The sequence below is a fragment of the Scyliorhinus canicula genome, chromosome 6 (assembly GCF_902713615.1).
Source record: "Scyliorhinus canicula chromosome 6, sScyCan1.1, whole genome shotgun sequence".
Classification (NCBI taxonomy): Eukaryota; Metazoa; Chordata; class Chondrichthyes; order Carcharhiniformes; family Scyliorhinidae; genus Scyliorhinus; species Scyliorhinus canicula.
This window is the reverse complement of record NC_052151.1, coordinates 93,893,528-94,384,842: the sequence shown is the minus strand read 5'-3', so window position 1 is coordinate 94,384,842 and position 491,315 is coordinate 93,893,528. Positions and strand designations below refer to the sequence as shown.

At 46.9% G+C, this 491,315-nt stretch overlaps 2 protein-coding genes across 6 annotated transcripts; one reads left to right on the top strand and one right to left on the bottom strand.

The window, feature by feature from the left end:
• Nucleotides 1-90,604: 90,604 nt before the first annotated feature.
• cep85l (centrosomal protein 85, like) lies at nucleotides 90,605-445,977 on the top strand. 5 transcript variants are annotated; one of them, XM_038799676.1, is made up of 13 exons: nucleotides 90,605-90,698; nucleotides 151,191-151,352; nucleotides 253,479-254,287; nucleotides 350,967-351,097; nucleotides 381,454-381,562; nucleotides 386,574-386,762; nucleotides 388,804-388,956; nucleotides 405,312-405,466; nucleotides 407,014-407,131; nucleotides 417,734-417,784; nucleotides 419,122-419,229; nucleotides 435,535-435,748; nucleotides 439,625-445,977. In XM_038799676.1, the coding sequence occupies exons 1-13, from the start codon at nucleotides 90,686-90,688 to the stop codon at nucleotides 439,786-439,788; spliced, it is 2,376 nt and encodes a 791-aa protein (XP_038655604.1). In that variant the 5' UTR covers nucleotides 90,605-90,685; the 3' UTR covers nucleotides 439,789-445,977. The 5 variants fall into 5 exon arrangements, with proteins under 5 accessions (XP_038655604.1, XP_038655606.1, XP_038655603.1 ...); XM_038799675.1 differs by lacking the exon at nucleotides 90,605-90,698 and adding an exon at nucleotides 117,713-118,040 and having other exon boundaries at nucleotides 386,577-386,762; XM_038799674.1 differs by lacking the exon at nucleotides 90,605-90,698 and adding an exon at nucleotides 117,714-118,040.
• pln (phospholamban) lies at nucleotides 274,368-296,692 on the bottom strand. Its single transcript, XM_038799679.1, has 2 exons — nucleotides 296,608-296,692; nucleotides 274,368-276,430 (listed from the first exon to the last, which is right to left on the bottom strand). The coding sequence occupies exon 2, from the start codon at nucleotides 276,348-276,350 to the stop codon at nucleotides 276,192-276,194; it is 159 nt and encodes a 52-aa protein (XP_038655607.1). The 5' UTR covers nucleotides 276,351-276,430; nucleotides 296,608-296,692; the 3' UTR covers nucleotides 274,368-276,191.
• Nucleotides 445,978-491,315: the final 45,338 nt, after the last annotated feature.

The window sequence follows — 491,315 nt, the reverse complement described above, 5'->3', positions numbered from 1 at the left end:
AGTAATGTACTTTGTTATGTTACTTTTGCTTAGCTTATTTTTAAACAAAAAGTAACTCAACAACCCAAGTCATGACCTCGGAAAAGCGAGCATGATTTCTCGTCTCTCATTTGAATTTCAGGTAATTTAACAAATTCAGCACAGATTTATACTCACATTCCTTAGTTTGTGAAAACATGTACCAAGAAAATGTCAACCAACATTGCATTAGTTTATACTGCAAAGCATTTCTGCCCAATCTTCCTCATGCGGACCACCTCTGGTATAGCGGAAAATGTCAGCCAAAGGGAGAAATCTCCAACCCCAAGTGTTAACAGTGGGAGATGGATACACCGCTGGAATGAATTTCCTATTTTTATATACATTGGGGCTGGTTTAGTTTAGTAGGCTAGACAGCTGATTTGTGATGCAGAACAAGACCAGCAGCGCGGGTTCAATTCCTGTACCAGCTGAAAATTGTGAATTCTCCCTCCGTGTATCCGAACAGGCACTGGAATATGTCGACGAGAGGCTTTCCATAGTAGCTTCATTGCAGTGTTAATGTAAGCCTACTTGTGACAATAAAGATTATTATTTATTTTATTAGATTGTGGGATTAGATGTAGATGACAGTTGAACTGTAGCTAGCTCTGCCAGAAGCGTGGGTTATTGGACTTTTTCAAAGTTATAGATCCATTACAATTAATAATTTAATAATTAGGAGTGTCTAGGATTATAAAAAAAGAGCTTATCTAAAAGAAACGGAAACTACATTCCTTCAGAAAGATTGAGTAATGTATATAGTCCTGAGGGACTTAAAATGGCAGAGGAAAGTACCTTAGTTCCTTCAGGTGAAAGCTTCCCAATTACATTTGAAAAATAATCTGAGATGGGGGCCACTGAATTTGACAAACAGTTTGGAAAACATTTTGAACATCATGGAAGAGATATTATCAAGTCCCTCAGGAAATGGGAGGATGAGGCCTTAGAACCTATAAAGGAAGTGGTGTAAAAAACATCGATGACTGTACGACAATATGGTAAGGTTTTGGGGGAAATATAAGATACACTGTCACAATGCAGTGACGATATGGCCTCAATACGGAGTTTAAAAAGATGGAGGAGCTTAATAAAGGTCTGAGAACAAGAATCAATAACCTGGAAAACTGATCAAAATGGCTTCATCTGAACATTATAGGAATTCCTGAGGGGGTGGAAGATCCAAGACCAACTGAGTATTTTGAAACAATGTTAAAGAGGTTGATAGGTGTGGAGAAACGGTACCCCTCCATCGTACTTGATCGGGCACATTGATCGCTTCGAGTGAAGCCACGAATTAATGATCCACCCAGAACTGTTGTATATTTTCAGAATCTTCGGTCTAAAGAGTGGTTCCCATAATGGGCAAAGGATGAATGTAGGGAAAAGCGAGGTATTCCCAGTGAATGAGCTGACACAGCTGGCACATTTAGGGGGGGATGCCATTTGCGGTAGTGAGGGATGGGTTTAAGTATTTTGGGATTCAGGTAGCAAGGGAATGGACGGGGCTCCATAAGTGGAACTTAACGAAGCTGGTGGAGGAGGCTAGGGAGGGTCGTCAGAGGTGGGATACACTGCACTTGACGCTGGCGGGGAGGGTCTAAGTGCTGAAAATGAATATTCTGCCGAGGTTCTTATCTTTCAAGCTCTCCTGATCTTTATACCAACGGCCTTTTTTTGATACGTGGACACGATCATTTCTGATGTATGAGTGGGAATGGTGCCAAGGATGGGGAGGACATTGCTATAGAGGCAGCAGCAGGTGTTGGCGTTCCGAACTTGCTTCATTATTATTGGGCGGCGAATGTGGACAAGGTGCGGTGGTGGTGGGAGAGGGGATCGAATGGGTTCGGATGGAAAAGGAATCTTGTAAGGGGTCTAGTTGGAGGGCTATGGTGACAGCAGCATTGTCAAATCCCCTGAGTAGGTATTCAAGAAGTCTAGTGGTTCAGTCCACAGTGAAGATATGGAATCAGTTGAGGCATTTTAGGGTGGAAGGGATGTCGGTGCTATTGCTGTGCAAGAATCATGGGTTTGAACCGGGGTGGGGGGGGGGAAGGATAGTGTATACAGGAGGTGGAGGGAAGTGGGGATAGTCGTGTGAGGGATCTGTATTTGGAGGAAGGGTTCGGCAGTCTAGAGGAGCTAAGGGCAGAGCTGCCGAGGGGAAGTGAATTCAGGTATCTGCATGTTAGAGACTTTGCGCAAAAGATCTGAAGGGGGTTCCCGAGGGTGCCGGGATACACCCTGCTGGAGCACTGCTGCCTCCGGATGTGGAAGGGGAGAGAAGAATTGGGGATATATACAATTGGCTGGGGAAGCAGGGAGGCAAGCGAGTGATGAAGATCAGGGAGAAATTGGAAGCAGAGTTGGGAGGGGAGATCAATTGGGGAGTATGGAATGAAGCACTGCGTAGGGTAAACACAACCTCCTCTTGTGCGAGGATGTGCCTAATGCAGTTTAAGGTGGTGCACAGGGTGCATATGACACGGGCGAGAATGAGTGGGTTCTTTCAGGAGGTAGCAGATGAGTGTGAGGGGTGTGGGCGGGGGCCAGCGAATCACGCACACATGTTTTAGTGTTGCAAAAAATTGGGAAGATTCTGGGCAGGACTGTTCGTGGTCCTAGCCAGGATAGTGGAGGAGGAGGTGGACTCTTTGGTGGCAATATTTGGGGTTTCAGAGAAGCCGGAGCTCATGGAGAGGAGGAAGGCCGATGTCTTGGCCTTCACCTTTCTGATTGCACGTGGCGAATTTTGCTGGAGTGGCGGTCGGCATCGCCACCGGGGGTAGCGGCTTGGCTGGGTGACGTGTACAACTACCTGCGATTAGATGAAGTATGAGTTAAGGGGCTCTTCGGATGGTGGGGGTGGGGGGGTTTTGAGGAAAGGTGGGGGATGTTTGTGACCATGTTTGAGGGGCTGTTTGTCGCGGGGGAAGGGGGGTTGACAAAGGGGAAAAATCTGTACAGACTGTATAGTTGATTGGGAAGTATGTTTCCCAGGGTGTTTATTCGCTGTAACCTGTTTTGATACATGTTTGTAATAAAATGCATTTATGATGGGCGAAGGAAAAGTACATTGGGAAGGTTCCGTTATTCATTTTTATCAGAATGTTGCTGCAGAATTGGTGAGGAAAAGGCCAACCCTCAATAAAGCTAATTCAGCTCTTTTTCATGTTGTGTTGTGTTGTATTGTTGGTTTGGTATTGTTTACCTTGCAAATTAAGGGTTATGAACAAATCCAGAGATCATATTTTCAAAACAGCGGATGAAGCAGAGGCGTTTGTTAAAGCTGAAGGGCTTGGACTAAACTAAGTGAACTTATAAAAAATGTGTTTGTTGACTGGGATGTATCTGTTCAGTGATGCTATTGTTACAAATGTTTCATATTTGTATTTCTATATAACTTGTACATTTTTACATTATTTCTTTTCTATTTTATATGATACAGTTAATTATGTTTGAAACGGTTGTTGGTCAGAGAAGGAGTTTTTTTCTCCATTTGTTCTTGGGATTTCTTTCTAAAGGAAAAGTTAAAAGGGTTGTTTTATGGGGATGTAAATAAGGAATATAGTACATGGAACTGATCAATGTTCGAAAAGTTTAAAATGGGGAAATGAAGTTTTCAATTAATAACCTGTTTTTGTACTTTGTTATTTACTTAGATAGAATAAGATCTGGTGAGAAGACTACCTTGCTAGCTCATTTAGGATGGCTAGTATAAGGGAACAAAATAGGGAGAAGGGCTGTGGTTAGCAAAACCCGTGTAGATTGGTTTTGTGGAGCCTAGACGGTTAACTGGGTGGGGTTTGGGGTTGAGAGTGGCCGGTAATGTTTCAAAAATAAATGGTTGGGGGACCTTTGGGGTAGGGAGAAGAAACGGATGGGGAGGGGGATGGGGGATGGAATACTGATAGTAATAGGAAACATGGAACTATTCCGCTTACATGACAGATCAGACAACCATCTAAGATATCCTTAAATTTCAGTAGTTTGGTGGTCAAAAAGGAAGAACCATCATGGTGTAAATGGCTGATTTAAAATGTGGGGGGAATAGGAGAAGCACAATTTGATTAATTGCATGGAATGTAAGAACTTTAGGGGGTCCAGTTAAACATACAAGAGTAACATGGGGCTGTTTAGCACTGGGCTAAATCGCTGGCTTTGAAAGCAGACCAAGCAGGCCAGCAGCGGTTCGATTCCAGTACCAGCCTCCCTGAACAGGTGCAGGAATGTGACGACTAGGGGCTTTTCACAGTAACTTCATTGAAGTCTACTCGTGACAATAAGCGATTTTCATTTCATTTTCATTTTCTCATTTGAAAAGTATGAGAGCAGGAACCCACCTACCGACAAGAGACCAAATGAGACTTCAGAAGAATTGGATCCGTCAGACATTTCACTGGGGCCTTGATACCGGAGCCTGAGGGGTGGCAATACTTATTAAAAAGGAGATTTCTTTCCAGTAGAATAAGGTAATGATAGATGGTGAGGGCAGATACGTAATAGTTACGGGAACTTTGGAAAGTAAATTGGTGATTCTTGTCAACGTTTAAGCTCCAAATTGGGATAATGTAGAGGTCATGAAGAAGATGCGAGCTGCGATACCTATTCTGAATACACATCAGTTAATTTTAGGAGGTGATATGAATTGTGTTCTTAACCTCGAATTGGATCAATCCAAAATAAAGTCGCTGGTCCCTTTGAAGTCTACAAGGTATTATCGTAATTTATGGAAGAGATGGGAGGTGCAGACCAATGCCGATTATTTAACTTTGAAATCAGAGAATTCTCTCTCGTCTCAACAGTACATAATGGGCGCGATTCTCCGCACTCACGCCGGTTCGGAGAATAGCGTGCCGCGCAAATTTTCACGGCGACGCAGGTCCGACGCCCTCCCACTATTCTCCGAACCCCGCACAAACTACACGTCGGGGTTCCCAGCAAAGGCCTCGAACGCGCCCCCGACACGACCAGAATCGCTACTTATTGGCCCCCCGCTATCCTCCTGCTCCGATGGGCCGAAGTCCCGACGTCATCACGCACTATTTTCACGCCGGCCAACACACCTGCTTTTCAAGTTCGTCAACCAGTCGTGCTGGCTGACGAGAGCTTCGATTAGGTCAGCGCACCGCTCAGCGCACTGCTGGAGTCTGGCCACAACGGGGAAGACATCCCCGAGAATGGGAGGGGGGTCCAGAGCGGGGGGGGGGAGAGTGGGGGAGACTGAGGGAGGGAGTGGGGGAGACTGAGGGAGGGAGTGGGGGAGACTGAGGGAGGGAGTGGGGGAGACTGAGGGAGGGAGTGGGGGGACTGAGGGAGGGAGTGGGGGAGACTGAGGGAGGGAGTGGGGGAGACTGAGGGAGGGAGTGGGGGAGACTGAGGGAGGGAGTGGGGGAGGACTGAGGGAGGGAGTGGGGGAGACTGAGGGAGGGAGTGGGGGAGACTGAGGGAGGGAGTGAGGGAGACTGAGGGAGGGAGTGGGGGAGACTGAGGGAGGGAGTGGGGGAGACTGAGGGAGGGAGTGGGGGAGACTGAGGGAGGGAGTGGGGGAGACTGAGGGAGGGAGTGGGGAGACTGAGGGAGGGAGTGGGGGAGACTGAGGGAGGGAGTGGGGGAGACTGAGGGAGGGAGTGGGGGAGACGGAGGGGGGAGTGGGGGAGACGGAGGGGGGGGAGTGGGGGAGACGGAGGGGGGGAGTGGGGGAGACGGAGGGGGGAAGTGGGGGAGACGGAGGGGGGAGTGGGGGAGACGGAGGGAGGGAGTGGGGGAGGCGGAGGGGGGAGTAGGGGAGGCGGAGGGGGGAGTAGGGGAGACGGAGGGGGGAGTGGGGGAGACGGAGGGGGGGAGTGGGGGAGACGGAGGGGGGGAGTGGGGGAGACGGAGGGGGGGAGTGGGGGAGGCGGAGGGGGGAGTAGGGGAGACGGAGGGGGGAGTGGGGGAGACGGAGGGGGGAGTGGGGGAGACAGAGTGGGGGAGACGGAGTGGGGGAGGGGGAGAGACTGAGGGGGAAGTGGGGGGGGTAGGGAGAGAGTGAGCGAGTGACCCGTCCAACCCCGGTTACAAAATGTCTGCCACCATGCCATGGCGTGCCGGTCACGAGGACACGGCCGCTGGTTGCCCTGTGGCTTACGGCCACAGGCCACTGACGCACCGGTGAAGAGGACGTAGTTAATTGCCCCGTGGATGCAGAAAGTAACCAGGGGTTAGGCTGCCCGCGTGTCAGCAGCGCGATCAGGCCACCGGGACACACAGGTGTCCCGTGGCAGGCGGCTGCCGAGGTGTCGACTAACCTCCGTCTAACATGTCCCGTTTCTCTGCCCCCCACCACCCTTCTGTAGGTTAGCACAATGTCTGCGAACAGAACGGCGATGTTCAGCGCAGTGGTTGGGGCTGCTGCACTGCATTTGGAGATGCAGCAGCATCCACACCCACAACCCGCAGTGGATGCAGGGCCAGCTGCAGCAGCAGAGGGGAGGGCCGAGGAGTTGCCAGTCGTCGAGCAGCATGGGGGGGAGGAGGAGGAGGGGGAGGAGGAGAGAGTGAGGGTGCAGCCACGGCGCCAGAGGCGACGACCAAGGCCGAGGGTGTACCGTGCCCGGATCTCTTTCCTAACAATGATGGACATCACCTGCAGGAGGAGACTCCGGCTGAGTAGGCGGACGGTGGTACATATCTGTCACCTCGTGCCGGACCTCGCCCCACGTGGAACGGGGGGAGGACACGCAATCCCGGTTGCCATCAAGGTGACGGTCGCTCTTAACTTCTATGCAACCGGCTCCTTCCAGTCTCCGAGCGGGGACCTCTCCGGGATCTCCCAGTCATCGGTGCACAGGTGTATCCGGGATGTGACCGACGCCCTCTTTGCCATCGCCGATCGCTACATCACCTTTCCCGAGGACCGAGCAACTCAAGACTCACGAGCTTGAGGATTTGCCAGAGTGGCCGGGATACCGATGGTGCAGGGGGCATCAATTGTGTTCACGGCCCCATGCGCCCGCCTGCAGGGGACAGGGACGTGTTCACAAACAGGAGGGGGACTGAGGCACTCTCAATTACGACACGAAAGTTAGGTCAGTAATCAAAGGCTTTAATAAGCAGTGAACAATGGCAGCCTCCATGAGCAGTGTGCTCGCAAAATGGAGTCTCATCTTAAGTACTGTTTCCCAGGGGGCGTAGCCAGAGGCGGAGTCCCCCAGGGTTCCAAGCCTCTTAAAGGGGCAATGTATTCCGATCATCACAAGCCTCTTAAAGGGGCAAGGTATTCCGATCATCACATTCACCCCCTGTTTAAAAAAAACACATAGTCCGTCGGGGATGAAGTGTTTTTAAATTACAAGTTCAGTCTTTGTGGTGGTCTGATATCCGTGCTGACTTTCGCCACTCCGGTGGTGGCGCCGTGGATGCGGTCGGTTCCGATGGTGGTCTATCCGGGAGCACGGTTGACTGAAGCTTTGTCCGCCTTGGAGAGGGGGGGTATCAGGAGTGATTAGGGTGGTCGGTGTCGGCTGGGGGGCAGGGGGCGCTATGGAGGGGGCGCTGTCGAAGTCGGCGTTCGGTGTAGGGCCGGGAGCGTCGGTAGAAGTGGGAGGATCGGTGGAGTCGGTGGGAGAGCCAGCGGGTGCCAGGTCTCGCAGGGATACAGTATCCTGCCTGCCATCGGGGTGCTCGACGTAGGCATAACGAGGGTTTGCGTGTAGCAGGTGGACACTCTCGACTATGGGATCCGTTTTATGGCTCCTCACATGCCTCCGGAGTAGGACTGGACCCGGAGTCGTCAGCCAGGGTGGAAGTGAGACTCCAGAGGTGGACTTCCTGGGGAAGACAAACAAACGATTGTGAGGGGTCTCGTTCATGGCCGTACAGAGAAAGACCTAATGGAATGTAGGGTATCGGGTAGGACCTCCTGCCAGTGGGCGATAGGGAGACTCCTTGACCGTAGGGCTAGGAGGACAGCCTTCCAAACTGTCGCGTTCTCCCTCTCCACTTTCCCATGTCCCCGCGGGTTATAGCTCGTCGTCCTGCTCGAGGCGATGCCCTTGCTGAGCAGGTACCGACGCAGCTCGTCGCTCATGAACGATGTACCCCGGTCGCTGTGGATATAAGCGGGGAAACCAAACAGAGCGAAGATGCTGCGCAGTGCCTTGGTCACGGAGGCCGAGGTAGTATCGGGGCAGGGGACAGCAAAAGGGAAGCGGGAGAATTCATCAATGACGGTGAGGAAATAGATGTTGCGGTTTTTGGACGGGAGAGGCCCTTTGAAGTCCACGCTTAGTCGCTCAAAGGGCCCAGAGGCTTTTATCAGGCGGGCCTTGTCTGGTCGATAGAACTGCGGTTTGCATTCTGCACAGATCTGGCATGCCTTAGTCATGGCCTTGACCTCTCCTGTGGAGTAGGGTAGGTTGCGGGACTTGATAAAGTGGGCAAGCCGGGTGACCCCCGGGTGGCGAGGTCATCGTGGATGGCTCTCAGGTGGTCCAATTGCGCGTTGGCGCACGTGCCGCGAGACAGGGCATCTGGGGACTCGTTGAGTTTCCCCGGGCGATATTTAATATCGTACGCATAGGTGGAGAGCTCTATTCTCCACCTCAGAATCTTGTCGTTCTTTATTTTGCCCCGTTGTGCGTTATCGAACATAAAGGCGACCGACCGTTGGTCGGTGTTGCACGTTTTGCTATGGGTGTAAAACGCGTTTATTGGAGTGTATTAACTTGCCTCCGTTAAAGGCCGTGTGCTTAACACTACTAGGCTCTGTGTATGTATTTTCAGCTCAGGAGTCGCCAGATGCCGTATAGACACCTCACAAATATTCCAAGGTCAGGTTCAAAGTAATAAAACGATACACCGATTAGTAAGTTCCAAACGATCAATATTTATTATACAATTATAATAAATACGCATGCACACACTAAGGGACTAAGCTATGACTAAACTAAGCAATCAGAATACTTAACTAAACAGGAACAGGCAAGGTCAGGGAGCGAGGCCTTCGTTCCAGTCTTGGTCTGCAACCTTCAGAAAGCGTGCTGGTCACTGGGGGTCTAGAGGGCCTGGTTCGCGTAGCGAGCGTCGTATTGGCACTTACGGTTCGGCGGCTGGTGCTCAACGGCTGGAGTCAGGATACAGGTTCAAGTTCTTGGTCAAAGCCGGAGCACGAAACAACAGACAGGACCATGTGTGGGGGTCTACCTTTATAGGGGTCCCCAATGTCCTTGCCTTTTCCTGGGCGGGCTTTACCTTCAGGTATCGATTGGATCGCTCCCAATCGATATCTTTTGAATTCCTCCAATGTGAGGGTCTCTCTTGATGGCGGGGGCGGTTTCTATAGTGGATACTTCTGGTGCCGCTCTGTCTGGACATCCACTTAAAGTATCTTATTCAAACCCAAATGTTGCCATTGTGTGTGCCTAGATCTGGACTGCCTCATTAGTATGTAAAGCGTTCTGCCATTATCACCTTTGGTTTGAGATCTTCCACCTGGCCAGAAACTAGTTTTGCTGCTTGCAAAATGCTAATGAGTGTTTGCAGGCTGCTGCCTTGGCTAAACTGTTTTTCCCTGCAGTCTTAGCGATTCTCCATTTTGTTTAGTTCAGTGTCCATTTTAGGTGGCTACATTGGTGACGAGGGTGAACCTCCTACGGCTAGGTAGAGCCTCCAGTGTCGCACGGCCTCCACTATGGCTTGTGCCTCCTTCTCGACTGCAGAGTATCGAATTTCCGAGGCGTTGAGGGTTCGGGAGAAGAACGCTACTGGTCTGCCCGCCTGGTTGAGGGTAGCAGCCAGGGCGACGTCTGATGCATCGCTTTCTATTTGAAAGGGGATGGCTTCGTCCACCGCGTGCATGGCGGCCTTGATGATGCCAGCCTTGATACGGTTGAAAGCCGACTGGGCCTCATCCATCAGAGGAAAATCCGTGGTCTTAATGAGTGGCCGGGCTTTGTCCCCATATCTGGGGACCCACTGGGCGTAATAGGAGAAAAGCCCCAAGCACCGTTTGAGTGCCTTGAGGCTACAGGGGAGGGGGAGTTCCTTAAGGGGACGCATGCGGTCTGGGTCCGGGCCTAGGACCCTGTTCTCCACGACGTAGCCGAGGATGGCGAGCCGGGTTGTGTGGAACACGCATTTCTCTTTGTTGTAGGTGAGGTTGAGGGCCCGGAACTTCCTCAGGTTTGTGTCGTGGTCCTGCTGGCCATGGCCGCAGATGGTGACGTTGTCCAAGTACGGGAAGGTTGCCCGTAAGCCGTATTGGTCCACCATTTGATCCATCGCCCTCTGGAAAATGGAGACTCCGTTTGTAACACCAAAGGGTACCCTGAGGAAGTGAAACAGCCGACCGGCTGCTTCAAAAGCTGTGTCGGGGCGCTCCTCTGAGCGAACAGGGAGTTGGTGGTAGGCCGATTTGAGGTCAACCGTGGAGAATACCCGATACTGGGCAATTTGGGTCACTATTTCAGCTATTCGGGGAAGTGGGTACGCATCGAGTTGTGTGAAGCGGTTTATTGTCTGGCTATAATCCACAACCATGCGTTGCTTTTCCCCGGAGCGGACTACTAATACCTGGGCCCTCCAAGGGCTGTTGCTGGCCTCTATGACTCCCTCTTTTAGTAGCCGCTGAACCTCCGCCTTGATGAAAGTCAAGTCTTGGGTACTGTACCGGCGACTCTTGGTGGCGATGGGCTTACAGTCGGGAGTGAGGTTCGCGAAGAGGCGGGGTGGCGCAACATTGAGTGTCGCCAGGCTGCAGACTGTGAGTGGGGGCAGGGGTCCGCCGAACTTCAGTGTCAGGCTCCGGTGGCTGCACTGAAAGTCGAGGCCAAGCAGCAGGGGGGCGCAGAGTTGAGGAAAAATGTACAGTTTAAAACGGGAGTATTTCGCGCCTTGAATTGCGAGGTCAGCGACACAATACCCCGTGATTTGAACCAAATGGGACCCTGAGGCGAGGGCGATAGTTTGGGAGGCGGGATGGGTGCGGAGGGAGCAGCGCCTTACCGTGTCTGGGTGGATAAAGCTCTCCGTGCTCCCGGAGTCGAACAGGCAGGGAGTGTCTTGGCCGTTGATTCGCACCCGCATCATTGAGGTTCGCAGGTGTCTCGGCCGTGATTGATCAAGCGTGATCGCTCCTAGATGCGGGCCGTCAGAGTCGGACTCACAAAATGGCCGCCCGGAGTCACAAGATGGCCGCCGCCGCCGGTCGCACGTGTCGGGGGTCGAAGATGGCCGCCGCCAAGATGGCCGCTCCCATGACTCGCACGAGGTCGATGACGCGTCAGAAGTGGGCATGTCTGGCCGCAGTGCAGCCGCGTTGCGGGGTCTATGAGGCCGGGAGCTTGATTTCTGGGCCCGGTGAGACTTTTGTTTGTGGCCTTTGGGCCCAGCCAGGCAGACTTTCGCGAAGTGCCCTTTCTTCCCGCAGTCGTTGCAGGTCGCGGATCGGGCCGGACAACGCTGACGTGGGTGCTGGCCTTGCCCACAGAAATAGCATGGGGAGCCCCCGGAGTGAGTGGATCGACGCGTGGCACAGGCCTGTAGCGTGGCCGAGTCTGGAGGGGATCGAGAGGGATTCGTAAGGTCCGCAGAGTACGTACGGAGGTTACGGTGGGCCGTTTCGAGAGAAAAGCCGAGCGTTACCGTGCCTTGGAGATCCTTCGCCCCGTCTTCTAGGAGCCGCTGCCGGATGTACGAGGACCTGATGCCAGACACAAGGGCAACGCGGATGTGTAAGTCCCTGTGTTCTTCAGCCGTCACTGCTTTGTGGTCGCAGTTCCTCGCGAGCGCGGTGAGTCTTTCCACGAACTCGTCCAGCATTTCCCCGGAGCGCTGGCTGCAGGTCGAGAGCAAATGCCTGGCATGTACCTCATTGGTAGTCTTTATGAAGCGTTTCTTCAATATTTCGATCGCCGCCTCATAGGTCGTAGCGGTTTCAATCATGGCGGAGATTCGGTGGCTCACCCGGCCATGTAAGAAGCGCAGCTTGCGAGCGCTGTCGACATCAGACGGTGAGGAGTCCAGATAATCCTCAAAACACCGGAGCCAATGTTTAAAGATTTCCAAGGCTTCAGGCGTCCTGCCATCCAGGTTGAGTTTCTCTGGTTTCAGACCGCTGTCCATCTTGATGTGCACTGCTTATTAAATTGAGGCACTCTCAATTACGACACAAAAGTTAGGTCAGTAATCAAAGACTTTAATAAGCAGTGAACAATGGCAGCCTCCATGAGAAGTGTGCTCGCAAAATGGAGTCTCATCTTAAGTACTGTTTCCCAGGGGGCGTAGCCAGAGGCGGAGTCCCCCAGGGTTCCAAGCCTCTTAAAGGGGCAATGTATTCCGATCATCACAAGCCTCTTAAAGGGGCAAGGTACTCCGATCATCACAGGGACATACTCCATGAATATCCAGGTGGTATGCGACCCCCACATGAGGATCATGAACGTCTGTGCAAGGTTCCCAGGGAGTGTGCATGACTCCTACATACTGGCGCAGTCGTTCATCCCTGCGATGTTTGAGGGACGTCCCCCCTGGCTGAGGGGCTGGTTGCTAGGCGACAGGGGTTATCCGCTGAGGTCTTGGCTGATGACGCCTATACGGAGGCCTCAGACCAATGTGGAAACCCGATACAACGATGCCCATACAGCAACCAGGGGTGTGGTGGAGCGCTGCCTTGGCCTCCTGAAGATGAGATTCAGGTGCCTGGACCGCTCCGGAGGGGCCCTGCAGTACCAACCCGACAGGGTCGCTCGCATTGTTGTGGTCTGCTGTGCGCTGCACATCGCGATGCAGAGGGGAGATGACCTGCTGCAGGAGGCGGAGGGAGAAGCAAGTGGCAGTGGTGCCAGCACAGAGGAGGAGGAGAGGGAGGAGGAGGAGGCTGGCGGAGTGGCGGGTGCAGCACGCAGACACGACCCTGGTGCTGGTGATGTCCAGGAGGAGGCACGACGGACCCGGCGAGGACGGCGGGCACGCGACGCCTTGGTGGCAGCACGGTTCACGCGTCGTATGCGACGTCCCCGCTGAACACCAAACCACCACCTGCATCGCTAGTCGTGCAGAGGGTCAACACATAACTGCCACCACCACAACCCCCCCCCCCTCTCAGTGTACACTGCTCGACCTCGACATCAACCTTACCACTGGGTCCAGACGGTATGGCACAACATTGATGGATGTCAGCGGTTGTGATCAGTGCCATGTGGAATGATGACAGCCCGCTCTGCGAAGAGCTGTGAGCTTAGAATCGTTAGAGAGAGTCTGACCAATGGCAATAGCTGAACCATCCACCTTGGTGGCCGCTGAGATCGTCACGGACACTCCATCACGTGCCCGCGTGGGCTAGCTGTGGGAGGGGGTGGGGGTGGGGGGGAAGGGACTGCACACCCAGCACTGAAGTTTCATCGCTCGTCAACCCTAGCGACACTCGGTCGCCATCACGATTCCTGTGGCTGTGGAACAATCACACGGTATTACAAGTAAGGTGGAACAGTGCGTTTAATGTGAACAAAAATTTTCAGGTGCCCTAGCCCCTACAACTAAACTGTGCCCTTCACCCGTGCCAACTTACTCAGTGTCTCTCTTTGTTGCCTTATGGGCCCTACCACTACGTCTAAGTGATTCCCCAGATGATACAGCAGGAGTGGAGGAGGACTGCTGCGAATCGCTCCCTTCGACTCGTTTCTCCTTCGGCAAGCGTTTCCTGGGGCGACCCGGCCTTGATGGGCCAGGCTGCTCTGCGGGCGTCTCGGGTGACGTTGTGCCACCCTGCTCTGCCTGCTGCCCACCCAATGCACCAGGGATGGGACGGGGGAGGTTGAGAATTCCGGGACGTCCCGTGATGGAGTTAATGGGACGGGCCCCGAAACCTCCTCTTCCCTCGGGGAGCCCGGTGGCCCCCGGGCCTCACTTTGGGACAGAGGTGCGAGTGGGGAGGTGCCCCGTCGCGCCACCGACACCTGGCGCTACCAGTCCTGGAGGCCTGCAACGGTATCCACCAGGACCCGAAGGTTTGCAGAGACGGAGTCCAGGGAGGTAGACATTCCCGCCAGGGACTGTGCGATCTCAACCTGTGAGTGCACGACACCATCCAGCACATGTGTCAGGCGGTTGATGCTCTCCGTGACTGACTGCTGGGACTGTGCCATCGACTTCTGGGACTGTGCCATCGACTGCTGTGACTGTGCCATGGCGTGCTGCGACTGGGCCATGACCTGCTGAGACTCGGCCAAGGCCTGCAGCGCGCCGGCAATGTTGTGTTGGCTCTGGCGCATTGCTGCCTGTGAGAGGGCAACCCTGTCCAGGGCCGAGGATGACACGAGCACATTAAGCCCAACGCCTTCCATAACCTGACCCATTGTCTCCACCGCGGATGCCACCCGTGCGGTGTCGGCCTGGGTTGCTGCCATGTGCGGCACCACTCCCTGCTCGTGGACGCGGTTCGACTCCTCTAACAGCGTCTGCAGAGTCTGGAAGACAGCTCTCATCCCGTCATTGTTTCCCTGGGTTTCCTGATGCATCGGCTGTGCGGGTGGGTTGAGAAAGTCCAGGAACTCGGAAACGTCTGGGAGCCAGCTGCATGCTTGGCCTGGCCTGGCCTCCGCCAGTCTGGGCCCTCGGCTGCTCCGACCTCCACCTGCTGTACCTGCTCAGCTGTGATGTGCGACCCAGACTGTGACCCAGGAGCCTCATCACTAAATAGGCCAACCGAGGTGAGTGTCTCTGGGATGGTGGATGGTGTGGGAGATAACTGTGCCGCAAACTCGAGATCGTCTTGGGTGGACGCCTCCTCTATGTCATCGGCCCGCTGAGAGGCCGCAGGGCGTTCGCGGGCCATTTCTCTCTCTTGCTCTGTCGCCGCCCTCTGGACGTCCTGCTCCACAGATTCGGTTGGGGAGGATGGGACTCCCCGCTGATCGGGCGCCCTCTCTTGTGCGGCCCTGGGTGAGGTGGGGGCAGATGCCTGTGTCTGCCTGGAGGCAGACGACCCTGGTTGTTCGGCATCACGTCCTAGGGAAGAGAATGAAACGGGTTATTTAGATTCGCTCGGCCGGGCGCTGGACGGTCCCAGTGGGCAGGGTGTGAAGGGACAGGGGATGGGGGAGGTGTCCCAGTAGGCAGGGTGTGAAGGGACAGAGGATGGGGGAGGTGTTCCAGTGGGCAGGGTGTGAAGGGACAGAGGATGGGGGAGGTGTCCAAGTGGGCAGGGTGTGAAGGGACAGAGGATGGGGGAGGGGGGGGTGTTTGTCAGGCAGGGTTGTCTCACTTGTTGCAGCTCCGCCAACCTCGCATTGCGCGATCTCCCGGGTGGCAGATCCCCCAACAAGGTCCAGTGCCCTCTGCTCAAACGTGGTGAGGGGGCGCAGGATGGGCGAACCCCGTCCAGTCTTGTTCCGCTCACGAGTCTTGTGAGCGGTCTTGTCCTGTTGGGGGAGGGGGCATAGGTAGATCATTACAATACGGCAGGTATCAGCAGGCCGTTCAGATAATGGCACAGTTTGGGGGTCAAGTTTTAATAAGACCATTGCATCTCTCCACGGGGGCCAGAGCGCTGGGTCTGTGACTACTTTGTGAACCACCCTCAACTCACTCTGCCCCAATCCCCCTCCCCCCCCCCGTGCCGGGGGGGGGGGGGGAGGGGGAGGTGGGTGATTAAGTTAAGGGGGGAGGGATGGTTGTCACCCGGGAGCACCCTCTTGGCACTTACCCTGGCAGCCCTGGTGAGGTCGTGCATCTTCTTCCGACACTGGTCTGCAGAGCGAGGGGTCTGTCCCACAGCACTAACGGCAGCAGCCACCTCACGCCAGGCCTGGTGCACCACGCTGGCAGGGTGGCGATGCCCTCTACACGGGCAGATGATGCCCCTCCTCTGCTCGATTGATTCGGGCAGCATCTCCACGTCAGCCTCAACGAATCGCGGGGCTGCTCTCCTGAGCTCCGACATCCTGGCCTAGTTTCTGTGCTCGCCCGCGACTTTTTCAGCGTCAGGCGGTGTCACGTGGGCGTGTTCGTAGCGTCGCCGTGTTCCTGCATCATCGCGCACATGATTGACGCAGCCTGATCCTAGCCCATTTCCCGGACGTGAATACCTCGGGAAATGGGCCGTGTCGGGCCGTCGCAAAAGTCGGCCGTTTTCACGGCCAACTTCGCGATTTTCCGCGGGTGCGGAGAATCACGCCCAATATCTATTCACAAAATTACTTTGTTGTACTGGGAAGACCCCTTTGACCGGGAGTGAAAAATGCTGAATATCTGCTATAATATTTGATCATGCTTCACAGCTGGTGGACATTGGAATCAGAACCATCTCTAAGGCCAACGTTGAGCTTAGATATGGGGTTATTAACTGATTTTGAATTTTGTGTTAAAATCGCGCAGTAATTGATGAGTAGGTGGAATATAGGGAGAATGGGGAAGTATCACCTTCAGAAGGCTTTGAAAGCAGTAATACGAGGAGAAGCAGTTTCACTTCTGGCAAAGAAAAACAAGGAAATGAGAGAGCAACATCAACATTTGATAGATACAATTCTGGAAATAGATGGTAAGTACTCACAAAACCCGACCCCAGACATTTTGGCTATTAGAAACAAATTACAAATGGAATTTAACTTCCTTTCCACTGAAAAAGCTACACAGCAATTACGATGCTACAGAGGAATGATTTACCAATATGATGAAACAGCTAACCACCTTTAGGCAGGTCATTGAGGCAACAAGCTACCTCTCATGAGATAATACAAATTCAAGGATCAGAGGGTAAATTAGTATTGACACCTGAAAACAAAATCGATGAAACATTTGAAATTTTTTACAGGAAACTTTTATAGTTCTGAACCACCGGTTGATGATTCAGATACGGAAAGGCTTTTTTTAATAAATAATTTTATTCTCCTTTTTCACATTTTTATCATATTACAACAACAAATAATTAACAATAACAACAAATACAATAAGAAGTCTTACAACACCAGGTTAAAGTCCAACAGGTTTGTTTCAAACACGAGCTTTCGGAGCACGGCTCCTTCTTCACCTGAAGAAGGAGCCGTGCTCCGAAAGCTCGTGTTTGAAACAAACCTGTTGGACTTTAACCTGGTGTTGTAAGACTTCTTACTGTGCTCACCCCAGTCCAACGCCGGCATCTCCACATCATGGCTAACAAATACAATGGCAATCCTCTTGCCAACAATCCCCTCATCCCACCCACCTCAAACAGCTCCCAACATTTTGAATCCAAAACACCAAAGAAAAAGAATCATCATTAATTTATACATTCCAAACCTGTCATTCAATTCGTGAAAATGCATGATGAACATGGCCCATGGATCATGGCCCTTTCTAGAGTGTTAGGAACTCCAGCAGGTCCCCCCGTAACGCTGAGGCACAGGGTGGAGAAGCCAACCTCCACCCTACCAGAATCTGCCTTCGGGCAATCAGCGAGGTGAAGGCTAAGACATCTGCCTCCGCACCCGCTTCCAACCCCGGCCGATCCGACACCCCGAATGCGGCTTCTAAGGGACCTGATTTGAGTCCCACATGCACCACCCTTGAGGTTACCCGAAAGACCTCCTTCCAATACCCCTCCAATTTTGGGCAGGCTCAAAATATATGAACATGATTTGTGGGGACCCCCCACAGCGTTCACAAATATCCTCCACCCCCTCAAAGAGTCGGCTCATCCTCACCCTTGTGAGGTGCGCCCTACACACCACCTTCAACTGTATCAGCCCCAATCTCATGCATGAAGTTGATGCATTCACCCTCCGTAGCACCTCATGCCACAACCCCTCCTCTATGACCGCCCCCCAACTCTTCCTCCCACTTTGCCTTAATCTCCAGTGATACCTTATCTTCCCCCAGAATGACCCCATAAATCGCCGACACCACCCCTTTCGCCAATCCCCCTGCCGTCAATATCTCTTCCAACAGTGTGGAAGGGGGCTGGTGCAATCGGAAAGTTCTGTGCCCAGATATAGAGAATCTTTTGGAAGAGTTAAATTTTCCTTCTTTAAAAGAAAAAGATTGGGATGGAGATAGCTTTGGAAATGAATGAGTCAAAACAGCAAGAAGACAAATGCAGATGGGTAAAGCTCCAGGACCAGTTGGGTTCCCGATAGTTTTATAAGAAATGTGCTGATAGATTGAGATGTTCCGTTGTACTTTGAAATTTTCCAGAGACAATGATGCAATGATTCTTGCTTAAGAAAGAGAAAGATAGATAAAATGTGGGTCATATCACCCTATATCATTATTAAATGTAGATATAAAAGTTTTGGCAAAAGTGCTTGCATTTAGATTAGAGGAATGTCTTCCACAAATTATTGAAAAGACCAGACCAGTTTTATAAAAGTTAGATTCTTGCCATCTAATATAAAGCGACTATTAAATGTGATTTTGTCACCAACAGAAGGAAAAGAATAGTTTATTTTGTTACTGAAAGGCCTTTGTTATAATTGAATGGGAATATTTGTTTTCAGTATTGAAAATATTTGGGATATGGCCTAAATTTAGAGTGGATTTGGATATTAAATACATCACCTAAAATAGCCAGAATCCAGAAGATAGTTCTTCAGAAAGATCTACAAACAGGAAGCCTCACTTTACCAAATTGTTTACACTTTAATTGGGCAATAAATACTGAAAAGATATTGGGATGGTATGGACATTCAGAAGAGATGTGGGTGCAAATGGAATCGGAATCATGTAAGAGGTGAGGACTTTAGCGTTAGTAATGGCTACATTACCCTTTACTCCTGGTAAATATTCTAAAAATCCAATAGGAACTTCAACATTAAAAATATGGAGACCATTTTGACATCAATTTAAACTGAATGCAGTATCAAATCTAGCGCTGATATCTGCCAACCACGGGACTTACTGACAACCGCCCCCCCCCCCCCCCCCCCCCCCCCCCCCCCCTCCCTTTGTTTTTTGGTTGTGGAAGCATCCCGCCAGCAGGATATACTGGTCCCGGCATTGTCCCATTGACAGCCCCCCTCATCACCAGGAAACCCGTGTGGGACTTTATTTTCACGCCACCTGGAACAGCAGGTTAATCCCGCCCATATGTTTGAATCGAGGAAACTTAGTAAATTCTGGATATGGGAGGTGAAAGGGATATTTGTTATGAAAGATTTATTTGTGGAAGGCCAATTTGCAAACTTTAAAGAACTGACTAATTTTGACATTTGAGAGACTGATGAATTTATATATTTGCAAATATATAATATCACAAGAAAGATTTTTCCATCTTTTCCAGAGTTACCACCTTGCAAATATATAAATTTATCAGTCCCTCAAATGTAAAAAATAGTCAATTCTTTAAAGTTTCCAGAGTTACCACCTTCCTTATTGTTAGAGAAAATTAACTGGGAAGAAGGAGGGCAAAACATCGGGGGCGGGATTTGCCCTCTGCCGCGCCAGTTTTCCGCTCCCCCCGGCGGCAGCAGGATTCTCTGTCCCGCCAGCCGGCCAATGGGATTTCACATTGTGGGCAGCCCCACGCCATCAGGAAATCCCCGGGCGTGTGTGCGCTGCTGGTGCAACAGAGAAATCGCCAGCGGAGAATCCAGCCTTGTGAGTTTGAGGGACTTATAGCGAGGAAGCTACATCTTTAGTTGGGATTAAAACTGGAATTTGATCTTGTAGAATTTTAAACCACACCTTCGAGGAATAAATGCAACATCACCATTTGCTAGATTAGGATTAATTCAATTGACATTGTTCATAGAGTCCATTTAGCCAAATCAAAGATGAATAGGATGTTTACAGGGGTAAAGGATGAGTGTGAACGATGTAGAATTAGCTGGTTAATCACGTGCATATGTTTTTGTCTTGTTCTAAACTCATAGATTTTTGGGTCTCCTCCTTCAGCACCAAGTCGGCCATTCTCCAAACTAAATTGGATCCCTGTCCTCTGGAAGTTATATTTGGAATGTTGGACTGACCGAATTTGCAGACTGGAACGGAGGCTGATGTCCTCACTTTCTCTTCATTAATTGCTCATAAGGTGTTACTAATTTAGAACATAGAACACACAGTGCAGAAGGAGGACATTCGGCCCATCGAGTCTGCACCAACCCACTTAAGTCCTCACTTCCACCCTATCCCCATAACCCAATATCCCCTCCTAACCTTTTTGGTCACTAAATTGGCAATTTATCAAGGCTAACCCACCTAACCCGCACGTCTTTGGACTGTGGGAGGAAACCAGAGCACCCAGAGGAAACACGCAGACACGGAGAGAACGTGTACACTCTGCACAGACAGTGACCCAGCAGGGAATCGAACCTGTGACCCTGGTGCTGTGAAGCCACAGTGCTAGCCACTTCTGCTACGGTGCTGAGATGGAGATTTTCTTCTCCACCAATGCTTCAATATGGCTTGAAGATATTATGGAACTTTTAATCACAAAAATATCAAGTGCACGATGAAGGACTCAATTGATGGATTCCACCAGAGATGGCGACCGTTTATTTTAAGTTGATCACAATTAATTATTAAAGAAATGGGGGGGTCGGAAAAGGGATGTTTGTTATTCTTTATTCTTACAATCGAGATAGAATTTGTCATTATTGTTGTTTATATTTATGTTTAATTCTTTAATAATTTGAATAAAAATATATTTTTTTAAACTTTTCCGAGTAACTTCATTGCAATGTCAGCCTAATTGTGACAATAAAGATGATCATGTGCTCTCTAATTCAGCATGAGAAACATCACGGTGGATTGTCCTGCAGACTATTATTAAAGTATTGATAGAAAGATGGAGAATGTTTGTTTTATAAATAAATAGCAATGGTGTGATGTTGGTGTGGGATATGATGTTTGGGAGGTGGTGTTGATAGTGTGCTAATTTGAGAGATGAGAGAAAGTAAGGGACCCAGAAGTGAGAAGCATTGTCAAGCAGTAAGCAGTTGTGGGAGCATAAAGAGCAGGTGGTGGAGGAGGGAGGATATTTAAGGGACAATACAAAGTAATGATGTGATACGGATGTGCAGTTAGTCATTGTGGGGGAAAGGGGCTCTTTTTATTTCAAGTGATTTCGGACAAACCATAATCTAAGTGAGCGATGTGGGTGAGTAAAAATTTGTATTTCATTCACTGTGCCGCAGATTGTTGGATGAATGTGGTGAATTTCTAGTCTTTCTATTGACAACTTAATTCATTGGATCCCAGCGACTTGCCAGCACTTAACGCACTTAATTAACTGGTCACGTGTTTATTTTTCTGTGGGATTTTATTGGCTCAGCAGGACATTATATAGTTTGTCTGACTTGGTTGCACAATTAAAAAGTTTTCCTGTTCTCTCAACAAGAAAGTTAATTTAATTACGATATTAAGTGGCAAAATTTAATTTACTTTGCCATGCATCCTTTAATTAAATAATTCTCTGGATTCCATTTAGTAGTAAGCAGGTTTGAAGAGGAAAGGGTGACATCTGTTATCAAAGCTGCCTGAATGTGGGGCAGACGTGCTGGAAGTGCAATATTAGAGGAAGCAGGGTCCAAAATGATTTGGAGCATTGCAGGAGAGCTGTGTGTCTGGCAGTACCGGGTGGGAGTGGGGCCCTGAAAACAGTAAGCAATTATGTGGAATTATTTAAGGTAGTTGGCTTCACAGGACTGGTATAGTGTAACTGAGTGGAAAATGCAGTGATTGAAACAGAAATAAACCAGGACATGAATTCTATATTAGGGTCGTGCCTGAGGTCAGTGTCTGGCGCCTGGCGGGGGAGTAGATCGCCCAAGATCACGTTGTTAATGTGATATTACTCTGCTTGGCTATCTAGCATGAAACAAGCTCTGAAAGGCTGAGCACTCCCAGGGAGGGTGGGTGCTGAGGAAAGAGAGGCTGTGGGCTGGCGCTTCCAACGTGCTCCCTCAGGGGGACAGCCACTTGCAGAGCTGTCTGAGGGAGCTGCTGCCTTGCAAAGAAAAATGAATATCATGGGAAAAGCTATGCCATAAGTATCTAGGCTGCTCAGTCATACATGGACCACAGTCCCCAGGCACACTTCTTAATTTTATTTGAGCCCTGACTTTCATCCCACCCTGGTTCGATATTGTAGATGAAACAAAAACTGCCTGGCCATTCGGCCCACTCACCAACATTAACGGCAGATGGACAAAGTAAAATTCCAGTTCCATTAATTTGATTTGACTTCCTGATTGTTGACAGGCATGCTGCCAACCTGTGCCCACCAATAAAAATATCCCCAGAGCATGTGATGGCGTCGAATCACGCGTCTGACGATATCTTGCGTGATTTTTCTCGCTTCTGGATGCATCATCCGACCAAGCAATGCAAGATTCTGGCCCACGACCCACAAGCAGAATGGAAGACCTGCCAGCAGATCAGGAGAAGAAGCAATGTGCAAAGATGGATAGAAGGAGAAAGAGGTAGAAGGAAGGATACCTTGAGCTGATGATTTGCATTGTTAATGGCGGAATAAAGATATAAGTAGGAGAATATATAGTATCATCTAGAACAGTGGTAGGCTGACTACTGAAGTTGAAAGTTGCAAAAGGCAATGGAAAAAATGAAGAGGTAAGAATAAAATAGTTAACATCATTTTTTAAAAATCTTTCGAAAGCTATTGATTTAGCAGCTCAGTTGATCCCGGGTGAAAATCCCCTAATGGGCACTAAATCTTCCAGCAGCCAAAAATGGAATTTGTGCTGGCACAATCTCCGTTTGAGATTTTCCCTGCCCTGCCCCCTTTCCACCCTGCCAGTGATGTATGGGTATGAACCCGATTCCCATAATTTTAATAGATTAACATTTACAAAACCGGCCTTGACGCTATAACATCCCACCCAGTTGGCATGATGTCAAGCTGGCCCAAATCACTGCTGGTATTCAGAACCTAAAAGCAATTGTGGTGATGATGCCAGGGGAGAAGACGAATGCATAGCCTCAGGTGGTGAGGGCCATGGCTGGTCAGTGCCCTGGCACACTGACAGGTGCCATCCGGGGTGGTATTGCCAAGGGTGAGCCCTCTGGGGAGCTCTATTGGGGGGCTTCTTGTGTGTTGGCTGGGTGAGACAATGCTTGTTAACGTCAGGGGGCAGTGCTTGTTAGGGGGTGGGGGTTGGGGTAGGTGCCTGTGAAGATGGATGGGGGTAATGACGGGGAGGGAGGCCATACTGATTCCTGTGGGACAGGAGAATCAAAGAATCATAGAATTTACAGTGCAGAAGGAGGCCATTTGGGCCATCTAGTCTGCACCGGTCATTGGAAAGAGCACCCTACATAAGCCCATCCCTCCCCAGTAACCCCACCTAATCCTTTGGACACTGAGGGACAATTTAGAATAGCCAAAGCAACTAACCTGCACTTCTTTGGACTGTGAGAGGAAACCGGAGCATCCGGAGGAAGCCCACGCAGATACAGGGAGAAAGTGCAAACTCCACTCTGACAGTCACCCGAGGTCAGAATTGAACTTTGGACCCTGGAGCAGTGCTAACCACTGTGCCACCAAAGTGAGATAATGCCTCGATGCCCGGGGAGGGGGGAGGGGGGGGGGGGGGTGGATGGTGTCAGGTTGATCATCCCGATACTTACACGGTGAGGAGGAGGTGCCCCAATTTTAGCGCCATGGGGGGTGCATTGCCCCGATGCTTGCGTGAGGTTGGGGCGTATTCCCTTTGTGCGCCAGGGGACCCCGATCTCCATGGAGGGGGTGGGAGGAGGGGGCTTTACTGTAACTTTAAGATTGGAGATCCCGTTAAAAAGGGCACCCTGATATCAGAATCCCAGCTTTGCCGCAGCGTTTAGGACCCACTCCTCCAACCGGCTGTGTGATCTTCCCCAGCACTGTGAAATTGAAGAGGGTGCTGTTAAATTAGGCACGAACAGGCAACTGGGAAGTCGTCAAGTTTCACACAGCTTTTTTTGTCTGATACTGTAAAAGACGATTTATTTTCTAAATTTATCTGAAGGCTGAAGTAACTGGTGAAAAATGTGGCGTTTCCATAGCTCCATCTGGTGGTGTAACTGGGACTGTGACGGGCTAATTGGTTCACAACAAGAGCACTTTATTGAGGGGGCACCCAGAGGCATGACGGGGAACTGTTAATATCTTAACAAAACCCCAGAGGGAGATGTTTACCCATGTCCAAAATGAATGAAAAAATGAAAATCACTTATTGTCACATCTAGGCTTCAGTGAAGTTACTGTGAAAAGCCCCTAGTCGCCACATTCCGGTACCTGTTCGGGGAGGCTGGTATGGGAATTGAACCGTGCTGCTGGCCTGCCTTGATCTGCTTTAAAAGCCAACGATTTAGCCCAGTGTGCTCAACCAGCCCTCAAGTTATTGCTCTGAACAATTGTACTATGTAGTATAAGAATTTACTTAACACATATCTTGTCACTCATACACTCTATGTCAGAGTTCAGTACCAAACCTAAAATACAATGCATGCAGATTTTTGTGCTGTACTTGCATTTGAGTGCCAAAATTACATATTTTTGTAGCTAGACAATCAAATGGGGAAGAATAAAGGATCACGATAACAGATGTAGAAGGGGAAATATGGTAAGAGGCTTGAGTGGAGTATAAACATTAACATCTTTAGCCCAGGAGGGTGCCAAGCAAAAACAACACAGTCCATCCTCCCACCCTAAGTCACCATACTGTGGTAAGTGATGCTAGTTTAAAGAAGTCTTTGGCCCAAGTAGGACTCGGAACAAGTTCACTAGATGGAATGAGGAAGGCCTGACAATTGGGAGAACGGTGCAGGGCCAGGCCCTCAGCCCGGGAGGGGCCCAGCAAACAAACAGTACAAAGGGCTTTACTCCCACTTTGTTTTTGCAGCCACCTTCCTGTTTTGCTCTCGCTCTCACACTCTCTCTCTCTCTCTCCTTGTGGTAGTCACCACTGTTGTATATATCACATACAAGGGTATTACGGTAAGGCTCCTGTACTACAGGTACGGGGGTAGATCCCTGCCTGCTGGCTCCACCCAGTAGGCAGAGTATAAATGTGTGTGCTCACCGAGCTGCAGCCATTTCGGCAGCAGCTGCGGGAGGCTACACATCTCTGCGTAATAAAGCCTCGATTACTCTCTACTCTTGTCTCATCGTCATTTATAGTGCATCAATTTATTAAGCAGAGATTTTACAACGATGGACCTCCGCATCAAGCCAGATCGCCTGCAGCTGCACCCTCAAGCAGACAATGCCACGTCGGCCTTCGCCCACTGGCTAGCTTGCTTTGAAGCCTACATCGGATCTGCGACAGAACCACCCAAAGAGGCAGAAAAACTCCAGATCCTGTATACACGGCTGAGCTCCGATATCTTTCCCGTCATCCGGGACGTGCCCACCTACGCTAAGGCCATGGCGCTTCTGAAAGAGAACTACACCCAGCAGACCAACAAACTCTACGCCAGGCACCTCCTCTCCATGTGGCATCAACTCCCCGGTGAGTCTGTGGAAGATTTCTGGCGTGCCCTGCACGCCCTGGCGAGGGACTGCGATTGCCGGGCCGTTTCAGCCATTGAACATTCTGAACTCTTAATCAGGGACGCTTTTAGTACGGGCATAGGGTCGGCGTACATCCGCCAGTGCCTTTTAGAAGGGGCTGCCCTCGACCTCGCGGCTACCAAGAAACTCACAATCTCACTAACGGTACCTACCGTAATGGACAAGCATACGTCCCCGACTGCACAGCGCCCCCTCCTGGACATCGTGGACCCCACCAGTGAACACCCCATAGTGGACCCCACCAGCGACCGCTCCATCATTCACCCCACCAGCGACCGCCCCCAGATAACCCCAAGCCTGCACCCCGCCAACCAACCCGGGGGACCCAAGTGCTACTTCTGCGGACAGACAAAGCACCCCCGGCAGCGCTGTCCGGCACGGAGCGCACCCTGCAAGGCCTGCGGGAAGAAAGGACATTTTGCTGCTGCTGCTGTAACCAGGCCCATTGTTCCTGCACCCCTCACGTGCGACCCATGGGCGCCGCCATCTTCCTCGCCTCAGGACACATGCGCTCTGTGGGCGCCACCATATTCCCCCCATCAGGCCTTGTGCGTCCCCTGGGCGCCGCCATCTTTAACGCCGTCCGCCACGTGCGCCCCATGGGCTCAGCCATCTTCCCTGCCTCAGGACCCCTGCTCGTCGGGCACCTCAATCGGGCTACTCATGGCCTGCAACCACCGCCGACCAGCCAGGGGCCTTCCAACACCAGCTACAGCTCGCCTCCATCACGATCGACCAGTCCCGGCCGCACAACTTGGCAACCGCGTCGACGACGGTTAAGGTCGATGGGCACAAGACATCATGCCTTCTTGACTCCAGGAGCACAGACAGCTTCATCCACCCCGATACGGTAAGGCGCTGCTCCCTCGCGGTACATCCATCACACAACGATTCTCCCTGGCCTCCGGATCACACTCCGTGGACAATCCGAGGGTACTGCACCGCCACACTCACCATCCAGGGCGTACAGTTCAGCGACTTCTGGCTCCACGTCCTCCCCAACCTCTGCGCTGCCCTGTTACTCGGCCTGGACTTCCAGTGCAACCTCCAAAGTCTCACTCTGAAATACGGCGGGCCCCTACCACCCCTTACTGTCTGCGGTCTCACGACCCTTAACGTCGACCCGCCTTCTCTGTTTGTAAACCTCACCCGGATTGCAAACCTGTCGCCACCAGGAGCAGACGGTACTGTGCCCAGGCCAGGACCTTCATCAGGTCTGAGGTCCAGCAGCTGCTACAGGAAGGCCTTATCGAGGCCAGCAACAGCCGAGGAGCGCCCAAGTGGTAGTTGTGAAAACTGGGGAGAAAAACAGGATGGTTGTTGACTACAGCCAGACCATCAATCGGTACACGTAGCTCGACGCATACCCCCTCCCACGCATATTTGATATGGTCAATCAGATTGCACAGTACCGGGTCTTCACGACAGTGGGCCTGAAATCTGCCTATCACCAGCTCCCCATTCGCAAGGCAGACCGCCCGTACACTGCGTTTGAAGCGGACGGCCGCCTTTACCACTTCCTTAGGGTTCCCTTCGGCGCCACTAATGGGGTCTCGGTCTTCCAACGCGAGATGGCCCGAATGGTTGACCGGTACGGACTGCGGGCCACCTTCCTGTACCTGGATAATGTCACCATCTGCTGCCACGACCAGCAGGACCACGATGCTAACCTTTCCAAATTCCTCCACACCAGCAAACTCCTCAACCTTACATACAATAAGGAGAAGTGTGTGTTCAGCACCAACCGCTCAGCCATCCTCGGCTATGTGGTGCAAAATGGAGTTCTCGGGCTCGGCCCCGATCGCATGCGCCTCCTCATGGAACTCCCCCTCCCCCACTGCCCCAAGGCCCTCAAACCATGCCTGGGGTTCTTCTCATACTACGCCCAGTGGGTCCCTAACTATGCGGACAAGGTCCGCCCACTCATTCACTCCACTGCTTTCCCCCTGACGGCCGAGGCTCACCAGGCCTTCAACCGTATCAAGGCCAACATCGCCAAGGCCGTGGTGCAAGCGGTCGACAAGACGCTCCCCTTCCAAGTCGAGAGCGATGCGTCAGACGTCACTCTGGCCGCCACCCTCAACCAGGCAGGCAGGCCCATGGCATTCTTTTCACACACCCTCCATGCATCCGAAATTCAGCACTCCTCCATCGAGAAGGAGGCCCAAGCTATCGTTGAAGCTGTGCGGCATTGGAGGCATTACCTGGCCGCCGGCAGGTGATTCACGCTCCTCACTGACCAACAGTCGGTTGCCTTCATGTTCAAAAACACACAGCGGGGCAAGATCAAAAATGATAAAATCTTGAGGTGGAGGATCGAGCTCTCCGATTCCCTATCCCGAGGTACATGTGCCAGCACACAAGTGGACCGACTCCGGACCCTACATGACGCTCTCTGTCACCCAGGGGTCACCCGGTTCTTTCACTTCATAAAGGCCCACAATCTGCCCTACTCCATTGAGGAGGTCAGGGCTATCACCAGAGACTGCCAGGTCTGCGCAGAGTGCTACCGGCCAGACCGCGCATCTAGTGAAGGCCTCCCGACCCTTTGAACACCTCAGCGTGGATTTCAAAGGGCACCTCTCCTCCACCGACCGAAACACGTACTTCCTTAACGCGGTCGACAAATACTCCAGATTCCCCTTCACCGTCCCATGCCCCGATATAACGTCTACCACAGTGATCAAAGCACTTAACGCCATCTTCGCCCTGTTCGGTTTCCCCGCCTACATCCACAGCGACCGGGGATCCTCCTTTATGAGTGATGAGCTGCATCAGTACCTGCTCAGCAAGGGCATCGCCTCCAGCAGGATGACCAGCTACAACCCCAGGGGAAACGGGCAGGTAGAGAGGGAGAACGGGACGGTCTGGAAGGCCGTCCTGCTGGCCCCGTGGTCTAAAAGTCTCCCAGTCTCCTGCTGGCAGGAGGTCCTCCCCGACGCCCTTCTCTCCATCTGATTGCTACTTTGCACTGCGACTAATGCAACCCCCCATGAACGTCTCCTTGCCTTCCCCAGGAAGTCCACCTCCGGGGTTTCGCTCCCAACGTGCCTGGCAGCTCCAAGACCCATTCTCCTCCGCAAGCACATGCGGCTCCACAAGGCCGACCCGTTGGTCGAGAAGGTACAGCTACTCCATGCAAACCCGCAGTACATACGTGGCGTACCCCAACGGCCGCCAAGACACAGTCTCCCTCAGGGACCTGGCACCAGCTGGTCCCCCCCCCCCCCCTTGCCCCGGCGCCACCCTTCCTCCCCCAGCGCACCTCACCACAGCCCCCGCTCCAGGATGATCCGTGCTCCCCTTGGTCCCACCTGGGGATGAAGATGAGGTCTACACGCTCCCTGAGTCACCGGCGACCGAGCCGATGCCTGCATCGCCACCGGGACTGCGGCGCTCCCAACGGAGGATCAAGGCACGCGATCAGCTGAATTTGTGAACTTTCCCCAAAATGTTAACCTTAAAATGTACGTAAATAGTTGTTCCCACCCCTGCTGGATTCTTTTTTAACAGGGGGTGAATGTGGTAGTCACCCCTGTTGTATATATCACATACGAGATGTAGTACGGAAAGGCCCCTGTAGTACAGGTACGGAGGTAGATCCCTTCCTGCTGACTCCATCCAGTAGGCGGAGTATAAATGTGTGTGCTCACCGAGCTGCAGCCATTTCTGCAGCAGCTGCAGGAGGCTACTCATATCTGCTTAATAAAGCCTCGATTACACTCTACTCTCGTCTCGTCGTAATTAATAGTACATCACCCAACTGCTCCACTTTGTCAAGGCCCGCAACCTGCCCTACTCCACAGAGGAGGTCAAGGCCATGACCAAGGACTGTCAAGTCTGTGCGGAGTGCAAGCCGCACTTCTATCGGCCAGACAAGGCCCACCTGGTGAAGGCTCCCACCCTATTGAACGCCTCAGTATGGATTTCAACGGCCACTCCCCTCCACTGATCGTAACGTGTACTTTGTCAACGTTGTTGATGAGTACTCACGTTTTCCTTACGCCAACCCATGCCCTGACATGACCTTTGCCACAGTCATCAAGGCCCTGCGCCGCATCTTCACCCTGTTCGATTTCCCCACTTATATTCACAGTGATCAGGGATCCTCATTAATGTGTGATGAGCTGCATCAGTATCTGCTCAGGAAGGGCATTGCCTCGAGCAGGTCTACCAGCTGCAACCCCCAGGGGAACGGGCAGATGGAGAGGGAGAATGCTATGGTCTGGAAGGCCATCCATCTGGCCCTACAGTCTAGAAGTCTCCCAGTCGCTTGCTGGCAGGAGGTCCTCCCTGACGCGCTCCACTCCATCCAGTCACTGTTGTGTACTGCCTCTAACGAGACCCCTCACGACCGTCTATTTGTCTTTCCCTGGACGTCGATCTCCGGGGTCTCGCTTCCTACCTGGCTCACGACTCCTGGGCCGGTATTCCTGCAGAAGCACGTGAGGAGCCATAAGGCCGATCCCTTGGTCGAGAGGCTTCACCTCCTACATGAGAACTCTCAGTACGCATACATGACACACCGCGACGGGCGGCAGGACAGTCTCCCTCAGGGATCTGGCCCCCGCGGGTACCCCTGCGCCCACCATCACCTCACCACTTCCTTTACCTCCCCATTTACCCCATCAACTCACCCGGGGCCCATTAGCACCGCCCCTGCGCCGTTACCCTGTCCTGGACCCTGCTGTGAGGACAACGTGCTCCCAGTGTCGAAGGTCTCGACACCAGCGCCTACACTGCGATGTTCACAGCAGACAATACACCCTCCTGTGAGACTGAACCTGTGAGTCCACTTCACCCCCGCCAGACTTTTTTTAAACAGGGGGTGAATGCGGTGAGCCACGTATGGCTGTTGTATATATTATTGTATTTACTCACTGTTACTGTTGTTGTTGGCTCTGCCTGTGGCTCCGCCCCTCTGAAAAGGTATATAACCCATCGATCCGGGACATCGTCTCAGTGTGGGAGGAGCAACTGGTAGGCACATTCTAGCTGATTAAAACCACAGTCCTTGTTAACTACCGTTTCGACTGGATTGATTGGTATCACTCTCTCTCCCATCTCCTCCCTCTCTCACCCTCTCCTCCCTCTCTCTCTACCCCCTCTCTTCCTTCTATCCCCCCTCTCTCCCCCTCTCTGTGTCTCCCTCCCCTACCTCTCTTTCCTCTCTCTCTCTCACCCCCCTCTTTCCTCTATCACCCCCCCTCTCCGTCCTCTCTCCTCTCTCGCCACCCCTCCTCCCTCTCTCTCCCCCTCTCTCCCTCTCCTCCCTCTCTCTCGCCCCCTCTCCTCCATCTCCCCCTCTCCTCCCTCTCTCTCTCCCCCTCCTCCCTCGCTCTATCTCCTCCTCTCCATCCTCTCTATCGCCCTCTCTCCTGTCTCTTTCTGTCCCCCCCTCTCTCTCTCCCCCTCTCCTCCCTCTCTCTCTCCCCCCACTCCTCCCTCTTTCTCTCCCCCCTCCTCCCTCTCTCCTCCCTCTCTCTCTCCCCCTCCACTCCCTCTCTCTCTCTCCCCCTCCCCCCTCTCTCTCCCCTCCCCTCCACTCCCTCTCTCTCTCCCCCTCCACTCCTCCTCTCTCACCCCCTCCCCTACCCCTCCCCCTCTCTCTCTCCCTCCGCTCCCCTCTCTCTCTCCCTCCCTTCCCCTCCCTTCCCCTCCCTTCCCCCCCGCCCTCGCCCTCCACCCCCTCCCCACCCCTCCCCTCCCTTCTCCCCATCCCCCTACCCCCTCCCCATCCCCCACCCTCCCGTCCCCTCCCCCCTCCCTTCCTCCCCCTCCTTTCCCCCTCCCTCCACCCCTCCCCCCTTCCCTCCCACCCCCCCTCCGCCCCCCCCTTCCCTCCCACCCACCCCTCTCCCTCCCCCCCCTTTCTTGGAGCAAAGTAAAGTACCCATCCTCACAGTTTTACAAATTTAAAGCCGTGTTTGGGATTCTTGTCCAGTATCCTAACAAGGGTTGGGTCGGGTCCCAGATATTAACCCCCAACTTCCCATTTCGAAGCCGGAGTGCATTCCCTCCCAATAAATGTGGTATTCCTTATTTGTCAGCGTTTCCTGTACCCTGTTGTGCTTCTCACCACTCAGTCTGTCCTCTGCCTTTCATTGTTTGTCATCCTCCTCGACCTCTCTGCCTTTTATTCAGCCACCACTCCATTCCCTTCCTCACTGACCTCCTTGAACTTGTCAGCCCCACCTGCACCTTGCACCCCAACCCGGTTCGGACTTCAGTCAGTCGAAATGAAGGGTGTATGAGTCCTGCAGTGCTGTCTATACAGTGGAAGGCACTGGGAGCAGAAGACCCCTGCACTCCCCCCTGCCGCACCCCCCTCCCCCACCCCCTGGGCACAGCACTGGTCAGAGTTAGTCCAACTGGAGGGTCCATGAGTCCCGCAGCACAGTTGTGGTAAACCACTGTTGCACCTATATTAGGTGATGTATGGTAGGACCTGTACTACAGGTACGTCAGTGGTCCCTGCCTGCTGGCTCCACCAAGTAGGCGGAGTATAAGTATGTGTGTCCTCCGTGCAGCAGCCATTTCGCCAGCTGCTGTGGGAGGCCACACATCTTAGAGCAATAAAGGCTCAGTTGTATTCAACTCTCGTCTTTGTGCAATTGATCGTGCATCAATTTATTGCTCTACGATTTTCAGAAGATGGACCTTCGTACCAAGCCGGATTGCTTGCAGCTAGATCCGCAATCAAGCAACGCCAAAAAGGACTTTCAGCACTGGCTAGCTTGTTTCGAGGCGTACATCAACTCGGCGCCAAGCCCTGTTCCCGAGGTTCAGAAAATACAGATACTGTACTCGAGGTTGAGCTCCAACGTCTTTCCGCTAACCTAGGACGTGCCAAACTACGCCGAAGCCATGACGTTGCTGAAAGCAAATTACGCCCAGAAGACCAACACGCTCTTCACCAGGCTCTCAACTCCCTGATGAGTCCATAGAAGACTTCTGGCGGGCCCTAATCCCACTAGTCCGGGACTGTAACTGCCAGGCTATTACGGGCACTGAACATTTAACCTCCTTATGCGAGACGCTTTTGTTACAGGGATTGGGTCAGACCTCATACGCCAGCGACTTTTAGAAGGGGCCACGCTTGATCTTGCAGAGACAAAGAAGCTAGCGCTCTCTATGACGGTCGCCTCGCGCAATGTTCAGGCCTACACCCCCAGCCGCGCGGTCCGCCCCTCCTACGCATCGTGGACCCCACAGACGGCCGCCTCAGCGGGGGCCTTACCCAGCCAATACGCATGCGCCAAGCGCCAGCCAGCGAACACCGGGGGTCCCTGATGTTACTTTTGTGGCCAGCAGAAACACCCCCGCCAACGCTGCCCGGCCCGCGCTGCCCCTTTTAAGGCTTGTGATAAGAAGGGGCACTTCGCCGCTGTGTGCCAGTCCCCCGTAGTCGCCGCTATCGCCCCCACCCCCCTTGTTTACGGACAATGGGAGTCACCATCTTCACCTCCCCGGACCACGCGCGGCCAGTGGGCACTGCCATCTTCTCCCCCTCAGACCACACGTGGCCAGTGGGCGCCGCTATCTTCTTCCCTTCAGACCAAGCACGGCCAGTGGGCGCCACCATCTTCCCCTCCACGCAACACATGCGGCCCATGGGTGCCACCATCTTTTTCAATCCCCACTATATGCGGCCCATGGGCGCCGCCATTTTGTCCTCCCCAAGATCTTCCGGAGCCACCATCTTGTCTCCCCCACTTCACATGGGCACCACCAGCGTTCCAGGACCTGTGCCCCCCGGGCACCCCATCATCTGACACCAGCGACGACCAACCACGACTCGCCTCAGTGACTATCAACCAGTCTCGTCCGCACAACCTGGCCACCGCATCGATCAGCGTTAAGATCGACGGACACGTGATCCCTTGCCTGCTGGACTCCGGGAGCACCAAAAGCTTCATCCACTCGGATACGGTAAGGCGCTGCTCCCTCACGGTACACCCCGCCAATCAAAGAATCTCTCTGGCCATTCCTTGGTGATCCGGGGGTACTGTACGGTTACACTCACGGTCCAGGGCGTAGAATTCAGCGGCTTCTGCCTCTACGTCCTCCCTAATCTCTGCGCTGCCTTACTACTCGGCCTGGACTTCCAGTGTAACCTCCAGAGCCTAACCCAGAAATTCGGCGGGCCCCTACCACCCCTTACTGTGTGCGGCCTCGTGATCCTAAAGGTTGATCCACCTTCCCTCTTCGCAAATCTAACACCGGGTCTTCTCAACGGTAGACCTCAAATCCACCAGCTCCCCATCCATAAAGCGGACCGTCCTGCCTTCGAGGCAGACGGTCGCCTCTATCATTCCCTCAGGGTTCCCTTCACCAACGGGGTCTCGGTCTTCCAAAGGGAGATGGACCGAATGGTCGACCGGTATGGGTTGCGGGCCACCTCTCCGTACCTAGACAAAGTCACCATCTGCGGCCATGATGAGCAGGACCACGAGGCCAACCTCACCAAAATTCTCCACACCGCCTCTCTCCTAAACCTCACCTACAACAAGGAGAAGTGCGTGTTCAGCACGACCTGCTTAGCCATCCTCGGCGATGTGGTCCAGAACAGAGTTCTGGGGCCCGATCCCGACCGCATGCGCCCCCTCATGGAGCTCCACCTCCCCCTCTGCCCCAAGGCCCTCAAATGCTGCCTGGGGTTCTTTTCATACTACGCCCAGTGGGTCCCAAACTATGTGAACAAGGCCCGCCCACTCATACAGTCCACCCATTTTCCCCTCACGGCCGAGGCTCACTAGGCCTTCACCCGTATCAGAGCCGCTATTGTCAAGGCCAGGATGCATGCAGTAGACGAAATGCTGCCATTTCAAGTGGAAAGTGACACATCAGACATCGCCCTAGCCGCCACCCTCAACCAGGCAGGCAGACCCGTGGCATTCTTTTCCCGCACCCTTCATGCCTCAGAAATTCGGCACTCATCGGTCGAAAAAGAGGCCCAAGCTATCGTTGAAGCTGTGCGGCATTGGAGGCATTACCTGACCGGCAGGAGATTCACTCTCCTCACTGACCAACGGTCGGTAGCCTTCATGTTCAATAACACATAGCGGGACAAGATCAAGAATGATAAGATCTTGAGGTGGAGGATCGAGCTCTCCACCTACAATTATGAGATTTTGTATCGCCCTGGTAAGCTCAACGAGCCTCCAGACGCCCTATCCTCAGGTACATGTGCCAGCGCACAAGTAGACCGACTCCGGACCTGCACGACAGCCTTTGTCACCCGGGAGTCACACAGTTGTACCATTTCGTAAAGGCCCGCAATCTGCCCTACTCCGTCGAGGAAGTACGGACAATCACCAGGGACTGCCAGGTCTGTGTGGAATGCAAGCCGCACTTCTACCGGCCGGACTGTGCGCGCCTGATGAAGGCCTCCTGCCCCTTTGAGCGCCTCAGCGTGGATTTCAAAGGGCCCCTCCCCTCCACCGACCGTAACACTTATATTCTCAGTGTGGTCGATGAGTACTCCAGATTCCCCTTCGCCATCCCATGCCCCGACATGACGTCTGCCACCGTCATCAAAGCCGTCACCACAATCTTTGCTCTGTTCAGTTTCCCCGCCTACATCCACAGTGAAAGTGGATCCTCATTCATGAGTGATGAGATACGTCAGTTCCTGCTCAGCAGGGGTATCTCCTCCAGCAGGACGACAAGCTATAACCTGAGGGGAAATGGACAGGTAGAGAGGGAGAACGGGACGGTATGGAGGGCCGTCCAACTGGCCCTACGGTCCAGGAACCTCACGGCCTCTCGCTGGCAGCAGGTCCTCCCTGATTCACTACACTCCATTCGGTCACCACTGTGCACGGCCACTAACAACACACCCCATGAACGTCTCTTTGCCTTCCCTAGGAAGTCCACATCTGGGGTGTAGCTCCCGACTTGGCTCGAATCTCCCGTTCTTCTCTGTAAGCACGTTCGACTCAACAAGGCGGACCCATTGGTGGAGAGGGTGCAGTTGGTAGAACATAGAACATAGAACAGTACAGCACAGAACAGGCCCTTCGGCCCTCAATGTTGTGCCGAGCCATGATCACCCTACTCAAACCCACATATCCACCCTATACCCGTAACCCAACAACCCCCCCCTTAACCTTACTTTTATTAGGACACTACGGGCAATTTAGCATGGCCAATCCACCTAACCCGCACATCTTTGGACTGTGGGAGGAAACCGGAGCACCCGGAGGAAACCCACGCACACAGGGGGAGGACGTGTAGACTCCACACAGACAGTGACCCAGCCGGGAATCGAACCTGGGACCCTGGAGCTGTGAAGCAATTATGCTAACCACCATGCTACCCTGCTGCCCCAAACCCAGTCCATGCAAACCCCTAGAATGCCTCCGTGATGTACCCCGACGGCCGCCAGGATACCGCCTTCCTCAGGGACCTGGCACTAACAGATTCCACACACACACCCCGCTGGCCCAGCGCCAACCTCCCCTCCCCCGGCGCTCCCAGCAGCAATCCCCCCAGGACCATCCGTCCTCCCCCTGCCCACGCCTGAGGATCAAGAGGATTTTGGCATGCTCCCGGAGTCACCGAAGACCAGACCAGCATCGGCATCGCTGCCACCACTGCGTCACTCCCAGCGGCACATCAAGGCCCCGGACCGGTTAAATCTCTAGGTGCTCCACTGGAACGCATTTTTCAAAAGACATTTTTTTCTCACAAAAATTATATGTAAAATTCAGTTGTTGTATATAATTCTTTACCACCCCCGCCGGACTCAATTTTAACAGGGGGTGAATGTGGCAAACCACTGTTGCACCTTTATTAGGTGATGTACGGTAGGACCTGTACTACAGGTACGATGGTAATCCCTGCCTGCTGGCTCCACCCAGTAGGCGGAGTATAAACATGCGTGTCCTCCATGCAGCAGCCATTTCGCCAGCTGCTGTGGGAGGCCAACACATCTTAGGGCAATAAAGCCACAGTTGTATCCAACTCTCGTCTTTGTGCAATTGATTGTGCTTCAACAGTGCTTTCCACAATGATAAGCTCGGCATGGAGTTGGAGGGTGTGACCTGGCCTGCCCCAGCAGAAAGATGTTCAACGCAACAACGCGCAGCATGATGGCAGGTAGGCTATAGATGTTGGAATCAACTCGAAGTTTCAAGCGAAATGTGGCCCACCTTGTGTGTGTGCCGCTCTTTTTCAAGCAAGCAGCTGGAATTCATGATATGCAAGTGAATGCAAACAACGTTCACGCCACCAGGCAGCGGGTAAACCTATCCACCATTGGAAGAATTGCAAACTGATTATACACCAATGGGATCTGACCTTTTGGCTCCTGCCCGTCACCGCATTGGCTGAGGCAGAATGGAAGAATTCCACACTCTGGGCAGGATTCTCCGAGCCCCGCGCCGGGCCGGAGAATTGATGCAATCGCGCCATACTGCCCTGACGCTGGCACGCGATTCTCTGAGGAGCGGCGGATTGGCGCCATTTGTACCGGCGCATTTGGTGTGGCACTGGTCGCGGGCCGCTCTACATGGCTGGGCCGCCGATTCTCCGGGCTTGATGGGCCGAGCGGCTGCGCGGAAACGGCAGAGTCCCGCCGGCGCCGTCCACACCTGCTCGCAGCCGGTAAGAACACTGCGCGCAGGTTGGGGGGGGGGGGGGGGGGGGGGTTGTGGGGGGGGGGGGGGGGGGCCTCCGATGGGGCCCACGATCGGGGCCCACCGATCGGCGAGCCGGCCTCTCTTGCCTCGGGCCTATTTTGTTACGCGGCCGGCCCCTGAGCCCACACGCCATGTTGTGTCAGGGCCGGTGCGTTGAGGAAGTCCCCCGTGCATGCGCAGGTCGGCGCCAGGATGGGAGGCTGGAGTGGCATGAACCGCTCCAGTGTCGTGCTGGCCCCATGTGGGTGGCAGAATTGGTAGTGCCAGCATCCGTTTCACACCGTCGTGAAACGCAACGGCGTTCACGACGGTGCGGACACTCTCCCTCCATTTCGGAGAATCCAGCCCTCTGTTTGTCTGCTCAAGAATATGATTTGTTCAGCCTGTGGCAGTGACAACAACAGGAGGAACTGTTTTGAAGGATTAATTAATTGTTTATTTACTCAATTGTCTTTTGTTAAGGAACAATGATAAACTCAGATGTTTCAACATCAGCTGTGCTTTTCGCTCCAAACACTATCAAAAGTGTTGGACTCTTGTTGCTCTTTCTAAGCTGTTTAATATAATTTTTTAAAGCAAGAGCAAGACAAGATGCCATTGATATCATCCAAAGCAAAGGTAGCATTGATAGAGCCAACTGATAGTCTTGTTTTGTTGGATAGCAATGTTAAATATTGTCATTCAAGTAAAGAATGAGGAATTTGTCATGTTTATGGTTCTTGCATTTTCTTTAAAGCGAAACTCTCAACTGTACTGAATTGCTGCTGAAGTTGCCAAAACACTGAGCTCAAATCTTCTGGTCTCCGGATTCAGTTGGGATTTTCATGTCAGGACCCTGCAGAAGTCCGAGCATGCACACATGCACAGAAATTGCCCAGGAAGTTTACCTTTCTGATAGACTAATTTCCGCTTGCTGGGACCCTCTGCAAACGTCTCCAACACTGAGCTCAGGGTTGAAGACTTGTTTCAGAAACATGGGACCTACCTGGGTACTTACCCTAGAAATGTTACATGGTTTAATACTTGATCGAACTCCATGACTGGTCAGTATAACTCAATTGAGCACCACAACTAAACCCTCTCCATCTCTAATCAATCCCACCCACCTCATCCAGTAACCGACTGACCCATTCACTAACCGACTGACCCATTCACTCACTGTCCGCTTACCCAACTCATTCACTAACCCGCTCTCTGTTCACTTACCCATTCAATGATCCACTCACTCACCCACTTGCCCAATCTACAGAATCTACTACAGAAATCTTGATGGAAAGATTCCTGATTTTCACTATGTGGATCAGTCTGTTAAGTACATTTTTGAATAATATGTACACAAGCTGCCGGTTAGTGCGAGTAAAATTCAACATATACAGTATACTATTAAAAGGAACAAAGGCCAGGATTGTCCGGACCTTCCTGCAGAGCACAGCAGGCCAACCAAAAGCCCATTGACTTTGGGAAGGACAGGAAGATTCTGGCCAAAGGTTTTGTAGCTTGGATTCTTTTGCTGACCATGGGTGGGATTCTTTGATCAACGACGCCGAAATCGCATTCGGCGATTGGCCGGAGAATCCCCGTTTACGACGGAATTGGGGACGATGCTGTTTTTGCGATGCTCCGTCCCCTCAAAAACGGTGTACTCGGGGATTACGCCGCACGCCGTATGGACGGCCTCAGGACGCTACCTGAGACCCTTGCCCGATGCTCCGCTCCCGATGGGCCGAGTCCCCGATGGCGTCGCTCACGTGTGCTCACCCCGTTTGGGGACTTTGTCTGGGGGCTGTGGACTGAGTCCAGCGCTGCCACAATCAGGGGGTGCCATTCTGCTGGCAGGGGGGGCTTCGACGGGAGCTGGGGGGACTGGTGGGGGGTGGTAGGGGGTGGCGAGGCTGGTTACAGGAGGGCAGATTACTGGCAGGCTGGGTCCGTGCATGGCCGGCACCATGTTGCATGACGTGGCCACCACAGGCCGCCGCCCTGCACAGCCATTCTCCAGCCATATTCACAGGTAAAGCCGGGGGCTTTACGCTGCGCAGCTGTTAGCCCCCTACCGTACAGAGAATTGGTGAGAGGCGGCGCTGACTTCCCGGTCGTAAGACCAGATGGATCCTTTGGATTTTGTTTATTGTCATGTGTACCGAGGTACAGTGAAAATTATTTTTCTGCAAGCAGCTCAACAGATCATTAAGTACATGAAAAGAAAAGAAAATACATAATAGGGCAACACAAGGTACATAATGTAAATACATAGACACCGGCATCGAGTGAAGCATACAGGAGTGTAGTATTAATGAGGTCATTCCATAAGAGCGTTGTTTAGTAGTGAGATAACAGTGGGGAAGAAGCTGTATTTGAGTCTGTTCATGCATATTCTCAGACTTTTGTATCTCCTGCCCGATCGAAGAGTTTGGAAGAGTGAGTAAGCCGGGTGGGAAGGGTCTTTGATTATGGGAGGGGCTTTGATTATAGCCGCAGGATCGGAGAATCCAGCTCCATAAATTTCAATTCATTAGCTAAAGATCCAAAAATACAATGGAATTATTTAAGATAAAATAAATGTATCTGTTTTACGCTTCTGACCAACAAATAAGCTTCCTTTCAGAACAAGTTGTATTTATAAAACAAAGTCCATGCACTTTGTTTGATCTGTTTCTGATGGTATTCAGCCCAACTAAAAGTACCCAAGTGAGAGCAGTTCTGTTACATTAAGAAGCCATAATATTGAGAGGTGGCTGAAAAATGTCTTCAAACATTAGGGTCCAATCGAATGGCTTTGACACACCCGACACCGTAACGCGACAAGCCGTTAAATCCCGTGAGAGATCTCTTGCAGGATTTGCAATACTCAGAACACCTTGTGAGATCGGCCCTCGCCGGCCGAGATCCAGATAAACATATTTAAGCGAACCATTAGACTCGTATTTAAATATGTCCGTGCCCGATTTTCCCGAAGCCTGGAAATGAACATCCATGCCTGGGAGACCTCGCCATGCTGCTGTTTAGCACTTGGTCACACAAACGTGGACCAGGCATAACTGCACCTGAGGGGAGGGGCGGGGGGCACTTCCAGGCCATTTGAAGCCCCGGGTGTGTGTCACTGGGCAGGGTGGTGCCCTGGCACTCCCACTGGCACCTGGGCACCATGGCAATGTCAGCCTGGCATCTTGACACTGCCACCCGGGCATCCTAGCAGTGCAGCCAGGGTGCCTGTGTGGTATGCAAGACTGACAGTGCCAAGGTGCCAGGCTGGCAGTGCCAAGGTGCTCGGGTGCCAGGTTATCCTTGCCAGGAAGCGAGCCTGGGTTTGCCCTGCCCTTAAGGTGAGTGTGGGGATTCGAGGACCCCCGAAGAGGTAGGTTGGGGCAGTGGGTGAGCCCAGAGGCTGCGGTGGGTGTCCAAGAGGGGATCGAATTATCGAGGCTCCTGCAAGGAGGGTTGTTAGCGCCAAGAAAGACCACATTGTACAAGCCCAAAATGGGACTCTGTTTTTTGAGCATTAAATAGAGCCCGAAAAGTATATTCTGGGTCTGTAAATGTGTAAAGCAGGCTCAGATATCTTTTTGTCTATTTGGTTCCCAAACCTCATCTGCTGCTATTTTTCACAGCAGGTCTGGGTCTGTTGTGGACTTACTGATAGAGAATGATCACTGAGAATTGTCAGCTACTCCGTTATCATTCTATCAGGGGTCTATCAGCTAAATCGACCTAAATGGACCTTGATCTTTTTTCAACTCACAATTCCGATGTCATTATTTTGTCGGGGCTGAAGTGATTAGATTTATCTTCTGTTATTTTCTTACATTTAGGGCAGATCATACATTTATGAAGCTCAAATCTACAGTGTACATGAGACTGCTAAGTTATTAGAAAAGCGTTTTATGTGAAGGGATTCTCATCAATTTAGAAAATGAGATTGTAACTAATCTCATTTATAATTATAATTATAAAACATGTTATCCTGTTGGGAAATATAATGATTTTATTGATGAAGCGAAGAGGGAGCCGATGCTTAAGGCCACATATTCCTCATTTTGCGAGCAAAGAGAATAAAATAGCACCTGTTCATAACAGAATCTTAGCAAAATTATCAAAGAACCATACCACTGAATGCTTTTTCCCTCAATTTTAGCGGATCCAAATCAAACTGGCAAGCGTTGACAATTTATCAGACACAAAATGTATATTATGCATATTTGATAGTCTGCATCATTTTACACAGGGAAAATTGAAAACTATTAATGTTGAAACCGCATTGCAGAGATTGACTTTTCAGTGCATTACTGAGGGAGTGCTGCACTGTCAGAGTTGCCTTCTTTCAGGTGAGACATTAAGCTAAGGCCCTGCTTTCTCCTTGAGTGAACAAAAAAGATTCCATTAACAGAAGGGTAGGGAAGTCTTCTTCATCTCCTGGCAACATCTCTCAGCTGGCATGATTAAAACAAATCATGAGACCTTGCTCTGTGTGGACAGTGACTAATTTTTATCAAACTATGTGGGGGGGGGGGGGGTGCGGTAGGATTCACATGGGCGTGTATTGATGCAAGTATTTGCAAGGAGTGGGCGAAGGGGGTAAGTATTTAAGGTCGGTGGTCCCAAAGTTGTTCAGATGACCCCCACACAATGCTAATCCTGTCCACACACCTTCACCATACTCTCATTCAGACACCCCCTTACCCCATCGGAGACACCCACACCCATTGGAGACCCCCACCCCCCATCGAATATCCCCCCATCAGCACTTAATTTCCTTTGATCTGGGCGGGACTTGTCAATCATAGCTGGATGTTTATAAGTATTGTGGTTAGGTTCACTACAGTCTACCTGAGAAGCACTCAAGGGTGAAGGGAAATGAAAATAAACAATCTAGTCCTCTGGCCATCTGGAAGCTGTCAATTACAGCCTACTTAAAAGCTATTTCTCTTTGAAGTGGATAGAATCCTTAGAGATCAAAGGATCTGATTGGGAGGGGCTTAAAAGCTTTGTGATGTAGTTTTAGCTTTCCATGAGATCATCGCTGCTGCTGTCTGCACATCTGTCTGAGGCAGAAGGTGTAAGGGCCAGGCAAGTGGAAAAGCAGTTATTCTTTTCACTGTTTCGGCCTGCACTGCTCTTTTTCTTCCAGGCAGGGATGACTGATGGGGAGGTCTATTTTATGGAGGGGGTGCTCTGTTACTTGGGGTCTGTCTAGTGGGGGGGGGATCCTCTGATATGGGGGAGTCACTGTTATTGGGGGTCACTTATGGGAGGCCTTTGGGTCATCCTCATGCGTGTGTATTGTTGGTGGAGGTGACCTAGCAATTACTGTGGTGGGGGAGGTGCCCCCACATGTCACCGGGGGGTGGGGGGGGAGAAGGGGGGGGACTGGGAGAGAGGTCAGCTGCCAGACCTTGCTATTGGGCCGCCCGCTCAAAATGGCGATCCCCCCCCATGCATAAATTTGAATGGCTAGGGAGAGTGAGTCACTTGTGGGCATTTCTCCTAGTGCCAACGCAAGCCACAACAGGTCTGGCAGGAGAACATATTCTCCCAAAGGAATAACCAGACCTAAGGCCCGAATTTTCCAGTCCCACCGACCACAAGAATCGCCATGGATGGAACAGAAAATTTGACAGACAACAGCAGTTCCATTGACTTCAGGTGAAAATTTTGGGACTGGAAAATCCCACCCATTACATTATTTGCTCTAAAACATTGGAATAGCCCAAAATTATGAAAGGCATAATATAGGGTGGCATAGTGGTGCAGTGGCTAGCACTGCTGCAGGGCACCGAGGACCTGGGTTTGATCCATGTCTGCATGGGTCTCATCCCCACGAACCTAAGATTTTTTAAAAAGGGATCATATAATTGGAATTTCTTTCTGGCTAAATGTAGATTTCAGCTAAGGTTAAATACAACGACAAATTTGCTCTGAACTGCTAATTTACATTTAAGGGGTTAACATTTCAGTACATTGCCCTTTAGGAACATATCCTAAAATCCCAGCCTGGAATTTTCCATCCTTAACTTCAATGAGCAGAACATAACAAATTGGGAGCACAATGGAATCGTTCAGATCAGATTATCACCTCTATTTTAAAACTTTTCCATCTCCCATTTAGCCTCCAATGGAAAGGAATGTTTTTGTTGATGGTGTGCTCCAAGAGAGTTCGTCTGGATTGAGTTAAATAGTAAGGGATTTGCTACCATGTGGGAAGTAATTACAGACCCATTTTGTTACCAAATTTGGGAGTAATTAAAGACCATTGAATAGTGGGAAAAATTTCAAAGATTAGATTTGTAGGACATATGTATATTTATATATCAATGTAAGTTTGCAATTGTAAGAGTTGTAATTATGAAAAACTTTCATTATTCTAAGGCAGGCTGGAATAAAATAAAAGTTTGTGGTCAAAATGAGGAGGAGTTCTTTGCATCTGGGGCTGGTTCCTTAGTATGTCGCTATCCTGTATAATAAAGTAGGTCAATTAAGTGAACTGAAGACAGGGGAACACGTGAGGAAATTACAAACGTAACATAAGCTAGATGCCCACATATTTTGAGGCTACAATGGTCAATTTATATAATTCCAAAAACTGGATTGACTATCCCCCAAGTATAAAAATGAACTGCTGGCATGGGTATGGGTGGTTCCCATCCTAGTTGTTCACCACATGTGATCTGCTCTGTGCCAAAGAATCATCAGCTCCTGCGCACCTTTGCATTACAGCCTCTCTTGCACCCAGTTACAAAGTGCTGGTAAGTAAAACATCCTTTTACCATAGAACCATAGAAAAAGTACAGCACACAAGGAGGCCATTCTGCCCATCTTGTCCATACCAGCCCAAGAACACCCAGGTGCCTTTTCTAATCCCACCTTCCTGGCACCCGGTCCATAGACTGTAGATGAGATCATTAAAGGTGCAGATCCAGGTACTTTATAAAGAGTTTAGGGCCTCTACCTCCACTGCCAACTTGGGCAACATGTTCCAGACACCCACTACACTCTGCGTAAAAAAAGTTCTTCTTCATGCCCCCTCTATACTTTCCGTCGCTTATCTTGAATCTATGTCCCCTGGTCCAGACCCCTCCACCAAGGGAAACAATTGTGTCCTGTCCACCCTATATCTTCCCCTCATCATTTTGTACACCTCAATTAAGTCACCCTCAGCCTTCTTTGTTTCATTTATGTACTTGCTTTCATTTTGGTACTCATATAACTTATTGCATGCAGTCTTCAGGACTAGCTACATAACCTGTTTACCTCATTCGAATTGCAAACAGTAATTATTGGCGACAGCACTATATAGTTTTTCTATTTTCCTCAATCCACAATTATGCTCAAGATGTGAAGTGCAAATGCCCATTTTATTCTATTTATAAAACTGTATAAATCAATTTTGGCACCTGTGACTTATTGAGGTCTTCCTCATTCATGGAGTAAATAGTACCTTCCAGTATTCCTCATTGGCTGTTTGCTAGAAACAATATGTAAAAATTCACGAAGGAGCTATGTTGTATATTGGCCAGAACTAAACACATGTGTTTGATGCACGTTGTTGCTCGTTCTGCGTGAGTGTACTTTACACTCAATTTGGCTCTGTTTTATTCCTTAGCTCTAGAGTCGCCAGGTATCGTTAAGATACCACCACAAAATTCAAGTTCAAGCTCAGACCAATAACTCAATACACCAGTTAGTAAGTTCAAACAAGACACGTTTATTATAATACAGTTATCTACTACTTATGCATATACAACTACAAGACTAGGCTAATTCTACCACTAACAGGCCAATACTTATCTGGAATAAGGGAACTGCCGGATCAGGGAACAATGGCCTCTTGCTTTGTCCTGGATCCGCAGGCTTCCAGTCGGTGTGGACTAAAGGGGTCAGGAGTGTATACTCTCGTAGTGTGCATTGTATGACACTTACTTGATGGCGGCTGCTGACCAGGCCTCTCCTTCTCAAGGTTCTTCTACTGCAAAGGTGTTCTGCTGGGAGGGCTGGCTGGTCAAGAAGAGCGCTGGTCAAGAGAGCTGGTCAAGAGAGCGAATCAGTCCTGGGACCTGACTTTTATAGGTCCCAGGGGCTTCGCATCCTTCTGGGAGGACTATCTAAAAACCTGCAATCGATTGGGTCTCTTCCCAATCAATTGATTTGAATTTCCCCAATAATGAGGCTGTTCCTCGATCACTGGGCGGTTCCTTACACCTTATTGGTGTCCTTTGTCTTAGACTCCACTGGCGCCAGAATGTCTGACCTTCCATAGAATGTTTCAATTGCAGTTAACTGTTGTGTCCATTGTGCCTGGGAATCACCATGAATCGCTTCATTAATATGCGCAGCTCATTAGTTACAATTCTGTCGGGTTTCTGTGGCAGCTAGAATACAGGGGATTCTGCAGACTGCCTGTTTCTTTGCCAATGTCAATTTTTTCCTGTAATCTTTGCGTTCTTCCATTTTGTGTGAGGAAGTGGCCAACCCAGGTGGCTACAACATTATCATCAATGCTGAACATGCAATGGTCTCAGCTTCCACATATTTATTTCATCACATTGTCTTCCAAAACATCTACATTTTTAATGAAGGCTGAAAAATTTCAGGGTGTGAATAAACAAAATAATTCGTGTCCATTTCCTCTCTTGTACATGACCTCTTTAAAGATTTATGTTGCTACAGAAATTGTAGGCAAGTGCAAAAATGGATGCATAAACATTTATGTGAATGAAGTAAACAACTATGAAAGAGGTGAAAAAATGTCAAGGGGGAAATCAGGTGTGGTGTATTTATATGTATAAATACTTTAGCTCTCATGCTCACAAATAATTAATTGTTTTTTAAAAATTTAGTGTACCCAATTCTCTTTTTTTCTAATTAAAGGGCAATTTTAGCGTGCCCAATCCACCTACCCTGCACATCTTTGGGTTCTGGGGGTGAGGCCCACACGGGCATGGGGAGAATGTGGAAACTCCACACGGACAGAGACCCGGGGCAGGGACCGAATCTGGATTCTGGGCGCCATGAGGCAGCAGTGCGAACCACTGCACCACCGTGCCATCCAGCCACCCATTTCTCAACAGTTCTCAATTCAGTCAATCTTGCCACATGTATTGTTGGTAGCGCGTGCAGATTGTTCAGAGATGTTTCTTGTTATGGACTAGGTAGGCCTTATTATGGAATCAATGGAACAAAAATCTCTGGGTGGAATCCTCCCATTCTGTCTTTGGCAGGTCTGGTGGAGGGTGGATGCCCGGAGTCACTGTGTGGAGTTTGCGCATTCCCCCCGTATCTGCGTGGGTCTCACACCTACAACCCAAAGATTTGCAGGGTAGGTGGATTGACCATGCTAAATTATCCCTTAATTAGAAAAATGTATTGTGCATTCTAAATTTATAAAAAAAAGAGAAACGAGTGGCTAATTGGGAAGGTCAGTGTTTACAATGGAGAAAGACAATGTTGTCGAGGAGAACACTCAGGTTCAGTCGACCAGGCTAGATGGAATTGAGGTTCAAAAGGAGGAGGTGTTAGCAATTTTAGAAAATGTCAAAATAGATAAGTCCCCTGGGCCAGATGGGATTTATCCTAGGATTCTCTGGGAAGCCAGGGAGGAGATTGCAGAGCCTTTGTCCTTGATCTTTATGTCGTCTTTGTCAACAGGAATAGTGCCGGAAGACTGGAGGATAACAAATGTTGTCCCCTTGTTCAAGAAGTGGAGTAGAGACAACCCTGGTAATTATAGACCTGTGAGCCTTACTTCGGTTGTGGGTAAAATGTTGGAAAAGGTTATAAGAGATAGGGTTTATAATCATCTTGAAAAGAACAAGTTGATTAGCGATACTCAACACGGTTTTGTGAAGGGTAGGTCATGTCTCACAAACCTTATTGAGTTTTTTGAGAAGGTGACCAAACAGGTGGATCAGGGTAAAGCTGTTGATGTGGTGTATATGGATTTCAGTAAGGCGTTTGATAAGGTTCCCCACGGTAGGCTATTGCAGAAAATAAGGAAGTATGGAATTGAAGGTGATTTAGCGGTTTGGATCAGTAATTGGCTAGCTGAAAGAAGACAGAGGGTGGTGGTTGATGGCAAATGTTCATCCTGGAGTTCAGTTACTAGTGGTGTACCGCAAGGATCTGTTTTGGGGCCACTGCTGTTTGTCATTTTTATAAATGACCTGGAAGAGGGTGTAGAAGGATGGGTTAGTAAATTTGCAGATGACACGAAGGTCGGTGGAGTTGTGCATAGTGCTGAAGGATGTTATAGGATACAGATGGACATAGATAAGCTGCAGAGCTGGGCTGAGAGGTGGCAGATGGAGTTTAATGTGGAAAAGTGTGAGGTGGTTCACTTTGGAAGGAGTAACAGGAATGCAGAGTACTGGGCTAATGGCAGGATTCTTGGTAGTGTAGATGAACAGAGAGATCTCGGCATCCAGGTACATAAATCCCTGAAAGTTGCCACCCAGGTTAATAGGGCTGTTAAGAAGGCATATGGTGTGCTAGCCTTTATAAGCAGGGGGATTGAGTTTCGGAACCACAAGGTCATGCTGCAGCTGTACATAACTCTGGTGCGGCCACACCTGGAGTACTGCGTGCAGTTCTGGTCACCACATTATAGGAAGGATGTGGAAGCTTTGGAAAGGGTTCAGAGGAGATTTACTAGGATGTTGCCTGGTATGGAGGGAAGGTCTTACGAGGAAAGGCTCAGGGAATTGAGGTTGTTTTCGTTAGAGAGGAGAAGGCTGAGAGGTGACTTAATAGAGACATATAAGATAGTCAGAGGGTTAGATAGGGTGGATAGTAAGAGTCTTTTTCCTCGGATGGTGATGACCAACACGAGGGGACATAGCTTTAAATTGAGGGGTGATAGATATAGGACAGATGTCAGAGGCAGTTTCTTTACTCAGAGAGTAGTAGGGGTGTGGAACGCCCTGCCTGCAATAGTAGTAGACTCGCCAACTTTAAGGGCATTTAAGTGGTCACTGGATAGACATATGGATGAAAATGGATTAGTGTAGGTCAAATAGGCTTCAGATGGTTTCACAGGTCGGCGCAACATCGAGGGCCGAAGGGCCCGTACTGCGCTGTAGTGTTCTATGTTCTATGTTCTATCAATTCATCCTGATTTGAATGGAAGCATTGTGCTGCATGTGGCAAATGTGCAATACAAAGTGATTTGCTGGAATGGGTGTGACCTAACCAATTTAACAGCTCAAATCCTAAACCGGCCTGCAGTTAGGTTCTCCTGGGTGAGGGAATGGGGCGGGATGAGTTAGGTAAAGTTAAAAGAATAAGCCCAGGACAAGAGCAGTTTATTTGTGGAGCAAAACAAAGTGCCTCTGTTTGTCTTCACGTAAGTATAACTTGCAAAAAATTGTTTAGCCTTTTTTAGCCTTAAATGTCGTTTCAGGATCACTTGTTAGATTGATGGAGGTCTGGTACCATTTGCTGGACTTTGACCTAATTGTATCTCGATTTTATGATGCCACTCAACATCCATTCACAATAATGAATCAGCCTGATGTCTATTGGTGTGGAACATTGACAGGCCTGCCTGAATTGGGCATCAGACAACACTTAATGGGGCAGACAAGGTTCCCCAATCTAATATTCAACACCTGGCTGCCAATTATTCAAGCACCAAGTGAACAGATATGCATTGATTTTCTTCCCCTTATTTTCTTTCCATTGATCATTCGAACAGGATTTTCCAGATGCGAATTACTTGTCTAAATAGATAAGTGTAGAATTAAGAAGAAGTGCAAGGTATAAGGAACATTTGCTTCTCGCTTCCACTTGATGGAAGTTAGCAGAGCATCTGAAAGATGCATACGTTCCCTTAATCTATCCGTATTAGGAAACAAGCAAATTACTGAAGATGCTGAAAAATCTGCAATGAGAACAGGAAGTACTGGAAATACTCATAATAAGACCAGGCAGAATGTGTATTGAGAGAAACAGTGAAAACCTGTTGGGCTGGATTTTCCAGGCATCATGGTTCCCACCAGACCCAGCAGCAGTAGTGGGAACAGTGGGCATGGCTCAAAGCTACAGGCAGTTCTGATAAAGAGAGGTCCAGATTTAATTTAAGTCTGGGTTCTGGCCAGGCTGGCAGCTAGGGCTTGTGTAGGGACCCAGGTTCGATTCCCGGCTTGGGTCTCTGTCAGTGCAGAGTCTGCGTAGGTTTCCTCGGGTGCTCCGGTTTCCTCCCACAAGTCCCGAAAGATGTGCTGTTAGGTCATTTGGACTTTCTGAATTCTCCCTCCGTGTACCCGAACAGGCTCCGGAATAGAACATAGAACATAGAACAGTACAGCACAGAACAGGCCCTTCGGCCCTCGATGTTGTGCCGAGCAATGATCACCCTACTTAAACCCACGTAACCCGTATACCCGTAACCCAACAATCCCCCCATTAACCTTACACTACGGGCAATTTAGCATGGCCAATCCACCTAACCCGCACATCTTTGGACTGTGGGAGGAAACCGGAGCACCCGGAGGAAACCCACGCACACACGGGGAGGACGTGCAGACTCCACACAGACAGTGACCCAGCCGGGAATCGAACCTGGGACCCTGGAGCTGTGAAGCATTGATGCTAACCACCATGCTACCGTGAGGCCAGGAATGTGGCGACTAGGGAATTTTCACAGTAACTTCATTGCAGTGTTAATGTAAGCTGACTGACAATAATAAAGATTATTATTATCATTGTAGAGAAGTGTCTCCTATGGTCCCAGGGGACTTGCATAAAGACATCCCCTCCCCCTTGTCTGATACCAGCCTGCACAGCTAAAGCTGCCAACCTTCTGACATGGCTTGGGCCCCCCACACTACAGACAAAATAGTGGAATGAGGCCCTATAATTGGCCATTAAAAGGCCTCTTTAAGTCCAAGACCAGGCTGGTAGTTAGAAAATGAGCAGGTTGATGTGACCATCAATTCACTCGGAGACTCGAGTCGAAGTAAACAGTGGTTTTAATCAGCTTACAACTTTGCCTGCCTGCGACCTGTACATTACTGAAGGCGGTGCCGCAGGTCAGCTGCTCTTATACTTCCTCTAAGGGGCGGAGCTATGGGAGGAGCCCGTACATGCTCCACATCTCCCCTTGTGGGTGCAGCCACATAGTAGCCCATAGATGGAGCCCACAGGGTTAATAGCATGGTGTAATGCAACACAGTATAGTGGTGAATTAATAGTACTTATACATTCACCACACAGGTCCCCTGCTGGATATTGAGTCTCGGCGCCATTAGCGCCGGCGCGTTTTGCGCGGCACTGATTGCGGGCCGTTGTCCGCAGCGGGGCCACCGATTCTCCGGCCCGGATGTGCTAAGCGACCGCGGGAAAAAGCAGAGTCCCATACCTGGTCACTGCCGGCTGGAACTCTGCGCGAAGGGTCGGGGGCGGACTGAGGGGCTCAGTCCCCGGGGGGGAGGCCTCTGATGGGATCTGGCCCGCGATTGGGGCCCACTGACCGGCGGGCCGGCATCTCTCCCCCCGCCAGGGCCTACTTTGTTGTGCGGCTGGCCCCTGAACCCCGCCATGTTGCGTCGGGGCCACGCGCTGAAGAAGTCCCCCGTGCATGTGCGGGTTGGTGCAGCCCAACTACGCATGTGCGGGTTGGTGCGGCCCAACTGTGCATGCGCGGGTTGGCGAGGTGCCCATTTGCCACTGGGAAGGGAACTGGAGCTCCATGGGGCCAGAATCGGTAGTCCACACGCCCGTTTCACGCCGTTGTGAAACGCGATGGTGTTCACGATGGCGCAAACACTCTGTCTCCAATTTGGAGAATCGCGCCCAGGGAGCAGAGGACTGATAAAGGGGAAAAAGATAAAGTTTGTGGAAGAAAGGAGAGATTAAATTACATAACAGTTGCTGGTATGAACAAAGAGAGCTGTATGGAACAATTAAAGAAAGAAACTTGAACATAGAGGAGGTGCGAATGACAGAATAATAAACTGCTGGTGTCTGAAAGCTAAAAGAGAAAACATTTTTGATTCATAATCGGGCAGCACGGTGGTGCAGTGGATTAGCCCTGCTCCCTCACAGCGCTGAGGTCCCAGGTTTGATTCCGGCTCTGGGTCACTGTCCATGTGGAGTTTGCACATTCTGCCCGTGTCTGCGTGGGTTTCACCCCCACAACCCAAAGATGTGCAAGCTAGGTAGATTGGCCACACTAAATTGCCCATTAATTGGAAAAATTAATTGGGTATTCTAAATTTATTTTAAAAATTTTTTGTTTCATGATGCAACATAAATAAAGTCTGTCATAATTTTTAAAAGTGAAAATAAATGGGCGAAATTCTCCGCCCCCCACGACGGGTGGGAGAATAGCGGGAGGGCCTTCCCGACATTTTTGCCGCCCTCCCGCTATTCTCTCCCCCCCCCCCAAGTCCCGACCCGAATCGCTGCCGCCGTTTTTTTACGGCCGGCAGCGATTCTCAGCTGTTAGATGGGCCGAAGTCCCAGCCCTTTCCGCCGTTTTTACGAACGGCAAACACACCTGGTCTTGCCGTTCGTAAAAACGGCGTCACAAACTCGCTATTAATAACCATGGCACCGATCGCGGGCAGCGGGCACAATGCCCGCGCACTACTTGTCCTTCTGCCGCCCCGCAGTATCCATTCGCGGGGCGGCTGAGGGGCAACCCGGCCCGCGCATGCGCGGGTTTCGCGCAAAAACGCGATGACGTCACCCGCGCATGCGCGGGCTGGAGTCTTCCAAACTGCACATGCGCGGCTGACGTCATATGACGCGTCAGCCGGCGCTAACTCCGGCAAGCGGGCGTAACGATTTTCGTTAAGCCCGTCTTGCCGGAGCCTACGGCGTCGGGCTGCTAGCCCCGACCGGGGACCAGAATCGGTCCCCGGTCGGGAAGGGGCGCGCTGCCGTAAAACCCGCCCGGGTTTTACGGCAGCTTTACGATTTCTCCCGTTTTGGGAGAATCGCGCCCAATATGTCTCTGAGAAGTTAGAATCTGATTGGACCAGGTGAATATGGTTAATCCCACAGGAGCGAGGGGACAGAAGCCCCCCACCAGGATAGTTACCTGGAATGTAAGGGGACTCAACGGCCCATGAAAAGATCCAGAGTCCTCAACCACCTAAGAAACATGAAGGCAGACATAATCTTCCTTCAAGAGATGCACCTGAGAGAGCAGGACCGACTGCGGGTAAGAAAGGGTTGGGTGGGACAGACCTACCATTCCTGTTACGGGACGAGGGCCAGGGGGGTGGAAATACTGATCAGCAAATGGACGATGTTTAGGGCGAGAAAGACGGTTGCAAACCCAGGGGCACAGTACGTCATGGTTAGCGGGACCCTGGATGGGACATCGGTAGTTCTAGTCAACGTGTACGCACCCAACTGGGACGACCCGAGCTTCATCAAGAAGACCATGGCAGCAATCCCTGACATAGCGAAGCACCGGCTAATCATTGGGGGGGGGGGGGGGGCTTCAACTGTGTACAGGGCCCAAACGACTGACAGATCGAACCCCAAGACGGGGAAAACCGCAAACATGGCAAGGGAACTCGGTCACTTCATGGAACAGATGGGAACGGTGGATCCCTGGAGGTTCACCCGCCCAGGGGAGAAGGAGTTTTCCTTCTTCTCTCCAGTACACAACGTATACACCAGAATTGATTTCTTTGTGGTGGGGAAAACGGTGCTTCCGGGGATAAACAGAGTGGAATACTCTGCAATTGTGATATCAGACCACGCTCCACACTACATGGACGTGAGGCTGGAAATGGGCAGGGCCCAACGCCCCACATGGAGGTTAGACGTCACCCTACTAGCTGACAGGGCCTTCAATGAAAAGATATCATGGGCCATAGCAGAGTACACGAAGAACAATCAGAACGGGGAGGTCTCGCTCTCCACGTTCTGGGAAGCGCTAAAGGCTGTATTAAGAGGGGAAATCATTGCTTTCAAAGCGCGAAGAGAAAGGGAGGAAAAGGCGGTTAGGCAGCAGCTGGTTGACTCCATACTGGAGGTAGACCGTAAATACTCCGAGGCCCCGACCGTAGAGCTCCTGGCGGAGAGCTACGAAGGAACTTTGACCTGCTCTCCACCAGGAAAGCAGTGCATCAACTCCGCCAGGCACGTGGGACCCTATACAAACATGGAGACAAAGCCAGCCGCCTGCTGGCACACCAGCTGAGAAAGCAGGCAGCCACCAGAGAAATTGCAAAGTCAGAGATACTGGAGGCACATTACAAACAGAGCCAGAAAAGATCAACAAAGCCTTCAGGACCTTTTACCAAGGGCTGTACACCTCAGAGCCCCCAATGGGGGAGCCTGGGATGAACCGGTTCCTTGATGGACTGGACATACCAGTCGTGGGCGAGGGCAGAAAACAGGGCCTGGAAGCACCATTAGCACTGGGAGAGATCATGGACAGCATTAGCTCCATGCAGACGGGGAAGGCGCCGGGACCGGACGGGTTCCCGGCGGGCTTCGACAAAAAATTTGCGACAGCGCTGGCCCCGCACCTGTGGGAGATGTTCACAGGCTCGCTGGCGAGGGGCACACTGCCACCTACGCTAACACAGGACTCAATCTCGCTGATACCTAAGAAAGATAAAGACTAACAGAATGTGGGTCATACAGACCCATCTCACTGCTGAATGCAGATGCCAAGATACTGGTCAAGATTCTAGCCAAAAGGCTAGAAGACTGCGTGCCAGAGGTGGTCGCAGAGGACCAGACAAGCTTTGTTAAACGTAGACAACTTACCTCCAACATCAGGCGCCTGCTGAACGTGAGAATGACCCCCTCCGAGGAGAGAACACCAGAGGTGGTCGTCTCCCTAGATGCAGAAAAGGCCTTCGACAGGGTCAAATGGAAATACCTCATAGAGGTACTGGAGCGGTTCGGGCTTGGAACAGGATTCACTTCCTGGGTAAAACTCCTATACAACGCTCCCATAGCGAGCGTACGGACAAACAACACCAACTCCCGATACTTCCAGCTGCACAGGGGCACCAGACAAGGATGCCCACTGTCCCCGCTGCTGTTCGCTCTAGTGATCGAGCCACTAGCAATTGCGCTCAGAGCAGCAAAAAGCTGGAGGGAGATCCGAAGGGGAGGTAGAGAGCACAGAGCCTCACTCTATGCAGATGACCTGCTCCTCTACATTTCGGACCCACAAAGCAGCATGGTCGGAATCATCGTGCTCCTGAAAGAGTTTGGCGCCTTCTCGGGCTACAAACTTAACATGAGCAAAAGCGAGATCTTCCCAGTACACCCACAAGTAGGGGAGGCAGCACTAACGGGACTGCTGTTTAAACAAGCCCAACACAAATTCTGCTACCTGGGGATCCAAATAGCCCATGACTGGAAAGGGATCCACAAATGTGAACCTCACCAGCCTGACGGAGGAAGTAAAAAAGGACCTGCAAAGATGGAACACACTCCCACTCTCCCTCGCGGGGAGAATCCAGGCAATCAAAATGAACGTGCTGCCCAGGTACCTCTTCCTATTCAGAGCCATTCCGATCTACATCCCCAAGGTCTTTTTCCAAGCAGTAGACAAACTAATCATGGTGTTCGTATTGGAGGGGGGGGGGGGGGGGGGGGGGGGGTCTACCACTGGGCGGCGATGGCCGAGTAAGTAAGGGGATGGATCAAGGAGCCACAAGCTGAGTGGGTGCGCGCGGAGGAGGCCTCCAGTAAAGGGACTTCCCTCCAGGCTCTCACCATGGCGCCACTCCCATCCCCTCCCAAAAAACACTCCAGCAGCCCAGTGGTGACAGCCACCCTCCAATCCTGGAACCAACTACGGCAGCAATTTGGCCTGACCAAAATGTCGGACAAGGCTCCCATCTGCAACAACCATAGGTTCACACCAGCACTGACTGACGCCACCTTCAAAAGGTGGAGACAGGACGAGGGGACACTGACAGTCAGGGACCTATACACCGATGACAGGGTTGCAACACTGGACGAACTGACGGAGAAATTCCAGCTGGCCAGGTGGAACGAGCTAAGTTACCTGCAGCTCAGAGACTTCCTACGAAAGGAGACAAGGACTTGCCCACAACCGCCACGACAGACATTACTGGAAGAGTTACTGGGCGCAAGCATATTAGAGAGAGGAAATTGTAGTGACATGTACCACATTCTGGTAGAAGGGACCGACACCGTACTGGACGCAACAAGAAGGAAATGGGAGGAAGACCTGGGGATCGAGATAGGGTGGGGACTCTGGGGCGAAGCACTGCATAGGGTCAACTCCACCTCCACCTGCGCAAGGCTCAGCCTGACGCAACTAAAAGTGGTGCATGGAGCCCACTTAACAAGAACCTGTATGAGTAGGAGGTGGAGGACAGATGTGAACGGTGCCAAGGAGGCCTGGCCAACCACGCCCACATGTTCTGGTCCTGCCCCAGACTTGTGGAGTACTGGACTACCTTTTTGGGGTGAGGGTGGAGCCATGCCCGAAAGTGGCGGTCTTCGGGGGTTTCAGACCAGCCAGATCTATTCCTGGGGAGGAGGGCGGACGCCCTTGCCTTTGCCTCCCTGATCACCCGACGTAGAATCCTGTTCGGCTGGCGGGTCAACAGCACCACCTCAGGCTGCAGACTGGCTGTCCGACCTCTCGGAAACTCTCCAAATGGAGAAAATTAAATTCGCCATCTGAGGGTCAGACGACGGCTTCCACAGAACGTGGGAGCCATTCAGCCGATTGTTCCGGGACTTGTTTGTGGCCAACAAATAAGGAGAAGAATGGCCAGTTAGCCAGGAACCAGGGGAAAGCAGCCAAAGCATGAGAGGGAGGGATAGACCGGGGGCGGGGGGGGGGGGGGGGGGGGGGGGGGGTGCGGGGGGGGGGGGGAACAGAACTCATTCTAAGAGGAAGGAAAGGCGAACCACGGTGGGGGAGGAGGGAAGGGATAGGGAACAATAGAGGAGAACCAGGGAGGTGGGGGGGAGGGGGGGGAGGAGGAGGAGGGAAGAGATAGGGAACAATAGAGGAGAACCGGGGAGATGGAGGGGGAGGGGGGAGGCAGGGAAACGTTAACCAACCTGTCATCCACAGAAACAGAGAAAAATTAGAACACAAGGCGGAGGACTGGAGGGCCGGGTGAAGTGGCAGCACGCACGAGAAGACAACGGCGGCGAAATCCGACTGGGAGAAGCGAGGGGCAACACCGGCACCAGACCCACTCGAGGATTGCCCTCCAGAAGTGCCTCGCCGGCACGAACAGGTGCCTACTTACGTATATATAGATATATCATATCCTGTGTAAATAACGGAAAAATATACTCTGTTCAAAAATCCAATAAAAAACATTTTTTTTTAAAATTGTACAAGTCCTCTGATCATTTCCATTAACTAGAAAAGTTGTCACGGATGTGCAAGTTGCAAAACATCTTGGTTAAAGACAAACTGCTGTTATGACACAAACATGTTACCATGAACCCACTGAAGCTTGGTGATAAATGAAACCCTTTTGCTGCTCTAATAAATTTGATACAGCCAACAATTTTGGATTGAACAATGTAAATAACATTGCAAATTGCAATGTTAAAAATTGAATTTACAGATCATTTGGATTAAGCTATTTTAAATTAAGAGGAGTACATAGAACATAGATTTTACAGTGTCGACGGAGGCCATTCAACCCATCGAGTCTGCACCGGCCCTGGGAAAGAGCACCCCACTTAAGCTGCACTCCTCCACCCTATCCCCATAACCCGGTAACCCCACCTAACCTTTTTTGGACACTATGGGCAATTTAGCATGGCCAATCCACCTAACCTGCACATCTTTGGACTGTGGGAAGAAACCAGACCTCCCACACAGACATGGGGGGAACGTGCAGACTCCGCACAGACAGTGACCCAAGCCTGGAATCAAACATGGGACCCTGGCACTGTGAAGCAACCGTGTTAACCACTGTGCTACCATGCTGCCCTTGAGCTGACCTTGTTTCCATTGAGTCAACTAATGCTCAGAAAATGCCTTTGTTTTTCAACCTGGTTGTAATATTTAAATTGGATGTTTCATGCTGTTACCTCTGTGATAATTTCACATCGGTTAACTTGTAAAGTATACTGTGCAAACTGGAGTTTGGATTTTAAACAAATCCCATTCATTAGGGTAATAGACTTTGTTTTCCCACTGCTCCTGAATAGTTAAGATCTTTATTATGCTGCACAAACAACGATTTCTAAAATGAGACTAAACGCTCAAGAGGCTTAATGGTCCTCAGAGATCTGGTACTATTGAGACAAAAGGGAGAGTGGAAGTTTCAGAGTGATTGGGTGTAAACTGTTTATGGATGTATAATTTAATTCAGTTCAGTGTGTGCATGTCAATTGGGAACAGTCCAGGGACAGTGGAAAAGGCAGATGGAAGGCAGCAGGGATTCAAACAACTCAGTGCAGAGACAGTGTTCATGAATCAGTCAATCCTAGTTTGATATAATTTATCTATAAATTTATTATCACTTCTATAATGAAATTATTACCTCTAATCTAGATTAAACAATTTGGAATATTTGCACATATGTAATCAGTAATGGGAAAGTATAATGGATGCTGGCAATCTGAAATAGAACAGAAAGTGCTGAAAATACTCAGCAGGTCAGGCAGCAAATGTAAAGTTTATAAGATTTATTGGACTTTCAACCATCTCCTCAATTCCAGGTAAAAGGAGAAATTGAGAGGGCCATGTGACCTGTTATGAATGCTGCTTGATAAGTAGGCTGGGTGGCTTAGTTAATTTGAGGATAGGGAGGTCCAGCGTGAGACTTACTAGAGTAAAGTGTAACATATTCACACCTGTAAACAAAGGCAAAGCAATTGTGTTGAATGCGGATCGACTTTTAGTCTCCAGAGAAGAGAGAGAGAGGTCACAGCGAGAGACAAAAGACTACGGCTGGTGAACTCAGCAGGGAGAAGAAGCTATCAGTTGCTCGTGAGTTAATAATAACAATAATGTAGTGGGCGGGACCGTCATTGGGGGGGTGGGGGGGTGGTTGTGTTGCAATGGGGAGGGTCTTTGGGGTGGCGGGAGCAGCCGGGGTCAGCAGGAGTCGGCTGGCTTACGGAAGTACAATAGAAGGGGTTCGCAGCTAGGGGGGGCCCTAGCTTGGGGGGGGGGGTGGGAAGGTTTGCCGGGGGGGGGAAAGGGGGGGGTACCGAGTTGCTGCTGAAGTGGCGAAGGAGCTGGAGCAGGTAGAGGGGGTCGGGATGGGGGTTTGCCGCTGTGGGGAACGGGCTGAGCGGGGGGCGCGGGCACGTGGCGGATTACGGAAGGGTGAAGGGTGATGACGACGGGGAAGGAGGGTAGGTGGTCCCCTGATCCAGCTGATCACCTGGAATATGAGGGGACTGAATGGGCCGGATAAACGGGCCCGCGTGTTCGCGCACCTGAAGGGGCTGAAGGCGGATGTGGCCATGCTTCAGGAGACGCACCTGAAGGTGGCGGATCAGGTTAGGTTGAGGAAGGGGTGGGTGGGCCAAGTGTTTCATTCGGGGCTGGATGCAAAAAATCGGGGGTTGGCGATCCTGGTGGGGAAGAGGGTGTCGTTTGAGGCGTCGAATGTGGTGGCAGACAGCGGCGGGAGGTATGTGATGGTGAGCGGCAAGCTGCAAGGGGAGCGGGTGGTGCTGATCAATGTATATGCCCCGAATTGGGATGATGCAGGTTTCATGCGGCGCATGTTGAGCCGGATTCCAGATATGGAGATGGGGGGTCTGATAATAGGGGGGGATTTCAACGGTGCTGGATCCGCCACTGGATCGATCCAGTTCCAGGACGGGTAGGAGGCCTGCGGTGGCTAAGGTGTTGAGGGGATTTATGGACTAGATGGGAGGGGTGGACCCATGGAGGTTTGCGAGGCCGAGGGCCAGGGAATTTTCATACTTCTCCCATGTGCATAAGGCTTACTCCCGGATTGATTTTTTCGTTCTGAGTAGGGCATTGATTGCGAGGGTGGAAGATGCTAAATATTCGGCGATAGCCATTTCTGACCACGCCCCGCACTGGGTGGTCTTCGAGCTGGGGAAGGAGAGGGACCAGCGCCCCCTTTGGCGCTTGGAGGTGGGGCTGCTGACGGACGAGGAGGTGGGTGGGCAGGTCCGAGGATATATCGAGAGGTATCTGGAGGCCAACGACAATGGGGATGTCCGAGTGGGGACGGTCTGGGAGGCGTTGAAGGCGGTGGTCGGGGGGGAGTTGATCTCCATTCGAGCGTACCGGGAGAGAAGGGAGCAGAGAGAGAGGTTGATGTTTGGTGGGGGAGATGGTGAGGGTGGACAGGAGATAAGCGGAGGCCCCGGAGGAGGGATTGTTGTGGGAGCGGCGCGGCCTTAAGGCTGAGTTTGACTTGTTGACCACCAGAAAGGCGAAAGCTCAGTGGAGGAAGGCACAGGGTGCAGTGTATGAATATGGGGAGAAGGCGAGCAGGATGCTGGCACACCAGCTCCGTAAGCGGGATGCGGCTAGGGAGATTGGTAGAGGTAAGGATCGGGGAGAAAATGTGGTGCGAAGGGGGGTAGACATCAATGGGGCCTTCAGGGACTTCTACGAGAAACTGTATCGGTCCGAACCCCCGGTGGCGGAGGGGGGGGATGGGGCGCTTTTTGGATTGGCTGAGATTCCCGAGGGTGGAGGAGGGACAGGTGAAGGGGCTGGGGGCGCCAGTTGAGCTGGAGGAGCTGGTTAAAGGGATAGGGAACATGCAGTCGGGGAAGGGGCCGGGGCCGGATGGGTTCCCGGTTGAATTTTATAAGATGTATGCAGACCCGTTGGGCCCCCTGTTGGTTAGGACCTTTAACGAGGCAAGGGAGGGGGGGGGCTTTGCCTCGGACGATGTCTCGGGCGCTGATCTCCCTGATTCTTAAGCGGGACAAGGATCCCCAGCAATGTGGGTCGTACAGGCCGATCTCACTCTTGAATGTGGACGCCAAGCTGTTGGCAAAGATCTTAGCCACGAGGATAGAGGACTGTGTGCCGCAGGTTATCCACGAGGATCAAACGGGGTTTGTGAGGGGGAGGCAGCTGAACACTAACATACAGAGGCTCTTGAATATTATAATGATGCCGGCGGTAGAAGGGGAGGCGGAGATAGTGGTGGCACTGGACGCAGAGAAGGCCTTTGATAGGGTTGAGTGGGGGTACTTGTGGGAGGTGCTGGAAAGGTTTGGGTTTGGGAAGGGGTTTGTCAGTTGGGTGAGGCTGTTATATGAGGCCCCGATGGCGAGTGTGGCCACGAATAGGAGGAGGTCGGAGTATTTTCGGTTACATCGAGGGACGAGGCAGGGGTGTCCCTTGTCCCCCCTACTTTTTGCGCTGGCAATTGAACCCCTGGCTATGGCGCTGAGGGAGTCGAGGAACTGGAGGGGGCTGGTGCGGGGTGGGGAGGAGCACCGAGTGTTGCTCTATGTGGATGACCTATTGTTATATGTGGCGAACCCGGTGGGGGGAATGCCGGAGGTGATGAGGATTCTCCGGGAATTTGAGGACTTTTCGGGGTACAAGCTCAACTTTGGGAAGAGCGAGCTGTTTGTGATACACCCGGGGGACCAGGAGGGAGGGATTGGTAGGCTTCCATTGAAAAGGGCGGAGAGGACCTTTAGGTACTTCGGGGTGCAGGTGGCCAGGAGCTGGGGGGCCTTGCATAAGCTTAACCTTACAAGGCTGGTGGAGCAAGTGGAGGAGGGGTTTAAGAGGTGGGACATGTGGCCGCTGTCTCTGGCGGGTGGGGTGCAGTCAGTCAAGATGACGGTGCTTCTGAGATTTCTGTTCCTGTTTCAGTGCCTCCCCATCCTTATCCCGAAGGCCTTTTTCAGACGGGTTAACAGGAGCACTGCGGGGTTTGTGTGGGCCCGAGGGTGAGGAGGGTGTTCTTGGAGCGGGGCAGGGATAGGGGGGACCTGGCGCTGCCCAACCTCTGTGGGTACTATTGGGCTGCCAATGCAGCGATGGTGCGTAAGTGGGTGATTGAGGGGGAGGAGGCAGCATGGAAGAGGATGGAGATGGCGTCCTGTGTGGGCACGAGCCTGGAGGCGCTGGTGACGGCGCCGCTGCCATTGCCTCCAACGAGGTATACCACGAGCCCGGTGGTGGTGGCTACCCTCAAAATTTGGCGGCAATGGAGGCGGCACGGTGGGGAGGTGGGGGCCTCGATGGGATCCCCGATACGGGGGAACCACCGGTTTGTTCCGGGGAGAATTGATGGCGGGTTCCTGAGTTGGCACAGTGCAGGTATCAGGCGATTGGGGGACCTGTTTATAGATGGGAAATTTGCGAGCCTGGGTGAGCTGGAGAGGAAGTTTGGGCTCCCCCCGGGGAAGCCTTTCGGTACATGCAGGTGAGGGCGTTAGTCAGGCGGCAGGTGGCGGGGTTCCTTCTGCTGCCACCGCGTGGGGTCCAGGACAGGGTGCTCTCGGGGGTGTGGGTTGGGGATGGGAGGATCTCGGCGGCGTACCAAGTGATGCAGGAGATGGACGAGGCCTCGGTTGAGGAGTTGAAGGGTAAATGGGAGGAGGAGCTGGGTGAGGAGATTGAGGAGGGGGCGTGGGCGGATGCCCTGGAGAAGGTGAACTCCTCCTCTTCTTGTGCGAGTCTTGGCCTCATACAGTTTAAGGTGCTGCACAGGGCTCACATGACCGGGACAAGGATAAGCCGGTTCTTTGGGAGTGAGGACAGGTGTATTAGTTGCTCTGGGAGCCCAGCAAATCATGCCCATATGTTCTGGGCATGTCCAGCATTGGGGAATTTTGGAAGGGCGTGGCAGGGACGCTGTCGAGGGTGGTAGGATCCAGGGTCAATCCGGGAAGGTTTAAGACATGGCAGGAGAACCCAGACCCGTGCCATGCTCCTCGTGTGCGATGTGGGAGCTCAGGGACACGTCCACTGTCCCTGGCTCCTTCACGTGCAAGATGTGTGTCCAGTTGCAGCTCCTGTTAGACCGCTTGACGGCTCTGGAGCTGCGGATGGACTCACTTTGGAGCATCCGCGACACTAAGGACGTTGTGGATAGCACTTTTAGTGAGTTGGTCACACCGCAGGTGAAAGTTAATGAGGGAGATAGAAAATGGGTGACCAAAAGACAGAGCAAGAGTAGGAAGGCAGTGCAGGTGTCCCCTGCGGTCATCTCCCTGCAAAACAGATATACCGCTTTGGATACTGTTGAGGGCAATGGCTCACCAGGGGAAGGCAGCAGCAAGGTTCATGGCACCGTGGCTGGCTCTGCTGCACAGCAGGGCAAGAAGAAGAATGGCAGGGTTATAGTGATAGGGGATTCAATCGTAAGGGGAATAGACAGGCGGTTCTGCAAACACAATCAAGACTCCAGGATGGTATGTTGCCTCCCTGGTGCAAGGGTCAAGGCTGTCTCGGAGCGGCTGCTGGACATTCTGGGGGGGGGGGGGAGTGAACAGCCAGCTGTTGTGGTGCACATAGGCACCAACGATATAGGTAAAAAACGGGATGAGGTCCTACAAGCTGAATTCAGGGAGTTAGGAGTTAAACTAAAAAGTAGGACCTCAAAGGTAGTAATCTCCAGATTGCTACCTGTGCCACGAGATAGTCAGAGTAGGAATGTCAGGATAGATAGGATGAATGTGTGGCTCAAGAGATGGTGCAAGAGAGAGGGATTCAAATTCCTGGGGCATTGGAACCGGTTCTGGGGGAGGTGGGACCAGTACAAACCGGACGGTCTGCACCTGGGCAGGACTGGAACCGATGTCCTGGGGGAGGGGGGGGGGGGCTGTTTGCTAGAGCTGTTGGGGACGGTTTAAACTAATTTGGCAGGGGGATGGGAACCAATGCAGAAAGTCGGAAGGTAGTAAAACAGGGATAGAAACAAAAGGCAGTAAGGGGGAAATTGTAAGGCAGAGAAGCCATAGTCAAAAATTAAAAAGGGCGACAGTACAAGGTACAGTGACTGAGGGGAGCTCAATGACTAGGCCCAGTAATACTAAAAGGAATAAAACGGGAAGTAAAAATGTAAATGGTAAGCGATGCGGCAGGTTGTTACATGAAGATATGGGTTCAACGACAAGGAAAATTAGGAGAAAAGTTAAGAGGAAATATAACTTAGCAGAGGTTACTGATCGAGGTGTTAAGATTCAAAACAGATGTATAAAAGCCAACAAAAGTGTACTTTACCTGAATGCTCGTAGTATTCAAAATAAGGTAAATGAGTTGATGGCGCAAATCATCGTGAATGACTATGATTTAGTGGCCATCACTGAAACATGGTTACAGGGTGGTCAAGACTGGGAGTTAAATATCCAAGGGTATCAAACTATTCGGAAGGACAGGGTGGATGGTAAGGGAGGTGGTGTAGCTCTGTTATTTAAGGATGACATCCGGGCAATAGTGAGGGATGACATCGGTGCTATGGAGGAGAAGGTTGAATCCATTTGGGTGGAAATCAGGAATAGTAAGGCGAAAAAGTCACTGATAGGATTAGTCTATAGGCCACCAAACAGTAAGATTATGGTGGGGCAGGCAATAAACAAAGAAATAACTGATGCATGTAGAAATGGTACAGCAGTTATCATGGGGGATTTTAATCTACATGTCGATTGGTTTAACCAGGTCGGTCAAGGCAGCCTTGAGGAGGAGTTCATGGAATGTATCCGCGATAGTTTCCTAGAACAGTATGTAATTGAGCCTACGAGGTAACAAGCGGTCCTAGATCTGGTCCTGTAATGAGACAGGATTGATTCATGATCTCATAGTTAGGGATCCTCTCGGAAGGAGCGATCACAATATGGTGGAATTTAAAATCCAGATTGAGGGTGAGAACGTAAAATCAAACACTAGTGTTTTGTGCTTAAATAAGGAGATTACAATGGGATGAGAGAAGAGCTAGCTAAGCTAGACTGGCAACAAAGACTTTATGGTGAAACAGTTGAGGAACAGTGGAGAACCTTCCAAGCAATTTTTCACAGTGCTCAGCAAACGTTTATACCAACAAAAGGGAAGGACGGTAGAAAGAGGGAAAATCGACCGTGGATATCTAAGGAAATAAGGGAGAGTATCAAATTGAAGGAAAAAGCATACAAAATGTCAAAGATTAGGGGAGACTAGAGGACTGGGAAATCTTTAGGGGGCAACAGGAAGCTACTAAAAATGCTATAAAGAAGTGTAAAATAGATTATGAGAGTAAACTTGCTCAGAATATAAAAACAGATAGTAAAAGTTCCTACAAATATATAAAACAAAAAAGAGTGGCTAAGGTAAATATTGGTCCTTTAAAGGATGAGAAGGGAGATTTAATAATGGGAAATGAGGAAATGGCTGATGAACTGAACAGGTTTTTTGGGTCGGTCTTCACAGTGGAAGACACAAATAACATTCCAGCGACTGATAGAAATTAGGCTATGACAGTTGAGGACCTTGAGATGATTGTTATCACTAAGGAGGTAGTGATGGGCAAGCTAATGGGGCTAAAGGTAGACAAGTCTCCTGGCCCTGATGGAATGCATCCCAGAGCGCTAAAAGAGATGGCTAGGGAAATTGCAATGCACTAGTGATAATTTACCAAAATTCACTAGACTCTGTGGTGGTCCTGGCGGATTGGAAATTGGCAAATGTGACACCCCTGTTTAAAAAAGGAGATAGGCAGAAAGCGGGTAATTATAGGCCAGTGAGCTTAACTTCGGTCGTAGGTAAGATGCTGGAATCTATCATCAAGGAAGAAATAGCGAGGCATCTGGATGGAAATTGTCCCATTGGGTAGACGCAGCATGGGTTCATAAAGGGCAGGTTGTGCATAACTAATTTAGTGGAAATTGTTTGAGGACATTACCAGTGCGGTAGATAATGAGGAGCCAATGGATGTGGTATATCTGGATTTCCAGAAAGCTTTTGACAAGGTGCCGCACAAAAGGTTGCTGCTTAAGATAAAGATGCATGGCATTAAGGGTAAAGTAGTAGCATGGAGAGAGGATTGGTTAATTAATAGAAAGCAAAGAGTGGGGATTAATGGGTGTTTCTCTGGTTGGCAATCAGTAGCTAGTAGTGTGCTTCAGGCATCAGTGTTGAGCCCACAATTGTTCACAATTTACATAGATGATTTGGAGTTGGGGACCAAGGGCAATATGTCCAAGTTTGCAGAAGACACTAAGATGAGTGGCAAAGCAAAAAGTGCAGAGGATATCGGAAGTCTGCAGAAGGATTTGGACAGGTTAAGTGAATGGGCTAGGGTCTGGCAGATGGAATACAATGTTGACAAATGTGAGGTTATCCATTTTGGTAGGAATAACAGCAAAAGGGATTATTATTTAAATGATAAAATATTAAAACATGCTGCTGTGCAGAGAGACCTGGGTGTGCTAGTGCATGAGTCACAGATAGTTGGTTTACAGGTACAACTGCTGATTAAGAAGGTGAATGGAATTTTGTCCTTCATTGCTAGAGGGATGGAGTTTAAGACTAGGGAGGTTATGCTGCAATTGTATAAGGTGTTAGTGCGGCCACACCTGGAGTACTGTGTTCAGTTTTGGTCTCCTTACCTGAGAAAGGACGTACTGGCGCTGGAGGTTGTGCAGAGGAGATTCACTAGGTTAATCACAGAACTGAAGGGGTTGTATTACGAGGATAGGTTGAGTAGACTGGGACTGTACTCATTGGAATTTAGAAGGATGAGAGAGGATCTTATAGAAACATATAAAATTATGAAGGGAATAGATAGGAGAGATGCCGGCAGGTTGTTTCCACTGGCGGGTGAAAGCAGAACTAGGGGGCACAGCCTCAAAATAAGGGGAAGTAGATTTAGGACTGAATTTAGGAGGAACTTCTTCACCCAAAGGGTTGTGAATCTATGGAATTCCTTGCCCAGTGAAGCAGTTGAGGCTTCTTCATTACATGTTTTTAAGATAGAGATGGATAGTTTTTTGAGGAATAAAGGAATTAAGGGTTATTGTGTTCGGGCCGGAAAGTAGAGCTGAGTCCACAAAAGATTTGCCATGATCTAATTGAATGGCGGAGCAGGCTCGAGGGGCCAGGTGGCCTACTCCTAGTTCTTATGTTCTTAACGAGAGCCTACGTAGATTAGTGAGCAAATGGGTTTGGGTGAACAGGACTTGATGTGAGCTAGGATAAGGGCACGTTTATGGAGGGTGGAGGAAGGAGACCCGCAAGCAAAGTGTTTGAATAGCCTACATAGAACATACAGTGCAGAAGGAGGCCATTCGGCCCATCAAGTCTGCACCAACCCACTTAAACCCTATCCCCATAACCCAATAACCCCATCTAACCTTTTTTGGTCACTAAGGGCAATTTATCATGGCCAATCCACCTAACCTGCTTATCTTTGGACTGTGGGAGGAAACCAAAGCCCCCGGAGGAAACCCACACAGACACAGGGAGAACATGCAGACTCCTCCCAGACAGTGACCCAGCGGGGAATCAAACCTGGGACCCTGGTGCTGTGAAGCCACAGTGCTAATCACTTGTGCTACCGTGCTGCCCAGTCTAAAGGCAAACATGGATGAGGATTTCAGTAGAAGATAATTGGAGGCAAAGGCAGAGAAAGAAGCAAACAATCTTTGTGTTGGAACCTTAACATCAAATAGGACAATGAGGTTGCAAATAGTCTGGTTCAGTCTGAGCAATTAAATTAAACTGAAACTCTAAAGGGGAGGAAATGAAAACAGATGAGGGAAATGAAGCCTTAAGAATCGCTGTTAAGGTTGCATACGTAAATCACATAGATGAGTTTAAAGTACTGAATTAATTGACCCTTATGGGCAGCTGAATTAGATTACTCCATGTCAGCTAATCTCCATGGAGACTGTGACCCAGCTGGTTAAAATTAATCCTGTTCCATTGAAACAGATCTCGACCTTCCATCATCTTGTTTTGCAAGTTAGTAAATTAATATGTAACATTAGATGAATAATCTATATTCATACTGCAATACAAAATTATTTCTTCTATTCCAAATTTCACTGAAGCAGTCCCAGATTTTTTATCAAAAGTGAGTTAGCCATGGGCAGAAATCTCCCATGGCCCCACTAGTGGGTCCAATGGCAGGTGGGGAGAGAGAATTTTGGGGGAATGAAAGAATTGGTTTTACGCTGTCATGAATTACCAGCGGTGTCTTCCGCTGGTGGCCAGCATGAAACTGCTTTTCATCCGGCTAATGGATGCAGATGAAGGCCCGACTAGAATCGTCCCCCCATGTCCGAATCCCAATGATGTCAACAGTAAAATACACCTGGCCAGAACATATCTGGAACAAGGTTGGATGCAGATGCCATATCTCAGGAATCGGATGATCTCCTATGGGACTGCTTAGAGTCAGTGGACTGGTCAGTATTTAAAAACTCTGTGACCAGCCTGAACGAGTACGCCACTACAGTAACTGACTTCATTAGTAAGCGTGTGGGAGACGGTGTGCCAAAGAAGGAAATCCGTGTGTTTCCCAACCGGAAACCCTGGATGAACAGGGATATTTACTGCTTGCTGAAGTCTAGGTCTGAGGCGTGCAAGTCAGGCGACTGTGACCTCTACAAGAAAGCCAGATATGATCTAAAGAAATCCATCAAAGATGCCAAAGGACAGTACCGGACCAAGCTCGAGTCCCAGGCTAGCCACATGGATCCCAGCCGTCTATGGCAAGGTCTGCAAGACATAACGGGCTACAAGATGAAGGCATGTAAAATCGTTGGCTCCAACGCACCCCTCCCTGATTAGCTCAACGCATTCTATGCCCGCTTTGAGCCCTCCACCCCAGAAGCCGCGGATTACCTTGTACCTGAGATCACCATTGCAGACATCAGAGCAGCTTTCTCAAAGGTTAACCCACGGAAAGCCACCGGCCCGGATGGGGTACCCGGACGAGCACTCAGGTCTTGCGCGGATCAGCTGGCGGAGGTATTCGCAGACATCTTCAGTCTCTCTTTACAACAATCTGAGGTCCCTATCTGCTTCAAGAAGATGACTATCATCCCTGTACAAAAAAAGTCAAGCAGCGTGCCTTAATGACTATTGTCCAGTGGTTCTGACATTCATCATCATGAAGTGCTTTGAAAGGTTACTCATGGCACGAATAAACTCCAGCCTCCAGGATTGCATTGATCCAATGCAGTTCGCCTACTGCTGCAACAGGTCCACAGCAGACGTCATCTCAATGGCCCTGCACTCTACCCTGGAACATATAAATAATAAAGACAGCTAGATATGTCAGACTCCTATTCATCGACTACAGCTCAGCCTTCAACACCATCATTCCTACGAAACTCATCTCCAAACTCCGTGGCCTTGGCCTCGGCTCCTCCCTCTGCGACTGGAACACCACAGCAGTGGATGGGGAAGCATCTACAGGTGGATCTTCCAGATTCAGTGTCATTGAGGAGGTCCAGCTTCCAGCCTTGAAATGTTCCTGAAAATCCATCTGCTTTCTCAGGAGGTCCATATTCCCACCTCACAGTGCTCCCAGAGATCTATCTTAATTTTCAGGAGGTTGTAGCCACCGAAGTTGGCCATTCCCTAAATACAAAATGGAGGAACGCAAAGCATACAGGTTAAAATGGACAATGTTTGCAGCACCAGCAGGCTGCACCAAGCAAATGTGGATTCTGTCTGCTAAGAAAGCAGACAGCACCGAAACGAACATTCTGCATACTAATGAGGCAATCTCCGAGGCAGTTAGCATAGTAATGGAACGATCCCAGAGACAATGGACACAAATGGGGAAGTAACTGCAACATTTTATAGGATACCAGACACCCCGGCACCAGCGGGGTCCGAAAACAAAGCACCTGAAAGCCTGACCAGTAGCCAAGGAACAGCCTCAGTATTGGGGGGATTCAAACATATCGATTGGGAAGAGACCCAATCGATTCCGAGCAGGTAAAGGGGTCCGCCCAAAGGGGCGTTGATCCCTGGAACCTATAAAAGACAGGTCCCACACTTAGTTTGTTCTTCTTGTCCAGCCCTCCTCTCTCCTTGATCAGCCCTCCTCTGTGGACCAGCACCTTGACCAGCTTTTGCCAAGAAGACCTTGAACGAGAGAGAGGAGAGGTTTGGGACAGCAGCCGCCAGCAAGTAAGTGTCTCACAACGATCGCTACCAGAGATAGACACTCCTGACCCCTTTTTAACCTATACCAACCTGAAGTCTGCAGACCAGAGCAGAGCAAGAGGCCTTGCCCCCCCTGATCCAGCAGTTCTTCGAGATAAGTATTTGTTTATTTAGTGGTAGGAATAGTTTAATCTTCTTAGCGTGTGCATGGGTAGTTTTATAATTGTATTATAATAAACTCAGTTGTTTGAACTTACTAATTGGTGTATGGTTTTATTGCTTTGAACTTCACCTTGAAACTTGTGGCAGTATCTTAACAATACCTGGCGACTCCAGAGCTAAGTAACGAAACAGAGCCAAATTGAGTGTTAAGCACATTCACCCAGAACGGGCAACAAGGTCCATCTTCTTTCTTCAATTGTGGGTCAGTGATATTGGCACCTTTCCCATTTGGCTCCTGGATGACGGCTGATTACGTGCCATCCAGCCTGCCCTGTCATGGAATACAGTGCAAAACATCCAGTTGCATAATTAATTAGATCAGGAATGGAATATGCAATGTTGTTTCCCACCAGCATCCGCAGTGGGAGACATTCTGCGTTTCTGCCCCTACTACAGGACTTAGCCCCATATGGGAGAATAGCACCCCAAATATTATACAGTACGTATTGGGATAAACAACCAATTTATTTGACTTCCTGTTTGTCAGTTGGATATTTGTGAAGCTAAAGAGTTAGTTCTGAAGGTTTTCTCATCTTCTCAGCTTATCAAGATAAATGAATGTGCCTTTTAAAGAATACTGATCCGTCAATAGACACCTCCGCACCATTGCACCAGCAAGGAACAGATTCAGCCCTTTAACATAGCCAAGCAAAAAGAAACCTGTAAAGATGCACTTTCACAGACTTTATTAATGAAGACAAAAGATATTTATAATAAGAATTGTACAGCAGCTGCATTGCTGTAGCCAACTCCCCAAAATATTTCTCTCTTGGAGCCTTTCTCACTGAATCCTGATTGGTCACCCAGGTCAGGTGACCCTTATTCTGCCATGTTCCCCTTAAAGGGACAATCACCACATCCTCCTCCTTTAACTCCATTATACAATCTTTAATAACTAATACACTACATCCTAAATACGAAATAAACATTATGTACATGAGTCGGACAACTATAATTCTAGTTTTTAAGGGGTTTTCTGTTTCTTGTAAAGCAGCCTAATTCTGTTGCCTGAGATGCTTCCACAGGATCAACGTTAACAGGTACTGCAATAATGGGTACCTCTTCTGATATAGGCGATTCATCAGCATTTGCTTCCACAGAGACATCAGTTATGTTGGCAACAGGTTGAGCAGGTACTTGGTGCATTTCTTGATGGCAACACTGATTGCTGAAGTGTCACCCTACTCCACAAGTGATCCATGTGTTTACAAACTGGCCGTCCCTCCACGTCCACTTGGTACAAAAGGGGTCCAGTCTGAGAGACAATATTTCTAGGGATCAAACTTGATCCACTGCCAAAGTTTCTCATGTATATGCCTTCATTTACCATCAATGATTATGCTGTACTATGTAAATCATAGCTTGCTTTTGGATTAATTTGGCTGGCTTCTACTCTCCTTGGCAAATTTGGAAACATGAGTCTCATTAGCAGTTCTGCTGGTGGAATTCTCTTGTTGCATGTGGAGTGATAAGGTAGCTAAGGACGGATCATGAGATTTTGGTCTCCAAGCTTCACCCTGACAGTTGCTTTATACCAGACTTAGAAGTTTGGATGGCTCTCTTGGCTAGTCCGTTTTTAATGCTGGGAGGTAAGGAGCAGTTCTACTCTGTTTAATAATGTCAAGAGTGGGGATGTTTTGGAACTCAGCACTTGTGAAAACAGTTCCATTGTCTGATACTATGACTTCAGCTAATCCGTGAGCTGAAAAGCACTGGCGTAATCTTTCAATGGTCGCATGTGATGTAGGACACCTCAGAAATGTCCATCTATTTAGTGTGTGCATCAGGCACAAGCAAAGGTATTGTGCCCAGAAATGGACCAACTTAATCAATATGGATTTGTACCGATGGCCGGCCAGGCCATTCCCAAGGTAGCAGGCAACCTTTGCTGTAGTTGGCACTGTTGACAGTGCTTGACAATCAGCATCAATATCAGGCCACCACATAAAACTCCTGGCAAGCACCTTCATCTTAGAGATGCCAGGATGCGCACTGTGTTAGGCACAGTTCTCTGCCTGGTACAGGATCGACTACTCTTGCTCCCCAGAATATGATCCTATCCTCATCGCCAGATCTATTTTGCACTTTCACAGCTCCAGTAGTGAACACAAAAGGTACTTATTAATAAGAATTATACAGCAGCTGCATGACTGTAGCCAGCTCTTCAAAATGTCTCTGCCTAGGAGCCTTTCTTACCTTGGGGTGATTCCACATTCTATCCCAATTAGTCATCCAGGCAGGTGACCCTTACTCTGCTGTGTTGCCCATAAAGGGACAATAACCACAAAATCCTTCACCCAACATACATCCATAGTTCAGGGGTCACAGTTCCAGGGATTTGGAAATAAACGTAAATAAATAAAAATACATTTTGCTGCAGCCTCAGCAAAGTTTAATATTTTCATGAAACTTGACTGTGGTTAACTAAAAGCTGGATTTGGAAAATGGGCTTCTGCATGTGTACAGCGGACAACATATCACTGAAAATATTAGCAGCACTATCAGCAACAAGGATGTTTTATCCATTTTCCGTCAATCTGATGCAATCATTTAAAGCCTGTGCGTATCTTCAATGTTACCTGATACTCATTCCATCAATTTTTCCATCATAATATAATTGGATTAAGGTAACAGAGTTATTGACGTTGCTTCACTGCTGCTGGGTCAAGAAGCTTGATTCCCTTTGCTGTGCAGCACCTGCACCACATGGACTGCAGTGGTTTAAGGAGTCAGCTCACCACCACCTTCTTCAGAGCTATAAGGGATGGACGACAAATACTGGCTGAGCCAACGACGCCCACATCCCACCCATGAAATAATGTTTTAAAAACTGCAATTAGAGTTTTGCATCCCATATATACAGTAGTAATTAAATAATTAAACATATACGATCATATGGACTAGTGTATAAAGACATTTTCCCTTTGCCTACAGGCACTGGTTCCTAACCAGCAGAGCTGATGGGTTTCTCGTAAGAATTCTAAGTGAAATGCATTTAGACAATCTCAACCTATCACTAATGGGCATAGGTTCCCTACATAATTTATCTATAATTTGGCATTAATGGATCGTCTATAGCTATTTTTAATGATGTAAATGTAATTTAAATTCCAGAAGACCTGTGGCCAGGAGCTGACTACCTGGCTTTGCATGATTAAATCAGACCTTGTAATGAACTCCAATTGGCTTTATTGGTTGGCCAATTGGAGTATGAGCTCCCTCAATGATAGCTCATTGAGGGGGCCCATATAATCACCTGTGTAGGCTTTGTGAGCCAGTCTTAAGTTGACTGGACTGCTAGCAGCACTGTTTGTAGCTGCTCCTGTAATATCGTTATTGTAAATAAATAAATATTGGTGTGGTGACGGAACTCCTGCCTCCGTGGATTACTACAGACCTCCTTATCTCAGTTGCAGAATTATTGACTGTTCTTTTCTGGCTGCTGGGATAATGCATTGTGATTTAATAGTGTGAACCTGAGAGCAGGCAATTGCTTTGGTGAAGGGCAGTGTGAAAGACCACATTGAACAAGCTTGCAGATTCAATCAACCTCAGTTTTGCAGGTGAAGATTTTCCTGAGTGGTTCAAACTTCCTGGGACTTGAGGATTGGGAAGCTATTTCTATATCGGTGCGCATTGACTGTCGGGGAGTAGCATCCGAGGACAGGGAATTTAAAATTTTTTTTAACAGCTTTTACTTTGTGAAATCTGAGATGCACCCAGCAGAGGCCACATTGACCCCGACTATAGCCCTAACAACAGTGCGTGCTCAGCAAAGGAAATAGCAGTGAATACAAGAGTGGGGGAAGAAGAACATCATCAAAAGTGAGGGAAAAAAGGCAACAGGGAGCACACTAATGGACCAGGCTAGGCTATAGAAGATGCTGTGAAAAATCTGGCCAGAAAGACCAAAAATGGCAGTCATGTGGATCTTCTTTCAGGTTGACCGACATCAGCTAATGCCTCAAGTGGGTAATTTCATTGAAACGTCTAACATTCTGAGGGGTTTCACAGGGTAAATGGTGAGACGTTGTTTCTCCTGGCTGGAGATCCTAGAATTATCCAATCTTAGGGTAAGAGTTGATTGTTTAAGACTGAAATGAGGAGAAATGTCCTCACTCAAAGGCTAGCGAACCTTTGTAATTCTGGTCTGCAGATTGTTGTGGATGTTCAGTCGCTGGATATGTTCAAGACTGAGATAGATTTTTGGACATTAATGGAACTCATAGTATAAGGAGAACAAACAAGAAAATGCAATCGAGTTCAAAGATCAGCCACAATCTTGTTGGAAGGCGGACTTGAAGGGCCATATTGCCCACTCCTGCACCCATTTCTTATATTCTTACGGAATTTAGGTCTGTTATGAACCAGATAACAACTTTTTCTTCCTAGTATATAGGAAAAGATTAACAAGACCCTAGATTAAAGGAGAAAAGGGTTCACTCTCTAACATGTGGAAACACATATTCAGGCGATATGTTGTCAGTTGCATTACACATTATCTTCCTTCTCCTACATTAACCATGCTCTAAGGGGTGTTGGCGAACATGGACTTCCATTAGATTGTTCCATGATTATGCTCTGTAAAATGTTACAATGATTTGCTATTGTGTTCTGCATTGTAGCTGATCAGGAAACTCTCCCACTCTTACAACCTGCCATCAGACATATCGGAAGGACTTATAAGCTGATTCCCGTACCAGCCTCCCCGGACAGGCGCCGGAATGTGGCGACTAGGGGCTTTTCAGAGTAACTTCATTGAAGCCTACTCGTGACAATAAGCGATTTTCATTCATTTCATTTCATTTCATTTCATAATCAACCTGTTTGGACACATCATGAACACCTTTTCCACAGCTATCAAGTCCTGAAGTTGGACTTGAACTGGAGATGATACCATTGCACCACAAGAACTATACACACAGGGTGACATTGTTCTAATGTAAAGCAGGTAACAGCAAATCATCTTTTCCATTTACATTCCATTGAAGTCAATGGAAAAGAAAAACCAGTGGGGTATAATGTGGGCTACCAATTCATTATTGAATGATAGAATCATGGAATAATTACAGCACAGAATGAGGCCATTTGTTCCATCATGTCAGTGCCAACTCTCTGCAAAAGCAACTCATTGAGTCCCACTCCTTTACCTTTTCCCCATAGCCTGAGTATTTTTTCTATTCAGATAATTATCTATTTCTCTTTTGAAAGCCATGATTGAATCTGCTTCACCACACTCTAGAAATGTATTTCAGATCCAAACCACTCCCTGCTTAAAAAAGAAATTCCACATGCTACCTGCGATTCTTTAGATATGTCAGCCAGTGTTTAATACAGGTTCACCATACCTTCCTTGCTTTTATACTCCTATGGCTCATTTGGTGGCACACCAGCCTCAGGTTCTCAAGGCTCTTCATATGACAGTCCTGCCATCCCTGGAATCAGTCTGGTAAACCTTTGCTGCACTCCCTCGAGAGCAAGAACATCCTTCCTCAGAAACGGAGACCAATACTGCACACAATATTCTAGGTGTGGCCTCACCAAGGCCCTGTATAATTGCAACAACACATCCCTGCCCCTGTACTCAAAATCTCTGGCAATGATGGCCAACATACCATTAGCCTTCTTTACCTCCTGCTGCACCTGCATGCTTACCTTCAGCGAATGGTGCACCAGGGCACCCAGGTCCCGCTACATACTCCCCTCTCCCAAAAAACTTTGTAATGTTTTATTTTGTTCCCTCATCCAAATCTTTAATATAAATTGTGAATAGCTGGGGTCCCAGCACCGATCCCTGTGGCACCCCACTAGTTACTTCCTGCCAATTTGAAAAGGATCCATTAATTTCTGCTCTTTGTTTCCTCTCAGCCAACCAGTTTTCTATCCACCTCAGTACACTTCCCTGAATCCCACCGTTTTAATCTTGCACAATAATCTCTCATGCAGGACTTTGTGAAGCATCTTCTGAAAGTCCTAGTATACCACATCGACTGCCTCCTCCTTGTCAACAGTACTAGTTACATCTTCAAAGAATTCCAACAGATTTGTCAAGCATGATTTCCCCTTCATAAATTGAATTTAAAACACCACTTTTATTAGAAATCTCCCCCTAAACCAAAAAGGGTCAAAAAGATTTTCTAAGTGGTGTACAAGGATTTTCACTCCCTGACCCCTTAATGCAGACTTAAGTAGGTGCTATTCAGGTCAAACTAATATTTCAAGTTATTCCTGGTATAAGCTATATCTACAAAAAAGATTTTATCTACTTACCACTCAGTAGCTTCAATCCTGAGTCCAGCCTTTCTGAGGTAATAGTACAGTAGACATTTCGATATTTTGTAATAACCACAATTTTAGGTTAAAGTGAGTTTTTAACTTACTTTATTATACTTCAAAAGATAACACATTTACAACAAGTTTTAAAAAAAATCTTGCTTCTGGAATTTCCGTTCCGATTGTTCGGTCCTTCGTGGCCGTCTTGACAATCCCCCTTCTTATCTGTGGGTGTTCTCAGTAACTTTGATCCCCTGTTCGGCTCCTGCATTCAGTCCTTCCCATCTACCGAAGCAGTTCTGAGAGCTGGAATGTTTGGCTGTTAGCGATTCAGGATATTTATTACCCTTCTAACAGCCGTGCTGGTTACGTGACATTATCTTCAAGTAATATCTTCTGCTCATTTATGCAATTTTGTTTGTCCATTGTATTCATCTAGTTCCCATCATGTCTAACGAGAGGATGATTCAATGATAAGCATTGGTAGAAAATGCTTTGATGCTTGTCAAATCTTAGAGGAGTGTTACATCCGGTTTTTGTCATGTTTAAATTGATTCCTGCTTGGTGTTAATTTATGCCTCGTACATTTCCATTAAACATTGCCCTTAGCACCTTAAACATATACCCCTTAGTAATTGATCCTTCCATCTTGGGAAAAAGCTTCTGACTATCCACTCTGCCCATGCCCCTCATAATTTCGAAGACTTCTATCAGGTCACCCCTCAACCACCATCGTTCCAGTGAGAACAAACCAAGTTTCTCCATCCTCTCCTTATAGCTAATGCCCTCCATATCAGGCAGCATCCTGGTAAATCTTTTCTGTATCCTCTTCAAAGCCTCTACATCCTTCTTGTAGTGTGATGACCAGAATTGAACACTATATTCCAAACAACATGACCTGCCAATTTTTAAACTCACTGCCCCGGCTGATGAAGGCAAGATTGCCGTATGCCTTCTTGACTACCTTCTCCTTTGCCACTTTCAGTGACCTCTGTACCTGTACACCCAGATCCCTCTGCCCACCAATACTCTTAAGCCTTCTGCCATTTACTGTATATTTCCCATCTGTATTAGGCATTCCAAAAAGCATTTTTGTCAATCACAAACTTCTAATCAAACCAGTTACATTTTCCTTCAAATTATCTATATATATTATAAACAGCAAGGGTCCCAGCACTGATCCCTGAGGAACACCATTAGTCACAGTCCTCCATTCAGAAATGCACCCTTCCACTGCTGCCCTCTGCCTTCTATGACCGAGCCAGTTCTGTATCCATCTTTGCCAGCTCACTTTTGATCCCGTGCGACTTCTCCTTCTGTACCAGTCTGCCATGAAGGACCTTGTCAAAGGCCTTACTGAAGTCCATGAAGACAACACCCACTACCCTACCCTCATCAATCATCTTCATTACCTCTACTTTACAAAACCATGTTGCCCCTCGCTAATACGTTCACTTATTTTCAAGTGGGAGTAAATCCTGTCTCGAAGAATCCTCTCCAATAATTTCCCTAGGACTGATGTAAGGCTCACTGGCCTGTAATTACCTGGATTATCCTTGCTACCCTTCTTGAACAAAGAAAAACATTGGCTATATACCAATCCTCTGGGACCTCTCCTGTAGCCAGTGTGGATACAAAGATTTCTGTCAAGGCCCAGCAATTTCCTCCCTTGCCTCTCTCAGTATTCTGGGGTATACCCCATCAGGCCCTGTAGACTTGTCTATCTTAATATTTTTCAAGACCCCCAACACCTCCTCCTTTTTGATCTCAACGTGACCCAAACTATCTTGACACCCTTCCTTAGACTCATCATCCAACAAGTCCTTATCTTTAGTGAATGCAGGTTAGGATACAGGGATAGGGCAGGGTGGGCTGGGAAGTTGGCCTATGTAGAGAGTTCTTTCGGAGGGTCAGTGCAGACTCGATGGGCCAAATGGTGTCCTTCTGTACTGTAGTGATTATGTGATTATTCAGATGTTAACAGTACAGGCTGCAATGCTACACTGTCCTTCATGTGAGATGTGAAACTGAGGCCCTATGTGCCTTCTCACATGACTGAAAAGATCAAATGACACTATTTTGTAGAAGAGCTGAGCAGTTATCACTGGTACTCTGGCTAATATGTATCCCTCAATCAACATCAAAAAGAACATGGGGAGGATTTTCAGCTCCCCATGTGGGGTGTTCCTAAGTGAAGGGAGGCGGCCTGCTGTTGGCTGGTGGTGGGTTCTTCTGACCCCACCTTTATCTTGGGATTTCCCATTGAATCCAACCTCCACTGCCAGGAAACCTGTGGCGCGTGTTCACCGTTGTTAGACTGGAACAGCCCGCTGGCGAGAACGGCTGGAAAATCCACCATATCACTCGGTCACTGTCACATTGCTGTTTGTGAAAGTTTGTTGAACACAAATCAGCTGCTGTGTTTTCCCCCCATCACAACTGGGACTACCCTTCAAAAAGTTCCTTGTGGGCTGTAAGGAACTTTGAGAGCCCAGAGGTCATAAAAACGTATGTAAATGCAAGACTTTCTTTCCTCTTAACGGTTCACCTTAAATCAGTATTTATACATATTCCCCATAACGTCCTTGCTTTTATACTCTCTGGGCTATAAATCTCAATTTCCAATATGCCTTATGTTCTTCATCAAATATCCCACTCACCTTTTTCTTTGGCGAGACCATGGGCGGGATTCTCTGATCCCGCGGCAGGTCAGAGAATCGGCAGGGGAGGGGTGCGAATACCACCATGCCGCTCCGATGCCGGGTCGCCAACTCTTCGGCGACCAGCGAATCGGCGGCAATTGCACCAGCGCGGTCGCCCAGGCACCGGTCAGGAGCAGTTGAAAGCGCCCCCCCCCCCCCGGCGATTCTCCGCGCTCAATGGGCCGAATGACCATCGAGTTGCACCGAGTCCCGTCGGTGTCGTTCGTGTGTGGTCCTACCCAGCGGGACCTCAGCATTCTGGCTGCGGGGGCCGTCCTGGTGGGGTGCGGGGGAGCCGTCTCTGGGGGAGCCTCCACGATGGCCAGGCCCACGATCAGCCACAACCAATCATCAGGCAGGCTCATTCCAATTGGGGTGGGGGGCCTGTGTTCCTCCACGCTAGGCCCCTGTAGGGCTCCACCATCATGCCTGACGGAAGCAGCCGTGGCGCCCATGCGCGGTCCCATGCCGGCTGTGGCGGGCTAACTTTCGGCGCCGGAGCAGCGCACAGCTCTCCGGCGCCGTTCTAGCCCCCTAGGAAGGTGTGAATGCCTGGGCCTGGAGGCCCATTGACGCTGGCATTGCTTGCGCCGGTTTTGATGCTGGCGTCAACATTTGGCTGGGATTTCAGAGAATCCCGGCCCATTTAACTGTTCCCCTAAAGTGCAGTTCAGAATTTCAGGTGCCGTTCTGAGTTGGGCATCTGCAAATGGCTCTCTGTCTGGGCCTTGCAAAGCAGACAAGCAAACAGAATTGGTGCCCTAGTGTGCTACTAGCAGCAGAACCTCTGAGATAGAGCTCTCTGGAAAGGGGAGTTAGATGTCTTCCCACTGCCTTGGGATATGATCAATGGTGGGGATGGCAGCAGCATGGTCACACACTATTCTGGTGCAGGCAGCCAATTATGTCAATTGATTAACCAAATAACAGCAACTTGCCAACAATAATCAGATGGCACCCCATTGCATAGGAGACTGCAAGGTATATCCGCTATATTCCTGGGGATACCTTTATGGTGGATCCATGGTCCACGAGTGGCTCCTCAGTGGCAATGGCTGTCCACATGGCTCTAGCACCACAGTTGAATGTTTACCCCTGATGATCACTGTGGCTTGCCTGCCTGGCCCCAACACAAAAAAAATTATATCATATCAGGCATTCCAGGAGGTCAACCTGGAGGCCCCCACTCTTCTTCCTATAGACGAGACAGAGTACAGGAATGAGATAGAGAATCTGGTGAACTGGTGCGACGACAATAATCTCTCCCCCAATGTCAACAAAACGAAGGAGATTGTCATCGACTTCAGGGAGCGTAGTGGAGAACGTGCCCCTGTCTACATCAATGGGAACAAATTTGAAAGGGTCAAGAACTTCAAGTTTTTAGGTGTCCAGATCACCAACACCCTGTCCTGGTCCCCCCATGCTGACATTATAGTTAAGAAAGCCCACCAACAACTCTACTTTCTCAGAAGACTAAGGAAATTTGGTATGTCAGCTACGACTCTCGCCAATTTCTACAGATTCACCATAGAAAGCATTCTTTCTGCTTGTATCACAGCTTGGTATGGAGCCTGCTCTGCCCAAGACCGCAGGAAATTACAAAAGGTAATGAATGTAGCCCAGTCCATTGCGCAAACCAGCCTCCCATCCATTGACTCTATCTATAATTCCCGCTGCCTCAGAAAGGCAGCCAGCATAATTAAGGACCCCACGCACCCGGGACATACTTTCGTCCACTTTCTTCCGTCAGGAAAATGATACCAAAGTTTGAGGTCTCGTACTAACTGACTCAAGAACAGCTTCTTCCCTACTACCATCAGATTTTTGAATGGACCTACCTCGTATTAAGTTGATCTTTTCTCTACACCTTGCTATAACTGGAATATTATATTCTGCAGTCTCTCCTTCCTTCCCTATGTACGGTATACATTGTTTGTACAGCATGCAAGAATCAATACTTTGCACTGTATACTAATACGTATGATAATAATAAATCAAATCAAATCAGTTTCAGCAATGGTCATTTCTGGGTGCGGCTGTCAGGGTTACAGAGATGCCAGGCCTCTGATGGGACTAGTCGCTTTTAGAACCAGGCTATCATAACGGGTCAAATATGCCTTGGGATCCTGCTGTTCTCCTGCCTGGCCTCAGTACCCACTTTGTATCCTAACGTTTGGAAAACTAAGGCCAAAATTTCTAGATTCTGATGTATACCAGTTTTATTCTCACTGTGAATTGGGAACCTCTTCACACCAGTGCTCAAATTATAGAGCAATTAAGTTCTTGGAGCCTCTTTAAATAGCAATGCCACCTTGGTTCTGTTTGTTTTTCTATGGAGTAAACAGATTGCAAATACTCACTTGCGGTCTAGGCACTGCACAGATGGCTGTTTTGACTAATAAAAATGTCACATTGACCCACTACTTGTTCTGAAGTCTGAGTTAAGAGCATATTCTCTTGATGGAGTGGATGAATTGTCTCCTCCATCTCAACTCTCCTACTCCAACCTTGATCTGCACATTGCTGATATTAAATCAAATAAAGCATATCCACAGCCTCATCTACCACATCCTGTAATTTAGTTTTTAAAAAACTTTCACAAAAATATGCATATCCATCCCACACAAAACAAATTATTGGGAGGAGTTGCTCTGGCAAGTCATTTTTTTTTAAGTTAGGCTTCATCACAAATGCTTTACTGATGTTGTTGTCCTGTGAATGGTTACTATCATGTTTTACTTGCCATTTGTTCAATTAAACAAACAAAGAACAAACAAAGAAAATTACAGCACAGGAACAGGCCCTTCGGCCCTCCCAGCCTGCGCCGATCCAGATCCTTTATCTAAACCTGTTGCCTATTTTCCAAGGATCTACTTCCCTCTGTTCCCCGCCCGTTCATATATCTGTCCAGATGCATCTTAAATGATGCTATCGTGCCCGCCTCTACCACCTCCTCTGGCAAAGCATTCCAGGCACCCACCACACTCTGCGTAAAAAACTTTCCACGCAGATCTCCCTTAAACTTTCCCCCTCTCACCTTGAAATTGTGACCCCTTGTCATAGAATTTACAGTGCAGAAGGAGGCCATTCGGCCCATCGAGTCTGCACCGGCTCTTGGAAAGAGCACCCTACCCAAGGTCAACACCTCCACCTTATCCCCATAACCCAGTAACCCCACCCAACACTAAGGGCAATTTTGGACACTAAGGGCAATTTATCATGGCCAATCCACCTAACCTGCACATCTTTGGACTGTGGGAGGAAACCGGAGCACCCGGAGGAAACCCACGCACACACGGGGAGGATGTGCAGACTCCACACAGACAGTGACCCAGCCAGGAACCGAACCTGGGACCCTGGTGCAATTGTGCTATCCACAAGGCTACCGTGCTGCCCTGTAATTGACACCCCCACTCTTGGAAAATGCTTGTTGCTATCCACCCTGTCCATACCTCTCATAGTTCTGTAGACCTCAATCAGGTCTCCCCTCAACCTCCATCGTTCCAATGAAAACAATCCTAATCTACTCAACCTTTCTTCATAGCTAGCACCCTCCATACCAGGCAACATCCTGGTTAACCTCCTCTGCACCCTCTCTAAAGCATCCACATCCTTCAGGTAATGTGGCAACCAGAACTGCATGCAGTATTCCAAATGTGGCCTAACCAAAGTCCGATACAACTGTAACATGACCTGTCGACTCTTGTACTCAATACCCCGTCCAATGAAGGCAAGCATGCTGTATGCCTTCTTGACCACTCTATCGACCTGCGTTGCCACCTTCAGGGTACAATGGACCTGAACTCCCAGATCTCTCTGTACATCAATTTTCCCCAGGACTCTTCCATTGACCGTATAGTCCGCTCTTGAATTAGATCTTCCAAAATGCATCACCTTGCATTTGCCTGGATTGAACTCCATCTGCCATTTCCCTGCCCAACTCTCCAATCTATCTATATTTTGCTGTATTCTCTGACAGTCTGCCTCGCTATCTGCAACTCTTGCTCATCAGACCACCTATACTTTCGTCCAGATCATTTATGTATATCGCAAACAACAGTGGTCCGAGCACGGATCCCTGTGGAACACCACTAGTTACCTTTCTCCATTTTGAGGCACTCCCTTCCATCACTACTCTCTGTCTCCTGTTGCCCAGCCAGTTCTTTATCCATCTAGCTAGTACACCCTGAACCCCATACGACTTCACTTTTTCCATCAACCTGCCATGGGAAACTTTATCAAATGCTTTACTGAAGTCCATGTATATGACATCTACAGCCCTTCCCTCATCAATTAAACTTTGTCACTTCCTCAAAGAATTCTATTAGGTATATAAGACATGACCTTCCCTGCACAAAACCATGCTGCCTATCACTGATAAGTCTATTTTCTTCCAAATGTGAATAGATCCTATCCCTCAGTATCTTCTCCAACAGTTTTCCTACCACTGACGTCAAGCTCACAGGTCTATAATTCCCTGGATTATCCCTGCTACCCTTCTTAAACAAAGGGACAACATTAGCAATTCTCCAGTCATCCGGGACCTCACCCATGCTCAAGGATGCTGCAAAGATATCTGTTAAGGCCCCAGCTATTTCGTCCTGGGGCCTTAACAAATTGTCACAGATCCTCCCACAAATCATTCATTGTAATTGTCAAAATCAACTACAATGGCTGCCATGAGTGTTTTTTAATAAAGGGCTTTACAACGAAATGAAAGCTCCCATTTCAGTCTAAAATGGGGATGGGAAGATTGAAGTCAGAGCAATAATGCCGAATAATATTCATTAAATTAATGTGTTTAATTTAATGTATTTGAATTTGGAATTAACCATTAAAATAATGTGTTTCTAGGGCTGGATTTTGTTGTTGAATAACCTGGCTGTTACTTCTTCGAGCTTGTAAACAATTAATATTTAATGAAGCACTGTAATGGCCTAAAAACCCAGAGATGTTTCCTGTTTCTTGAAGGGGAAATGAAATTCCTGTGGTGTGTCATTCTGTCACTGAATTGATGGATTTCCCATTTAATTAGTAAGAGCGTTGGTCAGTGATACTTTGTTATTCTGACCACCGCACTCGAGGCTCGCTTACTTTGATCAACTCCCTTGTTTTGACATTAGTTTCTTAAGAATTATTAATCACCACCTTGTGAATGACAACATTTGTAACAACCCCTATTGTTTTCAGAATTTAAATGTGAGTTATGTGACAGGAAATTAGCTGTGTGTGAGGAATTATGGGTATATAACCTATAGTTGCAAAGAAAATTATCACCTGAAAAATAAGTACCGTTGTGTTCTGACCAAAGATCTAACTGATTAAAATTCATAATAATTAGATGCAGAGAAGTGTGTGAATAATGTAATGGAATAAATTATTTCTGGTACTCGATGATATTTAACTTTCTCCATTTAAAACTCATAGAAACGCTACACTACTTCATATATGTTTTCAATTCATGGTTCATGATAGTCATTTCTAAAGGAACATTAATCATGTTAAAAGTGATTTGTTTTTGGCTTGACCTCTATTGCAGCAGAATTTCTATTCAATGTTTCTCCCTGGTTTGATTCAGGATCAGAACCGGGCTGAGATTATTCCTGTTACATCGGGGACGTTTCTCATTCATAGATGTAGTACAAAACCTTTCCAAAAGCAAATAAAATGCTTTTGAATTTCTAAAAATAATGGAAATTTTGACATTTTCAGGTGGGAAACGTTCATCAAAATGGCTGGGTCCTTCAGTCAATTGTGACAAATTCCAAGTCCTGAATTTAGAGCTGCTATAAATCAGGACAATGCTACTGCTACCATTCAGTGCTAAATGAATTCAGTTGACATTTTCATTTATGCAATTATTGCTTAACCTCCTTTAGCCCTCACTTCTGTTGTTGATAGACAGGCACAAAATACTTCAGGGAAGAAAGAAGAAATGCCATCAAGTTCAAGGAGTAAAATAATTTGATGCTGAGGTGTGCACATTTCATTTGTCAGTACACATTCAAGTCGAATCCAATTTTGCCCCATGCAATTCAGTTTAAATGGAGAGAGAGGATCATCAACAAACTGAAAATGTTCATTAATCTTTAGTTAATTCTAGTGTTGACAATTAGATTATTAAAGAAAAGATTGGACCTGCACTCAGTTTGTTGCTGTCAATTTTGTTTTTAGCATTTTAATTTACTTCACTAATTATTGCACTATTCAGGGGATCAGATTTGTAACAGGATTCTAGCTGAAAGAAAACATTTGTATTTTACATGGGTTAATTATGTGCTGAGAAGTTATACATTTTATATAGGAAGCATTGCGCTTTTTGAAATCTGTTGCTCTGCAAATATGCGTAGGTATAATATTCGCAGAATAGAGGATTTTAACTGTGATTAGTGATTGAAATGAGAGCTAGGCTAACACTGCCAAACACAAAGGTTGGAAGAAATGTGGAAATTTCTCCCCAAATTCTGTGGATGCTGGAACGATTGGAGTCTTCAGGACAGAGATAGATTTTTGTTAAGCTTTGAGTAACATGGGTTGTGGAGCAAAGGAAAATGGAGGTGATGTACAGATCAGCCGTCATCTAACTGAATGGTGGAGCAGGCCCAAGAGACTGAATGGCCTACGTTCCAAGACAGGTACTTCAGTTATTCCTGGAAAGTCTCCTGAATCTCTAAGTTTGATTAAATGTAACCTATACATACATTTGTAAATTACTGGAGGGAATTTATGCTGTTTTCTAACAACAAACACTGTTCACTAGTACAACCTACTGTGGTCCTAACATTAATTCCAAAAAGGTAAGTTGGGGTTACTGGGTTACGGGGATAGGGTGGAAGTGTGGTCTTAAGTAGGGTGCTCTTTCCAAAGGCCGGTGCAGACTCGATGGGCCGAATGACCTCCTTCTGCACTATAAATTCTATGATAACACATTAAATGCTGACTGATGCCACAATCTGCATGATTGTAAAGTACAAAATAGCTGAACAATGATTATGCTTCCGACAAAATATATTTTAAATAGGAGGAGAATATTTTCATTGAATCAAGTGGCAGGTCTACAAAATTCCATTATATCTTTTTTTTCTCTCTCAGTCTCTCTCTGTATTCATCACTATCTCCCTGCCTCTCTATCTCGCTCCATCCCTGCCTCTCTATCTCAATCTCTCTGTTTCGCTAGAAAGGCCAACATACCATTTGCCTTCCTCACCGCCTGCTGCACCTGCATGCTTACTTTCAGAGACTGGTGTACAACGACATTGCACATTCCCATCTCTCAGTCTATAGCCATTCAGATAATCTACCTTCTCTTTTTGTTACCAAAGTGGATAACCTCACATTTATCAACATTATACTGCATCTGCCATGCATTTGGCCATTACTCAACTTGTCCAAATCACACTGAAGCATCTCTGCCACTCCACATAGCTCGCCCTCCTCCCCAGCATTGTGTAATTTGCAAATTTGGAGATATTGGGCACAATCTACCGGCGTAGCTGCGCCCGAGCACGCTGCGGCGCAACGTGGCCGGTAAATGATGGGTCACTCCGATCCTGGGATCTATCCGGCTCGCTATGCCATGCGAGATCTAACACGATTTTGCAAGCAGGCGCAATGGGAAGCCCACCCATTGTGGGCAGGATTACGTTTTGGTAAATCTGCATATTGGAGTGAGACAGCTAGTCTCACACTATTTTTTTTAAATTTGAAGTACCCAATTCTTTTTGTTTCCAATTAAGGGGCAATTTAGCATGGCCAATCCACCTACCCTGAGCACCTTTGGGTTGTGGGGGTGAGACCCACGCAACCATATGGAGAATGTGCAAACTCTACATGGACAGTGACCTGGGGCCGGGATTGAACTTGCTTCCTCGGTGCCGTGAGGCAGCAGTGCTAACCATTGTGCCAACGTGCCATCCTAGCTAGTCTCACTCTAATATGCAGTTCCCTCAAGGTAACCAACGTGTTGGTATCTATCCTCTTTGCCTAGGAAACCTTGGTCAAGCGCCACTCAGTGCTGGTCTCCACAAATGGGGACCAGATGGAATGGCATTTCTGAGCGTCTCCCAGGGTATTGGTGGCCCTCGGCTTATATGTTGACTGGATAGGGTGGCACCCTAGCACTTCCAGCCTGGCACACTGGGAATGCCACATTGGTGCTATAAAGGCACTGATCTGCAGGCTGTGTGCCAGGCTGGCAGTGCCAAGGTGTCAAGCTGACATTTTGTGCGTGGCGTGATCGGGCCATGGGGGTGCACTGTGTGAGTATGGGGTGCCCCTCATAATGAGTTGGGGCTTGGGAGAGTTCGGAATTGCGTCAGTAGCTGAGAGATTGAGGAGCCATTTAAAAATGGCGTCCTGCTCTCTTGCAGCAGTTCCGGCGATCGGAGCTCCTCAGCGCAGAAAATGGGCTGAGTGCTGATGTGTTATCTGTGCTGGTCTAACATCAACTGCAACTGGATGCAGCAAAATGAGAAACAGGCTTCCGACACAGGAGATGGTCCAACACTGTTTTATTGAACCTGTTGATTGCTGTACATAATCTGCTGTGGGTTGACATTCTATTAACCTAACTGATAACCTCCTACTGGCTTGGCCAGACTAGCTCCCTACCACATGGTGATGATGTTCATTGGCCTGTGCACTGCGACTATCTCCCTAGCCGTGTCCTAGAAGAGAGGGAGAGCCTTAATGCCCTGTGGGCTTTATAGTGGTGGTGTCCTGTCTGGTGATTGGTTGTTCTGTGTCGTCTGTGTTCATTGGTTACCCTGTGTGTCAATCACTGCCTGTCTGCATCTCATGATATACATGAGTAGATATTATGACAAGTGCGGCCTCGGTCGCGCATTCCCCGCTGGTGTCCCGTATCTAACCAGATGGGCATTAGAAAGCGGGGTGTTTTTCGGCACTACGAGCGCCAGGAAACACGTGGCTAAATGTGCTCGCTATGGGTCTCTGATCCCATTTGGTTAGATCGGGCCCATTATATTTACTTCCCTCATCAGAATCATTAATATATATTGTGAATATTTGGGGTCACCGAAGTGATGCCTGAGGTACCCCACTTGTCGCTGCCTGCGGAAGACCTGTTTATTCCTGCGCTTTGTTTCCTGTCTGCCAACCAGTTTACTATCCATCTCAATACAATCCCCCAATCCCTTATGTGGGATCTTGTTGAAAGCTTTCTGAAAGGGGAGTTGAGAATATTTTGTTTTTTAAACAATGTCAACAATGGAGTATGACATGGTATCACAACGAACAAGGCTAATTCCTCATTTGAAATAGACTTCAGCTGTGAAGTTAGAGGCTGCTCACAGTCAAAGCTGCAGTATGGCTCTGTCCTCGAAAAGTTTGGTGGGACAGACAGGCTGCAGCTGTGTTTGCCCGTTATGGGTCTCCACGATATTTAAAATGTAGCAAAGCTGCTCAACTCCCCAGCCCATGGGTGACCCCAACTCTGCAGTGCGCTAACCAAGCCCAATCCCCCTGAGGGACTTGAGGACAGGTGGCGGCAAGGTTCCGAAATGCCAGGAGGACCAGGGAGGCCCTCATTGTCTAGATTCTCATCGGATGAGGCTGTGGTCTGTCAGTTCAACTCCCTCTCCCCTCCCCCCAATCCCTCTCTCCCCATTTCCCTCCTTTATCGCAGCCACCCCAACCCTCCCTCCCCCACATTTCCCTCCTCCCCCATCCCCTCAATCCCTCCCCCATAATCCTCCTTCCATCCCAATCCCTCCCTTCCTCCATTCCCCCCTCAATCCCACCTTCCCCCTCCCCCTCAATCCCTCCCTCCACTCATTTACCTCTTTCGCCCATTACCCCCAATTTCCTTCCTCCACCACACCGCCCCCTGCCCGACCACCCTGTTCCACCCTCCAAGGGTCATCATTCGAGGGTGACGGGCTTGTGTTGGCACTGTCAGTGGGTCACTATCCAAGGCAGGAGAAGGATTCTAACTCGCTGTTAGGAAAGCTCTGATGCTCCTCAGTTTGAGCCAAAGTCTGACTCCTGTCCTTCCTGCTGACAGCGCGCTCACACCCATCCTCTGAACAGGTCTGCATCGGGAGTTTTTGAGCTATAAATCCTGCCGGTGCTCTGGTGGAGATATAATTCCTGCCGATTGTGGGTGCTTGTCAAAGTTGCTGCCTATAATTGAGGGGCAGAAATTCAAGTGTCATTAGCTGATCTGCATTCCAGGTCCTGCCATGAGGTAATATTGCCCCTCTAGTTTTATTTTACCTTTCAAGATTACAGCATCGTCTTGACTAAGAGTATTTTTAAAATGTTGGCCTTGCCATAATCACTGATGCAACTAAAACCTAACTACATATTTCTATATTTAAACCTGATACTAGCAATCACAAAAATGCATGGGTTAATGACCTTAATCTGTTGTATGAAACATATGTTTATGACAAGTTCATGCCAATCACAGATGGTTGTCAAAAGTCCGTAATTCAGTCCATCACAACATCTTTGTTCATTTATTTTGGTAACCTGTAGTAATAGTGAATATAAACAATATTGACAATTCCATGATTTGCTTTTGCCCATTTATAATTGTTTTTCAGCTGAAGGCGTATTTTAGTGTCAGTGCTCTACTGCAACAATTGTAATGGCATATCGGGAAAAATAGATAATTTCACTCTTGATTAAAATGTGTGAAAGTATGCATCATTACGGATGCGAACTGTACACCGTCAGGTGTGCCACACCGAGGAGAACCACGCAAAACACCTGGTTGCATAATTAATGAGGTTGGGGCCTGACGTTCTAGCGGGTTTGCCCATCGGCCTCCACAGTGGGAAACACTCCACATTCCTGCCCCGCCATGGTGGGTAGGAACATAAACCACTTTTGCAGTGGACTCACCATTTCCAAAACATAAGACCCCATTGAGATGGCCTCACAAGATCACAGGCTGTATGTTTTATCGGCTGTTGGTCATCAGGAATTAGTCCCAGGATGAGAGAATTTCGCCCATCAATGTACAACCAATAGATCCCTCCTATTCTGATTTTAATCGCTCCACCATCAGCAGTTGTGCCTTTGATTCTGGAATTATATCCTTAAAGGTCCTGGGGTCTTCATTAATAACCTTAGCCAGTACGGGAATTGAACCCACGTTGCTGACTTTGCTCTGCATCACGAACCAGCTGTCTAGCCAAGTGAGCTAAATTGGACCCTCAAGTTATTCATGAAGGCGCTGGCTTCTAACACTTGTGCCTCAACTGAGATGTGGTGACCCTCAGGTTAAATCACAACCAGTCAGCTCTCCCCTTCAAAGGGCAAAAAGAGCAAACATGGCAATCGGATTCTTACAAGTAAGAAAATTGAATAATTTAACCACCTCGTCGTGCTGATTCCACTGGAGGGGAGGGGCAGTTAAATTGACCCTGTGGGCCAAATTCTCTACTCGATGGGCTAGTAGTGGGGAAGGATTTTTGCCTGTGCCCCCTTCCTTCTTCCTGCATCAGGGATCATTTTACATTCCACTGCAGATGAGGAGAATTCCACTTTGTAGCACTAAAAGAGGTAGCTGACTGCCAGTAGGGATGAAAGAAACTTCTTTGAAGGTCTCTTGTTAAGACCGGGGCCTAAAAAGGTAGGGGTTGTGGAAATTATAGAAGGATAGATGCCTGTTCAAAGACCCCCCCCCCCTTCTTTTTTCATGTGCTTACCACCGATGCCTCATGGTCTTGTACCACCTTTGCTCTTTTGGCAACTCCTTTCTGGAAATGGTAAGATTGGCCAGGAATCTAGCCAGTGTTTACAAATGGCAGGTGCATGGGGAACGGGCATCTGGCATCCACCCACAAGAGTGGGTGGGATGGGGGCGTAGGGAGGTATACATATTGAGACCCTAATATTCTGAACCTCTCAATTTGTTTCCCTCCTTTCCTCAATTTATTTATCAAATCATTACAAAAATGAACAGTGATTATCTTGGCCCTTCTCTGTTCCCAAGCTCAAAACAATTGGTTCAGTATTTCCGTTAAGAATGCAGTGCATTTTTAAAGGACGAGGCTGCAGCATTTGTACTTTATTATCCTGGCTGTCTCCCACTGGAGATGATGTTATCAGTCAGCAGCAACACATGGCAAAGTGTTTCCTCTTCTGGTTGCTTTAAAGCCAGGTACAGGCTGCATTTGACAATCCGCTGTTAAATAAACGTGGGGGTAAAATGTGATGCTGCTTTGTTCAATTCATTCTGAACAACAGAAATTACAATTATTTGTGCCTCTGAACTGTACTCATAACAGTGGGCTACTGAAATCGAAGTTCCTGTCTAAAGACTTTTGCAACGTACCCAACACACCACAACTTCCTGGTAACACCGAATTACTCTACGAGCTAAAGTTATGTGGAGACGATGAGGAAAGCGAGTAAGTTGACCCCTCACAGAGTTTTGTTTTTAAATTTTAAAGTTCAAGCTATAGACGGGCTGATGAGCTAAATGTCCGGCTGTGTGTTTTTATTTAGCGATCTTACATGTTGAGGGTTATGTTCTGAAGGTTTTTGAAAAGATCATGGTTGTGTTCAGCAAGAGGAAATGGGGGGGAGGGGTAAAGAAAGATTGTACAATGCCGAAAGCACGGAACAAATGTTAGAAACTGATTTCTCTCTTGTGATGTGATGCACATGTGGTGTGCTTTGTAAAAGTAAAGGAGTTAATACAAGATGACTTTAAATTTATACCAGATTTCAACGCAAGGTTTTGATTTTTTGTAGTTTTCAACATTACAATTCTGTGAACTAACCATAAGGAAAGAAAAACACAAAGCAGTGAATTATCTCGTGGTTTAGCTGAACTCTGACATGGACAATATATTTCCTCCCTGTTGACTGCTATTTTGTATATGACGATACCTTTGTGTGGTGTACTGGTGCAGAGAGTGAAGGCTCAATTTAAATGAAAGCAGTTTTGCAGTAGTTGCATTTATTTATTTTTCTTTCTGTGAGGACTCCAGGGCCTCTTACTAGGACCTCAGCATGATAATTGTGCAGCTTATGTAGGAACAGAGATACCGAGGGGGGCCGCAGCTGGTGTACTGGTACAAGAAAGATTTACCAGCGATATGTAATTTAAGTTACTTGTAGGAGGACAGGAACTGGAGTTGTTCTCCTTAGGACAACGAAAATAAGAGGAGATTTGATAAAAGCATTAATAAAATAAATAAAGAGAAACCGTTTCCACTGGCAGGAGGGCCGCCAACTGGAGAACACAGATTTAAGATCATTAGCAAAAGAAAAGGATGCAACAAGAGAAAAAATGTTCACATAGTGGATTAAGAGAGACGAAAGCAAATTCAGTAACAATTTTCAAAAGGAAATTTCATAACTTCTTCTTCGGTGATCACTGGCTAGAAACTATGATTGTCCACCTAAGAAACTGCGTGTCACTGCCCATGAGTTCTGTGGGTTCTTGCATGCCCGATCTTAGAGCCACATTTTCGACTGCACACTTGGCAGGTGTTTCTGGGAGGTGGAATGGTCCTTGGACTCTAGATCACTGGTATTCTTTTCTCAGGCTCCTTTTCTAGGCCTCTTCTTGCCATCGGGTTCCCTCGAAGAATTGTGTCCCTTCAATAAGGAGGTTCCTCCAAGTAGGTCTCTCCTGAGCAAGGGTCTCACAGCTGTTAATGTCTACCTTGCATTTCTTGAGGTGAACCTTCAGGGAGTCTTTGAAGTGTTTCCTTTGTTCTCGTTGTGTTCAGAAGCCTTCCTGGGCAATGAAAATTTGCTTTGGCAGTTGGGTCTCTGACACCCTAAGCACATAGCTATCCCATTGAAGTTGGTTTTGGATGATCATGGCCTCAATACTGGTGTGTTTGGCTCCTTCAAGTACACTGATGTTAGTACACCTGTCCTCCCAGCTGATGCTTGTACCCCTCCAGGCCTTGAGGCCAAGCAGTCCAGGTCTTTGAGCCATTTAGAAGAGCTGGGGAGTCACCTGCCTTGACACACGGATCCTGTTGTCAGCACAAATGCCACAGTAGCCAAAGACTCTTGTCCTTAGGCGTCTGAAGGTAGCGGTCGCAAAATGGATACAATTTTGGATCTCCATATCAATGACAGCCTTCGATGAGAGATGGCTCCCCAATAGGGCAAATGTTCCATGTTTGGTAGGGTTTCTCCGTTGATCTTGATGGACAGAGAGGCTGGATTTTGTCCTGGGGCAGGTTAGTAATGGACTTGAGTCTTCTTGAAGTTTAGGCTGAGATCGATTCTTTGATGTGCTTCTGCGAAGGTGTGAGGCATGGTTTGCAGATCCTCTTCTGAACATAGAACATACAATGCAGAAGGAGGCCATTCGGCCCATCGAGTCTGCACCGACACCACTTAAGCCCTTACTTCCACCCTATCCCTGTAACCCAGTAACCCCACTAACCTTCTTTGGTCACTAAGGGCAATTTATCATGGCCAATCCACCTAACCTGCACGTCTTTGGACTGTGGGAGGAAACCGGAGCATCCGGAGGAAACCCACGCAAACAGGGGCTGTTTAGCTCACTGGGCTAATCGCTGGCTTTGAAAGCAGACCAAGGCAAGCCAGCAGCACGGTTCGATTCTCGTAACAGCCTCCCCGAACAGGCGCCGGAATGTGGCGACTAGGGGCTTTTCACAGTAACTTCATTTGAAGCCTACTCGTGACAATAAGCGATTTTCATTTCATTTCATTTCATTTCATTTCATTTTCAAACACGGGGGGAACGTGCAGAGTCCACACAGACAGTGACCCAGCAGGAAATCGAACCTGGGATCCTGGCGCTGTGAAGCCTCAGTGCTATCCACTTGTGCTACCGTGCTGCCCAAGAATGGAGATGGCAATGTCATCTATATACTGAAGTTCCATGAACAATGTCAATGTTGTTTTCTTGAATTTCAACCAGTTGAGATTGCCATCCATCCTGTAAACAATGTCCATTCCACTAGGAAGTTTGCTCTTGCCAAAGTGTAGCATGGGTGGTGATGAAGATGGAAAAAAGGGCAGGGGCGATGACTCATCCCTGTTCGAATCTAGTCTTGATCTCAAAGGTTTGTGTCTTATTTCTGTCGGTGAGGACTGACACCTTGTCATGGAGGAGTCGAAGGACGTTGATGAATTTCTCTGGACAGCTGGCATTTGACAGTGGATTCCACAGTGCTTCCCAATTCATTGAGTCAAAAGCCTTGTTCAGATAGATGAAGGTCATGTAGAGTGGTTGATGTTGCTTCTGACATTTCTCTAGAAGCTGCCGAACAATGAAAATAATGTCCGTTGTTCCACGGTTTTGTTGGAAGCCACACTGGCTTTCCAGAAGAATTTCTTCAGAGACTGGGTTAAGGCAGGTACCGAGGATTCGGGTAATGATCTTCATGGGGATGGAGAGTAGGGAGACTCCTCAGTATTTTCCACAGTCCGATTTGTCTCCTTTTCTAAAGATAGTGGCAATGAAGGCATCCCTGAGGTTGGCAGGAATTTCTTCTCTGTCCCAGAGTTTCAGCAACAGTGATGAAAATGACAGGTGACCCCCTTCTCCTCTGAGTTTGAAAATCTCCACAGGAATCCCGTTCACTCCTGTGGCATTTCCATTCTTCATATGTTTAATGCTGGTTTCGACTCCATCCACGCTTGGTGGGAGCCTAAGATTATCTTTGATGGGGAATTGGGGGATTTTTTCAAACACCGTAGTATTACGGTTTAGGAGTTCTTTGAAGTTTTATCTTTATTGGAGGCTGATGTTTTCTTGATCTTTCAAGAGGGTGTTCCATTCTGGTAGTGTGGAATTGTTCACAATTAAGAATTTAATTCAATACACTCATTAAATAGCTTTCAAATCTCATTTGATTCCCAGTAAAAATGTAGCTTTTGAACATAATGGTGACATGTAAACACCAAGATACTTCAACATGACCATTTTCCAGGACATCTAAAACAAAAAGTATTTAATTCTGAAATATATTTTAATCAAAAATCTAAGCTTGCAGAAGGAGGGATGTCGTGGATGCTCAAAGGGATGAAGTGAAATTGAAGGGGTACAATGGTAATGAAGAGGTGTGCAGTTGGACTGAGCGATTGACAGTGCTGAGGGATGACTTACAAACACCAGGGGACGTGTCTGAGATTCTCTGCTTCATTTCCAAACTGAACCATATGTAGTGGGAAAGTCTCAGTGGGGGATGGAACATCAAAGAGATCACTCAGGGCCCAATGCTTCGTGATGAGCACTTGCGGGGAGCCTGAGTGAAGTAGGTTGCAGATGCTATTGTTCAAACATATAAATTTAGAAATGAGATTTTAAAATATGTCACAAAAAGGAGGGGCATAAAGTAGTGCATTGTTAATAAGGATGTGGTATGGTGTTATGAGATATTAAGAGTGCTTTTCTTCAGATCATCAGCAGACACATGGGGTGGGATTCTCTGGTTGCCGACGCCGAAATCGCTTCGGCGATTGGTCGGAGAATCAACGTTGGCGCCGTAATCGGGGGCGGCGCCACTTTTGCGACGTGCCGCCCCCTACGAAGTGGTGTATTCTAAGGGTACACCGCACGCCGTATCGACGGTCTCAGGATGTTACCTGACTCAGTCCATCGTCGCTACAGTCGGGGGAGGATCGATCGGCAGGCAGAGGGGACTTTGGCAGGGGCTTGAGGCACTGTAGGGGGGTGGTCCAGAGGTCATGGGTCAGACCAAAGAGGGACACTATTTGGCAGGCCGGGTTTGTGCGCGGCCGCTGCCACGTTACAAGGCGCCATCGCTGCAGGCCGCGGTTGTGCGCATGCACGGCCACGGACCCGGAAATTCTCCAGCCATATCGGTAGCTAGAGCCGGGGGCTCTACGCTGCCTGCCCACAAGCCCCCACCAAATGGAGGATCGGTGGATAATTTGCTCCAAAGTTTTGGTCGAAAATGCCAGTGTTCCCATGCCGGCGTCAGGACATAGCCTGAAAATCGGAGACTCCAGCCCATGGTCCTTGACAAAAGGTAGGTCCAGTTCCAGTGGTAAGGGATCCTTGTTTGGGTGTCAGATGTTGTTCCAGCTCCAATCCTGTTGCACCTGGAGCATAGCAGGAGGCCCAAATTGGACTTTGTACTGGGCATTTTTGTTAATATGGAGTCTGCTGCAGCACATGCTGGCCATCACCTCAGCGAACGACAAACGACACTTGTACAACTTGGGTCGTTGTTGGCATCCTCCTCTGGGTTCCTCCTCGACCCAATGGGTGGCTGAGTCTTCAGGGTGTGCACCATTCCTGTGCACATGGGGTTCCCCCTCCAGACTACATTGGCACTGCTGCCTTCTCCGGCGTCTGGCTGCCTAGGCTTTCACCAGCAATGCTATGGCAGCCGCTGTGGGACCTATACCACCATGCATTTTGGTATCTGTATGGAATTGGAGGGGATAGACCAACCAGTACTCAGGGCTTCTATCCCGGGACCCTCAAATGCCCCAAGACTTCCCCACCCTGATATGTCCCGCCTTCTCTGAGTGCCATCCAGCGAGCCAGTTGTGCTGGAGAACTTTGCTCTTCACACTCCTGACCACATCAAGAGCCCCTAGACCACAGACCTCTGCCGGGAACATGAGGGAGATGGTGCTCAGGGGCCCTCCCCTGATCCACACACTCACCCTTTGGTCGTGAGAAGATCCCCAGTGGTGAACCCCTGCTCTTTAGTGTTTGAGTTTTGGCAGCTGCCTCTGTGGTGCCGATGCTCCTACTGTTCAGGCACACTGTTCAGGTATCAAAGATTGATTGATTGAAATGCTATGCACTCATCATCCTCTGAGAAATGGCAAGTGTGCCCTCAAGAAACCATTTGTGAGTTGAGGGGTGTGAAGTGCGCTCACAAATAACAAAGCTAATTTCTCATTTGTAGTAGCCTTCAACTGTGAAGCTAGAGGCTGCTCACAGTTATAGGGAGTTAAAGTGACTTTCAGCATGAAACCAAAAGCAAGGATCGGTGCTGAAAGTGTTTGGTAGTACACAAGCTACAGCTGTGGTTGCCCCTGTTATGGGTCTCCACAATATTTAAGGATGGCTTGAAGGCATTAGCCCACGGGTGACCCCCGATTTTGAACGCGTCAACTCCACCCCCAAAGCTGAATGCCGCAAAATGGAAATAGCGACTCACTTCCCTTCAGCTGCCATTACACCAGCTTCATGTTTTTAAAAAAGAATACTAAATGACACCAGTGATTTTTCACTGGGGCATTGGTTAATTCCCGGGGGGCCGCTGCATTCGACTTGAATCTTGCTATTGAGATTGAAATGAATGCAAATGAGGGTCAATGGTATGCTCGCCATTATTGGGCGAGATTTGGAACTCGCTATCAGGAGTGGACTGGGTGAATTGCCAACAGGTTTGCGCCAGGCGTGAATCTCAATTTTGGCTTTTAGCAGTATTAACCTGGCATGCCCAGATCCGTGCTGGGCGCAACAAGGTGGTGAAATTGTGCCCTGAGTAATTTTGGGGGTTAATATCTCCGCACCTTCAGGGGCTAGGCCAGTGCCGGAGCGTTTGGCACCACGCCAACCGGCGCGAGTTGGCGCATGTGTGGGAGCGCCAGCGTGTGCTGGCGTGATCCCAGCACATGCAGAGGGGGTTCTGTCTCCACGCAGGCCATGGCGGAGGTTGACAGCAGCCGGCATGGAGGGAAAGAGTGCCCCCACCTCACAAGCCCGCCCGCAGTTTGGTGAGCCCCGATCGCGGGCCAGGCCACTGTGGGGGCACCCCCGGGGCTGATCTCCCCGCGCCCCCCCCCCCCTCCCCCAAGGACTCTGCAGGTCCCACTGGTACGTACCTGGTTTGATTTACGCCAGCGGGACTGGCCGAAAACGGGCGGCTGCTCGGCCTATTGCAGGCCAGAGAATCGTCGGGGGGGGCCGCTTCTAGCGGCTACCCACTGGCGCGGCGCGATTCCCGCCCCCGTCAAAACCCTGGCGGCGGAGAATTCGGCAGCCGGTGTTGGGGTGGCAGGGTGGGATTCAAGCCACCCCTTGCCGATTCTCCGACCCGACTATTATCTGGAACCTCATAGTTCCAGATCATCCAGTATCATTACTTAAACTGTTGTATTAGCCTTCTTGATTTTATCTTTGTGACCATATAAAGGCCGATAGTCCAAAGACGTGCAAGTTAGGTGGATTGGGTCATGCTAAATTGCCTCCAGTGTCCAAGGTTTAGGTGGGGATAGGGCGGTGGATTGGGCCGAGGTTAGGTGCACCTTCAGTGGGCCGATGCAGACTCGACGGGCCAAATGGCCTCCTGCTGTCTGTAGAGATTCTATGATTCTATGGTTCTAGTTTGTCAATGTTCACAGAAACATGGGGTTGGATTTAAGAGAGCGCCTAGTCCCCACTCTTGCCATTAGCCTGAGGCTGTCCCATAGCCATTTCGTCCTGCAAGCTGCATTCAGTTGGTGCAAGCGGAACTTTCACACTTGCTTGAGGAAGAAGCCCTGTCATATAGAGATCTGTTGGCCAATCAGACAATCATGTCGAGAAGCCCAGGCAAGCCTGACGCCTCGGGTTTCACTGGTGTCAGGTTGGCAAGCTCCAGTGAGGGTTGTGAAGGGGTTTCAAAATAGCCAGAGAAGAGAGTTAAAGCTGGTTGATAAGCCCAGATAACTAGTCATTGAACTTCCTGACTAGTATAGGCATACCCCTACAATGGGTAAAATACCCTGAACTGGTCCAAGAATGGGTATGCTGCCACGTGGCTTCTCCCATCCCTGTCTCTTATTTAATTATATTGGGAGAGCCAGGGAAGGTTGGTAGGTGGAGTGCTGGTAGGTAGGTGGTTGCCACTCTGGATATCATGTACCAATACCTTGAAACGTACCAGTGGGGGAATATGAAATGCAGCTGCCATTTGTAAATAATGGCCTGAATCCTCTGATAAGGGATTAGTGAATGACTCAATATAAGTCATGATTCTTCTGCAGTGTGGATAGTGTACTGATTTATCGTAACTTCAACCGATTGCACGAAAACAGCAAGCAATTTGTTTTTCTTAAAAAGGAATGTCAAATTCAAATAATTCATCCTAAGGAGAAATTACTCCTTTCAAAGGGTAGTGAAACTGTAGAATTCACTACCCCACAATGTGGTGGATGCCGGGACATTGAGTAAATTTAAGGAGCAGATAGATTTTTAATGAGTAATGGTGTTGAAGGGTGATGGAGAACGGGTAGGAAAGTGGAGGTGAGGCCGAGATGAGATCAGCCAGGATCGTATTGAATGGCGGACGGGGCTCGAGGAGCTGAATTGCTTACTCCTGCTCTTAGTTCTTATGTTCTTACAAAAACCAGCAAAACTTTGCTTTTCCATTTTGTGCTAAAAGTGAGAGCTCGGTTTGGTTTAATGACCACATAATTTAGACTGAGCTTATAGCTGCTACGCTGCAGGAGTGTTACATTGTTAAACAGATATTTTGTTGTTGAGGGTCAAGAGTTTCACTGCCAAGGTGCGTAGCTCGAGTTGGGAAATATCCTGACTCGTCAGACTCACCTCGGTAGAAAAGCCCCTGAATGTCAAATTTTAGCTCCTGAGGAAGTGATTGCAGGCTGGACCTGCCAATACCAGAAGTAGTGTGTAGGCAGCCATAAGGGCAGGCTGGTTAGAAGGCTTAGGTTGGTTCTATGGGACTTTGTTCCAGTTAGAGGCTGTTGGGCCCTCTATCCCTCACCCCCACCTCATCGCATACACACGCCACATGTCAACTCCTGTCCACCACCCACTCACAAGGCCTCTTAAAGCCCTCATTCTAACTCATGGCCACCACACACATACCCATATCCCCTCATTCCCTTCCTGCCAAATCATGGCCCTTCTGTGCCCTTTCACCCTTTATAAACATCATACAAAACCAATGAGCTGTATAGTAAAAACTCAGAAAAAAAGTAATTCCCAAATTATTTTTGGAAAAGGTTATTCCTAAAGCTCTATAAAAATATCAACCAGATATATCATTAAAGTATAAATTACAGAACCTTCCATCACTTACACCTCTTAATCTTGAGCAAATAAACTTTGAGACGTTAACAGAAGAGATCACAGAACAAATAACTTCTTATAATTACATAAAGGTCCTAGTCAAATAAAGTCAACATCTCTCTCCAGCTTCTCCATGAGTTGTGGATAGGTGCAAGAACTCTTTCAGTTAAACTGGATGGCCTTATTATGTATGCTTGGTGAGAGCCCAAACTCTCAAAAGGATTATCTCAGTCAGGGATTCAGTTTTGGCAACTGGCCTGACTGCATGGAGATTGCTGGAAATGGGAGATGCCTACCACCGTGATGTAGCCAGCCAGGTTGGGAGTGCAGAATGCAAGCTCACTATCTGTACCCTTATCCCACAACTGTGAAAATTGGGGGTCTGGAAATGGAGGTGAGAATCCTAGAATCAGGGCCGGGATTCTCCCCTACCCGGCGGGGCGGGGGGTCCCGGCATAGCGGAGTGGCGCCAACCACTCCGGCGTCGGGCCTCCCCAAAGGTGCGGAATTCACCGCACCTTTGGGGGCTAGGCACGCGCCGGAGTGGTTGGCGCCACGCCGACTGGTGCCAAAACCGACGCCAACGGCCTTTGACGCCCGCCGACCGGCGTCGGGGCTGGCCGAAAGGCCTTCGCTGGTTCGTGCATGCGCCGGTGCGTCAGCTACTGCTGACGTCACCACTGGCGCATGTGTGGTAGGGGGGGTTCTCTTCCCCCTCCGCATGGTGGAGGCCGTGGCGGCGGCGGAAGAAAAAGAGTGCCCCCATGTAACTGGCCCGCCCGCTGATCAGTGGGCCCCGATCGTGGGCCTGGCCACCGTGGGGATACCCCCCGGGGTCCGATCATCCCGCGCCCCCCCCCCCCCAGGACACTGGGGGCCCACTCGCGCCGCCAATCCCGCCACCACCAGAGGTGGTTGAAACCACAGCGGCGGGAGAGGCCTCTCAGCGGCGGGACTTCGGCCCATCACGGGCCGGAGAATCGCCGCAGGGGGCTCGCTGATCGGCACGGAGGGCACGCCAATTGGCAAAGCGCGATTTCCGCCCCCGCCAATTCCCGGGTGGCAGAGAATTCCGGCCACGGCAGGGGAGGGATTTTTGCCGGTCCCGGGCGATTCTCCGACCCCGCGGGGGTTCGAGGATTTCGCTCCAGGTCCCAACTGCCATTTTCTGATCTGCAGAAATCCAGCCTGGAAATTAAACTGGTGTATTTTCTTCCATTCTCGGAAACTGGTGTCCAATGGAATACCACAGAGATCTGTGCTCTGTCCCCTGTTGTTTGTCATTTATATAATAAAGGTGCCTTGGATTACAGGAAGATATAGACAGGATGTTTAAATGGGGAGAAAAGTGAATTTAACCCTGAAAAGTGTGAGGTGATACACTTTGAAAGGAGTATTGTTACAAGGAAGTATTCCATAGATTGCATGACACTGGGAAGTTCCGAGGAACAAAGGGACCATGGCGTGTTTGTCTATAGATCTCTGAAGGCAGAAGGGCAGGCTAATAGGGTAGTGAAAAAGGCATATGGTACACTTGCCTTTATCAATCCAGGCATAGATTACATAAAGCAGGGAGGTCATGTTGGAGTTATATAGAAATTTGGTGAGGCCGCAGCTGGAATATTGTGTGCAATTCTGGTCGCCACATAATAATAGGAAGGATGTAATTGCTCTGGAGGCTGGCGCGAGTTGGCGCATGCGCAGGAGCGCCGGCGTGTTCTGTCGCATGTGCAGAACTGCTGGCGTATTTCCTGTGCATGCACAGGGGGTTTCTTCTCCGCGCCGGCCAAGTCAGAGCTTTACACTGGCCGGCGCAAAGGGACTGAGTGCCCCCACGGCACAGGCCCGCCCGCAGATCGGTAGACCCCGATCGCAGGCCGATTCTCCGACCCGGCGGGAGAGTCAGAGAATCCTGCCCCTGGTGCGGCTGGATGGAGAAACACACCCATGATACCCACCCACAGGACAAAGAAGCAGTAATAAAAATAGCTAAGGCTGGTCGGGCAGCATCTGTGGAGAGTGGACACTTTTAGGTCCAGGATCCTTGGTCAGAACCCAGGAGAAAAGAGGATAATTTCTTCGAGATAGACATTCCTAGAAGAGAACTGACCGTGACGTAAACAATGAAATCAAAACACAAAAGATTGCAGATGCTGGAAACTCTGAAATGAAAACTGAAAAAAGCTGGAAGCAACATCTGTAGTGAGTGGAAGATAGGGTTAACATTTCAGGTTGATGACCCCTTGCCGAACAAAGGAAGCAATTTTCACTCCAGTGCCAGCATTAGCATTTTGAATAGTTCTTTTAGAAAGAGAAATTCCTGTCCATTAAGAAGTTCAAAGAACAAAGTTCTGTTATGTTCTTTGTTCATTAAACTATGTTAATGCCTTCTTTATATTTGTTCAGGAGATGCCACCTATCCAAAATAACATTGTGATTTGTAAAAATATTTTACACATATTAGCTAGCATAATATTCAGTTCAAAAGGTGTACACTTCCCCAAAGTTGCAATAAGCTAAACAGGCTATTTAATACATTCCTTTCTACTTTGTAATTGCAGTTTTTGATGACCATCATTGTAATGTTAAACATAGTGTGACCTATAAAGTGTGACAATTATACCCCAACTTCTGAATTGCACATCTAGTTTGTAGCAAAGTTAACTTTCTCTCACGAACTTAACAAAAATGTTTTTTGATGATGGTGGGTGGGGACCTGTGTATTACGTTCTCACCCTGCCAGTATTTGAGGACCTTAAGTGGGCAATTATTGCCCAGATAAAGACCTCATCCTGCTGTCATTGGTAAACCCAGCAGTGGACAGGGGGTTTGCCATACAGAGAACATGACAAGCAAATCCTGTTACTTGTGGGTCCCGGGAGAGGGAATGGGCCCTTGTTCAACGGCACAGGTCGCAATTCACCGGCCTCATTGAGCTCTTGCTCTAGCGGAATGAGGTCGGTGAACAACAGGAGAGGCGTAAAACGAGAACCACACCCGGGCAGCAAACCGATTGCGATAAAATCGTCCCGCTCCTGTAGGCAAAATCGCCTCCTGGCGTGGCGAGAAACTAATTATCTCTGTTGAAGCCCTATTTTCATACAATTGATGGGAACCACCCTCCTCCAATGATTCAGTGGCTTCCCTAGAAAGTGGTCATGCTGGGACCGATTAATACTCCGTTTGAAAAGGGTGAACCTGCGGATGGGCTGCTGTGGGGAGCAGAGGAGGTGAGCACCCATCTTCACTCATAGGTAGTGAGCCCGGAGGCACTGGGCTTCCCGCCCCTTTTCCCGGCTGCCCCAGCGTCATCTGGCTTTGGACCTGCTGGATTGTTGCTGACATCTCCCTCTGGATGTCCCGGCCGATCCTTAACAGCTCCGGATAATCCTGTTCCAGAGGCTCAGCATCTGGTTGGGACCCAACAGAGTCCAGGAATCCAGCAGACCTCTGACTGCTGTCTCGTCTGGGCATTACTGCCACCACATGATGTTCATCAGCAATTGTGTGTGATCACCAGATTGTGGCGACTGAGAGGGTACAACCCCGATTGGGGGTTGGCAGCCATGGGGGACTGGGGGTATTGGGGCTGGGGTGGTTCTACGGGGCGGTTGGGTGTGGGGGGGGGGCCTGCTGTGCACAGGTCTGCCATGCCAACCGCTGGACCATGTGCTTCTGTACCAGTCCTTCCCTACTGTCCACCCATAACTCCCACTGACTTCTGGAGGCCTCTGCCCGTGCGGCTTAAGGCTTTTGCTAATAGGGAATTGGTACTTCACACATCCCAAGTGGATCCCCTTGTGTGAGCGTGCCATGGAGCATGTGGGTCTCATTGCCTAGCATCCCAATTACACCTTGATGCACTGTGGGACGGAGCACCACAGACGCAGTGGCCAACCTTCGATCACACAGGGGATGGGTTCCAGCCCCGGGCACATGTCCGCTGCGGGGTATGCGTGGGCACGGTTTCTCGGGTGGGTGGTGCAGGAGGGGAGGGGGGCATATCTGGGGGAATGGGATTGGTGGTTGGCCCGTATCACGGAACAAAGAGCTAGAGGTGTTATACTGGTTGTGATGAGGGTGTTTTAGTGTTCTTCGTACACCACTGCCCCTTATCCCGATGGTGCTGTCCCACTATCCCAACCCTCCCTTGCCCCGAATGACCCCTCCCCACCCCTCGAATGCATACTCCACTCCTTACCTCCTACCTACCCTCGCCACCACCTTGATCTACCACTATGTCTAGGTGTATCCCCCAGATGCACATCAGAGGTGGAGGCAGCCAGCTGCTTACCACATCCTGTGGCTTTCGATGCTCCTGGCTGACGAGCTCTTGGGGCTCTGGGGCTGGAGGGCACTTGACGGTAGCACATGCTGCCCTGTTTCGGATGCTGGCTGCGGGACGCGGCTCATCAGAGGGGTGGAACTCGGTGGAGCTGGTGGCTACCGTCGCTAGTCCATAAGATGGGTCCGGGTTGCCACCCAGCGCTCCCTCTTCCTGGTCAGTGCCCATATGGCCCTGGAGTTCATGTCGGGATGGCGGGGCAGCTGAATTGAGCCCCGGCTGCCCCAGCGTCATCTGGCTTTGAACCTGCTGGATTGTTGCTGACATCTTCCTCAGGATGTCCCGGCCGATCCTTAACAGCCCTGGATAAACCTGTTCCAGAGGCTCAGCATCTGGTTGGGACCCAACAGGGGTCCAGGGATCCAGCAGACCTCTGACTGCTGTCTCGCCTGGACATTACTGCCACCACATGATGTTCATCAGCAATTGTGTGGTGATCACCAGATTGTGTCCCAAAGCCTGTCCATTAATGGTCCACCGAGGTGTGTGTATCTGCGCTGGTGCAGAATGGGGATGACAACTGTTACGCATCAACTGTGGCATCCTTTGAGCTCTCCTCTGAGGTGGTATCATTGGAGGCAGGCGAGGGGGCCACCTAGACGAACCGACACCATCGGCTGGAGGACCTGCGGGGAATGAACACGTTGTCAGTGGGAGGGATGGGTCAATCTGTATGGCAATAACAACTCATGTTTGACAGGTCCTGCGGGTGGGGCCCGGTGGATCCTCATCTCTGCGGCATGTGCTGACAGCATTGGTGACTGCTCTGTCCTTAGCCAGTCCGTCACCTCCAGGGACGGTTCTTCAAAGGTTGTGAGGGTTTGTATGTCCGACATCCCTCTGCCGATCTGGGCTCTCTCCCAACGATTGTGGGACAGCTTCTCCTGTGGAAACAAAGAGAGGGCATCGTTAGCCACACGTGCGGTTTACATTGGGGGGGGGGGGGTTGAAGCGAGGGTTGGGGTGATGGGAGGGTTGGAGTGAGAGGACGGGGGTTAAAGGGTGTGTGGAGAGGCAGATGGAGGGTTGGGGAGGGCCAGTCACACTATATGTTAACTTTGTAAACCACCTTTATTCTACTTTAGTGTTGCAATTTGGGCAGCAGGGTAGCATGGTGGTTAGCATAAATGCTTCACAGCTCCAGGGTCCCAGGTTCGATTCCCGGCTGGGTCACTGTCTGTGTGGAGTCTGCACGTCCTCCCCCTGTGTGCGTGGGTTTCCTCCGGGTGCTCCGGTTTCCTCTCACAGTCCAAAGATGTGCGGGTTAGGTGGATTGGCCATGCTAAATTGCCCGTAGTGTCCTAATAAAAGTAAGGTAAGGGTTGGGTTACGGGTATAGGGTGGATATGTGGGTTTGAGTAGGGTGATCATGGCTCGGCACAACATTGAGGGCCGAAGGGCCTGTTCTGTGCTGTACTGTTCTATGTTCTAATAGTGAATAAAACAAATGGAAAAATGTTATACAGCACTCTGACATTTTTTGTGAGACTTTGTAAATATAATGAAGCCCAACTTCTAGGCCAGGAATTTATTTGCAAACAATAATTTGTGAAATATTTAGTGACAATAAATATAAACCTCAACTTCCATCCGGAATCTAAAACGTAATAGGGGAAAAGTAAGGTTATGAGGACAGGTAGCACAGTGGTTAGCACTGTTGCTTCACAGCGCCATGGTCCCAGGTTCAATTCCCGGCTTGAGTCATTGTCTGTGCGGAGTCTGCACGTTCTCCCTGTGTCTGCGATGGTTTCCACCGGGTGCTCCGTATTCCTCCAACAAGTCCCAAAAGACGTGCTGTTAGGTAATTTGGACATTCTGAATTCTCCCTCTGTGTACCCGAACAGGAGCCGGAATGTGGCAACTAGGGACTCTTCACAGTAATTTCTTTGCAGTGTTAATGTAAACCTTCTTGTGACAATAAAGATTATTTAAAAAAAAGAAAGCAGAACCGGGTTTTACTGCATCGCTTATGGGGTGCCTATCCTATCTACGCAGCATAATGCAGAAGTGACGCCATACAAACCGAGCAAGCTTCAGTCAGAACACTTATCACAGGAAGTGCCTCGAGCAAAGGAAGTTGCTAATAATTAAGGTACCGGAGAACACACTCCATCTGGGACAATGCTTTACTTGGGGGATTAGCATAATTTTAAAGCTGGAAACAGAACAAGTCAAAGCCTTAAAGATTGATTTCACAGCAGCTAACAATGTCAGCCCACTTTTCATACAGTTAGCTCAGTCGGCTGGACGTCTGGTTCATGATTCAGAGCGCCACCGACAACGTGGGTTCAATTCCCTTACTGGCTGAGGTTATCCATGAAGGCCCTGCCTTCTCATCATTGCCCCTCACCTGAAGTATGGTGGCCCTCAGGTTAAACTGCTCTCTCAAAAGAAGAGAGCAGCCTATGGTCCTCGGGCCTATGGCGTCTTTCATTAATTTGTCATTTTGCCTATCTACTGTTCTTGTGGAAATGTGCCGATGCCAGGGAGTTGGTCCTGTTGGATCAGGGAAAAAATATCTATATGTCCAAACTAGGGAGGGGTCTACTGCAAATGGACTTTAGAACTGTTGGCTTAGGTAAGCTTATTTCTTAGGACAGTGCAATTCCATTTCAAAGTCAGGATTTGGATTTATGATCAGAAGACACACTAGTCAGTAAAATATCTCATAAAATATAATCACAATGGCTAAATATTTTCCCTCAGGATTCTGCCAAAATTTAAAGTGACAAGTGGGAAGTTGGGAAACCCGAAAGGAAATTCTACCTGTAGTAATTAAAATTCGGCAAACATTCGGTAAATAATAACTGTAAATTATTAGGCTCTGGTCCTGTGCCATTAGCAGCACTGTACCCACAAAGCATTGCAGTGGGATTTCCCTGGTTGGCTACTAGTAAATATCTTATTGTGTTTAATAGTATTTTTGGAAGCAACATCCGTAAGTGCTCTTACAATAAATTTTCTGTGTGGAGAAAACTCAAGGAGCCATACGAGCTCCTTCTCCTATTTCTTATATTCTCATGTTGCCTTCTAGGCTAAGTTCCTATCATGACAACACATCTAAGTACACAATATCATTGAATAAAATTGAAACAATGCTTCCTCCAACCCAGATAAAGTACATCAGTCTATGTGCTAATTGATTGGTGTTTGAAATATTGTTCCACTTTCTGACTTTGATTTATATTTACATAATTTAACATACTGACAACATGGGTTGTATTTTTTTTCACAAATGTTCTCTTCTCATGTTCTCTTCTGAAAGCATCCCACGCTGCAGCGAGGTTCCATGGGTGCACAGCACATATCAGGGCTTTTCAGTAACCATTATTCATGCACTTTGACTGGACTTTCCTCTACAATTCGACATGATTTTGTCAGGAAGTGTTTCAGAAATGGTGGAAAAGTAGTGCGCTAATTCTTCCTGTTATCTTATTATCCTGAGCAGAACTCCTTTTCCCGCACCTAATGCTGCATGGCTCTTCCCTATCTTCAAATGGAGGAAGAGTGGGGGCAAGATGCGCTGAAACTGTCCCTTCCTTCTTCCTCTATTACCATTATTTCCTCGGGCACCTAATGGGGAAACTGGAGGGAGAGGAATTGCAGACACTTTCCCAAGGAAGACGCAAGCTTTGGCTGAGGTCTTCAGTGGGATATCTCTTGTAATCGTTGGTGTGAAACTGTCTCTTTAAGGTTCCTTTTCTGATATTCTGGAATTCTGCTGGGGTTTTCTGTGTTTGATCTGGTGAAGACATTCTCTTCTTGATGACAGAAATCCAAATGGAAATCCATCACACATATATAATATACCCTTATCAGGAAAATCAGAAGGGTGTGTAACCGGTATGGATGGGAAGGTAGGAGTTCTAGCCTGTTAGGGCACTTGCCTAAAGAGAAGAATCCTCCCAAGGGTTTACAGATTATTCAGCTGCAGAGACCATCACAGCTGATCCTAGTCCTGTCTGTACCCAACAACCAACAATTATATTGACAGTCGGAGTTACTTTATAATATTAAGTACCCTGGATAATTTTCTCCTCTTTAACGGTGGCTCTGATGTTAATTGCAATGTTCCTTATCTGCGATCAGCAGACTTAGCAAAGACCATCAGAGATTGAAAGAGACTGCCTCTTCTGGCATTGCCTGTCACACTTTATTCTTCGCAAAAATAATTGATTATTCTCCTGGCAGAGAACACAGAACTGAACAGTGTTAAAGGAAGCAGCTGTTCTGTGCAAAGCCAGTTCTCTTAGCATCGGTTTACACTGAAGAAACAATACATAAGGTCATAAGCAAATCTTGCACTTTCAGTAATAGTTTGTTTTGAAGGAAAGGGACAGCTGACTATTTTTTTGCAATTTGTACATGGACACTGAAGAGCACTGTAATTCTAAACTGTTAAACGGTGAGAAAGACGCAATAGGTCATCTGATTTGACGCTGAGTGTGAAACTTAGCGGCTGTAGTATCATTCTGTAATTCTGCTTTTCTGTCCTGATAGCCGTGATCTGACTTGTGCTAGTAGTACACTGAAATATACACCAACACTTAGCTAGTCTTGCCATTGGCACCTTACAACAGTCATTTTCAAGCTCAGGGTCACCTGGGTAACGGGCAGGTGTCGGGAGGGTCGCGGGGCCATCCATTGCAGTGTTCCCAATCATGGTAAGAAGTACCCAATAGCCGCGACTGGCTTTCAGAAAACCGGCAATGCCGAGTGTGCGTGCCCCCTCAGCAGTGCGCAGGCCCAGATGCCACTGAGGTAGACTGCCTCCTCCTGACTTTGACGTACTGACCCAGGAGCAGATTCTTTTAAAAAATCAATGGAGCCTTCTCTCCAGAAGCAGCGGCAGAGAGCAGGTCACGCACCTCACACAGTGATGTCATGAGCTCTGGGTGCAAGAGCGATTTCCACTTTTTGTCGCTGCCAGCAGTGCTGGTGTGAGCTCCAGGGCCTCTGGTGAACAACCCATGAAGAAGAAGCTGAAAACAGGAACAAAGCAGCATAAAGATGATTTCTTGATGTATGGGTTTATTAGTTATGACACTCCAAATCAGGATGCAAAGTTCATGTGTGTTATCTGCAGGGAAGTACTGGCAAATGAAAGATTAAAACCCTCAAAACCAACCTCTTGATTTTTTTCAATGGATGCAGTTGAGATCTTTAATCATCCGCTGAAGTCCTTAGGAGAAATGTAACTTGAATAACAAAGCAAGTGAGCTCGTGAGGACCAAGCGGGCTCACCTGTCACATTACAGGGTGGGTCGTGAAGTTTGGGCGCCGTGGGTTCTGAAGGATGGTTGGTTGGTAAAAATGGGTCTCGGGCAACACACGTTCAGTGAAACTATTATGGGCCAGGAGGAGCCAATTCATTTTCTTTCATTTTGGGTGTCTCTCTCTATCTTATTGATGATGTGAAAAATAGTTTAAAACCTGCTGCATGTTTAAAGAATTATTATTGTGGAAGGTTTTCTCGCTTTTTGCAACAGATTCTGATACCTAATAAAGCATTGATAGTTTTGGAAAATTTGATCCCGATTTCACAGTGAAATTTCTTTTTAAAGTTGTCCAGGGGTGGAGCTGTGTTAATGAGTTTAAGATTTCAGTGGGTGAAACGCTAGAGTGGAGCAAAAGAAAGGAGAAGGTTTTGTACAGTGAGATTTAAAAGTAAAATTGAGGTGTGTTGGTTACCTGCAAGGTTCCTCATTGCTGAAATGCCACCCTAATGTTGAAAATTCCGTGGAAATTCTAGACCAATGTTAAATTGGTAGCAATTGCATTTCAAGGTCCTAATTGCTTAGTCAAAGGGCACTGAAAATTGAGAAACCTGTACCACATGTTCAGAACTTCAATGGTCCTATCCTAGCAATCTTGACCATTGTTAAGCTCTGGGGCTGGATTTTGCAGTCCCTCCGGTATTTTCCAGGCTTGTCGAAATCAAAGTGCTTGCCACATTTTACAGCCCCATCCCCACTACGACAGGACAGTAAAACCCCGCCCATGGTTCTATAGATGACGGTAGCCTTCCAGTACCTCACCCATTGGACATTTGTTTATAGGTGAGGCTCGATTGTGATTGCTCCCAAGTTATTTTACCATGCAGGCCATCGCAACGTATTTGGAACCTGTCCTCATCTATCCATGATATTCTCATACATACGTAGCCGGGATTCCCCCGGAATCGTGAACCACTCCGGCGTTGGGCTGCCCGGAAGATGCGGCATCCTCTGCACTTCCAGGTGCTAGGCCGGCGCTGGAGTGGATGGGCCGCGCCAACCAGCGCCAAAGAGCCTCCGCCAGCTGGCGCGAATTGGCGCATGCGCAGGATTGCCAGCGTGTTTCCTGTGCATGGACAGGGGGTTTCTTCTCTGCGCCTGCCATGGCGGAGCCTTACAGAGGCCGGCGTGGAGAGAAAGAGTTTCCCCATGGCACAGGCCCGCCCGCAGATCGATGGGCCCCGACTGCGGGCCAGGCCACTTTGGGGGAACCCCCCCCCCCGGTGACGGATCCCCCCACGCCTCCCTGAGGACCCCCGCGAACTGCCCTCCAAGCCAGGTCCTGCCGGTAATCCATGCCGTGTCTAATCCACGCCACTGGGACTGGCCGAAAACGAGTGGCTGCTCGGCCCATTGGGGCCCGGGGAATTACCGGGGGGGCTGCTTCAACGACCCCCAACCGGCGCGGCGCGATCCCCGCCCCCGCCCGTAAACCGGCGGCGGAGAATTCGGCAGCCGGCGTTGGAGCAGCTGTGCGGGATTCACACCCCCCCCCCCCCCCCTCCCCGCCCACAGTTTCCAACTAGCTGGTAGTCAGGAGAAAAACACTGGATGTTTTCCCCTTTCTTAGCTCCATGACACTGAGGCCGATGTGATCTCAAACTGTTGCCCAGCTGAAATCAAACAAAAAGCAACACCGGATGAGGTGAGGTTGGCGGGAAGGGAGGGGAGGAGGGGAGGAGGGTGGTTAACTCACCTCAAGTGATGGGGACACAGCAGCCATTCAGCTAAAAGCTCTTTCAAAAACTGGCTTCCCCCATTACTGCTTCAAGTCTGCCAACTCCTGCTGTATTTTATTTTAGCTTATTTTAGATGGCTTAAGTGCCTGTCCTATTCAGGTAGGAACTTCATTAATGGATAAAAATCACAGCCATTTGGTCTCATATGAAGTCCTATGATAAGACATTGCTGCTATCACCCACTCACTAAAATCTGGCAGGGAAAAAGCACAGGCTCTAAAAGACAAATTTTAAATGTTTGCATGTGTGGATGTCAGTAAGGGCAGGCATGTACAGAATGTCTTGGCCTATGCTGCCCAGATTCCACACTTTTGCACCTTCAGTAATGTTTTGAAACTTATGCATAACTTTACTTGAGTGCCACCGGTTGGCCTCTTGACTATCTGAACTTTGTCTGCTTCTAGCTCTTTACATTTTGGGTAAGTAGCTGGTAAGTGGGATATATATCAAAGGCCACCGGGCCCATCTTTAAAAGAGAACAATCCCCAAATTAATGCTGTCCAGGAGAGGGTTTATGCAATAACCTTACACCCACCTCCACCTGCTTAAAACCCACTCTCAGTTAAAATACCTCCCTCCAGATCTTTTGTATGGTTTGGTACCACACAACGAGATGAGCCATCTTCACTCTTCTCTGCTTCTATTAGCTATGCCTTTGGAACTTAAATGCTCATTTTCCATTATAGTAGTCCTGGAATTTTCCAGGAGCAGTTTACAGATAAAGATTTGGGAAGGATTATTCCTTGATTGAGATGGCCAAGAACTATGAAATATCAAGGCCATTAATTATTGGTATCAATCATGCAGCTCCCTGATATCAGGGGTCCGAGTTATGAGAAAATACTGGAAGAACTTGAGCTTTCCAGCCTGAAAAAGAGGCATTTGAGAGATGATCTTATAAAGGTTAATCTGGCGTGTGAGAGTAGGGCTGTTATGGACCTCCCGTGAGAGTTAGCAGCCATAATGGGATCTGCAGCCATGGCGAACGGGTCCAGAAAATGGTGGCCGCTGTTTCACTCCCCACAGACATGACCAACCTGCTGAGCACTTACAGCATTGTCAGTTTTTGTTGCAGATTTCCAGTATTCACACTATTTTGCTTCTGCATGCTATCCCAACTTTGGCCTCTCAGATTGTGCAGATATATCATCACCTCGCATTTGTATTTAATTACACCCGATCAAACTTTCAAGATGGTAAAACTTTTACCATCCACAATCCTACTCTTACACATCTGCCCATCTGAACACGACAACATGCTTTGCTAATAATTTACTGCTTAGGGTAAAATGTACAATTTAACCCTTAGCTAATTGAATTGCTGTGTGTCCTGTGTGTGTCCTCTGCAGCCTCCTGAATTGTCCTTCATAGTCTATTGTGCCTTCTAAATCAATGTTGTCAGCAAAAGTTGACATTATTTCCTGCCCATGCTGAATTATTTCTGTGAATAGAGAACATGAGAGGTTCCAATACAACCTCTGGGGAGCTTCACCCGCTATGTTATACTGCACTGTGAAGAAAATAATTTGCTTTCATTTTCTGTACCCTTTAGCCATTGCTCTATTCACATTACTAGTATTCCTTTAAAACCTTGGGAACTAAATTTGATAGCCCGTAAAAATAGCTACAGAGACCACATTAACCCACACTTATTGGATGTAATAGAGGCAGAATGCCGCCTTCATACTGCTTGTCCATTTCTATGATTCCAGTATATAGCCAGCACTAAAATGCACTATTTTTTGGCTGCACATATCAGCAGGAAGCACAAAATGGACACTCACTAGCGTGCACTTCTTTCAGGGGAGGTGTGTATGTGGCTGGAGCAGGCGATGGAAATCCTTTGAGAGCAGATTCTGACTTAAGAGAGGCAGACAATTGGTTGAACATGCAGTCAGCCAGGTTTTCCAATGCTACACTGGAGGTCTTGGTGGAGAAGCTTGAAATGAGTAAAGTCTGTGGTCAGATAGAGCCAGGAGGCTTTCTAAAGACATGGCAGAATGGCAGTAATACCAGATAGCCGTGTAGGTCAATGCCAATAATCTAGCCCAAGGACCTAAATTATAGCTGCAAAACATTTGATGACTTCAGACATGTGGTCAAATTCGGTGAATACACCTATAAATGCAATATCCCGAAAACTGCACGATTGATCTCTGACATCACTCAATTCCTCACACCCCCAACACTCAGCTACTTATAATCTTGCACCCAACTTTCATAGCTCCACTATGCATCAGCACTGCAGCTAATCTCACACACACATCCAACAGCTTGTGCACATTGCCAGCTATTTGATCAATACACCCACCCAAATAGATTGTGTGACACTTGCTGACATACTTGTCTCTCTTGCAGGACAAGGTGGTGCACACCTGTAGACATCAGTAGCTAAGCGGAAGGAGCCTTGCATGTCCTAACCCACATGGAGGAGAGAGAGCTGGCAGTGATCAGAATGGCCTATTGTCATTGGTGGAGCTGAAACTGCTAAAGATGACGGCATCCTCATTCCCAAACCTACTTCTGACATCCAACTTCCCCATCATTGCACATCTTTTATGATTGACAGACTGCCGGTGTTGTAAGACTGCACCTCTTATCTTTCATCTCCTCCACACCACAATCTTATCCTTGAGCATTTCCCCTTTCATACCCAATAAATGCAACTTGGTTAATGGGGGAACAGCAAAAACATAGCGGTGATGAGGATGCACCATCCCTTCATTTCACACTTAATAATAATAATAATCTTCATTAAAAAATTTTTTTTTAGAGTAGCTAATTCATTTTTTTTTCAATTAAGGGGCAATTTAGCATGGTCAATCCACCTATCCTACACATCTTTTGGGTTGTGAGGGCGCAACCCACCAAACACGGAAAGAAAGTGCAAACTCCACATGGACAGTGACCCAGAGCCGGGATCGAACCTGGGACCTCAGCGCCGTGAGGCAGCAATGCTAACCACTCCACCACCATGCTGCCCCAATAATAATCTTCATTAGTGTCACAAGTAGACTTACATGAACACTGCAATGAAGTTACTATGAAAAGCCCCTAGTCGCCACACTCCGGTGCCTGTTCTGGTACACTGAGGGAGAATTTAGACATCCACTTCACCTAACAGAGGCTGCACATCATGCAAGTCAATACCTGCATTTGCCATTACCCTGAAGCAATCATGATGCCATACTTTGTCAGCAGTTCTGTATTTCAGCCATCATGGCAAACCTTAGGTTGGTTATTGACAATAAGAGCTATCCGCTGTCCAGATAGCTGATGATTCCGGAACACAATCCATGCCCGCGTGAACATCTGGCATTCTTTGAAAGCCATGCTGCCACAAGAAATGTGATAGAACAGACAATTGGCATCCTGAAGCAATGATTTTGCTGCTTGGGTATTCTGGAAGAGACCTGCGGTACTGGGCTGAATGGGTCGAATTACATCTCATCAGCATGAAGGCCCTGCCCTTGTCACCAGCTGTCAGATGAGAAGCTGAGACCCAGGAACATGAAGCGGAAGAGCAGGGGAGGCAGCATTTTTCTTCGCAGGTACGTGAAGAACTCATTCAAGTTTAATTCGAGTGACTGCAACCCCAGTTTACCATTCACAAACAGTCCTGCAAATCTATATCCTTGATTAGCCCATATCTTTTTTCACTAATCGTATCCCATATTATGGTTCCTCAAAGTTTTATTTTGACTCATCATCTAATTAATCTGTAGTTAGATGACTTAACTCTTTCCCCATTTGAAAAAGATTGACCATGTTTTAGCTCTTCAGTATAAGTCCTTGTTCGGAAGAATGTTGGACAATCATGGTTAATGCTTTGGCTATTCCATTCCTTAGTAATCTTCAATGTAGGCCACACCTGGTGACTTCTCTACTTAAGTTAATTTAGATGTGCCTTTTAGTTGATTTTTAAATATTTGTGTCAGTGATTCTTCTAAATCATATATCTCCTTCTAAGACATTATTGTTGATCAAACGTCCTGAATTCATCCATCTAGCTGCAGTCTTAGGCTTAACAATCTTTGGAGCACTTTGTTCCAAAAAGTCCAATTTGCACATATCATATGACGCCATTGCATATTTGATTGCAAGGTGTTTGTGGAAGGAATGTATTAATATATACAGGTCTATGCCTTGATCATGTTTGGCTGGGAGCAATGTGGGTCATTAACACAAAGCAATTTGTTTGCTTCTGGTTTCTGAAGATCAGAGAGGGTACAGAAATGATTTAATAATAATGATCTTTATTAGTGTCACAAGTAGGCTTATATTAACACTGCAATGAAGTTACTGTGAAAATCTCCTAGTTGCCACACTCCGGCACCTGTTCGGGTACAGAGTGAGAATTCAGAATGTCCAATTCACTAACAAGCACGCCTTTCAGACTTGTGGGAGGAAACCGGAGCACCTGGAGGAAACCCACGCAGACACGGGGAGAACGTGCATACACCACATAGACAGTGCCCCAAGTGGGAATCGAACCCAGGACTCTGGTGCTGTGAAGCAACAGTGCTAACCACTATGCTACTGTGATTGGTTCGAAAGATGAAGGATTTTAGATACATGGATCGATTGGAGAAGCTGTTCCCCTTGGAGAAGAAAGTTGAGAAAAGATTTGATCCAGCCTTCAAAATCATAAGGGGACTGGACAGAGTTAATAGGAAGAAGCTATTCCCATTGGTGGAAACTGGACCCCCAGGTCACAGGTAACTGGTGGTGTGAAGGAGATCATGGAGTTGAGGTTCTGGGAGATTGGGGATGGGTTGTAAGGTCAGTGTGGGGTGGGGGGATAGAAAGTGGGCAGGTCTCACTGTTTATTACCGTCTTGTCAGATTTAACCCCAAGATGAACTTACGATCACATAATTGGGCTATCACCATTACAGCCTATTTCTACCTCCATAACATTGCCCAACTCTGCACCTGTCTCAGCTCAATTACTGCTGAAATCCTCATCCATGCCTTTGCCGCCTCTCAATTTTCATGACTATTCCAATACACCTCTGTGTAGTCTTCTCACTTTCTATCATCAGTAAACTTGAGGTCATTCAAAAAACTACTGCCATGGTCTAACTTGTACCAATCCCAATTGCCCTCATACCGTATTCACTAATATAGATTAGCTCCTGGTTAATCAATGCCTGAATTTTAAAATTAATCATCCTCATTTTCTGATCTCTCCATGAACTCTCACCACCAAATCTTTGTAATCTTCTTTAGCCCAACAATGCTCCTTTAATTATGATCTCTTGAGCATCTTCAATTTTAATTGCTTCACCATTAACGACCATGCCTTCAGCTGTCAAGATTTGAAATTGTGGAATTCCTAACTTAAACCTCTCCACCTCTCTTTTCTTCTTTAAACTGATTCTCAAAAATTCCCAATTCCACCAGTTCTTTCATCTGGACTGGTATCTCCTTAGGTGTTTTGGTGGGGCTTGGTTCGATAATACTCTGTTCAGCACCTTGGGAGTTTTTAACTATGCTTTAGGTGCTTTGTAAATTCAAGTTGTAGTTTTCTTATCATCTAAGGTCAGTCCTCTTTCTTTCCTCCAAACCTTGACATCTTGGGCGGGATTCCTTCTTGGGCGGGGTCCCGGCAGGATGGAGTGGCGAATCCTCCGCACCTTCAGGGGCTAGGCCGGCACCGGAGTGGTTTGCGCCCCGCTGGCCGGCGTGGAAGGCCTTTGGCGCTGCGCCAGCCAGGGCCGAAGGGACTCCGCCGCTGGCGCGAGTCCGCCCATGCGCGGGAGCATCAGCGGCTGCTGACGTCATCCCCGCGCATGCTCGGGGGGGGGTTCACCTACGCGTCGGCCGTAGGAAAAGAGTGCCCCCATGGCACAGGCCCGCGCCCCCCCCCCAGGACCCCGGAGCCCGCCCACGCCGCCAGGTCCCGCCAGTAAGGGACCTAGTCTGATCTATGCCGGCGGGACTGGCAAAAAACCAGCGGGACTTTGGCCCATCGCGGGCCGGAGAATCGCCGAGGGGGCCGCTGCGAGCTGCCACCGACCAGCGTGGCGCCGGAGAATTCGGCGGACAGCAGGGGCGGGATTCACGCTGCCCCCCGGCGATTCTACGATCCGGCGGGGGGGTCGGAGAATCCCGCCCCTTCTGTTCCAATACATTCTTCGCTGATTTTAGCTATTCAGTTAATCTAATGATAGGACTGATGCCTAGCAAAATGTACAAACTCTGTGGCCAATTTCCAGGGAAATTCTGAGAAGGTACATTAAATAAAAACATTAAAAAAATTAAAAATATAAATTTAAAAAATGAAATGTTATTTTCCTTGTTCCAGGTAACCTTTGGTAATGATTGTTAACATAGGATACTTATAAGGAGGAGTATTTGCGAAATGTGTAATGAAATTTATGGATGACTGATCATTGTGTGTTACCCTCTGACATTACACCGTTCGTCAAATTCCAAATTCAGTTTGTAATTTGTGTCAATTGAATTCATGTGTGAGTTTTAAAAAGCAATTTGAAAAATGAACCACTTATGGCACAATGCAAAGCCAAGGCTCGCATCATTAAAAACATATGAAGTTACCTTCCCACGTTGGTCAGCCCTGCAGCAGGGAGAACTGGAGAATTCATCTGAGTAATTCTCGTAAAGTGGAGCCATATGACAAACCATAATAGTTCAGAGGGAGTCTCCATAATCTGCGCACTTTCTATTGGCTCTTGGAATGATATCCACAGACTGAGGAGAAATTAATATGATGTATTATGCAGCAGATGCATGACAAAATGAAGTACTGCCTGGAGGTGGACCTTAGGGCACAGGCAAGCAAATTAAAGAAGCAATCCCCACTGGAAACCCTGCACTATATTTAACTGCTGCAGATAAGTGCGAGCAGTATAATGATGCCCATTCTGTAAAACTGGAGACCAAGTGTTAAAAAAAAACCTCCCAAATCTTTTGCACTCCCTGCTCTTGGCAGCCAGTGGAGGTTTACGGGCTAAGCTAATAAGTGGCAGCCCAGAGGTTTGTGGGAGGAGACTCAGCTCTATTGAATTTGTCAGCGAACACAGTACAGCTCAGAGTGAGATCACATCCTAGCAATACAGCCAGGCTGTCTGTATCAGTGTACTGAAGCAGCTCGGGTGGGGAGGGGGTTGGTGGGCTGCATGATATCCTCAGGACTACAGCAGCAGGAAACTAGAAAAATCTGTTTGCTTCACCCTCGTAGACAATCCTACAAAATGGACCTCAAGTAGGACACTGTTTCGAAGGAGTATTAAGGAACTGAATTCAGTACTTTTATGGTCAATTCTGGATTACTTTTGTCTGGCATTTAACTCTTCGCTATGTGGGGAAGAGTAATTTCAGACTACAAGAGTGGATTTACAAGCTGCAGCAGACAAACAGGTAAAAAGCAAGCTGATCCTGATTCAGTGAGCGGATTTATTTTTGCTGAATAAGAAAACAGCAGCTGGAGTGGGATGTTCCTACCAGCTGAGTGGCTACTCAGTGTACGATTCAAGACTAGCTGCAGTATTCAGTCGAAATAAGCTTTCAGAGCACAAGAATTGACAAAGATAAGGAAACTAAGTCTGGAGGCATGTTCTGTGCTTGTTAGGAGAGATTGTGAAGACACTGTGCTAGTTGAAGTTAATTAGTGAATAGTGGTTCTGTTCCAGAAGGTTGCAGAGGTGCCTCATTTAAATGGAAACTAGACATTTTCTAATGAAGCCGAAGTCTGTACTTTCCTGCTCTTCATTTTAATAATATCATAAACTTAATTATGGGTTGGTTTTACAGGTTAAATGTAAATCTCATGTGACAGACTTTGGACTTTAATGCCCTTACTTTGAAAACATTGATATTGTTCATCGAAAAAGATTTACCGGTATTTCCATGTACATTTAAGTCTATTTAAGACTTGATTTGAAAAAGGCTATAATTTGAAATGTTGGGGTAAAAATCCTAAATGTGTGCAAAAAGAAGTGGCGTCACACTACCATGTATTAACAGTGGAAATCATCTCCTAAGATTTCTTTGCCTGAAATATTGGTGGTTTTTTAAGTGACTGGTTGTTGTTTGGTCTCTTACTTCCTTTGCTTTCAATCATACCCTGATCTCATCCCTGGAGCTGAAGTTTGTGAAATCTTGATGCATTTGAAACTCTGAGCCCAATTTCAATGGCAGAAATGTGTTCCGTGTTTGATTTTTTAAAACTGAGGTCCTACTGCTAATTAGGATTCGATTCTATGCACTGCAGTAAACCAGATTAATAGTCTACATTGTTGGTAGCTAAATATTTGCCTGAAATTGTCCTGAAATAACCCACTTATCATGTTTAAAAAGAATGTGCAATAACAAGAAAAACCCCAGCACTTCACTTATCTTTGGCTCCTTTGTCCCTAAATTTCTCATCTTCTCTTCTTCAGAAGCAATCTTAGCCTGGGGCATTGCTCCACAGACATGTCCAGTACCTCACAAAAGTGGTCATTCTTTAGGTTTGAAATTACGTGGTGCGTCAACAAGCTTTTCATAGCTGACACTGACCCTGTCCTCATCTGCTGTCCACATTTTCCAGCAGGCTCATTAAATAGCAATTGGGAGCAGGGATCCCTGGCAGTGTTCCCCCCCCCCCCCCCCCCCAATCTAAAGCCGATTGCAATGATATGATCACCACCCTGTATTAAAGTAATAAACTCAGCACAGACCAAATTACACGCTTCAAATGTAGTAGAGTCGCAAGTTAGATTTCGGTCACGTAGTACCGTAACTATGACACTCCAATGTGAAACAAGTTTGGATAGTTTCAAACTACAATAGGTACTGCTGAAAAAATACATTTTGTCAAAGAATTTCACCTTGCATTCATCAGGATAATCACAAAAATACCAATGTCGGGGAAATAACAAAAGTTCTAAGTATAAAGTTGTTGTTTCCCCTGACATTAGTATTCTTGCGACTATCCTGATGAGTGCAAAGTGAAAAGCTTTGATGAAATCTCTTTTTTCAGCAATACTCAAGTTCTCTACAACCAAACAGCTGTTTACTACAAGCATGTAATGCATCCATAATTCAACACAAATTTACAATCAGAGAACTATTGATATTATTATGTGAATGAGAATTGGAAAAGTTTACATTCGTATTATATTAACTCAGCAGTTTTCTTCCCCCAAGGGAAGGATCAAGTACATTGTTGATGGCTCCTTCAATGTTTCCTCAGGTAAATACAGCACCTGAGGGCTAGGTTGCTAAATCATGCATACCAGCTAGGCGCTGGTATGAGTTAGCTGTTCAGATACAGAGTACTGGAAGGTGCACTTACTATTGCCGTTGGGTCAAAATCCTGTAACTCTCTTCCTTACAACATTGCGGGTGTACCTACAGCACGTGGACTGCAACAGTTTAAGAAGACAGCTTACCATGACCTTCTTGAGGGCAATTAGGAATGGAAAATAAACGTTGGACTAGCCAGCAACACTCATATCCTCACTCATGAACAAATAAAAAAAAGAAAACTTTAACTTCAGTGGATGCTGACCAAAGAGGAGAAATAACCCAGGTTTCTGCTTTCATTAATTACAGAGAAGGATTAGGGCGGTTTTAACTGTGATAGCCGTCGGAGTGAATAGTCTTTTGATGCTCATTCTCCCAGGTTCAGATAGGAATAATTACCATGTGGGTGATGTCTCAGAGGGTTGCCATTGCCATTGGACCGCACCCCAAGATGAGTGACCATTCTTAGCAGGGAAAAATCTAAATGAGAAAATATGAGATAAATGTTGGAATACTGTTGACAGACTTTAATCCATTTAATCCATTTGCAGCCAATAGGTGCAAAACGTGGAATGTCCAATTGTCAAACGCTCATGGTACTTCATTCTGATAGCACAAGTGCATTCAATTTTATTTTAAGATTTCACAACCATGTCTGAAGATTTTGGGAAAGCTCATTAGCAAATAACCCTGCTGCCTTGCATTGTATGTTGGCCTGCAGTGACTGAAGTTAGTGCAGGGTTAATTTCAAAATTAATCAGTGATAGATTTCTCCCTCACGAGCAGCATTTACAAAGAGTTGATGCTGTTGGGAGCAGTAGTTAGTGCAACTGCTTAGTCCTCTTTGCACTGACGCTAACTTTCCTCTCAAAACATGGAGCATTAGAATTTTATTGACTCCCTGAGATAGTAGCTGAGGTGGAGCATTGTTGGTTATTTTAGTGTACAGGCTGACAATATTTGGATGTGTCTATACTACTGATATCTTGCTATAAAATAACAGAACTGAGGTATATAGTAATAAACTGCATGCAATTCAATTTTCCCCTTTTATTTTTTTATTATTATTGAGGCTGTGCCCCATTATTTTTGAAAATTTGACTTTTCAACTTTCAATCGATTGGAAATGTTGTAATTAGAAATGAGACAGAATAGACTACTTAAAAATGCAAAGCCACCTTCCAAGCTAAATGTGAAATAGCAGACAAGGCACCCTAGGGGGAGTGTGGAGAGACATTTCCTCATATTCAAAGATCCATCAAAACCCATTCAAACCCCCTTGGAAGAACACAATGGATGAAGTATAACAGGCCAGGCTTCAGCTCCTGTAGAGAGATTGGGCGGGATTCTCCGACCTCCCACCAGGTCGAAGAATCGCCAGGGGTCGGCACGAATGCCGTCCCCGCCGGCTGACAAATTCTCCGGCGCCGGGGATTTGGCGGGGGCAGGAATCACGCCGTGCCGGTTGGTGGCCACTGCCAGCTGCCCCCTAGCAATTCTCCGGCCTGCAAAGGGCCAAGTGGCCGCCCGTTTTTGGCGGGTCCCGGCGGCATATGTTACACCAGGTATTTGCCGGCGGGACCTGACTGCGCGAGCGGCCTCCGGGGTCCTTTGGGGGGGGGGGGGGGGGGAATCTGGTCCTGGGGGTGCCACCACAATGGCCTGGCCCACGATCGGGGCCTGTGACCGCGGGTGGGCCTGTGCCATGGGGGCACTTTATTGTTCCGCGTCGGCTGCTGTGGTCCTCCGCGATGGCTGACGTGGAGATGAACTCCCCCTGCGCATGCGCTGGGATGACACCAGCACACGCTGGCGCTCCCACGCATGTGCCAACTCGCGACGGCTGGTGGAGGCCCTTTGGCACCGGTTGGCGTGGCGCCGAGCCCTTTCCCCGCCAGCCGGCGTGGCGCAAACCACTCTGGGGCCGGCCTAGCCCCTGAAGGTGTGGAGGATTCCGCACCTTTGGGGTGGCCCAACACCGGAGTAGTTCACGTCACTCATCGGCGCCAGGACTCCCTGCCCTGCCGGGTAAGGGAGAATCCCGCCCATTGTCAGTGACACAGGAAGTGTCAAGAAAGTTTTCAGCAGATGAAACCGGCTGAAAGCTATGCTTCCTCCTGCTCTCTTTTCAAAAAGTATGTGTCACCCAGTTCATGAAGTCAACCTTCAGAAAGCTACCAGTGAACCAAGATCACGTAATAATTGCAATAACCTCTACATTTGACTGCATCCAAGAAACCAACTAATCTACATTGGCCGCAGCGCTCAAAAATCAATGTCTCAAGAACTAGCAAAGGGCACTTAACCATGTATTCGTTTAACGTTTTTATTAGACTCTAACCTCCCTCATTTCTGATACCCATGTGTGTGATATGCATTTTTATTATTTGTTTTGTCCGGTTGATTGGTTAATAAATTAACTTTTTCTTTCACTTAAAATGTCCAGGAACGTAAAAAAGGAAAGAAACATTTAGGAGAAGTTATTAAAATGGAACCACATACAGATAAAACTATAGCAGCATTTACTGATATTTCCATTTCCATTTTATTCACTGCTCCTGCTGCCCTTGGTACCTGTCACCTTATAACTTGATCCATCACATCAACACTTGGAGTAAATGACTGGTCCGAGGTCTGTCTTGGTTAAAAACACGAGGACCACTTGTCATCACAGAATCCCAGAAATTTACAGCACAGAGGAGGCCATTCAGCCCATTGTGCCTGTGTTGGCTGAAAATGGTTTACGCAGTCTAATCCCACTTCCACCTCCTGGTCTGTAGCCCTGCAGGCCACAGAAACTCCATATCAGGATATCTTTAAATGTGATGGGGTTTTTTGTCTCTACCACCCTCTTAGACAGAGTTCCAGATCCCCACCACCCCCCCGGGTGAAGAAAATCCTCAAAACAGTTCAAGCTGAGAAGGGAGAATCCAACCGTTCACTTTGAAGATATCACTCCCTCAAATTTAAGGACTGAGGTATTCAGGTTTGTCCACATATTCCCTAAGTTTGAAGAAGAGATGGATACCTTTTGAAAGGGGTAGCCCAGCAGTTAAAAGTGGCCAGCCCAATACTGGTCTATGCTGTTGCAAAGTAGGCTGATGGGAAAATCTCATAAGGTTTACTTGCCTGAGGAAAGTGAATCAAACTTTGAGGCAGCAAAAAGGGATATGTAAATATGCACCAGTTAGTGGCCGAGGCATACCGTCAGAAATTCCGTACTCTCAGGAAGCGATTTGACCTGGCCGACCTGAAATTTGAATTGCTCATGCAGCTTGCTTTTGACCAGTGGTTACAGGCCCTTAAAATTGAAGCCACCTTCCTCGGGGAGCTTAAAAACTCGATTCCTTCCCAATAAAAACACCCATGAAGGAAGAAAGTCACAGGGGCCAGGCAGGCAGCAGCTCTAGCCAATGATTCTGAGCTTTTCCACAAATTGCTTCCCAACTGAAAGGAAATCTTTCCCTCGTCACTCCCAACCAACTGAGAAGGATAGAAGGTGGGAAAGTGATAGGAAACTGAGCAACCTTGGGAGGGAAGGGACAACTGGAAATGCAGGGGTCCCTCCTCAGAATGAAAGGACGGTGCTGAGACCAAGACACCTGTGTGTTTTACCTGCTGCAAGGCAGCAGGCCTCACTGGAGGTTATGGGAAAAATACCTGCTGGATTTGTTGTGGTGCCCATGCACCACAAACCCCATGCAGGAAATGGGAGTCAGACAGAGAGCATCGCAGACCAGACTATGGTACCAAATTCCTGTAGACACACTACTGAGAGATCCCTGAGAGTTAGAAGCAATTTGATTTTGAAGGAAGAGTGATCACATTTCCCCCAGAACAAGACGTGTGAGCCTCTCGTGATACTGAAGGATACTGGGGTGAACCAAACTCTACTGCTGGGTAAAGGCATGCCCTTTTCATCAGAAAGTGCAGGAAGTGCCAAGGTGTTGGTAAAGGGTATTGAAGTGGCCTACATGCCCCTCCCCTCATACCAGGTGCGCCTGGACGGTAGATGTTGCCCCCAGATTGGCCCCAGGGATTGACCTGCACCTAGGCAATGTCCTAGATGGATAAAAAGTGAGAGTGTCCTAAGTCGTCTCATCTTTTTCGGGAATCTTGAGGCAACCGAGGCAATCTGGAGAATAGTAAACAGAAAACATGGGAGATAGTCCAGAGAAGTTGAAAAGGCTGGAGAAAGCCAGGAGGAATCGACAAGAGTCCAAGGAACCAAGAGAGTTTCAGACACCCGATGGGACAATAGAACCAGGGAGATTTGGGGAATCTAGGGAACAACTACTGGGACTTAAAGTGAAGTGGCCAAGTCTAGGCCAGTAAAAGTAAACTGGGGCAGGATACAATCTTTGGGAGGTGTGGTATCTAAGGAACAGTCATTTGAAGTTAAAAGGGCCGAAGGCAGGCCAACAGGAGCTAAAAAGGTTTATGAAGGGCCTGTAAATATTAAAAAGGATGAAGGAAGAGAGACAATATCGGTTTAGCAGATGTCTTCATGGAAGATTTAAACGGGGACCAGAAAAAATTCCAAATATAGGAAGAAAGAATGTGGGTGATGCCCCACTCAGTTGAGAGTCCCAGGGAAGGACAACAGGAGCTGAACATCCACGTGGGGGCATTACTGTTCCAGGGGATATGGAGCTCGTTAGGATAAATGCCCATTACCAGAACAAAGGGCAAGGTTGGAGAACCTATCCCAAAACAGGCAATACCTGTGGAGGTCACGAGGGGAATAACAGTGAAACCCATGCGGATTTTAACCATTGATAAACAAGATGAAAGAGACCAAACACACTAAAAGTGAATGGCCGGATGCAAAACCAGAATTCCTACAGGAGGCAAAAATCCAATGAGAGCCCTCTAATCTCCTAGAAATCGGATTAGTGAATGCACCTGGGTTGGAGCTAACAAATTCACAGGTTAGAGAGGTGGAGAGCGAGGGATTAAAACTAATCTGATCTGAGCCGACCAGGCTAGCAATCTGAAACATTTTCATGTTAAAAGCCTGTGTCCTAAACAGCATGATGGCTGGGCCAGTGAGAAGCACAGATCCGACTGGTAACCTCGGGCAGCTTGGCTGTTACCAGCAATCTGGGAGCAAACAGCCAGGTAGCCCACTGAAACCCCTTGGACGATACTAGTTCCAGAATTACAGCAAGGAACAGGCAGGGGTTACGAACAAAACTATCTGTCATGCCGACCACCAAAGAAAAAGCAACTTCAGAACCCCTATGTCAGCCTATTCCTTACAATGGAAGACAGATTTAGTTTGTACCCAATCATCTGAAAAGGAAAAATGAATGTAAGACCTTAAAGAGACCCAGTTAGAACTGATGGATTAATTTAGACCAAGGCTATGAGAGTGAATGGCAGTGAATGTGGCTTTTTTTTACATCTCGTAATGAAATGAAAGTGAATCTAATTTAATTTCTTGTGATGCCGAGGTGTCACAACAGTGCGGCCCTTTACTTTTGAAAATATTTCTTTGAACTGACTGGAAATTTTGCAATTTGAAATGAAGCAGAAGAAAATACTTAAAAATGCAAGGCCACCTTCCAAAGGTGAAGGTGAAAAGCAAACAAGACGGCCTCAGGGGAGTGTGAAGCGAGGAGCGTTTCCTATAATTCAAAGATCCATCAAAACACGTCACTGAGGAATAGAGATTAAAATGTAAAGTGCTGGATATTGAAAAAATGGTTGCCACAGCCAGATCCAACCCAAATCCCTTGGAAACACCCAATGGGTGAAGCATAGAAGTGCAGGCTGCAGCTACTGCCAAGAGATTGCAAGTGCCACAGGGAGTGTCAAGAATGTTTTCAGCAGTGGAATCAGACTGAAAGCAGCGCTCTCTCCCACTCTCTCTCGGAAAAAGCATGTGTGCCAACTGGTTTGAGAAGTCAACCTTCCAGCCAACCGAGATCTCGTAATAATTGCAGCATCTTCTACATGTGACTGCATCCAAGAAAGCAACTAACATAAATCGACTGTAGCGTTTAACAATCTACCATTCAAGGACAAGCAAAAGTCACTTTACCATACAGCAGAAAATACTGGACAATCTCAGCAGGTCTGACAGCATCACAGAATCACAGAATAATACAGTGCAGATGAGGCATTCGGCCCATCGAGTCTGCAGCGACACACAGAGACACCTCACCTGCCTACCTAATCCCATTTGTCAGTACTTGGCCCATAACCTTGTATGTTATGGTGTGCCAAGTGCTCATCCAGGATGTGAGGCAACCTTCCCAGACATTGCCGTCACCACCCACTGGGTAAAATCTTTTTTCCTCAAATGCCCCCAAAACCTTGAACTTGTGTCCCCTCGTAACTGACCCTTCAACTAAGGGGAACAGCTGCTCCCTATCCACCCTGTACATGCCCCTCATAATCTTGTACATCTCGATCAGGTCACCCCCTCAGTCTTCTTCGCTCCAGTGAAAACAAACCAAGCCTATCCAACTTCTCTTCATAACTTAAATGTTCTAACCCAGGTAACACCCTGGTGAATCGCCACTGCACCACTTCCAGTGCAGTCACATCCTATTACTACAGATGCTGGAATCTGAAACAAAACAGAAAATACTGGACAATCTCAGCAGATCTGACAACATCTGTGGAGAGAGAAGAGAGCTAACCTTTCGAGTCTGGATGACTCTTTGTCAAAGCTCCTGTCTCTCTCCACAGATGCTGTCAGACCTGCTGAGATTGTCCAGTATTTTCTGTTTTTGTTTCAGATTCCAGTTTCCGCAGTAATTTGCTGTTATATTCACTTTACCATATATTGTTTAAATTTTTTTTATTGCACTTTAACTTGCCTTATTTCTTATATCCATTATGGTTTATTGATCCATAAATTTAATTAGCTCAAGAAAACATTGTTTGTCTCTGCATTGCTCACTGTATAAATAATTAAATAGATTCTGATTTGAAAAAGGCACATCCTCGCGAAAAATAAACTGAAACCGTTGTTGTGAGCAACCGAGGAGGTCGAAAAGAAGGGAGCCAGTTCAACCTTCTGATCGTACCAATTGTGGTATCAATTGGAAAGTGTGATAACGGTTCCACTTTGGGTGCATTGACGAACTGGTTCAAACACATTCTAAGTGGTGCTGTTTTGCAGTGATTTTTTGCACAAATTTCAACTCAAATTCACCTTGCATACCATTAAATGTAAAATCTGCCATAAACCTGTGCATTGGGTAACTTTTTATAAAGGATTTCGAAAACAATTGTATTGAAAAATTCAACTGCTGTAATTAAGAGTAGCAACCCGGTGTACATTGTTTTAGTACAGATAGAAATTAGTCTATCAAAAAATGAAATACTTTTAATCAGTGCCGAGTCCACAATACCTGAAAATAACTTTTAAAATCCATACAGAAACATTTACTATTTATATTGCTGTATAGTATTCAATTATTTAAGGAATTAACAATAATAATAATCTTTATTAGTGTCACACGTAGGTTTACATTAACACTGCAATGAAATTACTGTGGAAAACCCCTAACTGGCACACTCCGGAGCCTGTTCGGGTACACCGAGGGAGAATTCGGAATGTCCAATTCCCCTAACAAGCATGTCTTTTGGGACTTGTGGGAGGAAACCGGAACACCCGGAAGAAACCCATGCAGACATGGGGAGAAAGTGGAGGCTCCGCACAGACAGTGACCCTAGCCAGGAATTGAACCCGGGTCCGCGGAAAGTGAAAGCTTTTAAAGTATACCAATAGTGTCTTTGCACGTAAAAAAAGTTGCATTTTAAAAGCCTCCTCGAAGATGGCACACAAACACAACTAATGGAAATTCACCATGGTAATTCACTCAGTCTGAGGACATGACCAGTGTTGTGCCAGTGCAGTGTTGTTTAAACTGATGTAAAACATTGTGGAAATGCAGTTCCTTGATCATTAATTATTTTTCTGTATTTTGGGTAAATTGCATTGGAAATACCAGTGAAACATGCTGGAAACTCCAGGCTTGTACCTTCTGCACCTGTGTACCATCATGTAGACGGTGGATGGAGAACAAACTTGCCAAGGCAGGGTCCAGTGTGAATTGTTTTAGCTGCACAGATAATAAAAGAACGTTCAAAGTAACAGTCAAAGCAAATTCCAACTACCCTCACAGAATTACATAAAATCTACTGCAAGAAGCAGACAATTTTCCCAACTGGTCAATGTCAGTATTTATGTTCTACATGTGGTTTCTCTCACTGTAATTATCTCTTCCCACTCTGTTTTATATCTCTTTATTCCCTTCTCCCTTGTGAATCCAATATCACAACTCAAGAGGAATGATGCTGAGCTGTCAGCTAAGGTTCACTTTTGCCTCTGAGGCAGAAGATTGTGGAATTTACATCCTACCCCAGAGACTTGAGCACAAAAAAACCTTGGCTAGCACTCTATTGCAGAACTGAGGGAAATAATAAAAGACATGGATTTATAGAGAGCCTTTCATCCACTGGATAATTTTCCACAGCAAATGAAGTACTTTTGAATATAGTCATTGTTGGGGCTTCAGTTTAACATCTCACCCAAAAGACAGCATTCCCTCAGTCCTGCAACAAAATGTCAGCCTTGATTTTTATGTTTCACTCCTGGATTTAGACTTGAACCTTTTGACAGAGAGGCATCACGGTTCTCAGCTGCCAGCCAGAGAGCCAACATGAGACCCGTGTTGTATCCTTCGGGTAGCCCCATTGGTATTACATGGCACTCAGGTAGTTGAGAGGCCCATCGATGGATCTCCCCCAAGATCAGGACCATGGGGGGTGGGATGTCCCGGCCGCCTAGAGGTGCTGGCCAGCTATTTTGCTCAGCAGCACCCCATGGAAGTGGTGGCTGGCTGTGGGAACAACAATCACCAGAGGCCCAGGATTATAGAGTGGCCCAGATCACAAATAGGTAATAGCAGGTGGGTTTCGCGAGATGGAAGTTATGGGAAAAGGTATGTTGGGAGGTTAGCTGCAAGGGTAAGGGGGCAATGGCCCAATCGTAAAGCTCAACCAACACCAATGGAGGCCCCCAGGAGCCCCCTCCCTCATCCACCCTCCTCAACCTGGTAACCACCCCCCCCAGGTCCAACCCCTGGTAGTGCTATCCTGGCACCCAGGCAGTGGTCCTGCCAGCCAGGCAGAGCCACCTAGGCACCCTGGCACTGCCAGGTACTGCCAAAGTGCCAGGCTGGCACCGTCAAGGTGCCCAAGTACCAGAAGGAAAGCCAACGTGTCACTCTGCACTGTCTCCGACCACTCAGGTCTTCAATGCTTGTGAGACCCACCCCAGGTGCTGTTACGACTAGTCCATATTTGTGTGGACCAGCATTAAACGGCAACCTGGTGAGGTCTCCCAGGCACGGTGGATGATTCCTGGGCGCCTGGTGAATCTGGCGAATATATAACTAATTTAAATATGCTGATCTGGATCAAGCCTGGTAAAGGCAAGATCCAGACCGTGACGTCTCACGAGATTCCGTTGAATCTCGCAAGATGCATTGAGCGTCACAAATTTCAACGGCCTCGTCCCAACACTAAGTCAGGCGTGACGAGACCGCTGAATCGTGCCCTCTGTTTAATTTGTGAGTGACTGATTACAGAGATAAACTGACTTTGGTATATATTTTCCTCTTTGCCTGCCTGCGAGGTAACCTGGTAAAGAAGAGATCCACATGTCTGATTTAGTATGAGGCACATTTTACACATTAGAATCAAGATCGGGCGGTCACTATAATATGTGTTGATTTGTGAAAAGAACATGTATCCTATTGTTTTATTCAAAGACAATCTTCACCCAAATGTTATAGCAACATAGTGGGAACAGAGTAGTGGCAGGAAGGAATTAATCAATCTTCTCATTTTGATTACCTTGGTCTAGGATCCAAATTTTGCAGCATCAAAATTAAAACTCTGGCATCTCACCTTCCACAGATTTATAGAATGATTTCTTTACTCATTCATGGGATGTGGGCTTCGTTGGCAAGGCCAATATTTATTACCCATTCCTCATTGCCCTTGAGAAGTCGAAAGTGAGCCGCAGTCTTGAACTGCTGCAGTAGGAACACCCACAGTCCTATCAGGAAGGGAGTTCCAGGACATTGACTCTGCAACAGTGAAGGATTGGCAATATAGTTTCAAGTCAAGATGGTGTGTGGCTTGGAGGGGAACTTGATGCTGTTCCCACGTAAGTGTTGTCCTTATCCTTCTAGTTGGCAGAGGTAGCGGGTTTGAAAGGTTATTGAAGGACCCTTGGTGAGTTGCTGCAGTACATCTTCTAGATGGTACACACTAATGCCACAGTGCATCGGAGGGAGTGAATGTTTAAGGTAGTGGATGGGGTGCCAATCTGTTTTGTCCTGGAAGGCTCTTGAGTGTTGTGACAAAATATGTGAAACACAAAATACCAGCTCTGCAAGAGTAACCCTTGTAGCAAAGGTGAAGCCTATGGAGATTAGAGAGTAACTGTTCTTTATATCCAATTTTCTTTTGACGACAGAGCATTCCAGATCCTAACCACGTGAGGCATAAAGAAACTTTCCCTCATGTCACCGCTGCATCTTTTGTCAATCACCTTAAATATTTGTTCTCTGCTACTTCACCCTTCCACCGATGAAAGTTACTCCCGATGCTCTTCCAAGCCATCGTACTTTTGAAAACCTCTGACAACTCTCCTTTCAATCTTCTTTTTTCCAAGGAGAACAAACCCAGCTTCTCCAATCTATCCACTCACTGAATTTTCCCAAGTCTGGAATCATTCTTGTGAATCTTTTCAGCACCACCTCCAATGCCTTCACATTCTTCACAAAACGTGATGCACAGAATTTGACACAATAGCCCCAGTCTAGTCAAGGTTGAACCAGGGTTTTATACAGGTTTATTATAACTCTCTCCCTTTAATACTGTATGATTCACCTTATGGAGTCCAGAATCCCATTTGGTTTATTAATGGATTTCTCAACCAATCCTGCCAGCTTTGATAATTTGTGCACCTATCTCCCAGGTCCCTCTGCTCCTCCATCCCATTAGATGGTATCTTTTATTCTATTATCTCTCCTAATTCTTTCTACCAAAATGTATTATTCACACTTCTCTGCATTGAATTTTGTCTCCTACTTGTCTGTTCATTCCAGCAGCCAGTCTATCTTGAAGTCTGTCACTATCCTTATCGCAGCTCATTATACTTCCAGGATTTGTGGCATCTTCATGTTTTAAAACTGTGGCCAGTGCACCAATGTCTAGGTAATTAATATAGATCAGGAAAAGCAACGGCCCTGACAGTGACCTCTGAGAATTCCACTTTATATCTTCCTCTATTCCAAAAAAAAGCCATTCACTGCGATTCCCTGTTTCCTGTCTGTCAGACAGCCTTGTATCCATGCAGCCATAGTCCCCTTTGTTCCATGGGCTTCAACTTTGCTGAGAAGCCAGTTGTGTGGTACTTTATCGGACACCTTTTGGAAATCCATGTACTGAAATTAACCATAACCCTTATTAACATTCTTTGTTACTTCATCAAAAAAACCAAGCAAGTTAGTTAAACACAATTTGTTCTTAATTAACCGTTTCCTTAATCAATCCTTGTTTTGTCCTTGTTTTGCACCTGGAAGCAACCCCCCCCCCCCCCCCCCCCCACCTCCTCGGTGTTACAAAAGTTGCTGTCCTTTTCCACAGGTCTTTTACTTATCAGATAGGTGAAAACAGAGGGAGGGCAAAGTACATATATCAATATCCCAAAAGAGAGTCATATGGGAATCAAACATTGGCCAGAATGTTCTCTCTCCACAGATGCTGCAAGACCTATTGAGTTTTTTCAGCATTTTCTGTTTTATGACAGATATTCCCTAACCTCCTCATTACAGCACACTTTTTTAAAGATGTGGAGATGCCAGCGTTGGACTGGGGTGAGCACAGTAAGAAGTCTTACAACACCAGGTTAAAGTCCATCAGGTTTGTTTCAAACACGAGCTTTCGGAGCACTGCTCCTTCCTCAGGTTAATGTTCACCTCATTCACCTGAGGAAGGAGCAGTGCTCCGAAAGCTCGTGTTTGAAAAAAACCTGTTGGACTTTAACCTGGTGTTGTAAGACTTCTTACTGTGCTCACTTTTTTTTAACTGAGCAGAGATTGCACTGTGCTCATTTAGGGACCATTTGTTAATGTCTCCCAAAATCCCATTTTATTCAAAAACCTCTTGCTATTTCATACAAGTTGCAAAGCGTTTTTGAAGTGTTTTTTTCTGTATGCAAAATGAATCATTTCCCGAGAAGATATGTAAGCTGAATGATATGTGAAAGATTTCTATCATGTGATAATTCACTGTTGTACATCTCCCCAAACTGACTCAGTCCTAATCAGACTTCTGGCAAAGGTTAAGATGTGCTGCAGCTGAAGCTGAATCCACATGCAAACCTCGAGGTACTTTATCACTTCCCAGCTTCTCTCCTCACATTGACATTAATTAGTCAATTTATGTCACACTTTCATACACGGTTCAATTTTTATGTTCCTCCACCTACTTACCTGCACTTTAGCCAAGGAGCATGAAAGTTAATTGCCATGGTTGCAATCACAACTTTTAAGGAAAACGTGGGTCAGGATTTGAGGTAAAGAGAGTGGAGGACAATGGAATTCATTTAGGATTATTCTGTCTTTCCAACAAAATTCAGTTAATTGCATCAGAGTAGAAATTAAATTTGGATCTTTTCATTTTTTTTTACAACTCAGTATAACAGAAGGGGTAATTCATTTATTTTATTTCCTCAAAATAAAACAATCCTCAAAACAATTATCTCCACAAAAATCAAATTCTTCAGCCTTCCGTCCGTACAAAAATATGCTACCATCGCCAGCTTCTCTTTTCTCTCCAAAGTTATCGAATAAGTTGAACTTCAAAATCCAAGGCCCTTTTACCCAGAACTCCAAGTTTAAATCCCTACAATCAGCTTCTGTCCCTGACATCGTGTCAAAACGGTTCTTAGCAAAGTTCCAAGTGTCATCCTATGTGACTATAATAAAGGTAAACAATCCTACCTTGTCCTTCTGCCTGTGGTGACAATTATTCCATGCAGCTCACAATGCAGTCTCCTCTACATTGGTGAGGCCAAAGGCAGACTGGATGATCACTTTGCGGGATACCTGGGGCGGGATTCTCTAATCCCGTGGCAGAGTGCCCACGCCATCATAAACGCCGTCGCGTTTTATGACCATGTAAATGGGCCGACCCCACAACTAATTCTGGCCCGCAAAAGGGGCTAGCACGGCACTGGAACGATTCACACCGCTCCAGCTGTGGATCCAGGCATGAACTGGGCGCCGTGGGATCCACGCATTCGCAGTGCCTTCCTTCAATCCGCCGGCCCTGGCACAACATAGCGCAGGACTAGAGGGGCCGGCACGGAAGAAACGAGGCCCCCAGCCAGGGAGGCCGGCCCGCCGATCGGTGGGCCCCGATCGTGGGCCAGGCCACATTGGAGGCCCTCCATGGGCCCTGACACCCCCCTCCCCCCCCCCCCCCCCCCACACACACTCACAGGCCGCCCACCCGACCCTTCCACGCTGAGTTCCTGCTGGCTGAGAGCAGGTGTGGACGGCGCTGGCAGGACTCGCTGTTTTCACGACGGCCTCTCGGCCCATTCCGGGCCGAGAATCGGCGTGCCATCCGCATAGAGCGACCCCCGACTGGCGCCACGCCAACCACGCCAGCACTAATGGCGCCGATTCTCCGCTCTGCGGACAATTGCATGCCAGCGTCGGGGTGGCGGATAATTGCTGGCCCGGCACCGGGCTGAGAAAATCCCGCCCCTGTGCTCAGACTGCAAGCATGACTGTGACCTTCCATCTCAATTCAGCATCTTATTCTCTTGCTCACATTTATATCCTCGGCCTGTTACAATGTTCCATTGAAGCCCAGTGCCAACCGGAGAAAAAGCACCCTTTCGATCAGGCATTAGTCTTGTGGACTCAACATTGAGTTCAACAACTTCAATCCATGAACTGTTTCTCCATTTTGATCTTGTTTTCCAAGTGCCAATTTATATCTTGCTTTCATGCTTTTACTTTCAGTCAGTATTGACCATTCCTTTGCCAGTAACACATACTCTGGACTAATGCTTTACTTCTTTACTACCATTATTATTCCCTTTGCCTTTTATTCCATGGCATGTTTGGTATTTAATCTCCACTGACATCTAACCTAACCCCGACCTTCCATTTCGCTCTGCCTCTTCCTCTTTTTCAATGGCATAAAACCCACCACATTTCTGGCTCCATTCAGTTCCAAAAAAGAGTCATACGGACTTGAAATGTCAATTTTATTTCTCTCTCCATCGATGCTACCAGACCTGCTCAGGTTTTCCAGTACTTTCTGTTTTTATTTCAGATTTCCAAAATCCACAGTATTTTTCTTTTATGGCTCTGCCATTGTCCCAGACAACTGTTTTGAGCTGAACCAGACTTTTCACAACTTTGGTTTTCATCACGCTGATGATGCACTCAGATCAGTCTTTAAATCCCCAGCTTTGGAACGTCACGTTTTCACCTGCGGTGATGAATCGGAGGTCAATAATGGAATATTCAGCTCTTATCTCCATAAAACCATTGAAATTCAAATGAAGAAGTGACCATTTGGCCCATCATGGGCTGGATTCTCCAATACTGGGGCTATGTCCCCACGCCGGTGTGGGAATGGTTACGCCAGAACAACTGGCGCCAAACGGCCAGCGATTCACCGTTTTGATGGGGACTAGCAGAACGGCAGCGTAGAGTACCAGGCTCTACCTGCCGATACACCCCGAAGAATAGCCAAGGCCGTGGCCGTGAATGTGCATGGCGGCGGTTTGCAGCAGCTGTGCCGTGCTTCATGGCGGAAGCTGCTCGCGCATCCAGCCCGCAAAATAGTCCCCACTTCAACCGGCTCACGTGCCCCGGACCACTTTCCCACAGTGCCCCCAGCCCCTATTAAAGCCTCTCTGCCCCCGAATCGGCCCTCCTCCAACTGTGGTGGCACTGGACTAAATCCACAGCCGCCACGCCGTGTTCCCAACGGGTGTGTCCCGCACCATCGGGAACTGGGCTGGTCAGGGCGGAGCATCGGTGCCTGAGGCTGTTGTTACGTGGACGCTTTGGAGGGGGGCGGAGCATTGCGAAAGCGAAGCCTCCCTCTATTTTGTAGGGAATTTGGATTCACCGGCCATTTACCAAACACGATTTTGGCAACGGCGGCTGGAGAATCCAACCCCATGACTGTGACAGCCCTTTCTAATGGAATCTAAAGCAAATCCTAGGTATCCTGATTCTCCCCATAGTTCGTATCCGCTGTTACTTCAAATGTTCACCCACTTCTCCCATTCGCAGTTCTCACTTCGGGTTTTGATATTGATGCTGGCTGCTCAGGCACAACATTGTATCTTGACTCGGACGTAACTAGAATCATTGAATCAGTCATTATTGCTGATAGTACCTTATTTTTAATCTGCTGGTCTTATCTATCCTATATCTAGCCTATGTCCTTTGGACATGAATTCAGTTGTAAATGTATCTTATTCTTGCAGATAGTTTCATTACTTACCAGCGCTGTGTATACCGTCCCTCTTTGTCTTTCATTGCAGCAGGATGTCTCTAATCTGTTTCTCCATCAAGCTTAAGCAGATTCTAGCCCTGGAAGTAGCTGAACTGACTATTTCTGCATGGCTGATAAGCCTCCTTGCTTTTTAAAAACTTTGGGTGGGATTCCCCATTGTCCCACGCTGGAATAGCGAAACACGATTGGGTGGAGAATAGGTTCTGACGCCAAAATCGGGGTGGCGCCAAAGCGTGATTCGCCGTCACGTCGACAGTGACGTCAATGTACAGTGGACACCGTTTGCACGCCATTAGCGGGCCTGATCCGGTATTCGGGGCCTCTGTGATGCTCAGACTCCGAGGTCCGAGTTTGCAATGGGCGGCTCATTTGTGCTTTTAAAAATTTGGAAACCGGCGTGGTGGCTGCTGAGGGGGAGAGAGGTGGGTATGGAAAGTTTCCAACAAGCTTGCTGATAGTTGTGCCACTGGCCAGGAGGGCTTCTGCCAGGACTGGGGGGAGTAGTGGGGGGGTGGCCAGTAGGTGGGCTGTGAGGTCGGGGTGGACGGGCATGGAACACCATCGCCGCATCCGGCAAGGCAGCCATGCAGCTGCGCATGTCACTGATAGCCTGCTTTGAACTTAGGACCACGGGTAATATAGGTCCCCCCATCGCCCCCCATGCCACCCCCCTGGCCCCAGCCGACTCATCAGCTATATGGCCGTGCACCAGCCCAACCAGTGTCATCTTGTTGGCCGGGATGAGTGTGTGTGTGTGGGGATTGTAATGTGAATATGTGGCTGCAGCTTGACAGCCTCCCGAGTGTCAATCATGGACCTGGTGAATCCCGCACCGTTTTCCACTTGAATCGATTGTGTTCCGTGCAGCACCGGTGCTAGCCCCTTAACAGTGGTGGAATTGGTCCTGATGTGGTGCCAGTTTTGCTGTTGTGAAAGTCCATGGGCGAGATTCTCTGCAAATGCGGAGAATCGTAAAGGCTGCCGTGGGACAGGCCATGACCCACGGCAGCCTTCACGCCCACTTCTGGGGCTGATTCTCCCCCCCCCCGGGGCGGGGCTAGGAGCGCGGCCCCGTGCGTCACGGCGGTGCTGCCTTGACGACGGTCGTCAAGGCTGCACGCCAAGCATCACGCCGGCTGACGCGACCGATGACGTCAGCCGCGCATGCGCAGGTTGGACAACGCCAACCCGCGCATGCGCGGTTGGCGTCTTCTCCCTCAGCCGCCCCGCAAGACGTGGCGGCTTGATCTTTCTGGGCGGCGGAGGGGAAAGAGTGCGTCCGTTTTGGACGGTGGGCACCGATCGCGGGCCTGTCCCCTCCGGAGCACAGTCGCGGTGCTCCCGTCCCAATCGGGCCCCTGGATACCCCAAACGGGCATCCGGCACCCGTTTCACGAATGCAGTGACCAGGTGTGGTTGCTGCCGTGTTCAAACGGGCGTGAAGGGCCGGCCGCTCGGCCCATCGGCCTCGGAGAGTCGCCACTCGTCGTAAAAAACGGCGAGCAGCGATTCGTGGCGTGCGTCGGGCATGGGGGGGGGGGAGAATAGCGGGAGGGCGTGAAAAATGTCGGGAGGCCCTCCCGCTATTCTCTCACCCGGCGTGGGGGGGCGGAGAATCGCACCCCATGAATTCTGTGTTGGCGTCAACACTAGTCTCAAAAATGGAAAATTCCGTTGATTCTTTTTATTGAGATCTCACACTTTTTTTCACAAAATAACATAACAAAGTTACAAAATAATACAGCACGCAAAACAAGGAAGAGAAATAACAGAAAGGGTTTAACCTACTTGAGCACAGTATGGAACAGGAGAACAACACCACAATTGGCTGAATATCACCACTCAATGCTCCAACACAGTCTGAGAAGCATAGAACCATAGAATCCATCCAGTGCAGAAGGAGGCCATTCGGCCCATCAAGTCTGCTTCTTAAAGAGCACCTTATTCAGGCCTAATTCTCTGCCCTATCCTGGTAACCCCACCTAACCTTTGGACACTAAAGGGCAATTTAGCATGGCCAATCCACCTAACCTGCACATCTTTAGAGGAAGGAAACCGGAGCACCTGGAGGAAACCCACGCAGACACAGGGACAATGTGCAAACTCCACACAGACCTGAGGTTGGAATAATTCCAGATTCCAGACCACTTGCACCCATGTAGGAGCGAGGAATGGATTAGTCATATCCACCCTTTCAAAAACAAAAAAAAATACACAGGTTTACTTGAAGTTGCACACATCCTGCAAAACGCAACAAAGGGCCAAACCCAGGCAAAGGTAGAACCATAATTATAATGAAAGGAGAGGAAGAGAGGGCTGGCAATAGTAGCAGTGTGTTCAGACTATGGTCAGGCCCACTGGGCATCCCAAGGCAGAAAATACAGTTAAGAAGAGCGAAAAACAGACCCACCCGGCTATCCCACCAGATGACAACAACCACTAGTACAGAAGAGAATAGCCCACTCAATCAATAAAAAGGGGTTCAACCTCCCTATTGAGGGGCCACAGGGCATCTTGTATGCCACAGCACAGCAAACAATCTATCACTTCAACAAAATAGTCAAGGTTTGGCCAAACCCACCTCGGCATGTACCGTCACTTAATTCCTCCGATTCTAATTGCTCAAGGCCTTCAAAAATCACTCCAACCTCAAGGAAAAGCCACGATTGACATTCTACCAGGGCCATCAAAGGAGCCAAGCACGATATTTAAATTCTAAATAACAAAAGACAAAATAAAGACCTAATACGGTTAGCTCTAACCACCCAACTCCACACCAACTAGCCGCCCATCACTCTGCCGTGGCTCCACGGATCTTCATTATAAACGAGTTAAGGGGTGTCCAAAATGCCACAATAACTACAATGATCACAGCACATAATAAAAGAAAAGAGGAAAACTGTTTACAATCCACGTTTCACATAATTGACTCAATATAGTATTTGCTTGATCAGGATAACAGATTACTGTCTCCTTCGTGCTCACACCTCGCACTCCCTTAGGAGAAAAGACAACAGCAAATAAACAACAACATAATCACAAGGGAGTGACGTCAGGATTATTGAAAAACTACAGGATAATAACACTATCTATGTTGCTCGAAAAGGCCATGACAAGATTAAACGCTCCTCAGGATCTCTTGACCATACCAACAAATTAAGCACCTTCACTTCCACCATGCTGCCACCCCATGCCCAAGCAATCCACAGCCTAGACCCGGCAGTGAGGGGGGAATTACTTGATATGATCGGCCGACACCAACCCCTCACAAGTAGCATTGAAAACAGGACAATATAGGGCCAGTGGTCGGGGGACGTAACCAACCCCAGGCCTCGAAGATGAGATACACTGTGCTCTGTCAAACCTGATATTCCTAGCCTCCAGTTCAAGATTACTCAAGCATAGAAGCCCATTTTCAAACTTAATCAGGAACTCGCCTTCCGCTCCTCACCAGGGACCGGACTCACAGACACTCCTTCTCCGGCCCATACCTCCTGAATCGGGCAGATAGATAACACAACATGCAGCAGCATCTCAACGAATCTAAGGTGGGCCCTCACCCAGGAAAGTGCTCAAACGAATATAAGGAGCTGGATTCACCATTTGGAAGACTAAGTCCCCACGCCAGTGTGAAAACGGTAGTCTTCTACACTAGAAAAACTGGCACAAAACGGCCATCGATTCCCCGTTTTGCTGGGGGCTAACAGCCAGGCAGCGTCGAGCTCGCAGCTGTAGCCGATATGGCCCTGAGCATTTCTGGTTCCATGGCCGCGCATGTGCACAGCGGCGGCATGCAGCGTCCATGCCTTGCTTCATGGCAGACTCGGCCCGCGGACTGGAAAAGTAATGGTCCTCTTTGGCTGCTCACGCGCCCCGGACCGTCCACCCATAGTGCACCCAGCCTCGAATTAAGCTCCCCTGCCCGTGGATCGGCTCTCCCCCGACCATGACGTTCCCGAACTGTGTGAGAACATGTAACCCACGCTGTTGCGAATTCAGTCAGTTGGGGATGGAGAATCACAGGGTTTGCCTGAGGCCTTGGATAGTTTGCACGCCATACCCCTAGAGTGCGCAACTTTTCAGGGGGTGGAGAATCTGAAAACCGGCACCACTACCCATTTCGGCGTCAAAATAGCTTCTCTGCCCCGTCGCCAAACGCAATTTCGGCATCGGAGGGGTGGAAAATCCAGCCCAAGGATTTTATCCTGCGATTCCACCATTCCTCCAAGGATAGCCCACAGTTCCTGAAAGCGAGCTCCAAAGACCTGCCTTATGAAGCCAAGATCCTCATCTAGATCAACATTCTCAATGGTGATCATCATCCTAATGCACACAGCACTGCCGAGGTGAAGACTAACTCATCAGGAACATCGGCATTCAAACTTGGCCCCAAACAAGCCCACTCCAACCACCACAGCCAAATGAGGAGTCTATGTGACTGAACTCAGCTCCTCATCACAAACCTCCAATCAGGATCAATCAGGGACATAGAGTAAGACATATATTCCAAAATAAAGACATGCATTCATCAAATCAGTTTACGGTACCAGTCTTAACTAACCTGGATTTACTTTACATTGACCATCTGGCCCCAGTAAATGTACCAATACAACAGCAGCATAATTCCTGAGGTATCCTGAGAATGTAAAATAATTTTTAATTTCATTGTTCGGGCGACACGGTGGCACAATGCTTCACACTGCTGCCTCAGCACCAGGGACCCGAGTTCAATTTCAACATTGGGTGACTGAGTGGAGTTTGCACATTGTCCCCGTATCTGTGTGGATTTCCTCCAGATGCTCGAGTTTCCTCCCACAGTCCAAAGATGTGCAGGTTACATGGATTGGCTATGCTAAATTGTGTTTAGTGTCCAAAGGTTAGGTGGGGTTATGGGATTACAGGGATAGGGCAGCTGAGTGGGTTGAGGTAGGATGTTCTTTCAGAGGTTGGTGTAGACTCGATGGGCCAAATGGCCTCCTTCTGCACTGTAGGGATTCGATGATTCTATATAATGTGCACTAAGATAAAATTAAGGATTAAAAGACAAGCAGAGCCAGGGCTTGCGAAAACACAGCTGCTCCTACGCTCACATCACGCGATGTCCTATTAACTACATTTATCTCAAGCTGTAATTGGAGCTGTTTTGCGTCTCAGTAAAACTAGAAAAGGATCCCAATGATTATTTTAGCAGTTTCAACATTTCTCTCAACTTCCCCTTTATCTGCAGGTAGTATGGTTATTTGCATTAAAGCGCTTTACTAACCTAACAAAACTCATGAAAATTATACATCTGATATGTTTACTGACACCTGGGGCGAAATTCTCCGACCCCACGCAAGGTTGGAGAATCGGTCGGCGGCCGCGTTATTCTTGCTCCCGCCGGGTTTTTAAATCTCCGACCGGCCAAAAATCGGCGTTGTGCAAATCCCGCCGGCAGCCTCTGAGAACAGCTGGTGCCGGCGGGATTTCATTATATTTTTACTTTCACCAAATCTCCGGCCCGGATGGGCCGAAGTCCCGCCGACGTGGCCACGGGTCACGTCAGTGAAAAACAGAGTAGCTTTAAAACGGCGTCAACCATTGATGATGGTTGACGCCGTTCAGTGACCTGGGGCGAGTGGGGGGGGGGGGGGGGGGGGGGGGCGCGGCCTTTGGGGTGGTGGGGGGGAAGAGAGAGAGTGCCCCGGCGTTTGGGGGCGGGGGGTTGTGGCGTTGAGGGGGGGGTTGCGGCGTTGAGGGGGGGGTTGCAGCGTTGAGGGGGGGTTGCGGCGTTGAGGGGGGGTTGCGGCGTTGAGGGGGGGTTGCGGCGTTGAGGGGGGGGTACCGGCGTTGAGAGAGATGGGGGGGTCGGCGTTGGAGGGGGGTAGGGTGGTGGGGAGGGGGGTAGCGGTGGTGGGGAGGGGGGTAGGGGTGGTGGGGAGGGGGGTAGGGGTGGTGGGGGTGGGTAGGGGTGGTGGGGGTGGGTAGGGATGGTGGGGGTTGGTAGGGGTGGGGGGTAGGGATAGGGGGGGTTGGGAGCAGCGGCGCCCCCCCTGCCCCCACCCCACCACCCCTACCCCCCTCCAACGCCCCTACCCCCCTCACCACCCCTACCCCCTCACCACCCCTACCCCCCTCCAACGCCGCCCCCTCTCCCTCTCCCTCTCAACGCCGGTACCCACACCCCCCTCCCCCTCCCCCTCCCTCTGAAGGCTGGTACCCCCTCCCCCTCCCTCAAAAGGCCAGTACCCACACCCCCCTCCCCCTCCCTCTGAAGGCCGGTACCCACACCTCCCTACCCCTCCCTCTGAAGGCCGGTACCCACACCCCCCTCCCCCTCCCTCTGAAGGCCAGTACCCCCCTCCCCATCCCTCTGGAGGCCGGTACCCACACCCCCCTCCCCCTCCCTCTGAAGGCCGGTACCCACACCCCCCTCCCTCTGAAGGCCGGTACACACACACCCGCCCCTCTCTCCTCTTCTTCCCCCCCTCTCCTCCTCTCCCCCCCCTCTCCTCCTCTCCCCCCGTCTCTTTCCTCCTCTCCCCCCCTCTCTCCTCCTCTCCCCCCCCCTCTCCTCCTCTCCCCCCCGTCTCTCCTCCTCTCCCCCCCCTCTCCTCCTCTCCCCCCCCTCTCCTCCTCTCCCCCCCCTCTCCTCCTCTCCCCCACGCCGGTACCCGTCCTCTCTCTCTCAACGCGCCACTTCTGCAGCGCATTAAAATGACGCGTATCGCGTCGGTCCGATGCTGGCCCCTCCGGGAACGGAGATTAGCGGCCTAAAAGAAGGCCCCGACGCGGGAGTCATCTGCACCGGTTTTGCTCGCCGGAAATTGGCGTCACGACGGTCCGTGGAGAATTTCGCCCCTGGAATCCAAGGGATGTACTTGCACTACAACAGAAAGCATTGTCCTGAAACAATGGCCCGGGTTTTCCATTTCCCACCACTGCCATTTCAGTGTCGCCTGAAAAACTGGATGAGCAACAGGTGCCAGACCAGTTGCCATTCTCCGCATCCTCACCACCTGCCCTAGCACGCTATCCACCACATCCAGCGGGAAAATGCAAATTTATAGCCAGAATTCTCCGTCCATTCGTGCTGGCGGCATTCTCTGTTCCCTCCGCAGTGAATGGAGTAATGGCTGAGCGCCAAAATCTGCTATTGTTCGCAGCGGTGAACTCGGATTGGAGAATCCCGCCTATAATCACCATGCATAAGTGTGCAATTAATAGGCTGGAAGCCTGATTCGACCCCTCCCCTCCCACCATGCCCCCCAATCCTGATGTGCCGACTTTACAGCAGGAAGTCCTCTAGACAGGCTTTGGTACAAGGTTGGCCAAGAGCAGCTCTGGTGCGGTGAACCCCGAGGGAGGGTCAAGGTGGTCAGGGCGCTGATAATGTTCCACTCTACAGTTGTAGGGCAGAAGAGGCCGGGGGAGGGGAGGTCCAACAAGGGTCCTGGGATTGGGTGGGCTTGGGCTGTGGGTGAGGGGTTGACTCCAGGCCACCCCGTGCCAGGATGGGAGTCGGTGTCTGGTCTGCCCCTTCCATCCCTGGGCAACTGAAGATCCCTTGATACTAGGATCCCGATGGTATCTGATGAAGTCCCCAACATGCACCGATCCCACCGATTCGTTCCTCCTTGGACTTTGTAGTATAAAACCGGGGAGTATGGTACTTTACAATCTTGCCATTTCTTTTTATTTTATAAATTGAGTACCCAATTCAATTTTTTCAATTAAGGGGTAATTTAGTATGGCCAATCCACCTACCTTGCACATCTTTTGGGTTGTGGGAGTGAAACCCACGCAAACACAGGGAGAATGTGCAAACTCCACACGGACAGTGACCCAGAGCCGGGATAGAACCTGGGACCTCAGCGCCGTGAGGTAGCCGTGCTAACCACTGCGCCACCGTGCTGCCCCTACAATCTTGCCATTTCATTTGTGCGCACGCCTATAATTTTGTCTGTTATCATCATACGTATTCAAGATAGTCTGACTCCTGGAGCGGGATTCTCCCCTACCCGGCGGGGCGGGGGGTCCCGGCGGGATGGAGTGGCGTGAACCACTCCAGCGTCGGGCCGCCCCAAAGGTGCGGAATCCTCCGCACCTTTAGAGACCAAGCCCTCACCTTTAGGGGCTAGGCCAGCACCGGAGTGGTTTGCGCCCCGCCGGCCGGCGTGGTAGGCCTTTGGTGCCACACCAGCCGAGGCCAAAGGGACTCCACCGGCCGGCGGAAGTGCGCGCATGTGCGGGTGCGTCAGCAGCTGCTGACGTCATCCCCGTGCATGCGCAGGGGGGGGGTCACCTCAGCGTCGGCCATCGCGGAGGCTGACACGGCCGGCGCGGAGGGGAAAGAGTGCCCCCATGGCACAGGCCCGCTCTGGAGGGCCTCGATCACATGGCAGGCCACTGTGGGGGCACCCCCCGGGCCAGATCGCCCCGCGCCCCTCCGAGGACCCCGGAGCCTGCCCGAGCAGCCTGGACCCGCCGGTAAGGGAGGTGGTTTAATTGACGCCGGTGGGACCGGCATTACAGCAGCGGGTCTTCGGCCCATCGCGGGCTGGAGAATCGCCAGGGGGAGCCCGCCGACTGGCGCGGCGCAATGCCCGCCTCCGCCGAAGCTCCGGTGGCAGAGAATTCACCGGCTGGAGGGGGCAGGATTCACACCGCCCCCCATTGATTCTCTGACCCAGCGGGGGTCGGAGAATCCCGCCCCTGATCATTTTTGCTGTTTTACCAACACTGGTTTCACAGAATATTTCAAAACCTCGACCGAAATTCTTCAATCGTTCACTGGCGGTGGGATTCTGTGGTTTCCTGACGGAGTGGGTGGTTTCAATGGGAATTCCCATTGACGGTGACGAGAACAGGGAATAAACCGCCACTGAACAGCACGCCACCTCCCGCTGCCAAGAAACACTCGGTTGGGGGATCAGCGACCCCTAACTGATTTTGTTGTCAGTATGTTTGATGATACACAGAACAGTTATCTTCCTAATTGTAACTGTAATAACATTACGCACAAAGCATAGATATTTTCTGTCTTGGTAAAGCTTTCTCTTTTTGGGAGTTGTTCCATTCTTGTTCATTTTCACACTTAGACCTGGCTTTTGTGCAACCTGTTTCAGCTCCTTAATTGACCTCTTAACATTCTATCTGACATTCCATCTGCTTTGAATGCCATGATTATCCCTGATTTTACTGGCAGATTTTTCGTCAGTAATGCCAATTGCAAATTGTTCCAAATCAGCATCCTTTTAATTTCACGAAGTTCATCAGTGTAAAGAAATGTCAGTGGAACGGTTCCCGTTTCCGACTTTGCTGGTGGTTTGCCAGCCCTTTTCTAAAGCAAGTTACATTTTGGAGAAAAAACAATGCTATCATAAACTTTCAGGCAATCAAATCATCAAAGATGCAGAGAGAGAGGTAACTCCAGGTTAAAGAGGTGTGAATTGTCCCAAGCCAGTTCAGTCGGTAGGCCTCTGCAAGTCCAGGCTTGTTGGTGGGGGCCGAATGTAATGCGACATGAATCCCAGATCCCGGTTGAGTCCGCATTCATGCGTGCGGAACTTAGCTATAAGTTTTTGCTCAGCAATTTTGCGTTGTCGCGTCTCCTGAAGGCCTCCTTGTAGAATGCTGACCCGGAGATCAGAGGCTGAATGTCCTTGACTGCTGAAGTGTTCCCCAACTGGAAGGGAACAGTCCTGCCTGTTGATAGTCGCACGATGCCCGTTTATTCGTTGTCGCAGTGTCTGCATGGTCTCGCCAATGTACCACGCTTCGGGACATCCTTTCCTGCAGCGTATGAGGTAGACTACATTGGTCGAGTCGCACGAGTATGCGCCGCGTACCTGGTGGGTGGTGTTTCCACGTGTAATGGTGGTGTCCATGTCGATGATCTGGCATGTCTTGCAGAGATTACCCTGGCAGGGTTTTGTGGTGTTGTGGTTGCTGTTCTGAAGGCTGGGTAATTTGCTGCAAACAATGGTTTGTTTGAGGTTGCGCGGTTGTTTGAAGGCCAGTAGTGGGGGTGTGGGGATGACCTTGGCAAGATGTCCATCCTCGCTGATGATGTGTTGGAGGCTGCGAAGAAGATGTCGTAGTTTCTCCGCCCCAGGAAAGTACTGGACGACGAAGGGTACTCTGTCAGTGGTGTCCCGTGTTTGTCTTCTGAGGAGGTCGGTGCGGTTTTTTGCTGTGGCGCGGTGGAACTGTCGATCAATGAGTCGAGCGCCATATCCCGTTCGTACGAGGGCATCTTTCAGCATCTGTAGGTGTCTGTTGCGCTCCTCCTTGTCTGAGCAGATCCTGTGTATACGGAGGGCTTGTCCATAGGGGATGGCTTCTTTAATGTGTTTCGGGTGAAAGCTGGAGAAGTGGAGCATCGTGAGATTATCTGTGGGCTTGCGGTAAAGCGAGGTGCTGAGGTGACCGTCCTTGATGGAGACGAGTGTGTCCAAGAATGGAACTGAATTTGGAGAATAGTCCATGGTGAGTTTAAAGAAGCCATCCCCTATGGACAAGCCCTCCGTATACACAGGATCTGCTCAGACAAGGAGGAGCGCAACAGACACCTACAGATGCTGAAAGATGCCCTCGTACGAACGGGATATGGCGCTCGACTCATTGATCGACAGTTCCACCGCGCCACAGCAAAAAACCGCACCGACCTCCTCAGAAGACAAACACGGGACACCACTGACAGAGTACCCTTCGTCGTCCAGTACTTTCCTGGGGCGGAGAAACTACGACATCTTCTTCGCAGCCTCCAACACATCATCAGCGAGGATGGACATCTTGCCAAGGTCATCCCCACACCCCCACTACTGGCCTTCAAACAACCGCGCAACCTCAAACAAACCATTGTTTGCAGCAAATTACCCAGCCTTCAGAACAGCAACCACAACACCACAAAACCCTGCCAGGGTAATCTCTGCAAGACATGCCAGATCATCGACATGGACACCACCATTACACGTGGAAACACCACCCACCAGGTACGCGGCGCATACTCGTGCGACTCGACCAATGTAGTCTACCTCATACGCTGCAGGAAAGGATGTCCCGAAGCGTGGTACATTGGCGAGACCATGCAGACACTGCGACAACGAATAAACGGGCATCGTGCGACTATCAACAGGCAGGACTGTTCCCTTCCAGTTGGGGAACACTTCAGCAGTCAAGGACATTCAGCCTCTGATCTCCGGGTCAGCATTCTACAAGGAGGCCTTCAGGAGACGCGACAACGCAAAATTGCTGAGCAAAAACTTATAGCTAAGTGCCGCACGCATGAATGCGGACTCAACCGGGATCTGGGATTCATGTCGCATTACATTCGGCCCCCACCAACAAGCCTGGACTTGCAGAGGCCTACCGACTGAACTGGCTTGGGACAATTCACACCTCTTTAACCTGGAGTTACCTCTCTCTCTGCATCTTTGATGATTTGATTGCCTGCAGGTGCTCGCATTCCGGGGCATCTCTGACTGTGTCTATATAAACATTTCTGGAACAAGCCTTTCCATTCACCTGAAGAAGGAGCCGTGCTCCGAAAGCTCGTGTTTGAAACAAACCTGTTGGACTTTAACCTGGTGTTGTAAGACTTCTTACTGTGCTCACCCCAGTCCAACGCCGGCATCTCCACATCAGAAATAAAGACCATGGAAGTAGTGTCAGTTCTTGTAAAAACGCATCTGGTTCACTCATGCCCTTCAAGGGATGAAATCTGCCATCTTTATTGTTATGGTACCTGGATCAGACCCCAATTTATATTAGGAAACCAGATGAGGTCCCAAGAATCTTTTAATTAGTAAATTATGAGGAAAGGATATTTCGCCCCAGGAGTGATTCTACTAGCAACCTAAGGATCTTTTGATATTTAAAAAAAAATCTTTATTATCACACAGAATTTACCCCATTAATATCATAAACTTTGGGTTTGATTCAATCAAATGGGAACAAAGTCCCTTAGCGAGCGCGTTTAGCCGCATGTTTCCCAGCACTCGCAGCGGCGAGAAACACATGGCTGTTCAACGCCACTCGTGTTGTATAAGGGGCCTCAACGGGGAACGTGCATAGCTCCATTTTGTACATTGGGGAGCTCGCTCATCGGAACTCCCCCGTGAAGTGAGAGATTGCCCCACCCCCAAGTGATCCCCAACCTCCCTCCCAGCACGAGCGCACTATGGGAGGGTCGCCGCATCCCCCCATCACCCTTGCAGGACACCCCCGACCCGATTGCAAGAAATGCCAGCCTGGAACTGCCATCCTGGCAACTTGGCAGTGCCCATATTAGCTGGCAATGCCACCTGGGCACCTTGGCCAGGCTGGCATTGCCAATGTACACAGTGTACAAATGGGGCTACGTGCGGCCTTGCCTGTGCAGTCTCTGCTGAGACCCCTTATACAACATGAGTTGTGTTGAATAGCTCTGTGTTTCCCATCACGTTGAGTGCCGGCAAACATGCGACTAAACCCGCTCGCTGTTTGACATTGTCTCCATTTGGCTGAATCGAGCCCCAGCTGTCTCACTCTAATATGCAGATCTGTCTAAAAATGATCCCGCCACAATGGGCTGTGTTTATATCAAAAAGTCTCGTGCAATCACGTTGAGTCTCACGTGATCACATTGGATCTCGCGATGCGTCGCAATCCAAGTAGATTCCAGGAGCAGGAGGCAGGATTCTCTCTGCCCGGGGCCAGGACTGAGAATCGCCGCGATGGCGTGAATCATGCCATGCTGCCCTGACGCCCCGACGCTGGACATGATTCTCCGCAGAGCAGAGAATTGGCGCGCCGGCACCAGCCGGGGACTGATCTATGGGGCCCCCACCCCCGGCGATTCTTCACCCGGGATGGGCCGAGCGCCCGTAACAGAAGAGCTGAATCCCGCCGGCACTGTTCTAACATGCTCTTAGCCGGCAGAACCTCGGCGTGGAAGGGTCCACGGCGGCTTGTGGGGGGGAAGGGGGAGTGCGACCCCGGGGGAGGGGGCGGCCTCCTTTTTTCTGCGGCAGCCCCTTTAGCTCTGCGCCATGTTGTGTCGGGGCCGGTGCGGAGAAGGGAGCCACTGCGCATGCGCGCGTTGGCGCCGGTGCCCCTGCGCATGCGTGGACTCCGCCGTGCCCAGTTGATGCCTGGATCAGCAGCTGGAGTGGCGAGGGTCGCTCCAGTGTCGTGCTGGCCCCCTGTAGGGGCCAGAATTGCTGATCCTGAGGCCATGTTGATGCCGTCGAGAAATGCGATGGCGTATACGACGTTGTCAACACTTAGCCTCAGGATCAGAGAATCCCGCCAGGGTCTCCCAGCTTTAATCAGCCAGTCTGCACTTTTCAGTGCAGCATAGCCATTGGATCGCATCGTTTGCGCCACTTTCGTATTCCTGATCTGCTAACTCAAATGGGAAAGCGTTATTAAAGTACAGTTTCTCATCCCATAATCTATACATTACCAAATATCTTTGTGCAGTTTTGCCATAGTTCAGAGTTTGAAAGCAAGTTTATTTTCAAATGGGTATACAGTATTGAATTTTCCTTGCACAAGTTGCAGAAGGACAAAAATAACTGCCTCAGTCAACAGTAATCAGTTACATCTGAGCCACATGATTAGTTTGCTCATTTACCTCAAATGGAAATGTGCTGTCATTATACAAGTTGGATAAATTTTCACCTTCACTGCTTGATCAGTAATCTAGTAGGGCAGATAACTATTGGGCAGGTTTTACAATTGGCAAGTGAAAGACGTGTTTGTTAGGTGAATTGGACATTCTGAATTCTCCCTTAGTGTACTGAACAGGCGCTGGAGTGTGGCGACTGGGGGATTTTCACAGAAACTTCATTGCAGTGTTAATGTAAGCCTACTTGTAACAATAATAAAGATTATTATGTGCTCCACAGCATTGCTACAGTAAACAATGACACCTCTATCCTGCTTATCTGGATAAATTGATTGTCATTCCTATCAGATTCCAGTGGAAATAGCCAATGGAGGTTATTTCAATTTAAATATTCACACATAGACTAGTGGATTCATGGAATGGCATAGAGTGAGAGCAACTCAGCTTGTCCCATTCCCCTACCTGTTCCACGTTGCCCTGCAATTCTTTTTCTATTCTCATACCATTTTGAAATCTATGATTGAATTTACTTCTACTATCGTCTTCGGCAGTGAATTGCGATCAAAACCATGGCAGCATAACAATATTTTTCCTCATGTCACCTGTCGTTCTTTTGCTATTCACCTTAAATCTGTGTTCTCTAATTCTCAACCTTTCCACCAAAATGAACAGTTTCTGCCTACCTATTCTGTCCAAATTCCTTATAATTTTGATCATCTTTTTGAGAACTCCACTTAATCCTCTCTGAGGAGAATTGCTACAGATTCTCCAATCTATCCATGTATCTGAAGTCCCTCATCGATGAAGCCATTCTTGTTTTCTGCACCCTCTTTAATGCTGTCACGCCCTTTCTAAAGTGTGCAGCACAGAATTGTACACAATACTCATTTGAGACTGTTGTATAAAGGTTTATCGTTTATCATAACTTCTTTGAGTTTGTTCTCTGTGGACTAGATTTTCATTTTGGAGGGGTGACCTGGGAGCCAAGGGTGTTTCTGGCCTTGCTGCTCAGCCTCCTGACCAGCAATGCCTGCCCATGCTAGCTTCATGGTGAGGTGGTGGGGAAGAACTGGAGTCTGGGCTGCTGCCTCCTGAAGCAAGCCCTAGGCAGGGAGATGCCAAGGCAGCCAAGTTAAAAGACATGCCTCTATTTTCTGGAACATCAAACTAGTTCTGGAAATGAGTTTGAGGCCCTCTAACATTTGCCCCCATCTCCTTCAATTCCCCACACCCTCCCCTCACCCTCATACCCCATACCCCTTCACTTGGTATCTATTATATACAAAACTCATGATTACTATAATAACATTGGGAAGTCTTTGAGAAGTCCACAAATTTGTAAAGGTAAATAAACTGAACTTACAGATCCACGTGAAAAAACAATCCTTTTAACTGTTTCGAAATTTGTCAATATAACCAATCTTATATTTCTATTAACAACTGTGCCAACAATCCCTGCTAAGTTGAATTCATTAATCAGTTAGGAACTCAGCCAAGCATGCCTAATGAGATTCCATTGAACAACTGTGCCAACGAAACTTCCAAATGTGAATAAATTAAAGTATTTTAAGACCGTCAAACTGATGCTGAGCTGAAATCTAAAGACAGGGAAAATTCACCCATCTGTCAAAACTTTGAAGCAGCCAAACAGATGGATCAGTTGAAATTCAGCATGAAGTTGGCAACACTTACCTGTCAAATGGTTCCTATCTCCAAAACTAGATGTCCCCATGGTTAGTTACACTCCTCCCAATACTGCATATGTTGAAAATTCTCATTTTTAAATTAAAACTTCATTACTGCTAGTGTAAAAAATTTCCAGAACAAGCCTCCTACATTGAAAGTCTGACAATAATTCGCCTTGTGAACAACTGTAGAGCAACTTGGAATGCCTACCTTTAAATCACATGCTTCAAAACTAATTTGAAACTGAAGCAAAAGTCTGGAGAGAGTTTTGGAGGAATTGGACATTCAGAACATGAGTAATTTTCATGAAAATGGAAATTATTTGTTCAATTAATATATTTCTTCATGCAATATTGAAGTGTTTGCAAAGTCTATCAGCATTTTAACAAATGATTGGATTTGTCACTGTGCAGGCCCTGATGCCCCCCCCACAGGATGGGTTCCAGGTTGTGAAGGTGTGTGGCGGGCCCCCATACCACTGACTAGTGTCCGGCAAAACACCAGCAGAAGATTCAGCGCTACCTCCGACAGTGGCGACACTGGAATAGGCACTTCAAGTTCAGACAGCATAGAAGGTGGGGTGAGATTCTGAACTAGCTGAGTGTGAAATGTCTACTTTAACTTGTGCATTGATAGTTATGGGTGAGAGCAGCTCTCATACAGATGTTGTTGGTACTTCTGAACATATTACTGCAGCTGCATGTGACTATTAAATTGGAAGTAACATGTTACCTTTCTCGTATGTCTCAGTATTTCACAATGGCTTGCAGCACTTAGAGATATACCAGCTGTTATTATGTAGGTAAATGCAGAAAGGTATTTGAAAGTTGAGTTGTTACCCAATGTGCACTGTAGCTTGTTCTTAATATTAGAACTAAAAGTAGATCGTTTGAATGATCAACAGAAAAGCATTTGGTGCAGAGTTCTGATTCTTAATATCCATTTTAGCATGTCCACAATATCGAGATTTAAATGTCTGAAGCTGCATGGTTATTTACTGGTAATAATTCTTGCATGTAACAAGTGGATTTACAATATTAATTGCAATTTAGGACATTGTATCCTGCACTTTCAAAGCTGAATCAAATATCAGAGATTATCTTTGTATATTGCTGTTCCACAATCTGTTCAGTCTTTTTTAAATGTTAAGGGATAGCACTGGATTATTTACTCATTCTGACCACCAATAAATCCACAACTGTGCTTTATCAATTCAGTACAGAAGAATGAGAACCTATAGTTAATTTTACACTGAATAAGGACCGCATGTAACTGATATGCAATATGGCAAGATCGTGTTTGTTATTTGTGTGGATAACTACTCACATTCCCTCAAAAAATTGGTTATTGACCAAATTGTTGAATATATATTATTATGATATACAGTGGGAAAAGATGCTTTAATGTGTAAACAGCAAACCTGGTCATCATAAACATAATAACTTATTTGGGGTGTGACGGTAGCATAGTGGTTAGCACTGTTGCTTCACAGCTCCAGGATCCCAGGTTTGATTCCCGGCTTGGGTCACTGTCTGCGGAGTCTGTACGTTCTTCCCCATTTTGCATGGGTTTCCTCCTGGTGCTCCGGTTTCCTCCCATAGTCCAAAGATGTGTAGGTTAAGTGGATTGGTCATGATAAATTGCCCTTAGTGTCAAAAAAGTGTAGTTACTGGGCTATGGGGATAGGTTGGAGTGTGGATTTAAGTAGGGTGCTCTTTCCAAGGGCTGTGCAAACTCGATGGGCCAAATGGCCTCCTTCTGCACTGTAAATTCTATGATTTTATGGTTCTATGAACAGGCCAGTGCAGTTTAACAAGCATCATTATTATATTTATTAATTAATAGCACCATCATTTTCATATCTTCTGAACAGTTGAACCAATTTCTGTTCCCATGATTTAGTCTGTGGATTATTCAGCAGTTAGAGTCTTTTGAAAAAGTTGATGAATAAGTGAAAATGTGATTAAAATTATAAATATTGAGCAATGTTGAGGGTGGAAATTAAACAGCATTCTACAGATAGGTTTTTCTTGTCAGGGAAAAGGTTGAATAAATTCTGAAGTACATAATTAATGCAAATGTAGGTGTATTTAATTTAAACTGTAATTGGAGTCGTGCAAGGAATGTGTATAAATCCAGGGTGAAACAATGTTCAATCTCTTTCATATTTTCTGATTTTCTTAAATAGGAAGACTATCAGGGCACGCATGTGAATGTGGTCAATCTGCTAAACTGGGGCTGATCATTTCAATGCAGTACTATATAGAACATAGTGGCAGGGCTCACAATGCTGCCATACACGCCTAGTGTACTATTTTAGCAATTTTCTTGTCTCCAGTCTGACTGTACTAACTTTAAGCATATTCCTAAAAATAGCATGGTGCATGTGAGCATATTTTTAAAAACTAAATCTCCTTGCATTTTTTATTTTGTTTATAATTAGACTGGTGTCAAAGTACAAGATCAGTGGAGTGATTTAATTTATATCGCATGCAAAATTAGTTTTTTGAAAGATCAGCTATGAAGTATCGAGACTTTAAATAACTGGAAAGAAAGAACATGCATTTTATGTAGTAATTTTCATATCCTCAGGACATACCAAAGAACTTTAAAGCCATTTTGCCATATTTTTCTGAGAAAAGGAGGTGTCTGAATGACATCTGTCAAGATTAATGTACAGACATGTCAACAACTTATAATGAAGAGATAGCCTGTGAATTAGAAATCACTTGAGGTTTCTGGTCGATGTATGACATTCCAACATTAACGTTCCGAAAATGGCATCAAATTTTTAACCACCTTCTGACTTGCATGAAGTTGCTGCATTTGCGCATGAATTCCCTTTAAACATGGCACAGAAACATAAGTCTCTAAATGAATCGTGTAATCACCCTTGTAATGGCATGTTAATTGTCAACTATGGCCAGTTAGCCTCTCTTGCCCAGAAAAATGAATTCTGCAAATATAAGCCCAATGCATCATTTGTACAGACTTGAATTGTTTTCGGAGACCTAAAAAAATATTTTTTTGAAGAGCTTGCTTTTCCTATCTGCCTCCTTTTCACACTCTCTCAATGCAATCGTCCTTTCCCTTTTATTTCTCTTTGTTTTGATTGGGCAGGGAATTAATCCATCATAATTCACGCGCTTCCTCAGTCTACCCTCTGATTTATTCAAACCTGTGATTGAAGACTTTTGATTGAAAACAGAGTCAGGTGCTATGGTGGACAGAGAGGAAAGATGATTTAAGGCCACAGTCAGATCATCCATGATCTTTTTGACTGGAAGAACAGTCTCAATGGGCCAATTGCTCAACTTCTGCTCCTATTCCTTTAACCTTATGAATTAAATGTCCACCCCCATGGCGAGTTTGGTGGTGTGTGGAATTTAATCGGGTAGAGGACAGTGCATGGGGAATCCACCACATTCCTGCCTCTGCCAGAATTAAATCTATGGTGGGAAGGCTCTTGGCCCAGTTAAGTGCCTGATTAGCACTGAATGCGGCAGGCGTTCCGGAAAGAAGTGACGTGAGGTTCTCATTCGCTCTCATCAGACAGTGGGAAAGACTTCCATACACTCATTTAATTTTGCTCACATACTTTGTTCTGTTGTTCACAAGGTCCCAGCCACCCTGTTGTGCTCACTGTGACATTATCAGCCTGCCCTTCCAGCTCCTTTGAGGACAATTTTTTTAAAAACCGAAGTGTTCACAGATAAGCCTAACTAACAGGTTGTATTACAATATGTCCAATTCCAGCAAAATCTGACTCAATGAGACAAACAGCTAAATTGGCACACAAAAATGAGGTAAATGACCAATTAATCTATTTTAGTCATAATGATTGAGGGAGAATGTCATGGGATTTTTATATCCAACTAAACCAGTAGAAAGGATGTGTTTTGATGTCTAAGTTCAAAGAAGGAAGCTCTTGTTGTGCCACACAGCAAAATGCAAGTTAACATTACAACAACAGCAACAATTTATATTTTTGTTGTGCCTTTAACTTAATAAAAGTCCCAGGGTGTGTCACAGGAGCATAGAGAAAAGTACGGCATAAGCCACATAAATTGATATGTCAGATGGCGAGAAGCATTTTTAAAAACGTATGATTTAATGGGGTGTCTTAAAGGGGGAAAGTGAGGTGGAGATGTGTCTGGAGGGTATTTTGGAGCTTTGGGTCTAGGCAGAAGATCTGGGGCGGGATTCTCCGCCTCGCGCCGCCAATAACAGAGTTCCTGATGCAGCAAAGAATCTAGCTTCAGGCTGAAAATGGCACTGGCACAAGGTGACAATCATTAAGACCATGTATCCCAATGGCATCCAGCTCTACCTTTCCACCATCTCACCAGTCTCTCCAGTGTTTATCTGTTCTGTCAGAGTGTTGGCTATCATTCAGTCATAAATGCACCACAATTTATTCCAGTTCAATATTTAAATGATTGGAGCCAGCGGGCGCAATTCTCCGACCCCACGCCGGGTGGGAGAATCGCGGGAGTGCCGGGCGAATCACGCCACGCCACCCTGGCACCCCCACGCGATTCTCCCACCCCCTCCCCCCCCCAAACGGCGTGTTGCGTTTTGCGACAGGCCGCTCGGAGAATCACCGCCCGCCGTTTCTCCGGCCCGGATGGGCCGAGTGGCCTGCCGAACCCGACCGGTTCACGCCGGCGCCAACCACACCTGGTCGCTGCCAGCGTGAACATCGCGCGCGACCGCTGCGTGTGGGGTCTGTGGGGGGCGGAGGGAGGATCGAGCACCGGGGCGTGCTCAGGAGGGGTCTGGCCCGCGTTCAGTGCCCACCGACCGTCGGGTCGGCGTCTCTGAAAGACGCACTCTTTTCCCTCCACCGCCCCACAAGATCAATCCGCCATGTCTTGCGGAGCAGCGGAGGGGAAGACGGCAATCGCGCATGCGTGGGTTGGCGCCGGCCAACCTGCGCATGCGTGGGTGACGTCATTTAGGCACCGCCGGCCGCGTCATTCAGGCCGCGCCGCTTTGACACAAGCGTCAAGGCCCGGTGCGCGAGATTGAAACACTCCGGGTTTCACTCCGGCGTCGGCACTTTGTCTCCCTTTGGGAGAATTTCGCTCAGCGTCCCCCCATCCCAAACTCAAACTTAAGACCATAAGACCATAAGACATAGGAGTGGAAGTAAGGCCATTCGGCCCATCGAGTCCACTCCGCCATCCAATCATGGCTGATGGGCATTTCAACTCCACCTACCAGCATTCTCCCCGTAGCCCTTAATTCCTCGCGACATCAAGAATTTATCTATCTCTGCCTTGAAGCCATTTAGCGTCCCGGCCTCCACTGCACTCCGCGGCAATGAATTCCACAGGCCCACCACTCTCTGGCTGAAGAAATGTCTCCGCATTTCTGTTCTGAATTTACCCCCTCTAATTCTAAGGCTGTGCCCACGGGTCCTCGTCTCCTCGCCTAATGGAAACAGTTTCTTTGCGTCCACCCTTTCTAAGCCATGTATTATCTTGTAACTTGTCATCAGCAATGCATCATTAGGCACGTCATGACATCTTCGATATTGGAACTTCTCTGCCAAGGGTCTGTGCCCATTTAGAGATCCACAAGAAGGTTTAAAGGGGTCCACCAAACATTCAGATTATATTTTAAATAATTTCACATTAAATTAATTTTTCTTTATATTCAGGGATATTAATGTTGCTGGCTTGGTTTCCCAGAACTAGTTCTCTTTCAGTGGGCATGTGGGCGATTAATTGATCCCCTCCAAGATTAAATTTTTCATACAGTGTGTCTATACAAGAGATCAGGAAGAACCCTTGCACCAGGTTAAAGTCCAACAGGTTTTTTTCGAATCACCAGCTTTCGGAGCACTGCTGCTTCCTCAAGCGATTCACCTGAGGAAGGAACAGTGTTCCGAAAGCTAGTGATTTGAAACAAACCTGTTGGACTTTAACCTGGTGTTGTAAGACTTCTTACTGTGCTCACCCCAGTCCAACACCAGCATCTTCACATAGAAGAGATGATGAGGTCTGTTTGTGCAGAGCAGCTTGCTGCCCAGCTGGGTGAAGGACACAATGTTGTAGATCCAGCATTGTAATTACCTTTCAGCATTGCATTAGTGCTGCGAAACAGACTTCAAGAGAATTGAATGTTACTCTAGTAACCAGTTTATTAAAAAAGAAGTATTAATTTCTGAATGTGTCAGACCAATGTAGTGAGAATCACTAAGCATCTTACTTTGACATGGGCACAACGGTTACTTCATATTGTGTCTTTTCGCAACACATTTCCTGTTAATACTACACACTAGCTTAATGCCCATGAGGTTATTTGTCAATCAGCCCGCGTAATGTGGTAATGGGTTATCTGGCTTTAAAAAGGATTTCAGTGTCACCTATACTGATTTGATGGCAACAACTTGACAGACACTGGAGTGTGATCTCCCTCTGGAAGTCCAAGTGATGTAAAGATACGTTTCACCTGAAATAATACCATCACATTCATTGATATCATTAACATTGATTCCTGGTTAAATAAGCAACAGACTGGTGGGGTCACGTGATGTGAGAACTGGGGCAGCTGCGTCTTCGCAAGCACTGGCTCTGCTCATCTTTTGATCCTTTATTTTATCCCAGTGTGTCATAATATCCACTCATGTATATCGTGAGATGCAGACAGGCAGTGATTGACACACAGGATAACCAATGAACACACAAGACACAGAACAAACAATCACCAGACAGGACACCACCACTATAAAGCCCACAGGGCATTAAGGCTCTCCCTCTCTCACAGGACACGGCTAAGGAGATAGTCACAGTGCACAGGCAAATGACCATCATCACCATGTGGTAGAGAGTTAATCTGGTCAAGGCAGTAGGAGGTTATCAGTTAGGTTACTAGAGTGTCAACCCACAGCAGATTATGTACAGCAATCAACAGGTTCAATAAAACAGTGTTGGACCATCTCCTGTGTCAGAAGCCTGTTTCTCGTTTTACTGCATCCAGTAGCAGTCAACGTTAGACCAACACAGATAACACATCACGGTGCACATTTCATATTCCTCTTTTTTGGGGGGATTAACCTAGAATAAGTTGTGGCACTGGAACCGGGACGGGATGCAGCTGATAGATCCTGGGAGAATCCCTCCTGGGAATTATGGCAGCCGTTACACCTCGTGAGATCTAACCAGATCTGGAGTGCCAAGATGCCAGCCTGTCACTTTGCCCGTGCTGGGAATCGGACCCAGGGGTGCCCTGTCTGTGTGAGGTGGAGTGCGGTGGGCCCGAGCACCCCCTTATAGGTGAGTTGTGGCTTTGGGGGGGGGGGTGCCCGGGGGCCTAGTCAGGGGTCGCGCGAGATCGGGCGTCATTTGGGGGAAATCTACTCAGAGCTCCTCAGTGCAGGAAATGGTGCTAAGTGTGGCCTCAGGGTGGGGGTGGGGCTAGGGGGTGGGGGTGGGGCCTGTTTAGCATCAGGAACAACCCCGCTAACCGCAACCAGAACCGACTCTGCTGGAAGTGAAGCTGCCTTGTTTGTTTTTATCTTCGAGAGATCCTGAGGGGTGTTAGATGATCCTGTCATGGCTTTGGCCTTTTTGAGAAACATAGATGGTGTTATTATCCTGCAGTTGTTTAATAATCCTGGACTTTACTCCCTTGTGATTATATTGTTGATCATATGTTGTTGTCTTTTTTCCTGCAAGGACGTGGGAGGTGTGAGCATGAGGGAGAGTTGTCTGTTATCCTGATCTAGCAAAAGCCATATTAAGGCAATGTGCAATGTGGATTGTGCAGTTTTCCTCTTTTCCATTATTACGTGCTGTAATCATTGTGGTTATGTAAAGGAAGTGAATTTTGCACACCCCTTATCTCATATATAATGAAGATCCATGGAGCCACGGCAGGGTGATGGGTGATTGGTTGGTCTGGAGTTGAGTGGTAGAGTTAGTTAAGTCCTCCCTGAGAATGAGAATAGCCCCCTAGTTAGAGCTAACCATATCCCGTCTTTATTTTGTTTTTTGTTATTTTGAATTTAAGAATCTGTGCTTGTCTCCTTCGATAGCCTGGGCAGATAATGAATCCTGAGGAGGACTGGGTTCCTTCTGACTTTTCATTGAGGTTGGAGTGTTTTTGGTGGATCCCTATTTTCTCCTGAGAGAGACTGTTTGCTGCGCCCCTACATTGATGGAACCCTTCCCTTGGGTGGGAGTAGGTTTGATGGGAGAGTTAGCCCTCCTCCAAGTAGTCTTATATAGTTGTTTCTTGTGTTTCCTCCTGGTTGTGGGTGGGTTTTCCATGTGGAAGCAGTGTTTGTGCCTCTCTTGAGGCAGCACAATTGTTTCCCTTAATATCCTTCTTGTGATGGTGTGCAGTGCAGGACGGAGGCTAATGTTCATCGGTCAGCCTGAGCGTTTTTCCGTCAGAGGATTTTACTTCTCTCTATCTGCGTGCGTTGTGTGCTGTTATAAATCCTGGTGGTCTATGGTGGGGTTCCCCTTATTGCACCGGGTGGGGAGGGATTCAGACCAGGGCGCCCAATTATTGGGTGTCTTTATGATTCTTCATCTCTTTGTTGAGGGGGTCTCCCAGGCTTCGGCTGGCATACTTCTTTCGTCTTTTTTTAAAGTATAAATGGGGGTGGTGCACTGCCCTGCGTGTGGTTAGTGGAGTGCAGGATTGGCTGGGGTCTAGGTTTTAGGGTGTGATGGGAGTCCTGTGGGCAAGACTTATGTGTCAGAATGTGCTGGGCTAGGCCAGGTTCCGTGCTGTGGTTCCCCCTGGAGCTTGGGATGTCCCTTCTCGAAGGTACTTATTAGGGACATCTTGAGATGTAACACTACACTACACCCCTGTATGCTTCACCCGATGCCGGTGTTATGTAGTTACATTGTGTACCTTGTGTTGCCCTATTATGTATTTTCTTTTATTTCCTTTCCTTTTCACGTACTTAATGTCTGTTGAGCTGCTCGCGGAAAAATACTTTTCACTGTACCTTGGTACACCTGACAATAAACAAACCCAATTTCCCTTTTATTGCTAGGGTTTTCGTGTATTTTCGTTGTATGTTTCCTTTTTTTTTTCGGGATGGGTATAAAGAAACCGTGATTGGTCCCTGAATGGGTGCAGATGGGTCTGGTATCCGAGGAGGGGAGGTTGGTGGGTGTCATTGGCAAGTCTGTGACTGCTGGAGTTGAAGAGATATATATTGGTGCACACACGAACATGGCGCAAAACATTTATGCTGAACTCTCGAGGTAATTCAGAGCAGTCACTGCATGAGAAGGTGTGCACCATTTTACCATGTTTTCATTGCCTTATCATGGTTCTCCCTTGTTTTCTGGTTGGGTTTAGAGAGGCTTCAGGTTATGCCTTATGATCGTATTGGGCTGGTTTTACTGCTGTTCTCCTGTATTCCCCATTTGTATTCATATATACTGAACCTTTTTCTTGTTTGCTGTGATTTATCATTCTTATGGTTTTGTTTCATTGTTTGTCAAAATGTAATACCTGAATAAACATACTTCTAAAAAATAAACGACAGGCCAAAAATATGAAACTATGGGCGGGATTCTCCCGTACCCGGCAGTGTGGAGGGTCCCGGCGGGACAGAGTGGCGTGAACCACTCCGGCGTCGGGCCGCTCCAAAGGTGCGGAATCCTCCGCACCCTCAGGGGCTAGGCTGGCACCGGAGTGGTTTGCACCCCGCCGGCTGGCGTGGAAGGCCTTTGGCGCGCGCCAGCCGGGGCCGAAGGGACTCTGCCGGCTGGCGCTGGTCCGCGCATGCGCGGGAGCATCAGCGGCTGCTGACGTCATTCCCGCTCATGCGCAGGGTAGGTTCACTGCGAGCCAGTCCACCGTGGGGGCACACCCCGGGGCCAGATCGCCCCGCGCCCCCCCCAGGACCCCGGAGCCTGCCCGCGCCGCCAGGTCCCGCCGGTAAGGGACCTAGTCCAATTTACGCCGGCAGGACCTGCATAGAACAAGCGGGACTTCGGCCCATCGCGGGTCGGAGAATCACCGGGGGGGCCGCTATGAGCGGCCGCCGACCGGCGCGGCGCGATTCCCGCCCCTACCAATTCTCCGGTACTAGAGAATTCAGCGGCCGGCGGGGGCGGGATTCACACCGCCCCCCGGCGATTCTCCGACCCGGCGGGGGGTCGGAGAATCCCGCCCTATAAGTTTGTGCTTTAAAGGCCCGAATCATCTCCTCAGATAGCTAATAGTACCTTTGAATCATTGCATTTAGTTCACAAATATTAATGTTGAACATTGACGTGAACCAAACGAGGAGCGGCAATCACTGTCAGACTGCTGCTCCTCTCTTACTTTTCTGCACCATGAGTCTGCTCTGTATTTCTTGTCTCTTCCATTGATCCCGGTTTCTTCAGAAATGTGGAGTGGTCTTCCATCAAAATACTTCTTCGTAGCCTTGGATCATCGGGGAAAGACAAGCCAACCTTCCTTTTTAACGGCACTAGCTGGCACATATTTTGGGAAATGTTCACAAACGTTTAAAGTTTTGGGATGTGTTCATGTATGGGTGTATGATTGAGTGGGGGAATGTGTAGGTGTTTAATTGGGTACGGTGGGTGAGATAAGTGAGCGGGTATCTGGGTAGGATGGCAGCTAGGTGAGGTGGAGAGGTTGAAAGGGTTGCAGCTGGGTTGGGTGGCAGCAGGCTAGAGAAGTCGATGAGTAGGGTAACAGGTAGGTCAGGTGGTAGCTAGGTGGGAAGTTAGATGGGGGTGGTGGAATCTGTATGAATGGCAGCTGGGTTGGGTTATGGTTGGGTTCGGTGGGCTTGTGGATCGGTGGGGCATGGGATCGTTGGAGCTGATTGGGAAGGTTGGAGGCAGGTCGGAGATTGTCAGATTTGGTCTGGAGGGTGTTGTAGGGAGGGGCTATAGGGTGAAACGGGCTAGTGTTGTCGGGTTGTGGGGCTTCTGGGTCGGGGGATGTTGGGTGATGGGGTTAGTCTGGTTGGGTTGGGTGTGGGGAGTCAGAGGAAGGTGACTGCTGGGGGCGAGTCAGATTGAGTTGCTGAAGGAGTCTGGGGGGGAGGGGGGGTTATTGGGAGGGTTTGAAGCAGGAATAGAGGGCCAGAGGACAACCGGGTGTGTCAGTTGTTTATTCACCAGACGTTAGACTATTCTGATTGATGTTCCTGGATAAATATCCTGGTAAGTAAGTTGGAACTATGGAAAGGCTCTGACAGAGACTTCATGGAGACTTCCAGGGAATACTGGAAATTCCCACCTGAAGTTCAAACTTCCTGGGCAATTCCTTTGGAGTCGGTCAGTTGGGGTATCTACAGAGTCCTGAAGTGTATCTTGAGGGGTACATTTGTTCTCCAATGATCTGGAAATCAGACGTTGTGGAAAATTGAGATATTTTGTTCAAACCATTTGTTGTTTTACAAAATTTTCAGATGTGAAAAGTAGAATCACAATTCATCATCATGAGACCAGTGCGAAGCATGGAGACGCACGTATCCATCGATTTATGAAAGATTTGATAGTTGTATGGCTCACTATTTTAAATTTGAAAATTGCTAATACACTTAATATGCTTAGCCTAGCTTAATCAGGCTGGTGCAGTTACATTCACAGAAACAAATACATTTATTAAAGATGTCAATTGCTTGCCATATTTTCAGTTGAAAAACACAACCATTAAAAACCCTGCAAAAGATATTAACGCAACTTCTTGTTTCAAACACAGATTCATAAGGAAAACTTGTGAATTCTAGGCATTTGATAATAATATGAATAATTTTAATTAGTGTCACAGGTAGGCTTACATGAGCACTGCAATGAAGTTCCTGTGAAATTTCCTTAGTCGCCACACTCAGCTGCCTGTTCGGGTACACTGAGGCAGAATTCAGACTGTCCAATTCACCAAACAAGCACACCTTTCGAGACTTGTGGGAGGAAACCAGAACACCTGGAGGAAACACACACATACATGGGGAGTACATGCAAACTCCGCACAGACAGTGAGCCAAGCTGGGAATCGAACAGGGTCAATGGCACTGTGAAGCAACAGTGCTAACCGATGTGCTACCATGCCACTCTCATGAAACCACATAGGTGATAAATATTGTTATTGCAGATCAATTAATCTTCAAAATATGTACATCTGACCTTAACATGCTAGAATTCAATTAATCTTTGCATAAATTATAGAATATTTCAAAATAATTTATATCTAAATGTGGAGTCAGTTGTTCAGAACTAATGCTGCCGGAGATTTTATTGACTGGCATAGGGAATCTTCTAGAATTACAACTAAATTATATCAATATTCTGATGGTATTTCCTGGTTGCAAATTAAAAATTTGTATTTTATTGAGATGTGGGGGTGAATTTTTGCCATTCGTAGCGAGATCATAGACCTTATAAATAGATTCATGATCTTGTTATATAACGTACTCAACAAGTCTTCCTTCCAGGGGTGGTATGTGGCGTGGTGGTTAGCACTGGGTCTGAGGACCTGGGTTCGAATCCTGGCTCTGGGTCACTGTCCATGTGGAGTTTGCATATTCTCTCCATGTCTGCGTGGGTTTCACCCCACAACCCAAAGATGTGCTGGTTAGGTGGATTGGCCACGCTAAATTTCCCCGAAAAGAAAAATAACTGGCTACTCTACATTTATATTAAAAAATTTTTTAAAGTCTTCCTTGCAGATGAACTTTCTGAAGGATGGTACTATTTGCATTTAGACGGTCCAAAAAGTCCTGCATTAGATCTCGAACACAGAAGGAGGCCAATCAGTCTATCCTGTGTGAAGCGGCTCTTTATTTAATTGTATAACTGATTTACCTACGGAAAGATATGTTTTTAAAATCCCCCAAATTAAAATAAAACAGGATGCCTGGAACAGAGGGGATTTGAAAAAATCTGTTCTTGCAGTTATAACAGCTGTTGACATTTCCACAAGGGCTATCATTTTTGCATTATGAATGCTTAGATGATTTTCACAAGCTATACTCAGCAGGGAGTCCCTGAGTTGACAGTTTGACTGATAGCTCAACAGGTTATTAAAGAATTAACTGTCTTTGTTGTGAGATTATAAATAGAATTTGATTTGTTTTTATAAATGATGAAATATTTAGTGAGATTTAAAATTTTTGAATGGACTTTTTATGATTGAGAGTGTTTTTTTCATGTCATGAAGGCTGTGACAGATATTTAGACATTTATTTTATTGCATCTCAATGTGACCTCTGAGGTCTGCCCATGGTGGATACTTGGTGCATTTGTGGGGAGGGGTGGGAGTTAGGGCCGAGTTGATGGGTGGGCTGACTTGAGTTGCTATTTAATTGGCATGGGCTATATGAGGCCATCGGGTGTGTGGGCATGGGTTGACATTAAGTTGGCATGGTGGCTAAAAGTGGCCATAGGGGCAGGGATTGACATTACATGGGCATTCAACATGGTTGTTGACTAGGGAGTAGGTTTGGCATTGCTGAGGTGTAAGGGATGAGGACTAGAGGGCCTAAACTTTAATGAACCAATTTGGATAAAGTAGCAGGTGGTCACAGGGGCTGCCAAGTATCTGAGGCAGACTGCTTTAAAGCCCCCCCCCCCTCTTGGTTCTCTGACCTGACTCAATCCGACTCAATCTGGCTCCTTCATTATGCCCCAAAACGAAGATTGTGCCATCTGAGGGAATTTCTCCCAAGGTGGGTGAGGTGAGCCGGGAAACTTCCCAACTTGTCCTACCCACTTCAAAAACAAAAGTCCAGGCCAGTGTCTCCTTGCTCAGTGCTCAAATTTGTACAAAGTCGGAAATATTCCATAGTTCTTTAAAAAATGGCAGGTGGGACCCGGATATGGAAGACCTACCTCCGTTTCTGAAAGATTCCATTTTTGCCTTTAGTGGGAAGGGGTCAGACAGGAGGGAAACCTGAGTTCAGCAGAGCCATTTAATGCTAAGTTCAAACACATCCCGGCTGTTTCAAGAGTATGAACCCACAGTGAGGGAGTCACAAGTTGATGCAGTAGATAAATTAGAGTCAGAGATAAATAAATTAAAAGGTTGATTGAAGGAAAAATTCCTGTTTTGCAAATTTTAATTTGGAATTCAGCTAAGTTTGCCAGATCACAGTTTTTGCTTTACTCTCTTTCCTCTTAATGGGTCATTTTAACACTGTTTGTACATATTTTTTTCCTGAAAGATGAATATTTGAATGAATCTCGTTAATTCAAACCAAGTAGTCCAGAGAAGACAGGATTGACACATTCATGTTGATTTTGTTGTATTTTCTTTCTCTTTGCCAGCTCACAATATTTAGGGCTATTCTTGCAGCGACTTTAGCTGCAAGGCTGCAGAGCCAAGGCTATTCAGAAGATGACATTTCACTAAAAGGTTATGAGGTAATTTGAGGAGAGTAGTCAACAAGATGGCAGAAAGGCTGCTAAAGTAGCATAGGGGATTATTTTAGTTTCAGCATTTCCAAGATATTATTACATTTCCGATGATAAGGTATAGTATCACAAAGTCACAGAGGGCAGCTGATTGGAAGACTGCAATTAGGAGGACCAGAAATGTGGCCTTGGAGTGCAATTTGCAGGTTTTCTGATATGTTTCCACTTGTAGGCCATTTTAAAAATGGATGGTTTGGGGAGTGGTGACAACAGTGGCCAATACTTAATTTTTGTCCTTAAAGGGCCTTTTAAAAGGCAGTAGGAGAGACTGGACAGTCAGACCGTAATGGTGGCTGAAACATGGCAAAGGGTTTAGGTCGGCTGCCTGGCAACAGATGGGTTTGGGGGCAGGAACAGTGTGGGGGGGGGGGGGGGTGGGGGGAGGAGAAGGTCCAGCGCTCCATCCTGCTACGTGCTTTGCCGCATCTGCCATGATCATTGGGCCACCGCTCTGGCCACTGTTTGTTCAGTGGAGGGATTGCACTTCTCGATGACAACTTGACAGCTGCGGCCTTTTTAGAATCACGTTTTCTGATCTTCTTGAGGGTCCCTCCATCATGATATGCCCCCCCCCCCCCCCCCCCCCCCCTCCCCGCTCTCTCTCATTCTCTCATAAACATCAGCAGATCCAACCTTGGTTGGCAGGGCAGTTGATGCATCATTGTTGGAGGGTCTATTATTGGTCCTCCATGCTCAGGAGCCTGATATCATCCTTAATTAGATGGCAAGCGTGCTCCTGGCCAGTAATTGGCCACCCCAAAAAAGATTGCACTAAGCATATGACCCTAACGTGAGTTCTGGGCCCGCAAATAATTCTCCAGATGTCAGGATCCTTCCCCTGAAACAAAACTCCCGCCCTAAATGGATGAGGCTTTGCCTCATCTTCTTTTTGTTGTTTTCAGAAGCAGTTTTTTATTTCCTGGTAGTAAGCCAAGCAAACCTAAGTAGGTGTAGAGGACCGATGTGTAAACTGTGAAAAATGTAATTACACTTTGCAAAATGTACCACCCTGGTGAGTCCAATATTAATTAGTTCTGGCACTAAATCACCAGTTGGACTTGAGGATCTCTGAAAGAATATATTACAGAATCACAGGCTGGGATTCTCCGAGCCTCTGCTCCGAAATGGTGCTTGGTGCAGGGGCGGAGAATGGGGCGTCAGACCCGTGACCGGAGAATCGGCGCCAGTCGCGCATGCAATGGTTGGGGGCCGTTGAAAGAGGCCACTGCGGTGATTCTCTGCAGTCGACCGGGTGAGTTCCCGCGTCGTGGTTCACGTATGGTTCCACCCGGTGGGAGCTCGGCCTCACGGCTGAGGTGGCGTCCTGCTGGGGGGGCGGGGTGATCATTCACCGATGGGGCCTCCACGATAGCCAGGCCCGCGATCTGAGGCCACCGATTGCCGGGCGCGCGCAAACTGGGGAGGGCCCACCTTCTTCCGTGCCAGCCTGCTGTGTGTCTCCGCCATGTTGCACAGAAGCGCAGAAGCGGTCACCGCGCACGTGCCTGGACCCGCAGCCGGCAGTGCAGGGCCGAACACGGCAGCTGGAGCTGTGTGGAGCACTCCGGCGCCATGCTGGCCCGAAAGGCCCGTTGGTGTCGGCGTGAAACACTCCGTTGTTTACGCCGGCGTCAACACTGAGCCGCATGTTTGGAGAATCCCAGCCACAGAATTAACAGTGCAGAAGGAGGCCATTCAGCCCATCGAGTCGGCACCGGTTCTTGCAAAGGGCACCCTAATTCAGCCCACACCTCCACCCTATCCCCATAATCCAGTTACCCCACCTAACCTTTTTGGACACAAAGGGCAATTTAGCATGGCCAATCCACCTAAACTACACATCTTTGGACTGTGGGAGGAAACCGGAGCACCCGGAGGAAACCCATGCAGACACGGGGAGAAAGTGCAGACTCCACACAGACAGTGACCCAAGCCGGGAATCGAACCTGGGACCCTGGTGCTGCGAAGCAACTGTACTAACCACTGTGCTACCATGCTGCCCTCATGAGTCCTATTCACCCCTCATGATACAAGTTTGTACCAATCAAACTTTTTTTTTTGTTTCGTGATTATTTTGTTAATGTTTTTTTCTTGTTTTGATTATTTTGTGAATTTTTTTCTTTCTTTGTGATTGCTTTGATACACCAATGGGTCTCCTGAGATTTTGCTCATAGACTCAGGAGCACAAGCCTTGGAGGTGAGCAGATATGCAGCATTGGAAAGCAGTGCATGGAGCTGATAGCCGCTGAGTAATAAAGCTTGAAAGGCAGTGGGGAACATGAGGGAAATTGGAAAGATGACTTTGGTTTTGGATCAGATAAATGATAAGCCCAATGAGATGGTCAAACTGGGAACGAGGAAGGGAAATGGCAGTCGGAAGTGGAGTTCATTTGGTTGGGAATATCCTGATTTGGGTTATAGAGGAAATTACAACCTTCCAGCCCTGTTTATTATTTGATGTTTGGTGGTGCCTCCGTAGATTTAAATGATAAACTATAATGGAGGAGGAAAGGGAGATATTTTTCCTATTATTTGATTGTATTCACTGAAAGAAGTTTCAGATGGGGAGCACAGCAGTATTTCTATTATTTTATTGTCTGTTTCTAACCATAAATGGTGGAACACTTAACCAATGTCAGTTTGACTCAGCGCTGCTAACTGGCAACTTCAAGGACAACAGTAGAAACCTTGCTTCTTATTAATTCATGGAATTGAAGGTCAATTGTTTACCTGGTTAGGAAATTGGCTGACTGGCAGGAATCAGAGCTTAGGGCAGTCTGATTGGTAGGATGTGACTAGTGATGTCCTGCAAGGATCTTTTGAGACCTCAACTATTCATTGTGGGTGGAATTATATATCATCCCCTGTGGTAAGTTTGGTGGCCACATTCCCACCTCTACCCTGAGTCGATGGTGGGAAGGCCAGTGGACAGCCTGCCCGTCCCACCTTTTAAATGCCACTTCAGGGCCTCATCCTGTTGTCACTTGAGGGTCAACTTGATTCAAAAGTACCCCATGTTTAATGGAGGGGCCTAAAATCAGGAAAGGGTGAGAGTGGGCTGTCAGTTGCACGTAATTCAATGGGCCTTCGCTAAAAGAGGCAACGCAGGGCTCCCACCTGCTCTTCAGCCAGCGGGTGAGACACTCATTCCCTCCACTAAATACCGTTCAATAATGACTTAGACAGTGCAAAACAAATCCACATATCCAAATGTATTGACACATAGATAGGCTGTATTGTAAGCAGTGTAGCTGGAAGCATTTTTAAAAACATTTAGAGTATCGAATTCTTTTTTTTTCCCCAGTAGGGATAATTTAGCGTGGCCAATTCACTTACACTGCATATCTTTGGGTTATGGGGTGAGACACACATAGACAATGTGGGGATAATGTGCAAATTCCACACGCACAGTGACCCGGGGCCGAACCCAGGTCCTCAGTGCCGTGAGACAGTAATGCTAACCACTGTGCCACTGCGTCGCCCAAGTGTAGATGGAAGTATAAAATTTCAAAGAGATATTGATAGATTATGTTAATGGGAAAAACTGTAGCACATGGATTTCAATGTAGGCAACTGTGAGATAAACCTAATTTGGTGTAAAAGGGATAGAACAAAGTACTTTCTAAATGGGGTAAAACTGAAAAGTCAAGGTGCTAAGATACTTGGCGTGGATGTACAAAGATCTTTAAATTGGAATTTAACACTGAACAGTGCGAGGTGATGCACTTTGGAAGGAGTAACACAACAAGGGAGTACTCAATGAATGGCAGGACACTAGGAAGCTCAATGGAATGGAGGGATCTTAGGATGCTTGTCCACAGATCCCTGAAGGTGGTAGGACAGGTAAATAGGGTAGTTAAGAAGGCATATGGGACACCTGCCTTTATTAGTCATGCTAGTAAAAAGAGCAGGGAGTTTATGTTGAAGCTGTACAAAACTTTGGTTAGGTCATAGCGAGAGAACTGTGTGCAATTCTGGCCACCTCACTCTAAGAAGATGTGATTGCACTGGAGAGAGTGCAAAGGAGATTCACCAGGATGTTGCCTGGGAGGGATCATTTGAGCTATGAAGAGAGGCTGGACAGGCTTGAGATTTTTCTTTTAAAGGCTGGGGGGGGGGGGGGGGGGGGGGGGGGGCTGATTGAAGTATATAAGATTATGAGGGGTATGGATAGGGTGGATAGAGAGCAGCTGTTCCCCTTAGTTGAAGGGTCAATAACGAGGGGACGTAATTTTAAGGTGAGGGCAGGAGGTGTAGAGGGATTTGAGGAAATATTCTTTCACCCAGAAGGTGCTGGGAGTCTGGAATGCACAGTCTGGGAGGGTAGTAGAGGCAGTAAACCTCACAACCATTAAACATACATGGATGAGCACTTGAAATGTCATAACATTCAAAGCTGTGGGCCAAACGTTGAAAAGTGGGATTAGTCTAGATTTAGTGTAGCTTTGTCAGTGAAAACTCGATGGGCCATAGGCCCTCTGCTGTACTGTATAACTCCATGACGCTATAATTCTCTACCACATTTAGAAACATGTCTTGATCTCAGAGAGAGTGCAGTGTAACTTACCAGAATGTTGCCAGGTCTCCATGGGGTTAAATTATCGGGAAAAATTACAAAAACGTTTTGTGGCCTGGTGTTTAGAAGGTTAAGGAGTGAGTTGACCAGCGTTTTCAACTTCCTATAAATCATTATGGCACCGAGGGTGGCCATTCAACCCATTGAGTGCCCGTGACTCTTTGTAGAGCAATCCAGGGGTCAATTTCCTCGCTCCATCGCTGCAGCAGTGCAAGTTTATTTCCTGAAGTGTCCATTCAATTTTGTTTTGAAGTTACTGATTGTTTCTAAAACTCTTCATCTGTTTTCTCCTCCTTAAAGGCTAACCTTTAAATCCATCGCTTTCAGGTAACTGGCACAGTTTGGGATTTTTCCACAAAACACATCCAGCTGACTTGGATACATTTTTCAGCATTGATTACCTCAGGCAGTTTCACTGACAGAGTTAATCGAGAATTCCACTGGTTGTAGAACCTGAAAATATGGCCTCAAAATGAAAGCCAAGCCTTTCGGGAGTGAAGTCAAAAACAATTTGACATACAAAGGATGGTAGAAATTTGGAATTCTCTGCACAAATGGCAACTGATGTTAGATCAATTCTAATTTTAAACTTGATAGGTTTTTGTTTACCAAGTATATGTAAAGGTTGGCAGTTAGGAAGGTAAATGCAATGTTAGCATTCATTCCGAGAGGGCTAGAATACAAGAGCAGAGATGTACTTCGGAGGCTGTATAAGGCTCTGGTCAGACCCTATTTGGAGTATTGTGAGCAGTTTTGGGCCTCGTATATAAGGAAGAATGTGCTGGCCTTGAAAAGGGTCCAGAGGAGGTTCACAAGAATGATCCCTGGAATGAAGACCTTGTCTTATGAGGAACAGTTGAGGACTCTGAGTCTGTACTCGTTGGTGTTTAGAAGGATGAGGGGAGATCTTATTGAAACAGGACACTGAGAGGCCTGGCTAGAGTGGACGTGTAGAGGATGTTTCCACTGGGAGGAAAAACTAGAACCCGAGGCCACAGCCTCAGACTGAAGGGACGCTCCTTTAAAACTGAGATGAGGAGGAATTTCTCCAACCAGAGGGTGGTGAATCTGTGGAACTCTTTGCCGCAGAAGGCAGTGGAGGCAAAATCACAGAGTGTCTTTAAGACAGAGATAGATAGGTTCTTGATTAATAAGGGGATCAGGGGTTATGAGAAGGCAGGAGAATGGGGATGAGAAACATATCAGCCATTATTGAATGGATGAGCAGACTCGATGGGCCGAATGGCCTATTTCTACTCATGTGTCTTATGGTCCTATGGAATACGAGGCAAAGGCAAGTATATAGAGAACTGCCATGTCCTTCTTGAATGGTGGAACAGCCCCATAGGGCTAAATGGCTTACTGCTCTTCATACATTTTTATTACATATGAAACCCTTTGAAATGCTTTTTGAATTATACAATGAAGTGTTATTTAATTCAACTACAGTTAGAGAACATCTGTATGAAAATTCAAAAGGAAAGATAATAAAAATTGAAAAATATGTTTTTGGATTCAAAGAATCCAGAGCTGTTTCATTGCATTCCCATTGTAACATTAGTGCTGGCTGGCTAGGAATTAGGCTACACTGAGCTCTTGCCTTGCATCCAATTTTCTGGGGTGGCTCTGTGGCATTGCCTCTCTCTCCCCATTATAAGAGACCATAAAGATAAAGGGGTGAAACCATATATATCAGCTCTTCAAGAGTGTTCTCAGCAGATCATATTGCGGACATCAAAATATTTAGACATCTCTTTTTTTTGTGTTAGGTGACCCTTTTCAAAACGTGTTTTTTTTCTGGAAGGAATCTTGAAACTCTCACATTATCCAGCTTAGAATTTTTGAATGGATTTTTCAACCACTTCAGCTAGGGATCCCCAGATAAAACCCATGGTCATCAAAGGCATGATAATTGCTGGATCTCCCCCAACCCTGTGATCTTTGTTATGATCAGCAACATAATGGGAACCATACAAAAAGCTGATTATAGAGAGTGTCATCTATGATTTCCTAGTTGAGAGTAGAATGTAATCAAAGATTTAATGTCAAAGGTTTGGTTTTATGAGAACGTATGTAGTATAACATTGTTGTTATATTGAGGCTATACATGGAAAGTGATGTAAACATTGTATGGTAATTAGATATTTTCTGGGTAATATTTAGATATTATGGCAAGAGTTTCATTTGCACAGAATCAAAAAGTTTGAACTCCTGAAAGTATGAAAAGCACCATGTTAAAACAACACAACTGGATCGAATATTTATAAGTAATCTTTGTCATTGTTTATGAGTTGATTTCAATGTTCTATACATTGTAAAAAGACTCTTTACAAAATCTCCACAGAAATTCAAATATTTGCAAATAATCTACTTACCTAAACATTACATTTTACAAAATATTCTTACTAAATATTGAAGGGTGAGCTGGATGAAGAAAATAGTCTTTTCCATAGAGCCATAGAATAATTATAGCCCAGAAGGAAGCCATTGTGTTCATTACTTCTTTGCCGGCTCTTTAGAGAGCAATCAGTTAGTCCCACTCCATTGCTCTGTGACTGTAACTCTGCAAGTTTCACCCAAGTGCCTGCTAATTTTCTTTTGAAATCATTGATCGTCTCTGCCTCCACTGCCCTCATAGAAAATGTGTTCTTCGGCCATTCCTACTTGATGGGTAAAAAAGTTCTTCCTCATATTCCCCTGAATCTCTTGCCCAAATCTGTGTCCCCTCATCCTTGTACTATCAGCTAAAGAGAAGAACTTTTCTTTGCATTACTTTGCACACCTCCATCAAATCTACTACCACCTTCATTTGCTCCAAAGAGATCAACACTAACTTCTCCAACCTAAACTTGCAGCTAAAACTCTTCATCCCTAAAACCATTTTAGTAATACTTCTGCACCCTCTCAAAGCCCCTCACATCCTTCCTCAAGTGCGGTGACCTGAAATGCATATAATATTCTACTTTTACAGGATTAGGGCATTTTGATTTCAGTTGATTTTGTACTCAATACTTCTATTAATGATGCCCAAGGTCTATAACCAATGTTCCTCGAAGATTTATGTACCACCAGCTTCCTCTGTCCTTGCACACTCTTTAAATAAATGCCATCAGGTCTGCATAGGTTTTCCCTATCCCTTCTGACAAATTGCATCACCTCATACCTCTGTATTAAATTCCATCTGCAAATTGACTGTCCATTTTGCGAGCTTATTTATGTTTTTTGCAGTGCTATCCTCATTGTCAGCCACACCTGCAAATTTGGCACCATTGGCTAATTTTCAAATGTTACTCTGTATTCCAATATCCAAGATATTTATATAACATATATTGGCCAGAATTCTCCGGCTGTTGGGATTCCCTTTTCCCACACCCCCCCGTCCGTGGGTTTCCTGGTGAGGTGGGGTGGCTTGAATTGGAAATTCCATTGATAAGCAGCGGCAAGAGCGAATCACTCCGCACACGACCAGTGCACCTCTGAGAAACATGTGGCTGGGGGACCAGAGAATCCCACCTATCAAAAAAAAGTAGTGGGGCAACACGGTGGCGCAGTGGTTAGCGTTGCTGTCTCACGGCACCGAGGTCCCAGGTTCGATCCCGGCTCTGGGTCACTGTCCGTGTGGAGTTTACATATTCTCCCCATGTTTGCGTGGGTTTCACCCTCACAACCCAAAAGATGTGCAGGCTAGGTGGATTGGCCACGCTAAATTGCCCCTTAATTGGAAAAAATAAATTGGGTATTCTAAATTTATTTTAAAAAAAGCAGTGGTCTTAGCATTGACCCTTTGTGGCAATGTGATATCACCCACCAGTCTGAAAAATAACAATTTACCATAAGCCGCTGTTTTCTGTTGTTAAGCAAATTTGTTTAATGCAAATTGTCACTGATCCCCCCTGTTCCATAAGACTCAATTCTGTATTTTGTATGGTGCTTAATCAAATGTTTTCTTAAAACCCATATAGACAACACCTATTGGATTCCCTTCATTGAATTCTCTGTTACTTCATAAAAACATTAGATTAGTCAAACGTGATCAACTTTCAAAAATCTGTGCTGGCTCACTCAAACCTCTGCAAGTGCTATTAACGTTTTCCCTATCCTACCCACCATTGATGTTAATCTGACCAGCCAATTTTTTCCTTAAATCTTTCCTTGAATCATTCTCCAATCCTTTTGTACCTTTCCTGTATCCAGGGGAGATGCGTAGTGTTGCTAGGTGTTGCTTTTACTTAATTGCTCTGTTTTAATAACCTTTGCTCTAGAGGCGCCAGGTATCTTTCTGATACCACCATGAGGTTCAAAGCCAAGTGCTGATCAATAACTCAATACACCAGTTAGTAAGTTTCAAGTCAATACACATTTATTATACACACAGTCAATCACTACTCATGCACAAATTCTACTTACTAAACTATCACTGCTACTAAATGCCTATACTTAGCTTTCGAATGGCCCACCAGGTCAGAGGAACAATGGCCTTTGTCCGGTTCTGAATCTGCTGGCTTCAAGCTGGTATGGAATAGTAGCTAGGAGCGTCTATCTCGTAGCGTGCGTTGACTGGAGACTTACTTGGTTGATGCAGCTCTCTCCTCGCTGAGTGTCACGGTTAGGAGTAGCTAGGAGCATCTATCTCATAGCGTGCATTGACTGGAGACTTACTTGGTTGATGCAGGTCTCTCCTCGCTGAGAGTCACGGTTAAGAGTTCTTTGAGAGCTGCCAAGAGAGCGAACTGAACTTGGGGACTCTACTTTATAGTCCCCAGGGATTTTGCGCCCTTGTGGGCGGACCCCGGACCTGGTCCCAATTAATTGGACCATGTCCCAATCGTTCTAATCGATTTCTCCAATACTGGAGCTGTTCTCTGATCGTTGGGCGGGCTCTATGTGTCCGTTGGCCTGCCTTTGTCCTGGCCCCCGCTGGCGCCGGGGAGTCTGTCTTGGTCCCGATTGATTCAATGTTTCTAATTGTTCCCGGGAATTGCTCATTAGTATGTAGATGGCGATTGGTTTCGGTTCTGTCTGGGTTCTGCAAATCTTAATACACAGGAAACCTTGCACCTGCTTGTTTTTCCTGTGGCTGGCCAATTTTCCCTGTATTCTTAGCGGGCATCCATTTTTGAATCGGGAAGTGGCCACCCCAGGTGGCTACAGTAGATTATGGCAAGCCCTTCAATTATCTCCAGTCCCACTCCTTCAGCAAGCTAGGATACGAGCCACCTTGACCAAGTGGCTTATCTTCTCTGACCATATACAGCCTTTCTCGTGCATCCTGCCTAGCAATTGGCATCTTATCCATTCCCTCTACCACCTGCGCTTCCATTGACATTTTGTCAGCATCCTTAGAAAGTACTGATACTCGGCTAATCTTAGTGAAAATAAAAGTCATACTGTATTGATACAGTAATTGAGTTTTCTGTATTTGAAATGAAAAGTCATTCTCACACTGACCCCTCTGTTCATGCATCTGCCCAGAGGAAATAAAGCATTTCCATAAATTTAGTATCAGTCTCCCGACTAATAAAAGTCCAACCAACAAAACATTTTTTGACACATCTATAAAGCAGGTTAGCATAAAATCAGTTCCTTTGTAGCAGATAGTTTTCGCAATTCCTGATTCTCGTTTTTGATCTTAATTTTTTTTAAATTGCCTTTGTTTGAACATTCTGATAATCTTGTAAGAAATGTAGCTGAGACATAGAGCCATTGTGGCAATGTGATATAATGAAAACTGTATATATACATATATATTGCAAGATAATAAAATATATCTTGCATGTTGACCAAGAGCCTTAGGCATATATTTATTTTAATTTTTTCAATTAAGGGGCAATTTAGCATGGCCAATCCACCTACCCTGCACATCTTTGGGTTGTGAGGGTGAGACCCACACAGACACGGAGAAAATGTGTAAATTCTACACTCACAGTGACCCGGGGCCGGGACCGAACCCCAATCCCCAATCCTCGATGCAGTGAGGCAACAGCGCTAACCACTGCGCTACCGTGCCTCTGTGGCTTAGACATTATGACCTCGGGGTAAATGGTTTATATGTGATCAAGCATTGTTAACAGACACAGCAATGAGGAGAGGATAACTGGTGTCTCCAATTAATGAATTGAAATTCTCTCTCCTGAAAGCTGGAGGATTTGTAGGTGAAAGTGTTAAAGTTTAGGTTCTCCTCAGACATATTCCTCATGCTCAGCAATATAGACTACTCCCACAAGAGAGTTCTTGCTCCATACAAGCTGGTGTGAAACTTGATAAACCGGAAGTCTGTCAATGTAGCAATCCCAGGGGTCAGAGAAACACTTTTATTTAGCATCCTATTATATGCCATAAGGCGTCTGCTGTCTTTGACTTTGAAAACAGATAGATTAATTACTCTGGCTAAAAATCTACAGAACAGATTCTTCGATTTAAAAAAAAATTATATTTATATAGTAACTTTAAAAAGAATGTCTTGCATTTTTATAGCACCTTTAACAAAGAAAAATGTCTAAGGTGTTTCATAGAAGCTTAATCAATCAAAATTGAGAAAATGTCTAAAAAGCATTTTAATAAAGGAAGGAAGTAAGGAAAATTAACTGTGAGCTAAAGAAGGAGCAATTGTGACAGAGAGCAAAATCTTGCTGGATTTTAAGAAGGGTCTTAAATCTTTAGGGGCAGAATTCCTCAGATCACATCTCAGGCAGCAGAAAACATGGCTGTCATTGGTTAGATGAAGTGAAGGGGATTCATGAGAGTCTAGCGTCAGACAAATAGAGGATTGTAGGGAAGTAGGGAGGGGCATGGTGGTGGTGAATTTAAAGACAATTATAATTTACACTTTGAGACATTGAGAGATGAGGAGAGAATTTAGGTCAGTAAGGATGATTCTAAGTGGTAAGTTTACCTTGGTGCAGGATAGGATCAGGCTGGAGCATTCTGAATGATTTGAACCTTATAATGGTTGAAATTTGAAGCCATGCAGGAAACCATTAAGTAGTGGAATCTGGAGGTGACAAACGTTTGATCGAGAATTTCAGAAGCAGATTATCTGAGCTTGATGTGGAAGCACAGTGAGGGCAATATTAATAATGTGCAATTAATAATGGTGATTTCTCATGAAGAGGTTATGAACTTGAAATCTCAATTTGGGGTTGAACAAGGTGTTGAGGTTGGGAAGAGTTTAATTTGGGTAAACACAGTGACCAAGGAAAAGAATGGAGTCAGTAATGAGGACAAGGAATTTGTGGGAGGACCAAAGATGATTGGCGGGATTCTCCGCCCAGTGACGCTGGAATCAGGAAACGCGATTGGGCGGAGAATCATGCACCGGCCAGCAATCAAGGCTGGCGCCAGGCGCCTGACAGAATTTCGTACTCCGGTGCCACAACAGTGACGTGAATGTGTTCCATGCTGTACGCCAGTGTGGGCATTCAAATTGTAGGTTGGCATATCATTAGTAGCCCGACCCGGCAATTTCAGGGTCTCCCGCGATGCTCTGCCTCCGACGGCAAGGTTCACTTGTGGTATTTAAAATTGGGAAATGGCCATCCTACTTGCTGAGGGAGAGAGGGGGTATGAAAGTGTCCAACATCATTATAGTGTGATGACAGGGGGGGGTTTCAGACAGGGCCGGGAGGAGTAGCAGGGGGCAGCCAGCAGGTGGGCCGTGTGGTCAGGGTGGACGGGCACGGACGTCATTTCTGCAGCTTGCAAGGGAGCCACGCGGCTGCGCATGTCGCTGACTGTCCACTGTGAATTTAGCAGAACTGGTCTTTATGAGTGACTCCCCAGACTCCCCCCAGGTACCTTTTGGCCCCAGCCGATCCGTTAACAGGATAGGTGTGCTCTAGCACAGCCAGTGCCATCTCCTTGGCTGGGGTGAGGGTGTGTGGGGAGTGGAGGGCCTATATGCAGCTCCTGCTTGTCAGGCTTTCCAGTGCTGATCCCGACCCCTGCAAATCACATGCCAGCATTTATTGGAATTACACTAGTTCCACATGGTGCCTGTGCTAGTCCTGAATCACTCCGGAATCGCTTCAGCATTTGGTCTCTGAAATTGAGAATCCTCCTCAATGTTTTGTTGAATGCTCAGGTGGACCAACTTATGGCACATCTTTGACATGGGACAGTACAATGGACACATTGAGAAAAGGGCAGCTAGAGTGGGAACTCATAAAATTATATGTAAAAGCCCCCTTTGTATCATTGAATGATGTGGCTGAGATGCAGCATGTGAATGAGGAGGAAAATAGGCATAGGAAGTCTTGTTGGGTTGGACAATAGTTGGGGGGCAAGGTAAGCAGATCCCATGATAAATCATATGATAAGGCTATAGAATGGTTAAGGAGAATCAATAATAATATACCACGGCTATAGAGAACATTGCTTCTGCTTTAAAGAGGGTTATTTGGTGATATGGGAGGGGTACACATCTGTTTGGAGGCAGATGTGGGTATACATTTGGAAAAGTAAGAACCCAGCAAAGGTGTTTGGTGGAGAAAGGGGGATGTTTAAGTGGATCAGTGGTTGGTGAGGACAGAAGTAAGGAGATGTGTAAGAACCATTCCCATTGATTCCTTAAGACCATAAGACATAGGAGCAAATTTAGGCCATTCGGCCCAGTGAGCCTGCTCCGCCATTCAAACATGGCGAATATGTTTCTCAACCCCTTTCTCCTGGTTCTTCCCCATAACTCCTTATCCGCCTATTTTCCTCATTTCCCAATTCGTTTACTTTGTTGTTATAATTTTTGATCTATGGATATTTAATGGAAATATGCCTTTAAATCAAGCAGAGGAAGTAAGGAACTCAAATTAAAAAATAATTTATTGAGCTATGAAGATTTAGATTTTTAACAGATCTCAGACTTTCTGGCACCCGAGAGATTGGAGGGATGCGGTTTAATTGGTTGGTAGCCAATGGATTGGTCTATTCTGCCTGTCTGCCTGGCAATTCATTAATTCTGTCTCTCTCTCTCTCTCTCTCTCTCTATCTCTCTATCTCTCTTTCTCTCTTTTGTTCTCTCTCTCAAAAATGCTTCCTGCCTGCTGGTTCTGAATCTGCAGAGACATCGTGAGATCATAATGAATCTACAGTGAAAAACATTACAACATGAAAGCAAATACCTCATCCAACTAGAGGTCTATCCTAAAGAAAAATTTAACTGAAACACGTCCATCTGAAACGGAAACTTTTATCCTTTCACTTTTCGTATTATTTTTTTTTCACCCCTCTTTCCCCTCTATACTTGTCTGTCTTAGTGTATGTGTAGAGGATGGGGTGAGTTAAAGAAGGGGGGTTAGGAATTAGATAGTTATTAAGCAGCTGTATTTGCTGCCAATTTATTATAGTCATTGCAATTAATAAAAATTAATTGTGATTAAATTATAAACCTAGTGACTGTCATTATTGGGTAGCCAAAGTTCAAAACTTTGGGTATTTTCTAAGAATTAATACTTACTTTCAAATGTGCTGTGACTCTGGGTCAAGAGTTGCTGGAATTGACCACGCATTAGCCCAGGGTGTCGTAAAAGAAGTTTCAAAAAGCTATCCCCTTGTTTGCTATCCCCTTGGGATTGGGGGGAGGGGAGGCCTGGCTCAGACTGCCATTGCTGCAGTCTGTCTTTTAAATGCAGCCCTTTGATGCTACTTTCAGTCTCCTGGCTACGGAGTACTGCTTGTGCCCTTTAAATGCACAGAAGGCCTCGTTGTTTGGGAGCCCAGCCTGGCTGTGCCTCTAGACACCCAGCTGTAACATCAAGGGTCAAGCTCAATCAGGAGCCCACCGGCTCCTCAGAAATGCTTCACTGCAGAGGAAGCATCGGATCAGCAGTTCTCCCCCCAACCAAAGGACACCTGCACTGCAGCCTTTGGAATGCTTCCTCTCAGGGCAGAGGACTCACTAGTGACCCCCACCCCTCCGGAGTCTCCTCCTGGTGAGACTGGCTGCCTCTGCCACGATCTCCCAGGCAGTGCTCAGGAGGACAGGCTTGAGTCGGCGGCCCACAGTGGGGAAGAGGGTGTCCTTCCCCTCCTTACTGGCATGGAGCCGAGGGCCCACCTCAGACTCATGACCTCCATGGTGTAAGATCACCTCTAAGCCAGCTTGGTGGCTGCAGTGCTTGTGTGGTAAGTGCTTAAAAACAGCTTCAAGTGGCAGGCTCATTGGCGCAAACCTGCCCCAGGTATTAGAATGCCTGCTGGGCTGAGAATTGCTTGGAATTTGCGTTACTAGAGTGGTGACCCATTCGCATGTCCTGAATTGTTCCACAAATAGTACCCCCGGCGGGAATGTGAACCACAAGCAATTCAGTCCCGGCATCAACACTTATAAGGGCTGGATTCTGCAGTCCCCCAACCGCATGTTACTCGGTGGCGCACCCTCACTGGCAGTGGGATTCTCCGTTCCCCCCCCACTAGCCCATGGGATTACTGATTGTGGCCACCTCACACCGCCGGGAAGGGATGTGTTGCCAGCGGAATGGAAAATCCCGCCGCTAGAAAACTCACCCCTTAGGTTTTCAAATGGAGAATCTGGGGCGCGATTCTCCCAAACAGGGAGAAATCGTAAGGCTGGCGTCAAAAACGGGTGGGTTTGACGCCAGCCTCCCCCTCCCCAACCGGGGACCAGAATCGGTTCCCGGTCGGGGCTAGCGAATTTCGTTAAGCCCGCTTGCCAGAGTTTGCGACGGCTGACACGTCACATGACGTCAGCCGCGCATGCGCGGATTGGAAGACTCCAACCCGCGCATGCGCGGATGACGTCATCGCGCATTTGCGCGAAACCCGCGCATGCGCGGGCCAGGATGCCCCTCAGCCGCCCCGCGAATGGATACTGCGGGGCGGCGGAAGGACAAAGAATGCGCGGGAATCGGACCCGCTGCCCGCGATCGGTGCCCACCGATCGCGGGCCCATGGCACCCTTGGCACGGCCGTGGTACTGCCGTGCCAATCGGTGCCATGGTTGCCAAGATCCGAACTTTACGGCCGTTTTTACGAACGGCCAGACCAGGTGTGTTTGCCGTTCGTAAAAACGGCCGTAAAGGGCTTGGACTTCGGCCCATTGGCCAGCTGAGAATCGCTGCTCGCCGTAAAAAAACGGCGGCAGCGATTCGTGTCGGGAGTCGGGCGTGGGGGGGGTGGAGAATAGCGGGAGGGCGTCAGACTAGCATGGCCGTAAAAATTTACAACCCCCGCTATTCCCCGAATTGCGCCCCTGGCCTTTTGTATTTGGAATGATGCATTTGAATATTCTCTGAAGCCTGGGGGAAATAAGCTGGTAGCAGCCAAAACTGAAGTAACCTGTCAGATTGCATGAATAGATATTAAAAATGTAGACATTTTAACTGTTTGAATTGTGACCAGACTTCCATTAATCACAATGAGTTTGGTAAATCCTGCCCAATGACAACTGTCCATGGGCCTAAAACAGACAAAGAAAAACTGCAGCAAATTTGCAATCTCACTCAGAAACACCACAACTTCTATGGGAAATAGAAAATGTCATGCTGATGCAATAAGGAACTGTTGCACGATTTGACGAAGGCACATGAAATGAAATGAAAATCGCTTATTGTCACGAGTAGGCTTCAATGAAGATACTGTGAAAAGCCCCTAGTCGCCACATTCCGGCACCTGTCCGGGGAGGCTGGTACAGGAATCGAACCGTGCTGCTGGCCTGCTTGGTCTGCTTTAAAAGTCAGCAATTTAGCCCAGTGAGCTAAACCAGCCCCTACATTGTTGAGGTAGAATATTCTAAAACGTAGTTTGTTAGTACAGAACTTTCCGAAAAAAGACACATCTCAGCTTTTCAAAAGTTTGTTTCAGCAACATTCTGCATCTGACGGCATTGATACTAAACGGATAATTTTCCTCTTTTTCTGGTGCGGAGTATCACCTCTTGGAATCATATGAAGAAAATTCCGGCACTTGATGTACAGTTTTCCAACTTGTTCTTTCGAACGGTTGGGAACAGGCGCCGGAATGTGGTGACTCGGGGCTTTTCACAGTAACTTCATTGAAGCCAACTTGTGACAGTATTTACCCTGTAGTTTGAGGAGGAGAAGCTGGAATCCGATGTAATGGTATTACAATTAAATAAGGGTAACTACAAAGACATGAGGGAGGCAGCACGGTAGCATTCTGGTTCACACAATTGCTTCACAGCTCCAGGGTCCCGGGTTCGATTCCCGGCTTGGGTCACTGTCTGTGCGGAGTCTGTGCGCTTTCCCCGTGTGTCCGTGGGTTTCCTCTGGGTGCTCCGGTTTCCACCCGCAGTCCGGGGTTGTGCGGGTTGGGTGGATTGGCCATGCTAAATTGTCCTTAGTGCCCAAAATTGCCCTTAGTGTTGGGCGGGGTTACTAGGTTATGGGGGTGAAGGTGTGGGCTTGGGTAAGGTGTTCTTTTGACTCGATGGGCCAAATGGCCTCCTTCTGCACTGTAAATTATATGATCTATGATAATAAGCGATTATTATTATTATTAATTATTATTAAATCTTGCATCGTGCAAGACCATAGAGTGCTCCTGCTTGGTGTAGTTTCTCACTGGAAGTGAATTTTTAATTGCATAAAATAGGACATATTTCTGTCTCTGGTATCAATATTCATCTTCAAAGAATAAAAACAGAGTGTACTCTCCAAATCACAAAACTTCAATTTTTTAAAACTTTCAGATGAAAAACTAGCACTGTGCTTTTCAAAGCTAATCTACCTTGAAACCTGGTTAAGAAGTAGTTCCAATTTCCCAATACGAGTTCGCACTCTATCCCAATAGGGATACACCCCACTTACCAACTCAAATAATTTACGACAGGTTGGAAAATGTGAAAACTTTGAAATATCCGGAGGTGCATTGAAGTACAGCTGAGTCTAACCAGCTAAAGCTGTGTGGTAAGCTTCCCACTGATTGTCTAGACTACTTGTTAATACTTTGCCTTGTAAGGCCAGAGAGATCACAGTGAGAAGATTCCTATAGTCCAGTCAGATGTCTATCTTTCTGTCTCATTAATGAACCAGGAAGGCTGATCAATTAGTAACAGTCATCTAGATTCACACAGACTGGATAAGCTGACATTGCTTCATCTGCTACAGAGGGTTAATTTACTTCTCATTTTGGAGACATCTTGACCCCCAAAGTGACTGCACATTGCCACTTCTCAAGGATTTCAAAAACATTTAAACTGCATAATTCTTTCTTTTTCCAATTAAGGGCAATTTATTGTGGCTAATCCACCTACGCTGGGTTCTGGGGTGACAGACACGGGAGACTGTGCAAAATCCACACGGACAGTGATCCGTTGCCAGGATCGAACCAGGATTTTTGCCGCTGTGAGGCAGCAGTGCTAACCACTGAGCCACCATGCTACCCTTGCCCCTTCCCAAGGATAGTCATTAACTGGGTAATTAGATAAGTATAGGGCGGCATGGTGGCACAGTGGTTAACACTACTGCTTCACAGTGCCAGGGACCCGGGTTCGATTTCGACCTTGGGTGGTTGTCTGTGTGGAGTTTGCACATTCCTCCCGCATTTGCATAGGTTTTCCCCGAGTGCTCCAGTTTCCTTCCTCGGTCCAAAAATGTGCAGATTTTGTGGATTGGCCATGGATTGACCATAAATTGCCCCTAGGTCGGGTTATGGTATAGAATGGGACATTGGGCCCTGGTAGGGTGCTCTTTCAAAGAGGGTCTGTGCAGACTCGACAGGCTGAATGGCCTCCTTCTGCACTGTAGGGATTCTACAATTCTATGATTTAGGTCTTGCTTCAGGACAAAAGGTACTAAGAACTTTTCATAAACAGAATGTTGAGCATATAGGAGCAGATTGTCAACATTCCCCTGGCTACATACAATATTGGCACTGCTATAACCTCCACAAGGCCCATGGAGATGACCTGATCGATCTCCACGTGCGGCTCATGGAATGCGAGTTCTCCCACTGAGGGCCAAAGGCCCAACAGTAGGGCACATTAATTCCCCGAGATGAAAGCCAGCCCAGAAGGGAGCCGGGATCTTCGGATGGTCCCGACTGGGACTAGGGGTGCTATTCACCGCAGTGCTTTCTTATTGTGAGTGGGAAATAAACTACTTGAACTTATCTTTTTGGGACTCCTCATTAATTGCTATATTGGCAATGAGGACAAAATGGAACTACAGGTGGCGTTGTTGGGCATCCAGAGCATGGCTGCACCTCACCACAGAGGAGCAACATTAGCACTGGTTCAAAAATGCCGCTCTTCGGGAGGCTCGATGCTTTTAACACGAGTATGCCGAGCATATGCTGTACTTTCTCAGGGCTAACCCACAGAGCATAATTCGCCTGACTGCCTGTGGGACTTCCACTTTTAGCAGAATAAAGAGCCTAAACTACCCTATGACCCCAGACTCGAAGACGTTCAATGAATTGGTGGCGTTCATGATAGACCTCAATAACCCCAAACCGTCAGTCATTGTTCAGAGATACTGGTTCAATACGACCGAGAGAACCACAGGAGAGTCTGTTACTGAGTTTCTGGCCCGTTTACGTAAATTGGCTGAGCACTGCGATTACAGGCCATTTTACTTGAGATGACAAGGGACCGCCTCGTGTGCGGAGATAACCACACGGCAACCCAGCGGAAATTGCTGGCTGAACGGGCCTTTATGGGGCCCAATTCTCTCCCCCCCCCCCCCTCCCCCCCCACGCCGGCACGCGCACGTGATTCTCCCACACCCCCCAAACCGGCGCGCCGAGATTTACGGCTGGCCGCCCGGAGAATCCCCCCGCTCAAAAGGGGTCTGGCCCGCGATCGGTACCCACCGATCGGCAGGCCGGCCTCTCTGAAGGACGCACTCCTTTCCTTCGCCGGCCCGCAAGATCACTCCGACATTTCTTGCGGGGCGCCTGCGGGGAGGACGGCAACCGCGCATGCGCGGGTTTGTGCTGGTCAACCTGCGCATGCGGGTGATGTCATTTATGCAGCGCCAGCCGCGTAATTTACGTGGCGCCAAGGCCCGGTGCGCATAAATGACGCGGCGCCGCTCTAGCCCCCCGGGGGTGGGAGAATAGGGGACGAGGAGCGGCCTCCGACGCCGGAGTGAAACACTCCGGTTTTCACTCCGGCGTCGGCACTTAGTCTCCCATTGGGAGAATCCCACCCATGATCTTCCGCTCATGGGAGGGCAGTGAGAAGGGAGTCCAGGAGCTCCAGGGCATGTCAGTGATGCAGGTGAATAGCACAGGATGCTCCCCATTCAGGTGAGCGGCACCCCCTAGGAACAAAGCCTCTGGGACCCAGCTCTTGCCCTAGCAACGGCAGAGCAACGTCCATTGGCCAAGGGCATTTGCAGTCAGGCAAGGCATCTTCCCTTGATGACTGGATGAGGGCTCACATAGGTGCTGCTCCTGTGGATGGAGGAACTGCAGCGACCAGGAATGCCATGTCAGCCAACAAGTTCATCGCCCAGGTGGAGGAATGTGCCTCCCTAGAGCCAGGATCTTCGACCTAGCACTTCCTGATGAAGACCAATGCAAGCAATTAAACTGGATCACTGTGCCACAGGTTGCCCCCAACAAAGTCAGCATTCAGGTGAATGGTCACCCACTTGTAATGGAGCTAGACATGGGGGCTGTGGTCTCGGTGATAGAACAGCAAGCGTTCCAGAAGGTCAGGATCTAGCTTTTGGACTTGAGGGACTGAGGTATGTTTAGCAATGTACAGGGGTGAATCATTAGCCGTCACGGGCACGACAATTACTCTAGTTGCCTAAAGAGAGCAGTACGTCCGTGATATACCTTCAATTCACCGTGAGGCAGAGAGAGCAAGTGAACAGTAGGCTTTATTAGTCATGAATTTGCCTAGCTAGAGTCAGTAGTACAGAATGGATGCCGCCGACAAGAAGCCGGCGTATATATGCCCCGGTGTGGGCGGAGCCATAGCGGGGTTACAGTCCAGTACCTGGAAGCAGTTCATATCACCACTTCCAGGTCATAGGTCACATGTTACAGTATCATGCATGCATTATGGTCAATACATTCATCACAATACGGTTGCCAGATGTACTAGTATGGGCACCCGGCTTTAGTCCGCTGGGCTGCAGAGGCTCTATTTGGACTGGCAGCAGATTTTCAGGATGGGCACTGCCGAATTATACGAGGTGCTGGGAAGCATCCGGAGGTCTTCCAGGATGGCCTGAGTAAGATCAAAGATGCAGTGGCCAAGATTCACGTAGACACTGAGGAAAGCCTGGGATTCATTGGGCCAGTACAATTTGGGGTGTGGGCAGCGCCTGTCATACCGGTGTTGAAACCAGACAAAAGCAGGTTAGGTTGTGGGCATTACAAGCTAACAATGAACAAGACCTCTCGTTTGAATGAATACCCGATTCCACGAATGGAGGACCTCTATACAAAGCTGGCTGCAGGACACTCTTTTTCTAAATGACATCAGTCACACATACCTGTAATTGGAGCTAGACGCAGCTTCCAGATGGTTTGTGAACATTAATACCCATAGGGGCCTCTACGAATACACAAAGTTGCCATTCGGGATGTCATTGGCTTGTGCTGTTTTTAAGAGAGTCGTGCAGAGCATCCTCCAAGAGCTTTTGCTGGTTCCGGTTTACTTGGATGATGTCCTGATCACCAGAGCACCTGAGCAACTTAGAGGAAGTCCTCCTCCTATTTTCTGTGGCAGGTGTGCGCCTTAAGGCAAAAATGCATTTATGCTAAAGGCAAATATGCATTTATGCTAAAAAAGCCACGTACTTAGGGTACGGTGTCGACTGGGACTGCATGCATCCAATGGAGGAGAAGTTGTGGGTAGTCCACACTCCTGAGAACGTGACTGATTTGCATGAATTATTATGAAAAATTCACCCCTAACTTGACAACCATCCCCGCACCACTGCATGCGCTATTGAAAAAGTACCAGATTAGGACGTGGACAGCGCCGCTGGAAGAAATGTTCACCAAGGTGAAGCGGTGACTGTCGTCATCGGGCTTGTTGGCCCTCATCACGTGGACTGCAGCGGTTCAGGAAGGCTGCTCATCCCTACCTTCTCAAGGGCAATTAGGAATGGGCAATAACTGCTGGTCAAGACAGTGATGCCTCATCCCATAAAGCAATTTTAAAAATACTGTAAAAGCAGATCACTTTGTGTCTGGTTGGGAAAGATAACATTTCAGACATCTGCTGCTTTTTACCTACAACTGCATTTTTAGTTGCTGATATTAATAAATAGTAGACAATATACCCTAAGGTATTTGAAATGGATGTAACCACATGTGGTGTGATGGGAAAGTAAAGAAGTCTTTCAATGTAAACAGTAATGTGGAAAGAATAACAAGGCTTGACAGCAGTGTGGTTATTAGTGATCTAGTAAGTGACAAGTCACATGCCCCTTACTGTTAATATTTACAATGCTTTTCAAAAGCATTATATCCGAACTGCTGAGCTCTACCATAGTACATTATTTCTGGATCATTACACACCAGCTTAGATGGTCATGTTATAAATGGGACATTATTTTGCAGTCCTAGATTTCTATTCTTTCAAGACTAACCAGAATGACATAAAAAGACATGCTTCAAAGATTCCTCTGGGGAGAAATGGCAGCAAAGGATTTCATATGTACGAGTAAAAATGTAAATTCCAATTCATAGAAAATCTCAGTGAACTTCACATCTGATCAAAGTGTGCATACTGGGGATTTGGATTGAAGATGCCAGTTCAGAGAGTTTTGTAACTCTTGCTATTACATGGCCAGGCACTTGACATACCCACAGGCATGTGGAAGCAGTTATAAATTAATCGCAAGCATCTCCCAGTATCATCCAGCAGCCAACCAGTAAATGCATGGATTGGGACATTGCAGCACAAAAGTGCTACAAGAATATCACCAAGATGAAACGTTAGGGCAAAAAATATCAGCCACATACACTAGTTACTCTTGGAAAAATAAATGTAACTTTATTTAAGCTATGTCCAAAAAAGCTTTTCTTCTGATGGTGCAGAATAAGGTATTAGCAGATTGAAGAATTGACAGTGCTTGTAATTGAGGCAGTGTTATGGATGCTGTATTAGGATACTGTATGGTATTGTCTTTTTGCTCTTCAAGGTGCATACTTGATAGTTGATCATAATCCCATTGGCGTTATTGGCTTTGTTTTCTCGTCTTGTTATGATCCCCATAGCAACCGATTATTTTTAGAAAAGTATTTGAATTTCCAGTCACTGACTGGAAGGGTAAGATAATAAGATTTCATGTTTTAAGACTTTGACTGTCATTAAAAAAAACTAAAAGTTTTTGTCTGAACACTATTCAATTGACAACCGATACTCACAGCAGAGGTCCCACATTTAACTCTTAAAATGACATAAAATGCCCTGCATAGTTATATTTTAATGGACACCTCGAGCTGGATTCTCCAATTTTGAGGCTAAGTCCGGAGGATGTGTCTGGTTTTACGGCAAAAAAGTTGGTGCCGCCCCTGCACCGATCCTCCGACCGCGAGGGCTAGCAGCCGCGCCATGTAAAATGCACGGCCTTCCCAATATAAACGCCTGGAGAACTGCCGGGTCCATGGCCGCGCATGCGTACGGCGATGACTTGTAGTGGCTGCGCAACATGGCGGCAACCATGCGAGGACCTGACCTGCCAGATAGCACTCCTATGGACCCCTCGTCAAAGCCTCCCCCGGCCCGCAGCATGGCTCCCGCCCGACTGTGGCGGCGCTGGACGCAGACCGCAGCTGCTATGCCGGGTTCACGAAAACTGAGAGCACACGTACTCCGTGAGGTTGGGAACTCGGCCCATCTGGGGCGGAACATCGGGAGAGGGCCTTCAGGTAACGTCCTGAGGCTGTACCAATGGCGTGCGGCGTACTCTTCGATGACCCGTTTTGGAGGGGGCAGAGCATCCAAAATCAGGCACCACCCCTCATTCAGTCGTATACAGGGATACTCTGCCCTATCGCCAAATACCATATCAGCGTTGGACAGTGGAGAATCCTGCTCTTCATTCTCCAGGAATCAACCCAGATCCATCGCAGCTCCCAAAGGATTGCTTCCTTTTCCACAACTGCATAAGTTCTAATCAGTTCTAAAACTGATTTTCACGGTGAGGAATGAATTGGAGATTCTTCCCTCTAACAAAGCTAGGCAAATCTTCCAATTTTGTTCAAATCATTGTGAAGTTGGTCTCTTTAATCTGAGTACCGGGTCCCACCTACGTTTCCTGTGAAGAATAACAGGGCCAATATTTTATCTTCTTAAGGTGAATATATCTTTATGCTCCCTCCTTCGACTTCCCAAATTCTTGCTGACTGAGCTAGTTATCAGATTCAGGGATAGCTTAAGAAACATTTTGTACCCCAATTCTATGAAGGCGTGCTATGAATTCTTTCTTACGCAAATCAATGTAAACCATGTTAGCTTTGTCGCCAGATAGAAATGCTAATTAGCTATCATTTAGACCCTGAACTCCATTCTATCTTGGACTTAAATAGACAGTTGAAACCTGACATTCCTAATCCCCCCCTCCCCCCCTGTAGCTTGAGTTTTTGCAATGACAATTTGGCAGTTTAGCCAAATTGGTGCTGGAACCCTGATTTCAGAAGTCCTGCTCCTGAACTTGGAATCCACTATTTCCTTTGGGTGGGGGTGGAAGGGTTGAGGGGTGGGGGTTGATTGGGACCATGATGGGGTTCGCACTTCCATGGTTCACGGAAGCAGGTCCAAAGGCAACTATGGAGATTGCTGAGTGCCAACATGGGCCCGGTTCTCTGGAACTGCATCCCACATATGTTGGAAACAGTTGGGTTATCTAGTCCTCACCCTTCATCCCCTACCCACTCCTCATGGCCTATGATATCCCCATGGCTCCACCATGCTAACTAATGTTCCCCATAAACTCTCATGCCTCTTCAGGCCTCCATGGCATATCAATGCCAACTCATGACACCACCCATCCTATACCACCACTCACTGCCATGCTGCCTCAAACACACCATTACTCCCCCATTCCTACTCATGCCCCCACCCATCCCTCATGTTCCTACTCATCCATATGCCACTCATACCCCATGACCCCTGCATCCTAACATGTTCTCTCACCCACCCCATGTCAACTTAATCCCCCGCTTACCCTCATGTCTCCTCCATGCTAACCCATGCCCCCAATCACGCATTACCCTATGCCCCTTTCCTGCCAACTCATGCCCCAGCCCACTCCTCATATCTGCTATGGTCTTTCATACCCCATGTTCCTTCATACCCTTGAGGCACCTCCATGCTAATTCCTGTCCCCACTTGTGGTAATTTTAAATGCAGACCTCAAAGATACAAACAAGGTAGAGCTTTATTGGAAAGGCGTTTACTCTATAGGCTGTTAGGATAGAATTCCTGTTTGCCTGGAAAAGGCTGATGAAATCATCAATATTGCACCTGGTCGGACACTTAAAGTGACCTTATTCCAACAAACATGAATATAAAACACTTTCCTCCCCCTTGATGTTAGAGGTTCTTGCTATGAAACACCATATAATGTTAACAATCAAAATTTACAATATGAACAATTAATAAACACAACAGTCAATAAGTTTGATGTTTCAGAGGATGTTAATTTCTGTGTGGTTGTTGATGAATCTCAGTTATCTGCTTTTTCGTGTTGACTGCAACTTATGGTGTTTTTAGTTTAGAATTTAGAACAGTACAGTACAGTACAGTACAGCACATCGAACCTGGGACCCTGGAGCTGTGAAGCATTTATGCTAACCACCATGCTACCCTGCTATGGACATCGCCCATAGTTCTCAACTGGAGTCCACGTCATGTTCGGAGGTTAACATGGTGTTGACGTTTCCTCAACTGGGATACTGTCTTCCACTGTTGTTTCTGGTATTGTCAGGTTCTCAGGAATGTCTAAGTCTTTACTTGGCAGTTTGGTGTGGACTCTCAGTTGACTGCGATCTAAAAACTAGTTCTTGTTGCTAAATTTTGATAAGCATGTCTCCTCCACACGACATTGTCCTAAGTTTGAACTACTGGTGGGCAGCACGGTAGCACAAGTGGATAGCACTGTGGCTTCACAGCACCAGGGTCCCAGATTTGATTCACCGCTGGGTCACTGTCTGTGCGGAGTCTGCACGTTCTCCCCATGTCTGCGTGGGTTTCCTCCGGGTGCTCCGGTTTCCTCCCACAGTCCAAAGACGTGCAGGTTAGGGTGGATTGGCCTTTCTAAATTGCCTTTAGTGACCAAAAAGGTTAGGCGGGGTTGTTGGGTTATGGGGATATGGTGGAAGTGAAGGCTTAAATGGGTCAGTGCAGACTCGATGGGCCAAATGGCCTCCTTCTGCACTGTATGTTTTATGTTCTATGTTCTATGTACTTAGGAGACCAGTCCTGTCTGTGCTAAGACAATGGCAGGTATCCACTTCTCACTGGTGATATAGTTCGTTGCTAATACTTCCTGACCTGTCTGACAAACAAGGTGTTTAGCCTGTTCTCACATTGCAAAACCTGACTTTACTGTTTCCTCTCAACAATATCTTTTGTCTTAGGCAGCTTCAGCAAATCAAATGCTGTGCATAACTGACGTTTTACTATGAGTAATGCCGGAGAACTTTGGGTTGTCAAATGTGTTGTATTCTGGTATGTCATCAGGGATTGGCTGAGTCGTATAGACAATAATCCTTGCTCATTGCTTCATTGTCTGAACAAACCTTTCAGTCAGCCCATTTGTGGCAGGATGATAAGGAAGTGTTGGATTCCGTTCTCCCTTAGATAATTTGTGAATTCTTACGAAATGAACTATGTCCCATTGTCACTAACAAATTGTTCCGGATAATGGCATCTTGCAAAAAGCTCACTAAGTTTTTTTTATTCATTCATGGAACGTGGGTGTCGCAGGCTGTGCCAGCATTTATTGCCCATCCCTAAGTGTCCTGGAGGTGCAGTTAAGAGTCAACTACACAGTATTTCTATTGTTCTCTCCGAGTCTACCACAATGAAATACATTTGCCTTCAATTGCTACAGCATAATCTATATGAACTATTTGCTATCGCCCTACTGGTCATTCCCATGGATGTATTGACACTAGTGGGGGCAAGTTTCAAACTTTGCACAAGCTGAACATATAACCTCTCTCGATTTAGCTATCTCCCTGTGTCTGCTTGGGTTTCCTCCAGGTGCTCCGGTTTCCTCCCACAAGTCCCGAAAGATGTGCTGTTAGGTAATTTGGATATTCTGAATTCTCCCTGAATGTAGTGACTAGGGGCTTTTCACAGTAACTTCATTGCAGTGTTAATGTAAGCCTACTTGTGACAATAAAGATTATTATTATTATCTAACCTGCGCATCTTTGGACTGTAAGAGGAAACCAGAACACCCGGAGGAAATCCAAGCAGACACAGGAAGAACATGCAAGCTCCACACAGACAATCACCCAAGGCTAGAATTGAACCTGGGACACTGGTACTGTGAGGCAACAGTGCTAGCCACTGTGCCACCATGCGGCCCATTCTTTCCCAAGGGCGGAATGAAGACCCTCATTCTCCAGAGGAGCCAATCAGCCTGTATGGATAGTTTCAGTCTTCGGGTAACATATGGCTTCAACTCTGGGTTTGTTCCCATGGTCTTACCACGAAGTGCCATGTCCATTCCTCTGACAGTCGTGGACTATTTCTGGTAAACTTGTCCTGCGATTCAGGTGGGTTTTCCAATTCTTCGAAACAGAAGATATTACCACTCGATCTATTCATTGACAACTCGTTAGCTAAAGGTGGCCTGAAGAGTCGATCAGCATTCCCATGAAGATTTGATTGATGATATTTTATCTTGTATGTATGCGCTGACAACAGCAATGCCCATCTCTGCATTCGGCTCGCTGCTGGAGATGGAATATTGGTGGGCGGTAGCATTGTGAGTGGTTGATGATCCTTTAGTAAATTAATTTCCATCCATCTAGGTTTTCGTAAAAACCTTTGATTCCAAAAATAATTCTTTGCATTTCTTTCCTTATTTGTGCTTGATTAATTTCTGCTTTGTTGAAGGATCTTGATGTAAATGCTATTGGCTTTTCTTCATCATTGGGCATTATGTGAGAAACTGCTGTTCCCACCCCATAAGGTGATGCATTGCAAGCCAGTTGCAAGGGTATCTTTGGCTCAAAGTGTTTCAGGCCTTCAGACTTTCGCAGTGCTTGTTTAGCTTGTACGGCCTTCTCGCATGGATCCACCAATTTCCATTTCCTGTTTTGACATAATGAGTTGTGTAAAGGCTTGAGAATAGCTGCTCGATTCAAGACAAACATTCTACAATCAAACTGATTTAAGTGCAGGTGCCTCAGTTACTTTTGAAGGCAATTTGTAAAGACCCTTTGCATCTATGATATGCCCCACATTCAATAGGAGGTTTGAAGAATTGACACTTAGCCTTCCCTACTTGTAGTCCATAACCTTCTAGTCTCTGGAGTGTAGCATCTAAATTTTGAAGATGTTCTTCTTCATTCTTTCCAGTAACTGAGATATTGTCAAGTAGCACTGGACTCCTCCTGCTCCTCTTCGAATTTGATCCATTGCATGTTGGAACAATGCAGGTACAGGCATGCTGCCAAATGGAAATCTTTTATATCTGAATAGCCCTTTGTGTGTCACAATTGTCAAATATTGTTGTGACTCTTGGTCCACATTTATCTGGAGATGAGCTTGACTCGGGTCAATTTTACTGAATACTGGCCTTCAGCCAACCCAGCAAATAAATCAGCAATTAAAGCTAGACGGTACTGCTCGGCACAGTACTGATAGTGGCCAGGATTCTCCAACCCGCGCCGGGTCTGAAAATCGCCGGTCACGCCTGAAATTCCCGCCACACCGCTCTGACGCCGTGACACGATTCTCCGGCGGCCGCAGTAGGCATCCTAGTGGAGGGACGGGATGATCAGACTCCAGGGGGGCCTGGACAATGGTTACCGATCAGCGGGCACACGCGATCTGGAGGGGGCCTACCTCCTTCCGCGTGGGCCCGCTGTGTTACTCAGCCATGTTGTGCGGCCTGAAACAGTCTCCACGCACATGTGCCGGTGCGGAAACGGCCACCACGTGTATGCATGGACCCGTGCCGGCAGTGCAGGACCACGTATCGCCGCCAGAGCAACACGCAACACTCTGGCCACGTGCTGGCCGCCTGTGGCCCACTGAACCGCTGGGACAGGAGGCCCATTGACGTGCAACACTCTGGTGTTTACGCCGGCGTCAACACTTGGTTGGGATTTTAGAGAATCCCGGCCAATGACTTTAAAATAGCACATCAGCGTACCGAACCATCTTTCTTCATCATAGGCATGGCCCAATCACTTATATTAATGGGTTCAAGGGCCATCTTGCCCGACCTCTAATTCTGCCTCAACCTTAGGCCTGATGGCCAATGGCACTGGCCCAGACTTTAATCATCTTGCTTGCCTTTCGTCCTTAATCTTTAGCTTTACTGAGATCTCTTTCATGTATCCCATCACTCCATTAAAGAGAATTGCATGTTTCTTTAAAATCTTGCAGTACACCTGCTTCAGACTCTGACATGAGATTCACCTCGGCACAGTTTAGCTTGATTCTTAGCAGTCAGGTTCTCCCCATTAATGGCTGGATAGTTATATTTAACAATGTGCAGGGACAAGTCTACGGTCTGTCCGTTAAGCTGCACATTTACATCGACCAGCCCCTAAATGGAACCACTTACCCAGCATAGACGTTTAGTCATAGCTTTGAGGGTTTTAAGGTGATATGTTGTAGTTTCTCTTGGTAAACAGTTTCTGGTAACAACAAAACTGCTGCTCCAGCGTTCATTTCCATTTTCATCGGCTGTCCGTCCAGCAAAGGAGTGACCCAGTTATAGTTTGTTGTGTACGGAATGGCCAATACATTCAAAGACAGTTCATCATCTGATTGTGACTCTGGTCCTTTTCTGTGCCTTTTTTTTAATCACATGGATTCTTTTTCCTTGATTTACTTTTCCATTTGAAACACTTGGTTCTTTCTTTTTATAGTTCTTGTTTAGAACTTGATGTTTCTTTTTCCAACTTGCATGTTCAATGTGCCTCTTTTTACCACACTTCCTGCATTTTCATTCTTATTTTCATTTTGAATCTTTGTGCCAGCAGTCTGCTGTAGAGTGTCCAGTTTTTTGCACATCGGTGGTAATTTCAAACCTATGCCCGTGTTTGGGTCTCAGCCGACATTTTATGCATTTTGGTGCTTGAACTTAATTGCTGGGCTTACTTAGCTGCTAATTCCATAGAGATCACTGGCGGAATTCTCCGACCCCCCCCCCGCCGTGTCGGAGAATTGCCGGGGTCGACGTAAATCCCACCTCCTCCGTCCTCCAAATTCTCCAACACCTCCAAAAATTGGCCTGGCCGCCCGCCTCGGAGAATGGCGGGGACCGGCGTGACTCAATGGTCCCCGGGGCTCCATGCGCCAACTCATGCCGGCCGACGGAGGCCCTTCAGCGCCGGTTGGTGTGGCGCCAAGCCCCTTTTCCGCCGGCCGGCGGGGCGCAAACCACTCCGGGGCAGACCTAGCCCCTGAAGGTACGGAGGATTCCGTACCTTTGAGGCTGCCCGACGCCGGAGTGGTTCAGGCCACTCCGTCCCGCCGGGACCCCCTGCCCCGTCGGGTAGGGAAGAATCCCGCCCCACAACTTCTAAAGCCTTCTTTAGGTTTAAGTTGTTTTCTGTTAACAGCCTTTAGGATACCTTCGCTTCTTAATCCACACACTAATCTGTCTCTAATAGTGTCGTTCCAGACAGCTCCACTCGGCTAAATTGCTGGCTTTTAAAGCAGACCAAGCAGGCCAGCAGCACGGTTCAATTCCTGTACCAGCCTCCCCGGACAGGCGCCGGAATGTGGCGACTAGGGGCTTTTCACAGTAACTTCATTGTAGCCTACTCGTGACAATAAGTGATTTTCATTTCATTACTTGCTTCAAAGTACCTCCAAACTGTGTGATTGGTTCACCTTCTTGTTGGGTGGGTTTGTGAAAGCTGAACCTCTTGGTGTTGACCAAAGGTTTAGTTGAGAAGTGGCCCTGCAATACCCTCACAGTTCCATCATCGGTTTTCCAGCCTGGTTTTTCCATCAGGCTTTGTATGAGGTTGAATGTTCCCACCCCCACAATTGTACTCAGGAAATTTGAAACGATGATATCTGCTGAAATTTTATTCGCTGGGACAAAATCTTTTATTATATAAGCTACACCATTGGAAAATAAATGCAATTGAAATGTTTTTTTCCGATTAACAGGCAATTTAGCATGGCCACTACCCTGCATAAAAGACCATAAGACATAGGAGCAGAATTAGGCCACTCGGCCCATCGAGTCTGCTCCGCCATTCAATCATGGCTGATATTTTTCTCATAACCCATTCTCCCCATAACTCCTGACCCCCTTATTGATCAAGAAGAACCTATCCACCTCTGTCTAAAGACACTCAGTGTCCACAACCTTCTGAGGCAAAGAGTTCCACAGATTCACCAATCTCTGGTTGAAGAAATTCCTCCTCACCTCTGTTTTAAAGGATCGTCCCTTCAGTCTGAGATTGTGTCCTCTGCTTCTAGTTTTTCCTACAAGTGGAAACATCTGTGGGTTGTTGGGGTGAGATCCATGCAGACGCGGGGAGAATATGCAAACACCACATGGACAGTCAACCGAGGCCAGATTCAAACCCAGGTCCTCAGCGCCTTGAGGCAGCATTGCTAACCACTACACCACGATGTCGCCCAAAAATAAATATGTTATAATTACTGCCTCGGAAGCAGACAGTGACTATCATAAATCTGTGCTGCGGGCCACTGATTTTCTATTCATGAAAAAAAGTGGAACCACTTGCACTGACGCTGTTAAAATTGCATAGGACAGTTATTTGTAACTTAAAAACATGCCGAATCCTGCGATGATCAAAAAATTGTTGTCCGTCCGGCTGCTGCCAACTTTTCCTGATGTAAGTAATGATCTGGCAACCAACACATCAGTGATTTGCTCGATGTATTTATAAACTTTGATTGACTGAAGTTGCAAATGATGGTTGTGGTACCATGGATTGAATTTATGGTGTGACAGGCTGGGATTGCCTTAGTCGTGACCACAAAAAAAAGGAAGAGCAAAATGAACTTTGGTATCCTAATTTTTAATTTGAGCATCAAAAATCCATGCAATAAACTGCCACAACGGTCAACTTTTGGAAAGCCAGTTCGCAGGAATCTGCTGTTAAAATTCTCTTTGAAAATAATCATATGAAAAATCGAGCTGGTCTATCTGTCACTTGTTATAACCCTCCCGTTGATTATTTAAATGGCAGATTGTGAGCACAGTACATTATCTTTGTCTAAATCAGGAATTTTCTACTCATGCTCAATAAAAAAAACTTTTAGCATTGGTTTTAATAGTGAAATGCAACTCGGAGATATACATGAGGACACTTCAGCTTAATGTCAATGGTTACCTGGAAGATCCTGTGTTACAATGTGGATCACTATCAGATTTCCCAGCTACAGTGCTTCCCACCAACAGTGTCAAATTGCCTCTTTAGGCTCCACTTTCTGAGGGAATTAGTGATGTAGCTGTCTACTAGGCCTGTGTAGACACGATGACTTGATTTTGGGTTTGAATCACTATTGAAAGGGTGACCATTGGCAGAAGACAGGGAAACTCCAATCTAATGCCAATTATTCACAATTGAAAATTCATATCAAATATGACCGTTTAACAGGTTTCAATTCGGTTGGTGAAGTCAAAACTAAGTCACAGAGCCTTTCCTTGCTGAGAGAGTTTATTGACTTTGTCCAGTATCAACTCTCCTCGCCCACGCCCAGTGTCCCAGCTATCCCCTGTTTGTACATGTTCAAGTATTTATCATTTGTTTCCCTTAATTAATAAGACATCGGGCAAGATTTTCCACCCTCCGCTGTGGCGTGTTTTGCAGCAGCAGAGGCGGCCCTACCAGTGGTCTGCTGTCAACGGGATTTTCCATTGTCCACACCTTCCGCTGGCTGGGAACACGTGGCGGAGTGTCGCTGTTGGTGGGGCTGAAAGATCCCGCTGCCGGGAACGGTGGAAAATTTTGATCATTGAGAGTGAGCTGCTATTTGAAGCAGTGATGGAAATAATTGCAGGACATTAACATTGTGACACATGCAGCTCCAGTCCTTTGCTATTTTTTCCCAAATCATCTGGGAGATTAATAGCATGGAAGATTTACTGAAACCATTAAATCAACCCACCTAACCAGCAGAGAGCAAACACCAGCTGCAATAATGTTGCAAGTTGGGAACAGCAAAGTACATTTAAAAAAAGAATGAAATAGATTTCAGACCTTATAGCAACATGTGTAACTAGAATATATTACAAATTCTGAAGAAAAATGCATGGACAATAAAAACAATAGTTATTCTTCTTAAAAGGGTGTTGCCACTTTACTGGGTTGTTTCCAGTCAGGTCAATTCCTGGAAAAAAACTGATCTAAAAATGCCACTGCCGTCATGCTGGGCCCCAGGGTACAGTTTGTGCTGAGCAGATGCTATAACAGTTGAACTATGAACTTTCACAAAGTGCTTTTTAAAGTCTTAGCTATGAGGTTGCTCCCCCGCACCCCCCCCCCCCCCCCCCCTCCGCTCCTCTTTTATGCTGTTGCCAATTCCATACTCCACTGCTCCACCCATCTCCAGCCAAGAGGACAAGGCAGTGTTGTCCCCTGCCATCCCAAAACACCCCTTGTGTGGTCTTAATGAGACACGTACAGTCAAAATGAGATGGCTGTCTTCTCCTTGTAGCTCCCTAAGCATCATCCCATCCTGTTTCATTTGTGAACCATTGTTACTATGCCCAATACATTTTATTGTGAGGCTTGAAATCACTTCTGAGTCTGAGCAGTGTTTGACTTATTCAATATTCTAGTCCCACACAAAATAAAATCGCCGTGATCCAAAATAAACAATGGCATGTTTTGGAGAAAACATTTAACCCTAACTCCAGCCTAATTTCTATATTGTTTCACTCTTTGAAAGGACAGACAGCCACACTGATGATATTCAAATAAAATTTTGAAAATCCTGTATAACTATCAAAAGACTTTTCAAGAGATATTGGGCAGAATTCAGTTTGGGAGACTATATGGGTGTGATTCTCCAGCCTCATTGCACTCTCTCTCGTAATGAGGCCGGTGAATAGCAGGAGAGGCCAGAAATCAGATCAGTGCCAGTCGTCAAACAGTTTGCGATGCAACCGCTCCGCTCCTGTAGGCGAAATCGGTATCATGCCATAGCGTGGCTAGAAACCAATTATTAATATAATAATATTAATAATATTTATTTATTGTCATAAGTAGGCTTACATTGCAATGAAGTTACTGTGAAAATCCCCTAGTCGCCACGTTCCAGCACCTGTTCGGGCACACGGGGAGAATTCAGAATGTTAAAATTACCTAACAGCACGTCTTTCGGGATTAGTTGGAGGAAACCGGAGCACCCGGAGGAAACCCATGCAGACACAGGGAGAACGTGCAGACTCCGCACAGACAGTTACCCAGCTGGAAATGGAACCTGGGATCCTGGCGCTGTGAAGCCACAATGCTAACCACTGTGCTACCGTGCTGCCTCTTAAGCTTATATTCCATTTCCATAAAATTAACGAGAGCGACCCCATATCCAATGGCCTCCTGTCATTCATTGGCCTCCCCAGAAAGTGCTCACGCTGGCACCGATTAGTTCTCCTTTTGAAAAACGTGAATCTGGTGGAAGGACTTCTGTGGGAAGCCGAGGAGGTGAGCAGCCATCTTTGGAAACAGCAAAGAGCCTGGATGTGCTTGGCTTGGCACCCTAGTGCTCGGTGGGGCACCCTCCGCAGGGGTAGGCTGCCATGGGAGGGTGGGGGGGCAACTGGGGGGCTGTCACTTGTGGCACCACCATGCCAACCCCAGGATCAAATGTATCCATTCCAGGTACAACACCTGTCCCTGCCATACTGCCCAACAACAACACATAACCCCCACTGACTGCCAAGGCCTCTGGCTGTGTGGCTGAAGGCTATTGCTAATAGGGAATTGGCAATCTTGGTTAAGTGAGCACTTCACACATGCCAAGTGGATTTGTGTGGGTGGGCGGGTCATGTAGCATGTGGGTGTCATTGCTTAGCATCACAATCACACCTTAATGCCTGGTCACTGTACTTGAACAGTGTGGGAGGGCAACACCATAAATGCAGCAGCCAACACCCAGGGGATGGGACACAGCCAGGATCCACGGCCGAGTGAGTACCACAGGAAGGGGGGAGATGCCTGGAGAGATGGGCAAAGTGCCTGCATTGCGGAAGGAAGTGACAGAGGCATCATAATGGTTTTGCAAAAAGGTGTTTAGTGTGTTACCACCCCCCATGCCCCCCCTTCCCCAACCCCTACCTACCCCACACCCTCATCCCCATCCCCCCACCCCCATCATTGCCCCCAGTGATCCTCAACTTGTTTTGCCCTCCTAGCTCTACCACTACATTTAAGTGTTTCCTCAGGATACACATCTGAGGTGGAGGCAACCAGCTGCTAACCTCGTCCTGTGGCCTTCAATGCCCCTGGTGGGCGTCCTCTAGGGGTACAAGGGCCAGAGGGCATTGGCTCACGTCTGCAACACATGCCGTGTCTCTCTGTCTTTTGTGCTGACCCCAAGAAGCGGCCTCATCAGAGGGGTGAAACTCAGGGGGGCTGGTGGCCAACATCAGCAGTTCATGAGAAGATTCCGACTTGACACTCAGCACTCCCTCCTCCCAATTGATGCCCTTACAGCCCTGAGGGCCACCATGGGATGGAGGGGCAGCTGGTTTGAGCCCCGGCTGCCCCTGCAGCATCTGACTCTGCCAGCCCTGGCGGTTCCTCATGGCCTGCACCTCGGCTCCTCAGTGACTGGGACATGCTCTGCAGCACCTCAGCCATGCCCATCTGTGAGTGGGACAGAACCTCATCAAGGTTTGCCTGGTACTGGGCCACATTCCCCAATGAGTCGGACATTCTGCCGAGACCCTCAACCACGGCCGCCACTGACTGCGGGACGCCTTGGAAACCTTCACTCATGTTACTGATGTCGTGCACCAGGCTCTCCACTGCGATCGCCACCCTAGCAGTGTTGGTCTCGGTGCCACTCAGTGTAGGCAACATCTCCTGTGCCCTTAGCCTCTGGGACTCCTCCAATCGGCTGTGGATCTGCCGGAGTGATGCTGCCATCTCCCTCTGAACGTCCAGGTTAGTCCCTATTATCTTCACCAGCTCCGGGTAACTCTGTGCCACAGGCTAAGCATCAGGCTGGGATCCAGCTGGGCCCTCAGATCCAACAGATGTCTGACTGCTGTCTCTTCGGGGGTTCCTACCTCTACCTGATGTGCATCATCAGCAGTGTGGTGCTCACCAGATTGTGTCGAAGAAGCCTGTCTACCAACATGTCCCACCGAGGTGTGTCTACCTGCGCTGGGCGGGGGGGGGGGGGGGGGGGGGGGGGGATGACAGCTATGCCACGACTACGGTTACATCCTTGGAGCTCTCCTCCGAGGTCTTCTCCTCAGAGTCAGGAGATGGTGCCGCCGGGATGGGCCAGCGACGTCGGCTGGAGGACCTGCAGGAGAATGGACATTTAGTCAGTGGGAGGGATGGGCCAGTCAGTAAATCAATCACTACTCACGTTTGACAGGTCCTCTGGGGGAGCCCGGTGGTTCCTCACCTCCGCGTGGCTGACCGATCTGTCCACGGCCAAACCAGTCACCTCCAGGGCCCGCTGCTCAAAGGAGGTGAGGATTCTTAAGTCCGGCACCCCTCTGCCAGTCTGGGCCCTCTCCCAACAACTATAGGAGAGATTTTCCTGAGGAGACACAGCTGTGTTCGGCCCATCTTGTCCATGCCAACCCAAAGACGCCCAGGTGCCCTTTCTAATCCCATCTCCCAGCACACGGCCCATTGCGCCACCGTTTACAGCACTTGTGGTGCAGATCCAGATATTCTTAAAAAGAGTTTCGGGTCTCTGTCTCCACCACCAACTCAGGCAGCGAATTCCAGACACCCATCACCCTCTGCGTAAAAAAGCTTTTCCTCATGTTCCCTCTAATCCTTCTGCCAGTAGATCTCTCTGACTGTCAATACTCTCGAGGGTTCTGCCATTCGCTGTATATTCCCTACCTGCATTAGACCTTCCAAAATGCATTATCTCACATTTGTCCACATTAAACTCCATCTGCCATCTCTCCGCCCAAGTCTCCAAACAATCTAAATCCTGCTGTATCCTCTGACAGTCCCACTCTCTCCCTCTAGTTCTAACTCTCCAGCCCTGGTAGTATTCTAGTAAATCTTCACTGACTCTCTCCAGATAAATTTCATTCTTCCTGTAATGTGGTGACTAGAACTGCACACAATACTCGAGTGATGGCCTCACCGTGTTTTATACAGTTCAGTCATTATATCCCTCCTTTTGTATTCTATACCACTGCCAATGAAGGAGAGCATTCCACATGCCTTCTTTACAACCTTATCTATCTGTACTGCTACCTTTATGGATCTTTGCACTGACACGCCAAGATCTCCCACTTCATGAACTTCTTTTTGTGTATTCCTGTTTATTGTGTATTCCCTATTACTATTTGACCTCCCTAAATCAATTACCTCACATTTATCAGAGTTGAACTCCATATGCCACTTTCCTGCCCAGTGTGCCAACCCATCTATATCACCTTGGAACTTACAGCTATCCTCTCCACTATCCACCAGAGGGCCAATTTTTGTGTCGACTGCAAATTTCCCAATCATGACCCCCATGTTCAAGTCCAAATTGTTAATATATGAAACAAACAGCAGGGGTCCCAACCACTTGAAACAGCTTTCCATTCACAATGGCAATCATCAACCGTTACCCGTTGTTTCCTGTTATTTAGCTAACTTTCGATCCAATTTGCCATATTACCCTGTATGCCATGGCCTTTTGCTTTTTTGAGCAGTTTGCCATGCGGGACTATGTCAAATGCCTTACTAAAGTCCATGTAGACAACATCCGCTACACTACTCTCACCGATATTCCTTATCACTTCCTCAAAGATTTCAGTCAAATTTGTAAAGCATGATCTTCCCTTAAAGCCATGCTGGCTCTCCCTGAGTACTACATGCCTTTCTAAGTGACAATTTATCTGATCTCTCAGGATTGATTCTAACAATTTGCCCATCACTGAAGTAAGACTTATCAGCCCACACTTGTATTCTCATTATCCCTTTCCTTTGTGAATATTTGTTAATATTAATATGAAACAAAATCTGTTAATCCGGTTAGTGTATCGTCCCTTCTCACAGCTCTCATTGATTTTTTTTTTCTTTCTTTTGTGACCGGTAGATGCCGGGTGATCCCTCTTCTGGGATCTAATCAGTTTGCCATGCCTCACAAAATCTAATATGATCTCACGAGACATCACGATGTGAAGCCCGTCCATTGTGAGCGGGATCACTACCCAAAATGTGGGATATAACTCCCGTGCCTTGGCGATCTTGGGCGAGTGCCCGGTGGTCACGCAGGGGATCGGAGGCCCCTGGTGCTTGCCCTCTGGTCAGAGTGGCACCCTCGCACTGCTGGTGCCACCTGGGCACCTTTGCACCATGGCACTTCCAGGCTGGCATCCTAGCAGTGTTACCTGGGTGCCAGTCTGGCACCACCAAGGTGCCCAGGTCTCACTGCTAGCTGGCCAAGCTTACATTTTTCCAGTGCTGCGGATTGGGCACAGGGGTGCCCTGTGTGGGTATGGGGGAGGGACTGAGGATCCCCTTATTGGTGAGTTGGGCTCGGAAGGAAATTCGAGGATTACGCTGGGGCGTCCTGATCATTTCCTGCACTGAAGAGTTCCGGCGAGTGGATCTCCTCCGTGCAGAAAATGGGACTAAGTGTGGCCTTGGCACATTCCCTACTGAGGCCCCCACTCTACCCGAATGACCATTTGATAGTGTGGTGCTTCTCGGTGCTTTGAGTGCCAGGAAACATCCGGCTACTTGCGCAAGCTACTAGACTCTGTTCCCATTCGGGTACATCACGTCCATTCCTTCTGAATCTACCCTGCCTAATCCTGTTAGAATTTTATATGTTTTTATAAGATCCTCTCTCACTCTTCTAAAAGCCAATGAATATAATCCTAACTGACTTAGTCTCTCCTCATATGACAGTCTCGCCATCCCAGGAATCAGCCTGGTAAATTTTGGCTGCACTCCCTCCATAACAAGAACATCTTTCCTCAGGTAAGGACACCAAACTGCACACAATACTCCAGGTGAGGCCTCACCAATGCCCTATACAATTGCAGTAAAACATCCTTATTCCTATACTCAAATCCTCTCACTGTGATGGCCAACATAGCATTTGACTTCTTTACTGTCTGCTGTATCTGTGCACTGACTTTCAGCGAATGATATACGAGGACATCAAGGTCTTGCTGAATACCTACCTCTCTCAATCTACACCCATTCAAGTAATAATCTGCCTGGTATTTTCGTTACTGAAGTGGATAACCTCACACTTAGCCACATTGTTCCTCATCTGCCATGCATGTGCCCACTCACTCAGCCTGTCCAAATCCTGCTGAAGAATCTCTGCATCCTGCTCACAGCTCACCCTCCCACCTAACTTTGTATCATCTGCAAATTTAGAGATAATACATTTAGTTTCCTCGACCAAAGCATTGATATAGATATATAATGTGAACAGTTGGGATCCTAGCACAGATCCCTGTGTTACCCCACTGTCTGTCAATCGGAAAAAGATGCATTTATTCCAACTCTTTGCTTCCTGTCTGCTAACCAGCTTTTTATCCATCTCAAGACACTACCTGTAATCTCATGCGCTTTAACGTTACATAATAATCTGCTGTGTGAGACCTTGTCAAAACCTTCTGAAAGTCTAAATAAATCACACTCATTGTTCTCTCTGGTAAACTCTACTAGTTACATCTTCAAAGACTTCCAATGGATTTGTCAAGCATAATTTCCTTTACATAAATCCATGCTGCCTTTGATTACACCAGTGCTTTCCAAATGTTGTGCTACGAAATCCTTGATAATGGACTCTAGCAACTTTCCTACTACCGCCATTAAGCTCACTGGTCTATAGTTCCCTGTTTTCTCTCAATCTCCCTTTTTGAATAATGTTCTGGGTGCATTCCGTTCCTGGAAAAGTCAGAGACACTAAATTCCCAAACTCTGGCTAAAATAAAACCAGAATATTCTGGAAATGTGTGTGGTAGTCACCACTGATTGTATAATAGAGGTAATACGGTAAGGCTCCTGTACTACAGGTACGGAGGTAGATCTCTGCCTGCTGGCTCCGCCCAGTAGGTGGAATATAAATGTGTGTGCACACCGAGCTGCCCCCATTCTGGTAGCAGCTGCAGGAGGCTACACATCTCTGCTTAATAAAACCTCGATTACCCTCTACTCACGTCTCGTCATAATTGATAGTGTATCAATGTGCAGGCTACATCTATGGAGAAGCATCTCTCCAGATGCTGCCTAACCTGCTGAATAGACAAGCACGTCTTGCTTTTCTTTCAGAATTCAAACATCCACAGTTTTTTCCTTTTATCTGAGGTGAGGGAATTGCAGCAAAGACTGCAATTATTACTACTTGAACTAAGTGTTTTACTTTTTTTTCTTTTAAATGGAAACATTCTATATTACTGCCTGGCATCATTAAACACCAACAAGTAACTGCTTTGTTTCTGAGTACCTCAATCATTGTCTTATAAGTTGCTTACTTAGATCTGTCTTTACCTTCTATAGCATTTGGTATGCTGACCTGATTGAATGGATGTAAAACTGACATTAGCAAAAATATATTCCTTGTTATCATAGAATTTACATTCAGCCCATTGAGTCTGCACCGGTCCTGGGAAAGAGCACCCTACTTAAGCCCACAACGCCACCCTATCCCCGTAACCCAGTAACCCCACCTAACCTTTTTGGACTCAAAGGGCAATTTATCATGGTTCCTAAGGGCACTTAACCTGCACACCTTTGGACTGTGGGAGGAAACCGGAGCACCCGGAGGAAACCCACGCACAGACGGGGAGAATATGCAGACTCCGCACAGACAGTGACCCAAGCCGGGAATCAAACCTGGGACCCTGGAGCTGTGAAGCAACTGTGCTAACCGCTGTGCTACTGCGCTGCCCTTGTAATGCCCCATTATAACGCCACTCAGTTACCCAGAAGAGTCAGGTTATTATTTAATGTTGTGTGGGTATACTCATTTTTAGAACAGTCTCTTGGTTGCATGTGCCCATGCTATTCTTGCTTTGAAAGTGTTTTTTTTCTGGCCTCGTGGTTGTGCATTAGTGTTTTATGGCTTTAATAGAATTACCGGTTAAATATTTTATACTGAGTGTTGATAGCAACCAACTAAATAAATGCATTCGTACTGAAAATTCAAGGCACCTCTGGCATGTTGATGCTGTAACTTTGATGGGAATGAAGGCTTGAAATTAATCCAGGAGCCAAATATACTAGGTCATCAATTGGTGGTCGTCAGGCTTACAATCTAATACGCTCTTTGGAACAGGCAGCTGGTGTTGCAGTACACAACATGGTCTTCAATACTGCCACAGTTGCTAAGGGACCTCCTCCTGACCTCCAAATATCGACATTAGAGAGGCATTCGTTTTACACATTTGGGATGTAGCTGGTTTCTACTTTTGGCTGATCTCCATTTAAAGCTGATGAAAAATATTTTTCAAGCTGCATACTTGAGATGTGAACAAATCTTTTTTATGAAGGGATATTATCATTTCAGTGGGAAGTTTTTACATAGCTTTATTTAATAATTGTCTATAACTATGTCACGAATTAGGATTACTTGTTTTATTTATATCGTAATCACAATTCAGCACAAACCTTCCTTTTCTGTCTCTCTGTCTCTCCATATAACTCTCCTTTCTGTCTGTCCCTCTAACTGTCTGTCCCTCTATTTGCCAGTCTGTTGTCTATATCTATCTACCCATCTCAGAGAATATACACATTAATCTGTTGAGAACAAATGTTTAAAAAATGGGTTTTGGCATTATCAGCTTAACTTTACGACTCTTAGTTTCTATAAAGAGGAGTATATTTTCATGGCAGATTAGTGATGCAATAATACCATTATATTACAGATTGATAATGGTACCCTCCTCCATTCACATCGCTTCTGGAATTTAATTACAGGGAATGAAAATCACTCATGTAAAGTTTGCAAATAAAATGATAACCCTGCCAGCATTTTGGATATTAATTTCATAGTCCCATAAATATGATTTATTGGTATAATAGTCAGCTGACGAAATGGTGTCCAAGGGCGGCACCGCGGCACAGTGGTTCGCACCGCTGCCTCACAGCGCTGAGGACCCAAGTTTGATCCTGGCCCTGGGTCACTGTCCGTGTGGAGTTTGCACATTTCCCGTGTCTGCGTGGGTCTCACCCCCACAAACAAAGATGTGCAGGGTAAGTGAATTTGCCATGCTAAATTGCCCCTTAATTGGAAACATTTTAAAAAAAATAAATAGCGTCCATTTTGCATCATCGTCCAATTTGAAATTCTACCTCATAATTTCAATGTTCTTGCAAGATAGGACATGGTATGAATGTTGATTTGCTAAGTTCATGCAGGTTCCGTATTCTGCAGTGCAAATGCAATCTTCTGATTTAGCAACTTCAAAATAATATCTGAATTATTTGATTTTTATTCACGGAGAAATATACTTGAATGAGGATCATGTTAATCATACACATTGATGTTCGTCTCAAAGTGCTGAAGTAGACCACAGCCTCCATTTGCATTGATTTACATCCTGGATGAGATTATAATAATAAAAATCTTAATGTACTTGGAAAATCCATATCCTGTGTGAGTCTTCCATTTCAGTACCATCAGATTGGTAAGTGCATACTGTCTGAACCACGAGTCAGCTTTTGGGATTTGCAGATGCTATTGAGTTACAAAAGCAATCAGTTTACAGCCAAGACTGTGAAATTTTGACCTCTGCAAGAACAGCTTGCTGCTTCTATATTTCATGGTTACAGGACCATTATCTTTTGCAATATCACTCCACTCTTACTAAAATCTCACCCACTCTCTGGGGTCAATGAAAACACTCTGAATTATTTATACAGAAAGTTACAGTAGGAGCCAAGTTTGGTGTTCAGCTCGGCTATCCTTCATTGTTTCCCAGGCCCAAAGGCCTTTTGCATATATGGGCGAAATTAGCAATTACTCTGTAAAGTATGGAGAGAATTCATGGAGCCAGAAAAACAAAGCATGTGACAGGCGACTGCAGCTAAAAAGGCACATTGGTTCCATGGAGATTTTACAGTTGGACTCTGGCTCCCAAACCTATTACAACACTGTCATATTGGCTACCAGGAAAAGGCAGTGGTCTAGCATAACATTTTTTAAAAATTAGTTTACTAAGTTAGTTTTAATGACTATTTTTTATATTTTCCATATAAATCTGGCTGCTGGTTGTACAACAAAACAGGGCAAGAGGGCACAGGTTATGAAGGGAAAACTTAGGACAGGTGCCAAGAAATATTTCTTTATTCAGAGGATAATCAAAAGCGGAAGCAGGTTGGCAAGAAAGGTAGTCAGAGGCAGCAGAGTTCACCCATTTAGGGCAAAGCTCCCTACTGCAATGAGGAGTTTAGCATTCTGAAAGGAACAAATGGGCCTCAAGCCTCATGATGACACACAGCTGTGCCTTATATAGCTGCCAAGACAGCTCCCTCTTAGTTTCAATTGGCACATGCATTTTAAAAGGTTTTCTAATTTATATTGTTCACGTAAAAATGTTTATGGTAGTATACAGATGGTCTAATATTTGTAAGCCGAGATTCCTTCTACCTCTTTAGCTGATATTGTAATTGATATAAGATTTCACAATCACAGCATTTTAATTTTGTTGACTACAGTGTTCAACTCCTTGGGACTAGAAATTAAAATATTTGACTTCCGGTTGCGGCCATGCCTGGGTAGGTCGCACGTTCGGCTGCTCCCGCCGAGATCGGACATTTGGGCTCACTAAAGGACCTTTAGCGGCACTTTGGCGGCGATCCCCGGTGGGGCAGTAAATGCTGGTGAGGCTCCCCCCAGCGCCGAATGGAGTGGACCAGGAGTGGGGCAGTAAAGAAGGCTGGATCGGTGAAACGAGGTGAACGGGCGCAAATCGACAAAATGGCAGCCGGCATGGACCAGGAGGCATGGGTCCAGTGGTCATGGGAGAAGCAGGAGTTCCTGGGAAGCTGCTTCACAGAGCTCAAGACGGAGATGCTGGCCCCAAGGCTTCCATGGAAAGGATGGTGGAGACTCAGAAGATGCAGGAGAAGGCGATCAAAGAGGTTGAAAAAAAGGTCTCTGAAAATAAGGATGAGATCTTGGGCCTGGCGGTCAGGGTGGAGGCGCATGAGGCCCTGCACAAAAGATGGCAGGAGAAACTGGAAGACCTTGAAAATAGGCCGAATGGCAGAACCTGCGAATCCTGGGCCTCCCCGAAGGTGCGGAGGGGTTGGATGCGAGTGCATTTGTGACCACAATGCTGGAGTCGCTGATGGGCGCGGGGGCCTTCCCGCAGCCCCTGGAACTGGATGGGGGTGCACAGAGTCCTGGCAAGGAAGCCTAGGGTGAACAAACCTCCAAGGGCTATGGTGATAAGATTCCACCGCTTCACAGACAAGGAACGTGTCCTGAGGTGGGCAAAGAAGGAGCGAAGCAGTAAATGGGAGAACTGTGAGATTCAAATTTACCAGGACTGGGGAGCAGATCTGGCTAAGAGGCGTGCGGGATTCAACCGGGCCAAGACGGCCCTCCACAACAAAGGGGTGAAGTTCGGGCTGCTACATCTGGCGAGGCTGTGGGTCACATACCAAGGCCGGCACCACTACTTTGATACGCCGGATGAGGCGTGGACATTCATTAAGAATGAGAAGTTGGAATTGAACTAATGGGCAGCTGTACGTTGTTGGAATGCCCGGGTGAAGAGGTGTAACCGAGTGCTGTCCTAATGTAAGATTGGAAGCAGATTGCAAGTTGTATGGGGACTGGGGAGGCGGCTGGAGGGGGCTATGCTATGTTGGTTTGCCCCGTCCTCTTTTTGTTTTTGCCCTCGGGGTCCTTTGCCAGCTCTCTGCTTTCACAGAGCCACACCGCAGAAGGGGGGAGATGGGCTCGTTAGTTACGGCAGCTTGCCAGGTGGGGGGGGGGTCGTTCGGTGTTCGGGGCAACGCCCGGAGTTCGTTCGTTGTTTTCCCTTTTTTTTCCTTTAATATTTTACTTTTTCTTGTTACACGGGAAGAATGGGGTGGCTCTCTCTCTCTCTCTCTTACCCTGTGGGGGAGGGGAGGTTGGAGACCCGAAGAAGGAGACAACAGTAGGATTGGAGGTAGAGGCGGGAGCGGCCGGGGTCAGCATGGGTCAGCTTACTTATGGAAGTGCAATGGGGGGCGAGTTAGCGTTAAGCGGGGGCTTGACATGGAGAATTGGGATTGAGGGGTTGGGGGGGGGGGGGCAGGGATGGGATGCTGCTTTGCTGGCTGAAGGGGAGCCAACTTTCGGGAACAGACGGAGAGTCGGGACGGAGAGCCTCCGGCCGGAGGGCTCGAGTGAGTGGGAGGCGCGGGCATGTGGCTGCCGAAAAAAGGAGATGGCTAGTCGGCGGGGATGGGGTACCTCCCGACCAGGCTGATTATGTGGAATGTAAGGGGCCTAAACGGGCTGGTCAAAAGGGCCCGCATGTTCTCGCACTTAAAGGGATTAAAGGCAGACGTGGCCATGCTGCAGGAGACACACTTAAGACTCGCTGACCAAACTAGACTGAGGAAGGGATGGGTGGGTCAGGTGTTCCACTCGGGGTTGGATGCAAAGGCCAGGGGGGGTCTCAATCCTGGTAAGCAAATGGGTGGCATTTGAGGCGGGAAGTATTGTGGCGGACAAAGGGGGCAGGTACATTATGGTGAGCGGTAAGCTACAGGGGCCCAGGTGGTGCTAGTGAACATTTATGCCCTGAATTGGGATGATGCAGAATTCATGAAGCGCATGCTGAGTAAAATACCGGACTTGGATTCAAACAATTTTATAATGGGGGGGGGACTTCAACACAGTCCTGGACCCAGCTCTGGACCGGTCGAAGTCCAGGTCGGGGAGGAGGCCGGCAGCGACCAAGGTCCTGAGGGGTTTCATGGACCAGATGGGGGGAGTGGATCATGGAGATTCGCTCCAAGGGCAAAGGAGTTCTCTTACTTCTCCCACTTGCATAAAGTGTACTCTCGGATTTATTTTTTCGTGTTGAGCAAGGCACTAATCCCAGGGGTGGAGGGGGTAGAGTACTCGGCCATTGCGGTCTTGGACCATGCTCCGCACTGGGCGGACTTGCGACTGGGGGCAGAGAGAGGGCAGCGCCCTCTCTGGAGATTGGACGTGGGACTGTTGGCGGACGAGGATGTCTTGGGCGGATTAGGAGGAGCATCCAAAACTATGTGACAACAAACGATACGGGAGAGGTAATAGTGACTATGTTCTGGGAGGCCTTGAAGGCAGTTATCAGAGGGGAGTTAATCTCTATCAGGTCCCACAGAGAGAAGAAGGATAGGGCGGAGAGGGAGAGGTTAGTGGGAGAGATACTCAGGGTAGACAGGAGGTACATGGAGACCCCCGAGGAGAGGCTGCTAAAGGAGCACCCGAGTTTGCAGGCGGAGGATGACCTGCTGACCACAGGGAAAGCAAAGGCACAGCTGAGGAAGGTGTAAGGGGCAGTATATGAGTATGGGGAGAAAGCGAGTAGGATGCTGGCACACCAACTTCGAAGGAGGGAGGCAGCCAGGGAAATTGGGGGAGTTAGGGATAAGGGGGGTTACACGTTCCTGAGTCTGGAATGGATCAACAAAGTCTTCAAGGAGTTCAGAGCCCCCGGAAGGGAGGGAAGGGATGAAGCAATTTATGGACCGATTGAGGTTCCCAGGGGTGGACGAGGAGCTGGTGGAGGGATTGGGGGCCGCGATTGAGTTGGAGGAGATAGTTAAGGGCTTGGAGAATATGCAGTCGAGCAAGGCCCCGGGACCGGACGGTTACCCTGTAGAATTCTACAAGAAATTCTCGGAGCTGCTGATCCCACTCCTGCTAAGATCCTTTAACAAGGCCAAGGAGAGGGCGATGTCGCGGGCTTCGATCTCGCTCATCCTTAAGCGGGACAAGGATCCGTTATAGTGTGGGTCCTACAGGTCAATATCGCTTCTAAATGTAGATGCCAAACTGCTGGTTAAGATCTTGGCCACCAGAATAGAGGACTGTGTCCCGGGGGTGATTGACGAGGATCAGACAGGGTTCGTCAAGGGCAGCCAATTGAACACGAACGTGCAGAGGCTCCTAAACATTATTATGATGCCCTCAGAAGGAGGGGACACAGAAGTAGCGGCTGCAATGGATGCAGAGAAAGCCTTTGATCGGGTGGAGTGGGAGTTCCTGTGGGAAGCGTTAAGTAGATTTGGATTTGGTGAGGAATACATAGGGTGGGTCAAACTACTGTACCAGGCCCCCGTAGAAAGGGTGTCCACTAACCGACTGAGGTCGGAGTATTTTTGGCTGCAACGAGGGATGAGGCTGGGGTGCCCCCTGTCCCCGCTGCTGTTTGCCGTGGCAATTGAGCCGTTGGCCATGGCGTTGAGGACGTCAAAAAACTGGAAGGGGCTGGTTCCGGGCGGGTGGGGGGTGGGGGGGGGGGGTGGGGGGGGGGGTGGGGGGTGGTTTGGGGGGGTGGGGGTGGGGGGGTTGGGGGGGTGGGTGGGGGAGGAGCATCGTGTTTCTCTCAACGCAGACGACCGGTCCTGTATATATCGGACCCGGAAGAGGGGATGGGGGAGGTCATGCGGATCCTAAAGGACTTCGGGAGTTTCTCGGAGTCCTAGTTGAACGTGGGGAAAAGTGAACTATTTGCGAGGGGCCAGGAGGAGAGACTGGGGGAGCTCCCACTCAAGAGGGTGGAGAGGAGCTTTCAGTACCTGGGTATACAGGTGGCTAGGAATTGGGATGCCCTACACAAGCTCAATCTATATCGGCTGGTAGAGCAGATGGAGGGAGACTTTAAAAGGTGGAACATGCTCCCGCTTTCCCTGGCTGGTAGGGTGCCGACTGTGAAAATGACAGTCCTTCCCAGGTTTCTGTTCGTCTTCCAGTGCCTTCCCATCTTCATCCCCAAATCCTTCTTCAAGCGGGTGAACAGGATTATCACGGGATTTGTGTGGGCAAACAAGACCCCGCGAGTTAAAAAGCTGTTCTTAGAGTGCAGCCGGGCGGGAGGAGGGCTGGCACTGCCGAAAGTCTGGGTGGCTAATATAGTGATGATTCGGAAATGGGTAATGGACTAGAGGGCAGCATGGAAGCGGCGAGAGGCAGCGTCATGTGAGGACACCAGCTTAGGTGCACTGATAATGGCACCGCTGCCGTTCTCGCCGGCACAGTACACCACAAGCCCGGTGGTGACGGTGGTACTGAAGATCTGGGGTCAGTGGAGAAGGCACAGGAGGGAGGAACGGGCCTCAGTTTGGACCCCGATACGGCATAATCATAGATTTGTTCCGGGCAAGATAGGCGGAGGGTTTCAAAGTTGGCATAGGGCGGGTATCAAAAGGATGGGGGACCTGTTTATAGATGGGACTTTTCCTAGCCTGAAGGCCCTAGAGGAGAAATTTAGTCTGCTCCTGGGGAATGCCTTTAGATACCTCCAAGTCCGTGCTTTTCTAAAGAAACAGGTGGTGGCATTCCCGCTACTACCCCCCCCCCCCCCCCCCCCCCCCACCCTCCCCCCGGCAAGATACAGGACAAGGTGGTCTCTGGCATCTGGGTAGGGGAGGGGAAGGTGTCGGACATATACCAAGAACTGCAGGAGGCAGAGGAAGTCTCAGCGAAGGAGCTGAAAGGCAAGTGGGAGGAGGAGCTGAATGAGGGCCTGTGGGCTGATACCCTGGACAGGGTGAATTCCTCCTCATCTTGTGCCAGGCTCAGCCTAATTCAGTTTATGGTGGTCAACCGGGCACACATGACGACAGCGAGAATGAGCAAGCTCTTTGGGGTGAAGGACAGGTGTGCGAGATGCTCAGGGAGCCTAGCAAACCATATCCATATGTTCTGGGTATGCTCGGCGTTTAAAGAATTCTGGCAGGGCTTTGCAAAGGCTATCTCCAAGGTCTTGGACGCTCGGGTAAAGCCGAGTCCGGAGATAGCGATATTTGGGGTGTTGGAAGATCCGAGACTGCAGGAAGTGAAGGAGGCCGACATCCTGGCCTTTGCCTCCCTGGTAGCCCGGAGACGGATCTTATTAATGTGGAGGGACTCAAAGCCCCCGAGTGTAGAGACCTGGGTTAGTGACATGGCTGGGTTTCTTAGTCTTGAGGGGATAAAGTTTGCCTTGAGAGGGTTCTTGCTGGGGTTCTCCAGGCGGTGGCAGCCGTTCCTTGACTTTCTAGCAGAACGTTGAAAGGTCAGCAGCAGCAGCAATCCAGTGGGGGGGGGGGGGGGGGGGGGGGCGTTGGGGGCGATAGGTGGGGAATTGTGTATGGAGTGTACACTCTTCTTTTGTAAATGGGACTATAACCACCTGTATTGGTTATGTCAAATTTTGTTTAAGAAAAATTTGAATGAAAACAAATTTAAAAAAAAAGAAATTTAAATATTTTACTTGCTCCTTTCTGTTGAACCAACATCAATAGTTTTGAGGGTTTAAGTATGGTGCCTTGGACCTCACCACTCAAAGAATGGGTGCTCCAAATTTCTAGGCCAATGTCCCTTAAAGCTATCCTTTAAGGTTGCATCAAAAGCATTGTCTCATTATTTGAATTCTTTTATGAATTAACTGGAGATCCAGTATACCCACATTCAATTTGAGGGGAGCCACTCATAAAAGTAAATTGTGTTTTTCTGGACATTAATTTTTCTAACAGCAAGTGAACTGTTTTAAAATATGTGCAAAATTCCAAGGAGTAAGTACTTCACAATGAAAATGACCGTGTACTTTAAATTGTTTTGTTGGTTTATCCACAATTGTTATGTGAATCTCGCTTTCCAAAGGGATAGCTGGAATGAGTGCTCAGTTAATTGTATAGTTTCTGATTATTGTGCAGCCTCCTGTGTATTTTGTATGATTTGAGCGGAGGGAGTACTGAATAGATTGAGTTGTCTTGATTGTGCAGACACGGCAGATCTCCAATAGAAAGAAATGCAATGCCGTTTTTCTTGGCTTTGGGGCTTTATGACTGAATTGTTCAGTTATAAGGCAGGCCAGTTCAGAAGAATTGTGCTTTGAAAAGCATTATAAATCAAAAAGTGTTTGCAATATTTCAGTGAACCCTACCACTAGTTCGACAAGCTGTTTGGACTCTTTTCATCCCCTCAAAACTTAGACCTTCATTCTGACTGCACAATAATGTGAAATGGGTGGTAGTGGGTGGAATATAATGAAGCTCCAGCAGTGGGAATCAAGGTGGGCGGGGGCACTTGGATGTGCATGTGGCAAAATGTCAGCTTCCCAACATTGGGATGAAAGTTGGGCAGTAGGTTGACAGCGGATTTAAGGTGGATCATGGTGTGCGATAGAAAGTGGCAAGCACCTGCTTTTAATACATTTGCATGTCACGCATACTCATTTAAACATATATGGCGTGATTCTCTGGCCGCATTGCACCTGGTGCACATCTTGCTATGTCGGGAGAATAGCGGGAAAGCCCCTAAACGTGGTTCGCGCTGGGCGCCGATCAGTGCATGATGCTCCCAGCCCACGACAGCACAATGTAATCTGATTCGTGCCCTTGCTGGATGCCGACACAATGTGAGACCAGCAGGAATCACTCCTGGTCTCCACATGTGAGTGCCACATCCTCCTGCTGTGACTGGGATATTTTCACTCGACTATATTGAGGCTAATCGCGCTATCATTCCCACCAAGGTAATGTTTTCTGCGTTGGTGGAAGGTGCAGGAGAATGGCATGACATTGCATCTTCTGAGGACTCTGTGCACCATCAGAGAAGTGAAGTTCTGGTTTGCTGCAGACTCTGTGCGATCTGTCGCCTGACTGTGAGAACCTGTGGTGGGGAACATGAAGAGTTATCTTGAGGAAATGCCAAATCCCTTTCCTCAGCACAGTGTCATGCATGTGTTCTGGACGCCCAGTTCTTGACACCAGGTTGGGGACAACCTCAATCTGTTTTGTTGACATACCGGCCTCACATCCACAGCAGACTGCCCACTCTGCTCCACGCTCTAGGGTCAATACGTGGAGTAGGAGACACTGCCATTAACCTTTGAGTGCTCCCTGGCACTCCTTTGTTCAAAAAACGAGGTAGATGCAAGGATTGAGTATCACCTCAACAGACATCAAAGCAGCTGATGAGCTTGTCAGCTAATGTCAGTTTCCTATTAAGTGTTCCACACATGTTCTCTACTGTGACTTCACGTGAACTGGTTCCCACACATTCAGTCCACATGTTTTAGTTGGTACTGAGCTCTAGAATCCATACTCCTGCCTGGCATGCAACTGCACTTGGCAGCTTATTATTATTCACAATTTGCATTGCTTGATGCCCTTACGATTGCCACTTACTCTAATGGAATACGAGGTTTCAGTTTGCTATTGGACCCCACGGCTGGTCTCCTCCACTGTAATCTGTGCTCAAGCCACCTTCGGCAGATGAGAGGGTCTCCTGTCGGCATCACTGGGAAACAGGACCTCCTGCCGTTCCAGGATGGTCTGGAGGAGAACCTGCAAGGAGCCATCATTAAATAATGGAGTCACTTGTTCGCTGAGCCTCGTGTCCACTTTGAATGGGGTGAGGTTATCAGGATCCACAGGTAGGGAGGAGGTGACAGCAGCTCCAGGAATCAAAGGGTGCCAGGTGGGCAAGGTTGGCAGGAGTTCCAGTTTAAAATCTTCCTCTCAGAAAGGCAGAACCATACCACCGGCTTGCAGGCAGTAGTTGCCTGTCTGGGTACTGTTTTGGTGCCCAAAACTTTGATTCTGTGAGGTAATGGTCGGGTCTGTCACTTCCTGCCTGCTCCCACCACACAGTTGCCCATACCCCTTGACTGTGCGTAGTTAAATGGCTGGCAGTCACGTGATTGCTTGTGGCTAGCTGTCTATCACTGTCTCAGTTTCGCCGTCGGAACACTGGACACTACAATGTGATTCCGCCCAGCCAGTGGAAAGAAAAATCGAGAGAGATTTAAATCAGGCTTCGAATTCTCTATGATTGGTTTCACTCTATTGCACAAAGTCACAATTACTACAAACATCTCTTTTAGTGCTCTTAAAGCAAACAAAAGATTGAGTACAAAATTGAATGAACAGTGTTTGGTTTGGGGATGATGGGTCTTTGTCTCAAAGACACAGGCATTGTTGCTATATCATGTAACCAATCACAGATAAAAGTCACTCTATGTTATCGGCAGAAAATGAAAATGAAAATCACTTACTGTCACGAGTAGGCTTCAATGAAGTTACTGTGAAAAGCCCCTAGTCTCCACATTCCGGCGCCTGGCCGGGGAGGCTGGTACGGGAAATCAAAAGCAAAACTTGTTTCCAAAGCTGGGTTGTTCTCAGGCTATTGAAAATAAGTAAAACATTACATTTTTGCTAAGCAAAGCACTATGTAGTATGTAACTTTCTCGAACAAATTTCCTGCTAACTTTACACAGAATGTACTTTTACCATATCCATAGCGATTACAATGGGTCGTAGGCTGTGTTCTTGTTTGATGCATTTTTGTGACAAAACTAAAGTATTCTTATCCTGTCATGAACACATGCAATCCACGGATTGCCACAATGCATTGCCAGATTTCTTATAGGAATTAGGAGCAGAAGGAGGCAATTCAGCCCTTCAAGCCTGCTCCGCCATCAATCAGATCATGGCTGATCTCTTTTTGGTCTCAAAGCCACTTCCCTACCTGTTCCCCATATCCCTTTAAACCATTTTTTATATCAGAAATAAATCCATCTCCCGCTTGAAACTATTTAATCATTTGGACTCCACAGCACTATTGGACAGTGAGCGCCACAAATTCACCACCCTCTGTGAGAAGTAGTTCCTCCTCATCTCAGTTTTAAATCTTCCGCCTCTCAACCTATATCTGTGACCTCTCGTTCTAGATTTCCCCACAAGGGGAAACATTTGGTCTACATTTGCTTTGTCAATTCCTCTTATTGTTTTATATATCTCAATCAGACCTCCTCTCATCCTTCTAAACTCCAACGAGTACAAGCCCAAACTATTCAATCTCCTCGTACGTCAACCCTTTCATCCCCGGAATCAATTTGGTGAACTTCCTCTGAACTGCCTCCAATGCCATCGCATCCTTCCTTAAATAAGACCAAAACTGCACACAATACTCCAGGGGCGGGATTCTCTGACCCCCCGCCGGGTAGAAGAATCGCCGGGGGTTGGCGTGAATCCCGCCCCCCGCTGTCCTCCTAATTCTCCCGCCCCCCAAAAACCCGCCCTGCGTGAGTCGCACTGCCCGCCTCAGAGAATGGCGGGGCCCGATGCGACTCAATGGCCGCCGGGGCTGCCTATAATCTGTGGCCCACGATGGGCCGAAGTCCAGCCCATCTGTTGCTGGTCCCGCCGGCATAAATTTGAGTAGGTCCCTTACCGGCGGGACCTGGCGGCACGGGCAGGCTTCGGGGTTCTTGGCGGCGGGGGCTTGTGGAGGATCTGGCCCTGGGAGGTGCCCCCACGGTGGCCTGGCCCGCGATTGAGGCCCACCGATCCGCGGGCGGGCCTGTGCCGTGGCGGCACCCTATTCTTCAGCACCTGAGGCCGTGGTCCTCCGCCATTCCCGGTGCGAATCCCTCTGCGCACGTGAGGGGATGACGCCAGCACGTGCTGGCAGTCCCGCGCATGCGCCGACTTGCGCCGGCTGGCGGAGGCCCTTCGGCACAGGTTGGCATGGTGCCAAGCCCCTTTCCCGCCGGCTTGGAGGAGCGCCAACCACACTGGGGCGGGCCTAGCCCCTGAAGGTGCGGAGGATTCTGCACCTTTTGGGGCTGCCCGACGCCGGAGTGGTCCACGCCACTCCGTCCCGCCGGGACCACCCGCCCCACCGGGTATGGATGAATCCCGCACCAGATGTGGTACAACCAACACCTTATATAATTGCAACACTTCTCTACTTTTATACTCCAGTCCTTTTTCAATAAATATTAACAGTCCATTTGCCTTTCTAATTACATTTAGTACCTGAATACAGACTTTCTGTGATTCATGATCAATGACATCCAGATCCCTCTGCACAGACACATTTTGAATCTGGTTTCCATTTAGATAATAATTTGCCTGACTATTTTTTTGGCCAAAATGGATAACCTCACACTTCTCCACATTAAGCTCCATCTGCCACATTTTGGCCCAATCTCCTAGCCTATCTATATCCGTCTGTAAAATATTTATCTCCTCTTCACTGCTTGCTTTACCACCTATTTTCCGATCATCCGCTAGTTTTGCTATGTTACACTCTGTCCCTGCTGGCAGACCATTTATGTAGATTGTAAACAGGTCCGAAGACTGAACCCTGCGGCACCCCACGAGTTACAGTTTGCCTGCCAGAGTAGGACCCATTTAACCCTACCCTCTGCTTTCTATCAGTCAGCCAATCCTCAATCCAATCTAGTATTCTACTTCAACCCCTTCTGGATCAATCTTTTATGCTGCACCTTGTCAAACGCCTTCTGGAAGGCCTCACTGTCCCCCAAATTCACAACCGTTGCATATGAGACATCAATTTTAATGTCCAAATTTATATTAGTTCTTTATGTTCCAATGTCAAAGGGCAGCTTTCAGTCTCTTCAAAATCCAGTGGTAATTAGACTTTGTAGAATCATAGAATCCCTACAATGCTGAAGGAGGTAATTCAGCCCATCGAGTTTGTACCAACCATTTGAAAGAAAACCCTACACAAACCCAATCCCTGTCCTGTCCCTGTGACCCCACCTAATGTTTGGACACTTGGGGGAAATTTATCATGGCCAATCCACCTAACCTGCACATCTTTAGACTGTGGGAGGAAACTGGAACACCCGAAGGAAACCCACGCTGACACGGGGAGAATGTGCAAACTCCACACAGGCTTTATTGGAAGTAAACATCCAATGTATATATTGCACTATAAGTCACTATAAAAGTGATTTATCATCGGCTTGATTTATAATTTGGATTCTGCAAAGTTTACTTTTAGCATCAATAAAAATAAAGTATCATATCTTATGTATTGAGAGTTTTACAAGGGTTTACAGGCCTTGTATTATGTGTAGTGATTTACAAATGTGGGAAGGTCCTGTCTTGTCTTACAGCTGATATGGGGCTGCAGACACTCTTGTTCATTCCATCTGTTAATTCTTATCATTACAATCGCTTCTGTCAAAGAGGAAAGAAAACTATAATACCCTTAATATCTGAATAGGGGTTTAACAAAGACTTGTGCATGAAATTTCAGGGGCTGAGCTGGGCATAGAGGATTTTGAGTTTGTATGACTTGCCTTCAGAGATTGACTCAGACCGACTTGAAATGTTGGGCTGAATTCTCCGTTTGGGAGACTATGTTGTCCGGAACTATGTTCACCGGAGCTGAATGGTACCAGTTTTACGATTCCCTTGCGGTTGCAAAGCACGTTTCAATTCAGTGTTGCACGGCATGCAAATTTACGCATGGCCTTGAATAAGAGGGATTCCCAGGGAATCCCGCTATCGGGCTGCCATATTGAGTGGGCGGCCTGATAGTGAGGTTGTGAGGCACCCCCATCCCCGGATTGCCTGGCTGCCTCCCTATCCCCAAGTATGGGGGTGACCCGCCGTGCCCCCCCGGGACCACTGTAATAGGGGGGAACCCCCACCCCTGGGACCCCTGTGATAGGGGTCACTGCCACAGCAGCCCCTCTAATAGGGGACCCACCCCAGGATCCCTGTAATAGTAGGAACCCACAAGGATTTTGCAATAAGGGGATCACCTGCGTAAAGGAACCCCTTCCACAGACCATTAAAACTATGCTGACTGCCTACATCTTTTTTTATTTCAATGTGTTCACAAACTGAAAGAAGGGCCTAAGACACAGACGTACTATGGAGTGCAGAGGTTGAAGTGCTTCCCAGTGCAACATCAATGATTTGCATTTACACAGTGCCTTTTACATGATCATGTATCCCAATGCAATGGGTATGAGGGATGTATCGTTTTCCAAGACAAGCTCATAGATTCGTAATTACTTGTAGTTCTGTGGAGAGATCGTGGACTGGATACTCCGCTGTTGGGATTCTCCGTTGCGCTGGCAGCGGACCCACGCCTGGAGATTTCCCGATGGTGTGGTGCTACCCACAATGGAAAGTCCCATTGGCAGGATGGAGAATCCAGCCCCATAAGTATATCCACATTTTGGCTCAATGCCTTTCACGTAAATTATGGTCTACAAGTTGACCTGGCAAATAAGACAGCTGGGACCCAAAAATCATTGCCCATACATGGAGCGTGATTATCCGAGCACCGCGCAGGGCAATCGCTGCAACTGCGCCACGTCGCCCCGACGCCGGCGCGCGATTTTCCGAGATGAGGAGAATAAGCGCCATTTGCACCGGCGCCTTTGGCGCGGCGCAGGTCGCGGGCTGCCAATTCTTTGGCCCGGATGGGCTGAGCGGCTGCGCAAAAACGCCAGAGTCCCGCCAGCGCTGTTCACCCCTGGTCGCTGCCAGCGGGAACTCTGCGTAAAGGGCCCCCCCGGCCTGTAGGGGAGGGGGGAGGTGGGGCTCTGTCCCCGGGGGGGGGCCCTCCGATGAGGTCTGGCCCGCGATTGGGGCCTACCAATCGGCAGGCCGGCCTCCCCCCCCGCCTACTTTGTTGCGTGGCCGGCCCCTGAACCGCCACGCCATGTTGCATTGGGGCCAGCGTGCTGAAAAAGTCCACCAGGCATGCGCGGGTTGGCGCGGCCCAACTGCGCATGCACGGGTTGTCCCCGCGCCCGTTCGCGCCATCATGAAACACAACGGCATTCACAACAGCGCGAACACTTAGTCTCCATTTTGGAGAATCGCGCCCATGGTGTATAAATTGATCACATTTTCCAGCCGTGACATGCTTTATTCACATGAATAGTCAGCCTCAATTTTGCACCGCACAAATGCAGGCTTTACGTACTAGTAACCACAAGGGATTAAGCATGCGATATGAGCTGTGTTGCAAAGATGCACAGGGCTTTAAGACACACCCACTCTTTGTGTCAGATAGAACCATAAAATACCTACAAGGCAGAAGGAGCCATTTGGCCCATTGAGTCTGCACTGATCCTCTGAAAGAGAACCCTCCTTTGGCCCACTGCCTCACCCTCTCCCCATAACCCAAAGGGGCAATTTTTAAAATCATGGCCAATCCACCTAACCTGCACATCTATAGATTGCAGGAGGAAGCCGGAGCACCCGGAAGAAACCCACACAGATATGGGGAGAAAGTGCAAACTCCACACAGACAGTCATCTAAGACCGGAATTGAACCTGGATCCCTGGTGCAGTGAGGCAGCAGTGTTAACCATTGTGCCGCTCGCACGATGAGAAGGCTATTTCATAGTGATGACAGCCCATATTCAAATTAACAATTCACTTTTTTTTATTCGATAGATTCCCGCCCCCTGCCAGCTAATCACTTTTATGCTTGGCATATAAATTGACCCCTGTTTTTGGAAGTATTTTTTCATGGTTTCAAAGGTTGACTTGAAAGCCAACATTTACGGTACATGCATTCCCTTTCATTCAAGACCACAACATTTAAAAGTCACTTTTCTTATCTGGGCCCTGTGTTACAACACACTGGGTTAGGGCATGGTCAATTCTATCCTCCCTTGACCCGGAGTTGCAACACAATTGAATTAACCAATTATTCTTGGAAAATTACTTGAAGTCTTTCGTCCTTAGCTGCCCAATAACTACAGTCACCAGGTTTGTAAATTTAAACACAATTACTTTTTATTTAGAACAAGAACAATAATTAAATATGCAGTAAATCAATGGGTTAACTATTATCTAATTGCTAATCCCCACTTTAACTTGCCTCCACCCTCTTGCACACACACACACAATATGACAAACAAACACAGAGGGGAATAGAGGGATGAAAATAATTTTAAAATAGTAAAAGTTAAGAGTCTTTGTTTCAGATGGTTGTTTCTAGCACACTTTCCTTCAAACCAAGCTTTCAGATTGTGATTTCAGCTTTCCAGACAAGAATAGTTTTTACTGTTGATTCATTCAGTTCTCTTCAGTTTCAGAAATGCACCAGCTTTTCTGGAGCAATTGTGAGAGAGAGAGCATGTCCTTTTCCCCGAGTGTCCTGGGACCAAACTCTGCTTTCCTTGAGTTTGGAAATCATCTCATTTGAGTAGGTACCAACACCATCTGTTACTGGGCAGAACATGGCCTTTCGGCCAATTCATTGGCTATCAGCCAACCAATCAAACTGAGTCTCATCACATCTCTCAGGTGCCAGAAACTCTGTGTTCTATTGTTCGAAAACCAGCTCCATCTTTTTGAATTCCTCTTTCTATCTGCTTCATGACTCAAAGACACATGTTCATTAAACATCCGTGGATCAAAATTATAACAGCAAAAATAAAGAAAGAAATGGGAAATAAGGGAATCATCAGGAAAGACTCTTACACCTGCCACGTAAAAAATTGCGTCTAGCCTGATGCTGCGATTTTGAACAAAATGCCTGCATTTCAACAAATTGAGACTCACAGAGACTCCCAGAATTGTTTGTTCTATTTACGTTACATAACATACAGATATGGTAAGTCTGAATGTTATACAGTGACATGATACAATCATATCACCAATTAGATTTGTTCCAGGCTACTTACTGTCTCCCTGAAAAAAGTGTTTTGGAAATCTTTATTTGTTTGCAAACACATGTTGGAATACCTTGTATCACATCAAAAAACGTTGCCTACCTCAAATGTCACTGTGCCACAAATAACACGTAACTCATCTTATTGTTTCATCCAAAAAGCAAAAAGTTTGGCCAAACATTTTTATGACAATAGCAGTGTATAGATATATAGAACAGTACAGCACAGAACAGGCCCTTCGGCCCTCGATGTTGTGCCAAGCAATGATCACCCTACTCAAACCCACGTATCCACCCTATACCCGTAACCCAACAACCCCCCCCCCCAAACCTTACTTTTTAGGACACCACGGGCAATTTAGCATGGCCAATCCACCTAACCCGCACATCTTTGGACTGTGGGAGGAAACAGGAGCACCCGGAGGAAACCCACGCACACACTGGGAGGACGTGCAGACTCCGCACAGACAGTGACCCAGCCGGGAACCGAACCTGGGACCCTGGAGCTGTGAAGCATTTATGCTAACCACCATGCTACCGTGCTGTTTGGATAAATTGGATAATATTGCTGTTTGGATAAACTAAATGCAAATGCAACGTAATCATGATGATGTTATGTATAAGAGACTCACAGAAAGCTTGCAGTCATACTAGCTTCTGTTATTTAAGTGTATATTGATAAAATTACTACGGTTGACATGCCTTTCCAGACTATTTAGGACATAATGACAGGATGACAATTTTTTTCCTACTTCAGTGTTCCTAGATTGTAAACAGTTCCCTCCCTTTCGTCCAGGTCAGTGGGTTGGGACCAGAAAGTCAAATAACAGTGGGATAGCTATTTGTGGAAAAGTTTACTAATTATGACATAAATCTGACTAGATTGAATGCTATTTGTTGCATTAAGATGTTATCTGGGCAGAGTGTCACACAGATTATTCAGGAAGCACATAAAAAATAAGTCAAAATCTCTGGGAAAATAATAGTTTAATATGCAGACTGTGGCGGGATTCTCCAATCCGCCAGCCGCTTGTTTCTCGGCCGCGCTCCGTTCTCTGGCGGCGGGCTTCTATCTTCCCGCTGCTTGTAAATGGGATTTACAATTGTAACCACACCGTCAGTAAACCCGTAACCAGGGGGTGCGCTGCTGGAGGGTAAAGTGAATGCAACGACCGGAGAATTGTGGCCTATTATTTAAATAAGCAAGCAATTTATGATGAGGAACAGATAGTTTGTGTGTTGCGAATTGTCACAGGCTCCTGGATGATGTCTGCAGTTCACCGTCAACCTCACGAGTTTCAGGAAGTTGCTGCATTCACTTATTACATTTATTTAACAATTAAACTTGTTGCAGAAAGTAAGGGTTGGTACTTAACAGTATGATGAAGTTTATTTTCCTACAATGCCAATCAGCCATGGAGCTCTGTAGCCATTTGCTGGCTGATAGGCTGTTAATAGACTGAAGGCGGGGTTTCCATTATTCAGGATCAGCCTCAGAGAGCTGCCAGCCAATTAGATGCCAGCAGATCACCTGCTATGCCTCTGGGAGTGGTGCCAAGTGTTTGGGCATCTTGCAGAACTATGCTGGCAAGCCCCGTCAGGCCGGAGTGGGGGTGGGCGGGGGCGGGGGCGGGGGCGGGGGCGGGGGGGGGGGGCAGCGGGGTGAGTATTGATTTTTGAAAGGCCATAGCGGGAGGAGAACCTTGGTGGGGATAACAGTTTGGAAGGTGCCTGTGATGGGTCCATGCAGGGGACCTATTAAGGAGGGAAACCTCTATGGCCCTTGCCACCAGCCCACACAGCACCCTATTGGGCTGACGATTTGATGTGGGCCTCTTCTGCTGCTAGTTGAATCCTAGTGGTGGTGGAAATTAGTCCTTAAAGGGCCAATAAAGAGCCTCAATTGACCCACAGGCAGACAGACACAATGCCTGCCGTTGTTAAAATTTAGTTGGAGCAGGGACAGTGGGGTAGGTGGTGGGCAGGTGGCCAGTTAGATTTTACATGTCCACACTTTTAAACTTGCTGACAGTTTGCTTTTGTTTTTACTCATTCGTTTCTTCGTTATCTAAGAAAAAGGCGCAGAGTCCTTCTTCAAAAAGATTTTGGTGTGATCTGGCTAGAGTTCCTCTGGCAACAGTACTGCTGCAAATAAAATGTTATTTTTCAAGCTAATATGTTCATATTTCGAATGGTCAGTTGACCTAATTTAATTCCTGGAAATTGCCCTCTCACCAATGCTAACTGAGACATTGGAGACAAATATTCTTTCCAAATGCTTTCTTGTTTTTCTGTGGTAAAGTAATGTCCTGAGGCATGGACTAGAGCTGTCAGCTCCCTTGTGTTACCAACTGACACAGACTATCTGCGTTTTCTCAGAGGACCTCTCTTATGCCTTATTTTCTGTTCTCCAGCGGCTAAAACAAGACTCCGATTTTCGTCGGGTGCACAGAGATGGGAGAATTCCCACCTCCACAAACCTGACTACCCAAACTTCCAATTTTCAGTTCCCCGGACGGGCTAGAATTAGAATTAATTAGTGATCAGAGATGAACCCAGTGTGGGTCAGCAACTGGTGGGCAACTTGAACCAATATTAAAAATGAAGAGCCTTCAGCCTGTCAAAGCTGTAAATGTTGTCCAACTGTTAGCTGATCCTGGAATGTATGGCCCATTGTGGGCTTTGCCAGAGAGAATTGTCAAAGTTGATGCCTGATAAAAATGTACTGAACCACTAAAAGCATGGAGTAGATTCACAGTCACGGCTGTTACACCATCTTACCACTAAGACCTGGAACACATATTCTGCAGTGATGTAGTTAGCTGCCAAAACTCAGTGGGTGGATGAATGATGAACAATGGCAATGCTCATTATCCCATGCACTTGGCCTCTTGCCATCTATCTATCAGCATGTGCCCACACTGTTGACCCTTGACCCATATGCACACTGTCACAGTATAATAGTGTGAATAAGATGGGGGATAATCAGCTGCTGTCAATGATCACGGGGAACAGCATACTATCTCAGAGTCACAGCTGCAACATGGCACCAAGCATTTTCACAGAGCCATTTCTCCACCACATCTTACCAATAATCACTGATGATATGATGAAAATGCTTAGTGTATGTAAGCACACAAAAGTCAATGAGAGCATTGTAATCTGAATAGCTCATGTCCCTTTTTGCCTTACATTTTTATTCACAGAATGATACACTAAAGAGTCACAGGGGAAGAGATGGGTCCAGCTGGCCGAGGCTTTTCTGACCAGCACCTCCACGTACCAACCTATTCACTCACCTACCTGACCCACCTCATCCACCCTAACCACTTAACCTCACCCACTCCACTGTTAGCTGCCTCACCTACATATCCAATCTATCTACCAACCCATTCACTAATGTTGAAAGACAGAACCGCTAAACTTACCACATGGCTGATAGTGCTGTAAAGAGGCCGTGTCACTTGTCTCCCCTGACTCTAATCTGGGAAAGCCGACACTGAAGGTCCTGGAATAAATATGGAGCAGCGTTGAGTTGGGGGTTTTACAAGTGCAGCAACAACCTAATGATTATTGCTGCTGCTTGGAAGATCCAGGGAATCATGTCCAGAAAAGGCCACAAGTAGATGAGAAGAGAAAATTCCATGTTCAGTTCTCTGCTGTGTCTTCTGCTTGAGTGCAAGGTTATTCACTTTGGTTGTAAGGATAGAGAAACATAATTTTTTTTTTAAACTTTGTAAATGTTGATGTTCAGAGAACACTTGAATGGACTTGTACAAAGAAAACAGAATTACCATCCAGGTATTGCAAAGAATGAGAAAAATATGTTAGGAAAACGTAAATTAGGTCTATATTTTCTGGTGTTTAGACGGATGAGAGGTGAACTCATTGAAATATATAAGGTTACAAGGGGCTTGCCAGGGTAGATACTGAGAGATTGTTTGAATTGTGTTTGTTTTGTTTATTGTCACGTGTACCTCAGTACACTGAAAAGTATTGTTCTGTGTACAGTCCAGACAGATGATTCCATACATGAGAAAAAACATTGGACATACATAAATACAATGTAAATACACAGACACATGAATCAGGTGAAGCATTCAGATGTAGTGCTACTCAGTAGAGAAGATGTGTGAAGAGATCAGATCAGTCCACAAGATAATCATTTCGGAGTTTGGTAACAGCGGGGAAGAAGCTATTTTTGAATCTGTTAGTGCGTATTCTCAGACTTTTGTATCTCCTGCCTGATGGAAGAAGTTGGAAGAAGCTGGGTGGGAGGGGTCTTTGATTATGCTGCCTGCTTTTCCAAGGCAGCGGGAGTCAATGGATGGGAGGTGGCTGTGTTCACAACTCTCCGTGGTTTCTTACGGTCTTGGGCCAAGCAGTTGCCATATCAGGCTATGATGCAACCAGATAGGAAATTTAGAACAATGAGGCACAGGTTCAGGATAAGGGGTCAATCATTTAGCACTAAAATGAGGAGAAATATCTTCACCCAAAGGTTTGTGAATCTTTGGAATTCTCTACCCCAGAGGGCTGGGATGCTCCATCATTGAATATATTTAAGGCTAGATAGACAGAGTTTTGATCTCTCATGGAACTAAACGATAGGGGAGTGGCCGGGAAATGGAATTGAAGACCATGATTAGCCATGATCAAATTGAAAGTCGGAGCAGGCTCAAGGGGCTCTATGATTTTCTCTTGCTCCTATTTCTTATGTTCTAAGGGCCTCAAGGGCATTATTGTGTTTTATGCCACAGAGATATGCAGAGATGACACCCACCAGTTTTTACATGTGAACAGGACTTTATTGCAATTCCCAACTCCTTCCTTTACGATGGTCCCTGACCAGAGTTGGGAGTCCTTTCCAACCCTGCCGTTGAAGTCCCAAGATGGGTGATCTTATCTTCCTTAGGAATATTGGAGAGTATGTGTCCAGGGTGGAGTAGAAGCCTTCTTTGGACTTTTCATTGTCATCAAGGATTACGGTGAATGCATTCATGACCATTGCCTGTTGATTGCAAGTTCTTGGCTTTTATGAATACAGAAAAAGACAGACGAACACCAACACAATAGGTTGAGCTTCGTCATTAAACACGATGTCTCCGTTTATACAAAGAAAACCAATGAACGGATAAGCTGGAGGATGGGGGAGAAGAGGATAAAGCCATAAAAAAATGGTAAAGTGGTGCACAATTTCACGTGTAGCGAGTTCTAGGTGGTTCCACAAAACCTACGGAAAACCTTGTCGGAGCAAGTCAGACATTACAGAACCTATACATCTGAGATGTGGATCCCATACTTTACTTTTTAGAATGCATCCGATTTAAAATGGAGTATGCAAGTTAGGAACTTCAGAGGGATACATTCCATGATAATTTTATCCAAGACAGATTTAACTTGGAAATTGGTCATTAACAGCACCGCCCAGAGGTTCAATTAGTACTGCAGATTACAAATTGACGTTTACACAATAATTTGTAAGTAAACAGTGGTTGACGTAGGAATTTTCAATGCATTTTGAAATTAGATGATACAACTCATTCAGAATTTTAAATATGTAACAGATAGATTTATTAGATAGATGTCGATATTACTAAAATCAACCAAAATAAATAACATTTATATTTTTATCTTAACTACAATAAGGAAAGTTCTCAAGTAAGCCTTCATTTATTGTAATCATAGCAAACATCTCAGAGAACACTTTGCGGTGGTCCTTTTTAAAAACGTTTTTAGAAATCTTGGATGAATTGATATATGTTCAAAGTATTATTTTTCAAATTTGGTAGTACTTTTGGTAAATAGGGATTGGATTTTATGCCAGCAGCAGAGAGCAATCCTACCTCCAATTGGGAGGTTAATTACCTTTTGGTAGATTTCTACTCCCATTGGTGAGGGAGCATTTGCCCATTTCAGATTGACCTAAATTAGCAGGCAGGAATGGCAACACATGTAGAAACTGACTAGGTAGGCTTGGTAGACATTCTACCTTGAAGGACATTCGTTAAACTGTTGCGTTTCCAACAGAAACCAGAAGTAGGATTCTCCGACCCCCCTGCCGGGTCGGAGAATCCCTGGGGGGGGGGGGGGGGGGGGGGGGGGAGGTGACGCACATCCCGCCTGCCGCCCTTACGCCGGCTGTCGTATTCTCCGGCGGAACCACGCTGGCGGCCCTTCGACGCATGTGTGAAATCACGGCGGCCCTTCGGCGCATGCGCAAACTCGCGCAGTCCCTTCGCCGCCGGCTGGAGCGGCGCCAACCCCTCCCCCGTCCACCTAGCCCCCGGAAGTGCAGAGAATTCTGCACTTCCGGGGGCTGTTGACACCGGAGTGGTTGCCGCTGGTTCTCCTGCCGGGAACTTAGTCTCCAGAAGGGAGAATCCCGCAGCAGAGCTTTCATGGTCATTTCTTTGGAGTGAGATTATGGATAGTCAGATTTGTTTTAGTTCAATTTCATAAGATGTACTTGTTTATGAAATTGCAACCCAGTGCTAGGATCATTGTACTTTGACTGGATTAGTTATTCGTCTGTCTGAACCTGTTAGTGAGCAAGTCGTTAATTTGTGTGCCGGAAAGTTATGGCAATGGAGTGGGAGAAACCCGAAGGCAATGCTTCCCAAACTTTTTTCCACTGTGACCTCATTTTAATGTATGAAAATTAGTGTGACTGCTAGACTGAGAGTTGGGGGCAGGTTGGGGGCTGTGGGTGGAGGAGAGTTGTTGAGCGATGTGGGGATTGTTGATTGTTGATTGGAGGCGAGTTGTTTTGTTCACAACAGTTTTGAAGACTCGGATGGCCTTCAGAGCTAAGAATCATGTGAGCACATAGAATGGAGCGTTGACACTGATCCTAGGAATGTCCCATCATTTGCCACAGTGTACACTCAAAATACCTCCATCATTACGACCACATCCAAGGAAATCCCCTATTGTCCAATTAGATTGCACTGAACGGCCAACCAGGGCACTGAAAGAATTACCAAACAGAGCAGAGAGAAGCTGTCTCATTGACGAGCTGTTTGGGGAAAATAAATTCATGTCCTGGCCGAAGTCCCACTCAACGCTCACCATTGCTGCCTCAGAGCTTGTGTCCCCAAATGATTGGCCTGCGACCCCAAAGGGGGTCATTACCCATAGTTTTAGAACCCCCAGCCTAAGGAAATTCCTGATTGTAGTTTTAGTCATGTTTGATGTGTTATCTGTGTTGGTCTAACACTGTCTGCAACTGGATGCAGTAAAACGAGAAACAGGCTTCCGACAGGAGATGGTCCAATACTGTTTTATTCAACCTGCTGATTGCTGTACATAATCTGCTGTGGGTTGACACTCTATTAACCTAACTGATAACCTCCTACTGGCTTTACCAGACTAGCTCTCTATCACATGGTGATGATGTTCATTGGCCTGTGCACTGTGACTATCTCCCTAACCGTGTCCTTGTGAGAGAGAGAGAGCCTTAATGCCCTGTGGGATTTATAGTGGTGGTGTCCTGTCTGGTGATTGGTTGTTCTGTGTCGTGTGTGTTCATTGGTTATCCTGTGTGTCAATCATTGCCTGTCTGCACCTCATGATATACATGAGTGGATATTATGACAATTTTAGCACGGGATTTGTAAAGAAAGAGCAGGCACTGTGTCATAAATGAAGAGCTAGAGGGAGAACCATCGCTGTTGCTCCTGGACATCACCTGCTGGTCACCAGAAGAATGATATCGGAAGAAGTCAGCAGCATGTTGCCAGACCGTTCACCCACTTACTCAGCAGGGAAATCATTTCCACTATTTATCCCAAATACTTTATCACTGTGAGAATTAGAGGCATAACAATATTTACTATTGAACAAGGGAAGGAACAATCGGGAAAAAATGATCAAAAGTATTTATTTTAAAGTGAGCATCCTTTTTTCTAAATTTAGAGTACCCAATTCATTTTTTCCAATTAAGGGGCAATTTATCATGTTCAATCCACCTAACCTGCACGTCTTTGGGTTGTGGGGGTGAAACCCACGCAGACATGGGGAGAATGTGCAAACTCCACACGGACAGTGACCCAGGGCCGGGATCGAATCTGGGACCTCGGCGCCATGAGACTGCAGTGCTACCAGTGCGCCACCGTGCTGCCCTAAAGTGAGCATCCTGACCAATTATAATGGAGATATTAAGATTTGAATGCAGAATTTAGCATTGTAACTGCTTGACTATTAATACTAAAGCAGAAATTATGCCCGACATTCAGATGCTAAAGTATTGCCATCTGAACAAGTACTTTCAATAGAACAATTTATGTCTGCCTCCCTCCTTAGCAACCGTGGTTCAGCTGAGATTGGCTAGGGCTTATTTATTAGATGCTTCTTCGTTTGCCAATAATGTTAGTGGAATATAAATCAGAAGAGCTGTCAGAGCAATCAGTTTAGTTAAACCGACTAACGAAGATAGATCTATCTGTGCTGCGTGGAATAATTTCTGATCTAGGTGACTGAAAGATCCTTCATCATAGACCAAGATAAAGTCATCAATTATAATCAGTGAAAGTAGAATAATTGGAAGTTTTAACCTGGAAGATTTCAATTAAAGTAAAGAGGTCATTATCCAGCGAGTGAAAGGATTATCTAAATGAATAACTAACTTGTTGACCAACATATTCGGCGATAATTTTGATCCAGGATTAGGTGTACAATAAAGTCTATGTTATTGCAACATGATCTTTTTTTTAAATAAAAAAAAATCCAATCAAGAGGCCAATCTACCTACCCTGCACATCTTTGGGATGTGGGGGTGAGATCCACAAAGACACAGGGAGAATGTGCAAACTCTGCGCAGACAGTGACCCAGGGCTGGGATCATACCGAGTCCTTGGCGCTGTGAGGCACCAGTGCTAATCACTGTGTCACTGTGCCACCCATTGCTACTTGACCTTTAAGCCCTGTAAAGCAACATGTCATTCATACACCTGAGTAATTGTGCACCAATGGATTGAGTGAACAGAAATCAGGTAGGTGAAGGGATTACACGCTTGTTTTTTTCTTACAAATATAATAGCAGTTGAATGAAGATATTCCTCTCAACAATATGTGTAGCAACATCACCAATGGGGTCCATGATTATTTTCTCGGATTGGTATACCTAATCTTTATGAGCATGTTTACCACTTGACTACAAAGATCAATTTGCATTAAAGGGAGGGAAAGCAGAAATTCACTCGAATTGTACTTGGATCGAAGGATTACAATTATAAAGAAATATTCAGAAATGTTAAGGGGTATCTAACAGGTTTCCATCATAAATCTCTACTGGTTGGCCAATTATCATAAACTCAGTTATATTACCAGGAAAATGACAAGCAAAAAGTTGTTGTATGGGGTTATTGGAGCACAGAATGCTTTACCACAAGTTGCTTTAGTGGCAGGAACGATAAAAGCATTTTAAAAGGATTTACATGTATGTGCAAAGGAGCACTATACAAAGATAAATAGAAAGAACATGATAATGGAATGAGTATAGATAGATAGAGTTGAAGAATTAAAATGGGCCAACCTGCTTCCTTCTGTACTTTATTGTCTTTGGTTACCTGATTCTTTGAGATAGCCCTGGGCAAGTCTCATCTCCTAAGACAATTCATTAGTAACTTTACATTCTAATTATTTCCATAATGGAACTGGAATTTTATCGCCTTCATTGTCAAAATGGATAAAAATTCTGCAACTCCCTTCCAAAAAGCACTGCGGGTAGAACTATACCAGGTAGACTGCAGCGGTTCAAGAAGGGCGGCTCACCATGACCTTCTCAAAGGCAATTAGAGAAGGGTTACAAACACTGGCCTAGCCAGCGATGCCCACATCCCATGAACAAAAGAAAATATATTATCCTGCCAATGCATTCTTACAAGAAATGAACTGTGGTGATGATGGATGTGTCATGATCAACAAATGCCAATCCCATTGGGGACAAACACGTGGATCTTAAGAATTTAGGGACTTGCTGAAAACAGTATTCTTTTCTCCGAAAAGTGTACTTTTTTTCTAAGGTAAATTTTTGAAGAATTTTACCTCGTGTTTTAGCTTCCGGGATAGTGGAGTTGTAAGGAGCATATAACTCATTTTCCACAGGAGAGCCACCACCCCTCCCTCCTCCCCGGCAGACTACCAGCTTCATGGAGGCGGCATTCCTGCAGCCATCTGGAGCTGGAGGACTGCTTTTCTGACACCTCGGGCGGGATTCTCTATCCCCGTGGCAGAGTGTCCATGCTGTCGTAAACGCCATCGCGTTTAAACGACAACGTGAATGGGCCGCTGCCAGGACTAATTCTGGCCCCTACAGGGGGCCAGCCTGGCGCTGGAGCGGTTCGCGCCGCTCCAGCTGCTGATCCCGGTGCGAACTGTGCGCCGTGGGATCCGCGCATGCACAGCGGCGCTGGCGACAACGCGCACATGCGCAGTGGCCTCCTTCAACGCGCTGGCCCCTATGCAACATCGCGCAGGGCTACAGGGGCCAGTGCGTAGGAAAGGAGGCCGCCAGCCAGAGAGGCCAGCCCGCCAATCGGTGTGCCTCGATCACGATCGGAGGCTCTGCGGAGAAGCGTGTGCCAGCGTCGGGACGACGTGGCCGGTGGCGGGGATTCTCCGGCCTGGCCCAGGGCTGGGAGAATCCCGTCCCACTTGTTCCATATTTTTCACTTACCCGTCTGAGGATGCCTCCAATTTGGGGCATTCTCTTGTTCTTTTACCTGCCTGAACAGCACCCACCAGGGTTTGCTGAGGTTACAAAGCTGTCGGGATCAGCAGCATCTGCCTCCCACCCACCATTCTTAATTAGATGTTAGCCTGATAGGAAGCTGCCTCCAGGAAAGTTGCTGAACCAGTCAAACCACTTGCAAGGGACCCTCATTTAACAAGTTTGAAGAACACCTTGTGGAAATGAATCAATGATCAGTGAAGCGTGCATCAGGTCAGGGTTTTTCAGTGTTTAAGGACATCCCCCTATGTGGGCCCAGGCGGCACAGAAGTGGTCCCAGTCCCCTAGCTCCAAAGGTGTAGCTATTGTTTCCTCCTGTCCTGGCCCCCAACACCACCACATACACACATTTTCCCGCACTTTAGTCCATTCAACTATCCCGCCTGGGACTTACCAAAAGGCTGCAGCTCTCTGCAAGGCAGATAGTGCACCATTGATAGTTTCCCTTGTGCAAGCTGCTGTTGGAATTCTGCAGTGCACCCTCAATAAGTCCCAGGACCAAGTTGCATCAAACCTGATGGGTTTGTTGGGTTACACACTCCCTGAACACGAATGTGGTCCATATGTGTGTCCAGACAAATATTTACCCTTTAATATATGTCCAATGCACATTATTTAAAAGTAGACCATTATTAGGCAATAAAGTGGTTGGAACTGCATTCTTTCATTTCTGGAACTTAGATTTAAATCATTAACAGACTCAAAGGAAGGACATCTGCTACCTGTTAAAATAAGTTCAGGAAGTCTGAACCTAGCTTTCTGTCAAGAATGGACAGCACAGATTTGCTGCTTAAAACTTATGAATCAAGATGTCTGAGCTCCCATATTGCAGTAGGATACTAACAGCATGGAGGGAGCCTTTCCTGGCATCTGCCTGCACTGCAGCTGGCTCAGGATGGTGGCACTGGATGGCAAAAGTAGAAAGGTGCTCTATCCCCAGATATAGACCTCCCTTGTCTCAACAAACACAAGACAAATGCCACAAATCGTAAAGAGAAAAGTACAAGCTGGGCCTTTTGTTATCTTACAATAGAGCTATTCAACACAAAAGCCTCTTTCTTTTTAAAATTTCAGTACTGCTTGGGTTTGTTTTATTTGGCATTTTCGCTCACAAAGTCATGGGACTTTGAACAGTTACTAATTCAGAGAAGTCTTTTGAATTCGCAAGTCCAGTAGAATGTGCAAGATGTGGTGCTCGCCCAGCGTGGATACTTTCATTATCAATTTTTATGGGAATGAATTTGCCTTTGTCCATCAAAACAACATTTCAAATCAGATAAAATGAAAAATGTATGATCAGCACCCGGGATATAATGGATTAAAAATCTTTGTGGGTTGGTGGCACAGTCTGGTGTAAGTGCCAGCAGATGATTTTTGGCACTGACTCTAATGGTGTTTGCAGGATAGTGAAGTTTATTTCGGGAGAGGGCGCGATTCTCCGGCCCCCACGCCGGGTGGGTGAATCGTGGGAGTGCCGGGCGATTCCCGCCACGCCGCCCTGGCACCCGCACGCGATTCTCCCACCCCCCCAAACGGCGTGCCGCGTTTCACGACAGGCCGCTCGGAGAATCGGCGCTCACCGTTTCTAACAGGCGAGCGGCGATTTTCCGGCTCGGATGGGCCGAGCGGCCTGCCCAATCCGACGGGTTCACGCCGGCGCCAACCATACCTGATCGCTGCTGGCGTGAACAGCACGCGAACGCTGCGTGTGTTGCCTGTGGGGGGGGGGGGGGGAACAATAGAGCACCAGGGGGGTGCTCAGTAGGGGTCTGGCCCCCGATCGGTGCCCCCCAATCGGCGGGGCGGCGTTTCTAAAGGACGCACTCTTTTTCCTCCGCTGCCCCGCAAGATCAATCTTCCATGTCTTGCGGGGCGCCCGCGGGGAGGACAGCAGCCGCGCATGCACGGGTTGGCGCCGGCCAACCTGCGCATGCGCGGGTGACATCATTTAAGCGCCGCTGGCCGCGTCATTTACGCGGCGCCGCTTTGACGCAGCGCCAAGGCCCGTCGCGCGAAATTGACGAGGCGCCGCTCCCCGCCCCCTGGGGGTGGGAGAATAGAGGGCGAGGAGCAGCCTCTGACGCCGGACTGAAACACTCCGGTTTACACTCCGGTGTCGGCACTTTGTCTTCCTTTGGGAGAATTTCGCCCAAGGAGTCTGTTCGGGGTGCATGCCAGGCACTGGGCAGTCCCAGCATAGTGGACAATTTTCCAGCTGCTGCTGTCTCTTCTAGGATGTTAATGGGTAACATATGTGGTCTTGTCAGTGTTGCCTGTGCCCTAAGAACAAATGCAAAGAAATATGACACAATTATTGTCCGTTTATTCCCATTATTTTTAGTCTTAATCACAACTAAGTTTGTTTAGAAACACCTTGAATAGTTTTTAATCTTTTGAAATGATATTTGCAGTTTGGTAGCTTTTCCCCCAAGCGATTTTTTTATAAACAAAATATGGCGCTCAAGAAGTATTAAAATTGATTAATTGCCAAGACTGTATTATCTGACATGGTTATAATATGCTAATGGACACTGTTATTCATTAATTATTCTTAATGGTGAATAAATGCAGGGCTGTCAACGATACTTATAAATTTTCCCTTTAACTATATAAGGATTTTTATATTCCATCACGTAGCCCATCTTGTAAGAGCAAATTTGTCCTTGATTCTGAAACAAAAGAGGAAAATGTAACTGGAAGCAGATTTGGGCAGGTGGCAGGTGGCAACATGAGGCCCTGGAAATTTTAATGGCAGGGCTTCACCTTCACATTGGCAGGGCCTCACCTCCACATTGCCAATCAGCTTCCTACACAAAATGGACTGGAAGGGGTAACTGGCCGGTGGGTGGGAGCAAAGGTTCAGGCAGCAGCAGACAGCTGATTAGCACGAAAAGGAAGGTATATCAGCAAGAATCTAAGTCTCATGTAGGGGGTTTTGGCAAAGGGTTTTGGAGCAGCTTTTCCTCATTCGGGCTAGAGTTGAATTTCCAGTCAGCGGCTTGGCGATGTCATTAGGCTCCAATCGGCATGGCAAGGTGATTCAGTGGTTAGCACTGCTGCCTCACAGCGCCAGGATCCCAGGTTCAATTCCAGCCTTGGACTGTCTGTGTGGAGTTTGCACTTTCTCCCCGTGTCTGCATGGGTTTCCTCCGGATGCTCCAGTTTCCTCCTGTGGTAGTCACCACTGATGTATATTGTATATAGATGATGTTGATATAGGTGCTTTACGGTAAGGCCCCTGTACTACAGGCACGGGGATAGATCCCTGCCTGCTGGTTCCGCCCAGTAGGCGGAGTATAAATATGTGTGCTCCCGTACAGCAGCCATTTTGTCACCTGCTGAAGCAGGCCACACATCTCTGTGTAATAAAGCCTCAATTACATCTTACTCTCATCTTTGCGTAATTAATAGTGCATCAATTTATTACACTGAGTTTTCAGAGATGGACCTCTGCATGAAGCCGGATTGCCTGCAGCTGCATCCTCAAGCAGACAACGGCAAAAAAGAACTTTGAACATTGGCTAGCCTGCTTCGAAGCATTCATTGGGTCTGCACCAGACACAATTCTAGAAGCACAGAAGCTCCAGATCCTTTACACGGGGCTGAGCTCCAACGTCTTTCCACTCTTCCAGGACGCGCCAAACTACGCAGAGGCCATGGCGCTACTGAAGGAAAACTACGCTCAGCGGACTAACAAAATCTACGCCAGGCACCTCCTCTCCACGTGGCGCCAATTTCCCGGTGAGTCAGTGGACGATTTCTGGCGCACTTCTCGCCCTAGTGAGAGACTGTGACTGCCAGGCCGTTTCGGCCATGGAACACTCAAATTTGCTGATGAGAGGCACATTTGTTATGGGCATAGGGTCTGACTGCATCTGCCAGCGCCCCTTAGAAGGGGCCACGCTCGACCTCGCGCCAACCAAAAAACTAGCGCTCTCACTTACGGTCGCATCACGCAACATTCAGGCCTATGCCCCCGAACGCGCGGCCCACCCCTACTGTGCATCGTGGACTCCGCAGACGGCCGCCCCATCGTGGACCTCATCAGTGACCACCCTCAGCCAACGCCCTGTGCCAACCAATCCCGGGGGGCCCAAATGCTACTTCTGTGGGCAGTCGAAACACCCCCGGCAGCGCTGCCCGGTGCGGAGTGCCCTCTGCAAGGCCTGTGGCAAGAAAGGACATTTTGTTGCAGTGTGCCAGGCCCGCTCAATCGCAGCTATTGTCCTGGAACCCCCCACGTGCAGCCAGTGGGTGCCGCCATCTTTCCCTCCTCGGAACCACGTGCGGCCAGTGGACGTGGCCATCTTGCTCGACTTGCAACACGTGCAGCCCAGGGCGCCGCCATCTTGCCTCCCCCACGACACGTGCGGCTCTTGAGTGCCGCCGCCATCTTGCCCAACTCAGGAGCCCTGCCCGTCGGGAACCTCATCAGGCCGCTCATCGCCTGCAACCACCGACGACCAGCCGCGTCTCGCCTCGGTCACAATTGACCAGTCTCGACCACACAACCTCGTGACTGCTTTAAAGAAAGTGAAGGTCAGCGGACATGAGATCTCTTGCCTGCTGGACTCCAGGAGCACTGAGAGCTTCATTCACCCCGATATGGTTAGGCACTACTCCCTCGCGGTACACCCTGCCAACCAGAGAATCTCCCTGGCCTCCGGATCCCACTCCGTGGCGATCGAGGGGTACTGCATCGCCACTCTCACTGTCCAGGGCATGAAGTTCAGCGGCTTCTGCCTCTATGTCCTCCTCAACCTCTGCGCTGCCTTGCTACTCAGACTGGACTTCCAGTGCAACCTCCAGAGCCTAACCCTGAAATTCGGTGGGCCCCTACCACCCCTTACTGTGTGCGGCCTCGCGACTCTTAAGGTCGACCCACCATCCCTTTTGGTAAACCTAACCCCGGATTGCAAACCCATCGCCACCAGGAGCAGATGGTACAGCACCCAGGACAGGACCTTCACAGGTCTGAAGTCCAGCGGCTGCTTCGGGAAGGCATCATCGAAGTCAGCAACAGCCCCTGGAGAGCCCAAGTGGTAGTGGTCAAAGCTGGGGAGAAAAACAGGATGGTCATTGACTACAGTCAGACCACCAATCGGTACACACAGCTCGATGCGTACCCCCTTCCACGCATATCTGATATGGTCAGTCAGATTGCACAGTACCGGGTCTTCTCGACAGTGGACCTGAAATCTGCTGCCCACCAGCTCCCCATCCGCAAGGCGGACCACCCATACACTGCGTTCAAAGCAGACAGCCGCCTTTACCATTTTCTTAGGGTTCCCTTCGGCATCACCAACGGGGTCTCGGTCTTCCAACGGGAGATGGACCGATTGGTTGACCAGTATGGACTGCGGGCCACCTTCCCGTACCTGGACAATGTCACTATCTGCGGCCACAATCAGCAGGACCATGACGCCAACCTTGCCAGATTTCGCCACACCACCACTCTCCTCAGCCTCACGTATAACAAGGAGAAGTGCGTGTTCAGCACGAACCGCTTAGCCATCCTCAGCTATGTGGTCCAGAACAGAGTTCTGGGGCCCGACCCCAATCGCATGCGCCCCCTCATGGAACTCCCCCTCCCCCACTGCCCCAAGGCCCTCAAACGATGCCTGGGGTTCTTTTTGTATTACGCCCAGTGGGTCCCAAACTATGCGGACAAGGCCCACACACTCATCCAATCTACCGTTTTCCCACTGATGGCTGAGGCTCACCAGGCCTTCAACCGTATCAAGGTCGACATCGTCAAGGCCGCGATGCACGCGGTCGACGAGACGTTACCAAGTGGAGAGCGTTGCATCAGACGTCGCTCTGGCTACCACCCTCAACCAGGCAGGCAGGCCTGTGGCATTCTTTTCCCGCACCCTCCATGCCTCCCAAATTTGGCACTCCTCCGTCGAAAAAGAGGCCCAAGCCATCGTTGAAGCTGTGCGGCATTGGAGGCATTATCTGGCCGGCAGGAGATTCACTCTCCTCACTGACCAACGGCCGTTGCCTTCATGTTTAATAACACACAGCGGGGCAAGATCAAAAACAATCAAATCTTGAGGTGGAGGATCGAGCTCTCCACCTACAACTATGAAATTTTATATCGCCCCGGTAAGCTCAACGTGCCCCCCGATGCCCTATCCCGAGGTAAATGTGCCAGCGCACAAGTGGACCGACTCCGGACCCTGCACGACAACCTCTATCAACCAGGGGTCACACGTGTTTACCATTTCATCAAGGCCCGCAACTTGCCCTACTCCATCGAGGAAGTCAGGGCTATCAACAGAGACTGCCAGGTCTGTGCGGAGTGTCAACCGCACTTCTACCGGCCAGACCGTGCGCGCCTGGTGAAGGCCTCCTGCCCCTTTGAAAGCATCAGCGTGGAATTCAAAGAGCCCCTCCCCTCCACCGACCGCAACACGTACTTTCTCAGTGTGGTTGATGAATATTCTCGATTCCCCTTTGCCATCCCATGCCCCGACATGATGTCTGCCAATGTCATCAAAGCCCTCAACACCACCTTCGCTCTGTTCGGTTTCTCCGCCTACATCCACAGCGACCGGGGATCCACATTCATTAGCGATGAGCTGCGCCAGTACCTGCTCAACAGGGGCATTGCCTCGAGCAGGACAACCAGCTACAACCCCAGGGGAAACGGGCAGGGAGAGAGGGAGAATGGGACGGTCTGGAGGGCTGTCTAGCTGGCCCTACGGTCCAGAACTCTCCCGGCCTCCCGCTGGCAGGAGGTCCTCCCCAACGCACTTCACTCCTTTCGGTCGATCCTGTGCACCGCAACTAATGAAACCCACCATGAACATTTCTTTGCCTTCCCTAGGAAGTCCACCTCCGGGGTATCGCTCCCAACGTGGCTGGCAACTCCAGGACCCGTTCTCCTCTGCAGACACGTTCGACTTCACAAGGCGGACCCGTTGGTTGAGAGGGTACAGCTACTTCACACAGTACCCCGATGGCCACCAAGACACAGTCTCCATCAGGGACCTGGCACCAGCTGGTTCCCCCCCCCCCTCCGGACCCGGCACCACCCTCCCTTCCCATGGCGCACCCCACAGAAGCCCCCACTCTGGGACAATCCGTCCTCCCCTTGCCCACACCCAGTGATGAAGAGGATTTTGACACGCTCCCGGAGTCACCGAAGACCAAGCCGCCGCCGGAGTCGCCACCAGCACTGTGCCGCTCTCAAAGACAGATCAAGGCACTGGACTGCCTCAATTTGTAATATAATTTGTACCTTTAAAACACAATTTCCTGTATATAGTTCTCCACCACCCCCGCCGGACTCATTTTTTTAACAGGGTGTGAATGTGGTAGTCACCACTGATGTGTATATTGTATATAGAGGATGCTGATATGGGTGCTTTATGGTAAGGCCCCTGTACTACAGGTATGGGGGTAGAGCCCTGCCTGCTGGCTCCACCCAGTAGGTGGAGTATAAATATCTGTGCTCCCCGTACAGCAGCCATTTCGTCAGCTGCTGTAGGAGGCCACACATCTCAGTGTAATAAAGCCTCGATTATATCTTATTCTTGTATTTGCGTAATTGATAGTGCATCACCTCCCACAGTCCAAAGAAGTGCAAGTTAGATGATTGGCAATGCTAAATGATCCCTTAGTGTCCAAAGACGTGCAGCTTAGGCAGAATTGTTGGGATAAGGTGGGAGAGTGCTCTTTCAGAGGATCGGTGCAGACCTGATGGGCTGAATGACTCCTTCTACGCTGTAGGGATTCGATGGCTTCTAAATGAAGAACCCACTGTGCTTCAAGGAGTGCCTTTGCTTTTTGCTCAGAGGAGCAAGTTAAACACAGGATTGGCGCAGTGTGGGCAAGGTATCAGCCACTAAGTCCATGAGACAAATCTAACTGCTTTAACTGTTACCTTTCACCAGGTAGATAACATTATTCTAAAGACTTCTTGGAACAGATTTACAAATTATTACTAGAGGCCTGGGGATTAGTTTATTTTTACAAGGATGAGCTAGGATATGCTGAATGTCTTTCCACATCCTCATTGGTCTTATGGTCTTGAATTTAGGATCTGGTTACTTTGCCAGGACTGCAGCTTTTTCCAGCTGGGTGAGTTAAGATTGCCTGAATGGTTTTCCTCATCAGTATTTATCTTGCAATTGTTTACTGAAAAATCTTAAAGCTAATTTAATAGCCCATTAATGTTGCTCATTTGTTGTTAAAGACACACATGAAGTTGACAGCACAAGTACAATATAAACCCAGTCATGCAGTAGATATTTTTCAATGCTGTCACTTACTTGACTTTCAAACAGCAAACAATGTACCATTGGAGACAGAGAAAACCAAAATACCAAACGACCAATTGTTCAAGTGGTCGATTCCTGGAGAAGAGGGCAATAATCAATCGTATTTATGTGATTATAATATTCGGCACTTTACTTAACCTGCAGTCTATTGTTCACACACCTTTGAATCCACCTCACTGCTAAACAACTCTCTTAACCCTTTCTTTTTTTTTTGGAACATGCACACTCTCTCTTACTTTTTGTGGTGTTCATTTTTACTTGCTTTAATGTTTTCGATATGAATCTAGGGCGCGATTAATTGGCTGTGTCCTACCGGAATCGGGACGGGACACGACTGGTAGATCCTGTGAGAGAGGTCTCTTCTTGCATTAACACTGCAATTAAGTTACTGTGATTGCCAACCGCTGTTAGGCCCCGTGAGATCTAACGAGATCTTGCAAGATGTCGCGATCCATTGTGGACGGGATCCAGACTTGCATAATTAAACTTAACTGCTCACTGAACTTTGTCGATGCCAAGGAGATCCCAGCCGGGCACTGTTTATCAGGTGGAAGGGCACTTCCCTTCTGTTTATCAGGTGGAAGGGCACTTCCAGACAATCGGAGGCCCCAGGGTGGTTGGAATCTGATGCCAACTGGGCATGTGTCACTGCCAGCTTGACACCCTGGCAATACCACCTGGGCACCCTGGTAGTGTCACCTGTGAGCCACCCTTGTACTGACAGGGTGCCTAGGTGGAACTGGCAGGCTGGCAGGGTCCCCGCTAGGGTGCCAGCCTGGCAGTGCCAAGGTACTCAGGTAGCAGTTTGCCAAACCCGGGAGTGCCCTGCCCATATGAGAAGGGGTGCGGAGGAGGAGCTCAAGGACTCCCCCAACAGGTGAGTTGGGCATTGGGGACCTCCAGGAGTCGTGTGTGTGTGGGGGTGGGGGGGAGGGGGGGGGGGGGAGAGATCGGGGCACGATGAGATAATGGCTCCCCGATCTCTTCAGGAACTGAGTACAGTCTCAGCAAGACGTTCCTCACTGAGGCCTGAAAAAGTAACAGAGTGCCGTTCCACAGTGGGGCCGTTCCTGCCGCTACAAGTGGGTGACAATCTCCAGTAGTTGGAATCATTACAGATATAATGGGCTGGATTTAATGCGGCCCATTGCATCGTGAAATGTGGCCGCCAGTCTCATTATGTAATATACGTAAACGCTTGGAGGGAAATGTAGCCAGTCTGATTAGTAAGTTCGCAGATGCCACCAAGGTTAGTGAAGTGGGAGATAGTGTTGAGGATTGTCAGAGGATACAGCAGGACATAGATAGGTTGGAGATTTGGGCAGAGAAATTGCAAATGGAGTTTAATCCAGACAAATGTGAGGTCATGCATTTTGGTCAGTCTATCATAGAGGGGAAATATACCGTAAATGGCAAAACTCTTAGGAATATAGAAAGTCGGCGCGATCTGGGCGTGCTGGTCCACAGATCTTTGAAAGTGGCAACACAATTGGGGCTAGTTTAGCACTGTGGGCCAAATAGCTGGCTTTTAAAGCAGACCATGCAGGCCAGCAGCACGGTTCAATTCCCGTACCAGCCTCTCTGAACAAGTGCCGGAATGTAACGACTATGGGCTTTTCACAGTAACTTCATTGGAGGTCAACCATCTCAGTCCCAGGACATCACTGCAGGAATTCCTCAGGATTGTGTCCTTTATCTACTTCATTAACGACATTACCATTGCTGAATCCCCCACCGTCAACATCCCGGGATTATCAATTCCCAGAAACTGAATTGGACGAGCTATGTAAATACTGTGGCTACAACAGTAGGTCAGAGGCTGGGAATTCTATCAATAATATCTCACCTCCTGGCTCTGGAAAGCCATCATCTCAAAGCTCAAATCCTGGTGCCTCACCAGGGCGACGGCGTTAACGGCACCCACAATGAAATGTTGAGGCCAAGACATTTCTATGGGGGTGATTTTGAGCCCCCTCTCTCCGCCAGGAGAGAAGTGAAAAAAGTGAGCCCGGGGACCTCATTTTAAAAGCGAGCACTCTCCCAATTGTCATACTTATGACAATAAGCGATTTTCATTTTCAATTTGACAAAGTAATCAAGAGAGCATACAGAATGCTTGCCTTCTTTGTACGGGGGATTTAGTATTAAAAACTGACACGTCAGGCTGCAGTTGTATAGAACCTCGGTAAAGCCGCACTTGGAATATTGCGCACAATTCTGGTCACCGCACTACCAGAAGACCGTGGAGCTTTGGAGAGGGTGCAGAGGAGGTTTACTAGGATATTGGCTGGTCTGGAGGGTGTTAGCTATGCGGAAAGGCTGAATAGACTCGGACTATTTTCATTAGAATGTCGGAGGTTGGGGAGTGACCTGATAGAGGTCTACAAGGTTATGAGGGGCATGGATAGAGTGGATGTGCAAGCACTCTTTCCCAGGGTGGAGGGGTCAGTCACCAGGGGGCATAGGGTTAAGGTCTGTGGAACAAAGTTTAAAAGAGATGTGCGAGGCAGGTTATTTACGCAGAGGGTGGTGGGTGCCTAGAACGCTTTGCCAGGGTGAGCAAGACCCCTGTTGGCTCAACAACATCCCGCCTGATGTTGTAGTTGTTGGAAGTTGATCATTTCCCCTTCAGGCCATCGGTTCCTCAGACAAGTAACTTGGTCCAACCATCTTCAGCTGTTTTATAAATAATGTTCCCTCCATCATAAGGTCAGGACTGTTTGCCAATAATTCCAGCGCCCTGCTTCAGTCCAGGCATGATATTATAGCAGTTACGTTATTGATTGAGTAATTCAGCACCTTAGACTCCATTGAAACCCCACCATGTTAATTTGAGAATTTGAATAACCTGGAAATTTTAAAACATTGGGATCAGTATAAAAGTGACTATGAAGCTGCCCAATTGTCATAATTATCCAATTGGTTTCGCAGCAGCTCGTTGAAAAGAACCATTTCCTTACCCAGCCTGACTATATGTGACTCCAGTCCCGCATCAGCATGATTGACATTAAGTGTCCTCTGAAGTGGCTTATCAGGCTTGACACAATACAAAATAGAACATTTCACTACATCAGTTACAAGGCAACTAGAGTTCCCCAAGAATTAATTTTAAAATCTCAGTCAATAGCAAGTCCAGCCATTCCCCCCCAACCTTTCATGGCACCACCATGAGTGGGTCTTCCAGCATCCACATAACGGGATCATTATTGACCTGAAGTTTAAATGGTTCAGTAATATCATATCATTGTAATATCATTGTAGGGAAAGGCTGACTACTCACTTCCTGACCCCTTTGAAGAATTTTCTCCTCCTACAAGGTCCGAAGCAGAATACCTGTCTGAGAGGATGTAGCTGTAATGGCACTCAAGAAACTTGACATCATCCAGAACAAAGCAGCTTACTTTACAGTCCATCTACCACTGGACTTGATATCTCTTCTATCACTGCAGAATGCAGTGTGGCTGTAGTATATAGGATCTACAGGATGCATAGGATTTCCTCCATCTGCAACCTCTCGCCAAGAGCGAACAGCAACAGTGTCATGGGACCAACATCACCTCCACGTTTCTCTCCAAATCGCACAGCATTCTATCTTTGACATACATCACCATTCCTTCATCATCATGATTTAATATCCTGCCATGCGAGCACTACAAGGATTGTAGTGTTTGAAGAAGGCCCAACATTTCCTTGTCAGGGTGATAATTATAGCCTTGTTGGTGCCATTAGCATCCCAATAGGAAACACAAAGAAACAATCACTCCTCTCCCTATTCTAATAACAACTTTGCGATTGACCTTGCCTTATTGCCATTGGACTGCAGAGCTGCTTTATAGCAAATCTAATGTGATAATTGAATAGATGCTGCTGGGTTTTATTGTTGATGTATTTATGTTTCTGAACAAAGATTGCAACGTCTTTTCTCTCACAAGCAGTGTTCAAATTCATTCTATCATTACGCAGGTATAAAATTGAAACAGAGAAACTGGTGTACGAAGTAATAAAATTGATCCCTGTTAGAAATGTTGAGGCCAAGACATTTCTATGGGAGTGATTTTGAGCCCCCTCTCTCCCCCCGGAGAGAAGTGAAGAAAGTGAGCCCTGGGGACCTCATTTTAAAAGCGAGCACTCTCTCCAAACCTACCCCCCCCTCGCAAAATCCTGACCTGGCGCTGGTGTGACGTCTCGCCGGTGTCAGTTACACCAAGTCTGGCCAGGCATAAGGCAGTCAAGGTGACCCCTCTAGGGCGGAAAGATAAGAGGGGGGGGTAGAGGAACATGCAAGGACAATGCCCTGGCCTCACCCTTTGGCTCAGGTTGGCCCTGTCAGGTAAGCTGGCAGTGCCAACATTATATTGCCAACCTGACAGTGCCAACCTGTGCCAGGAGTAGTGCCAGTTTAGGAACCTAGTAGGACCCTCCATGGTGAGATGCGTATATGTGTGGTGGGAATGGGGAGAACGGACATGGAGGAGGGGAGGATCTGCCGCTGATGACTGTCGGGTGAATGGTGGGTGGGGGTTCTGCTGGCGATGACTGTCGGGGTGGAGGCGGGTGGGGGGATGGGGTGGGGTGGGAATCTGCAGAGATGACTGTTGGGTGAGGCAAGACCTCTGAGATATGGCTTGGGTATCATCTGGCTAGAGTGCAAGTTAGGAGCCCTTTAAAAATGGTGTCCCGATCTGTTTGAAGTCGGTTCCCGGCTTGAATAGTCCAAGCCTCGCCAGGGCGATGGCATTAACTGCACCCACACTCTTTTTTTCTAGGAGGTTCAAGATTCCATGAGAAACGGTCAGCGGGATTCACTCCGTCTTTCTTGCTGACACTTTGCCATTTTTTTGGTAAGATTCCGCACTAGAATGGGAATTTTTCCCCTGCAACAAAATACAGGATGTGCCTTTGTGCTGCTACACTGTGTCCTATCTGAAACAAAGGAAGGACAGTTCTTCACTGTACCAATAAATCACAAAGGAACAAGCAACGCAATAGAAACTGCATCAAATCTGCCCATTTTGTGTTTTGTTTTTTACTTCATCATCCGGGATCCTTTATGACATTTAACCAATTGCCTGATGTCATAATAGCAAATTGGTTGCTGTATTTTCCTGCATTAAGACAATAATTGCGCTTCAAAAATGTTATGTGCTATAAAGAGCCTTGGGACATCCTGAGAAGGTGAAACGTGCTACATGAGTGCAAGTTTTTTCCCCTTAATTAAGTTACAGCATTGAAATGTTGTGCTGAGGCCACTCATTTTGACAAATACAAATCAGGAGTAGGGTCGGAGCTAGGACCGGATTTCTGAATTTTATTTTGCTACTGATAAAAATTCATCCAAATTCTTAGTAACCAGAATAATTAATCCCATATGACAGACCAATTTTTTTAAAAAAAGCACAGAGGCATTAGGTTTCAGAGTTTCATTCTCCCTGATAGAGCACTGTGCTCCAATTGATAGCCTTTTTATTTTATTCAGTCATCATGTGGGCATCACTGGCTATGCTAGCGTTGAGAAGGTGACAGTGAGCTACCTTCTTGAAGAGCTACCTTCTTGAAGAGCTACCTTCTTGAATGGCTGTTGTGTCTGCAGTATAGGTACATGCACAGTGCTGTTAGGAAGAAATTCCAGGATTTTGACCCCGCAACAGTGAAGGAACAGCAATAAGGTTGCAAGTCAGAATGTTGCCTGGCTTGGAGGGGAACTTGCATACAATGTTGCCCTTGCCAGGTGGCAGAGATCTCTGGTTTGGAAGGTGCTGTCAAAGGGACCTTGGTGAGATATTGCAGTGCATCTTGCAGATGGTGCACATGGCTGCCACTGTGTGTTAGTTGTGGAGGGAGTGAATGATTAAGAAGATGAATGGGGTATCAAACAAATAGGCTTCTTTGTCCTGAATGGTGTCCAGTTTATTGAGTACTGTCGCAGCTGCATTCAGTCAGGCGTGGAGAGTATTTCATCACACACTTGATTTGAGCCTTGAGATGATGGCTTTTCAGAGCCAGGAGGTGAGATATTATTGATAGAATTCCCAGCCTCTGACCTACTTTAGTAGCCACAGTATTTACATAGCTCGTCCAATTCAGTTTCTGGGTAATGGTAATCCCGGGATGTTGATAGTGGGGGATTCAGCAATGGTAATGTCGTTAATGAAGTAGCTGAATTTCTGCAGTGATGTCCTGGGACTGAGATGGTTGACCTCCAATAACCACACCCATCTTCCTTTGTGCTAGGTATGACCCCAACCAGCAGAGAGTTTCCCCTCTGATTCCCATTGACTCCAATTTTACAAGGGCTCCTTGATGCCATTCTCGATCAAATGCTCCCTTGATGTCAAGGGCAGTCACTCTCACCTCACTTCTTGAGTTTGCCTCACTTGTTCATGTTTAGAAGGGCCTGTAATGTGCTGTACTTTCTATGCTCTATTATCAAAGACTGTAACAAAGTCATGAGCTGAGTGGCACGAGCTGAACGCAAAATTACCATCAGTGACCAGATTATTACTGCTTGATAGCTCTTTTGATGACACCTTTCATCACTTTAGTGCTGATTGAGAGTAGACTGATGGGGCAATAATTGAGTTGGATTTTTCTGCTTTTTGTGTACCGGACATGCCTTGGCAACTTAACTCATTGCTGGGTAAATGCATGGTCATGGCTGTACTGGAACAGCTTGGCTAGGGGTTGTAATATTACGATTTTGTAATATATATATTACTCTTTTTGTCTAGCCGAGTTGTTTAAATATAGACTTAGTCTTCCAGTGATGACAAAATAATTAATGAGTGATATGAAATAAACTAATAAGTTCTTTTTATTTCACTACTAAACTAGTAAATAAACAAATAACTATAGATTAAACTATTAAATAAGATTATGCTATGTACTAAGATCTATTAACTTCTCTCTCGCTCTTTCCCTTCTGTACTCTCCACACTCCTAACACACTCTCCTCGAGGAAAGAGGGGGGAAACCTTTTTTGTAGATCTTGATAGTGTGGCCATCTAGTGTTCATTTGCCTGTACTTGCTTAACATTACTTGACCATGTATTCCTCAATACAGAGATCTCTACAGGGGTGTGGCAAATTCTGGAGCACAAGTCTTCAGTGTTGTCACCAAAATGGCGGCTGGGCGCTGACGACATTTTGATGACATCACTGCAGGCTTGTGCTCCAGAATTTGCAGGTCTATTGCATTCAGCCATTTCTTGATGTCACGTAGAGTGAATCAAATTGGCTGAAGACTGACATCTGCAATGCTGGGGACCTCCGGAGGAGGCCAGGATGGGTCATCCACTAGGCACCTCTGGCTGAAGATTGTTGCACATGCTTCATTCATCCTTATCTTTTGCATTGATGTTCTGGGCTATTCCATCAGTGAGGATTGGGATATTTGTGGAGCCGCCTCATCCAGTGAGTTGTGTAATTGTCAACCACCATTCATGACTGGATGTGGCAGGACTACAGAGCCTAGGTTTCTTTCATTGGTTGTGGAATTTCTTAGCTCTGTTTCCACTAACTAATGACTACGGAATTTGCACAGAGATGTGTTGAACAGTACACTGCCAAAAATTTAATTAGCCTGGCATCCAGTTTATATTATCGAGGCAGATCCAGACTTTGTGCTCTAGTGTGAAATGAGAGATAATGAGTTGATAGCCTGTCTTACATCTATCCTGTTGCCTTCAAGAATAAGAATGGGCAGCACGGTAGCACAAGTGGCTGGCACTGTGGCTTCACAGCGCCAGGGTCCCAGGTTCAATTCCCCGCTGGGTCACTGCTGTCCGGAGTCTGCATGTTCTCCCTGTGTCTGCGTGGGTTTCCTCCGGGGCTCCGGTTTCCTGCCACAGTCCAAAAATGTGCTGGTTAGGTGAATTGGCCATGCAAAATTGCCCTTAGTGTCCAAAATAGGTTAGGAGGGGTTATTGGGTTACGGGGATAGGGTGGAAGTGAGGGCTTAAGTGGGTCAGTGCAGACTCGATGGGCCAAATGGTCACCTTCTGCACTGTATGTTCAATGTTAATCTACCCCAACGATTAAAGATCAGGCCCGCTAAACAGTTGGACTGTCTAGTAAAAAGGACATCTTAGGCATTTGTTATATTTTACGAAGGAATAGAATACTATTAAATGATTTTTCCTTTTTGGAATTAATTTGTATTACATAAGCTAAAGGTTATTCATGCTGAAAAACATTGATCATGCTTTTATTTCTTCGACATTAAACATTTTAAAGAATATATTTTTACATATGTTTTCTTTTACTAAAATATCAAAAAAAAAACCACAACTTTTCTGATATGCTGAAGATTGCCAAAAGAAGTGATCGAAGTAATTGGAACCACAGCTTTTATGCTGATGGTTTTGTAGTTGAACAAAGCAGCAGCTCCACATCTGAACACCAGAGGGCATTCTTCACCAGTAATTCTACAGGATTAACGTAGACCAGCCTGCAATTTCTAAATATTGTACTGGTTGTGAAAGGTCTATCATCATCATATTATTTATAGATATTGTTCTTAAAAAGATCATAGAAAATACATTTTGACCAGTACACTGTAAGCATATTGTTAATTATTTTCTTCCTCCGGCCCATTGATCTTTGAATCTCTCCCTCCCTCCTCCCCATACTATTCTCTGTTCACAAATGTGGACAGGTAAGCCAGTATTCTGAGTTGGTTTGCCCTCTGATTTTCTTTTCTGCATTTTACACATGGCAAATGCTATGGTTTAATTTCTTTTCACCAAACAGCCATGTTCTTACTTTCTTGTAGAGTCAACAGATTTTTAGGCACTAAGCGAATTAAATAATATGGGGATAATGTGAGAACGGGGAGTAAAAGATCAACCATGATTTTGTTGAACGGCAGAGCAGGTCTGGAGGCCCAAAAGGCTAAATCGAGCCCCTATTTTTTTATGTTCTTAACCAGAAGTAGCAACTCACCGTATGGAACATATTAGCAGGAATAGACCATTCAATCTTTAAGTCTATTCTGCCGACAGGGATCATGATGTAAACCAGTTGCATTGGAACATCGGAGTAGGCTGTTTATCCACTTGAGTCTGTTCTACCATTCAATGAGATCATGGATGATCAATGACCTAACTCCATATACCCATCCCCCCCCCCCCCCCCCCCCCGATCCCTTAATAACTTTGATTAATCTATCAATATATCAGAAATCTATCACTTTCAGATTTAAAATGAACATGATGCCACCTATTGTTTGTGGAAGACAGTTCCAGGCATCTATCCTCTGCATTGGGAAGTCTTTCACTTCTTCACTCCTGAAAGGCTTGTCTCTTTTCTTTTAGTAAGAAATCTTACAACACCAGGTTAAAATCCAACAGGTTTGTTTCAAATCACTAGAACATAGAACATAGAACATAGAACAGTACAGCACAGAACAGGCCCTTCGGCCCTCAATGTTGTGCCGAGCCATGATCACCCTACTCAAACCCACCCTATACCCGTAACCCAACAACCCACCCCCCCCCCCCCCCTTAACCTTACTTTTATAAGGACACTACGGGCAATTTAGCATGGCCAATCCACCTAACCCGCACATCTTTGGACTGTGGGAGGAAACCGGAGCACCCGGAGGAAACCCACGCACACAGGGGGAGGACGTGCAGACTCCACACAGACAGTGACCCAGCCAGGAATCGAACCTGGGACCCTGGAGCTGTGAAGCATTTATGCTAACCACCATGCTACCCTAGCTTTTAGAGCACTGCTCCTTCCTCAGGTGAATGAAAAGGTATGTTCCAGAAACATATATATAGACATATAAACATAGGCCGCTTTCAGGATGGGAGACAACGCAAAATTGCCGAGCAGAAACTTATAGCCAAGCTCCGCACACATGAGTACGGCCTCAACCGGGACCTTGGATTCATGTTGCATCACATTCACCCCCCACCATCTGGCCTGGGCTTGCGAAATCCTACCAACTGTCCTGGCTTGAGACAATTCACACCTCTTTAACCTGGGGTTACCCCTATCTCTGGATCTGTAAAGTCTTAATTACCTGCAAATGCTCGCATTCAAAGCATTGTCTTGCATCTTTGACTTTGTCTATATATATGTTTCTGGAACATACCTCTTCATTCACCTGAGGAAGGAGCAGTGCTCTGAAAGCTAGCGATTTGAAACAAACCTGTTGGACTTTAACCTGGTGTTGTAAGACTTCTTACTGTGCTCACCCCAGTCCAACGCCGGCATCTCCACATCATGGCTACCATGTTATTTTTTAGGCAGTGTCCTAAATTTCTCAACCAGCGGAAATAGTTCCTCACTATCTACCCTATTAGTTTTTTTTAATGTCATGAAAACTTTGACCAATTGACCCCTTAATGTTCTAAATTCTAGGATACACAGCCTGGGTTTCTGTAATTTCTCCTTGTAATTGAAGCTTTGGAGTCCATGTATCATATTAACTGCACTCCCTCAAAGACTAATATATCCTTCCTAAGGTGTGGTGCTCAGAATGAACACAGCATTCCAGGTGTGATCAACAACATCCCCTGAGGAGAAGCCTGGAACTACTGACAGCAGCATATGTGTTTCCTTGTTAACTAGTTACTTAGTTATTAGTTATTTCCAATAGTTTATGAAGTTACTGGGAATGATTTTGATTTATTCACTTAATTAGCCTTTCACAAGGCAATGTTTGTTATCTGTCTGTTCCTGTAAAGAGGTACTTTTCAAAACTGAGATTCTTCAAAATGTCCTGTTTTCAATGGTCGTTAAGTTTCCCCCTGTCATTTCAATTAAATGAGTTTTTTTTTCTCTCTCCCCATAGATCGCTCAAGCTCAAGTGGCATCTCATCCTTCAAACCAAACAGATCTCAGATTACAATCCCCACAGCCCATGTCATGCCTTCCACCTCCAACTCCTCATCAGCTAGACCGAGACATCAGGATGGAGCCGCCTGTGCGAATTGTAATATGTCCCTGACACTGCCTAGCAAGCCAAAAAACAGCTTTACACCAAACACTTCATTAGACATGAAGGACCCCAGATCTATCAGGAAATGGTCATCACTCTCCAAACTCATTGGTGCAGGGAAGTGTAACACTGAATGTGAGAGTACTGGGAATGTCGATTCTGTGAACAATACGACAGATCCACCAAACTGCAATGTGGTGCCATGTACTTACGGAGTGAATGAGCTGGACAGTTTTACACATCACAGTATGGAACATTTGAGGATGCAGGACACAAAACGTTGGGACACATGTACCAAAGAACCCACCCAGAACCAGTCTTCAATATCTGCTGGACAGTACAAATTTGAGAATTTTTATAAAGGTGCTGGGGACTCTTCTTTTCCAACCAGTATACCCAGCAATGATCAGTTAGATTTAACGTTCAGTGCCTTACATATCACGCAACCAACCTCAGCTGAATGGGAAGCCTCTGGACAAAGACACGGTTTTATGTCGATGGGACACCAACCTGTTGGTAGGACAGCAGCACCATCGTCCTTGCGGACTCAGTTGTGGCTCAGCGACCAGATGCAAGCCAATTCTCTTGACTTCAAACCTTCCGAAAAATCACGTGATTGTCAATGCAAACAACAGCTGGAACAGGAAACTGAGCCCATGGAGGTAAGCATTGAAATTAATATATTGATTCAATGCTTGTTTATTCTAGCAATCGTTCAGGGCGAGATTCAAATAATTCTGATGATTAAACACTCATCATTAGAAATTTATGGGCATGTTTCAACAATATCATCGTGTCTGACTTGGGGTTGGGACGCAACGGTTGACTCCCGGGAGAGGCCAAAATTGACCTTTGTGCCATTAGGCTCATCTAATTATGCATTTGGCGGATTCACCTGACGCACGGGATTCAACGGCCGTGCCTGTGAGGCTTCAAACCGCATTTGCTGAGAAATACCAGATACAGCACTTTAAGGACATGATCTTCCCAAAAGGAAACAAAGTCCCCGAGCGAGCACATTTAGCTGCATGTTTCCCAGTACTCAGTGCCGAGAAACACATGGCTATTCAACACGACTCGCTTCGAATAAGAGCCCTGAACGGGGAACGCGCAGCCAAGGCCGCATATAACTCCGTTTTATACAATGGGGAGCTCCGCTCGCCGGAAACCCCAGAGGAGCTAGAGGTCAGGATATGATTTTTAAATGGGGCCCCGATAAGAAATCCCAACCTCCTCCCCAGCCCAAATGCAACATGGTCCCCTGCCACCGCCCCCCCTCCCCCTTCAAACACAACCTTGCCCCGATTGTGCCAGCTTGGCACCTTCACAATTACCCTACCAGCTGGCAGTGCCACCCAGGCACATTGGCAGTGCCAGGCTGGCACCAGTAGGGTGACAGGCTGCCACTGCAAGGGTACCCAGAAGGCACCAGCCCAGGGCACCACCTGCCCAAAAGGCATGCAGGCGGGGGCTCCATTCCCTTTGGAGACACCCATGAGTGCTGTTCTGTCTGGTCTCTGTTTGTGGGGACCAGTACCAAAAGGCGTTCGCCCAAGGTCCCCGAGGCAAAGGGATTGAATCCCAAAGCTTCAGGTACCTTGCGAATCTGCACATTAGAGTAAGGCTTACTGCCTGGCTCTAATATGCACATCAGCTAAAAAGTGATACCGACAATTGTGGGAGGGATTCCCCTTGCAACATCTACAAGATTGCATTGAATCTCTTGATGCATTGTGAGCGGTTAGATCCTGGTAGCGGGGTTTCACCAGCCAAGCTGCGCTGCGGCGAGCTGCTTTTTAAGTGCAGCATGGCTGGAGGATCACGCTGTAACTCAGTAATCTGCACATTAAAGTGAGACTAGCTGTCTTTCTTTAACATGCCGATTTTCTAAAAAGTGATGGGCGGAATTCACATCGCAACATCTTGCGAGGTCGAGTTAGATCTTGCGAGGGCATGGTGAGCCTAGTAGATCCCCGGAGTAGGGTCTTCCAGCTGCTATCAGCCACGTTGCAACCTGCTTTTCAGGTGCTCTGTGGCCGTATGATCGCGCCCTATATGTCAGAGAGGTTTCTTGTGCTCAAAAAGATTCATAATGTGGTCCATCTGTTCACAGAGTACATAGTTCAGTAATTGTAAAAGAGGCAGCATAACCCCCATTGACATCTTTATTATTAGTCAGCTCCTTTGTGGGCCAGACTCAGGAGGGGAATATTTTTATAACTTCTCTCTGCAATTGCACACCAATGATCAAAGGAATCTTGCTTTCAGCCTTTGGCTAGGTGACTAATGATCGCTTTAATGATCACTATCTTACCTGGTATAATAGACAAGCTGCCCCATGGCAGAGCAGACTTTGATTTGGGATGTTTTGTTGTTGGAAATACAGAGGGGAAATGTTACCAAGGAAACTATTCTTCAAGGTACTTTGCCATTTTTATGTCAGGAAAGTTCCCAACTCAGCAGACTTACCTCGGTTTAAAGCACCCAGATCGTGCAATTTTCACTTCAGGGATGCAGTCAGGCACCAAACCCAGAAGCAGGCCGCCACGGGGGTGGACAAGTCCTGAGGCAGGCTGATTATTAGAACTGCTTTGGTTCCCTAGCACTCCCAGTTATAATAAAAGCAGTTAGGCTCTCTAGCTCTCATGCCTCACACCCTCTCCCTATGGCCCCTCTTACCCTCCATGTCAATGAGCCATATAATAACAATGCCTGGGTTTCCACCTGTCCTCATTAGGCACACTTGATTAAGAGCCTACACCAATAAAATCATGAACATGGTTGGGATTCTGTTTGAACAAATGAATTGTTGACTTTGCTTGATTGACATCTTTAAGTGGTTATAATCAATTTTCTTTCTCTGTGCTCTTTTGACAATGTCTGTGTTTATTTGGAAAAGATAAAAAATTATTTGACATCTCTGTTATTGATATTTCCTAATGCCCTGTCTGATTGACACTTTTATGGTGTAAGAATAGTTTTTTTTTCCGAGAACATTTCTGAATGGGTCTTTTTTTTCCTCAGTGCTTCTACACTTGTCATTGTTGTTACATGGGCCGTTGGTTATGTACATAGTGCATACTGAGTGAATGGGCATGGAAAGAGCATGATATGTGATTGAATTAGCTTAAAGAGTATGAGGGTCGATAGGGAGTAGTGGCGAGGGGGGCATAAGTTGGCATTACATTGGCACAGCAAGTATGAGAGGCCATGGGGAGTGGATGGAGGGATTTTTTGAAGTTTCCTTTCAAAAGGTTCAAAAATCCAGACTAGGTTTTGTGACCCATCTAAAGCGCTATGAACTATGAGCCATGGAGAAATTAGCCTGACTCTATGAAAATTGTGGGAAGCTAGCAGAACCTGCTCAATGGAGCCAGCCAGGTTGGGATTGCAAGACGACGACCCACAATCTTAAACTGCACCGGCGAAAATGAGCATTGCCAGGAATGGTGGTGAGTATTATGGAATCAGGTCTCACCTGCCATTTGTAAATTACGCTGGAGTTGTCCAAACTCCATGATGTATCTGGTCTAATTTGCATTACAGTTTTGCATGGCAGAAGCCATTGTTATTATCTGTCCTCCAAGGACAGCTAATGAAGGTGCAACCATTGTAAAACTACAGAGATTCATTGCTATTGCAATGAATCCATTTGCTAGTTTAAACATAGTGGGGGTGATTTTCCGTCCGCGTTGTGCCTGGCGCAAATTCCACTATGTCAGGAAAATTCTGGGACGGGCCTGAAACGGGATTTGCACCGGGATTGCACTTCATGATGTTTTCAGGCCCTCCCAGAAGACGTAATCAGGTTGATGCCCAACGAGAGCATTAATCTTCTTTTTTATTTAAAATAAATCTTTTTTTGGAGTACCCAATTCATTCTTTTTTTTCCAATTAAGCGGCAATTTAGCATGGTCAATCCACCTACCCTGCACATCTTTGGATTGTGGGGGTGAAACCCATGCAAACAAGGGGAGAATGTGCAAACTCCACACAGACAGTGACCCAGAGCTGGGATCAAACCTGGGACCTCGGCGCCGTGAGGCAACAGGGCTAATCCACTGCGCCCCCGTGCTGCCTTACGAGAGCATTAATCTGACTACTCTTCATTTAAATATATTTTTATAGATTTTAATATTCAGAATCAGTTTTATGCTGAATCTTCCAGGAATGTGCAATATTCCCACCTCCCAGCATGGCATGGCACAGGCGGGAATCACTATTGCTCCAAGGGCAGCACGGTGATGCATTGGTTAGCACTGCTGCCTCACAACGGCTAGGACCCGGGTTTGATCCCGACCCCGGGTCATTCTCCCCGTGTCTGCATGTGCCTCACCCCACAACCCAAAGATGTGCAGGATTGGACACGCTAAATTGGCCCTTAATTGGAAATTTAAAAAAAACTACTGCTGCCCACAAACAGAGACCAAAAGTGATGACCACATTAGGGGGCTCGGAGGCCATTGTTGCCCTTGGGTGGGTGGGGGACATGGCACTGGCACCCTGGTAGGGTGACCCATTATGGGGGCGGGGCGATCCTGGACAGCGATCTATGTTTGGGCAGGGGGTGGGATTCATGCCTGCGATTTGCTTCAAGACATGAGGAGGGGACATGCCTCCCGATGTCTGGTGGGGAGGGGGGGGGGGGGGGGAGAGAAGTAAGGGGGGGTCATTAATTTCACTTTATGTTCAGGGTACTCTTTAAAAAAGGTGCCCTAATCTCTGTGAAACCAGACTTGCCAGTGTGTTTAGGTCCTGATCCACACAATGCTGGCATAAAACGTGGCCCCCTTCAGAAAACAGCAAGTGTGGGATGATCTTGTTGGGAAACCTGTCTGTATTTCTGGGGAGTAACACACCAATTTTCTGACTGAACCTGACACTTTTGGGGGAAACTTCCACCCAGTTTATTCACTACATTCTGAGGTTGAGAAAGAACCTATGAGGCCATGTGATCGAACCATACATCCAGTAAAGAGCATATAATCCCTGGACTTGCTACAAATGATGCAGACAGGAGATAGCTATAGGTGCTATTCAGGTCATTGGGATTTTGTACTCAACTATTCAAAGCCTCTGAGATGCTGAATCTGAAACAATCACCTGAAGTAAATTCGCAACAAAAGAGGGGAGGAAAGAAAGTAAAACCAGGTCTCCCAGTGGCTGGACCCACAGGCAACAAAGTGAATTATCTTCAGCGCCACTAGTACAGGGTAGATCCGATCTCAGTGCTCTACACCTTCCTTCTTGTTTATACCACACAGATGAGCAAGAACGTTTAGATAACTTACCAAAATTAGAATGATGAATGATGTCAATTTTAATGTTGAACAGGAATGAGATTGCTGCAATATATTCCAGAGTTAATCAGGTGACATCCATGTGAAATCTTTTTTCACATCGCCATCTGTTCCTAATTGTGACATTATTTTTGTGAAATGTGAAAAAGCTATAGAATCGGGATATAAATAACATTGTCATAGAAACTACAGAAACCATTTAAAATCCAAAAAGTAGCACATACAAATGGACAAATTGTTCATTGAGGTGGGCAGTGAGATTTCACTTGTTCAGCAGGTCTGCTTGTAAAGTAAATATCAACTTCTCACACATAAAATAGCTGTCATAATGAAGACACAGTGAGATCCACTTATAAAATATGTTTTGTTGGAAGAACACCGTGGCCCCAGTAGCTGTTCAAATTTAGTGTTTTCAGTGATCTCACCAGCAACTGCAGGCTCAATAAAAAACAGAGCCGGCAAAAGGAGTTAAAGTGAATCATTCCGTGGCCGAAGGATGCATTTAACTTGTAGCTGTGCTGGTTGGTGCTAGCTCTCCAGCTGGAGGCAGCTTTCAGTTTCAGACTTCCACCTGAAATGGACGGTGGGTCAACAGAACAAGTGCACTGGGCCCCATTTGTGGGGACCAGTGTTGAATGGCGCTCGCCCGAGGTCTCTGAGGCGAAGGGATTGAATCCCAAAGCCTCCGGTACCCCGGGAATCTGCACATTAGAGAGGCTGACTGTCTCGCTCTAATATGCATATTTCCCATAAAGTGATCTCGCTCATTGTGGACGGCATTTACATCACAACGTCTCACAGGATCGTGTTGGATCTCGCGAGGCGTGGCGAGCCAGTTAGATTCCGGGAGTACGGTCTCCCTGCATTCTTCGGCCATGTTGCACGGTGGCGAGCTACTTTTCAGGTGCAGCTTGGCTGTTGGATCGTGCCCTTTGCCTCCCATTGTAGAAATAGGACACATTAAAAATGACATGCAAACCATTTTAGCATGATTTTATTCTGTTAATATACAAAGTGCAGATATTTTTCCCAACATGGAATAACTCAAGGAATAAACATAAATTTCTGCAATTATCTCTTGACCAGGACATTGTTGCATCCTTTTGAATATAGTCACATGGGTGGCAGATTCAATTAACATCGACTGCCACCATCCCAATTTTGGCCTTAATTCTGAGTGTTGTCCATTGCAATCTTTGTGGGGGCAGTTGGGTATTAAATCATCTCTGTGACCCCTGCCCAATAGTCCTGGTGGGCAGACCAGGCAAGGAAATGGCTCAATAGAAGGAGTAGTGGCATCTGGCAGCCCCATTGGGAGAGATAGGAGCAACTGAGGCAGGCAGGAAACTACAAGCATTCTCAAACCATGGGCTAAAAAGAGTTAGAAAATTCAGGAAATTAATACCAGCAGAGAAAAAGTATTGAAAGAACTTAAGGGGATAAAATCTACAATCCCTGCCTAAACCCCAGGGTTCTAAAAGAGATATCTGCAGAGATGGTTTAGCTGTGACTTTTCAAAAATTCCCTGGTTTTGGAAACCATCCCATTAGGTTGGAATTGGCAAATATTACACCGCTTTTTAAGAAAGGAAGGTGAGAAAAAATTGTGAACTATAAGCTGATGGAGGTAGGGTAATATATTAGCATGGATAGAGGATTGTTTAATGGACAAAAAGCAAAGAGTGAGCATGGGCGGCACGGTAGCACAGTGGTCAGCACTGTTGCTTCATAGCACCAGGGTCCCAGGTTCGATTCCCGGCTTGGGTCACTGTCTGTGCCGAGTCTGCACGTTCTCCCCGTATCTGCGTGGGTTTCCTCCGGGTGCTCCAGTTTCCTCCCTCAAGTCACGAAAGATGTGCTTGTTAGATGAATTGGACATTCTGAATTCTCCTTCCGTGCACCCGAACAGGCGCCAGAGTGTTGGGACTAGGGGAATTTCCCAGTAACTTCATTGCAGTGTTAATGTAAGCCTACTTGTGACACTAATAAAGATTATTATTATTATTAAATGGGGTGTTTTCAAGTTGGCAGGCAATGAAAAGCGGACGGAGTCAACTATCAGTGTTGGACCCGCTTATATTTACAATCAATATTAATGACTTAGCTGAGAGACAGAGAGTAGTGTATCTAAGTTTTCTGATGATACCAAGCTAGTTAGAATGGTTAAGTGGCATTATTTTCAGGTCCCACCCACTACGGGAATTGACGCAGGTGGGATGGAACATTTGACAGAGCAGTAAAGTCTATCGATTTTGCATGGAAATTCAAACAAAGGGAGGCTACAAACAGATTAAGACAGGTTAACTGAGTAAGCAACAAGGTGGTTTATAGAGTATAATGTATAGAAGTTGAAGTTATTTACATTGGTTTAAGAATAGAAATGCAGAATGTTTTTCAAAAGGTGTGAAACTTGTAAGTCTGGATGTTCAAAGAGACTTGGGTGTGCTTGCACCAGGAAAGTTAGCACGCCAGTGCAGTAAGCAATTAGGAAAACAAATGGCCTTTCTTGCAAGGGGAATTGAGTACAAGAATATGGAAGTTATGCCACAACTGTACAGAGTTTTGATGCAACCATACCTAGAATACTGTGTGCAGTTTAAAACGAATACACATCCACAGCAAAGGTTCAATAAATTTGTACTAGGATGAGGGGTTTGTCCTATGATGAGAGGCTCCACAAATTGGGATTATATTCTCTGGGATTTATAAGAATGAGGGGCAATCTCATTCCATGCCATGGCTATCAGACTAACAGTGTGGAAGGAAAACTCCATTGGGGAGAATGAGGGGTGGCACTAATGGCAACCTATTATATTCTCTGGGGTTTAGAAGAATGAGGGGCGATCTCATTGAATCACATAGAGTCACAGATGTCTACAGCATGGAAACAGACCCTTTGGCCCAGCTTGTCCATGCCGGCCAGTTTCTATCACCAAGCTAGCCCCACTTGCCCGTATTTGGCTCATATCCCTCTATACCCACCCTGCCCATGTAACTGTCTAACTGGTTTTTAAAGGAAATAATTGTACCCACCTCTACCACTGTCTCTGGCAGCCCGTTCCAGTTGCTCACCACCCTCTGTGTGAAGACATTTCCCCTCTGATCTCTTTTGTATCTCTCCCCTCTCACCTTAAACCAATGTCCTCCAGTTCCAGACTCCTCTACCTTTGGGAAAAGATGTTGACTATCTCCCTTATCTATGCTCCTCATTATTTTATAGACCTCTATAAGATCACCCCTAAACTCCAGGGTAAAAAGTCCCAGTCTATCCAGCATCTACTTATAACTCAGACCATCAAGTCCGATCGATGGGCCATCAAATCTGCTCTGCTATTCAATATGATCATGGTTGACCTTGGGCTTTACATCTATTTTACTACCCACTCCCCATATCCCTTTCTTCCCTGAGAGACCAAACATCTGTCTATCCTAGCCTTAAATGTATTCGATGAAGGAACATCCAGAACACTGTGGGGCAGAGAATTCCAAAGACGCAGAACTGTTTGAGTGAAATAATTTCTCCTTGTATCAGTCCGAAATGATCAGTCCCTTATCCTGAGACTGTGCCCTCATGTGTTAGATTCCCCGAGCAGCAAAAACAATTTGCTCAGTCTGCCACCCTACTTCCCCCCCCGATCTGTTGTCAGGATATTTCCTCCTGTTAGAGATTGGATTCCAGCCTCACCGGGGTGGGATTGCCGGGGGGGGGGGGGGGGGAGGGGGGGGGTGCATCTGCTATCAGGAAGATCGTGGCAGTACCATCAACTTTCTGTGAATTGGTCCATTAATGGACTTGTTTGGCTGCCCACTGCTGCTGGGCGGGTAGCCTCTGTCACGTTGACCCCGCCTCCAACAAGTTGCTTGGAGAGTTGAACATATTGGGACTGCTGGCTCGATGTGCTATTTTGCAAATTTACTCCTGTCCACACCTCTTAACCAAGAATAATCAGGTCTGCAGGTTTCTCCTAATCATGACAAATTTTACAATCATAAATACAGGGTAGCATGTGCTGCCTATGATGAAACTATTTATTGGTAAGAGAAACAGGGGTAAGAGAGCAGATGTTTGACTATTGGTTGTATCTAAACTCTAGTTGTTCAGGAAAAGTTAATGTTCCATCTGTTGGAGTTAGAACTTTCCGGGCATGGGTTTAAAAATTTTAATTTCTTTGGAAGTGTGAATATGATATCATGTTGACACACATGACCAGGGTTGACAAATCTTGGAAATAATTTTCCAGACACTCGTGCTTGTTACAAATTTGAAGCAATGGGATAATTCCTCAATATCTTCAAGTCCTCAAATTTGGAGGCACAACTTGCATACCGTGAGTATAGGTCATTTTTGCATTTGAAAATGACCAGTCTACTTCCCATGTTTTCCCAAAGCTCTTTTGCAACATGTGAAGAATCTTGGCACAGGTGAAGATTCAGAAATCTACTCTAGTTAAGTCCTTAACATATAGCCTTAACCTTCACCTTCCAGTGTTGACACAGAGAGATTTCCCTGTTAGCAGTGCCACGAATTATGGAGGCTCAGACTTTGGCAGCAATGCTGTAAAATAAACAAAGTCTCAATTGAATGAAGCTGTGCCTACAGGTCAACTCCTCAAAAGACAGCAGCCATAAATAGCAAATATAATTGTTGCTTGCCAACATAGGCTACAGTGCCCTTCCCATCATCAGCTGCTGTGCCTTTCCCACCTATCAAAGATGGTGATAGCGAGCCAGAAACAAAATTACAAAATGCAAGCTGCATGTAAGTTCACAAGTGTATTTGTGCAACTTTTCCTTGTTTGTTTCTCTGGTGCTAAGGAATTTACCCAAAATATAAATGGGGTGATTTCGCAATACCAAAATAGTCCCAGAATAGAAACATAGAAAATAAAAGCGGGAGGAGGCCATTAGCCCTTCGAGCCTGCTTCGCCATTCATTATGATCATGGCTGATCATCAAGTTCAATACCCTGATCCTGCCTTCCCCCCCATATCCTTCGATCCCTTCAGCCCCAAGCTTTATTTAATTTATTTTTAAATTACACAATGTTTTGGCCTCAACTATTTTCTGTGGTAGCGAATTCCACAGATTCACCACTCTCTGGGTGAAGAAATTTCTCCTCACCTCAGTCCTAAAAAGTTTATCTTTATCCTCAAACTATGACCCCTACTTCTGGACTCCCCCACCATCGATAACATTCTTTCGTAATCTACCCTGACTGATCCTGTTAGAATTTTGTATGTTTCTATGAGATCCCCTCTCTTTATAAACCCAAATTAATGTAATCCTAACCGATTTAGACTCTCCTCATATGATGGACCCACAATTCCAGGAATCAGCCTGGTGAACCTTCGCTGCACTCCATCCATAGCATGAACTTCGGGCGGGATTCTCCGATCCTGGGGCTAAGTGATGACGCCGTCATAAACGCCGGAGCGTTTTACGACGATGTCATCTGGTCGCTAGGAACGCCGATCCTGCGCCGCGCAAGGGGCCAGCACAGCACTGGAGAGCCTCACGCTGCTCCAGCTGCAGATACGGGCGTCAGAACGGACGTCAGCACGGGCTGCGCGGGTCTTGGCCGGCGTGGAGGAACATAGGCCCCCACCAGGATAAGTCCGCCCGCCGATCGGTAGGCCCCCCGTTTAATTACTTAAACACCATTGACTGGGATTTCAGTGTCCTATTGCATGATCTCTGAAAGCAACATTAACTATGGCCGGAATTTTCACATTTTTTTTCAAAGTGTTGCCTTGGGCGTGAAAAGTGGAAGGCAGCCAGCGGGTTTCCGTGCCATATTTTCAAAAACAAATATGAAAGAAAATGGAAGGGCTGGGTCCCACAATGCTATGCTGGCAAGGCAGGTTCTGATTCAGCCTGCCCCATCAGCAACTTAGGCTTTTGAAAGCTCGAGTCGCCCGGAAGCAATGCCAGGGGGCAGTGGTGGGGGCAGTGCTTGGGGACTGCATGTACCTGTGTGCCTCCAGCAGATGCATCATGGGAGATCTCATGTGGGCACACCACTGTGAATGGACATTGTAATGTGGATGATAATTGTATTTAAATTAATGCAAATACCCATCCCGACTTTGAAAGTCGGGATTTCCATTGCGTCATTGGTGGGGAATGGGGAAAACCAAGCAGAAAATCCTGCCGATGCAAAAGCTGTTTTGGGACTCCTGCTGGATTCTCTGCCCCCTCCACTGTTCCCACCCCCTGAAAAAGAGGGACTGAAAATCCCTCCCCTATGGATACATAAAATAATCCTCTCAGTATGACACTGTGAGTTGGGTTTTGATAAGAAGTTCACGGGTTAAAATCTGAAATTATTTTTTGAAGGCATCACATCAGCTAAACAGGGTTAATCATGGAAGTGTAATTTGCATTGCATGCTGAGAGGGTTTGTTCAGGATGTGTTATTGTGCAGTACACTAAATTTCGTGAAGCAGACACGAAGCTTGAGATTTCCTGAATGTGACATTTTTTCAAATTGTTCAAATGAAGCAATCAGTACAGGCTCCAAAATGCACTTTGGTATGTGTCTGAACTGTCGTATTGTTACACTGTTGGGGGAGCTCTGGCTTCTGATTATCAGTACAGTTAAAGTCACAGCTTTAATGCCAAAGGGTTGACATAATTCTACATTTGTCTCATTATGTGGGAACATTGTTAATTACAGTTGGAGTATTATCTTCTGGTTGCCATTTACTGCAGACTGAATCCTGACTGTAAGGCACTAACTACATTTGAGATGTTATTCAGAATTAAAAGAGTGGTATGAAATCTGTTCTGGAATAAATCTACCTCCTGCAGTCAAACACTACCTTTGTCACAAGTTATTTCACAATGAGGGAAAACATGGTACGAGAGTGGATATCAATCAGTGTGGGGAGAAATTAAGAGATGGCCATATGATTAAGTCTAGAAATTTTCTTCCACTTCGACCGCTTGAATTTAATATTGGTTTTCTGAACACCCAAGTTAAAAAATTTCAGTTGAGTTCAATATCGAAGTGTTTGCACTTTTAGACGTGTAATGGCAGCATTCCTCACGAATGCCATTTTTAAACATTTCAATGATACGTCCGGACAAATAGACACATCTGAACGATACGTTTATGATCTACAAATTAAATCTTGCTAATTACTGATTAGCTAATATCCATAAATTCTGATTCCATGTATTTCAATGTTATTGCGAAACAAAATAATTTCATGTGATTTGGGGATTATTGACGATGTACCTTGAAAATAATCATATGTTCAAAACAGCTTTTGGATCTCGTAAATGGCTTGTCCAGACAGCAGTTGGCACATTTGAAACACAGCAGTTATTGCAAAAATCCTTGTAGTCATTGAATGTTGTTTTCTCAGATGCATAGGTCTTTGATTAGTGGTTGCATTTTGATTGGATTTTTCTTCCCAGATCTGAAAGCAACAGTAGTTGCACATAGTCTTCAGGACATAGCAAAAAAATTAAAAATTCAGTACAAGATAAGAAAATCACATGAGTTTAACAATAATAAACATTAATAACAACACAATGATAATTAGGAGGAAATTCAGGATCAGGCTGAAACCTCGGTTGTTTGCCAGATAATCCATTCCGTCTTTTGCTTTGTATCAGTTGGCTTTGATGGTGTGCAGTGAATTAAGTTGTATATCTTGTAGAAACTATTGGTGCCTCCTTATTTTCTTTGCCTCATGTACCTATGTTCGGCATTTCAACTTTCCATCATCTTTTACTTTTCCATTTCCCTGTTGAATAAATAAATATTTGATGAGGATTTCTATACAAGCACAAATGACATGCTACTAAAATTCTACCATCATCTGATACCAGACAAAGATTTTAGACTTATTTACAAATAATAACTACACTTCAAAATGTAACATTCACTACCTCCACCACCGACAAACAGTGGTAGCCATGTGTACCATCTACAAGATGCACTGCGGGAACTCACCAAGATTCCTTGGGCGGCACCTTCCAAACCCATGACAATTACCATCTAGAAGGACAAGAGCAGCAGATACCTGGGAACACCACCACCTGGAGGTTCCCCTAAAAGCCACCCACCACTCTGACTTGGAAATATATCGCCGTTACTTCACTGTCGCTGGGTCAAAATCCTGGAACACCCTCCCTAACAGCACTGTGGTTGTACTTACACCTCAGGGACTGCAGCAGTTCAAGAAGGCAGCTCACCACCTTCTGAAGGGCAACTAGGGATGTGCAACAAATGCAGGCCTCACCAGTGACACCCACGTCCCATAAATGAACACTTGCATTGCCATGGTTTTAAAATGTTTTAGCCATCTATCCTGCTGTCTTCTGTGGCCCAATGTGTCACTCTTATTAAATGCCTTGTGATGATTTATTATGTTAAAGCTGCTAATAAATAAAAATGTTGTTGTTGTTTATACCTGTTGCACTTTGTTAAACCTTATCGATGGCAATCTATTTCCTGGGGCATATGCACTTGAGAATTAGAAGCCTTAAATTCAAGCTCAGACGTACCAACTAATCTTCACACATGAAATGTTTTTCTTGTTCTCTCTCTATTTCCTCCCCCTCCCTCCCCCACTACAACTCACCAAACAACATAATTAAGCACCTTGACATGAATTTAACCATTTGTAGGCTGCGCTTTCACTTGAATTGCTTTTATTTTGGTGGAGAAAGATTACCGAGAGTGAAAGGTTAATGCTTTCCAGACACCGTTCTACTTGCTACCATATAAAGTAATTTGGAAGGGCTCATGCTTGGAGTAGAGGTACTTTTCCTCTTCATGGGGAGCCGTCCAAAAAACAATTTTATACTTTATTTTTAAATGCTAATGGTTGAAGAGTTTGACCATTTAGGGTAAAGTGTAAAAGCATTCTTGTAGCTGAATAAATAGGAAACATGCCATAATATGTAAAACATTCATTGTATGCCTGCTTTCCAATAACAATATAGCATAACATTACTTAGGGTTTATGCGCAAATAATCTGTGGTGTATGATTTAGTTCTGTCCTCCCAGGTAATGAATGAATATGTTTTTCTGTAATTCTTAATTCTTCAGAGGTGCCCACAAGAATCGGTGGTAATTCTTATTCACAGCGTGAGGATTAATGATGCATTAAGGGGCAGCAGGGTAGCATGGTGGTTAGCATAAATGCTTCACAGCTCCAGGGTCCCAGGTTCGATTCCCGGCTGGGTCACTGTCTGTGTGGAGTCTGCACGTCCTCCCCCTGTGTGCGTGGGTTTCCTCCGGGTGCTCCGGTTTCCTCCCACAGTCCAAAGATGTGCGGGTTAGGTGGATTGGCCATGCTAAATTGCCCGTAGTGTCCTAATAAAAGTAAGGTTAAGGGGGGGGTTGTTGGGTTACGGGTATAGGGTGGATACGTGGGTTTGAGTAGGGTGATCATGGCTCGGCACAACATTGAGGGCCGAAGGGCCTGTTCTGTGCTGTACTGTTCTATGTTCTATGTGACATAACATTCCGTTTTTCCTGCAATATGTTGGATGCACTGGCCCACAAAATCTCCCTTTTACTTTCATAGAAAATATTAGACGCAGATTAACTGAGACTAAATAAAAATCAAGACTGCATTTTACTTGATCAAATTCTGTTATTATACTCCAGCTGGGGGATAGTTTGTTGTTTAATGAGAAAGAGCTTTTGAACAAAAGAAAGGCAATGTATCACACACTATAAATTGAGAGAGTAATATTTATTGTTCCATTAACACTACATATAAACTAACATTCATTTTTTGTTGACATCAAGTAGGTTGAATAGAAATGATCATTTATGCATTACAATCATACTGAGTATTGTTATCTGCACTGTCTTTACAGTATAATTTCCAAAATAGAAATTGCAGTGGATGCATTGTTCCTTTCTAACCCTCAAACGGTTTGTCTGAGGGTGCCAATAAATGACTGGTTCCTTTCCCAGATTTATTAATCTGAAAAAATCATGTTTATCAATGTCAAGGCTATCAGAGTTGCTACCCTCACCCAATGTCCGTGCACACACTTCTAGAAGGACAGCAGGGGACAAAGATGTATGACTTGAATCCGATTTGTCATCCTTTGTGAATAGGGGTATCCTACTGGCCTTTTTTCCAATCTCATGATACATCATCACTGTCCAGCCAGTGAATTACTTGGAATAATTATTAATGTACCACAAATCTCTTCCCTTATCTCCTTTAGCATTCTGGGGGAAATACTGTCTATTCTTGTGGATTTATTGTTTCTGACCTATTTAAACCTGCAAAGACTTGCATTTCATTTGTATTGAATTTCCCTAGGTTATTTCCATTTGGGAAAGACATGTGCTCATATTTTCTCTTGTGAAAACATGAAGGACGTTATCAATGGGAAGATATCCTTTAATATGTTCATTCTCTGTTTCAAATCTACATACATCTCTGACTGACTTGTATTTGTTTAAAAATCCATTTAGGTCCAGATTTCTATCCCCTGGTTGGGTTTGCAGTCAGGAGATTTCATGGCTCTGTGAACTCAACCTTTAAAAATGTCCACCTGCAGGTCGGATTATCAGTGTTGGAAGTTGAGAGGGTGGAGGGGTTGGCTGAAACAGCAGTTGGAGCAGGTGACCTGGAATGAATGCACAAACTGCTGGGTGTGGAGGGGGGCTGGCTCAAGGCCTTGGTCTGTGATCTGGCGCTGTGTTTAACCAAATGAAAAAAGTTGTTCAGCACTCACCCCATCTTACCCCACACACTCCCTTTGCCTCATCCATGCTAAACCATGCCTACCATGGTCCACATGCTCCCTATGCCAAATTATTGCACATCTACCCATGCAATGCCAATCTAATGCCTTCTATCAAACCCCTATGCTACCTATCCACATGCTAACCTTTTGGAAAATAACGCCAACCTATCCCCCCAAACCTTTGCCTTTACCCCCTTCATGCCAATTTATCTAATATCCTTGAACAAGTCCTTGATGAATTTGATGCTTCCTGGTTAGCTCTGACAGGTTTGACTCTTCCTAAATTGCTTTTAAAGCTCTGACACTTATTGAACAGCTTTGACATATTCTGGATAGTAACAGTGTTATCAGGTTTGAAACTTCCTGGATAACTTTGACAAATTTGACAGCTGGTCAGCTTCTTGAAAGCTGGACAATTCCTTGACAGCTAGACAACTCTTTGATAGCTTGACAGTCTAATGATTTTCTGCTTAAAAATGTATAATTATGTACACTTTTAACAATCCCAAGGGGTGCATTACTTCTACAAAAGGTATCCTAGACCCTGTCCAAAGGAGTAATTTACCTCTCCAAGAGGGATCCTGGTTATCCAAACACATCCACTAAATTTAGACCTGCTTCTACTCTATTCTGCACGCTCCAGATTCCACACTCCTGTTTTTTTCAAAATCCTATTCCTATGCGGACAGCTGGTGATTTAAATGAGCAACTGCCTCTCCAAATTGCGGATCCAACCCAATTCCAGTCTCATCTCCTTGAAAGTGGGAAATGCCAGGGTAGCATGTGGCGCAGTGGATAGCACTGGGTCTGTGGCGCTGAGGACCTGGGTTCAAATCCTGGCTCTGGGTCACTGTCCGTGTGGAGTTTGCACATTCTCCCCATGTCTGCATGGGTTTCACTCACACAACCCAAAAGATGTGCAGGTTAGGTGAATTGGCCACGCTAAATTGCCCCTTAATTGAAAAAAAAATAATAATTGAGTACTATAAATTTATTTTTAAAAAAGAAAGTGGGAAATGCAGTGCTCAAGGGTGGGACTTGGCATTTCAGGGACTTTTCCCAAGATGCAACAATCTGCACCTGAGTTTGTTAATATTTATTTATCCTACATGCTCCACAACATGGACCTAAATCTTCTTGGGACAGGCTGAAGTTCTGCATTATTTAAAGGCAAAATGTCCAACTTCCACCCTCCCAAATCCAGGAGTTTCAGGCCTACACATTTAAAGTTGTTCTCTACTGAAATGTTACATTGCCTGTCTGCCGAATCAATTTGCTTTGTTTCTACGTTCTTTTGAAATCAACCATTTTAAACTGTCTTTGGTATTTGACAGTTTTGAATCCCAGATTATGTTGAATTTAATCATTCTATAATCACTGACTCTAGTGATGCTATGACTTCTATTTTCAGCACATTGACTAAGTTATTTATAAATACCAAAATCTCCTGGAGTTTCTTTTGCCCAGAGACATGAAGAAAATGTAGATTACTTTTGCCAACTGTTCGTACATTTTTGTAATTCATACTAGGTTGATTAATGTTGCACATTAAATGCCCTTTCTATCGCTTAATCAAAAACACTATCTTCCTTCTTGTGCAGACGTGTAGTTTACAGCAGCTTACTGTTATGATCTGAGTTAATTTTAAAACGAATTTGGAGAAAATTTTTTAATCTCCCCATCCATTCAATTTGCATTCTAATATTTTTATAACACATTTCCGAATGGAATTGATTTCCGCGGCCTTAAAAAAATCAAGTGAATTCACTCTGTAAAATTATCTTGTCTTTCTAATATAATTCCTTGGTGCAATCATATATTTACTAAAAGCTAATGATCTGATGCTTTTGCAGACCAATGACATGGTATTCTTCAATTCTGTCGTCTCTATGATGTGAGTCGGTTAGCTCACTTGGGTGGACGGCTGGTTTGTGATGCAGAGTAATACCAACATTGTGGGTTCTATTCCCATACCGACTGAGGTTAGTCAAGAAGGCTGCACCTTCTCAACCTTGTCCCTCTCCTGAGGTGTGGTGTCCCTCAGGTTAATAATAATAATCATTTTATTGTCACAAGTAGGCTTACATTAACACTGCAATTAAGTTACTGTGGAAAGCTCTCAAAGGGAAAAACAGCTTACAGTCCTCTGGGGCTTGGCAACATTTACATTTCTCTGTACGGACCGATGACAGTATTTTAAGCAAGTTGTAGTAGTCACCATTTAAATCATCATATGGTTACCAGAAATCAAATTACTATTACTGCCTAAATTAAGGACCACTGTTGACTAAATCTAACATATCTAACTTTACTAACTTTAGCTCAGATCCCTGTCTGTCAAACATGTGATAATTACCAGCTGCAATGACAATGCTAGACATGAGATTAGTTATAAATGTAATTTTGCTTGAAAGAAGGTATCACGACTGAAACAACAAATGCATTTCAAAATCATCTGATTGATTTGTATTGTTTAAATATTCCAAATTGTTTTATCCTGTTCAATAAATGAAATTCAATTGCTTAAAAAAATGTAGCTCTGCATTATGTAGTGGAAATGAAAGGGGACATTAATCAGAATTATGAAACTAGTGCGATATTGTCTAGGGGAATTGATGTGAAAGTTTTTTTTAAAGACCAATAGAACATTTCTGTGTAATATTAGAAGATTGTGTAATGTTTATTCCTGCTCCCATAAAAGAGCCGACTCAAAGAACAAGAATGATACTAAGCCATACAGATCAGAAAAGCTCCAAGGTCAGCCCTTGACTTAATTTAGACCTGGATACAACTGTACTGTTTCTTTTTGGCAGGCTGCTCATACCCACACCTCAACCATGAACCACTGCTTTCCGAAGAGAGGTAAAGGGAAGGAAGTTGTAAAAATGTCACTGGGCGAAATCTTCTTTTCTGAAATCTAAGTCCAGTGGTGGGTATGGTACTAGGAATGATTCCAATTGGGGCTACGCAATATCTTGTGCTGGTCATCTCATTAAATATGCATTCATGACGTGCTCACCAATTCTCGCGGCTGGGGCAGGCATGAAGTTGGCATCTCCTCCCATTACCTCATGGAGTCGAAGGTCTGGGAACCTGGACAACTTACATTATCCCTTCCACCTTTCCCTGCCATTGCTCCATCCTTCCCCACTAAGCCTTACTCCTTCTCTTGGTCATCCTCCATGTAACTTACACTGCCACCACCCTGTCTCAAGCATAGGCGCAGGCATTTGCGGACGTTCCCCAAAGAGGAGCAAGCTGTGGCAACACAGCTTTGATCACGGAAGAAGTCCACCTCACCAAGTGCATACCCCTTATCTGCAGTCATAGAACTGAATATTCTCATTTCTGACTGGCAGGGAACTTGATTTGGTGCGGGGAAATTAATAATGGTGAGGTGACCTTTCAACGAGCATGCATGACATGCAGAAGGGCTTCCTAGCATTTTTCATCAGGAAACTCAACCCATCTTTAACTTGCCTTCAGAGACTTGAGAATGGGAAACTCATTTTTGGCCTTGTGACAAATTAAGTTGCCCCAGCTGCCATGCTTCCCACTGCTGGCAGGACTGTAGATTATACCCACTGTATCAATTATGCTTTATGTGCCTTGCAACTGCAAAACATAGCTGAAGTCCAGACAAGTGTCGCGCTACTAAAAGCATGCTCCCATCACTGGTGGAGATCCAGTCGCAGAGCCAGGATCTACAGGAGGGGGTGTCAGCAACTCTCCAGCATCTACAAAGTGCAGCTGGAGGAGTCCAACTACCTTTGGTGCAGGGGAAGGTGCTGACAATGCGTGGCATCCGGGTCAATACTGAATGGGTGTCGTCTGTGCGGAGTATGCACGTTCTCCTCGTGTCTGCATGGGTTTCCTGTTGGTGCTCCGGTTTCCTCCCACAGTCCAAAGATGTGAAGGTTAGGTGGATTGGCCATGATAAATTGCCCTCAGTGTCCAAAAAGGTTAGGTAGGGTTACTGGGTTACGGAAATTAGGTGGCGGTGTGGGTTTAAGTAGGGTGCTCTTTCCAAGGGCCAGTGCAGACTCGATGGGCCGAGTGGCCTCCTTCTGCACTGTAAATTCTATGATTATGAGATGCTAAGGCAGGTGGGATCCTTCTTGCAACTCCTTCCTATTTGTGCGCCATTTAAATTGGTGGGCCTTTCCTAAAAGAGGCAACACCGGGCTTCTGCCAGCTTTCTGGCTAGCGGGTTACCCCCATTACATCTAGCCCTTGGCTTTTAGCTCTTCTCAGATTCACAGGAAGGAGAGTCTTTCTTGCTGAGAGGGGATATGAAACCTGGCAAAAGAATTTGAAGAGTCTCAAAATGTAGAAATATTTGGTCACATTGAACAATGTGAGCTTGTGAAAGAGTTTCAGAAATATCTGTGCACATTTTGAAGTAGTGCCAGTGAAATAATTTATTGAATGTCAATTGGTCGAAGAGTTTGGACTCTGGGTCAGTTAAAGGGTGTGGCTAGATTTTGGATACTGTCGGTTAGAGAAAGAGTTCAGACAGTTTCAAAAAGTGGAGAGGATGAGCAGTGAATGTAAGTGGAGGGGTTTAGCCAAAGAACTGTTCTGACTGTCAACTTTCGGGAAGACAAAGTGCTGTATATTCTTCACCAGTCTCACCCAATAGTTGATTCTCCTGTACCTCCAACAAATTTTCTTGAATTAGTGCAAGCAACCAGGATTAAGAGAAGTAAGAGGTTGTTTGGAATTTTATTGCATTTTTATTACACAACAGCATTTCAAGAACATGCAGCAGAAATAACAGTGTTTCTGATAGGTATACTCTTGTGATGAGTTTAAGACACATTGCCAGCAAGTACTTCCCGATAGGGGTTATAATTAACAGCTAGGCTGGGTCGCAGGGAGGGTGGTTGAGACCAGGATATTAGACTTATTTTAAGAAACAGTTTATTGCTGGTATGCATCAGTCTTCAAGAAAGATGGGATCGAATGAGACATCTGAACCAAATTTGTGCCAACTCTAATAATCCATATAATTACACATAAGCAAGCAATTGTTCAACAGTGTGAACATATATACATTTTAACAGAGTAATAAAAGGTATTGAATAAATTAACTTGTGAGATATGAAGAATTAGCCTGCTGATATACTGGTAGCAAATAATGTTAGGACATGACCAAATGCTATTGCTTTTCCTTTATCAATAAAATTATTTTCTAATTTCAAATCTCTAGCTTACTCAAAATGTGTGCTATTGATAATGAAAAATCTGTTATACAATATGGCAGAAATGATCATTTTAAACTATATTGTAATTCAGTATGGAGTACATACTGAGGGAGGAATTTTCCGCAATGGCCGACGCCATCGTGAAACCCGGAGTGTTTCACGACAGCTTCGGAGTCCGCTCCTCGCCCCCTATTCTCCCCCCTCTCCACCCCCAGGGGGCTAGAAGCGGCATTGCGGAGAACTCGGCCGCAACGCTGCCAAGGCGTCAAGGCCCGGCATGCCAAGAATGACGTGGCTGGCGGCGCCTAATGACGTCAGCCGCGCATGCGCAGGTTGGCCAGCGCCAACCCGTGCATGCGCGGTTGCCATCTTCCCTTCCGCTGCCCCGCAAGACGTGGCGGCTTGATCTTGCGGGGCGGCAGAGGGGAAAGAGTGCGCCTCTCGGAGACGCCGGCCCGACGATCGGTGGGCCGCTCGGCCCATCCAGGCCGGAGAATCGCGGGTCGCCGTGAAAAACTTAGGCTAGGACCCTTCAGTACTGGTCCCTACAAATGGGAATCAGGTGGAATGGCACTTGGGGGGAGCTCCCAGGGGATCGGAAGCCACCAGATGATTGGCCTCTGGGCAGGGTGGCACACCAGCACTGCCAGCCTGGCACTGCTTGTGTGAGGTGGTGTGCGGGTGGGCCTGAAGACCCCCAATAGGTGAGTTGCGACTTTGGAGGATACATCGGTCACATGGGGGAGGGTGGAGCGAAAGATTGGCGCACCATTTAAAAATGGCGCCCCGACCTCCTCCTGCACAGAGGAATTCTGGCGACTAGAGCTCCTCAGCGCAGGAAACAGGACTAAGTGCAGCCACGGTGGAGCATTTCTCGTTAAGGCACCGGATTGCAACAGAGTCCCATTCAAAAGTGTGGTCAATCTCGGCACTGCGAGTGCCGGGAAATACCTGTCTAAGCGTGCTCAACATGGGGCTCTGCTGCAATTCCGTTAGATCGCGCCCAAACGTGAGGCGCTTTGTTTGTTAAATTCATATGCTGCAAGCCAAAACTGGCTAAAAAAAAATGAAATTGTAACATGCATTAATTCCTTGTCTATTTGTGATGCCCTAAACTGATGTGTATTCCATTCTGGGAATATTTAAAGTTAAAGATAATTGCATGTTTAAACAAAGACCAGAATGTGTTTAATCTAATTTTCAAATGCTTATTTTCTCATGAATGAATATTCTGAAAACAGCACATAAACAATATCATGCCAAGGTTCCATAGAGAGAATAGTCCGTTAAGCAAGTGTCCATTATCCCAGAGACAATATGTGGAAAAATTACATCAGAAGTCTTATGATGTAGATAAGAAGAAGACATATAAGAATCAGTGTAAAATTGACAAACAGTTCCTGAAGATTTTGACGGGCTTGCGGGGTCACTTCAATTGCAGAGGCTCTTCTCATGGCAGAGCGGGTTATCTGCTGAACCTTATCCATGCTGATGCAGCAGAGATTATGAGAAGTGTGAAGACAAGCGTGAAAGTCGTAGAAAGTGCAGAAGATGTTCTCTAGGAGATCTAATAAGGCAGGCAGAGGAAATGTGCAAAAGTGAACAATCAAGGAAATAAAATAAGTGCAGTGCTCAAATACTGCAGAGGTTCTCATTAGTTGCACACCATAATCCATGGAAAGTTAATTGTGTTCATTTAAATGAACACATTCAGGAATATTTATATTTTATCCAATTAATTTGTGTTAATGCATGGCCTAGATAATTTAAACTATTTTGTGAACAACTAGTCTTTTCAGGATGCAGTGATATTAGTTGCAACATTTCTGGTATTTTACATATCTTCACAAATTTTTCGTGCTGCCATGAAAACAACTTTTGAATACTGCTGAAAAAAGACAGTTTGTCAAAGCTTTTCATATAACACTCAACAGGATAATCGCAAGAATACCAATGTCAGGGGAAACAACAATTTTATACTGTATGTGAGGAGAGAGCTGATTGGCTGGCAAGTGGATGCTGTCTGGTCGAGGCATTGCCATGGAGATTGCACCAGTTAATGGTGTCTGACAGTTAACTGCCAAGCATTGTTGAAAATTTAAACCAGGCAGGTTGACTCTGATTAGTCAAGGCATTACCCTGGGGAATGGCTCAGTGAATGGGTATTACTTATTTTGCTCAGCTGAAACATGAACAATGTGTATACATATTCTTTCTTCTGCAAAGAACAGGGCCTTGTGTATTAATATATATATATATATATAATATATTTTATACACAGTCCAGTATTCAGACTAGGAACGTGGTAACAAGTAACATGTAACTGATCACTTCATGCCTAATAAAGTTTCCTAGTACCGATTCCTCCTCCTTGATGGAGAAGCTTAATGCTTAATTGAGTAGGAACTCGTTTTTGAAATTGCAGGTGGGAATACCACCACATTACAAAGCATTAATACCTTAATTTAGTGTAATGCAAGACTGTCCTATTGTTAATAGTATCTCTTGAGTTAGAGGAATCTACATCTTTGGAAGCCAGCAGTTTTACAACCTGATATAATTAATTGTGTCAATCTCATATGAAAGCTATTCATCTCATGACATTCTGTATCCAGCAGTATTGAATAAAAATCAAATATAGTAATAAAAGCTTCTGACATGAAGATCAGTCTATATTCAAGTTGGAACAGACAGTGGATGAAGATTTACAAATAGGGTTGTTTATCATTAGAATAGGAAAGAGAAATTTCCATGCAAGATTAGAAGAATAAAGGACATACATGTGGGCAGTCTCAGAATAGGTTGCACAACTGAAGGACAAAACCCCAGTTCACTATTCAAGTGAAAGTAAATTGTATCAGTAAATGTAATGTTTTTTTATTCTTAAATCTTATTTCCTTCGTGCACCTGTACATTTGCCATTCTTTATCCAGAGTTCTTCATTAGCTATCTTAATAATAAGATAAAATCAATCAACTCAAAAAAGATTTAAATGGACACTTTTCACTCATTGGTCGATATAATAGTATGTATTTTAGGAATGTAGAATCCAAGACATTTTTTCAGATAGCTTCCATGGCCTGAAAAATTTGCTTCTTTCATGCATTTAGAAACTAAAAATAGTTTGAAATTAGTAAGTTCTTCTTCATCCATGCATTTTAAAGTTACTTCACATTCTTTTGACCATGTCAATCAGACGCGGGACCATTTGTTTCGTGACCTCCTTTTTAACCTTTGAGTTCTTTATGTGGATTGGCAGGAAGTCTACCAGAAGGTCTGCAGTCAACAACATGAAGACATTGGCTGGAATTCTCCGGTCGTTGCGATTCACTTTTCTCGCCAGCATTACAACCCGGGATGCGTTCCCCGGCAGTGTTGGGTGGTTTACAATGGGAAATCCTATTGACAAGCGGTGGGAGGATAGAATGCTGCCACCAGCAAAGGGCGCACCGTCGAAATACATGCTGCTGGGGAACCAGAGAACCTCGCCCATTGTCAAAATTTACTCATGTTACAAAAATGCAACTAATTTAAAATGTTAGGCAGGTATAGGGTAGATAAACAGTTAATATCACATAGGATATGTGCCTTGGATATTCCATGAACTGATTGTCTCAATTTTAATATGTTTAACTGAGAAGCAGGGTAGCACGGTGGCACAGTGGTTAGCACAGCAGTCCCACAGAGTCGAGATCCCAAGTTCGATCCTGGCTCTGGGTCACTGTCCATGTGGAGTTTGCACATTCTCCCCATGTTTGCTTGGGTTTTGCCCCCACAACACAAAGATGTGCAGGGTAGATGGATTGGACACGCTAAATTGCCCCTTAATTGGAAAAAATGAATTGGGTACTCCAAATTTATAAAACATTTTATTAAAAAAGTGCTCTTGCAGGATAGCCCTGCATCCCATCACATACTCCATCTCAATTTCTGGCCCCTGCACCATGAGATTCGCAGCCATTTCCCACCCATTTCCCATTGGAAACATGTGTGACGATTGGCCAGTGCAGTATAATTGAAGCCTGAGTGCTAAATTACCCTGAGCCTTATTTCTGGAGATGGATGTGAAATTCAAACTCACACCATTACTCGCAGAAATTGCCTGGGCTATCTCTTTTTCTGCAACCTTTATCTCTCACTGTATGATATGGCAAATTTTAACTCATTACAAAACCATTATATGGTTCAATTTTTCATTCTCAATGTAATGATTTGTACAAGGAACATAGAACATACAGTGCAGAAGGAGGCCATTCGGCCCATCGAGTCTGCACCAACCCACTTAAGCCCTCACTTTCACCCTATCGCCGTAACTCAATAACCCCATCTAAACTTTTGTGGTCACTAAGGGCAATTTATTATGGCCAATTCACCTAACCTGCACGTCTTTAGACTGTGGGAGGAAACCGGAGCACCTGGAGTAAACCCACGCAGACACGGGGAGAACATGTAGACTCCGCACAGTCAGTGACCCAGCAGGGAATCGAACCTGGGACACTGGCGCTGTGAAGCCACAGTGCTAATCACTTGTGCTACCGTGCTGCCCTTAGTATTTCCTTAAGATACCCTAAATTAAACTTGTAGCTTCTAAATTGAAAATAGGTAGCAATTTATTTTAATAAAATTGACCTTTCATTTTTAATTTAAATCTAAACAGCATTCTTTGTTGGCTGTCTGCATCCTAATTGGAGAAAGTTTGACCAGTCAAGACCCAGTTCTTAGTGAGTCACAATGCAAAGTGCCTCAAATGACAATGGCCTGGATTTTGCAGTAATAATAACAACCAAACTATCATTATTACTCCTTAGGGGAGGTGCACTCAAACGCAGAACTCCGAAGTTGTTTCGATCTCTGGAAAACTTTTAATTAACAGTGAAACTGCATTTCACTTCCTGGTTTGCTTCTGTGAGAATACTTCAATGTTATTGGCTGCTTACCCTATTTGCTTTTGCTGGCAACTGAAGGTACCCCTGACTTGGCGCCTGATTCAAACTGACATTGGGGAAGGGGAAGTCTATATCAAAGAGATGGTTAGATCTTTGTGAACATCTTTCTTCAAGGTCTACAGTGAGCACTGGTGCTTCATCACTGATCTGAAAAGCAGGCCAATATTTAAATTGTACAATTGAAGGAGTTTTTCAAAGGATTCGATAAATGCACATTGTGAGAAATCTCAACTTAATGCGAACAACATTTGTATTAATGTGGAAAATATCTAGTTAACCATTCAGTCAGGCAATTAGTTGGTTTCTTCGAACTGATTATAAGTTTGCATTTAATTACTGACATTGATGATAGATATACAGATTCAGTCCACCCGAAGAAACGTTATCCTGAGCTTCTGAATTTTTGTCATGGAAGTATCAAACAAAATCTCTGAGGGCGACAGGGTGGCACAGTAGTTAGCATTGCCGCCTTACAGCGCCAGTGACCTGGGTTCAATTCCAGCCTTTGGTGATTGTCTGTGTGGAGTTTACACATTGTCAGCGTGGGTTTCCTCTGGGTCCCCTGGTTTCCAGTTAGGTGGATTGGCCATGCTAAATTTCCCCGTAGTGTCCAAAGATTTGCAGGTTGGATGGGGTTACGGGATAGGGCGGGGGATTGGGCCTAGGTAGGGTGCTCTTTCAGAGGGTTGGTGCAGACTTGGTGGGCTGAATGGCCTCCTTCTGCACTGTAGGAATTCTGTGGTTTGAAGAGTTAAAAAGTCACGTAAGGAAGAAATGTTAAGGTTGAGCATTGTTTTCCTCTGCTAAAGTTACAGGACTGTTACGAAAATATAAAGATCTTAATTGAATCCCATCTAACATGACTAGTTTATAGATTCTGTGTAGCATATACGAAAAAGAAGATACCCCTGACTTGGCGCCAGATTCAAACTGACATTGGGAAAGGAGAAATCTATGTCAAAGAGATGGTTAGATCTTTGTGAACATCTTTCTTCAAGGCCAACAGTGAGCACTGCTGCTTCACCACTGACTGTAGTATGGAGCTTATTCAAGTTGTTAGCAGTCTCATATTTTATTCTGGAATATTTCCCACTGGCATAAACGTTCTTTTGAGTTTTGGTTAAAAAGGACGATTTTGTTTCCTTTTTTGTAGTCTATTACAGACAACATAGCATGATTCTCTTAAATTGCATAAATTATAAATGATCTCTTTTAGATAAATATCATCAAGGCGAAAACTATTCTTTAGCATAAATGTATGTTATAGTACAATTCAGCAAGCCAACCTGTGTACTTTTTTCCACTGTAGCCTGACTGGATGGGAATATTTGGTCCCCCAGCTGTGTGTTTGTCACCAGCGCGCCGTTCGGTGATGACTGGGTTTTCTACTCCTGCTGCTTGTCATTGAAGCCACCCCATGCTGCTGGGGAACCCATGGGCGGGGGTGCGCTGGCGGGGAACCTACGGGCGGGGGTGCACTGCTGTTGGGAAAAGAAAATCTTAACGGCTGGAGAATTTCAGCCACTGTTGCAAAGAATTACCTGAGAAAACTAAAAGGGATTAGGAATCATACAATTATAGAATCCCTACAGTACAGAACAAGGCCATTCAGCCTATCGAATCTTCACCGATCCCCTGAAAAAGCACCGTACTATCTCTGTAACCCCACCTAACCTTTGGACACTATGGGGCAAGTTATCATGGCCAATCCATCTGACCTGCACATCTTTGGACTGTGGGAGGAAAGCAGAGCACCCGAAGGAAACCCATGCAGACACGGGAGAAGGTACAAACTCCACACAGTCATCTGAGGTCGGTATTGAACCCGGGTCCCTGGCGCTGTGAGGCAGCACTGTGCCACCGTGCTGTCCTAATGTTAAGAATAGGCACCTATTACCATCCACTTAGCAGACCATTCTTTCTGCCTTGTATTGAAGAGCTTGTTTTTATTGTTTAGAGAAAACCTTTGGCTGTGATTTATTTTTAATGATCAGAATGTTTTGTCTCTGCACCTTTGTCACTCAATATCAAAGTCAGAAAAAGTCACATAATTTGAATTTGTATTTACCTGAATGGTAAATGCAGTTTGGCCTTGGAAACAACTATTTTTTTTTGAATAAGCTGCAGCTGGGGACACCGGAGATCTAAAGGACATATCACTGTGACATTGGATTCACTTTGTGGTGTCTTATGTGACAGACATATGTATGTGAGTTGATTAGCTGTAGACAGAAGTTATCTGGCACTTTTCAGTTATGTGATAGAAGTTATTATTAGATATGACATTAGAGTGTATGTGCCAGATATTATTTTTAAAATAAGGCAACAAATGCTCTTGACCTAGGTAAATAAAGTGAGGGAGATTGGGGGGAGGAGATCACTGAGGACATATGCTATTGCCATGGGGGTAGCCATTGGGCCCTCCATGTCGAAAACGTATTTTGTGCAACCCCTTCAGCACTCAGTTGCTGGTAAAATGCCAGCAGAGGAAGGAAGAAACCCTTTATTGCCACTTATGTGCTCCAACAGGGCTCCAGGCAAGCTGGCTGTCTACCACTTTTCCCACCATGTTGGCAGCTCCCAAAACATTGCAAAAGGGCTGGTAAAATTGAGCTACAATCCATTGACATTAAGCATTCTCGATATTAATGTCGGAAGTTCATAACCATACAAATGAACATAGTAACCCCTTTCCATCTGGACAGATTTTACAATGAAACAATCCTGGGGCTGGATTCTCCGACTCCCCGCCGGGTCGGAGAATCGCCGGGGGGGGGTGGCCGTGAATCCCACCCCCGCTGGCCGCCGAATTCTCCGGCACCGGAGATTTGGCGGGTGCAGGAATCGCGCCGCGCCGGTCGGCGGGCCCCCCCCCCCCCGGCGATTCTCCGGCCCGCAATTGGCCGAAGTCCTGCTGCTGTAATGCCTGCCCCACCGGCGTGAATCAAACCACCTCCCTTACTGGCGGGACTGGCGGCGCGGGCGGGCTCCGGGGTCCTGGGGGTGGCACGGGGTGATCTGGCCCTGGGGGGTGCCCCCACGGTGGCCTGGCCCGCGATCGGGGCCCACCGATCTGCGAGCGGGCCTGTGCTGTGGGGGCACTCTTTTCCTTCCGCGTCGGCCATCAGCCTCCGCAATGGCCGACGCGGCAGTGACCCCTTCCCCTGCGCATGCACTGGGATGACATCAGCAGCCGCTGACGCTCCCGCGCATGCGCGGACTTCCGACGGCCGGCGAAGTCCCTTCGGCCCCGGTTGGCGTGGTGCCAAAGGCCTTCCACGCCTGTCGGCGGGACGGGAACCACTCCCGCGCGGGCCTAGCCCCTCAAGATGAGGGCTTGGCCCCTAAAGGTGTGGAGAAATCCGCACCTTTGGGGCGGCCCGACGGCGGAGTGGTTCCCGCTACTCCATCCCGCTGGGACCCCCCGCCCCACCGGGTAGGGGAGAATCCAGTCCCAGGTTCCCACAACGTAGACAGAAAAGGAATCAAGGCAAATCAGGACAGGTTAAAAAGTGGAGTTGATGCAGAAGATCATGATCTTATTGAATCGCGAAGCAGACTTGCCATTTGGCTGATTTGTGAGCTCAATGCAGTTTCACATTTTTTATGCTACAATATCAATGAAAAGCCCAAAATATATATTGAATTCTGTTGCATTTGATGACATTAGTTTACAAAAATGGAAATGGAAAATTGTTGTATAATTTGTGAACTTAAAATTGGTTCTCAGGCAGAATGACGATTGTGGGGGAGTTTCTAACTATTCTTCTACAAACATACGGTCATTTAAAAGTTGTGAAAATTAGGAATGATAGAAGGTCAATCGTTGAATCTAGCCTACATTATTGTGTCCCATATTTTCAGCTGTTCTGAGTAGGACACTCTGCTGATGAATAACAATAGAACAGTTTCTCCTCCAATCGTTGGTCAGCATTGGGCTATTAACTCTGCTGTGGTTGACTAAAAAAGTTATCTGGGTTATGTTTATATAATGAGAAGTTAAATCATTCATTTTTATTAATTTATATAGATAGTAACCTTTTCTGCTGCCTTTCAAGGACTCGATTTAAAAGGGCGCACAAAGCAAATTCTAATCATCTTTGAATTGAAGCAACTAGTAGCATTTCCAATGTAAAGCAGTGTGGAGCTTTATGGTTGTGTTGAAGGTCACATTGCCTGCATTTAATGTCTCATAATTTTACTCATAGCTAGATAAGCTAGACAAATGGCTCTTAAAAGTTAATTCTTAGATTATAATCATTTGAAAAATGAGCCATACATAGAAGAATCATTTGTGGACTATTATTAAAGACCTCAGATCATGTTATTTGAAAACTAGCCCAGTCTGCCTCAAGCTTTTATATTCATTAGTACAGTGCAGGGCAACAAATCTTCCATATCTAAAAAAAATAATGTCTTAGTCAGTGAATGCAATTTACATTTTGGTACTGGCAGGTTCACATTTTCCAAGGTGGTGCATTTTAACCATTTTAACTATACACTTTAAGTTAATGCATGACTGATCTCCATCCCACTTACCAAGGTAATTAATCTAATTGTCAGTTTAACAAAAAAATTTCAAATAAGCTTTTTTAATGTCGCTGTATGATGGAAAAAGACTCCTTCGTCTAAAGGAGAGATTTGTTTTACCTATCAGCAGCAAGATTATTTAATGAAAGTTTAAAGTGAAGAAATCATAATGGGTAAGATTTGAGTTATGATCCCGCTGTTGGCTTATTCATTGAACATATATACAAATATATATATGTGGATTCAACATTCCTGGAATTTGGCAGGGGAACATCATGTCCATTTGGAAGACAATACTGCACCATCCAGATTACACAGTACACAAATTTAATTGGGATTCTAATTGCTTCATGATTAGCCTTGTTTCCTCAAATAAAACAGTAATGTAACAATAGGAATGAAGAGATTTCTTCTTGGAATGCTCAAGAGAGCAGGCTGACGTCTTATTATACGATGATGCTACATGCAAACTGGTATGTTGGGGGGGGGGGGGGGGGGGGGGAGTGGAGTGGGGTGAGGTGGGAGGATAACTCTAATTTTCACATTTTCTTCTCAAATCTTTATTTATCATGCTGGGAAGCATTTCCAGGGGTTTTTCTTTCACCAAAATGCACTCACACGGTCCATCTCTGGAACTAATTGGCATCGGGACACTTCACTGCCACATTTGATGAAGCAAGCAATCTGCTTTTCTTCCTCTGAACAATAATTTCTACTGAAGCCTTCTCTGGCCATTACAAAATCTGAGCCCACTGAATCAACTTCCAGGTAACCATTTCAATTTACATCTAAAAACAATATGGTTTACAGTGCAATATTCTGGCACCTTCCGCCTGGAACTGCCCCCCACTCCGAGCACTGCATGTTGGGGACTTCGCTGTCACTGGCGGGCAGCCGGGACATTTGATCGGGGAACTCCCGCTGCATAAAAACCATTTTGAGGCACCCCTCAATTCTCCATCTCTCCCACCCACTGAAAATGGGGACGGAAAATCCGCCACCCCCACATTAATCTTTGCCTGAAAAACTCTACCTGACTTCGTACCCGTCTTGATTTTTAAGTTGCGTCCCGAGGGATCTGGGAATTAGATACATTTTTTTGCTGCCTTACCTGAGTGCATGTTTTTCTTTCAGAATCTTGGTTGAACAGGATGTGAACTGACTGAAAGAACTTTGACTTGCTTATCTTACAGCATGTTATCACAACCATGGGACTTAAAACAAAGCATTTGAAGTGGACGTGTGGACTCACAAATGTTAGCAGCTGGCTACATGTAGTGCCATATGACCTACATCACCGTGGCACAATGACTGGAATGCAGATGCTGTTCTGCTGATAATTCTGTCACACGCTCTTTTAGAGCTTGTTTACTTCCTGAGGTCCCATTACAGCACAGAATATGATCTAACAGTGAAATTATTCAGAATATTCTGCAAGCCAATATTTTCATTCCTTATTACACATTAGGATCCAGAAAAGTTGCAAGTAATATTGAAGCTTCACTGCGGAATATATTAGAATGGAGTTTTCATTTTGACATGAAACATGAGTCCAGACCACAAAGAACAGACTGATTTATTCAATCAGATAACAATAGAGTGAACAATGCTTATTTTGTGCCATGGTAGGGAGAGGGTATGTACTGAAAAATAGGGTGGAATGGCAGGGACGGGGACATGGAACATTTACCGCTGAGGAGGCCGAAGGAAAAACATGCCAAATCTTCCAGCTCCGACCTCATTGATTATGCAACCGGGTGTTTTGTTCTTTATTCTGTGCCGGGCAGGCCTGATGCCACATAGTCCACTATCCTATCTGAATGCCATATTTAAGAGGTGCCTAACATCACTGACTCACTATTGAAGAAAGGAGGCTTTGAATTCTGATGCCAGAGGGTAGACCACCTGAGAAAGTAGATAGAAAGAAGAATAGACATTCTGAGGCTAGAAGGTGGACCTCCTTGATACAGAAACAGGAAGGTCCAACTGTAGATGCTGTGTTGTTCCAGGGTCCAAGGCTACTGGGGCCTTCCATCCTGAAATCTGGAGGTAGCTCCAGGCAGTGTTCAGGTGAGTCCAAACATCTGCACACCATATTGTTCCAGGCGTGTTTCGCACTGGCCTGTTTTCCCTCTGGTGCCACAGAGAATCTGGGGTGGGTGACTGGTTTGGACCCTCATCGGCAACCCCTTAGCGGGATGCAAATGAGTTTCATGCCAGCCTCCAGCGGGTTTCCTGACCCACCATGGTGCATATCAACGGAATCTCCTGCTGCAAGTTCACAGCAGTACAAAAACAATTTTGGGCCTCCAACCAAATTCCCTCCTTTCAACTGCTATTGAACCCGCTGGTGGAGGCTTGGGAGAATTCTGCTGATAGTTTGGGGGCTGAGCATTCATGCTGCTTTGAGGCTCTTCCTTGCAGAGAAATTAAACCGAGTTATTATTGATTGCGATCAGGTAAGTTAAGGAGTTTATTTGACTACATTGCTGGCGTAGATAGATTATAAACTCCTACTGTCTGCTTCATGACATTTGCCAACACAATTTATTTTATTAATGAATAATTGCTGACAACATAGCTGAATGCCATATTTGAAACAGAAAATACAGGAACTACTCAGCAGTTTCAGCAGCATTTATGAAGTGAGAAACAAAGTTAACGGGCGTGATTCAGCGGCCTTGTCGCACCTGACTTGGTGTCGGAACGAGGCTGTTGACTTACATAAGAGGCCTCTCGTGCGATTCGTGACTCTCGAAATGTCTTGCGAGATTCAATGGAATCTCGCGAGACGTTGCAATCCGAATCTCGTCCTCACTGGCAGGATCCAGGTCAGCATAGTTAAATGAACCTTATGGCTCATTTAAATATATGTTGGCCGGATTCATCCGCCGCCCGGGACTTGACGGCTGCACCTAATGGATCCCGTCAGGGCGCCATTTAGTACTGGACCACACAAACGTGACTCTCAGGTCAATGGAGATGCTGGGTGGTCGGGGACAGGGCACCCTAGCTCTCCCCCAGCACTGGGCACCTTGGCACTGCCATCCAGCTGCAGGCGCCGAGAAACACCCTGCTAAACATGCCATGCAGCGGACTTTAACTTCCAATATTTCAGGTCAATGACTTTCCATCAGAACTCTGTGGAAACGTCTTCAATATGGAATCTTGGCCAGAATCTTCCACCCAGGAATCTAAGTTTATTGCCAAGAGAGGAAGTGGGTGTGATTTTCAATGGGAGTCGGAACACTGATCTTACAAACATGCAAATTAGGAGCAGCCGTAGGCCACTCGGCCCCTCTAGCCTGCTTCACCACTCAATAAGATCATGGCTGATCTGATTGTAACCTCAACCCCATCTATTCCTGCCTACCCCAGTATCCTTTCACTCCCTTGTTAATCAGGAATCTATCCAGCTCTGCCTTAAAAATATTCAAAGGTTGCTTAGAGGAAAAGATTTACAAGCCTCTGTGAGAAAAACAACTCCTCACCACTGTCCCAAATTGGCTGCCCCTTATTTTTAAACAATGGTGCGTGGTGCTAGATTCTCTCACAAGAGGAAACATTGGGATGGATTCTCCGATCCCCCAACCCTCTGTTTCTCAGCAGCGTGCCGTTCCCTTGCAGTGGGATTCACCACTCAAGCTGCTTGTCATGGGATTTCCCATTGAGGCCACCTCATGCAGCCGGGAAACCCGTGGGAGAGATCTACTGTTGGAGGGAACAGTAAATCACAACGGCTGGAGAATTTCGGCCATCCTCTCCATCATCAACCTTGTCAAGATCCCTCAGGATCTTATGGGTGGGAATCTCTGTCTGTTCACAGCAGCAGAATTCTCCAATCCCGCTGCAGTGAATTGGAGGTTTGGCTGAGTACACTCACAACAATAGCGGGACGGACTCGCAGTGAAAAATCCCGGGTCATATATTTCAATTAAGTCGTATTTTAATCTTTTAAATTATTGGATACCAGCCTACTGTCCAGTCTTTGCTCATAAGGCAACCGGGCAATAATTTAGTAAACCTTAGAATTTATACCCTTATCTAACTGTCAGCCCACCAATGCCATGTACAACTGAAGCATAACCTCCCTACTTATTCTTACGTAATATATTTTAATGTATATTCTAGTTAATGTAGCCTTTAGTATATTGAATAAATTAAGGCAAAATTCTCCCAAGCCTCTGCTAGCGGGTTTAATGGCAGGCATGGCGGAGAATATAGCAGGAAGCCCAGAAATCACTTTCACACCAGTGTGAATTTACAGCAGTATCATCCGCTGGTGCCCACTATGGTGGATCAGAAATCCTGCCAGAGGCCAGTGTGAACCTCATTTCCATTCCATTAATGCGATGTAGATGAAACCCCACTCCCTCACGCCAGATTCTCCGGCAGGAAAACACGCCAGTGTGAAACATGTTCAGAGAAATGTGGCATACAGATGTCATTATTCACCTGAATAATGCTTAGGGCTGCCTATGGAGTCTAGGATAGAGGCGGCCTGCAACCCTTGAACACATTAACAGTGGGTCGGGGGTGCAGTTGCAGGCCGACCAGATTAGTTAGGGGTCTGCCTTCCACCCTGAGAATATTCCCAGAGTTCCATCTTCTTTCTACGGTGGTCCACCCCCCTGCCCCCCCCCCCCCCCCCCCCCCCCCCCCCCCCCCCCCCCGGTCTCAGAGTGCTCCTGGAGATCCATCTTCATTTTCAGGAGGCCCACCTACTTTATTCAGTCGTGGGCCTGTGATGTTGGGCGCCTTTTCAAGTTCTTCCGAACCGTGGAGTACACCCAGTTGTGTAATTATTTAGGTCAGGCCGGAAGATTTGGCATGTTTTCCAACCAACCCCTACAGCAGGAAACACTCCACATTCCCACCTTCACCAAGGCACTTAGTCTCAAAATGGGACCCGGCACAGGGGCGGAGAATAGCCGTTCACGCCGTAAGTCCAGCGTATGGCGCATCCGCGGTTCTCCGCGCGCCGTCAGTCGTGCGTGCGCAGTCGACGCATCGCTGGTTGCGGGCCATTGGAAGAGGCCCCCACGGCGATTCTCCGCGGTCGACCGTCCCAGTTCCCGCCAGCATGGTTCACATCTGGTACCACCTGTCGGGAGCTCGGACCTGCGGCCGCGATAGCGGTCCTGGTTGGGGGGGGAATCTGACTCTGGGGGCACCGTACCCGCCAAAGTGGCCTCTGAATCGCTGACGCGGGCAGCCGCGTCAGTGTGTTTACCCACTTGCGGCCGCCGTGCGCATGCGCAGCCGTGTGGTCTGGACAGCGAGCCCCGCGGCCACGGTGGCAGTTCTCGTTGGGGGAGTGGGGTGAATCTGACTCTGGGGGGCGCCGTACCCGCCGAAGTGGGCCGCTGCGCCAATGTGCGGACAAGCTTGCGGCCGCCATGCTAATGCACGGCCACGTGGTCTGGACAGCAGAGCTCCGCCGGCAGCCAGAGCTGCGGAACGCACGCCGGCACACTGCTAGCCCACTGGAAAATGGAGAATCACCCTGGACTTCCGAGGAAAATGTACGGAGTGATTCTCGCCCATTTTCCGTCGGGTGTGGGGAGTTAGTCCCCAAAAAGGAGAATCCTGCCCTCTGTGTAAAGAGCACTTTGATACTTTGAACATCCATTGCTACATTAGTAGAATATAAATTATAAGGACTCCAAGTGTATTTGGTCAATCTTCTTGATAGAGCTGGTATAGCTCAGTGTCATTAAGTTAGAGAGAGGGAGGAAAATCGTTGGCCAGTAAATCTTGTTGATGTCTGGATGTCAGTTGAATACTGGGGTTTAGGGTATACCAATTATACTCATTGGTAGACCATATGCCAGGTTCACCGTGCCTTCAAAGGCTGAGGAAACTCCTGGCATAAGTAAACCCTCCCTTGTCTCCTCTATCATCATGGTAATATAGAGAACGTCAGCCAGCAGGATTCTGAGTAGACTGTTAACTCATTAGGCCTGCCTTCCAACTTGAATCCACGATTGGAAGCTAAAGGTTTTCTCCCGTCATTGCCCAGATTCATAGAGGAGAGGTAGAGGAGAGAACCTGGTGGCAAAAGGCCAAAGAGTAGCATTGAGGGGGAGAGAAAGCTGGAAAGGAAAAATAATCCAAAAATTTCTCCTGTGTACTTCTACTTTTCCTGGGAATACTGTTTAATTTTATAGGATGTGGCATCCGGCAGCAGTCAGTACAGACCTGAAACACATGTCTGTGGCTGGCATTAATGAACATCTATATATATATATATACACCAATAAACACATGACTTCAGTGCCTTACTGTAAGATTACGATGATTTGTGATTTGTAACCTATCAGTGGAAAATTCTTGGAAGTAAACATTGGTCGAATTTTCTTAGGATTCGTAACAATACAGAAGTTTTTTTTGTTCTTAATTTGTAGTGAACAATTCTTTACCAGAACAAAATTAAAATCAGGCATTTTCCAGAAAAAATAATAATAAGAGAGGAGAAAAATAAGATTATTGAAATGTGCAGATAGATGGGATTGGGACTGTTGTTTGAGTATGGGAAACTTTAGTTGACCTTTTCTGTGTTGTAACTTCTTTTCAAATCCAAATGGCAATTTTGTGCTAAATTATGTTCCCTTATTTAGTAACTGTTACCTGTTGTTGGTGTCAAAAGTGCATATGATAATAATGAACATGAAACAGTTTGTTCATTTAAACAAATAATACTTAATTAAAAGAAACTATTCAACCACAACTTTATTGCCCTTAATCATGATGATCATAATCTATTCAGAAACTACTTGGACAAAATGCTTCTGATTAACTGAATCATCAGGCTTTTCAGAGCAATAATGGTGTCTGCCTTGCTGCATCTTCAAACCTAGATTTTCTAGATTATTTTGTTTTATTGATTCACCCTGTGACTTCTCCAACCTGCTCATAGGTTACACAATGTTCCTTGAAGGAAATACGGTGGAAAGATAATTTGCCTCATTACTCTGCCATTGTCCCGATTGAACCAGTGGCTGGGTTCACCTGACTTCCATTTCTCACTCTCTTTCTGAGGGAGGAAGTACCAGTCCTTGCTTTGTTCCCTCTTTGCTTGCACAGTGGTGAGCATGCACCACGTCCGAGCAACCCATAGAGCACAATTGTAGAGCACTAACTCATTGTATTAATTTCTTTAAAATGTAGTTTAATTTTCCGACTTCACCATTTTAGCAAAGGGCTAATTTCAATCAAAGAATTTGCAGGACATTAGAATGAAGGGTGGAATACAAAATGCCCTGGGATTGACAGGAATCACTGTAAAGACTCTTATACTGGTAAAGACAAGTGTGCCTTCATTCACAAAGATTTAACACAATAAGGTTTTAATTTAAATTCCCATAACCATGGGATCAAAGGCATGGTCAAACTATGGGAACATGAACTGCAAATTTAAAACATTACCTCTTAAAAATAAAATTGCAACTGGCAATTTACCAAAGAAACCTGAAGTCCAAATTTAGTTAGGATGATTTCATGTTCAGAAGTTTATTTCTGAGAAATGTTTTTCCAACATTGCAAAGATCAGCATTACACAAATGTAAGGGGAAATTGTTTGCAGCTCTGTTGCCAACGTTGGGTCTTAACTGGGGAGCACACTGGAGAATCCAATCTGTGCGCCTAATTTATGACCTTCAATCTGTACAAAGCATTTCAAAATTTACTCCACAATTTTCTATTCTAGCTCATTTTTTTTCTTGCAGTTATTATTATTCAGCTTTGTTCAAAATGGTTGCGATTCAAATGGAGCCAGATTGATACTTTGAACAGAATTTTACCACTGGCTTTGGAACCTAAATGTTGGGATGCAATGGGAGCCCTAATCCCGCACTTGCTGGTTGGGATGGGGGCGGGGAGCAGGCTGTGCAATTTTATTGGTTGCCTTTGGGCTCGTCATCAAATTAAGGAAGTGGGTGGACTCCTGATGCTGCCGGCCCAATCAGAGGGCCCGTAGGGAGAGGTGGGTGTTGCTTGGTCAGGTCAAAGATTAAGAGCATCAACATGGAGGTGGTCTCAGAAAAGTAAATCTAAAATTAGAATTTGAGGAGCCAAAGCATACGGGACCGCATGGCATGAGGGCCACCTTGCTTTCCCCCAGCTCCCTCTTTGGGATGAGGAGCCTTCAGTTTCAATTACCCCATGGGCAGCCACACGGGGGCCGTCTCCAAGTAGTTTATGGCCACCCAATGTGGCAGAGAGCCATTCCCCTGCCAGCAAAATGCCAGCATCCCATGAAAATCACCCTCAATAGGGTCTTTAATTACATACATTGGCCGCCCTCCTCTGGTGGGCTGCTCATTCATATCCAGTCCGACCACTGGGAAATGTGCTCAACAACAGGAATGTCTCATCCCCTATCTTCCTTTCTGCCCACCACCACATCAGTGCCCAAAAAACCCCACTCCCTGACTCCTGGCTGACTCTTGAAAGCTCAGAATAATATTTAGAATTGTAAAAATATATTTTTTAGATATAGTTTGAAGACAGTTTTGCTATAAATCAAATCAAATTCATTAATATCACCTTGGGCAAATATTCCAGTTGACTAATGTACAGAACCCCAAGTTTAACATTGGTCAATCAGCAGGAATGTTGCAGATGGGTGGGTTAAAATGGCACCCAGGGGGAAATCTACTGCACTCCCATATTATTCCTTCCCTCATGATTTCAAAAGCTGTGGGCAAGTAGCATCAGGTCAGAAATACCCGTTAAGTAAGAATGCTTTTGTTTAATTTTATTTAAAGATTTCTTGTGCTCCAAGAGGGCCAAAGCATTCGCAGTCTGATCCAGCAAGGTAATATCTGGCTTTCTTTGCGCCCCCCCCCCCCCCCCCCCCCCCCCCCACCTCCACTTTCTTCCCAACCTCCTCCAGCTGCAACCAACTCAGAACTCCACGACTACATGTTTTAACTTGGTGGGTACCGTTTCTTTGGTTCCCAGCAGTGTCCAACTCATTTCCTGATCCTCACTCGTACCCACTGATACCCCTGCCAGTTTCAGGTGGAGAGATAAATTTGAACCATCAGAATGAAAATGGGAGCTAAAATGGCCAGGGTCTCATGCCAAGGAGTCTGTAGGGGTCTCTCTCCCACCCATTCTCAGCCTCAGCCTGCCTCGAATGTGCCACGAGTTAAAACCAGGGCTCACATATCCCAAACTTCCAATTTCACTGGCTGTGTCATCTGCAACCAGAAAGTCCCCCCAGCCAAGGTGACAATTTGTTTTTTATTCTTTCATGGGATGAGGGAGTCACTGGCATGGCCAGAATTTGTTTCTCATTCTTAGTTGTCCTTAAGAAGGTAGTGGTGAGCTAACTTTGTTAACCACTCTAGTCCATCTGATGTAGATAAACTTACAGTGCTCTTAGGAAGGGGCTTCCAGATTTTTTGACCCAGTTACAGTGAAGGTCCAGCAAACTAGTTCCAAGTCAGAATGGTGTGTGTCCTGGAGGGGAACATGCAGATGGTGGTCTTCCCATCCGCCTGTTGCCCTTGGTAATAAAGGTTTGGATTTAGAAGTTGCCATCGAAGGAGCCTTGGGGAATTTCTGTAGTGGATATTGTGGATGGCACTAATCAAGTTGGTTGCTTGGTCTTGGATGCTGCTTCTTGAGTGTTGTTGGAGATCCACTCATCCTGTCAATTGGAGAATATTCCTCACACTCCTGACTTGCGCCTTCTGAATGGTGGACAGTCTTTTGAGAATCAGGAGGTGAGTTACTCCTCACAGATTTCCCAGCCTCTGATCTGCTCTTATATGGGTAGTTTATTTAATTTTCCGGTCAATGGTAACCCCCAGGATGTTAATAGTGGGAGATTCAACAATGGTAATGCCATTGAATGCCAAGGGGAAATGATTAGATTCCTTCTTGGAGATGTTCATTATCTGACACTTATGGCAATAATGTTACTTACCACTTAACAGCCAGAGTTTTAATGTTGTCCAGGTCTTGTGGCATATGGACTCAGGCTGCTTCAGTATGTGAGGAGCTGCAAATAGTACTGAACATAACAACCAATAATATGATTTGTTATGCTTTTTGTAGGCAAGAAATACCCGGGAAATTATTGGAGAGATGCTACTGTTGTAGCTGTAGTTAAACAGATGGTCTTGGGGCATCGCTAGTTCTGGAGCACGAATCTTCATTACTCTTGACATGATCTTGTCAGGTTTCACATCCTTGGCTATAATCAGTCCTTCAGCTATTTCTTGATATCACGTGAAGTGAATTAAATTGTCTGAAGACTGTTGTGTGATGCTGGGGACTTCAGGAAAAGGATCACCCATTCAGCACTTTTGGATGAAGATGGATGCAAATGTTTGAGCCTCATCTCCTGTACTGATGTGCAAAATTGATCAGCCTTCACCCTTTTTTCTTCACTCTTTCCTTCCTTGTGTCACTTATCCTCCACTCCTTCCTTCCTGCCTTCACATCTTCAACTGTAGATTCTCTCAATTCACTTGCTAGTTTTTTTGCTTTTGTGCTTTTGCTGTACCTGGCAAGGGCTATAGTGGTATGATTTCCAACCAGTTCACAAATAGCTGTTCAGAGTTGCTATGCCACTGCAGAGAGTACTAATGTTGTCTTTCCCTTTTCTCCTGTCACTCTCTTTTACATGAGATGACCTGGCCAAGACTGATGAATTGGTGGCACTGTGTGTGGGGCACAGGTGTTGAGAGAATAAGCTTGGCCAAGAAGCCCAGTAGACATGAGGCGTATATTTTTAACTTTCAATATTGGTATAATATGGCTGATACTGGAGTAGGCACCTATTATATAACCTGCCCAATATTAATTTCACTAAATTCAATGGAAAAGGCAAATTCATAGAATTATAGAATCCCCGCACTGCAGAAGGAAACAATTCAGCCCATCGAGTCTGCACCGGCCCTCTGAAAATGAATTGAGTGAGGTGTATGATCTGCGGCTGATTCAGTATCATCTGCAAGCTCAAATCTCAAAGTTGGAGAGACTAAAGTGCCAATGAATGTCCTGCACAATCCATTTCACTAGCAATGCAAAAACATTATTTTGTGCTGGAACAGATCATCATTTATAAATTCCAGCAGAGACATGGAAGATTTTTAAAAATTGCACCTAATAAATATCAATGTTCCAAATATCTATTTATTATACAAAACTCTACAAGTATTTTTCAGAGAATAAAACTGATTCTAACAGAATGGCATGAAAAGCAAAATGAAAATGTCCAACTGTTGTACTGGAAAATGCTCTGTCTAATCTCATTCATATCATGCTCTTGAATGTAAGGCTGAAAAGTATAAATATATATTAGAATCTGCAGTGGACTTAAACAGCCATGTAAAATATCAGTGACACATTTTTCAATCAATGAATTACATAGAATAAATTGATGGTTTAACCCTTATTCTTCAAAATTCAAGTCTTTCCTCCATATATTTTCTGTTAAAATGGCAAAATATTGATTTGATGCTTGAAGATGGCTAGCTTCAAGGAAATTATTGCAAAGTAGTTTCAGTAGGTAAGCTTGTCTTTATAACATGGGAAATGAGTGATGATCAGAATGGGGAGACCTGCAGGTATATCTGCTCTCAGTGCTTTAGTCTCATATGTTGTTAACATTTCGCTTTTCACCATTTCTACAGCACAGAGATAACTTTGCTTCAGAAAGTTAGTTGTCTCAAAAGAATGAGTTTCATGTTGATACATTTAGAGGTTAGGAAATTCCTATTTCATAATTTAGTAGATTAACGTGACATAATTGCCTCCCAGCCAACAATACAGCAAGCTTACCATCATTATACGCATCTTTAAAGAAAATTCTTTGGTTAAAAGCTGGATGGGATAATCTGAACAGATGTCACTCAATGTCATTGCTTCAATTTTTCATAATGCCGTTCTGACAATGACATGGGTCTGTCGCAACTCTCCTCTTTTCCTGATGACAAAGGCAGTAAGTGTCCCTCTAAATGTTAATAAGGCAAATGTATTATCTGTACTAATTGCATTCTTGGTTTATAGTTATTAATTATTACATTGCAAAATATTTAGAATTTTCAGCAGGGTTGATATTCTTTTCAAATGTTACTCCTTTACTCCCTGAGCTGGTTTTATTTTGATAAACATAGAAACACTGAACAACCTCTGGTCTCCAAAGAGGGAACTTTGCAAAGAAAGCATTAAAATCACGAAGACCGTTTTGAAATTTGACACCATCTTTTTAAAACCGCAGATGTTAAATAAACATTTGACAGTCTCTTACCTCTTGTACGTTAGGGATATGAGCTGCTGGCTAGCTGTGATCAGGGAGCTCTGTAATACTGTACAGTTTTCCTCTGAATGGCCAGAAAGTTTATTGGAATGAACCGTGTGGGTGGGGAAAAACCAAACTTTTAAGAGGTGTGGTTTGTGTTTTCGCAGACTGATTTGTAAGTTCTCATTGGATAAAATTCAGAGGTCTACTCCCAGCTGTGGTTCAGGCACCAAAAATGTCAAAGTCAGCTGTCGTTTGGACCTCACTCTCCAGCCTCTTAGCTACCCCTCCCCCTGTACAAAACAGAGTTCATTTTTCCACTACTATCTCAGTTTAAAATGAATGCCAGAATTATTATTTTGCATACTTTTGAAAATTTAGTGTGGCAGTGTTTGTTACTGTATGTACAATCCACAAGTTACAGGAAGGGAGAAACTGTGACTTGTTGCTTCCAGTCTCTGACTTTAGCTGGCTTTGTTTCGGGGAATCATAGTTTATGCAACTCTAAATTCTTGAAAATGGAGGTTGATTTGCTTTGACTTTATTTTATTTATTTTATTTAAATATTGGGGAAAATAACTCACCGCTTTTCCCCTTCTATATCTGGATCAAACATTCTTTCTGCAAACTATGCGGTTTTCAAAAACATTTTTCATGGCATGTGAGTGTCACTTGTCAGGCCAGCATTTGTTGTCCTCCCTAATTGCCCTTGAGATGTGGAAAGGGATTATCTTGCTTTGATGGTAGAGCCCTCTCCGTGTCTGCCCTTGTGATGGGAACTAAATCTGAATTTAAATCTAAATCTAAATCTGAATCTGAACTAAAACCAATATTTATGCTGCGTTCCATTAGAAAGCAGGATTAGTTCGCAGGAGTCAGCCACTAGCACATTTATTTTCCCCCCTTAATCTTTACCCTATTTTTTGTGATGTCACTCCTTTCCTGGCTTTCCATTCCTTCACTGTGTGTGAGCCCAGACTATGAACGTCAACAGGATATTCAACTGGACTGCATCAGACCCAAGCTCAACCATATCTTCTATTCATTAATTTTCGAACAGGGATCTCTGGTCAACGATCAGGAGCAGGAATCCAGATGATCTGTGAGAAATTGATTACTGTTAGTATAGTAACATAACAGAAAAGAATCAGTTTAGAATTAAACCTTGGGCTGGATTCTCCGATTGCCGGCACCGAAACGGGGTTGGCGATTGGCCAAAATTGGGGGGGGGGGGGGGAAGGGGTGGGGGGTGTGCAGTATTTTGGATGCTCCGCCCCCTCTAAAAGGCATAATCGCTGAGCACGCCTTTGCAATGGGCTCAGGACATCACCTGAGGCCCTCCCCCGATGCTCCACTCCCGATGGGCCGACTTCCCGACGGCATGGGGCGTATGTGCTCACAGTTTTCGGGGACCTCGATTGACGACTGCGGACTGTGTCCAGCCCCACCTCAGTCGGGGGGGGGGGGGGGGGGGGGCAGGTCCGTTCCTCTGGCCGGGCGGGGGCTTCGCCGGGGGCTGGGTGGACTGGTGGGGGTGGTCCGGGGGTGGCGAGGGAGGTTACAGGGGGGCACTATCTGCAGGCCGGGTCTGCGGGCGGCCGGCGCCATGTTTTACGGCGCGACCACTGCAGGTCACCGCCAAGGATCCAGCAATTCTCCGTTCGTATCTGCAGGTAAAGTTTGGGGCTTTACGTGGCGCGGCTGCTAGCCCTCCACTGGGCAGAGCATCGGTGCGGGGGCAGCGCCAACTTTTTGCTCGTAAGACTAGACACATGCTCCGGACACAGCCTCAAAATCGGAGAATCCAGCCCACTTAACCCTTAACTCATTTTAGTCAAATTTGCTTGGCTATCCTTCTGCATCGATCTGACTCTCCACCCAACCCCAATCCCAATGTGAGTGGTTTGGGGCAGCTCCAAGGTTCTGGTGTGGCCATAGTGTGAACCCCCCATAAATCATATTGGTGTCTGCACTTTTGCAAAGAACCTTACCCCTGGAATTTTGGACAACGGGCTGAACCTTTTATTTTGGGTTGGAAACTTGATATTGGGTTTGAATGCAGGTCCTGACCCCACACCATGACCAAAGCAGTAAACTGACATAAATGATTTCTGGATTAGCCAATTAGTGGCAAGAGGGCATGCTCGCCATCCAATTAAGGATGTGGGTGAGCTCTCCGGGCTGGAGGTCCAATCAGAAGCCCTCCCGCACTGACAGATTGCCAGTCACAGTGTCCAAGGTGGTAGCTGGTGCGTGGGTTTCCTCCGGGTCCTCCGGTTTCCTCCCACAGTCCAAACATGTGCAGGTTAGGTGGATTGGTCATACTAAATTGCCCTTAGTGTCCAAAATTGCCACCAATTGGATGGGGTTACTGGGTTATGGCGATAGGGTGGCGTGTGGGCATGAGTAGGGTGCTCTTTCCGAGAGCCGGTGCAGACTCGATGGGCTGAATGGCCCATCGTAAATTCTATGATTCTATGATTAGGGCCTGGTTTAGCACAGTGGGCTAAACAGGTGGCTTGTAATGCAGAACAAGGCCTGCAGCACTGATTCAATTCCTGTACCGGCCTCCCCGAACAGCCGCCGGAATGTGGCGACTAGGGGCTTTTCACAGTAACTTCATTGAAGCCTACTTGTGACAATAAACGATTATTATTATTATTATTATTACTCCAGCTGCGGTTGAACCAAGGCTCTGAAATTGAAACAAGACTTTGCCACTCCTGTACTCAAATCCTCTTGCGATAAAGGTTATCATTCCAATAGCCTTCCTAATTACTTGCTGCCCCTGCATGCTAGCTTTCAGTGACTTATTGGCAAGGATATCCAGGTCCCTTTGTATATCTACACTTTCTGATCTACCATTTAAGAAATAGTCTGCACATCTGTTCCTCCTATCAAAGTGAATAACCTCACATTTTTCCACATTATATTCCATCTGCCATATTCTTAACCATTCACTAAGTCTGTTCAAATCTCCTTGAAGCCTCTTTGCATCTCTCTCACAATGTATATTCCCACCTCGCTTTGTGTCGTCAGCAAGCTTGGAAACATTCTATTTTGTCCCATATCCAAATCACTGGTATCTTTTGTGAACAGTTGGGGACCAAGTACTGATCCTTGCTTTCCCCCACGAGTCATAGCTTGCTAATGTGTGAAGGACCCATTTATTCCCACTCCGTTTTCTGCCTATTCACCAATCCTTAATCCATGCCATTTCTATTCCATATGCTTTAATTTTTCCAACCAACCTCCCGTAGGAGACTTTATCAAATGCCTTCTGAAAATCCAAGTACACTACGTCCATCAACTCCCCTTTATCAATACTATTAATAACATCCTTAAAAAAAACTCCACCATGGGGCAGCACAGTGGCGCAGTGGTTAGCACTGCTGCCTCACGGCGCCGAGGTCCTAGGTTCATCCCAGTTCTGGGTCACTGGCTGTGTAGAGTTTGCACATTCTCCCCGTGTTTGCGTGGGTTTCGCCCCCACAACCCAAAGATGTGCAGGGTAGATGGATTGGCCACGTTAAATTGCCACTTAATTGGAAATAATGAATTGGGTACTCTAAATTTATAGAAAAAAAACTCGACCAGGTTCGGCAAACATTATTTCCAATTCATAAATCCATGTTGTCTATGCCTAATCAGATCATATTATCTAAGTGTCCATTTATCACATTCTTCATAACAGACTCCAGCATTTTCCCAACTACTGATGTACGGTTAACAGGAAAGCGAGCACCATCCTTATATGGCTTGGCCCAAACATGATTTAATCCTAAATCAACATCATTATCCCTTAACTGTCCTTTGTAGTGGCCTGGAAAGCCACTCAGGGCAACTGATATGATGGGCAGTAAATGCCAACATTGCCAGCAACTTCAAATCCCAAGAATGAACAAAAACGATTGGCACACAAAATTATATTGTGCAAAGTTGCTAAACTGCAGAAACTTATCTCTCCTTGGAAGCTCACTGATACTTATGGCCTCATAACATTGCGAAGCCTACGTGTTAGTCAGTGCATAACAGAAATGTCTAAAATAGCTGCTATTCATCCATCTGGTGAATTCCATGACCTTTACAATGAACTTTGCTAACTTCTTTGCTTGTTGGTTATGAGGTCAGTCCACTTGCTGACTCTTTATTGCATTATTTTGTGACAGCTGGTCAGCCTTGATGTGTTCAGTTAAAAAAACTGACGGCACGAAGATATAAAATAGCCTTAAAGAAAAATTGTAAATTTTGCTGCAACAGGCTTCCAGGATAATGTTCACAATAGAAATGGAAAATTGGCTGTAGTTTTAGTTGCTGAATAAGTGTGAACAATTAAGTTGGAATTATGTTTGAAAAGTCTGGAATTTTTTGTTTGACATATGATCAATAACTATTTTATTGCATTCTTCTCCCATTAAATATCAAGCAAGGAATCATATGAACGAAACACAACTCCTGGTGAATGATTTTTTTGCCTCACCCTCCAGATTGTATTATTTTTGTGCCACAAATTGCCGGAAATGGGAATTAATAACAGCATGATGAGATGAGCCTGGAAGAGAAAGTAGCAGAGCGAATTATGGAGAAAGAAATGGAGTGATTTAGAGTCAATTTTGATTCAGAAAGAGGAATGAAGAGAGGGAAAGAAAAAGGCTGGATTACAAGTTAAAAAGGGTCAGGGATGGAAAAAAAGAAGAATTCTAAAGGTCCTCTAGGACAATTTACTACCAAAAGGAGTGAGGCGAGCTGAGTTTCATCATTCCAATTCAGGGCCTGGGAGGTGGAATGTCGTGACAAAATTACATCATTAACAGGGTCCTTCCAACATGGATTATCAGCTTTAAATAGCTGCAGTGAGATTCATTCGTACAGATGGCACTAATCCAGCAATTTTATATTGTACACTGAGAATGTCTATGGCCATCTTTTTGATCATCTTTTTGTGTGTTTTGAGAAGGCGAACATAAGACAAATCATTCAGCAATTTGTAGAGAATCATAACTCATGGAGTAGCTCTTCTTCACCAGAATTGTTGGGTTCTTTATAAGCATTATTACTTATAAATGCTGCAGATGCTGGAAATCTGTAATAAAAACAAAAGCTACTGGAAATACTCAGTAAGTCAATCAACAACTCAAAACATTGGGGGATTTTCAGCCCCCGTCAGGCCAGGATCAGAAGCAAACAGCTCTGAATATAGCGCTGCTGGCCCGCATACAAGTTCCTGTCCCCTGGGCCTCCGACCCTTTTGCAGAGGGATTGGAGTATGTAAGAGGGACATCTACCTGCCCATGACAAGTAGCCAACTTAGTAAAAATTGATTGAGGCCAAGTGAAGGAGGGCAACTGGGATTTTCCCATCAGCCTCCACGTCTTTGCAAGCAGCGGGGACCAGTTTTGGTGCCTGGAAGTGGTTGACTGGGAGGCCAGTGCTCTGAAATGTACTTAGAGGATCTTCCTGCCTGCCTGGGTGGGAATTGCCTGACTGCAATTTTAAAATTTAAGTTTAAAACAATTTGGAGAGAGAGGGCATCTCCGTTTTTGAGTTACCCTCTCCTGTCCTTACTTCCATGGGGCTCTGTTGCTACTTTCAAACTGGAAGGCCTCTTATTGACATTCCAGCTTCAAGAGCTACCCTTAATTGGAAAGTGAGTCTGTCTCCAGACCAACTAAGGGGGAATCACTGTGAAAATTAGGGCCGGTAAATGTTTCCCCGTGTGGCAGGTTTGAGATCCAGAAACTGTCCCGGCCTCTGTCACCTCACCCCAGAGGGAAAATCCTGACCATCAATTCTGATTCTCTCACCACCTATTCTACCCGACCTGTTGAAAATGGCCAACATTTTCTGCTTTTATGACGTGTCTTTTGTTGGACTTTTTGTTTTGCCAGTGTGCCCATTTTTCAGTGAACTACCAACATAATGAGAAAGAAGAAGGATATCAGAATCATTGCTGAGTAAAGAATCATGAATAGCATTTTTTTCTACTTGATGATGGCAATCATAATTCACCTGTGATTTCCTCATTTATGATTTATTAAATTATTCCAACTCATAAAACATGCATGGCATTTCATAATTCCGCATTTATCAACCTAATAGATGATACCTTTAAATTCAAGGCTAGAGGTTGATCAACTTTCAGAGAAAAGCCAATGTATGTTTATTCACGAGAATTAGAAAGCATTTTAAGTTTCACAGTATGATGCACATAGGGCGAAATTCTCCCAAAACGGGAGAAATCGTAAAACTGCCGTAAAACCCGGGTTTTACGGCAGCGCGCCCCTTCCCGACGGGGGACCGATTCTGGTCCCCCGTCGGGGCTAGCAGCCCGACGTTGGAGGCTCCGACAAGTCGGGCTTAACGAAAATCGTTAAGCCCGCTTGCCGGAGTTAGCGCCGGCTGACGCGTCATATGACGTCAGCCGCGCATGCGCAGGTGGGAAGACTCCACCCGCGCATGCGCGGGTGACGTCATCGCGTTTTTGCGCGAAACCCGCGCGGGCCGGGTTGCCCCTCAGCCGCCCCGCGTATTGATACTGCGGGGCGGCGGAAGGACAAATAGTGCCCGGGCATCGGGCCCGTGGTACTGCCGTGCCAATCGGTGCCAAGGTTATTTTTTGCGAGTTTGTCACGACGTTTTTACGAACGGCAGGACCAGGTGTGTTTGCCGTTCGTAAAAAGGTCGTAAAGGGCTGGGACTTCGGCCCTTCTAACAGCTGAGAATCGCTGCCGGCCGTAAAAAAACGGCGGCAGCGATTCTTGTCGGGATTTCGGCGGGGGGGTGGGAGAATAGCGGGAGGGCGTCAAAAAAGTCGGGAAGGCCCTCCCCCTATTCTCCCACCCGTCGTGGGGGGGGGGGAGAATTTCGCCCATAGTTCTTCAGATTTTATTTTGCCCATCACGTGCTGAAGAGAATTTTGGAAATGTTATCAAATGCTCAGGTAGTGGGTACACAGCACAATCTGGAAGATTGATGTAACTATTGACACTGAGCTGCTGCTGAAATAATGGCACTACATCATGTAGCTATGTTTATCAATGTGTGTATGGGTGGAATTTAATCTTTGTGATGAGGATCTCTGGACAACTGGTGGTCAGCCTACCAGCATTGGGCCTTCTCTTGGATTAAACACCCCCAGGGATGGAAATCCTGCCCCCACAACCCCCCCTCCCAACCCCAAGAGCTGCCTAACAATCAGAGTCCAGCAGTTCTCCATTGCCTAACAGTGTTACCGGGAGCAGTGGCAACTGCTGGCCGTGCATCTGCCAGATGCTCAGGATCAAGAAGGAACCCTGGACCAAAGGTAGTGAGGGTAAGATGGATGGGGGTCATGGGAGATGGGATGAGGGAAGGTCAAAAGCAAGGACAGGAAGAGTGGCTCTCATTTAATATCCCCCTTGCTGATGTCAGGTCCCTCAATCATGCGGTGTGCCTCTGAAAGAGGAATTCACTTGGAAGCCTACATGCAAACAATATAATTTGCCACCTGTCTGCTGCTGGTTAAATTCCAGTTGCAGTGGGATGAGGCCCTTATGTCCGCATTAATTGCCCACCTAAGGGTCACAATTAATGGACAGCATGGTAGCACAGTGGTTAGCACAGTTGCTTCACAGCTCCAGGGTCTCGGGTTCGATTCCCGGCTTGGGTCATTGTGCGGAGTCTGCACGTTCTCCCCGTGTCTGCGTGGGTTTCCTCTGGGTGCTCCGGTTTCCTCCCGCAGTCCAAAGATGTGCAGGTTAGGTGGACTGTCCATGCTAAATCACCCTTAGTGTGCAGAAAAGTTGGGTGGGATTACTCGGTTACGAGGATAGAGTGGAGGTATGGGCTTGGGTGGGATGCTCTTTCCAAGAGACGGTGCAGACTCGATGGGCCGAATGGCCTCCTTCTGCACTATAAATTCTATGAATGTCCAGGCTGCAAACCTGTCCATGACCCTTCCCCTCCTGGACTAGTGGGGCGGAGACTGCAAAGTGGCATGATCCCTACCCTGCACCCTGCCTCCTGATTAAATGACCCCCACCTCCAGTCCCACTATAGTGAGGGGGGGGGGGGGGGTGCACTAAATTTTGCCCTTGATATGTATTTCATTGCAATTCAGATGTCACAATGTCAAATGGAGGAAGTTGTCAAACACACCTTTCTCTATGATATCTGACTCTGATTGTGCATAATGTGGAAAGTGTCAGGTCTTACCCTGGCTGGCAGATCTGGTCTGGGAGGGGGAAGAGAGGTGATAGTGCAAGTGTGCCTGGCCTAAGAAGAAACACCTCCACATGCTCCTTACAAGGCCTCAGGATTTGGCCCTTAGTTCTGGGACTTTCTAGGTCAGCTTTGACCCAGGATAGAACAAATCAGATATGATATTTCTGTCTTCAAATGGGCACAAGTTTGGGGTTGAGGAACTGGTCTAGGCCGCATCAGTAGCTTGAAGTACTGAGGAAAGGGAATTTTGTTTGAAAAGAGATGAATTGCGTTACACAGGGCCTGGTTTGCGGAGGCATGGAGATGGTGGGGAGAGTGCAAGATGATTAACATTGGTGGAGTTACTCCGGTAACTGTGAAGCCCTTGTAAAGTTAATGAGAGAGGTAATGGAGAAAGGGGATCATTTAAGCAGTTGCACTTTATTTTATGATGTGGAGATGCTGGCGTTGGACTGGGGTGAGCACAGTAAGAAGTCTTACAACACCAGGTTAAAGTCCAACAGGTTTGTTTCAAACAGGAGCGCTGCTCCTTCCCCTGAGGAAGGAGCAGTTTGAAACAAACCTGTTGGACTTTAACCTGGTGTTGTAAGACTTCTTACTTTATTTTATGCATGCAAAGAATTTAGAAGCAATTATCATTTCGTCAGATTTACATGCAGTTATTCCAGCTATATATTTACCCAGCTGTAGAAGGTAAGGATTCAGGAACTGCATTACATCATTGTTTATGATTAGAATTCTTATACATTTCTACATTTGTTCACTGGAGATGTGCTTGTCTCTCTCAACCCCATACTCCTGACAATGGGCTAATTTCTGACTCACATTGTACATATTAGGACAGGAAGTCCACTGATAATATTAAAATGATCGCAAGGTACATGTTTATCTTCCATTATGTCCCACTGTCTATGCCATACTAACTTAACAGTTGAACCACCCCATTTAATTATGGGCAAATTATGTTCACATTTGTATCTATTTGGCTGAAATGCAAATCTTCTTGGCCGCTATGTAAATTTGCTTTCACTAATTGGTTCAGAGGCAATCTTGGAATGTTTTGCTCATATGTAAATTTCATAGGGAGATAATTATTTTGAACATTTTTCTGATAGGTGTTTATTTCCCTCAGCCTAACTATGCACAAGTGCACAATAATAACATAAACATATAAATTATCCTTCTCAGATTAAAACCTGTTCAGTTTTGCACCATGAAACTTTACCTCAGCTAAGAGCTTAACCACAGGCTGTTGTCTGCTTCCAGTGTACTTGCTTTCTGGCTCCCTGTTGCATGTCTGAATAATGGTACGTAAGAATAAATTAGAAAATATATAAAACCATCTCTAACTTGCTTGAGTCTACTGCCATGCAGCCTGTAATACTACATATTCCAGTCAGAAAAGGAGGGGAAGGGCCATGCAGGCCCTCCCCACTCCCCTCCCTCCCAACAATAAAAAGTAAATGCCCCAGCAGAAAGAAGCGGAGCACAATACGGGGCAACCAGGACAGACAGCAACAGAGGCAGGGGGGACCTCATGTAAAAAGCGTTGTTATTAAGACACAAACTTATTTGTAAAAAAAATACACATGAGCTGTCACTCTGTAAAAACTGAAAAACACCAATTAAAATATTTTTTAAAAATATGGTAAAATGCAAACTGTGTTTGCAATGGCCTGGAACTAGGAACGGATCAGGAGCATACTGGATATTGTGCGGGAGGAATGGGTCAGAGCAGGGTGCCCTTGCCCAGCTTTTTCTGAAGTGCTGCCAGGCTACTTCCTCATTCAGTGCACCCAAACCTTTTGATTCATTTTGGGACAGTCACCACCCACACTGTTCCTATCCCTCTCTGCTAGTACAGATTAACCCATGCCACCTTGTGTTCACAGATGTCAGAGCACCTCACCCCACCCAATTCTACAAGACTCCATGGCCTTTCAATGTTCTTTCTCAGGCTTTCAGGTCCCACATGCTTTCACCTAGAGAGCTTCTCGGCCCCTGGAATGCCAGTGAAACAAAGGAACACATAATAATAATATAGGTTACTGGCGCACAACTCAAAATTTCAATCTCTCTGATTGTTTCTGACCTGGAACCAGGGATTTAAAATCATTCATTAAAATGGAATCCTGCCTCACCCAAAGTAAGTAACCTTAAATTGACCTGCCCCGGAAGCAATTCAATGCTTTGGTATTAAAGCCAGGCATAAAAAGTTGCATATCAGCAGCAGAAAAATACAATGTACTTTTTAATATTCGTATTATAAAGCAGTGCATCATTTGGCTCAAAGGCATTGCCTCAATAAATCCAAGAGAAGCAGGCATCAGAATAAGTCCAATAATCCAATTCTTCTGGTGAGGGCCAAAGTTCAAAGAGAGCATGGATCAAACAATTGGAAGTATATTATTTTAGCTTTGTCTACAACACGTGCTGATCCCAGTTCCAGAGTTTTGCCGTCGTGCAGACACTGCGGATCTTTCAAAATGGGACCCTGATTCCAAAGTCACACTCTCATTTCTGACAGATCCCATTTTTGTCACTAGGGCATGAAGAGAATACGGCATGAGTCACACATGAAGGGAACTTAAACTCAGCAGTGCCATTTCAACACAGTGCTGAGTTTAAACAAACTTAATTTTCACTGCAGAAAAGGACTTAATCCTCAGTCTGGGAGTCACAATTTTTTGTAGACATAAATGCTCATGAAGGGCAGAAGGTCTGTAGAATTGTACTGTCAAGCCACAAGGTTACTTAAATCCTCAGCCTTTCAAAAGTTGAAATTCTTTTCCTGTGACTGAGAATTGAAGAAATGTGTTCTAATAGTTACAATAGCTCTTTGCTGATATTTCACACACTATTTTGACTCAGAGATATATTGCCATTTCTCCATTGCCAGTGGGCCATAATCCAGGAACACTAGCAATAATTCAGGTAATTCACATTTAAGATTTTCTTCAGCGACTATACAGGGCTTGCTAAGAGTTGGTCACAATTACAGATATGCTAATCAATTTATTATTTTCAAATTTTTATTATAAGTGTAATCTTCCCCAAAATGGCTAAGTGTCAGGTTCTAATTGAAAAATGGTGGGCGCGATTCTCCGCTCCCGGGAAAAATCGTGAAGGCCATCGTGAACTCGGCCGAGTTTCACGACGGCCTCGGAGGCCGATCCTCTCACCGAATTCACCCCCACCGGGGGGCTAGGAACGGCGCTCCGTTATTCTCGGCCACCGGGCCTTGACGCTTGCATCAAGGCGGCGCGCCGAGAATGACCTGACGGCGGCGCCTATGTGACGTCAGCCGCGCATGCGCAGGTTGGCCGGCTCCAACCCGCGCATGCACGGATGACGTCACGACGGCTTACAGCTCGAACCCGCGCTTGCATGGTGGCCGTCTTCCCCTCAGCCGCCCCGCAAGACGTGGCGGCTTGATCTTGAGGGGCGGTGGAGGGGAAATAGTGCGTTTGATTGAGACGCCGGCCCGACGATCGGTGGGCACCGATCGCGGGCCAGTCCCCTCCCGAGCACAGTCCCCACCAGGCCCCCTACAAGCGAGGGGCGAGCGGCGATTCTTCCGAGCGTGGGGTGGGAGAATCGCGGGGGCGCCAGGGGGTCGTGAAATTAGTCGGGGGGCCCTCCTGCGATTTTCCCACCCAGCGTGGGGAGCGGAGAATCGCGCCCGGTATGTTTCTCCCCAAACAGCCAGGTTTTCTCTTGAGATCTTCTGAGACTTTGACCACGATCTACTGACCGCGTTACGCCCGAAAGGCAGTACGGCATGGCTGGTAGATCCCCCTAAAGCGACCTCGCAAGATGTTACAATCTGAGGATGACTATTTTGGAAATCTGCGTATTAGAGTAATACAGCTAGTCTCACTCTAAAAGGCTGTACCATAATCTAACCGAGGCGTTGTGATCTAACCCCTTTTCCTCAGAGATCTTGGGCGAGTGCTATTCAATGCTGGTCTCCACACAACAGGTGGTTGCCCTCTGGGCAGGGTGGTACCATGGCACAGCTTGTGCATCTGGACACCTTGCCACTGCCAGCCTGGCACCCTGGCAGTGCAACCTGGGTGCCAGGTTGGCACTGTCAATGTGCTGAGGGGACATTACCAGCTGGCAGGGGCACTGCCATGGTGCCAAGCTGCCATTTTACCTGCGACAAGGATCGGGCCTGGGGGTGCCCTTTTTGAGTTTGTTAGGAGGCCAAGGTGAGTTGGGGCTTTGGGGGTTCAGGGGTCACATCAGAGTGGGGTTTAGAGATCAGAATGCCATTTAAAAATGGTGTCCCGATCCCCTCCGGCACTGAGGCGTTCCGACGAGTGGAGTTCCTCACTGCAGGGAGTAGGAGTAAGTGCAGCCTAAGGTGGGACATTGCCTACTGAGGCCCCGAATAGAACCAGAGTCCTGGTATATAGTGTGGCATTTCTCGGTGCTGTGAGCTCTGGGTAACACCCAGCTAAACGCACTTGTTGCGGGACTCCCATTCAGTTAGATTGCGCCCATTGTCAAAAAAAAGCAGGGGGGCATGTTTTGCGCTGTCAGTCTGGTGGGGTGGGGTCTCATAGAGCCAACAGGAACGGCTCGACAGAGATCGGCATGCTATTTTTAAAGCGCACCTAGATCTCAAAGTAGAAATAAAGGTAGCCCCCTCACCACCACCATCATCGTCGGCATCACAGCTTCAGTAACCTCCTCGGTACTTCTTAGTGGGAAACCCAATCAGAATCCCTGGAGGCCCTGTCCACTGGCTCCACCCCCCCTCCCCCCCCACCCAAGCCTCACTGCCAACATAGCACTGCCCTGCAACATTCTTGACCACCCAGAGGTACACGGCCCTCCTCACTCCTGGCGTGGTCACCTTGGCTGCTGGAGAGCAGTAGATTCTCACCTGCATGATGTTCCTGGAAGATATCTCAAGGATTAGGCATATTTAAATGAATGCCTATTGACGCTAATCAGTTTCACATCCTCGCTGGGTGTGAACCTTTTTGCGTCTGAGATCTCCCCGCTGTAAATCGTGTTATGGACCCCTCGCAAGAGTTACCAGCCATAATGGGATTTGTGCCCGGGGGGTGTGGGCCTGGAAATTTCCCCATATCTCACCCTTCTCATTGTTTGATATATCTCTAAAAGTGTCAGAGGTGATGTGTTGTTTCGGATATTTTGTCTCATGCCAGTTTGCGTTATTTGCTGAAAAATGGCATGACTTTCAAAGTTATGATCAATATGCTTGACTTCTGGTGAAAGCGTCTTGTATCACAATTCTTTTCCTCTAACAATCAATGGCCATCACATTTATGCTAGGGACTAATTATTTATGCATTCCCGACAATAACATTTGATGCTGACAGCAACCAGCTGAAATCAAACAGAAGACATTTCATAAATAAACAGAAATATGCCTATGTAGCTGAGGTTTGCCAGTAGGCACAGGGCGGTATTCTCCGCTCCCGATAAAAATCGGAATGGCCGTCGTGAAATCAGCAGAGGTTCACGACGGCCTCGGAGCCCGCTCCCCGCACCTAATTCACCCCCACCCGGGGGGCTAGGAGCGGACCTCCGTCTTTCAAAACGGTGGATTTGTGAGGTCATCTGCGCATGCGCAGGTTGCCGGTTCCAACCCGCGCATGCGCGGATGACATCAGCGCGCAGACGGCACGAACCCACGCATGCGCGGTGCCGTCTTTGTCCACCGCCGCCCGGCAAGACGTGGTGGCCTAATCTTCCCGGGCGGCGGAGGGGAAAGAGTGCGTCCGTTTTGGACGCTGGCCCGACGATCGGTGGGCACTGATTGCGGGCCTGTCCCCTCCCGAGCACAGTCGCGGTGCTCCCGTCCAAATCGGGCCCCTAAATGCCCCAAACGGGCATCTGGCGCCCGTTTCATGAATGCAGCAACCAGGTGTGGTTGCTGCCGTGGTGAAACGGGTGTGAAGGGCCGGCCGCTCGGCCCATCGGGCTCGGAGAATCGGCGTTCGCCATAAAAAACGACATTTCTGAGAGGGGTGGGGGGGGGGGGAGAATCGCTGGAGGTGCCAAGGGGGCGTAAGAAATGTCGGGTGGCCCTCCCACGATTCTCCCACGCCACGTGGGGAGCGGAGAATTCCGCCCACAATCTGTTTATTTTTGACCTGGATTGGTAGGTAGTGTTCACAGCTCACTTAAAATGCACAGAAGGGAAAATACTATTTCAAGTTCATCATCCTGTTGAATCTGGGTGCGTATTTTTGTGTAGTTCCAAAGGGAACCTGTTTCCTGTGAAACTATGATTCATCACCTTCGGGAAAAGAGAAGGGGAAGACTCGAGGAAGAAAATGAAAATGTTTACAATGTCTTATTTATATGGAGATATTAGATTGCAAAGTTAGGAATATTGTTGACAATATTAAAATAAAAAGATGAATATCTCTAACATAATAGAGGAATGTTATATTTATACTTTAACTGCTCACTAATGTTGACAGCTAGTATTTTATAATCTGTGATGTGTGTCGCATATCTTATCCAATGCATCAATTTTTGGGTATCTCTCAGGGCAGCATGATAGCATTGTGGATAGCACAATCGATTCACAGCTCCAGGGTCCCAGGTTCGATTCCAGCTTGGGTCACTGTCTGTGCGGAGTCTGCACATCCTCCCCGTGTGTGCGTGGGTTTCCTCCGGGTGCTCCGGTTTCCTCCCACAGTCCAAAGATGTGCAGGTTAGGTGGATTGGCCATGATAAATTGCCCTTAGTGTCCAAAATTGCCCTTAGTGTTGGGTGGGGTTACTGGGTTATGGGGATAGGGTGGAGTTGTTGACCTTGGGTAGGGTGTTCTTTCCAAGAGCCGGTGCAGACTCGATAGGCTGAATGGCCTCCTTCTGCACTGTAAATTCTATGAACTAGCCATTTGTCTGTCTCACCAGATACAGCATTCTATAAATTGTTAGAAAATAGGTCCCATCTCCAAGAGATAGGCCAAACGCTACATAAGATGGCAAAAGGTGTCCTTAGTTAAATAAATTTAGATGAAAAATAATGCTTACAGGTTTCATAGCCATTGCAGAGCAGTTGGTTAATAATACCATGTATTAAATATTCAGGCGAGAATAATTCTGTAAAATCTCACATTGCTTGTGAAATCTTCAGAATTACCTGGTGCATCTAACAAAGTTGATTTAATAAACCAAGAGATAATCTAATATCTAGAGCATGTACAGTGCACATAAATGAGATTTGGTATGAATTAATGTGAAGGAATAATTAATTTGATTTGGAGCAGCAGATGAAATGGTTTTGGCCTTTGCTTGTGAATAAGACTTTTGGACATGAAGCTTAATAATAATAATATTTATTGTCACAAGTAGGCTTACATTAACACGGCAAGCTTTAATATTGTAATAGTAGTTAATATATGATGCTGTAACTTGGCAAGCTCTAAGCTGCTTCATTCTCACAGACTGTGGTTTAAATATTTTTCACCATTTGGTTTAGATGTCATTGCAAAAGTTGTCATTAAAAAATGATGCCATTGGCACTTGTAATCAGAGCATGTAGAAATGTCAAATTGTCAGTACCAGCAGCTGTAATAGCATAATCTATAAAAAGTCAATGCGAGCAACTGTTAACCAATTGCACATGTTTGAAATCTTCATAATGACAACATTTCTTGTGCCATCCTTTACAGTTTTATGTATTATCCTGTCAATCACATAGGTTCCAGAAGAGCTCATGAATAATGGGATCATATGGTGCTTTGGCTGTACAGGGAGAAAAAAAACAATAGAAATTAGAAATGGATCCCATTTCAAAATCATGCTGCCCTTACATTTGTGTGGAATGAGAGAAGGATGTTCTAATTTAAGTAAGAAACTCATATGTGCTGAAACAAATGAATTTTGACGCTATCAGTGTTAAGTATTGACCTGTATTATACAGCTCCATCATTTTCTGTATAATAATCATAGAATCATAGAATTTACAGTGCAGACGGAGGACATTCTGCCCATCGGGTCTGCACCGGCTCTTGGAAAGAGCACCCTACTTAAGCCCACACCTCCACCCTATCTCCGTAACCCTGCAACCCCATCTAATCTAAGGGTAATTTATCATGGCCAATCCACCTAACTTGCACATCTTTGGCCTGTGGGAGGAAACCGGAGCACCCGGAGGAATCCCACACAGACACGGGGAGAACGTGCAGCCTCCACACAGACAGTGACCCAAATGGGAATCGAACCTGGAACCCTGGTGCTGTGAAGCCATAGTGTGAGCCACTATGCTACCGTGCTGCCCTATTATTATTATAATATAATAATAATAATCTTTTATTGTTACAAGTATGAAGTTACTGTGAAAAGCCCTTAGTCGCCACATTCATGCGCCTGTTCGGGTACAGAGGGAGAATTCAGAATTCTTATCTGGTCCAGGAATTGAACCCGCGCTGCTGCCTTTTTCTGCATTACAAACCGGCTGACTAGCCCACTGAGCTAAACCAGCCCTTTTATCATAGATGCCTTGCAGTGATTTATATTAACTCTGCATATTTCAATTCAGCAAATAACAATTCAGTCATCACAACTATTTGACCCGCTATAATACAATTCTGTTTAATTCTGAGAAGTGGCAAGTTACATTCGTGCCTTACAAGTGTCAGGCAATGACCGTCTCCTACAAGAGGGGATCTAACCATCGGCCATTGACATTCAATGGCATTACCATCACTGAATCCCCCACAATCAACATCCTGGGGGTTACCACTGATCAGAAATTGAACTGGACTAGCCACATTGTGGCTACCAAAGCAGGCCAAAGGCAAGGAATCTTATCATTGGATTGGATTGGATTTGTTTATTGTCACATGTACCGAGGTACAGTGAAAAGTATTTTTCTGCAAGCAGCTCAACAGATCATTCAGTACATGGAAGAAAAGGGAATTAAACAAAATTCAAGAAAATACATGAGAATACATAATAGGGCAACACAAGATATACAATGTAACTACATAAGCATTGGCATCGGTTGAAGCATACAGGGTGTAGTGTTAATGAGGTCAGTCAATAAGAGGGTCATTTAGGAGTCTGGTGACAGTGGGGAAGAAGCTGTTTTTGAGTCTGTTCGTGCGTGTTCTCAGACTTCTGAATCTCCTGCCCGATGGAAGAAGTTGGAAAAGTGAGTAAGCCGGGTGGGAGGGATCCTTGATTATGTTGCCCGCTTTCCCCTGGCAGCGGGAGGTGTAGATGGAATCAATGGATGGGAGGCAGGTTCGTGTGATGGACTGGGCGGTATTCACGACTCTCTGAAGTTCCTTGCGGTCCTGGGCCGAGCAGTTGCCATACCAGGCTGTGATGCAGCCCGAGAGGATGCTCTCTATCGTGCATCTGTAAAAGTTTGTAAGGGTTAATGTGGACTAACTAATCTCCTGACCCCCAAAGCCTGTCAACTATCTACAAGGCACAAGTCAGGAGTGTAATGGAATGCTCTCCACTTGCCTGGATGAGTGCAGCTTCAACAACATTCTAGAAGCTCGACACCATCTAGGACAAAACTTGATTGCTCCTCCTTCCACAAACATTCAAACCCTCCACCACCGACGAACAGTGGCAGCCGTGTGTACCATCTACAAGATGCACTGCAGTAACTCATCAAGGTTCCTTCGACAGCACTTTCCAAACCCACGACCACTACCATCTAGGACAGGAGCAGCAGCTACCTGGGGGCCCCACCACCTGGAGATTCCCCTCCAAGTCACTCATCACTCTGACTTGGAAATATATCGCCGTTCCTTCGCTGTTGCTGGGACAAAATCATGGAACTCCCTCCCTAACAGCACAGTGGGTGTACCTACACCTGAAGGACTGCAGCGGTTCAAGAAGGCAACTCACCACCACCTTCTGAAGGGCAACTGGGGATGGGAAATAAATGCTGGCCTAACCAGTGACGTCCACATCCCGTTAAAAAAGAAACTCCACCTTCATTTTGATACCATAACAATATGACGTTGTGTCATAATCATAACAGATTATTTACAAAAGGAAGACATCTTTCGTTTAGTAAATAAAAAAGATAGGCCTTGAAATGAATGGCCTGGCTACAAACATACAAAATAGAAGCAGAAGTAGTCCATTTGGACCCTCTAAACTGCACTGCCATTCGACAAGATCAGGGCCGATCTGTATGTGTTTTAAATTCCACATTTTCCTGATAACATTTGATTTCCTTGCCTAACAAGAATCAATCTACCTCCACCTTAAAAATATTCAATAACCCCGCCTTCACCACTTTCTGAGGCGGGTGTTCCAAAGTCGCACAACTTACTGAGAGAAAATATCTCTCTTCACCTCTGTCCTAAACAAAAAACCCTAAATATAAAACAGTGGTCCCTAGTTCTGAGCTTACAGAGGAAACATCCTTTTCACATGCACCTAGTCAGGACCATTCAGGATCTTATACACTTCAATCCTCTAAACACCAGTGGAAACAAGCCCAGTCTGTAGCACCTTTCTTCCTAAGACAACCTGCTTATTCTAGATATCAATTTAGTAAACCTCCTCTGAACTGCCTCCAATATATTTACACCTTTCCTTAAATGAGGAGACCAAAACAGTATTCAAGGTGTGGGGCGTAATCTACCGAAAAAAAAACAGCACTATCGAATAGCACTCTTTTATTTTTTCGGGCTTCTGAGGAGCCCCAATATCTTGACCTCCTGACGGGGCCCCTGGATCACACCCAATGCCCCAACTGACCTGTTGGGGGATCATCGAGTCCCCCCTGCACCCCACCTCATACGAGCAGAGCACATCTGGGTCCCACCCCCGGGGTGGGCAAAATGCCACATGGGCACCTTGGAACTGCAAACCTGGCATCCTGGTAGTGCCACAATTCGCAGGTGGCATCAGCAGCGCCAGGGTGCAATCCTGCCCAGATTTTAAACACCTGGAGGCCTCCGGTCACCCAAGTGCCATTCCACCTGGTCTCCATTTGTGGGGACCAGTGGGCACCCAGTTGAGGTCTCCTCGGTAAGGCCTGTAGATCCCAGGGGCCGGTTAGACCCGGCGTAGGCATAGTTCAATGAGAATTATGGGCGGGGTCCAGATTGCGACATTTCGCAAGATCTCGTTAGGTCTTGTGGGGGTAACGGCTATTTGGAATCCCGGAAGAGGCTTCTCGCTGCATTTTATGCATTGTATAAATTGAGGATTACGAGGGATTCTCTAGGGAATCCCACTATTGGTTCACCATTTAGAGCGGGTGGCCCATAGCGAGCTCTCGCGACTGGCCACCCTGCTCCCCCGCATCACGAATCAGCCTGCCCCCTCACCCCATTCCCCCACCCCCGCATTGCAATTAACCTTCGGATCTTCTGAGTCCCCCCCCCACCCACCCACCCACAGTACAGAGATGTTCTGACCTGCTCTCCCACAGAGACCTCCTAAACAAGAGACCCCCCACAGGCCCCCTAAATGAAGACAAAGCAGAAGAATAACAACAGGATTTGACTTTTTCCTGATATTGTTTCTTGTTCAGTAGCTCTCCAAAATCAATTTATTTGAGGGTGACATCAGCAGACACTATTTAAAGAGAAATATTCTGAAAATCAAAATGCAAAAATGAAGGAATATGATTCAAAATTATTTTAAATAATCTTTTTCAGATGGAAAGAACTAATGTCACTAAAATAAGAACTCATTGTAAGACGTTTAACATTTGTTCAATGGTTTAATTTGTTTTGAACATTTAGTAAAGCAGGGCACGCGTGCATTGTGTGATTGTAAAGAACAGTTTGTTTAAGGCAGAGCAAAGCAAATTCATCCTCTTAATTTATTACATATAATTAAGAAATGATTCTGCCATCATCGTGTCAACGGCTGATTGTCAGCTTTCTCACTAAAAGAGGGATTGTTAAAACGAAGATACACCTGTTGTCTCTTCAGTGACCCTGTTGTTACTTGCAGTGTCTTAATTGCACCTTCACTCTGGAATTGAACTGAAAACATCTGCACAACTGCAAATCTCCACATCTAAGAGAAGAGTTGAAAGTTTTACATCAACACAAAAGTGGCTTAAAAGCCTTCTAGAGATAAAATTCATGGAAAGGAGATTAAATTTACAGCCTGACATGCAGAGTGATGGATGATTTGAATGGTGGGGCCAGTGAGGGAGAGATAAGAGAGTTTAGGACACGTTACTGTCAAAACTTAATATTTGGATTTGGGGAATGTACAAACATATCTGAGCTGCTGATTGAATTATTTATGATGGCTGTAATCCCTTTGGCCAGCTCAATTGGAGTTTAGATAGTTAGTGTATCATCTGTTTATAATGCAAAATGAAGTGATATTCAATAAATCAAGAAAACCAAGCTGTTAATATCAAAGGCTCACGAAGACAGTTTGTTCTTGTGAGCCTAAATAGGATATGTGTCAAAAATATTTAGACAGAACATACTATGACAAGCTGATTGCATAATTGTTTTAGTGTTGAATAACATAAGATTCAAACCTTACAGAATAATGGCACATCCTCCACCAGTCAAAGATCTGGGTAAATATTGTATTACAATCCCCACACACTCATCCCAGCGAACAAGATGGCACTGGTCATGCTGACCTGCGCCCCTACATCTGATGGACCGGCTGGGGCCAGAGGGCAGCTAAGGGTGTGGCCAGGGGCCTTAAGTTCACAGTGGGTTAGTGGTGTGTGCAGCTGCATGGCTACCTTGTCGACTGCGGCAATGGTGTTTGGTGCCCATCCTTGACCCCTACCGCAAACTCGATGGGACGAATGGCCTAATTCTGCTCCTATATCTTATGGTCTGCCTCCATTCTGAATCCAGAGGCAGCCCTAGGCATTGTTCAGTTGAGTCCCGCCATCTACATGCCATGTTGTTCCGGACCCCTAATTCTGGACTCCCCCCCCCCCCCCCCCCCCCCCCCACCCCCACCCACCATCAGGAGCATTCTTTCTAAATCTACCCTGTCTAATCCTCTTAGAATTTTGTAACTTTCTATGAGATCCCCTCTCACTCTTCTAAACTCCAATGAATATAATCCTAACCTATTCAGTCTCTCCTCATATGACAGTCCCGCCATCCCAGGAATCAACCTGGTACACCTTCACTGCACTCCCTCCACGGCAAGAACATCCTTCCTCAGATAAGGGCACCAAACCTGCACACAATACTCTAGGTGTGGCCTCACCAATGCCCTATACAATTGCAGTAAACCATCCCTATTCCTATAATCAAATCCTCTAGCTATGAAGGCCAACAGACCATTTGCCTTCTTTACTGCCTGCTGTAACTGCGCACTTACTTTCAGCAACTGATGCACAAGGACACCAAGGTCTCGCTGAGTTTCCACCTCTCTCAAATTACACTCATTCAAATAATAATCTGCCTTCCTACTTTGGCTATGGAAGCAGATGACCTCACATTTATCCACATTATATTGCATCTGCCATTCATGTGCCCACTTACTCAGCCTGTCCAAATCCCGCTGAAGCATCTCACAGCTCCGCACAGTTCACCCTCCCACCTAACGTTTATCATCTGCAAATTTGGAGCCGATTATAGGGGACGCCGGATGGGTGCCGCGGAGCGAGTTGCTGGCATGAACAGCACTGGCAGATGGTACCACTGGATCCCCTGGGGTTGATCGACAGGATTCATGCCACCCTACGAGCACCTGCAGATGACAGTCCGCTCTTCAAAAACTGTAAGGGCACCTGGTGTGTGACCATCAGATGCGCATCGTGCATGATACTTGGGCAGTATGCATGAACCGCACAGGGACCCCCCACAGGGACCCCTGAAAATAGGCGACCCCCCAGAGCGACCCCTATGAACGTGGGACCCTCCCCACTGAGACCCCATACACAGGGACCCCTGTAATAGAGGGACCATCCATACGGACTCCTTTAATAGGGGGAACTCCTCGGGGACCGCTGTGATAGTTGAACACCCCACAGGGTCACCTGCAAGAGGGAACCACCCACAGGGACCCCTATACTTGAGGGACGCCCCCATAGGGTGCCCCTGCCTAAAGGGCCCTTCCCCCACAGAGTTCCTCCCATACAGGTCACCTCCTCCCCCCAGAAAAGAGTCCCCTGTCTGGAAGCTAGAGCCACCACCCCCCCACCGCCACCCCCACCTCCACCCCTAGAATTGAGACCCCTGTCTGGAAGCTAGAGAGGTATCCAGACAGGGGCAGTGCAAGGAATCACAGCTGTAACACTTACCTTGCAGCTCCACGTGTCCACTCCTTGAAGGAGAGCAGCTGTGATCTGTGTCTGGTTCCAACTGACCCATTAGCTGCAAGGCATTCATAGATTTCTAGTAGTGGTCTGTGATTAACAGCTTCAGCAAGCAATCTGCAGCTTTGATTCATTCATCTCCCTTCGTGGTTCAGTGGCCTCAGTGGTGAAACCCCAATGTTTGACCACATCAAAGAGAGGTAAGTGCAGTGAAATCACATGCTTGAGTGATTTGAATGCACTTTGTGATTGGAATGCACATGGAGCAATGATTGCCCCTTTGGCCCACCGTAAGGTCCACCACACCAGGGCCAGGCTGGTAGAGACCACAAGTCATCCATTCCCATGTGATTCCAGGCCACGGGGACCAGAGATTCATGGGATGCCTCAGACCAAGCTGGGACCTCAAGAGTATTGTACATATTATTATTTTGTAATAAAACTAGTTTCTCTTTATCCACGTGCTTTGGACTCGTCTGTGGTCACGATAATACTGACGAGAGTGGAGGTTCAGTTGACGTGGCTGGCCATCGGATGATGAAACACCTCCTTTGCAGTACTAGACTAAGGTTGGAACTTTTGTTTAGATAATGCCGCTATTCGGAAGACTGGATGCATTCGATGCGAGCATCGGGAATTGGACACAGTACGCTGAATTTATTTGTCACTCTTTTCGGCAAATGCTATCACAGGTGAAGATTGACATGGTAATCCTTTTAACCCACCTGTGGTGCCCACACTTATGGGATGATAAAGGGCCTCATGTATCCCACAGCCTGGACATCAAGTCCTTTGAAGAGCTGGTGATCCTGGTAGCACTGCATTATAACCCCAGGCCGTCAGTCATTATGCATAAATATCAGGCGAAATCTACTGGCCACGTTGAGCCCAGAAAACAATGAACCCGGCCGGTAAATGCCAGGAGATCCCTCTTCCGGGATATGCCCAGCTCGCCAAACCTCGCGAAATCTAAAGTAATCCCGCGAGACGTTGTAATGTGAATCCCACCCCTTGTGGGCAAGATCACTTTCTGTTAAATCTGCATATTAGAGTGAGACATCTAGTCTACTCTAGTATGCATTCCTGAGATTTACCCGAAGCTTGGGATCAATCTTCCTTGCCTTGAAGACCTCTGGCGACTGACGTTCAGTGCTGGTCTCCACAAACGCTGACCAGATGGAACGGTATTCGTGGGGTCTCCCAGGAGATCGGAGGACCCTAGGTGCTTGCCCTCTGGACAGGGTGCACATTGGCACTGCCACGCTGGCATTTTTCATGTGATGGGCATCGGGCCTGGGGGTGCCGTGCAGGGGGTGCGGGGGGTGCTGAGGACCCCCTTATAGGTGAATTGGAACTTGGGGTGAGAGGTTTGGGGGCAATAGATCAGGACACCACTTAAAAATGGTGTCTCGATCTCTCCCTGCACTGAGGGGTTCCGGCGATCAAAGCTTCTCACTGAAGAAATGGGCTAAATGCATTCCCCGCTGAGGCCCCAGATGTACCCAAATGGTGGTTCGCTAGCGTGGTGTTTCTCGGTGCTCTGAATGGCAGGAAACACTTGCCAACTTGTGCACGATGGGACTCTGTTCCATCTTGGGTAGATCGCGCCAACCATTTTAAGTCGGCTGAGAGGACGCCAGGAGAGCCCCTGACCAAGTTCCTAAGACAGTTGAGAAATCTAGCCAAGTTTTGTGAGTAAGGCAATTCACTCCCTGAGATGCTACGGGACTGACTGGTTGATGCGCTAACAATTTCACACAAAGACTCAAATCGGTACAAGAGAGGCTTTATTACTGTGAAATGTTATTCCTTCAGCTGCAGCTGTGGAATGGCAGCTCAGGAGAACTTATGAATATTTATACTGCTCCCTGTTGGCGGAGCTAGCCGGCAGGGGCTTACCGGAAAACCTGTAATACAGGAACTGTTGTACATCCCCTAATACAAGCACACACATATATATACAGTGGTAGATCACCACATTCACCCTCTGTAAAAAATGAGTCCGGCGGGGGTGACGTGAAACTATAGTACATAAACGTGATCTATTTACAGAGGGGGAGGGGGACAAAAAATCGAGTGTCCATCTTGCAACCCGTTGCCCGTCACAGGTTGAGTCGGACCGGCGGTCGGACGGTTCATTATGAGCGACGCAGCAGTGATGGCGACGTCTGCACAGGCGGTGTCAGCGTCGATGCCGTTGGTGCTGGCGGTGTTGGTGCTGGTGGTGTTGGTGCTGGCGGTGTTGGTGCTGGTGGTGTTGGTGCTGGCGGTGTTGGTGCTGGCCAGTGGCTGGAATACTCCGGGAGCGAGCTGAAATCTTCCATGTCCTCTAGTGTGGGCAGGGGAACGAGGGATGGACCTGGTGGGGCTGATGTTGGGGGCGCCGGGGAAAAGGAGGGTGGCGCATGGGTAGGGAGGTGTGATGGGCACCGGGTTGCAAGCGGTGGCCAGGTTGCGAGGATGGGATTGGTCGAGTGTCATGGAGGTGAGTAGCGGGCGATCGTCCGAAGAGTCCGTAGAGTCCGATGAGTAGCGGCAGCGACCCGGGTCCCACGGTCCAGTCCCGAGGGGAGAACAAAATGGCAGCATCTGAAGTACCTGCGGAGAAGAAGATGGCAGTGCCCATGCAGCGCACATTGCGGGGGTGGGGCAAGATGGCGGCATCCATGGAGCGCACGTTGTGGGGGCGGGACAAGATGGCGGCGCCCACTGATCGTACGTGGAGACGGAGGATGAAGATGGCGGCGCCCATGGTGCGCACATCGCGGGGGCGGCAAAAGATGGCGGCGCCCACCGATCGCACGTGGAGTCGGGGAAGGAAGATGGTGGCACCCACTGATCGCACGTGGCCCCGGGAGCAGCGGACACCAGGGCCCATTGCGCGATAGGCTGAGGGGAGGGGGAGAGTTCGGGCGTGATAGCGGCAACTGCGCGGGCCTGACACACCACTGCAAAGTGGCCTTTCTTGCCACAGGATTTACAGGTCGCGGTGCGGGCCGGGCAGCACTGGCGGGGGTGCTTCTGCTGGCTGCAGAAGTAGCAGCGGGGACCCCCAGGGTGCGCGGTGCGGCGAGCAGCGCAGGCATACTGCGCGGGAGAGGCCCCAGTCGGGGGGGGTCGGTTGCGGGGTCCACAAGGGGTACAATGGGTGGGCCGCGCGGCGGGCGGGGTAGGATTGCACATTATGGGAAGCGGCCGTCATAGAGAGCGCTAAAGTCTTTGTCACCGCAAGATCGAGCGCGGCCCCTTCCAGCAGTCGTTGCCGATAGGGTCCGATGCAATACCCGTCACAAAGGCATCTCGCATGAGAAGATTCGAATGTTCCATAGCCGAGACGGCCTGGCACTCGCAGTCCCGTACTAGAGGGATAAGGGCCCGCCAGAAGTCCTCAATCGACTCACCCGGTTGCTGGACGCGAGTGGCGAGTACATGTCTTGCAAACAGAGTGTTCGTCAACTGGACATAATTCTCTTTGAGCAGTTCCATGGCTCGGGCATAGTTAGGCGTGTCCTGTATCAGCTGGGAACACGCTGGAGTTCAACCTTGCGTATAGGAGTTGAATTTTCTGAGCCTCCGATGGTGTAGGTTCCGCTGAGGTGATGTAGGCCTCGAAAACAGCCAGCCAGTGGTTAAAGTCTTTCCTGGCGTTCGGCGACTGCGGATCCAGCTGCAGGCGATCAAGCTTGATTCTGATGTCCATGATGTTGGAAGATCTCACGGTAATAAATTGATGCGCTAACAATTGCACACAAAGACTCAAATCGGTACACGAGAGGCTTTATTACCGTGAGATGTTATTCCTTCGGCTGCAGCTGTAGAATGGCAGCTCAGGGGAATTTATGAATATTTATACTGCTCCCTGTGGGCGGAGCTAGCCGGCAGGGGCTTACCGGAAAACCTGTAATACAGGTACTGTCGTACATCCCCTAATACAAGCACACACATATATATACAGTGGTAGATCACCACACTGGTCTGTGGCATTAATAATATGACAACCCAAAGAAAGTTATTGGCCAAGCCATATTTAGAACTTCAACAGGGCATTCTCGAGGGAATGCATGGAAAAGAGGAGTGCAGGAATTCCAGGGGGTGGAGATGCATACTGGAGTGTGCGCCCCCCTCCTGGCGAGTGGTACCTACCAGAACGGAAACCCCACCCTGGTTCGAATAACGTAGAGGCCCAGTCGGTTGGTCTAGGACCGAGGCAACCAGGTGCAACACCTGGTCCAAGTCAGACAATGTGGGACGTGCAGACATAGAAACCACAGGGAATGCAAATCCTAAAGTATACAAGTCCGCCATCCCAACAGAGGCAGGCGCCAGCCCAGAACCCATACCTTTCACATCGACCAACAGGATGAGGAATGCATGCAAATAAATTACATCGCGGCATCCAGAGTGGCCCCCATCAGGATCACCATGCAAGCCAACATTCACTCTTTCAAGATGGAACTGGATACGGGAGACATAATCTCGGTGATTGGAAGGCAGACATTTGATAGAATAAAAACTGGGATACGATACCTGAATCTGCCAGACACAGGCGACGTTGGCAACTTGAACAGGTGAACCACTCACCATTGCAGAGACCACAATAACCCCAGTGATTTTCGGGCAGCTGATGGTAAGGCTCCACTGATCATAGTCCCAAACAATTAGAGCACGACTGGTTGTAGCGCCTCCACCTGATCTCGCAACAACTTTTTCAGATGGGGGCTGGGGCCTCAACAAGGTGTGGGGGAAGCACCCTGTGGTTTTCCAGCCAGGATTAGGAAAAATTAAGGGGGCCACGGTGAAGATACAGATGGATCAGGACATACAACCAATATATTTTAGGGCCCGCTGAGTTTCTTATGCGATATTGGCAAAAGTCGAAGCCGAATTGAGCCAACTAGAAGGCCTCAGCACTATCAGACCGCTATGGTTTGCCGATTGGGCGGCGCCAGGGGTTCCCATGCTTAAACTGGACAAGACAGTGAGATACTGTGGCGACTACAAGCTGATGGTGAATAGGGCTGCCAGGCTAGACAGATACCCAAAGCCACTCTTCGAAGATTTATATACAAAACTGGCTGGCGGTCATTCATTCACAAAACCCGACATGAGCCATGCATTTCTGCAGCTCGACCCTGACCCTGAATTGCGGTAATATCTCACTATCAATACCCACAGGGGCTTTTATGAATATACTAAGGTGCCATTTAGAGTCTCGTCGGCTTGCCCAATTTTCACGAGAGTCGTGGACAATACACTGAGAAGGTTGCCATGTGCGGCAGTTTATCTCAAAACCGTCTTGATCAATGGGGCATCAGAAGAAGAACACTTGAGCAAGTTGGACGAGGTTCTCCGCTGCTTTTCAGAGACTGGCGATCGCCTGAAAAGGGAAAACATGTCTTCCACGCGACGGAGGTGGTTTATCTCGGCTAACATGTAGACCGGGACTCTTTATCCAATCGCCTCAGACTCATCTGTGGTCACTAAAATGAGTATCAAAATAAGGAGGGCATTCTTCTGAAGTATATTTTATTGTTGGGAAGGCAGCTTTACACTAATGGGGACATTGTACACAGCTTTGACTGCCAAGAGAATTTATTAGCAATTTGAGCAAAGGAACCATCCATCGTGGCAAAGGAAAGACGCCAGCACTGACCTAACCGGCCCTTCCCCCTCATCAAATGTTTCTAGGTTTCTAGAAGCTGTTTGAAATGAGCAGTCTCTGATACAAGTCAGTGCACAAATGATATCATTAGCTTACAAACTTTATCTGTGCAGTAAGTAGCCTCATTTGCTTATTTTAAGGTTTATGTCTTTTCCTTTAATGGCAGCAGTATTATTGACAGAAATGAGTTAGTGCCGTTGACATTTTGAGGTTAACAATGTCTGCTTCCAAAAAAAATGGTGCATCTTGATTTCTCCTGTTGCTGGATCAGATCTTTGAAGACTTGACCCTTTGTCCAGGCATAGCAAAGAATCTACAGTTCACTTGGCTCTCGTTCATCCTGTAGTGCTTTCTGTTTCCATAATTAAAACCAGATTTCTTTCAGCATTTCCAGCCAATTTACCCTCTTGTCCTTTTCTGCTGAGGCCAGTGACTCCTCAGATATGCAGTCCGGAGGCACTGATCGCCGTCGAGCACCACATTTTGCATTCTTAATTTAGGACACTGGATGTTGGCTGGCAGTTCTGCATGTCCCAGCAGTGCCACCAGCAGCATGGCCACAGCTGGGACTACAAGTAGCCCTAAGCTTCAAAGTCCTGGGGCTGGATTCTCTGTTTCAGGGACTATGCTCCCATGCTGTCGTAAAAACGTTGGCCTTTCACACCAAAAAAGGCCCCATATTCATAGCCCTGTAGGCTAGCAGGGACCCATCATGAATAGCTGCAGATACGGGCCACCGCACTTCCGGGTCAGAGGCTGCGCATGCACACGGCGACAACCTCCAGCTGTGGAGGACTCAGGCCATGGAGCTGGATCTTTTAAATAGTGCCCCAGATCGGCCGCATGCCCGACCCAGACCGCCTGCCCAAAAATAGCCCAGTCCCGTATGAGGCTCCCCCGCCCTCCGATTGACCTGCCCCCGACCATGACGGCCGCGGACGCGAGTTTCCCGAACAGCTGGGACCATGTTAGATCCACGCCATCAGGGCTTTGGCCAGTCGGGGGGGGGGGGGGGGGGGGGGGGAATAGCAGAGCGGGCCTCCAGCAGTGGTCACAGATAGGGGATACACGGCACGGCGACGGGGGCCGGAGAATCGAGGAACCAATGCCAGTCCCGATTCCATCTGCGGAAATAGATTTTCCGCCCTGCCGCCAGACGAGATATTGGCGTTGGGATGCGGAGAATCCAGGGGGTGTTTTTGATGTAGAGGCTGGGGTGGGGTAAGGGAACACCCATGGGAGAAGGACAGTTTGAAGACGTGGAGAGGAAGCGCTAAGGGAGGCTTCTCGCCCGAAGCCCGAGCAGAGTGACTTGTCGGGTTTCTCCTTTGCCCCTGAACTCCTCCCACCTGTCTAAATATTGAGGCCAGCAGGAAACAGCCTTTAAGTGGTCATTAATTGCCCACCAGCGCCTCAATTGGGGCAAAGTTGGGCAGGCCAGCCCAGGCCTCACCCCTTCCTATTGTGGATATGTTGGGAGGAAGGGAAGAAGAGAAGGTCATCTAAGCAGTTCTTCGCCTGCACACCCACCAGCAGGGAACTGTAAACTTCCGCCATCACCACTTGAGTATGATGGACTTTTTCCCTCATGTGTAGTGTATCATCTAACATTAGGTGTGGTTTCAGTTAACTTGCTCTTCATCTGAGATATCAAAGACAAATCAAATTCAATGCTTGCAAATGGTATCAGCACTTTGAAGAAACACACATTTCTTCTGATTTACTAACTGCGTTTAGCAGTAACCATTAATCCTTTTGGATTGGTCACAACAAACGAATCAAGACTGTTTTGAGTGTCCTCAAAATGGGGGTCATCCAGGAATCAGATATAAGCCACTGATTCTCAGTACGAAGTGGTTTGATTCATTTCTTCCCCTAAATTCTCTTTTTTTAAAATATATAAATGTCACAGGGGAGTTGTTTGCTTTCCAACAGTATTATCACATTTCACAAGCAGTTTATCTTCTAACTTTAATGATGTAGCTCTAAATTTCATGCTTTGCAGCCTAGTTACTGTAATTCAATCCTTCTGTTGTCAGTCATGATCATGTTGATTGTTAGCTCTGTGGGGCAGCTCGGGAAGATGTGTGTACATAGGACGTGCAAAGATGAGTGAAAAGGAGGCTTTTCAGTAGCTGAGTGAGGAGTTGCTCTGTAATTGTGATGAAAGTGGCTCAGGTCTCGTTGCCATGACTTGCTCTCAGTTGTCGCTGTACCTATCAAAGTTTCAAGGTACACATGAATCTCTTAACTTCTCTTTAGCTCTTCGTCAATGACGTGTGTTTTCAGTGAGTGAATCTAAGTAGTTTGGCAATTTACTGAACTCACTGCTGTTAAATGGGACTGATTGCCATTTTTCACTGTTTGAGGGACTCCAAACAAAGTGAAAATCTGGTCAAGCTTTGGAATGACTACTTTTGTTGAAGTTGACATAATTATTTCCACGACTGAGAATCAGTGATAGCAAGCAGCTGTTTGCCAATGTACAAGTTTGTGAGATCAATGCTGCACGGTAGCACGGTAGCATTGTGGATAGCACAATCGCTTCACAGCTCCAGGGTCCCAGGTTCGATTCCGGCTTGGGTCGCTGTCTGTGCGGAGTCTGCACATCCTCCCCGTGTGTGCGTGTGTTTCCTCCGGGTGCTCCGGTTTCCTCCCACAGTCCAAAGATGTACAGGTTAGGTGGATTAGCCATGATTAATTGCCCTTAGTGTTGGGTGGGGTTACTGGGTTATGGGGATAGGGTGGAGGTTTAACCTTGGGTAGGGTGCTCTTTCCAGGAGCCGGTGCAGACTTGATGGGCCGAATGGCCTCCTTCTGCACTGTAAATTATATGTATATATGTAAAATCCATGGTCCTGGAGTTAGTTCAGACAGCTTGTGATCATAAAGATTTGGTGTTGTGATTGCTTTACATGCCAAACACTGACTGATTTTGTATTCTACCCTGTGGCCAATTCCTCGTAACCGTGGCTTTCCGTAAGGCGTTGTTTGCTATTGACAGTTCCCTGGTGACTTTCATGTGCTGTATCTACAACACATTCTTGCAATGAGTGACATTACAGATGTTGGGCGGCAACTATGTCAAATTGCCATCCATATAAATATTGGTGGAATTTCTCCTCGATTTGGGTGTAGTTCCGTTCCACTTCTGAAAGGGTCCTTTTGGCAAAGGCAATAGGGATCCCAGAACCATCTCTCATTTTGTAGAGTATTACTGCCCTATATTATAAGGGGACGCATCACATGTGAGCATGATCAGTTTTTCTGGGTTGAAGTGAACCAAGAGGTTCGTGGACTGCAAGGCTTACTTCACCACTCAAAAAGCTTCCTCTTGGGACTCCCTCCATTGCCACTGCTGATTCTTTTTTAGAGGCTGATGTTCTCCCACTATGGTAACTGAAGCTCCGGTGTTGACTTCCATTTTGAGTGGTTTGCTTCAATTGGACTGCATTCAACCAATACAATGCATGTTCCTCTTCAGAGTTCTTCTCCACTATGTTCAGTGGTGCTGTGGACTGCTTTACTTAGCACAGCAATGTGCTTGAATGTGACGCCTGTGATTGTATCAGAAACACGCAAACTCCAGAACATGGCAGGTTGCTTGTGAATCCCCCCCCCCCCAACAACGATAGCAGTCCATCTCTGACTCGGGTTGATGCCCCGACTTTTCCCCAATCCTTTGACTCCAATCTAGTCCTGAGGTCCATCTCTGTTCTCTACTGTGCCTGTTGAATCCACCACGCACCTTGAGGCCATACCACCCCTTACTTAATTGACCTCCCATCCAGCTTTGGAGATCAGTGGAGTCTTTGTCAGTGTGGTCCGTCACCTGAACTTTCTCGTTCACTTTTTCCAATCACCTTCCCTGAATTAGCAGCCGAGTAATAAAATATCAAGTTCAGCAGTGTGAGACCTCCCTCAGTATGTCCCTCTGTAGAACAACCCTCCAAATCACTTTTCCCAAAGTTATCGAGGTTTCAGCCAGGAGAGTCTTCTGGATATTGAGGTTGTGGATCCCACAAACCAGCTGGTCACATAACATGAGCGAGGTCCCAAACTCACAGTGCTCAGCAAGCCGATGACGCCCGACTATGAAGGTTGAGATGGACCCTTCATCTCACACCGCAGAATTAAATTTATAATGTTGCAGGACAATTGAGGGCCTTGAGTTGAAGTATTCTTCGACCAACTTAAATATCTAATCAAGTGCCTTCAAGTTGGGTACCTATGGGGCCGTGAGGTTCCTAATTAAATAATACATTTGGCAAAGAGTTTTTTTTTCAGTTATACAGGGGAGAGACCAGGGGTGTCCTATGTCTCCCCAACTACTGGCATTTGTGATTGAGCCATTGGCCTTTGCCCTGAGGGCCTTGGACAAGTAGAGAGGGATAGTTAGGGGTAAAGTGAATCATAGGGTGTCCCTGTATGCAGATGATCTTTTGTTATATATGAAGGACCTGGTGCCACTATAATGAGAGTTTTTGACCCTAACCAGGTCTCGCTCCTGGTATCTGGGGGTTCAGGTCACTCGAGGTTGGGCCCGACTCTGCAAGCTGAATTATACCAGCCTGGTGAATAAGTTCAAATCTGACCTACAAAGGTTGGGTAGTCTTCCTTTGTCTGTCCCTGGCAGACAGGGTCCAGTCAATTAGGATGAACATTTTGCCAAGATTTCTGTTTCTATTTTACTGTCTTCCAGTCTTTCTTCCAAAACCATTCTTTGGAGGGATGAAACGATTAATATTGGCTTTCATATAAGCGGGCAAATCTCTCAAGGGTTCTTCTACAGAGAGACATACGATTTTTTATTACTGGGCTGCTAATGCAGGGAAGGTGTTTGGATGTGTGGGGACCTGTGGTCTACCTGGGTGGAGGTGGAGTCTGGATCATGCAGGGGTCCAGTTTGGGTGCACTTGTGATGGCTTCTCTTTCGTTCTTAGCGCCACAGTACTCGTTGAACCCGTTAGTTGTCTCCACTTTAAAAATGTGGAGGCAACTCCATCAACATTTTAAACTGGGGTCAGTACCGAGGCTGGCCCCCATTTGTGCTAACCACCTGTTCAAGCCAGCGAGGTCGGATGCCACATTTGGAGTGTGGAAGGGGAAGGGGCTGGAGAGATTATTTGACCTATTCCTGGAGGTTCGGTTTGCCAGCCTGGAGGAAGTGAAAGAGAAGTCTGGGGTCTCGCACCCAGATTCATTTCTGTACCTTCATGTATGAAATTTTGTTAGACAAACGTTCCCAACATTCCCAGAGGTGGGACCATCCTCCTTCATGGAAAGGATCCTTACTGCGCGGGGTTGGAGGAAGGTAGTAGTTCGGTATATCTGGGCAGATTCTGGCAGAGGCCTGAGTTTCAGGGGACGGGGTGAAAGCCAAGTGAGAGGAGGAGCTGTTGCCCATGTGAGAGGGTGAGGTGTGGTGAGGCCCTTCGTAGGGTGAATGCCACGTCCTCATGTGCGAGGTTGAGCTTGATCCAGCTTAATGTAGTGTTTCGGTCACACCTGACCAGAGCTAGAATGAGCTGCTTTTTGCAGGGGTTGTAACGCACATGTTTTGGTCCTGTCCCAAACTGCTGTGCTTTTAGCTGTCCTTTTTCAATACCATGTCGCCGATTCTGAACATTGAGATTGAACCCTGTCCCTCAGTAGCCATATTCGGTATATTGGACTTTCCAGAGCTGCGGATGGGAACGGGGGCAGAGGTTCTTGTCTTCACCTCGCTCATCACTCGGAGGTGAGTTCTGCTGGGGTGGAAGTTGGCAACTTCGCCATGTGCCATAACTTGGCTAGGTGACTTAATGTAGTTTCTACGTCTGGAGAAGGTCAAATACACCATGAGGGGATCAATTGATGTGTTCTACCGGAGATCGCAGCCGCTTATCGCCTACAGGGCAGCACGGTAGCATTGTGGATAGCACAATTGCTTCACAGCTCCAGAGTCCCAGGTTCGATTCCGGCTTGGGTCACTGTCTGTGCGGAATCTGCACATCCTCCCCGTGTGTGCGTGGGTTTCCTCCCGGTGCTCCGGTTTCCTCCCACAGTCCAAAGATGTGCAGGTTAGATGGATTGGCCATGATACATTGCCCTTCGTGTCCAAAATTGCCCCTAGTGTTGGGTGGGGTTACTGGGTTATGGGGATAGGGTGGAGGTGTTGACCTTTGGTAGGGTGCTCTATCCAAGAGCCAGTGCAGACCCGATGGGCCGAATGGCCTCCTTCTGCACTGTAAATTCTATTAATTCTACTTCAAAGAGTCACTGTCAGTTGTTGGCGAGGGGGGGGGGGGGCTTTTTCCCACCATGGTGGGGGAGGGGGGGGGGGTGGGGATGGCTATGCCAATGGGTGGGGAGAGTTCTTTTTTTTCTTTTTTTTGTTGTTGGTAGGGAGGGTTATGAAATTTGGCTTGTTGTTTTCTTATATTTTACTGTTGTTTTTATTTTTCTATTTTATAAACTGGAAAAGATTAATAAAATTAGATTTATTTTAAATTATACATTTGGGGCCCACAAACTATCATACGTATCACCTTCTACTTCTCCTACCCTGTGACCTCATTTGCGGTTAAAAAAAAAGTAGAGTCATTTAATTTATTGATTCCAATCTTCAGTCCCTTGGTCAAACAAGTCTAGTTTACCAATGATAGGCATTTTTACTCACGGTTTAATGGTTCTCGATTCTCATTGGTGCTTTGTTCCTTTTTCAAAGGCTCTTTCCTTCACCCCTCAATTCACGACAGCTGTCGGCTGCTATCAATCCTTTCACCTCATCGCCAAGATGGTGGTTCAAGACTTACACTGGAGGTTTCCAGTAGCTAACAAGCCGATTATTGATGAAAGGCAAAGGCAGCTAAGTAACAGGCACAGAACACAATATATCTGGTCTGTTCACTTTGGTTCTGTTCCCAGGGCCTCACGCAAACACCCTATTGGCTGGGGTTTGCATGTCCCATACGATTGGTCCCGAGCCGGTCACGGTTTCTGTCGATCCCAACCCCTTAAAGTGACCACACTTACTCACACGTTTATTCTCTAAGTTCCCTATTCAACAATGTCTAATAAGAGAGGGAGCACATCATCGTTCACACTGTGTGCCCAATAATCCTCATTTAGTATTTTCATCTATTACTCTATCGGAATATAATCCTCGTTTATTATTTGTAGTTGTTAGTACTTAATTATAATGCTCATTTTCTATTTTTCATTAATACTAACCTGATTATAATGCTTACTTATTGTCCATAATAGTGTCTGATGTCAATTCCCATTCATTTCGAGTGTGAACTATCAAATCATGTAAACATTTAATAGTGTATCGTACACTCAGACGTCATAACAATATGTGATTTTACTAGTCAAGTTACCAGTAATTTATTCTTCATTATTAAATTAAAGTAGCTTGATATATTCTATGTTTCTTATTCTTTCATGGGATGTGGGCGTTATTGGCAAGGCCAACATTTGTTGTCCATCTTTAATTTCCCTTGAACTGAGTGGCCATTTTAGAGGAGAGTTCAGAGTTAGCCACATTGCTGTGCATCTAGAATCAGTTGGAGGTCTGACTGGGTAAGGATGGCAGATTTCCTTCCCTGAAGGACATTAAACGTTAATTCCAACAGAAGTTGTGGTGAGTTTAACCCCTGTCCCCAGAATTACTAGCCCAGTGACATTATCACTACACAACCATCTCCCATTATAGCCAAGAAAATTATGAACATGTTTATCAAATTCACACTTGTTTTAAAACCATCTCGACATGTCCAGATAGCGATTTTCCAAATCTTTGGGAATGTAGTAATGATATCACTTCCTTCATGCATTGTATGGCATGCAGATGATAGCAAAAGTGGCCTTCTTCTTTTCTGGAACAAAGTCACAGGCATTCTCTCCTTGAACTCCCCCCCCCCCCCCCCCCCCCACACCCCTTTAGGTGTAAAAGAGTGTAGTATGGATGCTGGAGGTATATCTGCAATTGGCTTGTGTACTTTCACTATGTTGCTTTTATCGATTCGAGTACATTGCGCCCACGGACAGAATTTGTGTGAAGAATGTGGAGAAACAACGCCAGTGGGTGTTATTCCACAGCTAACACAGCTCCTTAGAGCATACGTGTGATGCTAGGAATACAACATCCTTCTTAATATGCTGCTGAATCGCAGGCAGTGTGTTCATTTTGTAGATTCTTTGAAAACATCAGACAGGCAAACATTGTCAAAAGAAATGTTCTTATAAGAAATCTGCCAGCTATTTCAATTTATTTAATATGGAAGCTTAATAATGAAGCACTGAATTGAGAAAAATATTTTTCTAATAACAAGGCAGCTGAGAAGAACTTGCAATCATTTCACAATTTAAGCAGAATATTCACAAATCCAAGCCATGAAAATGAAAGTCGTAAATGTGTATTACCAAGAATTTAAAAAAGCACATCTCTTCTATCTCCTTCTCTGCTGTCAGTCATTTTTAAAATATTTAACATTGGACAGCAGGACTCCATTATTCACTCACCACTGGACTACATGGAAAAATAGACTGGACTGCCAAGTAACATGGGATATCCCACAGGACATAGTTATGAGTGATGCTGCTATAACATGTTTTTTGTTTACCGCTGAGATTTGGGGACCTGAACAACTTGTTCAAGTAGGAGGTAGAATAATGGAACCACTAACTCTCCTGCCTAATTATTCTCAATTGTCGTCTCTGTAATTCTTAAAAATAAATTGTGCTTCATGTGTCTCTGAAGCCACAAACGCAGCAACTGCTGTGGAAGAATCACATATGCTGTGTGTCTGACAAATTGAAAATAGAGAATTCAAATCAGCTTCTTTGGCTCCAAATCATTTTATCTAGTTTAAAGACTGAAATGAGTGTAATGTTTATGTTCACAGCTTTCCTTTTTAAAAAAGGGGGATAAAACAAAGGTCCAAATTTTCATCACCAAGGTGGGTGTGGGCAGAAGCCAACCTGAGAAGTAGGTTGGAGGCAACCACAGGGGTTGCCGGGTGACACTGCAGGTTGTTTAGTAGGCCCACCTCAGTGCTGTGGCACTTTGACCCAGTTAAAATAAAAACATAAAGACCCTCCAACCCCCTGAACCCCTAAATGCTTCCTATTTCCCATTTATGCCATCTCATTCCCCCATCCATCCCCATGGCTCCCAATGGATCCTATGCCAAGCTATCCACCCACACCCAGTGGCCCCTCATGTCCCCCTGTGCCAAGCTATGGAACACTATCCGCCCTCCATGACTCTCCATACCCCCTCTGCCAAGCTATTGCACTTGCATGCCCATTGACCAATACCAATGAGGCTTGGAAAAAAAACCCAGAAATCCACAGAAATCCATTAGTCTTGTTGAAACAGCTGCACCTCAGGAGAAAAACATTGCTTGATTGACAGCTCACCATATTTATTTAAACAAGGTTAAGTGGGCTCAAGAGCTATCTCAGAGCTTTGTAGCACTGGAGGCAATTAGATAGACAGAGACGGTTGAGGCCATTGAAGGGTTTGAAAACCTGGAAGAAGATTTTAAAATCAAGACTTTGTTGAACTGGGAACCAATGTAGGCCAACAAGTGCAGGGATGAAAGCTGCACTGGACTTGGTGCAAGTTAGGATGCAGGCAGCAGAGTTTTGGATGATTTCAAGTTTATGGAAGGTAGAACATATTGAGGACGAACAGGACTGCATTAGAATTGACAAGCCTATAGTTAACAAAGGAATGGATGAAGGCTTGAGCAGCAGATGAGCCGAGGCAGAGGCAGAGGCAGAGACAGGTGGTGCCATGGAGGGTGCCTCTGTTTCCATCTACACAATGAGTGCATCTAACATTAGAGACATAACAGCACCAGAGCTTTTCTGTTCCTTGGCTTGAAATCAATGGAGGCTGTAGAATCCTTCCCCAACCCTCAACTCTGTGTGTAATTCTATTTTCAGCTATTCCTTTGGTAGGCATTGCTGCTATATTCATAAAAGTTTCCAATTTCACTGTGATACATTACAGAAACAGTAAAAACAAATTCCAGCAGGCAATAATAGTCTTGAGTGTGATTGTTTGTGGATTTGGTACTGCCAGGCAACCAGTAGTGTTTATCAGAGTTTTGTTTATGTGATGTACATGTGTGCTATTTTGGTTTAAGATTAACACTTACTCAAACAAATGCTATGATGTTTAACTGCACTCCTACAATTCCCTAATTTATTGATGTGTTCCTTCAATTCCAAAAATTGTAAAAGGTTATCATTCACCGATATAGTGTTGGGCAATTTTCAGGTATCCTTGGCAGTTTCCTAAAACAGGCTTCAGGCCAGTAGAATATGGGCAGGGGGATGGCAAGGGAAGGTTGTCAGAATTGACCAGACTTGAGCAGAGTAACTGCCAGACAGGCTCTGCTCATATTTTCCTGCTTTTACTTTGACCTAACTAGCAATCAGCAGCAAAAACTATTGTTTTAAAAAATATGTTTTTTATATTTATAATGGTGTGGAGTCAAGAATGCTCTCTTTATGGCTCTATGACACTCTTGCCAGCCAGTTGCCAGTCCTCCTCTATCCCCAAACCTCCCATCTCTTTCCCATTCCCAGCACTATTGCTGCATTATATCCTTCCAATGTTGAACTAGAAACAAATGTTCACAGTAAGTCATAAGGGTGCCATGTTACTCTCCTAACATGGGACCTCCCTTGTGAAGACCAACAATCTGTTGTTAAGTATTTAAGTTCCATGCTCCCATTCATTTAATATGAGGTCATAATCTCAAATCATGGCATAAATTTGCATTGAAATCAGAGCATTAGCCCCTCCAGACTGTCTGGGGCTTGGCAACCCATGTGCAGACCCTAGACAGAACTCCAGTGAGTTTAAGGGCAAATCTTCCAGCTGCCCTTGGATTTTGCCCAATTTCAAGCCAAAAAGGCTTTATTTGCAGGTTAATAATAATGGCTTGGCAGCACAGACCTTGAGCATGATAAGAGAGGCATGCTGTCAAAGCTTTCTGCCTTGCAGTAATCAGGATAAATGCAAGAATGCAAGTTTGAAAGGGAGAAACAATTTATTCTGCATGAGGAAAGGGTGCAGATTGGTTTGAACATTGACTTTGATTGATCGAGGCATTACCACAGAGACTGCATCAGTGACTGATTGTCATTTTTGTTTAATTTGAGAAAGGTACAACACCTGGACATGTTCCTTTTGCCTGCAGAGGTTCTTGTGGATGGCTATAGTAAGTATAGCTTATAGTAGGCATAACTGAGCAGTGAGTCACATTGTATGTCCAACTGATAATCTTAAATTGGTTGTTCGTGTAAATTCCTAGCATACTTGGGCTTGTTCAGTAACTGCTGCCAAATCACAGAATCACATCTAATGTTACACATTATATTCTGAGTTTTGTATGCATGGGCTTTCAAAATTTGGTACACTTTTGCCTGTCCTGATGAGTGCAAGATTAAAAGCTTCAACAGCATGTCTCTTTTTTCAGCAATACTTAAGTTTTGTACTATTTGTTTGAACATGCAGCAATTTTTTATTTCAAAGAACAGTACTGTTTACATTCCTGCATTGAGGTTATTGTGCTAATCTAAATGGGTACCTACTTATGCTGTCTTCCATCAACCTCTGAGTTCCAGGTTCAAATCTCACACCTGGACTTGATGGCTATGGACGTGTGTTCAGAATTTTCCCAAACAGGTTGATTATTAATTTATAAATCCATCCAATACATATACAGCAAGCAGTAAGAACGAGAGAGTCACTTGGTAAGCCAGAACCATGAGGTGGCTGCAAAACAACAGCCATAATTTTACTTCTTTATTCTTTCATGGGACGTGGGCACCACTGGCAAAGCCTTGAAATGAGTGGCTTATATTTCAGAGGGCACTTAAGAGGCAGCCATATTGCTATATGTCTTGAGTCGTATGTCGGCTGGAGTCCCATGCAGGCCGGTGCAGGTAAGGATGGCAGATTTCCTTCTGCAAAGGACATTAGTGAACCAGATAGAGTTTTACAACAATAGATGATAGTTGTCATGGTCGCCATTACTGAGACCAGCTTAACAATTCCAGATTTATTAATTGACTTTAAATTCCACCAGCTGCCGTATTGGAATTTGAACCCTTTGCTCATTGCTGACTTGGGTTTCATTGCATTCAAAACTAGTTGCCTACATTTCTCTTTCGGCACTTTTACAAGAGTTCCAATGGATATTTGAAGGTGCTAACAATAACTGCAGTGTGTCCAGTAACCCTCAGCAGAGACATCAAGCATGCCGCTTTTATGGCTCACAAGCTATTTTAAATGCCCCCCCTTCCCCGCCTGATTTCTATTCGGGGAGGGGGTTAAAATTGCCTTTGAGTTTCTTTGAACGGCTCATCGCTTTTTCTCTATTTATATTACTTAATTTGGATACATGCTGAATTTTACAATCACATCGAGGTTTGGACTTTGTACTGTTTTCCTCAATAGATGGCACCCAGCATGTGCCTCATTTTTGTATGCCAGGCAGAACATCAGAAAGCTTTATTTTTGTTTCCCCTGTGGCTGGTATCCTTTATCACATGGTGGAGGAATGCCAATTTCAAAAAGTCAAGCACAACGCCTACTGGAAAATGGATTCAGCAGATTGGATCACCCAACACAGAGGTTAATGCACAATAAAACTGGGGAGATGACAGCAGCAGATGTTTCTGTTCACGGCTGAAATTATTTGACCTATTGCTCTTTTGGGTTTATTTTGTTTTTTCATTGATTTAAAACTTTCATGTAAGAATAGCCTATGTGATGTAATTCCACAGTGTGAGAAACAGCAGCTTCTCTGGTGTACTGCCGATCACGTAGAGCTTCGACCATGAAATGCCACTAATGGACAATATGTTTGAGCATTTAGCACCATATTTTCCAGTGAATCAAAATCTGTTTGACAGAAAATTCATTTTCAGGGAATATCTTTTCATTACTTCCAAAAGTAAAAACTCCCCCCCCCCCCCCTCCCCTTGTACCTTTAGCTTCAGGAAGAGCAGCAAAGTCTTGCCTTCATAATTTTCAATAAGTACTGTCAATGCACCAGTGACATTTTACTTACCTTTCTAATCCATTGGGCAGCACAAGTGACAGGGTCCCAGGTCTGATTCCCTGCTGGGTCACTATCTGTGAGGAGTCTGCATGTTCTCCCCGTGTCTGATTTCCTCTGGGTGCTCCGGTTTCCTCCCACAGTCCAAAGACGTGCAGGTTAGGTGGATTGGCCATGCTAAATTGCCCTTAGTGTCCAAAAAGGTTAGAAGGGGTCATTGGGTGGAAGTGAGGGCTTAAGTGGGTCGGTGCAGACTCAATGGGCTGAACTGCCTCCTTCTGCACTGTATGTTCTATGTTCTAGTGCATGTGCTGACTGAGAGATGTGAGGTTTTGATAGGTGAGGGCTGTTCTACATGCAGGAGAAACATTCAAACTTCGAGTTCAAACAAATAAGCTGAGTTTTGGATTTGGGTGCAAAGAAACACAACTTAACCAAAATCTATTGAACCAGACTCAGGTCCTGAAAAGACATGATTGAGGCATTTGCAACAATCTTTGGCCTGAAATGCTGTGTAGTTGACCCAGGCCGACCTGCGTCTCAGGTCTCCACCATCATGGATGCCAGTCTTCAGCCAATATGATTCACATCATGTGGTATCAGGAAACAGCTCAGCACATTGGATAGTGCAACGGCTTTGGGTCCAGACAAGGTTTCAGCTGTATCACTGAATACTTGTGATCCAGAACTAGCCATGGCCCCAGCCAAGCATCACAGCTACAAAACAGGCACCTTCCCAACAATGTGGAAAATTGTTCAGATAAGGCCTGCGACAAACAACAGGACAAGTCCATTCCTGCCAACTACCACTACACACAACATTAACAATTGTTAACAAAGTAATGGAAGGTATGATTGATACTGATATCAAATTATATTTTCTCAATAATAATCTGCTCGCTGCTCAGCTTGAGTTCCACTGAAATCACTCGGTTGTAGACCTCATTACGGCCTTGATCCAAACACGGAAAAATAATTAAATTTTAGCAGTGAAGTGAGAGAGATCACAAAGGACGTCAGGACAATATTTGACCAGAGTGTGGCATCAAGGAGCCCTGAAGAATCTGAAGCCAATGGCGATCAAGAGCAAAACACTCCATTAACTTGAGATTTCGAGCACGAAAACAGATGGCCGTGGTTAGTGGAGTACAATTATATAACTCCAAGACATTGTTGCAGAAGTTCTTGATTGCATATTCTAGGTCAAACCATCTTCAACTGTTTTATCAATGGCCAGCCCTTCTTCATTAAGTCAGAAGTAGGGGGGGGGGGGGGGGGGGAATGTTCATTGATGATTGCACAGCGTTCAGTATTATTTGCAATTCTGCAGATAGGGCGGCATGATGGCACAACGGTTAGCGCTGCACTTGGTGCCGAGGATCGGGGTTCAATCCTGACCCCGGGTCACTATATATCTGGAGTTTGCACATTCTCCCTGTGTTTGAGTGGGTCTCATCCCTATAACCCAAACAGATGTGCAGTGTAGGTGAATTGGCCACGCTAAATTGTCCCTTAATTGGAAAAAATAATTGGGCACTCCAAATTTTTTTTTTAATTTTGCAGATAGTGAATTGGTCCTTGCTCATATGCAGCAAGAGCAGGACAACATTCAGACTTAGGCTGGTAAGTATCAGAGCAACATTGGTGTCACACAAGTGGCAGGCAATAACCATCTCCAACAAGAGAGAATCTAAACATCTTAATATTCTATGATGTTGGGTGCAATCCAACGACCATGCTGCACGCGAAAAGCAGTGCACCGTGATGCTGCATGGCCGTTGAAAGCCAGGAGACCCCACTCCCGGGATCTACCTGACTCACCACACCTTGGATATTGCGAGATGCTGCGATGTGAATCCTACCCACAATGGGTAAGATCTATTTTGACAAATCTATATATTAGAGCGCAACAATAGGCCTCACACTAATGTGCTAATTCCCAAGGTACCGGAGGCTTTGGATTCAACCCCTCCACCTCAGAGACTTTGGGCGAATGCCATTCAGCACTGGTCCTCCCAAATGGGGACCAATCGGAATAGTACTCGTGGGGGTCTCCTAGGGGATTGGCGGCTCCCACTGCTTGCAGTGATGCCCTGGAACTGCCTGTGTGCCAGCCTGGCACTGCCAAGGTGTTCAGGTAGCGCTGCCATGTGGCATGGGCATTGGCAGGTTGGCATTTTTTGGGGCGGGCAATCAGGTCACGGTTGCCTGACGTGGGTGTTAAAGGGGTACGGGGGGGGGGGGTGCAGGGTCTCTCTAAAAGTGCTTTCAGACTGGGGGAGGAGGTTGGGGATTGTTTCGGGGGCCTTAGATAATCGGACACCATTTAAAAATCGGAGCTCCCCACTTGTCAAAACCAGGGATGTACTTCTGAGGCTTTATACGGCTCTGGTCAGACCCCATTTAGAATATTATGAACAGTTTTGGACCTCGTATCTAAGGAAGGATGTGCTGGCCTTGGAAAGGGTCCAGAGGTGGTTCACAAGAATGATCTCTGGAATGGACAGCTTGTAGTATGAGGAACGGTTGAGGACTCTGGGTCTCTACTCGTTGGAGTTTGGAAGGATGAGGGGAGATCTTATTGAAACTTGCATGATACTGCGAGACCTGGATAGAGTGGACATGAAGAGGATGTTTCCACTTGTAGGAAAACTAGACTAGAGGACACAATCTCAGACTAAAGGGATGAGGAGGAATTTCTTCAGTCAGAGGTGGTGAATCTGTGGAACTCTTTGCCGCAGAAGGCTGTGGAGGCCAAATCACTGAGTGTCTTTAAGACAGAGATAGATAGGATCTTGATTAATATGGGGATCAGGGGTTATGGGGAAATGGCAGAAGAATGGGGATGAGAAAAATATCAGCCATGATTGAATGGTGGAGCAGACTCGATGGGCCGAGTGGCCTAATTCTGCTCCTATTGTCTTAAAACGGGACTATGTGCAGCCTCGATTGTGCATTCACCGTTCAGGCCACTTATTCAACGCGAGTTGTGTTAAATAGCCATGTGTTTCTCAGCACTGTGAGCACCAGAAAACATACGGCTAAATGCACTTGTTAAGGGACTTTGTTCCCTTTTGGGAGAATTGCACCCATTATCATGATAGAATTTTTTATCAAGATGGAGAGTGAAGTAGTTGATTTGGAGACTAGGGTGCTGAATCTTAATAAAGGGAACTTTGAGGATATGAGGTGTGAGTTGACCTTAATAGATTGGGGAGAGTTACTTAAAGGTAAATCGGCAATGGCAAACATTCAAGGAATGCATGGGGGAACAACAGCAACTGTTCATTCCTGTCTGGCACAAAAGCAAAGGGGGTAAGAGGGCCAATCCATGGCTTACAAAGGAAATTAGAGATAGGATCCAATCCAAGAAAGAAGCATACAGATTGGCCAAGAAAAATAATAGGTCTGAGAATTGGGAGCAGTTTAGAATTCAGCAAAGAAGGACGAAGGGATTGATTAAGAAGGGGAAAGTGCAGTACTTTATTTTTGAAGAATAAAGGAATAAGGGATTATGGTGTTCGGACGGGAAAGTGGAACTGAGTCCACAAAAGATCAGCCATTATCTTATTGAATGGCCGAGCAGGCTTGAAGGGCCAGATGGCCTACTCCTGCTCCTAGTTCTTATGTTCTTATAGACCAGTAAGCCTAACATCGGTAGTGGGGAAAATGATTGAATCTTTTATCAAGGACTTTATAGCGGAACATTTAGAAAGCAGTGGCAGGATCAGAGTCGACAAGGATTTATGAAGGGAAACTCATGCTTTACAAATCTGTTGGAATTCTTTGAAGATGACAGTTGACAAGGGGGGCCAGTTGATGTGGTATATTTAAACTTTCAGAAGGCGTTTGACAAAATCCTGCACAGGAGATTATTGTGCAAAATTAAAACGCATGGGATTGGGGGAAATGTATTGAGATGGATAGAAAACTGGTTGGCAGAGATAAAATTAAGAGTAGGGATTAATGGTTCCTTTTCAAATTGGCAGGCAGTATCTCGCGGGGTACCACAGGGATCGGTGCTGGGACCCTAGCTATTCAAAATATATATTAATGATTTGGATGAGAAAATCAAAATGTAACATCTTAAAGTTTGCAGATGATACCAAGTTAGGTGGGAGGGTAAATTGTGGCGAGGATGCAGGGATCCTACAGCATGATCCGGACAGGTTGGTTAAGTGGGCAAATCAATGGCAGATGCAGTATAATTTGGATAAGTTTGAGGTCATTCACTTTGGAAGCAAAAACAGGAAGGCAGATTCCGACCTGAATGGTTGTAAATTGGGAGAGGGGAGTGTGCAGTGGGACCTCGGTGTCCTTGTGCACCATTCGCTGAAGGTAAGCATGCAGGTGCAGCAGGCGGTAAAGAAGGCTAGTGGTATGTTGGCCTTCATTGCGAGAGGTTTTGAGTATAGAAGCAGAGATGTGTTGCTGCAATTATACAGGCCTAGGTGAGGCCACACTTGGGAGTATTGTGTGCAGTTTTGGTCTCCTTCTCTGAGGAAGGATGTTCTTGCCCTCGAGGGAGTGCAACGCAGGTTTACCAGACTGATTCCAGGGATGGTGGGACTGTCATATGAGGAGAGATTGACTAGGTTGGGATTGTTCTCGCTCGAGTTCAGAAGAATGAGAGGGGTTCTCATCGAGACTTATAAAATTCAAACAGGACTAGACAAGGTTGATGCAGGGAAGATGTTACCAATGATAGGTGTGTCCAGAACCTGGGGTCACAGTCTGAGGATTCAGGGTAAACCATTTCGGACCGAGGTAAGGAGACATTACTTCACGCAAATATTAGACGTTTAGCTGCTGTTGTATAAAGAGTCAAAGGTTCTTCTCCTTTTCACAAATACCTTTATTTCACTTCAACTGACTCTGCACAAATCTTCACATCACCTGACACAAAAGCCACCTGAAGCCTCCTTACATATCAGTGTCAATTATTGGATACTTAACATAAATGAGACAACTAATTGGAACGTCTCTTAACCCATTACTTAACAACAGAGAATGGTGAGCCTCTGGAATTCATTACCACAGGAAGTAGTTGATGCTAAAATTTTGAATATATTCAAGAGGCAACTAGATATAGCACTTGGGGAGAATGGGATCAAAGGCTATGGGGAGAAAACAGGATTAGGTTATTGAGTTGGATGATCAACCATGATCATGATGAATGGCGGAGCAGGTTCAAAGGGCAAAAATGCCTCCTCCTGCTCCTATACTATGTATCATCATCAAAATGCCACCATCAATATATTTGGGTTAATGATTAACTACACAGAGCCTTATAAATACTGTGACTAGAAGAGTAGGGCAGAGGCTAGGATTTTGCATTGGGGAGAGACTTTCCATGAATTTCCTCTCATAGTTGGTGTGGCTCAAGTGAGAGATGAAGATATTCAATTATTTTTTCATTTGGTTCAGTTTACATTCCTTGAAAACTTCCTGGCCTATTTTCCAGTTTCCAATCATGTCAGGAGTCCCAACTTGTGGTCCAACCTTTTCCAAAATGTCCCATAATGAAAGCTAAATTCGGCATCTGGACAGTTGGACAGCACAGCAACACAGTGGTTAGCACTGCTGCCTCACAGCTCCAGGGATGCAGGTTCAATTCCAGCCTCGGGTGACTGTGTGGAGGTCTCACTTTCTCCCCGTGTCTTTGTGGGTTCCCTCCCACAGTCCAAAGATGTGCAGGTTAGGTGGATTGGCCGTGCTAAATTACCCCTTAGTGACCAAAAAGTTAGGTGGGGTTACTTGGTTTCGGGGATAGGGTGGAGGAGTGGGCTTGGGCTTGGGTAGGACTCTCCTTCCAAGGGCCGGTGCAGACTCGATGGGCCGAATGCCTCCATCTTCACTGTAAATTCTATGATTCTATGACTCTATGATAAGAACAGAAAAAAATAGGAGCAGGAGTTGTGCATATAGCCCCACAATGCTACTGCACAATTCAACGCGATCATTGATGATTTTCAGCTTTACTCACAGCCTTAAATATATTCAGCGAGAATGTCATCAGTGGTGTTCAGCGGGCTTTTAAGTCCTTGAAGTGCAGACTGAATCATGTGTTGAACTATCTCAGCAGCTGAAATGCCTCCAAAGTTGACCCTCTTGCAATGGAAAAGTCTGGCTTGAGTGCAGAACCTAAGTAAGATACCTCAATTCTCCAGCAAGCTTGATTTGACTCTATCCTGTATTGAGGTTAAGTTTAGAACAATGCACTTTCCCCATGATGTAATTTGTTGTCGGTGTCAAGTGTCTCTGACATTCTAGGTTTGATGATTGTATATCAACGTAGATGCTAATCTAGTTCTTGCTCTTGGGTTTCTTGATGACTTATATCGGTGAGACCCAATTGGCAGGCTTGGGAAAATGTTTGTATTCCCTGTTTTGGAGCAAATGGACCACTCCACGACATCGGGAAACATGAAAATGAAATGAAATGAAAATCGCTTATTGTCACGAGTAGGCTTCAATGAAGTTACTGTGAAAAGCCCCTAGTTGCCACATTCCGGCGCCTGTCCGGGGAGGCTGGTACGGGAATCGAACCGTGCTGCTGGCCTGCTTTAAAATCCAGCGATTTAGCCAAGTGAGCTAAACCAGCCCCAGCATGCGGGTGTGGGTGCGCTGCCGATGGGGTGGAGGATCCCACCGATGGTGAATCCCACCGGTTGTCTCCCATGACTCCAATAGGTACTACTGTATCTATGAAAGCATCTATATTTGAGCAGCCAATGGTCACTGTCACACATGGCTGGGTGCTCCATTTGAGAGAGAGCCCAAAAGTATGTTCAGCGTCACCTGTCTAAACTTTGGCAACTGGGATCCAGCAGACCTGTAACTTCCTGCCTCGCCTGGTGTGCATCAGCAAGTGTGTGGTGTTCACCAGAATGTGCTCCAGATGCCTGTCCACTACTTTTGTAAACCGAGGTGTGTGTCTCTGCGTTGGTGGGCAGTGGGGATAACAGCTGTGCGCAAATATTATGGTGGCAACCTCGGAGCTCTCCTCCGAGATGTTCTCATAGGAGGTAGGTGTGGGGGGGGGGAACACTTTGGATGAGCTGGCACCGTTGGCATCAGGTCCTGCGGGAGAATGGGCATGTGGTCAGTGGGAGGGATGTGTCAGTGTGTCTGGCATTAACAACTTACGTATGACAGGTCTTCTGGGTGGGCCAAGAGATACCTCTGCGTCATGCACCAACCTCCACGGTGGTCACCTTCCGGCCCTCGGGCACCCCGTGACCCCCAGGGCCCATTCCTCAAAGGAGGTGAGGACTCTGATGTCCGGCACCCTGCTGCCTGTCTGCACCCTCTCCCACTGGTTGTAGGCCAAGTTCTCCTGTGGGGACACAGAGCGGGCATCGTCAGCTGCATGCATGTTCATTGTGGGGGGAGGGGCTTGGGGGTTGTGGAAAGGCTTGGGAGATAGGGAGTATTGTGGGGAGGGGGTGGGTGGAGTATGGCTGGGGTGTCGGGTGTTTGGTGCAAACTCACCTGTGCAGCCCAATGGAGGCGTTGACCTTGTGGTACTGGGTGCCAGTCCTCTTGGTTATACTCCCCGAGTTGACGTCCGCTGCCACTTCCTCCCAGGTGGCAGTGGCTGTCCTGTCACTGATCCTCCTGGACCCACGGGGGGAAGAGAGTATCCCATCTGGCCTCCATCGCAGCTAACAGTTGTCACTAGTCAACATTGTGGAGCTGGTCTCCATGGCAGCATGGCTGCGAACGGAGTGGTGTTGACTGTGCAGGAATGCTTTAAGAGCTGCTGTCACTTGTTAGCGGGGGATAGTGAGCACAGTCCTGGATGAATCAGCTGACGAACCATGATTTGCGGCGTGAGACCAATTTTATTGTGGCAACGGCCTCACCGGGCCGAGCATCGGTGAGTTCGCGGCAGTTCCTGCTGGCTACCACACATTTTGATTAGATAAGTTGACACCCACTGTGTCTCTGTGGTTTCCTGACACAGGGTGGTGACAGTGTCCACAGAAGTTGAACTTCAGGTATAGTTTTTGGCAGCCTCAATTTCTGTACTTCTAGACTTGGAAATCCACTGTGATCTTGCTACTCCAAGAGTTCTGACAGCTTTCTGTTTTTCAAAGTGCTTTCTGACAACCTGTCACAATTTGTGTTTTTATTTCCCTTTTGATTTGTTCAATGTCACCAAAGCCACATTTGGCTGCTAGTTGCCTGAAATGCATGCTTCAGTGATTAGCCTGAAGATGATTGTGTCCCATGTAATATTATTGGGTGTGAAATAGGACGTTTGTGCCTTTGTAACTCAGTCGCAATCGTTTTGGTCGGATGCAAGAGTTTCAAAAATTCCTTCTACTTCATGCTTGCAGTGGGGGCCTTTTTCCTTTTGTCCTCTGTGATGGAAAATCCTTCCATTGCACTTCGAGATGGCACAATCGCTTCTGTCAAACCTTTGGGAATACAGTGATGACTCTAAATGGATTCCAAAAGGTGCTAGATTGGACACAGACAGTGCCATTTTCATCTGCAGCAGTGATGAAACTTGTCTGTAAAAGCTTTCCTGTTTGTGAAATCCAAGCTTGCGGTGCTTTTGAAACGACCTGAGTGTTTCTCCAAATTAGCAACATAAAATACTGGCCAGAGTTTTCCGACCATTCTCAGGGCGGGATCTTCGAATCTCGCAAAGGGTGAACCCTCGCCGCGGGTTCTCCAGTGGTAGAGGGGGTGCATTGAGCAGAATATCCCGCCGCTGCCCAAAAGCGGGCCATCCCCACTACAGCAATACACGGCGTGTGGGGCATGGAAACCCCGCCCACTATCTTCTCCTCCAAAATGATTCACACCTTGGGGGCAATTCCCCCATGCTGCGCCGTCTGGGAGAATCACTGTGCACGCCACTTTTTCTCACGACGCCGGTCCAACGCGTTCTGTCATTCTCCCAAACGGCGAGAACGGCGTCATCAAGGTCGATGCTGCGCATGCCGGAGAATCTGCCGAGCAAGCAACAGAGGCGATTCTCCCTGCCCCCTGCTATTCTGCGGCCCGGATGGACCGAAGTCCTGACAGCGTGACCCCAGGTCATGCTGTCGCCGTTCACCCCTACTAAATAAATTCATCAGCCACTCGTGCTGGCTGAAGATGTGGATGAGGGAGGTGAGTGGGCGGGCCCATCCCAGGAAGTAGGAAGCTGCGTGAACGACCGTTGATGGCGGGTGGGGGGAAGGGTGGGGGGAGGGACCTCTGAAGCGTATACCATGATCCCCCATGGGGGAGGGTGTTTGGGGGGGTGGTTGGGGGGGGGGGGGGGAGATTGTTAGGGAGGGGTTTTGGGGAGGGCTGGTTCGGGGGGGTGAGGACAGGGCTGAGGAGGATGGGGTGTGGAAAGCAGTAGAGGGAAAGGGAGGGGGAAGGAGGGGGGAGGGGGTGGGGAAAGGAGTAGAGGGAAGGGGGTGGGGTAGGAGAAGGGGGTGGGGAAGGAGTAGAGGGAAGGGGGTGGGGGAAGGAGAAGGGGGAAGTGGGAGGGGGTGGTGCACATGATACCAACATCCTATCGGGTGGGGGGGGGGGGGGGGGCTCCACGGATACCCGCGGGACCGAGACCCCAGCTGGCGTGCCATGACAGGAAGATGGCGAAGACAGCCTTCCAATTTGAGAGCATGGTGAAGGGCTGTGGCCGCTGGCGCTGCAATCAGGAGGGACGGGGTGAACTGTGTGGGGAACGGATACTGTGGGCAGGTGTAATGGTGCTTGCGTGAATGAACCATGACCAGGCAGCCGGGGCACCCGTACATCAAAAAGGCCCTGGCTGCCTATGTCCAAAGCACCCTCCTAACAAATGACGTTGCCTCTCCCTCCCAAACCCTCCCCCCTTCAAGTTCCTAATGCTTTCACAAAAGCCATCAATGTTTGCTGCCGTAGCGGCAGCGGCTGCCATTCAGATTGACATTCGGCACGGGCGATACAGGCGGTTCAGTGAGTATGCTGCAGAGGCGGATGCAGCAGCGGGAGTGGCTGCAGAGGGCCCCGTGCCATTCGCTCCTGCTGCAGGCCCTCACGCCCGACAAGTCTAAGAGGGGGTGGGGTGTGTAAATGACCCCCACGTCGTCGGCCAGGAAGAGGTCGACGACTCAGATCCTGATGGGGCACCAGGTGAGGAGCACGAGCAGGTGGTAGTGCCAAGGCGGCGGAGATGTCCTATGCGGCATCATGTGTACCGGGACCGCATTTCTTTCGAGGACCTTACAGAAGCAGCATGCAGGAGGAGACTCAGATTGAGCCGTGAGATGGTGGGACATATATGCCACCTAATGGTGCACCTGGCACCACATGGAACGGGGGGAGGACATGCCATACCTGTGAGAGTGAAGGTCACGGTTGCCCTCAATTGTTTTGCGACGGGCTCCTTCCAGGCGCAAAGTGGGGACCTATGTGGAATCTCTCAGACATCGGTGCACCGATGCATCCGGGCCGTTACCAACGGTCTATATGCCGTCACGGGAAGATACATAGATTTCCCGCAGGACCACGCACACCAGGCTGCCAGGGCAGCAGGATTCGCCTCAGTGACAAGCCAAATAAGTGACATGCTCCAGGGCCAAACGTCTGTGACTCAGCAAATGTATAAATTTCTCCGGGTCCCCACGGTGACTACAGGCTGACATCCCATCTTCCATCCTCCATAAACTTGAGCTCATCAGAAATCTGCTACCTGTACCCTAGCTTGCTATAGTTGCCATTCATCCCTTTCCCTGTGCTCTCTAATTTACTTTGGCTCCCAGTTCGACAACACCTCGATTTTAAAATTCCCATTCTTGTTTATAAATCCCTTGAAGGTCTCGGCCATCCCTTTCTCGGTGACCCTCCTCCTACTCTCTTGAGATATTTGCGTTCCTCCAATTCTGTCTCTTGCCCAACCCTTATTTTAATTGACCTAGCATTAACGGTCATGCCTTGACCCTAATCTCTGGAATTCTCCCGCTAACCTGTTCACCTCTCTACCTCCCTCTCCTCTCTATAGATGCTTCTTAAAAGCCACCTCTTTGGCCAAACTTTAGACCATATGCCCTAATGTCTCCTTATGTGGCTTGGTATCAAATTTTGTTTGTGAATGTTCCTGCAAAATGTTTGATTCTCAATACTGCACCATGTAAATGCAAGTTGTGTTGTACTTTTAGCCCGATGTTTGCTCTTCCTCAGAAGCTGCACTGTTACTGCAGTGCCTTGTGACCAATATGGGTTTTTCTGCTTCTGTTTACGCCAGGCAGGTTTGGCAACTGGAGCAGGAAATGTTGCAAGATGTCCAAATGGCATTTAACACCAACGTAAAAGCCAGTGACATGCTCGTGTTTCCTGACGTTCAACATTGGGCGCATCATTTCCGAACATTGGCATATAATTTATCAGGCTTCTACACCAAATCATTGCCTGTGTAAGAAACTCCATTCACATGGGCATGAGGGTAAACAGGCGTGAAACCCAAAGTTAAGGAGAGTATTAAGGAGGCAGGCAGAAGTCAGTGATAGCCCCTGAAGATTGGGATACATTCAGAATCCTGCAAAGGAGGACTAAAAAGGTAACAAAGAGGGAGAAAATAAATTGCAAAGACAAACAGTGAGGAATATAAAAACTGTCAGTAAGATATTCTTTAACTGGATAAAAAGATAGGGAAAAGGTCAAAGTGAACATAAGCCCCTTAGAAAATGAATCTGGGGAGATAATACAATACATCGCAGGAACAGGCCCTTCAGCCCTCCAAGCCTGCGCTGATCACGTGTCCTATCTAGACCAACCGCCTGTATTCTTCTATACCCCATCTGAAAATAATAGTAACGGGGAACAGGGAGCTGCCAGAGGAGTTAAAAAGATGTTTTGCATCAATCTTTATGGTGGAAGGTATTTCAAACATCCCATTAATACAAAAGAATATGGGGGGAGGAATTAAATACCATCAACATCACTAGAGAAGTAGTACCAGACAAAATAATAGATAGATAAGTCCCCTGGCCCTGATGGCTTGCATCAAAGGATTCTAAAAGAAGTAGCTACAGATATCGTAGATGGATTGGTTGTAATTTTCCAAAAGTGAGTTAATTGCTCAAGGGGGAGAGGATCATGTTTCCCCTGTCACTGCCCACTGCCTGGGCAGTACCAGAGGACAGTGACAGGACAATGCTGCAGCATGGGGTTACCGGGGGGGGGGGGGGGGGGGGGGGGGGGGGGTTCTTTGTGAACTATTTTGCACTGGGATGGTCTTTAAAAATGGTCATCAATCTTGCCCGCTCCGCCAGCGTGACATTGTTGGACCCACCCCTTGAGATTTCTCAGGCCAAGTCCTGAACGATATGGCAAAGAAAGTCGCTGTTGGTGCCGATGGCCTTTTCTTGCTCATTCTCAGCCTTTGCCAAATTTAGGAAAAGTTCCACCCATAAACGTTCTCCATCCTATACAGAAAATAGCAATTGTCTGTCATAGTGGGGAATTCTTCTTCTACGGCAATCACTCGCTAATGTGTATGATTGTTCACCTAAGAAACTCTGTGCTATTGATCATGGGTTCTGTGGGTTCTTGCTGATCCTGGAGCCGCATCTTTGACCACACACGTGGCGGGAAATAATCGTGACATTTGTGAACTTATTATTTTGCGCTGTAAACAAACTTTCCAACTTGAGAAATATTTTATAAGAGTGAAACGTCAACCAAATAGGAAAATGTGAGATTTGGTGAAATTATTTGAGATTCAAGGCCGCCTTCAGGCTTCAGAAACTTTGGGTTGTCACAAACCATTTCGCAGATCCAACAAACATTGTAGTCAAAATTAAGTTTTAAGTTCAGTATGAGTAATATTAAGAAATATTGGAGTCACCCAGGTGTGTGGCAGTGTGGAAAGAAAACATATACCCTAACTGGTCAAATTCTTAATACAACAGAGGAACTTTACAACAACTGGAATTCAGGTGGGAAAAGGCAACAAATGGCACATTTTATTCTGGATTTTTTCCATGGTTGATAATGAAAGCAACGAGAATCTGTACAGAATATTAATTAATTATGTCTGCAGTTTATAGATTGATAAACTATCCTTTCCCAGTGATTTCTGAAAGAAAATTAATCTTAAAGATTGTACATTGTATATAACCACCTTTTATGTCATTCTGTTATGATTCAATTCAGGTTTACCTGAACATACTTAATGGATCCCAATATCTTCATTAAATCCTTAGATGCTCAATAAGTCACCATTGCAGGTTTCAATGGTCTACCCCACCCGGTTAAGCCAGGATACAAGTGAGCAGAACTCACAGCTGAAAATGAAGGAGAGCTTACTAAGGAAAAAAGATATTGTCATTGCAAGGTAAGGAATAAGACCTTTTTTGCGGTTCTTGGTTTTTCCATTTTGTACACAGTATGGAAATCTTCTTCATTTTGTAATGCACTAAGATCAAAATAACTCAAAAAGGCTAATTGTGGTTGCTCTCACTCGTAATCCTGTGTAAGGAGTGATGAGGTATTTCGGGAGAACAGTGTGGGCAGGTCAAGGATTCTTTTTCCACCTCGGGTGAGAATTTGATTTATAAAGGCCATAAAAATGTAACAAAAATACTGATCTGGAGATCTTTATTTTTCTGATTTCCCAATAGTTGGCTTTAATGCTACCAATAAAATTTTGGGACAGCTCAGCTTATGCCAAATATAGCCATTCTGATGTATTTTTAAGTACAAAGTAGCACAAAGCCAAACAGCTACAGTGAACAATGCATCGGCAAGAAATTTCCCACATTCTGGTCTGTCATTAGGGATTCATCGGTTAACATTATAAATATGAAAATGGGAGCAGCCCGGGTAGCAGCAACGGCCCTTGCCATTTTTGTTAGATTTTTTTGATTTGATGGACAAGATATACGAGGCATATGTAGAATGAACAGGACCAGCTGCTTTTAAAAGTAGAATACAGCTATGGTGTATTCCCCACCAAACACCTTTGTTCTATTTTCGCACCAAATATTTGCCCCACTCTTTATTAGAATTAGAGGCTCCCCTGAGCAGGTCAATTCAAAATTTCACCACCATCTGTGTGAAAAAGTTATAACTAACACATCCAGTCATTTTGGCTCTTCTGATCTTCATCCCATGCTCTTTGTTTCAATACTGGATATATAGGGGGCGATTCTCCGAGCCCCGGGCTGGAGAGTCGGCGCAATTGCGCCACGATGCCCCAACGGCGCGAGCGAGTCTCCGAGGTGTGGAGAATTGGCGCCATTTGTGCTGGCGTGTTTGGCGCGGCGCTGGCCGCGAACCGCTGGAATCGGCGGGGCCGCCGATTCTCCAGCTCGGATGTGTTGAACGGGCGCTCCAATACGACAGAGTCCCACCGGTGCCGTTCACCCCTGGTCGCTGCCGGCGGGAACTCTGCGGCAACGGTCGGGGGGGGGGGGGCCTGGGGAGGGGGGGGGGGGGGGTTCCTTCACCTGGGGGGGGCTCTGATGGCGTCTGACCTGCGATTGGGGCCCACCGATTGGTGGGCCGGCCTCGTTCCCCCCACCCCCCCCCCCCCTCCCCCCCCCCCCCCCCCCCCCCCCCCCCCCCCCCCCCCCCCCCCCACCCCCCCCCCCCCCCCCCCCCCCCCCCCCCCCCCCCCGGGCCTCCTCCCTGGCACGACTGGCCTCTGAACACCTACCCTATGTTGGTCGGGGCCGGCGCGCAAAAGAAGTCCCCCACGCATGCGCAGGTTGGCGCAGCCCATTTGGCGCCACGTAAGGAGGCTGGAGCGGCGTGGACCGCTCCAGTGCTGTGCTGGCCCCCTATGGGGGCCAGAATCATACGTGAATGGGCCCGGTTCGCGCCGTCATGAAACACGATGGCGTTCACAACGGCACGACCTCTTGGGCCCAATATTGGAGAATCGCCCCCATATTTTCTGATGATTCAACTTAGTGTGATTGAAGTTAGGGGGGAGGGTGGTTTGTAATGGGTTGTTGTTCCACAATGTCAGTTTTACACATGGATGCCTGTTGAAAATGCACCCCAATAAGTTTATAATTTAGTTATATGTAGCAAATGCATAGAGGAATTTGTTCCCTGATACATTTTAAAACTAACATAATATGTAAGCAATTTCCAAGACAAAAAACTCCATTTATTCTGTTCATCTATTTAAGATCTACGCTTCATATAGATTGTTTGGTTCTTCTGGAAAGTATGATGCTTTTGAATGTTTAGTTTGTTTTGCCATCCTTTTGCTTCCCTATCCAATGTGAAGCTTTTGTGTGATTCTCTCTATGTGCTTACTGTGTGTACAGACGTGCATCACTTACACCTGTTATAAATGATTGTGTTCTGGAATAATCAACTTCATAATGAGATGATGAAAGCCGAACAATGATGGCATAATACAAAGAGAACATTGTGCTTATTTGAGAACAATATATTGTACTTACAAAGCAGACAGATGGAGAAGATAAGAAATGATTTTAATCAGCCAAATCAGTCCTTCCTGTGTTTTGTACCTGAGTCATTCAATTCTCTTTTCCTTTCTTAGCACCAAATAATCAGAACATAGCAACACCAAGGAAGGTGTTCATCTGTACGTCCGTCAGAAATATTCATTTGAGCTTTGTGTGCAATTAATTACTTTCTTGTGCAGTGAGTATTATTATTAAGGCAAACTTTGCAACCAGCTGATGCACAGCAGGACCCCCACATGCTGCATTATTACTGGCCAAAATGGCACAATAATGTGGTGTCAGCTTGTTATTTCAGTAGTGCTTGGAATCTTCTCTGGTTATGGAGCTGGAACTTTAGGAGGGTTGCTGTCTGCTTGTGTACTTGTTTTTCTTTTCATGTCATGGAGCACCAAGTCCTCACTTGAAGAATCTTGCTGCTGGATATCTGGAGAACTGTGCAACACCAAGAAAGGGTGGCCCAATACAAAGAAGCAACATTGTTAAATTATTTTAATTGAAGTGACTTCTCCTTTAGTGGCCACTGGAAATGGAGGGTCAGATTTTCAAATGGGGGTCGAGATTAGAGGTGGGCATTAGTGAAACATGCTGGATACTCTCCAAAACCCTTCCCTTTGCGTGAATGAACATTTGTAGATCGGCTCAAAACTGGCGCGGCGGGAAGGAGAAACCCACACAATGAGTTTTGTGCCGGACTACAAATGTTCATTCAAGCGGAGAATCCCCATTGACCAGCCGGTGACGCGAAGAATCCCGATGACATGCTGAATCAGAAATCTGGCATGGGGGACGGAAAAACCCGCCCAATGAGATTTCTGGTTCAGCACGTCATCGGGATTCTTCGCGACACCGGCTGGTCAATGGGGTTTCCCATTGTGGGGCAGCCCCACGCCGTCGGGAAACCTCCGGGCTGCCGGCAAAAGGGAGCATCCCGCCAGTGGAGAATTCAGCTCATTAAGTTCCTATCTAAAATCTATTCATTAATAAGGACACGGGGGGGGGCGTGATTCTCTAATCCCGCGGCAGAGTGTTCACGCCGTCGTAAATGCTGTCACGTTTTACGATGACATGAACGGGCCGCTCTGAGGATGGATTCTGGCCCGCAAATGGGGCCAGCACAGGTGCCGCGAGAAGCGCTGGGGGGCTTGGCGCTAGACCGGCGTTGGATACCCGCGATGCCCTGATGATGTGGGCGGCACACGGTGCTGAGACCGGCGAAATGGTCGCCGTCCACCGTGCCGCCCTGAGGTTCAGGGATCCTGAGTCCTGGACAGGGCCACCACCACCCGGGCAGCACAGTCTGGCGAACATGGAGGGAGGTGAGCAATGCCGTAAGCGCAGTGGGGCACACCCCACGGACCGTCGAACAAGGCCAGAAAAAGATGCACGACCTGATGAGGGCAGCCAGGGTGAGTACACCGAGATGTGCCCCTGGCACCACCCAACCCCTATCACCCACACATGTGAAAGTAACCCCCCCCCCCCCCCCCACAGGAGGAGGGCAAAAACCCCGCACCTGACACACATGGGCTGCACACACCCCTGAGAGCCGCTTTGGCTGGGTGCCCAGTGCTCCCATGGCATCATCTAGCTTTTGCCCCCCCCACCCCCCCCCCCCCCCCACCCCCCGCCCCCCTCCCAGGATAAGACCGCCCACGACCATAGGGAGTGTGAGAGAACCTGAAGGGGTTCCACCCACACTGCAGCCCCTCACAGTCCACGAGCAGCGGGCACTGGACCTCGTTGGTGGAACTGAGGACCAGGAGGTTGCCCCTTGCCAGATCGGAGGCGCACCAGCAAGTGGGACTCCCCTGCCTGGCTCCACCCTCTCACACCAAAACCCCCACAAACCTACTCACCGCATTCCCCCCATCACTTCACCCCAACCACCCCCCCACTCCACCCCATCAACCCACCCCCCACCCACTCCATCACCCCCCCGCCCCTCTACCCCCTCACTCTGGTCTGCGTGTCTAACGATACATGCTGTCTTGTGTCTTGCAGGACCTGATGCCGGTCGTCCCGGCCCATCTGGCATACCTCACCCAAAGAGGCTTTTGGGACACTCTCTGGTGCGCACAACACAGCCGTACCAGTACAGCAGGTGGAGGTAGGAGCAGCCGAGGGGCCGGACCGTCGGAGGGCAGCCCAGCCCCAGCAACCAGCTGCCGCCCAGACGGTTCCTGGGTTCCTGGACGTTCCAGACCCACCCACAGACATGATGCACAGGGACACCCAGGGTCTAGACAACAGGATGACGGCTGTCTTCCAGCAGCTGCAGACGCAGGTGGAGTAGTTCATCCACGTCCAGCAGCAGGGAGTGGTGCTGATCATGGCTGCCACCCAGGCTGACACCACACGGGTGGCGTCCGCGGTGGAGGCAATGGGTGTAACGGTTTCGGTCATTGGTCAGGTTATGCAAGGCGTGGGTCTTCATGTGCATGCAGCCATGTGCCAGAGCCAGCTGGACATTGCAGCCACTCTACGCAGTCTGGCCGAGTCTCAGCAGGCTCTGGCCCAGTCTCAGTAGGCCATGGCTCAGTCCCAGCAAGCCATCGCTGAGAGCATCGACGGCCTCGCCCAGATGCTGGATGGCGTCGCACAAGCCCAGAGGGAGGTGGCGCAGTCCCAGACAGGGATGGCCCACTCCCTGAGCTCCATCGCTGCTAACGTTCAGACCCTGGTCGATACCACAGCGGGCCTCCAGGACTGGCAGTGCCAGGTGTCAGTGGAGCAGCCTAGCCCATCCAAGCTGGGCCACCCCAGGAAATGCGCGCCAACGGAGAGCCAAGTCGCAGGGCAAGAGTCTCAGTAGTCCGCCTCCACTCCTGCTGGACCGTCTGGGGAAACACCGAGACGTAGTGGTAAGGCCTGTAAGGTCAAGAAGTTTCACACCTAGTGAGTTGGCACGGGTGCAGGGCACAGTTTAGTTATAGGGGCTAGGGCACGTGTACTCACTGTTAAACTCACTGTTACACTAATGCAAGATGCCTCTGTGCTATGTCCGGAGCCTGAAGGACTGCGTGCCACTGTGGTCAAAGGGCGATGGAACGTTGAGCCCAGGTGGGTGTAAATCTCTCTCTCCCCCCCCACCCCGAGCATCCACAGAACACCGCTGCCAGCTACACAACATAATGCATACAGGGACCACCCAGGTGGAGGGTGTCGCTATGGCCATGAGTCAGACATTGGCTAACGATTTGGAGCTCACAGTTCATTGCAGAGCGGGTTTATCATCCCCATGGCATTGATCACACCCGCTTCCACAAGCACTCGTGTGAGACCAGCCCGTTGTGCCGCAGGTGGATGTGTGGTGGCGGGGTGCTGTGCACATTGTGATGTGCGAGCGAAGGTTGGTGGGTGGTGTGGGAGGTGCATCTCATGGGTGTTGTGGGTCATGGGGGTGCTGGGTGGTGAGGTGGGGTGGTACAGTGGTGCCAGTGCCCAGCTCAGCGAGCCCCTAGTTGGTGAAACATTCAGCGATCAATGCTCGCGTGCTCGCTGGCCAAGCCGGTGGCGTTGTGCAGCCTCCCGTCCATATCCAGCCCCCATGTGTCTATTGCCCCCCTCGTCCCCATTCCCCTCATCTGGAGAGGCATCCCCTTCCGCGGGATCTCCCTCTGCCTCCTCCTCCTCCTCCAGCACATCGCGCCCTCTGTTGGGCTATATTGTGGAGGATGCAGCAGACCACAACGATGCGGCCAACCCTCTCCGAATGGTACTGGAGGGCCCCTCCAGAGCGGTCCAGGTATCTGAAGCGCATCTTCAACAGGCCAAATCACCACTCGATCGCACCCCTGGTTGCTGTATGGCCTCATTGTATCAGGTCTCCGTGTCGGTCTGCAACCTCCGAATAGACGTCATCAGCCACGACTGCAATGGGTAACCCTTGTCGCCCAGCAACCAGCCCCTCAGCCGGGGGGGGGGGGTGTCCCTCGAACCGGCGCAGACGTGCATGATCTTCATGCAGTGGTCACAGACAACCTGAATGTTCATGAAGTGGGTCCCCTTCCTGTTAATGAACATGTTCCCGTTCTCCGCTGGTGGCCGCATGGCGACGTGCACACCATCAATCGCCCCCTGTACAATGGGTATCCTGGCCACGGCAGCGAATCCTGCTGCCCGGGCATTCTGGTGGGCACTGTCCACAGGGAACTGGATGTAACGGTCCGTGATGTCATACAGGGCATCAGTCACTGCACGGATACACCGGTGCGCAGATGGCTGGGAGATGCCGGATAGGTCCCTACTCAGCACGTGGAACGACCCCGTCACATAAACGTTTAGCGCCACCCTAACCCTGATGGCCAACGCGCGAGCATGTCCTCCCCCAGTACCACACGGTGCCAGGTGTGCCATCAGGTGGCAGGTATGGCCAACGGTTTCTGACTCATCCTGAGTCTCTTCCTGCATGCTCTGTCCGGCAGGTCCTCGAAGGAAATGCGGCGACGGTAAACAGGAGGCCTCATTGTGTGCCTCCGGCGCCTAGGCACCAACACCATCTCCTCTTCCTCCTCCTCCTTCTCCTGCTCCTGCTTCTCATCCAGATTTGTATCCTTATCCTGTGCCTCCACCTCGTTGTTGTGGTGGTCGTCTGCATCCTCCTCCTGCGCCCGTCGGGCGAGCGGCCCTACAGCCTGAGCGGGTGCCACCTGTCTCTCTGCAGCCTGTCCTTCTGCAGCTGCCACAGCCGCTATGAGCCACCTGCGCAGACGCTGCCACAGGACCACATGCAGGGCAGTGGCTCCCGCCACGGCGGCCAACATCGCTGGCTGGTGCCCAAACATTATGATCTGCAGGGGTGGGGGGTATACAACATGTTTAGGGATGGCGCGTGGCCCCCTCTGCAGCCAGTTGCCATGGGCTACATGTCTGCACCGGTTGTCTGCTTGTGCCACAGCCACGCATGCACCCAGACCCCTGCCGACACCCTCCGTGCCCTGCCCACTATTACCCGTCCCTCCTGATAGCACCATCGTTGAATGGCTATGTCCTAATGGGGGGCTGCCATGGGTGCGGCCCTGGCCCTTCACGCCGGTGCGCCGGCTGGGAGGACCGGCCCCTGGGTGTCCAGCATCCATGAGCACTGGCGGGAGCCATGCGGGCAGCCAGCGCCCGGGGTTGGTGACCATCAACCTGGCCGCCGTAATGGTGGCCCTGGCTTTGGCACCGCCCTGCTATGGCAGGCTGTTCCAGGCTGGCTGGCATATCGTCCCCACGCCACCCCCCCCCCCAACATGGAGGCCCACCCCCTCGCCCCCAGCCCCGGCTGTGCTCGTCCCGACAGACCCAGGTACCCCCACACGCCGGCCGCTCACCTCCTCTCCCGTATCGTCAGCCAGCTCAACTAGCTGGCGATTTTTATTTGCAGATTAGAATGGCGCGGCGTGACCTTGGGTCACGCCGTCGGGACTTCGGCCCATCCAGCCCGCAGAATCCACAGAGCCTGGAGAATCTTTGAACTTATCCCCTCAGACGATTCTCCGGGGCGGCGCAATTCACGATGACGCCGTTCTGGTTGAGAGAATGGCGGAGCGGCGTCGGACCGGCATCGCATAAAAAAACGGCACGATTGCCGATTCGCTGAACTGGCCCGGCGTAAGAAAAGTCTGCCTGGGGAGACCACACTGAATCAGATAAGTTTTATTTATAAAAGTGATATGTACACTAGCTGGTAGATCCCTACCAGATTCCTCTAAGGACGGTGCCTTACTGACCAACCTTCTACATGGGTTAATTGAGCCCCGAGCAGAGGAGCTCCTCCTCCGCAAGCATTCCCAACCCATAGGTTCCTTGCGGGATAGTACATATTCCTCCTTGACCTTAAACAGTGTGTCTTTTAAAACTGCAAACCTTTTCTATATAAGTAAAAGTATATCAGCCATAAAAATGCACAAAAAGGTATCAAATACTTTTCTCTTTTTATGTGTCAAATCCAAGCAATTTTATTCTTCAACCTAATTTGCTTGCCATTATGAAACAGATTTTCAGCACTAATCGTGACTGCAGCTTTCAAATTGCAAACAAATTGCCTGTTATATAATATCTGTATCTATTATCTTCTATAATTTATTTAATGGTGTACCACACAAAAATAAATTACACCTGGCACCTTTTATTAAAAAGTAAAAAGCTTTTTTTGCAATTTTACATAAAATTTATTTTTCCCAAGCCACATGTAGCTACAAATAATTAGATACTTAAAGGACTGACTTTCTTGACATTGCAACTAGGCATATTGGATTGTCTGGTAATAATGTAGCATGGAAATTGTCTTGTGACAATCACAGTTCCTAAAAACGAATGCCTGGTATTACAACCATTATTTGAATGGCCGCCATTACGGGGAGAGTGAGGGTAGGAGATATTGGTGATGCAACGAATCAACTCTTTTTACCATTTTTAAAAATTGTCTTTGAGATGGAAGTAAGCCTGGCAAGGCAGGCATATTGTTATTACACGAAGGTAAGTACATTGTTATGGGCCATGGTGTAGAGAACCCCAAATGTGCATAATGGAATTCACCTGACCCACAACTTTTACTAGATTGTGGTATGGGGAGCACACGGCCCACTCTACTGGTATGTACAGCAGAAATTGAAAAGTTTATTTTAAAGCGAAACAATATTTATTCTATGAACTCTTTTTAAAAAGTTAACCTTTTTAAAACATACAGTGAACATTTTAGCAACCATTAATTCAAATACAACCCCCAAAGAATACAACACTAAGTGATCTTTAAGATTTCCTTTTAACATCCATAAGACATTAAAAAAACCTTTTAACAGAAGCACATCAGGTTTAAATTCACTACTGAGAACAGTTATCACTATGAATTCACCAAATGATCAAGAGATAGTCTTTACATGGCAGAGAGAACAACAGTACACATTCTCTGGTTGACTGCAGATCCAACACTGAAACAAAACCAAAAAAACACAGTCACACCCAAGATTATCTCAAAGTGAAACTCAAAAGCAGAGCCAGAACTCAGCTCCACTCACACTCTGACATCACTGCAGTAACTTTAGCAGACTACCAGTTCTTAAAGTGACATTATCATGACACCTCCCCCCAAGAAACAAAACCCATCAACTTCAAGATGGTTTCATTTTTCACCTTATCACTATCCTTTAAGAAATGCACACAGTAAATATACATTTTTGTTTCATAAAACCAACACACGCAAACAGGTATAATAATTTAGTCTATTTCTGTTGTTCTTCCTCCAACTGGAATTCCTCTGCATTGACAGTCTCTTTGAACAAGAAGGTCTCTGCACGATCTATCCAGTTCGCTACGCCTCGGCATGTCTCTGTAAAGTCAGATACTTTAGTTCAATCTGATCACAGAGTCCCTTACAGGAGCTTTGGTTATCACAGCACTGTCCACTGAAATTTTCGACGTTTCTTCAGCAAGTCCATCAGTGGAGCAACCACGCTACAAAAATTTTGCACAAATCCACTCATGCCAAGAAATCACATTATTTTCCTTTGTGTTGAGGGTATTGGAAACACCCAAATAAGTTTTGGTTTCACATCCCGTGGGACCATTCGACCCTGTCCGATTGTATGGTCAAGCAAAGTGACTTGGGCTTTTCCAAATTCACTTTTGGCTAGGTTTACCACCAAACCCGCCTCCTGAAGTCGATCGAATAACTACATCAGATGTTTTAAATGTTCTTTCCATGTCTGGAATTGTCGATGTATACCGCACAATTGGGTAATCCAGAAACGACTTTGTTAGTTAACCTCTGAAATGTGGCTGTGGTGTTTTTCATGCCAAATGGCATAACTTTGAATTGGTATATACCATCTGGAGTCACAAAAGCTGAAATCTCCTTCGCCCTTCCGGATAAAGGTACCTGCCAGTAACATAGAACATAGAACAGTACAGCACATAACAGGCCCTTCGGCCCTCAATGTTGTGCCGAGCCATGATCACCCTACTCAAACCCACGTATCCACCCTATACCTGTAACCCAACAACCCCCCCCTTAACCTTACTTTTATTAGGACACTACGGGCAATTTAGCATGGCCAATCCACCTAACCCGCACATCTTTGGACTGTGGGAGGAAACTGGAGCACCCGGAGGAAACCCACGCACACAGGGGGAGGACGTGCAGACTCCACACAGACAGTGACCCAGCCGGGAATCGAACCTGGGACCCTGGAGCTGTGAAGCATTTATGCTAACCACCATGCTACCCTGCTGCCCCTGCTGCTAACCTTTAAGTAAATCCAGTTTGGAAATGAAAACTGATTGTCCCACTTTCACAATGCGATCCTCCAAACGTGGGATAGGATAAGAGTCCATTCTTGTAACTGCATTAACCTTCTATAGTCCACACACAACCGTTGGGTACCGTCTGGTTTAGGTACCATCACTATGGCTGAGCTCCATTGGCTGAAACCCACTTCAATTTTGCCATATTTAAGCATACTCTCAATCTCTTTGTTAACCTGTACCAATTTTCATCATGTATAGCCATTTTAGTACTTCCCAATTTATCTCTACAAACTTGCCCATGTGGTATCAACAACTCTTTCAGGTCATTCATTTTTTCCTCTGGAAGGTAACTCAACAATTTATCCCAATTTTTAAGAACATCCTCGTTTTCCAATTTAATTTGAGGTATGTCAAATTCACAGTCATCTGGATTTGGTTCGTCACTTCAAGTTAGAATAATTAACCTCCTCCTTTTGCTCTCCTCTCTTTCAAAGTACCTTTTAAGCATATTCACATGACACACTCGGTGAGTCTTCCTTCTATCTGGTGTTTTACCACATAATTCACCTCACTTAATTTCCTTTCAATCTGATAAGGTCCACAAAACCTTGCTTTTAAAGGTTCACCTACCACTGGTAACAATACTAAAGCTTTATCTCCACTGGCAAAACTACGAACTTTGGATTTCTTCTCCGTTACCCATTGCATGTTGTCCAACTTTTAAATGTTGTCTAGCCAATTCACCTGCTCTATTTAATTGTTTCCTAAAATTTGTCACATAATCCAATAATGTAATTTCCAATTTCTTACTCACCAATTTTTCCTTAATCAATTTAAGACGTCGTCTTACCTCATGACCAAAAATTAGTTCAAAAGGACTGAATTTAGTTGACTCATCAGGTGAATCCCTAATTGCAAACAGTACGAATGGAATTCCTTTATCCCAATCCTCTGGATAATTGTGACAATAAGCCCTCAACATTGTCTTTAATGTCTGATGCCACCTTTCTAATGCTCCCTGCGATTCTGGATGGTATGCAGTTGATTTAAATAGTTTTATTCCTAAACTATCCATAACTTCATTGAGTAACCTTGAGATAAAATTCGATCCTTGATCCGATATTATTTCTGTGAGTAGTCCATATCTAGTAAAGAATTTAAGTAACTCCTCCACAATCTTTTTTGCTGTAATATTACGTACTGGAATGGCCTCCGGAAACCCAGTAGACACATCCATTATGGTCAAAAGATACTGATTCCCACTTTTCGATTTAGGGAGCGGCCCTGTGCAATCAATTAGGGCCCTTGTCAAAGGTTCCGCAAATGCTGGAATGAGTATTAAGGGCGCTAGTTTTATCACTGCTTGAGGTTTCCCTATCACTTGATATGTGTTACATGATCGACAAAATTTAACTACATCTTTATGTAGTCCAGGCCAATAAAAAATGTTTTAGCTTGAGTTTTCCTTACTCCCAAATGACCTCCCATTGGCACCTCATGTGCTACTCGCAACACCTCCTTTCTATACCCTACCGGCAATACTACTTGATGAACTTCTGCCCACTTTTCATCCGCCTGCATATGTAAAGGTCTCCATTTTCTCATTAAGACATCACCTTTACGGCAATAACACTCTGGTATACACTCAGATTCCTCTTCCGTGTATGCTTTCTGATGCATCCATTTTATTTCTATATCTTTCTGTTGTAACTCCGCCAATTTTCCCAAACTAAAAATATCCGCCTCATCCTCCACCTGTTCTTGTTCTTTTTCAACTATCTGATCAAAAATTGTTTCTGATGATTGCACTTCAACTTCATCTTCACGGGGCAGCACGGTGGCTTAGTGGTTAGCATAACCGCCTCACGGCGCTGAGGTCCCAGGTTCGATCCCGGCTCTGGGTCACTGTCCGTGTGGAGTTTTGTACATTCTCCCCGTGTCTGCGTGGGTTTCGCCCCCACAACCCAAAAATGTGCAGGATAGGTGGATTGGCCACACTAAATTGCCCCTTAATAGAAAAAATAATTGGGTAATCTAAATTTATAAAAAAAAAACTTCATCTTCACTCCTTGATTTCTCCTCTTGTCTTAACCTGTGACTTTACGACCTGGTTGCTACACAATCCGGGAAAATCCCAGAATATTCGTCCTTCAACACTTCCGTTGTCTGATTTTCCACTGGCGTATCAACCACCGTAGGCATCACTCCCACCTATGATCCAGCTATATCATTACCCGAGATAAACTATATTCCTGGACAAGATAGTTTCTCCATTACTCCTACTACCACTTCACCACTCTTCACTGGACTTTCCAACTTTACCTTGTATAAAAAGGAACACTACTCCTCTCACCCTGAATTCCACATATTACCACCTTTTCTGGCAATATTCTTCCCTAACATAACTCCTAATCTCTTACCATGAAAGATTGATTAGCTCCCATATCTCTTAAAATTATGACTTCTTTAGCTGCTCCTTCTGATACACATGAGTAAACTTTACCCACCCAAGTAAATTCTTTAAAGAGATCTGGCATCTTCTTATCAATCACCTCTTGATCAGGCTGTACAATCTTTTGCACCTCCTTCGCTTCACTTGGGCTTTCCTTTACCACTTTAACAAAACCCACTGTCTTATCCTGTTTTAACACATCAGCCTTCCCAGTGCTTTTCTTCAACCACCAACACTGTGACTTTACATGGCCTAGTTTATTACAGTGAAAACATTTGAAACCTTTCATTCCTTTTCTACCCTCCAGGATTTATTTTTTAATCTGAGGTACAGTCTCCTTATTATCTCCCATCAGATCACCTTTACCTTTACCACTTGAGCATTTCTCATGTCCCCAGTTTCTATCCCTCACAGGCTGAAACTGATGTCGTAAACCAAACTTTGATTTATGAACTAACCCATAATCATCTGCCAATTATACTGCTAATCTCGCAGTTTTAACCCTCTGCTCTTCCACATGAGTTCTCACTCCATCAGGAATTGAATTTTTAAACTCTTCCAAAAGTATAATTTCTCTGAGAGCTTCATATATTTTCAAAGCCCTTATCCACCCATCAAAATAACTCAGGTTGATCCTTTCAAACTCCATGTATGTTTGACCAAATTATTTCCTTAAATGTCTAAACCTTTCTCTGTAGGCTTCAGGCACTAGTTCATATGCACCTAAGATGGTTTCTTCACATCCTCATACATCCTAGATACCTTCTCCCGTAATGATGCAAACATTTCACTATCCCTAGCTACCAGCTTTGTTTGAATAAGTAATACTCACATGTCCTGTGGCCATTTCATTTGTTTAGCCACCTTCTCAAATGAAATGAAAAAGGCTTCTACCTCCTTCTCGTCAAACCTTGGCAATGCTTGGACATATTTAAATAGATCTCCAACAAGCCTTTGAATTTGACGCACTTTCTCTTTATCCTCATCACTATCCTCAAACTGTACATTTCCCTTTTAAATCCACCAATTTTAACTGACTGTCATATTTCCTGGCCATTTTCCAAAGTTCAAACTCTCTATCTCTCTTTCTTTTTCCTCTCTATCCCTTTCGTATTCAAGCTGCTTTAATTCTCTCTCATGTTCCATTTGTTTAATTTGTAACTGAATTTTTACCATTTCCAATGAGTCAAACTGTATCACAGGCAGTTTTAAATGCTTAGCAACCACCATAATTACCTCATCTTTTCGCATTTTGTCAGGTAATGTTAATTGCAATGCTTTTGCCAAATCTAACAGTCTGCTTTTAGTCTCTGTCCATAAGGTACTGCGTGTGATCGTCTCCATGCCTAATAAACTTCAGAGCCTCTGAAAGAGCCATTGTCCACAACACATTCCCTACTTAAACTGAAATACCACACCTAAAAAGCAATATGCTCACCCCTCACTGTCTTTAAGTTCACTAAGCCAATCCAATAGATAGATTTTTATCCGCCTCGAGCCCCCAATTTATTATGAGCCAGGGTTTGGAGAACCCCAAAGTGTATCATGGAGTTCACCTGACCCACAACTTTTACTAGATTGTGGTATGGGGAGCATACGGCCCACTCTACAGGTGTGCTACAGCAGAAATCAAAGTGTATTTTTTAAAGCAAAACAATGTTTATTCTATGAGCTCAAGTTAACCTTTTTAAAACATACAGTGAACACCTTGTAACCATTAATTCAAATACAACCCCCAAAGAATACAACACTAAGTAATCCTTAAGCTTTCCTTTTAACATCCATAAGACATTACAAAAATCTTTTAACAGAAGCACATCAGTTTTAAATTCACTACTGAGCACAGTTATCACTCTGAATTCACCAAATGATCAAGAGATATTCTTTACATGGCAGAGTGAACAACGTTACACCTTCTCTGGCTGACTGCAGCTCCAACACTGAAACGAAACCAAAGAAACACCGACACTCAAGCTTTACTAAAAGTGAAACTAAAAAGCAGAGCCAGAGCTCATCTGCACCCACACTCTGACATCACTGCAGTAACTTTAGCAGACTACCATTTCTTAAAGTGACATTCTCATGACAACATCCTTCCATGTAAGGAAACTTAACTGCACATAATACTCCCCAGTACAAAAAGGCCTGATATCATTGCAGTAAGACTTCTTTACTCTTGTGTTAATCTTTTAAATTAAGGCAAATTATATACAGGTAGAGGGCAATGATTGCTGATTTCTTGAGAATGTACAAAGAGTCATTTATTGACGTGGTGTTTTCTACTTTGCTTTACCTGGATGGCTTGGATGCTTACTGTTGAATAAAGAACACCAAGATTTGTTAACGAGCAAAACTATAAATGTATTAACACTACTAACTGTATTTTGTTCACGTTCTTAAAGTAGAAGGTTACTACATTAAACTCTGCTATTGCTAACTACAGAACTCTCAAGTACATAACTGCTCCTTCTCATTCCTGACCAAGTGGCACGGTAGCACAGTGGTTAGCACTGTTGCTTCACAGCACCAGGGTCCTAGGTTCGATTCCCGGCTTTGGTCACTGTCTGTACGGAGTCTGCACATTCTCCTCATGTCTGCATGGGTTTCCTACGGGTACTCTGGTTTCCTCCCACATTTCCCGAAAGACATGGGGCGGAATTGTCCGCTCCCCACGTGGCGTGGGAGAATCGTGGGAGGGCCTCCCGACATTTTTCACGCCGCCCTGGCGCCCCCAGCGATTCCCCCCCCCCCCGGCTTGGAAAAATCGCCGGCCCTTCGCGCCCGTTTCAACACGCCAGCAACCACACCTGGTTGCTGCATTCGTGAAATGGGTGCAGATGCCCGTTTGGGGCATCTAGTTGCCCAATTGGCACGCGAGCACCACGACCGTGCTCGGGAGGGGACAGGCCCGCGATCGGTGCCCACCGATCGTCGGGCCAGCATCCAAAACGGACGCACTCTTTCCCCTCCGCCGCCCGGCAAGATCAAGCCGCCACGTCTTGCCGGGCGGCTGAGGAGAAAGACGGCCACCGCGCATGTGTGGTTTGCGCCGTCTGCGCAATGAAGTCATCCGCGCATGCGCGGGTTGGAACCGGCAACACGCGCATGCGCGGATGACCTCACAAATGCGCCGTTTTGCGTGTCATTTCCGGCGCAACGAGGTCGTGGCCAGGAAAGACGGAGACCCGCTCCTAGCCCCCCGGGTGGGGGTGAATTAGGTGCGGGGAGCGGGCCTCGAGGCCGTTGTGAACCTCGGCCGATTTCACGACGGCCATCCCAATTTTTATCAGGAGCGGAGAATACCACCCATGCTTGTTAGGTGAATTGGACATTCTGAATTCTCCCTCTGTGTATCCGAACAGGCACTGGAGTGTGTCGACTCAGGGATTTTTATAGTAACTTCATTGCAGTGTTAATGTAAGCCTACTTGTTATAATAAAGATTATTATTATCTTCTCCTACCTTCTAATTCCCAGAATCTCCAAAGTCACATGATATATATATGACTGTTCTGTGGTTCCCTCTAGTGGTAAGAAGCATTATCATTAACTTGTTAACTCTTCACATCCCAGACAATATACATGTCAATATACAGCCAATATACAGTCAATGTCATGACAATTGACACTGATATGGTAGTACAGTAAGAGCTATGCAATTGTGGTGTTTCACGTCGTAACTATAATGAAAAATGATTGGCATTTTTTAATGAATTTAAGGGATGTGGACATTGCTGGCTAGGGAAATATTTAATGCCCATCCCTAATTACCCTTGAGACGATGGTGTTGAGTTGCCTTCGTTTTCCGTTGCAGTCTATGGTGTACATACACCGACAGTGTTGTTAGGGAGGGAGTTCCAGGATTTTGACCCAGCGACAGTGAAGGAACAATGATATATTTCCAAGACAGGATGGTGAATGGCTTGGAGGGAAACTTCTAGGTGTTCCCATTTGTCTACGTGGGAATACCTTGTCCTTGTAGATAGTAGTGTTTGTGGGTCTGGAAGGTGCTGTGTGTGGATCCTTGGTTAGTTTGTGCAGTGCTTCTTGTAGATGGTACACACAGCTGCTACTGGACGTCAATGAGGGACAGAGTGAATGTCTGTGGATGAGGTGACAATCAAGCGAGTTGCTTCATCCTGGATGGTGTCAAGATTCTTGTGTGTTGTTGGAGCTGCACTCATCCTGGCAAGAACAGACAATTCCATTACACTCCTGACTTTTGGCTTGTAGATTGTGGACAGACATTAGGGAGTCAGAAGGTGTTACTTGCCGCCGGATTCTTAGCCTCAGACTTGCTCTTGTAGCCACCATATTTATGTGGTTAATTCAGTTTCTGGTCAATGGTAACCCTTAAGATGTTAATGGTGGAGTATTCAACGAGGGTCATGCCATTCAATATGAAGGGGTGATGACTAGATTCCCTCTTGTTGGAGTTGGTAATTACCTGACACTTAAGTGGCATAATGTTACTTGTCACTTGTCAGTCCAAGTCTGAGTATTGTCCAGATCTTGTTGCATTTGGACATGGACTGCTTCAGTATCTAAGAGTTGCAAATTGTGCTGAACACTGTGCAATCATCAATGAACATCCCCACTTCTGACATGATGGAAGCAAGGTCATTGAGTAAGCAGCTAAAGATAGTTTGGCATAGGATACTACCCTGAGAAAGCCCTGCAGTGATGCACTGGAGCTGACACAACTGACACCAACAACTTCAACTATCTTCCGTTGTGCCAGGTGTTACTTGAGCAAGCAGATTTCCCCCTGATGCCACAATCAGTTAAATGTTGTCCTGATAAAAGCAAATTACTGCGGATGCTGGAATCTGAAACAAAAGAGAAAATGCTGGGAAACAAGTCGGGAGAGAAATGAGCTAATATTCCGAGTCCGATGACTGTCAAAATGTTGTCTTGATGTCAAGGACAGTCACTCTCACCTCACCTTCTGGTATCCTACTTTACCTAGTGGCTGTCAGAAGTTCACCATTTTGGACTCCACTGCCTTTTTAATAAAGCCTACTATGCAGTTTGGTTTCCTCGTTACTCACTGTATCTGCAAATTAACATTCAGTCACACCAGGGGCGAGATTCTCCGTTCCCCGATGCTGATTTCATAATCGCTGATCAGGACAAGAATTCCTTTTGACAATGAAATCAGGGACAGCGCCTGTTTCACTCAGGTTTTGTATCCTCTGCCCCCTCTGAAAGGTTGTCATCGCGCTGCACGCCACACCCATTGGGACGGCCTCAGCGGGTCACCTGAAGGCCCTCCCCGATGCTCCACCCCCGATGAGCCAATTTCACAACGGAGTGGTTCACTTCTGGTCTCAGCCATGCGGGAACCCGGCGTGGCTGCTGCGGAGTGTGTCTAGGAGCAAAACTGGCTCTTACATGTTTTCTTATCAAATAGGTTTTAAAAGTACAAAGAAATCACATTTCCTTTAACTGTCCTGTTATTTCACTGCGGGCAGAATTTAATTGTCAACTTTGGCAAGGTTTTCAGATGGGTACCTGTAAAAATCCAAGAGTGCCTTTACCCCTGCCTGATCACCCGCCCCTGACCTGGCTACGATTGAATGAACTGCAGCCGAGGCCTTGACCAGCCAATTAATGGCTATTTGGCCACTTAAAGCCCACCTTTGATTTGACCCCAAATTATCAGCTGGTGATTGAGGTCGGTGACAACTGGGAAGCCGTTAAATGGGGCAGGGGCAGGAAAGAGGGGGTGCCTCCATCATGAGCCCGCTTTCCCACATGGTCTGCTCCCCACCCCTTCTCTCTGTCTCTGCAACCAACGAGGAAGCTGACTTGCAGACAAAATGGGGCACAATCATACAGTAGGATTGAGGAGAGAGGCAGCTATTTCTTTGCATCATATGCCATAGAGCAAAGTGAAGCAGTGCTGTCTGACATTGAACATATGGCTATCAATTGCAATATTGCTAGTTATAAATGAGTTCCATTACCACTAGGTGATTCTATTTATGGAATAACATCTGTTTTATGGCACCAAACCTAGATTAATACCTAGTTCTTATAAGGTGTCAAATAACGTCACTTAATGTTTTTAAGACTATCACCTAGTCAACAAATAATCCAGTCTGCTGTGACAATGCAAAGTGACATAAACATTAGTTCTAAAATTAGGCAGTAGACCAGTATCTCCAGTGAAGATCATGGCCTAGAGATTGTGGGCATCTCATTCTGCCAACATAAATGTGGCAGAATGAAAATCCTTGCTGCCCTTGCTGAAGGTCAAAGACTGTCCCAAATTCTGAGAACATGATTATTTGCACTGCCGTGGTGTGCCAATTGGTATCTTCAATGACTCATCAGCAATAGTCACAGCAGGTCAGCCTTTGTCAGACAGAGTAAAGTCTTCCTGAGATCAAAATGTTTTTTCTTGAGGGCAGCTCGGTGGCACAGTGGTTAGCATTGCTGCCTCACGGCGCCGAGGTCCCAGGTTCGATCCCAGCTCTGGGTCACAGTCCATAGGGAGTTTGCACTTTCTCCCCGCGTCTGCATGGGATTCGCCCCTACAACCCAAAGATGAGCAGGGTAGGTGGTTTGACCACGCTAAATTGCCCCTTAATTGGAAAACAAAATGTTTTCTTGTAATTCCTCGATGCCCAATGGAGATACACTGACAAGAGAAGAGAAGCAATCCACTCCGAAGTCAATTAATTTACTGTAGTTTAGGTCTCTGGAAGGCCTCAAAGTGACTTGCATAAAAGTGTGAATGCCAAGACCATAAAAGGAAAAAACTCCAGAGAAACGTTGCTATTTCGGCCCCTGGAGGCGATGTGAGCACCGGGAAACAGAGAGCTAAAGCCTCTCGCTATTGGACTCTGTTCCCATTTGATTGAATCAAGCCCATAGACTTGCAATGTTCCACTTTGTGAATAAATCTAAACTGAGTAAAGATTGACTTCTGGTTTCCTCTTTCACCAACTGGCTGTCAGAAATTTAACATGAGTGCCTGAAGTCCTTCAAAAATACTTAAAAGATACTTAAAAGTTTTCTCATACTGAATTCCGTACCCTGAAGATGACTGCAGTGGGGAAACTGGCATTTTAAAATGTTATATCAAACTATCCAATCGCATTTACCAATGAAAGTGTGAGGGGTTTTGAGGTATAAAACACCTTTAATTAAAATATCTAGGTTCCAAAGCCTTAATTAATAAAAATGGGATCCTCAGTTGTTCCTGAACTAAGTGTAATTTATTAAGCAATGTGTTGTATATATATACTTAACATAAAGCAGTGAAGATAGCGTGAAAGTTTCTTATCCCTCAAGACCTAGGATTACTTGAATACTGACAGCACAGCCAAAGTCTTACTTCTTCTGTTTCTGAAGTGACATTGAACCTTGCTGCAGAAGAATTACACTATGGAAGCAATGGTGAAACTGTGCCAATGAAGACTTTCAACTTTTATCCTTAATTCTGACTGTCTCCAATTCCCTTATTTGGAAATAGTCCAAATTAAACCTTCTCACTGACTAAGGTTGAGGGTCATCTGGTGTCACCCAACCTCTGTAACTCGACTCATGTGGGCTGGGATAGACGTCCACCTCTTATTTCCTCAGGTCCCAGAGGGGACATTCCACTGCGAACAAATGACGCATCCCCTTCAGATACAGATTGCAGTTTTACAAACAATGCAACATCCTGTTATCAATAATACAAATCACTGTCGACAGTTCACACAAACATACTAACCTTTTCCCACAGACGGAAAGGGAATGGAGAACAAATGATAACAGTAATTCCTAGCACAATTTCTTCATGAAATATAGGTGTTCTTATGCTGTGGTAATGATCAATCGACTGTGGCAATAGCAAACATAAGTCTAGGTCCTTGCTTAACAAATATCAAGTTGAAGAAGCCATGTGCAGTTCAAACTGTTGACCAAAGCTTGCTAATCTCTTTGTGTTTCCTTGATATTTTAGCATCCTCAAGGTCATTACCTCACAAGACGAGTAATTTCCCCACAGACACAGCTGCTCGCTACTCTGCTCTCAACTTGCTTTTAACTGTTCAGTTGTTTCACTCAGCAGACAGGAATTCAAACTGGGCTATAAAAAATGTTGAGGTAAAAATATAGCTTCACACCAATGTAGAGGCAAAAAAACGTAGTGTTACCAAAGTCTTACAACAGGGACACAGAGGTCACAATTTAATTTTGAAATATCAGAGTCCATTCTGGGCGGGTTTGGCATGTTGTTCCTGGCAATACCCTGCTATCTAATGACATCTGTTGCTCTTTCAATCCCCGGCAGGCTGAATGGCTCGATCATGATGCTGAGCAATGTCAACAGAGTGGGTTCAATTCTCGTACCAACTGAGGTTATCCATGAAGGCCCTGCTTTGTCAACCCTGCCCCTGGCGTGGGGTGTGATGACTCCTAGGTCAAATCACTGCCAGTCGGCTCTCCCTCTCGAAAGGGGAGAGCAGCCTATTGTCCTTGGGGACTATGGTGACTTTTAATGAAGAATCTTATAATACTGGAATTGTTTTGGCCAATTTGATTTATGTTGGATTGTGTACCATGATCTCATTAAAGACTAGGGCTGGAATTTTCCTGCCACCAGGTGGTGGGTTTTCCTGAGGCAGGTGCGATGAACCATTGGTTGCTGCCAAAGTCTATGGGCTTTTGCATGGCTTGTCCCTCCACCGCTGGAGAACCCTCCATGATAGCGGGGCTGGGTAGAGGAGTAGTGGGCGAAGTGTTGTAAGAATGTGGAACCTGCTATCACATGGAGTGGTGGAGGGAATAGTATGGATGCATTTATTGGGCAATTAAACAATCAGTTGAGGGAGAAGAAAATAGGTGGTTACTACAGTACAGTACACTACAGTAGAATCAGATGAGAAAAAAATCTAAGGAAGCTGAAGTGGAGCATAAATACTGGCATGGGTTGCTTGGGCAGAATAGTCTCTATGCCCTATGGAATCTTATGTACTTTAAACATAGGCATTAGTTGTAATAATAATAATTCAGAATCCAATTTAGGATTTTCCGACCCTTCCTATTAGCAGGAACTTCCTGTCCCGTCAAAGTAGACCTCCCCCGCCCCATGTGATAGCAGGTTCCACATTCTTACAACACTTTGGGTAAATAAGTTTCTCCTAAATTCCTTGGATTTCTCAGTGACTATTTTATATTGCTGGTCCCCAGTTATGCTCATCCCCACAAGAGGAAATGTTCTCTCTGTATCTATTCTACCAAAATCTTCCATAATTTTAAAGACATCTATTCGGTCACTCCTGAGCCTTCTTATTCAAGAACAAAGTGATATGTTTCCCAAATATTTCTGGTATCATCAAGAAAGTGGGAGGTGGAATTATTGATCAGGTTCATGGTCACCATGACTTTTATTGTAGCTTTATTTAACCAACTGCCTTTAAGTTTCCCAGGTGCCGTGGCAGGATTTCACATGTCTCGATCATTATTGCAAGTAACATTGTCCAGTAACATTGCAACAATGCCACTGTAAAAAAGCACAAAATAACATCCAATATATCGAAACAAAATAGAACAGGAAAACAAACACCGTACTTACCTAATACTAAACTCACCTCAATTAACCTGATCTCTATCTTTTCTATGCTTCCAATTTTCACGTGTATGCAATTCTGTTGACCAAATCTAACAAGCACTTTGCAGCTTATCAACTATTTGCTTTGTGATTGCATTCTTAAGGGTCAAAATTACACAGCCCCAAAACCGTGCAAGGATCATGATGTGTAATTGCCCTGTGCTCGTTCATGCTGCTGCAGACAACATGCAAACTGTGCCGTCTGTCCATTTTCATGGTTGCCGCTTGCAGCCAGCTTTGATCACACTGTTGAGTGGCTGCCTGCCTGAGAAGGGTGCAAAATTGAGAGAGAGAGAGTCCAGCTTGAGTTCAAGCCAGCCTGCATTACTCACAGAGCCAGCCTTCACTTTTCAATATGAGAGACACTCTGACTGCAGCAGGTGCGGGAAGAGTGAACATGACCTGGGAAAGATACATGAGTGTCACAACATGGCAGAATGCATACTCCAAGGTTCTCTGACATAATTTTGGAGATCTTGGCACAGGAAACCTGCTGCCCTCTCGCAAGATGACGTAATATTTCCTCCCAGCACTGCCATGCCTCTCATGTCCTTCTGTACGTTACTTGTCAGTTAGTCAGCCTGACCAGACTGCTGTCACCCATGCCGAGATGGAGCAGTCTGAAGCCAGGTGTGCTTGCAAAGAGCCACCTGCAGCCTCTCCTAATGACAGCAACATTCCACCAATCATGCTGCAGCCACTGGCACCACATAGGAGCACGAGGACAGCCAAAGGCACAACATGACAGACATGGAGAGCACGAGGATGATTAATTAACTTTTATCTCGATGGTTTGACTGATGAGGTTGGTTGGTTGTGATAGCAGTTAATTGGAAGCAACCTACTTTATTCCCATGTTCAGAGAGCATGACGAGACAGGGACACACAACTATTAACTTTTAGTCTTTCTCACAACCCATTTCAAACCAAATTTGATTTTCATTATTAAACTTAGAGATCACCTGCTCAGAAATAATCTAATTAATTGCAGCAAGTATGGATTGAAAATGGAAAGATCCACCCTGTTAACTTGCTCAACCTCTGAGGACGTAATGTCAATCACCTGGTATACGTTAAATTGCAAAAACAAAAGTTTCAGTTAAGTGCGACATGGAAGACGTTTAAACTCAAAGCTTTGGAGATGCAGCTTAAACTGTTGAAATGGTTATGAAGCCGACTGAAGAGAAAGCAACAGGACTAATTAGACAAATGTCTGAGAGTGGGGAGAATCCCTAAATCAGATGCCTGATCTGCATGAGAATTCTTCTGCCCTCAGTGTCTGACTGTCCCTCTAGTTCCTTGGCAACTAGAATAGTGTTAGTGAAGCTGAAAAAGATGTTGGAATCTTAGTAGACTTGATGTCAATTATGCAGAACATTTGTAACAGTGCTTGAATATCTCTCTCTCTCTTTCTCTCTCTCTTTCTCTCATTTCTTAGCAACCAGAGCTAGATGCAATATTTAAGGTATGATCTAATCAGAGCACTTTACTTCCTCTGACTTATATTTTACTGTTTTAGTGATGTAGTTTAGCCTCATTATTGGCTTTGTTGATTGGTATTCTGCATAATTAACATCATATTTAAATCTACTAAGATTTTGCATTTCACACAGCTTCAGTTGATATTTAACAACTTTCATGGATTAGGGTGCCATCTATTTTTTCTCTTTATGTGTAACACTAAACATTTGTTTATATTAAATTCTGTCTTCTGTTGTTCTGGCTATTTATATATTTTGTCCAACACATTCTGTAATTTCTAAGGTGCCTTTTCTGCTTCCAACATCCTGCCACTGGTATCAACAGCAAATTTGACCACATTGCATTGACGTTCTGAATTCAGGTGATTGATGTAAACAAGAAGTAGTAACAATCTCAGCTCTGAGGTACCTGACTCAGTGTTCCCTGTACTGTACTGTAGATTTGGTGCACAAGCCTCTTCAGTAGGACTATGAAGCCACACTCCGCTGGTTCAGAACATGTGACTGCTACCATGAGCCTTGGCTAACAGCACATGGACTCTGCAGTGTTGAAAAAGTCAACTTCATCTGAATTTCAGGTTGAAGGTGTTCAAATTTGTCCCATTGTGATCTTTGATGAAGAGGCTTTGGCTGGATTCTTCATTCTGGACACTACGTGCTCCTGCCAGAATTGTTCCTTGTCTCCACTGGCAACAGGAGCGGTGCCCAGGAGAAATTCCCTCTCCTTTTCATGCAACTTCATGCAGGAGAGGTTGCGGGATTCAACTCTACCCCCATTTGAGACTCCCTTCTGAGACCCCCATCAGGGACCCCCCAACAGAAACCCCTTCCGATCAGAAACTCCATCAGAGACCAGCCACCTAGAGACTCTCATCAATCACCCCTACCTGAAAGTTACAGAGCAGTCCAGACTAGAGTGAAATATCACTGCACTTTCACATCTCTTAACATGTGCTGCCTCAGACAAAAGTGTTTAAAGCAGCAGATGTTACAAGAGTCAGAGACTTCCACGAAATGACTTCAAATCTCTTGACTGCCTTTGAAATGCAAATCTTCCATTCAATTTCACACAGTAATACATTGAATTAGCCAGTGATTGGCACTTGCATTACTCCAGAGACAGGCACCTCATGAATTGTTGATCTATCTTACCCTTCACAATTGAATGAATCCCAAGTATCAAGTTTTGATGCTAACCACAATACTTTTAAACATTCTTGTTATGATCGACAGTTCGTCACCACATCAAAAACAGCTAAGTGCGCTCTGCTGTGTAAAAGAGCATCAGAACAGGATTGGTGCCCGGTGCAATTCATCTCCCTTGGAATTCCTAGACCTGCTTATATAATAAAGGGAGGATCATTATATCACTCACAGCAGCACAAGTTTAAACCTGAGGCAGCAATCTAACATCTGCCACAATTATAACTCTCAGCTGTCAGGAGACAAGGACCTCATGAGTACTAAAAGTCTGAATCTGTCAGCAGAAGTTGCATTCTGACTAAGTATAAATGAGCAATTACATGTTTTCTACCCAGTGTCAACCCAATTAGCAAAGAAGCCTTATGGCATTTGAGAGTAGACCCAGAAGAGGACTAATAAGATATTACATTGATATTTAAAAAAAATACATTTAGAGTACCCAATTCATGTTTTTTCCAATTAAGGGGCAATTTATCATGGCCAATCCACCCACGCTGCACAGTTTAGGGTTGTGGGGGAGAGACCCATGCAGACACGGGGAGAATGTGCAAACCCCACACAGACAGTGATCCAGGGCCAGGATTGAACCCGGGTTCTTGACTTTGTGATGCAGCAGTGCTAACCACTGTGCCACCGTGCCACCCCTTACTTTAATATTTTGAGTTTCTTGAACCAGCTGGCTGAGTAAGAAAACTTTAAGCCTCTCCTGCTTTGGGATTCTCCCAACCTTTGCTTTTTCAGCTCTACAGGACCATCATCAAAACAGGATGGTGGGGTTCCAATTTTCCCTCGTCTGCGTGTGCTTATTATAGTCATGGACACTATCCTGACCTAAGCTAAGGAATAACTATTCCAAATAATAGGTTTACCTATTGTAAGCAGAAAAGTCAAAGGATCACTTAGAAACATTAACCTGGGGGAGGTTGTGGCACAGTGGTATTGTCTCTGGACAGTAATCCAGAGAGCCAGGGTAATGATCTGGGGAGCCAGTTTCAATTCCACATGGCAGCTGGTGGAATTTAAACTCAGTAAAATATCTGGAATCGAAAGTAATAATGGTGACCATGAAACCATTGTCGATTGTCGTTAAAAACCCATCTGGTTCACTCATGCCCTTTAGCAAAAGAAACCTACCATCCTTACCTGGTCTAGCCTACATGTGAATCCGGACCCACAGCAATGTGGTTGACTTATAAATGCCCTCTGAAATGTCTCAGCAAGCCACTCAGTTTTATTCAACTTCTACAAAAACAGAAAAAAGGAATGAAACTGGATGGCTCACCCAGCAGCATCCCAGGCACCGGAAACGACAATGGCAAATGCAGCCCTGCTTACTATAATATATTTGACTCTCTGCCAAGGATTTACTGAGGCTATCCCTCCTAAATCCTCACTTTCCCAGCCATATCAATTCTTGAGAGACACCCTGCCACTGATTCCAACCCTATATGCCACGTGATCTCTCCCACTTGAGGAATGGGTGGAGCCAGACTGGTTTCATGGTGCACGGGTGCACATTATAGCAGCTAGGCAGTGTAAGAGACTGGTTGGAGGGCAGTATTGGATAGGAACAGAATTCTTGATATATCACATTTTGATATATTGAAGATTCTGGAAAGTCCCTTCAACTGCAGTTTTTGGAGCTGTTGCTGTGTCCTTTTGCATTTTCCATTCATACCAAGACAAAATGTATATCACGCAAGTCAACTGATTGTCATGATGAAAAGAGATATATTGCTTATTTACAGCAATTTTTGCTTCGTTTTCATTGACTATATATACATGTCTTGATTCTTTTTAAAAAATATTTAGAGTACCCAATTCATTTTTTCCAATTAAGGGGCAATTTAGCGTGGCCAATCCACCTAACCTGCACGTCTTTGCGTTGTGGGGCAAAACCCACACAAACACGGGGAGAATGTTCAAACTCCACACGGACAGTGACCTAGAGCCAGGATTGAACCTGGGACCTCTTATCACATGGCTTCAGTGATGTCATTGTGTGGGTGGAGCTGGGCTATGGCTCTGGAAGTTGGTTTTACTTTCACTTTGTTTTGTGGCTCTGAATTTTTACTTTCGTTTTCATATTTGGCTGCTGTACTCAGACAGAGAAGTATCTTGGCCTGTGTCTCTATTTTCAATTTTAAAGAGTTATTCCAAGGAAGAAACCCATTGGTTATAGTTACCTGCTGTTATTGGTAAAAAGGATTTTTTGGTTTATGGGACTTTGTTATTAAATTGGAACAGTTAAGGGGGAATTGGTTAAGGGTTATACATAGATTACTGTAGCTATGCAGGGTCTTTATATTTGTAGTTAATAATTCTTACTGTGTGTGTTTATACAAATGTTAACTAAATTTGTAGTATAAAGCTTGTTTTTGGATTAAAAGTGTCTAAGCACTCTGTTGAATAACACTTGAAAGGCAGGCTCTTGTGCTCATCATAACCAAAATCAATAAACAGTTGCAGGTCAGGTGAACTCCATGATATACATTGGAGTTTTCTAAACCCTGGCCCATAACACTGTCTTTAATTGCCCTTGAACTGAGTGATTTACCATGACATTGCACAGGGCATTTAACAGCCACGTTACTGGAGCCACCGGTAGGCTAGACCTGGTTAGAATGACAGGTTTCCCTCCTTTAATTTCATGAACCTGATGAGTTTTTACCTTGACCTCTCTGCACTGTAAATTCTATGATTCTACAATAGTAGTTTCATGGTCACCATCTCTGAGACCAGTTTTCAATTCTAGTTTTGCCAATGATTTTGAATTCCTGCAGCTGTCAAGGTGGGATTTGAAGCTATGGCCCCAGAACATTAACCTTGGCCTCTGGATTGCTCATCCGGTGTATCCAGACATATATATAGCTGGAATTTGCTGAGAGGTTTGACATAACTATGGCATATGAATGGAATGCTACTGCTCAGTTTTCCAAGGAGTTTCACATTTTTATGCTAATTTTATGCTAAAAACATTCCTCTGCTTGAGTTTCCTCAATTAGCTGCACCATTCCCAAGTTACAATATGAATATAGCTCCCCCCTTCATCCAAAAGACCTGAGGACTTGAGTTGCCTGCAGTTACGGGTGAGATTTTCCGGCCCTTCCTGCTGGAAGGATCTTCACCATTGACTCATCCCACCGATGCTCAATGATGAGTCTCTCCCATTCTGGAAAACCCTGCCACTGAGGGGGAGAAGGTGGGGGGGGGGGGGGGGGGGGGGGGGGGGGGGGATTCCAGCCGTGTCAGTTTTGGACAGGTGTAATTTTACGATAAGAATCTCAGCTATAGCATTGCCTGAAGTTAATATGCCTGATACACCATCGTGAAATTGTTTTGCATTTCTTTTGAATTTCTCCTGACCGAGACCAGCACTTTTTTATTTGATATATTTTATATGTATTTTATATATTTTCAAATCTTATTTTAGAACCTGTCACGTTAAAAACAGAAATGCTTCTGCAGTGCAATATCCTAAACACGGTGTGCTAATTATGCATAAATGCTTACTGGCGTCAAACTTTAATATCTATGCTATCAGTCTCTATTTTTCACATCATTAAGATAAGGAAAGACCTAAAGAAAGAAGATGACATTCATCCTTCCTGGTTTTCTTTTATTTATCCTGATTTCCATTTTTCCTACACGTTTTGACAATTTTTTTATTTTTTTACCGGATGTGGGCATCGCATTTCTTGCCCATCCCTAGTTGGCCTTGAGAAGGTGGTAGTGCGATGCCTTCTTGAACCACTGCTATCCATGAGGTGTAGATATACCCACTGTGCTGTTAGGTAGGAAGTTCCAGGATGTTGCTCCAGCGACAGTGAAGGAACGGCGATATATTTCCAAGTCAGGGTGGTGAGTTACTTGGAGGGGAACCTCTAGGTAATGGGATCCCCAGGTATCTGCCCTCGTCCTTCTAGATGGTAGTAGTTGTGGGTTTAGAAGATGCTGTCGAAGGAACCTTGGTGAGTTACTGCAGTGCATTTTGTAGATGGTACACACAACAGCCACTATTCGTCGGTGGTAGAGGGTTAAATGTTTGTGGAAGGGGAAGCAATCAAGCAGGCTGCTTTGTCCTGGATGGTGTTGAGTTTCTTGAGTGTTGTTGGAGCTGCACTCATCCAGGCAAGTGGAGAGTATTCCATTACACTCCTGACTTGTGCTTTGTGGATGGTGGACAGGCATTGTGGGGGTCAGAAGGTGTGTTAGTCGCCGTAGGAGTCCTAGCCTTTGACCTGCCCTGGTAGCCACAGTATTAATATGGCTAGTCCAGTTCAGTTTCTGATCAATGGTAACCCCCGGGATGTTGATTGTGAGGGATTCAGCGATGGTAATGCCATTGAATGTCAAGAGGCGATGGTTAGATCCTCTCTTGTAGGAGATGGCCATTGCCTGGCACTTGTGTGGCATGAATGTAACTTGCCACTTGTCAGCCCAAGCCTGGATATTGTCCAGGTCTTGCTGCATTTGGATATGGACAGCTTCATTTTCTGAGGCGTCGTGAATGGTGCTGAACATTGTGCAGTCATCCACAAACATTCCCACTTTAACTTTATGATAGAAGTAAGGTCAGTGATGAAGCAGCTGAAGATGAGGCATATGCTACTAAGATTTTCATGAAATGTAAGAATAAGATCCTCTCAGCAAGATTGGGATAGGTTTTGGTTTAATTTCTCGGATTGCACAATCTAGGCAATTCCAGATCCTTAGATACAGAAGTACAACTTTTGTGTTTTTTTCTATCTCTACATATTGCTAGTCACTCCTATAATTTCTCCAAGAATCCTAAAAAGTTACTGGAATCTTTTATCTCCACTATTGTGGCACAATCTGAGGGTTAAAAACTATATCATTTTTTATTATACTCATAAATCAGTTCAATGGATTGATGGAATTCCTTATTTTGTACAGCCTCCAGCAGTTTTATTGTCACAATCCATCTCCATATTATATTGGCTAGTGTTGCAGTGTGTTTTGAGTTATTTTACATTTATTGATGAGATGCCATGATTCCAATCGACGCCACAATTGGCTTCCACGCTTGCTAATTATTGGACACTTGAGGTGACACAGCTGAACATCATGTTGTTTTCACGAGTTACCACACCTGGTCTCACTGGACATATGATGCAGGCCTAAAGAAAGATCCGTTGGATGAAAACTATTTGATAGAAGTGATGACAGAAAGGATAATGGTTTGTTTGGAGGCTCATGTGGAAATTTAAAGTCAGAGATTTGTTTGACTCCCGATTTTCATTGTATTTTTTAGCCAGGAGCGGCAGATTTTCCACCTTCAGCAGAAAATACAAGAAAATGAACACCGAGCACAAAAAGCACTTTTGGAACGGTTTAATCCTGCGTTCGGGATGAAAACTCAGGTAACTCTATGACATAAATATGATACACAGTTCTGAACATCTGTGGCTCATCTGGTGCCCAACACTGGCTGGGCCTGCATTTATTGCCGCCCTTAATTGCCCTTGAGGGGGGGCATTTAAGAGTGAACCACATTGCTGTGGGTCTGGAGTCACGTGCAGGCCAGACCAGGGAAGGACGTCAGATTTCCTTTCCTAAAGGACATTAGTGAACCAAATGGGTTTTTATGACAATCAACAATGGTTTCATGGTCATCATTGGATTTTTTGTTCCAGATTTTTATTCAATTCAAATTTCACCATCTGCTGTGGTAGGATTCATACCTGGGTCCGCAGAACATTACCCTGCATCTATAGAAACCTCATCCAGTGACTACACCACTGCCTCCCCAGGAGATTATTTAGACCAGGACTTGGCTATGACCTGGTCGATCTCATGTTTGGGATTCTTTTTGGCTTGGAAGGTGCCGAGGGCAGCACGGTAACAGAGTGGTTAGCACAGTTGCTAACAGTTGGAGCTTCACAGTAGCTCCTGGGTCCCGGCTTGAAGTAACTGTCTGTGCGGAGTCTGCACGTTCTCCCTGTGTCTGCGTGGGTTTCCTCCGGGTGCTCCGGTTTCCTCCCACAGTCCAAAGATATGCAGATTAGGTCGATTGGCCATGATAAATTGCCCTTTGTGTCCAAAAATGTTTGGGTCGGGTTACTGGGTTACGGGGATAGATTGGAAGTGTGGGCTTAAGTGGGGTGTTCTTTCCATGGCCGGTGCAGACTTGATGGTCCGAATGGCCTCCTTCTGCACTGTAAATTCTATGATTCTGTAAATCTGACAGCAACGTATTTGTTGTGGAATTGGGTAAAGGCATCTAATAACAGAAATCCCGGGCGGGATTCACCCCTACCTGGCGGGGTGGGGGGGTCCCGGCATCGAGGAGTAGTGTGAACCACTCTGGCGTCAGGCCGCCCTAAAGGTGCGGAAGCCTCCGCACCTTCAGGGGCTAGGCCCGCCCTGGAGTGGTTTGCATCCCGCCAGCCGGCGGGAAAGGGGCTTGGCGCCACGCCAACCAGCGCCGAAGGGCCTCCGCCGGCCGGTGCAAGTTGGTGCATACGCGGGAGCGCCAGCGTGTGCTGGCTTCATCCCCGTCCATGCGCAGAGGGCTTCGTTTCTGCACCGGCAATGGCGGACCACTACAGCCAACGGTGCGGAAGAATAGAGTGACCCCACTGCACAGGCCCGCCCCGCGGATCGGTGGGCTCCGATTGCGGGCCAGGCCACCATGGGGGCAGCTCCCGGGGCCAGATCCCCCCGCACACACCCCCCCCCCCCCCCCCCCCCAAGAACCCTGCAGGCCGCCCACGCCGCCAGGTCCCGCTGGTAAGGACCTACTCCAATTTACACTGGCGGGACCGGCAAAGAACGGGCGGGACTTCGGCTCATCGCGTGCTGGATAATTCGGGTGGCCCATTGAATCGCGCCGGCCCCCGCCATTCTGAGGCGGGCAGCGCGATTCATGCCGGGGCGACTTTTGAGGGGGCCGGAGAATTCGGAGGACAGCAGAGCGGGATTCACGCCGACCCCCGGCGATTCTCCGACTCGGCGGGGGCTCGGAGGATCTCGCCCCCATGTCCTTTGTTCTGGCCGATGCTGATGAGACCAGGTGGACTAGGTTGCTGAATTTGGTCCCTGAGCTCAAACTGTGGACCAGACTCGAGATTCAGTCTGGACCCTGCTAAATCTCAAGTTTACACAGTAAAGATGCACAAAAGTCATATTCAGTGAAGGCATATAATCACCACATTTGCCCACAGCAACAGGAATTTATTTACTGTGAAAATTAATTATTTTCAACCGTGTCACTTCATTTATTATCAGCAAATGTGGTGTCAGCTTCTGCACTGCAATAGTATACTTTCTTCTGAGGCAGAAAGTTGTGTGTCCAAGCCCCAGTCCAGGTACTTGAACCCACAATCTAGAAAGACACTTCATTGGAGTACTGGGAGAGGAGGTGCCAAATTTTCAATGAAATGTTGAACTGATCAGAACTTGTCTGCTTTCGAAGGAAGACATGAAATATCCCAATACTACTCTTCAGAGAAAATCAGAGAAGCTTTTCTGTTACCCCTAACCAACACTTATTCATAAACCAAATGATGAGTTAAGCAAAAGTTACTACTTCATTGCTGTTTGTGAGTCCTTGCTGTAAACTAATTTGCAGTCACGTTTCCCTATATTACGTACAGTGACTACACTTGGAAAGCACTTTGGTGGATATGAAGTGCGCTGGGCCATCATGGGGCCAGAAACATAATTACATTCATGGAAGTTATTTGTTTCTTTTGTATTTACCCGCTCAAATTGTCAGCTTGGTTTAGCTAGTAACATTCTTGCATCAACGTTAACACGGTTGTAGGTTTTAAATATTTAGGGTGGGATTCTCCGACCGCCCAACAGTCTCATCATGTTTCTTGGCGGCGGGAGTCGGTGCAACGATAACTGGTGAAGGGATTCTCTGCTCCTGCCGCTGTTGGCGGGAATTTCTATTGAAGCCAACTCATGCCGTCAGGTGTACTATCGGCGGGATCAGAGAAACCCATCACCAGCGAACGGCCGGAGAATTTCGGCCTTAATTTCAGCAAACACTTGAGACCATGATTAACGGAGTGCTATATTCTTAGACATGCTTTTTACAAACTAGATTTGCACTAATCTTGGCTTCCCTTTTCTTCACTGCCTCCAATGCTTGCACATCTTTGCAAGCCACAGTATGACAGCCAATACTTGGTTGTTTTGTTCAGGCTCATTTACTACCTGGGAGTTGTGCTCCTCTATTTCCCAAGAGCCAGTTAGCTTTCCTGACAAGCTACAGATTACACCGATGATTTCAGTCATCTGTGCATTGCTCCCTGCAATCCTTCTGCAGTATTGTATTGTGTTGCTGAAAATAAACATTTTGTTTATTTTCCAAAGGTAATTTATGTTATTTTCCCAATTTTCCAGAATAATTGCCAATGGTTGCTTATCTTCCCACCATGCTAATGCAACGTATCCATATTACTTTGTTCTGTTATTTTGTTACACATTGTTTGAAACCCTGTTCCCAATTATGTGTGTTCTGAAAATTTAGACAATTTTGAATCTGTTGCATATTCAAATCATTATCTACACAGGGACCACAAAAGTCCCTGTGCTAATTAATAGTGGCAAGCCTTATATTTCAATGGCCATCATGACACAGCTTTAATTATAATTATCACTTCTTCTGGCTCAGTTAGTTTTCAATAACCTTCACAAGCTTCCCTCCTTGTCCATGCCTTCCTATCTTGTGGGCTCACTGCTTATATGGAGCTGTGAATAATACTAGCTCACAATAAAGTGCAGTCGATAATAAAATTTGAGGATTAAATAATGAAAATAATTTAGGAAATTAATCCCTTTTAAAAAAGAGAAAAAAATGAATCACCGAATGAATCCCTCAGGATAGTGTCCTCGGCTCAACCGTCTTCAGCTGCTTCATCAATGACCTTTGTTCCATCATAAGGTCAGAAATGGTGATGGTTACACAACATTCAGCACCATTTGCATCTCCTGATACTGAAGCAGTCCATATCCAAACGCAGCAAGGCCTGCACAAAATACAGGATTAGGCTGGCAAGTGGTGGGTAACTTTCAAGGCACACAAGTGCCTGAAAATGATCATTTCCAACAAGTGAGACTCTAACAATTGCCATTTGACATTCAATAATATTGCCGTGGCGGAATTATAAGACTGTAAGATGTAGGAACAGAAGTTGGCCATTCGGCTAAGTCTGCTCTGCCATTCAATCTGATATGATAATCCTATGAATATGAATTCCCCACTATCAGCATCCTGGGGTTTACCATTGACCAGAAACTGAACTGGACATATAAATACAGTGGCTACAAGAGCAGGTCAGAGGTTAGTAATCCTGGGTGAATAGGTCACCTCCTAACTCCCCAAAGTCCACCATCTACAAGGCACAAGTCAGACATGTGATATAATACTCTCCACTTGCCTGGATGAGTATAGTTTCAACAACATTCATGAAGCTCAGAACCATCCAGAACAAAGTAGTCCACTTGATTTGTATCCCAACAACAAACGTTCCCTTTACCACCGACGCACAGTAGCAGCCGTGTGTGCCAAATACAAGCTGCACTGCAGGAACTCATCCAAGCACCTTTCTAACCCACGATGACTACCAGCTAGAAGAGCAAGGTCAGTCGACACATGAGAACACCACCACCTGGAAGTACCCCTCTAAGCCACTCACCATCCTAACTTGGAACTATATCACCGTTCCTTCACTGTCGTTGAGTGAAAACTCTGGAACCCCCTCCCTAATACCACTCTCGGTGTATATGCACCACATGCACCGAGGCAGTTCAAGAAGGCAGCTCACCACTAACTTCTCAAGGGCAGTTAGAGATGGGTAATAAATGCTGGCCTAGCCAGTGCTACCATATACAATGAACACATTAAAAAAAAATTAACACCTCTTTGAACATTGAATGGCCGTGGGGCAACAGTTGCCATCGTTTCTCTGGAAACACCGCCATCAGAAAAACCTTGCCCATTAACTTTGTTAATCCTTTCACAGATGCAGCCACATTTGCTGCGTATTTCCAGAATTGGCTGGCTTTTTTCTGGCATCGACCTATTGGACTGAATGGCCTCTTATATACTAGAAAATTGTATGTAATTAGAGTTGGTATCTAAGCAGTAATTTTAAGATCCTTGACTGTCATTGGAGAGCCTTGACAGCAATGCTGACAGCCCAAATCAGCCACAATTTTCTTATTAATAAACAGTCTTGCCTCTATAGATACATAAAATTACCTCCTGCTAAGATTGTTTGCTTTATTGCATTGTGGTTTAACATCCAAAGTGACCTGACTCTACTTTCTTACATCACAAGCTGGGCTGCAATGGAAAGAGTCAAGATTACCAGAACTCAGATTTGTTTTAAAAAATGGATATCTTTTTCCTTCCTTCAGCAGCATGAATCCCCTTGTGAGAATATGAGACAGGCATACCTTACCGAAACATCCAAAGTGGTTAACTGTGGAAAGACAGACCTACAGCAAAAATTGTCTGCAGCTGAGCTCGAGATTGTACATCTCAATGAGTGCCTCAGGAAAAACAAACAAAAATACATGGAAGAAATAAAGAAAATGGAGGAGAAGGTAAAACCCTGTGCTTACCAAAGACTGATAGAACTAAAAATATTGAAACCATCACTCCATGAAATATCACCAAGCCTTGATATCGTCATCAGACGTTAAGTAAAACAATTGGTGTGAAATTGAATTTCATTCAACTAGACCTTAGGAAATGTATTCCCAAAATCCAAATGTATTCTGTAGAGTTCTTTATAATTCATATATATACATATGAAACATATATTTGAAATATATGAAATTATTAGAGATAATTTAGAATTCAAACCATTTTCACTAGAGCTTGGGGATGAAGGATTGATGCTCCAAGTGCAGTATAAGATACATTTCTGCAAAGGTGCTCTTCATTGGTGTTCCAGCCATTCAAGAGTGCAATCTTGAATTTAGCCAAGGGGCTCAATGACTTCACAGGTTTTCTTCATCCTCCCGCTCGCTGACCTCCAGACTCAAAAAAACAGGGGTGGAGAGAACAAAGTGCGAGCATGAGCTGGCAAAGAGGGAGAGGAGAACAGTGCCAGCTGGAACTGAGGGAAGAGGAAGAAGATTGACAGTGTAAACGGGAGAATAAGAAAGGGAAGGTAGAGTGCTACTGTGATTTGGCCTTGGAGAAAAATAAAATAAATGCGAGTGGGGAAGAGAAAGCCCTGGCCCAGATTTCTCATGTGTTTCTCCTGCTATGTTACTGTAACTTGGCCCAAAGTGCAGCTGTACACAGGTTTTTCCACTGCACCAAAATGACAGAGCTGGAAGTAACTCCAAGGGAGTGTCTGGCACTGTCTCTGTGGCCTGTAATATTTTCAAAGGAACTTAGCAATTACATATGGGAACAGAGATTTGTAGTAACAATTGCCCATTCCTAACAGCCATCTTAATCAGCGGCATGAGGTGAGTAACTCAGATCCTGTGTCCACGTGGTACAACTCAGGAATGTGGAGCTTGACGCTATCCAAAACCACGCAGTCTTGGTCCCATCCACCACCTTAGATCTTTACTCCCTCTACAATGGCTGCAGTATGTAAGATCTACAAGATGCACTGCTGCGCTTGCGATGGCTTGTTTGACAGCAACTAACAAATCCATGACTTCTATCACCTAGAAGATGAAAGGCAGAAAGCGCATCGGAGAACTTCCATCTCTAAGTTCCCTTCCAAGTCATATCCTACTTTAGAAATACATCCTCGTTTCTTTACCATTGCTGGGTCAAACTCTTCATACTCCCTCCCTTACAATACTGTAGGTGTACCTTCACCACAGCCAGCCATGCTACTGGAAGGCAGTTCACTGCCACCCTCTCAAGGGCAATTAAGGATGGGCTATAAATACTGGCCTTGCCAACACTGTTTGCACATCCTGTCAACAATTTTTTTTAAATGCTCATTTTTCATGTTTGCATTTTAAGGATTAAAAAAATAACTAATGTAATCACCAACTCTTTTTCAGTGTTTAAAAATCTCATTGTTATTTGGAAAGTGATGAGTGTGCGCAAAACGTTGTCAATCCCAACTGCTCAGCAAAGTGAACTGGCAAGAACATTCTGTCCCCTGTTTGATTCAGAACGTAGTGTAGATATTCCAAATCCTGTTGTAGCATGAGAAAGCTACGCATTTAATTCTCAAGTGCTTAGATTTCTGTCAGAGCTGCATTGATCAAGGAAAAGAGTACATAAAAAAGTGATTAAGTAAATATAGAGAAGCATAAATAAGCGTCACGGAACCAGCAAGATCACGGTCCTTTCAAGCTTCTAAATGCTTTTAAAGTACTTAATACCCCATTACATTTCCATGAATCTCCAGGAAAGCCCAATTGAAATGCAGTTGAAGAAACCAGCCAGTCATTTAAATTTATGGAATATCCATCAGCCACTTCTAAAATGAGAACTAGTGACACTGATTAATGTTCTGATCATTAATGCTCATTTATTAGCTTCCCCTTGTCCTTCTCAGTCATGCAGATCATTGATTAGCATTCTGGAGCACCATCATTACTAAGCTGTGCCATGTTACTGAAAGGTCTGGCTTCTCATGAATAATTCTGTGCTATGCTTCAGGTGAAAGCACGTGAGAAATATATTGGCAGTCTGAAAAAGAAACTGCAGAAAGAATCTGAGCAAAGCCACGATCGGCAACAAAGAATAGAAACCCTGGAGAAGTACCTTGCTGACTTACCCACCTTGGATGATTTTCAGAGCCAGAGTCAACAGGTAAAAGAACTAGAGTGTCATCAATGCTGTAGATTCGGAATTTGAACAAGTATTTGATAAATGCAAATAATAGTTCACACTTATTTTTAGCAATTGTGGTTTTGTAGACTCTTTAACGGATATCATATCAAATGAACATTAATATGGCCGTACCTGTATATTTTCAGAAGCTAAGTACCGAAATTGAAGCAGAAAAAGCTGGAAGCACTCAGTTAGGTCTAGCAACATATGTAAAGAGAGAAAGAATCTGAAGATCATAAGAAATAAGAGCAGTCAAAGGCTATTTATCCCATCATGCCTGACCCTCCATTCATTAAGATCATGGCTGATCTGAATGTGGACCCTTCTTTCCCTTGTCTATCAAAAATCTGTCACAAATCAACCAATGCCATTCTAAATATTATCCAGTTTTGGTTCTAAATTCAAAACACCCACCTGGTAAGAGTCTGGTAAAAGAACATGGCCTAGAAATCTGAGTGCAGAAAACAATCTTCTTGCCTGAATGGGGAGGGGGGTCAACGACAGATCCCAAATCATGTCTCAGGTCTTATTACCAATGAGCTGTAGCCAGGGAGTCACTAGAAGCTGGATGGAGGTTTGTGTCACTGTGAAACCAATGGCCGCTGTCAGGCAAATATAAAAGCCGGTCAGCAAGGAAGGAATGGCAGTGCTGATAAGGGGAACTCATTGCAGGAGCGACTGAGGCGGGGAAATAGGATGATAAGAAACAGGAGCAGGAGGATTTGATTTGTCAAGCCAGCCGCGCCATTCAATAAAAACAAGGCTGATCTGACTGTGGCCTTATCTCTACTTTCCTGCCTGTCCCCAAATCCTTTAACTCCTCTGACAATCAAATATCTGTCTAACTCAGCCTTGAATATAGTCAATGTCCCAGCCTACAATATTCTCCATGGAAGAGAATTTCACGAACTAATGATGTTCTGAGAGCAGAGAGAAGAAATTCCTCCTCATCATCTTAAATGGGATACGTGTTTTGAAACGGTGCTCCCAGTTCTCGCTTGCCACAGGAGAGGAAAGATCCTCCCATCGTTCACCCTGTCAAACCCCCTCAGAATGTTTTATGTTTCAATAAGATCACCTTTTATTCTTCTAAACTAAGTACTGGTGAGCAGGTTATCAGTGGCTGCGTAAGTACCACCTTTTGGCATTTTTAATGACACCTTCCATTATTTTAGAGATGATGAAGAGTAGACCCATGAGGAAGTAATTGGTCAGATTGTATTTTCCCTGGTTCTTATTGTCATACCTGAACAATTTTCTACTTTTTGGGTAGATGTCAGTGTAGGAGCTGTACTGGAACAGCTTGACTAGGGATGTAGCTAGCTCTGGAGCATGGGTTGTTAGTACTATGCTGGGATGTTATCAGGGTTCATGGTCTTTGGTGTATCTAGTTATTTCTTGATATCATATGGAATTAATCAAATTGCCTGAAAACTGGCATGTGTGATGGAGGGGAACTCAGTAGGAGAACTCAGGAGGAGACCAAGATGGATTATCCACTTGACACTTTTGGCTGAAGATGGTTGCAAATCCTTCAGTCTTGCCTTTTGTACTGATATTTATTGCTTTTCCATTATTGAGGATCGGAATGTTTATGGAGCATTCTCTTCCTGTTAGTTGTTTCATTGTCCACTACCATTCATGGCTCGATGTGGCAGGACTGCATCTGACTCATTGGCTGTGGTATCACTTAACTCTGTTAACATGCTGCTGTTTTTAGTCCAATGTGGTAGCTTTATTGACATCTCATGTTTTGGCATGCTTGATGCTGCACCCTTCTGCACTCCTTTTTGAACCGGATGATAATGGCTTGATGATAACGGTCTTGTGGGAGATATGCTAGGTTTAAGGATTACAGGTTATGATTGAATAAAATCCTGCTGCTGATGGCCCACATCACCTCATGAATGCGCAGTTTTGAGTTGCAAGGTCTGTTCTGAATCTATCCCATTTAGTACAGTGATAGCATCACACAACAGGAATGGTTGTTGGAAGTTCTGGGGTATAGATGTTTCAGTAAGAGTAGGGAAGGTGGTAAAAGAGGTGGAGGAGTAGCACTGTTAATCAAGGATAGTTTAACGGCTGCAGAAAGGCAGTTCAAAGGGGATTTGTCTACTGAGGGCCGAAGTTAGAAATAGGAAAAGAGCGGTCACATTGTTAGGAGTTTTCTATAGGCCCCCAAATAGTATCAGAGATGTGGAGGAATAAATTGCAAAACAGATTATGGATAGGTGTGGAGGTCTCAGGGTAGTTGTCATGGGTGACTTTAACTTTCCAAATATTGATTGGGACCTCTATGGGTCGAACAGTTCGGATGGGGCAGTTTTTGTACAGTGTGTACAGGAGGGTTTCCTGACACAATATGTGGATAGGCCGACAAGAGGAGGGGGGGGGGGGGGCACATTGGATTTGGCACTGGGCAATGAACCGGGCCAAGTGTTAGATTTGTTTGTGGGCGAGCACTTTGGAGACAGTGACCACAATTCGGTGTCTTTCACTATTGCAATGGAGAGGGATAGGTCCATATGGCAGGGCAAGGTTTATAATTGGGTGAGGGATAATTATGATGCAATTAGGCAAGAATTATGGAGCATAAGATGGGAACAGAAATTGTCAGGGAAAGGCACAAATGAAAAGTGGAGCTTGTTCAAGGAGCAAATACTGCGTTTCCTTCATAGGTAGGTCCCTGTCAGGCAGGGAGGGAATGGCCGTGTGAGGGAACCATGGTTCACAAAAGAGGTTGAATGTCTTGTAAGATGAAAAAGGAAGAGTATGTAAGGATGAGAAAACAAGGTTCAGTTGGGTCGCTTGAGGGTTGCAAGGTAGCAAGGAATGAGCTTTAAAAAAAAGGGCTTAGGAGAGCGAGGAGGGGGCATGAGAAGTCCTTGGTGGGTTGGATCAAGGAACACACCAAGGCTTTTTACTCTTTTGTGAGAAATAAAAGAATGACCAGGGTGAGGGTAGGGCCGGTCAAGGACAGCAGTGGGAACTTGTGCATGGAGTCAGAAGAAATAGGAGAGGTGTTGAATGAATACTTTTCTTCAGTGTTCACCAAGGAGAGGGGCCATGTTTTTGAGGATGAGCGTGTGATACAGGCGGGTAGGCTGGAGGAGGTAGATGTTCTGAGGAAAGATGTATTCTCAATTTTGAAAAACCTGAGGGTTGACAAGTCCCCTGGGCCAGATGGTATATATCCAAGGATCCAAGGGGTGAGATTGCAGAGCCTTTGGCTTTGATCTTTGGGTCCTCACTGTCCATGGGGATAGTGCCAGAGGACTGGAGAGTGGCGAATGTTGTTCCTCTGTTCAAGAAAGGCAATAGGAATGACCCTGGTAATTATAGACCAGTTAGTCTTACTTCAGTGGTCGGTAATTTAATGGAAAGGGTCCTGAAGGATAGGATTTATGACCATTTGGAAAGATGCAGCTTAATCCGGGATAGTCAACAGGGATTCGTGAAGAGTAAGTCTTGCCTCACAAATTTGTTTGAATTCTTTGAGGAGGTAACTAAGTGTGTAGAAGATGAAGGTAGAGCAGTTGATGTCGTATACATGGATTTTAGTAAGGCGTTTGATAAGGTTCCCCATGGTCGGCTCATGAAGAAAGTAAGGAGGTGTGGGATAGAGGGAACTTTGGCAAATTGGATAAGTAACTGGCTATCACATAGAAGACAGAGGGTGGTGGTGGATGGAAAATTTTCAGACTGGAGACCAGTTATCAGCGGTGTACCACAGGGATCAGTGCTGGGTCCTCTGCTATTTGTAATTTTTATCAATGACTTGGAGGAGGGGGCTGAAGGGTGGGTCAGTAAATTTGCTGATGACACCAAGATTGGTGGAGTAATGGATGAGGTGGGGGGCTGTTGTAACTGCAAAGAGACATTGATAGGATGCAGAGCTGGGCCAAAAAATGGCAGATGGAGTTTAACCCTGATAAGTGCGAGGTAATTCATTTTGGTAGAAAAAATTTGAATGCAGATTACAGGGTCAATGGCAGGGTTCTGAGGAATGTGGAGGAAAAGAGAGATCTCGGGGTTCATGTCCACAGATCTCTGAAGGTTGCCACTCAAGTGGATAGAGCCGTGAAGAAGGCTTATAGTGTGTTAGCGTTTATTAACAGGGGGCTTGAGTTTAAGAGCCGCGGGGTTATGCTGCAACTATATATGACCCTGGTGAGACCACATTTTGGAGTATTGTGTGCAATTCTGGTCACCTCACTATAGGAAGGATGTGGAAGCATTGGAAAGGGTGCAAAGGAGATTTACCAGGATGCTGCCTGGTTTGCAGGATAGGTCTTATGAGGAAAGGTTGAGGGAGCTAGGGCTTTTCTCTTTGGAGCGGAGGAGGATGAGAGGCGACTTACTAGAGGTTTATAAGATGATGAGGGAGATAGATAGAGTGGACATTCAGAGACTATTTCCTCGGGTGGATGTAACTGTTACAAGGGGGCATAACTATAAGATTCAGGGTGGGAGATACAGGAGGGATGTCCGAGGTAGGTTCTTTACTCAGAGAGTGGTTAGGTTGTGGAATGGACTGCTGCTGTGATAGTGGAGTCGGACACTTTAGGAACTTCCAAGCGGTTATTGAATAGGCACATGGAGCACACCAGAATGACAGGGAGTGGGATAGCTTGATCTGGGTTTCGGACAATGCTCGGCACAACATCAAGGGCCGAAGAGCCTGTTCTGTGCTGTACTGTTCTATGTTCTATGTTCTAACATGGTGGAGGATAATCTAATTGTGAAAATGGGACTTTGTCTCCACAAGGAAATCACTTCTACCAATACTGTCATGGACAGATTCATCTGTGACAAGTATCCATAGAATCCCTACAGTGTAGAAGGAGACCTATTTGGCCCATTTAGTCTGCACCAAACCTCTGAAAGAGCACTCTAATCAGGCCAATTCCCCTGCCCTATCCCTGTAACCCCACACATTGATTGTGTCCAATTTACCTAACCTGCACATCTTTGGACTGTGAGAGAAAACTGGAGCACCCACGCAGACATAGTGAGAACGTGCAAACTCTACACTGACAGTCAGTCAAGGCTGGAATCAAACCTGGGTCCTTGCCACTGTGAGGCAGCAGTGCTAACCACTGTGCCACCATGCTGCCTCATGGGCGAGTTCAATAGGTTTTCCCCATTTGTTCTCTCACAACCATGAAAGGGATAGTCTGACGGGTATGTCCTTCAGAACTCAACCAGCTCAGTCAGGAAAAGTGCCACCAAGCCACCCTTCGTTATGAACATGAAGTAAGAGTAGAGTTTGCCATCCTTCTTCCAATTAATGTTCAGCATGGAGGAAGGAGCACTGATTCACCAGCTGAGAGCAGGTGGTAAGTAGTAGTTAGCAAGTTGTTTCCTTGCTCATGTTTGACCTGATACCATGAGAGTTAATTGAGTTTGAAGTCAATGTGATCCCAGGATCACTTCCTCCTCTATACCATGTTGCTGCCACCTCGGTGGGTCTGTCCTGCCAGTAGGACAGGACATACCCAGAAATGGTGCGAGGGAGAAGTAGGGAAATTTTCTCAAAGGTATGATTCAGTGAACATGACTATGTCAGGCTGTTGCTTGATGAGTCTGTGCGACAGCTCTCCCTATTTTGTCACCAGATCCCAGATGCAAATGAGGGTTGACTGAGCATTGCCATTTCTACTGCCCAATCAGTGCCACATACAAAGAACAAAGAAAAGTACAGCACCGCAACAGGCCCTTCAGCCCTCCAAGCCTGCGCCGACCATGTTGCCCGCCTAAACTAAAAACTTCTAAACTTCCCGAGTCCGTATCCCTCTATTCCCATCCTATTCATGTGTTTGTCAAGATGCTCCTTAAACATGACATTTTTTATTTGGCATTTCTGTAATGGTTCGATGCAACTAAGTGGCTTTCTAGGTCATTTCAGTAGGCAGTTAATTAAGAATCAACCACATTGCTGTGGGTCCAACCCGATTTGCTTCCATAATGGTAGGTCATTAGTAAACCAGGGTGGGTTTTAATAACAATCCAGTAATTTCATGATCACCATTATGAAATGAAATGAAAATCGCTTATTGTCACAAGTAGGCCTGTTCAGGGAGGCTGGTACGGGAATTGAAGCATGCTGCTGGCCTGCCTTGGTCTGCTTCAGAAGCCAGCTCTTTAACCCTGTGCTAATCCAGCCTCATTATTGATGCTTGCTTTTAATTCCAGATTTATTAATTAAGTTAATTTAAATTCCACCAGGTGCTATGTAAATTGGATTTGTTTACTGTAACATGTACCAAGGTACAGTGAAAAGTATTTTTCTGTGAGAAGCTCAACAGATCATTAAGTACATGAAAAGAAAAGGAAATAAAAGAAAATACATGATAGAGCAACACAAGGTACACAAAGTAACTATATAACATCGACATCGGGTGAAGCATACAGGGGTGTAGTGTTAATCAGGTCAGTCCATAAGAGGTTGTTTAGGAGTGTGGTAACAGTGGGAAAGAAGCTGTTTTTGAGTCTGTTCATGCGTGTTCTCAGACTTTTATACCTCCTGCCCGATGGGAGAGGTTGGAAGAATGAGTAGGCCAAGTAGGAGGGGCCTTTGATTATGCTGCCCGCTTTCCCCAGGCAGCGGGAGGTGTAGATAGAGTCAATGGATGGGAGGTAGGTTTGTGTGATATACTGGGCTGTGTTCACGACTCTCTGAAGTTTCTTGCTGTCCTGGACCGAGCAGTTGCCATACCAGGCTGTGATGCAGCCAGATAGGATGCTTTCCATGGTGCATCTGTAAAAGTTGGTCAGAATTAATGTGGATATGCTAAATTTCCTTAGTTTTCTGAGGAAGTAGAGGCGCTGTTGTGCTTTCTTGGTGGTAGCATCAACGAAGGTGGACCAGGACAGATTTTTGGAGATGTGTACCCCTAGGAATTTGAAACTGCTAACCATCTCCACCTCGGCCCCGTTGATGCTGGCAGGGGTGTGTACAGGACTTTGCTTTCTGAAGTCAATGACCAGCTCTTTAGTTTTGCTGGCATTGAGGGATAGATTGTTGTCACTGTACCACTCCACTAGGTTCTCAATCTCCCTCCTATGTGGTGGGATTGTTCTGTGCTGTACTGTTCTATGTTCTATGTTCTAAAGCTAACCAAAATCAACTTACATGTTTCCGATTCTGGCAAATTTGCCTCACCAACTGAGGCCTCATTTTCACCAAAGCGTAAAACCAATTAAAGAAGTGCACAGCGTAGGAATTCATCTTTTGTTCGTAATTATTTAAAATTTAAGGATTAAGACTAATTCAACAAGAAAGAATCACTATGAGAGTCGTTTAATGGAACTAAATGGTCTCCATGATTTTGTAGCTCCTATTAGACAATTATACCTATACCAAGATAGTTCACAATTATATTTTCCTTGCCCTCGGGGGAAACTGGTCTTCTAAAACAAAAGCTAATGCCAAATACATTATGTACAAATCAAGCCACCATGATGTGAAATAGAACTTTTATTACCAATTATTACAATTTTATTACACACATGTGTACTTCAACAACCAAGTCTTTATTCACAAAAATATCGAACAGTAATGACTGTCATATTTATGGATTGGGCACAAATAGGCATTAGACAATCAAATAAAGAATGTGCTGAGATTTCGCTGTCATGTATAATTCAAATGCAACAACTTACAAGTCATTTACTGATATGTCTTGCCATATGAGGCTGAAATTACTAAATGAGGCTTTCAGCATGGGCAGTTACCTACTGTTTTTAATTAGCTTTTCGAAGCAAATTATTCAAAGGAAACAGTTGGGGAATGCTTTATTACAGTGGTTATAGACATTTACACATCTACAGCTCAAAAGTATGCAAAATTATGCAAATTCAGTCACAAATGCAACCATCTCTATAGACTCCTTTGGCATCCTAATGAGGTCCTTTGTTTTTGCAAAATGAAACGCCAGCGTAATTTTATTTAAGAATAACTGAAAGTAAACTGATTGAAACTGTTCTTTTTCGGGATTTTTTACTGTCCAAAGACACTACTTATCTCTCAGGCAGCTATGACTATCTGTTGGCATAGTGTCATGTTTCCAGGCAACAAATTATTGAAGGCCAAAACTTCAAATAGTATAACCCTGAAACTTCTGAACCATCAGAAAGTAGAGGGTAATTGGTATCCATCTTCAGCTTCCAAAATCAATTGATAGTTTTCTAATTGTGCAGAATTTAAAAGTTGTTTCTATTTTACTTCTACAACAGTAGGAGTAGAAGAAAATGAATTGCATCAGCTTAACTAAAGGAAATTAGGATTTAAGTGCCCAGTACCTCAAAATTCAGCAATGGGAGGACAGACAAACACAAATCAGTTACTAGGAGGCTGCTAGGTTTCGAAAGGGAGGCCTGAATTTTCGGACAGGTGGATAAAGTTTCTACATGATGATTACCGGCAAAGGCTTGGATCCTGAAGCAACAGCCCACGCACCCAGCCTCAGCCATTTATACAGTTGAGGAGAATGGGAGCAGATTATAAATTGCACATCCGTGGTTCCAGAAGCAGCTCCCCATATAAATCAACAGCTGCCTCCATTCATGTGTGATTTTGGTAAGGTAGCTGTCTGGAACCCTAAATGTGCAGATTTGAACTGGTAGGAGTACGTCTGAACCTTGTAGATTTGTTTGGATAGGCAGGGAGAGGTAAGGCGCCTGACACAGTGGTTAGCAATGCTGTCTCATAGCGCCAGAGACGGGCGAGTGGTTGGGGGGGGGGGGGGGGGGGGAGGGGGGAAGCCCCCCGACCAGGCTCATTACATGGAACGTCAGAGGGTTGAATGGGCCAGTCAAGAGGGCTCACGTGTTTGCGCATTTGAGAGGGCTGAAGGGGGACGTGGAAATGCTACAAGAGACACACCTAAAGGTATAGACCAGACGAGATTGAGAAAGGGGTGGGTTGGCCAAGTATTCCACTCAGGGCTCAGTGGGACCCTGGCGCTGTGAAGCAACAGTGCTAACCACTGTGCTACCATCCTGCTCTCACCCTGCATCTCTCTCCCACCTTCCACAGCTCTCATTACACTTTCCTCCCCTTGTCTCAGTCAGGCCACTTTGCTGTCACCCTCCGCCCCCCACCCGTCACCCGAGGCCTCGCCTTATACTCCAACCCTGAGAGAACGTGGTGGCTGCATCAGTCCTGCAAGCACAGTGCTGTTCAGATAGATGTGTGGCACCAGGGGAAAGGAGACCCCAGTACTCTCCAACCACTGGCACTCTATTCATCTGAGACGGTAACACAGGAGGATCCATGGGTCCAGTAACATGGTGCTGTCCATGACCACTAGCTTGTCATGGAGATGGAGAGAAGGATACTTCAGCAGCACAGCACTATGACAGAAAGGCTTTGTTTTCACTGACTACAAAGTTTCTTGCAAACTGTGCACTGCCTTGTGCATGCCTCTCTTATGTGAGCGGATTTTAGGCTGATATAACTTCACGCTGGCGTGAATTAAGATCTGGAAGGCCTGATGGTATGCCAGTGGCCAGCTGTTTTAATGAGCATTCTTAAGATGAAAATCAATGATTTTCATCTTAAAGATTTCCCCAACATTTGTCAGAGTGTCACACTCTGACTGAAAACTGATGCGTATCCATATGGAAACACATTATGAAAAGTATTTGACATTAAATATGTCAAAGATCTGGGTTGTTCTCAATAGCCTCCATTGTCTGAAAACCGATGTGGTTTGTGAGAACTCAAACCTCCAAGATGGTTAATTTGTCTAACATTTCACATACATCTTCCCAGACATTGGAGTTAGATTGTATACCACTGGAAGTTAAAACTTGGATTCTTTGGCCGCGCCTGCCGCAAGATGTCACAGGCAGGACACGGACCATGTAAAGATCCATGACCTCGGGCGGGAATTTCTGGTCGCCGGGCAGGTGTGGCCGGGGAATTCTGCCCTTTGTCAACTCAATATAATTTTATCTTCAAAGTCGAATCAAAATTCCTTCCTGATAAAATATCATAAAATAATATCATATCTAATTTGTGCACTAAAATTTCAACAACAATTTAAACATTGACACATTTGGTAGTACCGATAAGGGGGAAACAATGGGTGGAATTCTCCAGTTCCCCAGCCATGTGTCTCTCGGTGGCATGCCGTTCGCTGGTGGCAAAATTTCCCATTGAAAGCACCTCACACCACCGCAAAATCTATGGCGGTGCGCTGCCGATGGGAAAAGTGAATCACAACGACCGAAGAATTCCAGTTAATATATGCTAAATGGTACAATTTTAAAGGAAAAGTAAGAATAGAGGATGTCTGAGGTTGTCTGTGGACATATCTTTGAAGGTAGCTCGACAGTGTGATGAATATAGGAATTCTTTATGTAGCTTGTATTATATATATACATCTGTTGCAGTAATATCTTTTAAAAATCCTGGTTTAACATACAGGTGGGGCGGTGTGTCTGCAAAAGGTACAATTAAGATGATGTAAAAGTGGATAATCAATCATTCCAATCATGTACTTGTTTACAAAGAGATGCCTAATGGAACTTTGTTATGATAGCTGGAGATTCCCTGGAGAGTAGATAGTTTGGGTCATTGTGTTTAGACGTAGGAAGCAGGTCATGGGATCTGAGTCGGATAAAGATTATGTAATTAATGGGAGGAGCCAGGTCTGTCTGTAGTATTGCAGTTTGATAGAGATTTGGCAGTCTGCTAGGCGTTTTTAGGTTGAGCGGCATTTTTGCCAAATGCTGTCAGGTTGAGCAGGAGTCTGACAGAGCCAGAATGATTTGCAGATGGTCCCTGAAAGGCTCTCTCTCCAGTTTTCTGAAAGGGAATCTCTACACAATAGTACAGCAAGTATCCCTGTGTTTGCTAACTTTATTTCTCAGTGGTCTTAGGCTAATAGGGGGATTTAAAAAATAAAATGTTTTAGATCAAGAAGGTTCCAAATAGCGTAAATAAGGAGAAGCTGTTTCAAATGGCTGAATGGTCGATAACCAGTGGGCAAAGGATTTAGAGGTGAAATGAAGAAAATCATTTTCATGCAATGACTGGTTTGCACTTAAATTAGTTGATGCAGAGGTAGAAACAGAATCAATATTTAACTTTCAAAGAGACTTGAATTTATACTTGAGGGAGAAAAAAATGCAGGGAAATCAGGAAAGAGCAGGGGCCTGGGACACACTCTTCGAAAGAATCAGCACAGACACGATGAGTCAAACAGCGTCCTGCTCCTCTGTACTATTATATGATCCTATAATTTTATATTGCCTTACACACCAAATAATACATCCCAAGATGGTTCAGAGAAAGGATGAGAAGCCACAATAAGAGATAGCTGGAAGATTGATCCAAAGGCTTGGTAAACAAGTGGATTTCATCAGGATCCTATAGAATGAGGAGAGTTTGCTGGATTAAGGGATTATTTGTGGGTTCTAGGAATCTGAAGGCATGGCTGACAATGGTGTGGCAAAAGGAGGGATGATCCATTAGAAGCAAAGTCAGGGAAAAGAAAGGTTTGATGGTTGGCAGTGTAGTTGGTGGGGCAGGGATAAGGGTGAGAGTGGAGTTGGCATTGCAGAGCTTAAGATGTTTCAGAAATAAAGGTAAAGCCACAAAGGGATTTTAACATCAGGATCAGAGGGGAAAGAAAGAGCCAAAGTAAACAGAATTGAGATTGAGTACGGATGTGACAGATTGAGGGTGGGAAGAGAAGCCATTGTTTGAAATACAGCAGCCGTGATCAATAAGAATAGAATGAAAGGAAATAAATACTTGCATTTATATAGTGTTTTTCATGAACACCGGGCATCTCAACAGATGAATGAAATGTTTTTAAGTGTAGTCTGTTGTCATGCGAGAAGCATGGCAACAAGTCTGCACGCTGCAATCTCCGACAAACAACAGGGACAATGACCAGAAAATTATTTTTTTGTGATATTGGGCAAGATTCTCCATTTGGAATACTACGGGCGGAATTCTCCGCAAGGCCTGACGCCATTGTGAAACCCGGAGAAGTTCATAGCGGCGTCGGAGGCCCCTTCTCGCCCCCTATTCTCTCCCCCCAGGGGCTAGGGGGGCTGTGCCGTAAATCTCGGCCGCGGGGCCTTGTCGCTGGCGTCAAGGCCCGGCGGGCTGAGAATGATGCGGCTGGCGCGCCTAATGACGTCAGCACGCATGCGCAGGTTGGCCGGCTCCAACCCACGCATGCGCAGTTACCGTCTTGCCCTCCGCTGCCCCGCAAGACGTGGCGGCTTGATCTTGCTGGGCGGCGGAGGGAAAAGAGTGCATCCCTTTGAGACGCCGGCCCGATGATCGGTGGGCACCGATCGCGGGCCAGTCTCCTCCCGAGCACGGTCGTGGTGCTCACTCCCCTCTCCGTCCCCCACAAGCCACAAACCAGCTTTTGGCGCCATGTTCACGTCGGCAGCGACCAGGTGTGGTTGCCGCCAGTGTGAACTGGTCGGGAACGGCAGGCCACTCAGCCCATCCGGGTCGGAGAATCGCGGATCGCCGTGAAAAACGGCGGCCTGCAATTCTCCGAGCGGCATGTCGCAAAACGCGACACGCCATTTTGGGGTGGGTGGGAGAATCGCGGGGGGTGCCAGAGCGGCCCTCCCGCGATTCTCCCACCTGGCGTGGGAGCGGAGAATGTTCTCCCGTGGGATGAGAATTACTAGAGTTATGTTCCCCCTGGGAGCGCAAATCAGGGAGCAATTCACTATTTTCAAGGGAATCCCACTATCAGGCCGCTATTTTGAGCATCAAGTGTGTGATTGCAATGCATTTACCTGTCTTTGATGTGGTTGATGCTTGTAAATATTGGGGTTTCATCACTTAGAGGCACTCAGCCTTGAAGGGAGATGAATGAATCAAGGCTGCAGATGTTTTGGGGAAGTTGTCAATCACAGCCTACTATTCGAAATGAATGAATGGCTTGCAGCTTTACAGGATCTGAGGGGTTGAAACAAAGGTCACAGCTGCTCTTTTTCTAGGAATGGACACTTGGTGCCTCCAGATAAGTGTTACAACTGTAATTTCTGTCACTTTATCTGTCTAGACTGCTATCTAGCTTTCAGACAGGGGTCTTTTTTCTGGGAGGGTACCTCTAGTTAGGTAGTCTCTGTGGGGGTTCTTTTAGTTAGGGGGTCCCTATGGGGGTCTCTGGTTAGGGAATCTCTGCAGGGTTCCCTCTAGTAAAGGGGTCTATGTGGATGGTTTCTTTAGTTAGGTGACTGTGGCGGGTCCCCCTGTTAAGGTGGTCCCTGTGGGGATTCCCCATAAAGTGGGTCCCTGTGAGAGTCTATTTAGGGGTCTATTGGTGGGATCTCCAATGTTAGGGGGTCTCGGGTGAGGGGGTCCTGTGATGGGGGTCTGGTAGAGGAGGGGTGGGCAGGTTATGCATTGTGGGGCAGGGGAGGGTGGCCCTTGGATGCTTTGGGGGCAACCCCCTTGAGGGGTTACACCCTGGACCCACTCCAAGGGCTACTACGTCAGGCTCGCATTTAGTGAGACCTGTAGTAATCCTTGCCCAAGTCATTCCTGGCCCAGAAGACTGTAGAATCAGGAAGGGCTGGAGAATAGGGTGATGGGCCTGCTAAGTGGATGCAAATGGTTCATTAAGACCCATTTGCATTCATTTACATTCTCCCACTGATGTACAGTCATGAACCCAGATCCCATCGACAGCAAGGCGCCGGAGCGTCGTGATTGGATCGGCACCTGCCGATGCCTGGCCTAGATCCCGATTTTTAAATTCTCCACCGCATCAGGGACCCCGCTACCGGTGGCAGGCGACGGAGAATCCCAGCCGTTGAGTGAGGGATAAACATTGGCCAGGACATAGGGCATAACTCCTCTGCTCTTATTTAAAATAGTGCCATAGGGCCTTTTACATCTGCCAGAACAGACAAACCAGACATTAGTTTAACATTTCATCTGAAAGGCAGCACCTCCAACAATGCAACACTCCATCAGAGCCACAGTGAAATGTCAACCTCAACTTTATTTTCCAGAAATCTCATTAGGTTGGGCATTATAAGAGTTTTCCTGGAAAGGTTTGTTATGGTGGACGATGATAAAGGCTGCGGAATGGTCAGTGGGAAAGTGCATTGTCATCATGAACATATCATTTGTGATTTGGACTAGGCCCAATTTTTCATCCTGTTGGAGTGGCAAATATATGATTGTAGAAATTGAAACTGTAGGAGTGATGAGCATACATTTGGGAGGCAGCATGTTCAAAGACATTGCTAAGAAGAGCAAGGGCGAAGATATAAAATTAAGATAAGAATTTTACATTATAGGCACTGAGTTACCAGGCACCTATCCAATCTGCACGCACAGTGATGGTGGACAAATGGGATTTGGTGCAGTATCAAATCTAATGGAGAGTTTCAGATGAGCTGAGTTTATGTGGGGTGTTGTATTGGAGGTTGTCTGGGAGAACTTTGGAACAATCAAATCTGGAGGTGACAAATATGGCCAGAGGTAAGGGTCGAAGTAGCTTGTAAAGACAGATTAATGTCATGTTGACATTTGAAGGAGGACAACACATTTGAAAGGGAGTGTGACAATATCAGCCAACTGGGGACGAGAAAATGGAAATGCAGTCAAGAGAGCAACAGATGGGTTTCATGACAGTGATCAGCTCAGAGAGGGTATGAGGCAAGCTAAAAAAACAAACAAAGAGAGGACAGACTTTCAGCACCAGTAGAAGGATTTGGCCTCATAGATAAGGAGAAGAGGGGAAGAGAACAGAAACAGTTGAACGGATGGTCTCAATCATGGTGGTAAAGAAATACATGAGCTTCTTGCACTTACTGTGAGAGGTAATACCCCATAGCATGTCTTTAAGGTCATACAGCATAACATCAGGCAGCATTTTTCAGATTGCCCCATGGAATGTTAATTGACAGGAGACAGGTCGTCTGCCCCTCACTCAGGCAGAAGTCCCACCTTGGAGAGTTTCCTGCAAATCTGGGGGGGCCACCTGGGGGTTTTTGTGAAACTCTCCACCTCGATTTGATTTGATTTGTTATTGTCACATGTATTAGTATACAGTGAAAAGTATTGTTTCTTGCATGCTATGCAGACAACTCATATCGTACATAATGAAGGAAGAAGAGACTATAGAATGTAATGTTACAGTCACAGCTAGGATGTAGAAAAAAGATCAACTCAATACAAGATCGGTCCATTGTGGTAGTCACCGCTGACGTATATATTAGGTGATTTGTGGTAAGGCCCGCCCAGTAGGCGGAGTATAAATATGTGTGCTCCTCATACAGCAGCCATTTTGCCAGCTGCTGTAGGAGGCCACACACCTTACTGTAATAAAACCTCGATTACATCCAACTCTCATCTTTGTGTAATTGATCGTGCATCATCCATTCAAAAGTCTGATGGCAGCAGGGAAGAAAGAATCTATTCTTGAGTCGGTTGATACATAACCTCAAACTTTTGTATCTTTTTTCTGACAGAAGAAGGTGGAAGGGAGTATGTCCAGGGTGGGTGGGGACCTTAATTATGCTGGTTGCCTTTCTGAGGCAGCGGGAATTGTAAATGAGTCAATGAATGGGAGGCTGGTTTACGTGATGTACTGGGGTACATTCACAAGCTTTTGTAGTTTTCTGCCATCGTGGACAGAGCAGGAACCATACCAAGCTGTGATACAACCAGAAAGAATGCTTTCTATGGTGCATCTGTAGAAGTTGGTGAGAGTCGGAGCTGACATGGCAAATTTCTTTAATCTTCTAAGAAAGTAGAGTCATTGGTGGGCTTTCTTAACTATATAGTGTCAGCATGGTGGGACCAGGTCAGGTTGTTGGTAATCTGGACACCTAAAAACTTGAAGTTCTCGACCCTTTCTACTTCGTTCCCATTGACATAGACAGGGACATGTTCTCCTATACGCTTCCTGAAGTCGATGACAATCTCCTTCCTTTTGCTGACATTGAGGGAGAGATTATTTTTGTTTCACCAGTTCACCAGATCCTCTATCTCATTCCTGTACTCTGTCTCGGCATTGTTTGAAATTCGACCCACTATGGTGGTGTTATCAGCAAATTTGAAATCGAGTTGATGGAGAATTTAGCCACACAGTCATAGGTGTATAAGGAGTATAGTAGGGGGCTGAAGACACAGCCTTGTGGGGCACCGGTGTTGAGGATGATCGTGAAGGAGGTGGTGTTGCCATGGTTGTGGTCTGTGGATTAGGAAGTTCAGTACCTGATAACCCACTGACGGGGGACCGTAAAGTTCTGTCCACAATGACTGTAATTCATTGCCTATAAAAGGAAAAACATCACTGCTTGCTAACACCTCATTGCTGCCATTATAGCTGACAACACTGGAAGAAAAAAATGAGAAATTTCAGGACACGTTCAAAGATTTGGAGAAAAAGCTTGGAGAGAATCAAATCATCTGCAGAGAGAAGGAGGCACTTCTGGAGAGTCAGAAAAAAAGGGAAAAGGAGTTAGTTGCCACTGTACAAAGGTAAGATTTATTCAGGGATTCATTGTTCACCTTTCCATGAATTAGGATGTCCGTGAATATCAAACATTTATTAAAAGTGAATTGCTGTTTAGTCTTTTCAGAGTTACAGTGCAGAAGGAGGCCATTCAGCCCATCGAGTCTTCTGCACCGGTCCTTGGAAAGAGCACCCTACTTAAGCCCATGCCTCCACCCCATCCCCATAACCCAGTAACCCCACCTAACCTTTTACAAGACAGTTTGCCAGATTTTCAGAATTGAGGGCAATGATGAGATCATTGACGCAGTTGTGCCATCACAACACTGGTAACATGGGGTCCAACACTTTGTTCATTATTTTGAGAGTAACATTGGAGCAAAAACAGGAAAGGGATCAAATTCTCGGTGGAGGTAGAGGCATCTGAGCCTCCACCATATAGAAAGACTGGTGAAATATACTGGAGTTGATTTGACACTACTTAGTAATCATTTCACATATTTTCACTTAAAGTTTCTTCATCTTGCTCGATGGATTTTTTTTTCTGGACATTTTTGAGCAACCTACTGCGATCTCATAAAGACTACTGTTTCCATTGTTCAATGTTCAGTGCCAATTGCGTACGGGACCCTAAAGAATGACACAGGGCCCCTATCTAAATATTGTTAAAAGGCTGCTACCCATTTCAATTGGAATTCTGCCCATTCATTTCAAGGTACACTTGGAAGTGAGCAGTACCTTTTAAAATAGATTTTGGATGTGCATAGTTCTATTTCGCAGCTTGAATGACTCCATTAAGCGGATGAAAATTGATTCAAATGTGCACCCTTTAAAACCATATAGTACAACAATAATAAGTTCAGCATGCTTTAAAATATTTTGTGCCTGAAAATTCAGTCATCCCAGTACAAATTCCAGGCTCACATTGGTTAGGGGACTACACCGTTGACAACATGGGGTAGGTTCATTAATTTCATTACCATTAACAAGTGCCTGCATCACTTATGGTACATCAACCCCCCCCCCCCCCCCCCCCAACCCCAATCTCCCCCCCCCCCCCCCCTCCCCCCCACCCCCCACCCACACATAAAGAGGCAGTAACTCCCACATTCAGTGCTCCCTACTGCCGCCCTACTCAAATTGATTTTTGGGGCAGACAGAGAAACATTGGTTCTAGCTTGAGACGCCTTGGGCTTAATTTTAACACTTTGTAGGTGGATGTGTTTTGAATGAGTTAAAATCAGTCCCAATGAACCTGAAACTATTGTCTGGTCATCCTGATCTACTGCTCCCCAAAGAACTGTTTGAGGCATGATTTCTTTGTTTATTATTTTTGAATAATGGTACACCTTTGTTTGGATAAAATGATTGTGTGTGGTTGGTTTTCTTTTTTAAAAATAGCCAATATTTTTAAGATGCAGCTGCACAAATCTCTTTAACTACAAGCCTTCAAGGTGTATTATAGTATGTTGATATAAGACAACGACTGTCTTTGTTATAAAAACACAGGCAGCATCTGTGGAGAAAGAAAAACAGCCAACAATTCGGGTGAATGACTTGTATTTATGTTCAGTTTGCAGCAGAAAGTAGAGAAGTGCCTAGAAGATGGAATTCGGCTTCCCATGCTGGACATGAAGCAACTTCAGTGTGAGAACGACTATCTCAGAAAAAAGTGTGACCATGCCAGCAAGGTTAGATGTTGCCCTTTGATATTCATGTATCAGAGAAACATAGAAAATAGAAGCAGGAGGAGGCCATTCGGCCCTTCGAGCCTGCTCTGCTATTCATTATGATCATGGCTGATCATCAAATTTAATACTCTGATCCTGCCTCCCCCCCTCCCCCCTTATCTCTTGACCCCTTTATCCCCAAGAGCTAAATCTAATTTCTTCTTCATGTTACACAACATTTTGGCCTCAACTACTTTCTGTAGTAGCGAATTCCACAGATTCACCACTCTCTGGGTGAACTACGACCCACTAGTTCTGGACTCCCCCACTATCAGGAACATTCTTTCTGAATCTATCCTGTCTAATGCTGTTCGAATTTTGTAAGTTTCCATGAGAACCCCTCTCACTCTTCTAAACTCCAATGAATATAATTCTAGCCGACTTAGTCTCTCCTCATATGACAGTCTCGCCATCCCAGGAATCAGCCTGGTAAACCTTCGCTGCACTCCCTCCAGAGCAAGAACATCCTTCCTCAGATAAAGGCACCAAAATGGCACACGATACTCCAGGTGTGGCCTCATCAATGCCCTATACAATTGCAGTAAACCTTCTCTATTCCTATACTCAAATCTTCTCAAGATTAAGGCCGGTATTCCATTTGCCCTCTTTACTGCCTGCTGTATCTGCACGCTAACTTTCAGCGACTGATGCATGATGACACCAAGGTCTCACTGAATATCCACTTTCCCAATTTGCACCCATTCAAAAAATAATCTGCTTTCCTATTTTTGCTTCCGAAGCTCACAGTTCACCCTCCTTCCCACTCCACCAAATTTGGAGTTAATATATATTGTTCCCTTGCCCAAATCATTAATATATAGTGTGAACAGTTGGGGTCCTAGCACAGATCCCTGCGGTACCCCACTAGTCACTGCCTGCCAATCAGATTCCTCTCTGCTAACCAGCTTTTAATCCATCTCAAGACATTAAACCCTCTCCAATTGCTCTGGCAAGTACCACCCCTCACTCCCCCTCCCCAAGGACATCAGTCCTGCTCCTGCCCAGGTTTAACCCGTCCAGTTTGTCCAGGTCCCACCTCCCCAGAACCGGTCCCAATGCCCCATATGTTTTATAAGCTCCTTCCAACTTGCCTTGCCTGCCACACTTATATAGGGCGAAATTCTCCAACCCCCAGCAGGGTCGGAGAATCGCCCGGGGCCGCCGAAAATCCCGCCCCCGCCGTGGCAGAGATTCTCCGCCACCCGGGAAGTGGCGGTGGCAGGAATCTCGCCACTCCGATCGGAGAGGCCCCTGCGGTGATTCTCCGGCCCGGATGGGACGAAGTCCCGCCGCTGGGAGGCCTCTCCTGCTGCCGAGGTTTGAACCACCTCTGGAACGGCGGGATCAGCGGCGCGAGCAGGCCCCCGGGGCCCTGGGGGTGGGGGGGGGATCAAACCCTGGGGGGTGCCCCCACTGTGGCCTGGCCCGCGATCGGGGCCCCCCGCTCTGACTCCGTGCCAGTGCCCTGGGTGCACTATTTTCCGCCACGGCCTCCGCCATGGCGGAAGCGGAAGAGAACCCCACATCGCGCATGCGCCGGCAGTGACGTTAGCGGCCAGCTGCCGCTGACATCACTGCCAGCGCATGCGCCGATTGGCAGCCAGTCTTCTGGTGCAAACCGCTCCGGCGCGGGGCTGGCCCCCAAAGGTGGGGAGAATTCCCCACCTTTGGGGAGGCCTGACCCCTGAGTGGTTGGCGCTACTCCCCGACGCCGGCACCCTCCGTCATGCCGGGTAGGGGAGAATGCCGCCCCCAATCTGTAAATTTGGCCACAGTACACTCTGTTCCTTTCTCCAAATCATTAATACATATTGTGAAGAGCTGTGGTCCCAGCACCGATTCCTGTGACATTCCACGGGTTACTGCTCTTCAATCTGAGAAAGACCCCCCCTATTACTACTCGCTGCTTCCTGTTCATTAGCCAATCCTCTATCCATGTCAGTATATTACCTCCAACACCATGAGCTCCTATCTTGCATTGTAGCCTTTTGTGTGACACCTTATTAAATGCCTTCTGAAAATCCAAATACACAATACTAACTGATTCTCCTCTATCTACTCGAGCTGATATGTCCTCAAAAGACTCGAGTAAATTTGTCAGATGTATTCCCCCTTCAGGACTACCAATGTATCCATGATCTCTGTACCTGCCTTCTTTAAGATCCTGGAGTCCAAACCAACTAGTACAGAGGGCTCGTCAACCTTGAACCCCATTAGTTTGCTTTAAATTAATTCTCTGTTGATGGTGATGGTATTTCATTCCTCCCCTGTATTTTTTTTACGATTTCTGGGATGCTTGAAGTATCCTCTACATTAAAGATCAATGCAAAATATGTATTTACCTCCTCTGCCATTTCTTGGTTCCCCATAATTACTTCCCCAGTTTTATTATCTAAGGGGCCAAATCTTTATTTTACTTCGCTCTTCCTTTTAATGTACTTAAAATCACGTCAGTTTTTATGTTTCTGGCTAGTTTGCCCTCATAGCTTATTTTCTCCTTCCTGATTTTTTTTTAGTCCATCTTTGTGTACTCTTATTCTTCCCCATTCTTCCAGCCTTCCACTGACCTTTGCCATCTCATATGTTTCCGCTTTCAACTTAATACCCTTCTTAAATTCCCTGATAATCCATGGTAGGTTTTTTCTCTCCTTAGAATCTTTCCTCCTCACTGGGATGTATTTTTGCTGGGAGTCATGAATTCTCCCTAAATGACTACCACTGTTCATCTATTTTATATAACCAATCCACCTTGGTCAATTCCATCCTCAAAGCTTCATAATTCCTCATCCTTAAGTTTAACATGAATATTTCAGTCTCTGTTTTCTCACTCAGCTGAATGCTAAGTTGTATCATACTGTGATCATTACAGATATTAAACTTATCACATTGTACATTACCATATCCAAAACAGCTTGATTCCTAGTTGGCTCCATAATACATTGCTCCAAAAAATATCCGAAATGCACTCTATGAATTCATTCTCTTGGCTGCCATTTCCAATTTGATTAGCCCAATCTATATGAAAACAAAAATCGGCCATGATTAATGCAGTGCTCTTTTTTTTTTGAAAAACATTTTATTAAGGCGTTTATAATTTTATAATAATAACAGTAAACAGTACACATACAAATATAAACATAGTGCAAAGACCGCCTCACTCCCTCATAAGTCCCACCTCCTCCTCTAAATGGTAACCTAACTCCACCCCCCCCCCCACCCCCTCACTTCTACTGACAGTTTTCTCCGAAGAAGTCGACAAACGACTGCCACCTCCGGACGAACCCGAGCATTGACCCTCTGAGGGTGAAATTTATTTTCTGAAGTCTGAGAATCCAGGCCATGTCACGAAGCCAGACCTCTGAATTCGGGGGATTCAAGTCCCTCCACGCTAACAATATCTGTCTCCGAGCTACCAAGGAGGCAAAGGCCAAGTCGTCAACCTCTCTCACCCCCTGGACTCCCGGATCTTCCGACACTCCGAAAAACACCACCTCTGGACTCGGCACCACCCTTATTTTTAACACCGTGGACGTGACATCTGTAAAACCTTGCCGAAATCCCCTAAGCTTTGGACATGCCCAAAACATATGGACATGGTTTACTGGGCTTCCTGCACATATCGCACACTTGTCCTCTATCCCAAAAAGCTTGCTCATCCGCGCCACCATCATGTGTGCCCGGTGTACAACCTTAGACTGAATCAGGCTGAGCCTGGCACATGATGAGGATGTGTTGACTCTGCTTAACGCATCCACCCAAAGACTTGCCTCTATCTCCCCCCCAGCTCATCCTCCCTCTCACTTACACTTTAGCTCCTCTGTCTGCGTTTCCTCCAACTCCATGAGTTTTTTATAAATATCCGAAACCTTCCCCTCTCCCACCCCGTGCTGGAAACTACCCTGTCCTGTATCCCACGTGGCGGTAGGAGTGGAGAGGTCAAAATCTGCCTGAGCAAAAAAATCACGTACCTGCAGATATTTGAATCCACTTCCTGCTCGCAGTTCAAATTTCTCCTCTAAATCCTTAAAACAGGGGTAGCTCGCATCTATAAATAGATCCCCTGTTGCCCTTTTTAATAATGTTGCTCTATTTATAATATGATGTTGTGTCCCAACAACGTCGCCAATACTGTTGGTATTTCTATTTATCTCGGTGAACAACAAGTCTTTCCCTTATACGGGTCGAATGACCACACAACTAGTTAGTCAGTTTAAAAGATGGTTTATTTACACACACAAGGATTACCGACATACAGACACACTACCTGCTATGAGTTAAACTACACCTATCAGCTACAATAACCTATACTTAACTTCAGGGCGACCGGCGCTATGCAGATTGATAAGGGAATTAAGGCCTGGGTTGGCCATAATTCCCATGGTCCTTTGTAGGTGGCCATCTCAGATGGCTACACCCCCATCCTCTGAATCCCTGCTCTCTGCCATCTCCAAAACCCCCCATCCAGCCTTCCCGGTACAAACCGATGGTTACTGCAAATTGGGGCCCAGACCGATCCTCTCTCCACTCTCATATCCTTCCTCTACTACCACTGGGCTTGTGGAGTACCGGGCCGGCAAGAACGGCAGAGGTGCTGTTACCAATGCCCCCAAACTTGTGTCCTTGCATTATGCCACCTCTACTTGCTCCCACACCGACCACCCCCCTATCCCACTACCCACTTCCTACTCATGGCTATATTTGCCACTCAATAATAGTTGCTAAAGTTCGGCAGTGCCAACCCACCCTCTCCTCGACTACGCGCCAGCAATACTTTCTTACCCGCCCACACAAAACCCAAAATCACCTTGTTTACTCGTTTTAAAAAGGCCCTTGGGATAAAGGTGGGGAGCCACTGAAAAACAAACAGAAACCTCAGGAGGACCGTCATTTTCACGATCTGTACTCTCCCTGCCAGTGACAGCGGGAGCATGTCCCATCTTCGAAAGTCCTGCTTCATCTGTTATACTAGTTGGGTCAAATTTAGTTCATGTAACAGCCCCAGTCCTGTGCCACCTGGATTCCCAAATAACAAAAGCTCCCTCTCACCACTTTGAACGGCAGCTCTCCCAGTCTCCTCTCCTGCCCCTTTGCCTGGATTGCAAACATCTCGCTTTTCACCATATTCAATTTGTACCCCGAAAACCAGCCAAATTCCCCTAAAATCCTCATTATATCTCTCATCCCCTCTAACGGGTCAGAAATATACAGGAGCAGGTCGTCGGTGTGTTTTACCCCCCTCAAACCAACCCCTTCCAGTCCCTTGAAGCCCTTCGCACCATCTCCAGTGGGAAGAGGGGGCATCTCTGCCTAGCCCCTGGTGCAATTTAAAATAGTCTGACGTCAACTAATTCCACCTAGAAAATAGTTTCATTCCACCCGATCGAAGACCTTTTCTGCGTCCATCACGACCACTACATCTACCTCCCTCCTCTCTGGGCACCATGATCACATTTAAGAGCCTTCTAACGTTGGCTGTTAGCTGTCTGCCTTTAACAAACCCTGTCTGGTCCTCTCCCATAACCTGAAGGACACAATCTTCCATCTTTGAGGCCAAGATTTTAGCCAACAGTTTGGCATCAACGTTCAATAAGGAGATTGGCCTGTGTGACCTGCATAGCTCAGGGTCCTTCTCCCGCTTCAGGATCAGTGAGATCGAGGCCTGTGACATTGTCGGCGGAAGAACCCCCCGCTCCCTTGCCTCATTAAATGTCCTCACCAGCAGTGGGCCCAGCATCTCAGAGAACTTCCACTGGGTAGCCGTCGGTTCCCGAGGCCTTACCCGACTGCATGGCCTTCAGCCCCTCTGCTATTTCTTCAATCCCGATCGGGGCTCCCAATCCCTCCACCAACCCTTTCTCCAACTTTGGCAACTTTTACTCAACCAGAACTGCCTCATCACCTCTACCCAGCTGGGGGTTGCGACTCATATAGCCAGCTATAAAACTCCTTAAACACCCCATTCACGCCTGCTATGTCCAAGACGGTGTTCCCAGCTCTGTCCTTCACTCTACCTATCTCCCTGGCCGCCTCCCTTGTCCTTCACTGGTGTGCAAGCATTCTGCTGGCCTTCTCTCCATACTCATATACCGCCCCACTCGCCTTCTTCAGCTGCTCCACCGCCTTCTCCACAGACAACAGACCAAACTCCATCTGTAGCTTCCGCCACTCCTTCAATAACCTTGCCTCCGGGGCCTCCGCATATCTCCTGTACAGCTGGAGTATTTCCCCAACCAACCCAGCTATCTCTGCTCTTTCCATCTTCCTCCTGTGGGCATGTATCGATATTAGCTCCCCTCAAACCACTGCCTTCAGCGCATCCCAAACCTTTGCTGCTGAGACTTCCTCCGTGTTGTTTATTTCCAGATAGTTCTGGATGGACTCCCTCACGTGCCTGTACACCCCCTCGTCCGCTAACAGCCCTACGTCCAATTTCCATTGTGGTCACTGGCCCCCCCCTCCTTCCACACCTGTAAATCCACCCAATGCGGGGCATGGTCCGACAAAGCAATCGCCGAATGCTCGGTTTCAACCACCCCCGCCAATGGAGCCCTGTTCAGGACAAAAAAGTCGATCCAGGAGTATACCTTGTGTACATGCGAAAAGAAAGAAAACTCCTTCGCTCTTGGCCGACCAAACCTCCATGGGTCTAACCCACCCATCTGCTCCATGAACTCCTTTAGTTCCTTCGTCATTGCTGGCACCCTTCCTGTCTTTGAGCTCGACTGGTTCAATCTTGGATCAATGACCGTATTAATGTCTCCCCCCCCCCCATGATCAGCTTGTGTGAATCCAGGTCTGGTATCTTCCCTAACACCTGTCTTATAAACTCCGCATCATCCCAGTTTGATGCGCAGACATTCACGAGCATCACCGGCATTCCCTCCAACTTCCCGCTGACCATGATATATCTGCACCTCCATATCCGCAACTATTTTTCCTACCTCAAAAGACACCCGTTTATTAATCAGGATCACAACCTCTCTAGTCTTAGAGTTCAACCCCGAGTGAAATACCTGCCCGACCCATCCCTTCCTCAATCTGGTCCAATCTGTTACCTTCAGGTGTGTCTCCTGTAGCATTGCCACGTCCGCCTTCAATTCCCTCAAATGTGTGAACATGCGAGCCCTCTTAACCGGCCCATTCAGCCCTCTAACGTTCCACGTGATCAGCCTGACCGGGTGGCATCTAGCCCCCACCCCTCCTAAGCCAGCCTCCAGCTTGCGACCCTGCACCCCCGCAGGCCCGCCCTACGGCACCCTCCTTCCTCAACCTCCCATTTGTCTCTCAGCAACAATCCCTCCACTTTCAGCAGAGAAATTACCGACCTGCACACCCCCCTCCCATTAACAACACACTTTCTAACCCCCTTTAGCAAACTTATCATCTGCTCACCCCGCACTGCGCTTCCGTAAGCTAGCCCGCCCCCCTCCCCCACTCGGCCATACATCTTCAAAACACACAGTTCCAACCAAACACAAAGAAAAGACAAAGAAGATCCACCCACCCTTTCCCCACAAGCACGAGGTTAAGTTACAAACCTGAGGAACAGCCCAAGAATCAATAAAAAAACATTTCACATACAGTTCAAAAGCGAGAATTACTTTAACAAAATCGATACAGCATTACCAGTCCCAAGAGTTCAGTGTCCTCAGTCACCTGCCAGCCCTTCACTTTTAATAAAGTCCATCGCCTCGTCCGGGGACTCGAAATAGAGTTCCTGATCTTCAAAAGTGAACATAAACGAGCTGGAAATAGCAGTCCAAACTTTCCATTATTCTTGAAAAGGCCGATTTTACTCAGTTGAATCCCACTCTTCTTTTGGCCAGATCCGCACCCAGGACCTGGTAGATGCGCAGCTCGCTGTTCTCCCACCTGCAGCTCCGTGTCTGCTTGGCCCACCGCAAAATCTGTTCCTTATCCAGGAATTGGCACCACCATTGCCCTCAGCGGCTCTTTCAAAGCGTTTTGTGCGCTCTATCCACTTCCAAGGGTTGAGCAAACGCCCCATCACCCATTAATTTCTCGTGCATATTCGTCACATAGGCCCTTGCATAGCCCTTGGGGAGGCCGACGATCTCAAGTTCTGTTGACGGGACCTGTACTCCAGGTTCTCCACCTTCTCCTGCAGCCTTTTCTGCTGATCCCTCATCAGTCCCACCTGTAAGTCCAGCGCAGTTAGGTGTTCCTTATGCTCGACCACCTTCTCCTCAACTTTCTGGATCACCCAACCTTGAGCTTCCAGTCCCTGCTCCACCCAGTCGATCGATGCCTTGATCGGGTCTAGACCTTCCTCCCTTTGCTTGGCAAAACCCTCGTGAATAAATTTCACCACCTGCTCTATTGACCACTGGGCCGTTGAGCCAGTACCCTGCACCTCCGCCATGTTTTTCTGTGCTGTGGGTTTTACACATGCCTTCTCTACTCGATTTGTCTTTCTTATACAGTCACTTCTAGTCAACGTCTCCATATACTGGTGTGGGATTCCTCCTCACTGCCCTATTCACTCCCAAATTTGAAAAAAGTTGGGGAAAAAGGTCCAAAAGGTCCGTCATGAGCGGGAGCTACCAAATGTGCGACCTCCTACTCCATGGCCGCCACCGGAAGTTCTCGTAGTGCTCTTTTTTACATGCATTTGTTATTTCTTGATTTAAACCCTTCCCTACAGTGTAGCCATTTTCTGGGTACCTACACAATCCTCCTCCAACTCTCTTCCTTCCTTTGGTATTTTATACTTTCACCCAAATCGACTCCACATCCTCTCAGCCTAGAACGTCCCTCAGAACAGTACTTACTTCCTCTCTTATTAGCAGAGCTCGACCCCTCCGCCTTTTCCTTCCTGCCTGTCTTTTCTGAAAGTCAAATAACCCTGAATGTCGATTTCAGGCAGGAAGGCACCAGGCCATAATAAGGGAGTGATAAGATGGAGGGAGAGCCCATGGGGGACATATATAGGGGGTGGTTCTGAGGTTTGGGGATCCCTTGTTCAAAGGCACTCAATAACTGACTGAAGGAGATGGCAACAGGAAGAGCAGGAAATGGCTGGAAGCCACCCCATGTTCCTTCTGCTGAGATCCTTTCCTAACCCATCCTGTGTAACTCCTCCTGCCACCACTCACCTGTACCTGTGTCCATGGTGATTTTGTTATTTGCTTTATTTGTTCACGGGATGTTGGCCAGGCCAGCATTTGTTGCTGTGGGCCTGCAGTCACATGGTAGGCCAGAGCAGGTAAGGATGACAGATTACCTACCCTAAAGGACATTACTGAACCGGATGGGTTTTTACAACAATTGACAATAGCTTCATGTTCATAATTAGACTTTAAATTCCAGATTTTTATTGAATTCAGATTCCACCATCTGCCCTGGCGGGATTCAAACCCATGTTCCCAAAGTTTTTATAGGCCCTCCAGCTCTCCAGCTGGAAGGCTGCATGACTGCACAGCTGTGCAGCAACCAAAAGGTTCCAATGCAGGCCATGCGCAAGTTGACCTCTGAGTTTCTTGGATGGGGCTGCATGCAATAATTTAAAGGGCTGCAAATTTAAACTAATCAGCCGAGCATTACAAAAATTAGAGAGTACATTGCCTGTAGCCCATTCAAACAAAATGTGGACACATTGGAGGCGGGCTGAGGCCGGGCTTCCTGTTTTTGAATCTTCTCTTTTCTTTTAATGTGGTCTAAAGTTCCTCCCATTGTCTTTTCCATTTTTGTGACTCATTCTTTCCCCGCCATTCTGGGCAGGATTCTCCCGCCTCCCACCCACTCTGGGCATTCTCTGTTCCCAACGCTGTCAATGGGAATTCCTATTGAATCCCCCCCATACTGCTGGGAATCCCATGGATGGGAGTGTGCTGCGGAAGGACCAAAGAATTCCGCAGTCAGTGAATGGACGGAGAATTTTGGTCTCGGTCTTTCTCTCTCGCCTTCTTTTGAATGTTTCTGTCTCTGTCTCTCCCTCTCTTCATTCTGTTTCATCTTTCTTGCCTTACCCCCGATCCTTGTATTTCTTTGTCCTATGTGTGTGCCTCTTTCACCCCCTTCTTCACCCACTCTTCCATATTTCTCCCACTCTCATATTACGTTCACCTCCAATTCTGTGTGAATTATCCTATCTATCTTCTCCTTCTGCATATCTGTACCAATCTGGTGTCCTGTTTTCCCCTTCTCTCTTCCTTTGTCAGATCTTTCATGTTCCTTCTGTTTCCCTCCATCCTTTTGTCTCTGTTTCTCTTACATTTCTTCTCTGTTCTCCTTCCTCCCCTCATTGCCATTATTTGAGAAATTGCCTGAAGAGCAGATGCTGAAATGTGCTGGTGCTAAATCAGCAGCATGTAGGTTTGGCTACTGTATCTTTACCTCCTACAGGCCTGTGTTTATACATGTCTACTTGCTTGAAATAGAATTTGGAAGTTAAACAGGAGAAACATGCTGCCACTGGTGAAAGTGCCAGGCTTTGTGGCAGCATAAACAATATGATGATGAAGTGAGTGTGAATCTCAGTTGTCGGGCCAGAGCCAGTGCACTGATGCATAGTTTCTTGTTTGGTTTTACTTTTGTCTGCAGGTCATTGAAGATCAAGAACAGCAAATAGAAAAATGTAACCTGGAGAAACAGGTAAATTACTTTCTGTGGTCGGAAAGTGTGCACCGATAAAGAGTTCTCTATACCTGACACTAAAACAAGTGATTTTTAATTCTTTGTTCAGCATGAAGGTGCCAACCCAATAATCTTACACAAATTCCATGTAAAATATATAATCAATGGCAGGAGTAATTGAGGGAATATCTGTATAACAATTGTTGCGACACCCATGGCCTGTGAATGGTCAATTCCACCCCCACTTGACCGGAGTTGCAACGCGCTTGAAATTAACTTTTATTCTAAAATACCCAATACCTACGGTCACCAGGTTTATAAATTTATAAACAATTTACTTTTTTATTAACTATAAATTTATTTTTAAAAATAAATTAAAGTACCCAATTCTTCTTTTCCCATTAAGGGGCAATTTTAGCATGCTCAATCTACCCACCCTGCACATCTTTGGGTTTGTGGGGGTGCGACCCACACAGACATGGAGAAAATGTGCAAACTCCACACAGTGGCCAGGACTAAACCCGGATCCTCGGCGTTGTGAGTCAGCAGTGCTAACCATTGCGCCACCATGTCACCCTACAGGAACTATAATTAAATAGGCAACAAATACAACTGGTTAACTGCTATTTAACCACCCCCTCGCTTAGGTGCCATAAAGTCTGGGGTCTTCGGTCCAAAATACAAAACTTTATAACACAGTGTTCTATTTTGACACTTTGAGTTCCTTACTTCCTCTGCTTGACTTCAAGGTATGTCTCCATTAACGATCCATAGACCAAAAAAGATAAAGACAAAATAAAAGAAATATGAACTAAGAGAATCAACAGGGAGGGTCCTTACACAATAGGCTGATAAACAGCAGTCAGCGTGGATTCAGTGAGGGAAATCTGCCTGGTCGATAACTAGGAAACAAGCAACCACTCTGTGGCTCTCCAAGGTCCACTTGATGTAATTTTCAGGTAGTCTTGTGAATCGGGCATCCAGTATTTGCACAGAAAGGTGAATTTGCTTCATCGACAAATAAAGTTCCTGATAAGTGAGCACTCTTTCCATTTCCCAGCCAGGATGCGATAACTCAGTACAGACTAGGGAATAACCTTGGAACATTCATGGTCAATATAACTCAGCCCATTATTGCCTGAATGAGTTGGGCAAACTTTTCACAAATTTTAATTTTCTAATCTCTGAGTGAATCTCAGTGAAGCATTCTAATATCATAAGATTTGTTTACTTATCCAAATGTAAACTTTTGTCTACTACCATGCAATGTGCAAAATGCATGAGACAAGGAGGTTAGTTGTTGCAGTGCTGTTTTTTGATCTGATGTTCAACAAACTGCTGTGATAATTTTGAAGGCTTTGGAGGAAAGGTTGACACAAGAAAAGTCTGCCTCACAGACCTTCCGGAAGGAGCTTGGAGATACACAGAAGAATCTGCAGCTACTAAAGGAACTAATGGAAGATGTGAGTAGACATACTGCATTAACTCTGTTGTATGGTTGATTTGTATAATGGTAGTTTTATTATAAAATTCGTTAGCATCGAATTGCATTCATGTAAAACCTTAACCATGGCACGATATCTCAAGGTGCTCAACAATTGTGTTACCAATAAAAACTTTTGACACTGAGCCGCAGATGGCGATATCGGGCTGGATCCTCCACTGCCCGCTGCCAGTAGCATGTTTCTCAATTGAGCGTCAGCCGAAAGATGGGATTGGTGCCTTCCAGTACTCCAGCACCTGCCAGCGGCAGTGAGCTTCACGCCCTGCATTGGTGGGTTATTTTCACCCATTTGCATCTGATTACAGGCTGGAAGTCTGATTCTCCAGGCCCCTATGATACTCCAGGTCTCTCAGTCAAGATTCACATGTGCATGGATTGGCACAGGTATTTTCAAGCATGGCCCTGACATGTTGGATCCCGCGGTGGGTCAGGGGGATCAGTGCGTGATGGAACTGTGCCCCCACAAAGTCCATCAGAAGGCCCCCTCTGCTTCACAATGGAAATCCTACCTCCGCCAGACTGTTCCCTATCAGAAACCCTCTCAGCCTCCAAATAATACCCCCTCGTCCCCATCAGAATTCCCCAGATCCCCCACCAGAGCAATTTAAGCAGTAAGATGGAATATCACTGCACTTTCACTTAACATCTAGTGAGTAGACACATTGCATTACCTCTGCTGAGTGGTTATTTTGCTGCCTCAGACAGATGTGTTCCAAGCAGCAGCTGTTACAAGTGTCTCAGAGGCTTGAACGCCCAGTGCACCTCAAAGGGTTCAAAATTCCTTGACAGCCTTTGAAATGCAGATCTTCCATTCAATTTAAGAGAGCAATACATTGCATTAGCCAGTGATTGACAGTTTTAATACTCTAGAGACGGCTGTTGATCGATCTTTCCCTTCATGCTTGAATGCATCCCTAGTACCCTGCTTTGATCTAACCAAAATGTGCATACACTCTCTTGCTATGGCTGACAGGCCCACACCACATCAAAAGCAGTTAAGTGTTTTGACTTTCTCTCTTTAACAGCAGAAAGCACTTAGCTGCTTTTGATATGGTGAGGACCTGTCAATCATAGCAAGAGAATCGACTCCAGAGGAGCACTTAGTCTCCTGACCTGAGGTCCCAGTCCATAAGGTTCAAAAAGCTTGCTCAAGCAATTAGTTTCAAGGAATATTTTAAAGGAAGACAAGGGAAACAGAAAGGTTATAAAGAAACTTCCATAGCTTAGAGTCAAAGCAACTGGACACCTAAGGCGGAATTATTAAAATCAGGAATGCGATGCCTTGTGGGGTGGGGGGAGGCACCCGCGCTAGCTGACTAAAGTCATCTAGTGAACGGAGGTGAATTGAGAGGAGGGCTACGGACATTGGAGCCTGTTTAGCAGGTTTTGATGGGCTTACAAGGTGAGCCAGGTGGGGGGAGGGGGGAAGGGATCGATACTGGGAGACGTTTTGTTGAGAGGAAGTGCAGGTGGGGATTCTGGGAAGGGGGGAAGGGGTTCGATGTTAATAATGGATAGGGGTGGGTCAGGCTCATGTGGCAGGGCCCGGTGATATGATGACGGTGGGTAAGAAGGGGGATGTGAGCAACCCCCAGTTAGGATAGGCATGTGGAGCGTGAGGGGGTTAAGAGATTCAGCCAAGTGGTCAAGGGTGCTTGCCCATCTTAAAAGTTTGAAAGCTGATGTAGCAATGCTGCAGGAGACTCACTTGAGGGGGAAGGACCAGGTGAGACTTAAAAATGGCTGGGTTAGTCAGGTGTTTCATTCTGGATTTGACGGAAGGGCTCGAGGGGGAGCGGTAATGGTCAGCAAAGGAGCATGGTTCTAGATGGAGAATGTGGTTGCAGATCAGGGGGGTAGATATGTGTTTGTGACAGGAGCGCTGGAGGGGAGGTTAGTAGTACTGCTAAGTGTATATGGTCCCAATTGGGACAATGTGGGATTCATGAAGAAGGTGTTTGGGGCCATCCCCGACTTGGACACACATGAACTGGAAGTGTGGGAGACTGGAACTCGGTGCAGGAGCCAAGGTTGGACAGGTCACGGCCGCGCTCACTGGTCCCATCGGGGGGAGGGGGGGGGGGGATGAAGGCGTTGGCTGGGCTAATAGTGGAAATGGGAGGGGTGGGCCCTTGGAGGTTTCTGCACCCGAGGGAGCGGGAGTACTCATTTTTCTCGGCAGTCCATAAGGTATATTTGCAGATCGACTTTTTCGTGGTGGGGAAGGCTTTGTTGCCGGGGTTAAAGGGTTGGAGTACTCGGCAATTGCAGTATCAGATCGTGCTCCGCATTGGGTGGATATGGTACTAGAAAAGGGGGTAGTACAGAGGGTGGAGTGGAAATTATATGTGGGACTGTTGGGGGACCAAGGGTTCTGTGATAAAATTGAAAAAGTAATTGAGGAATATGTAGGTTTCAACTGTATGTGTGAGGTGTCGAAGGCAGTTACCTGGGAAGCTCTAAGAGCAGTGGTGAGGGGTGAGGTGATCTCGTTTAAGGCCACAGTGGAAAAAGAGGAGAGGTTAGAGCAGCAGAGGGTAATAGATGAGTTGGATTGGATTGGATTTGTTTATTGTCACGTGTACCGAGGTACAGTGAAAAGTATTTTTCTGCAAGCAGCTCAACAGATCATTCAGTACATGGGAAGAAAAGGGAATTAAACAGAATTCAAGAAAATACATGAGAATACATAATAGGGCAACACAATATATACAATGTACTACATAAGCATTGGCATCGGATGAAGCAGACACGGGTGTAGTGTTAATGAGGTCAGTCCATAAGAGGGTCATTTAGGAGTCTGGTGACAGTGGGGAAGAAGCTGTTTTTGAGTCTGTTCGTCCGTGTTCTCAGACTTCTGAATCTCCTGCCCGATGGAAGAAGTTGGAAAAGTGAGTAAGCCGGGTGGGAGGGATCCTTGATTATGCTGCCTGCTTTCCCCCGGCAGCGGGAGGTGTAGATGGAATCAATGGATGGGAGGCAGGTTCGTGTGATGGACTGGGCGGTATTCACGACTCTCTGAAGTTCCTTGCGGTCCTGGGCCGAGCAGTTGCCATACCAGGCTGTGATGCAGCCCGATAGGATGCTCTCTATAGTGCATCTGTAAAAGTTGGTAAGGGTTAATGTGGACATGCCAAATTTCCTTAGTTTCCTGAGGAAGTAAAGGCACTGTTGTGCTTTCTTGGTGATAGCGTCGACATGAGTGGACCAGGATAGATTTTTGGTGATGTGCACCCCTAGGAATTTGAAACTGCTCACCATCTCTACTTCGGCTCCGTTGATGCTGACAGGGGTGTGCACAGTACTTTGCTTCCTGAAGTCGATGACCAGCTCTTTAGTTTTGCTGGCATTAAGGGAGAGATTGTTGTCGCTGCACCACTCCACTAGGTTCTCTATCTCCCTCCTGTATTCGGACTCGTCGTTATTCGAGATCCGGCCCACTATGGTCGTATCGTCAGCAAACTTGTAGATGGAGTTTGAACCCAGTTTTGCCATGCAGTCGTGTGTGTACAGGGAGTAGAGTAGGGGGCTAAGTACACAGCCTTGTGGGGCACCGGTATTGAGGACTATTGTGGAGGAGGTGTTGGTGTTCATTCTTACTGACTGTGGTCTGTTGGTCAGAAAGTCAAGGATCCAGTTGCAGAGTGGAGAGCCAAGTCCTAGGTTTTGGAGCTTTGATATGAGCTTGGCTGGGATTATGGTGTTGAAGGCGGAGCTGTAGTCAATAAATAGGAGTCTGATGTAGGAGTCCTTGTTTTCGAGATGCTCTAGGGATGAGTGTAGGGCCAGGGAAATGGCGTCTGATGTGGACCGGTTGCGACGGTATGTGAATTGAAGTGGGTCAAGGCGTTCCGGGAGTATGGAGGTGATGCGCTTCATGATCAGCCTCTCGAAGCACTTCATTACAACTGACGTCAGGGCCACCTGGCAGTAGTCATTGAGGCACGTTGCCTGGTTCTTCTTTGGTACCGGTATGATGGTGGTCTTCTTGAAGCAGGTGGGGACCTTGGAGTGGAGTAGGGATAGGTTAAAGAGGTCTGTGAAAACCTCTGCCAGCTGGTCCGCGCAGGCTCTGAGTGCACGACCGGGGATCCCGTCCGGGCCCATCGCCTTCCGTGGGTTCACTTTCAGTTGCTGGAGATAGATAAGAGTTATGCAGAAGATGGTGACCCAGCGAAGTTGGAAAAGAGGAAGGAACTACAGGCAAGCTTTGAGCGACTATCTACCAGGAAGGCGGTGCGCCAACTGAGGCGAGCAACGGATGCAGTTTACGAGCATGGGGAGAATGCAGGATCAGTATGTTAGTGGGTCAGTTTTGAAGGGAGGTAGCAGCAAGGAAAATTGTTCAGGTGAGGGACAGGCCAGGGAAGTTGGTGGTAGCTCTGGATCTGATTAACAAGGGGCGCAATTCTCCCATCGGGAGACTAAGTCCCGACGCCGGAGAGAAAACCAGAGTGTTTCACTCCGGCGTCGGAGGCTGCTCCCTGCCCCCTATTCTCCCACCCCCGGGGGGCTAGGAGCGGCGCCACGTCATTTACGAGCACCAGGCCTTGGCACCGCGTAAAAGCGGCACTGCGTAAATGACATCACCCGCGCATGCAGGCGCGAATGCCTACCTTCCCGTGGCCGCCCCGCAAGAAGATGTCGGATGGATCTTGCGGGGCGGCGGAGGAAAGGAGGTCCTCCTTCAGAGAGGCCGGCCCGCCAATCGGTGGGCACCGATCGCGGGCCAGACCCCTTTTGAGCCCCCCCCCCCCCCCGGTGCAGGATCCCCCTCCCACAGGCCGCCCCCCCCAGCGTTCCCACGCTGTTCCTGCCGGCAGCGACCAGGTGTGGACGGTGCCGGCGGGAACCTGTCGTGTTGGACAGGTTGCTCGGCCCATCCGGGCCGGAGAATAGCCGCTCGCCCGTTACAAACGGCGAGCGGCAATTCTCCCAGCGGCCAGCCGTGAATCTCACCGCCACGGTTTGGGGGGGTGGGAGAATTGCGTGCGGGTGCCGGGGCAGTGTGGCGGGACTCGCTCGGCGCCCCGGCGATTCTCCCACCCGCATGGGGGGGGAGAATTCCGCCCAAAGACTTTGAGGAATTCTATGAAAGGTTGGACAGGTCAGAGATACCTGGGGTAGACCGGGAGATGCAGGAATTTCTAGATGGGCTGGAGTACCCAAGGTTAGGGCAGGGGGACAGGGCTACATTAGAAGGAGCAATAGTGGAGCAGGAGATAAAAGATGCGATTGGGAATATGCAGTCGGAGAAGGTGGCAGGGCCGGATGGGTTTCCAGTGCAATAGTATAAAAATTCAAGGCTAAGCTGGCACCCCTGATGGTGGGGATGTTTGAGGCGGCGATAGGGAAGGGGGCGTTACCACAAACTTTGGGCATCGATTTCCCTGTTGCTTAAAAAAGAAAAGGATCGGACAGAGTGTGGGTCGTATAGGCCCATATCACTTTTAAACGTGGATGCGAAGGTACTGGCAGGTAGGCTGGAGGAGTGCCTCCCGAAGGTGATAGGTGAAGATCAGACGGGGTTCGTGAGAGGGAGGCAGCTCTTTTCAAACTTTAGAAGGGTATTAAACATGGTTATGGCACCGGCAAATGGGAAGGCAACAGGTGGTTGTGGCATTGGACGCTGAGAAAGTGTTTGATCGGGTAGAATGGGGGTACTTGATGGCAGTTCTGGAACGGTGTGGGACTGGACCAAGATTTGCGGACTGGGTAAAGATACTATATGAGGAGCAGAAGGTGCGTGTCCACACAAATAACATCAGCTCGGGATACTTTTCTCTCGACCGTGGGACTAGACAGCGATATTCTACGTCTCCCCTGTTGTTTGCACTTGTGATTGAGCCATTGGCCATCGCATTAAGAAGGTCGGGGGTATAGAAAGGGATAGTGTGGGGGGCGGGCGGGAGATAGAGTATAGGGTGTCCTTATATGCCGATGACTTGTTATACGTGTCGGAACCGAATATGCCAATAGGAGGAATATTGGAGCTGCTTCGGGTATTTGGGCCTTTCTCGGGATACAAACTAAATCTAGACAAGAGTGAGTATTTTATGGTGGCTCGGCCGGGAATGGGGGCAGGGGTGGGGGCGTCTGCCATTCCGTTGGGCAGGGACTCACTTTAGATACCTTGGGGTGCAAGTTGCTCGGGAGTGGAGGGGGGAGGGGGGGGTTTCCATAGGTACATCATTTCTAGTTTGGTGGGGAAAGTGATCTGGCAAGGTGGGATGGTCTCCCTCTGTCACTGGTGGTTCGGGGACAGGCGGTTAAAATGAACATGGTGCCGCGATTTCTGTTTATTTTCCAATGCCTGCCGATTTTCCTGCCAAAGGCTTTTTTCAGAGAGATTGAAGGGATGATTACTTCATCCACATGGGGAGGGAAGGTGGCCAGAGTTAGAAAGGTGCTACTACAGAGATGAAGGCAGGCAGGGGGTTTGGATCTTCCGAACCTGATGTATTACTACTGGGCGGCGAATGTGGAGAAGGTGCGGAGCTGGGTCAGAGGGTTTGACTCCCAGTGGGTCAGAATGGAGGAGAGTTTGTGCAGGGGTCGGGATTGAAGGCGCTAACAACAGCCGATTTGGGAGGAACCACAGATTTGAGCCAGGGGAGTGGGACGGAAATTTTCGGAAATGGGAGGAGAAGGGGATTAAAGCACTAAAAGATTTGTTTCTTCAGGGTCTGTTTGCAGGACTGAAGGAGCTGTGAGAGAAGTATGGGCTGGAGCAGGGAGAAGTGTTTAGATACATGCAGGTTCGTGATTTTGCCAGGAAGGAGATACAGAGCTTCCCGGTGGAGCCGGCGTCAACTTTGCTGACGACAGGGGCCTGGAGAAGGGGGTAGTGTCGGTGGTTTACGGAGCTATTTTGGAAGAAGAGTAGGCACTACTGGAAGGGATCAAAGCGAAGTGGAAGGAAGAGTTGGGAGAGGGTCTGGGGGAGCTGTTCTGGTATGAGGTGCTCCAGAGAGTGAACGCCTTCACCTTGTGTGTGAGGCTGGGGCTGATACAGCTGAAGGTGGAATATAGAGCACACCTCACAAGGGCGAGGATGAGTCAGCTTTTTGAGGGGGTAGAATATGTGTGTGAACGTTGCGGGGGGCCCGGCAAATCACGTCCATATTTTTTGGTCTTGTTCAAAGGTGGAGGATTACTGGAAGGCGATTTTTAGGGTAAACTCTAAAGTGGTGCACGTGAAACTGAACCCGGGCCTTTGGGAGGCCATTTTCGGGGTGTCGGACCAGCCGGGGTTAGAAACGGGTATGGAGGCAGATGTTGTAGCCTTCGCCTCGTTGATTGCCCGAAGGTGGATCCTGTTAGGATGGAGAGCAACCTCTCCACCCTGTGCCCTGGCGTGGCGGGGGGATCTGTTGGAATTCTAGGATAGAGGGATTCTACAATTTATGGGCGTTATTCATTATGCACTTTCAAGAACTGGATAACATCGAACATTAGTTGAGGGGGGGTTGGGAGAGTTGGGGGAGGGGGACAGTATGTGCTAATGGTAACTATGGGTGAATCCTGATTCCTTTTTGTTATTTGTTTATGTTAACATGCGGGCAGTTGTTTTGGGGTCGGTGGGATTGTTGTTGTTGATATGGGGATTGACATTATGTTCGTTACTGCTTATTGTTGGTGGGTGCAAATTTGGGAGAAGATGTGAAAAAGGAGGAGAATAAAAAGATTTTTAAAAGAAATCATGAATGCGCAAGATGCTGCAATCGGAGGAGTGAAAAGATTTCTTACACTTGGAGGAGATTCTAGAAATAGGGAGGGATGAGGCCATGGAGGGATATGAAATGAAGGAGATGAGAATTTTGAAATGATGGCATAGCAATGAAACTCATCTGAAACAAAGGCAAATATGAAAATGAAAAATGAAAATCGCTTATTGTCACGAGTAGACTTCAATGAAGTTACTGTGAAAGGCCCCTAGTTGCCACATTCCAGCGCCTGTCCGGGGAGGCTGGTACGGGAATCGAACCGTGCTGCTAGCCTGCTTGGTCTGCTTTCCAAGCCAGTGATTTAGCCCAGTGTGCTAAACAAATATAGTTACTCTAAAGGTAAACCTGACCTTTGATTCAAAAGAAAAGAAGTATGTGACATAGGTTTAGGAATGTAGCCATGAAGCATTCAAAAGCAATGGACTGAAGATCACAGAAGCACAGAATTGTTACAGTGCAGAAGGAGGCTATTTGGCCCATCGAGTCTGCACAAAATTCTAAATAAAGACATAAATGAATACAGCAAAATATAGATGTAAAATTCAAGACAAAAACATTTCTGACAATCACAGCTGATAAGCACTTTACATTGAGTTTCCATTAAAACACTCCTTCCTTTAGAAGTAAATTGGATGACAACAAATTTATGTGTATAGATCTTATTGACACATTACTCATTGTAAAGGGAGTAATAGGCTAGTTTGGGCAGCTGTGAATTTATATTCATTTCATTTTGAGTAATTATTATTGAACAATTAGATGACATTCATTCAATTGCTTTCTCTTTAATATAAGATCACAACTGTGGTATTTCATGGGACCAACACAATGCAGTGTTGGTCCGTATAGATTCACAGCCTAGCCAACGCTGATCATCAGACGTTTAAATTAATTAGGAGAGCGAGAGGAAGCATATTTATCACCTTTCAGTATAACCCAATACCCAGAGATCGTGACAAGGTAGTCTCAAGATATTAATCAGAAGGGGTCACCTACAAACCCCTCAGCATCGATGAAATATAACAAAGAATGGTTCTAATTTTAACTAAAATATTTCTGGCAATTGTAATTCTGAACACAGTAATGAACAAAATTCAGTAATAAGAACTAGTACTTGACAGGACTGTGCTGTTGGGCTCTTGTAGGAGTTATTGACTTCGACAAAGGTTTCACTCTTCCCAGGCCATGATACATTAAAGATTTCATGAAGCCTGCAGATCAATACATTGAAGGTTATTAACAGTTTTGTACTCTAAAGTAGTGGATAAAGCAGAGTTTAGAGTAGATGATTAAATTGGGAAAATGGCAGCTGTGGGAGATAATTAAATATGAATTGGGGCCTGCATGCAGCAGTGAAGATAGATTTACAGCTTAGTGATATAACAAAGAACAATACAGCGCAGGAACAGGCCCCTCAGCCCTCTAAGCCTGCGCCGACCATGGTACCTGCCTAAACTAAAACCGTCTGCACTTATGGAGTCCATATCATTTCATTCCCACGCTATTCATATATTTGTCGGAATGTCCCTTAAATGCCACTATTGTACCTGTTCCCACCAACTCCCCAGGCAGCGCGTTCCATATATTTACCACACTCTGTGTAAAAAGACTTGTCTCGCACATCTGTTCTAAACTTTTTCCCACGCACTTTAAACCTAGTACTTGACTCTCCTACCTAGGAAAGAGCATCTGACTACCCACTCTGTCCATGCCACCCATTATCTTGTAGACCTCTATCAGTGAGAACAGACCGGGATTATCCAACCTCTCCTCATAGCTAATGCCCTCCATACCAGGCAACATCCAAGTAAACCGCTTCTGTACCCTGTCCAAAGCATCCTTCTTTGGCGACCATAATTGTACACAATATTCCAAATGAGGCCTAACTAAGATCCAGGATAGCTGCAACATGACGTGCCAATTTTTATATTCAATGCCTCATCTGATGAAGGCCAGCATACCGGATGCCTTCTTGACCACCTTATCCACATGCGTTGCCACTTTCAGTGATCTGTGGACATGCATGCCCAGATCTCTGCCTGGCAGTGTTCGCAAAACCAACTACATTTTCTTCCAAACCATTTATTGTGTAATTTCTTCATGCATTGGACCTTCCAAAGTGCATTACCTCACACTTGTCCGGATTAAACTCCATCTGCCATTTCTCCGCCCAAGACTCCAACCAGTTTAATCCAAAAATCTGAAAAAAATGAGAAGTACAGAAGTGGTAGAAGGATGAAAGAAGGATGACTCTCACCTGAAATAGAATGAACATGAATTGACATTTAATAGGCCAAAGAATAATCAAGTAGGGGGGGAAACAAGTTGAAGATTACATGACAATAAGCAAAGGGGGCATTGTATATTTGAGAGTGATAGTGGAGGTACGTATGGTTCCATTCTGTTATAGTATCAGACCAGAGCCCAATTTATGTTAGCAAACCGGACGAAACCCCAACAATTTTTCAGTTTCTAGAAGTGTGAAGAAAGAATACTGCAATCCAGGAGTGAGTCCACTGACACCTAGGAATCTTTTATATTAAAACAAACTTTATTATCAACACACGAGCAACCACATTAACATCACATAAAATAGCTTGTCAATTAACAGTTCAACAATTCTTAAAACAAAAGGAATACTTTAACTACTAACTTGTATCATCTCTATCTCCAATTAAGCAAAACCCATTAATAGTCAAAAGCCACTAGTAAATAAAGTTAGCACACACAGAGATACTTTCTGTACTACTTTATATACATTTCCTTTCAGAAAAGTAGAGAAAGACCCTTTCAGGCACAACCTGCAAATCTTTCTGTCTTTGTCAGACTCAAAACTCCTACAGCCAAAACTGTTTGCTGCAGACCTGGCTCCTCCCATTAATTATATCATCTCTATCCCACAGATCCCAAGACCTGCTGACCTAAGTCTAAACACAATGGGCTAGATTCTCCAGACCCCCAGCCATTGACATTCTTGGAAGGATTTGCAGGTTGACACAATCAACCTGTTTGATCATATTATGAATGCACCTTCCTTGGCCATCGGGTCCTGGGGTGGGACTCGAACCCGGAGCTTCTGGCTCAGAGGCAGGGACACTACCCACTGCATCATAAGACCTCCAGGTACTTATGATGCGGGCTGGTAATTTATTGGTAGGTACATGATACACAGTAGGAATAGAGGAATATATTTGGCAAATGTGGCAAATAGCAGTTTCAGGGGTATTTGCTGAAACTTTAGCTTTTTACACTATATACCGATAATTTGGATGAAGGAGTAGAAAGTTTTATATCCACTTTGCCAGAAGCCCCGGGTCCCCCGCTGACCTCCCATCCACCTCAGAAATATGTCCTTTAAGTCATTGGCATTCCTCCCTCTCCCCCCTATCCACTTTGGCCTTAAATGAGATCACCCCACCATGAACTTCAGAACCGCCCAAACAACCAGCGGCGAGACCTCCCCCATGCAACTGAACCCCACACACTTCTCAATCACTTTCCCTTTCGTATCACAGAAGCTCTAATCCATCAATAACCCGGCATTCATCCTCCACCCCGGCTTCCGGGCTGCCCCCATCTCCAATACCACATCTATCCAATTTGGAGCGTGATCCAAGATCACAATTGCCGAATACTCTGCCCTCTTAACTCCGGCCAACAGCGCCTGTCCCACCACAAAAAAGTCAATCCTTGAAAGCAGCTTGTGCACCAGGGAGAAAAACAAATATTCTCTTCCCTCGAATGTAAAATACTCCATGGGTCCACCCTCCCCCCCCTATTCCCTCATGGGCCCTGCCAATGCCTTCACCCCCACCCCCCACCCCCGACCGGGTCAGTGAGTGTGCCTGGGAAATGTCCACCCTCAGCTCCAGCACAGTGTTCCAATCTGACCCCCCCCCCCCCCCCCCACCTCACTATCAATTCATGGGTATCCAGATCAGGAATGGCACCCAATGTTCTATTCACAAACCCCGCAATTGGGGGAATATACACTTACCAACACTGCCAGCCTCTACTCCAATGCACCCGTCACTGTCACCTACCTGCCCCCCTGATCCCCACCACCAACTCCATCAGAAACCTCACCCGCTTCCCCCGCCACCCCGAAAGTAATAATACGGTAGCACAGTGGGTAGCACTGTTGCATCACAGCGTCAGGGTCCCAGGTTTGATTACTGGCTTAGGTTTAGGTCATTGTCTGTGTGGGGTCTGCATGTCCTCCCCGTGTCTGCATGGGTTTCCTCCGGGTGCTCTGGTTTCCTCCCACAAGTCCCGAAAGATGTGCTGTTAGGTCATTTGGACATTCAGAATTCTCTCTGTGTATCTGAACAGCCGCCGGAGTGTGGTGACTAGGGGCTTTTCACAGTAACTTCATTGCAGTATTAATGTAAGCCTACTTAGAATCATAGAATTTAAGGTGCCATTTGGCCCATCGAGTCTGCACCAGCACTTGGAATGAGCACCCCACTTAAACCCATGCCTCCGCATGATCACCGTACCCCAGTAACCCCATCTAACCTTTTTTGGACACTAAGAGCAATTTATCATGGCCAATCCACCTAACCTGCTCATCTTTGTAATGTGGGAGGAAAACGGAGCACCCGGAGGAAACCCACACAGTCTCAGGGAGAATGTGCAAACTCTGCACAGACAGCGACCCAAGCCAGGAATCGAACCTGGGACCCTCGAGCTGTGAAGCAACTGTGCTAACCACTGTGCTACCATGTTGCCCTACTTGAGACAATAAAAAAAACCCTCCCTCTTTTAAGATACAGAAACAAAACCCCAATCAAATAAAAACAAATGTCAATTAAAAAAGAACAATCCCTGTTCTCACCAACCATGTCCAAATCCCAACTCTCATCATAGTCCCAGTCCTTCAGCCTTACCGAACGCCTCCACCATCTCAAAATGAAAGCCCTTCAAATGATGGGTCACTCTCAGCTTTACAGGGTAGACCACTCCGAATCTCACTCTGCTGCCGTACAATGCCGGATTCACCTGTCCAAAGGCCACCTGCCTTCTCATCAACTCTGCTGTCAGATCTTGGTACATACATATACCAATGCCTCCCCCTTTCATTTCTTGTCTCTCCTTCGCCCAGCTCAAAACCTTCTCCTTCATGTGGTAACTGTGGAAGCAGACTATGACTGCATTTGGTGGCTCATTCGCTTTAGGCTTTGGCCTGAGTGACTGATGTGCCCTGTCCAACTCGTAGCAGGAGGGTACTCCCCATCACCATCCATTCAGCAAACATTTTCCCACCACCTTTCTGCCTGATTAAATGCCCCCTCCGCCCAATGTGTCTACGAATGAGACTGGGATTGCTGCAGTGAGTAGCTTATCTCCTGACTCCTCAAAGCCAATCCACCAAGTACAAGGCACAAGTCAGGAGCGTGGTGGAATACTCTCCATTTGTCTGGAGCGTGGTGGAATACTCTCCATTTGTCTGGAGCGTGGTGGAATACTCTCCATTTGTCTGGAGCGTGGTGGAATACTCTCCATTTGTCTGGAGCGTGGTGGAATACTCTCCATTTGTCTGGAGCGTGGTGGAATACTCTCCATTTGTCTGGAGCGTGGTGGAATACTCTCCATTTGTCTGGAGCGTGGTGGAATACTCTCCATTTGTCTGGAGCGTGGTGGAATACTCTCCATTTGTCTGGAGCGTGGTGGAATACTCTCCATTTGTGTGGAGCGTGGTGGAATACTCTCCATTTGTCTGGAGCGTGGTGTGGAATACTCTCCATTTGTCTGGAGCGTGGTGGAATACTCTCCATTTGTCTGGAGCGTGGTGGAATACTCTCCATTTGTCTGGAGCGTGGTGGAATACTCTCCATTTGTCTGGAGCGTGGTGGAATACTCTCCATTTGTCTGGAGCGTGGTGGAATACTCTCCATTTGTCTGGAGCGTGGTGGAATACTCTCCATTTGTCTGGAGCGTGGTGGAATACTCTCCATTTGTCTGGAGCGTGGTGGAATACTCTCCATTTGTCTGGAGCGTGGTGGAATACTCTCCATTTGTCTGGAGCGTGGTGGAATACTCTCCATTTGTCTGGAGCGTGGTGGAATACTCTCCATTTGTCTGGAGCGTGGTGGAATACTCTCCATTTGTCTGGAGCGTGGTGGAATACTCTCCATTTGTCTGGAGCGTGGTGGAATACTCTCCATTTGTCTGGAGCGTGGTGGAATACTCTCCATTTGTCTGGAGCGTGGTGGAATACTCTCCATTTGTCTGGAGCGTGGTGGAATACTCTCCATTTGTCTGGAGCGTGGTGGAATACTCTCCATTTGTCTGGAGCGTGGTGGAATACTCTCCATTTGTCTGGAGCGTGGTGGAATACTCTCCATTTGTCTGGAGCGTGGTGTGGAATACTCTCCATTTGTCTGGAGCGTGGTGGAATACTCTCCATTTGTCTGGAGCGTGGTGGAATACTCTCCATTTGTCTGGAGCGTGGTGGAATACTCTCCATTTGTCTGGAGCATGGTGGAATACTCTCCATTTGTCTGGAGCGTGGTGGAATACTCTCCATTTGTCTGGAGCGTGGTGGAATACTCTCCATTTGTCTGGAGCGTGGTGGAATACTCTCCATTTGTCTGGAGCGTGGTGGAATACTCTCCATTTGTCTGGAGCGTGGTGGAATACTCTCCATTTGTCTGGAGCGTGGTGGAATACTCTCCATTTGTCTGGAGCGTGGTGGAATACTCTCCATTTGTCTGGAGCGTGGTGGAATACTCTCCATTTGTCTGGAGCGTGGTGGAATACTCTCCATTTGTCTGGAGCGTGGTGTGGAATACTCTCCATTTGTCTGGAGCGTGGTGGAATACTCTCCATTTGTCTGGAGCGTGGTGGAATACTCTCCATTTGTCTGGAGCGTGGTGGAATACTCTCCATTTGTCTGGAGCGTGGTGGAATACTCTCCATTTGTCTGGAGCGTGGTGGAATACTCTCCATTTGTCTGGAGCGTGGTGGAATACTCTCCATTTGTCTGGAGCGTGGTGGAATACTCTCCATTTGTCTGGAGCGTGGTGGAATACTCTCCATTTGTCTGGAGCGTGGTGGAATACTCTCCATTTGTCTGGAGCGTGGTGGAATACTCTCCATTTGTCTGGAGCGTGGTGGAATACTCTCCATTTGTCTGGAGCGTGGTGGAATACTCTCCATTTGTCTGGAGCGTGGTGGAATACTCTCCATTTGTCTGGTGCGTGGTGGAATACTCTCCATTTGTCTGGAGCGTGGTGGAATACTCTCCATTTGTCTGGAGCGTGGTGGAATACTCTCCATTTGTCTGGAGCGTGGTGGAATACTCTCCATTTGTCTGGAGCGTGGTGGAATACTCTCCATTTGTCTGGAGCGTGGTGGAATACTCTCCATTTGTCTGGAGCGTGGTGGAATACTCTCCATTTGTCTGGAGCGTGGTGGAATACTCTCCATTTGTCTGGAGCGTGGTGGAATACTCTCCATTTGTCTGGAGCGTGGTGGAATACTCTCCATTTGTCTGGAGCGTGGTGGAATACTCTCCATTTGTCTGGAGCGTGGTGGAATACTCTCCATTTGTCTGGAGCGTGGTGGAATACTCTCCATTTGTCTGGAGCGTGGTGGAATACTCTCCATTTGTCTGGAGCGTGGTGGAATACTCTCCATTTGTCTGGAGCGTGGTGGAATACTCTCCATTTGTCTGGAGCTTGGTGGAATACTCTCCATTTGTCTGGAGCGTGGTGGAATACTCTCCATTTGTCTGGAGCGTGGTGGAATACTCTCCATTTGTCTGGAGCGTGGTGGAATACTCTCCATTTGTCTGGAGCGTGGTGGAATACTCTCCATTTGTCTGGAGCGTGGTGGAATACTCTCCATTTGTCTGGAGCGTGGTGGAATACTCTCCATTTGTCTGGAGCGTGGTGGAATACTCTCCATTTGTCTGGAGCGTGGTGGAATACTCTCCATTTGTCTGGATGAGTGCAGCTCCAACAACACTCAAGAAGCTCAACACCAAAGCAGCCTAATTGATTGGCACCCCATCTACCACCTTAACACTTACTCCTCTACGACTGATACACTGTAGCAGCAGTGTGTACCGTATTCAAGATGCACCGCAGCAACTGACCAGGGTGAGTTGACAGCACCTTCCAAACTCACAATCTCTACCACCTAGAAAAACAGGGGTAGCAGCCATATGGCAACACCACCACCTGAACATTCCCCTCCAAGTCACTTACCATCCTGACTTGGACATTTATTGCCATTCTTTCACTGTTGCTTAGTCAAAATCTTGAAATTACATTCCGAAGAGTACTGTGGGCTATACCTACACCACATGCACTGCAGCGGCGCAAGAAGGCGGCTAACCACCACCTTCCCAAGGGCAATTAAGGATGGGCAATAAGTGGTGGCCTAGCCAGCAATGGCCACATTCTATGAATGAATATAAAAAGGAAGTTAAGCAGCTCCAATTGAAGAGATAGCAGCAACACATGTACAACTGATCTATTGACTACCTGTAGTGTAATCTCTATATGTAACATTTCATTTCATACATTTAGTTTTCATCAAAGAACCAAAAAGTATCAGAAAATGATGAACAACCGCAGGAAACTGAAGAGCCCAAGCAATGCTCAGCAGAAGAAACACCAGCCTTCCAAAGGCTACTGAAAGAAATATCCTCCTGTCTGCATGACCTGCGAGAACTATGCAATATTCTTACTCAGAGGGCGCAGGGAAAGGAGCCAAACCTTTCTCTCTTACTTGGGATACAATGTAAGTACAATTTTGAACTTACTCCTGTAGGTTTGCAGAAGACGAGTCCAGACTAAGAGTAATTTTTAGGAAATTCAGGGTTCTCTGATATGGGGGTTCCCGTACCAGCCTCCCCGAACAGGCGCCGGAATGTGGCGACTAGGGGCTTTTCACAGTAACTTCATTTAAAGCCTATTTGTAACAATAAGCGATTTTCATTTTCATTTCATTTCTGGTGGGGGTCTCTGATGGGCGGGTCTGGTGAGGGCCTTTGTTGGGGGGTCTTTTGGGGTCTCTGCTGGGGTCTTGTGGGGGTCTCTAATGGGTCTGGTGGAGGTCTCTAATGGGGGTCTGGTGGGAGTCTCTGATGGGAATCTCTGATGGAGGTCTCTGACGGGGGGCTCTGGTGGGCGGCCAATAGGGGAGGCGCTGGTTGAGGGTTCTGATGGGGGACTAGGGGGTGGGATGGGATGGGAGGCAGAGGATTCTCCGCCATATCGGGTACTTCTGCTACCAGCTGTGGCGAGTGCAGAAACCAGCCCACGGTTATTGCAGCATGAATATATTTTCAAATTTCCTTGGTTTCCCTTTTGATGATTTTATTCAGTTAATTGGTTAGCACCTTGTATTTCACCTCTGGGACTTGGTATGATTCCATTGTACACTGATGAGATAAAGGTCCTCTCTGTGTTGCTGCTATAAACAATCCTACATGAGATGAGCTATTCAATTCCTTTATCCATATCTCAGACACTAATAGGCAGTCTAACATTGTCTGCAAGGAATATCGCTATAGTAAAGAAACTATTTGTGCAGCAGATGGCGCTTGTCAGAATTTTGGATTGAATGGCATTGCAGTCAGAGTGGGGTAGATGCTTGCTTCTCAAATGTGTATTTCTCAGACTCAATATAAGTAATAACAAATTATTCGATTCCCCCACTCTTGATGAGCACATAAGTTTACTGCCCCCCAAACTGCAAAGAAATTGGGAGCAATGTCACCTTGTGCATGTCAAAACAATAGAATTGCTAATTGAGGGAAGTGCATCTGATACAGAATTATATTGCTGCCAATTGAGAGAGGGTTATTGGATTCAGAATCATATTGTTGCTAATTGAGAGAGGGTTATCGGATTCAGAATCATATTGTTGCTCATTGAGGAAGAGGGTATCGGATTCAGAATTATATTGTTGCTCATTGAGGAAGAGGGTATCGGATTCAGAATTATATTGTTGCTAATTGAGAGAGGGTTATCTGATTCAGAATTATATTGCTGCCAATTGAGAGAGGGTTATCGAATTCAGAACTATATTGTTGCTCATTGAGGGAGAGGGTATCGGATTCAGAATTATATTGTTGCTAATTGAGAGAGGGTTATCTGATTCAGAATTATATTGTTGCCAATTGAGGAAGAGGGTATCTGATTCAGAATTATATTGTTGCCAATTGAGGAAGAGGTATCGGATTCAGAATAATATTGTTGCTCATTGAGAGAGGGTTATCGGATTCAGAATTATATTGTTGCCAATTGAGAGAGGGTTATCGAATTCAGAATTATATTGTTGCCAATTGAGAGAGGGTTATCGGATTGTTGCCCATTGAGGAAGAGGGTATCGGATTCAGAATTATATTGTTGCTAATTGAGAGAGGGTTATCGGATTCAGAATTATATTGTTGCTCATTGAGGAAGAAGGCATCTGATTCAGAATTATATTGTTGCCAATTGAGAGAGGGTTATCGGATTCAGAATTATATTGTTGCCAATTGAGAGAGGGTTATCGGATTCAGAATTATATTGTTGCCAATTGAGAGAGGGTTATCGGATTCAGAATTATATTGTTGCCAATTGAGAGAGGGTTATCGGATTCAGAATTATATTGTTGCCAATTGAGGAAGAAGGCATCTGATTCAGAATTATATTGTTGCCAATTGAGAGAGGGTTATCGGATTCAGAATTATATTGTTGCCAATTGAGAGAGGGTTATCGGATTCAGAATTATATTGTTGCCAATTGAGAGAGGGTTATCGGATTCAGAATTATATTGTTGCTCATTGAGGAAGAGGGTATCGGATTCAGAATTATATTGTTGCTAATTGAGAGAGGGTGTATCGGATTCAGAATTATATTGTTGCCAATTGAGGAAGAGGGTATCTGATTCAGAATTATATTGTTGCTCATTGAGGGAGGGTTATCGGATTCAGAATTATATTGTTGCTCATTGAGAGAGGGTTATCGGATTCAGAATTATATTGTTGCTAATTGAGAGAGGGTTATCGGATTCAGAATTATATTGTTGCTCATTGAGAGAGGGTTATCGGATTCAGAATTATATTGTTGCTAATTGAGAGAGGGTTATCGGATTCAGAATTATATTGTTGCTCATTGAGGGAGAGGGTATCGGATTCAGAATTATATTGACGTTAAGTGAGAGAAGGATAATTGATACATAATTATAGTGTTGCTGATTGAGGGAATGATGTAGGATACAGAAATATCCTGCTGCTAATTCAGGGGTGGGTATGTGATGCATAATTGTATTGTTCCTAATTGAGGGAGGGTTGATGGATACAGAATTATATTGTTGCTAATTCAGGCAGGAGTGACTGATATAGAATTATGAGGCTGACTTCTACTGGGATGGCTATGCCACCTTTGTGTGGCATCCCAAAATAGGAGGATATCCTACTAAGGGGGTAGTCAGGTCCAACGAGGTATCTTTCCTGAGCTGGCACCATTCCAATTAATGAAGGTGACTCTCATTCAACCTAAGGTCGGCACACCCATTTAGAGGGTTGGTGACTCGGCAGCTATCGAACGGCCATTTGGGTAGATTAGAGGTCTCAGCGGGAAACTCCCTGATGAGGCCACACTTAGTCCCATTCTCTGCACTGAGGAGCTCCGTTCTCTGGAGTTCCTCAGTGCAGAAGGAGATTGGGACGCCATTTTTAATGGTCCTCTCTCGACCTCTGAACCCCCCCCCAAAGCCCCAACTCAATCATAAGGGGGACCTCCCCCCCCCCCCCCGCAACCCCCAGCATACATGGAGCGTACCCCCAGGCTCGATCTGTAGCATGGGAAAGATGCCAGCTTGATATCCTGGCAGCGATCCTGCCACCTGGGCAATAGCTGGCTGGCAACCTGCTGGCAGTGCCAGGGTTCTCAGGTGGTACCAGCAGTGCCACCCTGCCCAGAGGGTAAGCACCTGGGGGCCTCCGATCCCCTGGGACACCCCCCATGATTGCCGTTCTGTATGATCCCTGTTTGCGCAGACCAGCACTGACCAGAGACTTTTGATAGTTCGTGGGAATGCATATTAGAGTAAAAGTAAGGGCAGCACGGTGGCGCAGGTTAGGACTGCTGCCTCACGGCGTCGAGGTCCCAGGTTCGATCCTGGCTCTGGGTCACTGTCCGTATGGAGTTTGCACGTTCTCCCCGTGTTTGCGTGGGTTTCGCCCCCACAACACAAAAATGTGCAGCGTAGGTCTCAGGCATTGGCATTGGCCACGCTAAATTGCCCCTTAATTGGAAAAAATTAATTGGGTACTCTAAATTTTAAAAAATAAAATAAATAGAATCTCACTCTAGTATGCAGGTTTATTAAAAGAGATCCCATCCACAATAGGCAGGGTTAACATCACAGCATGTTGCGCGATTGTGGGTGTGGCGAGCCGGGTAGATTCAAGAAGACGGACCTCCAGCCACCTACTGGCCACGTCATACCACACCGTGCAGCCTTATTTTCCTCTGTTTACTGCTCAGCAACGAGTTAAGTATATAATATGGGAAGTAACAATTACACACAATTACCATTTGATGAAAATAGCACACATAAGAAAATCTATCCCATGTGACAAGCTGTCTATATTAACAAATGCTTTCTCTGATTCACTGGCAGCTCTGCACTGTTCAGGCGATGAAGGAGAGAATTACCAGAGTGGAGAAACACTTTCAAAGAAGTTGACTGATGTTTGTCAATTGAGGAAAGATATTGATGAACTGAGGACCATAATATCAGACCGATATGCTCAGGATATGGGTGACAACTGTATTACTCAGTGACAATGTGTTTATCTTGCAGCAATAAGGGCATTGACTGTAATGCTGCTTTGTTACAGTCGTTTGCTCTTCTATTAAAGAGCCATGAAGCAAAATTGCAGCTAACATCTGAAAGAATGAGCCATGAATGAAGCTTTGTTGTTTTATTGAAAGAAGCTGTTGTAGAATAATATGGAATATATGAAAATTTGCTCCCAATTAAACTTAGTGTTTCATTTAAAACTACTGAAGGTAGAACCAAATATGATTTAAGTTAAACCTATTTTCTTTACTGGAAAAATATTTTATTTATTAATTTGAATCTAAGGCTATATTTAATGGACGTGACAAGGGTCTCTCTCATTGCTTGGAGAGAGGACAGGGGTCCCACATTTGAGAAAGGCCCGTCAAACTATGTACCACTCAGGCACTGAACTAGACAGCAGCTGGTCTTTTCAGTAACCCAGGACCCAGGGTGGAAGTTCTGCCTGCCGGGAGCTGTCAGCCAACCAAAGGCTGGTAGCATGATTGAACACCAGGGAGGCCATCTCAGGTTTATCAGCCATACCATTGCAGGTTTCAAGCTCACAAGTTGGTTGATGTCAGAGGCTGGAGGATCATGGGAAAAGGGGTCGGCAGCGAGGGCATTGGACATTATTTGTCCAATTAAGGGTCTCAATTTGTGGCAGAACGGAAAAGCCAAAGATCTTCCCATTGTTGTCTTAATCAGGGTGGAGGTGAGAAGGCAGCAGGGACCTCACCTGCCATCTTGATTAAATGCCCCACACCATCACCAAAGGTGTCACTGGGAAGGGCAGTTCAATGTTGAGACCTGAGGGCTGGAACGTGCCTAATCGGAAGAGTACTTTGCTATTTTATTTGAATTAGCCTTAATTTACCCCTTTCAGATATATGTGGACTGTGAACAACAATAACATTGCTCGCCATTACTGATAAAATGCAACTTTAAGTATTTTACAAATGAAGCAATTATTATTTTGAGTTCCAATGCAGAGGTGTGAATTTAGATTCACTGGACCATGCTCAAACTTAATTGCATCTCCAAACTCCATTTTATGCATCAATAATTCCTCAGTAACTCCAACCTGGGAAGATCTCTTTCACATTTACCATACATTTATTGCTATTTCATGAACTTAAACATGATCTTTTAGCGTCAAAACTGATTGGTGGGTGGGGGCCTCGGCTGTCATTTAAGTATTGAGTCGGGCCTTGTTTCCCGCCGGAGACCACACTTGGAAATTGTTTGGGGGAATTGCGCCCGTAATAAACTATTATGACCAGAACTCACAGGGTTAGTGGAGAGAAAAAAAACTAGTGAATCAAGAAATGGGAAATAATCCATGTTCACTGAGGAAACTATCACTGAGATTCTCTGATCCCGGTGCGTCTCCCTGCCGTTGCAAGCAAGGTGAAGAATTTGGCGCTCAGCCAAATCTCGATTCACTGCAGCGGGACCAGCAAATCCCGTCAGCATGAAGAAACGGAGAATTCTGCCCTCATCTGGTCATTTCCAATTTTGGAACAGTGCAGTATTCCCCTCATTATATCAACTATTCTCATATATCGCAATTTGAAATTTATCAGAATGATGTTGCTTCTCACATGACCAATTCAACCTATTATAATATGACACATACTGACCCATCTTTCTGGGATCCTAAATTTAGATTTGGCCTCTCATTATTTTCAGGATCCAATTTGACCAACCCTTCATGGAATTTTATGAAACCCACATCAAATGCAGTCTGGTAATCTAGCCTTGAGCAGCTTGGGCTGGATGTGCAGAAGATTGGAAATCACATCAAGTACAACAAAAGATTCAATTCCAGTTGGAAAGCAGTACCACCTTGCATGTTTAGCACACATTTTAAATCATTTGTTTGCATGTGAAGTGAAGCCAGATATTTTATCAAAAAGCAACATCACATTTGGTGCACGTAACATCGGAATGACGAAAGTGAGATTTACACTGGGAATTCCCTGTTAGTTGTAGGGTAGGACTTCGGTGGATATCAGTGTCATGCCCTTTCTATGTCTATTCAGAGCTTCCACTGGAGTTACAACCAGTTGGGACAATTTCCAATGATAGTTTGCAGCCTTTTATCTTTTGATTTTTTTTTACTCTCCCTGAGCTAGAATTATTTTACTTTTTTCTTTGATAAATACTTCCACCTATAAGATTGAAAATTGTGATTTTACTGCCAAAGCAATACCTCTAAGGGTATCTGGGGTTTTAAGTAACCAAACATATTTACTACTATTGTCAGCAGACACCGAGCAGAAATAAGTGTCAGCTCTCAACAAAATCAAAATGGATACCAAATCATTTAAACTCTCTTAAACATTTTTGGTTTATATAAATACCTGTGATTTACTGGGAATTGTTATAGTTGCAACAGAGTTAAATCAATTGAGAGGTAGCCTGCTTTCTGAGGTCAAGGTCAGACCTATTACATTGTAGCTGAGATAAGCAAGTTTTCCAATTTTGAAACAAAATCTCGTCAATAGCAATTAGTTTAACCACAGACAGTATAACCACATCTTTGAAGTCTTTTGGGAATTTAATTCTAACTGGGAACTCAGCTGTTTTAATGGGGCCAATGCTAAGCAGTGTTAGATAAGCATTTTGATCAAATATTTATCCAGAATATCAAACCACTATCGTGTAGTTACAACCTTTAAATACAGAATTAGCACTATGTTCGAAGAACAGCCAGCTTGACTGGAATTTAATACCTTCCCCCATGGTGAGTTTGGTGGTGGGTGGATATTTAATCAGGCGGGAAGGTAGTGTGTGGGGCCCATGCCATCTATCATCCCACATCCACCTCAGTTAAGTCCCAAGGTGGGAAGGCTCATGACCCATTGATAATTGAGATCCTTAAGTAGGCAATTAATCCCCAGTTAGGGGCCTCAGCCTGCTAGCAGTGGTGTTCACCCGGCAATGGATGGGATGGTTTGTATGTTCCCAGGACGAATCCCTTGTTCAAAGGCACCCGGTGTCAAGGGACCCACTATCCGGATGGGGGATCCCCTGTGAGCCACCTCACAGCTGAGCCCCAGCCCTCCCTCTCTCCATAACCTCCAGGAGTGACCCCCTTCTGCCATCACTCATCTGTGCTCCGGGTCCCTCGGTAACCTGGGCTTCAGCTGGGTGCATTTCCTGCAGCAGCTAACAGCTCTCGGGCCTCACTGCCAAGCAATGAAGAGCTGTCAGCCAATCTCAGCGGGCAGGACTTCCATGGAAGGTGTGACTCCACCCAAGTAATTGTCTGATTGGTTCTTAACTTGGTGGGCCCTCGAAAAAAGTGGTGAAATGGGGTTCCAGGCCCCTGTCACCCACATTAAATTCCATATCCTGTGTTTTATCAAATGTGAAAAGCATGTTTTCAAAATCTTGTTATTTTCCCCAATCCACAAAGTGGGTTCAGGGTGAATGGGAGGACAGACGCTGATCAATCCTTATTTCCAGAAACTGGTAGAAAGTAGATCAAAGCAGCCCAGGAATTACAGTCTGGTTTTCTATTCATCCCGGAGTATGTAGTGAGTGCCTCCTCCTGGCACCATTGGTAAGATTGGGAGCTCAGCATAGTATTAAAAAAAAATCAAATTTTGTGATACCAAATGTTGTTGCATCAATGTACTGTGCCACTTTGAGTATGGAAATTAATTATGCCTTAAGCTTAATAATTAATTGGTTCTTCCTAGATCACTGCAGTAATACTTTTTTTAATTTATGGAGCATATTGGACTTTTTGTTGGAGTGTTTTTTAAATAGTTGTGCATGTGTTTTTATTTGTAGAATGAAGTGAATTGTGAAGCAAACTAAGCAGAGTGCAAGACATGAATATAATTGTATTACATTCATTCCAAAATACTTTTTTGTACAAAACATATCTACAAGAGGGTTTCTGGAATACGAGTCCATTTGAAGCTCTCATGCTAAGCTATCTAATTTTACAGTGTTAACTAGACTTGGCATGGCACCTTTTGACATTTTCTACAATGGAATTCATACAATGTATTGCAATAAGCTACTGGAGTGTGCATGCAATAACTGTGTGTGTGTATGAAAATGTTCTCACGGCACAATTGTTGTTTCTTATTTGTTGCACCTGAATCTGTTGATTGGCTGACCTGATAACCTCTTTGCCTTTCTTCCCCTGTATCATACACACTGGCACTTATATGAGAAAAACTGTGATAGATAATTACAAACTTTGCAGCATTCACTGAAAGAAAGCAACTAATTTTGGCACCAATTGCTAACTATAACTGGTTTCGATTGTAGTTCAGTTTCCATAGTACTCTGTCCCTCCCAAATGATGCCATCAGCTTCCTAACAGCTTCTGATGCCGCCCCCTTCCCCATCCCCCCTCCCCTCCTCAGTACCTCTCTTCAGCTTCTCAGGGCTGCACTTCCCATTACATTTCTGAGTCCACTACTTTTCCTAATACTACCATTTGATTGCAGATCACCATTCATGTCTGAGAGATGGACAATGTCAACCTCATTCATTCTGCCATTTCTCTCAAGTCCTACTTTTTGTAGTATATTTATAGAGGTGGCTGATAACATAGGGGACAATAACGCTGTATGCCAGTTCTCATAAAATCATGGGGATTTTGTTAATAAACAGATTTCTGATTTTGTTACATTGTGGAAATCTTACCCTCATCTTGTCTCTTGTATTGTAGTTTTGCTCAACATCATGCCAGTGCTTTTCCCAGTTCAACTAATGCTTCCTTACATTTAAACCTTCATTACCCAAGATGTATTGCACTTTGGCTTTCCTATCTGAGTATTTTAAAGCAAAATATCTTACATAGCTATTTCACTCAATTAACAAGTTCTAAATCACCGAACTGCAGGCTTCAACATATAATCATCTGCTGTAATTCTAAATGGCATTCGTTTGGTATTTGCCCCCCTCCCAGTTCATGATGGAATTAAATAATTCATAACAAATGTATGCAACACTTTAGTGCTGAACCCATTTGTCCAGGAAAATCACTTGAGTGTGAATCCATCCTGCTCTCCCATACCCTGTGAATACCTTCCTGCAGAAGCCACTGAAAGAGGTCCAGGCTTGATTTTTTTTCCTCTACCAGGTCTGGGGACACTTGAGGCCAATGATTGTCAATTAACAGCCCTGGATATCAATTCACAGCTCAAACTTTGAACTTTCCTAGCATAAATGGCTCAAATCCACACCAGACAGTCATTTACCTACAGAGCCAGCTGGAGATTTCACATTGTTATGCTCTATTACTTGCTCGATTTGGGGGGAAACAGCTATTCACTAATACGCTAAAGTTAAAAAGTGTTTTATACATGTCCTGACATTGTGATGAACACCTCCCTGCCACTCTGTCATCTGAGATTACCTGGCCTCAGAGAAGGGAGTCAAGGGCAATTGGGTGAAGAATGATGTATCTAATTAGTGCAACGCAGAGTGGAAGTAAATTATTGTTATATTCTGAAGCAATGGCATCTCTATCTTTCACTTGTTTCCTCTGTGCCTCAGGCCCAGCCTACCTTCTCAAATCATCTGTCCTCAGTCTGTTCCTTTCCTTCATGCCCATACTGATTTCACATGAGTTGAGCTGCTGAAGCTCATTTCCCACAAACAGCCTTTTCTTCCACATGATCTCTCCTTGCTCCAAGCCCTGTTAGCCTCCTGTCCATGGTGATAATGCTATCTGCCGATGAACAACTTGGTGGGAAATGACAATTGTACTTGTTAGAAATGTATCGAGATCGGAGTACTTTCTGTTGACCAGTTATTATGACAATAGTTCCCAAACTCACTTTAAAAACAGTCCGATTCTAACAATATACTATGCACTTCATAACACGGGAGCTGTTTTTGCTATGACTGAAATAGTTACAGATTTGCAATGATATTTTCCTGTCGTTTTTAGTTTCATATAAAAGGGAAAACTTCAGGGACAGGGCCTTCCATAAAGATCTTACTGTAGAATAAAGGAACTGCTAACTAGCACTTTGAAATGATATATTTTGCCTCTGTTTCTACTGTTTTTAAACATACGTTTACAGCTAGATATTTTATGCCAAAGTTCTATTTATGTTACATTTTGTAAATAATGTTAAGCTACTATTTTTCCACTTTGACTGTTTTTTTTATTTGTACAGAAATGCAATAAAGTTTTTATATAATGAACTTCACATTTGTTGTGCAGTAGTCTTTAGTTGTGTAAAAGAGATGAATTGGTTGCTCAACAAAATGAATGCTACTGAAATTTCACAAAATATTTTATTTATCAACTAACTGCAGCTTCTTATGATTTACACATTGCCAGCAAACCTGAAGGCGCTAGACCGCCCAACACGTTACCCATGTGACCATCCCACACCCACACTGGGACACATATTTTTATGGTGCATCACAGACAGCAAACAGATATTTAATGGATAATGTTTACATATCATTATTAAATTTAATTATTTAGTTCAGGCTGTCTTTCTTGCAAACTAATTATTGTTTTTGTCCTTATTGCTCTTTGTTTGTGTTTTTTCTTTATTTTTTCAATCCTGTATTCTCAATTTTTTGATATTTTTTGCTTTGTCTTTTGCTATTTTTTTTCTCTTGTACTTTTAATGATAACATATTACAGGAGATAGATAAATCCTGAAGGAGAAAAAGAGATCTCCCCAAAATATCACAGCATTTATAATATGGCTAAGATCAAGCATCAGTTGAAGCCCAAGATCAGCTGCAATGTATTTCCTTGTCAGCTTGGATCTTGTATGTCTCTCTTGTGGAGACCATGCATTGGATGCAATCTGAATTTGAATTGGTTTTTTTGGGAGCAAGCAATGGGATGGACTAAGGGCTCTGCAACTCTGCGCATTGGCTTTGTCACTTTAAAATGGTATAACAAAAATAATAGCTGGTGCTTTTAAATCAATTCCCTTGCATTACATATTTAGATCATTTGTATATTGACAATCGATTCTAATCAAAGCATCAATATTTTTATTGTAATATGTGAGGCAGCACGGTGGTACAATGGTTAGCATGGCTGCCTCACAGCGCAGAGGTCCCTGGTTCGATCCCGGCTCTAGACCACTGTCCGTGTGGAGTTTGCACATTCTCCCCATGTTTGCGTGGGTTTCGCCCCCACAACCCAAAGATGTGCAGGGTAGGTGGATTGGCCATGCTAAATTGCCCCTTAATTGGAAAAAATAAATTGGGTACTCTAAATTAATTTTTTGAAAAATCATTGTAATATGTGACAATTTCACAGATACCCAATGTATTCTAATGTTAAACCACAATATTATGAAGACAGCATGGAAGAGGTAAGGAAACCACGGGCGCTATCTTCCAGCTGTTCATGTAGGCAGGATCTTCCTGTCCCTCCCACGGGGCAGGTGTACCCACCTTGTGGGATTCCCAGCAGCATGCGGTAGATTCAATGGGAAATCCCAGAAGACCCCACCACTGACCAATGGTGGCCTCCCTTTGCCGAGAAACACACTGCAGGGAGGCCAGAGAATCTTGCCCCATGTATCACTGAGGAGTCATTGTTCATCTTAATAAAGTGTAGGAAGAGAAAATGCTGGAAAATCTCAACAGGTCTGGCAGTATCTGTAGGGAGAGAAAAGAACTAACGTTTCATGTCCGATGACTCTTTGTCAAAGCTAACAGACAGAGAAAGTGGGAAATATTTATACTGTAGAGTGAGAATGAACGATGAGTCATAGCTACAGAAACCCAGGGAAACCGGGTGCTAATGGCCTCAGATACCCAGGGGAAAAGGCAGTCCCCAGAGAGAACAAAAGGTGTGAAAGGCCAAACAGCAGAGAAACTAACATCAGAGGGTGAACTGTAGATTTAGGGGGAGGGGAAGGGGGAAGCAAAGAGGAGAAAGGTGCAGGAAAGGTGGATAAGATGGGGGGGAGGTGAAAGAAAGAGATGGTAAAAGACAGTTAAAATGAAATGGGATGAAAACAAATGGGTCGAGATGGGGTAGAGCTAATCATCTGAAGTTGTTGAATTCGATGTTGAGACTGGAAGGCTGTAGTGTGCCTAGTCGGAAGATGAGATGTTGTTCCTCCAGTTTGCGTTGAGCTCCACTGGAACATTGCCGCAGGCCAAGGACAGACATGTGGGCATTGGAGCAGGGCTTTTGTTAAAATGGCAAGCAACGGGAAGGTCCGGGTCCTGAATACGCACAGACCGAAGATGCTCAGCAAAGCGATCACCCAGTCTGCGTTTGGTCTCACCAATATAGAGGAGACCACATTGGGAGCAGCGACTGCAGTGGACCAAATTGGAAGAGATGCAAGTGAAACGCTGCTTAACCTGGAATGAGTGTTTTGGGCTTGGAATGTTAAGCATGGAAGAGATAAAGGGGCAGGTGTTGCACCTTCTGTGATGGCATGCGAAGGTGCCATGGGTGATGGGAGAGGTACTGGGTATGGTGGAGGAGTGGACTAGATTATCCCGAAGGGAATGGTCTCTGCAGAATGTTGACAGGGAGTGAAGGGAAGGTGTTTGGTGGTGGCATCATCCTGGAATTGGTGAAAATGGCGGAGGATTATGCTTTGCATACGGAGGCTGGTGAGATGAAATATGAGAATGAGGGGGACTCTATCCTTGTTCTGGGAGGAAGGGGAGGGGGTGAGGGTAGTCGTGCGGGAGATGGACCGCACACTGTTGAGGGCCCTGTCAACAACTGGAAGTAGGAAATCATGGTTGAGGAAAAAGGCACACATTTTCGAAGCGCCATTTGGAAAGTGACATCATCGGAGCAAATGCGACGGAGGCCAAGGAGTTGAGAGAAAGGGATGGAGTCCTTACAGGGTGTAGGGTGCGAAGAGCTGTAGTCCAGATAGCTGTGGGAGTCAATGGGCTTGTAGTGGATATTAGTAGATAGTCTATTGCCGGAAATGGAGACAGAAAGATCAAGGAAGGCAAGGGAAGTCTTTGAGATGGACCAGATGTAAGTGATGGAGGGGGAGAAACTGGAAGCAAAGTTGATTAATTTTTTCCAGTTCCGGACGAGATTTGAGGTAGATGCATTCAGCCAGAAGTTGCAGTCTGATGAGGGCAACGTGGGAAAATACTTTCCCAAAATGCTCAGCAAGAAGATGCCTCAATAGTTGGTGTAATCGCTGTGGCTGCCTTCCTCTTGTACAGGGCCACAATCTTTGCATCATGTGTATCCTGGGGTGCTGCCACGTCCCTCCAGCTGAGACAGAGAAGTTAGTGCAGAAACTGCATGAGTCCCTGGTTCCCCTGCGTATAGGTTCAGGTCGTAAAGAATCAGCACCTGGAGTTTTACCCATGGTAAATGAATCTAGAACTTTGCTAAATTATTCTACAGGGATCTATATCAAGTTCTGTCATGACAGGCAGGCTTTCTGTAGTACTGAGAGTATCCTGCTGACAATTTTCTTCCTTGTTAGTGGGAGCACAACTCAAGATAGTGTTCCACCCATCTCTCCAACTGTTTATTGCAGCCGATGATGACCTCCCCTGCCTTTATTTTCAATGGAGCCATTTAGTTACCAGGTGCCTTTTTGATCCCTACAAACATGCTCCTCGCGTTCTTTAGGTCAAAGGACATCTGGATAGTCTGGTTGTTATGATCTTCATGGGGAAGCACGGTAAAGGGCAGCACGGTAGCATAGTGGTTAGCACAGTTGCTTCACAGCTCCAGGGTCCCAGGTTCGATTCCCGGCTTGGGTCACTGTCTGTACGGAGTCTGCATGTTCTCCCCGTGTCTGCATGGATTTCCTCTGGGTGCTCCGGTTTCCTCCCACAGTCCAAAGATGTGCAGGTTAGGTGGATTGGCTATGCTAAATTGCCCTTAGTGTCCAAAATTGCCCTTAGTGTTGGGTGGGGTTACTGGTTTATGGGGATAGGGTCAGGCTGTGGGCTTGGGTAGGGTGCTCTTTCCAAGGTGCAGACTCGATGGGCCGAATGGCCTCCTTCTGCACTGTAAATTCTATGAAACATTTATCTGTGAATCATGAACCAAAATAACCAGATTTACTGACTGTCCCCCAAATCAAGAAATTACCAACAAGATTCCACTTTTGAGTCCTTGTTTCAGATGAATCAGAATCCAGGGGCGGGATTCTCCAATAATGGGGCTATGTCCCCATGCCCACGAGAAAACGGGCACGAATCACCGGACTTTTTTCTAGAAAGTCCGGGGAGATTCGTTGTTTTTAAGGGGGCTTGCAGGGTCCCGGAATAGTCCGTCCAGCTCCGGATGCTGATACGGAGCTCTGCATGCGCGTGGCGGCCACCTGCGGCGCTGGCCCTGTGCGATATGGCGGACCCAAACAGCAGGCTGGCGCTGAAGAAGTAGGCCCCCCGCCAGATCGCGCATACCCACCGATTGGTGGCCCCCGATCGCGGGCCTGGCCACCGTGGAGGCCCTCCTGATGACGGATCCCCCCACCCCCCCACCAGGACGGCCACTGCAGCCACGACTCCAAGCTCCCGCCGGGTGGAACCATACGTGAACCATGCCAACGGGAACTCAGCTGGTCGTCAGTGGAAAATCGCCGATGGGGCCCCCGCCGGTGCCGCGTTGACTGCGCGTGGGCGACTGGTGGTGATTCTCCGGTCGCCGGAGAATCGCGGGGAGGCGTCACGGGTCTGACGCCACATTCTCCTCCCCCACGCTCAGAGAATCTCAGCCCAGGGGTCGGTGCAAAGTACAAATTAGCCACTGAGCAACAAAAATGACAAAGACTAGCTCACAAGAATACAAGCATGTGTATCACCCCCCGCTCAAATGTGGCGCCATGTTAAATCTCCCAGTCTTTTCAACTTGGCTCCAGAAGGTATGACATTTCATTTTTCTCATTCAATGGATTTGGTCCTTGAGTCGGCTGGAACAGCAGCTCCACTCCGTCCAACACCACCAGCGACAGTCATCACCCAAACAACACACACTGCAGAAAGTCTTCAGCTAGGTTCATGAGTGTTTTGATGGTACAGATTCCCCAGAAATTCCTTTATCTGACTCCTTTAATAAATTTCATTAAATGGCTTGGTAGGTTCAGACAAAACTGAAGCATACTCGAAGAATTGGCCAGTTTGCAATCTCTTTCGAACACCATCTTCAGCTTTCTCTCTTGTGAAACTGTTTCACACACACAGCTCTTTGTAATTGTGACTTCTCTTGTCCCCCCCCTCCATTGCAGCACTTTGTTGTTCTTTACAGTAGTAAATTCTTTTGGCAGCCAACCACACAACTTTGACATGTTAACTTCCAGGTCAAAGATTGCCAGGCCACGTGGACCAGTATTTATTATGTAAGAAAATGACAAGTGGTCCCTTTACAATTGACGCAAACTCCTAAGAGTCATTATCAAACATTTTAAAGACAATTATAGATTCTGCAGACATAATAAAGGCATTACAAATTTTTCTTACTGTACAGTCCAGATCAAAGTTTGTCACTCTTCCCCTGCCACCAGCATTCTCTTCTCGTACATTATAAAGTTGTTATTTCCCCTGACCTTGGTATTCTTGCAATTGTCCTGATGTGTGCAAGACAAAAAGCTTTGAAAAAATGTATTTTTCAGCAATGCTTAAGAAAAATAATTAATCTGCTTTACACTTCTTGAATACAAGAGTGATGATGTATCCTTTGTCATTATCTGCTATGTTGTGGGGGGGGGCGGGGGGGAGGGGGTTCTCCTCGTTTTATTGCTTCCTGAGGAATGTACAAAATTACTGCGTGCACATTCCTGGGTAATCAAAAAAACTCACATAAGGGTGACTTACATATCTGCGCGAGGGCTATAAATAATAAGCTGATGGCTCCCCCATTATAAAATTACCTGCATATTATTTCCATTAATTGCATAGAATTTGCATCTCAAAAAAGTTCATTCAGTCCAACTTGGCTTTGCCAGTTGTGGTAGTCACCACTAGCAGTATTACATGTATTACGGTAAGGCCCGTATAGTCGAGGTACGATGGTAAATCTCTGCCTGCTGGCTCCGCCCAGTAGGCAGCGTATAAATGTGTGTGCTCACCGGTGCTGCAGCCATTCTGGTTCCAGCTACAGGAGGCACAACATCTTTGCTCAATAAAGCCTTGATTATTCCACTACTCTCGTCTTTGTGGTAATTGATAGTGCATCAATTTATTGAGCAAAGATTTTTTTAAACGATGGATCTCCGCATCAAGCCTGATTGCCTGCAGCTGACCTCTAAAGCAGCCAACGCTACATCTGCCTTTGACCACTGGCTAGCCTGCTTCGAAAGCTACCTCCGAACAGCCGCTGAGGAACCTTCGGACTCGCAGAAGCTCCAAGTCCTTTATTCAGAGGTGAGCCCTGACATTTTTCCTCTCATCCGGGATGCGCCCACTTACTCCGAAGCGATGGAGTTCCTGAAGGGACATTACGTTCGACCAGTCAATCAAGTATACGCCAGGCAGCTCCTGGCCACAAGACAGCAACTCCCTGGGGAGTCTCTAGACGATTTCTGGAATGCCTTGCACATCCTAAGTAGGAACTGTTACTGCTAGGCAGTTTCAGCAGTCCACTGCACAGAACCTTTAATTCGAGATGCTTACGTTACGGGCATGAAGTCTGCGTACATCCGCCAGCGACTACTGGAAGGCGGTACGCTCGATCTTGCAGGAACTAGGCAGCTGGCTAACTCGTTAAAAGTGGCCTCCTATAACATCCAGTCATACGCCCCCGACCGCGCGGCATCCTCGTGGACATCATGGGCCCCACCAGCTGCCGACTCCAGCTCACCGCAAGCCTGCGCCAGGTGGCAGCCAGCCAACCCTGGGGGTCCCAACTGCTATTTTTGCAGGCAGAACAAACACCCCACGCAGCGCTAGCCGGCGCGGAGCGCGACCTGCAACGGCTGTGAGAAGAAGGGACACTTTGTTTCTGTTTGCCAGACCCAGTCTGTCGCCGCTGTTTCCAGGCCCGGCGTTCCTCCACCCCCCACGTGCGACCCAGGGTGCCGCCTTCTTCTTCACCGCAAAAGACATGGTCAATTTAAATTGCGCAGTATCGGCTCTTTTCCACAGTGGACCTGAGGTCCGCCTACCACCAGCTCCCAATCCGCCCGGAGGACCACCAATACACTGCATTCAAAGCAGATTGCCGCCTCTATCACTTCCTTAGGGTTCCCTTCGGCACCACTAATGGGGTCTCGGTCTTCCAGCGAGAGATGAACCGAATGGTTGACCAGTACGGACTGCAGGCCACCTTCCCGTAGCTGGATAACATCACCATCTGCGGCCACGACCAGCAGGATCACGACACAAACCTCCAAAAATTCCTCCAGACCGCCAAACTCCTTAACCTTACGTACAATAAGGAGAAATGTGTTTTCTGCACCAACCACTTAGCTATCCTTGGCTATGTCGTGGAAAATGGAGTTCTAGGGCCCGACCCTGACTGCATGCACCCCTCATGGAACTCCCCCTTCCCCAAGGCCCTGAAATGATGCCTGGGGTTTTTCTCCTACTATGCCCAGTGGATCCCTAATTATGCGGACAAGGCCCGCCCACTCATTCAGTCCACAGTTTTTCCCGACGGCTGAGGCCTGCCAGGCCTTCAACCGCATGAAGGCTGACATCGCCAAGGTCATGATGCACGCGGTCGACGAGTCTCTCCCCTTTCAGTTTGAGAGCGGTGCATTGGACGTAGCTCTGGTCGCTACCCTCAACCAGGCGGGCAGGCCCAAGGCCTTCTTCTCTCGCACCCTCCATGCCTCTGAAATTCGGCACTCCTCTGTCAAAATGGAGGCCAAAGCCATTGTGGAAGCTGTGAGACATTGGAGGCATTACCTGGTCGGCAGGAGATTCACTCTCCTCAATGACCAAAGGTCGGTTGCCTTCATGATCAGCGGGGCAAGATCAAAAACGACAAGATCTTGAGGTGGAGGATCGAGCTCTCCACCTATAATTACGAGACTTTATATCACCCGGGGAAGTTCAACAAGCCCCCTGACGCCCTATCCCACAGTACATGTGCCAGCGCACAAGTGGACCGACACCGGGCTCTCCACAGCAGGAGACCGGGAGACTTCTAGACCGCAGGGCCAGCAGGACAGCCTTCCAGACCATCCCATTCTCCCTCTCCACCTGCCCATTTCCCTGGGGGTTGTCGCTGGTCATCCTGCTCGAGGCAATGCCCTTGCTGAGCAGGCACTGACGAAACCCATCACTCATAAAAGAGGATCCCCGATCCCTCTTCTCAGTTGTGATCCTAGACTTTACTTCCTGATAAACATGATATTACCTGTAAATGCGGTTATTTTATCTGCTTGCAGCAGAGTGAATTCTTTGGGGGTGATGTCTTGCGTCATCAATTATCTTACATTAATAAGGTTGTATCATGTTAAACTGGACATTGTATGTGGGATTTGTGAACAGTTTCTTTATTCTATTGCATCCGGGAAAGTGGGGTGGAGGGGGTTGGGGTTGGGGGGGGTGGGGGTGTTAGTCTGATCTACTCTTTTTCTTTTGCTTGTGCTTTGTCATCTCGGGCCTCAGACAGACTGCATTATCCTGTTGAGGACGGAGGTTTGTGAGCTCCACTTAGGGGGAGTTGGTCAGTTTCCCTGAATTGTGTCTCCTCTTTGACTGATCTTCTGCTGCCTATACTCTAGTGGCCAAATCGGCCATAATATCCTCAATTTTTAGTGGTGGGTGGTGTGACTGGTGGGATGGTCCCTCTCGGGGTGGGGGGGGGGGGGGGGGGGGGGGGGGGGAGTTCTTTAGGTGCTTTGTTTGGCATCGGACCTGAGGGGCCTAGCCTTAGGGAGGTGTTGGATAGAGGTGTCATGGTAGTCCTAGGGGTCACTCATGTTTTATTCTCATGGCAGCTTTCGGCTAGGCTGCGCTTGGTGTCGTAGTCATTCTCCTTTTCCTCCTGGGGTCTCCCTTGCAGAGCTGTAGGGGATCCTCAGGTGGGTGGATGAGGATGAGGGGGGATCTTATTGAAGTTTACAGGATACTGCGAGGCCTGGATAGATTGGACGTGGAGAGGATGTTTCCACTTGTAGGAGAAACTAGAACCAGAGGACACCATCTCAGACTCAGGGAACGATCCTTTAAAACAGAGACGAGGAGGAATTTCTTCAGCCAGAGGGTGGTGAATCTGTGGAACTCTTTGCCGTAGAAGGCTGTGGAGGTCAAATCACCAAGACAGAGATAGATTTGTTCTTGATTAATAAGGGGATCAGGGGTTATGGGGAAAAGCCAGGAGAATGGGGATGAGAAAATATCAGCCATGATTGAATAGCGGAGCAGACTCGATGCACCGAGTGGCCTAATTCTGCTTCTATGTCTTATGGTCTTATGGGTGATTCATGTTTTGGAAGATGTTGAGATGAGGTAGGTCTGAAAATGGGGCCCAGCCTCTATCATTAGTTAATTCTTCTTGAGAGTCAGGTGGGCCCACGTGGTGGTTGGTTGCCGTGTCTTTGTTTCGTCGTAATTTAGTGGATCCAAGGGGTTAGTTCTGACAGTCCTTGCCCTTCTTCCTCTTCCTTTTTCTTCTGACCAGGCAAGGTGTTGAGAGTGTTATTGTGGGAGTTCGATTATTCACTCTTAGCTCTTGCTCTTGCTCTCTTTTTACTTTCACTGTGGGAGAACATGGATTGTTAACATGCGTCTGGATGTGTTCGGTCCTCTCCTTAAATTTGTCTTTATCTTTTGCCATCTCGAATGTCAGTGTGGCTGCCTGTTCCGGTCTGGATCTGGAGTAAGTTCAAATTGCACTGTATGAGTTATCCAAATTCCCCTGAGTACTGGGGGTCTCCGGTATTATTTACTTCTTCTGTCATTCTATTTTAAGCTGTAGGTATGATGTAAATGTAAATTGTTGCCTGCATCCTGTTTGGGTGCAGATGCACCGTTTATCTGTGGGGGGAACCTGCTGGGAATTTTGCCTCTGATTTATCTGGTCTTGTTCCTAATGTTGTTGTGACTGTTGTTCTGGGTTGTACCTGTTGTACATTGATATCTGTAGCAGTCTTTTGATTTTGCTTGTTCTGTGTGAATTTGTGTAAAAATGGAGAAACTCATGTTTTCCATTAACGGTTTGCATTCTGAAAAGATTTGTGAACAGAGCTTCTGATCCAATCTTACCAATAAATCCACTCCAGGATTTTACAACAACCCTTCAAAATTTCTTTGTCTTGACTGACTTTCAATGGTAACGTAAACTCTGACAGCCAGTCAATACTGTATTTCCAATAACTTTAGAACTTTTTTTGCAGGCTGTAGTAAGACATTGCAAACTTCTGGATTACTTTAGAAAGCTTTAGATACTTCTCTCTAGCCGATTCCTTCCCAGCTTTGTCTGTGCTGCCCATGAGCATTATCCTGTTCTATTTCCAGGTTGCTGGAACCACCCTACTTTATTTTCTCTGAAGCTTGCTCTCTTGCATGTTATTCCATTGTATAACTTCTTCTGCTTTGGGCAGAGCTATGAGAGTTGCCTTCTCACTCTCTCCCTGTCTCCACCAGCTAAGCTCTCTCCACAAGGCCGCTGGGTGGGTTGATTTCCTCTCCAGTGGTCCATCTGCACTGCCTACTATAGCTTCCAGCTAAAGCTAAAGAGCAAAGAAATATGTTTCCTTGACAAGGGCCGCTAATGACCAAGCAACTATATTTACTCTTCACGCCGTAGCTCCCTCTGTCACAGTTGAAATTTAACCAACCCCATTTGTTGTTCTTCTTTATTCCTTGCTTATTCCCTTATTTCCCTTTCTTTTATTTTTGCTGTTGCATTTTTGATCCGTGGGTGTTTAATGGACCTGTGACTTTATGGCAAAACAGTCTGTACCTTTAATTCAAACAGCAGGATCCAGAAGGCTGTGCTGTTTTAGACTGGTGATTTGAGATTGACCATCTCAGTGATGACTCGGTTTGATTGATGTAGCTAGTGGCCAATGAATTAACCCAAAAGGCTGTGCTCTGCCCAGTAACAGGTGGTTATTCATTCTGATCACATTGGAATGATTCAGAGCTTCAAGGGTTGAGTTTTTGGTTTCACTTTTGATTCTGCAGTCTCGGTGGAGGGTTCCAACTAATTCTCTCCCAAAAGATCCAGCTGAACTCTCTCCATAAGGTCACTGTGTGGGTTGATTCTTTCTCCAGCAGACTGGGTGTCAAACCCCGAGGTGAAGGCAAGGTTTGTTGTGGAATACAGTGTCTCAGGAAACAAATAGGTCTTTGTGTGAGCTTCGAGTTGAAGGCCCAGTGTGATAAGAATTAAAGAGGCCTGCTGTCTGTAAGTACTGCACTGAATGAATGACTCTGCAAATAAGACCATCACCAGTTGTAAACCAGAGGCTTTGATCTACCAGTGTGCTGTGAGGAAAGCCTGCGACAGAACTACCATTGGAAACAAAGACTTTTATCTTTTTAATCTTCATCCTTATTATTTGAACCTTTTCCACCATCCCCCTCTGTGTTTGTCCACCTTGTATGTGTGGGTAGAGAGTGGAACAATAAAAGGGGGGCTTTGACAAAGGGTCACCTGGACTTAAAATGTTAGCTATTTTTTCTCCTTACAGATGCTGCCATACCTGCTGAGATTTTCCAGCATTTCCTCTTTTGCTTTCAGATTCCAGAATTCACAGTAATTTGCTTTTAATAAAAGGGAGGAGTGGGTTAGCTTGTTTGTTATTCAGTTGCTTTACTGCATATTTCATCATTACTTGTGTTATAAATAAACAGTGATTGTACTTCTACTTCCAAACCTGACGACTAATTATTAAGCAGCCAAGGGCCAAAGAGGTCAGGCATTTTTAGAAGACTTATTGGTTAATTCACTTGTGCTGTGACTCCAGGGCACGTGGGGCTAGAATTGACCACACACGTGCCCAGGGTGGCAGAACACCACACACACAAACACCTATATCCAACATGAATTTAACTATAGGTTCCTTCCAGGCACAGAAGCATTAAATTAAGTTAAACCCAACTAAAACTGTATCTTATTTCTAATGTTTACCCATACAAACATAAATCCCTTAAAACTACCTTTGTTTTCCTAACAGCTGCCATTCCCACACTGCAGAGGGATGAAGTGCCGAGTTTGTACCGAGTTTGTACGATTTGCAGAGCATGGCACCATGACATGACATCGATGAGGATCTGTATGGGTGAACAAAGTCATGTTTAATACAAGTGCATAATTACAAGCGTGACTTATCTCTATTTGTGCCTGGGTTCACCCATGCCCACTAGGTGCCGACCGTTTCTTACTCCTCTTCACTCTTCCGTTATGTCTATGTGTATTCCCAGCACCCATGGCTGAGGTTAAGGCGACCTGCTGACTTCCATGCCCTGTTGGCTGAGATGACCTTTGGCATCCCCTGGCAGGGTCAGGACCTTGCGACTCTGGGACAACTTTCAGTCTGCATGAATGTGGCAGTGCTGCATTCCTCTGTTTGTGGGGCTGGAGGCATTTTGCCCACTGCAAGAGGGGTGTCAGATGGACTGGACAACTCCAGGGTCTCCTGAGTGGAAGACTCCGGACTGCACTCCTGCCTATCCTCTTCCCTTTGGGTGCCCCAGAGCCCCTAGGCTCCTCCATGGGGGCAGATGGAGTGAGATATGGAAGCCCCGCTGGCACTGACTCCAGTGTACTTACACTATGCAGTTGAAGCCCTCCACCATGGAGTCCATTCCCTCAGCCATGGCGGTCATGAGCTGAACCATGGAGCAGGCTACCCTGCCATGGAGGGCACATCCTTGTCTCCACTTCGGATGCCCTCCTCCCAGCATTGGCCTCATTGCATAGGAGTGATGACATAACCTTGGCAGACAGAAAGCGATGACACACCTCTAGCCGGCCTTGCAGTCTGAGAAGGGATGCAATCATCCTTTCCTGATGTTACTGAATAACTGCTGCCCCTTTACAAACCCTGTCTGGTCTCCTGCCACTATCTCAGGTACACACCCCTCCAATGGCCTGGCCAATAACATGGTCAGCAATGTGAGATCCATGCTTCATAACAAGATGGGCCTGTATGAACCACATTCCAGTGGGTCCTTGTCTTCCTTTGGAATCAAAGAAATAGAGGCCTGTGCCTGTGTGTTCGGCAGCTCCCCCCTCCAGTGACTCATTGAACATTCTTAGGTGTGGGACCAATTCCCCCAAACACTGTCCATAAAATGTGGCCGGGAAACCGTCTGGCCCCGGTGCCTTCCCAAACTGTCTCGACCCCACTCCCTCCGTTATTTTCTGCAGCCTTAGTGGCTCCTCCATCACCTGCCGTCTGTCCTCCCCCACCCATCCAAGAAACCCCATATATCTGCCACCTCCGCCCAGGCTCAGAGCTAAACAATCCACTGTAAAAGTCTTGGGTTCACCCATGCCCACTAGGTGCCGACCGTTTCTTACTCCTCTTCACTCTTCCGTTATGTCTATGTGTATTCCCAGCACCCATGGCTGAGGTTAAGGCGACCTGCTGACTTCCATGCCCTGTTGGCTGAGATGACCTTTGGCATCCCCTGGCAGGGTCAGGACCTTGCGACTCTGGGACAACTTTCAGTCTGCATGAATGTGGCAGTGCTGCATTCCTCTTGGGGGGCCTCACGGTAGCATGGTGGTTAGCATCAATGCTTCACAGCTCCAGGTCCCAGGTTCGATTCCCGGCTGGGTCACTGTCTGTGTGGAGTCTGCACGTCCTCCCCGTGTGTGCGTGGGTTTCCTCCGGGTGCTCCGGTTTCCTCCCACAGTCCAAAGATGTGCGGGTTAGGTGGATTGGCCATGCTAAATTGCCCGTAGTGTAAGGTTAATGGGGGGAATTGTTGGGTTACGGGTATACGGGTTACGTGGGTTTAAAGTAGGTTGATCATTGTTCGGCACAACATCGAGGGCCGAAGGGCCTGTTCTGTGCTGTACTGTTCTATGTTCTATGTTCCTCAAAGACCTCATTGATCTTTCCCGGCTCCATCTCCACTCACCTGCACAATTTCCCATATCGCCACCTGCCCCTTCTGTTTTTGTGCCAGCAACTGACTGGCCTTCTCACCATATTCGTACCCTATGGAGTAGACTTCCCTCCTGTCGTGGAAATCATAATAAAGACAAATTCCTCGAGGAAATTTAATTACACAAATATATTTGCGGAGAGAGAGTGTTCTAGCTGTAAAGCCAGGGCACCGCACTCTGAGATTCGATTGAAGACAGCATGTTTTTATAATCTGAAGTGAACAGGGATGTTTATATTAAATAGACCTTGGAAAGTACGTACGATGAAATATGTAGTACGTATGTTCTTGCCCTTGGCTAAAAACAACTTTAGTACACATTTCGTTATCTTTCGGAGGACAATGTGTTTTCATAATAAGGCCGAAAGCAGAATATTTCAGCAGTATTTCATTTATGTTAATTTCCCTTCCACAATTCCTTCCTTGTAGATCATTTGATCAACACCTTTTAGTGAATTATCGTATCCTCCGTAGAGAAGGGTGGTTTATAAAGTAAGGGGAACGGACATATGACAGTTCCCTGCATGTTATGAGCCTGGTAGCAAGGAGGCAAGGTGGCTAAGGCTGTTCCTGTGTTCGTACAATTAAAATATCTTGTGCAATATTAAAACAGGAACCATACGACAATCAAGATTACAATGGCGATTATAATCCAGAACACAATCCTCTGTCCTGATGATCCTACCATCCAAAGCCAAAGTCCCATCCCTCATTTTCATGTAAACTTGTTACCTCTCTCCGAATGTGATCCACCAGGTTATCAATTTTCTCTGAGTTATCAGGGATGTATGTGCAACAGTCAAATACCTCCCTTTTCAGCTAACAAGAAATCAAGAGCCATTCTATTCTGCAGGGCAACCGCTCTTATAGCAATCATTAGATGGTTAACAGCATCTGCAATGTCATTAGCTACCTGCTCAAGGATGTCTCGCAGTTCGCATTGTTGGTATGCATCAGTGGCTATTCCTAATGGTGGTATCATTATTCCCAGCATTTGTGCCCATGTCATAACACTTTGTGTAGTCCTGTGATGGAGATGTTCCTGCAGTTGCTGGATGTGATGTACATAAGGGACTAGATATCCCAAATAGCAGGAGCCTTCCCAATTTTCTGGTAACCACGGGTACGCCTTACGTCCACAGATAAAATACGTGCCGCTATATGCGGTCAGGTTTCCTTTACTATCAGTCATCATTAGTCCAATCGGAACCCCTCCCCAGGAGCCTCCACCAGTTTGATTTTCAACTCCTGACTAATCAAAGATGAATAATCCTTTAGCTGTAAGGTGGAACATAGGGGGTTGCAATTCAAGGTCTGATCACACTGACTCGTGCCAACTGGATAGGTCCCATATGTTTTATGATTCTTAAAGCATATACTTCCTTTTCAGACCCATGTATAATTGGGAAGGATAAAACAGGGCAGCTGGCGTGTCACATTAAATCTAAGCCACCACCATCCTTTAAACCTATTCATATCGTATCCAGCTAATCTCCAATCTAACATATCCTGTCCATCTTCCCCATGACCTGTATTATTCCGTCTTCGGGCCCACTATGCTATCTTGTTACTGGTGATATAGGATGGATCGCACGGGGATGCCCTCCCCCAAGCATCTGGGAATTTGTGTACCAACCCAACAACTGAATTTATTTACCCTCTCTGCGTATGAGTGAGACATGTATATTAAGGTGTTAGTATGCAGTTTACCCTCTATATGATGTTGGATTAATATGATAATATAAAAACATCAACGCCGTCATTCTCTTCAGGTTAGTGTTTCGCTAATAATTTAGCATGTTTATAGGTTGGCTGGAGGAAGTTATGAATCACCTGTTTTTCCATAATTGGCCAAAACCATGTACTACCCCAAAAGCGGATCGGGAATCAGTATATATATTGACTGTTTTATTTTTGGCTCGAATACATGCTTTAGTGAGGGCAAACTATTCGGCTGCTTTGAGCAGACATTCCTGAAGGCAGAGCAAAAGCTTCCACTATCTTAGAATGGAATTACTATTGCATAGCCGGCCAGGAGGGTCATATCATTTGGTCGGTTTGCTGACCCATTGGTGAGAAAGATGGGGCGCGATTCTCCGCCCCCCATGCCGGTTGGGAGAATAGCGGGAGGGCCTCCCAACATTTTTTGCGCCCTCCCGCTATTCTCCCCCCCCTCGCCCGACCCACGACACGAATCGCCGCTCGCCGTTTTTTACAGACGCCAGCCGTTTTAACGACGGTCGTTAAGGCCGCGACGCCGTGATTCCCGGGATCCCGCTCCTAGCCCCGATGGGGGGGGGGGGGGGGGGGGGGGGGAGAATCGGGTCCCGGGAACGGGCGTGAAGGCTGCCGTGAAACACGGCCAGTTTCACGGTAGCCTTTGCGACTCTCCGCATTTGCGGAGAATCTCGCCCATGATGTCTGGATTTTCTAGTGGGTGACTCAATAAATCAGGTCGAGGGGCAGTGGTGGCTTCAACCAATTGTAAACAGTCATGATCATACAGATTTTCTGCTTCCGAGGGCGCAGGTAAGAGTGTGGCAGGGTTGACAGCTGGCGCTCGCCTGTAGTTAAAGATAACAACTGAAGGGCATCCTGTAGGGTAGCCTTGCGCAATACTGCGCCCATCTCTCTGTAGTCCGGTATCCACTGCCTGAAATAGCCCACCATTCCAAGGAAGGTAAAGGTTTCCTTTTTTGTGCATGGAGTTGGAACCCTTGCTACAGCCTGTACGCTTTCAGACCCAAGCCTCCGCCGTCCTTGCTGCAGCTGAAATCCTAAATACTGAACTGTCTCCTGACAGAATTGCAGCTTGTCCATTGAGATACTATGCCCTCTTTCTGCCAGATGTGATAATAACAAAAGGGTATTCTGTTGACAAACGAGCCCTCCCTCTGAGGCTATCTATAAATTGTCATCATATTGAGGGAATTTTGAGCCTGCAGACAACTGGCACTCGTCCAAGTCTCTTTTAATACTGTTAATTTCGATATGTAAAGCAAATAGATGTTGACTTTCCAGGTGCGATTGTATGGAGAAAAAGGCTGAGAAAGTATCCGTTGTTGGTGGTATGGAAGACAAAATGACATTTGTGTCCAGCACCAATGGAGCAATAGTGCTAACAATTTTATTCATGGCTCTACGATCTTGTACAAACCACCACTCGTTGGGTCTTCCTACCTTTGGAATGGGGAGTATAGGGTGTTACAGGGGCTTTGTGTTCTCTTCAGCACCCCTTGCTGTAATAGTGCATTGATCACTCCCTCTATCCCTTTTTCTGCTTCTGGTGCCAACCTGTATAGTTTTAAGCAGGGCAGGGCAACGTTCTTCTGTAACTGCACCCTATGCGCTGGGGCAGAATGTACTTTTCCAAAATTATTTTTATGTTGGGCCCATAGATGTGCCAGTACCTGGGCCAGGATTAAAGGGAGTAAATGCTGGCTCTCTTGAGGAGGTTGTTGTCTTTCAAATGTAGGGGGCCATTGCTCCTCTTTCCAGGTCACTTTGCCCTCCTGTTTGCCATAACATTCTATCAGGCAATTTCGTCTGTCCATTTCAATATAAATCCCATGTAATACTTTTTTCTTTTAGCCTCTTTGATCACTTCTCCTATTTGCTTTGCCTTAGCGAGATGGCTTACGGCCAATTTTAAATGGGGTTCTGAAGTTAAACCCATCCTAAAAAGGTCCGTCTGACTATGGGTCAACTATACTAACATTCCTAATCCCACAACACCGAAAAATACAAAGGAGTGACATGCAATGATGTCTGCTGTCCTAAGTGACTGCGTTTATAAATTGCATGCGTGCTCATCCTCACAAGCATACCAAGCCATGCAATGGGTCACTATATTCTCTCATCTGGACTCTATCAGGTGTTTTAATAGCTGTGTCCAAGGGTCATTAATCTTTTGTAAGACTTCCTGCAGTTTAAATTTTTTTTTTCAACAGTGATACTGTAAGGGTTAACATTCAGCTGCCAGCTTAGAACACAGACACAGAGCGATCGGGCGCAGGCTCAGAAGTTATTAAATTTTGAAGCTGGTGAGCTCGTATTTGAGACAGTTCTATAAACATTCCATTATCAATGCAATGTATTACCGCACTTATTTTGCAGAGTGTCTGTCTGCCTACTAGGGTCAGGTGTCGCTAGTGCGGTACATCCTTCCTGGGGGGTTAAATGCTTCTTGGCCTCTGGCATGATAGCCTCTTTTCCTCTATTTGCTAACCAGTGTTCAAGGGATTAATTTCCTTTATTCAAATAGAACATAGAACATAGAACATAGAACGATACTGCGCAGTACAGTCCCTTCGGCCCTCGATGTTGCACCGACATGGAAAAAAAGCTAAAGGCCATCTAACCTACACTATGCCCTTATCATCCATATGCTTATCCAATAAATTTTTAAATGCCCTCAATGTTGGCGAGTTCACTACTGTTGCAGGTAGGGCATTCCACGGCCTCACCACTCTTTGCGTAAAAAACCCACCTCTGACCTCTGTCCTATATCTATTACTCCTCAATTTAAGGCTATGTCCCCTCGTGCTAGCCACCTCCATCCGCGGGAGAAGGCTCTCGCTGTCCACCCTATCTAACCCTCTGATCATTTTGTATGCCTCTATTAAGTCACCTCTTAACCTTCTTCTCTCTAACGAAAACAACCTCAAGTCCATCAGCCTTTCCTCATAAGATTTTCCCTCCATACCAGGCAACATCCTGGTAAATCTCCTCTGCACCCGTTCCAAAGCTTCCACGTCCTTCCCATAATGAGGCGACCAGAACTGTACGCAATACTCCAAATGCGGCCGTACTAGAGTTTTGTACAACTGCAACATGACCTCATGGCTCCGGAACTCAATCCCTCTACCAATAAAGGCCAACACACCATAGGCCTTCTTCACAACCCTATCAACCTGGGTGGCAACTTTCAGGGATCTATGTACATGGACACCGAGATCCCTCTGCTCATCCACACTACCAAGAATTTTACCATTAGCCAAATATTCCGCATTCCTGTTATTCTTTCCAAAGTGAATCACCTCACACTTCCCTACATTAAACTCCATTTGCCACCTCTCAGCCCAGGTCTGCAGCTTATCTATGTCCCTCTGTAACCTGCAACATCCTTCCGCACTGTCTACAACTCCACCGACTTTAGTGTCGTCTGCAAATTTACTCACCCATCCTTCTGCGCCCTCCTCTAGGTCATTTATAAAAATGACAAACAGCAACGGCCCCAGAACAGATCCTTGTGGTACGCCACTCGTAACTGAACTCCATTCTGAACATTTCCCATCAACTACCACTCTCTGTCTTCTTTCAACTAGCCAATTTCTGATTCACATCTCTAAATCACCCTCAATCCCCAGCCTCCGTATTTTCTGCAATAGCCGAACGTGGGGAACCTTATCAAACGCTTTACTGAAATCCATATACACCACATCAACTGCTCTACCCTCGTCTACCTGTTCAGTCACCTTCTCAAAGAACTCGATAAGGTTTGTGAGGCATGACCTACCCTTCACAAAACCATGCTGACTATCCCTAATCATATTATTCCTATCTAGATGATTATAAATCGTATCTTTTATAATCCTCTCCAAGACCTTACCCACCACAGACGTTAGGCTCACCGGCCTATAGTTACCGGGGTTATCTCTACTCCCCTTCTTGAACAAAGGGACCACATTTGCTATCCTCCAGTCCTCTGGCACTATTCCTGTAGCCAATGATGACCTAAAAATCAAAGCCAAAGGCTCAGCAATCTCTTCCCTGGCTTCCCAGAGAATCCTAGGATAAATCCCATCCGGCCCCGGGGACTTATCTATTTTCACCTTGTCCAGAATTGCCAACACTTCTTCCCTACGCACCTCAATGCCATCTATTCTAATAGCCTGGGTCTCAGCATTCTCCTCCACAATATTATCTTTTTCTTGAGTGAATACTGACGAAAAGTATTCATTTAGTATCTCGCTTATCTCCTCAGCCTCCACACACAACTTCCCACAACTGTCCTTGACTGGCCCTACTCTTACCCTAGTCATTCTTTTATTCCTGACATACCTATAGAAAGCTTTTGGGTTTTCCTTGATCCTACCTGCCAAAGACTTCTCATGTCCCCTCCTTGCTCGTCTCAGCTCTCTCTTTAGATCCTTCCTCGCTTCCTTGTAACTATCAAGCGCCCCAACTGAAACTTCATGCCTCATCTTCACATAGGCCTCCTTCTTCCTCTTAACAAGAGATTCCACTTCTTTGGTAAACCACGGTTCCCTCGCTCGACCCCTTCCTCCCTGCCTGACTGGTACGTACTTATCAAGAACATGCAATAGCTGTTCCTTGAACAAGCTCCACATATCCAGTGTGCCCAACCCTTGCAGCCTACTTCTCCAACCAACACATCCTAAGTCATGTCTAATGGCATCATAATTGCCCTTCCCCCAGCTATAACTCTTGCCCTGCGGGGTATACTTATCCCTTTCCATCACTAACGTAAAGGTCACCGAATTGTGGTCACTGTTTCCAAAGTGCTCACCTACCTCCAGATCTAACACCTGGCCTGGTTCATTACCCAAAACCAAATCCAATGTGGCCTTGCCTCTTGTTGGCCTGTCAACATATTGTGTCACGAAACCCTCCTGCACATATTGTACAAAGAATGACCCATCTAATGCACTCGAACTATATCTTTTCCAGTCAATATTTGGAAAGTTAAAGTCTCCCATAACAACTACCCTGTTACTTTCGCTCTTTTCCAGAATCATCTTCGCCATCCTTTCCTCTACATCCCTAGAACTATTAGGTGGCCTATAGAAAACTCCCAACAGGGTGACCTCTCCTTTCCTGTTTCTAACCTCAGCCCATACTACCTCAGAAGAAGAGTCCCCATCTAGCATCCTTTCCGCCACCGTAATACTGTCCTTGACGAGCAGCGCCACACCTCCCCCTCTTTTGCCCCCTTCTCTGAGCTTACTAAAACACCTAAACCCCGGAACCTGCAACAACCATTCCTGTCCCTGCTCTATCCATGTCTCTGAAATGGCCACAACGTCGAAGTCCCAGGTACCAACCCATGCTGCCAGTTCCCCTACCTTATTTTGTATACTCCTGGCATTGAAGTAGACACACTTCAAACCACCTACCTGAACACTGGCACCCTCCTGCGAAGTCAAATCTGTGCTCCTGATCTCTATACTCTCAATCTCCCGTACCCCAAAACTACAATCCAGGTTCCCATGCCCCTGCTGAATTAGTTTAAACCCCCCCAAAGAGCACTAACAAATCTCCCGCCCAGGATATTGGTGCCCCTCAGGTTCAGATGTAGACCATCCTGTCTATAGAGGTCCCACCTTCCCCAGAAAGAGCCCCAGTTATCCAGAAATCTGAATCCCTCCCGCCTGCACCATCCCTGTAGCCACGTGTTTAATTGCTCTCTCTCCCTATTCCTCATCTCACTATCACGTGGCACGGGCAACAACCCAGAGATAACAACTCTGTTTGTTCTCGCTCTGAGCTTCCATCCTAGCTCCCTAAAGGCCTGCCTGACATCCTTGTCCCCTTTCCTACCTATGTCGTTAGTGCCAATGTGGACTACGACTTGGGGCTGCTCCCCCTCCCCCTTAAGGGCCCGGAATGATTATCATTATTGGGAACCCAGCCCCCATTTATGTCGCATGGGACTGCAATCCCATCCTTCAAAGCTGACCAAGATGGACCATAAGAGTATTTTAGAAGCAGCAAAACGTCCCCTGGGAGGGGGGCTATAAATAGCACACATTTAAGTCAATTTCCAATGATTGAAGTTATAGGCATTAGTTATTCTTAGAGACGTATATTGTTCTTTGTCAATTCAGAAAAGGTCAACTGTCTGCTGAAATGGTTAATATTTCCTGCAGAATCTAAGGGGTGGAGAACTTAGCATGATGCCATTTACGTTTTTTTACGTAATCTAAAAACGTATTCATATTCAATTACTTTTATTCGTAAAGACACTTTCTTTTAAACTGATCGTAATTTCCAAAGTTTCCATTCATTAGAGAAATCTCAACAAAAATCACTTAAGTTATAATCTCGGACTCACAATGAAGATGATAAAATATATAACCCACTTAGCACTTCATGCTTTGATTAAAATTAATTGGTTAAACAAAACACAGATTCTCACAGCTCATAAATATCACAGTTAACCATTAGCCTTATCTCACGGCTACAGAAAATCTGAATTCCCTTTCTCCAGAGGAACTCATCTGTTACGCTTTGACCTTAATCTTCTATTTACTTTTACTCCGCTGTTTTTTTTTCCGAGAAGGGGTCAGCTTCATTAGATTCCTATGCGGGACATATAGGTTTTCCTACCTCATTCCATTGCTTTACGATTGTTTCTTTTCATTTTCTTACTCATTTTGACTCCCTTATCTGTCCACTTTAAGGAGTTCACCTTCTTTCTCGCTCCGGATCTCTTTACCGAGGTTTCGGGATGACCTGTGAAAGGGCGTTGAGTTTATTGCTCATCGTTCCTTCTGAAAAATACTTTAGAACATACATATAACAATAACAATAACAGCGGAAATCATTTACAAATACTACAGGGAGTGCACACCGGTGTTTATCTTTTCACAAACCTCGAAGTCTTTAAAAAAAATTTTAATCTCTAAGGCACCTTTTGCTTCCCATGCAGCTATCATTAATTTATTAATTAAGATAACTCTCCTAGCATGAGTCACTGGCCAGTAATTAAGGCTGCCTAGCCACAGACCCTCCTTTCAGCTGGGGTCGCGATATGGCTCTCTCCCTTTCAGCTGAGAGAGTCCTGTTTAGAGATTTGTTTCGGGGTTCACTTCCCATTAAATTAGGGAAACTGCAACGACTACGCCAATTTGTCATGGAAATCATAATAAAGACAAATTCCTCGAGGACAATGTGTTTTCATAATAAGGCCGAAAGCAGAATATTTCAGCAGTATTTCATTTATTTCATTTATGTTAATTTCCCTTCCACACCGCCTTTCCTGTCGTCAACCAATTAAACTGCCCCGGCAAGTCCTTCCTCTCCACCAAAATCTCCCTAATCAGGGCTACTGAATACACACTGTCCACCTCCACAATACCCTCCAGCAACCTTGCCCTCTCCTCCATCTCAGCAGTATTCTTATGGGCCTTAATCGCAATCACCGCCCTCTGGACCAGCGCCTTCAATGCTTCCTCCCAGAACTTGTTTGCAGAAGCCTCCCCATTTTGATTGAACTCTGCATAATCCTTTATCACCAATTGCACCTTATCACAAATGTTTTATCTGCCAATAATGTTAAATCTCCATCCCGGTCTCTGTGCCTGCCACAACTCCAGCCTCACATCAAAATAACTGGGAAAGTTATTGCCAGGACTGGGGCAGTATCCTATGTCATAAATCTACAGGGCCGTGAAGCAAGAAAACATGTTGACCATTTGAGACGGAGAGAAACTGTTGTCCCCGTAAAGGGGTGGGTGAATGCTATCACAGCTACCAGTAGACCACTTGCCACAACAGTGCTGTTAGGACTGAGATAGTCTCAAAGGGAATCATTAGGGGCCATAGAAGGAGTTGAAGAGATGATCAGTTCTGCCCCTATTTTGGACTCAACAATTTTCCTATCCTTGCTGTAGACTCGAATGCCTCCAATCTGGAAAAGCCAGTGAGAGGTTCAACAAGAGTCACCTGATAGATGAAACTTGTGACTTTTGTTTTGAGCTCCCTTACTCTCTTTGTCTGTATATAACTGAAAATAAAAGTTTTTCTGTTTTTGTATTTCAGGGATCTGAAGGTGGAGGAATGTAGTAGCATGGTCCCTTTAAGGGGCGATACTTCACGGGTCAAGTGACAGACCTTGACCCATGGGGATGGAGCACGTGAACGTTAGCCTATCAGGTGTTTAGATGCAAATCTGGATGTTGGGGTTTGGTCAGAGTTAACCTGGTAACCGTGAGGAGGTAGATCTGTCTGGTAGTTGTATTATTCTGTGTATATAGTTGTTCTTAATTAAATAAGATGTGGAGATGCCGGCATTGGACAGGGGTGGGCACAGTAAGATGGCTTACAACACCAGGGTAAAGTCCAACAGGTTTATTTGAATCACTAGCTTTCGGAGCGTAGCTCCTTCATTAGGTGAAAGCTGGTGATTCCAAATAAACCTGTTGGACTTTAACCTGGTGTTGTAAGACTTCTTAATTAATTAAGTCACTGTTGTGTTTAACCACTGCCTTCTTGCTTGGCTCGCAACATAACACATACCCAAAACAATGCAGGAAGAATATCTCCAGAAGATTCATGAAGGCCATGTGGAACTGGAGAGTGCAAGCTCAGAGCCAACCTAATTGTGTACTGGATAGGCATCTACAAAGACAACAAATGAATGGTATCTATACGCAATGTATGCCAGAAGCATAGCAATATACAACAGCAAGCAAAAATCATAACTACTGAGGTACCATGTAACTAAAGGCATACTGTGGGAGTTAATTTATTCACACACAATAAAGAATAGCTTCTCATAATAGTAGACTATTGCTTGAAGTTCCCTTTTATCAGAAAGATGAAATATTTGAGCACTATAACAATCATCTCTGCAGTACGAGTTCCATTTGCAGGCACGGGATTCCTGAAAGAGAAATATACGATAATGAAGCTCAATTCCTCTTGTGGCCATTTAAAATGGCCACCCACAAAGGTTAATGGAAATTGTGGTAAGGTTGGGACACAGACGATACACAGCCCCTGTATATTGTGCAGAGGAAAACCAGACCTGTACAGATACTCAAGCCTGCGAAAGATTAATCATCGATTTCCCCAGGACAATGGTACACAGATTGAAACATAGCAGCAGTAACAGACTCGGGAGCGCCTATTTACCTTATTTGGGAGTGCATACGTGCCTTGGACAATAGCAGCTAAGACCCGCCCAGATATCGACGTACCCACCCCCAATTGGCCAGAATCGATTAGGATAATCAAAACCCTATCGATCCATTGGATCCCGAGTTGGGACCGTCCAAAAGAGCGCAAAAGATCAGAGGATAAGAAGAACTGTGCAACCAATGTTCTGTCTCTTTTGGGACCGGCCTCTGCCTCACCAATCGCAGCATATCGACCAGCCAAGTTCAACATAAGAACATAAGAACTAGGAGCAGGAGTAGGCCATCTGGCCCCTCGAGCCTGCTCCACCATTCAATGAGATCATGGCTGATCTTTTGTGGACTCGGCTCCACTTTCCGGCCCGAACACCATAACCCTTAATCCCTTTATTCTTCAAAAAACTATCTATTTTTACCTTAAAAACATTTAATGAAGGAGCCTCAACTGCTTCACTGGGCAAGAAATTCCATACATTCACAACCCTTTGGGTAAAGAAGTTCCTCCTAAACTCAATCCTAATAAGTCAAGGACCCGCGATATCTACCTGAAGGACGAGCCGCAACCGAGACGAATCTGATGACTTCCAGCCACCACAAGTGAGGATTCAGATAAAGGCCTTATCTAACCTGCACAGAGATGGTCACTTAGAAGTTAAGTAGAGATAATTTAAGTTGTTAGGTACAGTTTAATGTGTAGCCGCGTGTAGATTATTATGCATAGAACCAAGCCTGTGTTTAATAATAAACAATAATTGAACTAAGATGCTGGTTGTGTGGTCATTTGTCCAGTACCAAGAACATACTCGCGTCTTGTGGTTCTGGTAAAAGAGCAACAATCTCCAGAGAATTTAAGGAATTTGCTGAATAATATGGGTTCAACATCATTGCCACATTACCCAAGTGGACATGGTTTTATAGAAAGACAGACAGAGAGAATACTCATGAACGGGTAGCGTGGCTGGTGTAGAGTTGGCAGACCGAAGGGCCGGCTCCTGTGCTGTCCTTTTCTTTGTTCTTTGTTTTTTTTTGCAAATGCTGAGAGATTGAAAATCTTACCTTAGCGTCACTCTGAGCTATACCCCTCAAGGCGAACATGAATTGCTTACAGAGCGAATTGAAGAAAGTACAAGCCAGCTTTGCGAAGCAAAATAAGTCCTCCAAATAAACAGGGGGAAGTAAGACAGCAACTCACCGGTGCACAGGAAGAAGGAAGTCAACACTTCAACAAGCATACCAAACTCTTGCCTGTGTTTTTGAGAAGACAAACTGTACATGAGAGTGATGAGAGATGGAGGCACCACATCTTATCACCTAAACAATTCTGTCAAAGAAAAACATCTATGAAAGACTGTTGACTTTAATTATAAAAATTATGGGCAGCGCCGTGGGTTAGCCCTGCAGCCTCACGGCGTCGAGGTCCCAGGTTCGATCCCGGCTCTGGGTCACTGTCCGTGTGGAGATTGCACATTCTCCCCGTGTCTGTGTGGGTTTCGCCCCCACAACCCAAAAGATGTGCAGGTTAGGTGGATTGGCCACGCTAAATTGCCCCTTAATTGGAATAAATGATTGGGTACTCTCAATTTATATATTTTTTTAAATTATAAAAATTATTTGTTAATCTTTATTTTAGTCTCAAAATGTATAAAACAGTTAATGATTGGAACAATTGTACTCAAGCCTAACTTCAGTGGGAGGGAAACTACTGGAAAAAATTCTGAGGGACAGAATTAATCTCCACTTGAAGAGGCAAGGATTAATCAAAGATAGTCAGCATGGTTTTGTCAAAAGGAGATCAAGAGCGAGATTCTCTGTTAGCTGACGCCGAAATTGGGAAAGGCAATTGGGCGGAGAATCGGTTCCAACACCAAAATCGGCACGATTTAACGTCAAATCGCAATGCTCCAACATCTCAACAGCGTCGTCAATGTGTTCCGGAATGCACGGGCAGTAAACACCGTTTCCATATCATTACCTGGCCTGACCCGGTATTCTCCGGGGCCTCCGCGATTCTCCCCTCCAATGGCCCGAGTTCTCGACGGTTCACTTGTGCTTTTATAAATCGTGAAACTGGCATGGCAGCTGCTGAGGGAGAGAGAGTGGGGTACAGCAGGTGTCCAATATAGCCATAGTTTGCTGACAGTTGTGCCGCTGGCCGGGGGGCTTCTGCCAGGGCCGGGCGGAGTAGTGGGGTTGGCAAGGATATGAGCTGTGGGGTCGTGGTGGACAAGCATGGAACGCCATGCAGCTGCGCACACCGCTAACAGCCCACTTTGAACCTGGTGCCATGGGTCGTACAGGTGTCTCCCCAGGGCACCCCCCTGGGTGCCCTCTGGCCCCAGACATGCTAGCCCCTCAGCGGTGCTAGCCCCTCAGCGGTAGTCGAATCAGTCCAGGAGGTGCAGGCTTTTCTGTCGTAAAAGTCCACGGATTCTGCATTGGTGTCAACACTTAGTCTCAGAAACGGAGAATCCCACCCCTCATCTTACTAACTTGATTGAATTTTTTGAGGGGGTGACTAGGTGTGTAGATGAGTGTTTGGTGGTTGATGTAGTCTACATGGACTTTAGGAAGGTCCCACATGGGAGGCTGATAAAGAAGGTAAGAGCCCCTGGGATCCAGGGCAATTCGGCAAACTGGTTCCAAAACTGGCTTAGTGGTAGAAGGCAGAGGGTAATGGATGAAAGTTGTTTTTGTGATTGGAGCCTGTATCCAGTGGTGTTCCGCAGGGATCCATCCTGGGTTCCTTGTTTGTAGTATATACTAATGATCTAGATGTGAATGTAGCAGGTATGATAAGTAAGTTTGCAAATGGCACAAACAATTGGTGGTGTGGTAAATAGTGAGGAGCAAGGCCTTAGATTAAAGGCTGAAATGGATGGGCTGGTTAGATGGGCAATTTAACCATGAAAATTAATGGTTAGACCTTAGGAAGTGCAGAGGATCAAAGAGGCCTTGGTGTGCAGGTTCACAGATCTCAGAAGACAGCAGGGCAAGTAGATAAGTTGGTTACGAAGGACTATGGGATTCTTGTCTTCATTAATGAGGCATTGAATATAAGAGTAGGGAGGTTATTCTGGAGCTTTTTAAAATGTTGTTTAGGCCCCAGTTGAAGTGCAGTACTGGTCACCGTACTATAGAAAGCAAGTGATTGCATTGTAGAGGGTGCAGAAGAGATTTACCAGGATGATGCCTGGGCTGGGTCATTTCAGCTATCAAGAGAGGCTGAATAGTCTGGGTTTGTTCTCCCTGGAGCAGAGAAAGCTGAGGTGTATAAAATTATAAGAGACAATGATAGGGTGGATAGGAAGATACTTTTCCCCTTAGTGGAGGGGTCAATAACAAGGAGGCAATGATTTAAGATAATAGGCAGGAGGTTTAGAGGAGATATGAGGAAAATCTTTTTTACCTCGAGTGTGGGTGGAATCTGCAACTCACTGCTCAAAAGGGTGATCAAGGGGGGAACCTTCAAACTTTAAGATGTATTTAGATGAGCACTTGAATTACAAGGCTATGGACCAAGTGTTGGAAAATGGAATTAGAATTGATGGTCGGCACAAACACGATATGCCAAAGGTCCTCTTTCTGTTCTGTCGGACTCTATTGTTTCGTTGGCCAGTAGGAATGATGCACAGTAGAACATCTAGTCCTTGACTAGGTAAAATATTTTATTACAAAATAACTGCATGGTAAAGATAACTATAAGAAATATATTGCAAATACTAATTCTGATAAATTATCCTAGAGCTACGCAAGTATGACTATCCCGTACCAGCCTCCCCGAACAGGTGCCGGAATGTGGCGACTAGGGGCTTTTAGGGGCTGGTTTAGCACACTGGGCTAGACCAGCATGCACACAGGGATCACCTAGGTGGACGTTGTCAAACGATGCGGAGCACCAGAGCTCATCGCAGAGCGGGTTGTCATCATCCTCTATCACATGGACCATACCTGCTGATACTGCCAACCCAGGGCCTGCACCCCGTAGTGCGGCAGGTCTATATCACGGAGGCAATTACAGGCAGGGGGGGGGAGAGGGAGGGGTGGGGGGGGGGGGGGTAGCAGGGGGGCCATACCTTTGGCCAGATCCCCCCCCCACCAGACGGTGAACCTGGAGGCAATCAGAGCGTCCCAAGCGTGTTGGCCCAGGCGCACACATCATGCGGCCTCCCGTGCCTGCCTGGGCCCCATGTCCTGTCCACCTTTCCCCTCCTGACATCTTCCTCATCGGGTGAGGTCTGGTGTTCATCCTCCTCCTCCAGCATATTGCCCCTCTACTGCGCGATGTTGTGGAGGATGCATCAGGCTGCCACAATGCGGGTGACCCTCTCAGTGTCATACTGTAGGGCCCCTCCATAGCGGTCCAGGCACCTGAACTGCATCCTCAGGAGGCTGATATGCGCATGGCGCAGCTGAACGTCATATATCAGTTTTTGCAGAGAGACCTGTCATCTGCAGGTACTCATAGGGGGACATGCGTCCCGTCAATCACCCCTGGCCCCGGGGCATGTCAACGACGGTGGTGAGCCCCACTGCCCGGGCATCCTGGTGGGCTCAGTCCACATTGAAATGGATGTATTTTGCCACCTGGGCATATAGGGCCTCTGTGATGGTTCGGATGCACCTGTGCACCAAGGTCTATGAGATCCCAGACAAGTTCCCACTCGACACATGAAAGGACCCCGTGACGTTAAAGTTCAGGATGACCATCATCTTGGCAGCCACCGGGAGCGGGTGTCCTCCCCCAATCCACCAAGGTGTCAGGTGTGCCATGATCTTGCAGACATGTTGTACTGTCTCCCTGCTGAGCCGGAGTCTTTGACGATTGTGGAGGGGGTTCCTTTTGGCATGGGGTCCCTGTGGGGGTGTTGCCTGATCACTGAAGTCCTTGGGCTCATGCGGCACCTCCTTGGCCCCGCCTCCTCCTCGGCCTGTTGGGTGGTTGGCTCTCCATCCTGGGTGGCTGCCTTCTGTTCCTCTGGGACATGCTCCACTGCTGCAGCTTCCTTCTCCTCAAGCAGCTCCAGCTCGTACAGCCGCCATTGCTGGTTGAATTCCAATGTACATTGTCTGCAGGGGGTGAAAGACCGACATGTTAGCTTGGTGCGTACCCCTTGTCTAACCAGGTGTACATGGTGGCCCCGGTTGACACTGAGGGCTCTGCCCCCGCATGTTCCTCCCCCATCCACACACCCATGACCCCGTCAGGGTCATCTGGCCGTGGTGCCTGTCCCTCATGCCAGGTGTACCATCGGCCGTCACTGCTCTTGCGAGTGCTATGCTCCGCAACTCCTGCCAGTCACCCTTTGTAAGGGTTGCAGTGGGTGTTGCCCTGGGTGAGCCGCCTGATGCCCCGCCGGTGGTGGGGCCGGGTGGGGCGGTATGATGGCAGAATACGGGATGCGAGGGGATGACAGCTATAAGGCCGGTGTTAATCTGCAGAACCAGGGGCCAAGGTGGGTGGTCAGCGGGTTGCACAGCAAGATGGCTGCCTTGCAGCCAACAGCAATGGTGGCCTGTGCCTGGGCACTGTCCAGTCTAATGGGGGGTCATCCAGGCCAGTCGGCCTGTTCCCCCATTACGCACCCCGCCCGGCCCTGGCAGGGCTCCCCCCCACACCAGCCAGCCTCGCCAGTGTCCTGCGCGGCAGCCCACAGTCACTCCTCTCTGTGTCCTACCTAGTTCCTCATCAGCTACAACACCAGTTTCACGATTTTTACAAAGGCAAGTGAACTGCACCGTCGGGAAGTCGGCTCATCAGAGAGAATCGCAGAGACCCCGGAGAATACCGGGTCAGGCCCACTAATGATATACAAACGGTGTCTCCTGTACGTGCGTTCTGGACCGCATTAAGGCCGCTGTCAAGGTGATGGAGAATTACGATTTGGCATCAATTTGGCTTCCGCCCTCGGTTTCAATGTCAGAACTGATTCTCCGCCCAATCTCGTTTTCTAATTTCGGCTCACTCCAACGGAGAATCCCACCCAGGATATTTCCTCTTGATGGAGAATCAAAAACCTGGGGTCACTGTTTAAAAATAAGGGGGTGCTCATTTAAGATAGAGATGAGTAGAAATTGTTTCTCTCAGAGGGCTGTGAGGCTGTGGAACTCTCTTTCTCAAAAGACAGTGGAAGCAGAGCCTTTGAATATTTTTAAGACTGAGTTTGATTGATTCTTGATTCACAAGGGGGGGTTAAAGGTTATTGGGGGTAGGCAGTGCGGTGATATGCATCACTGTAAATACACAAGGGGTTAATGTAAATACACCTAGACTAGATAGACACTAGAGGGAGCACCAGCGACATGACACACAGACCATCAACCGATACGTCAGTTAGATAGGACTCGACCAATGGGCATTCACGATACACACAGAGGTGACACTGCCACAGGGGGGCATTACACCAACCCATAAAAAGGACACAGCACACATGATGTTCCTCCCCCATCCACACACCCATGGCCCCTTCAGTGTCCGGTCTTTCCAGTGGAGACACTCAGTGAGTACAGACACAGGGTTGATTGAACATCACACCCACCACATGGATTGTAGCAGACTGGTTCGTCAGTCTGAGTAGCTATAGCAGTATTAACGTGAGAGTCGAATCCAAGTAGGAGATTTGTTAACAGTTTAAATAAACGTGTTAAAGCTATCTCCAAGTCTGAACCTTCCTTTATCAGAGTGCACATCAAGGAAACATTTTATGCTACGTCTAGAGCATAACAAAACATGGTACCAGGTGAGGTGATATGCATCACTGTAAATACACAAGGGGTAATGTAAATACACGTAGACTAGATGGACACTAGAGGGAGCACCAGAGATGTGACACACAGACATTCAACTAATAGGTCTGTAAGATAGGACACGACCAATGGGCATTCATGATACACACAGAGGTGGCATTATCACAGGGGGGCACATCAAGGAAGCAGTTTATGCTACGTCGAGAGCATAACAAAACAGGCAGGAATGTGAGGTTGAGGCTGGAATCAGATGAGTCATGATGTAATGAATGGTGGAGCAGGCTCAACGAGCCGAGTGACAAAGTGCGGCTCCTGAATTGTATGTTCACATTAAATAAAGAATAAGAAGTGTGTGTCTATACATTTGTCGCCTTTTGCAGAAGAGAGTGTAGGATGAAGGAGGAGTGGGATTTAAGAAGGAGGATTAGCCACAAGTAAACTTGTGAACTAATTTACTGTTCACAAGAATGTTGCTAAAGGTCTAGTGCATCACTTTCAATTATTTCAGTCTTGCTGGTGACCAATGACCTTAGCAATAGCTGTTCCCATAATCTCCAGCATTGTCTCCTTGATGGACTTAGAACATGCAGACATGCCTTTTCTCCAACAGCTAGATCCTGCTGCTTCCACTTGTGTGTAAGAGGGAAGTGTGTCATGCAATACATTTGGGTTATGTGGCTGTCATGGTTAAATATCTACCTGTTATACCGTCAATTCACTATGAGACTGTGAGAACGAGCGAACATTCGGCTTTAATATCCATGAACTCGCCTGCCAGAGTCGGCTGTGTGCCACCCATAGGTGGCCGGGCTATATATGACCCCGGTGAGGGCGGAGTCAGAGGCGGAGCCCAACGGGGTTCCAGTACAGTACCTGGAAGTAGCCCATATCATTACTTCCAGATCATGGGTCACACCATTATACAGACAGCTCATGCATTAGATGAAATAAATTCACCACACTACCAGTGTGTGCAAACTGTGAAAAATTGGTGTGAGCTTTGCAACCATGCTCAGTGCATGTAGGTCAGGTGAAGCGTGTGAGTATTCAGTATGAGCCCTGATTGATGTGGATTGGTGATAGGTGTCCAATGTGGGATGAATGAATGGAGAATTGTCTGAGGCTAGTGACGCCATTGGTCGGATAGGGCAATTTTTAAAGTGACCTTGGCAACTCATGTGAAAGCATTAAACATGTTTCTCTATGTTGTCATGTCTTTGAGTCTACAATGCTGGCATTTTTAAAAATTTATTTAGATTACCCAATTATTTTTTCCAATTAAGGGGCAATTTAGTGTGGCCAATCCACCTGCTCTGCACATTTTTGGGTTGTGGGGGCGAAACCCACGCAGACACGGGGAGAATGTGCAAACTCCACACAGACAGTGACCCAGAGCCGGAATCGAAACTGGGACCTCAGTGCCGTGAGGCAGCTGTGCTAACCACTAGGCCACCGTGCTGCCCCTACATTGCTGGCATTGACCTCACAGTGGGCACAATTCAGCAGACTTAAAACTAGGTCTGCTGTTGGGCATATTTAGTAGGGTGTGTCTTGGTGGCTGCAACGCTGAGAAATACCCCGCCATTCAAGGGCACTTTGCCATTTTCTTTGGCCATGTGGAGTTTGTCTCCGCAAAAACCCTCATTAATAGAATCATTTGAAATAGCTGTTTGCAGATCGGGACACCATTTTGATCGGCAGCCCCAATACTCATCCTCCCCCTTTTTAGGATCTCCCCTCTTTATCAACACTGCTCTGTTCCTGACCATCCGGGAGTTCCCAATGGTCTGGGAGATTCCCCCCCCCCCCCCCCCACCACCTCTTCCAGTTGCCGTTATGCCTGGTCCACGTTTATGTGGACCAGTATTAAACGGCGCCCTGGTGAGATCTCCCAGGTGCAGCCAATTGAGTCCTGGGCACCCCATGAATCTGGTGTCCATGTATTTAAATGAGCCATCTCACTGGGCGCAACAGTGCCGCAGTGGTCAGTACTGCTGCCTCACTGCACCAAGGACTTGGGTTCAATGCCGGCGTTCGGTCACTGCCTGCGCGGAGTCTGCACATTCTCCCCGTATCTGCGTGGGTTTTCTCCGGGTGCTCCGGTTACCTCACACAGTCCAAAAATGTGCCGGTTAGGTGGATTGGATATGATCAATTATCCCTTAGTGTCCAGAGATGTATAAATTCGCTAAAGGGGTCATTGGGATAGGGTGGGGAAGTGGGCTTGGGTGGAATGGTCTTTCAGAGCATCCGTGCCGACTCGATGGGCTGAATGGCCTCCTTCTGCACTCTATGGGTTCTACAATTTTATGGACGGGTGACTTGCGATCAGCCCGATGCTGGGAGTGGAGCCTGATTTAGGGCACTTGCACGATTTACCTGTTGTGCCTGATTCTGCAAGAGGAGCAATGGGGTCACCGAACATTTCACACTATCTCTTGCCACTGTTTTCTAAACCTGTGTGTGGTGACCATCCAGTCCATGTAATACAGGGAATCTCTCTTTAATTCCAACTCTTCCATGAAGACCCCCAGTACATTACGCAAATACCTTGGTGCATGCACTCTTGCCTGGTCAGCCATTATTGAATCTTCCACAATACAATATTCAAGATTACCTCACCAAACACCTTCCCTTTAAGCTTGAAGTAGTACCTGGCGTTCACAATATTGATCCCTACTGATGTAAGCAACCAATGAACAGTATAGGGAGTGCTGACTGCACACAACAATCAAGGAAATGAGTAGGCAGCACAACATTGACTTTCTGCCAATGAACGGAAGAGGGTTAGCTGTGTAACACAGCCACTGCATTCATTTCCAGGGGTCATCCAATTCAGCACCCATGAAATCTAGAAATAGTGGGCGAAATTCTCCGACCCCCACGACGGGTCGGAGAATAGCGGGAGGGCCTTCCTGACATTTTTCCCGCCCTCCCGCTATTCTCCCCCACCCCCCGCCCAACTCCCGACCCGAATCGCTGCCGCCGTTTTTTTACGGCCGGCAGCGATTCACAGCTGTTCGATGGGCCGAAGTCCCAGCCCTTTACGCCGTTTTTACGAACGGCAAACACACCTGGTCTGGCCGTTCGTAAACACGGCGTCACAAACTCGCTTTTCATAACCATGGCACCGATTGGCACGGCAGTACCACGGCCGTGCCAAGGGTGCCATGGGCCCGCGATCGGTGGGCACCGATCGCGGGCAGCGAGCCCGATGCCCGCGCACTCTTTCTCCTTCCGCCGCCCCGCAGTATCCATTCGCGGGGCGGCTGAGGGGCAACCTGGCCCGCGCATGCGCAGGTTTCGCGCAAATACGCGATGACGTCATCCGCGCATGCGCGGGTTGGAGTCTTCCAAATTGCGCATGCGCTGCTGACGTCATATGACGCGTCAGCCGGCGCTAACTCCGGCAAGCGGGCTTAACGATATTCGTTAAGCCCATCATGCCGGAGCCTACGGCGTCGGGCTGCTAGCCCCGACCGGGGACCAGAATCGGTTCCCGGTCGGGAAGGGGCGCGCTGGCGTCAAACCCGCCTGGGTTTGACGCCAGCTTTACGATTTCTCCCGTTTTGGGAGAATCGCGCCCAGTGTGGTTGAATAAATTTTAAATTAAGCAAAAGTAGGAAAAAATAGATAAGCAACAGAGACATAAGCATACAACTGGTGCTAACATTTCTCGTGACAATGAATTGTTTTCAGAGAAACAGAATCTGATTTTGGCAGCATAGTGGCACAGTGGTTGGCACTGCTGCCCCGCAGCACCAGGGACCTGGGTTCAATTCCGGCCTTGGGTGACTGTCTGTGTGGAGTTTGCACTTTCTCCCTTTGCCTGCCTGGGTTTCCTCCGGGTGCTCCTGTTTCCTCCCACAGTCCAAAGATATAGTTAGCTGGATTGCCCAATCTAAATTGCCCCTTCGTGCCCAGGAATGTGTAGGTTAGGTTAAAGGGTTATGGGGATACGGCGGGGATGTAAAATTGGGTGTCATGCACTTTCAGAGGGTCGGTGCAGACTCAATGGGCCGAAGTGGCCTCCTTCTGCACTGTAGGGATTCTAGGCTTCCAATTGACCAAGGAAAGTTGGAACTTAGTGCAGAGGGAGGAGAGTTATTAATCCTAAGAAATTTGGATGTCAGACTTCGAGAAACAGCAAAGAATGAACAATGTGAAAATAATGACAGATATGATTATAAAAATAATTTCTCCTAAAATAGAACCCAGTTTGATTAGTATGCAACCACACATCTTAAAGGAGTTGCAGAAGAAATTAATTAAATTTGACATTTCCGCAAGCTCACTTAATTTTGAAGAGATTTTTTATTGAAAAATGCCGTATTTAATATCAGTTTAAGGGAAAAAATGATTATACACATTTTAAATTATTTTGTGCATATGAGCATCGCTGATAAGACCAGCACTTCATGATCACACTGAATTGTTCTTGAGAAGGTGATTGTGGGCCGCTTTCTTGAACCACGACAGATCATATCGAAGAGAAGCTGGCAAGGCTCTTCAATGAAAAACTGTTCAAGTCAAAAAGCAAGATTGAGAGTGACCTCTCCGGTCTCTTCAGCAAGCGTAAAATTCCACATCCTGTGACTGCTGAAGACAATCTTGCACGACTGTTTGAAAACCAGCTGTCCCTACCAGCAAAATATACCCATGGTGCTGTTGGCGAGGGAGTTCCAGGGTTTTGACCCAGCAACAGTGAAGGCACAGTGATATAGTTCCAAGTCAGACTGGTGTCTGACTTGGTGACCAGTCTGACTTGGTGGAGAACTGGCAGATGCTGCGAGTTTGGAAGGTGTTGGTAAATAAGACATGGTGAGCTGCTGCAGCGTATGCCGTATATCATCCACCCAACTGCCACTCTGCATTTGAGGTGGAAGGAATAAGCATTTAAGGTGATGGATGGGGTGACAATCAAACAGGCTGTTTTTTTACCTGGATGATTTTGAGCTTCTTGAGTGTTGATGGAGTCGCATACATCCAGGCATATGAGATGTATTCCATCACATTCATGACTTGAGCTTTGTAGATGGCCTAAGGGAGCCAGGAGGTGAGCCATTTGTCACAGAATTCCCTGTCTTGACCTTCTCTTGTTCCTACAGTATTTCTTTGGCTTGCCCAGTTAAGTCGCTGGTCAATGGTAAGCCCCGGGATGTAATCGTGATTAAATATCAAGGAGAAATGGTTAGATGTTCTCTTGTTGGAGATGGTCATTGCCTGGCAGTTGTGTGTCACGACTGTTATTGCCACTTATCATTGTTCGGGTCTTCCTGCAAATGGACGCAAACTACTTTAGTAGCTGGGAGTCCCGAATGGTACTGAACATTGTATAATCGCTAACCTTATTAAAGGGCACTCAATATGATTCAGAAAAGCAAAGTAAAGATATTGGGTGGGATTCTCCATCCTGAGATTCCCTGGAATGCGTTCCCCGATGGGTATGATCGACGCTGGGCTGCAATCTAAACACGATGCTCCGGCCCCGCCGTTGCCAGCGTGAGTGAGATCTATAATGCGTGCCAACAGGGGATGTAAATGAATGCAAATGGGCTATTTAGGCGACCTGTACTCCGGCCTCCCATCATTCTCCGGTCCCCACGGCTGGGAATCATGTGGATGCAGATCACTTGTAGTCTCAGCGATCATGAACCTGGCATGGTGGACCTTGCGGGGGACCAAGGAGGCAACAATTGTGGAGGAGGTTCCTTTAGGCATGGGGTCCCTCTGGAGATGTCCCCCGATTACAGAGGTTCCCAGGGGGGTCTCCCTATTACAGGGGTCCCTGTTGAGGAATACCCCTATTACAGGGGCCCCTGGGGTCGGTCTCCCTATTACAGGACCCCCGGCAGGGGTCCTCCATTTAGCAGGATAACCGGGGCATGGGGGGGCGGGGGGCGAGTCAGGTCACCACCATACTTGGGGGAAGGGTGGCACTCAGGCAATCCAGGGTGAGGGATGCTGTGCCGTGGGGGTACTTTGCCACTGGGGAGGGTCGGGGCTGACTTGCGGGGCGAGGGGTAGGTGACCGGCCTCATTATTGGGCCGCCCGCTCATGATCGTGGCAGCGTTGGACACAGTCCGCAGCTGCCACGCTGGGTTTCCGATGGCTGAGACCACACGTCAACCACGTGGTCAGGAAGTCGCGCCATCGGGGGCGGAGCATCAGGGGAGGGCCTTCAGGTGACGTGTTAACGCCATTCCAACAGCATACGGCGCTCAACGTGATGATGCCATTTCAGAGGGGCAGAGGATAAAACACCGGCGTCAAACCGGTGCCGCCACCAATTTGGGCGTCAGAAGGGATTCTCTACTTGATTGCGATTGCGATATCGGCGTCAGGCAACGATGAATCCTGAGTGTTGACACCAGGACAAAATTGGTAGACTTCTATGACAGCAAAATTGGCACTGGTCCCGGAGCAATTATGGAACTGTTAATGGGCTACCACCAGCGCCATGTGTCACACAAGCGATTCCAATGAAAACTCGCTGGGGTTGGGATTGGCACTCGGGTGGCTGACAAACTGCAGCCGTATATTAGCGCTCCACTCCCCACAGACACTCATTGCAGCCAACAAGGCGGCACTGGTTGCGCTGGAGGGTCGACTGGGGCCAGAAGATAGGGGGTGGCCTGGGGGACAACCATATGACCCATGGCGCTAAGTTCACAGTGTGAAGTCAGCGGCATGCGCAGTGGCATGGTTGCCTTGCAGGCTGCAGCAATGGTGGTGCGTGTCCATCCGCCCTATCCCCACGGCCCAACTCCTGCTGCCTCTCACTACTCCCCGCAATCCTGGCAGACGTTTTTATCTAATTCAAGAGCTGACTATATGGTTAATGGAAGTGTCCTGGGGAAAATTGATGTACAGAGAGATCTGGGAGTTCAGGTTCATTGTACCCTGAAGGTGGCAACGCAGGTCGATAGAGTGGTCAAGAAGGCATACAGCATGCTTGCCTTCATTGGACGGATATTGAGTACAAGAGTTGACAGGTCATGTTACAGTTGTATCGGACTTTGGTTAGGCCACATTTGGAAAACTGCGTGCAGATCTGGTCGCTACATTACCAGAAGGATGTGGATGTTTTCGAGAGGGTGCAGAGGAGGTTCACCAGGATGTTGCCAGGTGTGGAGGGTGCTAGCTATGAAGAAAGATTGAGTAGCTTAGGATTGTTTTCATTGGAAAGACAGAGGTTGAGAGGGGACCTGATTGAGGTCCACAAAATTATGAGAGGTATGGACAGGGTGGATAGCAACAAGCTTTTTCCAAGAGTGGGGGTGTCAATTACAAGGGGTCACGATTTCAGGGTGAGAAGGGGAAAGTTTAAGAGAGATGTGCATGGAAAGTTTTTTACGCCGAGGGTGGTGGGTGCCTGGAACGCTTTGCCAGCAGAGGTGGTAGAGGCGGGCACAATAGCATCATTTAAGATGCATCTGGACAGATATATGAATGGGCGGGGAACAGATAGAAGTAGATCCTTGGAAAATAGGCGACAGGTTTAGATAAAGGATCTGGATCGGCGCAGGCTGGGAGGGCCGAAGGGCCTGTTCCTGTGCTGTAATTTTCTTTGTTCTTTGTTCTTGACGTCCCGCAGCCAACTGTCAGCACACTATAGTAATGTTAAACACTTTTCGTAGCCATGGCACCTGTTTACCAATTTTGAAAACCACAAGTGAAACTTGCTGTTCGCAATTCCTCCTGGTGAAGGTGGAGCATTACAGGAGCCCTGGAGAATATCGCGTCAGACCTGTTAATGATATATCAATATTTACTGTATGTGCAGAGTAGAACGCATTAGCGCCACTGTCGAGGCACCAGAGTGTGCCATTCTGTCGGGTGCCCAATGCTGGCCACAATTTTCACCTCATGCGTGGATCATCGTCCAATTGCGATTCCCGCATCTGGCATCAGCCGACGGAGAAACCCGCCACAGTGTACCAAACGGAGAATCTTACCCATTGTTGATATTGTAGGCTGGTGAAATAAAACTGCTATTAGGAACCTTTCAAAGAGGTTTTGACAAGATTCTAAATTAATATTTGATGATGAAGTTATGAGCTGTGTTCAAGTATAAAGAACAGGACAACTTACAGGGAGTGGCAGAGGATAGTGAGGATAATAATAATAAATAATAATCGCTTATTGTCACGAGTAGGCTTCAATGAAGTTCCTGTGAAAAACCCCTAGTCGCCACATTCCAGCGCCTGTTTGGGGAGGCTGGTACGGGATGCTCACATTGATACAAAGCTGATTTTGGTTTTAATTTGGTGGAGATGTTTGGGTACATTTTCTTGTAATATTTGTATTGTAATTTGTTTTGAGAATTAGCAAATGGTCTGTTTCTAATGCAAGATTAATAACCTCCTGTGGTTGGCTACCAGGCAGTTCTGAGCAACCTCGCAGCATGACTACAATTTTCCCTCTGTCCTGCTCTGATAATGTGGCATGGGAAGTTGGGCCTATCACTGCTCTTAGCAGCAAATGCTAGCACTTCCACAATCTCCCAAAAACACAGATAAAGAACATGGAAGATTCTGCAATTAGATGCTGCATATTGCACAGCAGCAATGAAAACCACTGAAGTAGCCATATGGTTAAAGCAATCTTCAGATCGATGATCTTGTTAAACACTCATTTCTGCATTTTAAGTGCCACTTAGAAGAAATTACATTTTTGACTTTGTAATCATATCCAGAATAAAATGGGCAAACAGTGAAAATGTTCAGTCTGCTTGTCACCGTCAACAATTCACTGCTCTTAAGCGTTCATATTTAACAAGTGTTGTTTTGCATACTGTAGTCCTGTTTATTAATCTCTTAAGGAAATACAACAGCTCTTCTTTATTGATACAACATAATTCAAAACCATGTTCACCAATATTCAAGATAGGAATGAGCTTTTGCTATGCTGTGACCCATTGTCTACACTGAATAGATATGATCAGGATGTGAGCCTGCAACACCATTAAATCCTGGAGCAGCCGGATGGCACAGTGGCGCAGTGGTTAGCAAGGTAGGTGGATTGGCCACGCTAAATTGCCCCTTAATTGGAAAAATGTGAAAAAAATACCTGGAGCAGCATTACTACAATTGCAAGCAGTTAGGCCAAATAAGAAATAAGAAATGAGAAATAGGGCTTGGTTACTTTTACAAATAAACCTTAATTATAGGAAAAGAAAAACAATATTTGAACTTTCAAACTTAGAACCTGACAAGAACAGCTTACATGTATCTCTTAATCCTAACACACAATTTCCCATTAAGCGGCATGTAAAATGAACATACAGCTCTCGACTCCACCTACATGGATTGGCAGAATTGATATTCCTGCTGGTAATGAGACTCTTTCAGACCCTGTCTCAACCCGGTGCTTGACACCAAGGAGACTGGAGTGTTCTCCCAGTTCTTTTGATTTCCCCACTCCTGAAACCGGGGCATCACAAGGAGAGTGGGCAGCACAGGGTGGCATGGCAATGCCTATGACAGTAAGTCAGCCAGGGCTCTCTGGCGCCAGGTCCTCCAAAGGACGTCCGCCAAGGGCATCAAAGGCCATAGGGTGTAGAAAGCAGCAGGCTCCCTCTACGTCTGATGTGCATCCTGGAAACATGCCTAGACATAGAAGTAGACCACAGAAAATCAAGAAGAGTAAGGAGCACTGAGTGGGCACTGATGTGGTTGCTATCCATACCTTGGGCGAATGGAAATCTGTCACATTACAATATTCACCTTTTAAACATTTCACACCTGATAAATGGGAAGCATCTTTCACGTTAATCTTCACTGTGGGCCTGTCTGCACCCCCAGCCCCTGTTCTGAGGGAGCGTGTTGAGCTGGCAGACACAGTCTCATGCAAGGAGAATCTGAAGACAATCAGGGCCTCCCTGGTACTCCTGGCAGGTCAGATCCTCACCGCAACATGTCCCTCATTGTCCACGGGCATGTCCTCAAACCCCTCTTAGTCCTCCTCCTCCTCTTCAGACAGCACCACATGTCTCTCTGCCTTATCCTCCTCCTCCTCTTCCAGAATGTCACCCCACTGCTGTGCCAGATTATGGAGGTCACAGCATGGTACCCCAAAAAGGGAGACCATCTGGGAGGACACCACCAGAGTGGTCCGGGCATCAGAACGGCATTTTGAGGAACCCAACTCTGTGCTCAATGTCAGCACAGGTGGCATATGGACCTCATTATAACGGGTCTCCGCCTTGGTCTCAGACCTCTGCACTTGTGTCCTCGGCTATGTCCTCAGAGGATATTCCTTGTTCCCCATAAGTCAACCCGTCATCCTGGTGTGGTCTGCGAAGACAGCGGGGATTTGCAAGTGCCCCAGGATGCAGCTGGCATGCAAGCTTCTAGGGTAGTGGGCACACACCTGCATGATCCTCAGGTGGTGGTCACATATGATCTGAACAGTCAGGGGATAGAATGTCTTCTTGTTGTTATAGGGCACTCCCTGATGCCCCGGTGCATGCAGGTCAACATGAGTGCCATCGGTCACCCCCTGGACCTGGGGCATCCCGGCGATTGCGACTAATCCTGTAACCCAGGCACCTTGATCGGATGCCTGGGCATATAGAACATCCGTCACCTTGTAGATACACCTGGGGTTGATGAGTGTGAAATGCCACACAGCCCTGGAATGATCCAGTGCAATAGACGTTGAGTGCTGCAGTGACCTTCAGGGCCACCGGGAGCAGGTATCCTCCTCCTCTCAGGGTGCCATGTCCACAGATGCAGCACTAGGTGCCTCCCTCTTCAGATGGAGGTTTCTGTGGCATATACTGTCCTTCAGCTCATGAAAGGACCAATGATACCTGTAGACCTTGGCCCATCGCTGGCCTCTGCTTCATGCCCCTTCCTTAGCTTGCTGGGTGGCCAGGTCTTTAGGTAGTGCGGTGGCCTCCTGCACATGTAGTGTTGCCTCCAATCTGCGCTGGTGTTGTTGACTTCTACCATGTTTGCCCACCTCGGCTGCCATATGCACAGCGAGAGCAGCCTCTGTGGGATCCACATTAGCAAACACTTTTGTATCTGGAGGATTTGGAGAAGGAGGGAGACTGACAATCAGTTACGGCTTCCATCCCGGGGCTCTCAACTCCTCCAGGTCTCCCCCAGCCTTATCATGAATGCCCTGCCTTCTCTCAGAGTACCATCCGGGGAGCCAGTTCTGTGGACAAACCTTTCTCTCACACTCTGCACACTCACCCCCAGCCAGACTAAAACTCTGGACCCCAGACCTCTGCTGACAACATTAGGGAGGCCGTGTTCAGCTGTCCTCCTCTCATCCAGACACTTATTCTTTTGCCGTAAGAGGATCCTCAGTGGTGAAGCCCTGCTCTTCAGTGTTTGATTGTTAGCAGCTATGATGCTGACACTCCCAAAGTACAGGCACACTGTTCAGGCATCAATAGTTGCAGGACATGCAGTGCATTACTCATCATCTCAGACATGGCACCTGTGCCCTCGAGGAGGAGAGTTCAGGAGTGTGAATTGCAATCACAACTAATAAGGCTAAACCCTCATTTGAAATAGCCTTCCGCTGTGAAGCTAGGAAGCTAGTCACAGGCAAAGGAGATCAAATTGATTTTCATGAGATAACCTGCAGCACGGCTCTGTCCTGGGAGTTTGGCAGGACAGATAGCCTGGAGATATGGGCCGGGATTCTCCGAGCCCGCGCCGGGTCGGAGAATCGCCGGGGGTGGGGGGAGAGAATCCTGCCACGCCGCTCCGACGCCAGGCTGCCGATTCTCTGGTCGGTTGCATGCACGGTCGCCTTGGCGCAAGGCGGAAGCGGCTGAAATCGGCCCCCGCGGCGATTCTCTGCGGGCAACAGGCCGAACTCCCGCCGAGTTCCGCCGCCGTTGTTCAAACCAGATACCACCCGGCGGGAGTCCGGACCCACAGCCGATGTGGACATCCTGGTGAGTGGGCGGGGAGGATCTGACTCCGGGGAGACCTCCACAGGGTCCAGGTCCGCTATCGGGGGATTCCGATCGGTGGGCGACTGCGATCTGGATGGGGCCTACCTCCTTCCGCGCGGGCCCGCTGTTCGGTCACCGACATGTTGCTCGGTGCCGGCGCGGAGGCGGCAACCACACGCATGTGTGGATCCACAACGGCCATCGCGCGCATGCACTTCGCCTCCATTCTAGCCACCGAAGAACAGGAGAATTACTGGGCCTGGAGGCCCATTGACGCCGGCGTCGCTCAAGCTGGTGTTGATGCCAGCGTCAACACTTGGCCACCACATCGGAGAATCCCGGCCATGGTGTTTCCCTGTCATGGGTCTCCACAATATTTAAAAATGGTTTGAAGCCCTCACAGACGCAAAGCCCCTCACTCCCCCCTCCCACCCAGCCGAAGAACGACTCCTGACCTAGAACACTCCAGCCCATGAACAACTACATCCCACCCCTCTAAAGAAACTACACAAGGATTCCTGTCAAAACGATCAGGGTTGGGATTCTCCAAAATCCCGGCTAAGTGTTGACGCCGGCGTAAACACCAGAGTGTTTCACGCCGGCGTCAAAGGGCCTCTTGGCCCAGCGATTCAGTGGCCCACAGGGAGCCAGCATGGCGCCGGAGTGCTCAGAGCTGCACCGGCACCGATACGCGGCCCTGTACAGCTGGCGCAGTCCGCGCATGCGCGTGGCGGCCATTTCTGTGCTGACACCGCGCAACATGGTGTAGAGACACAGTGGGCCCATGCGAAGGAGGTAGGCCCCCTCCAGACTGCAGTAGCCCTCCAGATCAATAGCCCCCAATCGAGGGCCTGGCCGTCCTGCAGGCCCCCCCTCAGGAGTCCAATCCCTCCGCCCCCCCCCATCAAGACGGCCACCGTGGCCGCGCCTCTGAACTCCCGTCGGGTGGTACCAGGTTGGAACCACGCCCGCAGAACTCAGCGGAACTCGGTCGGTCGTCCGCAGGGAATCACCGCAGGGGCCATTTTCAACGGCTCACGCCCGGTGCCGGCGCCAGGGGGGAGTAGCAGGGGCTGCAGCTTGTCAGCCTCCTCAGTGTCAATCACGAATCCAGCGAATCCCACATCGGTTTTCATTGGAATTGATTGTGTTCCACGCAGTACCGGTGCTAGCCCCTCAATAATCATTGAATCTGTCCAGGTTCGGCACAAGTTTTACTGTCGTGAAAGCCCATGAATCCAACGTCAACACTTCAGGAACGGAGAATCCAGCCCAGCATCCTTTCCCATAATTTGATTTGATTTGATTTGATTTTTATTTATTGCCACATGTACCGAGTACAGTGAAATGTATTTTCCTGAGACCAATGGGAACGTACACAGTACGTGCATAGTAAACAAAAAAAGAATAATCAACAAGAGTACATTGTCAAATGGTACATCGACAAACAGGGATTGGTTACAATGCGGAACAAGGGGCCAAACAAAACAAATGCATGAACAAGGGCAGCATTGGGCGTCATGAATAGTGTTCTTACAGGGAACAGATCAGTCCGAGGGGGAGTCGTTGAGGAGTCTTGTAGCTGTGGGGAAGAAGCTATTCCTATGTCTGGATGTGCGGATCTTCAGACTTCTGCATCTTCTGCCTGATGGAAGGGTCTGGAAGAAGGCAATGTCTGGGTAGGAGGGGTCACTGATAATGCTGTCTGCCTTCCTGAGGCAGCGGGAGGTGTATCCAGAATCAATGTGGAGGTGGCAAGCTTGTGTGACACGTTGGGCTGGGTTCACCACAGTCTGCAGTTTCTTGTGATCTTGGACTGAGCAGTTGCCATACCAAGCTGTGATGCAGCCGGATAGGATGCTCTCTATCGCACATCTGTAGAGGTTTGTGAGAGTCGATGCAGACATGCCAAATTTATTTAGCTTCCGCAGGAAGTAGAGACATTGTTGGGCTTTCTTGACTTTTGCATCAACGTGAGTGGGCCAGGACAGACTG

Bases quoted from the DNA above. Each gene is read 5' to 3' on its own strand.
- cep85l (XM_038799674.1), top strand. From the start codon at position 117,980: ATGTGGGGAAGAGTAATTTCAGACTACAAGAGTGGATTTACAAGCTGC. The intron at 151,353-253,478 runs GTGGGGTGAGAT...CTCTCCCCATAG, and splicing joins AAGTTCAGACAGCATAGAAG to ATCGCTCAAGCTCAAGTGGC. The intron at 381,563-386,573 runs GTAACTCTATGA...TCCTTCCTTCAG, and splicing joins CGTTCGGGATGAAAACTCAG to CAGCATGAATCCCCTTGTGA.
- pln (XM_038799679.1), bottom strand. From the start codon at position 276,350: ATGGATAAGGTTCAGCAGATAACCCGCTCTGCCATGAGAAGAGCCTCT.